This window comes from Symphalangus syndactylus, chromosome 16, assembly GCF_028878055.3.
Source record: "Symphalangus syndactylus isolate Jambi chromosome 16, NHGRI_mSymSyn1-v2.1_pri, whole genome shotgun sequence".
Classification (NCBI taxonomy): Eukaryota; Metazoa; Chordata; class Mammalia; order Primates; family Hylobatidae; genus Symphalangus; species Symphalangus syndactylus.
Window position 1 is genome coordinate 46,914,895 of NC_072438.2, and position 522,503 is coordinate 47,437,397.

General features: G+C 44.0%; 3 protein-coding genes and 1 non-coding gene across 28 annotated transcripts; 2 read left to right on the plus strand and 2 right to left on the minus strand.

Annotated features, from left to right (window-relative positions):
- Nucleotides 1-4,826: 4,826 nt before the first annotated feature.
- On the plus strand, nt 4,827-56,827 carry RHOH (ras homolog family member H). Of its 2 annotated transcripts, none has more exons than XM_055246474.2 (3): nt 4,827-5,042; nt 55,347-55,460; nt 55,771-56,827. In XM_055246474.2, the coding sequence occupies exon 3, from the start codon at nt 55,979-55,981 to the stop codon at nt 56,552-56,554; it is 576 nt and encodes a 191-aa protein (XP_055102449.1). In that variant the 5' UTR covers nt 4,827-5,042; nt 55,347-55,460; nt 55,771-55,978; the 3' UTR covers nt 56,555-56,827. The 2 variants fall into 2 exon arrangements, with proteins under 2 accessions (XP_055102449.1, XP_055102448.1); XM_055246473.2 differs by having other exon boundaries at nt 4,916-9,334.
- An 87,847-nt stretch (nt 56,828-144,674) lies between these two features.
- On the plus strand, nt 144,675-161,255 carry CHRNA9 (cholinergic receptor nicotinic alpha 9 subunit). Its single transcript, XM_055246466.2, has 5 exons — nt 144,675-144,873; nt 145,474-145,619; nt 146,863-147,017; nt 154,257-154,789; nt 159,929-161,255. Exons 1-5 carry the CDS (start codon nt 144,810-144,812, stop codon nt 160,468-160,470), a joined length of 1,440 nt encoding a protein of 479 aa, XP_055102441.1. The 5' UTR covers nt 144,675-144,809; the 3' UTR covers nt 160,471-161,255.
- Nucleotides 161,256-181,580: 20,325 nt separating this feature from the next.
- On the minus strand, nt 181,581-181,642 carry LOC129465142 (U7 small nuclear RNA). The gene has a single exon (XR_008651907.1). It is a non-coding gene; the product is annotated as a U7 small nuclear RNA (small nuclear RNA).
- Nucleotides 181,643-217,983: 36,341 nt separating this feature from the next.
- RBM47 (RNA binding motif protein 47) lies at nt 217,984-479,350 on the minus strand. Of its 24 annotated transcripts, none has more exons than XM_063619828.1 (9): nt 479,252-479,350; nt 429,388-429,562; nt 429,072-429,230; nt 341,666-341,750; nt 262,488-262,610; nt 232,012-233,165; nt 230,756-230,959; nt 226,991-227,202; nt 217,984-220,843 (listed from the first exon to the last, which is right to left on the minus strand). In XM_063619828.1, exons 6-9 carry the CDS (start codon nt 233,132-233,134, stop codon nt 220,604-220,606), a joined length of 1,779 nt encoding a protein of 592 aa, XP_063475898.1. In that variant the 5' UTR covers nt 233,135-233,165; nt 262,488-262,610; nt 341,666-341,750; nt 429,072-429,230; nt 429,388-429,562; nt 479,252-479,350; the 3' UTR covers nt 217,984-220,603. The 24 variants fall into 24 exon arrangements, with proteins under 24 accessions (XP_063475898.1, XP_063475893.1, XP_063475900.1 ...); XM_063619823.1 differs by having other exon boundaries at nt 230,756-230,962; XM_063619830.1 differs by lacking the exon at nt 479,252-479,350 and adding an exon at nt 292,927-292,969 and having other exon boundaries at nt 429,388-429,598.
- Between the last annotated feature and the right edge of the window lie 43,153 nt (nt 479,351-522,503).

Here is a 522,503-nt window from a genome sequence, read left to right on the forward strand (position 1 = left end):
GTGCAAAGGTAGACTATGGAATCAGGCTGTGCTGTTTATTGCCCATGTGGCCCTGAGCAAGATACTTAATCTCCCTGTGACTCAGTTTCCTCCTTTGCAAATGGAGATAACAATGGTACCTACCTTATAATTATTGGGATGATTAAGTGGGAAAATGCATATAAAGTGCTTAACTGGGCTGGATGCGGTGGCTCACACCTGCAATCCCAGCACTTTGGGAGGCTGAGACAGGCGGATCCCTAGAGCCCAGGATTTTCCGACCAGCCTGGGCAACATAGGGAAACCCGACTCTACAAAAAGTATAGAAATTAGCTGGGCGGGGAGGTGTGTGCCTGTGGTCTCAGCTACTCAGGAGGCTGAGGTTGGGAGGATCACCTGAGCCTAGGAGGCGCAGGTTGCAGTGAGCTGAGATGGCGCCAGTGCACTCGGGCCTGGGTGACAGAGTGAGACTGTCTCAAAAAAAAAAAAAGTGCTTAACTGACTAATGTAGTGCCTAATAAATGGTAAGCCAGTGTGACCATTATTATGAAATTATCAGTATGCTCTGATTACAAAGATCAAGAGAGGCTGGGTGCGGTGGCTCATGCCTGTAATCCCAGCACTTTGGGAGGCTGAGGCGGGTGGATCACACGAGGTCAGGAGTTTGAGACCAGCCTGGCCAATATGGCAAAACCCCATCTCTACTAAAAGTACAAAAAAATTAGCCGGGCATGGTGGTGTGTGCCTGTAATTCCAGCTACTCAGGAGGCTGAGGCAAGAGAATCGCTTGAACCTGGGAGGCCGAGGTTGCAGTGAGCCGAGATCGCACCACTGCACTCCAGCCTGGTCCCAGAGCGGGACTCTGTCTCAAAAAACAAAACAAAACACCATCGAGGGAGCAGAGTATAACAAGCTGAAGAAGAAAGCAGCATGGTGGTGCTGCGTCTTGAAAAAGCTCCTACAACCCTACAACCCTAGAATTTTCCACTAGGTACTTGGCTCTGGTTATAGTTCTCTCTCCATGGCAGTCTGTGATGGAAAAGACTTTCAAGGATTCAGAGAAGAGATTCAAAAAGGACTCAGAAAGGTGGAGGACTGAGAAGTGAAGTGGAGGAATGGGGCTGAGAGATGAGCACCAACTTGGCCCCCGGGTAAAGCTGCGTGGTCAGCTTCTCCTGCTCGCAGGTATGGCCAGAACAGGAAGCGGACTGTGCATCAGCAAGGAGGAGCCAGGACTTGGTGATACCTGATGATCATTAAACCTACGGATTTATGCCGATGATAAAGACCATTGAACATTATGGTGAGGCGCGGTGGCTCACACCTGTAATCCCAGCACTTTGGGAGGGCGACGGGGGTGGATCACCTGAGGTCAGGAGTTCCAGACAAGCCTGGCCAACAGGGTGAAACCCTGTCTCTATTAAAAATATAAAAATTAGCCTGGCATGGTGGCGGGCTCCTGTAATCCCAGCTACTCAGGAGGCTGAGGCAAGTGAATTGCTTGAACCCGGGAGGTAGGGGTTGCAGTGAGCTGAGATGGCACCACTGCACTCCAGCCTGGGCAACAGAGCAAAAACTTCGTCTCAAAAAACATAAATAGGCCAGGCACGGTGGCTCACGCCTGTAATCCCAGCACTTTGGGAGACCAAGGGGGGCAGATCACCTAAGGTCAGGAGTTTGAGACCAGTCTGGCCAACATGCTGAAACCCCATCTCTACTAAAAATACAAAAATTAGCCGGGCATGGTGGTAGGCCCCTGTAATCCCAGCTACTCTGGAGGCTGAGGCAGGAGAATCGCTTGAACCCAGGAGGTGGAGGTTGCAGTGAGCAGAGATTGTGCCGCTGCACTCCAGCCTGGGCGACGGGGAAAGTCTGTCTCAAACACACATATACACACACACACAGACACACACACACACACAAACGTAAAATAAGACCATGGAACATTAAAATGGCTTTAGGATATTTTTTAAAAGACTTTACATTTTTCATCTTTCTATCAAGGACTTTCCTGACCATCCTTTTTAAATATGCACCCTCCAAGTTTTCTATCCCCCTTCCTTACTTTGCTTTTCTTCTTAGTAATTAGCTCACTGTAACATATTCTACTACTAGAGTTTCATATTCATTGCTTGTCTTCCTAATACGTAGATATAAACTCAGGCAAGCAGGCTATTTTTGTTCTTGTTGTTCGCTGCTATCTCCCTAGCGTCTAGCCCAGTGCTCAATAAGTATTATAGCAAGTGTTCAGTAAATATTTGTTGAATGAAAGGATAAATTCTCATTTATCTTAGGGCATTTGTAATGCGGCAACCAGATGCCTTCAGGAGGCACCTCTGAAGATTCTGCATTGCTCAGATTATGCATAAGGAATAAAATATCATTAACAATTTGATTTTAAATTTTCTGTATCCTTTTAACTCATTGTGACAATAAACATATGACATTAGAATCCTCTGAGTGATGTGTGAGCTTCTATGACTTTATTCCATGTGAATTTGGGCCCTGCCAAAGCTTCTCAAATTTTTCAATTCAACAGTTGTTATTTAAAGAGGGGGTAGGGATGGAGGGGGAAAAATACTCCAGAAAGTAAAAATCCAAAACAAGAGTGGCTAATAACAGCCACTATGTATTGAGCACTTAACTGTATTCCAAGCACGAGTCAGGTTTTTTTTTTTTTTTTAATAGAACTCTTCCAAGTTAGATATTATACCTGTTTTGCAGTTGGGCAGATCAGGGCCTCATCCTTAGTAATAAGTGGAGCCGTGATTCGAATCTTGCTTTGTCTGAATCCAAATGTATACTTTCTCCAAAATTTCAGATTGCCTTTCAGTTTAAGCTTCAACCTGTTCCCTACAGAACAGTGAGGAGATCTGTTATTTTGAAAAGATGGCAAATTAACACTCGGTCTGCCCTGCCTTACAACTGAAATGTTTGCAACGCCCGCTGTGAGCAGATGTGCTGGGTTGCAGTTACCCTGTGATGTTTGTGCTCAAACTGAAGATCCCTATCAATGCAACGAGTAAGACATGAGTTTGAGAAGAAGCAATGATGACCTTCTTCTTCACTCTTCACGCTGATCAGCTTCTACATCACTGTGCACGTCCTGTGCTTTGCAGTCATTCCCTAGGAGCTCGGGCCCTTGACCCAAAGATACTGCTCTTACTAACACTACATTTTAAACTCCTCCTCTGAACTCACTTTCAGAGCCTGCAGCACAATCTTTAAAAACTTTGCCAATGATGGCAAAATCTTTTTCCTTTTAGAGTGGATTTGATTTTAGGAGACAGCCAGGAGCTACATCCAGTGAATAAGGTGGGTTAAAAAGCCGTGTACTATTTTGAGTCAAAAACAAGTTGTGAACAGAATGCAGATACTGGTTTTGTTTTGTAGTTTATTAAACTGTCTCTCAAGGATATTGTAAAAAGGGTCTAAATGCACTTTGACTAATGTCTGTGGTGTTGCAAAAGTGCATCAGCTATCGAGGGACTGCTTTGAAGGGAAAAGGTCATTTGACTACATTTGCTCTGCTCTGACAGACTTTTTACGAAAAGTTATATCATTACTTTAGAGCCACAGCTTGAACTATCACTTCAGGTCCTATCATCTTCCGCAACAAGACCCTGTCTTCTTATGAATTATGGCTCTGCAATAAAAAGAACCAGGATGTGAGTGTTTGCTAGATCAACACATTAATCCAGGGCAAACAAACCAGAATAAACACGGCAGTTGAGAATCCTGAGAACCGAATATTCACGGAAACAAAAAGCAATATGTTATGATACATTAGCATATTTAAAGAGAAAATAAATGATGAGAATAACAGCAGGGGAAATGATGGTTTTATGGTTATGGCAATAAGAGGGAAGCTAGAAGATGTTTCAAATGCTATTATCTGGTTAGGGAGGCTGTTTTTTTTTTATAATGAATTAAAATGCATAAAGAGGAAATCACCCATGAGATTTCTAGCCTGTGGCATTTTGAAGCTATTTCAATATTCAGAATTTAAAAAGTATTTTATATGAATGTATTTTCACACTAAAAGTTACATCAGAATTAAGATCATTCTCTTAACATTTTATAGTTCCCATCATGAAATCTCTCAATCAGAAAGAAAGGATATTTTGTTTTAATATGGTTGTTCATCATCCAGTGGGGAGCTGGGTGAGAATAATTGCAATATGACTAATGGCCTGGTTTTGAAATTCAAAGCCTTCAGACAAGGTTTTAGTACATATTATCTATCTTCACAACTCACTGAAATATTTTATTAGGTGGCATAAATGAGGGTCTGTGTAAACATTAAAAGCTACCCACTGAATCTAAATCATTTCAGTTAATATGCTAATAGCAAGGGGGAGGGAAAGGCATCTTACTAACCCAGCGTTGAAATAATTTAGTAGATGATTCATGTCTCAAGGTTTCTAAGATTTACTATTCATACAATTACAATTGTCATTAAGAGTTTTCGCTGGTGTAAGTGGCACAACACCTTTGCAATGAGCAAACAGTACTTATGCATGAGTTCAGGGTACACAGGTAGTTGTCATATTATTTAAAAAACCTCAATAAAAGAGGTCTTTGTTCACAGGAGACTATTAAAGTAAAAGTAAGCTGTTCTTTTGCCATATCAGAGAACATTTCTGATGAAGGTGGTTTTGAGAAAGTAACTCTTTGCTTTTGGAGGGGGCATGTTTAGGGCCAGGAAAATGGGCCTTGGGCCTTGGGGCGCTGGCTGCTCCTCCTTGCCCACGGTGGTTCAATTCTCTCTGTGGGGAGGCAGCGGGAGTGACAGCCAGGACAGATGAATGGGGTGAATCTTGGTTCTGGTTTTCATAGGCCATAGGGTCTTATGCAAATCATTTAACCAGTTGAAGTCTCTGTTTCCTTGGCTGTTAAAATAGGGTTTAAAGTGTTTACCATAAAGGGCAGCTGTGAGGCTGTGAGATGGGAGAATCAATCTATTGTTCAGAAAGTGGTTGTTCAGTACCTTGGATTTCTGAGTGGGCAAGGCTGGACCCTGAGCCCTGGGACCTCTGAAGTGAACACTGCAGGGCCATTTGGTGAGTGCTCCGGCCGTGTTAATACGACGTGCTATGGAGCCCTTGGGAGGGCACTCACTGGGCTTGCAGTGGAGGTGGGTGGTGGCTACAGATGGCTTCCTGGAAGATGGCTCAGAGGGGGGCTCCGATTCCCAGTTGGGAACTGTGGACCCATCGTTTCCTTCCTCCTGCCACTCTGAAGTCCCCAGGATTTCCCCCAACCCCATCCCAAGGACAGACTACACAGCATCAGAAGGGACACGCCCTAGGGCTTGGGTGCATGTGTGTCTGTAACTGTTTGCATGTATTTTCAGCGTTTGCTTCCTCCCCTCACCACTACCCCTGTCGGTTAAAAGTCTGTTAAAAGAATGAGCGAGAGAGAGAGAGAGAGAGAGAGAGAGAGAGGAGCGGAGGGGCGGGGTGGGGGAGGAGGGGAGTGGGGAGAGAGAGAGTGAGAGAGAAACACCAAAAAGACACTTTCAAGGAAGGAAGAAAATTAGATGGCGACCCCCTGTCCCCTCCCCATAAGAAAATCCTCTCTGAGATTAAACTGTGTGAAGATTAGAGGTGTGTAAATCAGGAGCAGGAGGAAGCCCAATGCTGGACTGTACCAGATCATCTGAAACTGGCAATTCCAGGCACAGAAAACCAGTTCTTCAGAAGCAGAAGGGTGGTCAGCCAGGGGGTGAAAGGGACAGGGGTCTCGTAGCCAGGTGTGACAGTGCCCTTCCTAGTCCCTTCCAGGATGGGGTGGGACACACCCAGTCCATCCTGACTCTGGAGTACGTCTCCACTTTCATGCAGAAAACGGTACAAGGCCTGAGGCCTGGAGCTCGTTATAAATCATGCTGGTGGCATTTCTTGCTTTGTTTCCCAAAGGGTAGAGCCTCATCTCCCCTTCTACTTAGGAGATGGAGGGGGTCTGTCCACACAGGCAGCTGTCCTTGTCTGACTCCTCTGCTTTCTGAAGGGGAGACAGTGTCCCCCTTAAAGGACACTGGATCTCTTGTTGGAGGGGCAACCAGTTTTGAACTCTTTGCCTCTTTAAATCTTTTAGAAACTTGGATGAGACAAACTTTTTATCCTGAATTTTCTGAAGCATATCTGAAGTCATTTTTCTTTATTATTGTTATTATTTAGGCTGAAGTCTTACTCTGTTGCCCAGGCTGGAGTGCAGTGGTATGATCTCGGCTCACTACAACCTCTGCCTACTGGGTTCAAGCAATTATCCTGCCTCAGCCTCTCGAGTAGCTGGGGTTACAGGCATGAGCTACTGTGCCCAGCTAATTTTTGTATTTTTAGTAGAGACGGGGTTTCACCATGTTGGTCAGGCTGGTCTCGAACTCCTGACCTCAAGTGATCCGCCCTCCTCGGCCTCCCAAAGTTTTGGGATTATAGGCGTGAGCCACAGCACTCGGCCTATTGTTATTGTTATTATTATTATTATTTTAGAGACTGGGTCTCGCTATGTGGCTCAGGCTGGTCTTGGACTCCTGGGCTCAAACAATTCGCCTGCATCAGCCTCCCAAAGTGTGGGGATTGTAGGCGTGAGCCACTGCGCCCGGCCCATGAAGTCATTTTTCATCTCTGGATAAAACTGGAACATCAAAGTGGTGTTGTGGGGTGGCACACTCTTATTAATCTCCTGCTGCACTCTCCCTGCCGCACACCCTGGAGTTGCTTTCAGTAAACTCTTCGGTAAGATGCAATCAGCATACATGGAGGAACAGTGTAAGGAACCACCTCACAGACTTGTGGCTGGCTGAGTGGAGTCTAAACATGGTGTTTCACTTCAGCCGTGTTGTCTTCTCTATAGGAATCCAGGGGGCAAAGCTTCTCTTTAATCTCCGCACTGGGGAGCCAGGAAGACCTCATGATTCTGAGCTATGTGTTTATGCTCCTCCCGCGGGCAATGAGTTTTCTGTGTGGTGGTATTTCCCGCTTCATACCAGTTGCTGAAGAGCATAGAATCACGTGGCATACATTCTCTGTAATTAACTTCACCCCCAGTTTTAGTGTCATTTTTGTCTTCACTTCTCTTGGCCTCATTTTCAAATTTCTTGTTTTTAATTGTTTCATTTTGCTAAGGTGTAAGTATTTTTGCAAGATGCTCTAAATCCTTTGATGAACAAAACCAGAAGTAAATAAAGAAAATATCCACAAGCTTATGTTCTGCTCAGCTGATAACATCACCATGGTGATCTGGCTTTCCACAGAGGATTTTCCCTTTCTTTCCTTTCTTTCTTTCCTTTCTTTCCTTTCTTTCTTTCCTTTTTTTCTTTCTTTCTTTCCTTCCTTCCTTCCTTCCTTCCTTCCTTCCTTCCTTCCTTCCTTCTTTCCTTCCTTCCTTCCTTCCTTCCTTCCTTCCTTCCTTCCTTCCTTCCTCCCCTTCCCTCCCCTCCCCTCCCCTTCCCTTCCCTTCCCTCCCCTCCCCTTCCCTTCCCTTCCCTTCCTTTTCCTTCCTTTCCCTCCTTCTGTCTGTCCCTCTCTCTCTCTCTTTTTTGAGACAGGGTCTTGCTGTGTCCCCAGGCTGGAGTATGGTGGTGAATCACAGCTCACTGCAACCTCAGCCTCATGGGTTCAAGCGATCCTCCTGCCTCAGACTCCTGAGTAGCTAGGACTACAGGTGTGGTTGCCCAGCTAATTTTTGTAGAGATGGGATCTCACTATGTTGCCCAGGCTGGTCTCGAACTCCTAGGTTCAAGCAATGCTCCCCACTCGGCCTCCCAAAGTGCTGGCATTACAGGTGTGAGCCACCACCACTGCACCTGGCCTCCCACAGAGGATTTTCTAGGAGATAATGTGCTCTTCAGAAGGCTCGAGGATCTCAGCTGGCAGATTGAGTTCTTACTGTGCATTAACAAATTGACACTTGGGTTCATTTGAAAGTCTTGTGAACTTGGTAATTGGGTGTCTATTGATAAGAATGCTCACCCTGTACCATTGATTCCCTCTACAACTATGCTGCAAGCACAGTCATCTGCTTTCACTTCTTTGAACATGCCAACCTCTTTCCCACCTCAGGGCCTTTGCATGTACTATTTGCCTCTACATGGAATGTTCTTTCCTCCTTCTCATTCATTAGAGTGGCAGCAGTATTAGAATAATCAGAGGGGTTTAAAACAATATTGATGTCCGGTCCCAACCCAGCTCAATTAAACTCAAATCTTTGAGTGTGGGGCCGATGCACTGATAAAATAAAAGGCATGGAGTTGACTTTATCCTTACGGTTGGCAGGTATTTTGACCAAGCTATCACCGTGAGCAGTAGCATCAATAGTTATTCAGGGATTTGGGGCACAGGGGGTTGTGACCACATCACAAAAGTTCAATTTGTTGGGTTAGGCGTTTAGCCATAACCTAAGTAGTTGCAGATGGTCTCTACACCTGGATTGCCCATTAGGACAAAACAAGTAAACTTGTGTTTTTAGGCAAATAATGAAACTCTGAGGAGTCTGAAAAAACAACTCATCGCCAGATACCTCCCAGCCCAGGTGCTCGCCCATACAGGGGTGAACGCATGGCGGGGGCTGCTTGAACTCTCACTAAGCCTGCGTCTGTTCTTTGCAAAATATTATTTGATAGTTTTTAATGCAGCAAAGCAAAGCAGACAATCCACCTCCTGTTTTCCCCAAGCTGATGGGGGGAAGGTTCTAAGGTGTTGTTTCCTAAGCTTAAATTAAACAAGATTGGTCAGTGGCATGGACTTTTTTTTTTTTTTTTTGGTAATTTTACTTCCATGAGGAATCATTTGGACTCTTCAGTCTTCCTTTCTTCAGTTTTATGTAGGGCTTTGCTGGAGGAAAATGGGGCTAACGGGGAGAGAAACACAGTCTCGGAATGGGGTGGGGGATAAATTAAACGCAAACCCAGCAGTGCAGCAAAGGCCTTATTCTGCCTCTGATCTGGGGAAGTTTCATATTCTAATGGAGAGAAACGCACGTGCACACACACCCCCCTAAACCCACACAAATGAAACCCCCTCTGCGGAGAAGCCGGCTACAGGAAATTGACTTAGGCACAGGAACTTGCTAATCTCTTTTGTCACATTCGGATTGCTCCTGCTGCCTCACACACACTCAACCCAACCATCTTGGGGTGGACTCCCTGCCAGCCCAACTGTTGTATTTTCAGTTCTCCCAGTGTGAATCAGTTAATATTCTCGGGAACGAGGGAGAGGTTGATCCTAGGAGGAAATCAATCACAGTGAAAAGGATTGGGCCGCTTTTGTTTTCACCTCCTTTTGCTGAACAAATTTGATTTCCGGAGTCAGTCATTTTACTGTCAAGAAATTTCTTCGGCATTCTGCAACAGGTGAGGATTTTGCTTCCTTAAAAGTATTTCTTTGGTGTCAAATTTTTCTAATTTTATTTAGCTTTTACTCTAGGCCAAACATCGTAATGACTCTATCTACCTGCTGTAAGGCGTAGAACCAATTTATAGGGGGATGGGGGTTGGGGCGGGGGGAGTGTTGCTTTGATATTCACTGCCCCTCACCACAGTCCTAACAAGATTTTTGAAACATGAAAAGTTACAATAGTTGGCTTTTTGGTTTTCCAGATATTCTAGAGAATGCATATGCTTGTGACTGTGACTGAGCTCAACTGTATGGGTAGTTTAAATCTACCCAAGGTTTGATGAAGTAAATCTAAGATTCTCTAAGTTGTGCAAATATGAATTTTAAAGTTGTCTAGTTCAGAAAAGAAACAGAACCGAAGTCTAAATGACGTAGATTTCAATCTGGAATTTCTAGCATGTGTTTTTCAATCTGGAATTTCTAGCATGGGTTTTCACCTATTGCCAATGTTAATGCCCATTTCCCAAAAGTGCTCTATGATGTATAACATTTATTTTTTAATTAAATTTAATTTTTCTTCTGAGGTGGTTTGATTTGGAGATATGCTACAAGGTACCAGTCAGTAGCCTGAGTTGTAACTAAACAAAGTTTGGGAAATCACCGGTTTTAGGTGCTTTACTAAATGAAAGTTGCCATTGACGTATTCAAGCAGGCATCAAGTAGTTGGTGATCCCTTATTGGTTCTAAGCTGGTGCTGTGGAGGATATAAGATAAATATTTTAAAAATCTCTACTTCGAAGGACCCTACAATCTGGTAGTCGTGATAAGAAGTAAAATTTAGGAAGCAATGCAAGATGAGAATTCAGTGATGAGCGGGGCAGCACAGGCTTGAAGAGTTCTGCGAATTCCATGGAGAGGGCCTGGGGGCAAACTGGAGTTGTTGGGAAGATCTGGGCTTTGGAAGGATGCGAAGTGTCAGTAGAAGGAGAAGGAGAAGGTGATTTTAGACTGGGAGGACCTTGTGGGCAAAGGCACAAAGGCGAGACTGACCTGGAGATGATAAAGCCAGTTGAAGAGACACTGGAGAAGAGAAGACAGTTTGTTTTACACATTGCAGGAAATCAGATTAGACAGTTAGGGTGTGGACACAAAAGCGAGGACCTTGCAGGCACTGGGGAGAAGTGACCCCATTCAATAGTCACCAGTCTCCTTCTGCCCTGCGGCTGCACCTCCTCGGCTCTCACGGCACTAGCAGAATTCCACGTGAGAGGGAGCTTGTCGAGCGTGGCCTCTTCCCACTTGGGGCTGCTTTCTGCATCCCTACGCCTGGCTGTGGGCCTCCATTTGCCCTCTACTGCCTTCCCTTAGGACATCATTTATGCAGAGAAAGGTTCGTGTGGCTCGGGGTACCAGTAAGACCTCCACCTCTGGTTTCTATATTTTAAGGGGGCCCTTCAGTTATCCAGGAATTAAAGTGGCCTTCCTCTTGGGAGGACGAGTTGGTTATGAATGACAAGCCAGTCTCTATTCCTCAAAAGCCAGTCCCCAAATCCCATGAAATATGTGCTACTTTCTTTGCATGTCTAAATGAGACGGCATGGGTATGCTTCTGCTCTTTTTCCGGACGTTGGTTAGAGAGTCGGTAGATCATAATAATTCAGACACTTTTTTTCTGGACCATAAAATATCTGAACCCATATAATAATAAACATACAGCACGGTGAATAAGAACCCAACTTTTGAGCCAGATTGCTTTGCGTCGAATCCCCATTCTATCATTCTATCATTTCTGGGCTGTGGGAACCTCACAGAAGTTACTTTTCAATGCTCAGATTAAAAAAAAAAATCACAAAATAGCTCTAATAACAGTAATAATAACTGAAAATACCTACCTCAGAGGGTGGTTGTAGAGATCAAATGAGATAAAAAATATGTAAAGCATGTAGCCTAGTGCCTGATTAAAAAAAATCTCTCAATAGATGCAACTCTTATGATTCTTATTAAGGACTTGGCTATTGCCACAAATGAAGGTGTTATGAGCCCTGGCTTAAGAGCAAGAAGCCTGCAAAGCTAACTCTCCTAATCCCAACATTCCTTTTCAGGGAAAGTGGGGTGACAGGAGGAGGCTGGGAATTACTGTTTTTTTGAGCACCAAATATGGACAAGGCACAGGGGTTGGGTGTTTTTCTAGCGAGAATACGTATGAAGGAAGGAAAACAAGCTTGGAAACTGCTATTTGAAGCCATTTGGTAACAGTTTCTCTAGCTTATGCAAGAGGTCCTCTGAGTATCCGCTGCATTACTTGTGGGCCTCCTTGGTGGATGTCGCTCTCTGAATGCTTGGGGTGGAATTCTAGAGGTGCTTTTCATAGAGGCCGAGAACATGACCTTTCTTCCTTGCCCAGTTTAAATTAAATTATTTTATCTTACAATGTGTTAATTTTAGTGCTAGCAAGGCACAATTAAAATTCCGTTTCTACTTAGGAGTGGGGATCATTGCGGCAGTGAGTGCTTATTTGGGTTTGGGATGCTTGGATCTGGGTGAAAGCCAAGATTAAAAAGCATCCTGCTTTCCCATTCCACTCTCTAGGTTATAAATATTTTTCTAGATTAAAAGCCTCCTTTAAAAAAATGCAAGTCTACCTGGCGTGTTAATTGTGCAGGGGATTCCTAATTATGTGTGCAGGTGACTTGAGTCAAACCGTGATAGTGTTCCTTCTAGAGTCCCACTGGCGTCCTCAAGGGAGGAGACTCTGGAGCTTTGTGTATGAAAAGGGATGGGCACAAGTCAGGATGGGGTGCACAGGTGGAGGCTGGGAGGCAGCATGACAGTGTCGGGGGCTGGGCTGGGCGGTGAGAGCAAGGAGGGTGTCAGAGATGGAAAGGATGACCCCAGGGGGGTGGAAGGGTACCAGAAACTTAGGGCTCCTCTGTGGCTCTTTAGCCATTTGACTCTAGCAACTGCTTGAATGCCCTGAACAACCTTTTGACGACTTGCACGAGAAGTTGTCATACTATTCCCCGGATGTGGACAGTTGTTCAGAGACCATGATCAAGTGTCTGGTGTCTCAGTGTGGAATAGTGGTTTCTAAAGCCGGCTGGACAGCAAAACCACTTGGGGAGCTTTTAAGAAATTGAAATTCCATGTCTCATACCCCAGCCCTCACATGAGGTCCAGGAATCTGTGTAATTAAAAAATACAAGCCCCAAAACAACTTGGAAAGTGGTCGTTTTACAGGTAGGGATTTAGGAATGAAGAATGTAGAACTCTTCTACCAGGGCCCCAGAAGCCATAAGTTGAATAAGTGCTGAAATGAGGCAAAGTGATCTACTCTCTATTGTGATTAATATCTTCACACAGAAAGTATTATCCTTTGTTTTGAGTTTGTTCCTTGGGATGAGTTATTGGGAGTGGGGTGACTGGGTCAAGGATGTGAGGATGTTTAGCTCAGTCATACCTACATTTTAACATGCAAACATATGGTGCCACTAATTTAAAAACCAAAGTGTTGTATACATGTAGAAGCTATATATTATTCCGGGGCAGCCCAAAGAGGGGATGTTGCTTTCAAACGAAAGTGCCAAATCACATTCTTTTCTGGTAAAATAGAATACTAATGAATTGCTTTTGGAAGAAATTTCCAGAGCATTACTGAATGTTCAAGTGCTTCTTACAGCATAAGTTGAACCTTTCTTATCTCTTCACTCAGTTTCTTGTAAAACTGAAGTCACAGTGACCTCTTCCCCATTTCGTAGAAAACGAACCCAAGGAAGAGAGTGGTTAAGAAACAGAAGATACAGTTCTCATCGCATTTGCCTGAGAACTACATATAGTCATCCATTCAGTGCCTTGTTAAGTAAATAAATGATTGAATCATTTGTATACATGACCTCATGGAAAAAAGCACCGTAAAATGAATGCTTGAGGGTGGGTAGACAGAATTATTCAACCCAGACAGGCGTTAGATGTTCACTCTGTCCTTTTTTTTTTTTTGCATTAGGTTTTATTCATTATTTGCATCATCTATGGACCTAAAAGCATGCTCATTGTCACACAGATGGGAACAGGGTGAATTTTCAATGATTTCAATAAAAAAAAAAAAGATGTGCTCTTGCGAAATATCAAGGGAGATGTTTACGGTGGTGTTCTAGAACAGGCTTGCTCGCAAGTGCTGATTGTTAATGGTTTCAGAAATTTTCCAAGTCAGTGAAGTTATTGACTTCTTTTTATCTGTGTGATGGAAATGCTATATAATATTGTGCTATCTGAGCATCTCTTTTCAATTTTGCATTCAGCGATGTCATGTTGGTGGCTTGAAATTGGCTATGGTAAAAGTACACTGTGAAAATCAGCAAACACAATAAATCAGGCTCCCTACCCTTTTTTTTTCAGGGCGGGGGGCGAGCATGTTGTTAGACGTTTACTAGCATACTACTGAGGAACTGTGTAAAATACAAATATGGCAATTTGACGATATGTACCAAGAGCCATTAAAGTGTTCGTACACTTTGATCCATTCATTCCACCCCTGGAAACTTATTCTGAATAAATAATTCAAAGAAAAAAGAAATAATATGCATGAACATATTCACTGTAGTATCATTTATAGCAGCAAAATCTGAAAATAACCTAAACACTAAGCAATAGGAGTTCTGGCAACATTAACTCCATGAATTTTTTTTTTTTTAAGACAGTGTCTTGTTTTGTCACCCAGGCTGGAGTGCAGTGATGTAATCACAGCTCACTGCAGCCTTGACCTCCTGTGCTCATTTGATCCTCCTGCCTTAGCCTCCCAAGTAGCTGGGACCACACTTGGCTAACTTTTTTTTTTTGTAGAGATGGGGTCTCACTTTGTTGCCCAGGCTGGTCTCCACCTCCTGGGATCAAGTGATCCTCCTGCCTTGGCCTCCCAAAGTGCTAGGATTACAGGCACATCACTGCGCACAGCCCATGGGTTGTTTTAAAGTCATTAAAAATCATAGTTATGATGGTTATGAAAATATATTTGATATGATGTTAGGTTAGAAAATCAGAATTAAAAATTTTAATTACATTCTGATTTTGTTATGAATAAGAATTAAATGTGAGCCATAAAAAAATGACAGCATTTGGTATGTTAGAATGGTGAAATAGTAGAATTTGTTTTTATTTCATTTATTGTAGTCGTGGTGTGTGTGCATTTAAGAAATTTGGAGAACACCTGTTAATAAATGATCTTGAGTAGTTTTAACATTTAGGAGGAAGGCCATGAGTTTTGTGAACCAATGGAGCTTTACCTTTAACGGATAGATGTTACTGTGAATCCCTGGGCAGGGTATTGTAAAGAGAGTCTGGAGCTAGGCAGTGTGAGCTGTGGATGCTAAAGGGGTTTCTTTAGAGCAGCTTAAGGAGGAGGAAGAAGTAAGTAACTGTGTCCTGAGGACCTGCTAAAGTAGACTGCAAGGACTGAGAAATAGCCCAGAGAAAAGCTACCATCAAAGGCCAGAGAGACAGGGGAGAGAAGGTTTCTTAGGAAGAGACAAGAAGACGCTGATCTCAGAGGTGAACAAGATGGATAAGAAAATAACTCCATTTTGACCCAAAAAAAATAGGGGCTGAAACCAGAAAGGAAATGATTTTTGTAGAGCAATGGTTCTCAAGTTTGTTTATTTATTTTTAGTTTTATTTTTTATTTTTTGAAATGGAGTCTCGCTCTGTTGCCCAGGCTGGAGTGCAGTGGCATGATCTCGGCTCACTGCAAGCTCCGCTTCCCAGGTTCACACCATTCTCCTGCCTCAGCCTCCGGAGTAGCTGGGAATACAGGTGCCCGCCACCACGCCCGGCTAATTTTTTGGTATTTTTAGTTGAGACGGAGTTTCACCATGTTAGCCAGGATGGTCTCGATCTCCTGACCTCGTGATCCGCCCGCCTCGGCCTCCCAAAGTGCTGGGATTACAGGCGTGAGCCACCGCGCCCGGCCAGTTCTCAAGTTTTAGTGTGTTTAAGAATCACCTGGATGAGTGGAGGAAGAGTTAACTAATTTAGTATCCAGGTTCCATCTCCATGCATTCTGATACAGTTGGTCTGGAGGTTGGCAGGAATATGCATTCTTAACAAATCCTCCCACCCTATGAAGACTCCGATGTGAATTGGCTGCAGATTACACTTTGAGAAACACTAGTGGAATAAAGGCAATAGTTTGGTTTTGTCCAGGGAAGGTATATCTGTGAGTGTGTGTGTGTGTGTGTGTGTGTGTTGAGGGTGAAGCTGTTACTTAAAGGCTCAGAATTGAAGGACTTAAAATGTAAAAGGGGAATGAAAACAGAGAAAGCCCAGAGGGACAAGTTATTTATTTGTTATAGAAACAAACAGCAAAAACCAGGAAGCTATACTTATGATATTCCTTAAAGGAATATAGTTTGTGGCACAAAATTCTCTTCCACAGTTAAACAATTTTGTCCAGCATTTGAATCAATTAAAAGTAGCTGTGACTAGGGGAACTATGAGCACAGAGAAAGATGGTCATGGGGAGAGGCTAGGACCCATAAACATTCTATTTCAGGCCATCGAGAGGTGGTTATTAAACCCGTAGTAGAATATGGGAGTGCTATCGACAGAAAACACTCTGGACCTTACTGTATGATAACATTATGTTAAAGAAGAAAAGAAAGTATATTTTTTGATGAAATGTAGTATTTTATATACAGAACTCAGCACTCAAAATAGTAATAACAATTAGACTTATGCCACAACAACATTATATCACAAAATAAACATATGAAAGTGAATGACATCGCAGTAGCCATGGTTCTGAGATTATCTGCTTCACCCGGCTTTGGAAGTTTAGTGATTGTAATAGCTTTCAAATAGCCTTCAATGTCTCGTGCTGTTCTTACAGTGGAGATGATTCTTTTACTTTAATCACATTCCCCATCATCAGGGCCTCTAATCTCTTGAGACATGATGTGGTAAACCAAGGATAAGTTAACAACCCATCTTAACATTGGAGGCGCAACTCACAGGGTCTGTTGGATGTGCAAGGGTCTAACGCCTGAAATCAGACCTCTTTCTTTTTTTTTTTTTTTTTGAGACGGAGTCTCGCTCTGTCACCCAGGCTGGAGTGCAGTGGCGCAATCTCGGCTCACTGCAAGCTCCGCCTCCCGGGTTCACGCCATTCTCCCGCCTCAGCCTCTCCGAGCAGCTGGGACTACAGGCGCCCGCCACCACGCCCGGCTAATTTTTTTTTTTGTATTTTTAGTAGAGACGGGGTTTCACCGTGGTCTCAATCTCCTGACCTCGTGATCCGCCCGCCTCGGCCTCCCAAAGTGCTGGGATTACAAGCGTGAGCCACCACGCCCAGCCTTGAAATCAGACCTCTTTCTACAAGCACGCGCTGACTATTCTATTCCCCACCTAAGAGGGTTTTTCATGGACTGATTGGCTTATGCTTTGGAGCAATGTTTCTTAATCACTATTTTTGGTCACAGATTCGTTTGACAATGTGATGAGAGCCAAAGATTTTCTCATACAGGGACATGAACATTTGCTGCACAGTCCTGGGGGATATAAGGACCCTCTAAAACCCATTCACGGACTCTCAGGGATCCAGAGGCCTCATGTGAGGAGCTCTGGCCTCAGCAAAGGGAGCATTGCAGAGGAAGTTCTGGTTATTACTGACATCAGATTAAGCCCCTAAAGACAGAAATGCTGCTTCTCTAACTGATGGCTGAAATGAGGGCAAGATGGCGGATACATGTGTAGTTTTATAGCATCAGATCCTTAAAATGAGTAGCATGTGGGGCTAGAGTTGGTTCCCTTCAGATAACATATGATTAATGCTCTAAATCCTTAGTTCTGAATTCTCTCACGTGAAGCCAGGGTCGGTTCCCATTTGGGAAAGCAGTCTCTCAAGATGCCACTTTAATGTCTTATCAGCTCGTGATGCCTTGGGTGGCACAAGAAATGCAGGCAGGGCCAGACGAGGTGGCTCACACCTGTAATCCCAGCACTTTGGGAGGCTGAGGCAGGCAGATTATCTGAGGTCAGGAGTTCGAAATCAGCCTGGCCAACATGGCAAAGCCTCATCTCTACTAAAAATACAAAATTAGCTGGGCATGGTGGCACATGAGCCTGTAATCCTAGCTACTCAGGAGGCTGAGATAGGAGAATCGCTTGAACCCAGGAGACAGAGGTTTCAGTGAGCCAAGATTGTGTCACTGCACTGCAGTCTGGGCAACAAAGTGAGACACAGTTTACAAGAAAAAGAAAAAGAAATGCAGGCAGGTTGTAAGCACTGATTGACCAACTCTAGAGTGTAGTGAGTAGCGTGGGGTCATCTGATGCCCCTAAGCAACGTACTGGATATCCAGCCCAGCTGCTTTTAGGGTGAAAGGCATTAGCATTAGCCGGTGGGTAAAGTGCTCGCTTTTGAGTGTAAGATGTAGTTGTCTTATCTGAAGCTGAACATCTGGTTGGGCTTTGATAACTTTGAAGATAGTTATTTTCCTGTGTAGTCTTTTGATCACAGAAGCCCAGTTGGTCATCTTCCATTAGTAGGTATCTGACCTGCAATTTGGGGAACTGAGTGTTTTGAGCTGAAAGCTCGGGGCTTTGTTCATTTCCTGTCCTCCCAGACTGTGGTATCAGGCAGGGTATGGAGACTTAACCCCAAACCCGTCTGTTTAAATTAGCCAACCCTGCTGGAAGTGGTAAGATGAGGCCACATTCTCATGTCACGGTCATACAGTGGATTGACACTGGATGAGAAAGAGAAATGCACTCCATCTTCATCCCTCCAGAGAAAAAGAATGTGAAATTGACTAAATACATGGTGAGTCAAGGTTCTCTTGGTGTGGGATAGCATAAAAATTGGAAATCTGTCTTTGAGATAGAAAGGGAAAATCTATAACAAATATGTTCCTGTAATCAGCGTGCCTTAACTTCTATAACCATTTTAATTGTTGCACATCCATGACTAGGTTTCTTGTAAGTTTCAATATCTATTTTAATAATAATACTGCATCATACACAAATACACAGCCCTCAAAACACAAATATTCCATATACACCAAAGGCTGGTAGCAAAGTCTCTACTCCTCTTACCTCCTGGAGATTATTTTCCCCTGCCAGGTCATTATGTCTAGCAACCTAGTTGCCCATGCAGAGAATGGACTGGCACACATCTCTTCCTTGGCTCTTTTCCTTTCTTTCAGGCAGGACCCCTACTTTTAATTTGTCTTCCCTCCAGGTCCAGCTGTCGCCTTCTTGAGAGCCTCTAAATATACAACCCTTACTATGAACCTTTTTCCCCCTTTCTTGCATTTTTTTTTCTCAGTTGCCACAAAAAATTCTTCTGGTCTTTGTTCCAGTTTTGAGCTGAAAATGATTCCAACTGTGGTTGAGAAGCATAAGAATGCCTGTAATTATTCCTTCTAACAAGGAAAAGGAAACTCAATATATTTAGAGTCAAATTTAAATGATGTAAAATCAACTACAAAAACCTTTAAGGGGCCTAAAAGTCCCCTTTGGTATACTTTTTCTTGATAAAACCTGATTTTCCTCAAGCTCTACTCTTTGGGCAGTAATTGCTGAAATTTATATCAATAGTAGTCTTTCTCTGTCTTCTTCATGTGATAAGGAAGTAGGAGAGAGGGTTGGAGGCACATACAGGAAATAGGAGGGGAAAAGCCAGAAAAACCCTTACTTATTGACAATACCACAATTTCCTATATGTGCCAAAACAATATTGTCACTATATTCCTAAACACAAAATATCTGGCAATATCAGAGAAATATCTATAATAATATCTACTTTAAAAATATAATAGTAATTGATATTTGTTGTAGCAAATATGGCATATGCCTTTTAGGTTAAATATACTTGTATACATCTTATTTGTAAGTGTTTATGCATTAAAATTGCCATCAGGCTGGGCACGGTGGTTCATGCCTGTAATCCCAGCACTTTGGGAGGCTGAGGCAGGCGGATCATGAGGTCAGGAGTTCAAGATCAGCCTGGCCAAGATGGTGAAACCCCGTCTCTTCTAAAACTACAAAAATTAGCCAGGCGTGGTGGCAGGAACCTGTAATCCCAGCTACTTGGGAGGCCGAGGCAGGGAATTGCTTGAACCTGGGAGGGAGAGGTTGCAGTGAGCAGAGATCGCGCCACTGCACTCCGGCCCGGACAACAGACTGAGACTCCGTCTCAAAAAAAAAAAAAAAAAAAAGTCATCATCCCAGTGTTTTCCCTCCACGATGTGCAAAATCTATAGAAAGAAGCATAAACATTGCTTCCTAATGTGATAGAAATACAGCTAGTAATTGTAGGATCATTTGAATTAACAAAAGGCAACTATGAGTATTTTTTCTGAGTCCTATAGCTATCTTTTCTTTTTTGTTCATCCTCTACATTTCAGGAAAAGCAACTGAAATGTAGATTGTGGCAGTGTTTCTATTACATTCTAGAGCTATGAAAACACATGGATGGTTTTCAGGCTGCAGCAGGAGGGTTCTACGTAAAACGTCCGTCCAGAGTTCAAACCCCAAACTAATAGTTTTGGATTTCCCCAAGTACTACCCACTTCGTATGTCACCAGGAAAGACCCATCACACACACATATGGAAGGAAAAATTAAAGTTTCTCCTCCAGCAGGGGCTAGATGCTTGTGGTTTCTGTTTAAAAACTAGATGGTGGCCGGGCACTGTGGCTTGCGCCTGTAATCCCAGCACTTTGGGAGGCCGAGGCGAGTGGATTACCTGAGGTCAGGAGTTCGAGATCAGCCTGGCCAACATGGTGAAACCTGATCTCTACTAAAAATACAAAAATTAGCCAGGGTGGTTGCTCACACCTGTAATCCCAGCTACATGGGAGGCTGAGGCACAGAATTGCTTGAACCCAGGAGGCGGAGGCTGCAGTGAGCTGAGATCATGCCACTGCACTCCAGCCTGGGCAACAGAGTGAGACTTGGTCTCAAAAAACAAATAAATAAATAAATAATAATGATAAAAAACTAGAGGGTACAATTGTGTTAAAAAAAAATCACCAGCGTTTTCAGCCTACGTTTATATCTACTTTTTTTTGGACCTGTGACCAACCAACCTTATAAAGTTATATTATCTTCCAGCTTCCTCTGATTTACTTGTCCTTTCTTTGGAGGACTAAATGATTGTACTCTTTGTATTTCCCTACAATCACTTGAGCTATTTGGAATTTAAATGTTAGTGCTCCTTCCTTTATAAATTTGGTCGTGATTGGTTTTATTTCTCAACAGGTACGTAGCTCATTATTTTATCCATTAATTACAGTTACTTTTTGTTTCCTTTGCCAATTTTGGGAGTGCTTAACAACTCTTAAGAACTGTTTCATTAACAAACTAGTACCCAATGTAAAATGCAGAATAAATAACAAGTTCAGTTGCCTTTATAGTCTTTAAGGTTTGCTTAGAAACTTTTAAATTATAATCAAGTTTTTTCTTTTCCTACAAAATATTGGCCAAAGTACAATTTATAAACAATGTCATCAGCCAGTCTGGAAAACGAGCTAAATATTCCTTCTTCTCTCCACTTAATATGCCCTGTTCTCAATTATTATTTTGAATTGTTTTAGGAAGCTTTCAAAAGGCCTCTTTTTAGAAAAATTGTGAGTTTTGGGCAGCAACATGAATGATCAGCTTTAAATTGTTGATAGTCTTTGACCACGTTTAAGAATTATTCCTAAGAAAACAATGCAAGGTGTTTTATTATAAAAGCAAGACTTCTGAACACAATAGTGTCTGCTAATAATAGAGAAACCAAGAAACAACTTAAAATGCCCAACAGAAATGTATGAGGTGATAAAGGTGACAAAGTGAGACCCTGTCTCAAAAAATATATATATATATAATATTTGTATTTATAATATAAAAAGGCCTATATATGTATTTTTATACATGAATTTAGAATATGGAGGTAAATAAATATGTTAGAAATTATCTAGTGTGTGATAAGATTACATGATTTAAAATGTTTTTCATTTTTTCCTGTCTTTTCTATAAGTAGCATATATTGTCTGTATATAAAAAAGGCCAATAATCCTTATTAAAAGAATGTCAGTTTTTGATGTGAGGTTAATAACGAAATTATTTAAAATGATTCTGACATGAGAGTTTTTTTCGACATTTTGAAAGAAACCTAATGCTTTGAAAGCCGTAAGTCTATAATTAAATTGTATCTAATAAAATTTAGAGGCTCTTTAGATTTAGAGGGATTTTGAGTTTCTCAAAGCATAGAAAATGACTTTTAGTGAGAGATGTTGGAATTATCAATTAAGTTTGTGAGTGGTTTCTGTTTTTAAAATATGAGATAATTAGCATTAGCTAGTATCAGACTTTAAGCAAAATATAAAATATTCAAGTGATGAATACAGATGATTATTTCTACATTTTAACCTGTAAAAGGTTCCCAAAGAGATTTTTTTTTCTTTTTTCTTTTAGTGAGACAGGATCTCACTCTGTTGCCCAGGCTAGAGTGCAGTGGCATGATCATGGCTGACTGCAACGTCCACCTCCTGGGCTCAGGTGATTCTCCCACCTCAGCCTCCTGAGGAGCTGGGACTACAGGAATGCACCACCATGCCGGCTAAGTTTTGTATTTTTTTTGTAGAGATGGGGTTTCATCATGTTGCCCAGACTGGTCTTGAACTCTTCAAGCAAATTCACCCACCTCGGCCTCCCAAAGTGCTGGGATTACAGGCCTGAGCCATGGCGCCCAGTCAAGAGATCCTTTAAGAAGCACATTTTCCTTATGCATCTTAAATATTCAATTAGAAAAGAATTGACTTTCAAATATTTTGAAAGACATATCTCCTAGGCAAATCATAAATATATTCATTCTGTGTAAAGTAGGAAAATAAAGGAAAATTACCTTGTATCTTTTCATGGCCATTTCTCTACACAGTAATACCAAATATCTAAAAGTTTGTTAATTCAAAATGCCAAATATTAGTTGGAATATCATATAACTCTTTGAAAAGTTGATTCGTTTAGTGAAAAAGACTTTTCCTCTTAAACGGAGTGAAATCTCGTGTCTGATTTGTGTAATATTCCTGATTACATTTTGTGTGTGTGTGTGTGTGTGTGTGTGCTTCTTTCCGGCTTGGTTTAACAATAACTCATGATCATAAGAGGACAGCTATTGCTTGTAAGGCACCCAGCTGATCAATTAACAATGCTTTGTATAACAATTGTATAATTGAAAGTGATACAATACCTACCAACGGCGGCTTAAAGCAACCAGGATTCATTTCTCCACGTAACAGGAAGTTTGGAGATCTGCGTTTCCGGCCCTGGGCCAATGGCTCAACGAGACTGCCTGCCATTCTCTTGTCTTTCGTCATGGCTGCACGATGATTGCTGCAGCTTCTAGCCGTGTACTCCATTCAAGAGGCATGGGAAGGTTGGGGTGGAAAGGAGGATGAGCTGGCAGTGGCTGTCTCATTTTCTAGGAAACCAAGAATTTTCCCGGAGGCCTCGCAAACAGATAACAGCTTCCGTGTCATTGGTAGAACTAGGTTACACAGCCACTCCAGCTGCCGTGAAGGTGGGAAACAGGAAATAGACTTACTATTAACAATTCCCTTAGACCATACATTCATAACAGGCAGGGTGGGTGGGTGTGGGGAACATGGTGGAGAATAGGGTGAGGGTTGTGGTGGGGCGTGGATGGGGTAGTGCTGTTGATATCATCCCTTAAGGGAAGGATATTGCTTTTGTGGGAGGGAAAAGGCAGGAAAAATATCTCACTCTATATGTATAAAGCACAGTTATACATACAGCATATATGCAGACATATAATTTGTCTATGGTATTAAAATTTCATGGATAGGGCAATTTGGAAAAAAGCGTCTAAAAATGCTCTTAGGGAGATGATGTTGAAAAAAAGTTGAGAAATACTGGGCTAGACCAAACATGATCCATTGCCTGAAGCTTACGTATTATCTATTACTGATGACAAAGAGAGGCACAGGTATGGAGTGGAAAACTAACAATGCCTGCCGTAGAGAATGTCATACATTAAATTAATGAACAGCTTACTTTATGTTGTAATTGTTGGTCTTCTCTCATTGTACTGTAAACATCTTAAAAGTGGGAACTGTGTCTTATTTGGATGTATATCTTTGTGTATTAGCACACTGGTCCCTCAAGAGGTATGTTTTGTAAGTTGAATGGAACAAACAACATTTTATTTAACATATATTTTATTTCTTTTTCTTTTAATTTTATTTATTTATTTATTTTGAGACAGCCTCTCTCTTTGTCACCCAGGCCAGAGTGCAGTGGTGCAATTTCAGCTCACTGCAACCTCTGCCTCCTGGGCTCAAGCGATTCTTGTGCCTCAGCCTCACAAGTAGCTGGGATTACAGACGTGCACCACTATGCCTGGCTAATTTTTTTTGTATTTTCAGCAGAGACGTGCTTTCACTATGTTGGCCAGGCTGGTCTTGAACTCCTGGCCTCAAGTGATCCGCCTGCCTCGGCCTCCCAAGTGTAATGTTGATTATTTTTAATGGCAAAAATGAAGTGATGCAGGAAGACATTTAAGTGTCATAGGTGATATCTTGGGGGTAGTTTCATTGGGTTTTTAGCGAGCTGTTTGATTGCTCTTATGTGGATAGTACAAAGACCAAAAGATGTTTTGCAAACAGTGGAGTCATAAATGATTGTTCATGAGATAATTAGTTCTGATAGTTCCGTTAGTTTGTTTGTAAGAGATGAAAAGGAAATAAAATGGAAAAAGAGAGGAGATTTGTTTTGTTTTGTTTTACTTTTTAGCTGGATTGTTTTTTCTGTGCCTAAGCTGCTTCAGTTGTAAAATGGGAATTATAATGTCACAATCCTTCCTTCTCGAATTGTGATGGTCAAATGAAAAGCTGTGTGAGAAAGCTGCCCCGAGCTGTCTAACAGTATTCCTCCAGCTGGACTGTGCTTCTGAGTCATCCGATGCTTTAAAAATACAGCTTCCCAGGAAAACATTGTAAACAACTCCCAGGGCACATAATGATTTAGATGATTAAATTTGGAGGCTGCCCTGACTTCACTACCCTGGGCCTCACTGCTTTATAAATTATGAATAGAGAGATACTTCCTAGGACTGTAGGATGGATGGCTAATGAAGCGAATTAACTGCCAAATCCTTCCTTAACATCTTCGTTATGATCAATATTATGAACCTAGGCAATCTTCATCCATACATTGGACACTTGACCTTGGGATGGATTAGAGTTCCTCAGTTTACTTCGTCCTCTGTGCAAAATCTAGAATATTGCCAGCCTATCATCAGAGTGCAACACATGTTTGAGGAATTATTGCATGATTGATATTGTTAGGAGTTCAGATTAATGTCACTTCAGATAATCCACAGATGACATGGAAAACTGGTGGGCTACCAGTGCTATTTGAAGTCAACGAGGGCTTGCACTTAGCTGGGAATGGGCGAGAGAATAGGATTAATGCCCAGTAAGATATATCTTCCGATCCTCACCTCTCTTTTGTATATAGGTGATTTTTTAAAAAACTTCCTTCTCCTCCAATCAAAACTGGCTTTGAGGAAAGAATGGGACTGGATGCACATTTGTGTAAACGTGCTAATGGTAAAAAAAGTCTTTACCTTCCAGGGATATTTGCATTTCAGCAAAGTACCAAACCCCAAGAGAAAGAGCTGCTCCAAGGATGGAAGATATATTTGGTAGGGAGAGGACTTCTTAACACCCTTGATTCACTCCGTGTAGGCAGGGACCTTCTGGTAAGATGCTCCCTGAAGGGGACTTGTTGGATGCTGGCTGTGCCAGCTGGCCGAAACCCCGAGGGTCAGACTTCCTTGCAGGGGATCCTTATCATGGGGATGGCAGCCACTGCTGATAGATCGGGGAACTGCTCCCTTTGCCGTCTCCCTATAGGGACGGTTCCCCTAAACGGAGTCTCTAATAATCTCAGAGCAAGACACGTGCTGTGGGGATCTTACCATCTTATCAGATTTTTCTAAACTATAGTCCTTCTTAGAAGTGAGAGGCCCAGAACACTCTACTTTATGCAGGAATAGCAGTGATGACTCATGGTTGGGAAGACACTAGAATTCAGCCAGGAGAATATCATTAAAAGAGGGAGAAGGGAAAACAGACTTTTTGTGTGGTAGAAAAACAAACCCCTCTGTATCATTATGTGAACAACAGTGCAAAAAAGAGGAGACACAGTTTACCCATGGGTAGCTAACTATGATAGTGAAAGTTGCCTTGAACCTTGTTTTAGAAAAATGCCAAGTGTGGGTCTCACTCTTCTAGTTCCTGACTTCTCTCTCTCTCTCTCATTTCTCTGTTTTTTTGTTTGTTTGTTTTGTTTTTTTCACACACACACACACACACACACCCATCTTGGGCCAGGTTTGTAAAGCCTCATCGGAAATGGAACACGGAAGAGTCCACTGGGAGGTTTTAAAATTTAATTTTAGTCAGATTTAGTAAGATTTCTTAATACAAAACAAAACAAAAATTCTCTAAAAAAAATCCTTGTTAGGGTCTGGTTAAGACAACTAATAACAACAGATGTGAGGGCATAGTTCCTAGTTACCAAAGAATCGCTCTGGTGAGAGAGGAGTGGAGGCAAAAATTCCAGATGGTACCCGGGTAGCGATTGCAATCAGCTAGGTCATCCTAGGACAGCTGCCCTAGACCACTGCTCCTGAGCCTCTCCGTTGTAATTTTCCTTCTTCTAGTTCCTTTTTTAAAATTTTTCTTTTTTGTTGAGATAGAGTTTTGCTCCGTCGCCCAGGCTGGAGTGCAGTGGCACGATCCCCCCTCACTGCAACTTCTGCCTCCCAGGTTTAAGTGATTCTCCTGCTCAGCCTCCTGAGTAGCTGGGATTATAGGCATGCGCCATCACACCCAGCTAATTTTTGTATTTTTAGTGGAGACGGGGTTTCACCATGTTGGCCGGACTGCTCTCAAACTCCTGTGCTCAAGTGATCTGCCCGCCTCAGCTTCCCAAAGTGTTGGGATTACAGGTGTGAGCCACTGTGCGTGGCCTAGTTCCTTTGTTTTAACACTGTGCGTGGCCTAGTTCCTTTGTTTTAAAAGCTTAAATGCATGAAGCATACAGTACTGTGAAGACCTGCTTGATGTAATGCAGGTTCCTTAATCTCCTCCTTTGCTATTTGGTTGGCAGGTGGTGGTATGGGCGGCACTTTGGGGATGGCGGGGCAGAAGGAACCTTTCTGATGAATGTTTGCACAGTACACGAGAATGTTACAAGATATGGGCATCATGCACAGGTGGCGAGGGGGTTAGAGAAAGGTGGATGGTGTTTGGGGATTACCCTCTGGTACATTTCAATTCGCTTTGGAGTTATGAGATTTCAGAAGGTTAGCTAATGCTCACGTCCTGGGGTGGGCTCTTTTGTATTTCTTTGTTGTCTCTTTTTTATTTTTTAGAGACAGAGTTTTACTATATTGCCCAGGCTGGTCTCGGACTCCTGGCCTCAAGCGATCCTCCCCCTCAGCCTCCGAGTTACAATTGTCTCTTGAAAGTTATTTCAGATAGGCTTGGGGCTACCAAGGCAAGCCTAGGGAAGCCCACTACATGAAGAGGATTAGAGTACTCTGGAGAAGTTGGATTCATATGAAGAGATAGTAATCAGAAAGTTGGGAGTTAGTCATCCATGGGAAACAGGCATGTTTGAGAATCATATTCTGGCAGTGCCCATCCATGCATTGTCAGTGGAGAGAGAACCTTGGCTAATGGACTTCCCCAGTTTTGATCCCATGGATAAGACCATGGGGGAGAAGGGAAGGCTTAGGCTAAAGCATGTTCTTGGATCATTCAGTCACCTCCTTCCACTCTGAGTCCCTGTTGACCAGGGAACATCTTGGTGTCATAGCTTGGCTTTCCAATAGCTCTCCCTGTGGGGAAAGAATCAGGCTGTGTTGATGGTATTCTAGTCCCACGAGAGCTGCGTTTCTCATGGTCAGCAAATGAATTGGCATCCTGATATATAAGCAAATCTTGTGACCTTGGTTAAAGTGAGTTTCACTCTGTAAAGTCATATACTTTCTTGTTAGTTGAGGGAATCAGATTTCTGAGGGTAAGAGGTGAAGCCAAGAACCATGGCAAATTCATTATCTTGATAAAAACTACCCGGTAAGGCTGTCCATTTTCTTTCAAACTGCAACACCGTATGTCCAGTGAGGTTCCTGTTATGAGACATCAGGAGTATCAGGAGTGGGTGCCAAGCTGGAGTCTTGAGAATGAGGGAAATAGGAGATCATGAGTTTTGAGCACCACAGCAATTTCTCTTCTCCTTTTGTCCCTCTTGCTTCAGGTAGAAATGCATGCCTTAAGATAATGAAACGACTGTCTTTGTGGGCTCTTCATTGCCATAGAAAAATAATTGGTATGAGTTTCCCAAGGCCTCGGATAAAAATATTTCTTCAGAGAGGGTTTTGAAAACTTATGCCAGTTACCTGGGTGGACTCCATTCTTTCAAGCACTGTATGTCTTTTCCTGGTCCTCCCTCGCTCCCTCCTTCCTTTCCTTCCTTCTCTAAACAGAGTCTAAGGTAATGCCCCTCTCCAGTTTCTTGGGATAGGGAAGGGGGTGGGATTACTTCTGACTCATCCTTACCCTTATGGTGTACCCTTTGGGGTTCTGGCTAAAATATATGTATTGGGAAGTGGACGCAGTGGCTCACGCCTGTAATCCCAGCACTTTGGGAGGCCGAAGTGGGTGGATCACTTGAGGTCAAGAGTTCGAGACCAGCCTGGCCAACACCCATCTCTACTAAAAATACAAAAATTAGCCTGGCGTGGTGGTGCATGCCTGTAATCCCAGCTACTCAGGAGGCTGAGGCATGAGAATCGCTTGAACCTGGGAGGTGGAGATTGTGGTGAGCCAAAATCATGCCACTGCAGTCAAGCCTGGGTGACAGAGTGAGACTCTGTATCAAAAAACAAACAAGTAAAATATATATATTGGGGTCCATTAGTTTTTCCACGCTGGGTGGACTCTGACCTTTGACTTCTGTCATCCTTGCCCCATGAGGCCATCGGAACTGCAGCTGGTTTTCCGCTTTTTCATTTCCATTTCTTTCAGCTGACAAATGCTGTTTACCTCACTGGCTTCTCCTTTATTCTTAGATTTGGGCCTGATAGTTGCTATTTTTTTTAGCTCTTTGATACTTTTAAGAAAATGGTTTTTAGGCCGTGTACAGGGGCTCATGCCTGTAATCCCAGAACTTTGGGAGGCCGAGGTGGGTGAATTGCTTGAGCTCAGGAGTTTGAGACCAGCCTGGCCAACATGGTGAAACCTCGTCTCTATTAAAAATACAAAAATTAGCCGGGTGTGGTGGCAGGTGCCTGTAATCCCAGCTACTCCAGAGACTGAGGCAGGAGAATCGCTTCAACCCGGGAGGCAAAGGTTGCAGAAAGCCGAGATCGCACCACTGCACACCAGCTTGGGCGACACAGTGAGACTCCATCTCAATTAAAAAAAAAAAAAAAGAAAAAAGAAACAAAAAATAAAAACATAAGGATTTTTCACAAAAATATGATTCTTTAGGCAAGAGGTTTATTTCTCTAAGTGTCAGTTTCTCTGAAAACTTTGAGGATTGGATTGGATATAAATTTCCCCAAGCACAATGTGTGTACCAATGGTGGGAAACAAGATCTTTTTAGGGCAAGCATTTAAAAAATGTTTTTAATAGGTATATGTTTCTTTGAATGTTTTCAGAAAAAATTATAAGTGACAATCAAATCTATGATTTCATCTATTTAATTGCTTAGGACAAGGCCATGTGAGTTCACTTAGAGTTGATTTTTAAAACATATCAAATAAATAATAGTTCAAATATGGTTATCAGGTGACTGAAATTTGGGGGCAGGATTAGAAGATGATCTTTCAGATTTTGACCAACTTGACTATTCTGGTCTCAATGACTAAAGGAAACAAATTCCCATAAATCATTACAGTGGAACCCGACGATATTATCCAAGAAACCAATATTCCTAGGATCTTAGTTCTCCTGGAAATCTTTCTAGCATGCTGGGCAGGATAGGTTGGACACAATCCAAATCTCTGGAATATTACAAATTTAAAAAATTGTTTCGAGTGGTATGTGAAAGAGTCCCACTCTGAGGACTTCCAGAATGAGTGAGAAGGGAACTTACAGACCTACTGAGACTTGCTCCTCTGCCAGATGTGGCAGGAAGGTCGGGTCTTGGAGTTGTTCAAGTAATTTCATCAGTTAGGGGTCAATCCTGACCCAGGATCCAGTCCTGCTGGGCCATACTTTCTTAAAGTGACTATCCAGTGACACTAGCAAATGTTACCTCTTCCCAGGAAGAAATGACGGGATATGTTTATATTTTCTTTTACAAAGGATTATGAGATTTTATTTTTACTTTTTTTTTGTTACAGAAGTGGTATATGTCTATGAAGGATACTCAGAAAACATAGATAAGCACACACAAAAAATTTGTAATTGCACCAGTATGAGCATTGTTAAAATCTTGGTATAGTTTCTTACTTTTTTCCTCTCTCTATTTTTACTAAAAAATCCGGATTATATTGCACATACCAATTTGAACTTGCTTTTCTTTGATCCATATAACAATGTTGTCACATACTTTTCCCCACATTATTAAATATTGTTCTACAATAGTAAGGAATTCAATGATAAAAGAGTCGTACTTTCTTCCTCCCACCTTATACAAGTTATTTTGTATGGCAGTTTGACTTGTATTTTAGAAGTAGAGACAAATTAAGGCAAAAATAAATAGAAATGGCAAATTAATTCCACAAAGAGTGTGTTTTCTGAAAGTCCCTGCTGCTAGAAACGGAGTTAGGATTATGCCTCCTGGTTTCAAACATGTCGATAATAGCTATGTGGGATACTCGAGTTGGCGTCAAAGATGGATGTCCAACTCCATATTGGAGCTGTGGGTAACCTAGTGAGAGCCACAAATCACCCTTCTAAGAGCAGGTCGTCAGGGAGCACCTTTCCAGTTTAGGGCATATACTAGTTGCCCACCTGATGGACATCTGGTCGATGATATTTGACTGTTTTAAGGTGTGGAATGCTTTGTACAAGGTCCAAAACTTCTGTCCTTGGTATGAACATTTGGGAGGCAAATGAGTGATATGACCCATGGCTGCCTTTTTGTCTGGCAAAGCACAAGGATGCTTTGGAGAACGGAAGGATTTCATCGAGTCCAAATGACACTCACCTCTGGGCCTCTCAGCCTCCTTGGCCACGTGGTTGTTCTGCTACTGAGAGTCTGCAGATGAGCTGGTGGTTTCTCCAAGCTTCTGAGAGCTCTCTCAGGTATTTATTATATGCACGTTCTCTCTACAATGAGGCCAGTGGACTCTAAACTGGGCTGGAACATGTTCCCAGGAAAACATGCCCAAATTCTGTTCTACCTTGTGTAAATCTAAGACAGGGGCTACTGAACACAGTCTTGGAAATCAGACACCTGCTAGGGCCCCTTGTGCTTAGCCTGGCTGATGAGCCCAGGCTGAGGGCTTTTTTGCAGGCGTGCCAAAAAAGGAAGGGCCAAGACTGGGGGTGGAGAGGGAAGGCTAGGGAAATCAAGGAAGGCATGAGGAACAGCTTGGGAGTGGGAAAAGTTCATCTGGTGGCAGGAGCTTTAGGCTCTCTGCTCCTTCACCCTTTTCTCTATTCAAAGCTGCTCTCAAGGCAGCATGTGATATTGATGGTTCACAGAAACATGAACTACCAGCCTTGGAGGGGCCCTGAGAGCCCATCTAGTTCAATGCCTCATTTTGCAGATGAGAAAACAGGTTTGGAGAGGCTAAATGCCGTGAGCAAGGTCGTATAACTAGTAGTAGAGCTGGGATTCAAGCCTGATGGTCCGTCCAGGGCTCTGATCACCACAAGCTACCTCTATATACAGTATAGTGGGAAAGTCTCAACCACCACATTGACTCTTCGTTTACATTTAATATTATATTTGTATTTTAAGATTGATCCATAATGGAAGGAATTGTTTAGTCCTGTACTAAAGGAATTTAGAAAGAGTTGGGTGACTCAATCTACTGATAAGGAAAAAGATTTACAATCTATTACTAAGTGAGAAAGCATCATGGAGTATAGTATAGCATGCTGTAGTTTGTATAAAAAAATGTGTGTGTGGCTGGGCACGGTGGCTCACGCCTGTAATCCTAGCACTTTAGGAAGCCAAGGCGGGTGGATCACCTGAAGTCAGGAGTTTGAGACCATCCTGGCCAACAGGGTGAAACTCTGTCTCTACTAAAAATACAAAAATTAGCCGGGCATGGTGGCACATGCCTGAAGTCCCAGCTACATGGGAGGTTGAGGCAGGCAAATCACTTGAACCCAGGAGGCGGAGGTTGCAGTGAGCCGAGATTGCACCACTGCACTCCAGCTTGGGGACAGAGTGAGACTCCATCTCAAAAAAAATAAATAAATAAAAGTGTGTATGTGATAATTATACACATACATTCATATATATGCATGTGAATTCATGTAATAATGTAATAGCTTTGGAAAAATGCATGAGAAACTTAGTCTGATGGTTGCCTCTGGGAAAATGGCCTGGGCACCATAGGAGGGAGGTATATTTTTCACTTTTATACTTTTAAAATGTTACTATAGGCATGTAATCACTATTCAAAAAATGTGAAAACATTTGAAGATGACATGTGAGCTCAAATAAGGGAGAAATATATTGCTTATTGGGAAGGCTTCATGCAAGAGGTAGCATCTGAGCTGGGCTCTGGGATGGGTGGAAGTTCACCAGGAAGAGCCAGGGCAGGAAAGCTTACGACAGCAGGATTGAAGCTGTCAAAGCAGGAAAGGCCAGGGAGAGTGTCAGCGATGTTGCATCGTCTGGAGAAATTGCAGCAAAGTAGTATGCTGTTGTTTGTATATAAAAATGTGTGTGTAATCATTATATGCATTCATACTTACAGCATGTGAATTTATGTAATAATGTAATAGCTTTAGAAAAATGCATGAGAGCCGGGCGCGGTGGCTCACGCCTGTAATCCCAGCACTTTGGGAGGCCGAGGCGGGCGGATCACGAGGTCAGGAGATCGAGACCATCCTGGCTAACACGGTGAAACCCCGTCTCTACTAAAAAAAAAATACAAAAAATTGGCCGGGCGAGGTGGCAGGCGCCTGTAGTCCCAGCTACAAGGGAGGCTGAGGCAGGAGAATGGCGTGAACCCTGGGGGGCGGAGCCTGCAGTGAGCCGAGATCGCGCCACTGCACTCCAGCCTGGGTGAAAGAGCGAGACTCTGTCTCAAAAAAAAAAAAAAAAAAAAAAAAAAAAAAAAAAAAAAGAAAAATGCATGAGAAACTGCATTGGCTAGGGAAAGCAGGGACAGGGCCGAGGAGAAAAGCAGGGAGAGAGAACTCGGCTGGATGGAGGTTATTTTATACTTAATATGGCATAAAGGGCTTTTTACAAATTGGCCCCATTGTCCCTTTCCAGCATCATCTTCCACCTGTGCTTCAGCCACCATAGCCAGCTGTCTATTCTCCAAATACCCATGTGCACACCTGGGCACCAGCTGCTTCCTCTGCCTGCATGCGGTCCACCAGTCCTATTTTCTTTCTCTCCTCCAAGATCAAGTTCAAATGTTCCTCCTCTCCCCCTCCCCACCCCACCACCCTGGAAGATTTTAACACTCTGTCCTTAGTGTTCTCTTGGCATTTTGCATTTACCTTTATTATAGAACTTGGCTGCTTAAATTTTAATTTTTTGCAGGACGAACCGGAGAGTGAGGTCATTTATATGCAGAACATTGCGTCTCCTCTCTCTAATTTAGCATTTTATTCTCTGAGGTCCTAGCTATGTGGTACTTTATGGTGATGAAGTACAGCCACACCATTCTGCCTTTGTGTGGCCATTGCATGACCTCTCCAAATGAAATCATTTCTTCTATAGAGAAAAAAAAGTGAGGATCAGAGACATTATTAACTAAGTAAAAAAAAAATTTTTTTAAACCTCTGGGCCTAGTCTAAACTACATTAACATTTTCTTTATTATCTTCTGCCCCATTAGGCTCCTTAAAAGTAAGCCCAGTTTAAAGACAATTAAAGGCGGATATTCTGTCACTTTTTTTGGATTTCTATGGATTTGAAATGTCATGTTAATAGAACACTATATATACATAAGCAATGAACTGAACCATTAAAAAAGAATTTTGCTCTGGAATATCCTGGTAGTTTCAGGGTCATTATGTATTTGTTTTGCTCCGTTTCTTGATCTTTCTGATCCTTAATCAGAAGCTGAGCATCTAGGGAAATATTTTATCCTATTGCTGTGTATCTACAATATTATCTGTATAAAAAGTACATATGTCTATATTTCAAAAGAAGATTGAAAAAAATCTAAGAAAATCTGAATAAACTTGTGTTCTTAGGTTATTCCTCTTTGTTCCTCTTCTCCCTTAGGCAATTGAGGGAGTAACTGCTATGTTCCTAGTACAGTTTATTCTATAGAGGGACATGTGAAAGATGAGCTGAGAATTCCCAGTAAACCTCGATTTGCCCATCATTGCAGAGACCTTTCCTCTGCCTGGGCCAATGTCCTTCTCGGCAAGGGAAGATAGATCGCACCAGACTAAGTTTGCACATTTATCTTTCTGCATAAATGGAAAACCCTTCCCAGATTGTTCAACTGGTTGCTTTTTTTCAATTACTAATACAGGAATACCTCATTTGATTGCACTCCACAGATATTGCATTTTATACAAACTGAAGGTTTGTGGCAACTCTGTGTTGAGTAAGTCTATCAGCACCATTTTCCCAACAGCATATGCTCACTTCATGTCTGTCACATTTTGGTAATTCTCAAAATAATTCAAACATTTTCATTATTATTGTATCTGTTATGGTCATCTGTGATCAGTGATCTTTGATGTTAGTATTGCAATTGTTTTGGGGTACGATGAATCATGCCCATATAAGATAGCAAACTTAACGGATAAATGTTATATGTGTTCTGACTGCTCCGGCTGTTCCCCCACCTCTCTTCCTCCCTTTGGGCCTCCCTATTCTCTGAGACACAACGATATTGAAATTAGGCCAGTTAATAAACCTATAATGGCCTCTCAGTGTTTAAGTGAAAGGAAGAGTCATGTGTCTCTCACTTTAAATCAAAAGCTAGAAATCATTAAGTTTAATGAGGAAGGCATGTTGAAAGCTGAGAGAGGCCGAAAACTAGGTCTCTCATGCCAGTTAGCCAGGTTGTCAATGCAAAGGAGAATTTATTGAAGGAAATGAAAAGTTCAACTCCTGGGAACACATGAATGATAAGGAAGTGAAACAGCCTTATTGCTTGGACAAAGCTTTAGTGGTCTGGGTAGAAGATCAAACCAGCTATACAATTTCTTTAAGCCAAAGACTTATCCAGAACAAGGCCCTAACTTGCTTCAATTCTATGAAGGTTGAGAGAGGTGAGGAAGCTGCAGAAGAAAAGTATGAAGATAGCAGAAGTTGGTTCACTAGGTTTAAGGAAAGAATCCAACTCCATAACACTAAAGTGTAAAGAGAAGCAGCAGGTTCTGATGAATACACTACAGCAAGTTATCCAGAAGATCTAGCTAAGGTCATTGATGAAGGTGGCTACAGTATACAATAGAATTTTCAATGGAAACAAAACGGCCTTCTATTGGAAGAAGATGCCATCTAGGACTTTCACAGCTAGTGAGAGGTCAGTACTTGGCTTTGAAGCTTCAAAGAACAGGCTGACTGTCTTGTTAGGGGCTAATGCAGCTGGTTGCTTTATGACGAAGCCAGTGCTCATTTACCATTCCAACAGATCCTAGGGCCTTAAGAATTATGCTAAATCTACTCTGCCTGTGCTCTATAAATGGAGCAACTAAAGCCTGAATGACAGCACATCTGTTTACAGCAATGTCTACTGAATAATTGAAGCCCACTGTTGAGACCTATTGCTCAGGAAAAAGATTCCTTTCAAAATATTACAGCTCATGGACAATGCACCTAGTCACCCAAGAGCTCTGATGGAGATGTACAAGGAGATTAATGCTGTTTTCATGCCGGTTAACACAATGTCTATTCTGCAACCCATGGATCAAGGAGTCATTTCAACTTTCAAATATTATTTAAAAATACATTTTGTAAGGCTATAGCTGCCATAGATAGTGATTCCTTTGATGGATCTAGGCAAAGTAAATTTAAAATCTTCTGAAAGGATCTACCATTTTAGATGCCATTCAGAACATTTGTGATTCATGGGAGAAGGTCAAAATATCAACATTAACTGGAGTTTGGAAGAAGTTGATTCCAAGCCTCATGAATGACTTGAGGGATTTAAGATGCTAGTGGAGGAAGTAACTGCAGATGTGGTAGAAGGAGCAAGAGAGCTAGAATTAGAAGCGGAGGCCGAAGATGGGACTGAATGTCTGTAATCTCATGTTAAAATTTAATGTATGAGGAGTTGCTTCTTACAGATGAGCCAAGAAAGTAATTTCCTGAGACAGAATCTACTTCTGGTGAATATACTGTGAAAACTGTTGAAATGGCAACAAAAGATTTAGAATATTACATAAACTTAGTTGATAAAGCAGTGGCAGGGTTTGAGAGGATTAGCTGTAATTTGCAAGAAGTTCTGCTGTGGATAAAATGCATTTCATGCTACAGAGAAATCTTTCATGAAAGGAAGAATCAATCAGTGTGGCAAACTTCATTGTTGTCTTATTTTAAGAAATAGCCACAGCCACTCCAACCTGCAGCAACCACTACCCTGATCAATTGGCAGCCATCAACGTTGAGGCAAAAAGATTAGGACTTGCTGAAGGCTCAGATGATTGTTAGCTTTTTTTTTTTTTTAGAGAGAGTCTTGCTCTGTTGCCCAGGCTGGAGTGCAGTGGTGCAATCATAGCTCACTGTGGCCTCCCAGAGTCAAGTGATCCTCCCACCTCGGCCTCCTGAGTAGCTGGGATTACAAGTGTGCACTACCACACCTGGCTAATTTAAAAAAATTTTTTATCTAGACAGAGTCCCACTGTGTTGCCCAGGCTGTACTGTTAGCATTTTTAAGCAATAAAATATTTTTAAATTAAGCCACGTATACTTTTAGACATCATGTATAGTGTAAACATTACTTGTTTTTTTTTTTTTGAGACAGAGTTTCGCTCTTGTTGCCCAGGCTGGAGTGCAATGGCACGATCTTGGCTCACTGCAACTTCTGCCTCCTGGGTTCAAGCAGTTCTCCTGCCTCAGCCTCCCAAGTAGCTGGGATTACAGGCATGTGCCACCATGCCTGGCTAATTTTGTATTTTTAGTAGAGACAGGGTTTCTCCATGTTGGTCAGGCTGGTCTTGAACTCTCGACCTCAGGTGATCTGCCTGCCTCGGCCTTCCACAGTGCTGGGATTACAGGCGTGAGCCACTGCGCCTGGCCAACATAACTTTTATGTGCACTAGGAAACAAAAAAAAATTGTGTGACTCACTTTATTGCAAGATTCACTTTATTGCAGTGGTCTGGAACTGAACCTGCGATATCTCTGAGGTATGTCTGTATATCATACCCTTCCTGGGCAATACGAACAGGCTGACCTAATTCCTTCTAAAGCTGAGTGATTCTACGGAATGGATATGGCATAATTAATTTAACCCCTGCTTCTTAATGGACCTTTCAGATCTTTCCAGTTCTTTTTTTGCTGTCATGAATAATGTAGCAATGGAAATTCTTGCATATCTTGACTACTTGTGTAGACACATCAGTACAACGTGTTGAAAGAATTGGAATTGCTGGATTAAAAGGTCTCCGCATTTAAAAGTTTAATAGATACTGGCAAGGACTTAAAGGATGGAGTGGTGCAAGGGGTCCCCCCTAAGTACAGGAAGTAAGGGGGTATATCATTTATATAGAATTTTAAAACAGTAATAAAACCAGTGTGGGTCTGTTTTCTATTATCACCATGCGCTGGCAGTGATAAAGTTAGAGTAAGTTCTTAATGGTGTGTACAGCTTTCACTAGAGCTTTGGGGCCAAGTTGCATCTTCAGCTCCTACGGCACAGCATAGTTCTGAGTTTAAGCTGCAGATTAGACATAAACAATGATAGCACAGTGATTGTAAAAACCCCGGAACAGAACTCGAGTCACCTCAATTCCGTTATTCTCTCAGAGTTTTGTATTTAAATTTAAAACAACAAAGGAGAATGCAAACTACAAAGTATAATTAATTCTGATTGGTAAGTGCAAATTTTAATTCATACATGAAATATTTTACTGAATTATTGTTATTATTGTTTAGAGACAGGGTCTCACTTTGTCACCCAGGCTGGAGTGCAATGTTGTGATCATGGCTCACTGCAGCCTTGATCTCCTGGGCTCAAGCCATTCCCTGTCTCAGCCTCCTGAGTAGCTAAGGCTACAGGTACATGCTACCATGCCCAACTAATTAAAAAAACTTTTTGGTAGAGATGTTTGTTCGTTTTTGTTTTTTGTTTGTTTGTTTTCAGACAGAGTCTCACTTTGTCACCTAGGCTGGAGTGCACTGGCGAAATCGGCTCAGTGCAACCTCCACCTCCCAGATTCAAGTGATTCTCATGCCTCAGCCTCCCAAGTAGCTGGAATTACAGGCATGCACCACCACACCCGGCTCATCTTGCTATGTTTCCCAGGCTGGTCTCAAACTCCTGGCCTTCAGCAATCCTCCTGCCTCAGCCTTCCAAAGTTCTGGGATTATAGATGTCTGCCAGTACAGCTGACCTGAATGATTTTTTTAAAGTTCAATTTAAAAAAAAAAGTAACTTTTCGTTTTAAAGCTAAAGAAGGAATAAAAGAAAGTCTGTTCCTGATTCTTACACATTACTAGGAAAATAATTTTGTCACCTAGAGGAGAGAGGTTGATAGATGATCAGTTGTGGGTGTCAAATACACACTAAAGACGCCGCTGGATTCTGTTCAAGTGCCCTCTACAAAGATGGTGGTCTTGTGCTCATCAAGTGGTGTGTGAGAGTGTCTGATTGAGGAAGAATCTTTAAAATGCTGTAAGAAATCAGGCTTGTAGTAAGAAGGAAATCACCCACCAGCAGAAAAATGTATTTCCAGCCTTTCTTCCTCGCCCTCTGCCATTGTTTTAGGATTGCTTGTTTTCATCAAGGTTTGAAGGATATGCAGGCTCCCACTAAGACAGAGGTAGGGAGAGGGGAGGTAGAGACCTACGAATGGGCTCAGAGGCAGGACTGCCAGAGTCTGAACCCCAGCATCTCTTCTCACTAGCTTGTCATCTTGGGCAAGGTACTTTACTTCTCTGTGCCCTGGTTCCCCCAGCTGTAAAATGGGGCAAAAATAATATTGACCACATGCAGTCTTGTTGTAATGATTAAAGGAGGTAATTTTTATAAAGCACTTAAAACAGTGTCTGGCAAATGTGAGTGTTTATTGTTTTCCTTATCTGCTAAGGGCCAGGCATTCATCTAGGCATGGGAGATAGATTCTTTTCAGTTGCCTTTAAAAAAATCCTACAAACGATGCATGATTAATTCACGTTTTGCGGTTGTAGTTACGTGACTTGCCCAAGGTTATACTGCTGCTCAGCAAGGGAGATGAAAATCTAACCGTGACTGGCTGGGCGCGGTGGCTCATGTCTGTAATCCCAGCACTTTGGGAGGCTGAGGCGGGCAGATCACCTGAGGTCGGGAGTTCAAGACCAGCCTGACCAACATGGAGAGACCCCATCTCTACTAAAAATACAAAATTAGCTGGGCGTGGTGGCGCATGCCTGTTATCCCAGCTACTTGGGAGGCTGAGGCAGGAGAATTGCTTGAACCCAGGAGGTGGAGTTTGTGGTGAGCCGAGATCATGCCATTGCACTCCAGCTTGGGTAACAAGAGTGAAACTCCATCTCAAAAAAAAAAAAAAAAAAAGGAAAAGAAAAAAAAAATCTAACCGTGACTGTCAACTCCACAACATGGGCCCTTTGCAGACGATTGCGTATCGGCAGTCTTACACATTGAAACTAAAACTAAATCACCTCGCTCCTTCCAGTGCTCTGGGCTGCATATCTAGAACAAATTATTAAATGCCTTGACTTCTTTTATAGCTTAAGCAATCTGCAAGTTAAGGGTTTATCCTACTTCTAGAGAATGCTGGAAAGCTTAATGATTTCTCCTAAAGAGAGATGATCCATCTTGAAGGAAGTGGATGAGAAAGGGAACAGATGTTTAAAAAGTATTTTTATATTAAAACTGGGAGCTGTGGCTGGGTGTGGTGGCTCACGCCTGTGATCTCAGCACTTTGGGAGGCCAAGGCAGGTGGATCACTTGAGGTCAGGAGTTCGAGACCAGCCTGGCCAACATGGCAAAATCCCGTTTCTACTAAAAATACAAAAATTATTCGTGTGTGATGGTGCATGCCTGTAATTCCAGCTACTTGGGAGGCTGAGACACGAGAATCACTTGAACCTGAGAGGTGGGGGTTGCAGTGAGCCGATCTTGCCACTGCACTCCAGCCTGGGTGACAGTGAGACTCTGTCTGAAAACAAACAAACAAAAAACGAAAACAAAAACAAACAAACAAACAACACTGAGAGCTACCCTTTGAGTAAAAAGCCATCAGTACACAATAAAATCTTTCTCTGGGAAAAAGGCAAAGAAATAAAGGTTGCTACTGTGTGAATAATTTGGCATATCTATCTAGCTATATGAGCATTGTGCTTAAAATATTAAGGAAATTAAGTATGGGCTATACAGTGTAGACATAATGTGTATCTGAAAAAATCCTGTGTAGATGGAAAGTGTGCTGACTCAGCTGGTTCAGTTTCTGGGCCTCGTGTGGGCGCCCAGCAGCTTAACCACTTCTCTCAAGTCCTTGGTTTCCTCATGGGGGAGATGAGTATGTTGAATTAGATGACCTTTCAGGCATCTCAGCATGCTGAGTTTTTTTTCCACAGCAGGGAACATGCTACTTTACATTCTGTTTAGGGCTTGCTCAGTGAAGGGGGAGTACCAGGAATTTGGGGAATTCCCAGAATACCTGGGCACTATATATATGTGTGCGTGTATATATATATATATATTTGCAACACATTTAATCAGAAAAGATTAATATCCTTAATCTCTAAAAGGATTTTAAAAGTCATTAAGAAACAATGACCGTCTTGCTGGAAAAGTAGGTAACACCGATGACTTACAAAAGAAAAAATGTATGTTGTCAAAAAACAGATGAGCAAATTTTAATCTTCACCAGTTGTAAATGAAATGCAAATGAAAACAAACCAAACTTGCACATATTATACCCAGTGAGGGTTGATATATCGAGCGATGCAATGATAGGCCCATACATGGAATATAAATTGGTTCAATTTTTTATCTCTTCTGTTCCAGCAGTTGCTCTCATATCTATTTATCCTAAAGAAATAATCATATATTTATATTAAAAATATTCACTCAATGTTGTCATAGTGAAAATGAGGAATTATTAAACTATCCAACAGTAGGCAATTGGTTAAATAAATGATGCTATATTTACATAATGAAATTTTATGCAGTCATTTTCTATGTCAAGAATCTTGACATAGAATGTTAAATTAAGACCTAAATGTTAAATTAAGAAAAACAAGATGCCAAACCGCATATGAAGTATGGTATTCTTAGTTTTGGAAAAAAATGATGCACTGAACAAAAAAACCCAGAAAAATGTATGCTAATATTTTACAGCTTTTGGTTCTAGGTGGTAAATGATTTTTGTCTTCTTTGGATCAGTGTTTTTGAAATGTTCTATAATGTGTATGTACTACTTTTATAATCAGAAAATAGGATATATAGAAATGGTCTGGAAAAAATGAGGAGAGAAGTTAGACAGAATAGGGAGGTCATCTTCAATCTGTTTGGACCAGCAAGCAAAAGCAGGAAATGCTGTCCACTACCAATGGCTTGAATATGTGTGTTGGATGGTGGTGGTGGTTGGTGGTTCCAGGGTTGGGGATGGGGGAAACCCTGAGATGTGATGTTTTTCTTAGTCAGAGATGGCGCTTTACAGCTGGGAAGTATCTTGGACTTGGTGGAGGTCTATCCAGACATCAGGCAGATTTAATATTTTCACAGACAAAGGCTATGTTTACGTCTAAGGGGAAAACACAAAATACTAAGATAGAAACCTCTAAAGCCCCCTCACCTTTTCAGACAACAAGAACCCCCAGGGCAGAGGGTCTTCCTCACTCTCAGAGTTACTTTGACTTCTCATCTGGTTTCGTGTAGGTAATGCGTTTTCACTCTTGAGTTTCTTTTCTTTTTAAGGTATTTTCATTATGACGTTTGTTCTTTTGCAAAGAGCTAATTCTGCAGAATTCTACCCAGGGAGGGCCAAGGGAAGTTAGTGAAGGTAATGATACCAGTTAGAAAGTTGAGTTTGGGTCATCTCAGGGGCCTCCTTTGGTTGGAATATGTTCTAGAGATGGCCCTTACTTCCCAGGAATAGATAGTGATGTCTTACTGAGTTGCAGGTAGAGTCTGTATTGAAGTGCAAGGTTTTCTTCCCTGACTTGTCTGGGAATCCTTACCCAGGACTGTGGCTTTCCTCTTCCATATCCCTCCACCAGGAGGCAGGCTCTAAGCCTCTGTGCTGTCATCCTTTTGCCACTTCCATGAACATGCCTTCAAATACTTGAAAAAGTCACTATAGCGTAAAGTATACTTTTCTCTTTTGGTGATGCTTTTCTGCATTTTCTCTATAACCAGAGAGTAAGAATAAAACTACAGCTTGGGACCCAGCGCGGTGGCTCACACCTGTAATCCCAACACTTTGGGAGGCTGAGGAGGGTGGATCACCTGAGGTCGGGAGTTTGAGACCAGCCTGACCAACATGGAGAAACCCCGTCTCTACTAAAAATACAAAATTAGCTGGCATGGTGGCGCATGCCTGTAGTCTCAGCTACTCGGGAGGCTGAGGCAGGAGAATCGCTTGAACCTGGGGGGTAGAGGTTGCAGTGAGCCGAGATCTCGCCATTGCACCCCAGCCTGGGCAACAAGAGTGAAACGCCATCTCAAAAAAAAAGAAAGAAAACAAAAACCCCCACCCTTTAAAACTTTTAACACGAAAAGTTTTGAAGCTATACCAAAGAGGAGAGAATAGGTTAATATACCCCTGTGTACCCACTACTCAACCTCAATAGTTGTTAACACTTTTCCAATCTTATTTTGTCCATTGTTTTTACTTGTTTTCTGGAATAATATAAAATAAATCCCTGACATCTTATTTATTTTCCCTATCAATACATCAACATCTCTATCAGATAAGGGCCTTAAAATATAATTGACAAATTGATTGATAAATAAGGGCCTGACAATACAGTTATCACCTAACAAAATTAGCAATAGTTCTTAAATGTCATCTAATACCCAGGCCATATTCAAATTTATTTGAATATCTAAAAGAATATAAAAAGGACTTCTTTTTTTTTTGAGATGGAGTCTCATTCTGCCATCCAGGCTGGAGTGCAGTGGCACGATCCCCCCTCACTGCAACCTCTGCCTCCTAGGTTCAAGCGATTCTCCTGCCACAGCCTCCTGAGTAGCTGGGATTATTAGCCACCATGACGGGCTAATTTTTGTGTTTTTAGTAGAAACGGGGTTTCGCCATGTTGGCCAGGCTGGTCTAGAATTCCTGACCTCAAGTGATCCGCCTGCCTTGGCCTCCCAGAGTGCTGTGATTACAGGCATGAGTCACAGCACCCGGCCTGGACTTAATTTTGAGTCCAAGCCTCCCTCTTGTCCAGGCTGGAGTGCAGCAGTGTGATCTCAGCTCACTGCAGCCTCTGCCTCCCAGGTTCAAGTGATTTTCCTGCCCCAGCCTCCCAAATAGCTGGGATTACAGGCACAGGCCACCAGGCCCAGCTAATTTTGTGTGTGTGTGTTTTTAGTAAAGATGGGGTTTCGCCATGTTCGAGACTAGCCGCAGCATGGCGAAACCCCATCTCTACTAAAAGTGATCCACCCCCCTTAGCCTCCCAAAGTGCTGGGATTACAGACATGAGCCACCGTGCCTGGCTCTCAGCCTGGACTTTTAACTCTTACGAGTAAGAAGAAAGAAGAGGTGGCTTGGGGCTGAGGCTAGCTATGAACAGCTGTGATTCAGGAGGCAGAACTATTCAGCTTTGCTCATCTCCTTTGCAAGGAGGAGAGAGTGAAACAGACCTTTAAAAGGGAATCGGAAGTTGGAGTTAGTGCTTCTAGGAATTGTAAACGAGTTCCGCAGTGTAGACCTAGAAAAATTTTCACAGTCACTGATAGGGATTCACAGAAATTTTCTGTAGCTTCAAGGGACCAGCCCAGCCTTTTTGTTCCCTTCAGAGCCCACATTAAAAAGACAAAACAACATACAGGAAGCACCTCTTCAAAACTGCACAAATAGCACATGTGTATCGTGGACACATTTTTAAAGGCACCTAAGCAAGGAGAAGAAAATGGGAATCACATACAACCCCAGGACCCAGAGACAAGCCAGTGGGCACCACTCTAGACGTTTTCACAGCTCTGGAATCTCCTGTACAGGCCTCTTTGAAACCTGCTTTCCACCCATTTAGCTTAGGAGGCCTTTTCCTGTGTCCGTGAATAGACTTGTACGCTGTTATGTTAATGGATTTCAATATAGGAGCAAACTGGTTTGTGCAAGACCCACCTATTCTTAGGTGAATTTTTTTTGGCTATACATAACATAGAAAAGAACATGTTTCTAGCTAAAGATTTCATGTCAAAGCTCATGGGAGAGGAAGACGAACCGGGCTGCCCACTTCTCTTCCCCTTCATTCAGTAAACGATAGCCTTGTCATATGGCGGCAGCCTGGTGGCTCTCCTGAAAGCGCTCTGTCTCTTCAGCAGGCCACCCAGTGGGAAACACTCACCTCTTCATGGATCTCACAGATCTGTCTGTCTCCTCTGGTGCTGCCTGTATTTGCCAGCAGCTTCTCCCAGGCCCCCAGGCCTACAGCCTCAGAGTCACCTTGTTTCAGGCCTCCGTGTCAGTTCCACCTCATGGATGTTGCTGGGGCCTCTCTCCCTCTTTCTTGTCTCACAGTATCTGCTCTGGATAAAGCCATCCTTGATCCCAACGGCAGGAGCCTCCCACTTGCCTCTTTGGTCTTTCCCACCTGCAATCCAGCCTAACCTGCCACAAGAATGAGCTTCCTACAGCCCAGCTTGATCTCCCATTCTGGGCTCTGCCTTTTAGCCCAACTGAGCTGCCTCTCACCCTTCTAGGTGCCCTAGGTTTTTCCTTCATTGCTCATGTTTCTCTTTCTTCTCTGTGCATCTCAAGCTCAGTGGTTTTAAGGGTCATGTTCTAATATCATGGCCTCCAAAAAGCCTTCCTTGATTCCTGCTAGTTGCAGGTAGCACCTTTTTCCCTTTGTTGGCACTTTATTTGTTCCTCCCTCAGATCCTTGCTGAAGTTTATGTCTGGTGTTGCCATTAGACTGTAAGTTCTTTGAAGGCAGAAACTGTGTCTTTTTTAACTTGGCTTCAATGCCTGACACAGAGTAGGTGCTCAAAGAGGTTAGTAACATTTAAGTTAAAAGAGAATGGATTGGTAACAGTTTTTTTATTTTTTGAGACAGGGTCTCGCTTTGTTGCCCAGGCTGGAGTGCAGTGGCCTGATAATGGCTTACTGCAGCTTCAGCTTCCTGGGCTCAAGTAATCCTCCTGCCTCAGCCTCTCAAGTAGCTGGGACTACAGGCATGCCCCACCATGCCTGGATAATTTTTTCTTTTTTTTTTTTAATGTAGACTTGGTGGTGAGGTGGGGCGGGGCGGCGGGGGGGGGGTCTCATCATGTTGCCCAGGCTGGTCTTGAACTCCTGGGTTCAGGTGATCCTCCTGCCTTGGCTTCCCAAAGTGCTGGGACTATAGGCAGGAGCCACTGTGCCTGGCTAGTAACAGTTTTATGTGCCAAAGACTCAGGGATTTTAATTGGCTGTTAACCGATTTTAATTGGAGTCAGCTGGAGTTAATAGTGTGTTGTGGCTGCTGATGAGCAGAAGGCAACCTTGGATTGTATTAAATCACAGGCTCATCTCCCATAATCCCTCCACCGGCCACTTCCTGCTCCCCACTGAGCAGCCCACAGTGCAACCTTCCTGAACTTCTTCTACTTCCCCAAATCAAACATGTATTTTCATGCCCCTGGGCCTTTGCACATGCTTCTCCCCACCCCCAAAGCCTTTCTTCTCTTTTGCTTATCAAAATCTTACTTGTCCTACAGATCATCTGTCAGCTTTTAAATGCAGGGCTCCCAAATCACCCCTCCTTTCTCCCATCTCGAGAATTAATGCTCCCTCTCCTGTGTGTCTGTAGCACTGGTTCATATCATCATCATCATAGCAGCTACTATTTGCTAGTGCCTGTTTTGTTCCAGGCACTGATTTAGGCTCATGACATACACTAGCTCAGAACCATCTTACGACAACCCCTCAAGGTAAATGATAATAATGGTTAAGTACTTCTACGGTACTCACTCTGTGCCAGGCACTATTCAATGTGGTTTACATGCACTACCCATTTAATTCTGTACAACCACTCTGTAAGGTAGGTACCATTATTTTATTTTTATTTTTATTATTAAAAATAATACCATCAACCAACTCACACCAGGTAGGTACCATTATTATTGCCTATTTACAATTAAGGAAGAGGGGCTTAGAGAAGTTAAGTGACCTTTATGAGATCACATGGCCAGTGGGGCTGAAAGGCAGTGTGGTTCCAGAGTCCGTGCTGTAGACACTGTGCATAGTTGACTTTGTTGTCAAAGGAACCGAAGCTCAGACAGGTTAAGTAACTGCCCCAAGGTTACGCATTTAAGTGGCAGACATTGGAGCCAAACCTAACCCTGCCTGACCCCAGGTCTACATGCCCCTTCTTACTCTGAACTACCTTACTGTCTAGTAGGGGTTGGCAAACTTTTTTGTGTAAAGACCAAATTGGAAATATTTTAGGCTTGGTTGCAACTTTATGTTGCAGCAAGAAAGCAGTCATAGGCAACATGTCAAATGAATGGGCCTGACCGTGTTCCAATAAAATGCTATTTGTGAGACCTGAAACTTGAATTTCATATAATTTTCACATGTCATAAAATATTTTCCTCCTTTGGATTTTTTTCAACCATTAAAAAATGTAAAAACCACCTGTAATCCCAGCTACTTGGGAGGCTGAGGCAGGAGAATCGCTTGAACTTGGGAGGCAGAGGTTGCAGTGAGCCAGGATCATGCCACTGCACTCCAGCCTGGGCGACAGAGTGAGACTCCCTCTCAAAATAAAATAAAATAAAATAAAATAATAAATAATGTAAAAACCATTCTCAATTTATGGCCCTACAAAACCAGGTGGCGGGCTGGATTCAGCCATGCATGGGCCATAGTTTGACAACCTTACTTTATATCATCGTGATATTATAGAATGATTAGATAGGCATGATTTGCCTTTTTGCTCTCTTTTTCCTAGAATAGTTCAGCTCAGGCCCCAAATATGGATACCCAATTGAGAAAACACGAGTCCTTTGGTAAACAAGATCCACATTCCCTAAAAGAAGTTCAGAGACCACGTGTCCTTCCCTGAGCGCACCTCTTGGGGTTGCACCCTCAACTCCAAGCAGTTTTTCAGGCTATTCCAACTATTTTGAGAAAAGAAGTAGGAAATGCATTTCCCCATCACTTTAGTTTTGAGATGAGGTTCTAAGCGTGCTCTGGGCAGTTACCTAGCTGGCTAGTCTTGTATTTGACTCTGAAATTGAACCAGACTAAGAACTCTAGACCTCAGGCAACGATTCCTTGATTGTGCTCCTGGGAGTGGAAGAGACCAGTCAGGGCAGAGTTGCTGGACCAGAGGAGGGGAAGGGGACCACGGTCCCAGTGTGGTTGGGGATCAGAGGGCAGGACACACGGCTCAGAAAGGCTTCAGAGCTTAATACGTTGAAACAATAAAAGGCTTCAGGACTTGGCAATGTTTTGTTTTAATTCAACTATAAAGGGGTTTAATATGCTTCAGGCTTAGGAATATAAATGCTGCTTAACATTTTTTATTCTGGTGAACTTATGTTAAAAGTTGCAAACCAGCATCTTTTTTTTTTTTTTTTTTTTGTAGAAACAGGGTCTTGCTATGTTGCCCAGGCTGGCATTGAACTCCTGGCCTCAGGTGGTCCTTCCACATCAGCCTCCCAAAGCACTGGGATTACAAGCGTGAGCCACTGTGCCTGGCCAACCAAACCAGCATCTTGCAAACAAACTTTCAGAACAAAATCTGTTTCAAACAGAGATGATCTATGTATGAAAGTACACTGACTTAAAAATGATTTCTTTTTGTGGTTTTGAGAGAAAATCTAGTGATTATTTGTAGCAATTAGCAACACAGTAGGGGGAATTATTAAGATAGGATTCAGATTGGTGAAATAAACTCTTGCAAGTAAAACTTAAAATGCCACTTGAGAAGATGTTCACTGCAAAGGTGGTAACCTTATTTTTAAAGATGCTTTTTATTGAAGTTTTATCTACATACAGGAAAGTGAACACCACGTGGGTATACAGCTTGGTGGATTTTCACAAACTGCACACAGTTGTGGAACCAGCATCCAGATCAGGAAGCAACAGATGTCCTTTAAAACATCAAGAACTGGGCTGGGCATGGTGGCTCACGCCTGTAATCCCAGCACTTTGGGAGGCCAAGGTGGGCGGATCACCTGAGGTCAGGAGTTTGAGACCAGCCTGGCCAACGTGGTGAAACCCCATCTCTACTAAAATTACAAAATTAGCTGGGCTTGGTGGCATGCACCTTGTAATCCTAGCTACTCGGGAGGCTGAGGCAGGAGAATCACTTGAACCCGGGAGGTGGAGATTGCAGTGAGCTGAGATCGTGCCATTGCATTCCAGCCTGGGCGAAAAGAGCGAAACTTCATCTCGAAAGAAAAAAAAAAAAAAAGGAAAAAAAAAAGCAAGAACTGGTTTATTTGTAGGAAGAGAATAGGAGTAAAGACCTGGTCTGAAGAGCTGGGTACAACCTGGAGCAGTAGCTCACGCCTGTAATCCCAGCACTTTGGGAGGCTGAGGCAAGAGGATTGCTTGAACCCAGGAGTTGGAGACCAGCTTGGGCAACATAGTGAGACCCTTGTTTATACAAAAATAAAAAATAAAAATAATTAGCTGGTCATGGTGGCACGCAACTGTAGTCCCAGCTCTTCAGGAATGTGAGGCAGGAGGATTATTTGAACCCGGGAGGTCCAGGCTGCAGTGAGCTGTGATTGTGCCACTGCACTCCAGCCTGGCAGACAGAGTAAGATCCTGTCTTAAAGAAAAAAAAATGAAAACAAAAACAAAACAAAAAAAAAACGGGTGGCTAGGAAAAATGTCTTGAAACTGGATTTGCATAGAAAACGACTTTGAGATGTCTTGGAGAAGGCCGATGGGAATTACAGTGTGTGTTGGTGACACTTGGAGCTGCCAATGCTTTGAAGTCAGACTCTAGTTGGGTCTAACTTTGCCTCTGCCATTCCTTGCTGTGTGACTGTGGGCAAGATTGCCAACCTCTTGAAGCCTCTGTGATTGTGACATGATAATCTCTAAAATATAGCATCTCTTGTTCACGATTATTTCCTCAGAACCTGTTACAGTGCCTGCCACACAGGACACCCGAAGTAAATGTCTTTTTTAAAGGACATGAATAAAACAATTAATAAATAATATGTGCAAAGTACTCAGTATAGTACTTGGAAGATGTTCAATAAATGTAAAATCAAGTCACAAAATGACCCATTGACCCAGTAATGCCGCACTTGTGAATACATACATTCCCAAGAAAATCATCCCACATAAAAGTAACTTACCAGCCGGCTGCGGTGGCTCATGCCTGTAATCCCAGCACTTTGGGAGGCTGAGGCAGGTGGATCACGAGGTCAGGAGATCGAGACCATCCTGGCCAACATGGTGAAACCCCGTCTCAACTAAAAAAATACAAAAATTAGCTGGGCATGGTGATGTGCTCCTGTAGTTCCAGCTACTTGGGAGGCTGAGGCAGGAGAATTGCTTGAACCCAGGAGGTGGAGGTTGCAGTGAGCCGAGATCGCGCCACTGCACTCCAGCCTGGCGACAGAGTGAGACTCCATTTAAAAAAAAAAAAACAGTAACTTACCTATACCTTACGTATATAAAGTTATATCTCTACACATACACTTATGTACATATATAGCTAATTATGGTGAAATACGGAACTAACCCAAAGACAATGAGGAATAGCTGTGCAGTTAGGAATTGTTGAAACCGTGGAAATCTATTTAGCTGAAATCCAGCAAGTGTGTAGACAATGTTGAAATTTTAAAAAGCTTAAATCTGAAAAATATTTAGAAGATATATACAAGTGTCTATTTGTTAGATAGTGAAAACTGGTAAGATTTTGGAGAGAAAAAGTTTAGAGATGGTTACACCTTTTTTTTCTGAAGTTGCTTAAGGTTTTTGGAATTGCTTCCCTTTCCCCACAAGAACAAAGCACTGGCTGGGCACGGTGGCTCACGCCTGTAATCCCAGCACTTTGGGAGGCCGAGGTGGGTGGATCACCTGAGATCAGGCGTTCAAGACCATCCTGGCCAACATGGCAAAACCCCTTCTCTACTAAAAATACAAAAAAATAGCTGGTCATGGTGATGGATGCCTGTAATCCCAGCTACTCAGGAGACTGAGGCAGGAGAATCACTTGAACCTGGGAGGCGGGGAGGCGGAGGCGGCAGTGAGCCAATATCGTGCCACTGCATACAAGCCTGGCGGACAGAGCGAGACTCCGTCTCAAAAAAAAAAAAAAAAAAAAAAAAAAAGAACAAAGCACTCAGCCCCACTTCCCAGTTGGGGAGCCCCCATGGCTCACCCATCCTGAGAAAGGCCTGCTTTTGCTGTGATGTCCCTGCTAGGCTATGAAGGGGCTATCGAAGGTGCTGGCCAGAGATGGGTTGCTGAGGAGCGTGGTGACTTCCTGGCCATTTAATTGCGTTAGATTCATGGTGGAATCAATTTCCTTAGTGAATGAATCGGCTGCTACCAGCACAAGTCCTTTGTCCAAACCTCCTTGAGGAGGATGACATTTAGATGTATTCTCTGTAATTGATAGGCCATCCCCAACTGGCGATGGACTCATATTTTTTAAAAAAGACAGCTGAGGATTCCATCAGCATTTTGAAGTAAGCCACCTCCACCAAAGCCCAGCTAACTTCAAACCTGCAGTAATAACAATCGGTTAATAATAGTCATAATTTCACTTTAGCTCTATATAATGATGTATTGTTCTAAAAAGACTTTCTTGCAAAACCAACAAGAGAGCATTCCCAAATGTACAGAGTATTGTAAAAGTACAAACGGAAATTATTTCTATATTGTTATCATTTCCACCTGATCCGTATGCGCTCCCAGTGAAGAGGGCAGAGCAAATCTGATTCCATTTTACAAATGAGAAGACGAGCCATTTCAACAGAGTGGTGGTTTCCATGTCAAATGTACATAGAAGTATTTTGGGAACACAGCAGGGGGCATCTGATCTGGCAGGGGCTGGGGAGCGCTGGTGGTCAAGGAAGGCTTTCCAGAAGCAGTGGGAGTTGGGGGCTGAGTGAAGAGCAGGTCTTTCCAGCCAATAGGATGGCACGGAGCAAGCCTGCGGAGGGCGTCAGGTGGAGAATGGGTGTCTGTTGGCACGGCCGTTAGAATTGAGGCCAAAAGGAAACCAGGATTTCCTACTGAACAGCCCTCAGTTCTCCGGAGGAGGAAATGGGTTAGGATGTCTCTTCCCCTAATCCCTCACTTGTGTCTGTCTTGGTCTCTTTGCCAGAGTGGGCAGAAGGGCCCAACTCTGTTGCTTTTGCAACGTGAAGCCTCCCTTCCCTCCTCTGTCTCTGTGTGTGTGAACCCTGGAAGCCTGTTGAGGGACCCTTTTCTATGAAAATGGTAGAAAGAGGAAAAAGGGCAAGAGCATCAAATTATGGAGACCCCGGAGGCTCTGGAGGTGAAGGCTCATTAATTCTATCTGATTCAAGGCCCGAGAAGAACGGCCTGGAGGGCCACTCAGTGTCATCACCCATGACGTTCTCGTAACTCTTCCGTACCAAGAGACATACTTGGGCCACTCTTGCCAGTTAGCCACTTGGGAAATACCACGGAAGACTCACTTTTTTCACCCAGAAGCCCTTTTAGGGAGAATTTCTTTAGGAGGAATTCCGCTGAAATCAAGCCCATCAGACTCACATGCTGATGATGTAACCCGCGGCGGCTCACTCCTGGACACATGTGACCCATTCTGAAGATTATCTGTCATGTCCATATAGGGTATGGCTTGCCTTGGACCGCAGCTCCTCCCCTACCTCCCCTCCTCCCACAGCTCCATATTTAGGCATCTGCCAAGGCTCCTCCTCTCCTCAAGGCTTGTCATCCATCTTTACTGCCGCACAATAATGCAGTGGTTTATGTTTCTGTATTCACTGCAGCAGGTAATATATGTTCCTACTTTGGCTTCAGTTTTAATAAAACTATCAGAAACTACTTTACAGTTTGGGAAACTGAGGCCCTGAAAGCTGACTTGATGGGCCACTTGGGGTCAGAACTGGCTGGCACATGAGGGTCACTTGATTGAACAGAGACTTTTTCTCCTTTCTGACTCTCTAGGTAGCAAAGCTTAGACAGGAGTCTCTTTCTCTTTTTGTAGCCATGTCTGGGTGTGAGGCACACAGAACACTCTTTGCTGGAGAAACCTCTTTTGTGCTACTTTAAATTCCCTACTTAGAGTTAATAACTGTTTATCATTATATTTAGTACTTGGTATTTGAGAATGTTATTAATAGGGACTACTTACTGTGTGTTTACTATGTACATACGGTATGTTTATATTATGCATCTGCTAAGAATTTTGCACTCTAGGCTGGGCGCAGTGGCTCATGCCTGTAATCCTAGCACTTTGGGAGGCCGAGGCAGGCAGGTCACTTGAGCCCAGGAGTTTGAGAGCAGTCTGGCCAACATGGTGAAACCCTGTCTCCACTAAAAATACAAAAATTAGCCAGGCGTGGTGGTGGCGCCTGTAATCCCAGCTACTCGGGAGGCTGAGGCAGGAGAATCACTTGAACCCAGGAGGCGGAGGTTGCAGTTAGCCAAGATCACACCACTGCACTCCAACCTGAGTGACAGAGCGAGACTCCGTCTCAAGAAAAAAAAAAAAAGGAATTTTGCCCTCTAAGCTCTAAGCACACTTAATACTCTCAACAACCTGTGATGCAGATATAATATTATTACATTGATTTTACAGAGGAGGAAACTGAGGCTTAAGGAGGTTAAGAAAATCTTCCAAGTTCGTCACATAGGTAGTCAGTTGGGCAGCTCAGATTCAATGCCAGGTCTACCTGACTTTGAAGCCCATGACCTTAACAATTATGCCTTATTAATTTCCGTTTGCAGATATTCACTCAGGAAATTTGGCTTTAGCTCAGTCAGTTTATTGGAAAGTTTATTTAAATAACCAAAAGGTCTGGGTGTGGTGACTCATGCCTGTAATTCCAACACTTGGGAGGCTGAGGCGAGAAGATCGCTTGAGCCCAGGAGTTCGGGACCAGCCTCAGCAACATAGTGAGACCTTGTCTCTACACAAACTAAACAAAATTAGCCGATCATGGTGGTGAGTGCTCGTAGTCCTAGCTACTTGGGAGGCTGAGGTGGGAAGATCACTTGAGACTGGGAGGTGGAGGCTGCAGTGAACCACCATTGTACTCTCTCTCCGGCATGGGAGATAGAGCAAGACTCTGTCTGAAAAAATAAATAAAGGTGGCCAGTGGCTGTGTGCGGTGACTCACTCCTGTAATCCCAGCACTTTGGGAGGCCAAGGCGGGTGGATCATTTGAGGTCAGGAGTTCAAGACCAACCTTGGCAACATGGTGAAACCCTGTCTCTACTAAAAATACAAAAATTAGCTGGGTGTGATAGTGCATGCCTGTAGTCCCAGCTGTTTGGGAGGCTGAGGCATGAGAATTGCTTGAACCCAGGAGGCGGAGGTTGCAGTGAGCCGAGATCGATCCACCGCACTCCAGCCTGGGCAACAGAGCAAAACTCCATTTCAAAAAAATAAAATTTAAATAAATAAAAAAAAATGCCTGAAGCGTGTACATTTTTCCTAATTCTGGCCCTGCTACACTGGGGTCAAATAAAACTTAAGGCCAGGTGCGGTAGCTCATGTCTGTAATCCCAGCACTTTGGGAGGCTGAGGTGGGAGGATCGCTTGAGCTCAGGAGTTTGAGACCAGCCTGAGCAATATAATGAGACCCCCAACTCTAAGGAAAAAATAAGATAATTAAATTAAATTAAAAAAAATAAAACGTAGAAATGTCTTAAGAGGTCTTGGCTCCGGACTAAGTCACAAATGCATATATTTAAGTTGCCTCTTGGTCTAAGGATCTAAAGTTTAACTAAAGCCTACGGAGCCCTCAAGGAGTCCTTCCTCAAAGGTCTAGTCTCAAATGGAGTCCATGACCATGGTGTGTGACAGTAACCTGGTGTGAGTCTGGAGAAAGAGTCCAGGTAAACATTAGGCAAAGTGGTCCCTCCGCTATGGACATTCAGTATTTGGCATTTCAGATAGTAGTGAAATGGATAACTTGACGCCTTCCTATAATTCCCAGATGCCAGGTTTTGTGCTAAATCAGACTCTTCACATTCTGAGTCCTTACAATGATCACATGAGGAAAGTCCTTTTCTTATTTTCATTTTTATGAGAAAACCAAGGTTCAGAGAGGTTAAGTAATTTGGCCAAGGTCACCTGGCTTACATGTGTTTAAAAACATGAATATGTGAGTATCATGTGAATTATTTATTTGGCTAACTCATTTGCAAAAGCTATTAGGTATAATTAAACAACAGAGACGGTGGATTGACGAGGATAAAAATGTCTTGGCAGCCGGGCGCGGTGGCTCACGCCTGTAATCCCAACACTTTAGGAGCCTGAGGCAGGAGGATCCCTGAGGCCAGGAGTTCATGACTAGCCTGGGCAACATAGTGAGACTGTGTCTCTACAAAAAAGGCAAGAAATTAGCCTGGTGTGGTGGCACACACATGTAGTCCCAGCTACTCGAGAAGCTGAGGTGGGAGGATCTCTTGAGCCCAGGAGGTCCAGGCTGCAGTGAGCTGTGATGACACCACTGCACTCCAGCCTGGGTGACATAGTGAGATCCTGTCTCAGAAAAAAGAAAAAGAAAAAGAAAAAAAAAATGTTTTGGAAAGGAATGCCAGGATTTAGAGAAGTGACTTAAAAATTATGTTTTAAATCAGACGTGTAGGTTTGCTTTGTATTGCCCTGCAAGACACATGTCAGGAAGATCGCCAAGGAGGGGAGGTTACAAGCCCAGGTTGCAGTAATAACCTTCACTCTGAATTTTGGTCTGAAAGACTTTTCCTTCGTCTGGAGCTGGGCTGGCCTTGTGATACTGTGCCGCAGCAGGCACGACACTGTCTCTAAGGCGGAGCTCATTCCCTGGAGCTTTCCCACTGCACTGAATGAGAATTTATTTGGCCTTTCATGAAATTCAGATTGTCCCATTTATGCAGTCCTGTTTAAGTGACAGGCACTGAATATGGTTGCTTTCAAGCAAGTCATTTTGTTTAACCAGGGGCCTAGCAGAGTTCGGGATACGCAGATGGCCACCAAAAATGTTAAAAGAAAGAAATAACTTAATCCTCACAGCATCTCTGAGAAGTGGTTCCTAAATTTATCACAATCTTGCAGATGTGTAAGCTGAGGCGTGGAGTTCAAGCAGTGTACTCAAAGCCATGTGTAGGTGACAGTGCCTGATTTCAGATGCAGATAACTCTAAGGCCAGTCTGTTGCATCTCTTACAAGTTTTTGGAAAAACCTCAAGGGAAAAACCACAGCAAATTTTTAGAGTTCTGGTAATTTCTTTTCCCCTATTACAACACGTATTCCTATAAACCAAGGACTGTGTGATTAGTCAATAAACAAAAAGAAATGCATATAGTATCTGTCGCTCATAACATTCTTGTTTCTTGCAATTTGTCAAGGTGGCTAGATCCATCAGAAACTGAAGCCGTGGAGAACGTTCTCAGGGGCCTCTGCCACTTCTTGGAGTAGGAGCCGACAGCGAGCTGTTTGGAAACATCTCCTTCACACACCAGGTTGCTACTGAGGTCTTTTTCATGTTGCAATCAGAGCAGTTGCTTGTGTTTTTTAGCACTTGAGTGATTTTACAGATAAAGTCAGCTTCTGCTTCTTGACCGGGAGGCATTGTGTGTGTGTGTGTGTGTGTGTTGGGGGAAGACAGATCTAAGCTCTCCCTGTGAGGGGAAGAGTGGATTGCACAAGTGGAGTTGGATGGCTACACTGAGATTGCCCCACATTTAATCAGTTTGCCAACGAGGAAGCCCCTTGTCTTCAAAAAAGGCAAGAAAGAAAGACTTCATTTTCCCCCTTCTCTTTCTGTTCCAGTTGAAGACTAGGCTTTGGAGGTTTTCAAAGCAGACGGTGCTTGGATGGGCAGGGAGAAGTAACATTCTGCAAATCGCCATCAGAGGTCCTGAGGACACAGACCTATCTGGCTTGCATTCCCTTGCTGAATGGCGTGTGCAGCAGCTGCCCACTGAGGGCTCTTTTCCCTGGGATTCTGGACTTGCGAGTAGGACAGCAGGCTGGGAAGATGCTGAGTTCCATCAAGTGCGTGTTGGTGGGCGACTCTGCTGTGGGGAAAACCTCTCTGTTGGTGCGCTTCACCTCTGAGACCTTCCCGGAGGCCTACAAGCCCACAGTGTACGAGAACACGGGGGTGGATGTCTTCATGGATGGCATCCAGATCAGCCTGGGCCTCTGGGACACAGCCGGCAATGACGCCTTCAGAAGCATCCGGCCCCTGTCCTACCAGCAGGCAGACGTGGTGCTGATGTGCTACTCTGTGGCCAACCATAACTCATTCCTGAACTTGAAGAACAAGTGGATTGGTGAAATCAGGAGCAACTTGCCCTGTACCCCTGTGCTGGTGGTGGCCACCCAGACTGACCAGCGGGAGATGGGGCCCCATAGGGCCTCCTGCATCAACGCCATGGAAGGGAAGAAACTGGCCCAGGATGTCAGAGCCAAGGGCTACCTGGAGTGCTCAGCCCTCAGCAACCGGGGAGTACAGCAGGTGTTTGAGTGCGCCGTCCGAACTGCGGTCAACCAGGCCAGGAGACGAAACAGAAGGAGGCTCTTCTCCATCAATGAGTGCAAGATCTTCTAAACCCCAAGAGACTTCACACAACACTTATGTATGCGCCCCAAAGACTAATGGGGAGAGGGAGGGCCGGGAAGCCAGGAAAGCTCGGTGTTTTCTCTGGGTACACCCCAAGCAGCGTCTCCTTTTGGATACAGTTATTGATGAGGCTTGGCCACTGGATGTTTTCACTAACTACACTCTACAAGTGAACTCCTTGCCCGGGCCAGTTAGAAAATCCCCTGGGGAGCTGTAATGAATATTCCATCTTTGATTAAAAAAGTGAAATAGTCTCCATAATTTTTGACGATGAAGTGAGTTTTTCAAAGAATTCCATATTTAAAGACGCATTTTATTTAACTAATAACAAAATGTATTGCTTTTGTATATATTTAGTTTTCACACTTGGAAAATCTTTTCCTACATCCTCGAAAACATAAACTCCTCTGTGAGTGAAATGCTCATACGAAGCTTTGCCATATGTTTGTAGTGTTATTATTTTCACCTCAAGTAGAAAGTCTGTTGAAACCACTTGGCTGCTGGATTTAAATGGGTAATCAAATTTAAAAATGACCATAAATGAATCTTTGCAATTTGTTTTCTACCTACCTGTTATTCAGAGTTGGATATAAAATACAGTTCCATAAGATATCCTAATACTGCCTAATGATTTTAAAGTTATCACTATATTTTTCTGAAATGATAAAACATCATTCATTTATTTACTATATTGTCTTTCACTCAACTCCAGTTATGCACTAAATATTCTCCTCTCATTCACCAAGACTGATTGAAACACCGTCTTTCAGGTAGAGAATCAGACTGCTCCAAGCAAGGGCAACAGAACTTGGAACAGAAGCGAGAGAGTGTCACTTTCACTTCTGGTAGGGTGGTTCCCAGGCGACTGCAGGTCCTGTGAAAGACAGGGGGCTCAAAGTTCTGTTAATTTCACAAATTTGTTATAAATTTGCCTAAATTGAGCTGTTGTGGCAATATAATTTATGAATTGTAGGGTCTAATTAGGATTATTGGGAGGGTATCTACATATATATGCGTATGTAAGGGAAAAAAGGTAGAATTTACAGCCTTCAAAAAAGAAAAATCAAATTCCAAGCACAGGAAAAAGAAGGCTATATAGCAACTGCTCAGATTACAGAAAGTTATCAGGGGAAATACTGAATAAATAGACACACACATACTTGCACACAACCTGCTCTCACACACACAGCCCAAACCCCATTCTATCGAATAGTTTAAAAGCAATGGTGTTGCTCATCTGTTAAAGTTGAGAATAGAAGACTACATAACTTAAGATAGAATTGCAAAGGCTGGGTTGGGCAGGGCGCGGTGGCTCACGCCTATAATCCCAGCACTTTGGTAGACAGAGATGGGTGGATCACGAGGTCAGGAGACCAAGACCAGCCTGGCCAACATGGTGAAACCCCGTCTCTTCTAAATATACAAAAATTAGCTGGGTGTGGTGGCACATGCCTGTAGTTCTAGCTACTCAAGAGGCTGAGGCAGAAGAATTGCCTGAACCCGGGAGGCGGAGGTTGCAGTGAGCTGAGATCGCGCCACTGCACTCCAGCCTGGGCAACAGAGGGAGCTCCATCTCAAAAAAAAAAAAAAAAAAAAAAGAAAGAAAGAAATTGCAAAGGCTGGCACCTAGATAGATCAATCAATTACTGCCCTAATCAAAACTTAGAAATACTCTGAACCACCTTTATGAAGGTACATCATTGTTATGGGGTAACGTGACTATTACACACAAAAGGTAAGGCGGCTGGCATAAATGACTTTGATTAGAATTATGTTGACATAGCCAAACGAGTTTCTCTGTTCCCTTGTGTGGTCAATTCCTTATAGCTATAATCAGTATCAAAAATCAAATGTGTGCTCATTCACACGTTGCTTTCTCCTTCTCTCTCTCCTCCTATCCACAGCCAGTAAAAGGCCTGGGACCGGGGTCTTAGTCTCTGGCAGGAGGATTGCCTCGGTTCCCTGGGGCTGACACAGCTGCCTTCACCCAGACTTCTCAGCTCTGCAGGCCGTGGCTTGTACTCACCTCTAAGTCACCCGCCTCCCTTGATTGGAGAGCCTCTGTCTCTAGTTCTCAGCTCAGGGTAGGGGGCTTGAAAGATGACCGGGCAGGGGAGGGGAAGGGATCTCATATCCTCTGATATCCCTGGGATTCTCTTCTTCTCCCTCAACACACAGAGTCTTAAATCACGAATGCAGGTGTTCAGGGCCAGCCTTTGCGGTGAGAGGTATTTAACATGTCAGTGGGAAGGAATTTCTATTCACTGCAGTGGGCTGTCCCCCAGGCTTTTCTTTCTCTCTTGTTGAAGAGAGATGGGGGTGGGTATCTGAAAGTGGGAAGGGCCACTGTACACGATCCTAAGTGAGGGAAGAGGAGGTGTTTCCACCGTGGCAGCAGAGCACGAAGGGAAGGCCAGAGAGGGCACACTCAAATGGCTTTGCTGTCACCTGGGCAAGGACACACAGGTGAGATCTCCACCTGTTGGCAGGAGCCAAGCTTAACAGCTCCCTCTGGGAACCCTCACACCTGAGACCAGGAATCTATGTGTAAACCCTTTCCAGTGGTGGAATCTGGCAGAAATGGAGCCAATAAGTGTCTGTCTTCCTGCTAGACTGCTGTTCTTGAAGGTAGCACTGCCTCCGGGTCTCCTCAGTGTCCCCAGGGCTCAGCACAGGGAAGGCAATGGAGCTAAAGTTGTGTTGAACTGAAATGGAGAGAAAGACAGTAATTGGGCTTCTGTGCCACACAGTGGTTATAGAAAGGAAGCAGACCCTCACCAGCCTTGCAGGGGTAAGAAGAAAAATAGGTCGTATGGGTAGAATCCATGTGTTGTGTGTTCTACATGAGCACATACTTAGTTTTGCCTGCCTAGATGCAGACACAGGTTTCTTATACTTCAAAATTTGTGGTACCTTTTTGTAGACTATTGCATATCGATTCTTAACTATTCCAAGTAGCAGCGTTAAATATGTTCTTGATGACATTAAAGAGTTAATTTTCATGGTCGGGTAATTCATTCTTATCTCTATCAGCCTGGGCTGCTATAGTGGAAAACCACAGACTAGGGGGCTTCAATAACAGAAATTTCTCTCTCACAGTTCTGGAGGCTGGGAAGTCCAAGGCCAGGGACAGCATGGTTGGGTTCTGGTGAGACCCCTCTGCCTGGTTTGCAACAGCTGTCTTATTGCTGTGTTCTCACATGGTAGAGCAAGAGATCGTCTTTCTGGTGTTTCTTCTTCTAAGGACAATAATCCCATTCATGAGGGCTCAACCCTCATGATCTAATACCTCCCAAAGTCCTCACCTTCAAATACCATCACACTGGGGATTAGGCCTCAACATTTCGAGATTTGTGGGGACACAAACATTCCACCCATAGCAATTCTATTCTGTCTTACTTTACACTGACTAGTTAACTGGGCAGCAGAATCCAGTGCGGTGAGTGACAAGAAAGCTAGAAGCATCCTGATTAAGTTTGTTCAGTGCTTCAGATATGCCGTGCCGGCCACCGTGTGAAGCATTCTTTTGCCATGTGTGTAGGCCCACATTATACTGAGTGCCATCTTACATGAGGAAACTGACGCTCAGCATGTTGATGTGACAAGGCCAAGCCCATGCAGCAGGTGAGTGGCTGCCCCAGGAGTCTCAAGTGGGTCTGTGTGACTCCAAAGCTCTGCTCAAAGCCACCCTGCCCCACTTCCTCCCAGAGCAGCTTGACTGAATGGCTTTGCCACATCCGACCTCATGTAGCTTGCAGCCCCACCCCTGTCAGTCAAGTAGCCTGTATTTTAAAAAATATATTTTTATTTTTATTTATTTATTTATTTTATTTTTTTGAGACGGAGTCTCCCTCTGTCACCCAGGCTGGAGTGCAGTGGCGAGATCTCCGCTCACTGCAAGCTCTGCCTCCCGGGTTCACGCCATCCTCCTGCCTCAGCCTCCCGAATAGCTGGAAAAATACATTTTTAAATAAAATATTCCAAGTCTGACCTTTGTCCTGCCCTTTTCTTTCTGGCAATAAGAATGGGACCCACATATGTCACACAACACCATCATTTGCAAAAGTCTCCATTCCAATCCTTGGTATTTAAATCATAATTCCAAAGGCTGATTGCATATAAATTGGCAGAGATGAAATACACCATGATTTAATGTTATAAAAAGCTTGGGAAATATTCTCTTTTTGTTTTTTTATTAAAAAACTTTTTTTGAGATTGGGTTTTGCTCTGACACCCACACTGGAGTGTAGTGGTGTGATCATGGCTCACTGCAGCCTCAACTTCTGGAGCTCAAGTGATCCTCCCACCTCAGCCTCCCAAGTAGCTGGGACCACGGGTGAACACCACCAAACTTGGCTAATTTTAAAATTTATTGTAGAGACAGGGTCTCACTATGTTGCCCAGGCTGGTTTTGAACTCCTGGGCTCAAGCGATCTTCCCACCTTGGCCTCCCAGAGTGCTAAGATTACAGGCGTGAGCCACTGTGCCCAGCCAATATTCTCTTTCTCTTCATTTTTTGTTTGTTTGTTTTGTTTTTTTGAGAAGGAGTTTTGCTCTTGTTGCCCAGGCTGGAGTGCAATGGGGCAATCTCGGCTCACTGCAACCTCTGCCTCCTGGGTTCAAGTGATTCTCCTGCCTCAGCCTCCCAAGTAGCTGAGATTACAGGCATGTTCCACTACACCTGGCTAATTTTGTATTTTTAGTAGAAATGGAGTTTCACCATGTTGGTCAGGCTGGTCTTGAACTCCTGACCTCAGGTGCTCCACCTGCCTCAGTCTCCCAAAGTGTTGAGATTACAGGTGTGGGCCAATATTCTCTTTTTCTTATCTCACTTTTTCACCCCTCAGGTTTCCCTTGAATAAGGGAGTGACAGGGAAGAGGAGAGTTTGGCTCTTTTCTGTCAAGGATTTCGTACTTAGGAGGGTCCCTTTACCCAGAATGAAATGTGATGGAAGGACTCACTTTGGTGCATCTGTAGAGTTATGACATGACAGAGGGGACAGGGCTCTGTGAGTGCTCGGCCCCGGTGCTGAGAAAGAAATGCTTACAAGTTGAGTGGGGTCAGTATAACTCAACAGTAGGAACCTACTTTTTCTGAGACTGTATCTGTCCAGATAAAGCAAAGAAACATAATCAATGGCTAAGATGTCAAGTAGGTTTTCACAAGAAAAGGTAAGCTCTGAAAATTATTTGAGGTATAAGTTCATAAAAAGTTCTTGATTAAACCTAAAGTCTACATTATCTTTTTGGTAGATTCTAAAATGCATCCTGACCTGGAACTAAGTACTAATTGTAGATAAAAAGCCATGATGAGGGAGTGGAGAGACCAGACAATTGTGATGTGTTTTGGGGTCAGAAAATCTGGGTTGTGTGTCTTTCACCTTAGTTTCCCTTTCTTAAAGCAGAGATATGAATTCCTAGGATATTGTATAAATATTGGTACAATAATGATTGTGGGCCAGGCTTGGTGGCTCACACCTGTAATCCCAGCACTTTGGGAGGCTGAGGCGGGCAGATCACCGGAGGTCAGGAGTTAGAGACCAGCCTGGTCAACACGGCAAAACCCTGTCTCTACTAAAAATACAAAAATTAGCCGGGCGTGGTGATGGGCACCTGTAATCCCAGCTACTTGGGAGGCTGAGGCAGGAATTGGGAGGCGGAGGTTGCAGTGAGCCAAGATCATGCCATTACTCCAGCCTGGGTAACAGAGTGGGACTCCGTCTCAAAAAAAAAAAAAAAAAAAAAGATTGTGGAAGTGTTTTATATTTGTAAACTATTGTTCAAATGATGTTGCTATTATGTTTTTGGTAGATCCCAATGCAGAGACATAGGCTGAATATTCCAGATCAGATTAGAATATCCTGAAACTTGTTAAAAAGTGGGTAATAGGATGAAAAATTGGCACAGACATAAGCACCGCTTGTAACATTGTTAGCTAGAGTAAGATGAGTAAAACGATACTTAGGGATAATGATAATAGCAACAAAATACACTGGAATGCCTGCTGGTTCCAGCACCCCTGGTAGGTACTTTAGGTACGTCATCTCATTTAATGCTCATAAAAATTCACAAGGTAGATATTCTCTTCCTGTTGATAAGACACTGAGGCTGGGTGTGGTGGCTCATGCCTGTAATCCCAGCACTTTGGGAGGCCGAGGGGGGTGGATCACCTGAGGCTAGGAGTTCAAGACCAGCCTGGATAACATGGTGAAACCCCATCTCTATTAAAAATACAAAAATTGGGCCGGGCGCGGTGGCTCACGCTTGTAATCCCAGCACTTTGGGAGGCCGAGGCGGGCGGATCACGAGGTCAGGAGATCGAGACCACGGTGAAACCCCGTCTCTACTAAAAAATACAAAAAATTAGCCGGGCGCGGTGGCGGGCGCCTGTAGTCCCAGCTACTCGGAGGCTGAGACAGGAGAATGGCGTGAACCCGGGAGGCGGAGCTTGCAGTGAGCCGAGATTGCGCCACTGCACTCCAGCCTGGGCGACAGAGCGAGACTCTGTCTCAAAAAAAAAAAAAAAAAATACAAAAATTGGGCAGGACACAGTGGCTCACGCCTGTAATCCCAGCACTTTGGGAGGCCGAAGCGGGTGGATCACAAGATCAAGAGATCAAGGCCATCCTGGCTAACATGGTGAAACCCCGTCTCTACAAAAATACAAAAATTAGCTCGGCGTGGTGTCAGGCAACTGCAGTCCTGGCTACTCGGGAGGCTGAGGCAGGAGAATCGCTTGAACCCAGGAGGTGGAGGTTGCAGTGAGCCGAGATTGCGCCACAGCACTCCAGCCTGACGACAGAGCAAGACTCTGTCTCAAAAAAAAAAAAAAAAAAAAAATTAGCCAGCCACGGTGGTGGGCGCCTGTAATCCCAACTACTTGGGAGGCTGAGGCAGGAGAATCACTTGAACCTGGGCGGCAGAGGTTGCAGTGAGCCAAGATCATGCCATTGCACTCCAGCCTGGGCGACAAGAGCAAAAACTCTGTCTCAAAAAAAAAAAGAGAGAGAGAGAGAGACAGATATATAGAGATACTTCCTCTTTACAGTTACTTTTCAAAATGTCCCGGTTTTGGCCAGGAGTTTGAGACAAGCCTGGCCAACATGGCAAAATCCTGTCTCTACTAAAAATACAAAAGTTAGCCAGGCGTGGTTTCAGATGCCTGTAATCCCAGCTACTCTGGAGGCCAAGGCAGGAGAATCACTTGAACCCAGGAGGCAGAAGTTGCAGTGAGCCGAGATTGTGCCACTGCACTCCAGCCTGGGGGATAGAGCGAGACTATGTCTCAAAAACAAACAAACAAACAAACAAAAAAAACCAGAAAACCTCAAAATGTCCCAGTTTTACCACGTAATTTTGGCATAATTAAACTTGACCAGCTAAAAATTGTATCTATAATTATATTAAGTGTTCATTACACTTGCTAATTTAAGATGGTGACAATGATCCTTGTTACATACTGCAGGGAAATGATGATGAGAGCTTGGCAGTCTTCCTACGGGAGCTTCCTTTTGTCATTCTTCCCATGATAAAATCTCAGGTAATTCACGTCCCACTGTCCTGGCTGCTCTCTGCTTGCTGCCCCCACTCCTCCATTTCATCTTCCACCTTTCCCTGCCCTCCTCTGGGCCTGGGAGGCTAACCCTGTGGACTGAATCATCTGGATCTCCCTGCCTGGCTTCCACTTGAGTTCAGCCAGTGGACACTCTGGCAGGAAATCAGAGGGTAGCGGGGGAGAACAGTTGGGTGTTTTTTCCCTATACGTTTCTGGCTTTGGTGCTACTTATTTGGCAATAGTCGTGAGTCCCTCCGTGGCTCCAGCTCCTACTGGGAAGTTTCTCTTCCATGGCTCCAGCTTCTGCTGGGCCCTAGGGCGGGTGCTTCCTCTCCTCGCCCTCAACCCTATGGGGGGTAACGGCTTCCTGCCGGTCCTTGTCTTTGGATGCAGCAGCATCCTTAATGTGGTCCCTTGCCTTGACCCTGACCTAAGTAGTGCTTTCATTCAAATCTCTTCATTTGAACCACCTGGAATAAATTTCATTTCCTGAAGGACTCTGAGTGATACACTCATTAGTCATCTACATAGTCTGTCATTGAACGATTACTCAAATCCCTACTGAAGGATATGAGTTGGAGGTCTGGGCAATTGCCTTTTCCTGAGCCTCAAAACCCAGGAAATACCACTCTTAACATCTATTTGCTTGGAAGAGAAAGGAGGAGGTGGGTTGATTCTAATCTGAATGAACAAAAGAATAGTTCTGGGATAGCAACATTCAAAAACTGTGGATCTTCTAACAATATATTTATATTCAAGAAGCTCTGCTATTATCCATAATATATAAAGAACACCTATAAATCAATAAGAAAAACATCCCAGTTTTAAACTGGATATTTCCCAGAAGAAAAAATATACATGACCAATAAACACCAGAAAAGGTGCTTCTTCTCACTTGTACTCAGGGGAATGAAAACAAACCTATCCATAAAATATTATTTTCAAACCACCATATTGGCAAGAAAATTAAAAAATATGACATTAGCTGGGCATGGTGGCTCATGCCTATAATCCCAGCACTTTGGGACGCTGAGCCTGCCCAGCATGGTGAAACCCCATCTCTACTAAAAATACAAAATTAGCCTGGCATGGTGGTGCATGCCTGTAATGCATGTGTAATACATGCCTGTAATGCATTAGTGATACACTAATGAGTGTATCACTCAGCTACTCGAGAGGCTGAGGCAGAAGAATCACTTGAACCTGGGAGGTGGAGGTTGCAGTGAGCCGAGATTGCACCACTGCACTTCAGCCTGGGTTACAGAGCAAGACTCTGTCTCAAAAAAAAAAAAAAAAAAAAAATTAGCAGGTGTGGTGGCATGTGCCTGTAGTCCTAGCTACTGGGGAGGCTGAGGCAAAAGAATTACTTGAACCTGGGAGGCAGAGATTGCAGTGAGCTGAGATCACATCATTGCATTCCATCCTGGGCAACAGAGCAAGACTCTGTCTCAAAATAAAAAGAGAAAAGCGTGACACTATTGACCATTAATAAGGAAATGAAACAATAGGAACTCAGATGCTGCTTGCAGGAGTGTAAATTGGTGTAAAATTTTGGCGTTACTCTGTAGTGTTGAATATCCTATACTCTTAACCCAGAAATTTCATCCTCTAGTGATATGTTGGCATAGATCTTCTGGGAGACACATACGAAAATGTTATTAGTAGCATTGTAGATAATAGCAAAAACTAGAAATGACCCAATGGCATCAACAGAGAAGGGCTAAACAATGGTGTATTCACCCATAGAATATTATGCAGCAATAAAAAGAATAAATTTTAGCTATACATATCAATATGAATGAGCATAGACAATGTTGAAGGAAAAAAGCAAGTAGTAAAATAATATATGGAGTATGATTTCACTTAAATGAAGTTCAAATGCAAGCAAAACATAATAGTATTAGGGTTAAAAATTGTTTTCTGCCAAGTGTGATGGCTCACACCTGTAATCCCAGCACTTTGGGAGGCTGAGGTGGGCAGATCACGAGGTCAAGAGATGGAGACCATCCTGGCCAACATGGTGAAACCCTGTCTCTACTAAAAATACAAAAATTAGCTGGGCGTGGTGGCGCATGCCTGTAGTCCCAGCTACTCAGGAGGCTGAGGCAGGAGAATTGCTTGAATCAGGGAGGCGGAGGTTGCAGTGAGCTGAGATCACACCAATGCACTCTAGCCTGGTGATAGAGCGAGACTTCATCTAAAAAAAAAAAAAAAAAATTGTTTTAAACCTAGAAATCATTAACACATCATTCAAGTAAGTGATTACCTCTTCTGGTCCCAGGGGTGTCACAGGTATTGGTAATATTCTATTTTTAAGTTTGGGACATGGGTACTTGAGTGTTCATTAATTTTTTTCTATTATTTATTCTTCAAAATATCCAGATATATTTTATGTATTCTTTTGTGTGTATGATATAATTAATTTAAAAAAAATTAAAGTTCAGGTTCTAAAGCAAAACTGTCTGAACTTGAATCTCAGCTCTGCCACTCACTAGGCTCTGCAGCCTTGTGTAAGTTAACTAACCTCTCTGTGTGTCAGTTTCCTCATCTGTAAAATGGAGAAAATAACATAGTGAGCATTAAAGGAGCTAATGTGGGTAAAGGCTACACTATGTCTAGTACAATAAATGGCAGCTATGTCATTCTATTGTTATACACCTCAGAACTGGCAGGATTCTACTGTTTATGGATGAAGACACAGGTATTGAGACCATTGCCTGACCTGCCTAAGCCCACAAATTGGTGGCAGACCCAGACCACCTCACTCTTCCTACTCTTTGCTGCTCTTTTCTGTAAACTTCCTAAGAAGAGAGGAACCTGGGGTTTTTACTTGTTCGCTTTTCATACACTTGCTTTTCAATCCATGTTTGCTGTACTTGAATTCTTTCTAGTATTGTTTCTTAGCACAAATAGGTACCTTTCAGTATCTCACAGAAGGGATCAACAGAGGCTCAGTCCCTTATCGTATGTGAAGACATCTCCATTCACTTGTTTATTCACTCAGAATGTACTGAGTTCTTTAGGTTCTTTACGGGGCTGATTCGGAGAAAGTGGAGGATTCAATGACTCACACAGCATCTCTCCATAGCTGGACTTGCTGCGTTGTTTCCTAATTATTTACTTGTGTTTCTATCAATCATTGCACCTCGGCCTTAGTGTCAAGCTGTGCAATAGCCAAAGTTCCCGCTTTCATAGAGTTTAAGGATTTAATTAGGGATAGGAGTGTGAACAGTAGTTATAAAATAAACAGATAAGATCAATGTAGCCGGGTGCAGTGGCTCACCCCTGTAATCCCAGCACTTTGGGAGGCCGAGGTGGGCAGATCATGAGGTCAGGAGATCGAGACCATCCTGGCTAACACAGTGAAACCCCGTCTCTACTAAAATACAAAAAATTAGCCAGGCGTGGTGGCGGGCGCCTGTAGTCCCAGCCACTCGGGAAGCTGAGGCAGGAGAATAGCTTGAACCTAGGAAGCTGAGGTTGCAGTGAGCCGAGATCATGCCACTGCACTCCAGCCTGGGCGACAGAATGAGACTCTGTCTCAAAAGACAGAACAATGAACAATGTAGATGGATGATTGGTGCTATTAAGAAAATAAATTAGGAAAAGGGAGAGAGGATATTTAGCATTTTGGTAGGACAGGGAGGCCTGATAGAGGAGAGGCCTGAATGATGTTGACAGACCACATCAGTGATCTGGTTTTAACACAAACAACCTCTTTGAAAAAGAAAGCAGGCTTAGATGGCCGGGCGCGGTGGCTCAAGCCTGTAATCCCAGCACTTTGGGAGGCCGAGGCGGGCGGATCACGAGGTCAGGAGATCGAGACCATCCTGGCTAACACGGTGAAACCCCGTCTCTACTAAAAAAAATACAAAAAATTAGCTGGGCGTGGTGGCGGGCACCTGTAATCCCAGCTACTCGGGAGGCTGAGGCAGGAGAATGGCGTGAACCCGGGAGGCGGAGCTTGCAGTGAGCCGAGATCGCGCCAGTGCACTCTAGCCTGGCGGACAGAGAAAGACTCCGTCTCGAAAAAAAAAAAAAGAAAGCAGGCTTAGGTTTTTCCCTGTTGCCCTGAGAGAGACACACATGCTTTTTACCATGATGAGTGTTCCATATTGCACAGTGCCCTCCAGCAGTGACTGCCTTCATTGGGGCTTCTAATCCATCTGTTTGCCTCCTGGGAATGACTGAATTGGGGCGGTTTCAGGGGATGGATTGTCAAATAGACCAGAACAGAAAATTGGCATGATTCATAGAAGCAGGATGGTGCTGGGGGGTTACACAGGCAAGCGGTTTCTAATGGATTCTGCACAAAAGGAAGGAAATGACTAGAACTCACGGCCTACATAGGACTCAGAGTGAAGACCTCACCTGCAGGGCCCCGAGGAGCGCTTCCAAGAATCTGCAAGCTGAGCATGTATGTTTGTGGCAGCACAGGCTTAAGAAGCAGCGAGGTTGCAGCTTGCTGGAGCCCAACTGTTGATGCAGTTGAACGTCCTTTGTAGCCATGTTTAAATAGAACATAATAAAGCAGCACAATCTGTCTGTAGAACCTTTACACTAATTGAAAGATAGGGGTGCAATTTACAAGTGAGTCACCAGAGCTAACCCAAGGGCAGTTGTTGCATCATAGATCTGTTGTCTCGGGGAATTGACTTACTAAGGTGTTGGACTGAAGATATTTTTTTTAAAAGTTTTCAGACAGCCCTAGATAAATCACTGCACATGTGTACTTCTCAAATGCATCTCCTCCCTCTCCCCTTTCTCTTCCTCCTCTTCATCGCTTCTCTCTGCAGCCTGGGGGTACCTCTCTCACCCAACTTTGATTGCTCAAACGGTGCTGTGCCCTAGTAATGCTGAACCACATCTCTTAAGTGAATCAGTCCTCACAGTCATCATCTCTGCACGTTAATTCATTTAGTACTTTAAAATTTTCCAAAGTGCTTTTCCTTGTCTTATTATAACAATTGCCAGTATTTGGTCAGCACTCTAGAGGTTATAAAGTACTTTGTGTACGCTGTCTCCTATGACATCACAGCAATGCTGTGGGTTATTATTACTTGACTCATTTTGCAGGCAAGGAAGCTAAGGTTCAGGAATGCTAAATGACTCATCTGTGCCCACGTAACTAACGCGTGGCAGAATCAGGATTTGTACTTAGATCTCTCGCTCCAAACTCCCCTTTTTCCATTCGATGATGCTTTCATCTGATGCTCAGGATGACCCTGTGAGGTGTTAGTGTAAGAGATGAGGTCCAGGAGGGTGACATGGCTCATCCAGGCCACACACATGCAGTCACTGACCAGAAGTGAGGTCTTCCATCCGAGCCTTGGCTGTCATTATTTTCACCCTTACTGTCAGAGCATATTTTTTTAACTGAACCCATTTACTGTGTGGTTGTCTGCTAGGCATTCATCGAGTAAACAGATATCGATGCTATCTCTGTTTAACAAATGGAAAAGTCAGAAAGAAGAAAATAATCCATAAACCCAGGCCTCAAACTGGATTTACCTTACTTCTCTGGATACTGCATGCAAACCCATACAATTTTTTTTTTAATCTCGTTAGTGTAGATCCTTTCATTGAGCTCAGACCTAAATCAACATGGCAGAACATTTTCCCCGGCTTCTCTGTTATTTACTGGACTCTCATTTTTTGAAGGGAAGGGGGCCTCAGGGAGGATTTAGCCCAATCCTATCATCTTACAGATGAAGAAACTGACTCTCCTCGTTGCCCAAGACACACAGATGGCTTCGGGCAAGTTGGGACTTGAAGGCCAGGCTTCGGCTCCCAAGGGCTCTCACTTCTTCCTGCAGGCCTCAGAACTTCCAGCCTCTAACCAGGAGCTTTGGACTCTGCCTATTCATTTCAGGTTTCTGTGATGGAAGTTTAAAGGCTGCTGGATGTGGTGGCTCACGCCTGTAATCCCAGCATTTTGGGAGGCTGAGGTGAGCAGATCACCTGAGGTCAGGAGTTCCAGACCAGCCTGGCCAACATAGAGAAACCCCATCGCTACTAAAAATACAAAAGTTAGCTGGGCGTGGTGGCGGGCACCTGTAGTCCCAGCTACTTGGGAGGCTGAGGCAGGAGAATCACTTGAACCCAAGAGGGAGAGGTTGCAGCAAGCCAAGATCATACCACTGCACTCCGTCCTGGGTGACAGAGACTCCGTCTCAAAAAAAAAAAAAAAAAAAAAGACAAAAGAAAATGTCAGAGACAAAGGCTAGCACATGAAACCAGTAAGAGTAGAGAACAGGAAGACACAGGACACGCCAGCCAGCCAGAGGCACTGCCTGGCTTATTAGCAATAAGCTCAACCGCTAGAGCTGTGAGTCCTGAACAACCGAGGCGGGGGCTTTGTGTGTTCAGGGGCACCCCAGGGATACTCTCCCACCCCTTTCCCCAAATGCTTCTCAGGAAAATCTGCAATCTAGCCTGGTTGGCACAAGTGAAAGAAATCATAACAGAAAGAGATTCTTTATATTGACGTTTTTCTATGTCTATCCTAAGAAAACCCACAAATATTGCACATTCATTGGTGAAAAGATTAGAAGCAAAGAAACAAAAAGATGATAATAAAAATCACTTCAATAACTACTGTTACATCTTCCAGACTTTTTCTTATCCACATACGTGTGTATTTTTACCAAAATAGGCTCGTACGGTGCAATCTGATTTGCAATCTACTTTTTTCATTTATTATATTGTGAACTGCTTTCAGTATCAGTATGTTAACGAATATACATACTCCTACACTGTGTAACGGCAGTGTGTGTGTTAGCCTAGATTTTTCCAAGGAACCTGTAACCATGTTTGTTAATTGTATCCATGGGCTTCTAAGGGGCGTGTGTGTGTGTATGTGTGCATGCACACATGCATATATACACACACATACATATAGATATATACATACATATATATAAATAGCCTTGTTTAGACTCATAGTAATAACCTCAGATACACCCAGCACTATGTACTTTACATATATTAATTTATTTACTTATTGTAAGCACCCAAGATAAAAGTACAATTTTCATCCGCCCTTTACAGATGAGGAAACTTACTCGGTAAGACACTGGCATGTGGTAGAGTCAGCATTCAGTCCAGGCAACCCGGCCCCCAGCCTGGCGTCCTGACTACCACCCTTCCAATAATGGGCCACCTATTAGGTTGCACATCCTAACTCCTTGGTTACATAAACTGGGAGGGCTTATAGGGAACATCCCAATCCTAGAAAAAAAAATCTTAGTATGACAGATGTAAAGTCCAGAGAGTTCTTTTTTTTCTGAGTCTTACTCTGTTGCCCAGGCTGGAATGCAGTGGTGTGGTCTTGGCTCACTGCAACCTCCACCTCCCAGGTTCAAGCAATCCTCCTACTTTAGCCTCCTGAGTAGCTGGGATTACGGGTGTGTGCCGCCATGCCCAGCTAATTTTTGTATTTTTGGTAGAGACGGGGTTTTACCACGTTGGCCAGGCTGGTCTCCAACTCCTGACCTCAAATGTCCTGCCTGCTTCAGCCTCCCAAAGTGCTGGGATTACAGGCATGAGCCACCGCGCCTGGCCACAGAGATTTCTTTAACTTCCTTTCAAGTCACCTGCATGTTCCTTCCAGAGTGTGGCGACCATCGGCCGGCTCTCCTCTCTCTGTCTTTGCTGCTCCCTCGCATCCCCACCCCGGGCTCCATCTTTTTCTGCCTTCCTTCTCTGCCTTTCCTGCAAGGTTGGGCTCCATGGTGAAGGTGCTGTATCAGATCCCCTTTGTTCCCGGAGGAGGCTCAAGCCTTGCGGATGACCCAGAGTAGAACAGCTAGGAGACCAACACGCCTCCCTCTTGGTACTCTTGACACCAGTCAGAAGAAACTGCTGTGTGTTTTAGGCTCGCCTAGTCACTTTCTTCCATTTTAACAGACATCCCCCCAGGAAGAAAGGGGAGGGGGCCGAGGGGAGGAAGGAAAGGTGTGGGGAAGGGGGGAAGAAAACCCCCATCCTGCCACAACACAGAGCCTCGGATTTCGCTCTGCTTCGATGCGAAGGTCTGTGATTCTCCCTGGTTCTTTCTGAAGCTTGGGGGTGGGGTAGGGAGAACATGTGCTGAGGCTTCAAGCTGCAGCACGGCTCTAAGAAGCTTCAGATGGGGAACCCTGAATGGACACCTCTAACCTCCCTCTCCTCCAGAAAAAGAGTGGTCAGCTGAGGTGGGGCTGTTGTCAGGTTTGACTGGCTAAAAGTTTGTGTAGAGGGGACTCAGGGTTCCTTTCTCTGCCAGGGCATTTTCTTAGGAATGGAACCTCTCAGCTGGGCACGGTGGCTCACGCCTGTAATCCCAGCACTTTGGGAGGCCGAGGCAGGCAGATCATGAGGTCAAGAGATCAAGACCATCCTGGCCAACATGGTGAATCCCCGTCTCTACTAAAAATACAAAAACATTAGCTGGGCGTGGTGGCACATACCTGTAATCCCAGCTACTCGAGAGGCTGAGGCAGAAGAATTGCTTGAAACCGGGAGGGGGAGGCTGCAGTGAGCTGAGATCGAGCCACTGCACTCCAGCCTGGTGACAGACTCCATCTCAAAAAAAAAAAAAAAAAGGGCCGGGCGCGGTGGCTCACGCTTGTAATCCCAGCACTTTGGGAGGCCGAGGCGGGGAATCACGAGGTCAGGAGATCGAGACCACGGTGAAACCCCGTCTCTACTAAAAATACAAAAAATTAGCCGGGCGTGGTGGCGGGCGCCTGTAGTCCCAGCTACTCGGAGAGGCTGAGGCAGGAGAATGGCGTGAACCTGGGAGGCGGAACTTGCAGTGAGCCGAGATTGCGCCACTGAACTCCAGCCTGGGTGACAGAGCGAGACTCTGTCTCAAAAAAAAAAAAAAAAAAAAAAAAAAAGGAATGGAACCTCTCATATGCTGAAGTCTGCCCTTCGCAGCGGGTCTATTATCATCTGATTAACTGCTGTGGTGAAGAATCTTAAAATAAAACAAACAAACAAAACCCAATCACTACAGCTGAATACTGTTTGAAAGCACAGTGAATTCCAAGTCGGGGGGGTGGGGGGGAAGGACAAAGAATTAGTAGGAAAAAAAAGAAAAACAAAAACAAAAACCAAGAACATATTAAAATGTAAGTCTTTTTTTTATTATTATGAAGCGGCATCGTCTGGGGTAAATACCCAGGGTTCATCATCTTGTGCCAAGAAGATTTAGGACACACACACACACAGGAATTTAGGAGTGGAGGTTTAATAGGCAAAATAAAGAGAAAGGAGAATAGCTCTTTCTCTAGTCAGAGAGAGTGCCTTCCATAAGGAAAGACAAGCCAGTGGCGGAGTGAACCAAATTATATAGGCAGGCTGGAGGAGGCGGTGTCTGATTTATATAGGGCCCACATATTGGTTTGATCAGGTGTGACGTTTACATAGTGCTCGGTGAAAGCTGGCCACCCCACCCTAATCTTACCATACCATTAAATGAGCTTTCCACTTGACTTGCGCCATATTGTCTGCTCCTTACTATACACATGGCTGGCAAAGAGAAGGGAAGATGGAGCTGCCATTTTGAACATGCCTAGTCCCAGGTAGCTTTTTTCCTGCTGGCATTCACCCGTGCAAGCTTTCCACTTGCTTGTCTATGTTTGCAGCTCGATTTTACAGGCTGTTCTGTGTTAGAAAATGATTTTGGGGCTACTTTTCATTAAAAAGGAAAACACTGCCAGGCGCTGTGGCTCACGCCTGTAATCCCAGCACTTTGGGAGGCTGAGGCAGGTGGATCACGAGATCATGAGATCGAGACCTTCCTGGCTAATATGGTGAAACCCCGTCTCTACTAAAAACATACAAAAAATTAGCCAGGCATGGTGGCCGGTGCCTATAGTCTCAGCTACTCGGGAGGCTGAGGCAGGAGAATGGCATGAACCCAGGAGGCAGAGCTTGCAGTGAGCGGAGATCGTGCCACTGCACTCCAGCCTGGGGGACAGAGGGAGACTCCGTCTCAAATAAAATAAAATAAAATAAATAAAATAAAATAAAATAAATAAAATAAAATAAAATAAATAAAATAAAATATAAAAAGGAAAACCTTACCGAAGACTCCCATACCCTCACTATCTGCTTAAGCAGTTTCTTCTTAACTCCTTTATTATTATAATTATTTGAGAAGGAGCTTCGCCCTTGTCACCCAGGCAGGAGTGCGATGGTGCAATCTGGACACACTGTAACCTCTGCCTCCCGGGTTCAAGCGATTCTCCTGCCTCAGCCTCCCAAGTAGCTGGGACTACAGGCACCTGCCACCATGCCCAGCTAATTTTTGCATTTTTAGGAGAGACAGGGTTTCACCGTGTTGGCCAGACTGGTCTGGAACTCTTGACCTCAGGTGATCCCACTGCCTGGGCCCTCCCAAAGTGCTGAGATTACAGGCATAAGCCACCATGCTGGCCGAACTCCTGTATTATTTAGACTCAACAGACATTGTCCAATTGCTATAAAACTTTTTCCATATGTCATTCTCTCAATTTCTGTGCTTACCTTTGTCAATCTTTTTTTTTTTTTTTTTTTTTTTTTTTCTTTTTTTTGAGACGGAGTCTTGCTCTCTCCCCCAGGCTGGAGTGCAGTGGCGCGATCTCGGCTCACTGCAAGCTCCGCCTCCCGGGTTCACGCCATTCTCCTGCCTCAGCCTCCCGAGTAGCTGGGAATACAGGCACCCGCCACCGCACCCGGCTAATTTTTTGTATTTTTTTAGTAGAGACGGGGTTTCACCGTGTTAGCCAGGATGGTCTCGATCTCCTGACCTTGTGATCCGCCCGCCTCAGCCTCCCAAAGTGCTGGGATTACAGGCTTGAGCCACCACGCCCGGCCTTACCTTTGTCAATCTAAAGGAGGAAATTGAGGCAAATTAATAGAGTCCATTTGGGCCAAGGCTAAGGACTGCAACCCAGGAAACACTGAGAAGTTCTGAGAATAAAGGAGAGGTTTTTAAGGAAAAAAAGGATCAATCAGGAGAGAGGGCAATTGCAAAAGTTGTTTTTCAGGAATTTTCGCAGGGTTACAGAGATAACATTGATTAGTAATTGGCTATTTATTGTTGAACTATAGTGTATGAATAATGTTGTCTAGCATATGGCATATGTTAGGTTAATTTATGGGTACTTGGTGGTGACATTCAGTCTAGAGTCCATATAGCAGGAGGCTTCAAAATAAACACTTAGCTCAAGGTGGTAGTTGCTGCCGAGTGTGTCCTGCAGACTCTGGCCGAGCAATGGATGAAGGAAGCACGCTGACACAGGTATTTTACCTGACAGCGTGGCTAGGGGACTGCCGCTTAGCACCACCAGCAAGAGTGCAGCAGCAGCAGCTCCCATAAGCCAGAGACACTCACATTTATTTAGTACAGATTTAACGACAAAGGCTTGGAGCAAACACAATTTGGGGTAATTAACATTGTCGACCCCCAAACACAATTTGGGGTAATTAACATTGTTGACCCCCCAAGTAGAGAGCAGTCCTGCATACAAATGAGCAAAGGTTGGTTTCTGGAGACATAAGTAAACAGATTTATCTAGATAAGTTCCTTTACATTCCCCTGTTATCTGCCCTTTGTTCTCAGCCCCCGGATAAGAGAATTTGGCTGCCTTCAGCCATAATCCTCTCCTGAAGCTTTTGCAAAACCTCCTTGCCTTCTAAGAAGGTTTGTGTCTTTCCCTGTAATTTTTCCTACCACCCTGACCGATCTCCTACAGGTAGGGGGTGGAGTGAGCCATGACTGCTGTCTCATTTTAATGCCCCTCTGGGCCTGATCACTTAAAAGGGCTCATATTCCTCAGATAAAAAGTTTATTTTCTTTCTCACCTTGCCATGGTCCAGTAACAGTTTACAGACCTGCCCTGGATGGCAGGTTGCACTTTGAACAGTGGTGATCTAATTCACTCATTCCTTCTCCATTTAGGGAAGTTCACTCATTCACAGAATAAAACATTCATTACATATCTGTTATAAGCCAGACATGTAGATGATTTGGACTTATTCTGTCCTCAACTGATTGCTGTGACACCATGACCGTGTGTTATGATTATATAATTGAATTGGAATAGTCTAGTCATCAATAGAATGTCATGTTCGCCATGATAGCACTGAAAAGAAAAATTGCCCTAGGCCTGGTCTGGGACAGACCCTTTTTTGTATGTGATGTAATTCACAACTTCCTTCTGGGGAGAAACTCAGTGCTCCTGATAAAATGCCCAAGCTGTTTTCTGACGGACTTTGATGGGATTAAGGCTTGCTCTGGGAAACAAGTCACACCTGCCCTGCTCCCTGATCCCCTGCAGACTTTCAAACAACAGCCCAGTTGACCTTTAACCATACATACATATATATATATATATATATATATATATATTTTTTTTTTTTTAAGATGGAGTCTTGCTCTGTCACCCAGGCTGGAGTGCAGTGGTGCAATCTCGGCTCACTGCAACCTCCGCCTCCCGGATTCAAGTGATTCTTCTGCCTCAGCCGCCCAAGTAGCTGGGACTACAGGCATGCACCACCATGCCCGGTAACTTTTGTATTTTTAGTAGAAACAGGGGTTTCACCATGTTGGCTAGGCTGGGTTCGAACTCCTGACCTCAGGCAATCAGCCCCCCTCGGCCTCCCAAAGTGCTGGGATTACAGGCGTGAGCCACCATGTCTGGCCTAACCAGCCATTCTTTTATTCTGTGTCTAGTCTAACGATGACTATCTGGCCATTCTCTTTTTCCTATAAAATGCCCTATCAAGTGTGAATCTTGGAAATAGACTCCTAGAGGCCATTTCTCTTGAAGAAAGGCTGCAATACAGTTATAACACGTGGTCATAACTAAAGAGAGGGAAGGAGAAAATTCTGATGGGTTGATGGAGTTGGTGGGACTCAGTGACCCTGAGAAAGCTTTATAATATTTCTGAGTTTCAGTTTTGTCATCTGTGAAATGGAGACAATAATACCCCAGGAGGTGGCTGTGAGAGTGAATATGGAATGGAAAGGGCCTGGTATCTGCCCAGCATGTATTAGTGCACCCTACATGCACATGATGATGATGATGGTGATGACTATGGACCCCTGATCTCTGAAAGAATTAAGAATATGCCACCCAAAACATGCCATTCTGGCATATTGACTGTTAAGTTAAAGGCACATGGAAAACAGTGGAGGCAAGGTCACTCTGACCTCTGTGCTGTTTCTTAAAAGCAGGAGATGGGCCGGGCATGGTGGCTCACACCTGTAATCCCAGCACTTTGGGAGGCCAGGATGGGTGGATCATCTCAGGTCGGGAGTTCAAGACCAGCCTGACCAACATGGTGAAACCCCATCTCTACTAAAAATACAAAATTAGGCAGTTGTGGTGGTGCACACCTGTAACCCCAGCTACTCGGGAGGCTGAGGCAGAAGAATTGCTTGAACCCAGGAAGTGGAGGTTGCAGCGAGCCGTGATTGCACCATTGCACTCCAGCCTGGGCAACAAGAGCGAAACTCCGTCTCAAAAAAAAAAAAAAAAAGAAAGCAGCAGATGAAATTCCAGTGTGAAAGACACAACATCCTTATCTTCGAGGTTGAGAAGTAGAGACCAGGAGTATTCTGCACAGACCTTGTTCAAATAACTTTTATCTTTTAAGCCTCTCTACATAATTTAGTTGCTTCTTCACAACTTACTACTCTTGGTCCAATCCAGTATATATTAATAAGTAACTGACTCTAGCTGCTTCTTTGGGGGTCTTCATTTCTATAGCAGGGCTCCAGTGCCATGTAAAACTTATATGAAATAAATTTGTATGCTTTTCTCCTGTTAATCGATCTTACGTCAATTTAGCCTTTGGGCCCAGCTGAGACCCTAAGAGCATGGAGGTGGATGGAGTTTTGCTGTCCCCACATCTCCTCAAGTAGAGTCCTGGAGTTCCAGGGTATTACTGTAACCACCCAAAGGGTTCACCTTGCTGGGTGCCCAGACAGAGCTGATTTCTCAAGACAGGGGAATTGCAATAGAGAAAGAGTAATTCAGGCTGGGTGTGGTGGCTCATGCCTATAATCCCAGCACTTTGGGAGGCCGAGGCAGCTGGATCACGAGGTCAGGAATTCAAGACCAGCCTGGCCAAGATGGTGAAACCCCGTTTCTACCAAAAATACAAAAAAAGTAGCCGGGTGTGGTGGTGGGCACCTGTAATCCCAGCTACTTGGGAGGCTGAGGCAGATAATTGCTTGAACCCAAGAGGCAGAGGTTGCAGTGATCCGAGACTGAATCACTGCACTCCATCCTGGGTAACAGAGTGAGACTCCGTCTCAAAAAAAAAAAAAAAAAAAAAAAAGAGTAATTCATGCAGAGCTGGCTGTGCGGGAGACTGGAGTTTTACTGTTACTCAAATCAATCTCCCTGAGCATTTGGGGATCAGAGTTCTTAAGGATAATTTGGTGGTATGGGCTCGGAGAGTGCTCATTGGTCGGGTTGAAGATGAAATCATAGGGGATGGAAGCGAGTTGTTCTTGCTGACTTCTGCTCCTGGGTGGGATTGCAGAACTTATTGAGCCGGATTATCAGTCTAGGTGGTGTCATCTGCTGCACTGGAGTGCAGAGTCTGCAAAATATCTCAAGCACTGATGTTAGGTTTTGCAAAAGTGATGACATTCCCAGGAGCAATTTGGAGAGGTTCAGACTCTTGCAGCCAAAGGCTGTGTGGCCACTAAACCGTAATTTCTAAACTTGTAGCTAATTTGTTAATCCTACAAAGGCAGACTGGTCCCCAGGCAAGAAGGGGTTTTTCGGGAAAAGGCTATTATCAATTTTGTTTCAGAGTTTAAACTATAAACTAAATTCCTTCCCAAGGCTAGTTCAGCCTATACCTACAAATGAATAAAGACAGTTTAGAGGTTTGAAGGAAGATGGCTTCGGTTAGGTCTGACCTCTTTCACTGTCATAATTTCCTTAGTTAAGATTTTTGCAAAGCCGATTTCATTATCTGCTCCCGGTCAAGCTCTGGGCTGTTGCTTCTCCCTCAGGCCGGAGATGGGAGGAGCAGATGCCCCAGGGGCCTGGGAAAGGGGCCAAGCAGGTGCCTAGTGCCTGAGGGCAAGCAGGGGCTGCCTGAAGCGAGAAAGTCAGAGGGCTTGCCTTTGGGGCAACTCTCCCAGTTTCCACAGGGTCCAAGCTCCTCCTGAGTAGTGGGCAGGGAAGAAGCCAGCCTGGGCCTGGGCTCCATGGGGAGATAGGACTAATGCCGGAGCCTGGGCCACTGCAGGCCTGTGATCTGGAACCCAGCCAAGCCTCATGGCCCTGCAGCTGTGGGAGCAGGCAGAGCCCTCCTGTGGTTTTAACTCTGTGGCTGTCACTCAGGGACCATTTATGGGCTGTTCTTTTTCGCAACATTTCTCTTAGCTTGAGGCTTGGGCTGAGAGAAAAGAGGCGGCTGAAAACTGTCTGCGTCTGTTTTCTTCATGCTATTGCTAGGAGAAACACACTTGTCACATACTGAGTCATTTTTCTGCTTCAACCTCAATCTACTTTCTCTGAAAAGGTGAATCCTTGTGGAAGAGGCTATGGGAGAGGGATGAGGGAGAGAGGGAGGAGCAGAGGGAAGGGAGAGGGAGGAGGGACATGGCAGCCTGGCCAGTGTTTCTGGCCTGCATGATATTGTGGAAACTTGACAAGTGTAATTCTCTGCCATGGCGAGGGTGAAGGGAAGAGGCGGAGGCAGAAGAGAAAGAGCAGAGCCTTAGGCAGGTGGTAGGTACAGTGCTGCCAGCCTGCAGGACTCCTTTGTGAGAGTCAGAAAATGGTGCCTGCTCTGCCTGCACACGGCCCTATGCCAGCCCACAGAGTTTTGGCAAGCCCAGCACAGCTAGATTTCAGTCTCCACTGTCCCCTCTGCCTTGTTCAGTGAACAGCCTGTGCAACTGTGATCAGCAGCCCTGACTGGAGGAAGACTCATTCCAAATGCTGTGGCAGATGAAGGCTCATGAGGAACTGAAATAAGAAGTGGTAAAACTGTCCTCAGTTATGGCTACAGTATTCGATGAGTGTAAAGGTACAGTCCATTTCCAGAAAGCCTGACTATGAGGCCGTCACTCTTACTCGTTGAGTACAGCTCTTTACTTTCTCCATCGAGGCATCCATCAAACTCTACAAAATCTAGTTAATTGCTCCCTTCCCTCTTCCACCAAACTTGGACTCTCCTTGTTTCTATAAACCAAAAGGTATCCGAGACAGGTCTCAATCAATTTAGAAAGTTTATTTTTTCAAAGTTAAGAATCCGCTGTGACACAGCCTTGGAAGGTCCTGACAACATGTACCCAAGGTGGTCAGGCACATCTTGCTTTTATGCATTTTAGGGAGACACGAGACGTCAATACATGTAAGATGTATATTGGTTTAGTCTGGGAAGGCAGGACAACATGAGGCGGAGACTTCCAGGTCATAAGTAGTCAAAAGACGAAAGGCTGCAGTGGACTCTTCGGAGTCCTTGATCAACCTTCCACTGAATACAAAATTTAGTCTGGCTCAGTGAATCTGCAATTTTACATAAACAATAGGGCAGAGGAAGCAATTGGATACTCATTTGTCCCATGTGAGCCTCTGAGGGATGACTTTGAGTTCTGTTCTGTCTGTCCTTTGTCCACAAGGAATTTCCTTGTGGGTAAATTGTGAGGGAAATATGGAGCTTTTTATCTTTGTAGCCATCTTATTTAGGAATAAAATGGGAGGCAGGTTTGCCTGACATAGTTCCCAGCTTGTCTTTTCCCTTGGCTTTTTGATTTTGGGGTCTCGAGATTTATTTTCCTTTCACATTTCCATCCCCATATTGCTTTTTTTTTACTTCGCAGTGTTACAGGAAAGGGGTACCGATCCAGACCCCAAGAGAGGAGTCTTGGATCTCGCACAAGAAAGAATTGAGGGTGAGCCCGTAAAGCAAAAGCAAGTTTATTAGGAAAGTAAAGGAATAAAAGAATGGCTACTCCATAGACAGAGAACCCCCAAGGGCTGCTGGTTGTCCATTTTTATGGTTATTTCTTGATGATATGCTAAACAAGGGGTGGATTAATTATGTCTCCCCTTTATAGACCATATAGAGTAACTTCCTGACGTTGCCACGGCATTTGTAAACTGTCATGGCGGGAGTGTAGCAGTGACGATGATCAGAGGTCACTCTTGTGGCCATCTTGGTTTTGGTGGGTTTTGGCCGGCTTCTTTACTGCAAGCTGTTTTATCAGCAAGGTCCTTATGACCTGTATCTTGTGCTGACCTCCTATCTCATCCTATGACTTAGAATGCCTTAACCGTCTGGGAATGCAGCTCAGTAGGTCTCAGCCTCATTTTACCCAGCTCCTATTCTTTTTTTGTTTTGTTTTGTTTTGTTTTGTTTTTTGAGACGGAGTCTCGCTCTGTCGCCCAGGCTGGAGTGCAGTGGCGCGATCTCGGCTCACTGCAAGCTCCGCCTCCCGGGTTCATGCCATTCTCCTGCCTCAGCCTCTCCGAGTAGCTGGGACTACAGGTGCCCGCCACCACGCCCGGCTAATTTTTTGTATTTTTAGTAGAGACGGGGTTTCACCGTGGTCTCGATCTCCTGACCTCGTGATCCGCCCGCCTCGGCCTCCCAAAGTGCTGGGATTACAAGCGTGAGCCACCGCGCCCGGCCTACCCAGCTCCTATTCAAGATGATGTTGCTCTGGTTCAAATGCCTCTGACACCAGGAAGAGGCTTCCTATATTTCAGAATAAAATTTCTACACCCAAACTTCCTGCTGCAAATACTCACTACCTCTTCTAGGAAAGCTCTGGTGCCTGATTCTGCTGAAAGCATCTTTTTTCTCCCCCCTACCTGCCCCCCCGCCACCACTCCTTATTAAATGACCTCTCTTGCAGAAAGAAGAAGATATGAAGGTAAGGGAACATGAGAGTAGAGAAATGCTGCCTAGCCACATACAATTTTTTGCTTTAATTCATTGTGTTCTCGGAGAGATTATCAAAAGCTTTCATCAGAGTCTCAAGAGTCCATGATCCCAGAATTTTAAGAGCTGCTGCTACAAAAGGATTCATGAAATCCTCTAAGAAAAAGGCACCGAATGTTCAGGGAGGGTTTATTAAATTAATTTAATCCCACTGTGATTTGTGGCAGGTTATCTACTTTTTTTTTTTTTTTTTTTTTTACCATGAGCATGAACAGTGTTGCTTATTTTCCTGACTGCCTTCGATGGCCCCCAGAATCGTATTATTCTAATTGCCAACTAGAGGCCATCCCATTCTTCAGCCCACCACCCTCCAAGCTGCCCTCCATTCTGTACCCCGAGCTGTAATCCAGGCAGCTCTTTTGTTGGGGTTAAAGGCCTCCAGTCCCACCTATATGCCCTTCTCTTGCTCTGTTCCCCAGCCAGCCCTGCACCCCAGCCAGGCTGGCTAATGTACTACCCATGTAAACCAAAAATAAAATTGTAAGTTGCTCAGCGGACGGAATGCACCCCCTTTCTTGGCCAAGGGAATTCCAAAGTAAACCTGAAGGGCCACCATGGGAAAGGGGGTTGGACATGCCACATTATACCCTCCTTTCTTTGGAATTCACTATAGCCCCCTTTATAACATGATACCCTCCATTCTTTGGAATTCATTATACCATCCTTTCTTTGGAATTCAGGCATAACTGACCAGCATTAACATTAGAATAGGAACCTGGGCAACAGAAGGATACTTTTTCTTTTTTTTTTTCCCGAGACGGGGTCTCGCTCTTTCGCCCAACCAGGAGTGCAGTGGCGCAATCTCGGCTCACTGCAAGCTCCGCCTCCTGGGTTCACGCCATTCTCCTGCCTCAGCCCCCCCGGGTAGCTGGGACTACAGGCGCCTGCCACTGTGCCCGGCTAATTTTTTTGTATTTTTAGTAGAGATGGGGTTTCACCATGTTAGCCAGGATGGTCTCGATCTCCTGACCTCGTGATCCGCCTGCCTCGGCCTCCCAAAGTGCTGGGATTACAGGCGTGAGCCACCGCGCCCGACCCAGAAGGATACCTTTTCTCTAAAAAAATCAAAACAATGACCAGGCCCAGTGGCTCATGCCTGTAATCCCAGCACTTTGAGAGGCCGAGACGGGTGGATCACCTGAGGTCAGGAGTTTGAGACCAGCCTGGCCAACATTGTGAAATCCTGTCTCGACTAAAAATACAAAAAATTAGCCAGGCGTGGTGGTGTGCACTTGTAATCCCAGCTACTTGGGAGGCTGAGGCAGGAGAATTGCTTGAACCTAGGAGTTGGAGGTTGCAGTGAGCTAGGATCACGTCACTGCACTCCAGCCTGGGCAACTAAGTGAAACTCAGAAAAAAAAAAAAGAAATAAACAAAAACCAAACAAACACAAACCATATAACAACAACAAAAAAATTAAAACAGAGATTTTAAGACTGACAAAACAGACTTTTGTAGCAATAAGATACCAAATTCCAACCTAACTCTAGTACAGTGCCAAGTGTCAGATAGCAGGCCCTGAAGGAAATTAAAGTATTTTACCCTCAAATATATGTATCTGACGTATTTAGATATGGCCCCACACAGCTGTCCCTTGTGGGAGAAATGTATGTCTGGTCTCGAACTCACTGGCTCAAGTGATCCTCCCACCTCAGCCTCCCAAAGTGCTGGGATTACGGGTGTGAGCCACTGCACCTGGCTGAAATTTACATTCCATAGAGAATCCTCTTCCCTTTCCAGGCTTTTTTTTTTTGGATCCTGAAGAGATTAGCTGAGAGTATGGCACCTTTAAAGGTCTGAATAGGAAACATTTGCCATCTGTTGCCTCTAAGGGTGTCCACCTATGAGACTTCATCTACATAATAAAAACCTTAATCCCCACAACCCCTTATCTTAGCCCAGACACTCCTTTTTGTATTGATTCTGGGTCTTTAGATAGTAACTTAACTCTCAATCCATTGCCAAACGAAAAAAATCGTTGAATCCACTTATGACCTAGAAGTCCTCCAAAGACATCCACTTAGAGTTGTCTGGCCTTTCTGGACTGAACCAATGTATACCTCACATGTATTGATTGATGTCTGCCTGTAACTCCCCTGAAATGTACAAAATCAGCTGTAACCCAGCCACAGAGGCACATGTTCTTAGGACCTCCTAGGGCTGTGTCGTGGGTCATGGTCTTCACAGTTGGCTTAGAATAAATCTCTTAAAAAATATTTTAGAGTTTGGCTTTTAAATCAATATCCACAACAGGAGCATCACAGCCATTTGGCTCTAGGCCATCCCTCATGATGTCCTTGTCATCCATTCCTCTTGTTTCTCTAGATCCTCTGTGTCATTTGAGGTCAGCTTTTCTGAAGTGAGGAACCCTGTCTCTGTGTTCCAATAGCACTTTTCCCTATCAGATACAACACCATATGCTCCAACTCTCTACCTCCATCTCACTCACTGGTCTGTGAGCTTCCTTAGAAGAGGGCCTGAGTCTTGTTCACTGGTGTCTGCCCAATGTTCCCAGTGGCCCCTGGAACATAGTCTGTAGGTGAGAAATGTTTGTTGAATAACTGAAGCCTTCTCTGGCAATTGATTTTGATTTTGTATTTCTCCAAATTTGTAATATATTTATTGTTTCTACCAATGACTGATGATCAAAATTACTGGGAGAGTTCTTACCAAATACAAATTTTCAGAGCTCTATCCCAGCTCTACCAAATTACAATGTAGAGGGGAGGAGCCTAGAATCTGTATTTCCACAAAGTTCTCCAGATGGTTCTGATAATCTAGTTTGCTTTATATTAGTGATATAGGAGTTAAGAAGAAATCAGTTAAGCAGATTGCAAGGGCATGGGATTCCTCAGTAAGGCTTTTCTTTTTAATGAAAAGCAGTCCCAAATCATTTTCTAACAAAGAGCAGCCTGCAAGCTGGTAGCTTACTGGGGTGACTGCTGGCAGGAACTAAGGACTAGACATTTTCAAGATGGCGGCTCCATCTTCCTTTCTCTGCCAGCCACGTGTGCTGCAAAGAGCCCACAAGATGGGCCGGGCACGGTGGCTCACGCCTGCAATCCTAGCACTTTGGGAGGCCAAGGCAGGTCGATCCTGAACTCAGGAGTTCGAGGCCAGCCTGGGCAACAGGGTGAAACCCCGTCTCCACTAAAATAAAAAAAATTTGCCGGGCATGGTGGCATGCACCTATAGTCCCAGCTACTTGGGAGGCTGAAGCAGGAGAATTGCTTGAACCCGGGAGGCAGTGAGCCAAGAATTGCTTGAACCCGAGGTTGCAGTGAGCCGAGACAGTGCCACTGCACTCCAACCTGGGCGACAGAGCGAGATTTCATCTCAAAAAAGAAAAAAAGCAGACAAGATGGTGCAGATCAACTGGAAAGCCTATTTGCATAAGAAGACCAGGATGGGACAACCAGCCTTCCCCACGGGCTATGTCAACGTCATACCTGATCAAATCAATTTATGAGCCCTAGGTAAATCAGACATCGCCTCCTCTAACCGGACTATAAAATTCTGCGCATTCACTGCAGTCAGTCCTTTCTGCTTGGAAACCTCTTCCTCTATGGAGGAAGCTGTTTCTCTTTTTTTTTTCTTTTTTGAGATGGAGTTTTGCTCTTGTCGTCCAGGCTGGAGTGCAATGGCGCAATCTCGGCTCACTGCAACCTCTGCCTCCCGGGTTCAAGCGATTTTCTTGCCCCAGCCTCCCGAGTAGCTGAGATTACTGGCCCCCCACCACCACGCCCTGCTAATTTTTTTGTAATTTTAGTAGAGATGGGGTTTCACCGAGTTAGCCAGGCTGGTCTCAAACTCCTGACCTCAGGTGATCCGCCCTCCTTGGTCTCCCAAAGTGCTGGGATTACAGGCGTGAGCCACTGTGCCCAACAGTTATAAAATATTTATATATTAAATCGAAGTAACAATAATAAACCCAGCAGATGCTAGCATTAATAATATATTCTTAAAATAAAAATAACTATATTTTACTTAAACAGAAAATTTTGATGAGAAGATAGCCATTGTCTTATGGTTTTGCCAATTGTTTGTGTTTAACTTAACAGATGACAGCTGGATCTCAGATCTGCTCCTGCATTCAATTCGGTGCACTTTGCAATTTGTTGTCTTGTATTCAATACATGAAGAAAATTCAGCTTCACACGTATAGTTAGAACAAAGATAAGTATTTTAATAGCCTTTTCAGATCATTGTGGATATTTTTCTTTGATAGTATTCAGAAAATTAAGTTATAGTTTCTGAAAGGTTAGTTGTGATGTGGAATCTGAAACCATATCAATGAGCTTTTTGAACTTTGTATATTTGTAGAAAATGAGAGTAAAATAGACAAGTAAGGCTTTAGTATTGAGGACTAAACTCTGATTTTTTTATTTTGCTCAAATTCCTACCTAAGGGGTCTGGGGAGTCATGCCCTACAAATCATACATTCTTATCAGATGGTTTTTATTTAACCCTATACTATATATCGTGACTTACTTTCCAACCTGACTCTGGCATAACATTACCAGACAATAAATCAAAATATTTTTACCCCAAAACATGTTTCTTTGACATATTTGAAGTGGCCCTGCAAAGCTGTTCTTTGTGGGGAAAAATTTGCATCTGTAAAGAATCTCTATTAATATAGTTAGATTTTTTTCTTCCGGACCCTCCCAGTGCTAAAGAGATTAATTAAGATCTGAATAGGAGCTGGGTGTGGTGGCTCATGCCTGTAATCCCAGCACTTTGGGAGGCCAAGGCGGGCAGATCACGAGGTCAGGAGATTGAGACCATCCTGGCTAACATGGTGAAACCCTATCTCTGCTAAAAACACAAAAAATTAGCCGGGCGTGGTAGCGGGAGCCTGTAGTCCCAGCTACTCGGGAGGCTGAGGCAGGAGAATGGCGTGAACCTGGGAGGTGGAGCTTGCAGTGAGCCGAGATCGTGCCACTGCACTCCAGCCTGGGCGACAGAGCGAGACTCCTCAAAAAAAAAAAAAAAGATCTGAATAGGAAACATTTGTCATCTATTGTCTCTAAGGGCAGCCACTATAAGACTTAAAAGAACTTTGGTCTCCACAATCTTTATCTTAACCTGAACATTCCCTTTCTATCTATCCCAGGTCTTTAGACAAACTCAAGCAATTGCCAACCAGAAAATGTTTAAATTCACCTATAGCCTGGAAGCCCTCCTGCTTTGAGTTGGCCTGCCTTTCTGGACCAAACCAATGTATTTCTTAAATGTATTTGATTGATGTCTCATGCCTCCCTAAAATGCATAAAAACAAGCTGTGCCCCGACCACCTTAGGCACATGTTCTCAGGACCTCCTAAGGGCTGTGTCATGGGCCACGGTCACTCATATTTGGCTCAGAAAAAGTCTCTTCAAATATTTTACAGAGTTCGACTCTGTCAACAGTATCATTATGAAAATTGTTTTGAAGTCTTAGGGAACCCCAGGGGTTCCTGGACCACAATTTGAGAAGTGCAACTATATTCCTCAACACTCAGCACTTATATCTGCTCTTGGACTTTTTTCTTTTCTTTTTTTTTTTGAGAAAGGGTCTCACTTTGTCGCCCAGCCTGGTGTGCAGTGGCGTGATCTCGGCTCACTGCAACCTCTGTGCCTCCTGTGTTCAAGGAATTCTTCCACCTTAGCTTCTCTAGTAGCTGGGACTACAGGCATGTGCCATCACGCCTGGCTAATTTTTGTATTTCTTGGTAGAGACAGGGTTTTGCCATGTTGGCCAGGCTGGTCTCGAACCCTTGACCTCAAGTGATCTGCCCACCTTGGCCTCCCAAAGTGCTGGGATTATAGGTGTGAGCCACCAGCCTCGGATTGTTTTATATTCGTTTATCCAACAAATATTTGTTGAGTGCTGCTGTGTGCCAGGCAGTGTTCTGGGCTTTGGGGTTCTAAATATAACTGGTCCATAACCAAATTATATTGAGGATAAAAGCTCCAATTTCTGCCTCATGAGAACCTAGTTTCAGGGCCGCTGCTTGGTCATTTAGCATCTTTGTATAAATTAGAAAAAGTCAGGCTGGGCACAGTGGCTCACGCCTGTAATCCCAGCACTTTTGGAGGCCGAGGAGGGTGGATAACCTGAGTCCAGGAATTCAAGACCAGCCTGACCAGCATGGGAAACCCCTTCTCTACTAAAAATATAAAATTAGCTGGGCGTGGTGGCACGTGCCTGTAATCTCAGCTACTCGGGAGGCTAAGGCAGGAGACTCGCTTGAACCTGGGAGGTGGAGGTTGCGGTGAGCTGAGATGTGCACCATTGCACTCCAGCCTGGGCAACAAGAGTGAAACTCCATCTCAAAAAAAAAAAAAAAAAAATTAAATTTAAAAAAGAAAAAAAAATGTCGTGTCCTCTGAACAGACACACCTCTGTAAGCAGAGAACTTCTCCTGTGGGTAGACATTACCTTGCACTGGATACATTGCAAGACTGGCTTGGTGAGAGGAGCATGGGCAGAATTACAGCTGCCACTGACTCCTTGACTGGGTATCTTTATGCACTGAACAACTTATGCAACTGCTCATGCCCTACATGTTTTATATCTTTCTTGTTCTCTACGTTGATAAGCCTCAGAGCCAGAATTCAAATCCAGGGAGTGAGGTTACAGAAAGCTCCAGAAAGTCTGTGACCTTTGCTACAGACTATGCAGTTTCTGATGCATAGTGAAGACTCACCAAGTGGCAAGGGTGTGGGTAGTAGTTGATAATACTGTATCTTCTTAGCTTAATCCACCTGTGAGGCAATTCTCTACACAAACTTGATAACTTGGCTATTCCTAAAGACAAAAAGTATAGTTAAGAACTGAATCTAGGCCGGACACGGTGGTTCACACAGGTAATCCCCGCACATGAGGTCAAGGTGGTCAAATTTCTTGAGCTCAGGAGTTCAAGACCAGTCTGGGCAACATGGTGAAACCTGTCTCTACAAAATATATAAAAATTAGCCAGATGTGGTGACATGTGCCTGTAATCCCAGCATCCCAGCTACTCAGGAAGCTGAAGTGAGAGAATCACTTGACCCTGGGAGGCGGAGGTTGCAGTGAGTGGAGATCACGCCACTGCACTCCAGCCCGGACAACAGAGTGAGACTCTATCTCAAAAAAAAAAAAAAAAACAAAGAAAAAAGAAAAGAACTGAATCTGTTTCACAGATGGATCTGTACTCAGTTAACTTAAGCACAAATATATATTCAACAACTACAAAGAATACTGGTCCATTTTGGTGTTAATTACCAAACCTTTGTCACCAGAGAATGAATGAATCTTTACCAAGTAACATTATCTAGGAATTGGCCCTGTCTTTACCTGCATCCAGTGCTACTGATGATTCAAGTGGAAGAGAACTGAGAATCATCCATTGCATTTGTCAATGTAGCAGTGACCTTACTGAGAGCAGTTTTAGCAGAAAGATGTTGGCAAAAGCTTGATTGGAGTGTGTCTCATAGAGAATTTTTAGTTTTGTCTAACTCCAAACTTAAAGAATGGAGCCTTCATTAGATGTATTTCTATAGATCTCTGTATTTGGTTTAGTTATTGTCTTAGTCCGTTTTGCGTTGCCATAACAAAATATCACAGACCAGGTAAGTTATTAAGAATAGGAATTTACTTCTTACCATTCTGGAGTCTGGGAAGTCCAAGGTCAAGAGGCCACATCTGGTGAGGAGTCTCTTACTGCATCGTGCCATGGCAGAAGGTGGCAGAGCAAGAGAGGACAAGTGCATGAGAGACAGATGGTGGGGAAGAGCTCTGGCTGATCATGTCATTTCATCAGGAGCCCACTCCCATGACCATTAACCCACTCTTCAAGAACAGCATGAATCCATTCATGAGAGCCTCTTAACACTGTCCCACCTCTTAACACTGTTGCATTCGGGATTAAGTTACCAACACATGAGCTTTGGGGAGAAACATTCAAACTATAGCAGTTAGATATTGTATCTTTGCTACTGCATGAATGTGCAAAGATTATAGAAGCAATTTTCAGCCAGTTCTGCTGACATCTCTGCTGCGGTTGCCTTCAAATATGAGTGCATGTGGGAGGACCCTCTTTGCTGCAGAATAATAAGACTTGACTGTGGCTGGCTGAGGACAGCTTGAGTCTAAGGGGAGTCTCTCAGCTTAACCAAAGCTCACACCTGCAGACCTTCCTGCACTTGCACGTGGAGCTCTGTGAATGCAGGCAGCCCAGCAGGCGCAGAGCGCTTGATGATGACCAAGAACCCTAAGATGTGGTTGGGTGAGGGTAGGGGAGGGAGTGAGGGAAGAAGAGGGGCAGGTAAAATTTTCAGTGTTTCTAAGAAGCATCTGGACAGGGATTAAAACTGCGGAAGGGGCCAGCAGAGGACTCAAGGAGGCCTGGTAAATTAGGCTTGGGCTGGAGCTCTGTGTGGCCTTGCTGTGACCTGCTCTTCTGCCAGTGTCTTCAATTACAAAAGGAGGCCACTGGCCTCTGTAATCAGGAAGGTCTCTTCTGGTGCTCTGAGCTGGTAGCGCATGACTACAAGTTCCACCAGCTTAGAGCAATTAATTTTTTTTTTTTTTTTAGATGCTACAACAAGTAAAGAGTAGTGTTTCAGAATTAAAGTTTATTTTGGAACCCAATACTGCATGCAAGGAATAAGATATAATTGTCTTCTCTTTTCATTACTCTTCTAACATGTGTCTTCCAGCTATTTTTTTTTTTTTGAGACAGCGTCTCACTCTGTCACCCAAGCTGGAGTGCAATGGCATGGTCTTGGCTCACTGCAACCTCCACCTCTTGGGTTCAAGCGATTCTCTTGCCTTAGCCTCCTGAGTAGCTGGGACTATAGGCATGTGCCATCACACCCGGCTAATTTTTGTATTTTTAGTAAAGATGGTATTTCACTATGTTAGCCAGCCACCACACTTGGCTAATATTTTTTGTATTTTAGTAGAGATAGGGTTTCACCATGTTGGCCAGGCTGATCTTGAACTCCTGACCTGAAGTGATCCACCTTCCTTGGCCCCCAAAATGCTGGGATTACAGGCGTGAGCCACTGTGCCCAGCCACAAGTATCTTTCTTATGGGGTTTCAGTGAGGACTAAGTGAGATAAATGAATATGAAGAGCTTAACATAGGGCCTGGCACATAGTAGGTACTCACTACTTATTAGCTGCCTTCATCGCCACCACCTGTGAAGTAGGAATGGGCAAAAAGAGAATTAATCCATGTTAAAGACAGGAAAACAAGAGTCCATATTCAACTGGCAAGATATAGAAAGAGAACTGAGAAGCCAGGCACGGTGGCTCACGCCTGTAATCCCAGCACTTTGGGAGGCCAAGTGTGCAGATCATGAGGTCAGGAGTTCGAGACCAGCCTGGCCAACATGGTGAAACCCTGTTTCTACTAAAAATACAAAAAATAGCTGGGCGTGGTGGCAGGTGCCTGTAATCCCAGCTACTCAGGAGGCTGAGGCAGGAGAATCATTTGAACCCAGGAGGCGGAGGTTGTGGTGAGCCGAGATCCCGCCATTGCACTCCAGCCTGGGTAACAAGGTGAGGCTCTGTCTCAAAAAAAAAAAAAAAAAAAGGAGAATTGAGCTTCACCAAGCTCATCAATTAAGCCAACTTCATTCAGTAGCCCTCTTCCTCCATTGTTAACCTAAACCACAAAAGTACCCACACCCAAATAAGTTCTTGCTTCTTCCTCCTGTGGAAGAATGTCAGAGTGGGTAAAGGGGCTTCTACTCAGTGTTAGCACCCAGGAGGGAGATGGTCCTTTCTTTGTGTAGCTACAGGGGACATGCTGAAAAGCTGAGTGTGACCATAACACACTAGGTGTGATGTTCCATCACACGGCATGGAGCCAGGGTTGTAAATCTGGGCAGACTGGGATTATGCTGTTCCACCTGGCTGGTTGAGAACAGCATCCTGTCCTCATTTAAGAGTAATTGTCAAGGATGGAAACTTAGTTTATTTCCCTGATATAGTTTGTTTTTGTGTTTGTTTTCTTTTTAGAGACAGAGTCTTCCTCTGTCACCCAGGCTGGAGCGCAGTGGTGTAATCTCAGCTCACTGCAACCTCCACCTCCCAGGTTGAAGTGATCCTCCTGCCTCAGCCTCCCAAGTAGCTAGGACTACAGGTGAGTGCCACCACACCCAGCTACTTTTTGTATTTTTTTTTTTTTTTTGAGACGGAGTCTCGCTCTGTCACCCAGGCTGGAGTGCAGTGGCGCGATCTCGGCTCACTGCAAGCTCCGCCTCCCGGGTTCACGCCATTCTCCTGCCTCAGCCTCTCCGAGTAGCTGGGACTACAGGCACCCGCCACCACCCCCGGCTAATTTTTTTTTTTGTATTTTTAGTAGAGACGGGGTTTCACCGTGGTCTCGATCTCCTGACCTGGTGATCTGCCCGCCTCGGCCTCCCAAAGTGCTGGGATTACAAGCGTGAGCCACCGCGCCCGGCCTACTTTTTGTATTTTTAGTAGAGATGGGGTTTCACCCTGTTGGCCAGGGTGGTCTCGAACTCCTGACCTCAGGTGATCCACCCGCCTTGGCCTCCCAAATTGCTAGGATTACAGACGTGAGCCACCTCGCCTGGCCAGGCCTGATATAGTTTGATCTGAGCTGGAGGTGTTAGAATTTTGTTCTGTTCTATTTGGTTCCACAAGGAGGGATGCAAGCAGGTGTGAGAATGGAAGTGAGGAAAAGTCTCTGTGTGTAAGCATTCCAATTGCAGACCTTTAGGGGACAAATTTCTTTGCTTTTATAATAGCTTATTCTTATTCACACCAATCCTCAAAATTAAATTTACTCATAAATGCTAATAGAATTATGTATTATAATACACTGAGTCATGCCCTGCAAATACTTAAACACTTATTATGATAGTATAAATACCTATATTTTCCAAATTTTAAAATTATAGTATACTTGTTAACTATTTTATTAAAATCTTACATGTTTGACACGGTAACTATATTGTCCTACATTCTCTTCCAACCATTTTCAACTGTAGTTATATTTTAATAGAATTGCAACTAATGTGTACATACTATTTTGTGTATTTTTTTCACTTAACATTTTTTCTAAATAAATTTCCATGTTTTCCCATAGTGATATTTATTTTATGGATACATTTTTTTTGCTTGAATGGACACTGTAAATATCTATGTGTTTTTGCCTCTATTATTTCTCTAGAATCTCTTCAGAAGGTGTTTGTACCTCAGTCAGAAGGAATAAATATTTAATTTAATTTAATTTATGCATGTATATTTATTTATAGAGACAAGGTCTCGTTCTGTTGTTCAGGCTGGAATCAGAATTCACTGCAGCCTCGGATGTCTAGGCTCAAGTGATCTTCCCACTTTGGCCTCCCAAGTAGCTAGGACTACAGGCATGCACCAATATGTCCAGCTAATTTTTTTTTTTTTTTTTTGAGACAGAGTTTCACTCTGTCACCCAGGCTGGAGTGCAGTGGTTCCATCTCGGTTCCCTGAACCACCTCCATCTCTCCTCCCAGGTTCAAGCAATTGACCTGCCTCATCCTCCCGAGTAGCTAGGACTACAGGCATGTACCACCATGCCCGGCTAATTTTTGTATTTTTAGTAGAGATGGGGGTTCACCATGTTGTCCAGGCTGGTCTCGAACTCCTGACATCAGGTGATCCACCCACCTCAGCCTCCTAAAGTTCTGGGATTACAGGCATGAGCCACCACACCTGGCCATGCCCAGCTAATTTTATAATTTTTTTGTTAGGATGAGATCTTGCTATGTTGTTCAGGCTGGTCTCAAACTCTTAGCCTCAACTGATCCTCCTGCCTCAGCCTCTCAAAGCACTGGGATTACTGGTGTGAGCCACTGCACTGCACCAGGTATAAATAATAATTTTATAATTATTGTAAAATACTCAAAAAATTGACATTGTTTTTATCTCTATCAGTTCTTAGTATATCTTTAAAATAATAATCTCGGCTGGGCTCGGTAGCTCACGCCTCTAATCCCAGCACTTTGGGAGGCTAAGGCGGGTGGATCACATGAGGCCAGGAGTTTGAGATAAGCCTGGCCAACGTGGCGACACCCTGTCTCTACTAAAAATACAAAAATTAGCTGGGCGTGGTGGTATGTGCCTGTACTCAGCTACTCAGGAGGCTGAGGTAGGAAAATTGCTTGGACCCAGGAGGTGGAGGTTGTAGTGAGCAGAGATCGTGCCACTGCACTCCAACCTGGGCAACAGAGCAAGATTCCATCTCAATAAATAAATAAATAAATAAAATAATAATAATAATAATCTCCTTTAAAGTTAGCTTTGATTGATAACAACATGCTGAAACAATGTGAAGATTAGAAAGATTTCTAACAAGGGAGAGGAACAAAAGTAGCTTTATTGAACATCTATCAGGGCAGTAGTAGGCATGATGCATGGATTTAGTTAGTAAGTGGCAAAACTGGGATCTTAACCCTGGCAGTCTAGCTCTAGAATTTATGCATTAAACCCCAGTGCTATTCACTAAACCTAACTTAATCCTTAAAGAATCCTCTGATGCATATGTGTTTAACCTCATTTTTACAGACGAAGGCTGAGGGGATTAAAACAAGAGCTCAAACTGAAGTGTATCTAGAAATTAAGCAGGTACAGGGAGTCAGAGTAAGAACATACAGTCATCCCTCGGTATTTGTGGGGGATTGGATCCAGGATCCCCAGCCCAGGATACTAAAATTCAGGGACGCTCAAGTTCCTAATATAAAATGGCATGGTATTTGCACATAATCTGTGCATTTCCTACCGTATACTTTAAATCATCTCTAGATTACTTACAGTACCAAATACAATGTAATGCTATGTAAATCATTGTTTAGGAAATAATGACAAGAAAAAAAGTCTGTACACATTCAGTACAGATGCAATATTGTTTTCCAAATCTTTTCTATCAATAGTTGATTGAATCCACGGCTGCAGAACCCATGAAGACAGAGAGCAGTCTGTACATTTTTCCTACACTTTCTAATTTTTCTTAGACTACATAGTTCTCTCAATCTCTTTTGGTATACAAATATTTATATTCATTGAGATGATAGTGGTTGGCATGCAGTTGGAAGTTGCAGAATTCATGCCTCATCTCAAGGGGCTACTCAGCCCCAGCTAGGATTATTATTATTTTTTTTAGATGGGGTCTCACTCTGTCACCCAGGCTAGTGCAGTGACATGCTCACGGCTCACTGCAGCCTCGACTGCCTGGGCTCAAGCGATTCTCCCACTTTACTCTCCCAAGCAGCTGTGACCGCAGGTGCATGCCACCCTACCTGGCTAATTTTTATTATTATTATTATTTGTAGAGACGGTGTCTTGCTATGTTGCCCAGGCTGGTCTCAAAGTAATCCTGGGCTCAAGCGATCCTCCAGCCTTGGCCTCCCAAAATGTTGGGATTACAAGTGTGAGTCACTGTGCCCAGCCCCAGTTAAGTGTTGTGATGAAGAATAGCCAGCCTTACATGGCCAAGTGTTTCAGTTAGTTATTGTTATGTAACAAACTATCCCAAAGCTCAGTAGCTTAAAACAATAGGCACTTATTATTGTCTACAACCTGTGAATCAGGTGGTTGGGCCTTCTACTCTTGGCTGGAATTGCTGATGCATGTGTGGCTAGCAGGCAGGTGAGCGGTGGGCTGGCTTTGCTGATCTTGGCTAGGTCCCTTCACATGTCTTGAGTCTTGACTGAAACAACTGAGACAACTTGGTATGGTCTCTCATCCTTCAGCAGGCCAGCCCAAGGTTGTTCACATGGGGTCTTGGAAGGTTCCAAGAAAGAAAGAAAGAGAGGAAGTGTACAAGGCTCTTATGTCCACGCTCAGAATGGAAAAACTATCATTTCTGTCACATTCTATTGACCAAGACAAGTCACAAATCCAATCCAGAGACAAAGGAGGATGATATATTCAGCCTTTATGGGAAGAACTGAAAGCGATGTTGCACAGTGTGTAGACAAAGAGAGGGGTGAAAAATTGAGGCCATTATATTTTGCCTCAATCTACCATAAGTCTTCCAAGTTTTCAGAAGCCAGAGATCCAGATCTTTATGTGAAATCTCCCAAGTTTTAAAAGCTTCAACGAATTTATAAACTTTTTTTTTTTTTTTTGAGACGGAGTCTCGCTCTGTCGCCCAGGCTGGAGTGCAGTGGTGCGATCTCGGCTCACTGCAAGCTCCGCCTCCTGGGTTCACGCCATTCTCCTGCCTCAGCCTCTCTGAGTAGCTGGGACTACAGGCGCCCGCCACCACGCCCGGCTAATTTTTTGTATTTTTAGTAGAGATGGGGTTTCACCGTGGTCTCGATCTCCTGACCTCGTGATCCGCCCGCCTCGGCCTCCCAAAGTGCTGGGATTACAAGCGTGAGCCACCGCGCCCAGCCAGAATTTATAAACTTTTAAGACACTGGTGGGCCAAAGAGATCATATTAGAGCTGGATGTGGTTTGTGGGCCATCGGTTTACAACCTCTGGGTAAATAACTTGCTCAAGTTTCTGTAGTAATTGGCTGAGGATAACTGAACTTAGGTCTGTCTAGACTCTAGGTCTCCATTCATTCAGCAAACATCTGCGTGTCTTCTGAGTATAAGACTTTGACAAACAATGATAAATAAATCACAATTCTTCGCTTAAGGGGCTTACAGTTGTAAGTGGGAGACATTATGTAAATGAACACTTTCTTCTTGTGATTCAATGTTACAGATGCTTGTTGTGGGGCACACTTCTTCCCTCCCCTGAAGGGAACTTCACTGATATAACTTGGGGTCTCTCTCTTTGCCCTTTTATACATTCCACATCCTGGAAGTGGAGTGATATGGTTTGGCTGTGTCCCCACCCAAATCTCATTTTGAATTGCAGCTCCCATAATTCCCATGTGTTGTGGGAGGGACCCAGCGGGAGATAATTGAATCATGGGGGAAGTTTTTCCCATACTGTTCTTGCAGGAGCAAAGAAGTCTCACGAGGTCTGATGGCTTTATAGCAAAGAAGTCTCACCAGATCTGATGGTTTTATAGGGGTCTCCCCTTTCGCTTGGCTCTCAGTCTCTTCTTGCCTGCTGCCATGTAAGATGTGCCTTTCACTTTCCACCATGATTGTGAGGCCTCTCCAAACACATGGAACTGTGAGTCCAGTAAACCTCTTTTTCTTTATAAATTACCCAGTCTTGGGTATGTCTTTGTCAGCAGTGTGAAAACGGACTAATGCATGAAGTGACTTATCTACTTGGTAAATTTGGGGAAACAACTGTGTATGTTCAGTTTAGCTCTTCCCTTTATTCTCTTGTGGCCAGGCCTGGCCAAGGGCAGCATGTGATCTCCCCGCTCCTTCATGCTGCAAGTTCCCCCAGGGCTGTAGCATCTCCCCAGCCCACCCCCGGTGAGCACTCCTGAGAATGGACCAGTGATCCACCTGATACTGCAGTTCATTTGGCTCTCACACTAGGCAATGTCTTCCTACCTATCTGTGCAGTAATAAAGGTGACATTTGGCCTCCAGCTTTTTCTTCCCTTCTATTTCTTTCTTTCTTTCTTTCTTTCTTTTTTTTTTTTTTTGAGATGGAGTTTCACTCTTGTTGCCCAGGCTGGAGTGCAATGGTGCAATTTCGGCTCACTGCAACCTCCACTTCCTGGGTTCAAGCGATTTTCCTGCCTCAGCCTCCCAAGTAAGCAGCCGCCACCACACCTGGCTAAGTTTTGTATTTTTAGTAGAGATCGGATTTCACCATGTTGGCCAGGCTGGTCTCAAATTCTTGACCTTAGATGATCCGCCCGGAATGGCCTCCCAAAATGCTGAGATTACAGGCATGGGCCACCAAGCCTGACCTCTTCCCTTCTGTTTCGTATCTTGTTCAGAACCCAGGTAGGGAAGAGAAATGCTATTTATTGGGCAGTTACCTCAAAGGACAGAATGGTGCTATGATTAGGGTCTATATGTGCACACACACACACACACACACGTACTCCTTCTTTACCCCACTCTAGCTTCATTCCCCACCTTGTCCCCTGCACCTTTTTTTGTTTGGTTGTTTTCTTTTTTCTTTCTTTCTTCTTTCTTTCTTTCTTTCTTTCTTTCTTTCTTTCTTTCTTTCTTTCTTCTTTCTTTCTCTTTCTTTCTCTTTCTTTCTTCTTTTTTTTTTTTTTTTGAGACAGGGTCTCACTCTCTTGCCCAGGCTGGAGTGCAGCAGCACGATCATAGCTCACTGCAGCCTTGAACTCCTGGGCTCAAGCAATCCTCCTACCTCAGCCTCCCAAGCAGCTGGGACTATAGGCGCGTATCACCATGCCTGGCTAATTAAAAAAAAAATGTAGAGATAGGGGTCTTACTATGTTGCCCAGGCTGGTCTTGAATTCCTTGCCTCAAGCAATCCTCCCACCTCAGCCTCCTGAGTAGCTGGGATTACAGGCATGAGCCACCACGCCTGGTCCCCGCTGCATTTTCTTTTTTTTTTTTTTTTTTTTTTGAGACGGAGTCTCGCTCTGTTGCCCAGGCTGGAGTGCAGTGGCGCGATCTCGGCTCACTGCAAGCTCCACCTCCCGGGTTCACGCCATTCTCCTGCCTCAAGCTCTCCGAGTAGCTGGGACTACAGGCGCCCGCCACCACGCCCGGCTAATTTTTTTGTATTTTTAGTAGAGACGGGGTTTCACCGTGGTCTGGATCTCCTGACCTTGTGATCCGCCCGCCTCGGCCTCCCAAAGTGCTGGGATTACAAGCGTGAGCCACCGCGCCCGGCCTGCACTTTCTTAGTTAGGTAAAGGGCTTGTGTTTCCCAGGAGAAAACGGGTCTGATTTCCAAGGACTCTTTAGGCTGCCTCCTGGGTCTCAGAGTTTCATGAGTTTATTTCCCTAAAGGGTCCTAAGCCATAAGGGGTGGGCACCTGGTGGGAGCTGGGACACACTGGAACGAAGAGCTGCGATCCTGCCCTCAGGCTGCTTCCCTCCCAAGGGAAACACGATGCCAAGACAGGGAAGCCAGGAAGTGCCGTGATGGTGCTGCGGCTCGGGCTGAGGAGAACTAGGTCCTGAGGCTCTTAGCGACAGGCCAGGAATGAAAACGTAATGAGTGCCCCTCCCATTTCTTTGCATGAGGCGTCCATCTCCTAGCGTCTGTTTTTTTCCTGGCAGCCTTCAGTGTCTGTTGTGTTTTGAGCACAGCTTGAGGGTAGTCATCCACCTCTTCACATATTTTCCATCCGTCAACTGTGAGAGGCAGAGTGTCAGGTTGTTCAGGTTGGTGCAGCCCATCTCCCTCCCACCTACGGTGAGCCTGCTCCCCCACTCACTCCCTTTGCTTTGCTTTGCTTTCCCTCCCTCCTGAGGAGCTGTGGCTAGAGTAGGAATTTAGTTGAATGGAAGGATTTTTTTTTTTTTTTTTTTTTTTGAGACGGAGTATCGCTCTGTTGCCAGGCTGGGGTGCAGTGGCATGATCTTGGCTCACTGCAACCTCGGCCTCCCGGGTTAGCGTGATTCTCCTGCCTCAGCCTCCTGAATAGCTGGGATTACAGGCATGCGCCATCATGGCCGGCTAATTTTTGTATTTTTAGTAGAGACAGGGTTTCTCCATATTGGCCAGGGTGGTCTCGATCTCTTAACTTCGTGATCTGCCTGCCTTGGCCTCCCAAAGTGCTGGGATTACAGCCATGAGCCACCACACCCGGCCGAATGGAAGGAATTTTATTACTTTCTTGCAGTTTGGCAAGATGAGCTCAAGAGGGAAGCCACAACAAAGAAGGAGGCTGCTGCCACCATTAGGTGTCTGCCGCGCCTATGAGTCAGTGGAGACTGCACTTCCGTGGGACGCCTGTAGTAAGCTGAGGGGCAGTTCATGTTTTCCATTTACAAAAGAGTCTAAGACCATTTTACGGTATCTGTGTAAGAGTCTCCATGACACAACAGTACCCACGTCACCTCATGTTGGTAAATCAATCTGGGGCCCAAAGTAAACTTTGGTCTAATTGCCGTGGAAAGGATCTAGACTCGTTCTTTGACCAATGGACCCCTACCTAGGGAAGTAAAAAGCATGATGTTAGATGACCTGAATGTAAAAGCTTAAGTGATCTTGGGCAAATTATTAAACTTCCTAAATATCAGCTTCTCTAGTCCCAGCTACTCAGGAGGCTGAGGCAGGAGGATGCTTAAGACCAGGAGTTTAAGGCCGTAGCGCATGGTCCTCGTGCGTGTGAATAGCCACTGCACTCCAACCTGGGCAACATAACAAGATCCCTTTAGGAAAAATTAAACATTAGTTTTCTGTCCTGCAAAATAATAGTTTACTATTGAATGGGATAATACAAGTATCCATCTCATAACATAATTAGGAAGTTTAAACGAGGAAATGCGTGTAAGACACTCAGTACATGGCTGAAGACTCAGTAAGAAGTTCCCATCTGTCATTTCTGGGGCATCCTCAGTCTTGCAGGTGACGGTGAAATTAAAAGGGTAGGAAGATGCACTATGTGGTCTAAAAGAGGTGGTCCAAGGTACTGGGAAAGCACTTGGTCCCCAGGGCATTGAAATGACCCCCAGCCCAGCAAGGTCTTTGTGTATTGGGTGAAGGCCTGAAACAAACCAGAGCGCAGAACTGCTGATTCCTTTTCCCATCCTGGAGGCAGCAGGAGGAGGCAGGGCTCACGTTGCCTCCACACACCTGGACGAAGCGGGAAGAACCCGTATTTCAAATACTTTAGGCTGAAGCACCCATTGGAAGGAGATCATCCAAGGGACCTTGAAGGGAAGGCTCTGAGGTCAAGTTGCTGGAGAAAGGGTGAAGAGGCCAGGTGTGGTGGCTTATGCCTGTAATCCCAGCACTTTGGGAGGCCGAGGCGGGCAGATCGCTTGAGGTCAGGAGCTCAAGACCAGCCCCAACATGGTGAAACCCCGCCTCTACTAAAAATACAAAAATTGGCCAGGCGCGGTGGCTCACGCCTGTAATCCCAGCACTTTGGGAGGCCGAGGCGGGCGGATCACGAGGTCAGGAGATCGAGACCATCCTGGCTAACACGGTGAAACCCCGTCTCTACTAAAAATACAAAAAATTAGCCCGTCGAGGTGGCAGGCGCCTGTAGTCCCAGCTACGCGGGAGGCTGAGGCAGGAGAATGGCGTGAACCCCGGGGGGCGGAGCCTGCAGTGAGCCGAGATCGCGCCACTGCACTCCAGCCTGGGTGAAAGAGCGAGACTCCGTCTCAAAAAAAAAAAAAAAAAAAAATACAAAAATTATCCAGGCATGGTGGCGGGCGCCTGTAATCCCAGCTACTCAGGAGGCTGAGGCAGGAGAATCACTTGAACCCGGGAGGCGGAGGTTGCAGTGAGCCGAGATCGTGCCACTGCACTCCAGCCTGGGCAACAGAACGAGACTCTCTCTCACAGAAAAAAAAAAAAAAGAGCAAAAAGAGAAGACAAAGAGTAAGTGGGAAAAGAGAAAAGGTCTGCACAGCCCTCATCATGCTCTGCCTGATTCTCCCTCTTTTTCTTACCTCCCTGAAACTGGGAAGGAAACACTGCCTGGCTGGAGGCTGGATGGGAGCTGTTTTAGGAAAGTGAGCACAGCAAAATTCTGTGCCCTGCAAAGTCTTAGCCCTCATCTATTTCAGGAGAGAACCTTCTGGTGGGAAGGGGATGGGGACCAAAAGTGCCCAGAAGGATGAGGAGTCCTCAGCGGGCTGGCAGCAAGCCTGGAGGTCGGGGGGTGGGCTGTGGAGGGGGCTGCTTTGAGCCCTTCAGGGTGCTGGCAGAGGACAAGCCAGCTGCCCTTGGAAAGGATGGAACAGCTCGCCTCCTTCCATTGATTCAGGCTGATTTTCTCTGTTGGACTCTTACAGTCCTGGCTCTGGGAGTGGGTTGCCATGGTTATGCTGGTTTTAACAGAGGACTAAGTGGCTTCCCTCAGGCTATGCAGCATTTAGCTGCTTGCTTTGGATTTTAGCTTCTCCTCCTTGGAGACCCTGCTCTGCATGGGGGAAAAATCGTGTGTGGACAGTCATGTTCTGGAAGCAATTGGGGAAGTGGGTGAATTTGATTTGAAATAGTTCGTGTGGGCCAGGCCTGTATTTTTGGCACTTTGGAAGGCTGAAGTGGGAGGATTGCTTGAGCTCGGCAGATTGACCTGGGCAACATGGTGAAACTCCATCTCTACTAAAAAAAAAAAAAAAAAAAAAAAAAAAATTAACCAGGTGTGGTGGTGTGCGCCTATAGTATCAGCTACTCGGGAGGCTGAGGCTGGAGGATCGACTGAGCCCTGGAGATTGAGGTTGCACTGAGCTGAATTTGTGCCATTGCACTTCAGCCTGGGTGACAGAGTGAGATCCTGTCTCAAAAACAAAAAGCAAAAAACAAAAAAATTGACAAGAGGTAGAAAAGGTCAAGTGTACGGGCTTTAGAGAGTCAGGTAGCTTAGCCTGAATTCTAGCTTTGTCATGTACCACTCAAGTGACCGTCAGCAAATTACTTAACCCCTTAGAGAAATGGGGGCCCTCATAGCATGCACTGCATATGACAACTGTGAGAGTTAATGGTGTGACGTGTGACCCATGGGGAGCACCCAGGGAGGGTGGGTTTATCAGGTCCTTTCACTCACATCATCTCAAGGGCTCCCAGAATAACCCCAGGATGCTGTCAATGCCATCCTAATTTTCCAGAGAAGGGAACCCAAGTAGGAGCTCAGGCACTTCCTTCATCAGCCTTTCGGACTGATGTGTGCCTGCTTCTCTGACTTCATCTCCCAGCACTGCACAGTGGTCACACTGCAGTTGGTGCCTGGCCCATGTATATTAGTTTGTTCCTCATACCGCTGTAAAGAAATACCTGAGGCTGGACTCGGTGGCTCACGCCTGTAATCCCAGCACTTTGGGAGGCAAAGGCGGGTGGATCATGAGGTCAGGAGTTTGAGACAGGCCTGGCCAACATAGTGAAACCCCATCTCTACTAAAAATACAAAAATTAGCTGGGCATGGTGGTGTGCACCTGTAATCCCAACTACTCGGCAGGCTGGGGCAGGAGAATCACTTGAACCCAGGAGGCGGAAGTTGCAGTGAGCTGAGATCGTGCCACTGCATTCCAGCCCTCCAGTTTGGGTGACAGAGCGAGACTCTGTCTCAAAAAAAAAAAGAAAAAAGAAAAAAAAAGAAACACCTGAGACTGGGTAATTTATAAAGAAAAGAAGTTTAATTGGCACACGGGTCTGCAGGCTGTACAGGAAGCATAGCGGCTTCTGCTTCTGGGGAAGCCTTAGGAAACTTACAATCATTGGGGAAGGCGAAGGAGAAGTAGGCACGGAGCAGGAGCAAGAGAGAGAGTGGGGAGGTGCCACACACTTTTAAACGACCATATCTCACAAGAACTCTATCATGAGAACAGTACCAAGGGGGAAATACGCCCCCATGATCCAACACCTCCCACCAGGCCCCATATCCAACATTGAGGATTACAATTCAATGTGAGATTTGCCTGGGGACACAGACCCAAATCATGTCACCTTGCTACGCCAGGGCCTGCTTCGTCTTGTCTCCTTTTTTGTAACACTCTTCCCTGGCTTTTCATGGGACTAATTCTTTCTCCTCCTTTAGGTTTTAGCTGGGGTCACCTCTTGGGAGATCTTTTCTCTCTCTCTCTTTTTTTTTTTTTGAGACGGAGTGTCACTCTGTCACCCGGGCTGGAGTGCAATGGCGTGATCTCAGCTCACTGCAACCTCTGCCTCCCGGGTTCAAGCAATTCCGTGCCTCAGCCTCCCGAGGAGCTGCCCCCCACCACTCCTGGCTAATTTTTGTATTTTTAGTAGAGACAGGGTTTCACCATCGTAGCCAGGCTGGTCTTCAACTTCTGACCTCGTGATCCACCTGCCTCGGACTCCCAAGGTGCTGGGATTACAGGCTTGAGCCACTGAGCCCCGCCCTGGAAGGTCTTTTCTAATCACCCTCCTCAACCATCCTAGTTGCAAGTTAATCTCAATCATTTTATTTTCTTTCAACAATTCATTATCATCTGGAATTATTTTGCTTATTGACCTTCAACAACTCATCACAATTATCTTGTGAAATTATCTTGTTTATTATCAGCCTGCTCCAACCACAATGTAAGTTCCTGTGTCAGTCTGGTTTCCTTGTATATTCCCCAGGATTAAACTAATTCAGGGGAACCTCTGGGGTCTGTGGATAGAGTTTAGGCTTTACGAATTTGCATAGAAAAATAAAACCCGCATCTTTATTTTCACTAATCCCTAATTGAAGTTTAGTATTTCCTCTGTCATAAATGTAGGCAACAAACCACAGTCGTATGAACTGGATTTGGGATTGTGTCACATGCTACAAGTTTATAGATATCTTGAAATATCATTTATGCTGATCACTACTATGAAGTTACAGTATTTTTTAGACCTATTGCTAGATCTTGTTATTTACTGCAATAAAGAAATATGTAAGGCCGGGTGCAGTGGCTCACGTCTGTAATCTCAGCACTTTGGGAGGCCGAGGTGGGTGGATCACCTGAGGACAGGAGTTCGAGACCAGCCTGGCCAAGATAGTGAAACCCCGTCTCTTCTAAAAATACAAAAATTAGCTGGGCATGGTGGCGAGCGCCTATAATCCCAGCTACTTCGGAGGCTGAGGCAGGAGAATCATTTGAACCTGGGAGGCAGAGGTTGCAGTGAGCTGAGCCGAGACTGTGCCATTGCTCTCCGGCCTGGGCAACAAGAGCAAAACTCCGCCTCCAAAAAAAAAAAAGTAAGTTACTATATCACAATTTAAAAATACTTTTGGTAACTGTTTCAATACATTTGCCTTCTTTTATAAGCCTCACTGTTTATTTTATGCATTTATAAAGCCTTAGCCTGAATAAGGGTCCGTAAGGTTTCACCAGGTTACTCATAGGATTCATGGTACAAAAAAGCTTAACTACCTTGGTGGCCTAGAACAGTGTTTGGCACATGCTAGGAGCTTGATAAAAATGTTTTTGAGTTGGCTGGATGAAGGGAGGTGGAGAAGGAAAGACCTAGGCTGAGGAAACTGGGGAAAATTCAAAAGCAGAGAATTTTGTCCCGGAAACAGAAACACTGGTGTGGTTTGTACTTAGAAATCCAGTGAGAGGTCGGGCGCGGTGGCTCATGCCTATAATCCCAGCACTTTGGGAGGCTGAGGTGGGTGGATCACCTGAGGTCAGGAGTTTGAGATCAGCCTGGCCAGCATGGTGAAACCCCGTCTCTACTAAAAATACAAAATTAGCCGGGCATAGTGGCACCCACCTGTAATCCCAGCTACTAGGGAGGCTGAGGCAAGAGAATCGCTTGAACCTGGGAGGTGGAGGTTGCAGTAAGCTGAGATTGCACCACTGCACTCCAGCCTGGGCAACAAGAGCAAAACTCCGTCTTAAAAAAAAAAAAAAAAAAAAGAAAAAAGAAAAAAAGAGAAGAAATCCAGTGAGAGTGTTGTAAACTAAAACTAACCAAGTGGCTGATTGGACTTTGTCCTGACGCTGTGGGAAGCAATGGAAGCCATCAGGCAGGGACACGAATGATTACAATTGTGTTTTAAAAAATGTCTTTGGCTGCCAAGAGGAGAGAAAAATGAGAAGGCCAATGTGGATACCAATTAAGAGGCTACTGTGGGCGGGTTGAAACAGGCTGGTGGCAGTGGAGGTGGGAAGAAGTAGATGAATTTGAGAGCAATTTTGGAGATGAAATAGACACAACTTGAAACTGATTAGACACAGGGGGTAAGGGAAAACAGGAAGGACAGAATGACTGAGGTTTTCTTGCCTGAATTGCTGAGAGGATAGTGGGTTCCTTACTGAGAAGGGACATGGGGGGGAAGGAGCAGGGAGGTAGGAGGTAGCCTGAAACTTCAGTATCACTGTTATTATTTTGTTCTCAATCTGGTTTTGCAAAAATGTCTTGGAACTCAAATGATGGAGACTGTAGTTTTACTTCTAGTTCTGCCACTACCTTGCTATCTCAAGCACTGCTATGGTCTGTTTATACTGGTCCCCGCCAAATTCATAGGTTGAAATCTTCACCTGCGCCCCACCCCCTTACAGCGGTGGAGGCTTTGGGAGGTGAGGTTCTGCCCTGGTGATGGGATTAATGCCCTTATAAAAGAGGCCCAGAGAGACCCTTCACTCTTTCTGCTGATGGGGTTGGATTGTGAAGGCAGCTGTCTAGGAGGAAGCAGGTCTCACTCAATGTGCTGGTGTCTCGAGTTTGGACTTCCTATTCTCCAGAACTGTGAGAAGTAAATTTCTGTTGTTTGTAAGCATCCAGTCTGCAGTATTTTGTTATAGAGCCTGAATAGACTGACAGGCACCTTTCTCAACTTTGTTTTCTCATCTGAACGATGGAGCTCCAGGTGATTGTCCTGCACACCTCACATGCTGGATCGAAACCCTCCTGCCCACCCTCCTTCCTCAGGTCAAGTAAGAAACCTTTGAGCGTATGACGTTGCTAAAGGAGCCTCAAAGTTGGCGATTTTTGTCTGAGCTTTGAATGATAGCTTGGGTTTCATATGAGTATTATGATGAAATTAGTTAGCTATCATTAATAATAAAAGTGAATTTTTTCATTATCATATATCAGGCTGAAACTGCCATTGCAAAATTGTAACTGAGACAGTGACAGCAATCTGACCTACCCAACTCCATATTGCTTCTAACCTCCAAACTGTCCTTGTTCATTCCTGGGTGTAGGCTGAACTAACTTTGGGAGGAACTATAGTTTAAAACAAAGTTGATAACAGCCCTTTCTCACAACAAACCTCCTTCTTGCCTGGGGACTAGACTGCCTTTGTAGGACTAACAAATTAGCCACAAGAGTAGAAATCATGGTTTAGGAGTCGTGCAGCTGGAGGCTACAAGATTGTGGGCCGGGCGCGGTGGCTCACGCTTGTAATCCCAGCACTTTGGGAGGCCGAGGCGGGCGGATCACGAGGTCAGGAGATCGAGACCACGGTGAAACCCCGTCTCTACTAAAACTACAAAAAATTAGCCGGGCGTGGTGGCGGGCGCCTGTAGTCCCAGCTACTCGGAGAGGCTGAGACGGGAGAATGGCGTGAACCCGGGAGGCGGAGCTTGCAGTGAGCCAAGACTGCGCCACTGCACTCCAGCCTGGGCAACAGAGCGAGACTCCATCTCAAAAAAAAAAAAAAAAAAAAAAAGATTGTGACCCTCCCTAAACTGCTCCTAACATCAGTGCTTGAGATATTTTGCAGACCCTGCACTTGATGGATCAGCTGGCACCACCCGGATCCATAAACTGGCTCATCTGATCTTGTGGTCCCCATTCAGGAAGTGACTCACTGCAAGAGGACAGCTTCAACTCCCTATAATTTCATCTCTGACCCAAACAATCAGCACTCTCAACTCACCGGCCTTCCCCCACCCACCAAATTATCCTTCAAAACTCTGATCCCCAAATGATCAGGGAGACTGATTTGAATAATAAAAAAACTCTGGTCTCCCACACACCCGGCTCTGCATGAATTACTGTTTCTCTATTGCAATTCCCCCGTCTTGAGAAATTGGCTCTGTCTAGGTAGTAGGGAAGGTGAACCCATTTGGTGGTTACAAGGCATTCTGCTCAGTCAAGCACTCTGCTAAGTGCTTTACATGCTTTATTTATATTCTTCATTTTATTTCTCTATGACAACACTATGAGGTAGATATGATTATTATATCCAATTCACAGATGTTCAAGTAACTTCCCTCAAGTTACATTAATTGTAGGTGGTAGTGTAGAGATTGGAACCTAAAGTCCAACTCTAGAATCTGTACTCTTAACTCTTACACATTCCTGCCTTCTTGGATTAATTATTCTGTTTTGGCCCAGGTGTCCATCAGGGTTCTCTTGTCCCCTATGACTTAGATTGAATTGGAACATTCTTCCATATTTCATATTCTCTTTTTTTTTTTTTTTGAGACAGAGTCTTGCTCTGTCTCCCAGGCTGGAGTGCAGTGGCGCGATCTCGGCTCACTGCAAGCTCCACCTCCCAGGTTCACGCCATTCTCCTGCCTCAGCCTCTCCGAGTAGCTGGGACTACAGGCGCCCGCCACCACGCTCGGCTAATTTTTTGTATTTTTAGTAGAGACGGGGTTTCACCGTGTTAGCCAGGATGGTCTCGATCTCCTGACCTTGTGATCTGCCCACCTCAGCCTCCCAAAGTGCTGGGATTACAAGCTTGAGCCACCGTGCCCGGCCGTCTTCCATTATCATGAGAACGGCATGGGGGAATCCACCTCTATGATCCAATCACCTCCCACCTGGTCCTTTCCTCAACATGTAGAGATTATGCAGATTACAATTCAAGATGAGATTTGAATGGGGACACAGAGACAAACCATATTAATATGTATGAATGTTTATCTCAATACCCATTTTTTGAAGCTGCTGAGGCTTGCAATGTTCACTTCCACAAGTGTCAAGGGCCAATAACTTTGCTAACACTCCTGGAAAACACTTGGTGTTGCCTGATGGTTTGCTGACAACCTCTGCATTAGTATTTATAGCCTGACATGCTGCACCTGCCTAGGGATCAGGCTCTGCTTCTCTATTGGCCCCAGTCCTGCTTCAAAGAGGCCTTCAAGGGTCAATCCACGACAAAGCTTTCCTAGTTTTGATGGCTTAGGGAGCTAAAGAATACTTCTCAGGCTTATTCCAATGGAAGGCTACCTCGCCACTTTTTCCTCAGGAGAAAGCATAAAGTGACTCCTATTTCTAGTTCTTATTACAGTTATTTTTATTTCATTTACTTAATTTATTAAGAGAAAGGGTCTTGCTCTATTGCCCAGGCTAGGGCGCAGTGGTGCCATCATGGCTTACTGCAGCCTCAAGTCTCTGGGCTCAAGCAAGCCTCCCACTTCAGCCTCCTGAGTAGCTGGGACCACAGGTGTGTGCCACCACGCCTAGCTAATTTTTTTTTTTTTCTAGAGATGGGGTTCTCTCTATGTTGTTCAGGTGGTCTCAAACTCTTAGGCTCAAGCGATTCTCCTGCCTTGGCCTCCCAAAGTGTTGGGATTATAGGCATGAGCCACTGCACCCAGCCTATTTTAAAATAAATTAATAAAAATGAGTGTTCCAAGTATTTATTGCAGTATAACAAACGACTCCAAACTTAGAGGCATAACACAGTAATTATTTCTCATTGATTGGGTTCAGGAGGTGGTTCTCACTTGGAGCCTCTCATAAGGTGCAGTCAGATGGTGACTGAGGCTGGGGTCATCCCAAAGGCTGGCTGTTCACTAGGAGTTCGACTGGGGCTGAGGACCAGAACACCTATACCCAACCTCTCCGTTGTCACGTGAGTTTCCTCCTACCATGGGAGGCAGAATTGAAAAGCAAGCATCCTGAGAGATAGCCAAGGTAAAATATCCTTTGTAATGTAGCTTTGGAAGTCACCCAGTGTCACTAAGCCCAGCCCATATTCAAGGGTAAGGGAATTGGACCGCACCTCTCGATGGGGGCGGAGTCAAAGAACTTTGAGACCGGTTTTAAAACCATCATATGTAGAATTTCTGCAAACTTTATGGTTCTCATCAAGGAGTGGGCATTCGTCAGTTCACTCCTCACAGTGAACTCATTCTCTGAAATGTCCTGGGGCACACATAGTTCTTCAGCACACTGACTGGTTCTCAGAGGTCTATGATGCCATCTATCTCCTGGATTTTGTCACTGTCTCCAAACATCCTTGATGGCTCTGAAAGTGTTTTTTGTAGGGCCCCCCGCACATGCATGGGGCATGCAGCTTTGAAAGGGAAAGACCACTTGAAGAGGATGAGTTTTTCTCTGGCTTGTGGGCTTCCCCTGCCCAGATCAGCCAGAGAGGTGGCTGATCCTTTGGGATATGATAACGTTGCTAAAATACTTACCATTTATTGAGCTCCTCCTGCACGCGGGACACCATGCAAAGCATGTTACCTGCATTACCTCATTTAACTTCTCTTCTTACCAGCCGTAAGCGGTAAGGAATATTTTTATCCTCACTTTACATATGAGAAGATGGTCATATGTAAAGTGACTATGTGGCCAGAATGGTCAAGGGATTTGCTCAAGACACACATCTCTACTAGCAGATAGAACCTGGATTTGAATGCAGGTACATTTGCCTCAGACAGCAGCGTAGTGGTTTTGAGTTTGAACACTGAGGTCAGACTACTTGGGCTTGATTCCTCGCTTTGGGCAATCTTTGACAACCTCTTTGTATTTCAGTTTCCTCATTGGTAGAGGGGAGACGATAAATATATATATATCTCAACCTCATGGGGTTTTAGCATTAAATGGGAGCTATTTAAGGTGTTTAGCACTTGGCAAGTATTAATTATTTCTCCTTCTTTACGATTTATGTCGGGTGGGGGTGGTGATTTACTCAAAAGAATAATATGCCAGAAATCCAGAGGTCTAAGGAAATACAGCACGAGGAACTGCCAGAGACCTGCTGTCAGACCTCAGCATTCAGTGACTCACTTCAGCCTCTGAGTTCCCATCTGCAAAATGGGCACAAGACTGGGACCTTTTTTTTTTTTTTTTTTGAGACCAAGTCTCACTCTGTTGCTTAGGCTGGAGTGCAGTGGCATGATCTCAACTCACTGCGACCTCTGCCTCCTGGGTTCAAGCAATTATCCTGTCTCAGCCTCCCAAGTAGTTGGGATTATAGGTGCCCGCCACCACTCCTGGCTAATTTATTTATTTATTTATTTTTAGTAGAGATGGGGTTTCACAATGTTGGCCAGGCTGGTCTTGAACTCCTGACCTCAGCCTCCCAAAGTGCTGGGATTACAGGCATGTGCCACCGTGCCTGGCCTAGACTGGGACTTCTTGAGGATGAACGGAGGAAACATTTCTCCACGTGGCATCCCAGTCCTTTCTCTACTTCCAGAGCCAATTAAATCTGCCGACCACTCACCAATCCAAATACAAATACAAATGATACATCATGGAAACTGACTGAGGAACACAGAGGCAGAAAGGAGGGTTGGTGAGAAACCCTCTCCACCTTCTTATGGGACTCAAAACACTGTCTAATTCACAGAGTGACTAGATACTGGTTTTGTCTTTTGGGGTTAAACCCTGGACAGTGGGGTATGACTTCTTGAAATGTGTCTATACTGCAGCCAAGCTCTGCAATCTGTGCAGTAGGGATTTTATCCGTTGTCTCTATAACATGATGGCAGGGGCTGGAAAGGGCCCAGTGCAGAGCCAGGCAGGTGGGGTGGCCCACACTTGCCTGTCACTGTTGCTCAGCTCCGGATCAGCACTGTCTTCCGAAGCCAAAGAGGCTGGGAGATTTTTTACAAAGGCCTCGGGTCTATGTGTGTGGTTGAGCCCCCTCCCAGACAGGCTGATTTGTGAATGTGCTGAACAACAGAGCACCAGTCGCCTAACCACAGAGCGGTGTTTTGTTTCTCTACCGGATACACCTGCCAAAAAGGCAGGGTTCACTTGTGCTGCAGGCTCCGGTTTGTTTTACTTTTAAAAAGATTGCACCCTCCAGATAAACTAGGGTGCACAGTTGTGTTATGGAGAACCAGTTGAGGTTGGAGAGTAATGAAATTGATTTTATTTTCTTTTGGGACAATTCTATACATTTTTTCCTCATTCAAATGAGCATTCTCCATATTCATATCGGTCGTTAGTTCCCAAAATGTACCCCGACAAGAGCATTTTAGGGAAACGGGATCAAGAGCATTGAGTCACACATTGAGAAAGTTAGTCCCTTTTCAAATGTTTTCAATCTTTCTGGTTTTGTCAAGAAAAAAGTCTTCATTTGAAGCTATCTTTAACACCTAACATCTACTTATCTCCCTTTATACATGACAAAACCAAAGTGAGTGCAGACCTTGGAATTAGTCTTTAGTTAGACATAGTGTCTAGTTAATGTTATAATATTGCCTAAATACAATTTGACAATATTGCTTTGTCTTTATGATAATTATCTTTAGGATTACCTTAAATGTATGGCAAGGGATAGCAGTCTACCATTTACCTTAGGGCTACTGCGTTTGCTTTTAAAATAAACATGTTCGGCCGGGCGCGGTGGCTGACGCTTGTAATCCCAGCACTTTGGGAGGCCGAGGCGGGCGGATCACGAGGTCAGGAGATCGAGACCACAGTGAAACCCCGTCTCTACTAAAAATACAAAAAAAATTGGCCGGGCGTGGTGGCGGGCGCCTGTAGTCCCAGCTACTTGGAGAGGCTGAGGCAGGAGAATGGCGTGAACCCGGGAGGCGGAGCTTGCAGTGAGCCGAGATCGGGCCACTGCACTCCAGCCTAGGTGACAGAGCAAGACTCCGTCTCAAAAAAAAAAAAAATAAAATAAAATAAAATAAACATGTTCAAGTTTTCAAAATCAATTAATTTAAAGAAAAATAGGAAGTAAATAATTGTATGAGTGCTATTCATAAATAATAAAAGTCATGAGGATAGCGTGTGGTGATAGTTGAAGATAGTAAAAATTGGGAAGGGAATACACAGATATTTGATGTATGAGCAGCTGGGCTTTAGAGCCAGATCAACTTGGGTTTGAATCACTGCCTACCACCTGTGGGAAGATGAGCAAGTTATTTAACCTAGTTCCGCATCTGTAAAATCAGGAGAGCAGCAATTCATCACCTACCTGAGGACTTTTGTGAAGACAACCCATGCAGGGCTGAAATACATGGTACTAGAACACAGTATGTGCTCAATAAAGTTAGCCATGATTATTATTCTTGCCAGGGACTCTAGTTCTAGTCTCAGAACTGTGCTTAGACGTGCTGCTGCTGTCATTAGCATCACGTGCTAGTTGGTAGTCTGCTGAGAAGCAGACACCAAGATGGTATTAGAGGTGCAAGAGATTTATGAGGGAAACACCTGTGAAGGATAAAGGAAGAGGCCAGAGAAAGCGGGGAGAGGAGTTCTGACATCTGTGCCAGGAAGGAGAGAAGGAGGCCGGGCACGGTGGCTCATGCCTGTAATCTCAGCACTTTGGGAGGCCGAGGCAGATGGATCACCTGAGGTCAGGAGTTCGAGACCAGCCTGGCCAACACAGCAAAACCGTGTCTCTACTAAAAATACAAAAATGAGCCAGGTGTGGTGGTGGGTGCCTGTAATCCCAGCTCCTCAGTAGGCTGAGGCGGGAGGCAGGAGGATCGCCTGAACCCGGAAGGTGGAGGTTGCAGTGAGCTGAGATTGCACCACTGCACTCCATCCTGGGCAACAAAACAGAGCAAGACTTCATCTCAAAATAAATAAATAAATAAATAAATAAATGGAAGGAGAGAAGGAAGGAGGATTGGGTTGGAGGAGCCTGAGACTGCTGTAAGTTTACAAGAAAGGTTTGGCCAGGCTGGTAAAGAATCCTGGAGCCAAAGTGGACTATTAGAATTGTCCCCCTTCTGTGCTCAGTCATTGGCTGGAGCAGCTGGCAGGAAGTGCAGCCTCCCTGTAGCCGTGGTGTTGGATCCAGAAAGGCAGCTTCGGGGTGACCATCAATCACACTCCCCACAGCAGGAGATCCAGCGGCATCAGCATGGCTGCCATGCATATCATTTCCATCTCACACATGAAACATGTTGAAAAATGGAACTTGAGAGTTTCTTCCAGTTCATTTTCCTGGTTAAGTAACTACTTGGACATTGTGACCCATTCAAAACCAATTTGTGATTTTCTTGTGTTTCAGTGCCCGACTAACAAGCCAAACAAATGAAGTACTTTGAAGGCTTTGTCTTGGTAACAGCTCTTTACTAAGCCTATTTGCCTTTTAACTCTAATTTTGGATTCCCAAAATTTTGCATTTCAGGCAGAGAGTTAAGCACAATGGACATTTTCATGCAAAGCGAATCAATATAGATCCCCACATGGCAGCTACTGGGCCATATCCAGTCCACAGATATGTTGGGCCCACACAGAATCTAAAAAAAAAATTTGAGCCAACATTCTTAAATGGAAAGATTTTATATTGTTATTTTTTATTTTATTTTATTTTTTTTGAGAAGGAGTCTCGCTCTGTTGCCCAGGCTGGAGTGCAGTGGCGCCATCTCAGCTCATTGCAACCTCTGCCTCCCAGGTTCAAGCGATTCTCCTGCCTCAGCCTCCCGAGTAGCTGGGACTACTGGTGTAAGCCAATGCACCTGGCTAATTTTTTGTATTTTTTTTTTTTTTTTTTTTAGTAGAGATGGGATTTTGCCATGTTGGCCAAACTGGTCTCGAACTCCTGACCTCAGGTGATCCATCTGCCTTGGCCTCCCAAAGTGCTGGGATTACAGCATGAGCCACTGTGCCTGGCCAAGATTTCATTATTTTTTAAAATGTTGATCCCTGGCTTCTTTTGAAAACAGCAGAGTTGAACGTGGAGCCTGAACTTCTGCATGACTGTATCATCTAAGGTGAAAGGGGCTGCTGCTTAAAATGGGGCTCTCCCTGTTTGCTCTGTGCTCTGCTGCCCACAAAATATACGCATATGTCCTTACACCTGGCAGGAATCACTGGTTCATATTCCTGTCTAGTCCTTTGTGCAGAGTGCTAGCTGTTCCCCAGTATTGCATTCTGTTCTTCCATAGTAATGTTCCAGATGGACTCATGATGGCCCACCTAGGATTACAATTCCAGCTTCCCTTGCAGCTAGGTGTGGGCCAGTGACTAAGTTCTGGCCAAAGAGATGATTGTGGAATTGATGCTTGGAATTTCCAGACTGCCTTTAATGGAAAGCAGGCTGTCTTCTCTTGCTCCAGTTCTTCTTCCTGCCTGTTAGAGTGTGGATGGGATAGTGGGAGCTGGGGTAGCCATGTGCTATCACAAGATGGAAGCTGTGTATGGAGCATACTAGAGCAAAAAGACAGGAAGAAACTACATCCCCAGCATCATGGAATCACACAGCAGGTCTGGAAGGCTTATGCTCACACTCTTACATAAGAAAAACAAACTTCTGTTTTTATCTCTTATTTTTACAGCAGCCTCAGTTATATCTTAAAGAAAACATCTTATTTGTAAGGGGGCCTGTGGCCCCTGGCTTAGGCCAAGAAACTCTGGAACTGTGCAGGCAGCATCAAATCAAATTTCACCGAGAACCAAGATGAGCCATAATCCTTTCTATGGTAAAAGCAATATCAGAAAACCCTTTCTATGTCTCAGAGGCTCTGTTTGCAGGTGGCACATTGCACGTAGCTGTGAACTGGTTTATACAAATGGCTCCTTAGGGGCCGCTCTTTCCCACCGCTGCATATCTCAGGTTCACAGACTACTGCACCACATTCTCACCTCTTTTTCTTCTCCACTTTGTCTTTAAAGGCCACACTTGAGCAGGCAGCCCTCCCACCTTTTCTCGGCAGTGCCATCTGAGTAGAAGCGAAGTAGAAACTTCTTGGTTGGTACTGTTCTGGTTTCCAAGGGACCAACGGAGGCTTCCTGGTGCTAAGTGTGAAACCATTGAGGATCTTGACAGTTTCGATCTGAGCCCACCCTGTGGTATTATGTGAGGGCAAAGGGCCAGTTATGAAAATGATCTATGAAAAAACGACGCTATTACTTCCCCAGAGGCAGGTGCCAAAAATGACATGTTATTGTGTTCCTTAGAATGATGAATGAAAGTACTGAATGAAATCTGACTAATAATAATACCAAACTATTTAGTGTAGCCTGTGACAATGAGTCTTCCCAGCCAGGACTATTTTTGGGAAATAGAAGCGGGAAAAAAAGAGTTGCTATTTACTGAGCACTTAAGGTGCTGAAAGTCTTACGCACATTTTCTCATTTAGTTATCTCGAAAATCCTATGATTTAGTATTATAGCAACTTTTTTTAAAAAGCAGAAATGCTAAGAAAAGTTAAAGAACTCAACAAAGCTTGCATCGCTAGGAAGTAAAAAGCCAGAATTTTGATTTAAATCTAATGACCTATGTTTATTCCATATTATGTAGCCTCTTGGATGCTTTAATGCTGGCCTAATCAGGAGAAGGAGGCAAATGAGATCATGGTCAAAACTGCTGGGGAAGTCAGGTGCAGTGGCTCACGCCTGTAATCCCAGCACTTTGGGGGGCTGAGGAAGGAGAATCACTTGAGCCCGGGAGGTCGAGCCTGCAGTGAGCTATGATTGCACCACTGCACTCCAGCCTGGGTGACAGAGTGAGATCCTGTCTCAAACAAACAAGCAAAAACTACCAGGATTGAAAATATCTCAGTTAGGAGGACAGTTTGTAATGGAGGCAAGCTAGCAAGAAAAGAATGTGGGGGAGGGGTTCTATACCTGCATCAGATCACTGAGGGCCCACAGTGCAGCTCCAAGGGCTCTGAGGGATTGTGCAGGAGGCAGCTGGCAGATATGCATGGGGTGGGCTGATCTGGCAAAAACATGAGATAAATCTGAAAAATACATTTTACAGTGCTCTTTACACCGAAGAATCTTGCAGAGTAACTGGTAGATATGATAAGGGATAGAGAAGGAATTACTGCTTAATAGCTAGCCAGACACTGGCATTAAGGTTTCTGCATATTTAAATGGGTGTGCTTTTCCCATCCCTGACAAATTCTTTTGTTTTCCCCTACGTCCTCAGGTTCTTCTTTTATACAAATGGGCTCTATGTCCATTCACACTCTTCTGCAAGATCAAGGAGAAAATAATTCCCAAAGCAAAGTTCTGGGACGCTGAATGTCATCAAACATCAAGTGAAATTTGATCAACTTGTATTTTTATGTATTATCTCTTACCTTTTGCATCTTCAGAAAGGCAGTTTATCTTTATTTTCATTTAGTGGTGAAATATTTTCTAATAGCATCAGTGAAATCCTGTTGAAAGTCAATGGCCAGCTTTTTAGACATAAGACAAATGGGAGTTCTGTTGGGCACAAGTGACTGCTAACAGATCTTTTACTGTATTTCTTTCTCTCTCAGCCATTGATGGGTGTCCAAACTCCCTCTATGCTGGGCTGATTAGAAGTGGAGGAGTTGTCTAAGATGCAACTGCTTGAACTTCAGTGGTGGAAGGTTGGGCAGCTGGGCCCCAGGTGTGTACATTCAGACTGTAGCAGCAGTGATGCCCTCTCCCCATGGTCCATCAAGCTCTATCTACAAGATGAGTCTCAGGTGTCTGAGTACCATCCTCTAGATGGGAGCAGGGAGGGATATAAAATAGAAATGTTGACAAGGCAAAGAGAATGATGCCCCCAAGGCCATTGTGGTTCTACAGACTTATGTTTGTGCTCGAGTTAGAGCAGGATGAGGTTGGAGATGAGGCTTATTGAGTTACAGGGGATGGCGGTAGTTCCGAAAGGACAGGGACATCTGGTTTTCAGAAGGCATCTTGGAGATTTCATCGTACATAAGCCATCCAGAGCTGGTATGTGGGCTGCATGATGTTGGGGACTTGCTTTCTTCCTGACTTTTTGCTTTACTGTTCTCGATACAGAACTTCTCCCTGTGATGTCCAATGGTAGTTAGGGAGCAATGGTGCTAATAGGAGGCTTTGTTAATGAGAACAGGGATGCCTGCTAGATTTGGGGTTAGAAAGGAAAACAAAGAAATGTGATGAGGTCCTAGTGTCGTTGGCAGCTGGCAAATTCATTACATCATCAAGCTCTCTGACTTAAGTCTGTTGCCTACCTTGCACTGGTTAAAACGAAAATGTAGCCCTCAGCGCCGCAGAAAACAATTCTCCAGGGCTGTGACCATGGGGTGCCTGGGAGGAAGTGGAACTAACTGGGCAAAGACTCTTCCTGTCTGTCCATTCCTCTGTGTGGCCCTCGGGTAGAAGCAAGGATTTATGAATGTTGGGCTACATGTAAGTAAAAAAGGGGAAACATGGTCTGAAGGAGGACTTTCGGGTCAGGAATAGTTCAAAGTTTAGCAACTTTCTTTTGCTTTAGGAATCGCTCTTTGACCTCATTTTTTTTTCTTTTTAAGTGAAGTTTCCAAGCAGAAAAGGCAGTATTTGCCAAGTGCTACAATTCACTCCAAGCTGATTGGGTTCCGAACATCAAGGCCCTTTTTACTCTCACAATCATTTAAAAACAGTAGTAATAAGTGGGGTGTTTTGGCACTAATTTACAGGTTCCTCATTTGTTGCTATGATGACCCCCTGAGGGCGGAATTGTTATCCTCTTACAGACGGGGCAATTGAAGCTCAGAGAGAAGTGGCTTGACCAAGGCCCCACAGCGGGTGAGCGGCAGAGTCTAGGGTTTTATCTTTCTATCACACCTGTCACCGTGGTGCCCGGGGATGAGCAGTCACTTCAGATAAACTTCGAGGTTTCTGTTACCAGCTCTGTTACCAGCCGTCCTCCAGGCCCAGTGTGATTAGCCTACTTTGCTCAGCTTCCTGTAGGTGTGTTGTGATACTCTGTAGATACTTTATTTCCTCTTCTCCCCTAGTTCGTCCAGAAATACAAACTGTTGAATTTCTTTATCATCATTTTAGAAGTGATAAACATTCCCAAAAGGAATGTTATTTCTGCCATGGAGTTGGCAGTCTTTATTCATGCAGAATGCATTCTGGAGTGTTTTGTTTTAGTGAAAAGAAGATATTCTTAGAAATTGAAGACAAGGAAGAGAGGAAGTGAGCTGCAGGGGGCATGTTCCTGTGGGACTGGGAGTCAGGCATCTTTAGTTATCTCTGCTCCCTTCTCCTTGGGAGAAAGCAAGAACCACTGCCTTCTAAGTCAAACAGACCTTGGTTCAAATTCCAGCTCTGGTGAAAATTCTTGAGGAAGATATTTAACCTCTCTGAGCCTCAGTTTCCTCATCTAGAAAATGGGGAGAATAATATCACTTTCTTCATTGGGTCATTGGGGGGAATTTAATGAAGTAATGCAATGTTTTTCCAAGTGTGATATACATCCTGTAGGTGATAGTGAGATGATTTTCTAGTGATATAGATATTCTAATCTAATAATTATACAGACACCAGCACAACCAAAATCATCATTTCACAGTTCTGATTGCTTAGGGTGTGGCTAGGTAAAAAGCATATATAACCCACGTTAAAGACTATTTTAATACAACGTTAAATGTGTGATAGAGATGGCATCAGTGGACTAGAGAGGGGGAAGGACCATCACCAGGGATCTCTGAACGAATGTGTATGAAAGTGGGTCCTGCCCACTTTGGTTGAAGTCTTCCACCCTGGTTGACTTTGGACAAAGAAAACCAGGCAGATCCGGGTTGGATGGGAAGGCTGAGTCTCCCTGGGACCTGAAGCCAGGGGCCCTGTGAAGAGTCCCTGTAATTTCATCTTGCGCTGCTGCCCTCTGGTGGTCACGCGCTGTTCCCAGTGTCTTGAGAGCAAGTCAAAGCCGAGCCAGCGCGATTTAGAGCGTGAGCGCCACCCTGTCTGGCATTTCTCCCACTTCTTTGTTTCCCTGCTTTCAGGGACTTTCCGAGTCCCATCAATCCCACCAACCTTGGCCTATCCTCCCCCAAGTGTCACTTCCTCCTGCAGCCTAGTCGCAACTCCCGTTCCCCCAAACTCCTTACTAATCAGCAGAGGATGCTCTGGTTCTCAGGTGTGAACAACCAATGAGCATAGCTTACTAAGGGGACATTTGTTTTAAAAGAGAAACCAGTTTAACAAACCAAATAAACTCAAGTCAGCAGGATGTGAAGTGGCTATATTTTTGAGATGAGGGTCTTTCCTTGTCTCCCAGCTTCCTCTACAGAATGGAACCTGTTCTTTAAGCAGGCAGCCACGTCCCGGGAATGAAATCCTTCAAATTCAAATTCAAAGGGAATGAATTGCCTTTCTTCCCAGCCAATTCTACAAGAAACTTTCAAATAGTTTCACTGTCTGTGTTCGAACGGCATTATTATACGTAATACTTATAACTGGAAACCCCAAATGTCAGTGGTTTTTGTTAAACCACTGGATATAATAAAGGCTGAGTGTGATGGCTCATGCCTGCAATCCCAGCACTTTGGGAGGCCGAGGTGGGTGGATCACTTGAGGCCAGGAGTTCGAGACCAGCCTGGTCAACATGGTGAAAGCCCATCTCTACCAAAAATACAAAAATTAGCCAGGCCTGGTGGCAGGTACCCATAGTCCCAGCTACTTGGGAGGCTGAGGCAAGTGAATCGCTTAGGTGGAGGTTGTAGTGAGCTGAGATCGTGCCACTGCACTCCAGCCTGGGTGACAGAGCCATACTGCATCTCAATAAATAAATAAATAAATAAATAAATAAATAATAAAAATTTATTTACCTCTCATGTAAACAGAGACAATCCAAGACTGTTATGGCGGCTCCCTGATCACCAGGTTTCTTCCATCTTGTTTCATTCTCTTCAACACATGGCTTCTACCTCGTGGCCCAGAATGGCTGCTCCAGCTCCAAGCTTGGTTCAGCATTTCAGTCACTGGTCAGGAGGAAGGGACCAGAGAAGGGTACATTCTAGTTCTTTAAAGTGCTCACCGGCCAGGTGCGGTGGCACATGCCTGTAATCTCAGCACTTTTGGAGGCCAAAGTGGGAGGATCACCAGAGGTCAGGAGTTCAAGACCAGCCTGGACAACACAGTGAAACCCCATCTGTACTAAAAATACAAAAATTAGCCAGGCGTGGTAACACATACCTGTAGTCCCAGCTACTCAGGAAGCTGAGGCAGGAGAATTACTTGAACCTGGAAGACGGAGGTTGCGGTGAGCTGAGATGGCACCACCATACTCCAGTCCCCAGCAATAAAGTGAGACTCTATGTCAAAAATAAATAAAATAAAATAAAACAAAAAAGAAAAGAAAGAGAAGTGCTCACCACTCTCCCTTACATCCTGCTGACCAGTCCTCAGACATGAGTTCACTGTCAGGTATACTGGGGAATGAGGCAGAGCAACCATGGGCCCTGGTAACATTTGACATTTTATTACTGAAGAATTAGAGAATGGATTTTGGAGACAATCAGCAGTCTCCTCTATAAGCCGATGGCTGGCGTTGTGAAAGATGTTCAGACCCTAGAAGGATCAGATCCCAGAACTAAAAAGAAGCTCTAACATTTCTCTCCTGCCATTGAGGAAATGCTGCTGGAACAAGGGCTAACACTCTAAGCCTCGGCCGGGACGTGGAGATTGTAGTCTGGCTCTGCCTCTCGCCACTGTCATGGCCTTGAGAGGGTTACCTAACATTCCAGAGCTCAGTTTCTCTCAAATGAGGTGACTTCCTGCTCTACAATGATGACTGTATATACTTCTGTCATGGCATCAGGCAATTAAATAGACAATGAATGTATTTTTTTTTCCTTTCAATCGTGAACATTAAATGTTGTGGATAATTAAGAATATACATAACCGGCTGGGCGAGGTGGCGAGGTGGCTCACGCCTGTGATCCCAGCACTTTGGGAGCCCGGGCAGGGGCGGATTACGAGGTCAGGAGATAGAGACCATCCTGGCTAACGCGGTGAAACCCCATCTCTACTAAAAATACAAAAAAATTAGGAGGGCATGGTGGCGGACACCTGTAGTCCCAGCTACTCGGGAGGCTGGGGCAGGAGAATTGCTTAAATCTGGAGGTTGCAGTGAGCTGAGATTGCGCCACTGCACTCCAGCCTGGGCAACAAGAGTGAAACTCCATCGCAAAAAAAAAAAAAAAAAGAAGGCCGGGCGCGGTGGCTCACGCTTGTAATCCCAGCACTTTGGAAGGCCGAGGCGGGCGGATCATGAGGTCAGGAGATCGAGACCACGGTGAAACCCTGTCTCTACTAAAAATACAAAAAAAATTAGCCGGGCGTGGTGGCGGGCGCCTGTAGTCCCAGCTACTCGGAGAGGCTGAGGCAGGAGAATGGCGTGAACCCGGGAGGCGGAGCTTGCAGTGAGCCGAGATCGCGCCATTGCACTCCAGCCTGGGTGAGAGAGCGAGACTCCGTCTCAAAAAAAAAAAAAAAAAAAAAAGAATATAGATAAACAATTTCTGGCCCCCAGTTATCCTTTTAACCTTGCAGAACTCCTTCCTTTTGGCTAGAAGTGGAGTCTTTGGCTGGGAGATCCACTTTATGTTCCTATCGAGCTTTGGAAGCAGAAGGTCTGAAGGGACCGACAAAGACCCTCGCCGTTGTGAAGTCTCTGTTCATACCGAGCAGTAGTGGCTGCCTTTGCCCGTCTCAAACTGCGGGCACAGGAAGCATATGGAGCCAGTTGATAAAGAGGGTATCAGCTGTGAGCACACTAATCTCGAGGAAATGGGGATCCTAAAGGCACCTGGATTATCCACAAACCAAAGGAGCCCTCTTACAGTTCCTTTCAGTTGCTAAGACACGCTATGTTTGAAAAAACACCCCCAACCACACCCAAGAAAGAAAAACATAACTTGCAATTGCTCAATTCCTTACAGATAGCCAGCAAACCCTAGCATGTGGGCCTGAATAAAGAGCGAAACTGCAAACAGAAAAGCTACCTTGTCTGCTTCTTGCGGCCAGAGAGCGAACCTGTGTGCTAGTTGGTCACCATGGTTACAAGATGTGACTTTTCTAGTTCTGTGTGATACAGTGGCTGAGCAGGGTGGTGGCAGGAAGAGGACAAATCAAACATCCAACTGGGAAACGGGGCACTGAGTGGCACGTCTCCATCCCAAGCTGAGCCTTGTTTTGACAGAGACTCCCCGAAGACCGGCCTCCTGACAAGGAGGACAGCTATGCCTGGTTGCAGCATCTGGGGTACCATCTTCCCTCTTCCTAGGATGACTTTCAGCTTCAGGCAGACCAAGCCTGAATCAAAGGAGAAGGGATCCAGAAAGTTACGTGATCTGATTTTAAAGCAAGGACACAAGAGCCCGTGTGAAGGGGCTACCCCTGGCCAAATCGGACACAATTTGAGCACCAAAGTAATTAAGGACAGCAGTGGGATGTGAACTACTGAAAAATAGTAATCACCTCCTGGGCTATATCACTAGACCCCATCTCTACAAAAAATGTAAGAAATTAGCCAGGTGTTGTGGTGCATGCTTGTAGTCCCAGCTACTTGGGGGGCTGAGGTGGGAGGATCACTTGAGCCTGGGAGGTCAAGGCTGCAGTGAGCTGTGATTGTGCTACTGCACTCCAGCCTAGGTGACAGAGGGAGACTCTGTCTCAAAAAAAAAAAGGGGGTGGGGGAAGAAAAATGGAAATCTACATGTGCATACTGATAACAGATAAGGAGGAGGTGGGAGGATCTTGCTTACAGTAGAATGCTGCAAAGTGCTAACTGGTAAATGTGCAGGGTGAGCTGGAGTTAGAAAATCGTCATTTGCCACCATCCAAGTGAAAACTGGCTCAGGCAAGGATAATTAATAGTTGCTAAATTTAAGTGGAAATTCTGATGAGGAGCAGGATATTTGCATGATTTTTAAAGTACCTATTCACAGATTGCTTATTGGTTACATGAGAAAAAATAGTAATTCTGCAGTGGAGAAGTCAAACAACACTTTGATTGGGTGATCAAAATTTATGTCACCAATAAGGGGAAGATGGACCTTGTGTGCCTCCAGATGTGATGCTCCAAAAAGGACACAGTATCACTTATTTAATGTTCTGTCCAGGAATGCATAACCTGAATTTAATAATGGGAAACATCAAAAATCCCCAAATGAGAAAATTCTATTTAAAAATAGAAAAGAGGGGACTAGTATTCTCCAAAAATGATAGTATTGTAAAAGACAAAGAAAGGCAGTGTTAAATCTTCCAAATTAACGTAGACAACAGTTGTGGCAGCTAAATACAATATGTAACCTTAATCTTAGACTGTATTCTATACTAAAAGGGAAAAAATGATATATAGGACATCATTGGGTCAACTAGAAAATGAGAAAACAGATGGTAGGTTAGATAAAACTACTATATCAATTTTTTTTAAAAAAATATAGATTCTCTCTCTGTTGCCTAGGCTGGAGTGCAGTGGCACGATCACTGCTCACTCCAACCTCTGCTTCCTGGGTTCAAGTGATACATGTGCTCTGTATTCACAGAAACAGGGGTTACCTGTAGAGAGTGGAGAAGGAAATTTGTTTTTAATGTACTGTTTAATTAAAAAAACATGAACATGTATTAGTTCAATATTTAAAAAGTTTTAAAATGTTTATCCTCTTTGAAACTCGTTTTATGATGTTATCCTGAAGAAATAAAGATATAATAACTATTTTGTACTAAGTTGGTAATTGCGACATTATAATGGTGAAAAATTGGAAATAACCTAAACATCTAGCATTTAGAGAATGGTTAATATTGGGAAAATGAACTGTAATATAATGCAGTCTTTTAAAAATCAAGTTTCTGAAAATTTCACCAGATGGAGAAATGCTGACAATATGCTAATTAAATTCAGTATTAATCTCAATGTAAAATCAGTGTTAATCTCCATGATGTTAAAAATACATAGAAAAATAAAAGGCCTAGAAGAAAATATTCCCAAATGACAACAGAAGTTGCCTCTGATAGTGAGATTAAGGAGATTCTTTACTTTCTGAACCTCTATATTTTCATATTCTTTTCACTTTTTTCTGCAATAAGCATGCATTATTTTGTAATGTGAGAGAAAAAGAAAGTAAAATACTGAGAAAATTATGACGTGCATTCCTGGCATGAGTCAGGAGCTGAATTTTCATGTTTAAATTAGTTTCAGAAACACAGGAGTGGTTTCTAGGCAACCTGCTTGGGAAATTATGTTCATTTCCATTGTTGCTGGAGTGTGCGTGAGTGTCTCAAAGAAAATGTAAGAGACGAACCTTTGCAAAAGCAGACTCCTGCTAAGGAAAAACAAGCTTTGCCACCCAGTTTTGGTCATGGGGACTTGAGTTACTGTGACCTCAGAGGCCCCTAGGGGCCTGATCATTTTTTTTCTTTCTTTCTTTCTTCCTCCATCTTTTCTTTTCTTTTCTTTCTTCCTTTTTCTTGCTTGCTTTGTTTTTTTTTAATGAGTGATTGATTTCATGAGGATTGCTATAGGTACGTACAGTACATTAGACATTCAAGCCTCTGCATAAGGTGTGGGAAACTGAGAGGGGAGAGAGCATCAAGCAAAAACCCCCACTCTGTGCCTTTGCTGAGAATCCAGGGCTGTAATTCAGGCCGTTGCAAGGCTTTACAAGATGGATTGTAGCTCAGGATGCGAAAAGATTGCCTCATCATCATGTGAGTCATTTGCCATTATTATAGACAATCCTGCTGTGCCAAAGGGCTTTTAATCAGAAGGAAACACTGAAAAATGGAATCAGGGCTAAGAAACGCTTGGCCCAGTCTGATGGGCTGTAGAGGATGGGCTGAGTTAAGAATATTTTTTAGCCTCAAGAGAGATGCGCTCTTCACTAAGGGTGTGCAGAAGGTGCAGAAGGTATTGTTCTCAGCCCACGGTGTGTGTTTTGTTGACCTTGACTGCGTTTTTCAGCAAGAAGGAAAGGCATTTTGCCTGATAAATGGAATCGGAGCTCAGCGTCTTGCTCCTAGGCCCCCTAGTGGTTGTCTTTTGCAATTAAAAAAACGAAGTGACTTGAAGTCAACAGCAGGCTCTTTGGGTAACGATCGCAGATGACTAGGGTGTGCTGCCTCTGACGCTGGCTCCCCCAGACTTCATCAAAGCTCAGGGGAGAAGCCTTGAAAATCAGGAGCTCCAGAGGACAGACGCATTTCCTCACAGAACGTGGGACAGGAAGGCAGGAACCTTCGCTTGTTCTGTCTTCAAACTTCTGAACCAAGGTCCTGCATTCCATGTATGTGGCTCATGGTTCTGACCACTGCTGCTTTAAAATGACAGACCCCTGGGCCGGGCACGGCGGCTCACGCCTGTAATCCCAGCACTTTGGGAGGCCGAGGCAGGCGGATCACGAGCTCAGGAGATGGAGACCATCCTGGCTAACACGGTGAAACCCCTGTCTCTACTAAAAATACAAAAAAAAAAAAAAAAAAAAATTAGCCAGGCGTGGTGGCAGGGGCCTGTAGTCCCAGTCCCAGCTGCTCCGGAGGCTGAGGCAGTAGAATTGCTTGAACCCAGGAGGCGAAGCTTGCAGTGAGCCGAGATCGTGCCACTGCACTCCAGCCTGGGCGACAGAGCGAGACTCCATCTTACAAAACAAACAAACAAACAAACAAAAAAGACAGACCCCTGGAAGGTAAATGAAGAGAGGGACCACAGTGACTGCCCCTCCTTATCTGGTAGCTCTTGAGGGCAGGCCCTTCTCTTTTCATCTTGTACTCCAGGGCTTATCAGAAGGGCTTAGTGTAAGTAGACTCCACAGATGCTTGTGGTCTGAATGGTATGTGGAGCCCAGTGGGGTAGATAATATTATTCCTTTCACCCATGAGGAAACTGATGTGCAGAGATTTTTAAAAAATGCCTGAGATCTCTCCCTAATAAATGACAGAACAGAAACTCCAGTCCCAAATCCCAAAGGCTTTTTTTCTACCAAGGTGCACCCCCATGCCTCCACCATGCACTCCATCTTGCTCGTCCAGTCCGCCAAGTGAGAGCCTCATTTTTGGTCTCTGCCTCATATGGATCGGTCCACCCTGGAGGCGCAAACTTCTTTCCTTTCTCTGAACTTCTGGTTCAAACCTCTCATTTGGCAGTGAGTCACGCCTTTAAGGAATAGTTGGCAGGGTGCAGTGGCTCATGCCTATAATCCCAGCACTGTGGGAGGCTGATGTGGGCAGATCGCTTGAGCTTAGGATCTCATAGTGAAATCCCTGTCTCCACTAAAAATAAAAAAAAAAAAAAGTAGCTGGATGTGGTGGCAGTGGCTGTGGTCCCAGCTCTCTGGAGGCTGAGGTGGGAGGATCGCTTGAGTCCAGGAGGCAGAGGTTGCAATGAGCTGAGATTTGCACCATTACACTCCAGTGGGCGACAAAGCAAGACCCTGTCAAAAAAAAAAAAAAAAAGGCCAGGCGTGGTGGCGGTGGCTCACACCTGTAATCCCAGCATTTTGGGAGGCCGAGGCAGTTGGATCACCTGAGGTCAGGAGTTTGAGACCAGCTTGGCCAACATGGTGAAACCCTGTCTCTACTAAAAATACAAAAAAATTAGCTGGGCCTGGTGGCAGGTGCCTGTAATCCCAGCTACTTAGGAGGCTGAGGCAGGAGAATCGTTTGAACCCGGGAGATGAAGGGTACAGTGAGCCGAGATTGTGCCATTGAACTCCAGCCTGGGGGACAAGAGTGAGACTTCTCTCAAAAAAAAAAAAAGTCTTCTTGCTTGCATTACTTATTTAACTTTTATTGTTATTCAGCTTTTCTTAGAAATTTGTCATTTTTCCTCTAAATATTCCATAATCACCTTGAAGGACAAGATGATGTGTAGTTAATTCTTGTGAACTCTCTGCCCAGCATTCAGTAAATATTTGCAGTATGAGTGGATTTTGTAGCACTATTCTGATCAAAACTCACCTCTCAGTGCCTGTTTCTACTGGGAAAATAGAAAATGTTTTTTTGTTTTGTTTTGTTTTGTGTTGTTTGAGACGGAGTCTCGCTCTGTCGCCCAGGCTGGAGTGCAGTGGCCAGATCTTGGCTCACTGCAACCTCTGCCTCCCGGGTTCAAATGATTCTCCTGTCTCAGTTTCCCAAGTAGCTGGGACTACAAGCGCCCGCCACCATGCCCGGCTGATGTTTGTATTTTTAGTAGAGACGGGGTTTCACCATATTGGCCAGGCTGGTCTCGAACTCCTGATCTTGTGATCCACCTGCCTTGGCCTCCCAAAGTGCTGGGATTACAGGCATGAGCCACTGCATCCAGGCTAGGTCAAAGGTGGAATCTAAATTCATTTAGATCCTTCCATTTTGACTGGAATCTGTCAGCTCCCAAACACAGCACATCCCTTCCGCAACGGGGATCCACTCTGACAAGCTAGGTCTCAGTGGGGCTAGTTTCTCTGCCAGGCGCATTTACTTCCAGGGTTGTTTCATCTTGCTCTTAAGGCTGCCCTCTAGGGAGCCATGCTTGGCACAGGTGTGTGCACAGTAAGGTTAAGACACTCAGCTGCCACCATCCTCTCACCGTGGACACCAGAAGTGTCACTGCCCAGGGAAGGCCAGCCAAGACTGCCTGGGGAAGTGTGGCATGGGAGGAGGGTGACTGCCAATCAAGAGATCTCTGTCAGGCCTGGCTCTCACCACTACAATCATGTATTTCATGAGCATTTATTGGACACCTCGTATATATCAAATACTGGGGATACCAAGACAAATGGAGCATCTGAGAGATGCTCAGTCTGGCCGGGGAGACAATAGGTAAACAGTTGAGTAATGGGATGGGCGCTATGATAGAATTATGTACCAGAAACCACAAGAACATAGGAGAGGAAGCACAGAATTCTGCCTGGGAGGTTGGAAAGGGCTTTCTTGATTAGGTGATTTTCTTTTTCTTTTTTTTTTTTGAGACGGAGTCTCGCCGTCACCCAGGCTGGAGTGCAGTGGTGCGATCTCAGCTCACTACAAGCTCCACCTCCCGGGTTCACGCCATTCTCCTGCCTCAGCCTCCTGAGTAGCTGGGACTACAGGCACCCACCACCACGCCCGGCTAATTTTTGTATTTTTAGTAGAGACGGGGTTTCACCGTGTTAGCCAGGATGGCCTCGATCTCCTGACCTCGTGATCCGCCCGCCTCGACCTCCCAAAGTGCTGGGATTACAGGCATGAGCCACCGTGCCCGGCAGATTAGGTGATTTTCAAGATGAGACTTGAAAGAGAAGCTGTTCACTGGCTGGGCATGGAGGGGACAACTATTCCAGGCTGAGGGACAACATGGAAACAGCATGGAGGCCTGAGAGAGTGCAGCAAATCACCTTGCTATTAGAGCTATGTGGGGGGCCAGGTGCAGTGGCTCATGCCTGTAATCCCAGCACTTTGGGAGGCCTAGGTGGGCAGATCACCTGAGGTCAGGAGCTCGAGACTAGCCCGGCCAACATAGGGAAACACCGTCTCTACTGAAAATACAAAAATTAACCGGGTGTGGTGATGCATGCCTGTAATCCCAGCTACTCAGGAGGATGAGGCAGGAGAATCACTTGAACCCGGGAAGCGGAGGTTGCAGTGAGCCGAGATTGTGCCACTATACTCCAGCTTGGGCGACAGAGCCAGACTCCATCTTAAATAAATAAATAAATAAATAGGAAAAAAAAGAAAAGAAAAAAGAAAAAAAGCTATGTGGGATGGCAGGCGATGCATCTGGTGAGGAAGGTGGGGAAGAGAGTGTGAAGGGTCTCCTATGCCATGATTTAGAGCAGGGCCTTCATCCTGTGGGTGATGGGGGACATAGGAGGAGTTCAGACAGGCAAGGGAGTGTAATATGGTCAGACTCCAAAACATCGAAGTAACAGCAATGTGAGTGGGGACTAGAGGAAAAGGAGACTGAAGGAAGAAGGACCAGCCCCAAGATGGTTTTCAATAGTCCAGGAAATACTACTTTGTAGGAGGTTGGGGTGATGACAGGGATGGCGTGGCTTTAGCAGACAGGATTGATGAAGCCTGGTGGCGGATGGGATGTAGTAGTATGTGAGGGGAATCTGGGACAACTCCTAGTATCTGGCATGGGGGACTGGGAAATGGTGGCTTCCTTCATCAAAACCAGGAACCCATGGCAGGCCAGGGGAAGACAGTGAGTTCCACTTTGGCCACATCTGAAATGCTATGGAATCTCCAAGCAGAGTTGTCTAGGAAGTGGTTGGTATGTGAGAGTCTGAGCTCTGGGTAGATACTGGTTTCGGATGTAAAAAGGCTGGATCAGGTTTCTCTCTCTATAGACATTCAATAAACATTGTTTTGAGTAGCTAATTAAGAATTACAGGGCACTGGGAAAACAGAAGGATGTTGCAGTGTAAATGTGGATGCTCTTACAGTAATGGACTGATGGTTGCAGAAAAGCTCAAGCTAAATAACACTAATTTTTCAGCTATAAATAAACCTGCCTCTGCAGTTGGGGTTTTCTATTACGCAGGAAAAAGAAATGCAGCCATGGAAACGAGGAAGAGAGCTACGCAGAGGGCAGATCGTGCCTGCAGGGCAAAAATGTTAGCACGTTCTAGCCAAAATGTGTGGGGAAGTACAGTCTGATCCGGTGGAAAAGAAACGCAAGTCTAATGTCATGAGTTCAAGTATGAGTTGAGCGTCCGTCATAGGGTATCAGACATGAAGCAAATGTTTGCTATCTACTTTTAGAGATGTCGTCAATGTTGTAGCTTTTTATGTGTATCGCCTCATTCAACCCTCAGAACAGCCTCATGGTAGAGCCTTTGTTCTGCCCCCTTTAGAGATGAGTAAACTGAACGCAGAGAATTTAAACAACTTTCCCCAGGCCCCCAGCTAAAATGTGGCAGTTCGAAGATCTGAACCCAGACAGCCTGAACCCAGAATCCTTTCAGGGACTCTTCACTACTCCTAACTATGCTATGCTGCCTTTCCATGCAAAAAGCTAGGAAATATCACTTTGCACAGACTTCATTTTCTTATCAGTCCATGGATTTTTGTAAAGAGCAAGGGGCATAATTTATATTAAGGCCTAAATGGTAGGTGTATATTTTCATTGTGTTCTCTATGATTGGCTTTTCAAGGGAGTAGTGTTTAAAGTTTTGTCCCAAATGTTCTTTTCAAGGAGAGCTCTGGAAGGTCCCATAATTCTGTGACTTTGCGTTTGCAGAACACAGCAGATGACCTGAGCAGCATTCAATCAGTGATCACTGTTTATTGAACTCAGTGTCACAGTAATGTTCATGGACTTACAAGTAAGAGAGACCTTGGTTCTATCCCAGCACTGCAACTTGGATATGCTACTTAAAACTCTCCAAGACTGCCTTCTGTAAATGGGATAATACCAGCAACCTTTGCAGGGGTATAAAGATTACCATGGTAAATTGTTTCCATGGTCACGGAATTCACACTCCAATATAAAAGAGTCATTAAGCACACAGACACACAAATAGGCAAGCAAAGGTTGGAGAAGCACATTCTAGGAGAAAGGAACTGCAGAAATCTTGCGTTGGCAGGAACTTGACACGTTTGATATGCTACAAGGTCAGCAAGACCTTCTCATAAATTTGTGAAGCAATTAGCATTCTTTTAGTCAACAGTCAGCATTTCTCTATGTATGTAGTATATTTATAACTAATAAAGTAAAACTTATGCTTTTAAGAAAATATTTTTTCCCAAACATTTAAGTGTTAATTGCATGCCTAAATTAAGTTCTTTTTTTGTTTTTTTGCTTAATTAAAATCACAACACAAATCCATTGGATCTTAAATACATTAAAAGCCTTTAAAAACTGGCAAAACATACTAGTTATCACAAAGATTACAGAAATTATGACATAACATTGCTTTTTTTTTTTTTTTTCAGACAAATTCTTGCTCTGTTGCCCAGGCTGGAGTGCAATGGGGCAATCTCGGCTCACTGCAGCCTCTGCCTCCTGGGTTTAAGCGATTCTCCTGCCTCAGGCTCCAAGTAGCTGGGAATACTGGTGTGCGCCACCACGCCCAGTTAATTTTGTATTTTTTAGTAGAGACGGGGTTTCACCATGTTGGCCAGGCTGGTCTGAAACTTCTGGCCTCAAGCAATCTGCCTGCCTCAGCCTCCTAAAGTGCCAGAATTACAGGAGTGAGTCACTGCACTTGGCCCATCATTGATTTTGTTATTTTTTTTGGATTTGTTTGTTTTTTCTTGAGATGGAGTCTTGCTCTGTAGCCCAGGCTAGAGTGCAGTGGTGTGATCTCAGCTCACTGCAACCTCCACTTCTTGGGTTCAGGTGATTCTCCTGTCTCAGCCTCCCGAGTGACTGGGATTACAGGCGTGCGCCACCAAACCCAGCTAATTTTTTGTATTTTTAGTAAATATGGGGTTTCACCATGTTGGCCAGGCTGGTCTCGAACTCCTGACCTCAGATGATCTGCTCACCTAGGCCTCCCAAAGTGCTGGGATTACAGGCATAAGCCACCATACCCGGCCCATCATTGATTTTTAAAATTGCTAATATCATGGATTTAAGATTGTTCGTCATCTACATTGATGATAAATATGCATACATTTAATTCTCATTTTATTTTATACTTTTCTGGGTTTCCTATTTCTATATCAGTTTAGGATTGCAAAAATAATATGATCATCCTTCTACCTCTCCCCCTCCTCCCAAATTCAGACTGGCTTAAGTTGCAGATGCTGAGTTACGAAAGAATTGATTCTTGGTACTGGACCTAGTCGTTCAAATCTGCACAATCAATCTTTCTTTTTTTTTTTTTGAGACAGAGTTTCGCTCTTGTTGCCCAAGCTAGAGTGCAATGGCGTGATCTCGGCTCATCGCAACCTCTGCCTCCCTGGTTCAAACAATTCTCCTGCCTCAGCCTCCCAAGTAGCTGGGATTATGGGCATGCACCAGCACGCCTGGCTAAATTTGTATTTTTAGTAGAGACAGGGATTCTCCATGTTGAGGCTGGTCTCGAACTCCTGACCTCAGGTGATCCGCCCGCCTCAGCCTCCCAAAGTGCGGGGATTACAGGCGTGAGCCACCGCGCCCAGCCACAATCAATCTTTAGGTTGGGCCCTTTGAAAAAACAGAATCTTGTTTCTCATGTCATGGAAATTTTAGATGTCTTTTCTCTTCGAATAGATTTTGAGTTTTGGAAACCAGAAGCATGTATTCTTTAAATTTTTCAAAATCAGCTTCCCTATCCCAGTTCAGCCATTATTATATATTGATTTGGTCTGTTGGTGTGATTGATAATTTAGGTATGTTTTATCAGTATCTCATTAGAATTATATGATCATCTAAACCTTGCTACTCAAAGTGTGGTCCATGGGCCAGCAGCATCTATATCACGTGGGATGCAGAATCTCAGCCTCAGTCAGGCCTGCTGACTCAGAATCTGCATTTGAACAAAATCCCCTGTGATCTGATGGCCATTTAAAGCCCAGATGACTCATAGAAAGGATGCAGCTACCTAGATATGAGGGATGGAGCCTGTGGCTGGCAATCCTCTTCAGGACATGCAACTAATTTGGCATCATGGAACCCACGATTACTCCCTCTTTTCTTATAGTTTGAGGTTTCATTATAACTGCTAAGATTTTCTTCTACCTTGACCAAGAGAAGAAGGCTTGGGACTGAATCCTGAGAAATGCAACATTGAGGGAAGAAGCAGATGAGGAGGAATTGCCTAGGAAGTTAAGAGAAAAGCTGGAGTTTTCCTGCCGTGGAAACCCAGAGAAATGACTACTAAAATAAGTAGTGAGCACCCCATTGTGAACATTAGCCATGTTCCTACTGTGATTGTTATGAGCAGCAATTTTAAAATGAAGAACAAATGCTATCTGAGACGAGCTAGAGAAGCTCATGGAGTCTCATCACACAGGTCTCTCCCAAGAGTCATTTTCCCGGACCTTTGGAAGAAGGATCGATGGTCCCCCACGGTGTTGAACAAAGTGCTTATTTGCAGAATTAACTCACAAAAAAGTTAAACTCAGAGGAAATGGTCTGTTCACTGAAGTGTTACATTTTCTTCTGAGGGGTGAGGTGAGGATGTGAAGGGAAAGGAAGACAACAAGCCGAGGTAAACTTACTTTGAAAGAATAGTACAACCTTCCCACTACTTTGTTTTCTGGCCCCCCCGTAGCGCTTCACGCATTGATTTTTTTAAAACATAAACAAATGGTTTAAATATTGTTTTCAAAATTCCCTACCCTAGGCTGGGCACGGTGGCTCACGCCTGTAATCCCAGCACTTTGGGAGGCCAAGGCGGTTGGATCACTTGAGGTCAGGAGTTCAAAACCAGCCTGGCCAACATGGTGAAACCTTGTCTCTACTAAAAATACAAAAAATAAAAAAAATTAGCCCGGCGTGGTGGTGCGTGCCTGCAGTCCCGGCTACTCGGGAGGCTGAAGCAGGAGAATCGCTTGAACCCAGGAGGTGGAGGTTGCAGTGAGCCGAGATCGCGCCACTGCACTCCAGCCTGGGCAACAGAGTGAAACTCTGCCTCAACAAAAACAAAAACAACAACAAATTCTCTACCCTAAAGAATTGGGTAAAATCCAGTCCTCCAAACCAGGGGAAGAGTTAATTCCTGGAATATTCTATTTTGATCTTGCAGAATTATACTCTGTTAGACATTAATCCAGATAAGATACGAGAAAACAATAATGCAGGAACGGCCAGGCGCGGTGGCTCACGCTTGTAATCCCAGCACTTTGGGAGGCCGAGGCAGGCGGATCACGAGGTCGGGAGATCGAGACCACGGTGAAACCCCGTCTCTACTAAAAATACAAAAAATTAGCCGGGCGTGGTGGCGGGCGCCTGTAGTCCCAGCTACTGGGAGAGGCTGAGGCAGGAGAATGGCGTGAACCCGGGAGGCGGAGCTTGCAGTGAGGCGAGACTGCGCCACTGCACTCCAGCCTGGGTGACAGAGCGAGACTCCGTCTCAAAAGAAAAATAAAATAAAAAAATAAAGCAGGAATATTCTAGAAAGTGTATTGATTAGGACAACTTGACTCTAATAATCTATTTCTTAGCTTAAATCTGTTAATAGATTTTATCATAAGCACTTGGCTATTAGCCAGAAATCCTGGATAAATGGGAGGATCACTGTAAATTTGGTATTTGAAGCTGTTACATTTCAAACTGTTTTTTTTTCCTTTTTTTGTTTTTTTTTTTTTTTTGAGACGGAGTCTCGCTCTGTTGCCCAGGCTGGAGTGCAGTGGCGCAGTCTCGCCTCACTGCAAGCTCCGCCTCCCGGGTTCACGCCATTCTCCTGCCTCAGCCTCTCCCAGTAGCTGGGACTACAGGCGCCCGCCACCACGCCCGGCTAATTTTTTGTATTTTTAGTTGAGACGGGGTTTCACCGTGGTCTCGATCTCCCGACCTCGTGATCCGCCCGCCTCGGCCTCCCAAAGTGCTGGGATTACAAGCGTGAGCCACCGCGCCCAGCCCAAGCTGTTTTTTTTTTCTTTGTACGTGCTGTCTCTTTAGAGCTGGTTAAAAACAGCAGATTTCACATATGACGTTATCTGCAGTGCCCTATGCGGAGGCCTGCAGGGAGTTTACAGAGACACCTGGTGGCTGAGAAGGTGAAGTACCTTGGCTTTGTCAGAAGATAAAGGATTTGAATTGTGTCTAAATTTGGTTTCTTTCTGTGGCTGAGAATTTCACTCTTTTCTTAATTATTTTAGTAGAATTGCACATTTATAAAAATAGACTTTGATTTTTAAAGATTATTTTTAGAGCTTTCACTCTTTCTTTCTGAAAAAAATCATCAACCAGGTGAATTGACCAGTTCCATCAGCTGGGCTAAATCTCATCAGGGCCGGGACCAGAGTGAGGCAGGAGAGGCACTTGCTTCCAGTGCACATTTAAGGGGGAGCCAAAAATATTAGTAATGAATATAGATAATTTGTTTTGAGACAGGATCTCTATCTGTCACCCAGACCAGGGTGCAGTGGTGTAATCATAGCTTACTACAGCTTTAAACTCCTGGGCTCAAGTGATCCTCCCGCCTCAGCCTCTCCCATGTAGGGGGGACTGCAGGCACAAGTTACCATGCCCGGCTAATTTAAAATAACTTTTTTTTTTTTTTTTGGTAGAGATGGGGGTCTCATTTTGTTGCCCAGGCTAGTCTTGAAGTCCTGGCCTCAAGTGATCCTCCCACCTGGACCTCTCAAAGTGTTGGGATTACAAGTGTAAGCCACCATGCTTGGCCTCAATACAATATTTCTAAACATCAAAATTAATGCAAAATATTTAATTATAAATAAAAATACCAAAGTTTAAAAACAGGATTAGTGGCTGGGCAGGGTGGCTCACACCTGTAATCCCAGCACTTTGGGAGGCTGAGGCAGGTGGATCGCCTAGGGTCAGGAGTACGAGACCAGCCTGGCTAACATGGTGAAACCCCGTCTCTACTAAAAATATAAAAATTAGCTGGGCGTGGTGATGCATGCCTGTAGTCCTAGCTACTTGTGAGGCTGAGGCAGGAGAATTGCTTGAACCCGGGAGGTGGAGGTTGCAGTGAGCTGAGATCACGCCATTGCACTCCAGCCTGGGCGACAGAGAGAGGTTCTGTCTGAAAACACAAACAAACAAACCAGTAACAACGACAACAACAACAACAAACAGGATTAGTATTGCCAATGTTTTCTCTCAATCTTTTTTTTTTTTTTTTCAGGCTCCAATACAGCTCTGAAAGGCACTGAGAAAACCTAACATATCTGAGGGCCTAGCTTCTGGCCTGGCTTTTACGTGGTCAGTGGATGTGCATCCATCCCCCCTGCACTAGTTTCCCTTGTCCTTTCTGTGGCTCTCCTGGATTCCTCTCTTTCAGCTTCTTGGTGTACAGAGCCCATGTCAATGGCAATGGTGAAGTAAGTGAGAAGAAGAAACGGAGAAAGTTAAAAAGTGTCTTCGAGGAAAACACTTGGGAATACAATCTTCCAGTTCTCCTGCTTTACCTTTCAGTACCCTCCCTGCTTCCTTCCAAACATGCTTCCAGAAGCAGGCACCTAGGCCATTCATACCCATGGAGCTGCTCTCAGCCAAGTAGGCCTAGCTAAAGAGACGCTGAGGGCAGGTGGGGTGGAAGATGGAGAAGCACGTTGCTTCCTGGGAGAAAGCACCTCCTTGTCTCTTTTCAGTTTTAACATGTCCCTTTAGTGCCCACTTTCCAGGACAGGGCAGAGGATGGGGGAGCGGGAGATGAGTGAGGTCCTGGGGCCATGGGGCCATGCTGCTTCTCAGAGGGCAGAAGCTGTGGGAGAGGTTGGGGGCTGGTAGCTCTCAGAATAGCCTGGGAAGGGTATCCGCTGGGTTTGCATGGTGTTGTCTCTGAATCTCCTAGCTCCCCTTCTCTATGACTTGCATCCTTGAAGTAGCGTGCTACTGTTAACAGAAGAGCAGAGCATGCACCTTCTGCCTTTTCCCAGGCTTGTCATTTGCCTAATTCTTACAATATTAGCAGAGAGATGGTGATTGCAACAAGCAGGGAAATATTGCACAACTGTGACTGCAGGGTCTGCTATGAGAAGAGGAAGCAGAGTCAGTGGGGTGAGAACCTCCTGGGATGAGAAGGGGTCAGAAACTCAAGAACAAAGGAAAATGTCCAAAAAGTCCCAAGGAGCAAGTGGGCTACCGTTGAGGACAGAAATTTCCCATGGATGAGATCTCCTCTGCGCAGCAAAGAAAGACCCCAGAAACAGGAGGAAGCCAGGAGATACTCACCGTATACCACACAGTACAGTTTTATAGCTTTCAAATATATTCCCTCAGGGGATTTCAGGGAGAATAGCATGCACTCTCTGACAAAACACAGACATCAGAGCCCGCTACAGTCCCCAGATCGCTCACTTGGGCATACCGGATACCCTGGATCATATATCAGCTGCTCTCCTGACCCAGAAAACTGCACGTCTCTTATCAACCACTCATGTCTCTTCATGAACTTGGCTCTTCTGTTGGCAACTTTATGAGTTTCTTTTTACCAGTGGGTGCTTTCTAACTACCATAGCCTGTGTGGTTTGGCAAGGGGAATCACAGTGGCATTCACTGAGAGTCTTGCTTTGTGCCAGGTGTGTGCTTGGTACTTTATCTGCTTTCTCTTGAATCCTCACAATAACCCTTTTGGGTAAAATATTATAATCTTCATTTATACAAATGAGAAAATGAGACTCTGAGAAGTAATTACTACTCACATGACTAGTAAGTGGTGGTCCTAGGACTCCTCCTGTGTCCTTAGGTTCTTCCTGTTGCATTAGGTCAGCAGAGACATGGGGAGATGCCTCCACACCCTCCCCCTGCATCCGTGGCAGATGCTGCTAACTGGACTTGGTGGTTGTTTCCCTTGAGCTAGGACTATGTATAAGGGAAAAATTATGGTCCGTGTTCTCAAGGAATTTTGCTTTGACGTAGGTTAAAATATAACACAGCAGTAGACTGACAATGTAAGGTTGTAAATAACACCCTGTCCATGAGTGCTAAAAAAATCAGTTAAGCTTATGAATCGTAGGAAATATACCCACCGTTCTTTGTCCGAAAGCTGGCCTTTCCCTTACTTTTTAATTCCTTAGATTTCTCATTCTAGATATTACTCATTTATGCAATCAACAAATATCCTCTAATATCCTCTCTGTATCTGGGAGAACAGCACAGAACATGACAAAGCCCCCACTTTTGTGGAACTTAATTTCTAGTAGGGAGACAGACGATAACTACCAAGTGCAGTGCATACATGCAGGTCAGCTGGTCCTAAGTGCGAGGAAAGGTGGATCCCAGAGATGGAGAGAGGGCTGGGATGTTACTCTATGTAGCGTCATCAGGGAAGGGCTTCTGATAAGGAGGCACTGGACAGAATCCAGGAAGAAGAAGGGGAGTCAGGAGGAGATGCTGATGGTGTCCCAGGCAGAGGGAACAGAAGGAGGGGCGCAGTGTGTGTGTGGAATGCAAGAAGGCCAGCATGGCTGGAGCTACGTGAGCGAGGGGGAGAGTGTTGGAGAAGGAAAGTCAGAGGAGACATCACGTATGGCCTTGTAGTTGCCAGTAAGGATTTTGGCTTTTATTCCAAATAAGGTGAGAAGCCGCTGGAGAGAATCCACTGGGCAGAGGGGTGACATGATCAGATTTGTGTTTTAAGATGACGACCTGGCTGGGCTTGGTGTCATGCACTTGTAGTCCCAGCTATCTGGGAGGCTGAGACAGGAGGATCTCTTGAGCCCAGGAATTGGAGGCCACAGTGCACAATGATAATGAGGGAGTGCAGTGAATAGCTGCTGCACCCCAACCTGGGCAACACAGTGAGACCTCCATCTTATAAATCATTTAAAAATAGGCCGGGCACGGTGGCTCATGCCTGTAATCCCAGCACTTTGGGACTCTGAGGCAGGTGGATTGCCTGAGGTCAGGAGTTTGTGACCAGCTTGGCCAACATGGTGAAACCCTGTCTCTACTAAAAATACAAAAATTAGCCAGGCGTGGTGGCAGGCGCCTGTAATCCCAGCTACTTGAGAGGCTGAGGCAGGAGAATTGCTTGAACCCGGGAGGCAGTGAGCTGAGATCGTGCCGCTGCACTCCAGCCTGGGTGACAGAGTGAGACTCCGTCTCAAAAAAAAAAAAATTAAAATTAAAAAAATAAAAATAGAAATAAAAAATAGATGAAATGAAATAAAATGACCATCTGGCTCTTACCTGGAGAAGGGAATTCAGGGGCACCGTTGGCTGCTAGGAGGCAAGTGCGGTTGGTGCAGATGGCAGTCAGCAATGGCTTGGACCAGGAAGACAGTAGGGAAGGTGGGGAGAGGTGGCTGGATTCCTGATATGTTGTGAAGGTGGAGCTGCCAGGATTCGTTCACAGATTGGATGTGGGGTGTTCCAGGTTGAATTGCACCCTACAGAATTCACACGCTGAAGTCCTAACCCCCAGTACTGAAGAATGTGACCATATTTGGAGATATGGTCTTTAAAGAGGTAATTAAGGTTAAGTGAGGTCACTGGGGTGGGACTAATTTCATCTGAGGAGACCATGGGTTTGGGTACAATCGGGGAATGGGGTCACAACCTAGAAACCAAACAGAACTCTGGGACTCTGTATCTCTTAGGGAAATTGCCAGAGCCCTGCCCTCCAGGCCTGTCCTTATTCATGGGGATCTGAGAAGAAGAGATTAGGACCCAGACATGCACAGAGGAGACCCTGTAAGGACACAAGGAGAAGACAGCCATCTACAAGCCAAGAAGAAAGGCCTTGGGAGAAACCAGCCCTGCCCACACCTTGATCTGGACTTCCAGCTGATTCTTGGATGAGGTGGTCCTTAGGCGCGGAGGCAGGACTGTGAGAAAATAAATTTCTGTTTTTAATTCACCTGGTCTATGGTATTTTGTTGTGGGAATCCAAGTAGACTAATACATGGGGTTTGGAGAGAAGAAGCGAGCATGATGTGCAGGAGTTGGATCTTTTTGAAGTCATGGTTAGGAAAGTTCATTTCCTTCACAATGCCCAGAAGCACCAAGAGAGATTGTCCCGCTGCGTTTCACTCAGAAGAGTTTTCCAGTCCACTACACACCACTGACAGAGCCAGAGCACAGTGGGACAAGAGTGAGACACAGGCACGAGCAGTCACAAAAGGAGAATCGGCTCCATGCCCAGTGTGATCACCTTTTGGTGCCCACACAATGATGAGCTCTGGGCTGACGTTCCTATTGGCCCAGAGGTCCTGCTTCCTCCCCTTCCTGAATCCCTTTTGTTCTGATCTAACCTGCACGCCCCCAGGCCAGTGGATTTGAGTACAGCTGGGGAAGGGAGTTGCTAGGATTTCTAGCAATCGAGAAACAAAACAGTGCTCTGGGACTCTGTACTTCTCAGTGAAACTGCCAGAGCTCTGCCCTCCAGGCCTGTCCTTATTCATGGGGACCCCAGAGAGACTCACTTGAACTTCTGACCCACCCCACTGCTGCTCACCCTGCCAGCCCCTGGCCTGGCTGTAGCCACAGTTCTCACCATCACCTATATCTGGAAACTCTAATCCCTCATCCACGACACTATCATGGTTGCCCTGTGGAAGTGAGGAGGCTTGCCCAGCCTCCAGACATCCAACAGGGTTGCTTCCTACTCTTTCCAGTGCTCTTATATTTCTGACTCCTTATTAGAAAGGGTTCTTCCATGCCCAGAGCCTCCGCTGGAAGGCAGTTTGAGTCTCACTGGCTGAGCTGCAGTCAGAGTCAGCCCTGGCCCTGCTATGCATCTGCGCACGTCAAGCTCTTTTCCCTGCAGGCTTTGCCCCTTCTTCATCTGGAACACTGTTCCCTATTGCAATTTTCATGAGCAAAGTGGATTTATGGATCTGTTTATCTATGTCAGGGGTCAACAAACTATGCCCTGCCACCTATTTTCGTAAATAAAGTTTTATTGGAACACAGCCACACATTCATTTTGCCATAGGCTGCATTCATAGTACAATGGCAGAGAAGAGTAGTTGGTACAGAGACCATATGGCCTGCCAAGATGAAAATATTTACTATCTAGCTCTTTGCAGAGAGTTTGCCAATCTCTGTGACGGAGTTAGATTGGATAACTCTCACAAAATGGATAAGAGGATTAAAAAGACTACTGCAGAAAGAAGTAAGTAAATAAATAAATCCACAGTGGACTGACAATAATATTAACATCACAATAAAAAAGGACAACAAGAAAACCGTAGGACTGATATTCCTCCACCCACAGTACAAGCTGCTTGTCACATAAAACAATTATCATCTAATCAGGTCTATCAAGAAGTTGGGAGAGAGATTGGGTGAGTGAGAGAGATGGAAGGGGGAGAGGAAGAGGGGAGGAAAAATAAATAAATTAAATAAGTAAATATATAAATAAACAAATAGTGGTACTGAGCTACAAACGACATGCTTAGCATGTCATTTTCCCCTTTAATGATCATTTATCCAGCAATTTTATGGTCAAGCACTATTTTTAGGGTTCCACATGCATTAACTGATTCAGTCCTCAAAACAACCCCAAGAGGTAGGCACTATTTATAATTGTCCCCATTTTATAGGTGAAGAAACTGAGGTCAAATAATCTGGCTGAGCTTACACAGCTAGTAAGTGGTGGGGCTGGACTGGAATCCAAGCAGCTCGACTCCAGGGTCTGTGCTCTTAAACTCTACATTATACTGCTTTTGATCAAGAAAACAAAGTGGCTGGGCATGGTGACTCACACCTGTAATCCCAGCACTTTGGGAGGCTGAGGCAGGTGAATCACGAGGTCAGGAGTTCAAGACCAGCCTGACCAAGATGCTGAAACCCCGTCTTTACTAAAAATACAAAAAAAAGAAAAAAAGAAAAAAGCCGGGCGTGATGGCAGGTGCCTCTAATCCCAGCTACTTGGGAGGCTGAGGCAGAGAATTGCTTGAACCCAGGACAGGGAGGTTGCAGTGAGCCGAGATCGCGCCACTGTACTCCAGCCTGGGCAACAGAGCAAGACTCCATCTCAAAAAAAAAAAAAAAAGAAGAAGAAGAAGAAGAAGAAAACAAAGACAGAAGTAAACTCTAAATTGTTTGGAGAGTGGTGCCATGGGCAGCCCTTTTGGCATGACTTTGCGTCCTAACTACCAACCTTATCCTAAACTCTGGTGCAAGGTGAAGGAATTCACGTAGCTCTCTTTTAAAGGAGCTTTGAGGTTTTTTGTTTGTTTGTTTGTTTGTTTGCTTGTTTGTGTTTTTTTCAAGACACATATCTAGGATAAATCCAGCAAACTTAGAAAGTAGCAGTGAAATAGGCCCTTGGGGATGGCATCCCATTGAGGTATCTCCTGCCATTTCAGTGAGTTGTGAAGCATTGGTTAGCAGGCGTCATGGCTCTCAGTACCTAGGACAGCACTCCTCTGCGAAGAGCCCAGGCTCCTGGAGAGGCTGAGGGTCTCTGGTATGGTTCTCGGTGGAGAGTCAGCATCCTTTACCCATCCTCCTTTGGGGCAGATCGAGGTCCCACCTGTCCTTGGCTGAAAGGAAGCACATTCCCAAGCCTCCTAAAGGCACACTTGACCTTGATTTCCTCTCAGCTTCCTCACCAGATGAACTGGTGTTGTGTAAGGAGCACTGTATTGAGAGTCAGGACGATGGGTTATGTCCTTGCGAAAGCTTCTGACCTCTCTAGTCCTCAGTTTCTTTATCTGTAACATGAGTGACCTTAGCTAGATGGTCCTCAAAGAGCTCTTTACAGGTTAGAAATGCTCTGATCCTGTATTTAATGAAATGGAGAAAATATTCATGCCATATTCACTTGCGGGGAAAAAATCCTTTGAAAAACATGATGTTTGACTCTTGTAATTTTTGTTGTAAAAAACACGTGTAGCAGAATGAAGGTATTTTTTCTTCCCATCCCCACTCTGCTGCTGGACAGAGGATATTTTAGCCATAGAATTCGCTAGGATTCTTTGTCAGACAGGACTCTATTCTAAGGAATGGGCGCACTGCCATCATCCTCCTGGAATGGAGTCAGGGATGCCCCCCAGGACACTGGACCCCAATGGGCAAAGGTTCTCAGCAACTTCAACCTAAAAGAGGCCCCTGAGGGGAGAAGGGACCCTGAAGGGAGGGGAGTGGGATAGGAAGGGAAGGGACACCATTCAAGGTAGGCCCTGTGTCACCTACAATTCAACCCTATGAGTGCTGTAAGGAATCAAAGACATATGAGGTAAAGATCCCCTACACACAAGGAAGTCACCACCCAGCTGGCATCAAAAGCCATATTGATGAAAGACAACGAGAAGGAAGAGATGCATTGTTAGTGTTGCGGGGAGCACAGTGGATTGGGGCAGGTGGCCTGGATCCTGTCTCTGGCCGATCACTGCTGGAGGGAAGCCATTCTGCATCCCTGGGCCTCAGTTTCCTCATATGGAAGTGAGGCATTAAAGTCAATTTCAAAAGTACCTTCCCCCTCTGAGATTCCGGAGTGGATGGTTTGTTGAAGGAGGACTGAGAGTGGGCACCCGGAATTGTGTCATTTGATGAATGAGTCAGACTAGGGGCGTCAGAAAAATAATGTCTTCACAATCAACACAATGGGATAGGCAATTAAGAAACACTTTGCTGATGGCTTGAGTGTCTGTTCCACTCAGAGGATACATTCCTGAAGAGGGATGGGGTGACTCATCAGGCGGCTGTAACCTAATGAAACAGAGCTATCCAATTTCCTCGCTCCGATTCCAGGCAACCAAATTATCTTAATATAGTTTTCCAAACAGTTTCCCCAGGCAAGAGGAGGGACAGACATGAGCTTCCAGACTAAGTAGCAATTGAAAATTGACATTTTTTTATAGGAGTAAAATTATATCACATACGAGAAATGACTGAAATTTTATATGAAGTAGCATTCAAATGCAAAGGGTGTCATCATTAGTAATATCACCATTGGTTATTATTCTCATGCTGATTTGGTCAGCCTTTGAACTAGTTTTTCATTTTTTTTTTTTTGAGCTGGTAAATGCTGGGTGACTTGGTAAGTATAGAAATTCTGGATCTGCAAAGCTGATCAAAGATGAAAATTACTGATATTTAGAAAGTGCTTTCACATACAGTTATCTCAGAAGCTCTAGAGAGAGGAAATATTATTTTCCCCAGGCTGTAGTTCTGGAAGGCTCAGAGAGGTTAGGTGACTTATCCAGAATAATAGAGCTCGTCAGGGTTTGGGCTGGCAGTCAAACCCAGGTGGTCAAGTCCAAATCCAACTCACAGTGTTGCTGCTTCTTAAGCAAGTGAATATCCGCCCATCCAGCACACCCCCTCACACATATACTCACAAACATTTACTATGCAAGATCCATGCCCAGTGGGACAGCGGCAAGAGGGATCAGAAGCTGAGGCAGAGAAAAAACCGAAATGCCAATATATTCTGGAGATCATAGAACCATGTCTCTTTCCCTCTTCAAATGCTGCTAAAAGCACTTAGAGTCTTTCTGGACAGCTGTCCCATGGCTCAATCTTTTAGGCTTCCCTTAGTCCCTGGACTCAGGCTGAATCTGCTCACGGTGGGTGTAGAAAGCTCTCATTCTGCTTAGATGGAGTCTCTGGGGTGTCAGGCACACCGTTGCTGCCCACATCTACCTCCTCTTCTGTCTAGTTGTTTCTGCTAAGGGTGGCTAGGGACCCTCAACCGAGATGGCCCCCCACAACAGCACTGTTGGACCTAACACACCCTGGGTTCCCAGCATCTCAGCCACTGGAGCTGCCAGTCTCAAATTACCGGAGGGGAGGGAGGGCAGGTCTGGATCTCAGGATCTCACTCCTGCATGCAATGCAAGCCTGAGCTCTCCCGCCGTAAGGCTGAGGCGGTGTGGGCTCCTTGTGCCCAGATCCTTCGTATTCATAGGGGGAAGTGGAAGACCACGCTGCCTGACTGAGACTTTATTACAGAGGCTCAGGAAAAAGATGAACTGGTCCCATTCCTGCATCTCCTTTTGCTGGATTTACTTTGCTGCTTCCAGACTGAGAGGTGAGAGGCTGGTGACATGTAACCCATCTTGTCTCATCTGGGGCTATTGCTTTGGTGGGAGGTGGGGCAGGGCAGGGAAGACAAAACAGATGATTCAACCACATGGAAGTGTTCTGTGCTTCCTACTGACTCTGATCTTGGTAGGGCATGCCAGAAAAACAACTCATCCATCCACCCAAAGCTTGTCCCTTGCCAGTGTTGGGCCATCCCCCATTTTAGACCTCAGTCTCGTGTTGTCTGTCTTTTTTTTTTTTTTTTTTTTGAGACGGAGTCTCGCTCTTTCACCCAGGCTGGAGTGCAGTGGCGCGATCTCCGCTCACTGCAAGCTCCCCGCCTCCCGGGTTCACGCCATTCTCCTGCCTCAGCCTCTCCGAGTAGCTGGGAGTACAGGCGCCCGCCACCACGCCCGGCTAATTTTTTGTATTTTTAGTAGAGACGGGGTTTCACCGTGGTCTCGATCTCCTGACCTCGTGATCCGCCCACCTCAGCCTCCCAAAGTGCTGGGATTACAAGTGTGAGCCACCGCGCCCGGCCAGTGTTGTCTGTCTTGAAATACACACAACACTCTGAATGTTGATCCAGATCCCTCTTGTTGAGTAGCTGCAGAGACGGCAGATGGAAAATATGCTCAGAAGTTGTTTAATGACCTTTTTGAAGATTATTCCAATGCTCTTCGTCCCGTGGAAGATACAGACAAAGTCCTGAATGTCACCCTGCAGATTACGCTCTCTCAGATTAAGGATATGGTGAGTAACACATGGTGCTGACTCTGTGGAATGATTCTTAGAGGATAAACAACCATGCTTTCTGAAGAGAATGTCTTAACTGGGAATTTGAGAGGGAATGATAGCTCCGTAAGCAAGCTGGTGGGAGAAGAGAACGCCAGGAAAAGGAAGCTTTCTACAAAACTTATTAATTTCACGAATTGTTACCTAATCCTGGTCATTAACTGTAACAGTCTTAGATAATCTAAAGAAAGATGGGGTTACATACTGTATGCAGCCATTTATATAAAATGTCCAAAATAGGTAAATCCGTAGAGACAGAAAACGGCATAGAGGTTGCCAGAGTCTGTGGGGAGGAAGGGGAAAATAGCCAGTGAGTTCTTAATGATTACGGCGTTTCTTTGCGGGGGGGAGAAATGATCTGGAATTAGGCAGTGGTGATGGTTGCACAGCATTGTGAATATATTGGAAGCCAGTGCATTGTTCCCTTTGAAAATGATTAAAATTGTGAGTTTTAATGTGAATTTGATCTTAATTTTTTTTTTTTTTTGAGACGGAGTCTCGCTCTGTCACCCAGGCTGGAGTGCAGTGGCACGATCTCCGCTCACTGCAAGCTCTGCCTCCTGGGTTCACGCCATTCTCCTGCCTCAGACTCTTGAGTAACTGAGACTACAGGTGCCTGCCACCACACCCGGCTAATTTTTTTTTGTATTTTTAGTACAGACGGGGTTTTACCGTGTTAGCCAGGATGGTTTCAATCTCCTGACCTCATGATTCGCCCACCTCGGCCTCCCAGAGTGCTGGGATTACAGGCATGAGCCACCGTGCCCAGACAATCTCAATTTTTTAAAAAAGGTAGTGTTTTAAGATGGCATAGCTTATTAGTGCTTATCTATGTGTAATTACACAATGTTATGAAACTTGGAAGATTTTCCTTCTGCACATTGTTATTTCCTGACTTTTGCTTTTAAGTACATCATTCATTGATCAATTTTCAGGAAATATAAGCAGTTGATCCATGCAAAGATATCAAGACTAAAATATTTGTCCACTTTACATTCTGAACACTAAATCTAGGAGGAAAAAAAATATGATCTTGGCAGTCAATCAAGGGGATAGAATGAATAAAGAATAAAGCTCTCACTTTACTTACTGAAAATTGGTGAGTGTTTGTGCAATTCCTGTTGTGAAGAACAAGTGTCCTATCAATGGAAGACATTTCAAGTGTCTGCGAGGTAAAGTGACATCTGGATTCATTGTGTAGGATGAAAGAAACCAAATTCTGACTGCCTATTTGTGGATCCGCCAAATCTGGCATGATGCCTATCTCACGTGGGAGCGAGATCAGTACGATGGCCTAGACTCCGTCAGGATCCCCAGTGACCTCGTGTGGAGGCCGGACATCGTCTTATATAACAAGTAAGTGCAGCTCAGAACTGAGGCTTTTCAGGCATGAATTTGTTGATTTCATAGAATTTAAACATAATGAAAAAGGAATGTTTAAAACATGCATGAAATTAAATATTAGTCCATGTTCCTAGGACTTACTGAAATAACAGTCGTGGAATCTTGGATCAGGAAATAATGTCATAAAAGCTTAGAGCTGGAAGGAAACCATCAATCTACATGCCCCCTTTTCAGGTGGGAAAGTGGAGGCTGCATTAGTTTGCTAGGGCTAACTTTGCCATAACAGAGTAGCACAAATTAGATGACTTAACAAAAACGTGTTATCTCACAGTTCTGGAGTTGAGACGCCTGAGATGAAGGTGTTGACAGCGTGGTTTCCTCTGAGGCTGTGAGGAAGGATCTGTACCAGGCCTCTCTTCTAGCTAATGGTGGTTTGCTGGCAGTCTTTGGTGTTCTTAGCATTGTAGAAGCGTCACTCTGAGCTCTGCCTTCATCTTCACATGGCGTTCTCCTGTGTGTTCCCTGCGTCCAAATTTCCCCTTTCTATAAGGACACCAGCCATATTGGATTAGATGCCCACCCTACTCCAGCGTGACTTCATCTTAACCTAACTAATTACATCTTCCATGATGCTATTCTCAAATCAAGTCACATTCTGAGTGTTGGGGGCTAAGACTTCAGTATATGAATTTTTCAGGGACACAATCCAACCCTTAACAGTGACACTCACCATCCAAGATCATGTATCAATAATTAATTAAACCGGAATGGGCCATCTAGAAACTGACCTGTGGATTTGGAGCTTTGTGTGGAGTGGAGGATGAACCAGTTTACAGGATACAAAGTGACCTTTTCCCGGTCTCAGAGCAAGGGGCCTTGTATAATGGGTAGGTGAGGTTTACGTTTCGCAAGCTGTAAGGTGCATATGAATCGCCCAGGGAGTTTGTTAAAATAAAGATTGTGATTCCATGGGTGTGGGGCGGGCCTGTGATTCTGCATTTCTACAAGCTCCGGAAGATGTGGGCACTGTGGGTCCATGGGCTGCATTTTGAGAAAAATACCAGATCTCTGGTCACAGTTCAAGCTCAGTGGCCCCGCCTGTTGTTGAAAGAGCTTCTCTCTCTTTTTATTCTGGAACCCAAGTTTCTGTGGAGTGGGAAAAGTTCCTCTGTGGCTCAGAACTATGTGAATGAGGGGCAGCTCAGGGGGCTTCCCTGGGTGGAGGCTTCCAGTGGGCATGGATTTCCTTTAAAGAAGCAACACGGGTGGGTTGCAGCCTGGATTTTAGTCTCACTCCTTACTCAGAGAGCTCATCTAAGGGTCATGACCGCTGGAATCATAGCCCTGTTCTTTCTGTCCATTCCCCACTCTGAGTGGCCAGAGGAATTGTCTGTATCTCTTCCCAAGGAAGATAACTGGAAGATAACATTCAAATACTGGGCTTTATTCCTCCAGTTTACCCACCCCCCCTCCCCCGTGCTCACTCTCTCTGTCTCTGTCTCTCTCTCTCTCTCTCTCACACACACACATACATACACACACACAGCAAGAAAACAAGCTACATTGTCCATTACCACACTCTCATCTACAGAGTGCAGGAGAGTAATATCTGATAATTTCATTGACACAGGCAGGGCGTGAGGACTCACCCCTGTAATCCCAGCACTTTGGGAGGCCAAGGCAGGTGGATCACCTGAGGTCAGGAGTTCAAGACCAGCCTTGCTAACATGGTGAAATCCCGTCTTTACTAAAAATACAAAAATCAGCTGGGTGTGGTGGTGGGCACCTGTAATCCCAGCTACTTGGGAGGCTGAGGCAGGAAACTCACTTAAACCTGGGAGGCGGGGGTTGCAGTGAGCCAAGATTGCACCACTGCACTCCAGCCTGGGGGACAAGAGCGAGACTCCATCTTGAAAAAAAAAAAAAAAAGAAAAGAAAAAGAAAGATAATTTCATTGACACAGATGATCTCTTATAGCATTCTGTAAGTTCTTTTTTTTTCTTTTTTAAGACGGGGTCTGGGAGCTGGGCATGGTGGCTCATGCCTGTAATCCCAGCACTTTGGGAGGCCGAGGGGGGCGGATCACGAGGTCAGGAGATTGAGACCATCCTGGTTAACATGGTGAAACCCTGTCTCTACTAAAAATACAAAAAAATTAGCTGGGTGTGGTGGCGGGTGCCTAGAGGCTGGGGAAGGAGAATGGCATGAACCCGGGAGGCGGAGCTTGCAGTGAGCTGAGATCACGCCACTGCACTCCAGCCTGGGTGACAGAGCTAGACTCTGTTTCAAAATAAAAAAAAAAAGGTGGGGTCTCTCTCCTATTGCCCACGCTAGAGTGCAGGGGTGTGATCACGGCTCACTACAGCCTCAACTTCCCGGGCTCAGGTTATTCTCCCACCTCAGCCTCCCGAGTAGCTGGGACTACAGGTGCATGCCACCATGCCCAGCTATTTTTTTTTTTTTTTTTTTAATTTTTAGTAGAGACAGAGTCTCATCATGTTGCCCAGGCTGGTTTCGAACTCCTGGGCTCAAGCCATCCACCCAGCTCAGCCTCCCAAAGTGCTGGGATTACAGGCATGAGCTGCTGTGCCCGGCTAGCATTCTGTAAGTTCTAAAAATTCTCTCCGGAAGTCAGACAGAATGGTGGTCCTCCTCTTCCTCCTGTTTTGATTGGCTGAGGCGGTGACCTTGTCTTACTGAAATACTTCTTTGCAAGCTTACAAGGCACCCTAAGTTAAGCTGAGCCCTCTGCTCCCTTATTAGAGAAGCCAGTTATGTACTCATGAGCTCACACAATCCTACTGTGGCTTTGGTCAGTTCTGTCCTCATTCTCCCTTCCCCACCCCTTTACACAGAGCCTTTCACCACACTGATTCATCATCTCCTTTTTGTTCCTCCGGTTGACTCTTTAGTCATCTCTGTGCTCTTGTCATGGACAATTCTGTTTCTGCTCCTCTCTTCTCTTTTGCCTTCTCCTTCTCAGTGAAACTTCTCAGAGTTTTGCTGTGTACAGGAACCTCTAAATGGAGCTATGGTTGGATGACATCTTCATGCCTTTAACAAATTGAAATGAAAATGGAAGAGTGTTACAGGATCAGGCAAAGAAGGGCACTTAGTCATGACTATTCCCTGAGCTCAGTCCTTGTAGCTGAATCCCTGACTCTGTAGAATCTTCTGATGACAGATACAATATCATTGCCTCTCAGAAGCAGGTACAGAACATCACAGGCAACACAATGGGCTTCCTGAGTTGTGGCAAGCAGGAGAAATAGGGGTAGGGGGTAGGTGAGTCAGTCCAGTGTGATAAAGACACTCAGGCAGGAAGATGCTTAGCATCTAGAGTCACCATTGGTGCCCAAATCCGTGGGGCTAGACTGGTTAGGGAGTGATCAGGAAGGAGATGGGCCTGGATGCCCCTTCACAGAACAGTTGAATTTGCTGATGCTTAGTTTGGAAGAGAGAAGAGTTTGAAGACTTGATGATGGTTACCTTAGGCAATTAGAGAGAAAGTAAGGTGGAAAAAGGAGAACAATGTTCCAGAAGACAAAACCCAAATATCACTGCCTGAAGGCCACTGAGTGGCTGAGGAAAGGGAAGGTAAAAGGAAAGCAATTTAAATATTCCGAGCCGGTTATATTATTAAACATGCCTTCCCAACTTCCAGCTTACATTTTGTCCCTGTAATTTTTTCATGTTTTAGTTGAGAACACGAAAACACAGTTAGAAACAGAGGGAAGGGGAAGAAATTAATACATATTGGCCACTTACTATGTGTCTGCATGGAGTTGGGGCTTTACAAAGTGTGACAGACAGAATAATGCCCCCCCCCCAAAAAAATGTCCACATCCTAATCCCCAAGACCTGTGAAGATTTATCTTACATGGTAAAAAAGACTTTGCAGGTATGATTGAATTAAAGATTTGAGATGGGGGAGATTATCCTGGTGGGCCTAATGTAAACACAAGGGTCCTTGTGAGAGGGAGATGAGATGGCCAGAATAGGCGATGCCACAAAGGAAGCAGAGGTTAGCGATGCAAGGAAGGGGCCCTGAGCCACAGGATGCAGGAGGCTTCTAGAAGGTGGAAAAGGAAAGGCAACAGATCTTCCCCTGGAGTCTCCAGAAGGAATGCAGCCCTGCTCACATTGATTTTAGGATTTCTGACCTCTAGAATTGTTAAGACGCTAAATTTATGTTGTTTTAAGACATTAGGGGCTGGGCACGGTGGCTCATTTCTGTAATCCCAGCACTCTGGGAGGCTGAAGCGGGTGGATCACCTGAGGTCAGGATTTCGAGACCAGCCTGGCCAACATGGCAAAACCCTGTTTCTACTAAAAGTACAAAAATTAGCCAGGCATGGTGGCTGGCACCCGTAATCCCAGCTACTCAGGAGGCTAAGGCAGGAGAATCGCTTGAACCCAGGAGGCAGAGGTTGCAGTTAACTGAGATGGCGCCACTGTACTCCAGCCTGGGTGACAAGAGCAAGACTCCGTCTCAAACAAACAACAACAACAACAAAAACAAAATCCCCTCAACCTACTCCAAAGTAGCTGGGGGGATGTTTTTGGTCAGCAGGTTCTCTTGCCCTTTGGCTTGGGGTTGGGTTTGGCCAATGTGGAGCACCAGTGGGCAATTGCAGGGAGAAGAGAGAGTGAGGTTAGCGTGTGTATTCCCTCGCTGTCTTCCTGGGAGGTTATCTTTGGCTGCATGTGTCCACTGAAAGAAAGTCATCACTCCTATCATGGTGACCCTCTTCATGCAAATCTTTCCTTCCAGGTTCTGGTAACTGCACTTTCTCCTCACCTCTTCATGTCCAGGAATGGTTTCTCTGCATTGTATCCATACCTTTGTGAACAGTCCCTTTCTTAAACTCTCCTCAGGTTATCTAATTGGAGTAGGCCATCTATTTCCTACAGGGATCCTGCAGAGTGCAATTGTCCTAGCCCCAAACAGATTCTCTCTGATCCCCAGATCTCTCCTCTTGCACCAAGGAAGTAGGATGGGTGAGCAGTGTTCTCAGTTCACGTCTAGTTCTCACTTCTCAGATAGCTAACTGTACAAATTTATCACTGTTACAGGAGGAAGCTTCAGGCATTTTCAAAAAATTCATTTTGTTATCTTCACAAACACTCACATTAAAAATCCCCTTGGGTATGGAGTGAACTCAGTCAGACCATTACAGTTAATATTTCTAATGAGTGGAAAAAATAAAAACCTTAAAAACATGCCTGTTCTTTAAAAAATATATGTAGACATATATTATTTTATTTTATTATTTTGTTGTTGTTGTTGAGATGGAGTCTCGCTCTGTCACCCAGGCTGGAGTGCAGGGTGCGATCTCAACTCACTGCAACCTCTGCCTCCTGGGTTCAAGCGATTCTCTTGCCTCAGCCTCCCGAGTAGCTGGGACTACAGGCGCGTGCCGCTATGCCAGGCTAATTTTTGTATTTTTTTAGTAGAGATGGGGTTTTGCCATGTCGGCCAGGCAGGTCTGAAACTCCTGGCCTCAAGTGATCTGCCCTCCTTGGCCTCCCAAAGTGCTGGGATTAGAGGTGTGAGCCACCACTCCCAGTCAATATATTTTTTATTTTAATAGCTTTTGAGGTACAAGTCTTTTTTAGTTACATAGACGAATTATATAGTGGTGAAATCTGAGATTTTAGTGTGCTTGTCACCAAATGGTGTACACTGTGCCCAATATGTAGTTTTTTATCACTTACCCCTTTCTAAAACGTGCCTGTTCTGACCCAGCACATCCTTTTTCAGCAATTTAACCTAAGGAAAGGGTCAGTGGATAAATGTAAAGACTCGGCTACAGAGATGTCCACTGCAGCATTGCTTATAAATACAAAAACTGGAGCCAACCATAATGTCAAGCCTCAGTAGATTGGTTAAATAACTATGGTGTATCTAATACAGTGGAATATAATAGAATGCTATTTAGACATGAAAAGAATGTTGTAGAAGAGTATGAACAGATGACCACGTATTTTTAAAAATTTTGTCTCACCTTTTTTTTTCTTTTTTTTGCAAGTTAACTTTAAATTTGGGGATAATTTTTAGATTTATAGAAAAGTTGCAAAGATAGTGCAGAATTCCCTTATACCCTTCACCCAGTTTCCCCTAATGTTACCTCTTACATAACCGTAATATACTTAGCAAAATTAATACAATGTTATTGACTAAATTACTTTATTCAGATTTCACCAGTTTTTCCACGAATGTACTTTTTCTGTTCCAGGATCCAGTCCAGAATACCACATTATATTTAGCCAAAATATACTTTGCGGGGAAAAAATTGCATCCAAATGTTAACATAAATGTACCAATTAAGGCTCTTTGGTTGTAAGCATCAGAAACTCACTTTGGAAACCTTGTGAAATAGGAATTTGTTAGAAGGATGTGGAACATCTCATTGAATTAAAGGAAAAAGTAAACAACCAGCTCTTGGAAAGGACAGAACCAAGGCTGCTCCAGCATTCAAGACAGGAGGGACTGTCTGTTTTTTTCTGAATAGGGAGCCATCACTAGGGTGATGCTTTTGGCCTCTGGATCACTCTGCTTAAGATCTAAACTCTGGAGATGGTGAATCTGTTGGACCAAGCCTGGGCCACCCAGCTGGCCTTTGGCCAGGGACACTGGGGCACCTTGACCAACATTTCCTCTGCCTTGCAATGGCAATGGAGAAAGAGTAATTCCCTAGAGAAAAATAGAAATTCTGTACCCCAAAAATACAAGGGATAAATATTGATAAAGCAAAAGAAGATATATCTGGAATAAGTGACTATCTCTAAAGTTATGGGTGAATGGCTTTTTTTTTCTCTGAGTTTTCCAAATGTTACAAATAAACATCTACGGCTTTTATAGTAGCAATAAAAGCTTATTTTAATATTCTAGTACCTAAAGTTAACAAATCAAGTAAGCAGATTTTAGTATCGACAGGCTTACTTTTTGTCTGCGTGTTCAAATCATTACACCTGGACCAAGAAAGTGGCAGTGGGAATAGACAGGAACGGATAGAGAGCAGAGATGCTTTAAAGGAAGAATCCAAGAGAACTTCGCCCTGACTAGTTACAGGAGATGCAGGAGAAGGACAAATTAGAGTTGATTCCAGACTCCCAAGCCACAGTGACAGGGAAAATGGTGGTCCATTGCCAAAACACTAAAGTGATGGGCACAGTGAGCTATCTGGGGTAAGGAAGGTGGCAAGTTCTCCTAGCATGCAGCTTTCATTTTCCTCATCTGATCTCCAGGGCTGACGATGAATCTTCAGAGCCTGTGAACACCAATGTTGTCCTGCGGTATGATGGGCTGATCACCTGGGATGCACCGGCCATCACCAAAAGCTCCTGTGTGGTGGATGTCACCTACTTCCCTTTTGACAACCAGCAGTGCAACCTGACTTTTGGTTCCTGGACCTACAATGGCAATCAGGTGGACATATTCAACGCCTTGGACAGCGGAGATCTCTCTGACTTCATTGAAGACGTGGAATGGGAGGTCCATGGCATGCCCGCTGTGAAGAATGTGATCTCCTATGGCTGCTGCTCTGAGCCTTACCCGGATGTCACATTCACCCTCCTTCTGAAGAGGAGGTCCTCGTTCTATATCGTCAACCTCCTCATCCCATGTGTCCTCATATCTTTTCTGGCTCCTCTGAGTTTTTATCTCCCAGCAGCCTCCGGAGAAAAGGTCTCCCTGGGAGTGACCATCCTGTTGGCCATGACTGTATTTCAGCTAATGGTGGCAGAAATCATGCCGGCCTCAGAAAATGTGCCCCTGATAGGTGAGTTCAAGTGTCTTCCACTTCAAGCCCAGCTTTGTAGTGCCTGGGGTCATGACTTTAAGGTTGTGTGTGTGCCTTTAAACTTGAAACAATGGAGCCAATTTCGACTCAGTACAGACTGTCTCAAATTTTTCTGGTGGTTGCAGTTAGCATCTTTCAATATAGATAAGGCTTTTGGAATCAAAACTGGTCTTATGGTCTCTGGGTTTACACAAAAGAGCAATGAAAGGCATTATACTTTAGAGCAGTAGTTCTCAAAGTGGTGGTCCCCAGATGCACAGCATCGGCATCACCTGGGAACTTACAGAAACGCAAAACCTCAGGGCCCACCCGAAGCCTACTGAATCAGACATTCTGGAGAGAAGGCCCTGGCGTCCTGTTTTAACAAGCCTTCTGGGTGATTCTGATGCATTTTCTGTTGAAGTCTGAAATCCACTGACCCAGAGGTTAAGACCTGATTTTGAAGTCAAAGAAACCCGCATTTGAACGCTGACTTCACAGTTCACTCCTTGATCAAACTTAGGCAAGTTACTTGTTCTCTTAGTCTCTGCTTCATCATGTGGAAAATTTGTGTGATTGCTTCCTTCTGTGTCATTGCTTAGTGCACACCCTGGCATATGGTAAGTACTGAGTAAACAGTGACTACTGTTATCACTTCACGTGACAAGGGCTTTCTTCTTGGGAAGAGTGGCAAACATGGCAGAAAGATGTGCTTTTTAAGCCTGACGTCTACCCTTAGCAGAAAAATCTCATCCTCACTGGGTATAATAGCAGTGGGAAAGCATATTAAAATACAAGTTCCTATACCCAGAGAGTTTGATTTAGCAACTTGGCCAAGATTTGGGAATCTGAGGTGATTCCAAAGCAGACTACATTTTCAAAAATCTGCAATAATGGAATGTCCCTCCAAGGGCTGAAGTGCAGACTGAGGGTACCACCCCTGCCTCCCTTATCCTTGCCTAGCTTGTTCTGAGGGCTTTCCTATCCCCTTTAACATCTACTTTCTGCCTCCAAGGATACTCTTGAGATCCAACACCTCCATCTCAAGGACTTGCTGTTGTAACAGATGCTTACCAGAATCAAGCTAGATCTAAGTTTGAGTTCCTTAAAGTAAGCAATAAGGAGAAATTTTAGAACACCAATGAACTTACAGTCCAATATCAAGAGATGTTGCCTTGCCCTTTTACTCTTTACTGAGTCCAATTACCCAATATTGAGATGATACTACAGTGGCTTCTCCATTTGGAGATATCTTCCTTTTTATGTCTCTCTTTGCAAAATACATACACACACACACACACACACACCCCTCTTTTTCAGAATTAAACACAGAAGGCTTTTTCCCCTCTAATAAAAAGGAGATGTATTGGCATTTTATTACCTCTCCTGAGGCAGAAATGATTGGCAGTGATGACATCCAATCATAGCCCTGTTTGAGGAAAGATCATGGGGCAGTCCCACTCTCTTCTTGGGTAGTGACATTATACAGCAAGCTGGCACAATTTCTAAAGACAGATGTCTCACAGGAATTGCTTGTTCTGTTTTTTTTTTTTTTTTTTTTTGCGACGGAGTCTCGCTGTCGCCCAGGCTGGAGTGCAGTGGCGCAATCTCGGCTCACTGCAAGCTCCGCCTCCCGGGTTCATGCCATTCTCCTGCCTCAGCCTCTCCGAGTAGCTGGGACTACAGGCGCCCGCCAACACGCCCGGCTAATTTTTTTGTAGTTTTAGTAGAGATGGGGTTTCACCGTGGTCTCGATCTCCTGACCTCGTGATCCGCCCGCCTCGGCCTCCCAAAGTGCTGGGATTACAAGCGTGAGCCATTGCGCCCGGCCTGTTCTGTTTTTATGATAATATGAAATTTATCTTTTTAAAATTAAATTAAATTTGTATTTTAAAATTTTATTTTAATTTATTTTTATTATTTAAAAATGAAGACTGGGCATGGTAGCTCACGCCTGTAATCCTAGCACTTTGGGAGGCCGAGGCAAGCAGATCACCTGAGGTCAGGAGTTCAAGACCAGCCTGGCCAACATGGTGAGACCCCATCTCTATAAAAGAATTAGCTGGGCATGGTGGTGTGTGCCTGTAATCCCAGCTACTTGGGAGGCTGAGACAGGAGAATCACTTGACCCCAGGAAGTGAAGGTTGCAGTGAGCCAAGATGGCGCCACTGCACTCCAACTTGGGGGACAGTGTGAGACTTCGTCTCAAAAAAAAATTGAAAAAAAAAAGAAAGATAGGGTCTCACTATGTTGGCTAGGCTAGTCTTGAACTCCTGGGCTCAAGTGATCCTCCCACCTCAGCCTCCCAAAGTGCTGGGATTACAGGTGTGAGCCACCACAACTGGCTGAAATTTATCTTTTTAGGAAAAGTGCACACAGATCTTGAGAACATTTATTTAACAATTAAAATTTGTTATTCATAGAACCCATGGAGTGTGCTCACAATATTATAGAAATATGTTTAAGTTTTCTGCATCAAATGTAGCCCTTGATATAGGTTTCTGGCCCATGGCCTTTACCATTTTAAGAAAGGTCTCATATATTAACTCAGAGTTTTTGACAAATAATAAATAGATGATAAACATTATCAAATACTTTGTCTTCATCTATTAAGATAATCATGTGAGTTTTCTTTTACTCATCAATGTCGTGAATTACATCAGTAAGCTTTCTGATGTTGAACTCTTTTGTATAACTGGACCAAACTCCTTTCTTATGATACATTATCCTTTTAAGACACTGTTGGATTCAGTTAGCTAATATTTTGTAGAGCTTTCTCAAATATGTCGATTAGTGAAATGGCTTTAATATTTCTTTTCTTGTCACTTTTGGAATCAAGGTCAAATTGACTTCACAAAATGAACTGGGCAGTTTTCCCTCTTTTCCTATTTCTGGAACAAGTTGCATAAGATGGGAACTATTTGTTCCTTGAAAGTTTGGTAAAACTCACCTATAAGTTATTTTTGGGCCTGGAACCTTTGGTAGGGGGATGGTATTTGATTGATTCCCATTTCTATTAAAGTGTTCTTTATTCTTGCACTAATTTTGACATCTAACGTTTTTCCAGCAGTTTCATCTAGATTATCAAATATGTTATTATACAGCTATTTTTATTTTTTGAGACATAGTCTAGCTCTGGTGCCCAGACTGGAGTGCAGTGGTGTAATCTCGGCTCACTGCAACCTCTGCCTCCTGGATTCAAGTGATTCTCCTGCCTCAGCCTCCTGAGTAGCTGGGATTACAGGCACGTGCCACCACACCCGGCTAATGTTTTTTGTTTTTTTTTTTTTTTTTGAGACGGAGTCTCACTCTGTCGCCCAGGCTGGAGTGCAGTGGCGCAATCTCGGCTCACTGCAAGCTCCACCTCCCGGGTTCACGCCATTCTCCTGCCTCAGCCTCTCCAAGTAGCTGGGACTACAGGCGCCCGCCACCACGCCCGGCTAATTTTTTGTATTTTTAGTAGAGACAGGGTTTCACCGTGTTAGCCCCAGGATGGTCTCGATCTCCTGACCTTGTGATCCGCCCGCCTCGGCCTCCCAAAGTGCTGGGATTACAGGCTTGAGCCACTGCACCCGGCCCCGGCTAATGTTTTTTATATTTTTAGTAGAGACGGGGTTTCACCATGTTGGCCAGGCTGGTCTCCAACTCCTGACCTCAAGTGATCCACCCACCTCGACCTCCCAAAGTGCTGGGATTACAGGTGTGAGCCACCGCGCCCAACTATACAGTTATTTATAATATTGTACTACTTTATAAGTCTTTTCCATTTTCTCTCTCTCTCCCTTTCTCTTTTTCTCTCTCTATCCTGTAAGTGGTCTTATCAAAGGTTTATCAATTTTATTACTCTTTTCAAAAGTTTGCTTTTGGTTTTATTCATCTTCTTGGCTTTTTGTTCTATATTTCATAAATTTGTAGCCTTAATTGTTTCCTTCCTTAATTTCACTTTTTCACCAACATGTGCTTTATATAATCACATTTTGAAGGCTAATAGTGATACAGTCTCCTTTCTTACCTAACAGCAATTGGCTTTCATATTAATAAGGTCTGAAGACAATTCCAAGAACTGGTCAAGTTCATTAATTGTTCGTTGAGTGTGGAAAAATTTTTCACCTCATGATCTCAGCAAACATTTCCAAACTTTTTAATTTCGAGCCAGGAACAGTGCTGAGAACTTCACATGTATCATCTCAATTAAGCCTCCTCATATTCCTGCGAGTTAGATATTATTATTACACCCACCACTTTACAGAGTAGGAAACTGAGGCTTAGCAGGATTATATGCCTTGCTGAAGGCCGAAAGTCTAGGGAGTGATAAAGCTGGGATTTGAATCCAGGAAGTCAGATTCAAAAGTCTATACTATAGCCTGGCATGGTGGCTCACGCCTGTAATCCTAGCATTTTGGGAGGCCGGGGTAGGCAGATCACTCGAGGTCAGGAGTTCAAGACCAGCCTGGCCAAGGTGGCGAAACCCCCTCTCTACTAAAAATACAAAAATTAGCCAGGCGTAGTGGTGGACGCCTGTAATCCCAGCTACTTGGGAGGCTGAGGCAGGAGAATCGCTTGAACCTGGGAGCCAGAGGTTGCAGTGAGCTGAGATTGCACCACTGCACTCCAGCGTGGGCGACAGAGCGAGACTCTGTCTCAAAAAAAAAAAAAAGTCTATACCAGTAACCACTAGGGTATAACACCTCTTTAGAAAGGGTGTTTGTTTCTTTTTAAGCCAAATACAGTCAGGTGCCTCATAACAATGTTTTGGTAAGTGACAGACCGTGTATACAACAATGGTCCCGTAAGATTATAATGTCAATTTTTACTTTATGTTTTCTATGTTTAGATATGTTTAGATACACAAATATTTACTGTTTGATAATCATGTGTACAATTGTCTGGGGTATTCAATACAGTAACATGCTGCACAGGTTTGTAGCCTAGAAGCAACAGGCTATACCATTCAACCTAGGTGTGTAGAAGGCTAGACCATCTAAGTTTGTGTACATACACTCTATGACGTTCACACAACAGCAACATCACCTAATGACTAATGCCTTTCTCAGAATGTATCCCTGTTGTTAAGTGACTCATGGCTGTATGAGGACCATTTTAAAGCAAATTCAGTTACTGTCGTTATTTTAATTCCAGGTAAATACTACATAGCCACGATGGCCCTGATCACAGCCTCCACTGCCTTGACCATCATGGTGATGAATATCCACTTCTGTGGGGCCGAGGCCCGGCCGGTGCCACACTGGGCCAGGGTGGTCATCCTGAAATACATGTCCAGGGTCTTGTTTGTCTATGATGTGGGTGAAAGCTGCCTCAGCCCACACCACGGTAGAGAGCTGGACCACCTCACGAAAGTTTATAGCAAACTCCCAGAGTCTAACCTGAAAACAGCCAGGAACAAAGACCTTTCCAGAAAGAAGGACATGAACAAACGCTTAAAGAACAACCTGGGCTGCCAGGGTAAGAACCCTCAGGAGGCTGAGAGTTACTGTGCACAGTACAAAGTACTGATGAGGAATATTGAGTACATCGCCAAGTGCCTCAAAGACCACAAAGCCACCAATTCCAAGGGGAGTGAATGGAAGAAGGTGGCGAAAGTCATAGACCGATTCTTCATGTGGATTTTTTTCATTATGGTGTTTGTGATGACTATTTTGATCATAGCAAGAGCGGATTAGTCACAGATACTGGCTTTGCTATCTGGGTAGAAATTAATACAATTCCCTGTGATCTATTCCAATATTCTTCCAAGATTTTTGTTTATCTATAATTTAGGGGTTATGTTGTCTGTGCTTTTTATTTTTAACTTCAAATCAATGTTGAAGCTATCTGCTCTGTTAAATTAAGCAGGAGATCCAAAATTTCAAGGGTAGAAAGATGGAAGAAATAGGGAAAGAGCCCTTTTATAGTCCTCCATAGTGGTGGGTGACTGGCCTCTAATTTATACAATTATTCACCTCTTTGGCAGTACAGATAACAAAATACACTTTACTGGTAACATTTAAAACAAAAAAGGCAAAACAAACCAAGCTCATTTTCCCCTTAGTTCCCATTAACACATACTTTTGAAAAATGAAATAGTCATATATATGTTAGTGTGATTTAAGTCTCAATGGTACCTTATTCAGGCATAGTGCATTTGAAGTCATATCTCAAATAGTGGAATAAAAGGTTTTGTCCCATGTAAAGAAAGTCTAAGCATCAGCTGTTTAACAGGGAAAAAAAGCTTTCTTCATAATGGTGATGTCGTATATGTTGGTTATGTTTTCTATAAACCCAAAAGATGAAGTCATTCCTGCATTTACCCTTTGATTAAAATACGATAGATGAAGTTGTTCCTGCATTTAGTCTTGTATTAAAATAAGGTGATTAGCAAGCTGGGCTCATCCATTCATTCATTGAACTTTTCACCAAACATGGATCACGTTTTTTCCTACATGTAATAAAAGTGATATGATTCACATTTGCATTGGGTGTCACAGCAATTCTTATGCACAAGCCTGATCGCTTTGATCCCCACAACAACTCTGTGAGTTGGGGAGGCGAGTGTTACTATTCTTTCTCAGAGAAAGAAACTGTGGCTTAAAAGATGGGTGTAAGTGACCTCCTCAACATCCAACAAGGTGTAAGTGGAACTGGGACTCACCCCTCAGCACTGGGACTTGGAGTTGGGCTGCGTCTGCTAAAGTCACCCTGCTTTTGGCCGTGACAAATTATGATTTAGCATAGGAGAGACTGAGAGATTCTTGTTCTTAATTCTGAACTTTCTGCCCTAATTTACTTCCTATATGTCTCAACTTCTTTCCTACTTTCAATAAAATGTGACTTCAAATCTACCCCCCATTCCCACCTAGATTAAAATGATCCAAGGCTGAGTGCAGTGGCTCACATCTATAATCCTGTTTTTTTGTTTTGTTTGTTTGTTTGAGAGGGAGTCTCACTCTGTCACCCAGGCTGGAGTGCAGTGGCACGATCTCGGCTCACTGCAATCTCTGCCTCCCAGGTTTAAGCAATTATCTTGCTTCAGCCTCCCTAGTAGCTGGGACTACAGGCGTGTGCCACCACACCTGGCTAATTTTTTTGGTATTTTTTATAGAGACAGGGTTTTGCCATGTTGTCGAGGCTGGTATGGAACTCCCGGCCTCAAGTGATCTGCCCACCTTGGCCTCCCAAAGTGCTGGGATTACAGGCATGACACCATGCCCAGCCCTATAGTCTCAATATTTTGGGAGACTGAGGTGGAAGATTGCCTGAGCCCAGGAGTTCCAGAGCAGCCTGGGCAACATGCAGAGAACCTGTCTCTACAAAAAAGTTAAAAATTAGCCGGGCATGGTGACAGACAACTGTGGTCCCAGCTACTTGGGAGGCTGAGGTGGGAGGATCACTTGAACCCAGGAGATTGAGGCTGCAGTGAGCTGTGATTGCACCACTACACTCCAGCCTGGGTGACAGTGTGAGACATTCCCTAACTGCCAACTCGTTAACTATTCTTTTTCCAGTTAAACAGAGGTGGAGAGAAAACAGGAGTCAACATAGGAAGAGGAGGATGTTTGGTTTAAACATATAGACTTTTTTTTTTTTTTTTTTTGAGACAGAGTTTCACTCTGTCACCCAGGCTGGAGTTCAGTGGCGTGATCTCGGCTCACTGCAACCTCTGCTTCCTGGTTTCAAGTGATTCTCCTGCTTCAGCCTCCTGAGTAGCTGAGACTACAGATGCATGCCACCACGCTCGGCTAATTTTTTGTATTTTTAGTAGAGATGGAGTTTCTCCATATTGGCCAGGCTGGTCTAGAACTCCTAACCTCGTGATCCGCCCGCCTCAGCCTCCCACAGTGCTGGGATTACAGGTGTGAGCCAACGCGCCTGGCCGGCATTGTTTTTTAATTCTTGTGTTTACTCATTCCAGAAAACATTTGTTGTGCACCTACTATATACTTAGTGATATGTATGCCAGCTGCCTTGGAGGGAACAAGTATGATACGTGGCTTCTACCCTCCAGTTGCTCACATGTTGCTCACAGTTCAGTGGAGGAGATACCAAGGAAATAGGCAAACATAGTCAAGTGTAAAACGTGCTATCACAGAATCAAGGACAAAACACTATGGGCACAATGATGATGAATCTGTTTGAGGGAAAGCTTAGGAAAGACTTTGCAGGGTATAACATTAACATTTGAGTTGAGGTTTTTTGTTGTTGTCTTTTGCTTTTGAGATGGAGTCTCACTCTATCACCCAGGCTGTGCAATCTCGGCTCACTGCAACCTCCACCTCTTGGGTTCAAGCAATTCTCCTGCCTCAACCTCCTGAGTAGCTGGGACTACAGGCACGCACCACCTCGCCTGGCTAATTTTTGTATTTTTGTAGAGATGAGGTTTTGCCCTGTTGCCCGGGCTGGTCTCGAACTCCTGACCTCAGATGATCTGCCCGCCTCGGCCTCCCAAAGCGCTGGGATTACAGGCGTGAGCCTCTGTTTCCGGTCTTAAGCTGAGTTTTGAAGGTTGAGTAGGAATTTGCTAGACAAAGAAAGAAATGAGGGTAAGGATTAGAAGGGATTGGTGAAAGAAGAGTGTGGGCAGAGCTTAAAAGAACAGAAACCAGGCTGGGTGCGGTGGCTCGCACCTGTAATCCCAGCCCTTTGGGAGGCTGAGGCAGGTGGATCACCTGAGGTCAGGAGTTTGAGACCAGCCTGACCAACATGGAGAAACCTCGTCTCTACTAAAAATACAAAATTAGCTGGGAGAATCGCTTGAACCTGGGAGGCGGAGGTTGCAGTGGCCAAGATCGCGTCATTGCATTCCAGCCTGGGCAACAAGAGCCAAACTCCATCTCAAAACAAACAAACAAACAAACAAACAAAAACAAAAAAGGAAGAACAAAAACCTTGTTTAGTAACGGAATGGAATCAGACAACTTTTCTTCTTTAATTTTATTTTAATTATAGAAGTAATTTTATCAGTTAGAGTTGTATTTGGCTGTGAATAACAGAAAACCCAATAAGCCATAACTTAAGCAAACAGAGGTTACTCATCTCACACAAAAATAAATCCAGGGCTGCAAAGCCCAAGGATCTTTCCATCTTTCCTCTCCTCCATTTGGAAGTGAAGCCCAACAGCCTGAAGCTTGGTGCTTCACAGTCACAGAAACGCGGTTGCATCTGTAGGCTTTGCAGTCACATTCCAAACGGGAAGAAAAAAGAATGGAAGGCCAGAAACATACCGGCCGAACTTCCCTCTTTAAAAAAAAATAATAATAATAACAATTTTTAAAAATTCTAGGCTGGGCGCAGTGGCTCACGCCTATAATCCCACAGGTGGGGAGATAATTTTAAATTATCCAGCTGGATAAAGATCCTTTTAAGTAGAAAAGGGAGGCAGAAGAGAGAGAACCAAAGAGATGGTATCATGAGAAGGACTCAGCCAATGTCGCTGACTTCGAAAAATGGAGGAAAAGAGCTATGAACCAACAGCGTGAGAAGCAGCCTCTAGAAATCGGAAAAGTCAAAGCAACAGATTGTCCCCTAGAGCCTCCAAAAGGAAAGCAGCCCTGCTGAAATCTTAATTTTAGCTCAGTGAGATCCATTCCAGACTTCTGACCCTCCCAAACTCTAAGATAACAAATGTGGGTTAAGACACTAAATGGATGGTAATTTGTTACAGCAGCAATAGAAAACCAATTCAGTATCCAATGTTTAAGAAATAAGACCGTGGCGGCAATTAAAAGACTGCAGAGAAAAGTGATAAGAGGCAGGGAGATCAATTGGGATTTTTTTTTTTTTTACCCGTTTAGGGAAGTGATAATGAAGGTTTGACCCAAGATGGTGGGAATAAGAAAATGGATAAGATTACAGATCACAAAATATTTATGACCTAGAATAGACAGGCTAGTTGGATAGGGGCTTAGGGAGAGGATAGCATTGAGAATAATGCAGACAATCAAGGTGAAGAGTAAAAGAGAACCAGGTATTGGAGGAAAGAATTCTTTGTAGGGCATCTTGAGTTGGAAATTCTCATAGGAAATCCTGGCAGAGATAGCTAGTAAGTAGTCGACCATGCATTTGAAACTGGAGAAAAGTGAAAGCTAAAATAATTTTAAAATGAAAAATATTAGGCGGGGTGTGGTGGCCCATGCCTGTAATCCCAGCACTTTGGGAGGCTGAGGCAGGCGGATCATGATGTCGGGAGATTGAGACCATCCTTGCTAACACGGTGAAACCCCACCTCTACTAAAAATACAAAAAAATTGGCGGGCACCTGTAGTCCCAGCTACTCTGGAGGCTGAGGCAGGAGAATGGCGTGAACCCAGGAAGCGGAGCTTGCAGTGAGCCAAGATCGCGCCACTACACTCCAGCCTGGGTGACAGAGCAAGACTCCGTCTCAATTAAAAAAAAAAAAAAGAAAAAGAAAAATATTAAAGAGATGTTATACTCAGGTTAATTGTTAAAGTATTTTTAAGTGATTTCAGTGGGTAAGATATGGTGCTACAAACTGTGAGAAACTAGAATAGAATAAAAACACATTCCTTGCCAGAATTCTAGAAACTCACAATCAGCCTGCATCATTAAAGCTTTATCTTGTTATGCGGTCATTTCTTTATTTTCATGTCTACTTCCCCAAGTATATTCAGACCCTCTCCAGGCCTGCGGCGCAGAAGCTCTGTCATTATTCTCTCCGTCATTGTGCACAATAACAGGCCTAGTACATGATCATTAGCCAGTAAACAATTGTTAAATGAATGACCGGGTGAAAGGAAGAGCTGTTAGAGAGTCCAACAAATCACTACAGAAATGCTGACCATGAAAAGGCTCCTATATTATGCAACAGACTGCCTTCAAAATAACAGCAACTGAGTTGGCAACAGACTTCTCATCTGCAACTATAGAAGCCAAGAAACATGGAGTAATGTCTTCAAAATGCCAAAGAAAAGTGACTGTCAACATAAAATTTGAACACTCAGCTGAACTATTCACAGTTGCAGAAAAAATGTAGACGTACAAAAAAATAACAATACTTACCTTGCCCTCACCCTTGACCCTTAATTTAAATAACTTCAACAAGAACAAAAGTGAACTTAATGGAAGGAAGAAAAATACAGAAAGCAACAATGAGAAAAACATAATAAAATATAATCTGTGGCAGGGCACGGTGGCTCATGCCTATAATCCCAGCACTTTGGGAGGCCAAGGCGAGTGGATCAGCTGAGGTCAGGTGTTTGAGACCAAGCCTGGCCAACATGATGAAACCTTGTCTCTACTAAAAATGCAAAAAGTAACCAGGCATGGTGGAGTGCCCCTGTAATCCCAGCTACCTGAGAGGCTGAGGTGGGAGAATTGCTTGAACCCGGGAGGTGGAGGCTGCAGTGAGCCTAGATTGTATATAGTGTAATTATTGCAATAGTATTATTAATAATACAAAGATGTTTCATATAAGGTAGAACAAAAACTCTATGTAATGATGTGGAAATTAAGAAGGGGAAGGTAAGACGGAACCTAAACCACACTAAGGTCTTTGTCTAGAGAACAAATTACTTTTTTTTTTTTTTTTTTTTGAGATAGGGTCTTACTCTGTCACCCAGGCTAGAGTGCAGTGGTACAATCTTGGCTCACTGCAACCTCTGCCGCTTGGGTTTAAGAAATTCTCGTGCCTCAGCCTCCTTAGTAGCTGGGATTATAGGTGCCTGCCATTATCCCTGGCTAATTTTTGTATTTTTCCTAGAGATGGGGTTTTGGCATGTTGGCCAGACTGGTCTCGAACTCCTGACCTCAAGTGATCTGCCTGCCTCAGCCTCCCAAAGTGCTGGGATTACAGGCATGTGCCATTGTGCCCAGCCACAAATTACTTTTAATATTAGTAAAAGATATCATATTTGAATAGATGCCAAAAATTTAAGGAACGGCCTTAAGAGTATAGAAATATTAGTTGTGTCTTCTAAATTGAAAAAGGAAACACAAGGAAAGGTAAACTATTTCCAACACAAAAGAAGACAGAAAAGGGGAAAAATAGAAGAGATGCTTCATTCAACTGCTCTTAGCCATGCTTTGGTACGGAGTTCCCTGGATAAGCAATGCAAGTAAAAATACAAACAAAATACAAAATAGTACAGCAAAGTGGGAAGGTAAATGTTGTATAGCTATTGAGACAATCAGACTACTGTATACAAAAATAAGTTTCAGACAGATTAAAGACATAGAAGTCAAAACAAAAAGAAACAAACAAACAAAAAAGGCTTGTAAGAAAATTAGACTTTCTTTTTTTTGAGATGGAGTTTCGCTCTTGTTGCCCAGGCTGGAGTGCAATGGCATGATCTCGGCTCACCGCCACCTCCGCCTCCCGCCAGGTTCAAGCAATTCTCCTGCCTCAGCCTCCCAAGTAGCTGGGATTACAGACATGCACCACCACGCCCGGCTAATTTTGTATGTTTAGTAGACATGGGGTTTATCCATGTTGGTCAGGCTAGTCTTGAACTCTGGACCTCAGGTGATCCACCTGCCTCGCCCTCCCAAAGTGCTGGGATTACAGGTGTGAGCCACCACGTCCGGCCGAAAATTAGACTTTCTAAATAAAATTCTTCACTTCCATGCATTTTAAGAAGTGGTAGCCACTATGGAAGAGGAGTCAGGGTGCTCTGGAGATAAAGCAAGGGACTACTTTGGGTTGGGTGGGCAGCCTGCGGAAAAAGTGATGTTTCAGATGAGACCTGAGGGTGATAAGGAGCTGGCCAGGGTTAGAGGTGGGTAAAGTGCCAGGTTGCAGGTAGGAGCTCAGACTCAAGGGCAGAACAGGGCTCCTGACGTTGGAGAAAGGGAGAGGAGGCCCCTGAGGCAGAGCAGTGAAATCAAATCAATGACCCAAGAGACGAGAGTCGAGATTGGCAAGGTGAGCAGGGCTGAGTGATCCACAGCCTTGCAAAGTTTAAGAAAACACCAACTACTTTGTTTATTGTCTGACTGCCTCAGTGCGCTGAGGTGTGTCCGGGTTTGTTGAGGTCCTGACCTTTGTTCTTTCTCCTTCTTTAGCCTCTGAGTCTCCTTTTCCGTCAGCTTAGGGCTCAGACCAACGCTTTACCAATGCAGCCGGGGCAAACCTGGCAACTGGACTGTCTTGGACAAACTGGAAACACAAGTTCTAGAACATCTGAAGCAATTGTGGTGAGGCCACTTGACATGTCACCAACTCCAGAGAGCAAAGAGCTCTCTGCCTATTTCTTCCTTCCTCTCAGATTTCGCCTTTGAAATAAGACCTGACTGTTAAAACTTCATGAGCTTATCAATATATCCAAGCCAATCCAACCCTTAAAAAATAAAACCCCATGACAAAACCTCTTTTGCCTTTGTGTATTTCTGTCTCTCTACTCTTGTCAGTCAAATTTCCCTCCTGGATCATTCAGGGTTCCAGCAGGACACAGATGGTGTGTTCATATGAAGATAATTTGAGGAAGGTGTAATAAAGGACTGTCCGCAAAGGTGTGGGCAGGTTGCAGAGAAACACCAAGGGCGGTAGAAAATCCCAGGCCTAGCAAAACAGAGCTGTTACCACTCTAGGCCTGAGAAGATGTGGGAGGGAGTGGCTACCTGGACCCAGGAGGAGAGCCATGACTTCTGGTTGAGCAAATGTAGCAGAAGCCTTAGGGAAGGAGTTGGGGGATATATATATATCCCCATCTCACCCTCCTTCCCTCCAGTCTCCTCCTAGGGCTCGCCGTTGGCCAAACTCAACAGTCATGGGAATCTGTTGGTGCTGCCTATGTGCCCAGGACAGACAGCAGAGTGGCAAAGCATTGTGTATGAATCTGGAAGGACAAAAGGGAGACATCTGGCACATTCCTTCATTCTTTGTTCTCACTCTGTGTTTAAAAACTGATTTATTTTCTCCACAGTCAACTGGAACTGCTCTGACCAAGTTCACCATGGACTTGGTAACTGCAAATCCACTGGATACCTCTGAGGCCTCTCTGCTGCCTTCAGCACAGCTAACTGCTTTCTCTTTCCTGAAACACTTCTGTCTTATCTTCTGTGTTACCCCCTCCCCACTTTTTTTTTTTGTTTGAGACAGAGTCTCACTCTGTCCCCCAGGCTGGAATACAGTGACGCGATCTTGGCTCACTGCAATCTCCGCCTCCTGGGTTCAAGCAATTCTCCTGCCTTAGCCTCCCGAGTAGCTGGGATTACAGGTGCCTGCTACCACGTCTGGCTAATTTTTGTATTTTTAGTAAAGATGGGGTTTCACCATGTTGGCCAGGATGGTCTCCAACTCCTGACCTCCAGTGTTCCACCCACCTCTGCCACCGCAGAGGCATAGGCAGGAGCCACTCGCCCGGCCTGTGTTACCCCTTTCTGCTTCTTAAGTGGCACTTTCTCAGAACCCCTGGCTGGCTCCGACTCCTCTTCTGGTCAAGGTTGGCGTCCCTCCGTGTTGCATCCTCAGCTCTCCTGATGATTATGTATGTCCTGAAGTTTCTCCAAACCGCTTGTCGAATCTTGAGCTCGCCTTAGCTCCAAACCCAATAGAATCTTCATGTCCTCTGAGTATCTCCACTTCTCACAGGCCTTCAAACTCAACACATCCCAAACTAAGTTTATGATCTATATCGCCACCCAGGTCTCCTCCTCCTCCTGTGTTTTCTGTGTCATTTAGCTGTATTACTGTCACCTCCATCAACCAGCCTAGAAATCGGGTAGTCTTCCTAGATTATTATCTAACCTAGAATCAAACCTCTCACCGATCCTGACAATTTTACTTGCTAAGAGGTTTTCAAATCTGTCTGCTTTTCTCTCTGACAATTGCCTTATTCTAGATCTTTATCCTCTTTGCCTGGCCTGTTGCAGCGCCAGGCTAACTGGGCCTCCAGCTGCTTCCCCCTTGACTCCATCCTAGTCAAACTGATCCTGTGACTCCTTTGCCTAAAGCTTTTAAATGGCTAAATACCTACAGGATGAAATCCAACTTCCTTAATATGATACAGCAGAGATTAAAAATGTGTGTGTGTGTGTGTGTGTTTTCTGCTGTTCTAGGATGGCTTTGCATATTTCACTCCCTGTTCACCCCAGGAGTGTAAATCATGTTCTTGGCTTAGAGAGTAATCACCCTTCAATCTCTTTCAGGCGAAGTAATCAGACCTGTTCTGTTGCGAGGGTCTGAGACGCCCTGAGAGCAGTCAGGGTCTTCAGCATGGAAGGGGGTATGGAAATAAGAACTTTGGTGTTTAATGGTTTAAAAAGGAGAAGCAAAGCTGACTTGCCTCTCTGAGCATGTGACTCAACTCCTGCTGAGCTAGACATGGACCTTCACCTGAGACCCTAAGCCTTATATGGTTTATATGGAAAGATGTATACCAAATGCCAATAGCCAAGAAAAATATGCAAAAGAAGGCTGTGAGGGGTTCTTGCTTGACAGGAAATTGGAAGTCATGGTAAACAAATCAAGTTGGGACTGGGCTAGGAATAGACTCATCATTACCACCAAAAGAAAAAAAAAAGAAAGAAAGAAAGAAAAGGAAAAAAGAGAAAAAAACAGTGGAAATGAATAGAGAAAACAGAGAATCCAGAAATGGCTCACAGTGCATGTGAGAATTTAATATATGGTCATGAGAGTAGCTGAAATCAGTGAGGAAAGGCTATCTATTAAAAAATAAAATAATTTCAGGCCCCTGTTTTATATAAGATGTAAAAATTAATTCAAGATAGATCAAAACTTAAATGTAAAAAACAAAATAATAATATATAAATTCTATGAGAAAATCTAGGAAACCACATGTAAGAGGCAGAGGAGATTCCCTTATCAAATACTGGAAACCAGATGCTATGAAAAAAAGAGATAGACATATTTGACTACATAAAACCCCAAAATGTCATGTGACAAAAGATATAATTAAAAATGGTCAGTTGGGTCTGGTGGCTCACGCCTGTAATCCCAGCAATTTGGGAGGCTGAGGTGGGAGGATTATTTGAGGCCAGGAGTTTGAGACCAGCCTGGCCAACATGGTGAGACCCTGTCTCTTTAAAAAAAAAATAAAAAGTCAATGAAAAAGCCAAATGAAAATTGATAGATTTAAAAATACCATAAATACTGCTAATATTCAAAACACTCTTACAAACTGATCCAAAAGAGTAAACAACCCCATCAAGAATAATTAGCAAACAGTATAAAAAGGTGGTTCACAATGAGACAAAGGTTCATGCCTGTAATCCCAGCACTCCCGGAGGCTGAGGAGGAAGAATCACTTGAGGCCAGCAGTTCAAGACCAGTCTGGGCAACATAGTGAGACCTCGTCTCTACAAAAAAATTTAAAAAAGTTAGCTGGGCATGATGGCACATGCCTGTAGTTCCAATCACTTGAGCCCAGGAGTTCAAGATTACAGTGAGCTATGATGGTACTACTGCACTCCAGCCTGGGTGACAGAGTGAGACCCTGTTTCTTAAAAAAAAAATAAAAGAAAAAAAATTAAAGAATTGGAAAAATTCATCTTTTGACCAGGCGCGTTGGCTCATGCCTATAATTCCAACACTTTGGGAGGCTGAGGCAGGTGGATCAGCTGAGGTCAGCAGTTCGAGACCAGCCTGGCCAACATGGTGAAACCCCGGGCTACTAAAAATACAAAAATTAGCCGGGTGTGGTGGCGTACTCCTATAGTCCCAGCTACTCAGGAGGCTGAGGCAGGAGAATCTCTTGAACCCGGGAGGCAGAGGTTGCAGTGAGCCAAGATTGGGTTATTGCAGTCCAGCCTGGGCGACAGCGAAACTCCGTCTTAAAAAAAAAAAAAAGAAAAAAAAATTATCTTTTTTCGCAAAGCTTCTCCTGTATACTTCCAGTGTGTTAGTTACCCCCTTTTTTGCATTGTTTATATAGTGTGGACAGAGTTTTATATTCACACTTATGACACACTAAAAATCTGTAATTTAAAAATGTCCACAGCTGTGCCTTCTAGATTGCGGCCACTGTGATGACAGGAATTGTATCTTATTTATCTTCACATTCCGTCATCACAGTGGACATTGTCCAAGGGCTGTAGCAACCAATTACCACAAACAAGGTAGCTTGAAACAACCGAGGCATATTGCCTCTCAGTTCTAGAGGCTAGAAATCCAAAATGAAGTTGTTGGGAGGGACGTGTTCTTTCTAAAGGTTCTAGGAGAGAATCCCTCCTTGCCTTTTCCAGCTTCTAGGGGACGCCTGAAATCCTTGGTGTTCCTCCACATTCTAATCTCTGCCTCTGTCTCCACATGGGGTTTCCCTATGTGTGCATCTCTCTATGTGTTCAAATTTCTCTCTTCTCATAAGTCTGTATATTTCTACCAGTCAAGATTGACTAAGCTTCATTTCCTGCAGTTTGGTTAATGAAAACAATCGCCATGTGGAATATTACTTTTTGTACCAAAGGTGCTTCTCTGGTCTGCCAGGTCCCCTAGACACAGTGCCTCTTCCCTGATTTGAGAATGTGTGTTCTAGTCCTGAACAATCCTAATTAGGATTGAATAAGGCCCACCCTAATACAGCATGATCTCATTTTAACTTGAATATACCTGCAAATTTAAGGTCAGGCATGGTGGCTCATGCCTGTAATTCCAGCACTTTGAGAGGCCAAGGTGGGTGGATTGCTTGAGCCCAGGGGTGTGAGACCAGTCTGGGCAACATGGCAAAGCCTTGTCTCTACAAAAAATACAAAAATCAGCGGGATGTGATGGCGCGAGCCTGAGTCCCAGCCACTTGGGACGCTGAGGTGGGAGGATCCCCTGAATCTGGGGAGGTTGAGGCTGCAATGAGCCATGACTGTGCCACTGCACTCAGCCTGAGTGACAGAGGGAGACCCTGTATCAAAAAAATTAAAAAAAAGAAAGAAAAGAAAAAAGAAAAATTTATAGAACTTGTAACAAGCTATAAAATTTGAGTGATCTAAGAGAAAATATACTAAAAACAAAATGTACACCGATATGTAGCCAACAATTCATGTCAATTGCAGGGAGTGAAGTAACAATAATAAAATAAGTAGGCTGGGCCCGGTGGCTCATGCCTGTAATCCTAGCACTTTGGGAGGCCGAGACGGGTGGATCACCTGAGCTCAGGGGTTTGCGACCAGCCTGGACAACATGGTGAAACCCCGTCACTACTAAAAATACAAAAAACTAGCTGGGCATAGTGGCGGGCACTTGTAATCCCAGCTACTTGGGAGGCTGAGGCAGGAGAATCGCTTGAACCCGGGAGGCGGAGGTTGAGGTGAGCCGAGATCACGCCACTGCACTCCAGCCTGGGCGACAGACTAAGACTCTGTCTCAAAATAAATAAATAAATAAATAAATAAATAAATAAATAAAATAAGTAAATATGGGTGTTATGAGAGATGTAATAGAAGATCTCATTCCTTTTTACATTTCCTTATCCAGGTTACAGAAACTCAAATAAAATAAAATTCCTGCTTTACATGGTTTGTACCTTAATTACATTTAGAAATAAATGACTCATCACAGGTTGAAAGTGCAAAAAGATGAGGATTATTCAGGACTAGAACACACATTCTCAAATCACGGAAAGGTCACTATGTCTTGGGGACCCGGGAGACCAGAGAAGCACCTTTGGTTCAAAAAATAAATTCCACATAGTGATTGTTTCATTAACCAAACCTCAGGAAATGAAGCTGCGTCAATCTTGACTGTTAGGAATATACAGACCTTAGTACGAGAAAGCTTTGAAGGGAACTTGAGTTTTTAAAAAATTGAGAAATTCTAGTCAAGAGGAAGAGACAATGGTGTAATTCAGAAATGTGAACTGTAAAACAATCCAATATTTTCATAGAAAGAATGAAAAGCTGATTCTTCTTTGGGTCTGGAAAAACAGCATTTTGACAAATACTGGCTGGGAGGTGGGAGGGTCCCCTTTCTGGCTACAAACCAAAAAAGGATTTTCTTTACTCCGTCTCTGGCCCAAAGACTATGGTTAGAGCCCTCTGGGTTTAGTCATTTACAGAATAGTGACTCTACTTGCAGGCCCCAAGGTTCGAAGGTTGATACAGAAACCCGAAGTGAGTAAATGGCCTTGGTTTCTGATCTTGGAGATTTGAAGCAGGGCTGTCTATCTCTACCCATGAGAGTCTTGGGCCAGGTTGAAATGAATTCCAGACCAAAGTTGATGCCATCATCCATGTTTTGTTAATTAATTCAATTAATAAGTGGTACATGACTGGTAATAATTGGACAGTTGCAAAGGCTCAGATACAGCCCACAGGTGTCCCTGCAACCCAGAAAATCCCTACCTACAGAAAGGGGTTTGTCTTGTTCTGCACCAGCTGTATTGAATTCTGAATGGGTGGTTTTGCAGGAAGTAATTTAAGCTGTAAGACTATCTGAGCCTTCATAGGTAATATAGCTGTAGAACATATAGCAGTTGAGATTCTCACATTAGATAACTGGGCCAAAGTCCAGAGACCAGCTCGTAGGAGAGAGATGGCTGACATCCAGGTGTTCTTTGTCCCCAAGAATGGACTCTGAGCATTCCAATTCTGGTCCCATCTTGGGCAACTGCTATAGAGTCAAAGCTACAGGAGTTTTTTCCTTTCATGGGAACCAGTTCTAACATTTGTTTCAATCCTTTTCTAGGAGAATTAGGTAGTAACTTACAGTATCCTGAAAAATGTTCTGCAAAAGAAACAAGTGCTATAAAAAAAAAAAACCGCAATAAGGAAAAATTAAGAAGTAGAATAGGGCCGGGCGCGGTGGCTCACACCTGTAATCCCAGTACTTTGGGAGGCCGAGGCGGGCGGATCACGAGGTCAGGAGATTGAGATCATCCTGGCTAACACAGTGAAACCCCGTCTCTATTAAAAATACAAAAAATTAGCCAGGCGTGGTGGCGGGCACCTGTAGTCCCAGCTGCTCGGGAGGCTGAGGCAGGAGAATGGCGTGAACCCCAGAGGCGGAGCTTAAAGTGAGCTGAGATCGCGCCACTGCACTCCAGCCTGGGTGACAGAGAGAGACTCCATCTCAAAAAAAAAAAAAAAAGAAGTAGAATAACTGTTGTTACTTTTATCAGGGCACAAAGTCTTCCCCAGAGGCCCCAGCAGTATTCCTTCTATATCTCATTGGCCAGAGTTTGGTCACATGTGCGCTCCTAGCTCAATCACTGACAAAGGTGTAGACTACCATGACTCGCTTGAGAACAATCAAATTGATTCCCTGGAGTTGGGGAAGGGTTCTGCTTTCCCTTATCACATTGCTGCACTCACAATACCTGAATAACAGCAGGGTTCTGTAGGCAAGGAAGACTTTGGATGGGTAGCAACGGAATGGACTGCAACAACACTGAAAAAAAAAAAAAAAAAAGCAGAAAATAGGGGACCATTTAATTCAGGTCTCTGTACCTGACTCTTTATGTAACAGGACAAATAGAAATTTGTCCCTATCTTGCCAAAGTAGACATCAACCTCGAATGGGGAGTAAAAACTCTTCTCTAGGTCCATGTATGCTGCAAGTAGCACAATTATAGGCCCCATCATCAACTCTGAGGTCACGCGGTCGACAGTAACATAAGGTTGGTTCCTAGAGCTGGCTGAAAGTCTCAAACTTAAATCCTTTACTAGTTTTTCTCAGAATTTGTCTGGTTTGATAAACTGTAAAACAGCACAGAAGGCAGAAAAAGAACTTTAGAAATTAAGGAGATGTTGGCGGGTACAGTGGCTCACGCCTGCAATCCCAGCACTTTGGGAAGCTGAGGTAGGCAGATTGCTTGAGGCCAGGAGTTTGAGACCTGCCTGGCAAACATGGCGAACCTCCGCCTTTACAAAAAATACAAAAATTAGCTGGGCATGGTGGTGGGCGCCTGTAATCCCAGCTTCTTGGGAGGCTGAGGCCTCAGAATTTCTTGAACCCAGGAGGCAGACGTTGCAATGAGCCGAGATCGCGCCACTACACTCGAGCCTGGGAGGCAGAGAGAGAATCTGTCTAAAAGAAAAAAAAAGAAAAAGTCAAAGAGCTATTATGCCAACATCAGAATCAGAAAGGACAAAGCAAACTTAGTAAATGTTGAACAAAACTTTGAAACTTAATGACTGTGAATGGCCAAATGCTACTGAACTGAGTGACAGAAATAAATAAAGCAAAAGACACTGCTACAGAGGTTAAAAAGTTAGGCTGAATGCTGGTGAGTAGTTCTATTTTCTTTTTTTTTTTTTTTTAAGAGACGGGGTCTCACTATGCTGTCCAGGCTGGCCTCAAACTCCTGGGCTCAAGCATTCCTCCCCGGCTCAGCCTCCCAAGTAGCTGGGACTACAAGCATGTGCCACCGCTCCCAGCTAATTCTATTTTTGAACATAAAGATACATGTGTGAGATGTATAATTTTCTTAACAGAAATTCAATTTCTCTTGCCTCCACTAAAATAAACAACAAATATTTACTGAACACTGCTTTAGAGAGGTGCCCTATTACTACCCTGCCTAGAGCACCTAGCCTCGTTCTATCAGTGTGGCAATCGGGTGCAAGAGACAGGGGCTTTGGCATTCAGGAAGCTGGCCTGGAATACAGGCTGTGAACTTGAACGAGTCCTCAGTCTTGTTAATTCTCAAATCCTCAGTTGCAAAATGGAAGCAACCTCTCTCAGAGTCCTTCTGTTCTTGATTTGTAGTAGGTCCTCAAGACATGGTAGTTACCTTTGTTAGGAGCAGTGGTTTTGAATGTGTGGTCCCCGGACCAGCAGCATCAGCACAGCGAGAATGCTCTGCTGCACATTCTGGGGCTCCACCCCAGACCGCTGCGTCAGAGACCCTGGAGGGCAGAGCTTTCACAGGCCCTCCTGGGATTCTGACATGTACTCAGGTTTGAGAATTACTGGTGAGGAACATGGGCAATAAACCAGACCGCCAAGCGTTCAAATCATCTTGCCTTCCCACTCTCTGTGTGAACTTGAGAAAGTTATCCAACTTCCCCCTGCCTCAATTTCCCCATCTGCCCAATGAGGATAATAGTTAAATCTAGCTCATAGAACTGCTATGAGGATTGAATGAGATAATACACATAATGGACTTTAAATGGGACCTAGCCCACCGAAGGTGTTTAATAGATGACAGCTGGTATAATTAATCGTTAGTAGTTTCATTGTCGTTCTTGTTCTGCTATATAAACATTTCCCAGGCAAAGGCTAGTGGGGTGAGGTGGCAGGCACACCTGGAATGATGTTTTGACATCCCTAAACCTTCTTCCTGTTCTCTAGCTTCTGCTCTACTCCCACCCAAACTGGTTTGAGGAAACCTGGGAATGGTAAGAAGTAAAAAAGTAAGTCTTTGCCAAGACATCGCTAAGTCTTGTCATGTCAAGACATCCAGTGAGCTGCTTAAATCACGTCTGAACTGTTTATTGTTGTGCATCATGGGACTTAACAAGGCTGAATTGGTTCTCATTAGTTTAATCTTACTTTTTAAATACTAATTTGTTTTTAATTAAGAGGTAATTCATTGAAAGGATAAATACTGCATGATTCCACTTATGTGTGGTACCTAGAGTAAACTTCATAGAGACAGAAAGTAAAGTGGTTGTTGCTGGGCTTTGGGGGAATGGAGGATGGGGAGTTAGTGCTTAATGGGTGCAGAGTTTCAGCTTGAAAAGATGAAAACAGTTCTGGAGATGGATGGTGGTGACAGCTGCACAACCATGTGAATGTACCTAATGCTACTGAATTGTACACTTAAAAATGGTTAAAATGGGCCGGGTGTGGTGGCTCATGCCTGTAATCCCAGCACTTTGGGAGGCTGAGGTGCGCGGACCACCTGAGGTCAGGAGTTTGAGACCAGCCTGGCCAACAAGGTGAAACCCTGTCTCTACTAAAAATACAAAAATTAACTAGGTATAGTGGCACGCACCTGCAATCCCAGCTACTTGGGAGACTGAGGCAGGAGAATTGCTTGAACCCGGGAGGTGGAGCTTGTAGTGAGCCGAGATTGCGCCATTGCACTCCAGCCTGGGCAACAGAGCAAGACTGCGTCTTAAAAAAAAAAAAAAAGGTTAAAGTGGTAAATTTTATGCAATGTATATTTTAGCACAATAAAAAATGAAAAATAATGTAATTAATAGAAAGATAATACCTGGGTTTGGAAGCATAGAATATGAAGAAAGTGTTTTTATAAAGAATCTCATAATTCTGGGGTGCAGGCAATATTCTACTTGACCCGGATGGTGGTTACGTAGGTGTTGATTTTGTAATATTCCATTAGGTTCTTCATTTATGCAATTTTATGTCTCTGTTATATTTCACAATAAGAAGCTGGAACCATATTTGGGAATGATAAACACTTAAAAATAATCAGTCATGTGCCTATGAATCTATGCAGAGAGAATCACTATCAATGATTTTGAGTATCTTCTTTCTTTTTTCCCCTGCATACCTCTATGTATTTGTTATTCACTCATTTATTCAACCAGTATTTACAGAGAACTATTTTGGGTTCTGGGTGATGTTAGTTCTCTATCGCTGAGTAGCAAATTATCCTAAAACTTAGCAGCTTAAATCAACAAACATTTATCATCTTACAATTTCTGTGGGTCACGCACAGCTTGCTTGGATGCCTCTGATTTTTGAGCTCTCAGGAGGCTGTAGGCACCACGGGTCATGGTCTAATTTGAAGACTCAATTAGAAGAGGAGCTACCCCAAGCTCACTCGCCTCATGGTTGTTGGACTGAGGACTTCAGTTCCTTGCTGTCTGTTGGCTGGAGGCTTCCTTCAGCTTCTTGTTACCTGGAAGTCTTTACGGGGTTACTGGTCTCCTGGCTTCTGCTGTTGCAAATCTGGAATCTATTCTCAACCCAGAGATACTGTTAAATGTAAACCACGTGTTAGAGACCAAATTGTGACCCCCTCCCCCAAATTCCTGTGCTGAAGCCCTAACTCCCAGTACCTCAGAATGTGACTATAGTTGGAGATAACTTTAAAGAGGTGATTAAGATTAAATGAAGGCCTGGCATGGGCTCGTGCCTGTAATACCAGCACTTTGGGAGGCAGGCGCAGGTGGATCACTTGAGGTCAGGAGTTTGAGACCAGCCTGGCCAATATGGCAAAACCCTGTCTCTACTAAAAAAAAAAAAAAAAAAAAAATAGCCAGGTGTGGTGGCGGGCACCTGTAGTCCCAGCTACTCAGGAGGCCGAGGCAGGAGAATCGCTTGAACCCTGGAGGAGGAAGTAGCAATGAGCCAAGATCACGCCACTGCACTCCAGTCTGGGTGACAGAGTGAGATTCTGTCTCAAAAAAAAAAGAAAAAAAAAAATTAAATGAGGTCCTAGCAGTTGGGCCCTAATCCAACAGGACTTGTGTCCTTATAAGAAGAGGAAGGGACACCAGGGATTCATGTGCACTGAGGAAAGGCCATTCGAGGGAACAGCAAGGAGGCAAATAAAGTCTGCAAGTCAAAGAGAGAGGCCTCAGAAGAAATGGACCCTTCTGACACCTTGATGTTAGACTTTAGAACCGCGAGAAAACACATTTCTGTTGTTTAAGCCACCCAGCATGTGGTATTTTGTTATGGCAGCCAGAGCAAACTACTACATTAGATTACACCATCCTCTCTGAAAAACCCTCAGTGGTTTCCCATTTTATTCCTTGCTAAACTTGAAGTTCTTTAATAAGTTCTTTGAAGTTAAAGTTGAATGACCTTCAGGGTGCTAGGCCATCTAGCCCCACTCCCTTCCCTTAACCTTATCTCCTGCTGCTCTGGATCATTCGGTGCTAGCCATGCAACTGTGAAAGGAAAATAAAACTTAGGACGCCAACTCACTCTACCAAAAGAAAAAAATTAAACTGAAAGTTGAATCATGCAAGAAGCTGCCTTTCCTGTTGTTCCTAAGCAGATAGCGACAGATAAAAGGCCAGGTATCTCCACAGGTATGCTCACTTTACCTTGAAGTGCCAATTTACTGAGGGCGAGATGAATACACAATGGCCATTCCCCTGCCTTCTTTTCTCTTGCAACATGTGGATTCAGTAACATGACCATACTCATCCTCTTTCCCCTCCAGCCCACTTTTTCCCTTTAAATATGAAGCCCTCAAAATCATCTCTGGAAAAAGGCATGGACCACAGACTGTGCCTGTGATTTTGTGTTCCTTTTTTTCAGGCGTGTCCTTAATCCTGGCAAAATAAATTTCTAAATGACTGAGACCCATCTCAGATATTTTTGGTTTACACAACCTCCACATGTTTGCCTCAGGGCCTTTGCACTGGCATCTCTGCTGAGAAGCCATTTTCCCAAACACCCACCTGGTTCACTCTCCCACCTCTTTCAGGCACTCACTCATTCCTGGGCACCCTATCTAAAAGAGCACCCCCATTCCCCAACCCTAATGCCTTCCTCTCTCTGGCTTTTTTTTTTTTTTTTTGAGGCAGGATCTCACTTTGTTGCCCAGGCTGGATTGTGCCCAGTGGCACAATCATGGCTCACTGCAGCCTCGACCTTTTGGGCTCAAGTGATCTTCCCACCTCAGCCCCTAAGTAGCTGAGACTACAGGCCTATGCCACCATGCCCAGCTAATTCTTTTTTGTAAAGATGGGGTTTCACTATGTTGTCCAAGCTGGTTATTATTATTTTTTTTAGCACCTATCACCCATCTAACATACAATGTATTTTACTATTTATTTTTCACTGTCTGCCTCTTGCACTAGAATGACCTTTCCAAGAGGGTGGGATTTCTGTCTGCTTTTTCACTGCAGATGTCCCAGGGTCTGAACAGTGTCTTGCACAAAGTACATAAAGTCTGCAAGTCAAAGAGAGAGGCCTCAGAGAAATGGACCCTTCTGAAACCTTGATTTCAGAACTGTGAAAAAATAAATATCTCTTGTTTAAGCCACCCAGCATGTGGTATTTTGTTATGGCAGTCAGAGCAAACCAACACATTAGATTACACCATCGTCTCTCAGAAACCCTCTGTGGCTTCTCACTTCACTCCTTGTTAATGCTGAAGTTCTTTAATAAATTCTTTGAACTTTTTTTTTGCATAAATGAATATATGATTTGACAGGCAAATTTAAATTTATTTAGTTATCAATGATGCAGACCACTTCTTCCAAAAATGTCTCAGTAATTTTACTCTAGGTTTTGTCTATTCATGTTCTTCAGTTATTTTAAAAGTTAGGGTCCAAGGTAGTCATGGTGGTTCACGCCTGTAATCCTAGCATTTTGGGAGACTGAGATGAGAGGATCGCTTGAGGCCAACAGTCAGAGATTAGCCTGGGCAACAAAGTGAGACCCCATCTCTACAAAAAATGTAGAAAATTGGCCAAGCGTGGTGGCACGTGCCTGTTAATCCTGTTTGGGAGGCTGAGGCGGGAGCATTGACTGAATCCAGGAGTTTAGTTGTGCCACTGCACTCCAGCCTGGACAGCAGAGCAAGACCCTGTCTCTTAAAAAAAAAAAATTTAGGGTCCAAAGATAATGCTTTCTCTATATTGCTACTGCCTCTCCTTCGAACATTACTAACTAGTATGAGTTATGTATTAAAAAGATTAAACCCTCTCTCTGCCATATTTTATAACATAATATTTTCGGTTTGTGGTTAGCCTTTTCATGATTTTTTACAACAAAATAATTTACATTTTTTATGTAGTTAAATTTACTGTGAGTACTTTTTCCGAGGTGAGGTTGGTCTTAAAACAGCAGCTTTTAATAATTCTGTCAATTTCCCAAGAAATCTCCTGGTATTTTATTTCCAGAGACTCCTCTGATGCTCATTCATCTGAAACTCACTCACTTGGGACAGGTGACAGTAAGTTGTTTTTCTATACGGAGTGCAATTTATTTATTTATTTATTTTTAAAGAATTGTCAGGGGGACTTTCTGGTAAAAACAGGAAAGCCTGCTAGACAAATTCTAAAACAGCTGTAACACAAAGAGTGTGAGTTTTTATAGCGGTAACCACACATGGATTTTACCCTCATGAAATTGTAATTGTCAGCAAACAGTCATGTGCGTTTAGGATTTTTTTATTGGTGCCATCCAGGGCCCAGTCCCACTGGATTGGCCTTGAGTTATATGGCTGATGGTCTGTTTCAGCAGCAATGTACAGGGCTGTCTAATTTCCTATGCTGCCTCCCATCCATCCTCCTATGCCAGTCGCCAAATTAGTAGCCTCCTCTACTCCAGTCCCACAGGGCCTCCTGGCCTCTGGCAACAAGATGAGGAAACTCAGGCACAAAAATGTTTAAGCAATGTTCTAAAATTTACATACTGAGTAAGAGAGCAATATTCAAAACATTTAAAACTAGCAAGATGTTGCTAGGAAACAGAATAGAGACACACACATATACACAGCAAAAAGAAAAAAGCCTGACCAATCAGAACAGACACCAGTATGAACTCTAACCAGTCAGAACAGAGGCCAGCTGTGAATGACAAGTATGGTCTCGCTACCAAGAACAGGCTTTATCCCAGGAGCCTGGCAGCCTCTATTCTTGAATGCATCCCCCTATACTGTCTCATCACTAGACTTCACAGCAGAGAAGCCTGATAGCCAATTTCAAGCTCTCCTGTGCCATTGAGGAATCTCTTCCTGTTCCTCCTAAGCCTTCAGCAAAGCTGAAATAAATGACTCAGCACAGGTTGAAAGGTTGATACTCACCTCTGTGTACAGCAGAATCATGAAGGTGAGAGGGAAGAGTGAAGCTGGGCACACACATTGAAAAGATGCAGTGTTAGGGGCATTTAGGGTAATCTGCCACCTGGAGAAAAGTTATGAGAAGGCAAGACCAATCCACGAAGCAACGGGGAGCCACCATTTATACAAGGAGTCACAGTAATTCAGCATTCCCCAAGAGCTTGAGAAATCTGTGTTAGGGAAATAGATTTCCGGCAAATATATAGAATGTGGTTTCAAGATATTACCATTATTATTATGTTATTAAAGGAATGGAGGCCGGGCGTGGTGGCTCACGCTTGTAATCCCAGCACTTTGGGAGACCGAGGCCGGCGGATCACGAGGTCAGGAGATGGAGACCTCGGTGAAACCCCCTCTCTACTACAAATACAAAAAATTAGCCGGGCATGGTGGCGGGCGCCTGTAGTCCCAGCTACTCGGAGAGGCTGAGGCAGGAGAATGGCGTGAACCCCGGAGGCGGAGCTTGCAGTGAGCCGAGATTGCGCCACTGCACTCCAGCCTGGGTGACAGAGCAAGACTCCGTCTCAAAAAAAAAAATAAATAAATAAAGGAATGGGTGAGCCTGGAAGAGTAAAATGTTAGGCATGCTTAGCACACACACATTGAAAAGACTGGGGAAGGTTTAAGAACATCATCTTCAGAGTCAGACAGACCTCTGGATGTGGCTCTGACATTTACAAATTAAGTGACCCAAATCAAGCCTCCTCCCATAAATCTCCTTAATCTGTACAATGGGTATAATAGTGGTATCTACTCCCATAGGCTAGCTGTGAGGGCTAACAAGAATAACATGTGTGTCCAGTGGCTGGGCACAGTGAATGGAATGTTCAGTCAATGTTGGGCACTGCTGCACAGAGCAATGACATCACTACCGTCATCATCATCATCATGATCTCTGAAGCATTCTTAAGTGCTTAAAAATGTACTCACGAAATGAACCTTGCAGCAAGGTGGCCAAAAAGAAGCTTCCAGTGATCATCCCCTTGGCAGGAACACCAAATTGAACAACTATCCACACAGAAAAGTACCTTCATAAGACCCAAAAATCAGGTGAGCAATCATATGTTAAGGAAATCACATCATGTTAAGGAAAGAGGCACTAAAGAGGGTAGGAAAGACATTCTTGAATCACTTACACCACACACCCCCATCCACTGGCAGCAGCTGCTTGGTGCAGAGAATCTGTGCTTGGGGGAAGACAGTGCAGTGATTATGGGACATTGCATTGGCACTCATTGCTGCCCTGTCACAGCAAAAAGAAACAAGGGGCAGAACTCTGCTGGTGCCCACAGGGGAGCATTTAGACTAGCCCTAGGCAGAGGCAAATCATCTATCCCAGTGGCAGGAACCTGAGCTCCAGCAAACCCCACCACCCTGGGCTAAAGTGCCCTGGGGTCCTAAATAAACTTGCAGTGCAGGCCACAGGGACTGCAATTCCTGGGCAAGTCCTCCTGCTGTGCAGGGCTTGGAACCAGTGAACTTGGGATGCACGTGACCTAGTGAGACACCAGCTGGGGCAGCCAAGGTAATGCTTCCATCACCCCTCCCCAAACCCCAGTAGCACAGCTCACAGATTCAAGAGGGATCCCTCCCCTTGCTTGAGGAGAGGAGAGAGTAAAGAGGACTTCATCTTGCCAGTTGGATACCAGCTCAGCCACAGTCCAGTAGGACACCAGGCAGAGTCCTGAGGCCCCCATTCCAGGCCCTAGACCCCGGACAACATTTCTAGACACACCCTGGGCCAGAAGGGAACCCACTACCTTGAATGGAAGGACTCAATTCTGGCAGAATTCATCACCTGCTGGCTACAGAGCCCTTGGGCCCTGAGTACTCAGCAATGGTAGCCAGACAGGACTCATCACAGGCCTGCGGGGAGACTCAGAGCCATTCTGGCTTCAGGCGAGACCCACCTCATTCCCAACTGTGGTGGCCACAGGGAGAGACCCCTTCTGCTTTAGGAAAGGAGAGGGAAATGTAAAAGTGACTTTGTCTTGAAGCTTAAGTACCAGTTCGGCCACAGTAGAATAGAGCACCAAGGAGGTGCTTCTAGGCCCCAGTTCCAGGCCTTGGCTCCTGGGTAGCACTTACGGACCTGCCTTGGGCCAGAGGGGAACCCACTGAACTGAAAGGAGAAACTCAAGACTTGCAGCATTCACCACAAGCTGCCTAAAGAACTCTTGGGCTGGCCAGGCATGGTGGCTCACGCCTGTAATCCCAGCACTTTGGGAGGCTGAGGCGGGCAAATCACCTGAGGTCGGGTGTTCGAGACCAGCCTGGCCAACATGGTGAAACCCCGTTTCTACTAAAAATACAAAAATTAGCCAGGTGTGGTGTGCATACTTGTAATACCAGATACTTGGAAGGCTGAGGCAGGAGAACCACTTGAACCCAGGAGGCAGAGATTGCAGTGACCTGAGATCGTGCCACTGCACTTCAGTCTGGGTGACAGAGCAAGACTTTGTCTCAAAAAAAAAAAAAAAAGTAAATAAATAAATAAAGTGCTGAAGGGAAAAACAAAAACAAAAACTTTTATCCTGGAATAGTATATCCAGAAAAAATATCCTTTAAACATGAAGGACAAATAAAGATTTTCCTAGACAAACAAAAGCTGAGGAATTTCATCAACACCAAACCTGTCCTACAAGACATGCTACAAGGAATTCTTCAATATGAAAGAAAAGGATGATGTTCATGAGAATAAGAAATCATCTAAAAGTAGAAAACTCACTGGTAATAGCAAGTACACAGAAAAACAGTATAACACTGTAATTGTGGTGTGTAAAAACTACTCCTATCTTGAGTAGAAAGACTGAAAGGTGAACCCATAAAAAATAATAACTACAACAACTTTTCAAGAATTAGACAGTATAACAAGATATAAATAGAAGGAACAAAAAGTTAAAAAGTGGGGGATAGAGTATAAATAGTTTGTTTATGCAGTCAGTGTTAAATTGTCATCAGTTTAAAATAATGGGTTATAAGATATTATTTATTTGCAAGCCTCATGGTAACCTCAAATCAAAAAACATACAATAAAAAGCAATAGGCCTGGAGCGTTGGCTCATGCCTGTAACTCCAGCACTTTCGGAGGCTGAGACGGGTGGATCACTTGAGGTCAGAAGTTCAAGACCAGCCTGGCCAACATGGTGAAACCCTGTCTCTACTAAAAATACAAAAATTAGCCAGGCGTGGTGGTAGGTGCCTGTAATCCCAGCTACTTGGGAGGCTGAGGCACAAGAATTGCTTGAACCTGGGAGGTGGAGGTTGCAGTGAGCCGAGATTGTGCCACTGCACTCCAGCCTGAGCAACAAAAACAAACAGAAAAAAAAAAAAAAAACCAATAAATTAAAACATACCCCTTGAGAAAATCACCTTCACCAAAAAGTAGACAGGAAGAATGGAAAGAAGGAAGAAAAGAAACCACAGGACAACCAGAAAACAGCAAAACAAACAAACAAAAAAAACCAATAAATTAAAACATATCACTTGAGAAAATCACCTTCACCAAAAAGTAGACAGGAAGAATGGAAAGAAGGAAGAAAAGAAACCACAGGACAACCAGAAAACAGCAAAATGACAAGAGTAAGTCCTTACTTATCAATAGTAACATTGACAGTAAATGGACTAAACTCTTTAATCAAAAGACATAGAGTGGCTGCAGAGATTAAAACAAAAACGATGTGTTGCCTGTAAGAAACACACTTCACCTATAATGACACATGTAGACTGAAAATAAAGGAATGGAAAAAGATATTCTATGCAAATGAAAACCAAAAAGAGCAGGAGTGGCTACACTTACACCAGACAAAGTAGATTTCAAGACAAAACTATTCAAAGAGACAAAGAAGTTTGTTACATAATGATTAAAGGGTCAGTTCAGCAAGCGGATATAATAATTATAAATATATATGCACCCAAAACTGGAGCACTCAGATATAAAGCAAATTATTATCAGACCTAAAGAGAGAAATAGGTCCCAATACAATAATAGCTAGAGATTTCAGCACTCCACCTTCAGCATTGGACAGATCATCCAGACAGAAAAAGCCACAGAGAAACATCAGGCTGGGCGCAGTGGCTCACGCCTGTAATCCCAGCACTTTGGGAGGCCAAGGTGGGCGGATCACAAGATCAGGAGACTGAGACCATCCTGGCTAACATGGTGAAACCCCATCTCTACTAAAAATACAAAAAATTGGCCTGGCGAGGTGGCTCACGCTTGTAATCCCAGCACTTTGGGAGGCCGAGGTGGGCGGATCACAAGGTCAGGAGATCGAGACCACGGTGAAACCCTGTCTCTACTAAAAATACAAAAAATTTAGCCGGGCGTGGTGGCGGGCGCCTGTAGTCCCAGCTACTCGGAGAGGCTGAGGCAGGAGAATGGCGTGAACCCGGGAGGCGGAGCTTGCAGTGAGCCGAGATTGCACCACTGCACTCCAGCCTGGGCAACAGAGCAAGACTCCATCTCAAAAAAAAAAAAAATACAAAAAATTAACCAGGTGTGGTGGCAGGCACCTGTAATCCTGGCTACTCAGGAGGCTGAGGCAGGAGAATGGTTTGAACCTGGGAGGCAGAGGTTGCAGCAAGCTGAGATCACGCCACTGCACTCCAGCCTGGGCAACAGAGCGAGACTCTGTCTCAAAAAAAAAAAAAAATTAAAACAATTGAACTCAGGGAGATAGAGAGTAGAGTGATGATTCCCAGAGGCTGGGAAGGGTAGTGGGGATAGAGGGAAGAGGGAAGTGGGGTAGTTAATGGATACACAAATATAGTTACATAGAATTAATAAGATCTAGTATTTGATAATGCATAAATTTATTGTACATTTAAAAACAGCCAAAAGAGTATAATTGGATTGCTTGTAACACAAAGAAAGGATAAATGCTTGAGGTGATGGATATCCCATTTACCCTGATGTGATTATTGTAAATTGCATGCCTGTATCAGAATATTTCATGTACCCTCATAAATATATATGCCCGGGCCGGGCGCGGTGGCTCACGCCTGTAATCCCAGCACTTTGGGAGGCCGAGGCGGGCGGATCACGAGGTCAGGAGATCAAGACCATCCTGGCTAACACGGTGAAACCCCGTCTCTACTAAAAATACAAAAAATTAGCCGGGCGAGGTGGCAGGCGCCTGTAGTCCCAGCTACAAGGGAGGCTGAGGCAGGAGAATGGCGTGAACCCCGGGGGGCAGAGCCTGCAGTGAGCCGAGATCGCGCCACTGCACTCCAGCCTGGGTGAAAGAGCGAGACTCCGTCTCAAAAAAAAAAAAAATAAATATATATGCCTACTATGTACCTACAAAAATAAAAAAATTAAAATTAAAAATAATTTTTAAATACATATACAGAATAAAAACCCAAGTAAGACTGGGTGCAGTGGCTCATACCTGTAATCCCAGTACTTTGGGAGGCCAAGGTGGGAGAATCACTTGAGGCCATGAGTTCAAGAGCAGCCTGAGGAACATAACAAAATCCCCATCTCTAAAAAAATTTTTTCTTTTTTTTGAGACGGAGTCTCGCTCTGTCGCCCAGGCTGGAGTGCAGGAGCACACTGCAAGCTCTGCCTCCCAGGTTCACACCGTTCTCCTGCCTCAGCCTCCCGAGTAGCTGGGAGTACAGGCACCTGCCACTACGCCTGGCTAGTTTTTTGTATTTTTAGTAGAAACGGGGTTTCACCATGTTATCCAGGATGGTCTTGATCTCCTGACCTCGTGATCCTGCCCACCTCGGCCTCCCAAAGTGCTGGGATTACAGGAGTGAGCCACCGTGGCTGGCCTCTAAAAAAATTTAAAAGAAAATTAGCCAGGAGTAGTGGCATGAGACTATAGTCCCAGCTACTCAGAAGGCTGAGGGAGTGAGATCACTTGAGCCCAGGAGGTTGAGGCTGCAGTGAGCTATGATTACACCGCTGCCCTCCAGCCTGGGCAGCAGAGCAAGACCCTCTCTCAAACAAAACAAAACAAAACAAAACAAAACAAAACAAAACACCCAAGTAGGGATGCTTGCATATATCCTCTTAACTTACAAATGACAGAGGAATAGAAAGCAATGCTAAAGTAGCCAGGCATGGTGGTGTGTGCCTGTGGTCCTAGCTACTCAGGAGGATGAGGCAGGAGGATCACTTGAGCCCAGGAAGAAGAGGTTGCAGAGGAGTCGAGATCATGCCACTGCACTCCAGCCCGGGCAACAGAGTGAGGTTCTGTCTGAAATAAAGAAGGAAAGAAAAAGAAAGGAAGGAAGGGAGGGAGGAAGGGAGGGAGGGAGGGAGGGAGGGAAGGAAGGAAGGAAGGAGGGAGAGAAGGGGGAAGGGAGGTAAGAAATGCTGCCAATCAGGAGTAGGAGAGGCCAAATCAGTGAGTGATGAGATCAAGTTGCTGTGGGCAGGGAAATGGACTGTGAGTTAAGGAGATTCCCAAGGAGCTAACCAGGAAGATTTTAAAAATGGGGAGATCGTTAATGTGGCTTGAAGGAAGAAGAGAAGGGAAGCCTTTGGGGCAGGGGTTTGATTGTCCACAGATCTGTTAAGAGAATTGGGGAGCAGGTAAGTAGTGGTCATAAAACAAGGCAGGTAATGAGAAATGCACTGTATAGACTAAGAGGGCCCCTCCATCGGTCAAATTTTATCCTTTGCTTTTTCATTGCCTCTCTGGGAAGTGTAAGGTGGTCATTGAGTAGGACCAGTTGATTTCATCCTTTTACATAGTAACTTGATTAACATGTTTTCTGTGTAATTTTTGTCACATTGGTGAGGGGAGGGGAGGCCAGGGGAGGGCAGGGGAGGGGAGGGAGGCTCGGTGGGGCTCAGTAAGGTATGTACTCTCATGTCTTGTTGTAGAAAATGTGAATTAGTACAACCTCTTTGGCAAGCAACTTAGCAATATGTCTCAAAACAGCTTAAAAATGGCCATCCATTTGGGTGCAAACTTTGAAGCAAACTTATAGAAATAAATGATCAGAAATGTGACTAATGAAAGGGAGGCCATCAGTGTTGTATATATGAGTAACAAAAAGCATAACATATTAAAAAGAAGACTATAAAGAAACTCATAAAATTTTGAGCAGTTGTTATATCTAAGGATCCTAGGTAGCAAGGAAAAAAAAATCCCATGATGTGCCAGAAACTTGGATTGTGCTTACAATCCCGGTGAGTTTTTCCAGTCAAGCTCTCTTGCTTTGCCCTCTCCGGTGTCTCTCCTGTGGGGGTAGGGCCTGTCCAAGTCCCGTCATGCTTCAGTACCTAAGCAGGTGCATTCGCTCCCTTCCTGTGCCTGGAGTCCTGCCATCCATTGCTCAACTCCAATCTCTTGTTGTTTTAACATTTGGCCTTCATCCCCAGGGCTTCTCCTGGCTGCAGTTCTTGGAGTCAAGTTTCCTTTCATGAAGCTGCAGTTTGCCAGCTAAGCCAATCACAGATCTTGGGACTGGATAGAAATGACCTTCTCCCCACCCCCATTTTCTTGACTCTTCCCTCTAAGGGTCTTCTCTGAAATCCCTAGATATGAAAAGAGTGATACATTGAAGCTAACAGGCCCAGATTTGTTAACTGTGGATGTGGGCAAGTAATCTGACCTTAGGAGCCTTGGATTCCTCACCTGGGAAGAGAAAGGAAATCTTTTAACTACAAAGATTTCTTGAGCCGCTGAAGCACAGCGATCATAATTCTAATCAGAGCGTCTTTTTTCTAAAACTCTACTTCTCGGGTTCTGGACTTCTCTGGCTCTCCTGCTCCTGATTCTGGTTTGCAGTATTTCTATCTCCTTTGTCCATTTTGACATATTAGTTAGAAAGCCACAATAAAAATGGAAATTTTCTGTTTTTTGCTCTACCCGGAGTCCTCCCACTCGTTATCATGCATGCATTGCCCTAAATCACTCAGCATCAGGAGTCCGACTTTTCTGGGGTCACAGGAGCACAGTAGAGGGGCCAGGCTTTCAGCATTTGATCTTACCATACTGTATGGGAGTCAAATGTCCTTGTCATTTGCTCAGTAAATCTCAGATGATCCTGGTTACATTATATTCCTTTTTGACAATATGGACTGCAACTTTAGAATCATATCTTTGCTCCTTGGTTTTACTCTGAAGGAGGAAAAAAGCCACACAAAGCAATCTTTGTTTATTTTATTTAATTAATTAATTTATTTATTTTTTGAGATGGAGTCTTGCTCCATTGCCAAGGCTGGAATGCAGTGGCACGATCTCGGCTCATTGCAACATCCGCCTCCCGGGTGCAAGCGATTCTCCTGCCTCGGCCTCCTGAGTAGCTGGGACTACAGGCGCCCACCACCACGCTCAGCTAATTTTTTGTATTTTTAGTAGAGACGGGGTTTCACCGTGTTAGCCAGATGGTCTCAATCTCCTGACCTCGTGATCCGCCCGCCTTGGGCTCCCAAAGTGCCTAGCTATTTTTTGTATTTTTAGTAGAGACGGGTTTTACCATGTTGGCCAGGCTGGTCTCGAACTCCTGACCTCAAGTGATCCACCCTCCTCAGCCTCCCAAAGTGCTGGGATTATAGGCATAAGACACCACGCCCGACCTGATCTTTTGTTTATTTTATATACCAGAGGATTTTCTTGCAGGCTTTCCCACTCTGCCTTCCCTGTACTATTTCTTTTCTTTCCTTTTCTTTTCTCTTTTTTTTTTTTTTTTTTGAGATGGCATCTTACTCTGTCACCCAGGTTGGAGAGCAGTGGCACCATCTTGGCTTACTGCAACCTCTGCCTCCCAGGCTCAAGTGATCTCCTACCTCAGTCTCCTGAGTAGCTGGGACTACAGGCGCAGGCCACTATGCCTGCCTGGCTTTTTTTTTTTCTTTCCTTTTCTTTTCTTTTTTTTTTTTGTATTTTTGGTAGAGATGAGGTTTCACTGTGTTGCCCAGGCTGATCTCGAACTCCTAAGCTCAGGTGATTCACCTTCCTCAGCCTCCCAAAGTGCTGGGATTATGGGTGTGAGCCACTGCCTGGCAACCCTGTACTATTTTTGGGGGGTTTTATTTTTTAAGTATGAATTTTAGAGTTATCCAATTTGTTTTTTTCTTTTTTTTGAGACAGGGTCTCACTTTGTTGCCCAGGTCAGAGTACAGTGGCACAATCATGGCTCACTGCAGCCTCGACTTCCTGGGCTCAAGTGATCCTTCCACCTCAGCCTCCGGAGCCCCTGGGACTACAGGCACACACATCCACATCTGGGCTAATTTTTGTATTTTTGGTAGAGAGGGCATCTCGCCGCGTTGCCCAGGCTGGTCTCGAACTCCTGGGCTCAAGTGATCCTCCGCCTTTCAAAGTGCTGGGATTACAGGTGTGAGCCATGGTGCCAGGCCTCTTTTGGGCTTTCCTTAAAAATGATGGCAGTCATAAAAACAGCTGCCGTTTACTCACGACTTGGTATATATCAGGCCATATGTTGGGTGCTGGATCTATGTTATCTCATGTAGCCCTCACAATAAACATAAGAGGTAGGTACCAAAACTGAGGCCTGTAGAAACCAAGTGATCTTTTTCTCAGGAACCCTGGCTGGCAGGTCCTCTGGTGGCCTTGGTTCACTCTTCCTAAAGGCCCCTCAGCTTCTGTGGCTTCCTCATTTCCAGGCATAGAGGAATCTCTGCTGCCTTTTGAATTTCCTTCTTCCTATAAAGCTCCAAGTTTCCCAAAGTTAACCAAGCTTCAGTAGCCTTGCTGAAAAGAATTGCACAGACACTCCGTCGAGTCAAAGACTTCTTGCCCCCATAATGTTCTGGTTCTCACAGAAGCCACAATGCTGGGAATAGTCCTGAAGGAACACAGGTTCATGAGCCCCTTTGACCATATGCATACACTGGACTCCACAAAGGATGGCTGTAATAGCATCTCTGGGCCTTCTTGGGGTGAGGAGAACAGGAGGGTGACCTAGAAGAGATTTGTAGGTCTCTGACTTCATCGCTTCACCTTTGGCACAATTAAGCTTTCTTTTTTCTTCCTCTTCTTCTTCTTTTTTTTTTTTTTTTTGAGACAGAGTCCCGCACTGTCACCCAGGCTGGAGTTGAACTCCTGACCTTGTGATCTGCCCACCCCAGCCTCCCAAAGTGCTGGAATTACAGACGTGAGCCACCGCTCCTGGCCACAGTTAAACTTTCTTATTCCGATCCTCAAGAATGGTTACACACTGTCTCTCTCATACTGCTCAAAACATTTTCCATTTCGATTTAAACCAAGCTTTCCTTATTCTACCCTGTCAAAACCAGGAATAATTAATTATGATATTCAAAATATTAATTTCTTTCCTAGCTTTCCTTTCTCCTCCCTAAAAAGAATATGAAGCAAGTGCTTTGGGGAAATTGTCTTTGCCCATCAAGAAGTGCACAAACGGGCCGGGCGCGGTGGCTCACGCTTGTAATCCCAGCACTTTGGGAGGCCGAGGCGGGCGGATCACAAGGTCAGGAGATCGAGACCATGGTGAAACCCCGTCTCTACTAAAAAAAATACAAAAAATTAGCCGGGCGTAGTGGCAGGCGCCTGTAGTCCCAGCTACTCGGAGAGGCTGAGGCAGGAGAATGGCGTGAACCCGGGACGCGGAGCTTGCAGTGAGCCGAGATTGCGCCACTGCACTCCAGCCTGGGCGAAAGAGCAAGACTCCGTCTCAAAAAAAAAAAAAAAAAAAAAAAAAAAAAGAAGTGCACAAACTAGCGTGCCTGTAATCCCAGCTACTTGGGAGGCTGAGGCAGGAGAATCGCTTGAACCCCAGAGGCAGAGGTTGCAGTGAGCCGAGATCGCACCATTGCACTCCAGCCTGGGCAACAAGAGCGAAACTCCTTCCCCGCTACCCCATTCAAAAAAAAAAAGTGCAAAAGCTATTACAATGGGAGGAATAATTGTGGGGATTAATGTGCTTTTCTCTTCTAATTTTTTCCTTACTGGCTGGAGGAACTGTTTTATCTGGAGAAGCGGGGCGGGGTGGGGGGGGGTGGGGGGCGGGGCATGATGAGAGTGGCTCCTGAAGGAACTGAAAGAAAGAAAGCTAGTATTCAGTTTCTGACATTCAAAATGGGATTTCACAGCCAGCCAATGACTTGAATGCTAGCTTTGGAGTGAAAGAAAGGATTTTTCTGAATCTCTTTAGCTCCCAGTTGGTCTGGATCATACAGTTTCTCCCACAGGAGAGAGAAGGTAACAGTTTATGATTTAGGTTTAGCCTGGAGTCTGACTACAGGAATAAGGAAGTTAGAAGGTGGAGGAAGTCAATGAACTGACTGCCTCTTCTTGTCCTGGGGGATTGTGAGAAGAGGAGGCCATGAACAGATGCCAGGTTAGGAGGGAGGCGTGAGATGTGTGCTCTGACATCCCTGTGAAAGGCGTGTTGACAAGCTGAGAGGCACACGGAAGACATGGCTCTTCCTCAGTCCTTGTTTAGAACTGTGGGAGGAGAGTCCTTTACTCTAGTACTTAAAGCAAGGATGGGGTGAGCAGTCCAAATGGAGCAAAAGGCAGGTCACATGTCAGGCAGTGAGAGGGCCTACTCTGCAGCCCCATTGGAGAGCCTGCAAGCTAGGCCTGATGACCGCAGTCCAGGATGGCAGAGGGAGGGGGTGCAGAGCTCTGATGCGGCCACTGCTCCAGAAGGAGTTGGGGAGAGGTGAGGACGCAGGGGGAAAATAAGAGGGAACCCAGGCCAGGCGCTATGCCAGCTGAAGGCTCCAGTCGTGGGCGCCAGCTGAACCCATAGGGTTCAGGACCTGCACAAAGCCAAGGTGCCTTCTTCCCCTTGATGCCATGGGCCATAGGTTCAGACACCTTCTGATGAGAAATGGGGGAGGAGGCAGCAGAAATCAGAGACCCTAAACAGGACCCAAAGGGACCAATTAAACTGTTGATTTGAACTAAGGTTTAAGCTGAACCGGGCATTTAGCTCTATTTCTCCTCTTTACCTAGCAAATAACAAATGAGATGACAACACGAAATATTTTCCCTGCACACCCAAGCTGTATGGTGAGCCCATTTAAGTGTGCCACTGTCTATTTCAATAAAAGAAAAGTAGCTGTTCTATCAGGCCCAGTGGTTTCAGATCTTTTAACTTTTCTTCTTATTTTATCTTCTTGGTTCGAATTGCTAACCTCTGTGTAGTTTCTGAATGTTCATATCCCTCTGAAACACCAGAGTATGTTCTCTTCTTCTCCCTCCTCCTCAACATCAGCAACAACAAAAAGAAGCAGGAAAGTGTCACGGTTCCTGGGTTGAATTGTGTCTCCCAAAATTCATACATTGATTTAGAGATAGGACCTTTAAAGAGGTGATAAGTTAAAATGAGACATTAGGGTGGTGCCTAATCCAATCTGACTGGTGTCCTTGTAAGAGGAGACAGGGGGCCGAGCATGGTGGCTCAAGCCTATAATCCCAACACTTTGGGAGGCCGAGGTGGGCGGATCACTTGAGCTCACGAGTTTAAGACCAGCCTGAGCAACATTGTGAGACCCCGTCTCTACAAAAAATACAAAAATTAGCCAGGCGTGTTGGTGCATGCTCCTGTAGTCTGAGCTACTCAGGAGGCTGAGGCAGGAGGATCACTTGAGTCCAGGAGTTCGAGGCTTTAGTGAGCCAAGATCATGCCACTGCACTCCAGCCTAGGTGACAGAGAGAGACCCTATCTCAAAAAAACAAAAAACAAAACAAAGAAACAAACAAACAAAAATGCCAGGGATGCACGCACAGTGCATGCAGAGAAAAGACCAGGTGAACATGCATCAAAAAGGCAGCCATCTGCAAGCCAAGGAGAGAGGCCTCAGAAAAAACCAAACCTGCCAACACCTTGACCTCACACTTCCAGCCTCCAGAACTATGACAGTAAATTTCTATTGCTGAAGCCACCCAGTCTGTGGTATTTTGTTATGGCAGCCCTGGAAAACCAATAAACTCACCTTTCTTTGTTTTTGCTCAGGTAACAGAATTGTGCAAGTGAGTGTCTCCATAGCTAAACAGAGCCACATCTGGGCAACATGGCGTCTCTGCAAAAAAATACAAAACTTAGCCAGGCGTGATGGCGTGTGTCTGCAGTTCCAGCTACTCAGGAGGCTGAGGTGGGAGGATCGCTTGAGCCTGGGAGGTCAAGACTGCGGTGAGCCACCGCGCCCGGCCTTTTTATGTATTTTTTTTTTTGAGGGATAGGCATGAAATTAGCAGCACAAAATGACAGACGGTATAAAAACTGAAACGTGATCCCCGGAAGTTTATCACAGTACAAGCTGAGAAGAGAAAACGTCAGGAAGTTTGTCATTTAGCAGAGTCCTTCCAGCTGCGAGGGTGACAGAAACTCTGTGACTTGTCAGCCAAAAGCCTGGGGTCTTGTGAATGTCCCTAATGAGCGGTGCTTTCTACCAGCTAGAAACCAGCTGCTTCACTGACATCTGGAAATGACTAATGGAAATGAGGGGAGGCCCCAAAAGAAATCAGGCTCTGGGAAAACACGGATTATAGAAGCCCTACACATTTCTAGGATTATTCTATTCTAGAAATACATAGAATACATATATACATATAATACATTGTATGTATTTCATATGTGTATGTATATGTATGTACATATATCTATACATATATGTATTAGATACAATCCTGGGTTTTACTATTATTTATTTTTTAGTTTTAGTTTTTTGAGACAACATCTCGCCCTGTCACCCAGGCTAGAGTACAGTGGTGCAATCTTGGCTCACTGCAGCCTCCGCCTTAGGGGTTCAAGGGACTCTGGTGCCTCAGTCTTCCAAGTTCCTGGGAATACAGGCACGCACCAGCACGCCTGGGTAGTTTTTGTACAAATTTTTAGTAGAGATGGGGCTTTGCCATGCTGGCCAGGCTGGTCTGGAACTCCTGGCCTCAAGTGATCTGCCCAGCTTAGCCTCTCAAAGAGCTGGGATTACAGGCATGAGGCACCACACACCTGGTGGGTTTTACTCTTTTTTAAAACAATGGTTTCTTAAAATGTAAATCGGTTGACCCAAGCTATTCAGGGAATGAGCCAGATTGCTCATCGCTTGGATTGCTCAGCATCCCGCCCCAGGAACCCAGGTATGGGGAAAGGATTTCCCTCTGCTTATGTTCAAGGTACTCAGTCCTTATCCCATGATGTGCCTGAGTTCAGGATTAGGACAGCCCAAAATATTAGGCAAGGCTAAGAACATCAATAGGGTTCCACCTGCCTTCAATGTACCCCTCCATCCCCTCCAACCAGGAAACACAAGCATTGACTTCATCCACCCATCTCTCTCCCTTACTTTTTTTTTTTTTTTTTTGAGGCAGAGTCTCGCTGTCACCCAGGCTGCAGTGCAATGGCGCGATCTTGGCTCACTGCAGGCTCTGCCCCCCGGGGTTCACGCCATTCTCCTGCCTCAGCCTCCCGAGTAGCTGGGACTACAGGCGTCCGCCACCACGCCCGGCTAATTTTTTGTATTCTTAGTAGAGACGGGGTTTCACCGTGTTAGCCGGGATGGTCTCGATCTCCTGACCTCGTGATCCACCCGCCTCGGCCTCCCAAAGTGCTGGGATTACAGGTGTGAGCCACCGCGCCCGGCCTCTCTCCCTTACTTTATGATAATCACGCACAAGGCCTCATTTGGAGGGAAAAGTTTTTGCCTCATTCAACCAGAGTCCAGAGAGGAATTTTCTTCTGAAAGTGGAGATCCGTCTTATCTCCCCCACCTCTTGCCTTGGGGTTAGAATCCCAGGAGACGGTCCTGGGCCCCTGAGCAAGTGGTGGCATACCTGTCATGACCTTAGCCCTGCTCTAGGCAGTTTGCAACACACGCAGGTCCTGCTGCCCAGCACCCCCGCCTCCTTTCTAATCCTGTGTTGAGAGAAACTCTCCAGTTTGCTCCTTGTCCCACAGCCTCAGAACTCAGTTCAAGGGGAGGGAGTGAACAAGCCTTCTCAGTTGTCAAAGGTCTTTGCTATCTGAGCATTGCAACAGCAAAAGCAAATGGCCTAATCTCTTACTTAGATAGGCAGGGCCAGAGCTAAGGCAAAGAATCTTGTTTGTCGTAGAATAATAGAATGCAGAACTGGTAGATGCCTCCTAGATCATCTGGCCCACAGTGCACAAATGAGGAAACTAAGACCCAGAAAGATGAAATAACTTGCCCAAGGTCACGCAGGCAGCATGAATAACACCAGTCACCCCAACTTATTAAGCTCCTACTATGTTACCTACTATAGGGCAAAGCTTTTACCTGCCTTATGTCTCCTCACCACAACCTTGCAGGATAGGTACTATAATCTCTGATTCACAGAAAGAAAATGGAAGCCCAGAGAAGGCAGGTGACTTGCCCAGGGGAGCCCCCCAGCTTAACACAAAGTCAGGTTTCCTTTTCTTTTATTTATTTCTTTGCTTTTTTTTTGAGACAGAGTTTCACTCTTGTCACCCAAGCTGGAGTGCAGTGGTGTGATCTTGGCTCACTGCAACCTCCACCTCCCAGGATCAAGCGATTCTCCTGCCTCAGCCTCCCAAGTAGCTGTGATTACAGGCTCCTGCCACCACATCTGGCTAATTTTTTTTTTTTTTTTTTTTTTTTTGTATTTTTAGTGCAGACAGGGTTTCACCATGTTGGCCAGGCTGGTCTCGAACTCCTGACCTCAGGTGATCAGCCTGGCTCGGTCTCCCAAAGTGCTGAGATTACAGGTGTGAGCCACCATGCCCAGCCAAAGCCAGGTTTCCAACACTCTCTCGGCCACCACTCTCTAAAGTGGGACCCTGTTTTGTTGGTGGGGTTGTTAGAATGCTGAATTTTCCACATCTAAGACATGACATGACATGATTGGCAGGTTGCAGGCACTGCTGTTTCATAAGAGACCAGTACAACAGGGAGAAGAAACTACTTGGCCTCCGCAGAACGAAAGAATTATAGCTCTCAGCTCAGCTTTCCATAGACCTCTCCAAAAAGGCTGTGAAATGTTGACAAACGAGTTAAAGTTGGATCAAGTGCCAGCCACTGTGCACTTACTTCCTGATTAGTTGTATGCATGGCCCTTGTTGCGGAGGACACAGAAAGCAAAGAGGATGTTAGCTTTCTCACGCGGTGGTGTGAAATCAGAGGTTCCTCACAGCCCTGGGAGGTGGGGCCGAGCTGGGTTTGTGTCTCTTCTTGCCCCATCCCTCTCCTGCTGCTTGGTGTCTTTTCCTTCCTTCATGTCCCAACCGTCCCCTTCAAGGCCCTACTCCACACCAGAACCTCTGCCCCAGTCCTCCTTCCCTCTGTCCTATAAACACCACCTGTCCCATGTGCCTTTCCTCTGGGGCCCTTTTCTCTGTCCTCCGGGCTGACTGATAAGCTGATCCATGTGACCTGCTCAAGGAAAACTTGCACCACTTAGGTAACACATTTGAGATTTAAAAGGTGGAGTTGTCAAGTTTCTGAGCCGTCTGTCAGAGATACATCTGGGGAGCCAGGAAGGCCTTGGAGGGGCCATACAATCACAGGCCGAGTCACTCATTTCTAGGGTTGTCACAAGCTTGATACTCTGCTTGCCCTCTTCCCAAACTGCTGGAGAAAAGGTTTCCAGTGCTCTGTCTGTGCAAAGTATATAGTAAGCGAAACTTCTATGCATCTGTTTCCTCACCCAAATGCCACACTTAATGAGGGACGTGGTAACTCCCAACTGTACCCTGGGTCACTCCCAATTATCTTTCTGTGTATCAAGAAAAATTAAAGCTGTGCTTAAAGGTATTGCAAAATAAGATTATTCTGGTAATTTTGAACCCTTATTATGGATCAGTCTCTAGATATTGATCTCTAATCTTTATCACAACCTCAAGAGGTTAATATTATCACCCATTTTATTGATAAAGAAACTGAGATTCAGTGACTGGCTCAGATTCTGTTAAGAAGAAAGTCCGAGAAAGGTCTGTCTGACCCCATGGACCTTGCTCTTCCTTTTGTGCAAGGACGTGTCCCTTAGCTCAAAGTATGCCTGTAGCCCAGGCTGGAGCTGGCTTGTGCTCGTTCCTGAGAGCTGATTGTTAAATTTTCAGAAATTAAACAAGCCAATGGTTAAACACAGCCATTACTGAATGTAAAATATATAAACCATGTGATTTTAATCTTGGGCTTGTACATACAAAAAAAATAGAAATAAAAAATATATAAACTCGGGTATGTCTTTATGAGCAGCGTGAAAACAGACTAATACAGTAAATTCGTACCAGTAGAGTGGGGTACTGCTGAAAAGATACCCAAAAATGTGGAAGTGACTTTGGAACTGGGTAACAGGCAGAGGTTGGACAGTTTGGAGGGCTCAGAAGAAGACAGGAAAATGTGGGAAAGACTGGAACTCCTTAGAGACTTGTTGAAGGGCTTTGACCAAAATGCTGATAATGATATGGCCAATGAAATCCAGGCTGAGGTGGTCTCAGATGAAGATGAGAAACTTGTTGGGAACTGGAGCAAAGGTGACTCTTGTTATGTTTTAGCAAAGAGACTGGCAGCATTTTGCACCTGCCCTAGAGATTTGTGAAAATTTGAACTTGAGAGAGATGATTTAGGGTATCTGGCAGAAGAAATTTCTAAGCAGCAAAGCATTCAAGAAGTGACTTGGGTGCTGTTAAAGGCATTCAGTTTTTTTTTGTTTTGTTTTGCTTTTTGAGATGGAGTTTCACTCTTGTTGCCCAGGCTGTAGTGCAATGGTGCAATCTCAGCTCACTGCAATCTCTGCCTCCCAGGTTCAAGCAATTCTCCTGCCTCAGCCTCCCAAGTAGCTGGGATTGCAGGCATGCACCACCAGGACTGGCTAATTTTTTTGTATTTTTAGTAGAGACAGGGTTTCACCATGTTGGCCAGGCTGGTTTTGATCTCCTGACCTCAGGTGATCCACCAGCCTGGCTTCCCAAAGTGCTAGGATTACAGGCGTGAGCCGCCATGCCTGGCTCAGGCATTCAGTTTTATAAGGGAAGCAGAGCATAAAAGTTTGGAAAACTTGCAACCTGACAATGTGATAGAAAAGAAAGTCCCATTTTCTGGGGGAAAATTCAAGCTGGCCACAGAAATTTGCATAAGTGATGAGGAGCCAAATGTTAATCACCAAGACAATGGGGAAAATGTCTCCAGGGCATGTCAGAGAACTTTGCGGCAGCCCCTCCCATCACAGGCCCAGAGGCCTAGGAGAAAAAAAATGGTTTTGTGGGCCAGGCCCAGGGTCCCCATGCTGTGTGCAGTCTAGTGACTTGGTGCCCTGTGTCTCAGTCACTCCTCCAGCCATGGCTGAAAGGGGCCAATGTAGAGCTTGAGCCATGGCTTCAGAGGGTGCAAGCCCTAAGGCTTGGCGACTTCCATATGGTGTTGAGCCCGCAAGTGCACAGAAGTCAAGAATTGGGGTTTGGGAACCTCCACCTAGATTTCAGAGAATGTATGGAAACACCTGGATGCCCAGGTATAAGTTTGCTGCAGGGGCGGGGCCCTCATGGAAAACCTCTGGTATGGTAGTGTGGAAAGGAAATGTGGGGTCAGAGCCCCTACACAGAGTCCCTACTGGGGCACTGCCTAGTGGAGCTGCGAGAAGAAGGCTACCATCCTCCAGACCCCAGAATGGTAGATCCACTGACAGCTTGCAGCATGTGCCTGAAAGTGACAGACACTCAACACCAGCCTGTGAAAGAAGCTGGGAGGGAGGCTGTACCTTGCAAAGCCATAGGGGTGGAGCTGCCCAAGACCATGGGAACCCACCTTTTGCATCAGTGTGACCTGGAAGCAAAGGAGACTATTGCACCAGTGAGACATGGAAGCAAAGGAGACCATTTTGGAGCTTTAAGACTTGACTGCCCTACTGGATTTCAGACTTGCATGGGGCCTGTAGCCCCTTGTTTTGGCCCATTTCTCCCATTTGTAATGGCTGTATTTACCCAATGCCTGTACTCCCATTGTATCTAAGAAGTAACTAATTTGCTTTCAGTTTTACAGGCTTATAGGCAGAAGGGACTTGCCTTGTCTCGAATGAGACTTTGGACTGTGGACTTTTGACTTAATGCTGAAATGAGTTAAGACTAGGGGACTGTTAAGAAGGCCTGATTGGTTTTTAAATGTGAGGACATGAGATTTGGGAGGAGCCAGGGCAGAATGATATGGTTTAGCTATGTCCCTACCCAAATCTCATCTCGAATTCCCACGTGTTGTGGGAGGCACCTGGTGGGAGGTAATTGAATCATGGGGGCAGGTCTTTCCCGTTCTGTTCTCATAATAGTGAATAAGTCTCATGAGATCTGATGATTTTATAAGGGGGAGTTTTCCAGCATGAGCTCGCTCTTTATCTCCCACCATCCATGTAAGACGTGACTTGTTCCTCCTTGCCTTCCACCATGATTGTGAGGCCTCCCCAGCCATGTGGAACTGTAAGTCCATTAAACCTCTTTCTTTTGTAAATTGCCCAGTCTCAGGTATGTCTTTAACAGCAGTGTGAAAGTGGACTAATCCACCCTCCTGCTTCTCTGACTGTGGCTTCTCAGACACACACGGGCTCCTCCTTTTCTAACTGCCCTCTAATTGTTGATGTTCCTCAAAGTTCTATTTGCATCCTGCCTCCTTTGTCATTGTGCATGTTCTTCCTGTCTGATCTTCTTCATCTCATGTCCTTGGCTGCCAAATGTATGTATATCAAGTTTTGGTTTCTGAAAGAATCCTAGTAAATAACACTTCTTTTCCCGTTCCATATTCTGAATAATCTGAGAAATGAAACAAATAACTAAAATGGGTGCTAAAACCACACAAAAATCAGATGTAATTTTATATACTAGAAATAATCCAAAAATGAAATTAACAATTCCATTTACAATAGCATCAAAAAGAATAAAATACTTTGGAATAAATTTAAGATATAGGAGACTTGTACACTGATGCTGGGCATGGTGGCTCGCACCTGTAATGCCAGCACTTTGGGAGGCCGAGGCAGGAGGATTGCTTGAGCCTAGGAGTTTGGAACCACCCTGGGTAACACAGTGAGACCCTGTCTCAAAAAAAAAAAAAAAAAAGGGATAAAAGAGAAACAAACAAAAGACTTGTACACTAAAAACTATAAAACATTGCTGAAATAAATAAAGAACACCTAAATAGGAAAAACATCTTGTATTCATGAATTGGATCATTTAATTTTGTTAAGAGAGCAATACTTCCCCAAGTGATCTACAGATTCAATGCAATACTTACTTATCAAAATCCCAACAGTCTTTTTTGGAGAAATGGAAAAACTGATCCTAAAATTTATACAAAATTACAAGGGACCCCGATAGCCAAAATAATCTTGAAAAAAAAGAATAAAGTTAGAGGACTCACTCTTTCCAATTTGATTTTATTTTACTTATTTATTTATTTTATTTTTATTTATTTCTTTATTTTGAGATGGAGATTTGCTGTTGTTGCCCAGGCTGGAGAGCAATGGCACGATCTTGGCTTACTGCAACCTCCATCTCCCAGGTTCAAGTGATTCTCCTGCTTCAGCCTCCCTAGTAGCTGGGATTACAGGTACACACCACCACACCTGGCTAATTTTTTGTATTTTTAGTAGAGACAGGGTTTCACCATGTTGGTCAGGCTGGTCTCAAACTCCCGACCTCAGGTGATCCACCCACCTTGGCCTCTCAAAGTGCTGGGATTACAGGAGTGAGCTACTATGCCCGGCCTTATTTTTATTTTTGAAGGTACATTAGCATCTTCCCAATTTTAAAACTTACTACAAAGCTATGGTAATCAAGATGGTGCAGTACCAGCATAAGGGTAGACATATAGACCAGTGAAATAGAATTGAGAATCTAGAAACAAACCCATACATTTATGGTCAATTGATTTATGATAAGGGTGCCAAGACTGCTCAATAGGGAAATAATAGTCTTCAACAAATTGTGCTGGGACAATGAAATATCAAAAAGAATGAAGTTGGACCCCTATATCACACCATAAGCAAAGATTAACTCAAAATGAATCAAAGATCTAACTATAAACTATAAAATTCTTCAAATAAGACATAGGGGAAAATCTGCATGACCTTGGATTTGACAATGGCTTCTTAGATGCACCACCAAAAGTACAAGAAACAAAAAAAGGCCTGGTGTGGTGGCTCATGCCTGTAATCCCAGCACTTTGGGAGGCTGAGGCAGGTAGATTGCTTAAGTCCAAGAGTTCAACACCAGCCAGGACAACACAGCATAACCCTGTCTCTAAAAATAAAAATTAAAATTAAAAAAAAATTAGCCCCATGTGGTGGTGTGTTCCTGTAGTCCCAGCTACTCAGGAGGCTGATGTGGGAGGATCGCCTGAGCCTGGGAGGCGGAGGTTGCAGTGAGCTGATATTGTGCCACTGCACTCCAGCCTGGGTGACAGAGTGAGACCCTGTCTTAAAAAAAAACCAAAAACCAAAAACCAAATAACAAACAAAAGGAACAAAAAAATGATAAACTTGATTTCATAAAAATTAAAAACTTTTGTGTATCAAAGGACATAATCAAGAAAATGAAAGGACAACACATAGATGGGAGAAAATATTTGCAAATCATGTATCTGACATGGGTTTGGTATCCAGACAACCCAAACCAAGTAGGCAAACCAAATAAGCAAAGAACATAAGCAGACATTTCTCCAAAGAATACATAGAATGGCCAATAGGCACATAAGAACATTCTCAATAGCATTAGTCATTAGGGGAATGCAAATGAAAACCACAATGAGATACTATTTCATACTCACTAGGTTGGCTAAACTTTGTTTTAATGGAAAATTACAAGTGTAGGCAAGAATATGGAGAAATTGGAACCCTTTATACCACTGCTGGGAAGGTAAAATGGTGCAGCAGCTGTGAAAAACAGTTTGATAGTTCCTTGAAAGTTAAACGGAATTACCATAGGCCCTAGCAATCGTATACTTCCATATATGTCCAAGAGAAATGAAAACAGATGTTCATTATTCATAATAGCTATGAATAATGTGGAAAAAAAGTCACTTTTTTTTTTGAGACAGGGTCTGGCTCTGTCACCCAGGTTGGGGTGCAGTGGCATGATCTTGGCTCACTGCAGCCCCCGGAGCTCAAGTGATCCTCCCACGTCAGCCCCCCAAGTAGCTGGGACAACAGGTGTATGACACCCCTTCCGGCTAATTTTGGCATTGTTTGTAGAGATGGGATCTCACTATGCCCAGCTGGCCTCAAACTCCATGGCTCAAGTGATTCACCCCCTTTGACTTCCCAAAGTGCTAGGATTACAGGCATGAGCCACTGTGCCTGGCCATATTACATATTTTTTGTAAAAAAAATTTTTTTTTACAAAAAGTGGAAACAATACAAATATTTATCAACTGTGGAACTGAGAAAATGTGGCGTGTCCATGCAGTGGATATTATTCACACATAACAAGAAATGAAATACTGATACCCGCAACAATATTGATGAAACTTGAAAACATGGCACTAAATGAAAGAAGCTAGTTGTGAATGGCCACATATTGTATGATTCTATTTATATGAAACATCCAGAATAGGCAAGTCCATTGAGACAGAAGGCAGATTGATGATTTCCAGGGGCTGGGAATAGAGGATATGGGGAGTGACTGCTTACTGAGTTTGGTTTTTGGTGTTTTTGTTTGTTTTTGCAGGCAGGTGATGAAAACAGTCTTGAATTATGTAGTGATGATAGTTACACAACAGTGTGAATATAATAAAAACCACTGAATTGTATACTGTAAAATGATTACAATGGCAAATTTTATGTCATGTTAATTTTACCTCAATTAAAAAAATAAGGGGGCCAGGCGCAGTGGCTCATCCCTGTAGTCCCAGCACTTTGGGAGGCCGAGGTGGGTGAATTGCTTGAGCCTAGGAGTTCTAGACCAGCTTGGGCAACATGGCAAAACCCCATCTCTACATAAAAAATAAATAATTAAAAAAGGTAAAATATCATGTTTCTTACTGATGGAGGAGATTGGAGGAGGTTGGAGGACTTAGCTTATATTGGAGAAAAATGAGCCTGCTAGATGAGCCCCTAAATTAAGCAGATTTACCCCATTCAGTCAGAACACTGGGCTTGAGATCATTAGGAGAGGGAAAAACAGAGGGGAACCCATCTATTTTTAGACTTCCCCCCAAGAAGAAGAGGGACTTGCATAACCAAGAATGTCCAGTCATTCTCAAATTTTTCAATCAGATATGAAAGTCTATCACTCCAGGAGTGAAGAGAAAAAGGGGGCAGAAGAAGGGTCAGAGTTGTATTTATTGAAATCTTTACACTACCTATGAAAGGAAATGTCAGAAGGGATAGCATTTTCCTTATTATAACAGAATCAGAAATACGCACTCAATATTGAAAATGAATATAATTTCCTTTGTTTTATATAACAGTTTACATCTTTGCTTTCCTGGATAGCCAGAATAATAGCAACACCTGGTATTGCCATTGAAGGTATCTAGGGCTCTTTTAGTCTATAATAATCTCTTTCAGATTAAAAAGTTTCCTTCCAGTAAATATTCAATCAATTTAGTTCACCTCCCTGCCAGAGCTCTTCCTCCCCTCTTGCTCCTCCTCCCCAAGATGGTGCTGTGTTTGCAGGGAGCTTAGATAGCATCATGGCAGGAGGTGAGGAGCTCTGCATCTTCAGGCTGGTCCATGAGTCTTTGCTGGTTTCTGATGCAGTGAGATGATTTCATCCAATTCCTGGGCGCTTTGGTCCTGGTGCCTTTCAGTGAAGTCTATGGCCAGTGAAGCTGCACTAAGTTTTCTTAGCCAGGCATAGGGAGTTTGGCCCCATCCTTCTATTAGATTGGTGCAAAAATAATTGCAGTTTTTGCCTTTAAAAGTATGAGCTTAAATCCTGATTCTGCCACTTACTAGCTGTGTAACCTTGGGCAACCTACTTAAACTCTAAGAACCCTCAGGTTCTTAGTCTGTAAAATGGAGTTAAGAATATTGTCAACTTACGGAGTTGTTAAGAGGATTAAATGAGTCAATTCATGTAAACTGCCTAGCACAGAGTTATGGACTGTCAGCTGCATAAAACTGCACCATAGCTACCCAATTACCCAGGTGAGAAACCCAGGAGTCATTCTTCATCCACCCATTTGCCTTTAAAAATAATGGCAAAAACCGCAACTACTTTTGTACCAACATAAGAGATTACCAGGGCATTTGGTGGTGTTGGAACTGCAGACCTTTGGTGCCTGTCACATCCTCCACCAGGCCCCTGCCTTGGGTGTCCATGGCAACCTATGCTGTGGGTCACCCTGGTTACCTTTCCTTCCCCTCTGGGTTGGGTGCTGTGGGGAGAGGGGCAGAGAGCACGTGGGAACACATCAAGATAAGGCTTTGGAGATCCAGGAACAAGCAGCACCATCTCAGAAGCACATCTATCCAGCCACCTGCCTTCGACACATCATTCTGCCTCTCTGGGCCATATTACCTGTGAGAGGAACATCGCACTGGCTGTAATGTTCTTTGACTCTTCTTGAACAAAGGATATTAGATGATCTCATCCTGCTGCTCTGCACCGAAACATTTAAAAAATCCACGCTCATCCACTAGTCAAGTTTTTTTGACTCTGGACCAGAACTTTTGTCACTGACTACCTGTCCTTTTTCCTATATTTTGCCTTTTCTTCCCTTCTTCCTGTTAGATGGGCACGTCTCTTTAGTCGTATCCTGGCTTCTCTGTGTGTGCGTGTGTGTGCACGAACATGTGTGTGATAATAAAAATATTTAACTACCTGTATGACACAGAATCCACCAATCAGAATAGATGCTGATCAATCAGCCTAGCTGTTGGCTGATACCCATATGCTGTCTACTGACCAATCGTGAGAATGTTCAACAGTCTGAGTTGACAGGACTGGCCCTTGAAAAGGGAACTGTCACAATGCAGCAATTCCTCTTTTCCTTAGATAAGACCTGAGTCTCAGGACTATTGTCTCACTACGGACTGAACAGAAACTGACTTGATGGTCAATGCTGAGGGCTGATGGACATCTAGCTGGCAGCCACCCTTCCCTGAATCCCACTGATGTCATGTGTGGGGAGTCTCGGAGCACCATGATTTAAGGCAAATGAAAAATACATCCATTTATATTTTCCGAAAGTAATATACTGTCTTATGTTAAAATGGGTCCTACTTTAAAATTCATAGTTTTACTCCACCTCCTTATATCCAACTACCTTCTAGACTTTGCCTGGATCTTCCACAGGCATCTCAAGCTCAACACATTTCAATATGTCCCAGTATGACTGGACTTGTCTTATACTCAACCAAATTTGCCATTCTGTCTGTACTCTCCATTTAAGTAAATTGCAATCCAGTGGTGGGGTTTAAGAAATGAATTCTGGGTTGGGCGCGGTGGCTCACGCCTGTAATCCTAGCAGTTTGGGAGGCCAAGGCAGGTGGATCACTTGAGGTCAGGAATTCAAGGCCAGCTTGGCCAATATGGTGAAACTCCATCTCTACTGAAAATACAAAAATTAGCCAGGCATGGTGGCACGTGCCTGCAATCCCAGCTACTTGGGAGGCTGAGGCAAGAGAATCACTTGAACCCAGGAGGTGGAGGTTGCAGTGAGCCGAGATCACGCCACTGTACTCCAGCGTGGGCGACAGAGCGAGACTCTGTCTCAAAAAAAAAAAAAAAGAAAAGAAAAGAAAAGAAAGAAAAGAAAAGAAAAAGACGAATTCTGTAGTCAGACTGTATGAGTCTAAATCCTGATTCTTCCACTTACTAGCTGTGTAACCTTGCGTAACCTACTTAAACTCTCTATGCCTCAGGTTCCTAGTCTGTAAAATGGAGTTAAGAATATTGTCAACTCATGGAGTTGTTAAGAGGATTAAATGGGTCAATTCACGTAAACTGCCTAGTGTAGAGTTATGGACTCTCAGCTCCATAAAACTGCACCATATCTGCCCGATTACTCAGATGAGAAACGCAGGAGTCATTCTTCATCCACCTCCCTTTGCCCTATCACTTACTAGTCACCAGCACTGACAGACTTTAACTTAGCACCTCCTGAGTCCATTTCCGGTCCCTTTGCTATCACCTTAGCCCAGCCCACCATCATTTCTCACCTGCTTTCTGCAACAGCCTCCTAACTGGTCCCCCTCCCTTCAGCATTTTTCCCCTCCAGTCTAGTCTCATCCTCTGGCCAGAACATTCTCTCTAAAGTGCAATTCTGATCAAGCCACTCTTCTGTTGAAAATCAATTATTTGCTGGGCACAGTGGCTCATGCCTGTAATCTCAGCACTTTGGGAGGCAGAGGCAAACTCTGGACCTGAGGTCAGGAGTTTGAGACCAGCCTGGCCAACATGGCGAAACCTAGTCTCTACTAAAAATACAAAAATCAGCCAGGCATGGTGGCATGCACCTCTAATACCAGCTACTTGGGAGGCTGAGGCGGGAGAATCGCTTGAACCCAGGAGGTGGAAGTTGCAGTGAGGGAAGATCATGCCACTATACTCCAGCCTGCGTGACAGGAGAGAAATGTTGTCTCAAAAAAAAAAAAAAAAAATCAATCATTGACTCCTCACTGTGGTCAGGATAGAATGTTACACCTGAGTTGCCAACTGGGCACAGCGTGCACCAGCTCCCTCCCACACGCACCTTCCAGCAACTCTCTTCAGCCTCATATCACTGGCCTCACCTCCCATTCTAGGCTTTGCTTATTTTATGTTCTCTACAGATCCATTGCTCCCTTTATCAAGATTCCTTCTGCCCTATCTGAGCCTTCAGAACTCAACTTAGAAGTCCCCGATGCAGGAGCAGCTCCCTGAACCCCAAGTCTGGGGTTAAGTATCACTTCTCTGTGCTACGCAAGCACAAGGATTTATCTCTGTCCTAATACTTCTCCTACTAGTTTATCACAATCTTTTAACTTGTCTGTGTTCTCACTAGACCAGTACCTTCTTGAGGACAGGACTTTTAGCTCTCTATCTTCAATGCCTAGCCCAAGTATATATATAGTAGGTGCTCAATAAATAATGAATAAGTGGGAGTTTGTTGGATGGACACTCCTAGAGGGAAGGGAGCCTTTTTTTTTTTTCGAGACGGAGTCTCACTCTGTCCCCCAGGCTGGAGTGCAGTGGCCAGATCTCAGCTTACTGCAAGCTCCGCCTCCCAGGTTCACACCATTCTCCTGCCTCAGCCTCCTGAGTAGCTGGGACTATAGGTGCCCACCACCACGCCCGGCTAATTTTTTGTATTTTTAGTGGAGACGGGGTTTCACGGTGTTAGCCAGGATGGTCTCGATCTCCTGACCTCGTGATCCGTCCACCTCGGCCTCCCAAAGTGCTGGGATTACAGGTGTGAGCTACTGTGCTCGGCCGGGAAGGGAGCTTTTTAAAGGAACTGCAAATATTAATAGTTCGGAATAATGGGAGAGAATGGTAAGCAGGTGAAAGACAAAATCAAAGTTTTCAGTAACCAGGACAGGCACTGGTCAGTCAGAGAAACATGGGCAGTAAGTGACCAAAACGGCCATACCAGTGCATAGTGGATATCAGTTCTGCCCATATGCAACTGGCAGGATATAATTCTGAAGACATGCGCAGAAGCCAGCTTATAAAGGGCCTTGTGTGTTTTAAGCTAAAGTGTCTGGACTTGGTACAGTCAGCAGTGACATGAGTGACACTCAGATTTGATTTTAGGAAGATCACTGTGGCCCCAGGGTGGAGGGCAAATGAAAGAGAAGCAAGAGGCCGGGCGCAGCGGCTCACGCCTGTAATCCCAGCACTTTGGGAGGCTGAGGCGGTTGGATCACGAGGTCAGGAGATCGAGATCAGCCTGGCCAACATAGTTGTTGTCTCTACTAAAAATGCAAACAATTAGCCGGCCGTGGTGGCACAGGCCTATAGTCCCAGCTACTTGTGAGGCTGAGGCAGGAGAATTGCTGGAACCCGGGAGGCAGATGTTGCAGTGAACGGAGAGTGCACTGCGCTCCAGCCTGGGAGACAAAGCGAGACTGTCTCAAAAAAAAAAAAAAAAAAAAAATTGAATTTTGAGTATCATTGTATCTTGAGCAAGTAACTTATCCTTTTTAGGCCTCAATTTCTCCCTTGATAAAATGGAGATCATGTTCACCATTTTGTCTTTAGGCCCCATCACAAAGCCTGGCACATAAATACTTGAAAAACAAAACATTTGTTGAATGAATGGGAAGGGGAGAAGAATGTCTTCTGTAACTATCTTACAGGATTGTCATGAAGGTCAAGGGAGATAGAGCTTTAGAAAGGCTTCTGTGGCCAGTGAAATGCTATTCAAGGATTAGCTGATTATCCTCGATTGGCATGTCTTTCCAGCATTTTATGTCGTATATCTTTTATTTGAGACACTAGTTGTTAATACTATTCATTGAACTGTCCAGAGGGTCTGATTATTTGGCCCCTCAGCAACTCAGAAGGCCTGGCCTAGCCTCCCTAGATTGGGCTGCTTTTGTGGTACAGTGTCCTGGAGCTGGTGGAGAACCTCCTGACTCTTGAAGTCATTCTCTTTATTTGACTGGCTATGGCCTTAAATTCCAAAGTTAGGGCTTTCTTCCTTAGCTTAGTGGACAAGGGATTTGTTCAATGAAAACCACATAACTCAGGAGGCCAGGCACAGTGTCTCATGCCTGTAATCCCAGCACTTTGGTAGGATGAGATGGGAGGATCGCTTGAGCAAAGGAATTTGAGACCATCTTGAGCAACATGGCAAAACCCCATCTCTACAAAAAATACAAAAAATTAGCCGGATGTGGTGGCACATGCCTGTAGTGCCAGCTACTCGGGAGGCTGAGGTGGAAAGATCACCTGAGCCCGAGAAGTCGAGGCTGCAGTGAGCAGGGATTGTGCCACTGCACTCCAGCCTGGGTGACGGAGCAAGACCCTGTCTCAAAACAAACAAACAAACAAAATACAAAAAATTAGCCGGGCGCGGTGGCAGGCGCCTGTGGTCCCAGCTACTCGGGAGGCTGAGGCAGGAGAATGGCGTGAACCCGGGAGGCGGAGCATGCAGTGAGCCGAGGTTGCGCCACTGCACTCCAGCCTGGGCGACAGAGCGAGACCCTGTCTCAAAACAAACAAACAAAAGACAAAAAGCCCCACATAACTCACCTCCTTGGGAATGAATTTGTTTCTTTCTTCCCTTTCTGAGAGCAACATTTAATAAAAGACATGCTAGAATGTAAGAGGCTTGGAGGCCACTGGGAAAAAAAAATGTAGAAAGGTAACCCTATAAGACCTTCAGACTCCAGAAAGTTTTGCATCTATATTCTGCAATGTGTGTAATTTTTAAACTTTCCTTTCCACTTGCTCCAATGTCCTTTATGATAAAGTGACTCTATTAGGAGATCGGTGTGACTTCTAGAACAAACAAATGACTCTACATCCTTACAAAATGGGTGTCCTATAATCCCTCCAACCCCAGGCCCAGCTCTAGAGTTAGATATTCCAGGTTCAGATCTACATTGTTTCACTTACTCACCAGCGACGTGGTCTCAGGAGAAGTTATTAAACCTCCTTCTGCCTCCTTGCTTTTTATCTGTAAAATGGGGTATTAATAGTAGCATGAGGTCAGGAGATCAAGACCATCCTGGTTTACACAGTGAAAACCCTTCTCTACTAAAAATACAAAACAATTAGTCGGACACGGTGGCGGGCGCCTGTAGTCCCAGCTACTTGGGAGGCTGAGGCAGGAGAATGGTGTGAACCTCGGAGGCGGAGCTTTCAGTGAGCCGAGATCGCGTCACTGCACTCCAGCCTGGGCGACAGAGCGAGACTCCGTCTCAAAAAAAAAAAAAAATAGTAGCAAGCTCAAGTGTGAAAACATGATACATGCAAAACTAATCTATGCTGTAGATTTGGCTGTTTCCCTTGTTGAGGTGGTCACTGGAAAGGGCCATGAAAAACCTCTGGAAGGCTGGTCATGTTACTCATCTGGATGTTGGTTACATGGATGTGCTCAGTTTGTGAAAATTTATCAAGCTCTCTATGGTATGTACACTACTGTATCTATGTTACTCTTTTAATAAAAAGTTTAAAAAATACCCATGTAAACTACTTGACCATTGGCATGCATGGTAAGTTACTATCAGCCATTATTCTTATCTCCTGCTGAATGATCATCATCTAAGACTGTAACATTATTCCCAAACACAAGGGAAATGAGGAACAAAAAAAAGACATGCTCACCGAAGGCAGCCTTGACTGAGCACTCAATGGCATGGCTATTTGCACTAAAGGGTTGGGTAATTTCTAAGTAGATTATTTTGACTGTTGTCTCTTATGCACAAGAGATTCCCTCTATAAATGCTAGAGCACATTTAGAATCAGTTGCATTTCCAGAATTTCTGTCCTTAGGGGAGTGTCTTATTTGGAAAGCGGACATTAGGGGTTTTTTGGTTAGCTGAGTCTGCATAGTACTCTATATAAAGATTGAGAAAGGGTCAAATGGCCAAATTTGAATTGGGGTGAAGGTGTGAGGATGGTGAGGTCGATGGAAATAAAACTATCTCATGGTGCCATCAGTTTGGAATAAAGGTCCTGAAAAAGGAGAGGAAAAATCCCAGCAGAACCAAACTGGCATGGCCAAGTGTTATCACAATACAATTAAGTGCAAATGTTTTGACCCAGCACACCCCCAGCAAGGTCATCTCAGAAACACCTGGGCTTCAGTGACATCTCTTAGCTGCCTCAGAATGACTAAGGTTATTTAAACCTCATGGTTGGTTAATCATTAATGAAGATTTTTGACAAACAAAGTAGAACAAGCCAAGAAAGAAGGGTGGCTAAAAATTAGCCTAGGAAAGGTCATATTTCTTGCATATGCAGGGATTTGTGTTGCTTTTGTTTCTGGTACTGTGCAGAATGGAGTTTCAAGGAAATACAATCCTGTTGGGGAAGCCAATGTGTCTCTGAAGATTTTACTTGGGGCTCTCCTCCACTGTATTAGTCAATTCTCATGATACTAGTAGAGACATATTCGTGACTGGGTAATTTATAAAGGAAAGATTCAATGGACTCACAGCTCCACATGGCCAAGGAGGCCTCACAATCATGGCAGAAGGTGAAGGAGGAGCAAAGGCATGTCTTACATGGCAGCGGGCAGGGCAGCGTGTGCAGGGGAACTGCCCTTTATAAAACCATCAGATCTCATGAGACTTACTATCATGAGAACAGCACAGGAAAAACCTGCCCCCATGATTCAATTACCTCCCATCGGGTCCCTCCCATGACGCGTGGGGATTATGGGAGCTATAATTCAAGACGAGATTTGGGTGGGGACACAGCCAAACCGTATCATCCACCCTCAGTCATCTGGAGGACTATAGGCCTCCATCACCTTGCTGAGAAGCCTGCATTCCTGTCCCATGGGGGGGTTTACATAGGAAAAGTGGGGACACCCAGATGCAGCTGCTGTATGATCCAAGAGGAAAGGGCGAAGGTCCCAGAGGTTGGAATCTGGATCTGCACAAGAAATGGGTGGGCAGCCCTAAAAGTTTTGATTGCCGCTATAAACTCCTGGACAAGCTCAGAGTTGGGAGGCATCCCCCCTGGGGCCAGGAAGGCAGCAGGAAGGGAGTTTTTCACTAGGGGCAGCTCTAGCTTCAGCAGTGTAGATAAATGCAGGGCTCCACCATTTCCTGAAAGTCCTAAGGAGGAATGAATGATTGAGGGTTCTTTCCACGTGATTACTGGCTCCCCTAGCTTCCTTGTCATAGGGACCAAATCTCTTCCTCCCACAGCTAACGCAGGGCGATGAACCCTATTTAATGTTGAACAGTGCAAAGGTTGGATTTCTTCACACTTTCTCCTCCTTTAAGGCAGCCACCCTGAACTGCTTTCATGGACTTGCTGATACCGTGTTCTTTCCTCTGGGCCCAGGCATTTCCCGCTCCCTTTTCCCCCTACTCATCTGCCTAACTCCTATTCATCTTGTAGGTCTCTGGCTTGAGCCTGGGTGTGTGCCCCTCCCATAAAACAGCCTTATCATGCCTGGGAGTTTCCAGAAGGCAGAGGGTCAATTTTGTTGACTTATTTCTCTGGTGAATCCTGCATAGTTGGCACTCCAGCAATGAATGTTTATGGAATAAACAGGTGAATAAAAGAATAAAAAATTTCAGTGAATGAAAGAGTTAAAAAATAATAAAAGGATTTAAAATGGAAAGCCTTGATAGAATTAACAAAGAGGAATGCAGTCACACTAGAGTTTAAAAAGGAGATGGGAAGGGAAATAACTGTCTATAACTTGTCTCACCTTTTTTTTTTTGAGATGTTGTCTTGCTCTGTCACCCAGGCTGGAGTGTGGTGGCACTATCTCGGCTCACGGCAACCTCTGCCTCCTGGGTTCAAGTGATTCTCCTGCCTCAGCCTCCTGAGTAGCAGGGCTTACAGGCACACACCACCATGCCCAGCTAATTTTTTTTTTTTTTTTTTTTTTGAGACGGAGTCTCGCTCCGTCGCCCAGGCTGGAGTGCAGTGGCGCAATCTCGGCTCACTGCAAGCTCCGCCTCCCGGGTTCACGCCATTCTCCTGCCTCAGCCTCTCCGAGTAGCTGGGACTACAGGCGCCCAGCACCACGCCCGGCTAATTTTTTTGTATTTTTAGTAGAGACGGGGTTTCACCGTGGTCTCGATCTCCTGACCTCGTGATCCGCCCGCCTCGGCCTCCCAAAGTGCTGGGATTACAAGCGTGAGCCACCGCGCCCGGCCCCAGCTAATTTTTTATATTTTTAGTAGAGATGGGGTTTCACCATGATGGCCAAGCTGGTTTTGAATTCCTGACCTCAAGTGATCCACCAGCCTCAGCCTCCCAAAGTGCTAGGATTACAGGCTAAGCCACCACGCCTGGCCAACTCATCTCATTTTTATAATAACCTTATGAGGTAAGGATTATTATCCCTATTTTACCAGTTAAGAAACTGGTGCTCAGAAAGGTAAGGCATCATCTTCAAAGTCTCATGACTTGCAAGTAGCAAAGCTGGGGTTTCACCCCTAGACATTCTGACCACAAACCCAGCCTATTTTAGTAGTCCATGGCACTTGCTCATACAGGTAAGCATTTGGGTAATCACATTTGTCCCCTAAGTTTATTGGCATGAAGAGTTAGAAACAGGAATGCTGGGTACTAATAAGTGAAAAGAGGAGACAGGAGGAAAGGCTGTATCCAGTCCAGGAGCTTAGACCTTGGAATTGAAGTAAAACATTTTGCGGATGTCCCCTGAGTCTCTTTCTATATTTAAACCTAATCCTCCCTTTGACTTTGGGGGTTCAGAAATGGTGAATGTGTCAAGGAAAAGGTAGGATAAGGTGAGAACATCTGTGTCATCCTACCCAGTAGTTTTGTAAAAAGCTGAAGATGGATTTTGTTTTTAGGGTCATGGTGTCAAAACGTTATTTCATCAAAACAGCCATGCCAAAATGTCACACTTCCTATGACTTAAAAAATCAAATCCAAGGCCAGGCGCGGTGGCTCATGCCTGTAATCCCAGCACTTTGGGAGGCTGAGGTGGGCAGATCACGAGGTCAGGAGATCAAGACCATCTTGGCTAACATGGTGAAACCCCGTCCGTACTAAAAATAGAAAAAGTTAGCCGGGCGTGGTGGCGGGCGCTTGTAGTCCCAGCTACTCCGGAGGCTGGGGCAGGAGAATGGTGTGAACCCGGGAGGCGGAGCTTGCAGTGAGCTGAGATTGCGCCACTGCACTCCAGCCTGGGCGACAGAGCGAGACTCCGTCTCAAAAAAAAAAAAAAAAAAAAAAAATCAAATCCAAACAAAACAAAACAAAAAACTCAAATACAAAGCCTCAGTGCCCAGAAGGCTTTATAATAAAGAAATCATATAAAAATGGAATATACAAGGAAAATCAGATGATGTTTTCTAACTCTTCTTTCAATTAAGTGCTTTGCATGTTGTCATGACAGACATTTTTGTAATCAAAAAAATGAGGCATTTAGAACCTGGGACAAGGAGTCTTCAGCATAGACTTTTTTTTTTTTTTTTTATGACAAGGTTTCACTCTGTCACCCAGGCTGGAGTGCAGTGGCGTGATATCGGCTCACTGCAACCACTGCCCTCCTGGGTTCAACTGATTCTCCTGCCTCAGCCTCCTGAGTAGCTGGGACTACGGGTGCCACCACCATGCCCAGCTAATTTTTATATTTTTAGTAGAGATGGGGTTTCACCATGTTGGTCTTGAACTCCTGACCTCAAGTGATCCACCTGCCTTGGCCTCCTAAAATGCTGGGATTACAGGTGGCAGCCACTGTGCTTGGCCTTGAATATAGATTTGAGTCCTATTACCAGCTGTGTGATCTTGACCAGTCACATATCTTTATCTGTCCTGCCTGTTTCACTGAGTTCTTGTGAGGTCCATCTGAGATTAAGGAAGCCTAACAGCCCAGTGAATCACATGGTCATAGTCATTATCCTCATGTGACACGCTATTGGCCTCCTCATTTTGATTGTTAGTTCTTTTTCTAAAGAGATCAATCTAACCTGAATGTGATCCTGCAACTTGAAGACCTTTTGTACTTGTTTCCTAGAACAAGAAGATCAGCAGATCTTGTTGCCCCTAAAAACACTGCCTAATAAGCTGTCATCTTGGGAAGTTTCCCGGTCTGTTCTACCTCTAAAAAGGCCTTTATCTATTTAAGAGGAAGCAGAAAGTTAGAATTCCAAGAATGCAGGTTGGGAGGCCATAGTCCAGGTTTAAATCTAAGAAGGTAAAATTCTTAATCACTGGCAAATCCAAGTGGAACTTTATTCTATTGACAATCCACCACCTTCCCTTCTGTCATCTGATTGGCTTTGATGATAGATACTGTCTGAAGTTAGTGATGATCTCTAGAGAAAAGGAAAGTGTCCTGTTAACCTTGCTATGCACTGTGAAAAGGAGAAACAAGAAGGTTTTGGTTTCAAATGCAATGACCAACATCAAGGTCATCCCAGCACTTTCATGAGACCATCAAAAAACTCAATGTACATCAACTCTCTCCATTTAAAATTCTGCGTGTAAAGCCTTTGGGATTATAAATCAACTTTGGCACTGAGGGTAGTGACAAGCTTTGTCACATCCTATTCCAATCCAGATTTCAGTATTATTTGAGTGTTCAATCTCCTACCGCTTGAGCCAAAGTTTGAGGATACTCATAATTCACAATTCAGCTATGTAACCCATCTTTTTTTTTTAGACGGAGTTTTGCTGTTGTTGTCCAGGCTGGAGTGAAAGGCATGATCTTGACTCACTGCAACCTCCGCCTCCTGGGTTCAAGCAATTCTCCTACCTCAGCCTCCCACGTAGCTGGGACTACAGGCACCCACCACTATGCCTGGCTTATTTTGTTTGTATTTTTAGTAGAGATGGGGTTTCACCATGTTGGCCAGATGGTCTCGAACTCCTGACCTCAGGTGATCTATCCGCCTTGGCCTCCCAAAGCGCTGGGATTACAGGAGTGAGCCACCACACCTGATCAATGTAACCCATCTTCAATGGTAGTCCCAAGACAAACACATGACCGTAACTTGCTGATTTCTCCAACGGAAAATATCGAATTAGCCAATCCTTTCTATGCTGTAAGGCTTTTCCTAATTTTTTTTAGAAAAAATAAATCAGTATAAAGAAAACACAATTTAAAATAAGGTCTTGTGATTGCTTTAAAGAAAGCTTTATTTACTACATACATCCTAAGAATGTACTGTAAATGGAGCAAGATCTAAATAAAAGCTTTTCAAATATAAAGCAGCTAAAGTTAACTAAACCACTAGCAATGTTTGAAAACAGAACTCTAAAACTTTTTTTTTTACATTTATATAATTTGTTCTTAACACTAAAAAAAAAAAGTTCACATTTCAAGTTATAAACTTACCTCAGTAGTGTACGTGAAATGGTTTTGAAACAGTAGGAACAGAAAAGTCCCAGATAGGAGGCTCACTGATACTTAATTGGCCATGTCACCAACGTTTGTTTTTAAGGGAGTTTGGTGGTTGCCATGTTAAGGTATCATTGTTTTTTTATTCTCTTTCTTTCCTTCCTTCCTTCCTTCCTTCCTTCCTTCCTTCCTTCCTTCCTTCCTTTCTTTTCTTTCTTCCTCTTCCTCCTTCTTCTTTTTTGCAAATAATTTACAGGCATATGTAAAATACAGTAACAATACTGGGTCACAGTTTCGTCCAGTGAAACTCTGTGACAATCCTTCACTAGAAGGAGAGTACTTTTTTCACACAGTCAGGGGATGAGGATCTGATCCGAATTACATTTTGCTGAGTCACTCATTCCAACAGATTTGAGTTTGAATGCAGCTTGTGGGGTACATCATCAGGAACATTGCACAATTACTTTATGTCATTTAAAAGAATGATGGAAAGGAATGTTAGGGGTGCTTAAAGGCCTCAGTGGGCACTCAATAATTTTATAGAATAGTTAAATAAATATTGCTTACACATAAAAACTCATCTCATTTCAAGATGAGGGGGAAAAAGGCATTTGGGAATCTCTTAATTTAAAACAAAACAAAAGTACTTGCTAAGGGCATGATCCTCTTATGAATCCACAAGAATTCAGCCATCAACAAAAATCCCGTGAGTGGAAAGATTGTATGGATCTCTAACATGACATAAAAACGCAACTGCGTACTTGCTACCTTATTGCACACCTCACTTCCTTGATTGAGCCTTTAAAAAAAATTCCAAGTTGATATATTTTTTTTAAAAAGCAGATGACAATCTTAACATTTTACTGTATTTTACATTCACTCTGCTAAACAAAAGCCTTTAAACAGGCACAAAACACTGCAACAATACATTAACTTCCTAATAAAACAAACCTTTTTAGTAACATTGAAATAAAATGGTTTCATTTTGCATTAAACTACATACCATGAACTTCTGCAACATAAAAGGACTAAAAACAAGCATTAGAAGATATTTACAAACTATCTTTAAACTTCTACAGGTCTCTCCTCCTCCTCCTGGATGTGCACACCCCAATTCAGTTCACCCATCAAGTGCACAGCAAAGGAAGAGAGGCCCATTTAATAAACATAATGTTTCCAACACCCTTGAGGACCATGGACAGTTTTGCATGAAACATGGTAAGGCAACTAGAAGCATAACTTTCTGCTGACAAGAGTCTCTGGGGGTCTTGTCTACGATAACATACATTCTTTGTCCCTACAAACTCATACTTCAAAAATGAATAAAAGCATTAGAAATGGCATTAAAGTTTTATATTGGGCAATTAAATAGCTATGCAAAGGTGTCTTATGCAACTCGATTAAAACCTTGTGCTTACTCTGCTACTGAAAATAGCACACACAGAAGATAATACTTCCCCAACCAAACCAAAACAAAACAAAGAACAACAAAACAACAAACCCCAACAAAAACCCAGGAAGAAGTATAAAAGCCACCAGCTCCTCTATCAGAGCTATTCATCAGTCCTAGGCTTGCCAAACATTGCGGTGGGACTGGGAATCTGGGGAGGAGGGGACAGGGTGAGAGATGGCGGGGAGCAGGGGCATGTTTAAGGCTAAGGCACATGGGGAATGAGCCCCGGCTAATGGTGGCAAAGGAGAGCTTTCCAGTGTTTGGACTCAGAAGTGTGGCAAGTCTGTTCAATGTTGGCTTAAGGAGAGATCCAGTGTTTAATTTCCTTTAAAAAATAGTACCGCCATGATGATACATGGTAACACCGTCAATCCTTAATGCCAGCAGAAATACAGAGGTTTTACTCATTTTAAAATTGCACTTTCCAGTATAACCTTTAAAATAATGTTTTATGTAGTATTTTTAAGCACTACTGTTTGTATCTTTAAATATTGTATATATTTTTCAAAATAGTTCCCTAGCTGCTCAAGTGTGCTTTTTTTAATATATAGTCGATATATTATTGAAGGTACTACAAAATAGAAATCTCTGGAGTGCAGAAGAAAATAACCTTCATACTGAAAATATATCCTTAAAAAAACAACAACAACAACAACAACAAAAACCTCTATACAAATGTAGTACAGCATACAAATTTTTAAAAGATGGTATGAAGGCACGAACCATTGCAAGTCTTTTGGAAATGTATGAACGTAGGCCTGCTAAGTTGAAAATAGTCTTAAAAAACTAGTGAAAACTTCATGTATATAAAATATTTCAGAAATAAATCTGCTAACATTCTTCACTTTCAGGTTGCATGTGCGAATCCAACATGTTCCTTCTTCATAAATAGTCAAGCGTTCCTTCAGTGGTGTTTGTGTGGTCTGTCTTCGTGCTGGTCACCAGCCTCAGTATGTCTGGTAGACATCGGGGATGGGGACCTGAATGGCAGCAGCAGGGAAGGCCTGAGGTATGTAGCCTGCGTATCCTCCATACACGGCGGCCGCGGCTGCCGCATTCTTCTGTAGTGTGGCGATCGTGGCTGTGGCTGGAGCAGCAAATGGCACGTAACTGGCCCCGTAGATCCCGGCAGTGGGAATTCTCTGAATGTTTGGAGCCACCGTGTATACTGGAGTTATTGGGCGGCCCTGAGGAGAAGAGACAAAAAGGAGCCTTCCTGAACACGTGTATGTACCTATCATCCATTCATTCAACAAGCGTCTCCCAGAAGCAAGGGAGAGGAAGGCAGAGGGGCGGGCAAATAGCAATTATTGTAAGGAAGTGGGATAAGAGCCACTGAAGAGGTAAGGTGGAGCTGCATCCTCAAACTCAGTGATGCCACCTTGTGAAAGTGAGAGGCCTGGAAGGCTGAGGGAAAGATGAAATACAGTTGCCCCTCAGTATCCTCCCAGGGGACTGGCTCTAGGACCTCCGTGGATACCAAAATCCTCAGATGCTCAAGTCCCTGAGAGAAAATGGCGTATTTGCATCTAACCTATGCATATCCTCCTGTATACTGTAAAAAAATATTTTTTCGTAGAGACAAGGTCTCACTATGTTGCCCAGGGCTGGTCTTGAACTCCTGGCCTCAAGCAATCCTCCTGTCTCAGCCTCCCAAAGTCTTGGGACCCATATACTTTAAAAATAATCTCTAGGTTACTTATAATACCTAATATGATGCAAATGTTATGTAACTAGTTGTTATATTGTATTTTGACATTTGTTTCTTTTTATTGTTGTATTGTTATTTTTTATCATCTTTATTTTTTCAAGCCACGGTTGGTTGAATCCAGATGCAGAACCTGCGGATAAAGAGGACCTTCTCTGTACTGTATTTGGGAATCTTCTACTTACCATTCCACTCCATCAGTCTATGCCCCAGAGTGAGCTAGAGAAGGCAGTGGAGAATCTACCATCCACACAATTGATTTCACAGTAATTAAAAATCAGTATTTTTCCTTAAACATGGCCTCTAGATACATGCCAGCTGCCTCAACTCATACTTAACTGATGGAATACGATCTGTCTCAAAGACAGAGAGAGGAACAGACTGTGTCAACTTAGAGAAACAAAATATACTGATCTCCAAAGGGACAGCTTCTTAAGCTGTGACCTTAAAAAACTGTGACCATACACAATTTTCAGCCAATGTGATGGTTTCCATCATCTCCCACCTAAGAGATGACACCATTAATGTATACAAATTATTGTAGAAGCTTAGAGAAAGAACCAACTAATGGGGAAGTTGGAGAAAACGTCTCAGCAGCGGGGATATTTGAGCTGGGTTTTGAAGGATAAGGAGCAGTTTCCAAATGAGGAAGAAGTGGGGAAGGACGAGCTAAGGAAAGCCGCCTGAACTGTTGACAGCCAGCACTGGCTCTAGAAAAGCCCCTGCTACTTCCTTCTGTCTACTTGAAAGTGCAACATAAGATGTTTTTAGAACAAACAGGAGTACAAATGGGAAGACTGTGGTTCAGTATTTCCCAAAGTGTTTGCCATGGAACTAGTTCTGTGAGATGCTTCACTGAAAAGAGATTTTGAATAAAATAAAACATTCATTTAACAACATATTTGGTGCACCTCAAGAGCCATAGAATGCCTTGTAGTAAATGCTAGTATGGTCTCCCTATATGTTAATACATCTTCAAAATAAACGATTCAGCATAAATGAAATGGTGAATTAAAATAATTATCTCTTCCTGGATTTTTATAAAGGAATTAGCTCTAATTTCTGTTACAAAATTTGCAAATCAGAGTACCAAAATTGTGCTCAAAGGAACTTACGAACTTCTAGCCTAAGATTACTTTTTAAAACTATAATCAATAGTAATTATAATTTATAATAATTTTAATTTATAATTATAATGATAATTATAACAATTAATAACTCAGAGGCTGGGTGAGGTGGCTCATGCCTGTAATCCTAGCACTTTGGGAGGCTGAGGTAGGAGGATGGCTTGAGGCCAGGAGTTCGAGACCAGCCTGGGCAACATGGCGAAACCTTGTCTCTGCAAAAGATACAAAACTTAGCCAGGCATGGCGGTGTGTACTCCTGTAGTTCCAGCTACTCAAGAGGCTGAGGTGCGAGGATCACCTGAGCCTGGGAATTCAAGGCTACACTGAGCCGGGATCGCACCACTGCACTCCAGCCTGGGCAATGGAAGTGAGACCTTGTCTCAAACAAAACAAAACAAAACAAAACAAAACAAACCAAACCCCCAAACTCAGGCACTATTCTAAGTGCCTTATTTGTATGACAGTATTGAATCATCACAGCCACCAGTAGAGTTGGTACTATGATTATATGGAGTTGTACGGAAGTGTTAAATGACCTGCACAAAATGACACAGCTTTTAAGCAATGCAATGTGTGACTCTGGAGCCTGCATTTTTAGCCCTACGTTAACTTGCTTCTTACAACACTAAACAATGAGTGTCTCATCAGCGACATTTTACAATCAGGGAGAGGAGCTCCAGAACTGGAAAGACTGTGGTTCACAGCAAGACACGAGCCATCTTTTCCACGTGTAGACGTAGGTTTAATAACCAGTGCCAAAAGGGAGAGGAAATGGCAGGGAAGGCAACATGTGAGAGAGACTTTTCCATGTGCTACAGGCCGGCCCAACACCTGGGTTCAGGCTGCCCACTCCAACACCAAGTTTTGCACAGAGACGTGCACTGGCTTACGGCCTGGAATCAAGAGTAGGTCCCCAAACCCATGGCTTCTCTTTTCATTCGTGTGATGTCCCTTTTATGATGGCATTCACCACACTATAAGGACAAAGCATGCAGAGATCAGGCATCTGATCTCCCAATCCCAATTCTACTCCTGGCCAGCAATTCTGTCTCCTTGCTGGGCCTTAATTTTCTTATCTGTAAAATGAGAATATATGGGGAAGCACTTGGTTTTGCTTTCCATGGTTTCAGTTACCCGTGGTCAACTGAAGTCTGAAAATAGTAAACTGAAAATTTCAGAAATAAACAATTCATAAGTTTTAAATTGTGCACCCTTCTGAGTAGCTCCATGAAATCTCATGACATCCCTCTCCATCCTGCCTGGGACACCAATCATCCCTTTGTCCAGGAAAACGACACTGTCTGTGCTCCATGCCCATGTCACTTAGTAGTCATCTGGGTTATCAGATTGACCGTCAAGGAACCCTTATTTTACTTAATATCAGCCCCAAAGTGCAAGAGTAGTGATGCTGGCAATTTGGATATGCCAACAAGGAGCACTAAAGGCCTTCCTGTAAGTGAAAAGGGGAAAGATCTCTACTTAATAAGGAAAGAAAAAAATCCTATGCTGAGGTTACTAAGATCTACAGGAAGAAAGAAATTTTCTATCTGTGAAATTGTGAAGAAGGAAAAAAAAATTCGTGCATAGTATATTATTAGTTTGGTAATATCTGTGTTTCAGGCATCCACTGGTGGTCTTGGAATGTATCCCCCACAGATAAGGGGGGACCAGTATACAATTGCATTAATACAGCATCATCAAAGAGCAGGAATAAAGAAAAATGCAATGATGGTAGTGGGAGAAACATTTACCCATCTTTAAGAAGTGCCTCTAGCAGGAGAATCGCTTGAACCCTGGAGGCAGAAGTTGCAGTGAGCTGAGATCCCGCCACTGCACTCCAGCTTGGGTGACAAAGTGAGACTCCATCTCAAACAAAAAAAAAAAATGTGCCTCTAATTCAGATGAAGAGTCCCTGCAGTCTTCCCTCCTGTCAAGGAGGAGCAGTTATCCTTGCTCTAACTATACCAAGAGGTGTTGTTAAATTGGCTAAACAGGAACACCCCTGAGCGCCTCCAAGGTAGGGGAGGATGATCAAAGGTAGGGGAGGATAAGCAAAGACTGCAAATAAGAACCCTGATGGTGGCTGGGTGCGGTGGCTCACGCCTGTAATCCCAGCACTTTGGGAGGCTGAGGAGGGCGGATCATGAAGTCAGGAGATCAAGACCATCCTGGCTAACAGGTGAAACCCCGTCTCCACTAAAAAAATACAAAAAATTAGCCAGGCATGGTGGCACATGCCTGTAGTCCTAGCTACTTGGGAGGCTGAGGCCGCAGAATCGCCTGAACCCAGGAGGCGGAGGTTGCAGTAAGCCGAGATCGCGCCACTACACTCCAGCCTGGGCGACAGAGTGAGACACCGTGGCAAAAACAAAAACAAAAACAAAAAAAGACAAAAACAAACAAAAAAAAACTCTGATGGCAACAGCCAGTGTGGACTGATAGGGGACAGAAATAGTCAGAACATGATTATGGTGCCTGGAATTTGGACCTGACCAAAACTCACAGTGCACATCAAAGACAAGCGTTCATGAATTTCTTAGTAAAGGAGAATTAGAAATTATTATCAGAATTCCACTAAGTACTGCTGCTAAGTTATTGTAAATATTTACCATCAGTCCACAAGTATTATAACTACACTTAGTTGTTATTCTACAGTGTCATTTACAACCAATTCCTCTTTTTGTCTTTCAGAGATCCCAAGTTAAAGAATACTTAATGACATACTGAAAGATAAATAAGCTTCAATTAGTCTGCCCTTTCTGAATAACACAGTCAAGACTAGTGTTCAGAGCGGGCAAAAGCAAGTAAACAGCATCCTACTGTGGAGGGTCACAGGCCTGCTTCTGTTTCAGAATCATTGAGGAGCTGTGCAAAATACCAGTTCTAGGACCCCAGCCCAGTTTGACTGAATTGGAATCTTCAGGGATTAGAGTCTAAGAATCTCCGTTTTTTAAAAAATGTAGGCGATGGCTCATGCCTGTAATCCCAGCACTTTGGGAGGTTGAGGTGGGAGGATCGCTTGAGCCCAGGAGTTCAATACCAGCTTGGGCAACAGAGCAAGACTTTGTCCCTACAAATAAAAAAGTTAGCCGGGCATGGTGGTGCGTGTCTATGGTCCCAACTACTTGGGAGGCTGAGGTGGGAGGATTGCTTGAACCAGGAAGGTTGAGGTTGCAGTGAGCCATGCACTCTAGCCTGGGTGACAGAGTGAGACTCTGTCTCAAAAAAATCAAAAATCAAAAATCAAAAAAAGTGGCCTGGATAATTCTTGTTCAATTGGATAAGGGATCTTGGGCCTGAGTACTTGTGATCGGTATTCACAATTCACTGCCTCACAGAGAATAGCTTTAACAAGATTTTCTTCGGTTAAATGGATGTCCTCCCTATGTCCTATGAGGTGAAGATACAAAGAAACAAAGCACAGTCTTTGGTCTGCAGGAGCTTCATTTTCCTTGGGAGATAGAACACATTGGCAGCCATAGGCCAAGTAATGATGTAGTAATGAGGAATACAAGAGAGAAATTTTCTTTAGGAGGTGGATGGAGAAGATTCTATGGAAGAGATGAGAATAAAGAAACCAGGATACACTATGAACAAAGGTGGGGAAGGAGGCCAACATGGTAAGATGAGTTTGGGAAGAGATAGGGGAACAGTGGGAGATACGGTTGGAGGAGAGGATTATGAGCATATTTTGTAAATTTTTTTTTGAGACAGGGTCTCACTCTGTTGCCCAGGCTGGAGTGCAGTGGTGCAATCACAGATCACTGCAGCCTTGACCTCAAGGCTGGTCAAGTGGTCCTCCTGCCTCAGCCTCCCCAGTAGCTGGGACTATAGGCATATGCCACCATGCCAGGCTAATTTAAAAAAAAAAAAATTGTAGAGACAGTGTCTCACCATGTTGCCCAGGCTGGTCCTGAACTCCTGGCCTCAAGTGATCCTCCCATCTTGGCCTCCCTGTGTGCTGGGATTACAGGCATGAGCCACTGTACCCAGCATAAAATTTTACATATCTATACAGATGTTCTTTCTTTCTCTCCCTCTCTTTACACACACACACATACACACACACACACACACACACACACACACACTGGGGGTTAACATTTTTTTAAAAATCTTCATTGAGTTGCAGTTTGAAATGTGAAAATGTGAAATCACTCCCTGGACTTTGTGTGTCAGCTCTTTAACAATATGAGCTAAAAATTACCCAGTGCTATTTTAAAAAAACAGATGCACAACATTATGACACTGTGAAAAATTACACGTCATTTTTGCATATTGATTCCCACCCTTAATACAATGATATTATTAGGGTAGTACAATTAATTAAAATTTTATTTTCTGTCATGCTTCAAATTCAAAATGCTTTATGTCACCCAACCGCATAGCTGTAACAGAGAGCCAGGCACACAGTAAATTCTCAGTGCTGAATACTAAATGAATCCATGTTAGAGAAAGGCTTCACACACAAATGACAAGGACTGCAATAAGAACTCTACCTGGAAAGGTGGTGGCGTCGACACAGTGGGAATGACAGCGGCTGCGGCGGCTGCGGCTGCGGCTGCGGCGGCAGCAGCACTGGCTGGGTCTGGCTGCACGGCAATGGGGCTGATCATGTGCTCCACTGTGTGGATTTTGCCATCTTCAATCATTTTAGGGGCTGGAGCTGCTGGAAACATGGAATACTGAGCCCCAATGGCAGGGATGGCTACTGCAAGAGAAGCAAGAAGGAAATCACTTTCAGTCGCTGAGGGGGGTCCAGCACTTGCTCTAAGATATTTTTTATTTTTATTTTTTTTAAACTTTTCTTTTTTTTGAGACAGGGTCTCACTCTGTGGCGCAGGCTGGAATGCAGTGGTGCGATCAAGGCTCACTGCAGCCTCAATCTCTTGGCCTCAAGCAATCCTCCCACCTCAGCCTCCCGAGTAGCTGGGACTACAGGTACAGGCCACCTTGCCCAGCTTTTTGTTGTTGCTGTTGTAGAGACAGGGTTTTGCCACATTGCCCAGGCTGGTCTTGAACTCCTGAGCTCAAGCTATCCAACTGCCTTGGCCTCCCAAAGTGCTGGGATTACAGGTGTGAGCCACTGCACCCAGCCTAAGATATTTTTTAAAACCACATTTAGAGGCCCTGGGCCTCTCCATGCTCACTATTGTTCTCTCAGTATAAGCCATGTACCCAGATGCCTGCTCCCCAAGAGGAAGGGATGGGCGGTGGCAGGTAACTCCCCCTGCCTGTCGTGGAAGAGACCCCTAGAGTTAGGCTTTTGCACCAATATTTTCTACTATTTCTACAGGAAAATCACAGTTTGAATCTTATTATTGATGTCCTACTGAGCAAGAAAGTGCCTCTGACTATGGGGAAACAGGCTTAGACGAAGAAGTGAGATCAGAGGCTTGAAGCCTACTGCCTGTGAGAGTTGGGCCGGCCTGTTCCTTCCTACTCACCTCACTCATTACCAGCCGCACTGCCTTTTTTTCACTTTCACCACTATTTAAGAAACAGGTGCTGTTGAGGGTTTCATTCTGAGAACTCAGACCTGTGTACATCCTCCCCACCCTGTATTTCAGATTTCAACATTACCGATTCAAGGAAAAACACATGGTAAAAAAAAATAGCACTTTCCCCAATTTCCTCATGTCCACTCAAAGCAGTGAAGCTGTGGAGTGATTGGCTTTTAGTGGGACCTCCCAATTCAAAGAATTTCTGCAAGTAAAGTCCAAAATTATGATTTCAACCAGAGATTCAAACAGATAGCAGCTATTGAATGTCAAGGTACAGTAAGAAGAGATCAAAAGGAAAAGATATCAGCCCTGGTGTGTGAGCGTGTGTGTGTGTGTTGGGGGGGGGGGTGTATGTGTGTGTTTGTGTGCGTTGAAAGGACAAGCAAAAATATGAAATGCATACACAAAGAATCTTTCTATTTCTGGTTTTCTCCAATGGTAGGTACATTTATTCTAAATAGGACAGACTCAATCAAAGGTAAAGAGACAAATGATTTTAACAGCTAAACAATGGTACAGCCATTTGATAAAATACACCTAAAACCTTAATCAAATATTTTATCTGCCTTTCCAACCATATCTTCCACTGGTCCTGTGCCCAGATACTTCACCACCACCCTGGTGCCTCTCCTAAAATACAATGTTCTCATTTTCTGGATGATCAGAAATACACGCCAACGGATGGGGCCCAGAGAGGGTTGTGAGTTTAAGCTACAAGGGGTTGTATCAAGTAAATGAATTGTTCTGGCTATCAGCCCACAGGAATTTGTATCTCAGGCTCCAGGACACAACTTTACATAGTTAAAGATTATTTAACAGTTCTTTTCTCTTGTTAAACCTTAAGCTACTGTAACTTGCCAAAAGGAGTTCCCTCCTCAACAAGTAGAAGCGACGACTCCCATATCTAGGCTCTGTTTTATTAAGTTACAGAGCTGTCGGATCAGTTTTCCTTTGCCCACAGCGCCAATGACATTTAAAAGGCGATCCAGTCTAAGGAGTCATTTAACTGCAGAAATTGCAGAATTTTTACACAGGCAAAAAAAAAAAAAAAAAAAAAAAAAAAAAAAATCATTACTAGAATTATCAAAAGAAAGTTCAATTGGGAAAATGCTTTTTAACCCTATGAGGCCAATGTGTACCTATGTCCCAAATGCACAGATTCCTTGACTCTGTTTTAGCTAGGGAAAGAAGTGTACAATCTCAACCAGAAGAAAATCAGAGTAGCTGGGCTCCAAACAGTTCAACTTCCTCCTGCTGAAGCCAGGAGGGGGTCTGGAGGAGGGTTGCGCCAACTACCCACAGACTGAGCTTTCCATGTGTTTGGATGCTTCTGCAGGGTGCTACGTGAGTTTGTGCTAGACTCACACAATGGAGTTAATGTTTTTTGCAGGTTCGGATCAGAAGACCAGCCTCACATTAGATGGCCATGGGCACTAACGACATTAATAAACAGGTTTGTAGGGCCTGGAGGTGAAAGCTAAGTTCAGGGTCCCTGGCTTGAAATACTTGAGCATCCCTACTCCCAATCTACTGATCCAGCTAGAGGAGGAAATGAGTGCTGGAAATGAGAAACCAGGGAATTAGCTGCAAAAGTTTTCACCAAAGGGCAGGTGTGGTACCTCATGCCTGTAATCCCAGCACTTTGGGAGGCTGAGGCGGGTGGCTCACTTGAGGTCAGGAGTTTGAGAACAGCCTGGGCAATGTGGTGAAACCCCATCTCTACTAAATATACAAAAATTAGCCGGGCATGGTGGTGCGCGCCTATAGTTCCAGCTACCCGGGAGGCTGAGGCAGGAGAATCGCTTAACCCGGGAGGTGGAGGTTGCAGTGTGCCGAGATCATGCCACTGCACTCCAGCCTGGGTGACAGAGCAAGACTCCATCTCAAACAACAACAACAACAAAAACTTTCACCACTGCCTTGTCCCCAAGCATTCTTATTTGCTCAGACCATGACAAGGGACAAAAGGTGCTGCTTACTCCTGAAGGGGAATTTTCTGCCCTTCCAAACAACTCTCAGAATGGGGCAATAAACTCTACCCTCCGACTTCAGATGGTCGGGGCAGAAATAGGCCTGAGTAAGGAAAAGACAGGTTTTACCTGATAGAAGATACAGAGAGCCTCATGTTCTTCCTTTCTTCCCCCTACAACTCTCCCTACTTAGCCACAGACTGAGAAAAAACCTAACAATGGGTGACAACCCTTTGAAAACCTTACTGCACGGCCAGGTGCAGTGGCTCACTCCTCTAATCCTAGCACTTTGGGAGGCCGAGACAGGTGGATCATAAGGTCAGGAGATCGAGACCATCCTGGTTAACACGGTGAAACCCTGTCTCTACTAAAAATACAAAAAAAAAAAAAAAAAAAAAAAATAGCGGGGCATGGTGGTGGGCACCTGTAGTCCCAGCTATTCTGGAGGCTGAGGCAGGAGAATGGTGTGCACCCAGGAGGCACAGCTTGCAGTGAGCCGAGATCACACCACTGCACTCCAGCCTGGGCAACAGAGCGAGACTCCGTCTCAAAAAAAAGAAAACCTTACTGCAGGCAAGTTTGATTTGAACATAGTCAAAGCTACACCATCCCCTGAAGTTCTAGATAAGGAGGTCCAGGGGCCACTTTATTTTTGCCTTGTCTCTAGCTGCCTAGGAGAAGAGGAACCCCTGTGCAGATGTGAGAGCCTGAGAAAGGCTTGGATTCACTTCAAACAGAAGGGCTGGGGTTTATGCTGAATGGGAGCATTCTCAATCTGGTTCATACTGACCTGTACCAGGTTTAATGGCAACTGGGTTGACGGTAGGGATTTCCAAATTCGGCACAAGTTCATATCCTTTTTCTTGCTGCTTTCCTTTCCCTTCATGATATCGGCTATATATACCACGGCCAGCAGAATATCCCCCGAGGTAGGAACCCCTGGGCCCCGGGGCTCTGTTGCCAGCTGCACCTCGCCCTCGGCCTCTTATGCTGCCTGCTTGTAATAACAACACAAAAGATGATCAGCAACCAACAGTGACGGTGCTGGAGGCAGACCTCAGCCCTCGGTTCTCGGCATTTAACTGCCCCAGTCTAAATTGCAGTTGGCTACACCTTTGCTCTTTAATAGGCTGGTAAAGATGCTTCCAACGTTCTATTTCAGCCTAGATTTGCATCCTAAGCATGTCTTCTTAGTACAAGAGACAAACTTGCAGGGTGAGTTTCTAGGATTGTATCTGCAATTTCAGTAAAGAAAAACATTCATAGACTACCCCCCACCACCCCCGCTACCAAAAAAAACTGGGGCCAGGTGTGGTGTCTTATGCCTGTAATCCCAGCACTTTGGGAGGCTGAGGCGAGAGGATGGCTTGAGCCCAGGGGGTTCAAGACCAGCCTGGGGAACATGGTGAGACCCTGTCTCAAAAAAAAAAAAAGAAAGAAAAGAAAAAATATGTATATATACTATTAAATAATTTTTTTTTTTAAGTTAGATTTGGAAGGGGATTTGCTAGTCCACCTTCCTCATTTCATGCTTGAAAAAACAGGCCAGGGGAGATTAAAGTGACTAACTAAAGTCACAGACCCATTTAATCAGAGAAGAGGAGCCAGAACCTATGTATCTTATTTTCCAGGTAATGCTGAGTTTCATTATATCCTAATCAAGGACAACAAAAAACAAAATTAAAAATCATTGACTCCACCAACATCTTAAGATTTAATATCACAAGCAGGTTTTAACCTAAGCACCAACAGACTGGTGGACTAGCCCCTAACCCAGTGGACCCCGGCAAGGCAGAATTCCAGCACTTGCATATTCCTGTGATTTTACCGCTCACCCCAGAACGATCTGTATTTCTATCAATGCTGCGTAAGTGACGGCTTTCGGTGCCAGGAAAGAATTAGACCCAGAATGCAAACCCAAAAGGGGGGTGAGAGGGCCTCCACCACCTACCAGCTCAGCAAATGCCAGCCACGGTATCCCTGGTGCCCCCTGCCTAGGAGGCAACGTTCTTGGGGGCCCCACCCAGGAGAAGAGACCCCACTAACCTTTCACAAAGTAGTCCCTGTTGGGCCCGATGAGCGCGTTGTAGGGGTAGCCATAGTAGGCCAGTGTGTAGGGGTCGCAGGAGTACACGTAGCTGGGCTGCTGCGCTGCCTCAGCTGCGCCGCCGCCCCTGGCTGCCTTCTGGTAGCGCGAGTACTGCTCCTTGTCCACGGGCTTGGCCAGCGTGACCTCCAGGCACGAGCCCTCCAGCTCAGTGCCGTTGAGGTTGTTCATGGCATGCACAGCATCCTCGCGGCTGGTGAAGTGCACGAAGGCGTAGTCGCGGATCTTCTTGACGCGCTCCACGCAGCCGGGGTTGAACTGGCCGAAGCTCTTCTTGATGGTGTCCTCGGTGGTCTCGATCATGAGGTTGCGCACGTAGAGGATCTTCACGGTCTCCATCACGTCCTCGTCCACGTCGATCTCGGGCTCGGCCCAGTCCACGGCGATCTGGTGGCCCCACAGCTGGATGCGGCCAGGCATGAGCTTGCGGCGAGCCATGGCAGCCGCGCGGTGGCTTTCGTACTCCACGAAGGCGAAGCCGCGGTTCTTCATCTTGTCGGCCGCGCTGGCGTAGACGATCACGTCCAGCACGCCCTCGGTGACCTTGGCGATCTCCTCCAGGATTTCCTCGCGCTTCTTCATCTTGGGGATCCCGCCGATGAAGAGGCGGCAGTTGTCCACGCTGCAGCACACGCCGAGCAGGCGGCCCGGGCGGATCTCGTAGTTGTTGAGCTCGCGCACTGCGCGCTTGGCCTCGTGCTTGTGGCAGTACATGACGAAGGCGTAGCCGCGGTTCTTGCCGTCAAAGTCCATCATGAGGCGCAGCTCGTAGATGCGGCCCACGGCCTCGAACACGGGCACCAGCTCGTCCTCGTACACATCGCGCGGGATCTTGCCCACGAAGACCTCGCAGCCGCGCTGCGGGTGCGGGCCCTCCCAGCCAGGCGGTGGGCCGCCGTACTTGCGCTGCCCGTTCTCTTGCACCATGCTGTAGCCGGTGCGCTCCATCAGCGCCAGCAGCGCTGCCTCGTTGGGCGCGCCCGCCACGCCCTCGGGCACCTTGGCCGAGGACCCGGCGGCCGAGTCACTGCTCATGGCTGCGGTGGAATCCTCTGCGGTCATAATGTCAAAGGCATCCACAGCTGGCGGAAACCTGGGGAAGCAGAAAGAAGCGTGAATGGGGAAGCGCTGGATCTTGCCTCCTTTGGGTTGTATTTCGCAGCCTTGCAAGTATGCATTAATAGGCCACGGGGGAGGGGAGGTGGTTTACATGAGAAATAGGATGCAGGCGCTCTGGAAATGCAGCAGCCCTACACTTGTCTAAAATAGTCAAGTTGTCTTGCAGCAAAACCCAGAAGTGAGTCAGGAGACAAAAAAAAAATCAGAATGAGCAAGTACTTCCACTTCATCAGTACCCCGACAGCTTTGAAGTTTTGCGAAACTGCTATCATTGTTGGTAAAAACCTCACGTTCTTTTGCTTCATTCCTGCACCGTTAACTCCGCCTGATTTCCTTGTTACATGGAATTTGACAAACTCCATGTATTTCTTTGGTGAACACAGCTTTTTTCTTTTCTCTTTTAAGGGAGTCTTTTTAATTGTAGGAATGGAAATACAGTGAAGATTTTAAATTATTAAAGAAAACTTTTAGGAGGTGTCATTGTATAGAGAGAGCTGTGTATTAAAGCTTTTTACAAGGAAGAAATGAAATGTCCCACATTGCCACGGGCTTGGTCTAGGAACTGTAATAAGAGCTAATCTGATTTTGATGGTGGCATTCAGGTAAAATTCTTGGTGTGAAGCATTCAAAGATTTGGAATCAGTCCTGGAAAAGCTAGACTGACTTCAAGCTGGGGGACTGGGAAGCAGCACCTACCTGGTAAACCACTCTATTGTTTTCAGAGAACTGTCACTTGCATTGTCTTAATCTTCTTAACCTCTGTATATGGTACAAGGTACTATCTTCAGTACCAATTTGGTCATGGGGAAATAGGCTTAGGTTGAGTAAACTGCCCCATTTCACACAGCAAGTGTCAGCTTGTAGGCAGACTTGATTGCAAGTCTTCTGGCTCCAGATCCCCTGTTTTTTCTTCCAAACCAATGCTGGGCAATAGAATTTTCTGTGATGTTAGAAGAGCTGTCACTTGCCACATGTGGCTACTGAGCACTTGGAATGGGGCTAGTGTGACTGAGGAGCTGGATTTTAAATTTTAATTAAACAGCCATATATCACAGTGCAGGTCCGAACTGTGCCACCTTCACTTATATGGCCGAGGGCTCTGTGGAAGTGATTCTAAATTATGCAATAAGATTATCATGAAGAGCTGAAGACTATACTTTTGTAATGAAAGGCTCCAATTTGCCTTTAAAAAAATGAAATTTATTTCACTTTTTGGACTATAAAAGTATTCAGTTAAATTTTATAGAAAGTTAAGAAAAGTACATAGGAAATTATTCCTAATTTTCCTACCCAATGATAGCACAATGAAACTTTCCCATCTGTTTTCTAGATGTTTTCTTGAGGAGGTGGGAGGGGGAAGCCTGGCTTCCTCCTAATTTACATGGTGCTACTTTATGTTATAAGCATTCCTCTGTATTCTTAAAAATCTTTGTAAAAACATCATTTTTAATGGCCATATAAGGTTTCATCAATTAATTACAACCCGGAGTATCATTCATTTTTTAAAATTTAGGACTAGGAGATGTATACAAGAATATTCAGGGAAATTTCAAGGATAATAAAAATGAATTTGATCATTGAAGGAAAAAACAAAACTATAATGAAACAAAATAAATCTGAGCTATTTATTTGCCAGATGGCCAAAATAGTCCTTCTGTGGTTAATTTGCTCTAATATCAAGCGGCAGTACAGTTTAGCAGGTAAGTATGTGGCTTCTGGAGCCAGACTGCATATGTTTGTGTGTGAATCTCAGCTCTAATACTTGCTAGTGTTAGCTGCTCCATGCCTTACCTCAGTTTCCCTACCTATAAAATCGGAATGATAATAATAGTATTACCCTCATTAAGTTTAGAGGAGTGAGTTAATACATACACAGCATTTTGAATGGTGCCTAGAATATTATAAATGCTCAAGAAATGTCAGTTATTAATTTCATCCAAACTTTTGAGTAAAATCTTAGACCAATTCTTTCAATTTTAGAGTAATTCTTAAGATAAACATTTTCAGTTCTTTAAAAATATCTGTTACATGTGGCTTCTATTCTTATTATTTTTTTCCTCTTCAAGCGCTTGGAAGCTGGTTTGCTGTCTCCAGTTATCATGAAATATTTTTGTAGTATACTTGGAAAACTAGTTTCTGTAGTTTCAAGTTGAAAAACATTTTTTTTTTTCTTTTTTTAAAAATAGAGATGGAGGGCCAGGCACAGTGGCTTGTGCCTGTAATCCCAGCTCTTAGGGAGGCAGAGGTGGGAGGATTACTTGAGCCCAGGAGTTTGAAACCTGCCCGGGCAATATAGAAAGACCTCGTTCTCCACAAAAAAAGGAACCAAAAAAAAAAAAAAAAAGATCCCAATTAAAGTAGAGATAGAGTCTCACTATGTTACCCCAGCTAGTCTCGAACTCCTGGGCTCAAGCAATCCTCCTGCCTCAGCCTCCCAAAGTGCTAGGATTACAAGCATGAGCCACCACACCCAACCAAGAAATTTCAACATTAAATCTGAACATGAAGACCTTTCCCTTCTTCCAAATGAAAGATAAGGATATATTTTTAAGAAGACTATTTGCATAAATACCCATGTAGTTACAATTTGTGACCTGGGCAGGAAATGCCAGGTACATATATAAATACATAGGACACAATTCAAGATCTTACCTGTTGTACTGTATACAACATTAACTGACAAAAGTCCCAAGGGAATAGAACTTATCTCTCTGCTGAGATAGGTGGAGTTGCCTTCCTGTCACCCCAACTGTACTTTGAAACTACTATTCTACCCAAAAAAACAGTCTTACAGCAGTCAGGCTATGGAGTCATTGCCAATCCCAACCCCAATAATATAAGAAAAAATCCTGTTTGCTTTCAGTCTGAAATCTGCTGGTGTCAGTAACACAATTATCTCTACATATTTTAAAATAGAGATAGCTTATTTCTTACATCAATGAGCCAGGAAAAACCTTTTTTCACCTATGCTTTCATCTTCTGTAATAAACAAACCATGTTAGCGACCCTGTTTTTATTTTTACTTTGGCCACTAGGAAGTTCACGATTGATGTTTTTCACTCCAATTTTAGTAACTGTAGGGGACATTACAACACACTTTCTTTTTTTTTTTTTGAGACGGAGTCTCGCTCTTTCACCCAGGCTGGAGTGCAGTGGCGCGATCTCGGCTCACTGCAGGCTCCGCCCCCCGGGGTTCACGCCATTCTCCTGCCTCAGCCTCCCGCGTAGCTGGGACTACAGGCGCCTGCCACCTCGCCCGGCTAATTTTTTGTATTTTTAGTAGAGACGGGGTTTCACCGTGTTAGCCAGGATGGTCTCGATCTCCTGACCTTGTGATCCGCCCGCCTCGGCCTCCCAAAGTGCTGGGATTACAGGCGTGAGCCACCGCGCCCGGCCCTACAAAACACTTTCATGTTCATCTAATTTCGGTTATAGTTTCATTTTTTAGTTTTCTTCTATTTTTTCAGTTTCCCAGTGACACAAATTGAGCTGTTTGTATTATTTATCTTATTGTTCACATGTTCTTATAAACCATGTTGTAATTTTGGAGGAGAAGAATCAATGCATACATACATGCACATATATCTAATTAGAGCCAGACATTGATTAATGCAATATCCAAATTTGCTGTGTCTCTTACACCAACTACAAGTATTGCATACTAACAAGTGAGAACAATGAGATACTACTTCACACTCATTAGGACAGTTATTATAAAAACAACAAAAAACAGGAAATAAGCATTGGCAAGGATGTGGAGAAATTGAAACCCTCATGCAATGCTGGTAGGAATATAAAATGGTACAGCCGCTGTAAAAAACAGTATGGTGGCTCCTCAAAAAATTAAACATAGAATTACCATTTGATCCAGCAATTCCACTTCTAGGTATATACCCAAAAGACTCAGATAGATACTTGTAGAATGATGTTCACAGCAACAGTATTTACAGTTGCCAAAAGATGGAAGCAACCCAAATGTTGATCAATGGATTATGATAAACAGAACGTGGTATACATATACAATGCAGTATTATTCAGCCTTTTTTCTTTTTCTTTTTTTTTAGACAGAGTCTCACTCTGTCACCCAGGCTGGCGCGCAGTGGTGCAATCTCTGCTCACTGCAGCCTCCACCTCTCAGATTCAAACAATTCTCCCACCTCAGCCTCCCAAGTAACTGGGACTACAGGCACACACCACCACGCCCGGCTAATTTTTGTATTTGTAGTACAGATGGGGTTTCATCATGTTGGCCAGGCTGGTCTTGAACTCCTGACTTCAGGTGCTCTGCCTGCCTTGGCCTCCTGAAGTCCTGGGATTACAGGTGTGAGCCACTATGCCTGGCTTATTCAGCCTTGAATAAAATTCTGATACGTGCTACAATATGGAAGAACCTTGAAGACATTATGCTAATAGTGAAATAAGCCAGACACAAAAGGATAAATATTATATGATTCCACTTATATAAGGTACCTAGAGTAGTCAAATTCATTGACAGAAAGCAGACTAGTGGTTACCATGGGCTGGAGAAAGGGAGGAGTGGGGAATTAGTGCTTCATGGGTGTGGTTGTTTTAATTAGGGATAATAAAGGTCTGGAGACATGGTGGTGATGGCAGCACAACAGTGTGAATATACTTCCTGCCAATGAACCATACACAAAAATGGTAAAATGTTATGTACAATATACCACAGTAAAAACAAAATCCTTAAAAAAAACAAGAAGGTTCAGAGATGCAAAAAAGACAAAAATTAGAGTTGATAAAATTAGGATTTCATTAGAGGCCATTAAAAAATGGTACACTGGGCTGGGTACAGTGGCTTACGCCTGTAATCCCAGCACTTTGGGAGGCTGAGGTGGGCGGATCACCTGAGGTTGGGAGTTCGAGACCAGCCTCACCAACATGGAGAAACCCCATCTCTAATAAAAATACAAAATTAGCTGGGCGTGGTGGCACATGCGTGTAATCTCAGCTACTCGGGAGGGTGAGGCAGGAGAATCCCTTGAACCTGGGAGGCGAAGGTTGTGGTGAGCCGAGATGGTGCCATTGCACTCCAGCCTGGGCAACAAGAGTGAAACTCCTTCTCAAAAAAAAAAAAAAAAAAAAAAGGTACACTGACTCAGGTTAACACATTCAAGAAAATCTTATGGCCTACAAGTTTTATTCTCCTTATCATCATGTTTAATATACCATATTAAATAAATTATATGGTGTGCTACTCTACTGAATGAATTCAGATGCCAAACACTTAGCTATATTAAAAGATAAATGAGGCTGGACACAGTGGCTCACGCCTGTAATTCTAGCACTTTGGGCAGCTGAGGCAGGCAGATTGCTTAAGCTCAGGAGCACGAGACCAGCTTGGGCAACATGGCAAAACCCCATCTCTACAAAAAGCACAAAAATTAGCCAGGCATGGTGGTGTGTGCCTGTAGTCCCAGCTATTTGGGAGGCTGAGGTGGGAGGATCACCTGAGCTCGGGAAGCTGAGGCTGCAGTGAGCCGTGACTGCGCCACTGCACTCCGGCCTAGGCAACAGAGTGAGACCCTGTCTCAAAAACAACAACAACAACAATAACAAAAAGGAAAAGATTTTCAAGTTACTTTGAAAAAGACAACTGTACAGCTAACATGACCCTTCTCTCAAAGATGTAATGAAATGCTTAACTTATTGTAATTATATGTGCTTTAGATTAGCATTGGCAAGCTATGGCTGTGGGCCGAATATGGCCTGCTGTTTGTTTTTATAAATAAAATTGTATTGGAACACAACCCTATCATTTAAAAAAAAAAAAAGCAAAGATAATGTATGGCTGCTTTTATACTACAATGGCAAAGCGGAATAGTTGAGACCCAGAGAGTGTGGCCCATAAAGTCTAAGGTATTTACTCTCTGGCTCTGTTGACCCCTGGTCTGGGAGATGTGGAAGAGCACATCCTTGAAGCTCTTAGAGTCTGCTTGCTACATATAATCGTTTTCCTATGCTGAATGATAACTTAATTTCAGGACCGATTTTTAAATTCTAACTTTTTTTTTTTTTTAGATGGAGTCTCACTCTGTCATCCAGGCTGGAGTGCAGTGGCGCGATCTTGGCTCACTGCAATCTCCACCTCCAGGATTCAAGCGATTCATCTGCCTCAGCCTCCTGAGTAGCTGGTATTACAGATGCGTACCACCATGTCCGACTAATTTTTGTATTTTTAGTAGAGATGGGGTTTCACCATGTTTGCCAGGCTGGTCTCGAACTCCTGACCTCAAGTGATCTGTCTGCCTCCTAAAGTGCTGGGATTACAGGCGTGAGTCACTGTGCCCAGCCTTAAATTCTAACATATTTTAAAGACAGTGTTGTTTGGCCGGGCGCAGTGGCTCACGCCTGTAATCCCAGCACTTTGGGAGGCCGAGGAGGGCGGATCACAAGGTCAGGAGATCAAGACCATCCTCGCTAACACAGTGAAGCCCCGTCTCTACCAAAAATAGAAAAAATTAGCCGGGCGTGCTGGTGGGCACCTGTAGTGCCAGCTACATGGGAGGCTGAGGCAGGAGAATGGCGTGAGCCCGAGAGTCAGAACTTGCAGTGAGCTGAGATCACACCACTGCACTCCAGCCTGGGCAACAGAGCGAGACTTCGTCTCAAAAAAAAAAAAAAAAAAGACAGTATTGTTTAGCTGCCTTTCTCCCTCTTCCAAGCTGTTTTCCGTTTAACTCCAATGGCCAAATTTATGAGACATGGAAGAAGAAAATGTCTGATGAAGGTTGTTGGCTCAGCTCCTGACACTTATATATTAATAATTTCTTAAAATTCCAAAAGAGATACAAGAGGGTTTGTTTTCATTCATTCATTCATTCATTCATTCATTCAGCAAATAGTTATTGACCACGTGCTATGTGCCAGATACTGTGCTAGCTATGGTGGACCTCGTCCTTGTGGAGCTGACTTCTGAGTTAACTGAACTCAGTTAACTGAATTACGCTTCAAATGCCAAATAGGTGAGAGTTAAGGTATTTGTACTCATGGTTACTGACTAGAGCCTGCTTCAAAAGGGTCGTACACCTTAACATTGTTAACATTCGTTTCTGATAAGGCCATAGTTCCTCAAGTTAAAAGCCCATATACCATCAGAATTTTGCTTTTAAATATATCAGGGGTGTCTGGGGACTAGTCTGAAATATGATATCCTGAATGTTGAGATTCTTGCTTGGGGCAGAAGTGTGGACAGAATGAATAATAAGTATACTTCAGAAGTAGAAACTTATCTGTGAGCAAATCAAAATAGATAAATAACACAGAGTTCCCCAGTTTCATCCATTCACCATGTGACAGTTTTAAAAGGGACTGGGCATTCTGGTTTAGGCTTCATAGCATGTTGAATAAATGCAAATCTCTAGAGTCAGACAGTCTGAAGTCTGTGAACCTTGAGAAAAGCCATTTAACATCATTAAGAATCTATATTCTCATCTCTAAAATGACTGTATTAACTAATCTTTACTGAATGCCTATTATGTGACAGGCAGAGTGCTATGCTTGTGCATGTTAACTCATTCTAATCCTCACAGTGTCTATATGGGATATTACTAGGGTCTCCACCCTACAGATAGGGAAACTGAGGCACAGGGAGGCTAAGTAGATTCTCAGTTAATGAGCATCAGAGCTGGTCTGTGAACCCTGGGAGTCTGATTTTCATCATAGGGCTGTGATGAAGATTAAATAAAATGATTTGTGTAAAGTTCTTAGTGCAGAACCTAGCACTAAGTGATCAAGGAATGTTAGCATAAGAAAATTGAACTTAAGGCTGGGCGTTGTGACTCATACCTTTAATCCTAACACTTTGGTATGCTGAGGCCGGAGAATTGCTTGAGCTCAGGAGCTTGAGACTAGCCTGGGCAACATAGTGAGACCCCATCTCTACAAAAATTTTAAAAATTAGCTGGGTGTGGTGGCATAACACCTGTGGTCCCAGCTATTTGGGAGGCTGAGGCGGGAGGATCACTTGAGCCTGGGAGGTCAAGGCTGCAGTGAGCTATGATTGCACCACTGTACTCCAGCCTAGGTGACAGAGCAAGACCCCATCTCAAAAAAAGAGAAAAAAAGAAAAAAAAGAAAAAATACAATCAAACTTAAAAAAAAAAAAATTGAACTAGAGGGAAGAATCTTGCCCCTATGTAGGATTCTGTGTTTATAGGAAAACAGGCAAGAGGTTATCCCAGCCAACTTTAAACCAGTCAGTAGAGAAGCCTAGCCTGTGAGTTCTGGTGGAGACTGGTGTATCAGAGTCTCCCAGATTCCTTTCATAGCAGGTAAGCTGTCTGGCAGTGTGATTCTCCACTGGTGATGTGGCTTATGCATCCATGTGTAAGCCTGTTTCTCACCTAATCCTTGGCTAAAGCACTTTGCAGAAGCTCTCCCAGAAAGAACATGAAGAGACTTGCCACACTGGATGCAAAAGGTCCAACCATCTATGTAGATGCCAAATCCCCTGAGGTAGGACCCTCCCAGCACACAGCTATTCTTCCCAACACTAAAAACGCATGAGTCTTCACTGAAGGCTGCTAGCATTAAATAAACATGGCAATGCATTTGAAATAAATCATTTACTCACAGTTTCATATATAAAACAAGCAGAAAAAAATATACTTTCAAATCAAGCTATTATTATTCTGAACTGGGGATTTTTGTTATGTTTTAGGGAGAGTTTGAACTTGTTGGGTTAAAATAAAATTTCAAGGCAAACAGGTAAAGCAGACATCATCGAGGATTTGAATTCTCTTTTTAGCGTTGGTTCAGAGTAACTTTCATTAGGATTTTAACTTTGAACTGGGACATTTTAGAGGGCAAAGGATACCTGTACTACTGGGAAATATTTTCAATGTTTACATACCAGTCTTTACCTAGGATCAAAAACATGCAGTGGCTCAGGCCTGTAATCCCAGCACTTTGGAAGGCTGAGGTGGGTGGATCACAAGGTCAGGAGTTCAAGACCAATATGGCCAAGATGGTAAAACCCCATCTCTACTAAAAATTCAAAACAGGCCAGGCGCAGTGGCTCACGCCTGTAATCCCAACACTTTGGGAGGCTGAGGCGGGTGGATCACGAGGTCAGGAGATCGAGACCATCCTGGCTAACACAGTGAAACCCCGTCTCTACTAAAAATACAAAAAAATTGGCCGGGCGCGGTGGCTCAAGCCTGTAATCCCAGCATTTTGGGAGGCCGAGGCGGGCGGATCACGAGGTCAGGAGATCGAGACCATCCTGGCTAACGCGGTGAAACCTCGTCTCTACTAAAAATACAAAAAAATTAGCCGGGCGTGTTGGCGGGCGCCTGTAGTCCCAGCTACTCGGGAGGCTGAGGCAGGAGAATGGCGTGAACCCGGGAGGCGGAGCTTGCAGTGAGCCGAGATCGCACCACTGCACTCTAGCCTGGGCGACAGAGCAAGACTCCGTCTCAAAAAAAAAAAAAAAAAAAAAAAAAAAAAAAAATTAGCCGAGCGTGGTGGCAGGCGCCTGTAGTCCCAGTTACTCTGGAGGCTGAGGCAGGAGAATGGTGTGAACCCGGGAGGTGGAGCTTGCAGTGAGCTGAGATTGTGCCACTGCACTCCAGCCCGGGTGACAAAGTGAGACTCCATCTCAAAAAAATAAAAATTAAAAAATTAAAAAATAAAAATACAAAACAATTAGCCGGGCATGGTGGCGGGCGCCTGTAATCTCAGCTACTCGGGAGGCTGAAGTAGAGAATTGCTTGAACCCGGGAGGCAGAGGTTGCAGTGAGCCGAGATCATGCCACTGCACTCCAGCCTGGGCGACAGAGTGAGACTCCATCTCAAAATAAATAAGACTACAAGTTAACTTTGGTTCACAGCTCTTGGAGTGTGACTGTGAGAGTGTGTGTGTGAGTGTGAGTGTGTGTGTGTTTGAGTGTGTGTGTGTTTGAGTGTGTGTGTGTGTGAGTGTATGTTTGAGATGAGTATGCAATTTGGAATTCTTTGGAGACCTTTATTTGCTGACCAACTGACAAATTACAATTCGAAGCTATATACAGTGGGGTACAGTGTCTTCCAATCACTACCTGGAATTTAATTCAGTGGAGGGTTTTAAAATGTGTTGATCCAAGAGACAATTCTATCTTTGTGGTTAGATTTCTATTTTGATGTTCCTTATTCATACCATAACATTTTGTCCTAATAATCACTTCTTAAGCGTGACCTAACACACACAATGCACACGAGCAAAGGCTTAAGAGTCAGAGATCCAAGTTCAAGTCAAGACTGTGCCACTTACTAGCTGTGTCTCCTCAGGCAAATCACCTTAGTTCCATTTCCACATCTCTAAGATGGTTCTAGTAATAGCATCAGGACTAAGTGACATTTGGCAATGTGTGGCACACAATTTGTTTAAAAAGGTTGGCAATTATTATTATTACTTTAAAGAATGTCACTTAAAAGCCATAGTTTATGTTTTAGAGAGGAGTCTGTCACAAAAGTTCAGGATAACCTCATGGTTTACAGAAAAATTATCTGATTGTTTGGTAAAGGAAGATGTTGCCCCAAACTCGGGGTGAGGGAGGGGGTGGGGTAGGAAATCAGAGAGAAAAACAGTTTCTGCAAAAGGTTTCCAAGATTTGGCCTTACCCTGAGCATTTATCTTACTGCCTTGGTCCAAGTTACCACCACCCAGTAGAATAAACACTGGAGAGGACACGCCCACTCTCGGGCGGGCCTCTGGCACCAGGATGTTCCTATTACCTCAGAGTTTGAAAGTGGAAAAGGAGTTCCACTCAAAATGGAGGCAGAACACGGCATTTACTTGGGAGGCCAAACAATAAGCCGAAGACTTTGAAACACGGGCTCTTTTTTCTATCACGGGCAAGGACCTCAGCGTTCATTCATAATGGGTCTTAATTGTGTTGATGATTGTACAGATTTTGTTATGTCAAAGCACATCATTCAATGAATGCTTGTGTATGATAAACAGATGCAAAGCCAAGAGGCTTAATTTTCCCAGGCGCTTCTATCAGCACACACCTGAGAATGCGGCCTTTTGCTGTGGGTTCTCAGGGAGGCCTGCTGTGTATTACAAGACGGCTGAAGCCACCCTCCCGAAAGGGGTGGAGTGGGGAGATTTTCTGCAGGGGTTTGGCAGCACACAAATACCAGTTAGGAAACTATTATCTTGTTCCCTTTATTTATTTATTTATTTATTTAGACAGAATCTCCTTCTGTCGCCCAGGCTGGAGTGCAGTGGCGCGATCTCGGCTCACTGCAGCGTCCACCTCCCGGGTTCAAGTGATTCTCCTGCCTCAGCCTCCGGAGTAGTTAGGACTACAGGCATGTACCACCACGCCCAGCTAAGTTTTGTACTTTTTTTAGTAGAGACGAGGTTTCACCATGTTGGCCAGCCTGGTCTCGAACTCCTGCCCTCAAATGATCCGCCTGCCTTGGCCTCCTAAAGTGCTGGGATTACAGGTGTGAGCCACCGCACCCGGCCTTGTTCCCTTTAAATAAGCATTACTTATACTTTGTCTCAAAAGGTTGATGGGGTAATGCTGAAACAAACAAAAATGAAACCCACAAATTCAGCACACATATGCCTCCCGGGCCAACGTTTTTCCAATCCATGAACAAACAGTAGGAGGGACTTCTAGTTTCAGTCCTTACCTTGGCTCCTTTGACCTAAGCCTTTGAGGGATCTGGCAAGGAACAGAAAAGCCAACTGGCAGACACCAGAAAGGAAAAGGAAGGAGAAGCCACAGTGGCTTCTATCATCTAACACTAGCTTGAATTCATATAGTGTTTTGCAATTTATAAAATTCTTTCAGGCTGGGCAAGGTGGCTCACGCCTGTAATTCCAGCACTTTGGGAGGTTGAGGCAGCCAGATCACCTGAGTTGAGGAGTTTGAGACCAGCCTGGCCAACATAGTGAAACTCTGTCTCTACTGAAAAAAAAAAAAAAAAATACAAAACTTAGCCAGGCATGGTGGCATGCGCCTGTAGTCCCAGCTACTTGGGAGGCTGAGGTAGGAGAATTGCTTGAACCCAGGAGGCGGAGGTTGCAGTGAGCCGAGATCACACTAATGCACTCCAGCCTGGGTGACACACGAGACTGTCTCAAAAAAAAAAAAAAATTATTTCACATATATTATCTAATTTCATAAAATCCCAGAATTTGAGCTGCGCAGGGAATATAGGTGTTCTCTAACCCAGGGTTTCTGAACCTCAGCCCTATTGATATTTGTGATAATTCTGTTATGAGGGGCTGTCTTGTGTGTTTTAAGATGTTTCATAACATCCCTGTCCTCTACCCACTAGATGCAAAAGCGCCCCCACCTCCACAATGTTGTGACAACCAGAAATGTCTCCAGACACTGAAAATCTGGGGGCAGGGGGTGCGCACAAAATTGCTTTCTGTCGAGAATTACTGGTGGAGTCTATCTTGGAGCTGTGTAATATGATTATATACTGGCACACATGGTAGGTACTTTTTAAATAGAGAAGAAGTTGTTATTTTCTACAGCCCTCCCTCAACATGGGCCTGTTGTCTTGATCTGGCTCTTATGAATAGTCAATGCTGGCCGGGCACAGTGGCTCACACCTGTAATCCCAGCACTTTGTGAGGTTGAGGCGGGAGGATCGCTTGAGCCCAGGAGTTCGAGACCAGCCTGGGCAACATGGCAAGACGCAGTTGCTACGAAAAAAAAAAAAAAGGGCTGGGCGCGGTGGCTGACGCTTGTAATCCCAGCACTTTGGGAGGCCGAGGTGGGTGGATCATGAGGTCAGGAGATCAAGACCACGGTGAAACCCTGTCTCTACTAAAAATATAAAAAATTAGCTGGGCGTGGTGGTGGGCGCCTGTAGTCCCAGCTACTCGGAGAGGCTGAGGCAGGAGAATGGCTGAACCCAGGAGGTGGAGCTTGCAGTGAGCTGAGATCGCGCCACTGCACTCCAGCCTGGACGACAGAGTGAGACTCGTCTCAAAAAAAAAAAAAAAAAAAAAAAGAAAAGAAAGAAAAAAAGTCAAGGCTATCAAGACTGAGAAATGTGCAACATTTTTCAAGGGTTTGAGGTAAGTGTCTCTATGATACAATAATACTCATTTAATTTGATTGAAACACTATCAATTTAATTTTCAAACAAAACAACAACTACCATAAAGGCTTGTAAGACTGGTTCTGTTGTCTAATTGACTTGTCATCACAGCAAACTGACAGGCCTGGGTCATACAAACATCACTGCCGAAATCAGTCTAAAGCATCCAACTGTCTCATTTTGTTTTTTTTGTTTTTTGTTTTTTTTTTTGAGACGGAGCCTCGCTCTGTCGCCTAGGCTGGAGTGCAGTGGCGCAATCTCGGCTCACTGCAAGCTCCACCTCCCGGGTTCATGCCATTCTCCTGCCTCAGCCTCTCCGAGTAGCTGGGATTACAGGCGCCCGCCACCACGCCCGGCTAATTTTTTTTGTATTTTTAGTAGAGACGGGGTTTCACCGTGGTCTCGATCTCCTGACCTCATGATCCGCCCGCCTCGGCCTCCCAAAGTGCTGGGATTACAAGCGTGAGCCACCGCGCCCGGCCCCAACTGTCTCATTTAAATTCAGACCCTGCTGCTACATGGACACATGAGAACTGCTGACAATCTGGTTTTTAAGACTTGGGCTGTTTTCAAATGTCATTACTGGTTTCTTCAATAATGCAATAACCCTCACTTAAAATTTACAGTTTTTTTTTAAAGACACACTATGAACAATCACTGAAAATGGGCTTCTGGGATACAGTCAATTCACTGGTACTAAAGTCAGCATCTGTACAGGTCTGTAGGCAAAAGGCAATGATGTGGTGGAATAAATGATTAAACAATATTTGCATATGAACTGATTCATTCACTCGCTCATTCAAACACTAATTGAGCACTGGCTACATACGAGGCTGTGCTAGACGCTTGGGGATACAGTGGTGGCAATACTTCACAGTCTAGCAAGGGTAGATGAAGAAGGAAGGGGAGGCCAGGAACAGTGGCTCATGCCTGTAATCCCAGCACTTTGGGAGGCCGAGGCGGGCAGATTGCCTGAGGTCAGGAGTTCGAGACCAGGCTGGCCAACATGGCAAAACCCTGTCTCTACTAAAAATACAAAAATTAGCCGGGTGTGGTGGCATGTGCCTGTAGTCTCAGCTACTTGGGAGGCTGAGGCAGGAGAATTGCTTGAACCCAGGAGGTAGAGGCTGCAGTGAGCCGAGATCATGCCACTGCACTCCAGCCTGGGCAACACAGCGAGACTCCATCACAAAAAAAAAAAAGAAGGAAAGAGAGGAGACAGAGCAGAGGGAACATTATGAGCAAAGGTGGGCATTTGCAAAAATGCTGGAATAGTCTCGAATAGCTGAAATGTAGGAGGTGGATATGGGGCAGAAGATGAGGCTCAAAAAGAAAATGAAACCAGATTGTGAAGGGTCTAAGTCTCTCACTTTCTGTGGTAGACAGTGGAGAGCCACGAAGCTTCAGCCATGACTAGGAAGTTCAGGCTGAGTCCTCAATGAAAGAATGAGTAGCTCTTGCACCAGGAGTTTTATTTATTCAGAGGAATAGAAACGATTTTATAAATTTGTTTATGAAGTATTCTGCTAAGCAAGCAGGAGGCCTGAGTAGTGTTTATAAGGGGACAAGAGACCGAAAACTCAGGAATTAAAAGCATGAGATAAACCTCAAGTTCTGTATCTTGTCAGCCTTGGTCTAGCGTCCGCCAGGTCAAATCTACTGTCTATTATAAACATCCGCCTTTTCATAATACATACCACTACTGCAGTTTTTTTTAAGCCTTTTTTTCTACAATTAGAATGTAAACTCTGAGGCCGGGCACAGTGGCTCACGCCTTTAATCCCAGCATTTTGGGAGGCTGAGGCGGGCGGATCACAAGGTCAGGAGATCAAGACCATCCTGGCTAACACAGTGAAACCCTGTCTCTACTAAAAATACAAAAAATTAGCCGGGCGTGGTGGCGGGCGCCTATAATCCCAGCTACTCGGGAGGCTGAGGCAGGAGAATCACTTGAACCCGGGAGGTGGAGGTTGTAGTGAGCCGAGTTCGCGCCACTGCACTCCAGCCTGGGTGACAGAGTGAGACTCCGTCTCAAAAAAAAAAAAAAAAAAGGATGTAAACTCTAAGAGAGCAGAATTTATGTCTCTTCTTGGTTATCATAAACTCCTCAAAGCTTGACACTTAAAAGAGAATAAATATTTGTCAAATAATTAAATGGACTGTGATTTCCTTCTTTTTTTTTTTTTTTTTTTTTTTTGTTTTGAGACAGAGTCTCACTCTGTCGCCCAGACTGGAGTGCAGTGGCTTGATCTTGGCTCACTGCAAACTCCGCTTCCCAGGTTCAAGCAGTTCTCCTGCCTCAGCCTCCCGAGTAGCTGGGACTACAGGCACGTACCACTGCACTTAGCTAATTTTTGTATTTTTAGAGACGGGGTTTCACCATGTTGGCCAGGATGGTCTCGAGCTCCTGACCTCGTGATCTGCCCGCCTCAGCCTCCTAAAGTGCTGGGATTACAGGCTTGAGCCACTGCACCCGGCCAATTTCCTTCTTAATAACATAATCAATAGTGATAAATATTTAAAGATTACTTATTTTTGTACAAGGCACTGTGCTAGAAATGGGTGGGAGGGAACATAAAAAATCATATAAGATTGTTCAGCCCTAGGAGGTCACAAAACTTCCTTCAACAAACATTGATTGAGTGCCAAAATGAAGACAGTGGCTTAGTAAAGTGCACAAGCAAGGATGGACTGTGGGCCAAAACAGACTTCAGGGAATGAGCCAGCTATCACATGTAGCCGAGGACTGAAAATCTGCACGTTTCTTGTTTAATTATATTTAGAGACAGATGGAAATTATGCAGCAGTAGAAGTTCCACTTATCCTCTTACACTTAGAACTAATTATGTTATCATATGCCATATTATTGCCAATGTAATATACAATGATGTTAAATAATTGATTAAGATGATGAAGATGAACTCCATTTTATTGAACATCTTTATGAGTGAGACCTTCTGCTGACTGCCAGCAGTTAGCACCATGAGAGAATTTCAGAGGAGGATACTGTCCCACCCTATGTCTAGTATTTCTGGAAAAGTGGCTGGAGAGTGTATTTCACTTATGTGCTAAGAACAGAGCAGTGCTAAAAGAGAATAGCCAGCTTAAATGCAATCCTCCCTACAGGGAAGGAGATGAATTAGAAATAATCTCTCTTGTTCTGTGCTCTCAGAGGTCAAATTTTTTTTAAAAAAAAGAAAGAAAGAATCTCTCCAAGAGTTTCCTTAATGTATGGTTTTAAAACTCCCAAGTTAATGATAGTTAACTATTTTTTTGAACACATATGTGTAATTTGATTTCTCATGACATTTCTATGAGTGGAGATTTTAAATGTGGGCTCTAGAGTACGGGGTAGACGCCTGCTGGAGACCTGCACATTTGACTCCCTGGCTATTTTCATAAAGTTTTATTGGCACATAACCACAGCCATTTGTTTACATATAGTCTGTGGCTGCATTTATGGGGGCGATGGCAGAGTTGAGTTAAGTAGCAGCAGAGGTGATACGGCCTATGAAATCTAAAGTGTTTACTGTCTGGACCTTTACTGCAAACATTTGCCGACCTCTACTCTAAAGTCAGATTTCCTGGGTTTGAGCCCCAGCTCTTCAGCTGTGTAGCTGTGTGACACATTGGTAAACTAACTGTTGAAAATCCTGATTCCTCATTATCCTCACCTGCAAAATGAGAATAGTGATAATTATCAGTATCTCAAAGCATCACTGTGAGGAATAAATGAGATAGCCAAGGGCTTAGAATGAAGCTAAGTAAGGGTGTGATCAGTGTTAGCTATTACTGCTCCCTTTTGATTTTTTATTATTTATTTATTTACTTATTTTTATTCATTTATTTTTTGAGACGGAGTCTCACTCTGTCACCCAGGTGGGAGTGCAGTGGCACCATCTCAGCTCACTGCAGTCTCTGCCTCCTGGGTTCAAGCGAATCCTGCCTCAGCCTCTCGAGTAGCTGGGACTATAGACAAATGCCACCATGCCCGGGTAATTTTTTTGTATCTTTAGTACAGACAGGGTTTGCCATGTTGGCCAGGCTGGTCTCGACCTCCTGACCTCAGGTGATCCGCCCACCTCAGCCTCCCAAAGTGCTGAAATTACGTGGTGGCTCATGCCTGGCCATACTGCCCCTTTTTAAAGATCAGGAGATTGAGGGTGTCAAATAACTTGACCCAACTTACAGAATTGAAGTGTAGGTCAATCTGATGACAAAGCCAAAGCTCTTTCTACCATGATATTCATTCTTTGCTACTTACTTACTTACAGCAGGTTTAGCAATAGCCAGTGTTAACAGGATAAGACCACGATTGGTGAGAAATGGACACTGGCTGATAGAGTGGAAGGAATTTCCAGTACAGACACATGGTAAAGTTGTTGGGAAATCATTACTTTCTACCATCCCCATCGCTTCCCCTCTGCACCCTCCCCACCACTCTTCTAAGCTTTCAAAGAGTTCTGCAAACTGTCCCGTAGGCTATTTCTGGCTCTTTGTAAAGGAGTTAACATGTTCAAACTATGTTTTTAGACTTAAAAACCTATGGAATTAAATTCTTATATGGAAATGTTGAAGGACTAGAATTCACATAATCACAACGTTTAAGTGAGAACATGGGACTGTGATGAGGCAGTGATTCCACGCCCAGGCTCTGGAGACAGACTGCGTCGCTTCCTATCTCTTGACTGTACGACTTGAAAAACAAATGCCATCACACAAGTCACTTTCTTTCCTTGAGCCTCAGCTTCACCGCCTATAAAATGGTGATAATATTATCATTAACAATGTTGGGAGGATTAAAAAGTACCTGGCTGGTTGGGCGTGGTGGCTCAAGCCTATAATCCCAGCACTTTGGGAGGCTGAGGTGAGAAGCTCGCTTGAGCTCAGGAGTTCCAGACCAGTCTGCGCAACATAATGAGACTCTGTCTCTACAAAAAATACAAAAATTAGCCAGGTGTGGTGGTTCCAGCTACTCAGGAGGCTGAGGTGGGAGGATTGCTTCAGCCTAGGAGGTTGAGGCTGCAATGACCTGTGATCGCATCACTGCACTCCAGTCTGAGCAACAGAGGGTAACCCTGCCTCATAGCAAACAAAGAAACAAAAAAGAAAAAAGTACCTGGCTACAGTAAATGCTGAAGGCCCTTTGTTATTATTTCAGATGGTCAAGAGTAAATGTTTTTCAAGGATCTTTTTTGTAGACAACTGTATAGTCACAGTTTAGAGCCATAAATTATCTGCCTGGCAAGATACTTTTTAAAATTAAAATGTAAAGAACCTGAGGGGATTCACTCCCAAATGTTTATGGACAAATTGAAAGGGCATTTACACAGATATTACCTTCTACATTTATGTGAGAAAGTGCTTTAAGATACTATACATGTGAAATGTGTAGTTATAATGGCTACTACTATGTTCTCTTTTATATTTGTTTAATTATGTAAGTATTATGTTCTTTTTATCACTACTTTGTATTCCTGCACGGGAGCTTTGTGTCTACCCATTGAATGTAGTAGGCCCTAAATATTGCCTGTTAACTAATTATGGTGTCATATACCATGTTAAAATTAAAATATTACAATTACTGAAGTAGGTTTAAGAGAGAAACCTGGGCATAATATTCTTAGAAAAACTTTATGTGCCAGAAGTTGAATATATGAATGGTAGTTTGATGCATGATTACTTTTTAATTATAAAAGTCATCTTTAATTGCAAAAAACTCATAATAGTGTTCTTTTAGATAGGAAATTTCCTGTGTTGTTAAGAATATGATTCAAGTTACTGAGAATTTATAGATACATATTTCCTGTACATACTATTCCTATATATGCCAACAATACTATACAAAAGTATTAGTCCCATTTTCTTTTTTTCTTTTTCTTTTTTTTTTTTTTTTGAGACAAGGGCTCTGTCACCCAGGCTGGGGTGCAATGGCATGATCACAGCACACTGCAGCCTCAACTTTTCAGGCTCAAGCAATCCTCCTACCTCGACCTCTCAGGCTCAGGGGATCCTCCCACCTCAGCCTCTCGAGTTGCTGGGACTACAGGTCCTCACCACCAGGCCTGGCTAATTTTTTGTTTTTTTTGTAGAGATGAGGTCTCACCACGTTGCCTAAAGCTGTTCTCAAACTCCTGGGCTCAAGCAATCCTCCTGCCTCTGCCTCCCAAAGTGCTGGGATTAAAGGCATGAGCCACCTCTGCCTTCCAAAGTGCTGGGATTAAAGGCGTGAGCCAACACGCCCAGCCAGCCTCATTTTCTTGATGGAGAAACTGAGAAGGAGAGTGATCATGTGCTTACTTCAAAATCACAATTAGATAATGGCAAATTTGTGATTGTAATTTTATAAAGATGCCTTATCTTTGGGGTGATACTTTAACTTCTTTTTGGCAGTAGAGTTGTTTTATATCCAAAACCAAACTAAACCCAGAGAGTCCAAATATAAAAGATAAAATTTTTTAAAATTTTAAAATTTGTGGGGGCTGGGCGTGGTGGCTCACGCCTGTAATCCCAGCACTTTTGGAGGCCGAGTGGAGCGGATCACCTGAGATCAGGAGTTCCAGACCAGCCTGGCCAACACGGTGAAATCCCGTCTCTACTAAAAAATACAAAAATTAGCCGGGCGTGGTGGCCTGGCGCCTGTAATCCCAACTACTTGGGAGGCTGAGACAGGGAGAATCACTTGAACCCAGGAGGCAGAGGTTGCAGTGAGCCTAGATAGTGCCACTGCACTCCAGCCTGGGTGACAGAGTGAGACTCCGTCTCAAGAAAAAAAAAAAAAAAAGGCATTTTAAAATTTGTGTGTAAGAGGCTGTTTACTCAGGGTGGAATGTAGTGACACGATCTCGGCTCACCGCAACCTCCACCTCCCAGGTTCAAGTGATTTTCATGCCTCAGCGTGGGATTACAGATGCATACACAGCCAGCTAAATTTTTTTGTATTTTTGGTAGAGACAGGGTTTTACCACGCTGGCCAGGCTGGTCTTGAACTCCTAACGTCAAGTGATCTGCTGGCCTTAGCCTCCCAAAGTGCTGGGATTACAGGCATGAGTCACTGTGCCCAGCCAAGGGTATTTTTCATTCGTTAAATTTCTTAAATTTTACTATCACGTGGCGGATTAAGTTTAAAACAATTTTCTTAAATTTATGCTCAAACAGATTTAGAAAGTGAACTTCTTGCTGGGTGTGGTGTCCTAGCACTTTGGGAGGCTGAGGTAGGTGGATCACCTGAGCCTTGGAGTTTGAGACCAACCTGGACAACATAATGAGACCCCACCTCTAATAAAGTCAAATAAAATTAAATAAAACAAAATAAAATAAAATGAAAGTTCCCAAACATAAACTTACAGTCATTATAATGGTGTGTGAATGCTAGTCTTTTCCTCCTAATTTGAAACTATATTAGTAATTTGCAAATACTAGTTATATAGTAACAGTGTGGTCTGTTATTACTGTGTTATATTGCACATGAATACATGTACAATATGCACCTTCTGGTGGTATGTCAAATAGTAGTATACAAAAATAACATAGGTCTTTTTGTAAAACAAATGACAAAGTGCCTGTCCTGAAACAAAGGCTCTGAAACAGACTGACAGAGTCAAACATTAGCTTCAGTTTTAGGTGTGACCTTCTGCTTTTATTTGGTTAACAGTCATTTCAGTTGCAACTAGGAAACAGTATCTGCTACCACAGAAAAAAACAGATTCTGATTACGTTGATGTCATGTTCATTGACCAGTTATCTCAAGGCAATAATTAGAGTAGAATAGCATTCGCCCAGGAATACTCAACATTGAAAAAGTCATGAGTTAAAATACTTTCTTCTATAAATGTTTAAGTTGAATGTGGGGTATTTTGGAAGCTAAAAATAGTTTCAAAATCAACTATATTTATGACAATATGACCATAGTAGGCTGTTTATGAGAAAATATAAAAAAGGAAGTGAATTTTCTGGTGGGGGATCACTTAAAGACAAAACGCATTAAATACAACTTTAATCCAGAAAATACATGTTCTTTTCATTCATTGCATTGTTTTAATGTTGTTCTAACTTTCTAGCTCTGGTGATAATTGTTTTTTTTTTTTCCCCTTTTCTTTTCTTCCTTTTTTGGGTACATAGTGAAAAACAAAAAAAGCTTAAGAAACAGGGCCTTCTGCAAACATGGCTAAGGTTAAACTCTAATACACAATGGCTTGTTTACTTTAAAAATTTGGAAAAGTAAGCACCATGAGTTCATTGATATGAGTAGGAACCTGCGTCATCCTGTGGTATTTGTGAATATTGTGGGCCCTTTTATCAATTTCATTTGTTTCTAAGTCTTTTCAAAGAACTCTATTAGAAATGAGACCATCTGAGACAGGTCCTTTAACACAGAAAAAGTAAAATTCACCTTCTATTATGAAGTGATTTTAGATATTAAAGGCTCCTTCCACTTCTTTATACATTGTTTGAAATGTCTTAGAAAAGTTAAAACAATAGTGTTTATACCTTATTGTATTGGCTACACTTGAAGCATTTCAAAGGCAGTGATGCTTATTTTATCCCCAGTGCCCGGCACTGAATGAATGTTTGAATAAAAGAATGAACAGGTAGAAGAATGAATGAATGTGTACTCTCTTTTGTAAGAAACATGGTAGGACAAAGCTACAAAAAGAGTTTTCCTTTTATATCTAACATCCACCAAATTGCTTTGGACATTTTTTTCATGTATCTATTTACATAAGTTTTGTGGGAAAGCCATGCATGGGAGTGCATGCCTGAAATCCCAGCTACTGGGGAGATAGAGGTGGGAGGATTGCTTGAGCCTAGGAGTTCCAGACTGCACTGAGCTATGACTGTGCCACTGCACTCCAGCCTGGGCAACAGAGCAAGACCCTGTCTCAAAAAAAAAAATTAATAATAAAAATAATTTAAAAAAATTTTTGTGATTTACCTGCATATAGAACTGGGTACAAATAGTCATACCCAGGTACTATGTACTATCTGGTGGTATTTCTGCATGGCCAAAAGGAGGCCATCAAAGAATGAATAGGCCAGCTTTGGTACAGGAGCTGGCATTTCTTTCTTCTTTCCTTTTTTTTTTTTTTTTTGAGACAGAGTTTCACTCTTGTTGCTAAGGCTGGCGTGCAATAGTGTAATGGCGCTATCTCGGCTCACCACAGCCTCCCCCTCCCAGGTTCAAGCAATTCTCCTGCCTCAGCCTCCCGAGTAGCTGGGATTACAGGCATGCGCCACCACGCCCAGCTAATTTTGTATTTTTAGTAGAGACAGGGTTTCACCACGTTGGTCAGGCTGGTCTCAAACTCCCAACCTCAGGTGATCCACCCGCCTCGGCCTCTCAAAGTGCTGGGATTACAGGCCTGAGCCACCGCGCCTGGCCAGGAGCTGGCATTTCTAACACATGCCCAGGCATCACGAATGTCACATGGAAAAGCCACACCAACCCCTAATGGATTATATTGAATGCCAATGTTAATATCCCTGGAGCCGTCTTGGTAAAACAGGTACTGGCCAGGGAGCTATAAAATTTCCATCACTGTTTTTTTTTTTTTTTTTTTTCTTTTTTCTTTTGGCCTTAACTGATACGCTTAGCTTCTGCTATTCCTTCTCAGGAATTTGGTAGAGATTTTATGCCACAAGGAAATAGGCACATAAATGGGGCCTGCCCATGAAGGCAGTTTCTAATCACTCTTTTATTTGAAGGTATTTTGAGAGGCTGCTTATTACAGTGCTTGAGCTCGAGCTTGTGCATGCCAGAGCTCAACTGCCTTAGTTCAATACCATTTATTAACTGTGTGACTTCAGGTGGGTGACTTACTCTTCCAAGCTTCAGTTCACTCAACTGGAAAATGGGAATAGGCCGGGTGTGGTGGCTCACGCCTGTAATCCCAGCTACTTGGGAGGCTGAGGCAGGAGAATTGCTTGAACCAGGAAGGTGAAGGTTGCAGTGAGCTGAGCTGAGATTGTGCCACTGCACTCCAGAGAGGCTGAGGTGGGTGATCACCTGAGGTCAGGAGTCCAAGACCAGCCTGGCCCACATAGCAAAACCCCATCTCTACTAAAAATACAAAAGTTAGTCAGGCATGGTGGCAGGCGCCTGTAGTCCCAGCTACTCGGGTGGCTGAGGCAGGAGAATCTCTTGAACCCCGGAGGCAGGTGTTGCAGTGAGCCAAGATTGCACCACTGCACTCCAGCCTGGGTGGCAGAGCAAGACTCTGTCTCCAAAAAAAAAAAAAAAGATACTTATTAAAAGAAGAAGGAAGAGAAGGAAAACCAGTTTTCCCAGTCTCTATAATTAAACTAGGCAGTTAGAGACAATTGGAAATTCTTACAAATTTAAATAGAAAGCACAACTATATTAATTAAACTCAAGAAATATGCACTTAAATTAAGAATGGAAATGAACAGAAAATACATATCTAGAGTTTTACTGAACCTAGAGTATTTAAAATGAAAAATTCAGGTGTCAGGAAATTTATGATTTCCCAGGTCTACTAAACTCCTGGAACAATTGTTGGCATTTAATTGCTATTCATGTCTCGCGTACTCTGTACTTTCACTGAGTGCACTTGGAGTTAATATTTCAATTAAAAAACTAATACATCAGTAAAAACGCCCAGATTTGAGCTAATCATTTATTCCCAGGCTCACAGGGAAATACTGGATATTCTTTGAGTTAATAAACTGTGAAATGATTTTAATGCTTCAAGGGAAATATAGTATACCAGTCTTGCAAATTGTTTTTTTAGAAAGCGTGGTCTGTCTTATCCCATCCTACATCAGAAAATTTAATTGGCTTAGTTATTTCCTCTTTCCCAAATCCCTTTTTATGGCAAAGAGAAAATGAGGACCTACAGCAGCCCACATTGCTGAGGACCTAAGCCAGTCCCTGTGAAAACCAAAACTGGGATAGGCTGGATTTCAGTTTGTTTCTCATAGGTTCCGAAGTCAGAGTTTTAAAAGATTTAACAGGCTGGGCGCAGTGGCTCATGTCTGTAATCTCAGCACTTTGGGAGGCTGAGATGGGTGGATCACCTGAGGTCAGGAGTTCGAGACCAGCATGGCCAACATGGAGAAATCCCACCTCTACTAAAAAAATATATATACAAAAATTAGTCAGGCATGGTGGCAGGCGCCTGTAATCCCAACTACTCGAGAGGCTGAGGTAGGACAATCGCTTGAACCTGGGAGGCGGAGGTTGCAGTGAGCCAAGATCGCACCACTGCACTCCAGCCTGGGCAATGAGTGAAACACCATCTCAAAAAAAAAAAGATTTAGCATTAATTTATTTGGAATTTGGACAGCCAACTGCCAATGTCAAGCATTCCAATGATAAGAGCCTAATAGAGAGTCTTGTTCATGTAGGGAGATCCCTGAGACCCTGAGCTGCATTAGCATGGCAGTACTGTCATCTCCAAGACCGTCAGAGAGCAGTTTGTCCAGTGCAGATATTTGAAGCTAGGCAAGGCAGCTTACACAGCCTGGGGATTCTTCGTACTTTTCAGTATTCTCCAAGGGAAGTCTACACAGACTTCACATTTTGTTAAGTACAGCTAGGTTCTGTCCACAAAAAACAGAACTAGGACAACTGTTTTGGAAACATAGTTAGCACATAATTGTAGCTAATTTATTTTCTCTGAAGCAGCATGAAAGGAAATTTGTTTTTGTACAAAAGATGTTTTTATCTTCTATAGCCCACAATTCCCAACAACAGAGTGTCCCCCCCCTCTCCTTCCCTCTGCTGCAAATATGTGTACCTACATAACACCCACATGCACGTTTTTTTTTCTAGCCGAAGCCACTATCTACCCCCACTGTTCTCTTTTTGGGGATTTCTTCAAGCATATTTACAACAAAACACTTGCTGAGCCCAACTGCCGCCTCACTGCCGTATCCTAGTTACATGAGCCATCAGTTCCCCAAACGCTTTCTTTCACCTGTCTGTTGGGAAACCACCTAAGCCTATACGAGGAAGAAAAATCATTCAGAACAAATGTTGGCTTGAATACTTGTGTCGTTTTCTTAACTGCTTGACACAGGCTTTCACCGAGATTTGGTGGGAATCAAAAGTACATCTTTAAAAGAATCCTGGCCTTGGCCGGGCGCGGTGGCTCACGCTTGTAATCCCAGCACTTTGGGAGGCCGAGGCGGGCGGATCACGAGGTCAGGAGATCGAGACCACGGTGAAACCCCGTCTCTACTAAAAATACAAAAAATTAGCCGGGCGTGGTGGCGGGCGCCTGTAGTCCCAGCTACTCGGAGAGGCTGAGGCAGGAGAATGGCGTGAACCTGGGAGGCGGAGCTTGCAGTGAGCCGAGATTGCGCCACTGCACTCCAGCCTGGGCGATAGAGCGAGACTCCGTCTCAAAAAAAAAAAAAAAAAAAAAAAAAAAAGAATCCTGGCCTTTACCTTACACTATATACAAAAATAAACTCAAATAGATCAAAGACCTAAATGTAAGAGCTAAAACTATAAAACTTAGAAGAAAATACAGGGGCAAAGTTTCATTATATTGGATTTGGCAATGATTTTTTGGACAACCCCAAAAGCACAGCAACAAAAGAAAATATAGATAAAGTAAACTTAATCAAAATTAATAACTTTTGTGCACCAAAGGACACTGTCAAGAGAGTGAAAAGGCAACCCACGGTGTAGGAGAAAATATGTGCAAATCATGTCTGATAAGGAATTGATATTCAGAACATATAAAGAACTACAACTTAATAACAAAAAGCAAACAAGCTAATTTAAAAATGGTCAAAAAAGTTGAATAGATATTTTTCCAAAGAAGATATACATTATACATCCGCAAAGACATACATTATACATCTGCATTACACATCTGCAAAGACCCTTGAAAAAATAAAGAAAGAAGACACACAGATACCCCTTAAGGACATGAGAAGATGCTCAACATCATTCATCATTAGGGAAATGCAAATCAAAGCCACAATGATATACCGCTTCACACTCACTGTGATGGCAATTATCAGAAAAACAAAACCACAAGTGTTGGTGAGAATGCGGAGAAACTGGAACCCTTGTGCATTGCTGGTGGGAATGTACAATGGTGCAGCTTCTGTGGGAAAAAGTATGGTGGTGCTTCAAAAATATAATCATAATAAACGGAAGCACCACATGAGCCAGCAGTTTCTCCTGATGCACAGTGCAAGAAATGAACATAAGTGGTAATAATAAATATTCAGTGAATGAATGTAGGCCTCACATATCTTTTTCCCATAGAGAGATTGAGGTTGATAAGTAATAACAGATCTGGTGACACTCTCTTCTACTTTAGAGACTTGACATTGGCTAGAGGTGGGGTAGGTAAAGGGGAGGGAATAGGCTTTTATTAGGTTGGTGCAAAAGTGATTGCAGTTTTTGTCATTTACATTTAATGGCAAAAACTGCAATTACTTTTGCACCAACCTAAATATTTTTTGAGTCTCTATAAAAATATTTCTGGTTTTAAATCTTCCTAAATTGGTAGTACACAGTTTTTACATGTGCCCTGTGAAATGCACATTGTCATATATGATACATGGGGATAAGTGGGAAGGTGGGTAAAATTTGCTGTTTCTGAAAGAGTTGGACAATATCAAGAGCTTTACAGTGTTCATTAGTCAATTCTCATTAGCCCAATGATTCCATTTATATACATGTATAATCAAATACCCAAGCAAAGATTTACATTCAAATCTGTTTACTGCAGTGCTATTTATAACACAATGTAATGAACATAATAGTATATATTTACATGTAATGTAATAAGCACAAATATTCAATGGTATAAAAATGGTCAATACATTGTGGCATAGCCACAGCTTAGAGTACCTGTTTAATGTTCTCAGCTATTTTAACTTTGCTAAATAATATTTAAAGATATGCGGTAGTCCTCCTTCATCTGAGGAGGACCTGTTCCAAGACCCCCAGTGGATGCCTGAAACCTCTGATAGTACTGAATCCTATATATACTGTTTTTTCCTATACATATTTACATATGTAATACATACCTATGATTAAGTTTAATTTATAAATTAGGCACAATAGGAGATTAACAACAACAATAATAAAATGTAACAATTATAACAATACTCTAATAATAAAGTTATGTAAGTGTGGTCTCTCTCTCTCTCTCAGAATATCATACTGTATGCCTCTATTTTTGGAATACATTTGACCACAGGTAACTGACACCGAGAAAAGTGAAACTGCAGATGGGGGCTGACTACTGTATATGAAAATTAAACGACCAGCCGGGCGTGGTGGCTCACGGCTGTAATCCCAGCACTTTGGGAGGCTGAGGCGGGCGGATCACGAGGTCAGGAGATCGAGACCATCCTGGCTAACACGGTGAAAACCCGTCTCTACTACAAATACAAAAAAAAATTAGCCGGGCGTGGTGGTGGGTGCCTGTAGTCCCAGCTACTCGGGAGGCTGAGGCAGGAGAATGGCGTGAACCCAGGAGGCAGAGCTTGCAGTGAGCTGAGATCGCGCCACTGCACTCCAGCCTGGGCGACAGAGTGAGACTCTGTCTCAAAAACAAAAACAAAAAAGAAAATTAAACAACCAAATAAAATCAGAGAAAATACACCATGTTAATTCTGGTTATATTTGGATTGTGGGCTTATGGGTAGACTTTGTTACATTTTTCTATAATTTCCAGATTTCCTTCCATTAGTATACTTTTATAAGAAGAAAAAAATTACAGTTAAAAAAATTTAGCTCTCTGAGTCCCTGAATTCAATGGACTAAATCCAAAACCCAGCCTAGGGGACATGAAGACAAAGTACCTGTTTTCTCTCGCAGGGATTGTTGGGCACATCGGTGTCGCCAGCAGCCCCTCCCTGACACACCGATATCTGCTGCCTCCACCTTCTGGAGCTATGTGAGGGCTGGGGTCCAAGGTCAGGGTGAGGCTAGTCTTTCTCTTATCTTCCCTTCGTAGCACACACAAGATTATCGTCCATAGAATAATCTCACTCACTAGATCCATAGAAAGATCTCGGCTCAGCAGGGCACAGTGGCTCACGCCTGTAATCCTAGCATGTGGGAGGCCGAGGCAGGCAGACTGCCTGAGCTCAGGAGTTCAAGACCAGCCTGGGCAACACAGTGAAACCCTATCTCTACTAAAAATACAAAAAAATTAGCTGGGCATGAAAATTAGCTGGGTGTGGTGGCGTGCACCTATAATCCCACCTACTCAGGAGGCTGAAGCAGGAGAATTGCTTGAACCTGGGAGGCGGAGGTTGCAGTGAGCCGAGATCATGCCACTGCACTCTAGCCTGGGCGACAGAGCAAGACTGTCTCCAAAAAAAAAAAATAAATAAAAAAGAGAGATCTTGGCTCACTGCAATTTCTGCCTCCTGGGCTCAGTCCTACTTGGAGAAGATTAAATGGTTGTCAAAGTGCTTTTACATATGTTGTGGTTCTTTGGACTATCATGAATTGGGATGACAGTTATTTTTACCTTATATGACAGGCGAGGAAACAGAAACTTAGAGAAGGTATGAGGATTGATCAAAAATGCAAGATACTGTCACACTGAATCCTAGTCTAGTTTGTACCAAGAACCCTTCCTTGTGTCACACAATCAAAATACAGTCTGACTGAAACATAGTTGACTGGCTGGGTGCTATGGCTCATGTCTGTAATCCCAGCACTTTGGGAGGCTGAGGTGGGTGAATCTCTTGAGGCCAGCAGTTTGAGAACCAGCCTGGCCAACATGGTAAAACCCCGTCTCTAATAAAAATATAAAAATTAGCCAGATGTGGTGGTACACACCTGTAATCCCAACTACTCGGGAGGCTGAGTCACGAGAATTGCTTAACCTAGGAGGTGGAGGCTGCAGTGAGCCAAGATCACGCCGCTGCACTCCACCCTGAATAACAGAGTGAGACTCTGTCTCAAAAAAAAAAAAAAAAAGAAAGAAAAAAGAAATAGAGTTGACCTCTTCTTTGGGAGGTTAAGAGGCAGATTTATAAGCAACACATAGTTATATCTTGTCTCTTAAGTCACAAAGATGTAAAGTGTATAAAGACATAAAGGTTTATATTGAGGGTTCCAAATGACTTATCACGTTCTATATTCCACTAACGTTGCCACATAAACACACAACAGGTACACATTGTCTAAATAGCAGGTATCTTGGTTGATCGGAATGAAAACTTATGTTCTTGCTTAAGTGGAAAGGAAGAGGACCAGAGGAAGTACACTCACCAAAACCACTAATTTGATTTGTCTGGTCCTTTACAAGATGCAGAACGAGAGTATACAGGCAAATTCAGGCAGCTTCCTTGGGATTCCTCTGTTCAATTTTCGCAGTGCCCTTTGAGGCAAATCCTAAGGGTTAAAAAAGAAATGGTGAGAAATATTTTCTATTTCAACATAATTTTCATATGTGCATTAGAAATGGGGGGGACAGATCCTCTTGTGTAGTTCCTAAGCATAATGGTTAGAAATTGGGGGGCCATTTTCTTCAAAAAATGAAATACCATTACTCTAATTATCATGTTGTCTACAAACCAAGAAGTGCAACTCCTTATCTGATTCTTAAAGAAACAAGGAAGAGTAATAATAAGAAAATGACCAATTTCTTCCTTTGTGTTTTTCTCTCTGCCTTCTTCAGAGTGTGCATGACTTCAAGATGCACATAATGTTTAAGAAGGAATACAGATGTAGCCTATATTTTACACGTAGAGACTCACAAAAAGAGGTAGTATCCTTTACAGAAATAATCATATCTAGCTCATGGACTTCCCAGCCAATTTGGGAGCTTATGCTACACATCCCTAATAGATCTTCAAACTCTTCCTGCAGGGTCCAGAGAGGGTTCCCAAAAACCACTGAAGCAAGTACTCCAGCTATCCACTACCAACCAGAGTTGGTATGAAAGAGACTTACTATCCTGCCCTAAAATGTAGAATTAAGACTCTTTTTTTTTTTTTGAGATGTTGTTTTGCTGTCTCGCCCAGGCTGGAGTGCAGTCGCATAGTCTCAGCTCACTGCAAACGCCACCTCCCAGGTTCAAGCGATTCTCCTGCCTCAGCCTCCTGAGTAGCTGAGATTACAGGTGCCAACCACCACGCCTGGTTAATTTTTGTATTTTTTAGTAGAGCTGGGGTTTCCTCATGTTGGCCAGGCTGGTCTCAAACTCCTGACCTCAAGTGATCCACCCGACTCAGCCTCCCAAAGTGCCGGGATTACAAGTTTGAGCCACCGTACTCGGCAGAGTCAAGACTCTTTTGAGGATGTTCTTTGCATGGAGAGGCCTATGAAAAATATGATTTGGGGGTTTAGAATAATCTTTAATAAGTAATGATATAGGAAATATTCACATGAAAAGAATTTAGCCGGGCGTGGTGGCTCACGCCTGTAATCCCAGCACTTTGGGAGGCTGAGGCGGGTGGATCACGAGGTCAGGAGATCGAGACCATCCTGGCTAACACGGTGAAAACCCGTCTCTACTAAAAATACAAAAAATTAGCCGGGCGAGGTGGCAGGCGCCTGTAGTCCCAGCTACTCGGGAGGCTGAGGCAGGAGAATGGCGTGAACTCCGGGGGCGGAGCCTGCAGTGAGCCGAGATCGCGCCACTGCACTCCAGCCTGGGCGACAGCAAGACTCTGTCTAAAAAAAAAAAAAAAAGAAAAGAATTTAAAGTTCAAGATAAAGATATTTCAGAGGAGGAATTAAAATATATCTTAAGCACAAAACTTTTATTTTTATTTCAATGTGTGGAAATGTAATCTGCCTGATTTTTCCAAACTACAGAGAGCCCCTATCAAGCCAACTGAAGCTCCAAATAACTTATACAAGATTCAATATGGCACAGTGGTTTCAACACCAGACTGGGAACCAGAAGGCTAGTTTTTTTTTTTTTTTTTTTTTTTTTGTTGAGACGGAGTCTCGCTCTGTCGCCCAGGCTGGAGTGCAGTGGTGCGATCTCGGCTCACTGCAAGCTCCGCCTCCCAGGTTCACGCCATTCTCCTGCCTCAGCCTCTCCCAGTAGCTGGGACTACAGGCGCCCGCCACCACGCCCGGCTAATTTTTTTTGTATTTTTAGTAGAGACGGGGTTTCACCGTGGTCTCGATCTCCTGACCTCATGATCCGCCCGCCTCGGCCTCCCAAAGTGCTGGGATTACAAGCGTGAGCCACCGCGCCCGGCCTAGAAGCCTAGTTTTTTTTTTTTTTTTTTTTTTTTGAGACGGAGTCCCACTGTGTCCCCCAGGCTGGAATGCAGTGGCGCGATCTCAGCTCACTGCAAGCTCCGTCTCCTGGGTTCACGCCATTCTCCTGCCTCAGCCTCCCGAGTAGCTGGGACTACAGGCGCCCGCCAACATGCCCAGCTAATTTTTTGTATTTTTAGTAGAAACGGGGTTTCACCGTGTTAGCCAAGATGGTCTCGATCTCCTGACCTCGTGATCCGCCCATCTCGGCCTCCCAAAGTGCTGGGATTACAGGCGTGAGCCACCGCGCCCGGCTTAGAAGCCTAGTTTTAAGGCTACCTCTGTCATGCCCAGTTCATTTCACCTGTCTGAGCCAAAGTTTACTCCCATGGAAAAAAAAATAATAAAGGAGGCCAGGCGTGGTGGCTCATGCCTGTAATCCCAGCACTTTGGGAGGTCAAGGTGGGTGGATCACTTGAGATCAAGAGTTCAAGATCAGCCTGGCCAACATGGTGAAACCCTGTTACTACTAAAAATACAAAAAATTAGCTGGGTGCAGTGGTGGGCGCCTGTAATCCCAGCTACCCAGGAAGCTGAGGCAGGAGAATCACTTGAACCCGGGATGTGGAGGCTGCAGTGAGCTGAGATTGTGCCACTGCACTCCAGCCTGGGCAACAGAGCAAGACTCTGTCTCAAAAAAGTTAAATAAGTAAAAATAAGAATAAATAAGAATAATAAAGGAGTTGGATTACCAATAGTTCTCAACATTAAAAAAAAAAAAACATTGTGTTTGTTTTTTCTTTGTGGTTTAGTTGTAGCACACTTTTTTCCACCAAAAATCTAACTAGTTGCAGAAATAACACCAATAAAACAGGAGCTGGTTGAAGTATGGGTAGAGGATGTTGTTGGGAGGTGCCCCCACTTCCATCATTCATTGTGTCCCTGTGGAGACACCAAAAGACCTTTAGGACTCTATAGAGCACAGTTGGAAACCTTCTGGATTAAATGGCCTTTAATACCACTTATAGCTCAAAATTATTCTACCATAACTATCTTTATATTGGAATGACTGGGTGCTCAGTGAGATCCATAACGTTATGGGAACACAGCAATAATACTTCACCATGATCTAGTTTTAATCTTGTTAACAATGATCTCCTGAAAGAAAAAAAGCCACACCCTCAAATAAATTATAGAGCAATAGCTGTTAAACGATTTATGTTTTAATACACATAATCTTTACCGAACTCCGTGAAAAGATAATTCCTGAAATGCTGCATCCTGGATAATACCTAGTAATCAAGATCATAGTGGTTGATAAAAACTATGAAAACGAATGTACAAAGTACATGAAGGTGTGTCTTGAAATTAATTGTACACAGTCTGGACAATAAAATAAAATTTAGACTCCTGCATCTCTCATCTACTAAGTAAATCCAGACAAGTATATTCAACTTTCCTGAGCCTCAGTTTCCACCTCTATAAAGCAGAAATCATTCCTGGCAGGACTGTTGTAGAGAACAGAGAAAATATTTATAAAGCACCATTCTTGACATATATTATTTGTGCAGAATTTTGAGTTTTCACTCTTTCTATAATGGTAAAATGTCTCCCTTTAAAATGTAATATCAAGGTAATGAACATGTAAACTCTTAAGAATTGAAAGCAAATTATTAATATATAAATGAAACACAGGATTCACATAGTTTTGTGCTACATCATAAAAAGGGAAAGAAGGATCACAGATGCGCCTTTCATGGCTATTCAAGTAACACAGGACATTTCCCCAAAATAAAACACTTAGGGTCAATGTCTGTTTCCAGAAAAATCTGACTTTCCAGAATAACTCCAAACACAATCCATTCCATAATTTTTTTTTTTTTTCTTTTTTGAGATGCCGTCTCACTCCATCCCCCAGGCTGGAGTGCAGTAGAATGATCTCATCTCACTGCAACCTCTGTCTCCTGGGTTCAAGCAATTCTCCTGCCTCAGCCTCCTGAGTAGCTGGGACTACAGGTGTGTGTCACCATGCCTGGCTAATTTTGGGAGGCCAAGGCCAGCAGATCAAATGAAATAGATTGTGTTTGGAGTTATTCTGGAAAGTCAGATTTTTCCGGAAACAAACATTGACCCTAAGTGTTTTATTTTGGGGAAATGTCCTGTGTTACTTGAATAGCCATGAAAGGCACATCTGTGATCCTTCTTTCCCTTTTTATGATGTAGCACAAAACTACGTGAGACATTTTGTATTTTTAGTAGAGATGGGGTTTTGCCACGTTGGCCAGGCTGGTCTCCAACTCTTAACCTCAAGCGATCTGCTGGCCTCAGCCTCCCAAAGTGCTGGGGTTACAGACGTGAGCCACCATATGCGGCCAGAATGTTTAATATTGTTATGTTTGTCATAAAAATCTTCAAGCAAAACCTATATGTTATGTTTGTCCTGTGGCTTCACATTCCTCCTGACACAATATTGGATACTCCAGAGGACCAGTTTGAGAAGGTTAGTCTAGTCCAAACCTTTGATTTTACTATGGAGGAAACTGTCTTACCAAAGGTCACACAATAGGTAGGAAACATAGTAATAAGATTTGTGGGGCAGTTTCTGGAGAAATGGGGTGGTTTCCAGACATTAATGGCGTTAATTCATTCCAGCTCCCCCCGCCCCCCAGCCTGGTACCGTGAAATTGCATAGACATCACTCACCCCATCACGGAGCCTTTATAAAGACCAAATGGGGAAAAGTCTGTAGATTCCAGTAGGAGGAAAGCTATACTGACAGAACAACTGGTTTGTTTTAATGTTTTTGGGCATGTGAATCTTATAGCTGCTCATGACTCCATCTTCAACACATGGGGGTACTTGAGGGCAAACTTTTATTGGATGCTTCTGGCATCATCTTAGTTTGCCTACCTTGATTTTTTTGCCCTCTCTTCTATTTGTGTCTTGACATGTCATATGTAGTTTTGAAAGCTGTTTCAAGTCCATTTTTGGAATGAAGCATAGCATACATAAAACACTTGAAATTAATACATTTATTTTTTGGAAAAAGATGCTCTGGTCTAATATCAAGTCATGTCCTGTTCTACTTCTCTCAGTCATAAAGCTAAGCTAAAAATAACTTTCTCACCACAACCCTCCACCAAGGAATGAGAATTCCATTTCTTAAAAACAGATCCTTTCTTTTCTTTATTTTTTTAAGAGGCAGAGTCTTGCTCTGTTGCCTAGGCTGGAGTGCAGTGCTGTGATCTTGGCTCACTGCAACCTCTGCTTCCCGGGTTCAAGTGATTCTCCTGCCTCAGCCTCCCAAGTAGCTGGGATTACAGGTGCATACCACCACACCCAGCTAATTTTTGTATTTTTAGTAGAGGCAGGGTTTCAGCATGTTGGCCAGGCTGGTCCTGAACTCCTGACCTCAAGTGATCCGCCCACCTTGGCCTCCCAATGTGCTGGGATTACAGGCGTGAGCCACCGCATCTCGCCAGAACCTTTCTTAAGATAAAACCAATTGCCCTTGCCCAAGGATGCTAGTACATGGGGTCCTAAAGCTGCCAGGAGACCACCAGGTTGAGGGTCAAATAACTGAGTTCTATTTCTCGCTTTGCCACCTGCACAGTTTGACCATGGCATGCTACATAACTTTCTGAGCCTCAGGTTGTCACCCGTATACTGAAAGATCACCATTATAAGGATTACACAAGACATGACATTTGAAAGCATCTCATAAACTAACCATTAGCTCCTTCCTGGACTTCTACAGTAGACTCCCAGCTGGCTTCTCCCTATCCACTCAGGCCTGCTACAGTCAATCTAGGTCTCCTTACAGGCAAAGGGACCGTTTAAAAAATACACAATTTGGTCAGGCACGGTGGCTTACGCCTGTAATTCCAGCACTTTGGGAGGCCGAGGTGGACAGATCATCTGAGGTCAGGAGTTCGAGACCAGCCTGGCCAACCTGGTGAAACCTCATCTCTACCAAAAATACAAAATTAGCTGGGTGTGGTGGCACACACCTGTAATCCTAGCTACTCAGGAGGCTGAGACAGAATTGCTTGAATCTGGGAGGTGGAGGTTGCAGTAAACCGAGATCGTGCCAGGCACTCCAGCCTGGGTGACAAGAGCAAAACTCCACCTCAAAAAAAAAAAAGAAGAAGGGGTTTATCATCCTTCTGCTTATACCCCTACACTCTCCTCCCATTGCCCTTAGACTAAGTTTGTATCCTTTGTAAGGTTTGTAAGGCCTATAAAGAGACTCCACGTCCTCCTCCAGCCTCATCTTGTGTTACTTCCCCCTTACACATGCTGTTCCAATATTTCAGCCCTCACCAATTCCCCTGTCTAGCCAGCTTGCACTCATCCCGAACTTCATTCCTTCTAGAAAGCTATTCCTGCAGCCCCCTGTGATATGCTCCCCCAACATCATATAATCCTTCATATAGCACTAGGCTGAACCATATGAAATTGCCATTTTGTAGGACAAAAACAGTAGACTGTTGGCAATTTTCTTTGGTTTAGCCTTACAGTAACTGCTGTAATGCTAGTTATCTTGAGTCAGTTTTAAACTCTACCAGGGAAGAATCTAGATCTGACTCATAACTAGAATCCTAGAGTTCCACACCCAATCCAAGCCAGTAGGCACTTAATTGTTTAATTAGTCTGAGATGTTACTACCTTTTTAATGCCAAGCATATACATTTTATATTGTCATTAATAGTTAAAAATCGTTTTTTGCCAGGTGCAGTGGCTCCTGCCTGTAATTTCAGCACCTTGGGAGGCCAAGGTGGGTGGATGACCTGAGGTCAGGAGTTTGAGACCAGCCTGACCAACACGGTGAAACCCCGTCTCTACTAAATATAAAAAATTGGCCAGGCATGGTGGCGCATGCCTGTAATCCCAGCTAAGGCAGGAGAATCACTTAAACCTGGGAGGCGGAGGTTGCAGTAAGCTGAGATCACGCCATTGCACTCCAGCCTGGGCAACAAGAGTGATGCTCCATCTCAAAAAAAAAAAAAAAAACAAAAAAAACCCATGTTTTTCTTCAAATGCTATTGATACATTCCATAGGACTAAAATGAAAAAAATGGAATGAAAAAGAATCACTTTCATATTTTCATTTCTGGCATTTCTGGAAAGCATGAATTCTAGTAAGTGTAATATATATATATAAATAAGGATAGAATTTAGCTCACTGGTAAGGTATCATTTATGGATTTTTTTTAACTCAAATGTTTTTCACTGCTTGGCAGAATAAAGGAGCTCTCAAAGGAAACCAGATAATTTGGATTTATCTCCTTTTACAGTTTTTGCCATGTGACAGCAAATCAGCTAAAGAAAAAAGACAGCATCTAAAAGAGTGCTAGACTTGAAATGGAGGAATTTTATAAGCTTCCCTATGACATTCAAAAGAAATGCATCCTGAAACATTCCCAAATCACCTTATCCTATGCCACATCCAACTATGTCCCTCATGAAATGAACACAGCCAAGACCAAGTCTAAACCAAATTGAGATGGTATATGTGGTAGGCTAGGTGAACTCACAACCTAAGTAACATAATAATATTAATAATAGTAATGATCATCAACATTCATTGAATGTTTATCATGCACTAGGTATGGCACTAAGCATTCCACATACATCGTCTTATTTAATCATTGCTACAACCTCATGAAGCAAGATCTATGATTCTACTCATTCTGGAGATGCCAGAACTGAGGTATAATGAGGCTGCCCATTTGTTAAGGTCCCTTAGCTGGAAGTGAAGAAGCTGGGGTTCAAACCCCAGGCCTTCTACGGAAGAATTCAATTGCTGCTGCACTCCAATTTGGAAGAGTAGAAAACTGAAATCTGTGCTATAACAAAAATGACAAATGATTCCATATGCATTATATATTATAGCTTCAGAGTCAACATGAGGAGTTAAAACTGAATGGCAAATTCGTGAATTGTTAAGGCCCACCAGGTAGGAATTTTTTCAAGAACTCCAATATTCAGCTTTAAACAGTAAATGATATTCTCAACCTGGGTTAGAAATATAGATAGGAGTTCAACTTTTTGGGTGAAGAATAGAGAGTATTAGATAGGCATAAATATCATGGGCTCAGAAATACCTGGTGTTCTGACTTGTTTCCTAGCTTCTTAAAAAACTATCACACTTTAGAAAGTTTTTGAGAACTCAGGGACCCCACAAAATGAGTAAACAAAACTGCAATTTCACTTTCTACTGCTAGTTAATAATCTCCAATCAGACAGTTCTTTCTTGCTAACACCTAACAAAATTATCTACCTCTTTCAAATAGCAAAGAAAATGAACATACTAACATTCTTACAGTGGAAATATAATTTTACAAATCAACACAAATTACTGAATCTTTACATATGATTCACAGATGGTGGTGATGAGATTATCATGCCCCTCCCCACTCCGTCTTTGTGCACTGACATTTGACCCTTTTTATAATATGCACCTTGTACCAGTGAAACCTAAGGCACCAGCTAGTTACTCATTAAACTCGGGTGCTGAGGGCTGACTTGTACAAATTACGCTGTTAACTGCCCAGCCTGGCCTCTGTGCAGAAGTGAAAAAAAGCAATCATCATAGCTGTGAAATTCTGTCATATCGGCAGAATTGAACTACAAATTGCAGCAATTCGTACCTGACCTCTGATCTGTGAAGTTAGTCTAAACCTTTGAACCTTAGCTTGGAACTGAGAAGCAGCACTGACTTATACAGAAGAAGGTGGCTAGCAAGCATTCTCCATTGTGAATAGTTAACACTGTGACTGTCAGTTGCCCCCCACACCCACCTCCCCCAGAGAGTCAACCAGAGCAAAAGACACAAATAACGAGGATCTTGAGAACGGCAGGCGTCTTACAAAAATGCATTTGGAACAAATCTAATACAAGTATACAATTTCAGGATGCAAGTCTTTTCAAATGAATATGTCAAAATAAGAAAACGGAATCTGCAATAACTGAAATTCTTGGATATTTAATACTTTGTGATACGTACATTAAAAAATTCTCTTTACAAATTAGACCAAAGTAGAGTTTAAAACGAAACATTTAAATACATTTTTAGTCAAATGGTGCCATCTCTCATTTGTCACATTTTAAAAGAAATGTATTACCTAATCTCTGTTATAAAATACAAACCCATATTAAGCCACCTTTGGAAAAAAGCAATCAGGGAAAACCAGTTACACTTTTCTTTGAACCCAAACTTATCTTTTGACACTAGATATCAGATGTAGGCTAATAAATAAGTATAAGAATATGCATTTCTCACATATACATTTTGTTGCAACATTGATTCATCATAATGAGAAGGGGGAAGGGTTCATTAAGACAGAAGAGGATTTTCCTTTAAAAGATTAGCTTCTACTTCAAATGCTATTCAAATTGCTCTATTGCCAGACAGAGAGAAGTGACTAAAGATTCTACTTCTCTGGTCATTTGAGTTAATATTAAAACAAATTTTGAATAGCATATAAAATATAACTAAGCTATTATTTATAATGAAAGTGAAACTAATGTTAACGCTTTAAAGCATATAACCTACACCTAAATAATTCCATTTCATAAATTTAACTATTGGTTTGAAAACAATGATAAGAGTCTTCTTATACAAGAACTTTTCTCTGAGAGGAAATGTCATCATTGTCAACCTTTATATGCTAATTATCACAAAGCTAATTCCATTAGTTTTTCCTTATTTTAATTATCACATCTTAAAATTATAATTTCCTTCTCTAAACACTGATTCTGAAATGGCTTTAAAAAACAAATATGGGCAACATTGCTGATAAATTCCTGCTTCTTACCCCATAGTTTAAATAACAGGGAACTATAAAACAACAACAATAGATCTAGATTTTTCAAACATATAAAGTGAAAAGCTGTTAGACAAATTGATTTTTTAAAAAATGTGTTTAACTTAAGAATTTTGGTTTTACTGCCGGTAAGGCAGACTGTGCAGCAGTTGAAATTCTTACCAACTTCCAATTTTTTTTGGGGGGGGGGGGTCTTCAATTAAAAAACAAACAATATGGATCATTTGTTTATCTGGCTTGATCTAAATTGCTTTAACCAAACACAATTATCTCTTCTTCTCTTCAATTAAAACAAATAAGGTTTCCCCTACCTTTCCAATCTTGATCTGGATGCGACAGGCTACCTGTAATGAAAGCTTTGCTTAAGCAACCTTCGCTCCCAATACCAGGAGCTGTGTAACTCTGTTATACCTGGCACAGGGCTCCTCATTGGTCAACAAAATGAGCTTTGGCCACTTAATGCCTTGGGAGTCATTTGCTAAGGGCACCTGGAATGAGCTTGAGTGGGTGGTACAGAAAGAAGGGAGGTGTTAAAACTGCCACATAGATAATGCTCAACAGCAACCTGAAAAGGAATGGAAACCCTACTGTAACTGATGGATTTGGGGAAGGCTCAAGAAGACAAAAGCTTCATAGAAGAGGACATTTAACAGAAATATTTTATTCAAACCCAAATAATGACCCTAAGGAAACAAATGATTTTTCAAAATCCACCATCCTAGAACCAGATAGATGCCCATTACGTTTGTACAGCTACATGCAGAGATAAAAAACAACAATGCCCACCTCGTCTAGGCTGTTGGGATTAAATAAATAAATAAATATATGTAAAGTGCTTAGAAAAGCTCTTGGCATATAGAAAGTACTCAAAAAGTAGGATTTCTTAGAAGTGTTATATTTTTAGCAAGTGTTGTTTTTTCCCCTTCTCATTATATCTGGGGTAGGTAACTTGGGTTAAGTACTCTCTGTCTAAAAGACTGTCAACAATCATGTTTATGATGATCAGTCTGGGAGAAAAAAAAATAGGAAAAAATTACACATGAACCAAACCCTCACCTTATTTTACTTTATCAGTTTGGAGCTAGAAATTGATTTACTCATAAGAAGTGGAGACAAGCAGAAGAGGCATAGAATGAAAGAGAAGCAGGCAGTACAGCAGGATTTATGGTAATAAAACCATCTGTACATAACAACGGATCAGGGGGACCTGAGGCACTTAAGCTGAGTAAATACACTCCTTTTCAAGCAGTTATGGGATGGAACCTCATCGAAAGTCTCTCTGGAGGCTGAGTCTGTCAGTTCAGGCAATTGGGAGGTTAGAGGAAAAGGGAGCTGAAGCTGCCTGGAGGAGGTCCTGAAAGCAATGCGACTTCTGTGTCCTCTGCACTGGGATTAAAGTGAGCTCTGCGGCACATCAAGGGAGGAAGGAGAAACTAACTCCTACTAAAACAAAAATTTCAAAAAAATGTGGTCCCCAGTTTTCCCTGAGTCATCGTTTCATTGTCAACCTTATTCAGTTAAACCTTAGTAACTTGAAGGAGCCAGAGTTGGAAGTGAAAAGACCAGAATGGGCCGGGTGTGGTGGCTCATGCCTGTCATCCCAGAACTTTGGGAGGCGGAGGCGGGTGGATCACTTGAGGTCAGAAGTTCGAGACTCAGGTGTGGTGGCGGGCTCCTGTAATCCCAACTACTCGGGAGGCTGAGGCATGAGAATCGCTTGAACCTGGGAGGCGGAGGTTGCCGTGAGCCAAGATGGCGCCACTGCACTCCAGCCTGGGCAATACAGTGAGACTCCGTCTCACAAAACAAGCAAACAAACAAAAACGGCCAGAATGACAACAAGAACATTTTCAATCTATTCATCTACCCATATATTTTTAAAAAAGACAGTTTTATTACTCCTAGATAAAATAATTAGCTATCAACAGTGACTATAAATTGTCAACAAGTTAACATAGGGTCAAAATCCAAAACAAGTCTAAGATTATGTTAAATATTATATAAAACTAAATTGCTATGTTCTGGCTGAAAGAACTCTGAAGCAATCCTTAGTTACTAAGGCAGTGTTTTCAAAAACTACTGATTTTAGACAAATTTAAATTCCTCTTGACTACAAATGGGACTTAGAAAGTCTGTTTTTCTGTAAGAGTAATTTGGTATATTATATAAGAAAAAGTTCTGGCATGTTTTAAGCATTAGAGAGTATTTTGAGATTGAGGTTTGGTGTGAGTGTGTGCACGTGTGCTCCTATACCAAATGCTACCAAAAAATAACTTAGGCAAAAACATAGGAAATAAACCATCTCCGGATGATGAATTTTAAGACTAAGTGGGTAAGGAGAAGGCAATTTTTCACCGAATACCTGAAAAAAACAATTACAATTATGGGCTGCCCTAAACAAAAAATGAGCAAATTTTTCCTGCCTTGGCTTTGAACAAAGTTAATTTAAAAAATATATGCACATAAACACACTAGTTTTAACAGACTAAAAAAATATAGAAAAGTACACAGAAAAAGGAAGTCACCCCTTCTACTGATAGTAAAAGTGGCTCCTACTACACAGCCCTCTGTATAGGCACATGTGCATCACAGTAGAAAAGTCATGCCACATGAGCCATGTTAACTTCTTTCTTTTTTTTCCTTGAGACAGAGTTTTGCTCTTATTGCCCAGGCTGGAGTGCAGTGGCGCGATCTTGGCTCACTGCAACCTCCGCCTCCCGGGTTCAAGCGATTCTCCTGCCTCAGCCTCCCGTGTAGCTGGGATTACAGCCATGCGCCACCATGCCCAGATAATTTTGTATTTTTAATAGAGACGGGGTTTCACCATGTTGGTCAGGCTGGTCTTGAACTCCCAATCTCAGGTGATCCGCCTGCCTCAGCCTCCCAAAGTGCTCGGATTACAGGCATGAGCCACCACACCCGGCCACATTAACTTCTGTATAGTTCTGGCTTGCAACAAGCTTAAATCGTCCCTGGAGGAGTGATCCTTTGTCTTTTACAAAGCATCTTTGATTTAGAGTGGAGTGACAGCAGGCAGTTCTGAGGTCTGAGGCTGTGGAGAAAAGGAAAAAAAAGTACAGATGCAAAATAGAAGCCTGGGATGAGATAAGCTCTGAGGTAGATTCGGAAAAAGGAGTAAGAAACAGGACTCAGGTCCAGGAGAGGAAGAAATGGAGCATAGTAAGACATGATTATGTGGCCTGTTTTAGATAGGATCTATTAAGGCCACTGTGGCGCCCTGGTAAGAGAGTTATTACTATTATTTATTACTTTACTATTTTTAGAGACAGGTCTTGCTGTGTTACCCAGGCTGGTCTTGAACTGCTAGGCTCAAGTGATCTGCCTGCCTTGGCCTCTCGAAATGCTGAGACTAGACATGAACCACCATGCCCAGCCTACTTTTTAGTTTAATTTATCTAAAAGCTAAGATACAGCCTATGCAAAGATGATGTGTGTATTTGCTTTTGTATATAGTAGTAGCATATCATTTTCCACAAGTATATTTGACACTATTTAGAATTTCAAGCCTTTGCTGAAATTGTTTATTGTATTAACACATGACTAAAGCATAAAAGAAATTGCACTTATGTGTGCGCATAGACATTCAGATGGTAGCCTTCACCTGAAAAGGTGTCAAACACTGATAATGAAATCACATTACTGTGTTGGTGGTATCAGCAATAATAGTTGGCTAAGAAGCTAATTAACCAGTATTGAAAAACAGATGAAGTATAAAGCAGTAGCCACAAGCCTATATGATTAAAGCACCATAGTATTTTCTTTCGGTTAATTTGTCTATTATCCTATTATAGCGTCAACAGTCACAGAGAAGGAAGAATTAAACAATGGACATTGTCATATCTGAAATGAGTGTTCCTTATCTGGACATTAGGAAGGATCTGTGGGCTGTCCTTTTAAAATTTAAAATGGTAGGCTGGATACAGTGGCTCATGCCTATAATCCCAGCACTTTTGGAGGCCAGGATAGGAGGATTGCTTGAGCCCAGGAGTTCAGGACCAGCCTGGGGAACATGGTGAGACCCCATCTCTACAAATAATAAAAAAACTAGCAGGGCATGGTGACATATGCCTGTGGTCCCAGCTACTCGGGAAAATTGCTTGTTTGAGCCTGGGAGGTTGAGGGTGCAGTGAGCCATGACTGCATCACTGCATTCCAGACTGGATGACAGAGTGAGATCCTGTCTCAAAAATAAATAAATAAATAAATATAAACAAAATGGTACCTTCTCAATTGGCACCCTTGGCTTATTTACTTATTTTTATTTCGTGACAGAGTCTAGCTATGTTGCTCAGGCTGGTCTAGAACTCCTGGGCTCAAGTGATCCTCCTCCCTCAGCCTCCCGAGTAGCTGGGACTACAGCTGCACCATTGTGCCCAGAGGTACAACTGTTTTAAAGATTAAAATTATAAAGGTAACTAACATTTGTATATTTCATCCATTCAAAGTGCCTGACACGGGTCTAGGTACTGGGGCTATAGGAGTGAGCAAAACAGACAAAATCCCTGCCCTCACAAACGCCATAGTTTCACGGAGGGGTCAGGCGTTAAATGAAAGAATCAGTAAAATACATAGTATGCTAGATTGTGAAAGAACTAAGGAGGAAAAAACAGCAGGGTAGGAGAATAGAAACGTGTGTGTGTTGGCTGGGTGCGGTGGCTCATGTCTGTAATTCCAGCACTTTGGGAGGCTGAGGTGGGCGGATCACGAGGTCAGGAGATTGAGACCATTCTGGCTAACATGGTGAAACCCCGTCTCTACTTAAGAAAAATACAAAAAAAATTAGCTGGGCGTGGTGGTGGGCACCTGTAGTCCCAGCTGCTTGGGAAGCTGAGGCAGGAGAATGGCGTGAACCCAGGAGGCAGAGCTCGCTGTGAGCCGAGATCACACCACTGCACTCCAACCTGGGCGACAGAGCAAGACTCTGTCTCAAAAAAAAAAAAAAAAGAAAAAAAAGAAAAAAAAAGAAACGTGTGTGTTGGGTGGCGGTGGGGAGATGGGGAGATTATGTCTGCATAATCTCTGAATTATATTATTACCATTTATTAGCAATAAAAATTAAGCATATTAATCCATTTGATTTTTCATGGGATATGCTATTAACATAAACTCATTTAAATCACGTCTTAGCCGGGTGTGGTGGTGCACACCTGTGGTCCCAGCTACTCAGGAGGCTGAGGTAGGGGGATCGCTTGAGCCCAGGAGGTCAAGGCTGCAGTAAGCGGTGATTGCACCACTGCACTCCAGGCTGGGCAACAGAGCGAGACCCCCCATCTCAAAAAAAAAAATTATATATTAAGTACTTCTTGCTTACATGCTAGTGGATATTCAGTGTGAAAAGAGGCAAGGCAGGCTGGGCACGGTGGCTCACACCTGTAATCCCAGCACTTTGAGAGGCCAAGGCGGGCAGATCACCTGAGGTCAGGAGTTCGAGACCAGCCTGGCCAATATGGTGAAACCCTGTCTGTACTAAAAATAAAAAAATTAGCCAGGCATGATGGCTGGCACCCATATTCCCAGCTACACAGGAGGCTGAGGCAAGAGAATCGCTTGAACCCAGGAGGCGGAGGTTGCAGTGAGCCGAGATCATGTCATTGCACTCCAGCCTGGACAACAAGAGCGAAACTCCGTCTCAAAAAAAAAAAAAAAGAAAAAGAAAATAGGCAAGGCAGCTGCCATCTCAAATAAAGTAGTAGGATCCTGGTACAGGAACTACAGAAAAAAAATCCAAGAGAAAACACAATGCTTTTGGATAATTATTTTGAAGCAAACCTGACTTCCCATGTCTTTCTCGAGTTTGCAGGAACTTCAGATAGTTTAAACTGGCTAGGCCGTGGGCTGCTCTGGGATCTCCACTCACCCTCACTCCGTCTTATTCCCATTCCCTCTACCCTCTTTAAATCACAGTCTCTGGGGCCACCCTGAGTGCTCACCTACCGGACCAAATCCCTATCCCTTAGAAAAGTTTGCTGACGGGGCGAGACTGACTGACTTAAAGAGGAAGACGAAAGGGATGAGAGTGGGTGGGGACCAACCTTTTTCAGGAGCATATAAATTTAAATTTATCACAAAAGCACAGCCAGTCTGTGTTCCCTACTTTCCTGTGTAATGGGCAGTCATGAAGCCCACAGACTTCAAGCACCCATGTGTGCTACATACCACACTGACAAGAGTACATGTGGGAGGCAGCCACTTCAATTCATCACCTCCACCTGTAATAAAATAACTATAGCCAACTCCTATATACAGCCCTTGTCCTTCACCAGGCACTGTTCTAACTGTTTCACATATATTAATACATGCAACCCCTATACATAGGTTGAGGCAGGTACTAGTATCATCTCCTTTTTTTTTTTTTTTTTTGAGACAAAGTCTCACTCTTGTTGCCCAGGCTGGAGTGCAGTTCCGTGATCTCAGCTCACTGCTACCTCCACCTCCCAGGTTCAAGTGATTCTCCTGCCTCAGCCTCTTGAGTAGCTGGGATTACAGGTGTCCGCCACCATGCCTGGCTAGTTTTTGTATTTTCAGTAGAAACAGGGTTTCACCACGTTGGTCAGGCTGGTCTCAAACTCCTGACCTCAGGTGATCCATCCGCCTCGGCCTCCCAAAGTGTTAGGATTACAGCTGTGAGCCATGGTGCCTAGCCTCATCTTCATTTTATAGATGAGAAAACAAGAAATAAAGTAATTGGTCCAAGACCAACAGCGAGCAAGTAAGTAGTGGAGTGAGGATTCAAACTCAGGCACTCTGGCTGTTAGAGATCACACTTTACCACCTCAAGCTAAGTAGATAATCTTCTTTCTTTCCTCCTAATTAGCTACCTCTCTATCTACCTACCCATGTTTCATCTTGCTGCTCTGTCAGCCTGCCAGGGACAGGAATTTCTGTAATAAACCAGAAAAACTTTGGAACTTTGAGATGGCATCTTTGGAGCTAAGTAGGAAACCATTTAATGTTCGATGAATGAAACCATAAGTTAAGAAAGCCACAAAATCTAATTTGAATCTAAAGAGAATTCTCTTTGCATTTTCTCTCTAAGCCCTTCCTCTACCCAAGGCAGCACTCTTCATTAATTCTTAGAAACCTGCTAGATTTTATGGCGATCCCTTTCTGTCTGTCCCTCTAACATAGCGAAATGTAGCATCCGATAAGCTAAGTAATTATCAGTATTTACCTAATAGATTCTGTGGTAGTTTTAACAGACTTCTTAATCTTAAAAAGAGAAAGTTCAGAATACATATTGAATGCTGGTAGAGAGAAGGCACCTATTACCAAGTCACAGATCATGTGTAACATTACAGCCTTTTGTTCCACTTGTGCTAAAGAAAAGCCACCTACGTTGTCATAACGTGAAAAGTAGATATATTTCCTCCTGAGCCAGGAGGAACAAGGCAGTCAGGTTAACAAGGGCTCAGGAAGTGTGTGGTTTTGCCAAGTATTCTGTGAGTTTTACTCTTTAATAATCAAATGATATTTTAATAATTTCCTCAAAATTGCCACAAAAATCCCCTAACATTCTGGATTTATCAAGTACTATGCTCTTCCATTCCAATTGGTGTTTAAAGGAGCACTTTCTATAATATCCCGAGATGTACTCAAGCCCTGGGGAAATGCAGTCAAAGACCTGGATCATATGTTGTTTCTTTCTTTCTTTTATTTATTTATTTATTTTTGAGACGGAGTCTCACTCTGTCACCCAGGCTGGAGTGCAGTGGCGTGACCTTGGCTCACTGTAACCTCTGCCTCCCAGGTTCAAGCAATTCTCCTGCCTCAGCCTCCAGAGTAGCTGGGACTACAGGTGAATGTCACCACTCCCTGATAATTTTTGTATTATTATTATTTTTTTTTTATTTTTGAGATGTACTCAAGCCCTGGGGAAGTGCAGTCAAAGACCCGGATCATGATGTGGCTTTTTTTTTTTTTTTTTGATGGAGTCTCGCTCGCTCTGTTGCCCAGGCTAGAGTGCAGTGGCATGATCTCAGCTCACTGCAACCTCTGCCTCCCAGGTTCAAGCAATTCTCCTGCTTCAGACTCTAGAGTAACTGGAATTACAGGTGTGCGCCACCATGCCCAGCTAATTTTTATATTTTTGGTAGAGACAGGGTTTTGCCATGTTGGCCAGGCTGGTCTTAAACTCCTGACCTCAAGCAATCCGCCCACCTTGGTCTTCCAAAGTGCTAGGATTACAGGCGTGAGCCTCCACGTCCAGCCTTTTTGTATTTTTAATAGAGACGGAGTTTCGCCATGTTGGCCACGCTGGTCTCAAACTCCTGACCTCAGGTGATCCACCGGCCTTGGCCTCCGAAAGTGCTTGTGATCACAGGCATGAGCCACTGCGCTCGGCCATGATGTGATTTCTATTAAATTACAGGCGTGAGCCACCGTACCTGGCCATGATGTGATTTCTATTAAATTACAGGCATGAGCCACCGTACCTGGCCATGATGTGATTTCTATCAACTGGGAGCTAATAATCCTCTTGGAGAGATGATTAAATGTCTGATAATTACAACATATAGAATACACAGAAATGGAACAGCATGTGCTATCCAGACAATGGGAGCCACCACAATCAGGTGAAGAGTATTGCGAAGATAGATGACAGTCCATGGAGAAAGCTTCCTGGAGGAGGTATAACTAGCCTGCATTCCCTTTTTTATCTTATTTTTTTAATTTTTTGAGACAGGGTCTCACTGTGTTGCCCAAGCTGGAGTGCAGTGGCGCGATCTCAGCTCACTACAACCTCCGCCTCCCCAGTTCAAGCCGTTCTCCCACCTCAGCCTCCCAAGTAGCTGGGACTACACGTTCATGCCACCACACCCGGCTAATTTTTGTATTTTTAGTAGAGGTGGGGTTTCACCATGTTGGCCAGGCTGGTCTTGAACTCCTGACCTCAGGTCATCCACCTGCCTCTGCCTTCCAAAGTGCCAGGATTACAGGTGTAAGCACCTGGCCTAGCCTGCATTCTTATTTACAATTGCATCAGGTTACAAACAGAGGCAATCACAAAATCCTGCACTTCAAAATATGTATTCTCTGTATTTGTTTACTTTGTGATTTAAAAAGTAAAACACCTCTTTCCTGAAGAATGTTCCTTATTTCAAGAATTGAGTATTCCTAAAATTGGAATAAACCTTAGACATATTTTATAATCAGCCAGGAAACGGAATCTTTTCGGGAGCTTGATAAGCTGGCAAGTAACTAAACGAGTTATGTGGAGTCTAAAAATCTTTGAAAATTTTTCTTCTTAAGACCTTGTGGTTCAGTTCTTATTTAAGCCTAGTTACCTGTTCAACATATTATTTTACCACTTTGAAAAGGGAGCTCTTATTTTTTGAAAAATAAAAGTAGATATTCTAAAGAAATTTGAAAGCAATATGGAAGTAATTGAAATCATTTGAAAAAAATCAAACACTAAAACTTTAGCTGCGATGAATCTATAAATACTGGTTACACTATTAATGATTACAGGTGAAATGAGAAACACAAGAACATCTTTAAAAGGTCAACTCCAAGGCTGATCAGTTTAGATGGGATGCTAAAATTAGCGAGGAGTATAAGCTCAGGAAAAAGAACAACATAAAATGCTAGTGAAGCAAATCGTTTCAACACAATGAGCCTGATTTTCCATGAGCAAATGGTAACTTGGCAAGGCATTCAATTTTGAATTGGTTCTAAGAGTCACTCAATCGTTCAACAATGGCTATTGATCCTACTATGTGTGGCTTTGTTCTATACCCTGAAGATTGGATGGTGACAGGCAGAGGAGTCCCTGAAGAACAGAACAACAAGAAAGGGGTGGTGCAGCGGAAGCAGAGGGAGCGAGACAGGCAGGGGTCAGATGGGAGCGTTCTAACACCCAGGAGACGACTTCAGGTTCTCCTTGGTTGATTGGACGATTCTGAGCAGAGAAGCGCTGTGATCTGCTTTTCTGTTTTTTAAGATCACTGGTGTGCAGCTGGGTGCATTGGCTCACGCCTGTAATCCCAGCTACTCAGGAAGCTGAGACAGGAGAATTGCTCGAACCCGGGAGGCAGAGGTTGCAGTGAGCTGAGATCGTGCCACTGCACTCCAGCCTGGGTGACAGAGCAAGACTCCGTCTCAAAAGAACAAAAATACAATACAATACAGTACAATACAATACAGTATCACTTTTTAATCAACCAATGAAATTAGCTAAAATAATAGTGATTAAGTGTCACATTTCAGTAAGACAAGTATGAAAGCATCAAAACCCTTCTAAAAAAGAAATTGCATAGTGTATTTGAAGAGCTTGGAAATGTTTATTCTTTTTACTTAGCAATGATGTTATTATAAATCTATCCTAAGAAATAAGAAAAAAATCACGTTTATATCCAAAGATATTTATCTCAGAATTCTTTATAATACATTGAGAAACAATCCTTACAGGAATGGTTAAATAAATGGTGACACACCAGCCACTAAAAATTACATTTATGAAGAATTTAATGTCATGAGTAAAGGTTCACAATATGTGAGCTTAAGAAAAAAGAGAGTAAACTTTATGTAGGGTGCAATTTCTACTGATATCATAGTAATCAAATGTAGAAAAATATAACAAAATATTGACAGTGGTTGTCTCTGGATGGTAAGAATATGAATATGGGTGATTAAAATACATATATGTTAAATATCTGCAACATATATGACTTTTATCAGCAAAATTTTAATGATTTGATGAAACGAACCTATTTGTTCTGTCCCTCATTCTCTCCATTTCGACCCATCATTACATTCTGCCAATTCTTCTTTTCCTTTCTTCATGATTTAGTTCAGCACTAACCATGCACAACCTCCCACCCCCACCTGTTGGGTTTCCTACCTGACACCTTTCCCTGCTAACCATCCTGAAAGCAGTAGGAAGAACCATTTTCCTTAGGTATGGTTGGGATCATGTTACTCCCATGAAGGGAATTAGAGGTGATCCTTGGTCATCCATAACATTGCAGGCTTTTGATCATGAGCTGCAAATCTCTGTTAACTTATGATTACAAATCACTGCATAATTTCCCTTTGTTCCCTTCAACCTCAGCAGACACACACCCACAGACAAAATCTCCAAGACTACCTTCCTTCCTTCTCTATCTACCAGATTCTTGTTTTCCTTTGTAACTCTCTTCTAGAATCACCTTCCTCCAAAAGGATTTTTTTTTATCCAGGTATCTATCTTTCTCAGCACAACTTTACTCACTGCCACACCACTTCAGAATTTCTTCTTTTCTAGATATTTGGCAATTGTGTATTTGTCATTTGGGATCAAATTTGATTCCTGTTTCATCACAACATTGCCTAAATAGCAATGCTTCTGATTTTACATTTGAAAATTAAAGCTTATACGCAAAGTTTAAGACTGTCTCTTTTTTTTGTTTGTTTTCTTTTTCTTTTTTGTTGTTTTTGTTAAGACTGTCTCTTGTAAAAAGTGTTTGTTTGCACAGTTGTCATATGTTTGCATGACAAGCTGATTATGGTTCCTTACAAAGTATACCCAAGGTATTTGCTCTCAACCTTTTCTCGCCACCCAGTGCACACACACCCAGAAATTCACTAACATGGGTGGCTCAATAATTGTTACTGACAAGAATTCCAAACAGTTGGTCAAATGACTTTTTACTTACAACATGGTGCCATAAGTCATAAGATAATTTAATTTATAAAGACTTAAAGCTCAGTCTTGTTACCTGTTTGGTGAACAACTCTGGAAAGTCAGGATAAAGGAAAGCCAAGTTGACAGCTGCTGTATCTAAGCAGTAAGAATATGCAGATGGGACTCTCTTCTGTTCTCCTACTATGTTTGTTTCAGGATTCCAATCTGAAATCTGTATGTGCCCCTTGACACCTCAATGCTTTGTCAAGCACCTCACTTTTCTGGCTTTAGTTTTATAGACAAAGAAACCAAATAAATAGTGATGGAGCAGTTTATCACAGTATGTTTTTAGAAACACCAATGCTAAAATTACCAGTCCCCAAGTGTCAGGTGAAATTACTGTAAGAATTAAGTAAGAATTACTTTGATCTGAAGTATTAATGAAAATGGTAGTGTCAGTCATGATTCTGGATAATTACTCAAATAGACAATTTTAAAAATTGGGAGAACACATTAATGAGAATATACTGTTATAAAGAGAAAATAGGCCAGGTAGGGTGGCTCACTCATGTAATCCTAGCATTTTGGGAGGCCGAGGTGGGCAGATTGCTTGAGTCCAGGAGTTCAAGACCAGCCTGGGCAACATAGCAAAAGCCTGTCTGTAAAAAAAAAAAATACAAATATTAGCTAGGCATGGTGGCGTGCACTTGTAGTCCCAGCTACTTGGGGGTCTGAGGTGGGAGAACTGCTTGAGCCCCGAAGGCCCAACTGTAGTGAGCCATGTTTGGGCCACTGCATTCTAGCCTGGACAACAAAGCAAGACCCTGTCTCAAAAAAAAAAGAGCTTAGTGTGAAGAGTTTAGAAACTAAATACAGTAGCTAAGGAAGAAACTGATTATTTATCTGAATTTCAAATTGAACTAAACATTGGTCCCAATCACTCTTTTCCTTTTTCCAAGAACTGAGCATTAAATGGAATTTTAAAACATTTATTAGGCCGGGCGTGGTGGCTCACACCTGTAATCCCAGCACTTTGGGAGGCTGAAGCAGGCGGATCACGAGGTCAGGAGATGGAGACCATCCTGGCTAACATGGTAAAACCCCGTCTCTACTAAAAATACAAAAAATTAGCCGGGCGTGGTGGCGGGCGCCTGTAGTCCCAGCTACTCGGGAGGCTGAGGCAGGAGAATGGCGTGAACCCGGAAGGCGGTGCTTGCAGTGAGCTGAGATCGCGCCACTACACTACAGCCTGGGCAACAGGGCGAGACTCCATCTCAAAAAAAAAAAAAAAAAAAAAAATTTATTAAAACAAAATCAAAGACAAACTACAATTAGGAGTGTGTCATTAAAGAGTCAATTTCCTTAATATGCCAGAGTGCTTTCGTATCAACAAAAAAATACAACACAATACATATGAGCAAAGATATGAGCAGGCAGTTTGCAGAAAAACAAAATTCTATGATGAATAAACATGAAAATAGTTCAACTTTATTCAAATCAAACTTTGTCTGATTAAAATAGATAGAAATTGAAACAGTGAGTCCTACTATATCAGCAAAAATTTTTAAATTTGGGCTGGGCGTGGTGGTTCATGCCTGTAATCCCAGTACTTTGGGAGGCCGAGGCAGGTGGATGACTTGAGATCAGGAGTTCGAGACCAGCCTGGTCAATATGGACCCCATCACAGATTTAAATGGAAGTCGTAAAATCTTACCCCCAGTAGAGGATCTTTAGAGGAAATGGGGTGAGGGTTGGGTAGAGGGCACATTGATTGAGAAACATTGACTGTGATTCCCATAAATTTAGAAGTTCAGGCAGAAGGACTTCCCCCATGCAACTATGATTCAACAGAGCACACGTCCTGTTTAATAACAAAGGCATTTATGCAACATTTATTCTATGTCTCTGGGTAATTTATATGTTGCTTGATCTTGGTAATGTGCAAACATTTTTAGCCAGTTCTTAATTGTCAGGTGATCTCTGATTGTTGCTGTTTTCTATAGTTGTTGTCTAGACACTCACAAAGATTCAGGTTTATGGCCGGGCGCGGTGGCTCACGCTTGTAATCCCAGCACTTTGGGAGGCCGAGGCGGGCGAATCACGAGGTCAGCAGATCGAGACCATGGTGAAACCCCATCTCTACTAAAAATACAAAAAATTAGCCGGGCGTGGTGGCGGGCGCCTGTAGTCCCAGCTACTCGGAGAGGCTGAGGCAGGAGAATGGCGTGAACCCGGGAGGCGGAGCTTGCAGTGAGCCGAGATTGCGCCACTGCACTCCAGCCTGGGTGACAGAGCGAGACTCCGTCTCAAAAAAAAAAAAAAAAAAAGATTCAGGTTTATTTTGGATCTTGAAGTCAAAGCCAGTATTTCTTTAAGCACTCACTGGAGTGGAAGAGTCCTAAGATTTCAGTAGCCACAAAAAATTATTCTCTGTGCTCCCCCAAGAGGGAAAGACACGATGAGCAACCTTAGGATGGTCAAGGGTCATCTGTTAGCTCTTTTAGACTCAGTGGAGCCTTCACTGGGGATTGGCAGATGGAACCGAAAGCAACAAAAAAGACCCCAGAGGAATCAGGGTCTTGGGAACTCCGATTTTCCTCAAGGACTCCTCCATCTGATGATGTTAGTAATTTCAGCTCTACATCATCATTTCTTTTCTTAAAGATGGAGTCTCACTCGGTCGCCCAGGCTGGAGTGCAGTGGCGCAATCTCGGCTCACTGCAAACCCCACCTCCCGGGTTCAAGCGATTCTCCTGTCTCCCGAGTAGCTGGGTCTACAGGTGCACACCACCATGCCCAGCTAATTTTTGTATTTTTTAGTAGAGACAAGGCTTCACTTTGTTAGTTAGGCTGGTCTTGAACTCCTGACCTCAAGTGATCTACCCGCCTTGGCCTCCCAAAGTGTTGGGATAACAGGCGTGAGCTCCCATGCCTGGCCTCATCATTTCTTTTTTTATCAAAAACCAGACAGTCAAGTAGGCACCCCTCTGTGCTCACCTTTCACGTCCTGGCATAACACTTCGTAAGCATAGCTACACAAAGAATAAGAATGGCAAGCCCCAAGTATGAAGAGATAAATAAAATTTAATTGTTATTAATATATTATTGATTATTCGCACTAAATTTAGTCTTCCAAAAAAATAAATCTACTTGGATAAAATTCATGTTGATGGATATACCAAAGAAAGTTGGTTATCAATTTATATGCTAATGACTTTTTCTCACTTTTCCCCTATGTATAGCCTAGTATTTTGTAATTTCTCTGCACCTACAGGGCCAGAGGAGGGAAAAAATGGAATGCACATCCTTTCTGTTCTTTGGTGAAGCTTTTGATGAAAGGGATTAATAAGAGTTAGGGGTGAGGGAAAGAAAGAAAGACAGAGAGAGGCTGGGAGCGGTGGCTTACACCTGTAATTCCAGCACTCTGGGAGGCCAAGGCAGGTGGATCACCTGAGATCAGTAGTTCAAGACCAGCCTGGGCAACATGGTGAAACCTGGTCTCTACTACAAAATTAGCCAGTGTGGTCGTGCGCACCTGTAATCACCACTACTCAGGAGGCTGAGGCACGAGAATCACTTGAACCTGGGAGGCAGAGGCTGCAGTAAGCAGAGGTTGCAGTGAGCTGAGATTGTACAACTGCACTCCAGCCAAGGTGACAGAGTGAGACTCTGTCTTAAAAGAAAAAAAAAGGGTGGGGGGGAAGGGGGAGAACTTGAGATGCTATAAAATGAAAATTAAAACTTTTCAGTGAGTACCATTTTCATAATTTATGGTACTTCCACCCCGAGCATGTCTCAAATTTGTTTAGGAAAATATTTTCTTCTCATACCATCATTTGTTTTCATATCATCATTATAATATGGGTGGATGATCAAATAAGCAAGGTCTGCAATTGGTCTGAGAAAAGAGCTCATTTGGAAATAACATCCTGGGCTTTGCAACCGCAGTGAGAAGTGTATCTCAGCACCTGGTAGCAAATGCAGGTGAGGTCCACCCTGGCAGTAGATACAGGTGAATTCATAGATGGTTGGCAAAGAGGTACAAACTAATGGAAACACAACAACAAGCTCTGTAGCTACTTTACATGGAGTTGACTCAGCAAAGGCCCGTCTGACCTAACAACAACAACCAGATTAGAATGGTTAATCTTTATTGAACAGTTGTTACCACCAGTTCTGGGTGCTTCACATATGCTATTTCATTTAATCCTCACAACAATCCTATGAGGTACTAATTATCTTTCTGTTATTTTGCAGATGTGGAGACTGAGGCTTACAAAGACTAAATAAGTGTTCAAAGTCTCACAACTATTAGGCGGCAGATGCAGAATTCATATCCAGGTTCCCAAACACCAGAGCCCAAGTTTTTGCCCCAGAATCACAATGCTATATGGACTGCACCATAATGAAAGAGCTGTGTGTCAACTTTACTCTGTATGCCTCCCTCATGATTCAGTTGCCCTGTAACTCTGTCCCCAGAGGAGAAAGTTTGCATGCCCTGACTGTTTCAGCATTGGTCATTCATACTCACAAATTGTCCTGTAAAATGAAGCTTGGGGGAATGGAGATAACAGTTAAAATACAGTAAACAATCTAAGCTTTCAGTTTAAGAAGCCAGAAAAAAGAAGAGCAAAATAAATCTGAAACAGATTAAGGAAGGAAACGATAATGATTTAGGTGGGAATAAAGCAAATACGGACTAAAAAACAAAATAAAAGTTGATAAAACCAAAAGTTGGTCCTTTGAAAAAAGCAACAACATTGACAAACCACTAGCTAGAATGACAAAGAAATGAAAAGACTCAACTTACTAAACTCAGGGATAAGAGAAGTGACATCACTACTGACCTTCTAGAAATAAAAAGGATAGCAAAGAAATACTATGAACAATTATATGCCAGCAAATTAGATAACCTACATGTAGAGGAGAAATTCCTAGAAAGATGCAAAGGGCCAAAATAGACTCAAGAAGAAATAGAATATCTGAATAGACTTATAAGTAAATAGGCTGAATTTGTAACATAAAAATTTTCCACAAAGTAAAGCCCAAGAACAGATGGCTTCTCTGGAGGATTCTATCAAATGTTTTAAAGTCTAATTACCACCAATCCTTCACAAATTCTTCCAAAAAATAGAAGGGACTAGAACACTTCCCACTGAGGCCAGTATTATATGCATACAAAATACAGACAAAGATATAAGAAAATGACAAATCAATATGTCTTGTGCATATGGACTTTCTAAAAATACACGACTAAATACTAATAAACTGAATTCAGCAACATGACCAAGTCTGATTTATCCCAGAAATGCAAGATAGCTTAACAGATGAAAATCAATCAATGCAATACACCATATCAACAAAAGACAAAAACTATACGCAATAATCTGAATAGCTGCCAGAAAAGCATTTGATACAATGCACCAACCATTCATAACTAAAACATAACATATTAAAGCAGAAGGGAACTTCTTCAATCTGATAAATAACATCTACAAAAAACCCGTGACTAATACACTTAATGTGAAAAAGACTGAATGCTCTCCCCATGAAGAACAGCAACAAGGATGTGCACTCTCACAACTTCTATATGCAACATTGTACTTATTTCCAGCCAGGAAAATTAGGAAAAAAGAAAAAAAGAAAGAAAGAAAGGGGATCCAGATGGGAAAGGAAGAAATAAAACTCTGTTCATAGATGACATAGTCAATCACAGGCAAAAAACCTAAGGAATCCATTAAAAAATTATTAGAACTAATAATCAAGTTCAACAAGGTTGCAGGACATAAAAGCAATGTAGAAAAATCAATTATACATTTCTATCTACTAGCAATGAACAAACTAAAATATAAAATTAACAAAGCAATTTCATCTACAATAGCATCAAAAATAATACGAGTGTTAAAACTACAAAACATTGTTCAAAGAAATCAAAGATCTAGGCCATCTATTAAAAATACAAAAATTAGCCGGGCGTGGTGGCGCCCGGCCGAGACACAAGAATCACTTGAACCTGGGAGGCAGAGGTTGCAGTAAGGAGAGATCACGCCACTGCACTCCAGCCTGACAAGTGAGACTCTGTCTCAAAAAAAAAAAAAGAAAAGAAGAAAATCTAAATAAATGGAAAGACACTGCTTGTTCATGAATAGAAGACTTAACACTGCTAAAATGACAATACTTCTCGATCTGATCTACAGAGTCAACACAATATTCCCATCAAAATTTCAGCTAGTTTCTGGGAAAAAATTGATAAATGGATCCTAAAATTCCTATAGAAATTCAAGGGGCCCAGAATAGCCAAAACAAACTTGAAAAAGAAGAACAAAGCTCAAGGACTCACTCTTCCAGGTTTCAAATTTACTACAAAGCTACAGTAAACAAGACAATGTATAGGACATGGAAATCTTAGGGGAAAACCATAAGGTGCAGGGAGGGTGGGCAGCGTGGTACTGGCATGAGGATGGCCATAGGACAATGGATTCGAAATGAGAGTTTGGGGAAAAAACCCAAAACATATATCTGTGGTCAATCGAGTCTGGACAAGGGTGCCAGGACTATTTGATGGGAATAGTCTTTTGAAGAAATTATGCTTTAATAACTGGATATCCACAATGCAAAAGAATAAAGTTGGACCCCTAATTCATATCACATACAAAAATTAAATCATTATAGATCAACCACCTCATAAGAGCTAAAACTGTAAAACTCTTGGAAGAAAACATGGGTATAAATCTTCAGCCTGGGCAACATGGCGAAACCTCATCTCTATGAAAAATACAAAAACATTGCCAGGCCTGGGGGCATGCGCTATAGTCCCAGCTACTTCGGAGGCTGAGGTGGGAGAATCACTTAAGCCCCGGAGGTTGAGGCTGCAGTGATTGTGCCACTGCACTCCAGCCTGGGTGACAGAGCGAGACCCTGTGTCCGAAAAAAAAAAAGTAAAGAAAAGAAAAAAATAATGAAGTCACACTTCGCGAGAGTGGGAGAAGTATGGCAGACGCTGCCACTTATTACCCTCCACTTCAGAAGGGCACATTTCAAAGGCTCCTGTGACACCTCTCCTGTTGCGATCATTGTTTCCAAGGTATAAAGCTCAGGCATGCAGCTGTGGATGCCATGATGTCCATGTTCCATGTCCTCCCCTAATTTCACTTCATACTAGAACCTTATCACTAAAAACCTCACCATGCAGAATTATCTTACAGAGAAGTTTCCTTATGACACAATTTTTATGTCCCAATGGCTGCCTGGCTTTGTGTCCCAGCTCTTTGTTCTCACAGTAAATAGCTTTCCAAGAAAATGCTTTCCTGGTCCCTGTTCACTCAGCACTCCCACCGCGACCTGTCCCTGATGGTGTATGTGTGTGTGTGTGTGTGTGTGTACGCGCATGCACATGAGTGTGCAGTGTGATGAGGATGGGAATCAGGGGGCTGGAGCATTGCTTAACTGAGCAATGCATAATTAGCCTCCCTTCCCAGCCTCAGCAGGCAGCAACTCCCCTGCATCTTCCCCTTCCGCTTCCCCTCCTCCATCACCCTCATTATCTCAATGTTGCTTTCCAATATTCCCAAGCAACCAAGCTAAACAAAGCAAACATTAAGCAAAGGAGACAGAAAGAAAATAGGCTTTGGAGTGTGGCACGGAGAAGCTCAGAAACTAGCCCTGTCACTTTCCACTTAGGAACCCCAGGCAAGCCTACGATGTCAACTTTGTCAAATGAAGATCACACAATACCCAGTTTCAAGAAATATTTATAGGATTCCCCCTACGAGCTGGGTGCCGAGGTTACAACCTGAATGACACATAGACTGTTACTGAAAAACTCATAGTGTAGTAGGAGATATAGAAGTGCAAACAAATTCCAATGCAGTGTGATAAAGGCCATGACAGGTGGTATTAAGGAGGTGGGAGGGATTAATTCTCTTCATGGTTGAGAAGGAGGAAGAAGGCATTCTGGGGTGGATGTATTACTTCAGTAAGACAATGTGTCCACAGAACACTTGGCACACGGTAAGTGCTCAAAGAATGTGAAGTTCTTTCTTCACAAAGAGCCCTAGGAATGCAGAAAATAAAATTTATATGTTTTGGCCTGGCACGGTGGCTCACACCTGTAATCACAGCACTTTGGGAGGCCAAGGCAGGCAGAACACCTGAGGTCAGGAGTTCAAGACCAGCCTGGCCAACATGGTGAAACCCCATCTCTACTAAACATACAAAAATTAGCCAGGCGTGGTGGTGGGCACATGTAATCCCAGCTACTTGGGAGGCTGAGGCAGGAGGACTGCTTGAACCTGGGAGGTGGAGGTTGCACTCCAGCCTGGGTGACTGAGTGAGACCCTGTCTCAAAAAAAAAAAAAAAAAAATTAGACGGGCATGGTGATGCATGCCTGTAATCCCAGCTACTCCGGAGGTTGAGGCATGAGAGTTGTTTGAACCCAGGAGGCAGAGGTTGCAGTGAGCCAAGATCGCACCACTGCACTCCAGCCTGGGCAACAGAGTGAGACCCTGTCTCAAAAAGAAAGGATATTAATTATAATAAATTTATTGTATAACAAACTAATGTTGATGTCTTAGGGTTAATATCGTGAATTTCAACTGATAATTCTAACTTTGCCAAAGAACAATGGTCAGAAATCCTTGATTCTTCCTTCAATAGACACATATTTATTGACCCCCTTTAACGTGATACCAGGTAACAGAGACACAAAATTGAACTTACAACAAGTTTACAGATGACTCGGAAAGACAAAACACGTTCTCAATAATTATAATACACGGCAGAACGGCATGTTGCATTTATCCCCCACCTCCCCAGTCATTGCTTCAGAGGTTTTCTTGCTCTTGAAATAAAGCAGTGAGATAATGTTAACACGAGTCCCTTCTGATCAGACCTTTCCTGCACTTCTATGCTAATTTCTAGAACTAGATATTTAGAAATGGCTTCCCCTTGGTGAAAACAAGGAATGATAAAGTTTGTCAGCAGAGACAAGTCAAATACTTAGTGTCCTCAGAGCAATATCTTGCTAAATCTACCACTTACCGAGTGGCCGAGCTGTACAGAGATAATCTGGAGAGTCAGTAATCTGTGGGAGGGCAAGGAACAAGGTGTCATTCAGCTTTGGGGGCAACTGAGTCTGTGGGGTAGGATGTAGAGATTCCTAAACCAGAGATCAACAAAGCACCGCATCGAGGAGAGGGCTCGCAGGTGTAGCCCATAGGTGCTTTCTCCTGTGCACCCACCTTCCCAAGTCTCCCAATAACAGACCCCCTCCAAGCCCCAGAAGCCAGGGACAGGTCCAGGTGTGGTACCATGAGGGTGAATCAGAGTCCTTTGGGGGAATTTCTCATCCTGCAGATAAGACTGCTATAGGTTTTCCTCAGGAATGGTAGAAAATAAAACCAACACAGAAAACATATAGAGAAAAACAGTCCTGATGACCAAAGCATGTCATGCTGCATGCTTTGGAATTTCCAGTTAGGTAAATATAGATGTATAAATATAATCTGATGCATTCATTTGTCGATTGATTCCTTAAGCTATTTTTAAAATTTTCTTTATTTTTAGAGATGGGAGACTCACTATGTTGCCTAGGCTAGTCTCGAATTCCCCAGCTCAAGGGATCCTCCTGCCTCAGCCTCCTGAGCAGCTGGGACTACAGGTACGCCCCACCATGCCCAGCCCTTAAACTATTTTGGATTAGGTTTCTATTATTTGCAGCCAAAAGGTCTGAATTAACAAAGGGCCTCACCCTGGCTCTTCCTTGGTAAATATTACTATGGGGATGGGATGACCAAGGTCCCATAGAAATCTCATCTGATCTACTCTTCCTATCTATTTTTCCAGGTCTCATGAAAAGTTGCCATTTTCCCTCGTCAATTTGTTCCCTAAAACTTTACTCGGCCAGGCAGGGTGGCTCACATCTGTAATCCCCTTGGGAGCCTGAGGCAGGTGGATCACTTGAGGCCAGGAGTTGGAGAACAGCCTGGTCAACATGGTGAAACCCTGTCTCTATTAAAAATACAAAAATTAGCCAGGTGTGGTGGCAGGTGCCTGTGGTCCCAGCTACTTGGGAGGCTGAGGCAGGAGAATCACTTGAACCCAGGAGGCGGAGGTTGCAGCGAGCCAAGATCACACCACTGCACTCCAGCCTGGGTGACAAGAGTGAAATTTCATCTCAAAAAAGAAAAAAAAAAAGTTTAGTTTATGACTCATTCCCTGTACCGAACAGGACATTTAATAATTTCTACAGAGTTTTTGGGATAACGGAAAAGTGGTGTTAAACTAACATTTCTTTGAAGAGGCGTGCTAGCATTCAGTCCGAAAATTGACAAAGCACATTGTAATCAAAGAGGGCTCCTCCTGGAGGCTCCTTATTTATAACTTCTGAAAAGTGGCCACATTGCGCGCTCTCTCTCTCCCTTTCCTCTGTAGTAAAAGCTAACAGAATATCCTCAGGTTCATGGAGAGAACCTTTTTCACTGATTATAGCTGATTGCCGCTCACATGCTGCCCTGAAAAGCTCTCTTGCCTGTCGATCTCTTCTCTGTGCCTAATGTCCTGACAGGGTTAACTGAGATGGCTCAAAGGACTAAGAAACAACTGATCATTCCCATCTTTCTATTCCCTTTTATTTCATCTGCCTTCTGCTGCTTTCCTCTGAGAAAAAAGGCAGCGAGAGCAGACAAGAGGAAAGAACAAAACCCACAAGGAGGCAACTTGTACAGGAAACTGGAAAATCCATGAGACTTTTTGACTAGGATTGAACCAAATCAGCACCTGTGTTGTGTGGGTTAAGCAGTGGCTCACTCGCAAATCAAGGCAAGGCTACCAGCAGGAGTGACAGCTTCCAAACTGTCACTTGGTCTCAACTATTCTGTATCTTGGCTGGAGAACTTAAACATACACACACACACAAAGAGAGAAAAACCTAGAATCTTTGCAGGGCCGCAATAGTTTTTAAAAGCACCCTCTAACACCACCCCACCCAGGTGAGTCTAATGTGTAGCCAAGGCTGGAAAAAAAAAAATCACATGTCTATGCAGACATTCATATAAACTCTTTATCCAACCATTGCAACTGTTCGGCCAATTTTGGCTATAACCAAAATAGCTACCAACCAAAATGGCTACCTAGGCTACTCTGTTTCCTCTCTACCAGCAGATAACTACAGTGATCACTGTTCGAGGTTTACAGTGTGTCAGGCTGTACTAAGCACATTAACATACATAATCGCTAATCTTTACAGCCACCCTGGACTGGAAAGTAGTACCATTCCTGCATTTAGCATAAGAAACAGAAAAATGTCCAGGCACAGTGGCTCACGTCTGTAATCCCAGCACTTTGGGAGGCCAAGGTGGGCGGATCACCTGAGGTCAGGAGTTCGAGACCAGCCTGACCAACTGAAACCCCATCTCTACTAAAAATACAAAAATTAGCCGGGCATGGTGGCACATGCCCTATAATCCCAGCTACTCAGGAGGCTGAGGCAGGAAAATCACTTGAACCTGGGAGCAGAGGTTGCGGTGAGCCAAGATCACGCCATTGCACTCCAGCCTGGGCAACAAGAGCAAAACTCCATCAAAAAAAAAAAAAAGAAAGAAATGGAAAAATGGAGCTGATAAAGAATTTGCCCAAGACAAGGTACGGCAATTAAATGGCACAGCAAGATCTGAATCCCAGCTGGCCTTAACTCCCAAGTTCGACCCCTCTCCACTATAAAGATGGTCCCTCACTTCGGTGTGTCTTTACTTCTGGCTTTACTTTTTTCCGCTTTTGACAAAATCCAAAATACTTTCAGTTCATATCCTTCTAATACCCTGCCATGTGTACAAATATATGACTATTTAAAAACAAGCAAAGGGCTGGGCATGGTGGCTCACGCCTGTAATCCCAGCACTTTGAGAGGCCAAGGTGGAGGATTGCTTGAGCCCAGAAGTTCGAGACCAGCCTGGGCAACATAGTGAGACCCCCTTCTCTTCAAAAAATTAAAAATTAGTTGAGTGTGGTAGTGTGTGGTCTGTAGTTCCAGCTACTCGGGAGGCTGAGGATGGAGGATGGCTTGAGTCCAGGAAGTCAAGACTGCACTGCAGCCCGGGCAACAAGGTGAGACCCTGTCTCAAATAAAATAATTTTTTAAAAAAATTTTAAATAAATAAAAATAAAAACTAGCAAAACCCAGAGAAATACTTAGAAATTCAAAGTAAGCCTCCCTGGCCAGGCACGGTGGCTCTTGCTTACAGTCCCAGTACTTTAGGAGGCTGAGGCAGAAGGATAGCTTGAACCCAGGAGTTCAAGACCAGCCTGGGCAACATAGGGAGACCCTGTCTCTACAGAAAATTAAAAAAAAAAAAATTAGTCAGGTGTGGTGGCACATGTCTATGGTTCCAGCTACTTGGAAGGCTGAGGCAGGAGGATCACTTGAGACTGGGAGCCTGGCAGGTCAAGGTTTCAGTGGGCCATGATCACACCACTGCCCTCCAGCCCGGACGACAGAGCAAGACTCTATCTCAAAAACAAAAACAAAACCAAAGTAAGCCTCCTTTATTTTGCAAATAAAATGTAAGTGCTTGTTTTATATATACATCTAATTCCAGAAAGCAGAGACAAATGTTGAGCACTGTTAGCAGACCAACTTCAAAATTCTAATGTCCATTTTTAAAATGATCGTACTTCACTGAACAAGCTGGTTCTGCTTAGCTTGATGAATATACAATTGGTTTGGGCCATATAACCAGAGGTGAGCCTTCCAGTAATGCACACCCCAGAATACTGGTTACCTAAAATTGATGCTTCTTTAAATTCCCTTTCCTGAAGATACTTATATTACTGGTAAATTTAGGAATTCCTTTTAGGAATTCTTGAAAAGCAAATTATAGTACAGCATTCTATTAAAAATTGTTAAGTATTGGCCTTGGCCAGGCACGGTGGCTCACGCCTGTAATCCCTGCGGGGGGATCACCTGAGGTCAGGAGGTTGAGACCAGCCTGGCCAACACAGGGAAACCCGTCTCTACTAAAAAGACAAACATTAGCCTGGCATGGTGGTGCTTGCCTGTAGTGCCAACTACTTGGGAGGCTAAGGCACGAGAATCGCTTGAACCCAGAAGGTGGAGGTTGCAGTGAGCCAATATTGCGCCATTGTACTCCAGCCTGGGCAACAGAGAGAGACTCCATCTCAAAAAAAAAAAAAAAAAAAAAATTGTTAACTATGACAATTGATGTACTAGCTTTTGAGTGCAAGAAGGTATAAGGCATTTATACATAGTGCCTGAAAATACAAGTTTTCACTTCTACACAATGTATAAATGTGACTGTGATTTGGTGTCTTTATAAACTGGAGGTGTTACAGCCTGACCAACACGGAGAAACCCTGTCTCTACTAAAAATACAAAATTAGCCGGGCATGGTGGCACATGACTGTAATCCCAGCTACTTGGGAGGCTGCGGCAGGAGAATGGCTTGAACCTGGGACGCAGAGGTTGTGGTGAGCCAAGATCGCACCATTGCACTCCAGCCTGGGCAACAAGAGCGAAACTCCGTCTCAAAAATAAATAAATAAATAAAAGAAGACTCAGCTGAATGGAAAGGGGAGTGACAGATGGCACAATGCAGCAAAACCTTAACAGCTAAGAAATCTATGTGATGGGTATATTGGAATTTGTATTTTATTCCCTCTAAACTTAAATGTGTTTGCAAGTTTTAAAAAACAAAACCAATTAGTACATACTTATATGAAGACTGCAAAACTCAGAGGGCTAGTCAAAGTTCTCTTAAGGTTTTGAAATAACATTCAGTGATTGATGTAATAGCACCCCTATTTCATCAAAAGTAGGTTAGGATGTAGATTTTCTTTTGTAAAATTAAGGTAAATCTAATTTCAATTTGTTATTAGAATTTTGTTTTATTAGCCGGGCGCGGTGGCTCATGCTTGTAATCCCAGCACTTTGGGAGGCCGAGGCGGGCGGATCACGAGGTCAGGAGATCGAGACCATGGTGAAACCCCGTCTCTACTAAAAATACAAAAAATTAGCGGGGCGTGGTGGCGGGCGCCTGTAGTCCCAGCTACTCGGAGAGGCTGAGGCAGGAGAATGGCGTGAACCCGAGAGGTGGAGCTTGCAGTGAGCCGAGATTGCGCCACTGCCCTCCAGCCTGGACGACAGAGCAAGACTCCGTCTCAAAAAAAAAAAAAAAGAACTTTGTTTTATTTGTTTATTTTGAGATGGAGTCTTGCTCTGTCGCTCAGGCTGGAGTGCAATGGCACGATCTCGGCTCGCTGCAACCTCCACCTTCCAGGTTCAAGTGATTCTCCTGCCTCAGCCTCCCGAGTAGCTGGGATTACAGACAAACACTACCACGTCCAGCTAATCTTTTTATTTTTAGTAGAGATGGTGTTTCACCGTGTTGGCCAGGCTTGTCTTGAACTCCTGACCTCGTGATCCTGCTGCCTTGGCCTCCCAAAGTGCTGGGATTACAGGCATGAGGCACTGCACTCAGCCTGTTATTAGAATTTAAAAAATTAAGTTCTATGACTCCTTGGAATAAATTAGATAAACACAGGTCACAGTTGCAGGTCTTAGAACCATTGGGTTCTATAATCATATTATAGAGTATTCACTCACTCATTCACTCAGTCATTCATTCAATAAATGTGTGCTTAATGACTCTCTTTTGCAAGATCCATAATAATATAATTATAACCCTCTATAAACTTTTTTTAGCATAAAGATAACATAAATCCCTAAAACACCTTTGTATTTCGGGTATCCCAAAACCACTAGCTGTGCTTAAACAATTCTAACATATCTGGTTGTGACATTAAAAAATAGGCCGGGCGCAGTGGCTCACGCTGGAATCCCAGCACTGTGGGAGGCTGAGGTGGGTGGATCACCTGAGGCCAGGAGTTCGAGACCAGCCTCGGCAACAGAGTGAAATCCCGTTCTACTAAGAATACAAAATTAGCCGGGTGTGGTGGTGCATGCCTGTAATCCCAGCTACTTAGGAGGCTGAGGTAGGAGAATCACTTGAACCCTGGAGGTGGAGGTTGTGGTGAGCCGAGATCGTGCCACTGCACTCCAGCCTAGGTGACAAGGGCTGGACTTCATCCCCCGCCACAAAAAAAAAAAAAAAAGGGCTGGACTCAGTGGCTCATGCCTGTAATCCCAGCACTTCGGGAGGCCGAGATGGGCAAAATGCTTGAATCCAGGAGTTTGAGACCAGCCTGGGCAACAAGGTGAAACTCCATCTCTACAAAAAATACAAACATTAGCTGGGTGTGGTGGTATGTGCCTACAGTCCCAGCTATTCAGGAGGCTGAGGCAGGAGAATCACCTGAGCCCAGGAGGTCGAGGCTGCAGTGAGCCATGATTGTGCCTGGGTGATAAAGCAAGACCCTATCTCCAAATATATACATATAAAACCAATAAAAGCTTCATCTACTTGACCCTAAACAACTTGCCTTAATTTTGTATTTAATGAATTGGTCGTAGGTATAGCCTTACAGGGATAACAACATAGTACATAAACTTCTGAATTTTACCAAATGAATTAGAAGGTAGTTTAAGTCACTTAAAAAAATGATTTAGCAACTTTTCTTATGCTTTCACAATACATTTAAAACCTGATTGACTTGCCAGATGTTCCTTTAACCACAATTTTTTCAGTAACAAATCTATCACAGAAACTACTGACCACGGTCGTGACATTCTTTGGTTTTCTATCACGTCTCTTACTCAGGTTTCACTTGTTTCTGAATTTCAAGTTCTAAGTTTTGAAAAAATACCTGCAAGTCAATATTTAAACTGGCCACTGGCAATGATTATGTTCTTCATTAAGTTCCTCAATGTTAAAAAAATAACAGCAATATAAAACAAGCGATCCCAGGTGACTGAAGTTTTAACTCAGAGTCCAAATGCCGCATAGAAGAGCAGCTGATGGCTTCATTTATCGTGACGAGTGAAATAAAACATAGGAAAACAGTCGCGGTTTTAATTTAAGCATAATCTAAACTTCAACTTGATCCTTGCAATTTAGCATCATACCTTATGGAGAAACGTGAAGACAAAGGTTGTAATAAAATTTGGATGATCAAAAAAAGTTGGATGACAAAGAAGATGTGGAAAGCAGAAAGAGGATTGGTATGCAAAACCCATTTAGGTTCTACTGCTCACAGTTCTAACCTCAGAGGGTGGAGAGATATATGGCCCATACTTCACATAGTCAGATGCGGAAAACAAGTATCTAGGCCAGTGCCATCCAACAGAGCTTTCTGTAATGATGGAAACACTCTGCGTCTGCACTGTCTAATACAATAGCCATTGATACGCACGTGCCACGAAGTCCTTGGCATGTGTGTAGTGCAAATGAGGAATTATTTCATTTAATTTTAAACAAATTTAAATAACTGCACTGCATGCAGCTATGGGCTACCATATTGGACAACACAGGTCTGCGTTCACAGGGCAGCTCCTGGACAGAAGAATGAGAGATTCGGGGCAGAGTTAGATCAGTAAGTCTTAGAAATGCTGCACCCACTCTGGTGGAGAAGCTAATCTAACTCATGCCTTTTCCATTGCAATCGTGAGCAGAAGCTTCCAGCACACTTTAATACACTATTAGAAATATGTGATCAACTTTTCTCAGGAGTCAACAGATGCTCAGATGAGAGTGAAATAAAGCTCAGAACCTCAAGTGACCTATTTTCAATCTTTTAGTTCTTCTTCTCCAGAGGCAGAATTCCCTTTCTGATGCCGACATTAATTACCCACTCAACACCACCACAAGCCCCACAGCGAGGCCCTCTAATGCACACATCTTCTTCCACCCATCTCCTGCTCGGCCTGCTTGAAGGTTTCCATCCATGTAGACTTGAACACTAACATGGTCTAGAACCTCCATACAGGCCAGTCAGCTCAACAGAATGAATTTACAGAAGCCAAGCTTGAGCATTTTCTAACTGTTTCTGACATATGTCTAAAGCAGGTTGGACTGCCTCGCTTCTTGGATGAGAAGGGTGGGTACGTCACATTGGACAAATCACCCGTTATATTGTTTTCATGCTGACACATTTCCCACAGCAAATTTGTTTGATGTGTCCTTGTTATTCTGTTCAAAAAACGGAGTCCAGAACGTCATTTGATGAATACAGCCTGGTCTGAATTGAAGGGAAGTCAAGCCTGAAGGAGGAAGTGGACTGAACTCCCTGAATGCTGTTGAGAAATGTTTCCCCAGCTAAGACAGTGTTTTTCCCATCTCTCTGGTAGGGAGGGGTGAGAGGAGGTGAGGAAGAGAGGCCAATGAGTGCTCGTGAATCAGTGAGACTTCAACAACACAGAACTTGAGAACAGTTGAATTTGCTGGGCACAGTGGCTCAGGCCTGTAATCCCAGCATTTTGGAAGGCTGAGGCAGGAAGATTGCTTGAGCCCAGGAGTTCAAGACCAGCCTGGGCAACATGGGGAAACACCATCTTTACAAAAAAATTTAAAAGTCAGCCGGGCGTGATGACATGCACCTGTAGCTCCAGCTATTCAGGAGGTTGAGGCAGGAAGATCACTTGAGCCCAGGAGGTTGAGGCTGCAGTGAACAGTAATTGCATTGCTGTACTCCAGCCTGGGTTGAGAGAGCAAAACCCTGTCCGAAAAAAAGAGGGCTGGGCGTGGTGGCTCATGCCTACAATCCCAGCACTTTGGGAGGCCAAGGCAGGATGATTGCTTGAGGCTAGGAGTTCAAGACCATCCTCTTCAACATAGTATAACATTGTACAACCCTGTCTGTACAAAAAAAAAAGAATGGAAAAAGAAAATAGTTGAATTTGTTAAGCCTGGACAGACAGAGGACAGTGTTACATCACAGACTCAGAACCAGTGACTAAAGTCTGACATTTCTATCTTCCCTCCTCCTTCACTTCCTGTCTTTGAAACAAGCACTACAAAGACATGAAATCAGAACCTAAAACTGAGAAGAAAGAAACACCGTCACAGGAGTATGATGAGTCTGCATTAGGCAAATGACTCTCCTGACAAGGTGGCCTCAAGGTGGAAGGAGGCTGGGTAGATGCTTTTGGAGGTGCTGATGGCCATTAGTAGGTGGTGGGCATTGGGAAGAGAAGGTGTACTTCACATCATAGATGAGGGGATTATTCACGAAAGGTGATTTGCAGGTTTGCCTCTAAGGGAGGACAAGAGTGAAAGAGGAGGAGCGGGTACCAGCAACGCCAGTCCTGGACGTTCTGAAAAGATTCAGAGGATTCAAGTTTGAGAAGTGCTACTAGCGGTGTCCATTGGAAGGTCAAAAAGGTGAAGGTGAAGGGCAGCAGACAGAGTGACTGTGGTTACCCCTCACTGCTGCCCCTCACCTTGGACAGGGTTTACTGTCATTGTCTTGTAGATTTGTCAGCAGAAGGCTTTTAATTATTTCAGTTATTTTTAGAAATAATATGTATTATATGCTGCTTCTCATTATATAAGAAACTCATGGAAAGCATGGGAGAGCCTAAAGAGGGGGGAGAGAAGAATATATGTAAATATATTACACACACACAGGCATATACACACAAACACATACACGCACACACAGGCATATACAGACACACATACACACACACACAGGCATATACACACACAGGCATATACAGACACACATACACACACACAGGCATATACACACACACATACACACACACAGGCATATACAGACACACATACACACACACATACACACACACATACACACACACATACACACACACAGGCATATACACACACACATACACACACACATACACACACACACAGGCATATACACACACACACATACACACACACACACAGAGATATGGCCAGAGATTTCATATTAAAGACAATAGGGACGCAAAAGAGGACATGGAAATAAGCAAAATTAAAAATGAAATTAGCCTGGGCATGCTGGCTCACACCTGTAATCCCAGCACTTTGGGAGGCCGAGGTGGGAGGATCTCTTGAATTCAGGAGTTCAAGGCCAGCCTGGGCAACATAGTGAGACCCCATCTTGGAAAAAAAGGGAAAAAAAATTTTTAATGAAATGGTATACCCTCTCATTATGGGTGGGAATTAGAGTGCTCAGATTCTTCAGGGATGGTTTTCTATTTTGCATTCTTTCTTTGGAACAGTATTAGTGGGGATACTGAGTTAAGCATTTTTAAGGTTCTTGACATACATTGACATGCTGTTTTCTGAACAAGGCATACCTATTTGTGTGGCCACCAGGCACGTATGAGTAAGCAGGGGTCTTTCATGGAAGGGAAATGGTATCTCCCTGTTGTTTCCTTCTTTTTTTTTTTTTTGAGATGGAGTCTTGCTGTGTCACCCAGTCTAGAGTGCAGTGGTGTGATCTCAGTTCACTGAAACCTCCACCTCCCAGGTTCAAGCAATTCTCCTGCCTCAGCCTCCCCAGTAGCTGGGATTACAGGCGCCCGCCACCACACCTGACTAATCTTTTTGTATTTTTAGTAGAGATGGGGTCTCACCATGCTGGCCAGGCTGATCTCAAACTCCTGACCTCAAGTGATCCACCCGCCTCGGCCTTCCAAAGTGCTGGGATTGCAGGCTTCAGCCACTGCGCCCGACCCTCATTGCTGTTTTAATTTGCAGGTTATTTGTGAGGTTGTAAACCAGTATTTTTTTTGTGTGAATTAGACTGTTTATTTCTACTTCCCTCCCCACCTCAGCTTCTATGATAAGGCCTTGTTAATAGAAATTAAATTAAAAGAATATTGGATTACTTATTTGTGCTGAAAGTCCCACCCACCAAAAATTATCATCATTTAATTTGTCCACATTCTATTCACATTCCTTATTTTGGTCATGGTTTTTGTAGGGCCTAGATATAAGTCATTTGTGAGTTATCTGCCAATGGCAGATTCTTTACCAAAGAAGTACTTGGGGAGGACCAAGGACTGCCAACCTCTGAAGACAAAAAATTGTTGTTTGTATTTTGTTTTTCAGAATAAGTACAAGATTCCTTAATTTTCCTTTATGCAAAGATAAAGATTTTTATCTTTAAAAGATGCTGGGCTATCAGTTAGGCACGGTGGCACATGCCTGTAGTCCCAGCTGCTCAGGAGGCTGAGGTAAGAGAATTGCTTGAGGCCAGGAGTTTGAGGCCACAGTGGCTATAATTGCACCACTGCACTCCAGACTGGGTGACAAAGCAAAATCTTCTGTCTAAAAAGAAAAAAAAAAAAAAAAAGGCTGGGCACGGTGGCTCACGCCTGTAATCTCAGCACTTTGGGAGGCAGAGGTGGGCAGATCATGAGGTCAGGAGTTCAAGACCAGCCTGGCCAACATGGTGAAACCCCGTCTCTACTAAAAACACACAAATTAGCCAGGCATGGTGGTATGCGCCTGTGTTCCCAGCTACTTGGGAGGCTGAGGCTGGGGAATCACTTGAACCCAGGGAGGCGAGATTGTGCCATTGCACTCCAGCCTGGGCCACAGGGTAAGACTTCATCTAAAAAAAAAAAAAAAGGACAAAAAAAAAGATGCTGGACTAAAATTTATAAGCCAGCATTCCCTGGTATTTAATTTTTCTATATCCAAATCAATGTTATTTCCTAGAATTTAAGAATATATATATTTTTGGCTGGACGTGGTGGCTCATGCCTGTAATCCCAGCACTTTGGGAGGCCGAGGCGGGTAGATCACAAGGTCAGGAGTTCGAGACTAGCCTAACCAACATAGTGAAACCCCATCTCTACTAAAAATACAAAAAAAAAAAAAAATAGCTGGTTATGGTGGTGCGCACCTGTAGTCGCCAGCTACTCAGGAGGCTGAGACAGGAGAATCACTTGAACCCAGGAAGCGGACGTTGCAGTGAGCTGAGACCACACCACCGCAGCCTGGGCGACAGAGCGAGACTCTGTCTCAAAAAAAAAAAAAAAAAAAAAAGTACTTGTCATTTTATGCAGCAAATAAAGCCCTTATCATATGACAAGTCAATCTTCATTGGGGGTTGGGTGGGCAGTGAGCTGTAACCTTCATTACATGATCTTTCTCTGACCTATCTACTATCAAACAACAGCAGTGATGGTACAGACAAATTGCTCTAATACTCTTATTAAAAAATGAAAGAGTAAGTATTTATTATGGCTTTGTAGTAAGAAGCCATTTTATTGGAAAAGCAGAATAAAAGTCTTTGTTTTGTTTCTACTCCAAGTCCAGGTTTGCACTTGTGATTGACAGCGATGGCGCTTACTTAAACAATGGCTAATTTAAATGTTCCACAATTCTCAAGGGAAAAAAATGCCACCTGGGACAATGTTCAATGTCTTGAATTCACTATTAAGAGTCTGGTTCCGTTCATGTATGCAAACTTCCCTCCAAGGAATCCTGTTCAAAGGGAAAGCAAACTGAGATCTACTGGACACCCATGATGTGCCAGATACTTGAATATACTGCATACTATCTCAATTAATCCCAACAATAACCACCCATGGTTGGAATCTTTGTGGAAATGGTAAAAGTTCTATACAGAGAAAGCCACTGCACTGGGAAGGGCAGAGGGCTCCGCTGTTGACTGGCTCTTTCATTCTGTTACACAGGACAAGACCAGCATGAGGTCAAACTTGTGGCAATGGCTTTTGTACTCAACTGGCTTCCAAGTTACCTTCCGGCTGATTCAGTGTCTCTGAGACCATCCTGAGTGCCAGGGACATTTGTACCTACCTTGGGTGCTAGAAACCAGTTGATTCTACTTCTTATGCTACCTAAATACTTGGCTCTTTATTGGAGGAAGACAATGATTCAGATGGAGCCAAACAAGCAGTGGCTTAAATGCCTCCTTCCAATTTTCCTTCAAAAAAATCTTGGTCAGACGTGGTGGCTCATGCCTATAATCCCAGCACTTTGGAAGGCTGTGGCAGGCGAATCACTTGAGGTCAAAAGTTCGAGACCAGCCTGGCCAACATGGCGAAACCCCATCTCTACCAAAAACACAGATTCTGCTCTGTCGCCCAGGCTGGAGTGCAGTGGTGCGATCTTGGCTCACTGCAACCTCTACCTCCCGGGTTCAAGCAATTCTCCTGACTCAGCCTCCCGAGTAGCTGGGATCAAAGGCATGTGCCACCAAATTTTTGTATTTTTAGTAGAGACACGGTTTCACTATGTTGGCCAGGCTGGTCTCGAACTCCTAACCTCAGGTGATCTGCCAGTCTCGGCCTCCCAAAGTGCTGGGATTACAGGCATAAGCCACCACACCTGGCCTTAAGCACTTCCATAAACTCCACTTTAAAACACATGATTATTGACTCCCAGGAAACTTCTCAGTAATTCCCACTTGAAATTCACCTAACTTTTTTGTGATGATTAAATATTTCCTTATGTATACACACTAAAACCTGATCTTAAAAAAAAAGAAATTCAAAAATTGCTAAATGAAAGTCTTTGAATATATTAATACCATTTGTGCCTGGAAAAAAACAAGTATTCATAAGCAAAAATTTAAAATTCCAGAGCTACGGCTGGGCACAGTGGCTCACGCCTGTAATCCCAACACTTTGGCAGGCCGAGGCGGATGGATCATCAAGTCAGGAATTCAAGATCAGCCTGGCCAAGATGGTGAAACCCTGTCTCTACTAAAAATACAAAAATCAGCCAGGCGTGGTGGCGTGCACCTGTAATCCCAGCTACTTGGGAGGCTGAGGCAAGGAATTGCTTGAACCTGGGAGGCGGAGGTTGCAGTGACTCGAGATCGTGCCACTTCACTCCAGCCTGGGCGACAGAGCGAGACTCCATGTCAAAAAAAAAGTCCAGAGCAAGTCTTATTTTTAAAACAAAACAAATTTGAAGGGAAAAAGAGACAAAAATGTCTTAAGTAAAAAAGTCAGGTGGCTGGCCGGCTCTCCAGCAGAAGATAGAAAAGTCTGCAAATTAGCCAGGCGTGGTGGTGCATGCCTGTAATCCCAGCTACTTGGGAGGCTGAGGCAGGAGAATATCTTCAACCCAGGAGGAGGAGGTTGCGGTGAGCCAAGATCACCCCACTGCACCCCAGCCTGGGCAACAAGAGTGAAACCCCATCTCAAAAAGAAAAGAAAAGGCTGGGCGCGGTGGCTCACACTTGTAATCCCAGCACTTTGGGAGGCCGAGGCGGGCGGATCACGAGGTCAGGAGATCGAGACCACAGTGAAACCCTGTCTCTACTAAAAAATACAAAAAATTAGCCGGGCGTGGTGGCGGGCGCCTGTAGTCCCAGCTACTCGGAGAGGCTGAGGCGGGAGAATGGCGTGAACCCGGGAGGCGGAGCTTGCAGTGAGCCGAGATTGCGCCACTGCACTCCAGCCTGGGCGACAGAGCGAGACTCCGTCTCAAAAAAAAAAAAAAAAAAAAAAAAAAGAAAAGAAAAGTCTGCAGTATGTAAAAGCTGAGCCTCAGGAATCAGAGGTGGCGGAGCCTCAACAGTGTTCTGGCATTGTCTTTGCCAGGACGGGACTGCCCTCTGGTGTAACTAACAATTTTCATGTTTTGTTCAGCCTCACTGTAAAGTCATAAAACTTTTCTGATGCTTAGTTTCCTCATGTACAAAACAGCAGCAGTCACCTTCTAGGGTAATTACTGCAGTTAAACAGCCAACATAGAGCACTTAGCAAATACACTCCCAGAAACAGACTTCTTTCCTTCCACCCTTTCAGGTCATAATATTTCCATCCCACCTTAAGATATCACTTAACTTTAAAGAGCTGGCACAGATAAGGAATGATTTTCAGCTCATATAGTCGTGTTTTTAATTCCTGAAAATGCTCTGCATTGTGGTCTGTTCTTACAAAGGAATACTATGCAGCAACCACAGGATAAATTATAACTACATGAAACTATGTGGATGAGCATCACCGATAAAGGTTGAGTGAAAGGCCAGATACGAAAGAGTACATACTGTCTGATTCCATCTTAATGAAGTAAGAATAGCCAAAGGTAATCCATGGTGATACAAGTCAGAATGGTGGTTACCTTGGGTTGAGGGGATAATAGGAGGAGAGGCACCAGGATACTGAGATGCTGAAAATATTCTGTGCCTTAATCTGGGTGGTGGTTTCACAGGTACATATATATGTAAAGATTCATCAAGCTGTATACTTAACAGTCATGCAGTTTACTGCCTTTATGTCATACACTTCAATGAATATTTAAAATAATATGTTTTCAGCCAGGCGCAGTGGCTCATGACTGTAATCCCAGCACTTTGGGAGGCCAAGGTGGACGGATCACCTAAGGTCAGGAGTTTGAGACCAGCCTGGCCAACATGGTGAAACCCCGTCTCTACTAAAAATACAAAAATTAGCCAGGCGTGGTGGTGCGTGCCTGTAGTCCCAGCTACTTGGGAGGCTGAGGCAGGAGAATTGCTTGAATCTGGGAGGCTGAGGTTGTAGTGAGCCGAGATCGTGCCATTGCTCTCCAGCCTGGGCAACAGAGAGAGCCTCCATCTCAAAAAAATAAATTAATAATAATAATAATATTTTTTCAAAGTAGTTATTTGATTTAATATTTTCTGTGAATGATAAATTCATTCATTGGAGCTTCAGAATTGTAGACATCACTTGTATAGGATAGTTTCCAAATAACTGAATTTACCCATTTAAGCAAACACACTATTACTTTCTTGGGTAAAAATATTTCTAGAATGATTTGTACCCTCACTATCATTTTAAACAGAGGCTACAAAGCACATTCTTCTTGGTGAACCAAGGTTATCCATAGAAATTTACATGATTGGTGATTTGTAGTGGCTCACACCTGTAATCCCAACAGTTTGGGCAGTCTAGGTGGGAGAATTACTTGAGCCCAGGAATTTGAGACCAGTCTGGGCAACACAGTGAGACCCTGTCTCTATAAAATTTTTAAAAAGTTAAAGAAACTGGCCAGGTGCAGTGGCTCACGCCTGTAATCCCAGCACTTTGGGAGGCTGAGGGGGGTGGATCACTTGAGGTCAAGAGTTCAAGACCAGCTTGACCAACATGGTAAAACCCGTCTCTACTAAAAATATGAAATTAGCCAGGCATGATGGTGCACGCCTGTAATCCCAGCTACTTGGGAGGCTGAGGAAGGAGAATTGTTTGAACCTGGGAGGTGGAGGCTGCAATTAGCCAAGATAGCGCCATCGCACTCCAGCCTGGGCAACAAGAGTGAAACTCCATCTCAAAAAAAAAAAAAAAAAAAAAAAAAGAGTAAAGAAACTTACATGGTAGAGCTCAGCTGAGATGGGACAATAGCTTCGGGGGCCATTGCTTCTGGATTGGATGGCAGCAGTTTTACCCCTTTGTTATATGCCCTATTTCTCACTGTTGTATGCCTGCGTGTAATCATCCCTGTCCTCATTTGTTTCCTTTCATTCATTTATTCATATATCTGGTACATATTTTTGAACGTGTGGGATATGCTAAGTGCTGGAGATATAGTAGCAAGTTAGACACTCGTGATCCATGACCTAAGGGAACTTAATATTTTAGCAAAAGAGGCAAGCATAAAACAAACACAATGTGTATTTTCAGGGCAAAATTAGAGGACCTCCTTTAGGGGACTTGGGAAGGTCGCCTTGAAGAGGTAACATTCAAGAACTGTGAGATGAGACCCTATCCCAGAGTGAGCCATTAGTAAGTACTGACTGAATGAATGAGTCCATGTGTGCATGCTTGCTCGAATGGTCATTAGCCAAGTAGAAAGGAGAAAAAGAAAGAGTCGTGATTTATTACGCACTGAGAAACCAGAAATGTTATTGAAATATGTCTAAACTAAGAGTCGATAGGGGGATGGGCGCGATGGCTCACGCCTGTAATCCCAACACTTTGGGAGGCTGAGACGGGTGGATCATTTGAGGTCAGGGGTTTGAGACCAGACTGGCCAACATGGTGAAACCCGGTCTCTACTAAAAAATACAAAGAGTCAACAGGCACTGAGTGAGGTCCTGATAGAATTTATGGCATTAATTTTGGCTGCTGTGGGGGCTGTTTTATTGCCTTACTTAAGATCTTGAGTTGCTAGACAACGGAAGGGTTTTTCATTATCACTGGGCTAACCTATACACATTCAGTTTTTACTTCATCCTGCAAAAAGCAAAACCAGCCACATATGGCCCAAGTGTCTACAAAGGTTCCTCCAGGTTGCCCGTGTACTTCTGACTCCGAGCTCCTACGCGTGTGACTTTTCTGGCACAGCTACCAGAATCACCTTGAAAGGTTGTCACCTATTCATTCCTTAACAAAGCCATACAGCTCTGTTCAGAAAAGACAGCGGGCCTGCCTCTTAGGCATTATGACATGTTGCGAAATGCCTTTTCATTTGGGTCCTATTATTGTCCCCAGAAATTTCAGCCTCATGACATTTTACAAATCAAGAAGAACTTGTAGTCTAAAGGACGGAAGGAGCAGATAACAAACAAGAACCTTGTAGAGACGTTACTCAATTATATGCCTAATACAGCCAAGCTGACATAGAAGCATTATTATCATATCACATTTAATAGCAGCAGAGTTTAAAATGCCAGAAACGTGGGCCAAGTTATTCAGGACTTAATGTGATGCATGACTAGATCTGTCAATAAACTATCATGAAATCATAAGAACCCCTAACAGGAGGAGCCAGTGTAGCCTTTGTTGATCTTAGTTTCTTATAATTCCTCATGGAAATACTAAATCGGGCTGGGCGCAGGGGCTCATGCCTGTAATCTCAGCACTTTGGGAGGCCAAAGTGGGCAGATCACTTGAGGTCAGGAGATGGTGAAACTCCGTCTCTACTAAAAATACAAAAATTAGCTGGGCGTGGTGGCGGACGCCTATAGCCCCAGCTACTCGGGAGGCTGAGGCAGGAGAATCGCCTGAACCTTTGAGGCAGAGGTTGCAGTGAGCCGAGATCACACCACTACACTCCAGCCTGGGGGACAGAGTAAGCCTCTGTCTCAAAAAAAAAAAAAAAAGAAAAGAAAAGAAAAAAGAAAAACTAAAAAAAAAGATTGTACCGAATATGGATTTTCCTAATGAAATAAAGGGAAACAAGGAATGACTAGTGTCTAGAAATGGTTTGTTTTTAGATTTTTCCCCAGAGTCTTTCTGTTCCTTCGATAAAATTTCAGACTCAACACAGGCTCAATCTACCTTAGAAAGTGTGGTATTGACAGGTGCGGTGGCTCACGCCTGTAATCCCAACACTTTAGGAGGCCAAGGAAGGTGGATCACCTGAGGTTCAAGACCAGTCTGGTCAACATAGTGAAACCCCTTCTCTACTAAAAATACAAAAAATTAGCCAGGCATGATGGTGGGCACCTGTAATCCCAGCTACTTGGGAGGCTGAGGCAGGAGAATCTCTTGAACCTGGGAGGTGGAGGTTGCAGTGAGCCGAGATTGTGCCACTGCTTTCCAGCCTGGGGGACAGAACGAAACTCCATCTCAAAAAAAAAAAAGAAGAGAAAAAAAAGGCTGGGTGCAGTGGTTTACACTTGTAATCCCAGCACTTTGGGAGGCCGAGGCGGGTGGATCACCTGAAGTCATGAGTTCACGACCAGCTTGGCCAAAATGGTGAAACCCTGTCTCTACAGAAATACGAAATAATTGGAGATGATGGTGGGTGCCAGTAATCCCAGCTACTCGGGAGGCTGAGGTGGGAGAATCACTTGAACCCCAGAGGCAGAGGTTGCAGTAAGCAGAGATTGCATCACTGCACTCCAGCTTGGGCGACAGAGTGAGACTCCATCTCAAAAAAAAAAAAAAAAGAAAAGAAAAGAAAAAAAAAGGAAAGAAAAGAAAAGAAAAAAAGAAAGTGTGGTATTAATGCATAAATTCTTTCACTGGTCAGGGTTTCTATTTTGGATTCAAATGGTATGGCTCTCTTTCCCTACTTGATAGACTCAAGCAATCTAAGTGCACCTATGTAACAGGCAATTAGATACAGTAAGTATCAAAATCTTAAAAGAGACATAAGAAAACATTAATCCACTTGTCAAAAGTTACATAAACTTGCAGTCGTCAGAGTAGTGAAATGACTTTCTGCTAAACTCAATTTTCCGATATGCATATAAAAAGATATTAAACCTGCCATGCTTCCAGGGAACTCAAGGTCTTTAGCCTCTACAATTGTTAGATTTCTTCCTATTTGCCTGAATATACAAAGCCACAGGGAAGTTTGTCCTATGGAGGAAATGTCTTCCAATTTTGAAACAATCATTTCTTCCAGCCGTTTTTAAATGACTGGCCACTTCTCAGAAGAAAAAATCCTTGGCTTCTTACTGCAAGCGTCATTGGGCAAAAATATACCCAAATCATGTTCTTTCATAACTGGTGATCTCTTCAACTTAGTACTGTCCTTGTACAGGCCAAAGATCCCACACCCTTGTTATGTTGCCTATTTTATACTGCAACACCTTTCCCCAAGAACTGGCAATTATAGAAATCTGTTGGAACTATTTTTTTCCCTAGATTTTCCTATAACTGTTTGAGTTTTAACTATTAATAACACAGTTACTGCTATCTGTGTGTGGCATATCATTATTACAATTGATCATACATAAACATTTGATTAAGGCTGTAGCTTTATTATATTTTCTACCTGCCCAAAAAAGCTAGATTATAAAGACTTAGTATTCCCAAGAAGTATTTAGTTTCTCCTAAACCATGACCAGTATAGAAAAAGTCAGTCTCAAGCTGGTCTGTTTCAAAAACAGACAGATTTGAGGATAAGATTTGAGGATTTGAGGGTAAGTTTTGAGGATAAGAGGCCGTTTTAAACTTTTTTTTTTTTCTTTTTTGGAGATGGAGTTTCGCTCTTGTCACCCAGGCTGGTGTGCAGTGGCACAATCTTGGCTCACTGCAACCTCCGCCTCCGGGGTTCAAGTGATTCTCCTGCCTCAGCCTCCTGGTAGCTGGGACTACAGGTGCATACCACCATGCCCAGCTAATTTTTGTATTTTTGGTAGAGACGGGGTTTCACCTTGTTGGCCAGGCTGGTCTCGAACTCCTGACCTCAAGTGATCCACTCACCTCGGCCTTCCAAAGTGCTGAGGTTACAGGCGTGAGCCACTGCACCCAGCCTAACCTGACCTTTAATTTGCTGTTATCTTGCCTAAATTTAACAGAATTGGGGGTGGGGTGGGGGGAGAAAGTTTAAAAGTATTTTCATGAAACCAGAACCACCATTTAGCAAAACCTTTAAACAGAATGAATTCCCGAGCTCACAGAAGTGCAAATCGCAAGGTTACACATTGCCTCCTAGAAACACAGCACCTGGTTCTGAGCTCTTTGCTAAAGCAAATGCTTTGCTAAAGGATTCTGATTCAGCCCACTGTAAAATCTCAAGCACAGGTAGGTTTTCCACTTACTCTCCCTTACACACACGTCCCTCTAGCAAAACCAAAAACAGCATTTGATGGAAGCTAAAGATTACAATTATCCAGGGACTCCGAGCCACGAAAAATAGAGTTTGCAAAGAAATCCCTTTTGCCCCCGTCTTCCCCTCACCATCCCTGCCCCTTCCGCAGAAGGGAACCCAAATCGTATGCAATTTGGAATTTTTAATATGAATATACTAAAGTAGGAAGCACGTACCTGCTAAGCACCTGGCGCTGTCTTTCCCTGCTTGCTCTCTCCTCCCACACTCTGGCAACGGAATGCCCTTCAAAACCATGGCTCAGTGCTTTTGGTAAATGTTTTACGAGACACTAAACAGGCTTGTGTCCCACCCTCAGAGCAAACACCACTGAGGGAACACAATATAATGGTCGAAAAGATATCATGTAATGTACAGTAATGAAAATGAACAAGCAGGCTCTATTTCCACACTTCCTCTTAAAGGGGAAAACAATGTCAAACTTTCAGGTGGTGGGGACGGAGTTGCAGGAAAGGCTCATAGAAAGAAACCTTGACGCTGGAAGCGTTAGAGCAATTTTTTTAAAGGTGGCATTACGATAAGTTCATTGTTCTAATCCTCAAACAAGTCTTGGCTTGCCGAGCTGAAAAACTGTCAAAGGCAAGAGTTAATAAAGGGTGGAGTTCACCGGCGAATATGTAGATGCAGTAGCATCTCCACATTGACCACATATTCCTATTTATCAGAGAAAATGCAACTCAAAAAAGTGCTCATAAACCATCCTCACAATAACCAAAGGTACTTCCCATTTTCCATATCCTTCAAGTTATTCACAGTTAAGACCCAACTCTGCTCCAAACCAGAAGTTTTGCATTCCATTCAAGTTAACAATTACAACTGGAGGATAACAGAAACTTGCTGGCACCAAACTATTAGAATGTCAGGTGCCTCCTGGTACCACCAGGGTTAATGAGATAAAGAGAGGGTGCCCAGGGATGATCTGTCTGCCTGGTTTTACAGAAACTACCTATGGAGATTGCTAGAGTCTTGGGCCCATGTGAGCAGCACGCACTCGCCGGCTGCTGGAGGACTGAGTGGGACAGTCTAAGACATGAAAAAGCAGAATTACTTAGCTACAGTCAAGCCCACTCGCTAAAAGGAGACTAAGAGAAGAAGCCAGAATTGGCTTTGGTTGCAGAATCACACCCACAGACAGGATAGGCAAAGAAGATAACCCATTCTCTGTCCCCACCCACTCCTCTAATCCCTGAGAGAGTGCATTTCCTACCTTTAAAATGTCTGCTGGGGTGGAAACAAAACAAAGCAAAACAAAACTGAACCTAGAATTGAGATCATGTGTTTTCTACACTCCAGCCGTGTGACCTTGAGGGAGTAACTTAACCTCCCTGAGCCCGTCTCCTCATGTATAAAGTACAAATGTCTAGAACCACAGAAGTTATTTCCAAGAACTGACAGCTCTCCAGCTCCAGGAGCCTAGAAAATGGCACAGCGCAGTTCTTGACAGTTTTAAAATGTCAGAAGGGTTGTTGTCATTTTTTGGTCTCCTACCTTATGTGGATGGGTTCTATCTTATTCTCAATGTCCTCCTGTTGCAGAAGCTTCCGGTTAGTCCTGGGACTAAAGGGCAACTGATCTCACTTCTCCTGGGTCTGACTGACTAATCTGTTAGGGTGGGTACCATAAATGACCGTTTTATCTGCCTGCCCGGGGCGTGGCGACAGGGCCTCCCCGCCCCCCAGCCCTGCCTGTCAGCTCCTTTTGCATTCACAGCATTTCTCATCTTGCCCTCTACCACAGTGAGCTGACCCGCCTCCTAACACCTCATCCCGCCCTCCCTTCTTCTCTTTTTTTCTCTCTCTTCCTCTCTCCTTTCTTGCCTTGCTTCCCTGAGAGGAACATAATGGGTGTTGCGGGAGGGCGATGATTCTTTTTCTTTTCTTTTTCTTTTTTTTTTTTCTGAGACGGATTCTTGCCCTGTCACCCGGGCTGGAGTGCAGTGGCACAATCTCGGCTCACTGCAACCTCCGCTCCCAAGTTCAAGCGATTCTCCTGCCCCAGCCTCCCAAGTAGCTGGGATTACAGGCACCTGACACCATGTCTGGCTAATTTTTGTATTTTTAGTAGAGACACGGTTTCACCATGTTGGCCTGGCTGGTCTCGAACTCCTGACTTCAGTTGATCTGCCTGCCTTGGCCTCCCAAAGTGCTGGGATTACAGGCATGAGCCACCGTGCCTGGCCCTCATCGTTCTATTTCTCCTTCTACTATTTTATGTGACATATCACACAACCCAGTGCATGGTTTAGACAGGTATTATTATTCTTGAGATTCAGAGATGCAGAAAGATCCAACAACAGCCCAAGGTCACTGAGCCATTGCTGACAGGCCAGGGGCTGAGGTGGCCTTTCCTGACAGCCCAGGATTTCCCTTAAGCCACTGACCTCCGAAAGCACCTCCTCTCAGAGCCGTAAGGCCCCACCTGGTCTAACCTGCTCTCCCCGCCACCTGTGGCACAGTTTCCTCTCAGATCCCTCTCCTCATCTTCCTTCCTTCCTCCCTCGGCGCAGGCCAGCCCCTTATTCTAATGTTAGGGTTTATCTCACTCAACCTCTTGTCCCTTGCGTGCCCTTCTTTACGCAAACCCAAGAGGAGTAAATCCCCTGCATGCTGGGGAGTAATTACCTCCATCACAGAAGTCTTTCCCATGAGCACCCCTCTTGGGTCACCTGTCTCATTCCACTCTGCATTAGGGTACTTGTATATCCTCAAATGCCATCCCTCCCTCCTTCCCCTCTTCCTTCCTTCCTTCCTTCCTTCTTTCTTTTTTCATGGAGTCTCGCCCTGTTGCCCAGGCTGGAGTGCAGTGGCGCAATCTCAGCTCACTGCAACCTCCACCTCCCAGGTTCAAGAGATTCTCCTGCCTCAGCCTCCTGAGTAGCTGGGATTATAGGCATGCACCACCATACCTGGCTAATTTCTTTATAGTTTTAGTAGAGACGGGGTTTCACCATGTTGGTCAGGCTGGTCTTGAACTTCTGATCTCAAATGATCCACCCACTTCGGCCTCCCAAAGTGCTGGGATTACAGGCATGAGCCACCGTGCCTGACCCTCAACTGCTTTCTAGATCATCAGAACACTCACCTCTGCACCCCCTGGCATGGAGTCCAATGCCTTACTGTTCAGAAATATACTTAAATTTTGATGAAAAAAGTCTGAAGACACAAAATCTGAATCCAAAACAGTGTTTCTTTTTTTTTTTTTTTTTTTTTTTTTTGAGACGGAGTCTCGCTCTGTCGCCCAGGCTGGAGTACAGTGGCGCAATCTCGGCTCACTGCAAGCTCCGCCTCCCGGGTTCACGCCATTCTCCTGCCTCAGCCTCTCCGAGTAGCTGGGACTACAGGCGCCCGCCACCACGCCCGGCTAATTTTTTTGTATTTTTAGTAGAGACGGGGTTTCACCGTGGTCTCGATCTCCTGACCTCGTGATCCGCCCGCCTCGGCCTCCCAAAGTGCTGGGATTACAAGCGTGAGCCACCACGCCCGGCCTCAAAACAGTGTTTCAAAGGCATATATTCTACGTACAGTCAGCCCTCAGTATCTGTGGGTTCCGCATCCCTGATGTCAACTAACCACAGATCAAGAATATTCAAAAATCTCGTGTACTCCATAAATATATATACTACTATGTGCCCACAAAAAATTAAAAATGTAAAAATGTAAAAAGGACGGCTGTGTCTGCACTAAACACATACAGACTTCCTTTTCTTGTCATTATTCCCTAAACAATACAGCATAATGACTACTTACTAACATTTCCATTGGATTAGGTATTCAAAGTCATCTACAGATGACTCAAACTATATGGGAAGATATGTGTAGGTCATATGCAAATACTGCACCATTTTATATAGAGGACGCGAGCTGCAAAATCTGGGGGGCCTGCAACCAATCCCCCATGGATACAGAAGGATCACTATATAAACAAATGCCAGAATTTGGGGTTTTAAGGTAGTTGCTTTGCTTTTATTTATTTTTTATTTATTTTGTATTTCAATGAGGATAAGCAAATGGGATTATGAAGTCCAGATAGCAAATAAGCTAGCCATCAAATTACACCACAAAACAAGCATTGTTTCTTTTCTTTCTTTTTTTTTTTTTTTCTTTGAGATGAAGTCTCACTCTGTCACCCATGTTGGAGTGCAGCGGTGCCATCACGGCGCACTGTAATCTCCACCTCTCGGGTTCAAGCGATTCTCCTGCCTCAGCCTCCTGAGTAGCTGGGACTACAGGCACACACCACTGCACCTGGCTAATTTTGCTATTTTTTTAGAGATGGGGTTTCACCTTGTTGGTCAGGCTGGTCTCAAACTCCTGAGCTCAAGTGATCCACCTGCCTCGGCCTCCCAAAGTGCTGGGATTACAGACGTGAGCAACTGCGCCCAGCTGTAAACATCGCTTCTCAAGTGCCTACAATAATCAGGTATTTGATATATGACAACTCATTTAATTAAACAGACAGATGAGAGGACAGACTCAGAGAGGCTGCCCAAGGATACACAGCTAATAATGACAGATCTGAGAATCCAAGCAGGTCCCAGTTGGAGCCCTTCTCTTTGCCTGAGTCACACTCTCATGCACATGCAGACTGTAGCCTACTCACCCCAGGAGCCTGTCTACTACCCAATCAGGGGTGTCCAATCTTTTGGCTTCCCTGGGTCACACTGAAAGAATTGTCTTGGGCCACACATAAAATACACTGATACTAATGATAGCTTATGAGCTTCAAAAAAAAAAAAAAATCCCAAAGGAAGCTTATAAATTTGTGTTGGGCCACATTCAAAGCCATCCTGGACATGCTAGAGGTTGGACAAGCTTGGTCTAAATCAAGATCCACCCCAGGAGTGGTGGCTCACACCTGTAGTCTCAGCACTCTGGGAGGCCCAGGCAGGAGGATCACTTGAGCCCAGAGTTTAAGACTAGCCTGGGCAAGATAGTGAGACCCTCGCTTCTATAAAAAATATAAAAAATGATCTAGGCATGGTAGCATGTGCCTGTGGTCCCAGCTACTTGGGAGGCTGAGGTGGCAGGATTGCTTGGGCCAGGAATTGTAGTTGAGGCTGCAGTGATCCAAGATCACACCACTGTACCCTGGGTAACAGAGTGAGACCTTGTCCTTAAAAAAAACAAAAAATAAAAATTACTTGCATGTATTTTCTGCCAACCTCTGACCAGAACCAGTTCAACCCTGTTTTTCTCCTTCAATCCTCTTTTTTTTTTTGAGATGGAGTTTCACTCTTGTTGCCCAGGCTGGAGTGCAATGGAATGATCTTGGCCCACTGCAATCTCCGCCTCCCAGGTTCAAGCGATTCTCCTGCGTCAGCCTCCCGAGTAGCTGGGATTACAGGTGTGTGCCACCATGCCCAGCTAATTTTATATTTTTGGTAGAGATGGGGTTTCTGCATGTTGGTCAGGCTGGTCTCGAACTCCTGACCTCATGTTGGTCAGGCTGGTCTCGAACTCCTGACCTCAGGTGATCTGCCCACCTCAGCCTCCCAAAGTGCTGGGATTACAGGCATGAGCCACCACACCCAGCATCCTGCAATCCTTTACCTTGGCCTCTTCACCCTCCTCTCCCACTTCCCTCCACCCTACCCCCTCCTTTTTTTTTTTTTTTTTGAGATGGAGTCTCGCTATTGTTGCCCAGGCTGGAGTGCAGTGGCACGATCTTGGCTCACTGCAACCTCTATCTCCCGGGTTCAAGCAATTCTCCTGCCTAAGCCTCCCAAGTAGATGGGACAACAGGCGCCCACCACCACGCCCAGCTAATTTTTGTATTTTTAGTAGAGACGGGGTTTCACCATGTTGGCCAGGATGGTCTCGATCTCTTGACTTCATGATCCACCCGCCTTGGACTCCCAAAGTGCTGGGATTACAGGCATAAGCCACCGTGCCCAGCCCACCCTACTCTCTTATCCCCAATTAAGATAATCTCTACTGTTCACTTTGAAATCTACTGATGAACTCTATTTCATATTGAAGCCCTCCTTTGACTATAAAATCCAACCAAAAAAATATGGATTCTCCCACTTTGGGTAAGCCTTTTATGTTCTTTTTTTTCTGTGATCACAAATTTGTTATTTGACTTTAAACCCTGTAGGTTGTATTAGAATTCCCTGTGTTCTATACGGCACTTGGCATATAAAAGTCTCACACTGCTCAGAGACTAAATTATGTGTCCCTGAGAAACGACTGTGCCTTCTGTGCAATAGAAATGTTTTATAATAGCATTTTCCACCTCCAGCCATGAGATTTTAAGTGGAGTTTTTTCTCTATTGTTTTGGTATGCCAGCATGCAGGTATACCCCTAGAATTTTCAGCTGCAGAGCTGCAATAGGCCAGAATAATGTGTCTCTGGTAAGTGCTGCTCTATCGCCCCAGGCCTATTCCAAAGCATCTTTCAGCTGTAGGGGCCCCTTTCTAGCCTGAATATCTGTGAGGCTAGTAAATATTTGGCCTGCAGAATAGTTTCAGCTTCTGAAAGGGGTTTTGAGCTCCCTTGGACACTAGGAAATAATAGAGGAGAAAGGAGAGGTAGAGATTTAATCTGGAGCTTCTAAATCTTCCAGAATCTTCCAAGGGTTTAGGAATGCCCACAAATCATACTCAAACCCCTTTAGAGGACTTCAAAGAGCACCATGAATGTGACCTCAGAAACTGCCCATCACCTAGCCAACCTCAACAGATGCCTAAGAAAGGGCCCAGGGCCTCTTAGTGCTTTCCCAAACTGCCCAAGGAAGGAGGGGCTGCAATAGGAGAGGGGAGATCAATCTACACCGTCCAGTACTGCCTATCATGGGGACATCAACCACTAGACCAGCAGTTCTCAAAGTGAGGTCCCTGGAATGCTGAGAGGCTCCAAGGTTCTTAATCATAGTAACATATTTCCCTTTTACACGGCATTGACACTGACTAGTGATAAAAAGGCAACGGTGGCTAAAACTTCTAGTTGTGTAAGAGGCAGTGCCACCAAAGTATACTAGTAATCGTGGCATTTTTTTACCACCAGGCATTTGAAGTTGTCCTACTTTTTTTTTTTTCAGCCAATTTTCCTTAAGAATGTATTTGATAACAGTATTAATTTTATTTTTATTTTTTTATTTTTAAAAATTTTTTAATTTTAATTTTGTTGTTGTTATTTGAGACAGAGTCTCCTTGTTGCTCAGGCTGGAGTGCAGTGGCACAATCTCGGCTCACTGTAACCTCCATCTCCTGGGTTCAAGTGATTCTCCTGCCTCAGCCTCCCAAGTAGCTGGAATTACAGGCGCCTGCCACCACATCCAGCTAATTTTTGTATTTTTAGTAGAGATGGGGTTTCACCATGTTGGCCAGGCTGGTCTTGAACTCCTGACCTCAGGTGATCCATCTGCCTCAGACTCCCAAAGTGCTGGGATTACAGGCATGAGCCATTACATCCAGCCTATTTAATTAAGTCTCAATTCAAGTAGATGTTTTAAAAATACTCTGTGTGATGAAATGGAAAGTATGATAAAGCACTTCTACTGTATACCAAATTACGATTGCTGTCTCAAGGAAAAAATCACTTGAGAGTCACAGGCTAAACTACTTGATAAAACAAACTATGATTATTTAGACTTGAATATTTAGCAGACATTTTCTAGAAAATGAATGAAGTGACCCTGGCACTTCAAAGAACACAACAGACAGTATTGATTTTCAATGATCAAATTCAAGCTTTCAAGCAAAAGTTAAATATGGGGGAACCTGGCTAACTCTGGGTGTACTGCCTATGAGTTAGCCCTGCTGTGCAAGGAGAAGAAAAATAATTTTAAAAAATGCAAAAAAAGGAAGAAAAAATTTGGGGGCAACCTGCATTTATCACCATGAGCTTGACTGCTTGCCAGTTATTAAAGACTTTTCTCATGAGATCAGCTATGACGTTTACAAATGTGGATTTTTAAAAATACATACTGAAATGTTTCAATATTTGGAAGATCTTCACAACTCAGTGAACCAATATTTTCCAAATAACCAACCATGATGTTACAGAATCATGCATGGGTGAGCAGTCCATTCAAAGTTCAAGATGGACCAACCAATTTTAATGTAACAGAGCATGAAAAGTTCCTTGCTACGGTTTCAGATTCCGCATGCAACTAACCTTTAAGAAACTACCTTTTGGCTGGGTGCAGTGGCTCACGCCTGCAAGCCTAGCACTTTGGGAGGCCAAGGCTGGCAGATTACCTGAGGTCAGGAGTTCGAGGCCAGCCCGTCCAACATGGTGAAGCCCTGTTTCTACTAAAGATACAAAAATTAGCTCAGCATGGTGGCAGGCGCCTGTAATCCCAGATACTCGGGAGGCTGAGGCAGGAATCTCTTGAAGCTGGGAGGCGGAGGGTGCAGTGAACTGAGATTGTGCCACTGCACTCCAGCCTGGGCAACAGAGCAAGACTCCATCTCAAACAAAACAAAACAAACCTACCTCTTGTAGAGTTTGGGTTTAGTATCAAAGAAGAATGTTCACAATAATCCAAAAAGTCTACTATAATATTCCTCCCTTTTCCAATTGCATATCTTTGTGAGGTTGAATTTTCTTTCCCTATAGAACTTCAATGAAAATGACATACCTCAATAGATTGAAGCAGAAGTAAATATGAGCATACAACTGACTTCTATCAAGCCAATCATTAAAGAGATTTGAAAAAATACAAACAACATGATCTTCTCTTTGTCTACTTTTTTTTGGAAATATAATTATTTTTAATGAAAACATTTTCGTAAAAAATGAGCTTACTATTATTCTTGTTAAAGGAATTAATATATTTTTCTTAATTTTAATTTCTAATGCAGTAAATATCAATATATAGAACCCAAATAAAAGCACTTTAAAAGCACTTTGCATTTCTCAAAAATCTTTTTGTTTTTTTTTTTTCAGACAGAGTCTCACTCACCCAGGCTGGAGTGCAGTGGTATGATCTCGGCTCACTGCAACCTCTGCCTCCCGGGTTCAAGCAATTCTTATGCCTCAGCCTCCCAAGTAGCTAGGATTATAGGCATGCGCCACCACACCTGGCTAATTTTTGATATTTTTAGTAGAGACAGGGTTTCACCCTGTTGGCCAGGCTGATCTTGAACTCCTGACCTCAAGTGACCCACCCGCCTCAGCCTCCCAAAGTGCTGGGATTATAGGAATGAGCCACCACACCTGGTTAATAATTTTTAAGAATATAAAAACAGGGCTGGGCACAGTGGCTCATGCCTGTAATCCCAGCCCTCCTGGCTTGGGCTCAGGAGTTCACGATCAGCCATGGTAGGCCAGGTGTGGTGGCTCACACCTATAATCCCAGCACTTTGGGAGGCCAAGATGGGCAGATAGCCTGAGGTTAGGAGTTGGAGACCAGCCCGGCCAACATGGTGAAACCCTGTCTCTATGAAAAATACAAAAATTAGCTGGGCGTGGTGGCGGGCACCTGTACTCCTAGCTACTCGGGAGGCTGAGGCAGGAGAATTGCTTGAACCCAGGAGGCAGAGGTTGCAGTGAGCTGAGATCACGCCACTGCACTCCAGCCTGGGTGCCAAGACCAAAACTCCATCTAGAAAAGAAAAAAAAAAATCAGCCAGGGTGACGTGGTGAAACATTGTCTCTACAAAAAATACCAAAAATTAGCCAGGCATAGTGGCATGCACCTGTGGTCCCAGCTACTTTGGAGGCTGAGGTGAGAGGATTACCTGAGCCTGGGAGGTTGAAGCGGCAGTGAGCAGTAATGGCGCCACTGCACTCCAGCCTGGGTGACAGAGTAAGCCCTGTCTCAAAAAAAAAAAAAAGGAAAAGAAAAGGAAAACAGGGTTGTCAGATTTAGCAAATAAAACTTCAGGGTGCCCAATTAAACTTAAATTTCAGATAAGAAATGAATATTTTCATATATGTTCCATAGAATGGGAAATATTTGTACTAAAAGGTTATGTACTGCTTATCTGAAGTTATAGCTAACTGAGTGCCCTGTATCTTATCTGTCTGTGAAGATGTCTAGAGTCCCCAAAATTTGAGAAACACTGCACTGGGCTATGTCCCTCCCACATGTGCTAAAACACTAATACGAACATTTATTAAGCACCTGCTGTGTACTAGACACAGTGCTAAATTCTCGACATATACAACCTCGTGCCAAATCTTATGTACCAAGTACTCTCATGATCCCTATTTTCTCATACAAATGAGGAAACGGAAACCCAAAGAAGTCAAGTGAAGCTAATTATTGGTGGAAAGCAAGACTGGAACCCACCAGACTCCAAAATCTCAGCTTGTACCTATTAGGCTTACACTGAACTCTGAATAAATGAGATGTCTAAAGATGGTTGGCTTTTCTGCATATTTTCATCTCACATTTTAGCACGTCAATTTCTGTTGCTCATCTTCTCTCTGTTTCACAGCTGTGTGTTCTGCTATCACAGCAACCATGAAAACCAAGGCTAGAAGTGCCGTGTGTGTCAAGGAATTCTATCCAGAACTGGAGTCGGCATTCAGACTCAGAACAGGCTTTTCTCATGGATGCTTTCCTGGGCATGACAACAGCATAGTTCCGGGCTGGGAATTCTAGAATGCAGCAATGGTGCACAGACACCGCTCAGCTCACTGCAGCCTTGACCTCCTGGGCTCAAGCAATCCTCCTGCTTCAGCCTCCTGAGTAGCTAGGACTACAGGTGCATGTCACCATGCTCGGCTAATGCTCATTACTATGAATGAAAAGCCACTGGGAGCCTGGTACTGTGCTAGAATCTTCTTTGAGAATAAGTTGGGAATTGATCCAAATGAATCTGTACCAACCAAAACAAATGCAAACGTTGTAAGCAAGCCAAGGTCCTGTTTTTCACATGATCCTGATCCAGGCCACTGGATATATTGAATGAGCTCAGGCTTGATAGTAAACATTTCCTTTTTTTCTTTTTTTTTTGAGACGGAGTCTCGCTCTTTCGCCCAGGCCGGACTGCGGTGGCACTATCTCGGCTCACTGCAAGCTCCGCCTCCTGGGTTCACGCCATTCTCCTGCCTCAGCCTCCCGAGTAGCTGGGACTACAGGCGCCCGCCACCGCGCCCAGCTAATTTTTTTTTTGTATTTTTAGTAGAGACAGGGTTTCACCGTGTTAGCCAGGATGGTCTCGATTTCCTGACCTCGTGATCCGCCCGCCTCAGCCTCCCAAAGTGCTGGGATTACAGGCGTGAGCCACCGCGCCCGGCGATAGTAAACAAAATAGGGAAAGTAAAATATTTTTATGATCCAGTATGGGGGTAAGGCTATGAATTTCACTGTTACGTGATCTGCAAATACAAAAATGAATCTGCTTGCACTCAACTAGGGGACCTCCCCTAGTTACCGCTTGCTATAATGAAATGTAGAAAGTGATAAACATGGCCAGGCATGATGGCTCAGGTCTGTAATCTCAGCACTTTGGGAGGCCAAGGTGCGCAGATTGCTTGAGGCCAGGAGTTTGAAACCAGCCTGGCCAACATGGCGAAACCCTGTCTCTACTAAAAATACAAAAATTAGCCAGCTATTTTATTAGTACAAAATACGACTATTAGCACACCTGTAGTCCCAGCTACTTGGGAAGCTGAGGCACGAGAATCGCTTGAACCCAGGAGGTGGGATTGCAGATCACAGAGTGAGACTGTCACAAACAAACAAACAAACAAAGTGATAAACATAAAAAAAGAGATGCTAGTCTTTCATATTGGCCAGATTTTTTTTTTTTTTTTTTTTTTTTTTTTTTTTTTTTTTTTTGAGACGGAGTCTCGCTCTGTCGCCCAGGCTGGAGTGCAGTGGCGCAATCTCGGCTCACTGCAAGCTCCGCCTCCCGGGTTCACGCCATTCTCCTGCCTCAGCCTCTCCGAGTAGCTGGGACTACAGGCGCCCGCCACCACGCCCGGCTAATTTTTTGTATTTTTAGTAGAGACGGGGTTTCACCGTGGTCTCGATCTCCTGACCTCGTGATCCGCCCGCCTCGGCCTCCCAAAGTGCTGGGATTACAAGCGTGAGCCACCGCGCCCGGCTTTTTTTTTTTTTTTTTTTTTTGAGACAATGTCTCGCTCTGTCACTCAGGCTGGAGTGCAGTGGCGTGATCTCGGCTCACTGCAAGCTCCGCCTCCCGGGTTCACGCCGTTCTCCTGCCTCAGCCTCTCTGAGTAGCTGGGACTACAGGCGCCCGCCACCACGCCCGGCTCATTTTTGTATTTTTAGTAGAGACAGGGTTTCACCGTGGTCTCGATCTCCTGACCTCATGATCCTCCCGCCTCGGCCTCCCAAAGTGCTGGGATTACAAGCGTGAGCCACCGCGCCTGGCTGGCCAGATTTCTTTAACTAAAAGATTCACCTTTCAAACAATTTTTGTTTTGTAAATCTGGATTTTTATTAAGGTGAGGCACACTGGATTATTCTAAAGGCAGTTATGTATACTTTGAAAATAGCCTAGAGGAAAGAATGGGACAAGGAGAGGAGGGGGAAAAAAAGGATAAATAGGGCAAAAAATGCCAAAACTGGAGTTTTTTGGTAACTAAGAAGAGGTGCATTTTAAAAACCAAGGCTTGGTAAAAACCTAGGGAATAGGCTTAAGTAGAAAGGAGATTTGGGAAGCTCCAGGGCCCTTGGACACCTGGCAGTGAGCATCAGAAAGAAAAGTAAGAGTTCTTAAGAAAAACCAATCAACTTTGCATTTGCCCTGGGGCTGCCTGGCAGTGCTGCTATCAGAATTCAGATACTGGCCCAGCCCTGCTCTAAGGCCTGAAGTTTGGCTCTTGCCTCTTCATTTGAGTCCCTTTAGCTGCCCATCCAATCTAGATCCCCGGAGTGCTGAAAGGAGAGGCAGCAAGAAGAAAAAGAAAAAGAAAGACAAACTGAAATGCAAGCATGGACCTTAGATGACGATTCTCACAGCTCTCCCCCTTCATGGGGCCTTCAGAATTCATTCTTGTGAAAGCTGTAAGTCAAGAAGGACACAGCCAGAAACCGTGACTCATCAAATTCCCAAAGCCAAGACCAGAACACACAGACTCTGGATCCAATGACTCGCTTTCTGCCTTCAGAACACGGGGTCCTGCTACTTTGTAGTATTTCAATACAAAACTGATCAAGCCGAGGGTCCCCGTCTACTCCCCGCCAGCCTGGCTGCCCTTCCCTGTCTTCAGAGTTCTTTCTAAATCATAGAGAAGACGGAGTTTAATTCCACGGTGTTTGAGTCACAGGACCTTATAACACTTCAGAAAACGACTCACCTTAAAAAATGGTTGGGTCTATACAGGAAAGTCACTGAGTACAGGGGATGGCAAACATTTCTGTCATAGGCTAGGTAAATACTATAGGCTTTGCAAACCATGTGGTTTCTGTTACATATTATTCTTTTGTTTGTTTCTTTGTTTTTGGGGTTTTTGTTTTTTGTTTTTGAGACAGGATCTCCTTCTGTCACCCAGACTGGAGGACAGTGGTGCCATAACAGCTCACTGCAGCCTCAACCTCCCTGGCTCCAGGGATCCTCCTGCTTCGGCCTCCTGAGTAGACTGCAGGTGTGCTTCACTACACTTGGCTAATTTTTTTATTTTCTGTAGAGACAGGGTCTCACTGTGCTGCCCAGTCTGGTTCTTTTTTTTTTTTTTTTTGCAACCCTTTAAAAATGTAAAAACCATTAGCTAGAGGGCCATATATAAACAGACAATAAACCACAGTTTACTGATGCCTGACTTAGAGCAATGGAAAAGGGTTGGCAGCATTGACTGGTGACTGCTGCATGCAGTGAGACTAAAAACAGTATAAAACCTCACCAGGTTTGACGAAGGCAACTACCTCTCCATCTGACTTGCCCACCAATTCAGCTGTAGCTGTGGCAGAGAATTTAATCCTGAAATGCTAGGCTTATATCTTTGGAAAATTAGATAAATGAAGTTGTTGGTTTTTTGTTTGTTTTATTTTTATTTTATTTTATTTTATTTTTTTATTTTTATTTTTTTTTTGAGACGGAGTCTCGCTCTTTCACCCAGGCTGGAGTGTAGTGGCGCGATCTCGGCTCACTGCAAGCTCCGCCTCCCGGGTTCACGCCATTCTCCTGCCTCAGCCTCTCCGAGTAGCTGGGACTACAGGCGTCCACCACCACGCCCGGCTAATTTTTTGTATTTTTAGTAGAGACGGGGTTTCACCTTGGTCTCGATCTCCTGACCTCGTGATCCGCCCGCCTCGGCCTCCCAAAGTGCTGGGATTACAAGCGTGAGCCACCGCGCCCGGCCTTTTTATTTTATTTTTTGAGACAGTCTCACTCTCTCTTGCCCAGGCAGCCACCCTGCAGTGTAGTGGCGTGATCTTGGCTCACTGCAACCTCCACCTCCTGGGTTCAAGCAATCCTCCCACCTCAGCCTCCCAAGTAGCTGGGACTACAGGCGTATGCCACCACACCTGGCTAATTTTTTTTTTTTTTTTTTTTTTTTGAGACAGAATCTAGCTCTGTTGCTCAGGCTGGAGTGCAGTGGTGTGATCTTGGCTCACTGCAACCTCCGCCTCCCAGATTCAAGCGATCCTCCTGCCTCAGCCTGCCAAGTATCTGAGATCACACCTGGCAATTTTTTTTTTTTCTTTTGTATATTTTAGTAGAGACAGGGTTTCACCATGTTGGCCAGGCTGGTCTTGAACTCCTGACCTCAAGTCATCCACCTGTCTTGGACTCCCAAAATGCTGGGGTTACAGGCATGAGACACTGCACCCAGCCTAACTTTTGTATTTTTAGTAAAGACGGGGTTTCACCATGTTGGCCAGGCTGGTCTCGAACTCCTGACCTCAACTGATAACGCCTGCCTCAGCCTTCCAGGACAAATGAAGTTTAAAATAAGCTAGAATATTTTTTAACCTGCTACTTTTCATTGTGTGTGTGTGTGTGTGTGTGTGTTTGGGGGGTGGGGGGGTGTATATTTTTATTTAAAAGTGAATACTCCATATGTACCACAAAATTCCAAACCTGGAAGAATCTTCCAATATAGTCCAGTCTACAACTGTTTACCCTTGAGGAAACTGACCTGCTTCAGTTAAATGAGATATTCTAAGTCACATGCTAGTTTACAGAAGAGAAGGGGCCAGAAACTTGGTTTCCTATTTCAAAATTCATACACTTTAATGGTGCACTGCCCACTAAGTACTAAAAAATGAATTCAACAAATACTTACCAAGTATTTCTTATATATCCAGCACTGGTTAGGTGCACTAAGTTTACAAAATAAATGTAAGCGAAGATTACTGAGCATAGAAATGTTTTGGGCCAGGTGTGGTGGCTCACGCCTGTAATCCCAGCACTTTGGGAGGCCAAGGTGGGCAGATCACAAGGTCAAGAGATCAAGACCATCCTGGCCAAAATGGTGAAACCCCATCTCTACTAAAAATACAAAAATTAGTTGGGCGTGGTGGCACGCCTGTAGTCCCAGCTACTTGGGAGGCTGAGGCAGGAGAATCCCTTGAAACCAGGAGGCTGGGGTTGCAGTGAGCCAAGATCGTGCCACTGTACTCCACCCTGGCAACAGAGTGAGACTGTCTTAAAAAAAAAAAAAAAAAAAAAACCTTTTGGTCTCTCACTGAGAAAACAAGGCACACACACTAAGCAAATATATTCTTCCTTGCATTGTCATATAACTACATATCTAAAATGGGAGCCACCATAATCCCAGCACTTGGGAGACCTGAGGTCAGGAGTTTGAGACCAGCCTGGCCAATATGGTGAAAACCCATCTCTACTAAAAATACAAAACCTAGCCAAGCATGGTGGCATGCACCTGTAATCCCAGCTACTCGGGAGGCAAAGGCAGGAGAATTGCTTGAACCTGGGAGGTGGAGGTTGCAGTGAGCCGAGATCATGCCACTGCACTCCAGCCTGGGTGACAGAGTAAGACCCTGTTTCAAAAAGAAAAAAACAAAAACAAAAATTAGCTGGACATGGTGGCGTGTGCCTGTGGCCACAGCTACTTAGGAGGCTAAGGCAGGATAATTGCTTGAACCCAGGAGGTGGAGGTTGCAGTGAGCCAAGATCACGCCGCTGCACTCTAGCCTGGGTGACAGAGGGAGACTCTGTCTCAAAAATAAATAATAAAGAAAGAAATAATAAAACAGGGCCATCTCGTATAACTCTGTAATGGTGGAAAGGTTCTGTATCTTTGCTGCTATCAGGATAGTAGCCAGTAGCCACATATGGCTATTAAGCACTTGAAATGTGCCACTGGCTACCATATTAAAGTTTTTTAATTTTACAGGTGTTCCTTGACTTACCATGAGCCACTTCCCATTAACCCCATCATAAGTAAAAAACATCATAAGTCAAAAATGTGGCCGGGCAAGGTGGCTCACGCCTGTAATTCCAACACTTTGGGGAGGCCAAGGTGGGCAGATCACCTGAGGTCAGGAGTTTGAGACCAGCTGGGCCAACCATGGCCAACATGGTGAAACCCTGTCTCTACTAAAAATAAAAATTAGCTGGGCATGGTGGCGCATGCCTGTAATCCCAGCTACTCAGGAGGCTGAGGCAGGAGAATTACTTGAATCTGGGAGGCAGAAGTTGCAGTGGGCCAAGATCACGCCACTGCACTCCAGCCTGGGTGACAGGAGACTCTGTCACACACACACAAAAAAAGCATCTAAGGCGGGGCATGGTGGCTCACACCTGTAATCCCAGCATTTTGGGAGGCCGAGGTGGGCAGATCACCTGAAGAGCTCGAGCCAGTCTGGCCAACATGGCAAAACCCTCTCTCTACTAAAAATACAAAAATTAGCCAGGTGTGGTGGCACGCACCTGTAATCCCAGCTACTTGGGAGGCTGAAACAGGAGAACTGCCTGAACCTGGAAGGTGGAGGTTGCAGTAAGCCGAGATCATGCCACTGCACTCTAGCCTGGGCGACAGAGTGAGACTCCATCTAAAAAATAAAAAATAAATAAATAAATAAAAATAAAAATAAATAAACTTCACGATGGATTTTAAGGATATTAGATCCTTTTTTCTTTTTTTTTTTTTTTGAGATGGAGTCTCACTCTATCACCCAGGCTGGATTGCAGTAGTGTGATCTCGGCTCACCGCAACCTCCGCCTCCCGGGTTCAAGCAATTCTCCTGTCTCAGCCTCCCGAGGAGCTGGGATTACAGGCGTGTGCCACCACACCTGGCTAATTTTTGCATTTTTAGTAGAGACGGGGTTTCACCGTGTTAGCCAGGCTAATCTGGAACTCCCAACCTCAGATGATCTGCCCACCTAGGCTTCCCAAAGTGCTGGGATTACAGGTGTGAGCCATCATGCCTGGACGATCATGAAGTTTAAACATTCTAGGTGGAGAATCTTCTGTACTTAATTTTAATTAAATTATTATTTTTCTTCTCCTTTTTTTCGAGATGGAGTCTCCCTCTGTTGCCCAGGCTATAGTGCAGTGGTGCAATCTCGACTCACTGCAACCTCTGCCTCCTGGTTTCAAGCAATTCTCCTGTCTCACCCTCCTGAGTAGCTGGGACTACAGGCGCACGCCATCGCACCCAGCTAATTTTTGTATTTTTAGTAGAGGTGGGGTTTCAACATACTGGCCAGGCTGGTCTCGAACTCCTGACCTCGTGATCCACCCGTCTCAGCCTCCCAAAGTGCTGGGATTACAGGTGTGAGCCACCGCATCCGGCCCTATTTTTCTTCTTTTTAATCTGAATTTAAATAGCCATGTGTGGCTAGGGACTTCCATACTGGACATCACAGGTCTAAAAGAATTATTATAAATCTGGATGAAAAACATGTCACATTCATTCTGTCACTTTTCCTTCTTTTGCCTATGGCAAAAACCACTATAATCACAGGACTCTTTTTCCTTTGAACATGGGCAGGCTTTCAGAATTCTCCATGCAAGGCAAGGCATGGTGGCTCACACCTGCCACCCTAGCACCTTGGGAGGCTGAAGTGGGAGGATCCTTGGAGCCCAGGAGTTGGCCAGCCTGGGCAACATAGTGAGACCTGTCTCTACAAAAAGCAAACAAAATTAGCTGGGCATGGGGGTGCATGCCTGTAGTCCCAGCTACTCAGGAATTGAGGCAGGAGGACTGTTTGAGCCCTGGAGGTAGAGGCTACAGTGAGCCATGATCGCGGCAGTGCGCTCCAGCCTGGATGACAGAGTAAGACTCTGGAATAAATAAATAAAATAGAATTCTCTATGCAACCACTGTCAATGGCATGGACTTGGTTTACATAAAACGAAACCTGTTTGCCATTCCCGATGCAGATAAAAAAAGGTGACAAAGGTGACCTGGAGAAGGAAGGAGTTAAGCTGAGCTTCAGATAAGATCGGGAGTGATCAGGGTGGTCTGGCCGTAGACTAGCTGAGCTTCAAAGGATAACATCTGGAGAGATAAAGGGGAAAGGACAGAGAGTATGGGGTTCTCTGTATAGAGGAGAGTAGCCGCGAAGGAGCTGAATGGAGCTCCCCTGGTCCTAGGACAAGGAGGATGCTGGCCTGCCAAGCAGAGAGGGTTGGGTTGGGTGTGGTTGGAGATAGGGGATAGGCGGAAGGGTGGGTCTGGGTTATGACTCTGAAATTCCAGGACACCCTGAGGGTTTAAGCAGGAGCCTGGAGAACACATTTTAGAAAGGCAGCTCTGATAGCTAGGCACAGATAGGTTGTATAATGGACATGAGCTCAGATACCAGGGTGAAGGTTGTGCCAGTTATGATGTGCGTTTTTCCTTTAGGAAAGTAAAATTTGCTTATTATGTAAAACGTATAAATCTCAGAAAAGCAGATATAGAAAAAGTTAAAATCAGATGTCTACCAACCACAGACGACATTTTGATGTGGTTTCTTACACTTTTTTTCCTCCTTCTCTGGCTAGTGCAGTAATTTAGGGATTATGCCTCAAAGTATGACTTGAACTAGGAAGGTGGTAGTGTGAATGAAGAGGAAAGGCCGTGAAAGACATCGTTAAGTGAGGCAGGGGGGTGAGGAGAAAAGAGAATTAGTTTCCAAAGACAGGAGTTCTAGACCTGGGTATTCTGTGGGGCCTGAACTCCCAGCCTTGGTTTTGCCATACATCAATCTCTTTTTTTTTTTAATCTTTTTTTTTTTTTTTTTTTGAGATGGAGTCTTGCTCTGTCGCCCAGGCTGGAGTGCAGTGGCGCAGTCTCAGTTCACTGCAACCTCCACCTCCCGGGGTAAGCGATTCTCCTGCCTCAGTCTACCGAGTAGCTGGGATTACCGGCGCCTGCCACCACCTCCGGCTACTTTTTGTATTTTGAGTAGAGATAGGGTTTCACCATGTTGCCAGGTTGGTCTTGAACTCCTGACCTTATGATCCGCCAACCTTGACCTCTCAAAGTGCTGGGATTACAGGCGTGAGCCACCACGCCTGGCCTCGTATGTTTTTTTTTTCCCCTCATAGAGATGGGGTTTCACCACGTTGGCCAGGCGGGTCTCAAACTCCTGACCTCAGGTGATCCACCCGCCTTGGCCTCCCAGAGCCACTGCGCCCAGCCTCTGGTATGGTATTTCAATGCCCACTTCATTCTTTGCTTGAGGTGTCACTTGTATTTTGCTGACCTTGTTCTTAGTTTCAAAGAACTCATTTATTTTGCAGACATAGAAATTTTGTCATTCTTTATGAAAGCAGTGTGGCTGTTCTCATACTGTTACTTCTTGGCAGGCAATACCTGCACAGAAACCAATGAGCATGGCTAAAGTGAATGTCACACATTCTATTTCTGTCTGCCCACGGTACAGCAACCGCTGACACACCTGGGGCAAACCTGCTTTACCCAAAGTGCAGCCTGGGATGAGGCCCCACCTCAGCAGAACTTTGCTGCATGTCTAATGACTGGCTTGGAGACCTTGTTCTTGGAAACTACAGGGGTGACATTTAAGTATCACCCATGAAATTTGCCTCGAGGTTCAACGCTGACATTAGCTACCAATTTCGGCTTCATAACCTTGGAGTATTCTCTTTGCTTTCTAGAGCATTAAATACCATCCTACAAAGCATAAAGCCATTATTGACCTGTTATTCTGCCAAAAGACACATACACTTTGTTGATGCCCACAATTTTCTTTTTCTCCCTCTATGGTAGGTCCAGACCTCTTCCGTTTAGGTAGACAGGCCTCCTTTTGTAGGCAATTGTCTGCTTCTCTGCCATGTTATTGGTTGAGTCATGGCTCATATCCACCTCTCTGCTTTTGCAGTTTTTGGTGTGTGTTTTTTGTTTTTTGTTTTTTGTTTTTTTTTTATTGTTGTTGCTGTTGTTGACAGAGTCTCGCTCTGTCGTCCAGGCTAGAGAGCAGTGGCACGATCTCGGCTCACTGTAACTTCTGCCTCCCAGGTTCAAGCAATTCTCCTGCCTCAGCCTCCTGAGTAGCTGGGATTACAGACACCTGCCATCACACCAGGCTAAGTTTTTGTATTTTTAGTAGAGATGGGGGGGTTTTACCATGTTGGCCAGGCTGGTCTCAAACCCCTGATCTCAAGTGATCTGCGCCCAGCCTGCCTTTTCAGTTTTGAAAGTAGGTTATCTTGTTTGGCAAATAGCAAGACATCAAAGAGCACACGAAGTAACTAACCACTAGATCTATGAAACTTTTGCCCACATGAATGAACTAATTTTATTTTATGTTATTTATTTTTGAGACAGGGTCTCACTCTGTTGCCCAGGCTGGAGTGCAGTGGCATAATCATGCAGGCTCACTGCAGCCTTGACCTCACAGGCTCAAGCAATCCTCCCACCTCAGCCTCACAAGTAGCTGGGGCTACAGGGATGCACCACCATGCCCAGCTACTTTTTTTTTTTAAGACAGCATCTCTCTCTGTCTCCAAGACTGGAGTGTGGTGCCTCCATCTCAGCTCACTGCAGCCTCGACTGAGCCTCAGGGTCAGGAGAGCCTCCTGAATAGCTGGGGCTACAGGTGCAAGCCACCACACCTGGCTAATTTTTGTAGAGATAGGGTTTCACCATTGACCAGGCTGGTCTTGAACTCCTGGGTTCAAGCAATCTGCCTGCCGCAGCGTCCCAAAGTGCTGGGATTCCAGGCGTGAGCCACCATACCTGGCCTAATTTTTAAATTTTTTGTAGAGACACGAGCTCACTGTGTTGCCCAGGCTGATGAACTGATTTTAAAAGGGCAAATCATTAAGTTTGGAATTAGCCTTAAACTCACTGCTCTTACATTCTACCAAAAACCATTTTTCCAAATATCTGTTTGGGTCCAGAAAGCAGATCTCAGCACCATCTTAGCTTTTACAGGAAGGCTTTGTGATGAAGTCACTGGTTGTCTGTATTCACAATGGGCTAAATGTAAATTCGGCCCAATTACTCTGACAAGTCTTTTTTTTTTCTTCTTCTTCTTTTTTTTTTTAGATGGGGTGTCACTGTTTTGCCCAGACTGGAGGGCAGTGGTACAATCATAAATCATAGCTCACTGCAGGCTCGAACTCCTGGACTCAAGTGGTCCTCATGCCTCAGCCCCCCAAGTAGCTAGGACTACAGGCGTGTGCCACCATGCCCAGCTACATCAAGTCTTGGAAAGTTCTTCAGTCTGCATCATAGTGGTAATTATACATTTATGCTTATAAACAGCAAAGGACTTCAGGGTTACTTTTGCATAAGTTTTCAATACCAGCAGGCTCCATACCTAAATTAACACTGACGTCGAATTTGATCAGAGATCAGGTAGAAGGAAAGAAAAGGGAGAGGTCCAGACAAGAGGGTAGTGAATATACTCCTTGGCAAATCTGGATACGGATGAGAAAACGGATCCAGTAACTTCTACTGCATTTTCAAATATACCATTACATATGTGAGGTAGGATGCCCCTTGATCTAATTCACTCTTGTTTTATTGGTATTGTTTCTTTTTTCTTTTTTTTTTTTTTTTTGAGACGAGAGTCTTGCTTTGTCGCCAGGCTGGAGTGCAGTGGCACGATCTCAGCTCACTGCAACTTCTGCCTCCCGGGTTCAACCGATTCTCCTGTCCCAGCCTCCCAAGTAGCTGGGACTAGGGGCGCATGCCACCACAGCCAGATAATTTTTGTATTTTTAGTAGAAACAGGGTTTCACTATGTTGGCCAGGATGGTCTTGATCTTTTGACCTTGTGATCTGCCTGCCTTGGTCTCTCAAAGTGCTGGGATTACAGGTGTAAGCCATGGCGCCCGGCCTTTTTTTGTTTTTTGTTTGTTTGTCTGTTTGTTTGTTTGAGACGGAGTCTTGCTCTGTTTTCCAGGCTGGAGTGCAGTGGCACAATCTTGGTTCACTGCAGCCTCCGCCTCCTGGGTTCAAGTGATTCTCCTGCCTCAGCCCAGGTAGCTGAGATTACAGATGTGCACCACAACACCCAGCTAATTTTTTTGTATTTTTTTTTTTGTCTTTTTTTTTTTTTTTTTTTTTCTTTTTCGGGAGAACAGGGTCTCGCTATATTGCCCAGGCAGGTCTCGAACTCCTGGGCTCAAGCTATCCTCCCGCCTCTTGCCTCCCTGAGAGCTGGGATTATAGGCGTGAGCCACTGTGCCCGGCCATTTTTTTGTATTTTTAATAGAGACAGGGTTTCACCATGTTGACCAGTCAGTTTCGAACTCCCGACCTCAAAAGATCTGCCTGCCTTGGCCTCCCAAAGTGCTGAGATTACAGATGTGAGCCACCGTGCCCAGCCATGTTTCTTATTAACTAAATGTTTAAATGCTCATTCTTAAACTCTGCTGGGGCCGGGATAGTGTCTGATTTATCCTTGTATCCCTCACACACTTGTTCCAGTATTTTTATATGATGGTCCTATGTAGATTTAATTTAAATCAAATTAAATTATAGGCCACTTTCCCCTTCTTTGTAGTAAAAAGCTACGTTGTACAAAAAGTACCAAGTAATGTGTAATGGAAAAAAAAAATCTCTTCCATTTTCAAGTGAAGAAGCAGAAAACTCGTTTTTAGAAGCTGCCTCTTGGGATTGCCTTGAGCAGCCTGGGGTCATTTTGTGACAGTTCCCTACCAGTGGTTGGCCAAGGAAAAGTCAATGTGTTTTAGCTCAGTTGTTTGACCTTTGGGTGTATTTGCTCTTTAGTAAGCATCCCTCATATGGACCACATGAGTTTTACCTGAAGTCTTAATTGGGTTAGAGTCTGCCTTTTTGAAACAAAATGATGAGGAGGCCATTTTCCAAAAGGTACATCTTTTAAGCCAGGCATGATGACTCGCGCCTGTAATCCCAGCACTTTGGGAGGCCGAGGCAGGTGGATCACCTGAGGTCAGGAGATCGAGACCAGCCTGGCCAAAATGGTGAAACACATCTCTACTAAAAATACAAAAATTAGCCAGGCATGGTGGCGGGTGCCTATAATCCCAGCTACTCGGGAGGCTGAGGCAGGAGAATCACTTGAACCTGAGAGGCAGAGGTTGCAGTCAACCGAGATTGTGCCACTGCACTCCAGCCTGGGTGACAGAGCAAGACTCTGTCTCAAAAAAGGAAAAAAAAAAAAAAAGATATAGCTTCTAGTAATTATTAGGTTATTAGGATAGGGATTTTAGGAAAATCTATTTCTAAGAGATCTATGATTTCACTAAATGAGCTACAATTCCAAAATATGAAGAGCCATTTACCAAAGAAACAATGTCTTCAGCAGGCCATGTTTTCCTCCTTTTCAAATGCAACTTGCATTTTCAACTTGTGAGTTAAATAATATCTACCTCTTAATTTATTAACTTACTTGGAATGAAAATCTAGGCTATGATTAGTAGGAAAGGGTAAGGACTCCAAATGTTTTACTATTTTTATTTTACTTAAAGTCCCCATCAGGAGCCCTGTGGTATTTCTTCCCCTAATCTTTCCTACAGATCGCCACCATCTAACTTCAGGTGCCACGTTGATCAAGGAAAATATGCTTGCTGTGGCTTGAGAAAAATCAAGGCCCCAATCTAAACACTTTACATGGTATGTCTCAAAACATCACTACGTACCTCCTGAATATGTACAATTATTATCTGTCAATGAAATAAAATAAAATTTAAAAAAGAAATTAACCAAAAGAGAATATAAGAAGGATGTGAAAATTCTTTGTTAAAAATACACAGGCTGGGCATGGTGGCGCATGCCTGTAATCCCAGCACTTTGGGAGGCCAAGGTGGGAGGATCACCTGACGTCAGGAATTCAAGACCAGCCTGACCAACATGGAGAAACCCCGTCTCTACTAAAAATACAAAATTAGCCAGGCATGGTGGCGCATGCCTGTAATCCCAGCTACTCAAGAGGCTGAGGTAGGAGAATTGCTTGAAGCCGGGAGGCGGAGGTTGCAGTGAGCCAAGATCGTGCCATTGCACTCCAGCCTAGGAAACAGGAGTGAAACTGTCTCAAAAAAAAATAATAATAATAATAATTATAAATGGGGAACAATGGGGAAAAAACCTCTACTATTTTTTTTCCTTATAGAACTATATAGGTTTTTTTCTCCTTCAGTTGGGTTTTTTAATTTATATATTTTATTTATGTATTTATTTGGTTTTTTTAATCAGCTAACTTTAAGATTCATTCTTTATGTTTTGCCAGGAATTTTTCCATACAACCTAAATGTCAAGCTTATTGATATAAATCATATATAATATCTTCATTCTATTCTTTGTATTGTGAAATAAGATCTATATAAGGTTGTAAAACAAATAAACATCTCAAAGAAAGTCAGGTAATGACCTGGACTGTTTTTGAATCAAGCCAGGCACAGTGGGTCACACTTGCAATCCCAGCACTATGGGAGGCTAAGACAGGCGGATCGCTTGAGCCCAGGAATTCAAGACCAGCCTGGGAAACATAGTGAGACTTCATCTCTATAAAAAATTAAAAATTAGCTGGGCCCAGCTACTCATGAGGCTGAGGAGGGAGAATTGCTTGAGCCCAGGAGTTCGAGGCTGCAGTGAGCCCTGATTGCACCACTGCATTCCAGCCTAGGTGACAGAGAAAGATTCTCTCAAAAAAAAAAAAAATTGCATCAAATTTACTCATAACTGAGAAACCAGCAAGCTTGAGAAGGCCAATTCCATGGAATTAGGGTTCCTTGTGTGTATACATGAACATGTATAAATTTCTGCATCCATCACTTCAGTAACTGGCGAAAGGGCCCCAGCTCAGCAGTACTCTTGATAGAAAATGTCAACATAGGCTGGGTGCAGTGGCTCACGCCTGTAATCCCAGCACTTTGGGAGGCCGAGGTGGGTGGATTCCCTGAGGTCAGGAGTTCAAGACCAGCCTGGCCAACATGGTGAAAACCCCATCTCTACTAAAAATACAAAAAATTAGCCGGTGTGGTGGCACATGCCTATAATCCCAGCTACTCGGGAGGCTGAGGCACGAGAATTGCTTGAACCTGGGAGGTGGAGGTTGCAATGAGCCGAGATGGCACCACTGCACTCCAACTGGGCAACAAGAGCAAAACTCTGTCTCAAAAAAAAAAAAAAAAAAGAAAAGAAAAAGAAAATGTCAACAAAGAGCACTAAGGTTTGAAACCTGAGAATCTCACACTGTTCAAAGCACAAGTAGAGTCAAGTAGCTGATTCAAGTAGCTGCCTCTGTTCATTCTATTTAAAGCACTTTTTTTTTTTTTTTTTTTTTTTTTTTTGAGACGGAGTCTCGCTCTGTCGCCCAGGCTGGAGTGCAGTGGCGCAATCTCGGCTCACTGCAAGCTCCACCTCCCGGGTTCACGCCATTCTCCTGCCTCAGCCTCTCCGAGTAGCTGGGACTACAGGCGCCCGCCACCACGCCCGGCTAATTTTTTGTATTTTTAGTAGAGACGGGGTTTCACCGTGGTCTCGATCTCCTGACCTCGTGATCCGCCCGCCTCGGCCTCCCAAAGTGCTGGGATTACAAGCGTGAGCCACCGCGCCCGGCTAAAGCACTATTTTTTAAATCCTGCCTTTGGTGGGAGAATCGTACACATACATTGACTATGTTGATGATCACCTTTCCCGGATGCCATCAAGGATGCAGAGACGAAGAAATTGGACACATTGTCTGTGAAAACTACCTCTTACTAGAAGCTGATTACCTTCCTGGGGGAGGTAGGTGAGGTAAATTAAGAACATAGATTTGGGGAGAATTCAAAGGATTAGCAGGGGAGCAAGACTTGGGCTCTAACTCTAGGGAATAACGTTGACACACAAGGTAAGATTTCTGTCTGAACCACAAAAACAAAAAAATCCGATCATGAGTCTGAAATCAATCACTTTAAGAGGTTTTAAAGATTCTTCCAGAAATTTGACTAAGTTTTCATTTTATAAGAGACACCTGTTCACCTGAAGCCACTCTCCCTCTCCTTTTCCCTTCCCCCCATAGCTCATGCTATTCCTTGACCCCAACACTCTCTCCACACTAGGACCCTGCACAGGCTGTTTAATGTAGCCACTGCCGCCTGTCTCCAATCCCCCTCTGCCTATCCTCCAGGTCTCAGTTAGAATGCCACTCAAACTCCAAGCAACCTTCCCAATAGTCACCCTCCTGACTCAGATTCTGTTAGGTCCTCTTGTTTTTATTTATTTATTTTTGAGATAGGGTCTTGCTCTATTGCCCTGGCTAGACTGCAGTGACGCAATCTTGGCTGACTGTAGCCTCAACCTCCCAGGCCTAAGTAATTCTCTCACTGCAGCCTCCCAAGTAGCTGGGACTATGGGTGCGTGCCAGCACACGCAGCTAATTTTTTTATTTTCCAGTAGAGAATGGGATGACAATTTTTAAATGTTTTGTAAAGACAGGTCTCATTATGTTGCCCAGGTTGGTCTTGAACTCCTGAGCTCAAGTGATCCTCTCACCCTGGCCTCCCTATGTGCAGGGATTGCAGGTGTGAGTGGCTAGCTTAGGTTTTCTTGTTTTAAACTCTTAACTCCTTACAGTTCTTCATCAGCCCACTCATTACTCTGTTAATGTATTATTTAATATCTTCTGTGACTACTAAAGTAGCCCTGTGGGGACAGCAATCCTTTCTGTCCTAATTACTTCTTAATTATGCTGCATCTAGCACAGAGCCTAGCACAGAGCCTGGCACATAGCAGGTGCTCAAAAAATGTTTGTTAATGAATTTACTTGTATCCCTACAGATCATGTACTATCACCTATAGGGTCTCATAACATGGAGGTTTTGCAAATGTTAAAGTCTGTCTCAGTCAGGCAAATGTGGCTTAGGGAATCATGCCCATTCTGTGGCATTAACTCTCAAGATGCTATTTTTCTGCACATTTAACATGAACATGGATTTGGACTCTGCTTTCATGGATAAATGAACGAGTCATTCTGGGACATAGCATGGGGCGTTTTCATTGCAAACTCCTACCCACTGATTGCAGGAGGGGAACCCTGGATGAGTGTCTGATTCTGGGATCTTATGTCTGGAAGCCTGCTTCATCATCTCACATGGGCTGTTCTGAGTGCCAGCGCCCACTATTTACAAGGCCCTTGGGGTGCTCATCTCAAGACCATCATATGAAGTCACCAAAAAAAAAAAAAAAAGTTTTTCTTTCAGTATTAGAAAACTAAATTCTGGCTGGGTGCGGTGGCTCATGCCTGTAATCCCAGCACTTTGGGAGGCTGAGGTGGGCAGATCACTTGAGGTCAGGAGTTTGAGACCAGCCTGGCCAACACGGTGAAACCCCATCTCGACTAAAAATACAATAATTAGCCAGGTGTGGTGGTGCGTGCCTGTAGTCAGTCCCAGCTACTCGGGAGGCTGAGGCAGGAAAATCACATAAACCCAGGAGGCAGAGGTTGCAGTGAGCCGAGGTCATGCCACTGCACTCCAGCCTGGGTGATAATGTGACTTCGTTTCAAAAACAAAAACAAAAAAAGAAACCTAAATTCTTTCTTTGGTAAGCACAGACTTCTCACTAATCAGCTACTCATCAGACCATGCATTTCTTACCCTTAAAAATTCAACCCTCTGAACAGAAAAAAAAAACCATTTGTATTGTGTGAAAAATAGAAGGTAGGGAATACTTAATGCTGGTCATTTGGGGATTCTCAGAGAAATGCTGTATTTCACCAGACCTGTTTGCATAAGGTGTGCCGAATTTCAGACATGTTAAATTGTATGTGTGAAGGGCAGGGGGATGCATTCTAGTTGATGATATGCAGTAACGCTACAGGAAGAACCCACCGCCAGACATTTTCATGAAATCAGTATTAAAAGAGTTTCATTGAAATCATTCAAATACACCTCTGTCATTCCTTTTGGCTGTGGGAGTCCTCTGAGGACATTTGTGCTTATAAACATACAGGGCACTCTGGCCTAGTGAATTAAACAAACACGACAACAATACGTTCGTAAAATGAAAAACAAAGGGGGGGTGGCAAGGATTAGCATTTTGATGTCGCTATGTGATGTTCACCCACTTTTCTCCCCCCGGGGTTATGTGCATTTGAGTCATGGTAAAGATGATGCCAACTTACCAAACCTCCTCAGTGAGCCAAGGATCGCTGATCTCTTCTGGGTGACCTGACGCAGAGTCTCCTTCCAAGGCCTCCGTTACCTGAGCTGTGAAATGAAAAAGATAACACTACTGACCCAAAGACCGGTATTGAGAAGTCCAAAGTTAGTGATCACTAAGTGGAACTGGGAGAGGGGGTGAGAAGACGGAACATGGTGTTTTGCTATTATCACAGGCCGTTGTGTGTGCCTGGAACTTCAAGGGAAGCTACATAACCAGGCAATATAGGAAATCTCCACTGGTCACATCATTTTGCCAGTTCTGCAAGACTATTCCATTTCATATTAATTAAAGGACACTCAAGGAAAGAAAATCTTACTATGACAAAGAGAGAAAGGAGAACTGCATGCCTGTAATCCCAGCACTTTGGGAGGCCAAGGCAGGAGGATCACTTTAAGCCCAGGAGTTTGAGACCAACCTGGGCAATACAGTGAGATCTTATCTCTACAAAAAAATTTAAAATTAGCTGGGTGCCCATGGTCCCAGCTTGTTGGAGGAGCTGAGGCGAGAAGATCACTTGAGCCTAGGAGTTCTGAGGCTGCAGTGAGCTATGATCATGCTACTGCACCCCAGCCTGGGAAACAGAGTGAGATCCCGTCTTGTTTTTTGTTTTGTTTTGTTTTTTTGAGACAGAGTCTCGCTCTGTCACCCAGGCTGGAGTGCAGTGGCGTGATCTCAGCTCACTGCAATCTCCGTCTCCCAGGTTCAAGCGATTCTCCTACCTCAGCCTCCCAAGTAGCTGGGATTACAGGCATGCCCCACCATGCCCAGCCAATGTTTTGTATTTTTAGTAGAGACAGAGTTTCACCATGTTGGTCAGGCTGGTCCCGAACTCCTGACCTCATGATCCACTCACCTCGACCTCCCAAAGTGCTGGGATTACAGACGTGAGCCACTGCACCCAGCCTGAGATCCTGTCTTTAAAGGAGAGAAAGAGAGGCCAGGCGTGGTGGCTCATGCCTGTAATCCCAGCACTTTGGGAGGCCGAGGCAGGTGGATCACCTGAGGTCAGCAGTACAAGACCAGCCTGACCAGTATGGTGAAACCCCATCTCTACTAAAAATACAAAAATTAACCAGGCGTGGTGGCAGGCACCTGTAGTCCCAGCTACTCAGGAGGCTGAGACAGGAGAATTGCTTGAACTCGGGAGGCAGAGGTTGCAGTGAGCCAAGATCACACCACTGCTCTCCAGCCTGGGCAACAAGAGCAAGGCTCCTTCTCAAAAAAAACGAATAAATAAATAAATAAATAAAAGAGAAAGAGAAAGAGAGAGAGAAGAGGAAATGTATAAAGGGTGGACTAACAGGGAGGGGAAGCTCACAGGTTTGACCAGGTGCTCGAAATTCCACTCTACTGCTTGCTAGCTGGTTGATCTTGGGCATTTTACTCAACTTCTCTGAACCTCTGAGTTTTTCTCATCTAATATGGGCCTAATAGTACCTATTTGTTGGAGACATTGTGACAACAGATATGAAGCCTTTGGCGCCTGGCACAAAGAGAAAATGTTCAATGAAGGGCGGCTATGATTATTAAGTTCATTTAAAATTATTTCTGCAGAGGCACATTAAATTGTGGTCTTTTATGGTTAATTGCCAAACACTCAAAATCATTTAAATCACTGTGAGTTGTGTTGGTTTTAAATGTTCCTTCACCTTGGAAGCCCTCTACAGCTGGCTTTTCTGCCTATACACAAATAATATTCTCTAACAATTCAGTTTCATATTTTTATGTAAATACTTTTTTTTTTTTTTTAAGATGGAGTTTCCCTCTTGTCGCCCAGGCTGGAGTGCAGTGGCGTGATCTCAGCTCACTGCAACCTCTGCCCCCCGGGTTCAAGCGATTCTCCCACCTCAGCCTCCCAAGCAGCTGGGATTACAGGCACGCACCACCACTCCGGGTTAATTTTGTATTTGTAGTAGAGACGGGGTTTCACCACGTTGGTCAGGCTGGTCTTGAACTCCTGACCTCATGTGATGCACCCGCCTCAGCCTCCTAAAGTGCTGGGATTACAGGTGTGAGCCACTGTGCCCGGCAAGTAAATACTTTTGATGAGCTAGGTTCAGTGTAGAAGATTTTATTATACTACTGTTCCACCAAGAATAAATAAAGCTGTGACAAATGTCTCATTCCTGAGATCCCCTCCAAGAAAGACTACAAGACTACAACGTACCTCTTGGATAAGAAAATACTGGGCTATGCTAACTCCTGCAGTCCAGCTCAGTAATCATTTGTTCCAAAGTTCTTCCCAACGCAATGGCCAAATTAACTAAGGTTGAGCTTCTGATTAACATATAGTGCTGGAAGGAACTTTGACCCACAGAAACCTGGCATTTGAGTCCAACCTGTGTCACGAGTGCCTGTTTCAAGGGTAATAAAGGACCTAGCTGTTTGCTTACAGCAAATGGAGGTGGTGCCATGTCATTATACAGCTTTTACCTCTCCTGTCCACCTAACCCTTGGCAAAGAAAGTTTGCAGCCCACACATCAGTTTTTGGAGTGATAGAATGAAAAAGGGTATGGATTTCCAAAAGGAAAAGCACCTAAGTTCTACCTGGCATTCTGACTAAATGTTAGCTGCTTAAGAAACACGAATATGGTACCAAGATCAAAGTGATCAGAGTGGAGATCAGGTGTTTGAGCAGGTGCATGTTATAACCATCCAGATTGTGCCTCAGTGAACGAACTGCTCTCTCTGCTAGCTCCTGGGTTCCCTTTTAGTGACATGTTATAAAACAGGAATCAGATGTAAGGAACACACCACAGTACTTGAGAGTTCATGTCCCTTCCTGTTCTAGGATATACAGTGCCCCTCCCTGCCCTGACAAATTCGTAAATTCGAGGTCTAACCCCTAGTATCTCACAATGTGACTATATTTGGAGACAGGGTCTTTAAATGGGTAATTAAGATTAAATGAGGTCATGGGGATGGGCCCTAATGCAATATAACCAGTGTCTTTATAAGAAGAGGAAATTCAGACACAGACAACACAGACTGAAGGATGACTGTGAGAGGGCACAGTGAGAGGGCAGCCATCTGCAAGCCAGGCAGAAAAGTCTCCAGGTAAACCAACCCTGCTGTCACCTTGATCTTGGACTTCCAGCCTCCACAACCATGAGAAAATAAATGTCTGCTGTTAAAGCCACTTGGCCCATGGTATTTTGTTATGGCAGCCTAAACAAATAAATACACTGCCCCTCCCCACATCCCCCAACCTCATCTCCCAGGACCAGATGAGTTGCAGATGAGTAAAGAGGTCAAGGGCATGATAATCAGAGTGGATTAACTGTGCAATTAACCAGTGGTAAACAGGAGAGCATATGCTCTATCCACAGGTATCAAATTCAAAAAACTTAAAATACTATGGGGCCATACAAAAGACGGCCATGGCTTGATGATGCCCTTCAGGTTGCAATTCCTGAGCTAAACCATTACAGTATGATATTTAAAAACACCCACTATTAATGATTTCGACAAATATGAAATGAATACCTCCTACAGGCCAGGCCCTATGCCAGGCAATGGCAATAGCAGTGGTGAATATGAATATGTTCTATGCCTTTGTGGTATTACAGTCTGGATAGTGAGTCCAGGTGCTGAGCTGGACTAGAAATGTCAAGCTGAGAAGACAAAGTCATTGCCCTCCAGGAGAGTACAGATTAGTGGAGCACAGAGTTGGGATGAGACCATTATAAAACAACGTGACACCAGCTCTAATCCACAAGGGGCCCTGGAAGCTGGGAAGAAGATGATCCCATGTCTGTGTCAATCAGGGAAGATGTGAGCCAAGTCCTGAAGGATGAATAACAGTTTACCCCGCAGACACGTCTGAAAGACAAGAGGGCATTTTCCAGACAGAACAGTCAGTTCCTGGTGCAGGGACATAAGAGCGTACAGGATCTCTGGAGAAGGACAATGAGCTGAGCGCAGCCAGGGTGAAGATGGGCAGGCGAGAGCAACAGGACGTGCCGCTGCCAAGGCAAGGAACCAGGAGCCCATATTTGATTGCCGAGGGAGCCATCAGAGAATTTTAATCAGGAAGGTGACATCACCAGAACTGCATGTTAGAAGGATCACTCTGATCACAATGCAGAGGAGGGCTAAAGGCAGGGCGACCTGTCAGGAGACAATGAAGGCAGGAAACAGGGAAACAGACATAGCGATGCTTGCCGGTCAAGGTCAGTCATCATAGCGTTCAGCTGCAGCCACGGGTGACACTGCCCAAGGGCATTATGTAGGGAAAGAGAAGCCCTGGCTTTTAAATCTGAGTACATATTACTTATTTTTTTTTTGAGACAAAATTTTGCTCTTGTCACCCAGGCTGTACTGCAATGGCGCTATCTCGGCTCACTGCAACCTCTGCCTCCTGGATTCAAGGGATTCTCCTGCCTCAGCCTCCCGAGTAGCTGGGATTACAGGCACATGCCACCATGCCGGCTAATTATTGTATTTTTAGCCGAGACAGGGTTTCACTATGTGGGCCATACTGGTCTTAAACTCCTGAGCTCAAGTGATCTGCCCAACTTGGCCTCCCAAAGTGCTGGGATTACAGGCATAAGCCACTGTGCCCGGCCTGGGTACATATCATTATGATCAATGAGAAAATGAGTTTCTTAAGAAACTTTTAATTTCACTTATCCTCATCAGGAAACTAACCTTACTCATTCTTTTTTATCAATCAAAAGCCACACATGACTGTACCTCACTTTCTTTTTTTTTGGGACGGAGCCTTCCTCTGTCGCCCAGACTAGAGTGCAGTGGCATAATCTGCAACTTCCGCCCCCTGGGTTCAAGCGATTCTCCTGCCTCAGCCTCCCAAATAGCTGGAACTACAGGCACGTGCCACCATGTCCAGCTAATTTTTGTATTGTTAGTAGAGACAGGGTTTCACCATGTTAGCCAGGCTGGTCTCAAACTTCTGACCTCAAGTGATCCATCTGCCTCTGCCTCCCAAAGTGCTGGGATTATAGGCGTGAGCCACCACGCCCAGCCAGTACCTCAGTCTCCCTCTTATTTTCCTCAGTCTGTAAGTAAGGATAATAATAGCACTTCCCTTAGAGGGAGGATTCCTTAAGTTAAATAATACAAGTATGTAGGTGCAATAAATGTTTTTTTTGTTTGTTTGTTTGTTTGTTTTTTTGAGATGAAGTCTCGCTCTGTGGCCCAGGCTGGAGTACAGTGGCATGATCTCGGCTCACTGCAACCTACGCCTCCCGGGTTCAAGCAATTCTCCTGCCTCAGCCTCCCAAGTAGCTGGGATTACAGGTGTGCGGCACCATGCCCAGCTAATTTTTTTTTTGAGACGGAGTCTCACTCTGTCACCCAGGCTAGAGTGCAGTGGTGCAATCCCAGCTCACTGCAACCTCCGCCTCCCAGGTTCAAGCAATTCTCCTGCCTCAACCTCCCAAGCAGCTGGTATTACAGGTGTGTGCTACCATGTCTGGCTAATTTTTGTAGTTTTAGTAGAGACAGGGTTTCACCATGTTGGTCAAGCTGGTCTCGAACTCCTGAGCTCGTGATCCGCCTGCCTGGGCCTCCCAAAGTGCTGGGATTACAGGCGTGAGTCACCGCGCCCAGTAATAAATGTTAAATACAGCAGAAATAAATATTAAAGAACAAATGGGAAATTAATGATTGTTCAGTTAATGACAATTCTCCCTCTCCATGAATATTAGCCAGAGGATAACCACCACCACAGCCACAAAGGGTCAAACCCAATAGAGTTGTCTTGGAATGAAGCTGGGTTTGATTTCCTTGCATCTCTCCCAAATTCTCACATGGTCTCCTACACAAGACCATAAATTTTGTGCATAATCATTACTTTAAAGTAATAAAATGCTTTGTGTCAGGTAAAATGTTTTCAAGGATTAAAGATTAAAGGGGATGTGGGGCCTTTGAGGGGAGACTGACTGCAAAGGGGCATGAGAAAACTTGCCAGAGATGTTAGTTCCTACATCTTGATTGGGGTAGTGGTTTCACAGCTGGATACATGTGTTAAAAGTCACCACTGAAAATGTGTGAAGTTTATCATATGTAATTTTTTTTTGAGACAGAGTCTCACTCTGTTGCCCAGGCTAGAGTGTAGTGGTGTGATCTCAGCTCACTGCAACCTCCTCCTCCTGGGTTCAAGTGATTCTCCTGCCTCAGCCTCCAGAGTAGCTGGGACTACAGGTGCCCAGCACCATGCCCGGCTAATTTTTGTATTTTTAGTAGAGATGGAGTTTCACCATGTTGGCCAGGCTGGTCTCAAACTCCCGACCTCAAGTGATCTGCCCACCTCAGCTTCCCAGAGTACTGGGATTACAGGTGTGAGCCACCGTGCCTGGCCCTATCATATGTAAATTATACCTAAATAAAGATTGAAGGGACAGAAGATGGAGGAATAAGGGATTCAAGGGGAAATGGGTATTTATATTCCAGAGAAGCAAAAAATAGATACGCATGAAGAAACTCGTCTTAAAACTTTTAATTTCCAAAATCATTCTCTCTTTGAATAGATGAAACCATCAAGGAATGCAAAAAAAAAAAACCTTCCTTATGCAAGAAACATTTTGAAAAATTTAGACATCTTCCCCCTCATTATCCTGTAGCTAATGAACAGCACTTTTTTACCCCTAGGTTCACAGGACAAGCTGCCCTCTTGTGGTTCTGATATATTTCCTGAGCACAAAAGTGGGCTGTGTAGGTAGCAAGCCCAGCCTGCCCACAAATATTTGTCGAGGTAACTGAGAGTGAATGTTCTGACCTGCTTCTACACGAGAGGTATACAAATCACGATGGGCTTGGGTCAGAGTTATTAAAAGAATGAAGAAAATATGGTGGCCACAAAATACATATGGTTCAAGGCTGGCAAATTCAAAAGACAATTTAATCTCTATTTACATTGCTGCTTAATTTTAAGGCACTTTAGTACATACTTTCACTTTTGCAACATGGAATCAGCATATCAGAAGCAAGCACGTCTCAAACAAGGTCAGGGCAAAGAAAGCAGAACCGCAAGCTCCGATTCTACCATCTGTGAATATATTCAATATTCCCAAGACATCTTTGTACAAAGAAGGAAAACAACAAAACAAGGCAAACAAATAGTACCTAATAAAAACAATCCTGCATTTTATTAACATTGGCAAGCAGAATCCAGGTCTCTAATAAAATAACAAGCACTTTTAAAAAAGAAAGGAAAGGAGGGAAGAAGGAAGTACACAAGGAAGAGGGAGGGAGGGAGAATCAAATAGCGTACTTTTTTTTTTTTTTTAATTTTTTTTGAGACAGAGTCTCGCTCTGTTGCCCGGGCTGGAGTGCAGTGGTGGGATCTCGGCTCCCTGCAGCTTCCGCCTCCTGGGTTCAAGCAATTCTCCTGCCTCAGCCTCCCGAGTACCTGGGATTACAGGAGCGTGCCACCACATCCAGCTAACTTTTGTATTTTTAGTAGAGACAGGGTTTCACTATGTTGGCCAGGCTAGTCTCGAACTGCTGACCTCAAGTGATTCACCTGCCTTGGCCTCCCAAAGTGCTGGGAATTACAGGTGTGAGTCACTGCATAGCCACAGCATAATTTTCAAAAGTTACACTAAAAGAAGATAAAAGATGACACAGGCATTGACTCGAAAACTGGAAACGTTTTCTCTTCTAGAGAGCAATCCATCTTTATACAAGATCTTTTTTAAAAGAAAAATATAGAGGCCCTAAGACTTTTTTAAAGATAAGGATTTAGGGGCTAGGCGCAGTGGCTCACACCTGTAATCCCAGCACTTTGGGAGGCTGAGGCAGGTGGATCACGAGGTCAGGAGATGGAGACCATCCTGGCTAACATGGTGAAACCCTGTTTCTACTAAAAATACAAAAAATTAACAGGGCATGGTGGCGGGCACCTGTAGTCCCAGCTACTCGGGAGGCTGAGGCAGGAGAATTGCTTGAACCCGGGAGATGGAGGTTGCAGTGAGCTGAGATCATGCCACTGCACTCCAGCCTGGGCGACAGAGCAAGACTGTCTCAAATAAATAAATAAATAAATAAATAAATAATAAAAAATAAAAGATAAAGGATATAAATAAAAATAGGTTCTGTATTTCAACTATTGACATGTTAAAAATTCATCTAGTCCAGATCCTGCAGTAGCAGGTGGGCTAAATTAATTTGAACAGGGGTAGACTCATTTCTGTATATGGCTGCCGAATCCATATTCTGATAGATCAATCTTTCTTTTTAAACACGGTCACATCACTTCCCTTCTCAAAACCCTCCAATGGCGTGTCCTCACACTTGGAATAAAATCCAGAGTCCTTCCCCAGGTTCCCTCTAGGAGCCTGCATAACGTGGGCGTGGCTGTGCTCCATTCCCTGCTGTTCATTCTCCATCAACCTCACAGTGGTGGCTATGCCACTGGCCTTCTGGCCGTTTCTTCAACAAACCAGCTCATCCTCTCCTCCTGCCTTGGCACTCACTGTCGCCCCCACCTGGAATTTCCTTTCCTAGCCTTTACACCACCCCCCATCCTAGCTCTCTCCCTGACTGAATTCAGGTCTTTGCTCAAATGCCACCTCCTCCAAGAAGTCTTCTCTGACAACAACTTTTTTCTTCTTTTTTTTTTTTTTTTGAGACGGAGTCTCACTCTGTCACCCAGACTGGAGTGCAGTGGCGCGATCTTGGCTCACTACAACCTCCGCCTCCCAGGTTCAAGTGATTCTCCTGCCTCAGCCTCCCGAGTAGCCGGGACTACAGGCACGCGCCACCACGCCCCACCTCTGATCGCTTTTTTTTTTTAAATATGGAATACTTCGTGAATTGATTATTCTTTTAAGACAGTTCTCCAATCACCAACTGTATATTCTTTCTTCCTCTTCCCTATCTTTATTTCTCTTCTTAGCTCATATTATTATCTGAAATTGCATTATGTATTTTTTATTTTATTTTATTTTTTTTTTGAGACAGTCTCACTCTGTCACCCAGGCTGGAGTGCAGTGGTGTAGTCTCTGCACACTCCAACCTCAGCCTCCCAGGTTCAAGCAATTCTCCTGCCTCAGCCTCCCAAGTAGCTGGGATTACAGGCTTATGCCACTATGCGCGGCTATTTTTTGTATGTTTAGTAAAGATGGCATTTCACCATGTTGGCCAGGCAGGTCTTGAACTCCTGACCTCAGGTGATCTGCCCACTTTGGCCTCACAAAGTGCTGGGATTACAGGTGTGAGCCACTGCACCCGGCCAATTATGTATTCATTTTTATCACTTTTCACTATCTATCTGCCCCACTAAAATGTGAGCTCCATGATAAGGGACTTTTCTTCACCAAGGCACTCCCAGCTCCTAACGCAGGGTCTAGCATTAGTCAATAGTCAATATTTGAGAAATAAAATATCCCCTGGTTGGAGAGATAATAAGCCCTTAATCAAATCTGTTCCAACACTATTACTATCAACAAGCTAAAAAGCCTATGTCCTTTACTTGAATTCAGAGTGCTGAACAGTGGTTGGCCAGCAACCTCTGCTAAGTTCTTTGCGATCAGAGACATTTGAAGGTAAAATAGGGCCTCAGTTGTAAGATGAGCCAGCCAGCCCTTTTGTCCTGAAACCGAGTACACAAGTGCAGAGAGGTTACCTGGTTTCTCCAAGATCACATAGAAATGGTGAACATCAGGAGACGTGGGACCACTTAAAGGATGCACAGTCCCGTATTCATCTCTGCAACCCCAGGACCCAGCACGGTGCCTAGTGCAAAGAATGCACTCAGTGGAATTGCACCCAGGGAACTAATGCTCTCTAAGGGCTCATTCAACTGAACTGTACTTCCTCTCATTACTGTCCCAACGATAACTTCCTATCCGAGAACCATTTCCAGTCACTTGAGTCATGCGTCATTTACTTCCTGTCCTCTGTCCATTTAAAGTGCAGTTTGACAACATACCAGGCACAATAGTAACATCTGGGGGCTGCTTTGCTTCTAACATAAGTCAAATAGCCCAGCATGGAAAATACCTAGGAAAAAAGTGGGATATGCAAAGCAAACTTCAAAAAAAAAAAAAAAAGACAAAAGCTGGTGGGCTGGCCACAGTGTCACAAATGAAGTCTCCTGTGGCTTCATCATAAGAAGTAAGTTTACTTTATGAAAGCTCACACTTGCATGGTGCCTTCTGTTCTCAGCACTTTATATATATGAGCTCATTGAATTCTTTCCAAGATGTACATCTCGCCTGTAAGAGGCACTATAACTCTGAAAAACCAAGTAATTTTTAGAAATAATTCAGCATTCTTTCTGATTGCTCTAGAGGAAGAAAAAAATTTTAAAGAAATAATTTAGCAGCAAAATCCGACTCTCTAGTTCATTCCTCCCTTCCCCCAATCTCTATCTCCTTTCTTTCCCTCCCTCCCTCCCTTTCTTCCTTTTTTTTTTTAAAGAATCTCCCAGGCTTAAGTGCAGTGGCGTGATCTCGGCTTGCAGCAACCTCCACCTCCCGGGTTCAAGTGATTCTTCTGCCTCAGCTTCCTGAGTAGCTGGGACTGCAGGCACGCACCACAACACTCAGCTAATTTTTGGTTTTTTGTTTTGTTTTTGCGACGTAGTTTCCCTCTTGTTGCCCAGGCTGGAGTGCAATGGCACGATCTCGGCTCACTGCAACCTCTGCCTCCCAGGTTCAAGCGGTTCTCCTGCCTCAGCCTTCCCAGTAGCTGGGATTACAAGTGCCTGCCACCATGCCCAGTTAATTGTTTGTATTTTTACTAGAGATGGGGTTTCACTATGTTGGCCAGACTGGCCTCGAACTCCTGACCTCAGGCAATCCACCCACCTCAGCCTCCCAAAGGGATTACAGGCGTGAGCCACCGCGCCCGGCTTAATTTTTGTATTTTTAATAGAGACGGGATTTTGCCATGTTGCCCAGCTGGTCTCAAACTCCTGGCCTCAAGTAATCCGTCCATCTCAGCCTCCAAAAGTGCTGGGATTACAGGTGTGAGTCACCACACCCAGCCCCTGACTTTCTAGTTTCTAATGAGACTCTCTACAGACTTCATTTCTCCCAGTATGTCTGAGTGTCCATTCGCTCTGCTGAAGAAATAGTGATGGGTGTGATCAAGGAATACTGCCCGAGATGAGTGGTATTAAGCAACACAGGGTACGTGCAAGATATTATCTTTCTAAAATCTGAAATGTTCTAGATTCTAAAACACATCTGACCCAATGGGTTTCGACAAGGATGTCTCATTTACATTAATGCAGAGAAGTAACTTGCCTACATCACACACCTAGTAACTGGCAATGCTAGGACTGCAATCAGGCAGCCTAATTCTGCAGGCCATGCCTGCGGCCGCCACATCATCCTGCCTCTCTCATGAATGATGGGAATGTGATCTGAAAGTCAGTGATTGACTCAACTGTTTTTCTGATGTGGGTCCCAGAAATAGAATTCGGCAAGATGAACAGCCAAGGTGGCCTTGTGCTGTCACCTGTGAAAGCGATTTGGACCAGCGATGACACCAGCTGAGTCAGGGCACAGCACAGCTGACTTCCCAGAAGTTATGGCCACTTTCGGGAAAATGGCATCCAGAGGCTTGGAGATCAAAACTTTTGCCTCCCTGAACATCTTCCCCAGGAGCCTCTGGGAAACGTTGAGGCCAACCTGCTAGAGACCTGAAAATATCTTTTTTTTTTTTTTTGAGACAGAGTCTGGCTCTGTCGCGCAGGCTGGAGTGCAGTGGCGTGATCTCGGCTCACTGCAACCTCTGCCTTCTGGGTTTAAGTGGTTCTCACGCCTCAGCCTCCTGAGTAGCTGGGATTACAGGCATGCGCCACTGCGTCTGGCTTATTTTTGTATTTTTTGTAGAGATGGGATTTCACCATGTTGGCCGGACTGTTCTCCATCTCCTGACCTCAGGTGATCTGCCCGCCTCAGCCTCCCAAAGTGCTGGGATTACAGGCTGAGCCACCGCACCCAGCTTAATACATTCTTTTTAAGATTACACTATGAGGGTCGGGTGCGGTAGGTCACGCCTGTAATCCTAGCACTTCGGGAGGCCAACGCAGGAGGATCACGATCATACCACTGCACTCCAGACTGGGTGACAAGGTGAGACTCTGTCTCAAAAATAAAGTAATTGCAGTTTTTGCTATTACTCTTAATGGCAAAAACCGCAATTACTTTTGCACCAAGCTAATACATTCTTTTTAAGATTATACTATGAGGGCCAGACACAGTGGCTCATGCCTGTCATACTAGCATTTTGGGAGACTGAGGTGGGAGGATCACTTGAGCTCAGGAGTTCCAGACCAGCCTGGGCAATATGGCGAAATCCAGTCTCTACAAAAAATAAAAAAATTCACCGGGTATGGTGGTGCACGCCTGTAATCCCAGCTACTTGGGAGGCTGAGGTGGGAGAATAACCTGAGCCCAGGATGCAAAGGTTGCAGTGAGCTGAGTTTGTGCCACTGCACTCCAGCCTGGGTAACAGAGAGAAATCTTGTCTCAAAAATATATATATATATATACATTTACATGATGAGGTGGGATGAAGAGCTGAAGGTGGGGTGTGAGCATGAGAATGTGTGTTGGGGGGCACGTTGGGGGAAGTTATGCACATATGAAAGTCTATGCTCATTAAAAATTGATTTTTCCCTAATGTGTAGAATGCAGAGCAATTATAATTTGTGCTTCAACTTTTCTCTCCCCTAAATTCATTATTGGTGGAAGTAAAAGATGCTGATCATTTGGGCCCACAGCGTGCTTACTTGGCTAAGTCCTTGGGGTTACCTCCATTCCTCAGATCTCGGTTCAAATGTCAATTCCTCAGGGAAGCCCAATGCCCAAAGTAGACTGGCCCACCCTTTAATTCTCACCCACATCTTGGTGTACACTTTCCCTTTGGGCACTCATCATGGCTTCTAATTAAATACTCCTGGCTTTCTTTGTTCACTGACTGGCTGTTCCTACTAGACTGTAATTTCCTTGAGGACAGTACTATATCTATATGCTCATGTGTGTCCCCAGCATGAAGCATAGCACCTGCCACATCCTAGTAGCTCCATAAATATTTGTTGAGTTGGCTGGGCGCAGTAGCTCATGCCTGTAATCCCAGCACTTTGGGAGGCCGAAGTGGGCGGATCACCTGAGGTCAGGAATTCAAGACCAGCCTGGCCAACATGGTGAAACCCCATCTCTACCAAAAATCCAAAAATTAGCTGGGCATGGTGGTGGGTGCCAGCAATCCCAGCTACTCGGGATGCTGAAGCAGGAGAATCGCTTGAACCCAGGAGGCGGAGGTTGCAGTGAGCCAAGGTTGCACTACTGCACTCCAGCCTGGGCAACAAGAGCAAAACCCCGTCTTAAAAAAAAAATTGTTGGGCTGGGCGCGGTGGCTCACGCCTGTAATCCCAGCACTTCGGGAGGCCGAGGCGGGCAGATCACGAGGTCAGGAGATCGAGACCATCCTGGCTAACAGGTGAAACCCCGTCTCTACTAAAAAAAAAATACAGAAAAATTAGCCGGGCATAGTGGCGGGCGCCTGTAGTCCCAGCTACTTGGGAGGCTGAGGCAGGAGAATGGCGTGAACCTGGGAGGCGGAGCTTGCAGTGAGCCGAGATGGCACCACTGCACTCCAGCCTGGGCAACAGAGCGAGACTCAGTCTCAAAAAAAAAAAAAAAAAAAAAAAAAAAAAAAAAAAAAAAAAAAAATTGTTGAGTGAATGAATGCATGAGTCTAGAATTTTACAATAAAAAAATCAGAGGTTCCTCAGCAGACAAACACAAGGCCTTCTCCCACCTCTGAGTTGTGAAATTGTTATTGCCTGGGCGATCCTATTTGGCAATTTATCATATGTTGCTCAGTGAGCTGTTATCTTTATAGTTTTGGATTGTTGCTTAATTTTCTTATTCTTTTTTAATGTTTCCTCTAGTTAGCTCTTGTCTTCCCAAGCAGATTATAAGCACATCTCAGTGTAAATTACATTGTCCTGAATTCCTCAAAGCTCCCATGGTGGAGTTTGCATCTAACGTTTTTACACTGTTGCTTCATCTTGTGCTCAAAACAGATATTATTCTTCTCATTTTTTGCAGATGGAGAAAACTGAAGTTCAGAGAAATAAGTGACTCACAGTTTGTATAAGTTGATATTTGCAATTTGGGATTTCTCCTCTTAAAATACAGATATCTCATTAACACAGGCTCAGAAATCATTTTTCCTCCCTGTGAACTTTTGGTCTGTCATTTGCTTTAACTTAAACTATATCGAATTCTATGATTTTCAACATTTAGACATTCATTTACTCAATCATTTATTGAATGAGTAAATGTCTAAAAAATATGTGCTGAGGCTGGGCATGGTGGCTCACACCTGTGATCTCAGCACTTCAGGAGGCCGAGGCAGGTGGATCACTTAAGGTCAGGAGTTCAAGACCAGCCTGGCCAACATGTTGAAATCCTGTCTCTATTAAAACTACAAAAAAAAAAAAAAAAAAAAAAAAATGGGCCAGACATGGTGGCTCACGCTTGTAATCCCAGCACTTTGGGAGGCCGAGGTGGGTGAATAACCTGAGGTCAGAAGTTCAAGACTAGCCTGGCCAACATGGTGAAACCCCATCTCTACTAAAAATACAAAAATTAGCCAGGTGTGGTGGTGGGTGCCTGTAGTCCCAGCTAATTAGGAGGCTGAGGGAGGAGAATCGCTTGAACTCGGGAGGCAAAGGTTGTAGTGGGCCGAGATTGCACCACAGTACTCCAGCCTGGGCGACAGAGTCAAACTCCGTCAAAAAAAAAAAAAAAAAATTAGCCGGGCGTGGTGGCAGGCGCCTGTAATCCCAGTTACTTGGGAGACTGAGGTAGAAGAATCACTTGAACCCGGGAGGCGGAGGTAGAAGTGAGCCAAGATTGCATCACTGCACTGCAGCCTGGGTGACAGAGTGAGACTCCGTCTCAAAAAAGAAAGAAATATGTACTGAGCCCCTCCTATGTGCCAAGCACTGTGCTAGTGATTGTGGTGAATAAGGTAGACCCAGCCTTTGTTTTATCCCTATTACAAGGTCTTTATCCCTATTACAAGGTATATTACCATGACATAGATAGCATTTGCCCCTCAGTAATGGTTATTTCTTTAGAGGCTACTTCACCAAGGTAGAATATAAGCTAGTTTGGATTATATGGAAAAGCAGCCTTTGCCTCTATTTCTGGCAAATAGAAGGAGAGAGCCTAATAAATATTTTTCAAGTGAGTCTAACACGAAATCAGGCTGTGTTTCTCAATTACAGGTGACAAACACAGAATACGATATGGCTAGCCCATAATGTGGGTGTTATTTCTACAATAACGAATCAAGTGACATGAGTATGCAAGCATCATTTCAGAAACTATACAGAGAAGTTGCATTTTCTCCCTCAAGCCCCAAAGTCCAAGATAATGCTGAATGAGAAAGCCTGAAGCAAACATTGGAGATCTTATCTAAGTTTTTTAAAAATAAGACTGTTAAGGAAGAAAAACTGAGGTGTTGTTTAAATATAAAAGATTCTATCTTTGTTCCTGTGGGTGACCGACACCAGGGTAGAGAAAATCTTGATTCAGCAAAGATTTTTTGAGTTTCATGAAATATCCCCTCTACCATCCTCTAAGGTCCCACCCAAATCGGGAAGACTCTTGGTGGTGCAAAAATAGGATTATTGTTGTTTTTGCGAAGTCAGGCCCTTTATTAGAGGGTAGAAAGAACACTTGTTCCTGATTTCTCAACTTCTGATTCCTGTTGGCAGCACAAAATATGCCCTAGCCTTGACTCTCAAGCACAACAAACTGCAAATGAAATAGTAAGTCAGTGTTCCTTCAAATCCATACATTACAAGCAGTTTCTAGTGCTTACCTTTTTTTAAAATTTTGGCCAAATTACTTGCACTAGCCAGATAGCTGTTAGATAGATTAGCAAGCAGGTCTGAGAATCACTCACCCATAACCACGCACTCATTTTCTTGACATTACTCTCTTATTTTTCCATCCTGACCCTGGCACAATAGTTAAACACCAGCTTGGTCAGCAAAACAGTGTTGTCAAAACACAGCCAAGCTGAGTTTTGACCCACAGAGGTCTGACAGTTGTCAGGAATTTCCTAACATGGCCAGGGTCACTGACAGTTAAAGATTTCACCGGTATCACCTGCAAAATCTAACTCCGCTCCATGAAAAGCGCAGAAAACTCTTAAAATGCTTTCTGTGCTGCCTAACGTTCTGATTTTAAAACACAAGAGTATGGAAATTCAGACTTTTGGTTATCTCCACTTTGCCAAGGCACAGATGTTTGAGGAATGAGCATGTGCACGGCCCAGCACTTTCTTACCACTCTTGGATGATCAAGAGTTCAAAGCAACCTTGCCAGGTGCATTTTTTAAAAAATCTAACCAGAGCTCACAATACAACCAATTCCTTGGATTAAATGAGGACACCTCGGCTCTCCCTGCTCCTGGCGGTGCCAGCCTTTGGTCACTTGCCAGCCCGGGGGGAGCCAGGAGGTGACCTCCCCGACCCTCTCCTGCCTAGTCATACATTCGAAGTTTATATCTATTTTGTATGTTGCAGCCATCTATGTCCTCTTTGACTGCTGACCACCATAACTAAAATGTTGCTGCTAGGCTGGGCGTGGTGGCTCATGCCTGTAATCCCAGCACTTTGGGAGGCCAAGGCAGGTGGATTATGAGGTCAGGAGTTCAAGACCAGCCTGGCCAAAATGGTGAAACCCCGTTTCTACTAAAAATACAAAAAATTGCCCAGGCATGGTGGCAGGCGCCTGTAATTCCAGCTACTCGGGAGGCTGAGGCAGGAGAATCACTTGAACACAGAAGTGGAGGTTGCAGTGAGCCAAGATCGCGCCACTGCACTTCAGCCTGGGCGAAAAAGTAAGACTCCTCAAAAAAAAAAAAAAAAAAAAAAGTTGCTGCTATTCCCTTTTCTCTCATTATTTCCCACATTCTTAGCATTGCCTACGTGTCAGGAACTGCGTTAAAGGAGACTATGTGTCTGTTTTTTTAGCCCCCAACAATCAAGCCTGGTAAGGAACTGTTAAACCCACTTTCAGTAAAAGAGACTGAGGTCCAGAGAGATTATCTTATTAAAAAGTGCCCAAGAGGCAGGATGAGACTTAAATCTTAGCTTTTCTGGGACCATTTTTCCATTGCCTTTTTTTATTTTATTTTATTTTTTTTGAGACGGAGTTTCACTCTTGTTGCCCAGGCTGGAGTGCAATGGCACAATCTCAGCTCACTGCAGCCACCGCTTCCTGGGTTCAAGCGATTCTCCAGCCTCAGCTGGGATTAGAGGCATGCATCATTATGCCCAGTTAATTTTTGTATTTTTAGTAGAGATGGGATTTCACCGTGTTGACCAGGTTGGTCTCGAACTCCTGACCTCAGGTGATCCACCTGCCTTGGCCTACCAAAGTGCTGGGATTACAGGCATAAGCCACTGTGCCCAACTTCTTTTTTGCTTCTTCTTCTTTTTTCTTTTTTTTTTTTTGAGACAGGGTCTTGCTCTGTCACCCAGGCTTGAGTACGGTGGTGCAATCTCAGCTCATTGCAACCTCCACCACCTGGGCTCAGGTGATCCTCCCACCTCAGCCTCCTGAGTAGCTGGAATTACAGGCTTGCACCACCATGCCCAGCCAATTTTTGTATTTTTTTGTAGAGATGGGGTTTCGTTATGTTGCGCAAGCTGGTCTCGAACTCCTGGGCTCAAGCAATCCACCCATCTGGGCCTCCCTAAGAGCTGGGATTACAGGTGTGAGCCACCTCGCCTGGCCTCCACTGTCTTAATGTAAGATATCCTTTTACTAGATCAGAAATCTCTGTCCTCCTCTCATTCATTCATTCATTCAGCTAGTCAGTTAACATTCACTAGAGGTCCACAATACAAGGTCCCCTCAATGACTCAATGACTTGAAACCTGTTTTTCAAATAGCCCATGTGACTACTTACTCATTTTAAAAAGCTATTATTAAATCAATTGCATATTTTACAATCAGTACCCCATGGTTACAATCCAGGAAACATACCCTCAAATGATAATCTGCAAAATCCACTAGATTTAAAGATATGCAAAGTTAACAGAAAGAGACCACCTGGTCTGCTGGACTCTAAGACCAGCAGGAGGGGTGGGTAATCAGGCTGTAGGATTAACATGATCAAAGAAAAATGTATCTCTCAGAAGGAGTGGTCCTCTTTTGGAAGCCTGGAAAAAGGAGGACAGGTGGAAGTTGATCATGCCCACTGAAGCACAGACCAGGAGAGGGACTTCAGAAGGCTTCCGGTCCCAAAGACAAGATCATTCTACCGTGAAATACACTGAGGTTGCATCAGACTAAGGAGGCGGGCATCATTACATTTTAGACCGCTTCTCCTCCCACTTCCCCCTATTTTTTTTTTTTTTTTTTTTTTTTTTTTTTTGAGACAGAGCCTCACTCTTGTGTCACCCAGGCTAGAGTGCATGGTGCAATCTCGGCTCACTGCAACCTCTGCCTCTGGGGTTCAAGCAATTATCCTGCCTCAGTCTCCCAAGTAATTGGGATTACAGGTGTGTGCCACCACGCCTGGCTAATTTTTGTATTTTTAGTAGAGACGGGGTTTCACCATGTTGGCCAGGCTGGTCTCGAACTCCTGACCTCAAGTGACCTGCCCACCCCAGCCTCCCAAAGCACTAGGATTACAGGCGTGAGCCACTGTGCCCGGCAGAAATATTTCCTTTCTGTTTCTGACTACTATTCCCTAGAAGCTAAAACTTCTTTCACTGATAATATGTAGCCGCTCAGGAGCTGCATCATTTTTTAGAAGCGACAGCCACAATAAAGAATTCCCTCGAGGGGATGAGAGTCATTAGGTGAGCATTATGCTCCAAAAACTGTACCCCCAAAAGGGTCAAGTGCAATGACAAAGCAGGGTAAACAGGCTACTAAAAATATCCAAAATGACGGGACCCATTTGTCGTATTAAAATGGCATTTGTTAGCCCTTGCTAAAAATCAAAAAGTATACTTTAGCAATCCCAGCTACTCAGGAGGCTGAGGCAGGAGAATCACTTGAATCTGGGAGGCGGAGGTTGCAGTGAGCTGAGATGGCGCCACTGCACTCCAGTCTGGGGGACAGAGCGAGACTCCATCTCAAAATAAATAAATAAATAAATAAAATACATTTTTTAAAAAGAGTATATTTTAGCATGGTTGATTACTTCAGGGTTGTTGACCATTCAATTAGGCTAGCTCCACAGAAATCTGTTTTGCTTCCTAAATAGCATTGAAACAATGAACACTTTTAATGCCATGATGCTTTCTTCTCTTTCCTTTTCCCCATCTTTAAACAAATGATTAAATGGCTGTAGAAGTGGTAAAATCAAACTCTGTGCTTGTAATTATCCTGCAGGATGACCCATGGCCCACATTCTTAAAATTGTGCCCTCTTAAAACTGCAAAATACCTTAGATATCAGCTAGTTGATCTAGATAAGAAACCTGAGATTCAGAGAGAAAGGTGACTTTCCCAAGGTCACACAGTGGGCCAGTGGTCAGCTGCGGGCCCCAAAGGGAGGCCTTTCCCACTGCACACACGGTTAATGCTCACGGAGGGTGGTGTCCACTAAGCAGAGCCTGGGTTTACTTCCCATGTGCTAAGCTCGCTTACCTCATCCAGAAGGGTAATCAACACCCCTCTCCGTATGGCTGTGTTACCAAGGCTACTTCTTGAAATTAAGACAAAAGAGCACAAAACTGCAGTGGTAGGGCCCCAGGTACACCCTTCAGGAGGGCACATTTACAATGGCAGTTGCACAATGTATTTGAAAGCTATGAAAAATATGTTTTATGATAGTCTCTAAAAAGCTAAAAAAAAATGTAAAAAAGAAAGTTTTGAAAAATAGCCCAGGTGTGGTGGCTCACACCTTGTAATTCCAGCACTTTGGGAGGCCGAGGCAGAATTGCTTGAGCCCAGGAGTTCAAGACCAGCCTGGGCAACATAGCAAAACATTATCTCTATTCGTATAATGTAAAAAAACAATTTTTTAAATTATGAAAAATACAAGGTGTAGCGGTCACCACCTTCCATGGACAACAGCTAGACCACAGTCTAGCTTCCCATACTGCAGTGAGGTGTGACCACTGACTATGCTCTGGCCAGTGGATGCAGAAGAAGTGGTATGTGTCATCATGATGTGATGTGGTCCTGCCCATAAAAATCTACCATACGTTCTCCTCTGGGCTCTTTCCTCTTCTGGCTGACTGGGATGGCAATGCCCAGGCGACCTTGGCCATCATATGATAAACATGGCAAAGCAGCTGCCAGTCTGGATCTCCAAATGAGTTTATGAAGGTGAGCTACCCCCGAACCCACACACACACATACCCAGGAAAGCTGCACACCCAGGAAAGCTACTTAAGTAAGAAATAAATTTCTACTGGGTAAGCCACTGACATTTGGAGGTCTTTAGGTTACAGCCACCTAGCCTATCCTAATGAATACATGGGGAATCTCCAAAGATTAAGAAAAGTATGGCTTTAAAGCAGGAGAAATAATCACAGCACAGGCAACACATCTGTAGGTTTATCATCAAACATGAAGCAATAGGAAGGAATCAATAGAATTTGGGGAAGAGTAAAACACACTCATTTAGTCCTTTTAGAATACAAAAAAATCACTAGCTTTAAGAAAAGTTCATTTATGAGTTACTTTTTGAGACACAGAAAGCCTTTTTCAAAGAGAGGATATTAGAAATGATGTTCAAGACCTCAGGCCCTACTGAAAATACATATTCTTTGCTCAAGTTAATAGATACCATTCTAAAAGTTAACACCAGTCTTGTGGTCCTCTGAGGCCCGAGGATCCTCAGTGGGAGGAAGGGGCACAAGCAGGAGTGGTGGAGCTTCTGAGCAAGGGCCCCAGAGGCTGAAGGCCTAGAAGGAGGGCTCTCTTGTGGGTGTCTTGAATAGGTCCGGAAGTGAACATGGGGACTGAACAGGGCCTGAGGAAACACTCCATCCAGTCACCTCAGCCTTGGTGAGAACACAAAGATAATTTCTCCTTGTCCGCAGATGCAACCTTCTTCATTCTGTACTTTATCAAGGGAGGCAACGAATTCAACTAAGCTTCCACAGTGTTACTGATTTGATCCCAAATGGCATTTTCATTAATGAACTGTGAAGTTATTTTCTCATTCATTCTGAACTCCCCCAGTGATGTTAAGCAGTACTCAGCATGACACTTGATACTACACAGCAGTGTGGTTAAGAGCAGGGGAAACTCAAGGGCACCAACACACATCTGCTAGCCAACCTTGGTGCTGGAGCTGGGTCCTTGATGCCTCTGCTGGGCTGGACATTAACCCTTTAGTTGCTGGCTTATGAGCAGGTCCTTGGGTTCCTGGGGAAGGGGCAAGGGAGGCCTGGCTGGTGGTGGTGGACACATAGGAGGCTTCAAGCAGCAGCTCTCCACTAAGAGGCACAGAGGGACTTCCACATTTTAACAACTAGTTTGGCTGTATGTGTACAATTAGCCCTGGTGAAAAGTGAAAGCTTTGGAATTAAGATTTGGGCTCAAATCTTATTCCGTTACAATGCAACTGTGTGAACATGGATAACTACTACTTATATTCTCTGAGCCTTAGTTTCTCAGTCAATGCTAGTCTCCCTAGTCCCTTCCGCAGCTCACACCATCTTTAGAGCAAGCCCAGGACACAGGAACAAAGATAGTGAAAAAAAGACAGGATAAATGACAAAGAAACAAAATGGGCTGGACCCAGCAGCTCATACCTGTAATTTCAGCACTTTGGGAGGACGAGGTGGGACGATTGCTTGACCCCACGAAAGACCAGCCTGGGCAACATAAGGAGACCCTGTCTCTACAAAAAATAAAAAATTAGCCCAGCGTGGTGGCACACACCTGAAGTCTCAATTACTTGGGAGGCTGAGGCAGGAGGATCACTTGAGCCCAGGAGGTTAAGGCTGCAGTGAACTGTGACTGTGCCACTGCACTCCAGCCTGGGTAACAGAGCGAGACCCTGTCTCAACAACAACAACAAAAAGGAAAAAGATGGACAGAATAAAAAGAATAGGAAGAATGAGGGAGAGCCAAGAGAAAAGAACAAAGCAAAAGAGCCACTTGGTGGAAGTGGCTATACATTATTGAGAAGAACTGCTTCAGGAATAAGTAGGTCAGTGGTAGGGATCGCCCGCCAAACTTGACCTTCAGGTTAGCTGGGTGCTCATTCTTACAACAAGTCACGGACCAAAAGCCCTGTATCATGCTTTTGGTTATTTGGGGATGAACTATGGAGTCACCTCTGAGGCCAACATCATTAAGCGTTAGATGTCTGCTGGGCGCAGTGGCTCACGCCTGTAATCCCAGCACTTTGGGAGGCTGAGGCGGGTGGATCCCAAGGTCCGGAGTTCGAGACCAGCCTGACCAACATGGTAAAACCCCGTCTCTACTAAAAATACAAAAATTATCCGGGTGTGGTGGCACATGCCTGTAATCCCAGCTACTCAGGAGGCTGAGACAGAGGAATCACTTGAATCTGGGAGGCAGAGGTTGCAGTGAGCCGAGATAGCGCCACTGCACTCCATCCTGGGCAACAGAGCGAGACTCCGACTCACAAAAACCAAAAGAGTTAGATATCTTAGTTTGAATCCTAGCTCTGTCATTTACTAGTGTATGCAAACCATTTCACCTCTCTGTAGCTCAGTTTCTTCATTTGTACAAAGGGGATAATCATAACACATTACCTATTTTCTGGTGGATAATGATAAATGAAATTAACACAGGTAAAGCGCTAAGAGCAGTATCTACCTCATAAGGAGTGTATGCCTTAGCCACTCTTTATTCTCCCATGAGTCCTCCCACCTCGTCCTCCCAAAGTGCTAAGATTACTGGGCCCAGCCCATTCCTCTCTTTTTTTCTCTATCCTTGTTCCTGTGCCATGGGCTTGCTCTGAAGATGGTGTGAGCTGGAGAAGGGACTTAGGAAGACTAGCATTGACTGAAAAACTAAGGCTCAGAGAATATAAGTAATAGTGATCCATGTTCACATAGTTAGATTGTAACATAATTAAGATTTGAGCCCAAATCTAATTATTATGAATCAGTGGCACCAAGAAAAGAACAGTGGAGTCAGAGACATTGAACTCGGGCACTGTCACTTTCTAACAACTTCAGAATTTTAGGAAAATTACGTAAGTGGCTGAAGGTCAGAGAAGTTACCTGTAAAATGAGATTTTGTTACATTACAACTAACATTTATTGAGCATTTACTATGTGCCTATTACTGCACATACTATATATAAGTTTTCTCGTTTAATGTTCTCAATACTGTGGAAAAGATTCTATAATTATGACCATTTTCCAGAGGACAAAACTGTATCTTTGAAAAGTTAAGTATCTAGCCCAGTGTCACAAAGCCCAGCCACGACTTCAAGCCAGTTCAGTAAGACACCAACTCAGTAACACGCAGTGTGCACAGAGAATAGTCACGCAGTAACTGTTGTCTCTGATCCCAAGATTTTGTAAAGGCATTAAAAGCATGGTTTTTGGGTGGCCCATATAATGGTTTATAGCACAACAAATACATTTGAAGAAAGGTTTATAATCCAGTGTCCATAAAAACCAAAGAAATGTAGGGCTAGCCTGACAGAATCAAGACCAAGGTTAAGGTATTTTGTTCCCAACATGATTCAGGATGAGGCAAAACAAGAGAGGCACGAAAATGAAACCCAATGCTTCTATTTTCCAGAGGCCACAAATCTAATATCACAATATCATTAATAAAGTTATGCTTCATATTCCTGTAGAGAGATCTAAAATGAGTATTTACATGTTAAACTACAGCTTCACACTGACCTCTGTTATGATCTCAGAGAATGTTCTAAAGTCCCAAACTGAATAAAATGTACACCTAAGAATCCCAACAATATTCTTTTTTTAAGAAATGTTGTCTTGAGAGTCGATTGAACCCGGGAGGCGGAGGTAGCCATGAGCTAACATCAGGCCACTGCACTCCAGCCTGGATGACTGAGCGAGACTCTGTCTCAAAAAAAAAAAAATGTGTTGTCTTAGGCCAGGCATGGTGGCTCATATGCCACCTGTAATCCCAGCATTTTGGGAGGCGAAGGCAGGAGGATCAATTGAGCTCAGAAGTTTGAGACCAGCCTGGGCAACATGGCGAAACCCATTCTCTACAAAAAAACACAAAAATTAGCTGGGCATGGCGGCGCAGTGCCTCTGGTCCCAGCTACTCAAAAGGCTGAGGTAAAAGGATTGCTTGAGCCCGAGAGATGGAGGCTGCAGTGAGCCATGATCACGTCACAGCACTGCAGCCTAGGTAACATGGTAAAACCCTGTCTCAAAAAAAAAAAAGGGTGGTCTCTATCATATTCTTGGATAGGAAGGCTCAGCATCTTAAGATGTCAATTTTTTTCCGAATTGACAAGAATTTAACATGTTGCCCTCCAAAAACAAAAGCAAACGAACAAAAAATACGAAGGCATATTTTAAGTGGGAGAGGAACTAAACAAGGCATTTGAACTAGACAAGTTGATCCTGAAGAATTTTCCTAACCAGGAATATTCTGACTGATGGGCCACTAGCACTGTCAGATATTGAAACACAGTAGAAGGCCTTAATAAATAGTATAGTGTTGGGAGGCTGAGGTGGGTGGATCTCCTGAGATCAGGAGTTAGAGACAAGCCTAACTAACATGGTGAAACCCCGTCTCTACTAAAAATACAAAAATTAACCGGGCGTGGTGATGGGTGCCTGTAGTCCCAGCAACTCAGAAGGCTGAGGCAGGAGAATTGCTTGAACCTGGGAGGCGGAGGTTGCAGTGAGCCAAGATTGCGCCATTGCACTCCAGCCTGGGCAACAATAGTGAGACTCTGTCTCAAAAGATAAATAGATAGATAGATAGATAGATAGATAGATAGATAGATAGACAGACAGACAGACAGACAGACAGATAGTATAGTGTGGTCTGGGAGGGACATTAATCATAGAACTCAAACAAAATTAAACTCACAGAGAATACCATAGAGTGAAATTATTAGACAGCCTATAAACAACTGTGCTTATTATACAAAACGGAGTTTTCTTCAAAGGGCTAGCAGGCTGACAACTGCCTTCTTAAGCATCAACACTGGAAGCCAAAAGAGTAGAATGATAGCATCAGTGTGCCGGGAAACAAACCATGAACTTAGAATTCTATTCTCATTTTTTTTTTTTTTTTTTTTTTTTTGAGATGCTCGCTCTGTCACCCAGGCTGGAGTGCAGTGGCGTGATCTCGGCTCACTGCAAGCTCCACCTCCCGGGTTCACGCCATTCTCCTGCCTCAGCCTCCTGAGTAGCTGGGACTACAGGCGCCACCACCACACCCGGCTAATTGTTTGTATTTTTAGTAGAGATGGGGTTTCACCGTATTAGCCAGGATGGTCTTGATCTCCTGACCTCGTGATCCGCCCGCCTCGGCCTCCCAAAGTGCTGGGATTACAGGCGTGAGTCACCACACCTGGCTCTATTCTCATTTTTTTTTTTTGAGATGGAGTCTCACTCTGTCACCCGGGTTGGAGTGCAGTGGCGCAATCTCGGCTCACTGCAACCACTGCCTCCCGGTTTCAAGCAATTCTCCTGCCTCAGCCTCCCAAGTAGCTGGGATTACAGATTGGCTCGACCACGCCTGGTTAATTTTTGTATTTTTAGTAGAGATAGGGTTTCACCATGTTGGCCAGGCTGGTCTCGAACTCCTGACCTCAAGTGATCCACCCGCCTTGGCCTCCCAAAGTGCTGGGATTACAGACATGAGCCTCTATGTCCGGCCAAAAATATTTTTTGAAAATAAACATAAACTAATGAGTGAGAAAGTCTGTCACAAATAGACTGCCACTAAAGGATATTCTAAAGGAGCCCCCAACCTTTTTGGCACCAGGGACCGGTTTTGTGGAAGACAATTTTTCCATGGTGGATAGGGGAGAGAATGGTGCAGGGAGAAGTGATGGTTTGGGGATGATTCAAGCACATTACATTTATTGTGCACTTTATTTCTATTATTACATTGCCGTATATAATGAAATAACTATACAACTCACCACAATGTAGAATCATGGGAGCCCTGAGCTTGTTTTCCTGCAACTAGATGGTCCCATCTGGGGGTGATGGGAGACAGTGACAGATCATCAGGCATTAGATTCTCATACGAAGCATGCAACCTAGACCCCTTGTATGTGCAGTTCATAATAGGCTTTACGCGCCTATAAGAATCTAATGCTGCCACTGATCTGAGAAGAGCCAGAACTCAGGCAGTAATGTAAGCGATGGGAGCGACTGTAAATACAGATGAAGCTGTGCTGGCTCACCCGCTGCTCACCTCCTGTGGTGCTGCTCACCTCCTGCCTGGGACCCCTGATCTAAAGGGCATTCCTGAAGCAGAAGGAAAATGGACCAAGATGGAAAGTTGGAGAACATAGCATAGAATGAAGAGCAATAAAAATGATAAATTTAAATAAACACTGACTGCATAAAATAATCATGATAATGTTTTAAGGGGTTTTAATAAGAACAAAGAAATATCTAATAAATTTCAAATATGTATATAAAGAGAATTAAAATACATGACTATCATATGAGTCAGAAAGTGGGTAAATGCTAAAGATGTATTTTTTAAAAGACAGACTTCCAAACTAACAGAGGAAACAGTGGAATGATACAACACAGACACCTACATACGAAAATAAAATACTGCCGGGCGCAGTGGCTCAAGCCTGTAATCCCAGCACTTTGGGAGGCCGAGGCGGGTGGATCACAAGGTCAGGAGATCGAGACCATCCTGGCTAACACAGTGAAACCCCGTCTCTACTAAAAAATACAAAAAATTAGCCGGGCGTGTTGGCGGGCGCCTGTGGTCCCAGCTACTCGGGAGGCTGAGGCAGGAGAATGGCGTGAACCCAGGAGGTGGAGGTTGTGGTGAGCCGAGATCGCGCCACTGCACTCCAGCCTGGGGGACAGAGAAAGACTCCGTCTCAAAAAAAAAAAAAAAAGAAAAGAAAATACTGACGGCTGAGCGCGGTGGCTCACGCCTGTAATCCCAGCACTTTGGGAGGCCAAGGCAGGTGGATCACCTGAGGTCAGGAGTTCCAGACCAGCCTGGCCAACAAGGTGAAATCCCATCTCTACTAAAAATACAACAATTAACGGGGCATGGTGGTACATGCCTGTAATCCCAACTACTTGGGAGGTTGAGGCAGGAGAATCATTTGAACCTGGGAGGCAGAGGTTGCAGTGAGCCGAGATTGCATCACTGCACTCTAGCCTGAGTGACAGAGTGAGACTCAATCTCAAAAGAAAAAAAAAAAGAAAAGAAGAGAAAGGAAAATACTGACACATAAGTAGTCAAAACAATGGAATGGGATAGAAAATCCAGATATATGTTCAAGTATATATGGGAATTTAGTAAATAATAAAAGAGGTATATCATACCAGTAGAGACAGGAACTACTGAATAAGTGGTGTTGGGACAACCAGATATTCATCTAGAAAAAAATAAGTTGTATCTATACCTTGTAACCCATACCAGGATAAGTCCTGAGTAAATCAAATATTGAAATGTGAAAAATTAAACCACAAAGGTTCTACAAGAAAACATAGCAGAATCTTTTATAATCTGAAATGAGACCTTTCTATTCTGACTCATGATCCAAAAATCATAATAAAAGATTGACAATTCAACTACATAAAATTTTTTTAAAAAAATACAAACCAGGTGGGAGGAGAGTACGGGATAAAAGACTACACTTTGGGTACAGTGGGCACTGCTCGGGTGATGGGTGTACCCAAATCTGAGAAATCACCACTAAAGAACTTATCTGGCCGGACACGGTGGCTCACGCCTGTAATCCTAGTACTCTGGGAGGCCGAGGAGGGTGGGTCACTTGAGGTCAGGAGTTAGAGAACAGCCTGGCCAATATGGTGAAACCCCATCTCTACTAAAAATACAAAAAAAATTAGCCAGGCGTGGTGGTCCATGCCTGTAATCCCAGCTACTCAGGAAGCTGAGGCAGGAGAATTGCTTGAACCCGGGAGGCAGAGGTTGCACTGAGCCAAGATCGTACCACTGCACTCCAGCCTTGGCAACAGAGCAAGACTCCATCTCAAAAAGAAAAAAAAAAAAAGAACTTATCCATGCAACTAAACACGATCTGTTCCTCAAAAACTACTGGAAAAAAAAAAAAAAAACACCAGGGCGTGGCTCACCCTGTAATCCCAGCACTTTGGGAGGCCGAGGCGGGCGGATAACCTGAGGTCAGGGTTCGAAACCAGCCTTGACCAACCTGGTGAAACCCCATCTCTACTAAAATACAAAAATTTGCTGGACCTTGTGGCATCCACCTGTAATCCTAGCCACTAGGGAGACTGAGGTAGGAGAATTGCTTGAAGCCAGGAGGCGGAGGTTGCAGTGAACCGAAATTGCGCCACTGCACTCCAGCCTGGGTGACAGAGTGAGACTCCATCTCAAAAAAAAAGGCAATGTGGAAGCTCTCAATGTACTGTTATTGAGAAATCTTCAAGATATATTGTTAAGTGAAGAAAAACAAGCTGCACCTAACATTCTACTTTTTGTGGAAAAGGAGGGAGAGGAATAGAAGCTCTAAGTATATTTACTTGCATAGCATTTAAAAATTCCCTAAAGACAGATTAGAAACTAAGAACAGTTGGTACCCACATGTAGTTTATTTGAACAAAACAACAACTTAATAATGAAAGTGGGCCGGCTGTGGTGGCTTATGCCTGTAATCCCAGAACTTTGGGAGGCCGAGATGTGAGGATCGCTTAAGACCAGCCTGGTCAACATAGTGAGACCTTATCTCTATTTTTTTAATTTAAATAATAAAAATTTTAAAAAATAATAATAATGAAAAAGTCTTCAACATTATGTATTCTTCAATTTTCCTATGAGCCTCCTTGTTTATTCATTTGAAAGTACAATATATTAAAATTCACCACAAAATTGCAGAAGTGGTCTGGATGCAGTGACTCACACCTGTAATCACAGCACTTTGGGAAGCCAAGGCGGGTGGATTGCTTGAGGTCAGGAGTTCAAGACCAGCCTGGCCAAAATCGTGAAACCCTGTCTGCTAAAAATACAAAAATTAGCTGCTGGGCATGGTGGTGGGTGCCTGTAATCCCAGCTAATCGGGAGGCTGAGACAGGAGAATTGCTTGAACCCAGGAGGCACAGGTTGCAATGAGCCGAGATCACGCCATTGTACTCCAGACTAGGTGACAGAGCAAGACTTCATCTCAAAAAAAAAAATTGTAGGAGTGTTTTCTATCCCTAGTTGAGAACTGAAGAAGAGAAATCTAACCAGAGAATTTGGTAAGCACATCTTACATGCATTTTTTAAAGACATTACTTTCAGTTATCTTGGGTACTGGGATTGCAGGTGATTTTAATTATCTCCTTTGTGTTCTGTGTTTCTCCAGGGCCACTGTTAATTTTATAATTAGCTTAAAATTTGTTCAAATAAAGTAAATATTATAAAGAGAAATTGTCTTCAGTAGTTAAGAAAAGGATGAAATTTTGAGTTTGAGGGTAATTAGGATGGGCATAGTGGTTTATGCCTATAATCCCAGCACTTTGAGAGGCTGAGGCTGGTGGATCACTTGAGGTCAAGAGTTCGAGGCCAGCCTGGCCAACATAGTGAAACCCCATCTCTACAAAAAATACAAAAATTAGCTGGGCGTGGTGGCATGTGCCTGTAATCCCAGCTACTCAGGATAATCGCCTGAACCCGGAGGTAGAGGTTGGCGTAAGCCTAGATCATGCCACTAAATGCCAGCCTGGGGAACAGACAGAGCAAGACTCTGTCTAAAAAAAGAAAAGAAAGAAAGAAAGAGAGAGAGAGGAAAGAAAGAAAGAAAGAAAGAAAGAAAGAAAGAAAGAAAGAAAGAAAGAAAGAAAGAAAGAAAGGAGAGAAAAAGAAAGAGAAAGAAAAATTTTGACTTTGAGGGTAAAAATTGGAACGGTTTCCAAAGAAAATCATAATTTCCATTTCTGCAAAACTTTATGAAATTGTATTAGACATCTTTGGCTTAAATTTTCATTTGTTAAAGGCTATGGTGGATCAGATGACCTTTTGCCACAAAGCTTTCATAGCAACAGAAGAGCAGTGTTTAGAATATTTTTCACTTAAATAATGAGGAAGAACAGGGCTGACTGCACGAGGTGGAAGAATCCAGATTGTGCAAATGGTCTTCCGTTCTGCAGCCTCTCTGCAGTTGTTGTGGGTTATTAGACTTCTGAGATCTAAATATTCTCCCAGAGTGTAGGAAACTCCTCCTAAAGCTTTACATAAAATATAATCTCATTATTTCAGAAATAGATGGGTAAAACTAGTACCATGAGAGGAAACAAGCTTTTCAATTAAGACCAAGTTTAATTCTGGTTTTTCTAAGAAATAAAGACTTTTATTTGTTTGATTCCAGAGAACCTCAGGGGACACCCGACTGAGACAAACTGAAAAGCTAGAAGAAAGAATTTCCAGATTCTAAAAAAATTCAACAGAATGACTCTTTTCAGAACGTTAGACAAACTTGTATTCTGTAGGTATGTTTTAGAATTTCATAGGTAATCACAAGATTATGGATGACAGGGAAGATGAAAAAGGCAAGGAAGCTATCAAAGTATTGGAAATGGGCTGGGTGTGGTGGCTCACGCCTGTAATCCCAGCACTTTGGGAAGCTGAGGTGGGCAGATCACCTGAGGTCAGGAGTTCCAGACCAGCCTGGCCAACATGGTGAAATCTCATCTCTACTAAAAATACAAAAATTAGCCGGGCGTGGTGGCATATGCCTGTAATCCCAGCTACTCAGGAGGCTGAGGCAGGAGAATCACTTGAACTCCTGAGGCAGAGGTTGCATTGAGCTGAGATCATGCCACTGCACTCTAGCCTGGGCAATAGAGCGAGACTCTGTATCAAAGAAGAAAAAAAAGCATCAGAAATGGCAAAACTGGAGGAAAAGAACAAAAAATGAAGAGAACATCAGATAGGTTACGAAGATAATCAGTTTGGGTCAATTTCCCTAAAACATGGGAGCTGCTATAGACCCCTCAAGGCAATAGTTTTCAATTGGGAACCACTTGGGTCCCCAAGAAGTTATTTGGCAACGCGTGAAGACATTTTTGATAGTGGGTGCTACTGGCTTCTAATAAGCACAGGCATACTGCTAAACATCCTATAATGCACAGGAAAACCCCTTAAAACAATCCAAAATATCAACTGTGCCAAGATTGAGAAACCTGACATTGAAGAATACTGGCCCCACAGAAACACTCAACAGACACTGTAATTCACAAAGGGAATGTTATTAATATAGCTACCTATAAAGAAATACCAAGGAAGCCAGGTGTGGTGGCTCACGCCTATAATCCCAGCTTTTTGGCCAATTCAGGCAGATCACCTGAGGTCGGGAGTTCGATACCAGCCTGACCAACATGGAGAAATTCCGTCTCTACTTAAAAATACAAAATTAGCCGGAAGTGGTGGCGGGCCCCTTTAATCCTAGCTACTCGGGAGGCTGAGGCAGGAAAATCGCTTGAACCTGGGAGGCAGAGGTTGCGGTGAGCCGAGATCGTGCCACTGCACTCCAGCCTGGGCAACAAGAGCAAAACTCCTCTCAAAAAAAAACAAAAAACAAAAAACAAAAAAAACTACCAAGGAATAGCTACCTATAAAGAAGTCTCCCCAAGTTAACTGAATACTTAAAATTTGAATACTTAATGGTTTTGTCCTTAATCCCTGTTGGACCACTTTGATAAGGGCTACTGTGTGTCTGAGTGACCAACCCATGCCAGTTTGCCCAGGACTGTCCTGGTTTTAGCACTGAAAGGACAAATGAAGCCATTCTGTCTGCCAAGAGTGCAGTGATATTTGGTCATTTGGAATTTTCTCTGTTTTGAAGAGAAACCACAGATTCCTTCATGGTTTCCTCTGTGCTTCTTCTCACACATCACCAAGCTCCTGAGGCCTGGCTCCAGCAGGGAGAGAAAGGGTCTGATCTCAGGGGTGCTCTCTGATCTAGAGGAAGCCCAGGAGAAAGGGGGGCCTGCCAGTGCTGGTGGCCGGGAGGGCCCGATCTCGGCCCGATCTCGGCCCGATCTCGGCTCACTGCAAGCTCCGCCTCCCGGGTTCACGCCATTCTCCTGCCTCAGCCTCTCCGAGTAGCTGGGACTACAGGCGCCCGCCACCACGCCCGGCTAATTTTTTGTATTTTTAGTAGAGACGGGGTTTCACCGTGGTCTCGATCTCCCGACCTCGTGATCCGCCCGCCCTGGCCTCCCAAAGTGCTGGGATTACAAGCATGAGCCACCGCGCCCGGCAGGGAGGGCATTGTTAATAGCTCATCTGGTTCTGTTGCCACTCAAGGCAGGGTTTTCCTTTGGATCAGACACTGGGGAAGTGTTCCTTCCCTGCAGGCTCACACAGCTTGCTAAGAGGCATCTTTCCTCACCTCCTCCTGGGGCAGTGCCCCAGGCAATGGAATGCATTCCTTGAGAAAGGATCCCTTACATGCTTTCCCTTATCTTTCCCAGATTATGCCCTTTCTTCAGCCTATTTCTTTTTTTCTTTCTCTTTTCTGTTTTTTTTTAGGGGGGCGGGGGCAGTGGAGACAGGGTTTCCCCCTGTCAGCCACAATCATACTTACACCTGATCAATTTAAAAAAAAAATTTTGTAGAGATGGGGTCTTGCTATGTTGCTCGGGCTGGTCTTGAACTCCTAGCCTCGGCCTGAGCCACCATGCCTGGCCCCCAAGCCTATTTCTTACAAAAGTGAAACTTTCTAACTACTATCTAGCCCCTGTGATCAACTCACATAACATATATGAAAGCATTTTGGAAACTGTAAAATATCAGATAAATGTAACATATTAACATCACAATGAGAAATCATTTGTCATTTTTCTTTTTTAAAAGAGACAGGGTCTCACTCCATCGCCCAGGCTGGAGTGCAGTGGCATGATCGTGGATGGCTCACTGCAGCCTCAAACTTCTGGCCTCAAGTGATCCTCGTGCCTGGGCCCCTCAGGATGCTGGGATTACAGGTGCAAGCTCAGCTCATTTCTGTTTTTGAAGTTAGCAACTGAGGGTTGTTTCATTTTCTAGATACTTTAAATTCCCATGTGGCAGGCACTGTTCTAAACACTTTGCATGTGTTATCTCATATAATATTCACGGAAATCCTGATGATGATGATGATGATGATACCCATTTTATAGATGAAGAAACTGAGATAGGATGACATTAAATAACTTTCCCAGGGTCACAGAGCTGGTGGAACTGAATGATTAGATTCAGACAGGCTGGCTCCGAAGTCCATGCTGAATGCTACCTGTGATTCAAGCCAGGAGAAAAAGAGGAGTTGCTTTTTTTAAAGCGTCCCTGGCAGTAATGAATCATTAACTTTCAGCCCACTCCAAAGAATGGGTGGCCTGAGGGTCACGTGCTAAAGAGGAAACCCTGAGTGAGTCAATCATGAACACATGACTGTTCTTAGTTCCTTATAGGTTTGCTTCCTCAAATAGCCTTCCTGGAGTGCTGAGCCAAGAGATGGATTGGGACCAGTTTCAGTTCTGGGAAAGGGGCTGAACCCCATCTAGCCAATGCCTGCGCCCACGCTTCAGCTCTGTGCATGCTGGTGGCCGAATCTAACACAGGCCACAGGGACTTCCTCAAACTGGGAGATGCCTGCTCATGTTGTCAAGAGTCCTCAGCAACAGCTTGTTTGCCGACTAAACACCTCACACAGGCAGCCTCAGAAAGATCAGGGAGTTAATAGGTACACGAAGACAGCTCGGAGAACAGCTCAAGTGACAGTCCAGACAAATGCACATCATACATATCATACATATAATGGGTACCTGGTTAGATTCTGTTTAAAAAAAAAAAAAAAAAGGATGTTCCTCTCTGCTATTTATACCCTGTTCCAATTTTTTAAAAAATCCTGTTTTCCCTTTCCTGATCCTCCCTTATGGTATTTCATACTTAAAAACCCAAAGCCCCAAATCTCTGCCTTATCACAGACCGTTTCAAACTCTAGAGTTTTTTCCTACTTCAGCACATTTCTCAAGATTAGATAAATGTGGTACCATTGTGTTACTCCCTGGTGAAGAAACCAACAAACTGTCAAATAAAAATTACAGGAAGCTAGGAGCGGTGGGGCGTGCGTGTAGTCCCAGCTACTCAGGGGGCTGAGGTGGGAAGATGGCTTGAGCCTAGGAGTTCAAGGCCAGCCTGGACAACACAGTGAGACCTCTTCTCTTAAAAAAAAGAAAAAAAGAATTATAGAAGGTCATTGTTTTGGACTAAACTTCTGCAACTAGGCCCCAATAGACCAGACTGAAAATCAAAATGGAGTCACCCAGGCTAAAGTTCCACATCACAAAACAAACTAAGTTGTTGTCTGACCTTCTCAGTAATCAGGAGGAAGAAATAACACCCCATTTATTAAATGGGCCAGTTTAAAATCTTTAATTGGCATAATGAAACTCCCTGCTTTAATCCTTAAAGTAATCTGATGTTATTTTTCTGTTGTCTCCTGTTGTCCCATTCCTTACAAAAAAAGTATCTTTGAAACAATTAATATACTTTAAGTTCTTTCCTTCTACTTTACAAAGCCAAGCTCTTCTGCTCGGCTGACTGGAGCCCTTTTTCTATAATATGGAAGGAAGTGTTGCCCGATTCTAGAATCTCAAATAAAAGCAACTGAGAACTTTACATTTGTTGCAATTTTGTCTTTTGACACATAGGATTTTCCTCCTGACACTTATAGACGATTGTAGAATAAATGGCCTCCCTCTGCCTCCATTTTCTACTTCCATTCATTTTCAGTGTTCTTAGCTTTTTTTTCTACATGCCCACCACTTAGATTTCATTGTTCTTCCATCTGAAAGCTTTGCTTATGGCCTTTTCTATCATTTTCTCTTTTACCTTAACTTCTAGAGTTATTATGTTACCTAGGGTATCAAGAGGACAAGAGATATGACTTCTCGCTGCCTCAGTTCCTCATCTGTAAATGGTGCTGTGTGGCAGGGCCTGCTGTAAGGGCTGAGGGGTAACGCACACAAAGCCTTGGCACAATGCTACACACAGCAGGTGCTCAAAACGTGATAGCAAGCTGGGCGCAGTGGCTCACGCCTGTAATCCCAGCACTTTGGGAGGCCAGGGAGGGCAGATCACTTGAGGTCAGGAGTTCAAGACCAGCCTGGGCAATACGGTGAAACCCCATCTCCACTAAAATAACAAAAAATTAGCTGGATGTGGTGGCATGCACCTGTAGTCCCAGCTACTCAGGAGGCTGAGGCAGAAGAATCACTTGAACCTGGGAGGCGGAGGCTGCAGTGAGCCAAGATCACGCCACTGCACTCCAGCCTGGGCAACAGAGCGAGACTCCATTTTAAATTAAAGAAAAAAAGAAAATGCAGCCGGGCACGTGGCTCACGCCTGTAATCCCAGCACTTTGGGAGGCCGAGACTGGCAGATCACGAGGTCAGGAGACTGAGACTATCCTGGCTAACACAGTGAAACCCCATCTCTACTAAAAATACAAAAAATTAGCTGGGCATGGTGGCACACGCCTGTAGTCCCAGCTACTCAGGAGGCTGAGGCAGGAGAACCACTTGAACCCGGGAGGTGGAGGTTGCAGCGAGTCGAGATCACGCCACTATACTCCAGCCTGGGTGACAGAGCGAGACCCTGTCTCAGAAAAAAAAAAAAAAACGCAATAGCAAAGAAACAAATTGGATGGGAATGACTAGTTCAGATTCTCTAGGTAAAACTCTATAACTTCAAGGGTAATTATTTAAAAATTATTAAAATTATAAAAAATAAGATCTGACTTAAGTGGGAACTAGATTACCTATTTTAGGGAGATGATAGGAAGAAAATTTACCCATCTTACGGAGGTGGTTCAAGTCAGAGCACTTCTCCATACACGAGTCAATCTACATTCCCAAGAAGCTCTGAAGCACTTTTCTCTGTGGGTCTTTGCTGGAGTTATTACGTTGAGAAAGTAAACTTTAGGGTAATTTTTTTTTTTTTTTTGAGACTAGGTCTCACTCTGTCACCCAGGCTGGACTGCAGTGGCACAACCACAGCTCACTGCAACCTCTGCCTCCCTGGCTCAAGGGATCCTCCTATCTCAGTCTCCCATGTAGAGGGGACCACAGGTGCACACCACCAGGCCCATCTATTTTTTTAAATTATTTTTTATTTTTGTAGAGACAGGGTCTCCCCTTGTTGTCCCGGCTGGTCTTGAACTCCTAGGCTCAAGGGATCTTCCTGCCTTGACCTCCCAAAGTGCTGGGATTACAGGAGTGAGCCACCGCTCCCAGCCTGCTTTTAGAGGATTTATAAATTCAAATTGGTCTAAGTTCCAACATGCCAAATATCCTGGACCTCTCACCAGTAAAAAAAATTTTCCTTCAATTGAACTTGGTTTAGTTAGCAAAGTCAAATGAGTCCACTTCATGGATATTTTCTAAATGTGTTTCCTTATACTTTTTTTTTTTTAACTCTTAGAATCCCAGTGACTCACCTGTGTGCTTGAATCCTTTCCACTGTCTCATCTCCCTCCTCCAAGTTTCTAGTACCTTCTCTGTGTTGCGAAGGATAATCAAACTGAACAACAAAAGTTTACTTTCCTCATTTGGAACCTAAAAACTCTCTTCTTCATGGGTCTGAGGGCTCCAAGAATCCTCGAATCAGTCCTCAGATCATTGTGGACACCAGATCAGGAACCTCAGGCACGTGGGAAGGCCAGATAATTAGGAGGGATGCTGAAGAGAAAGCCCGATGACCACAGCACCGTGATGGTTTAAAGGCCTTGAAATTTGGTTACCATCATCCCCAACCCACCAACCGCCCATGGGCTGCATTCACCAGCATGCACTGGCAGCACCAGCCACCCGTTCTCTTTCCTTTCATTGCTGAGCAAGTTTCCCATATCATTCAGTTAGGCTCAACTCTCACACATACTGAGGAATGATCCCTACCACTGCTCACACATGAATGGGAAAGGACGTACAATACATAAAGGCAGAGACAGGAGAATTTCAGACAGTGGTAAAAGCTGTGAGGTAAATAAAGCAGAGGAATGGGATAGAGATTAACAGAGATTGGTGAGAGAGAGAAGGCCACTCTGATATTTGTGCTGAGAGTTGAACAAAGAGACAGGGAGCCTAGCAAGGATCTAGGGAAAGAGCAATCTAGGCACAAACAAGATTTTGTGGCAGGAACAGATTTGTTCATTTTGTTTTCGCTTTAATTCCAGGAACAAGAATCTGTGGCTGGAATCTGGTAACGGAGGCAGAGGTGGGAGCACAGAGGTTGGGAGGTGGCCAGAGGTCAAGCTGAAAAACTCATGAGCCATAGGAGGGAGCTTGGGTTTTCTTCTAAATAAAAGGAGAAAGCTGGGCACGGTGGCTCAGGCCTATAATCTCAGTACTTTGGGAGGCCGAGATAGGAAGGTTCCTTGAGTCCAGGAGTTCGAGACCAGCCTGGACAATATAATGAGACCTCATCTCTACAGAATATTTAAAAATTAGCTGAGCATGGTGACATGTGCCTGTAGTCCCAGCTACTCGACAGGTTGAGGTGGAAGGATCCCTTGAGTCCGGGAAGCAGAGGTTGCAGTGAGCCGAGCTCACACCACTGCTTCCAGCCTGGGTGACAGAGCGAGAACTTGTCTCAAAAAAAAAAAGTAATAATAAATAAATAAATAAACAACAGGAGAGGTCATTGGAGAGTGTTAAGCTTGCAGGGGGACACTTGGGAAGATGAAGAATGAGAAAGCATCACATAGAGATGGTTTGTTTGGTTTCTTGGAGGAAGACTTCTTCCAGGTTGATACAATCTACTTGTGAGTGGATGAGAAGGTGGGGGTGGTGGGGAAGAGGTGAGATTAAATTATCTCTTCTTCAGAAGACAGCTCAGAAACCACAGACAGAAAATGCCTTAAAAGATAACCAGAGAGCCTTCAGGGTGCGTGTGAGTGCATGTGTGAAGAGAGGCTGCAGCCCAGGTGTATGGCATCAGCCCTGCAAGAGGGAAAAGAAGTGAAAGGGAGCCTCAGCAGCTCCCACAGTCACAGAGCTCGGGAGCCCAGCTGTCTCCCGAACGCCAGCCCCAGGAGCAACCAGACCTCCCTCCTCGACTCTGTGAGCAGCGCCTCAAGCTCACCATATCCAATGCTGACCTCATTATCTCCCCCGAACCTGCTTCCCCTCCTCTGCACCCATCTTAGCAAGTGGATCGCCATCCCCCAGGTCCCCACACCAGAATCCCGGTTGGCGCCTCTCACTCCTGCTCCTACACTCCCTTCACCCAGTCAGTCACTGAGGCTTACTGAGTCCACTCCCAGAACCCATCTCGAATCTCCGTGTCTCATCTCCCTCTATCCCTGCAGCCTATGCCTTAGTTCAAGTTCTTCACTCAGACCCTCACCATAGCTTACTAACAGGTGCCATCCCTAACTCTAGTCCTTGTTGCCAAACTAATCTTTCCAAAACTAGGATCTGGGCCGGGCACAGTGGCTCACGCCTGTAATCCCAGCACTTTGGGAGGCCAAAGCAGGAGGATCACCTGAAGTCAGGAGTTCGAGACCAGCCTGATCAACATGGTGAAACCCCGACTCTACTAAACATACAAAAATTAGCCAGGTGTGGTGGTGGGTGCCTGTAATCCCAGCTACTTGGGAGGCTGAGGCAGGAGAATCGCTTCAACCCAGGAGGTGGAGGGTGCAGTGAGCCGAGATTATGCCACTGCACTCCAGCCTGGGCAACAGAGCAAGACTCCATCTCAAAACAAACAAACAAACAACAAAAACAAAAACTAGGATCTGATGACATCACTCACTACCAATAGTCAGCAAAGCATTCCAGGATCTGTTCCCTGCCTCACTCCAACTCCACCATCTTTCCGTACTATGACCCCACTATGCCACACAAACTTTTCACGTTTCCTGAACACATTCTTCTGGCTCTGGGCTGTTTCATGTGTTGCACTGAGCCCTCTACCTGTTTCTTCTTCAACCTTATGCCCTACTCTCAACGCCTAGTCATTCATCAAAACCATTCAGTTGTCACCTCCTCTACAAAGTCTAGTCACCACCCTGGTAGAATCCATGTCTCATTACCACCCCTGCCCACGCTGTACTCTCTTCCAACTCTATCAGAGCAACTGTAACATTGCATTGCCCTTATTTATAAATTCCTTCTGCTAGTGAATAGCACCTTGAAGGCAGCCTAGCACATAGCGAGTGCTCAATACATACTCAAAAATCAAACTAGTAGAGTAAGTGGAGTGTGCGAAGTACAGAAAAGATAGGGAAAAGGAGCTTCAAGGTTATGGGTTAATCGCAGAATGGGGATAAAGAACAAGAAAGAGCAAAGGGAGACAAAAGCAAGGTCAGGCCGGCCAAGCATGGTGGCTCACGCCTGGAATTCCAGCACTTACTGGGAGGCTGAGGTGGGCAGATCACTTGAGTCTGAGAGTTCAAAACGAGCCTCCGTCTCTACTAACACCCTGTCTCTACTAAAAATACACAAAAAATTAGCTGGGCATGGTGGTGCACACCTGTAATCCGAGCTACTTCGGAGGCTGAGGCACAAGAATCACTTGAACCTGAGAGGTGGAGGTTGCAGTGAGCCGAGATCGCACCACTGCACTCCAGCCTGGGCAACCAAGTGAGAATGTGTCTCATGAGAAAAAAAGAAAAAGAAAAAGAAAAACGGAAGATCAAATCAGAACATTGGGATTAGCAAGCAAGGAGAACAAGCTCAAATAATTTTGACAGTAAATATAACTTGCAAGTGAATGACAGCTCTGACAGAACCCTTCGGAGACAACAGATGGTGAGATGGCAGAGAGGGCCTTTGAGGTCAGTGCTGGATACTTTATAACGCCAATAATAATAATAACAATAAAAAGTACATAATCAATAACAATTACCAAGAACTGAGTGCTTTCCACATGCCAGGCATTTTACATGAGCTAGATCTTTTCTGTAAGGTAGGGACTACCACTGTCCCATTTCATAGATGAGGTTACCAAGGCTCAGCAAATGTAAAATATTAGTCCAAGAACAAACAACTAGGAAATGGCAGATATGGAATCAAGCCCAGGTGTGTCGGACTCTAAAACCTGAGCTTTTAACCACAATTGCCGTAGTGCTTATAGCGTAAAATATTATTTAAATGCTATATAGAGCTATTTATAATTTGATTCATTAAACCATACTGTGAATGATCCTTTTAATCAGTGAATTGTTTAAAATTCAAAGTTTAGTTTGTGAGACTTTCCGCTGATAAGGATAACTAAATATGTGATGTGGTTTGCTTTCAAAAAAGTATTAAAGACCCTCTGGGTTTGACAAGCTTTAAAAAGAAACAGGGCCAGGCGTGGTGGCTCACACCTGTAATCCCAGCATTTTGGGAGGCTGAGGCAGGCGGATAACGAGGTCAGGAGATCAAGACCATCCTGGCCAACACGGTGAAACCCCATCTCTACCAAAAATATAAAAAATTAGCCGGATGTGGTGGCATGCCCCTGTAGTCGCAGCTACTAGGGAGGCTGAGGCAGAAGAATCGCTTGAACCCAGGAGGCAGAGGTTGCAGTGAGCTGAGATCGCACCACTGCACTCCAGCCTGGGTGACAGAGCAAGACTCCATCTCAAAAAAAAAAAAAAAGGGAACCAGAAGCTGGACAAGGTGATGCACGCCTGTAGTCTCAGTTACTTGGGAGGCTGAGGAAACTCTTGGCCTCAGGAGTTCAAGACCAGCCTGGGCAATGTAGTGAGACCCTGCCTCTAAAAAATATTAATTAACTAATTAATTCTCAAAAGCAGAATGATTAAATATATTTTGTGATTTATTACAACATAGAATTTGTTTAAAATGCAAATCTACCATCAAACTCTGCATTTTTTTTTGAGACAGGGTTTTGCTCTGTCACCCTGGCTGGAGTGCAATGACGCAATCTTGGCTCACTGCAGCCTCCAGGCTCAAGCGATCCTCCTACCTCAGCCTCAGAGCAGCTGAGACTACAGGCACGCACCAACATGCCCAGCTAATTTTTGTGTTTTTTTATAGAGATGGAGTTTCACCATGTTGCCCAGGCTGGTTTCGATCTACTGGGCTCAAGCAGTTCTCCTGCTCTGGCCTCCCAGTGTGTTAGGATTACTGGTATGAGCCACCGTGCTGGGCTGGTTGTTCATGTTTAAACTGAACACGTCACACATCATGACACTCCCCCAAGGTAGGCTGGTAAAAACCCTGTGAGCCATGACATGGAAACTTCCATTCCAATCCATCAGACCAGTGTTGTCCATTATAAATGCAATGGGAGACACGTATTTGATTAATTTTCTAGAAGCCACATTTTAAAAGCATAAAAAACAGGTGACAATTTTAATAATATATTTCATTTAACCCAACATATCCAAAACATTGTCATTTCAACATGTAATCAGTATAAAAAACTATTAAACTGAGATATTTCATATTCCTTCTTACATTTACGGCACATCTCATTTTGGATGCTAGATTTCAACAGAAATACTTGGTATGTATTGCATAAAATTTACAGTAAAAAAAGTAGATCTCACACACACACACATACATGTTGCCTCAAATGTACTCACAAGCTTCCCAATAAAGTTGTGTTTAACAAAAAAAAAATTTACATGGCTTCAGTTTTTAAATTCAAATTAATTAAAATAAAAGATTCAACTCAGTTGCGCTAGCCACATTTCAGGAGCCACGGGTGACTGGTGGCTCTTATATTGGATGGCATAGCTATAGATCGTGTGTGTGTGTTTGTTTGTTTTCTAATGCTCAAAATGGAAAGATCAGAAAGCTGATGGAGTCTCAGCTAGTGATACGAAGAGTCTGTTCCAACTAATGGAGGCGCAGTGACCATATCTACAGGTTCCACTAAAGTTGCACAACCTGCACCTGAAAATTAAGGCAGAGAAAATGACTAGGGGACATTATTAATTCACTACTTTGCTTTTCTAACAGGTTTTATTCGGGGTCATTAAATGAATACCTAGTCCATGTGACTGGACTACTTAAAGTTTTATCCTCACAAATCCTTGTTTGCAAAATCAAGAAAACTAAGAGGATTAAGTGTTTCCATGTTAGTTAAACTAGGAAAACAGAGTTGCTGCTATTTATTTTAAAACTTTGCTGTCCATAGGGGAAAAAAATGGGTATGGAATGGAATTTGTGAGCCAAATAAAAAAGGAAAGAGGAAAATGAGATCAAGTTCCTTTGAGCCTAATTCATATGGGTCTTCCATTTCAGAGCCCCAGAACAAGCTTGCAATCATCAAGAAATATGACTTTTATTGTAGAGGTAAGAAAGCAATGAAATCGCCCCATAAATATTCCTAATTGTTTCAATAGGCTCTAATAAACTGACTTTTAAAGGTCTTGTGTAAAGAAAAAGCACATACATTATAACTGCCTATTATTACCTTGCCTCATACTAGCAGCCTTGATTAGCCAGAGTAACCACAATAGGTGGGGTGCGGTGGGGAGTTTTCAGGGCAAAGCCTGTCTTAGCACCCATACTTCACAACAAAACCAAAGGCAACCCAAGCAGTCCCACATGACAAAGGTGTTTCGGCACATGATCAAGCACGGTTTATTAACCATGCCCCTGCTATCAGTAATGTGACTGTGATGGGTCATCCATCAAGCACGGCACATAGGACGCAGCATCTGTCATTCACTGCTGATGCCCAGCACCAAATATCATATCTGGCAAAACAGCAAGCACTCTAGACATACGTGTTGAATGAGTGGATGAATTAACACATTCTAGGGAACAGAGCAGAGTGGGCATTCTGTGGAAGTCCAGAAGCAGGTAAGCAGGACGGTACTCTTTATCTCTGGCCTCCTCCCCCAACACCAAGCTCCTTGTCTATAAAGTACATTTGATGGTTTCAAAGCTACTCAGCCTGAGTGTTACTAAATGCCCAGCACTATGCAAAATGCCATGGGGCAGAAATCCATAAGAGGGGATACACTTCTTACAGAATTAACGTGTTAGGGAAATAGCATAAATCCCCCCATCCTCACCACACCCCCACTTCACTCTCCTCTGCACTGTGCTGAATGTGAGCATAACTGCATTGGATTCTGATCGGTTCACCCTGCTCAGGTTTGAGGTAAAGAACTCTGTTGAGTCATGGAGGGGGTGTAGGTGTCTTTCCAAAAGATTGTGATAATTCTTACTGTCAAACACCTTGAAAAGAAGAGGTTCCTCAAACCAGAGAAAGAGTCTGGAAGGAAGGCCGGGCGCGGTGGCTCACGCCTGTAATCCCAGCACTTTGGGAGGCCGAGGCGGGCGGATCACGAGGTCAGGAGATCGAGACCATCCTGGCTAACACGGTGAAACCCCGTCTCTACTAAAAATACAAAAAAAAATTAGCCGGGCGAGGTGGCGGGCGCCTGTAGTCCCAGCTACGCGGGAGGCTGAGGCAGGAGAATGGCGTGAGCCCCGGGGGGCAGAGCCTACAGTGAGCCGAGATCGCGCCACTGCACTCCAGCCTGGGCGACAGCAAGACTCCGTCTCAAAAAAAAAAAAAAAAAAAAAAGAGTCTGGAAGGTAAGCCTTTGACCACCAGGAAACAGAAACAGAGTTAGGGGCTTTTCTCCTGGGTGTAGAGTCAGATTTTTTGAAAGCAGGGATGTTGGAGGGTGCTCCTGGGTAAGAAGGGGTTAATGGCAAGGGCTATGGCAGGGAAATGGGAGGGAGAGAGCAGAGGCAGAGATGAAAACGCCTTACCCTGTTAACCAGAGCAGCCACTGCATATTCCGTTCTGGGTTTATTCCACCCCCTCAAGCATCCTAGATCCAGCTTGGCGCTCCATCCACTTTTCAAGTGGGAATGGGACTCCTGAGAACAGGCAGGCAGGGGCAATGGTAATTGAAGAGCGCTGGCCAATGAGAAGGTGGCCCTCGGAAAGAAGAGTTACAGTGAAGAAGACAAAGACCCCACCGGTGACCTCTCTCCATTGCCAACTTTCATGAAGGGTGTTTTCTGGGGTTTCCTTATAGAAGACAGTGCACACAGCCACCGTAGGTCAATCCAAGACAGTGGCACGATGAAGCGGCGGGAGGGGATTCAGCACAGCTGTGCACAGGCAGTTGCCAAGCATTTCAGACAACGGTGTGACCTTGGACACGTCACGTGATTTCCTTGGGCCTTAGTGTTCTCATTTATAAAATGAGGGTTTAGTAATATTCACATTACTAAAGGGAACTTCCTGCTCCGGCATCAGCTATCACCCTAAATACTCAAATGTGTGATACAGGCAAAGGGCTGGAAGAGCCGTGAGGAGGGGTCCACCTGGGGTGCGTGGAAAGGGCTTTGTGAAGAGGCAGGACTCTGAACTGGGGCTGAGGAGGAGGAAGATTTAGGCATCTAGAGACAAGCGGGGGAAAACGGGAAGAACAGTTTGAACAGACTCAGAGGCTAGGATTTGGGAATATATGGGGTCCATCTGGGGAAATTCTCACTGCTGACTCAGGAGAGCATATTAAGGGGCCACAGGTAGTGCTCAGGGAGGAACTGTGGGGCAGGGATGGGGGTTAACACTAAGAAGAGACCAGAAGGCCCTGACCACCCTCACTTTCCCTTAGTCTCCAGACAGCTATCCATTCAATAAACATTTATGAAGCGCTAAGAGCCAGGGTTAGGGAACACACAGAAACAGAAGAAGAAGACACTGTAAATATGAAGACAGAAGAAGTGGAACTGCCCCTTCCTTCTGCTTCTATGAACCCTTTTCCCCTTGGGGCATGTTTTGGAGTTTAACTTGATTTCATCAAATAACACATTGGAGGAATGGGGTGGGGAATTCTCAGAACCTTTACTTAAAAGGGAAAGACCTTCCAGCACTTTCCTTAACCCTCCTGAGCCTTGGTTTCTCTATCTATATAATGGGCATCATAACACCCCTCAAAGGTAAGAATTACCTGAGATGGAGAGGTGATGCCACGGTAAATGGGATTGCTAATAAAATGAGACAAGTACATAGTAATGCTGACATGCTGGTTACTGGTATTTTCACTGTTTTCATTTCAGAGGAGGAAAAAGGACAAAATTGCAGTTCCAAGGAATTACAGTGAGTTGCTCAAGGCAAGGGTGACTAAGCCAGCCCTGAAATGGGGCCTCAGGCTGCCCTTGGCTAGACAACACCATGGGTAATATTGCAGCCTACGTTTCTTCTATTTGTCAGCAACATGACAGAATCTCTCTTTTGCCTGGCCAGTTCATGGGGCCCTGCAATTCAGAGGACCAGTGGCACAGAGCAAACACAAAGCCACAAGGTGTACTGGGGTGCAGCCAAAGACAGTTGCCACATAAAATAAAGGATACGCAGTAAATCTGAATATCAGATAAGCAACCAATAATTTTCATTTGCTAAATATAGTAACCTTAGACCAACAAGACACTCAGAGCTGCCTACAGGGTGAGTCCAGCAGGCTTTGCGGGGAACATTCCAGCTTCCCAGAGCTCTATCATTTAAAATGCAATGCTCCTCAACCAAGGTAATCACTCCTGGGCCAGTTTCCCTTTCAGGATTCAAAGTCCCACAATTGAACACTCAAAGAAAATAATGACAAGGACCTGGAAGGTCCTTACACATGTCTAATTCAAACTGAACCTTTCCTCAAAGGAGGACCATCATAGGAAGAAGTGTTAAGGTCGGAGAGCAAGCTGTTACTCTCTCGAAAATATCAAATTATGGACAGCATAAAATATTTGATTTCTGAAATTCACACAGCAGGTCACTGACTGGGATGAGAGCCTAGAAGGTACAGTGGTAGCTAGACTTCGATCCAGCAGACACATTTATTTTAGCTACATCCATCTCCATCTTCTCAGATGCCCGTTGGAGATAGCTGCCTGGTTAGTCTTAGGGTATAGTAATGAGCCATTACAAGTATAAATTACTTTCTTGGTATAGTAATGAGCCATTACAAGTATAAATTACTTTCTTAGAATGAAGACTCCAAAAAGAGATCCTGACTTTACTGGCCCAAGGGAGGAGACTGCATCATTAGTTAATAAGCGGGAGCAACAAGGAGAGACATTGGCATAGTTCAGCAACGGGGGCACTGGAATCGTGGCTGACGAGCTTGCTGTTACGTTCTTTTTCAGTCCCTTTTAGTGTGCCATCAAAAACTCTGGGATTTGATTAGAAATTGCTTAAGTTTTAGTTTTAGGGGAAAGAGGATAGAGGAATAATAGCTAAAGGGTTTCTTTCTTTTTTTTTTTTTTGAGTCAGGTCTCCCTCTGTGCAGTGGCGTGATCTTGGCTCACTGCAACCTCCACCTCCTGGGTTCAAGCGATTCTCCCACCTCAGGCTCCCAAGTAGCTGGGATTACAGGCACACACCACCATGCCTGGCTAATTTTTTTATTTTTAGTAAAGACGGGGTTTCACCATGTTGGCCAGGCTGGTCTCGAACTCCTGACCTCAAGTGATCCACCTGCCTTAGCCTCCCAAAGTCCTGGGATTATAGGCGTGAGCCACTGCACCTGGCCCAAAGGTTTCTTTTTGAAGTGATTAAGATGTTCTAAACTTGCTGTGTAAAATGATTGTTGAAATGTTCCCAAACTGTGTGAGGGTTGCACATGCCTGTGAATATACTAGCATCCATTGAACCATACAATGTAGTATTTATTTATTTATTTATTTTTATTTTTTTGAGATGGAGTCTCGCTCTGTCTCCCAGAGCCTGCTTTCCATGCTGGAGTGCAGTGGCACAATCTCAGCTCACTGCAACCTCCACCTCCCGAGTTCAAGCGATTCTCCTGCCTCAGCCTCCCAAGTAGCTGGGATTACAAGCAAGCACCACCATGCCTGGATAATTTTTTTGTATTTTTAGTAGAGACGGGGTTTCACCATGTTGGCTAGGCTGGTCTCGAACTCCTGGCCTCAAGTGACCCACCCGCCTTGGCCTCCCGAAGTGCTGGGATTACAGGCATAGGCCACCATTCCCAGTTTGAACTGTACAATTTAAAGGGTGAATTGTACAATATATGAATAATATCTTAATAAAGCTGTTTTTATTTTTAATTCTGGCATTTAGGAACATGAGGAGCACATAAGACACTGATCAAGAACACTAATCATAAGTACCTGGAGGGGCAACAAAGGCAATGAGAGAGGCGGCGACTTTCATTTCTTCTTTTCTACTTTTGATAGAATCCTGGGCCCAACAATCTTTCACTTTCCCCTTAACGCCTATTAGAAAAAACAAAACAAAACAAAACAAAACAGCAGCTCAAATGTTTCCTGACCTGACCTTCAGGCTCATCAAGGTTTGGGGGCTATGATGAATTGAGAAGGCTTTCCACAAACATTAGGGACAGAAGCCCACACTCCATTCTAGCTGAGAGTTGCCAGATCGGGGAATAGGCCAGGTACTGAGAAAGTTTTTTTGTAACAAGATGGAAAGCTAGACTTGTGCATGCCTGTGTGCCTGTGTCACATCTTAAATTGTAAATGTTGTCAACTGATTCACTTTTTAAAGATCGGGGCTGGGCATGGTGGCTCACACCTATAATCCCAGTGACTCTGGAGGATGACGCAGGAGGATTGCTTGAGCCCAGAAATTTGAGGTGACGGTGGGCCATGATCATGCCACTGTACTCCAGCCTGGGCAACAGACTCTGTCTCTTTAAAAAAAAAAAAAGATTGGGCAAGACAACAGTGCACAGAAGAGCAAGCAAACATCTTGGGGGCCTCCTATTACCTGTAAACTCTCTATTTGCAACCTCTCATCTTGGACCCCAGTCTCCAAGCCTTAGACACATTGCCTCACCTGGTGAATGACATTGTGAATAAGAGATCAGCTTTTAGCTTTGTTGTGGTTATCTTAAAAAGCAACAGCCCAAAGGGCCGAACAACCCAATATCCATCAACAGGTGAATGAATATACAAAATGTGATATTGCCCATTACAACAGAATATTATTCAGTCTTAAAGAAATGAAGTGCTGGACATGCCATAACATGGATGGACTGCGAGCATATCATGTTAAGTGAAGGAAGCCAGACACAAAAGTCCATATATTACATGATGCCTTTTCTTTTGAGACGGAGTCTCGCTCTGTCACCCATGCTGGAGTGCAGTGGTGTGATCTTGGCTTGCTGCAACCTCCGCCTCCCAGATTCAAGTGATTCTCCTCCCTCAGCATCCTGAGTAGCTGGGACCACAGGCACCCGCCACCACGCCTGGCTAATTTTTGTATTTTTAGTAGAGTCGGGGTTTCCCCATGTTGGCCAGGCTGGTCTCAAACTCCTGGCCTCAGGTGATCCACCTGCCTCAGCCTCCCAAAGTGCTAGGATTACAGGTGTGAGCCACCGCACCCTGCTGCATGGTTCCATTTATGTGAAAAATCTAGAATAGGTAAATCCATAGAGACAGAAATCACATCAGTGGTTGCCAGGGGCTGGGGGAAGGTGGGATGAGGAGTGACTTCTTAAATGGGAACAAGGGTCTCCTTGGGGAGTGATGAAAATGTGTTGGAAGTAGGTAGAGGTGATGGTTATACCATATTGTGAATCTACTAAATGCCACAGAATTGTACACTTTAAAATAGTTAACTTTATATTACGTAAATTTTGGCCTAAAAAAAAGGCAGCAACATCTGGGATAAGAAAATCAGATATGTGACCAAGCGTGGTGGCTCACACCTGTAATCCCAGCATTTTGAGAGGCCGAAGTGGGAGGGTTACTTGAGGTCAGGAGTTCAAGACCTCCTGGTAAAACCCCATCTCAACTAAAAATACAAAATTAGCTGGGCGTGGTGGTGCGACACTGTAATCCCAGCTACTCCGGAGGCTGAGGCTGAGGCAGAAGAATTGCTTGAACCCAGGAGGTGGAGGTTGCAGTGAGCTGAGATCACGCCATTGCACTCCAGCTTGGGCAACAGAGCAAGACTTCATCTCAAAAGGAAAAAGAAAAGAAGAAAAGAAGATATGTGGGGAGAATTTCACAGTTACCCTAATGAGTAATAGGTTCTACCTGAGACAAGGGCTCCCAGAGCGCCAACACTGGAGTGGAGTTCTCCAGCCTTTCAGAGAGGGCACAGGACATGTACAAGTGAAGACACATGGCAGTAAGAGCATGTAATGCTCAGGAACTGGCAAGAATTTGGTGGGAGGTAAATTTATGTAAAAATGGAACCTCTCAAAGTTAATACACATTTTGGATGCCTAGGAGAGCTTCACCATGGTAATCCGAGAGAGCATCACTTCCCAAAACAACGCTTTACACCTCAGGAAGAATGCTTGTTCATACATAAAATAATGCTATGCTCATTTATAATAGGAGTCTCTCCATTTCCAGAAATCCACCATTTCCCATTCAGATTTCAAATGCAGAATCTTTGACCTGTGACTCTGCAAAAACTAGCATCGAAGTAGAGTACAGGGGAATCATCCATTTGCAATCATTAACTTATTTTCCTCTTATTTACACCACCTGGTATCACACTTACTTTTTCTTTTTTTCTTTTTTCTTTTTTTTTGAGACAGGTCTTACTGGGTCACCCAGGCTAGAGTGCAGTGATGCAATCATAGCTCACAGCAGCCTCAAACTCCTGGACTCAAGCAGTTGTCCCACCTCAGCCTCCCTAGTAGCTGGGACCACAGGCACCCACCTGGCTTAATCTTTTTTTTTAGACAGAGTTTCGCTCTTGTTGCCCAGGCTTTGTTGCCCAGGCTGGAGTGCAATGGCATGATCTCAGCTCACCACAACCTCCGCCTCCTGGGTTCAAGCGATTCTCCTGCCTCAGCCTCCCAAGTAGCTAGATTACAGGCATGCACCACCACGCACGCCGAATTTTGTATTTTTAGTAGAGACGGGGTTTCTCCATGTTGGCCAGGCTAGTCTCGAACTCCCGACCTCAGGTGATCTGCCCACCTCGGCCTCCCAAAGTGCTGGGATTACAGGCATGAGCTACCGCGCCCGGCCAATTTTTGTATTTTTTGTAGAGACAGGGCCTCACTATATTACTCAGGCTGGTCTCAAAGTCCTGAGCTCAGGCAATCCGCCCGCCTTGGCCTCCCAGTAAGCCATGGCACTCGACCCCCTATTTCTCCTTGTAAAACTGAAACGGCATCTGAACCTTAGTTAGGTTTACTAACGTCCTCATCCAATTTAGAATCAACGCAAACAATTTGGGACATACATGTTTATAAAAACATTAAATAATTTTTTATTCAAGGAACCAACTTTAACAACGAAAGCATTGAATAATACCTTCAGTAGGGAGGCCCCTGGAAGACCGCTTTAGAAATACCTGAAACACTGATAAACCTGTACATCCCTACCAAGGGAATCGCTTAGAAAATCACTTTTCTTGGGAGGCCGAGGCAGGTGGATCACCTGAGGTCAGAAGTTAAAGACCAGCCTGACCAACATGGTGAAACCCCATCTCTACTAAAAATACAAAAATTAGCCAGACATGGTGGTGGGTGCCTGTAATCCCAGCTACTCAGGAGGCTGAGAGGCAGGAGAATCGCTTGAACCCAGGAGGAGGAGATTGCAGTGAGCTGAGACTGCGCCATTGCACTCCAGCATGGGAAACAGAGCAAGACTCCATCTCAAAAAACAAACAAAAAAAAGAAAGAAAAAAAACAAAATCATTTTTCTCTTCTCCACCCCCACCCCTGCTTCCACCCACTTCAAATATGAAAATCTCCATGCTGCCCTGTTTCCTCCACCAGCACTGTATAGGAATAAGAAAGACAACAGAAAGCATATTCTGCTATGGTCAGGAATATTTCTCTTGATTTGAGGGTACACACGTGAGGCCATTGCACACTGCTTCTCAGACTGGCTCTTTCTGAGATGTGTTGTAAAACAGCACGTTCCAGTGTCTTTCACATCTTTTGTACTGAGATAGCAAATCTGCAAGGAGTGACATTGGACCAAGATAGGAAAAGTCAAGGCCTTCTGGTACGACAGTCTTCCAGAATTGACGACACAGCTTGGTCTCGAAAGCTCTCATTATACGGCTACACGTCTTACTGGTAGGAGCATATAAACTGTCACAGCTACTGGACTCCTCTGCATGACATTCAAGGCCTCGCCTAACCGGACCTCAACCCTATATTCTCTTCTCCCCCTCTATTTCACTTCATTCGTGGTCAAACCGAGCCAGTCTCTTGTCTCTGTTCCGTATATGCAACCTGATAAATCAGTCTCAATGCCTTTGCTCATGCTATCCTCATAGCCCAGAATATTCTTGCTCTGAATTCCACGGACCCAAATCCTTGTTTCTCCCTGCCACCTCCTTCAAGAAGCCCTCCCGACTGTCTCCCTCCTTTCCACTCCAATTTCTTTCTGTATCTCTTTTGTAAATATTATCACTCTCTACCTTGATTTTTTACCTAGTAATACTTATCATTTTCTATGGTTTATTATTTTATTTCATGGGCTCCTTTAAGAGCACTTCGAGGTTGAAGACTGAGCAGTATTGTATGATTAATCTTTGTATTCTATCTTTTTTGGCAGACACCACAGATTGCCATGCAATAGACATTCCTCTCTCCTTTGCTAAGAGAGCTCCAAGGTCTCATAGCTCACAGATGGACTGCTTGGCTTCAAAGCCCTTGAACCTTACCACTACGCTATCAAGCGCCCCGCATGCTTAACACTATGCATTCTTCAGCTTTTCTTGGAAGAGGAAATAATCCGTTGAGACAATTATCTCCATAATTCTGGCTTGGGAAAGGGGAATAGCCATCATTAAAGAAACAAGGAAGGGCTGGGCGTGGTGGCTCATGGCTGTATTCCCAGCACTCTGGGAGGCTGAGGCAGCAGATCACTTGAGGTCGTGAGTTCGAGACCAGCCTGACCAACAAGGTGAAACCCCATCTCTACCAAAAATACAAAAATTAGCCAGGCGTGGTGACAGGTGCCTGTAACTCCAGCTACTCGGGAGGCTGAGGCAGGAGAACTGCTTGAACCCGGGAGGTGGAGGTTGCAGTGAGCCGAGATTGCACTACTGCATTCCAGCCTAGGCGACAGAGCAAGACTATCTCAAAAAAAGAGAAAAGAATAGAAAAGAAAAGAAACAAGGAAGAGTTATGATTTGTTTTTACAAAAGAAATGGAAATCACCTTATCAATTCTTTATCATTTATGTTTAAAAGATCAGGCCGGGTGCTGTGGCTCATGCCTGTAATCCTGGCACTTTGGGAGGCTGAGGCAGGAGGATCACTTGAGGTCAGAGGTTCAAGACCAGCCTGGCCAACATGGCGAAACCCTAAACCTTTGTATATTTAGTCTCTACTAAAAATACAAAAATTAGCCAGGCATGGTGGCATGTGCCTATAATCCCAGCTACTTGGGAGGCTGAGGCAGGAGAATTGCTTGAACCCAGGAGGCAGAGCTTGCAGTGAGCCGAGATCACATCACTGCTCTCCAGGCTGGGCAACAGAGTGAGACTTTGTCCCCCCTGCCAAAAAAAAAAAAAAAAGATTATTTGCTCAATTACTTTTTGCTGACCTTCATGTATCTATCTGCAGCCAACGTGGACGCAGCCTCTCTGCGCGCAGTCAGTGTTCAATAAGCTAACATTCTAAGCCACAGAAGACAAGGAAAGTTGCAAGGGAATGCAATGTGCCTAATCAGAGACATGGGCAAAGCATGCTGCTAAGCTGAGAACTTTCCGGAGCAGGGAGGTGACTATCCTTGGAGCTGTTCTTTCTGTCACAGGACAAATGGAATTTGCTGGTTTTGTCGACATAAGGGTGGGAAAAGGGAGAGCAAGAGGAAAGAAGCTTAAAGCAGAAGAATAAGGTAACATCATTCCATGCATAGAGGTTGGGAGGAGAAAGGTGGATCATTCCTGATCTCCTGAGACAAGAGAAAAGGACAGGAGAATTCTTAGGTTTAAGGTGGGGAAAAGTCTTTTATTCACTTCATGGTGCAGGCACATGTACCTATATATTGCTCTTTCTCTAGCCAGATTATTTACTTAGTGTAGTGTGTGTGCCTATGCTACACAACAGGTTAGCAACCATTTTGTAAAGGGTCAGACAGGAAAAATTTTAGGCTTTTTGAGCCATACAGTTTGAGTGGCTACTACTCAAATCTGCCATGTTGAGCAAAACAGTCATAAATAGGTCTTTACACTGTGTTCCAATAAAATCGTATTTATGGACGATGAAATTTGACTTTCATCTAATGTCCCAAGTGGCCCAAAAGATTATTCTTCTTTTAATATTTCTCCCTAACCATCAAGAATGCGAAGCCCCACGCCTTGTGTATGAGTACACACCATATGTAGCACAGGAAAAAGGATGTCCCTGGGAAGGATGATCACTGCATTCAGGGGAGTGGCCACCCCTGAGAAGAGAGAGAGAGAATCAAGTTGAGGAGAATCAAGAGAGAGAGAGGATCAAGTTGAAGAGCGCAAGGGGCTTCAGTTATCTCTCCAGTGGTTTATTCCTCATGTTGTTGTACCTTTCAGTAGGTCAGAAATAAAACAAATTTTTAAACATTAAATATTTAAGTATTTAAAGTTTTAGTTTATCGGCCGGGCGCGATGGCTCACGCCTGTAATCCCAGCACTTTGGGAGGCCGAGGCAGGCAGATCATGAGGTCAGGACATTGACACCATCCTGGCTAACATGGTGAAACCCCATCTCTACTAAAAACACAAAAAATTAGCCAGCCGCGGTGGCACGCGCCTGTAGTCCCAGCTACTCAGGAGACTGAGACAGGAGAATCGCTTGAACCCAAGAGGCGGAGGTTGCAGTGAGCTGAGATCGCGCCTCTGCACTCCAGCCTGGGTGACAGAGCGAGACTCCATCTCAAAAAAAAAAATAGTTTTAGTTTATCAAAATACTTCAATAAATAAATATTTATAGGCTGAGGGCAGTGGCTGACACCTGTAATCCCAACACCTTGGGAGGCCGAGGAAAGCGGATCACTTGAGGTCAGGAGTGCAAGACTAGCCCGGCCAACATGGCGAAACCCCGTCTCTACTAAAAATACAAAAATTAGCCAGGCCTGTAATCCCAGCTACTCCGGAGGCTAAGGCAGGAGAATGGCTTGAACCTAGGAGGCGGAAGTTGCAGTGAGGCGAGATCACGCCACTGCACTCCAGCCTGGGTGACAGAGAAAGACTCCATCTCAAATAAATAGATGAACAAATATTCATATATTCATATAGGTATTAAATATGTATTCATTTAAATGAATACTATTGAAATAATTTGATAAACAGGAAATTTTAAATACAACAAAACAATGCACATAAACGTGCCCAAGTTCATTACCGTTTCTTTGCAGAAATGATTATGTTAGTAAAAAGCATTAAATAAATAAGCAAACAAACAATAGCACTTGCCCATGAAAAGGCTCTTATTTCAGTTTTTGAATCACCATGAAAAATTGTCCTGAGGATCAGGCCAGAAGGAGCAAAGGCACCGGCAAAAATGTATTCACATCTTCAATCTTAAGTCTCTTGATTTCATTTCTGCATTAAAGCATTTTCTGTTTTCTAAAACAAGATCTTTCGGTCAATTTAGCACACCAACTGCTAGCCTAACTCCACAAAATGGAATCTTTTTAAGGCAGGGAGCTATATTAAGTCTCCAACATTTACTTTCTGAAAATTCTTTAGTGTATTATTGCATAGCAGAGTAGTGTGACAAGGATCAAAAGATTAGAAACAATTTCAATTAACTCCTTCTGCTATATACATAGAGGACTGACCACTGAATTTTGCCGCAATGTCTAATGGGAAATAAAGTGCGCACACAGGAGATTTACCATTGACCCCAATCGCAGAACCTTATTTATTTATTTATTTATTTTGAGATGGGGGTCTCAGTCTATCACCCAGGCTAGAGTGCAGTTGTGTGATCTCAGCTCACTGCAACCTCCACCTACCAGGCTCAAGCCATCCTCCCACCACAGCCTCCTGAGTAGCTGGGACCACAGGTGCATACCACCATGCCCAGCTAGTCTTTGTATTGTTTTATAGAGATAGGGTTTTGCCATGTTGCCCAGGCTGGTCTCAAACTTTCCTAAGCTTAAGCAATCTGCCCGCCTCAGGCTCCTAAAGTGCTAGGATTACAGGCATGAGCCACTGCACCCGGCCCCAATCACAGAACTTTAAAATGATGCTTTGTTTCAAAAAAAAGAAGAGACAAATAAATAGGTGAATTTTTAAAAATAAAATGTTGCTTTAAATAATAAAAACACTGCAAATGCTTTGCAGGAATGAAAGTCTGAAAATGATGTCATATAGAAAGAGTATAAATTAAGCTATTTTTAAAAAATCCTTTGATTTAGGGTTTCTACATTCTATATTCTACAGTGTCCATCTGTCCTCTGCTCATATGTAAGCCATAAATGAATTATCAGAAAGTCTTTTATCCTTGTAAAACAAAAACAAACAAAAAAAAAGAGTTGGGGAGGAGGAATCTGTCGTAATTTATTCATCATCCTTGACTTCAATAAATAATTAGTACTGGTAAAGATTATTCTATAATTATTAGAAATAATTATGCCACTGGCCAGGCATAGTGGCTCATACCTGTAATCCCAGCACTTTGGGAGGCCAAGGTGGTCAGATCACTTGAGGTCAGGAGTTCAAGACCAGCCTGGCCAACATGATGAAACCCCAACTCTACTAAAAGCAAATACAAAAATTAGCTAGGTGTGGTGGTGCGCCCCTGTAATTCCAGCTACACAGGAGGTTGAGGCAGGAGAATGGCTTGAACCCAGGAGGCGGAGGTTGCAGTGGGCCGAGATCACACCACTGGACTCCAGCCTGGGCGACAGAACAAGACTCTGTCTCAAAAAAAAAAGAAAAAAAGAAAGAGAAGTTCCTACAGTTCAAATGCCACAAAATACAGAAAATAAGTTCAGCAGGACTTTCAAATCCAAATAGGTACTTACACTTACCACCCCCAACCCAGGAAGATGGAAACACATTTAGGTTGCTCCTTAGTGTGGCAGATTTAAAATGTCTGTGAAGTCTCTGACGCTTCTCTCATTGAGAAATGGGATCCACTCTTTCTCCACTTGAACCTGAGTGGGCTCTGTGCCTGCTTCAACCCAGAAGTGACACTGTTCCAGCTTCCAAACCCAGGCCTGGTAGCTTTGATGTCCTATCTCTTGGGACACTCACGCTTGGGACACTTAGCTGAAATGTAAGAAGACCAACTACCCTGCAAGAGAGGCCTTATAGAGAGGACCTGAAACGTTCCTGCCAAGGTGTCAGCCATGTGAGCAAAGCCATATTAAATCATCAGCACTTCAGATGAGAATACAGAAATGAATTTAAAAAAAAAATCCTTAAGCCAGACTAGCCACAAGTTGAATACTACCAACTAACCGCAGGTAATGCACATGTAGCAGAATCTCCCAGCTAAGCCCTGCCCAAATCCGGTCCAAATCATGAGATAGTAGGCACTCAGTGAATATAGGGTGGTTTGAGCCCTTGGCATCATTCTAGAAACTATAGACTAATATACCCTTATACTTTAAATTTTTGGATGAGTGCCTTTCCCACACCAAAGGAGGAATTTTTTTTTTCTTTTCCTGAAACAAGGCCTCACTCTGCTGCCCAGACTGGAGTCCACTGGTGCCATCATAGCTCACTGCAGCCTTGACCTCCTGGGCTCAAAGTGATCCTCCCACCTCAGCCTCCTGAGCAGCTGGGACTACAGCCATAATATTTTTTTATGATTTTTTTTTTTTTTTTGGTAGAGACAGGGTGTTGCTATGGTGACCAGGCTGGTCTCGAATGTGTGGTCTCAAGCAATCCTCCTGTCTCTGCCTCCAAAAGTGTTGGGGTTACAGGTATAAGCCACAACAACTGGCTTAAAGAAAGGATCTTAATTGATATTATTCTTAAAAGTAGAAGTAGGCTTTATAGATGAAAGTTACAAGAAAGAAGATTTCAAGGCCGGGCACAGTGGCTCACACTCACACCTGTAATCCCAGCACTTTCGGAGGCCAAGGTGGGCTGATCACCTGAGGTCGGGAGTTCAAGACCAGCCTGACCAACATGGAGAAACCCGTCTCTACTGAAAATACAAAATTCACCAGGCGTGGTGGCAGGCGCCTGTAATCTCAGCTACTCAGAAGGCTGAGGGAGGAGAATTGGTTGAACCCGGGAGGCAGAGTTTGCGGTGAGCCGAGATCCTGCCATTGCACTCTAGCCTGGGCAACAACAGTGAAACTCAGTCTCAAAAAAAAAGAAAAGAAAAGAAAAGAAAAGAAAACGAAATAAAGAAGCACATAAAAAAAGATCTTCCTAGTAAGGTTTTCCAGTCACAGCCTGAAGTGCCTCACGGAAATGATGATGTAACCATCACTGTAAGAATTCAAGGCCAGGATGGAAGCAATGAAGAAGCATGGCAACTGAACCCTCCAAATACCAAGTTAGGAAGACCTGAATCTGGATCTGCTTTGCTATAATTAGCTGTGTGTTTTAGGGCAAGTTGCTTAGCCTTTCTGAGTCTACTTGCTCAACTGTAAAATAGACACTGGTAACAGCAATCTCAGAGAACTATAAATGCGTGCCTGAACCAAGGGAAGTTCTTGGTGCACATGCTTGTCAGATCATGACTATCGCTAATGTTGGAGAGGCATTTCTACATTGGATGGTATGTCAAACCAGAAAGCCCTGCTGGCCCTGTCCAGATAAAAACATGCTGGATCATTCCATGACCACTCACAGAAAGTTTATGTGTGCAGAAAACTACCTGAAAGCAACGGAAAAGATTTCAATGACATCTCAAGCAAGTCAATGGCATTCTCTTTTTGTTAGCTTGAGGTTATTTAACTTGTACTTAAGAGCCTTAATTATTTAAGCAGAAAAGCAGCAAAAGAACAATGGATTTAAACTGGCATGCCAAAAAAGCTTCGTTTGCTTGTTTGTCGGCTTGATGTAATTAGTTACAAGGCTTCCATTGTGGATTTATCATGTAGACTATTTGCCACTCTTCCCGCACTGGCCTCCTTCCTCTGCTCTCTCTGTTCCTGGAAACTACGAGTCCAACTGCCAACCCCAGGTGGCCCCAAGTTGTGGTGAAAAGAACAGGACTTAAAGGAAATTGTTTCAGTTCAGTCACTTACTAGCCCTTCAGTTTAGGGGAAATTAAGAAATCTCTCTGGGTCGGGGCATGGTGGCTCACGCCTGTAATCCCAGCACTTTGGGAGGCTGACGTGGGTGGATAGCTTGAGGTTAGGAGTTTGAAACCAGCCTGGCCAACATGGTGAAACTCGGTCTCTACTAAAAATAGAAAAATTAGCCAAGTGTGGTGGTCAGCACCTGTAATCCCAGCTACTCGGGGGCTGAGGCAGGAGAATCGCTTGAGCCCGGGAGGTGGAGGTTGCAGTGAGTGGAGATTGCATCACTGCACCACTGCACCCCAGCCTGAGTGACAGAGCAAGACTCCATCGAGAAAAAAAAAAAAAAAAGATACCTTACTGGACCTTCCATTTTTCTCCTATGGAGACTGGGAATAATTAATGAACCTCATAGAGATGTTCTAAAGAGGAAATAGAATGACTCCATATGGTTGGAATGTTATAAAACAAAATGCGATTGTTAGTAGTTATTACTTTTAGAGCCAAAACATAGAATATCGGCCGAGCGCGGTCGCTCACGCCTGTAATCCCAGCACTTTGGGAGGCCGAGGCGGGCAGATCATGAGGTCAAGATATCGAGACCATCCTGGCCAACATGGTGAAACCCCGTCTCTACTAAAAATACAAAAATTAGCTGGGCATGGTGGCACACGCCTGTAGTCCCAGCTACTCAGGAGGCTGAGGCCGGAGAATGGCATGAACCTGAGAGGCGGAGGTTGCAGTGAGCCAAGATTGGGCCACTGCACTCCAGCTTGGCCACACAGTGAGACTCCATTAAAAAAAAAAAAAAAAAGGAATATCATAAATCTCAAGACAACTAGACAAATGGGCAACTGAGAGAAGCAGCTCAGAATCTTAGATTCATTGTTTATTTCTGTTTATTTTTTTATTAAGTCAGCTCTTTATTTCTTCCTGAAACAGGAAAAGTTTTTAGTTTTTTTGCAAATCACTTTTATTTTCTTCCCATTTTTTAAAACATAAACTTTTCATTGACGTATCATATATAAATAGAAAATTCACAAGTTAAGAGGGTACCCCAGGCCAGGTGTGGTGGTTCACCATGCCTGTAATCCCAGCACTTTGGGAGGCCGAGGCAGGTGATCGCTTGAGCCCAGGAGTTCAAGGCTGGCCTGAGCAATATAGTGAGAAAATTTTTTTTTAAGAGTACTCCTCAGTGAACTTTAACAAACTGAACATAGTACTTATACAATCAGCACCCCAGAAGTCCTACATATAGTCATGGCCCACCAAAGGCTGACTGCTCTCCTGATTTCTAATATTAGATTCATTTTGTCTGTTTTTGAACTTTATATAAAAAAGATTTTGCAGGATACACTCTATTAGCTTCTTTCACTGAACATGAGTTTGTGGCTTTAAGCACATTTTTGCATGCAGTAATAGTTGTTTGTTCTCATTTTATGTAGTATCCCATTCAATGAATAAGCCACAGTTTTTTAATTCATCTACTATTAATGGATATCTGAGTTGCTTCCAGTATGGGGATATTTTTAATGGTGCTGTTAAGAGCGTTGTTAAACTTTTCTTTTAGTGAACATATGTATAAATTTCTGTTGAGTATATAATCTAGGAGTGGAATCACTGGGTTATAATGTACATATATTTTTAGATTTAGTGACTCCTCTTTGGCACTAGGCTTCTTCTCCTCTCCTCCCTCCTCTCCTCTCCCCTCCCCTCCACTCCTCTTCTCTCCTCTCTCTCCCTCTCTCTCTCTCTTTCTTTTTTTTTGAGATAGGGTCTCATCCTGTCACCCAGGCTTGAGTGCAATGGCATGACCTTGGCTCACTGCAGCCTCAACCTCCAGGCTCAAGTGCTACTCCCACCTCAGCCTCACAAGTAGCTGGGACTACAGGAGCACACCACCACACCCAGCTAATTTTTGTATTTTTTGTAGAGACAGGGTTTCACCATGTTGCCCAGGCTGGTCTCGAACTCCTGAGCTCAAGCAATCTGCCTGCCTCAGCCTCCCAAAATTCTGGGATTACAGGCGTGAGCCACACTCCCAGCCAGCACCAGGCATTTCAATCAGTGCTGATTTTATGTTCCTGTCCCTGACTCCGGGATCTCATTCCTTCATTCAGTCTTCACACAACCAACCACACCCAGCATAGTGAAAAACAGCACTGATCATGTTGTTCATTTCAAAACATGTTTTGGGAATGCTGCAATCCATAACATTTACCATCACATTCAAGGTCTTCATCCTCTGGCCCTAACCAACCATTTATCCATTCAACAAATAATATCTCCAGCCTTGAGACACCTCACAGTCTGGCAGGGACAAACTAAACAAGTGTCTGTAATATTACATAGGACCTGGCAGAGCCAAGTTCTGGAGGGATCCAGAGGATCTGAGATGCTTTAAGAGAAGTTATTTGAGCTGGTCCTAGCAAAGGATGGATGGAAAGGAGGAAAGACAGAGTAACAATGTGCTGCAATGAAAAAGCATGATGGGCTGGGTGGGGAGGCTCACACCTGTAATCCCAACACTTTGGGAGGCTAAGGCAGGAGGATCCCTTGAAGCCAGGAGTTTAAGACCAGCCTGGGCAACACAGCAAAACTCCATGTCTAAAAAATTGTTTTAAAAATTAGCCAGGCATGGTGGTACCTGCCTGTAGTCTCAGCTACTTGGGAGGCTGAGGAGGGAGGATCGCTTGAGCCTGGGAGTTAAAGGTTGCAGTGAGTCGTGATTGTGCCACTGTACTCCAGCCTGGACAACAAAGCAAAACCTTGTCTCTCTAAAAAATAAAAAATAAAAAAAAATAAGCATGATGAGTCCAGTCCAGGGATGAGAAAGACACATTTCACATGATTGCCACATGGCTCTTTTTTTGTTGTTGTTGAGACGGAGTCTCGCTCTGTCGCCCAGGCTGGAGTACAGTGATGCAATCTCAGCTCACTGCAACCTCTGCCTCCGGGGTTCAAGCAATTCTCCTGCCTCAGCCTCCTGAGTTGCTGGGACTACAGGCGCACACCACCACGCCTGACTACTTTTTGTATTTTTAGTAGAGACGGGGTTTCACCATATTGGCCAGGCTGGCCTCGAACTCCTGACCTCATGATCCACCCACCTCGGCCTCCCAAAGTGCTGGGATTACAGACTTGAGCCACCGCACGTGGTCTTTTGTTGTTGTTGTTAAGGAGTTTCGCTCTTGTTGCCCTGACAGGAGTGCAATGGCGCAATCTTGGCTCACTGCAACTTCCGCCTCCCAGGTTCAAGCGATTCTCCTGCCTCAGGCCCCCAAGTAGCTGGGATTACAGGCACCCACCACCGCGCCCAGCTAATTTTTTTGTATTTTTTAGTAGAGACGGGGTTTCACCATATTGGCCAGGCTGGTCTTCAACTCCTGACCTCAGGTTATCTGCCCGCCTCGGCCTCCCAAAGTGCTGGGATTACAGGCGTGAGCCACTGCACCCAGCGCGCCACATGGCTCTTACAAAAGTGCATGAGCCAGCTCTGGTGCTGGAGCATAGACTGAACCCGAATTTTGAAGGGTCCGGCACAGTGTTCAAACCTCATTCTGTAAGCCCTGATTTCTCCATATGTATAACACACACTGCTGCTTTTAGGTGGCAAATGAGTGGAGGCATTTCATTTTCAAGGTTTGGATAATTTATATGCATATTAGAAAAATACTGGTCTTCAGCTGGGCATGGTGGCTCACGCCTGTAATCTTAGCACTTTGAGAGGCCAAGGCGGGCAGATCACCTGAGGTTAGGAGTTTGAGACCAGCCTGGCCAATATGGCAAAACTCCGTCTCTACTAAAAATACAAAAATTAGCCAGGCGAGGTGGCACACACCTGTAATCCCAGCTACTCGGGAGGCTGAGGAAGGAGAATCGCTTGAACCCGAGAGGTGGAGGTTGCAGTGAGCCGAGATCGCGCCACTGCACTCCAGCCTGAGCAACAGGAGTGAGATTCCATCTTAAAAAAAAAAGAAAGAAAAATACTGGTTTTCCATTTAAGAAATGAGATAGTGTTCCGCTTTAAGTAAAAGGATTTTAGTAAAACAAAAGTGAGTTGATTTAAAGAAAAATATTACCCAGCACTTTGGGAGGCTGAGGCAGGTGGATCACTTGAGGTCAGGAATTCGAGACCAGCCTGGCCACCATGGTGAAAGCCTTTCTCTACTTAAAAAAAAAAAAAAAAAATAGCAGGATGTGGTGGTGCACGCCTGTAATCCCAGCTACTCAGGAGGCTGAGGCAGGAGAGTCTCTTGAACCCAGGAGGTGGAGGTTGCAGTGAGCCAAGATCACGTTACTGCACTCCAGCCTGGGTGACAGAGTGAGACGTCGTCTCAAAAAAAAAAAGAAAGAAAGAAAAAGAAAAATATTCAATGATGATGTAGGTGATATATAGATACGGGGAAATTGAAAAGGTAGTAGGGAAATGATTGTTACTGAGAAACTACTGTAGAGAATCAGAGGACTTCTGGGAAATGTGGTCTTGGTAAGAAAAAAAAGAAAAACGGTGGACTAGTGGCAGTTTTTAACAAGTGAATGACATGGTCAGATCTGTCTTCCAGATGGACAGCTACTGAGAGCGGAGGACACACAATCTCTGGCCTCATCCATCGCTCTCTCCCGCACCCTCTTTGCCCTTTAGCCCCACCTAGACAGTTTCACCGACAGCTCGTCCGGCCCCAAGTCCCTGCTCTGCAGCACAGCTTGGTGGTTGAGATGAACTCTGAAGCCACACTGCCTGGATTTGGTCTCTGGCTCTCCACTTGCTGGCTGGCAACCTGGGCAAATTGCTTTACCTCTTTGTGCCTCATTTGCCATGGAGTAGGGTTGTGATGAGGACTGAGGAAGTAACTATTTGTAAATGACTTGAAATGTGCATGGCATTCAGTAAGTACTGAGATGTAAGTACTGACATGAACATGTGTTACAAGCCTGAGCAACATAGTGACACCTCCTTTCTACTAAAAACAAAAACAAAAATAAGTTAGCCAGGCATGGAGAGGCTGAGGTGGGAGGATCACTTGAGACCAGGAGATCGAGGCTGCAGTGAACTATCATTGTGTCACTGTACTCCAGCATGGGCAACTGACCGAGACCCTGTCAGAAAAAAAGCCCGCAAACATATGTGTTACTTTAAAATGATGTGTTTTCTCTTCCCTAAATCACAACATCTCTTCTACGCTGTGCAAAAATCTATTTGTTCAAAGTCCAGCTGAACCCAAACATCCATCAACTGATGAATGGATGAACAAAATCTGGTATGCCCGTACAATGGACTATTACTCAGCCATAAAAAGGAATGAAGTATTGATAGATGCCACAACATGGATGGATCCTGAAAACATATATGCTAAGAGAAATAAGCCAGACATGAGAGGCCACATATCATATGGTTCTATTTATGCGAGATGTCCAGACAGGCAAATCTATAGAGTCAAAAAGTTGATTACTGGTTGCCAGGGGATGGGAGAGAGAGAAATGAGAAGTGATTGCTTAACGGGTTTGGACTTTCTTTTTGGGGTAATGAAAATATTCTGGAATAGGGCGGAGCATGGTGATTCATGCCTGTAATCCCAGCACTTTAAGAGGCTGTGGCAGGAGGATCACTTGAGCCCAGGAGTTTGAGACCGGCCTGTACAACACAGTGGGACTCCATCTCTACAAAAAATTTAAAAATTATCCAGGTATGGTGGCACACGCCTCTAATTCTAGCTATTCAGGGGGCTGCAGTGGGAGGACTGCTTCAGCCTGGGAGATCGGGGCTGCAGAGAGCTGTGGTCACATCACTGCACTCTAGCCTGGGCCACAGAGTGAGACCATGTCTCAAAGTAAAATAAGAAAAAGAAAAGAAAATATTCCGGAATAGATAATGGTGGTGGTTGCACAACTTTGTGAATTACTAAAAGCCACTGCATTTTCTTTTCTTTTTTTTTTTTTTTTTTTTGAGACAGAGTCTCGATCTGTCTGTCACCCAGGCTAGAGTGCAGTGGCGCGATCTCGGCTCACTGCAAGCTCCGCCTCCCGGGTTCACGCCATTCTCCCGCCTCAGCGTCCCGAGTAGCTGGCACTAAAGGCGCCCGCCACCACGCCCGGCTAATTTTTTATATTTTTAGTAGAGATGGGGTCTCACCGTGTTAGCCAGCATGATCTCGATCTCCTGCCCTCATGATCCACCCACCTCGGCCTCCCAAAGTGCTGGGATTACAGGTGTGAGCCACCGCGCCCGGCCAGCCACTGCATTTTCTACTTTAAAATGGCTAATTTTCGGCCAGGCGCGGTGGCTCATGCCTGTAATCCTAGCACTTTGGGAGGTCGAGGCGGGAAGATTGCCTGTGTTCAGGAGTTGGAGACCAGCCTGGGTAACACGGTGAAACCCATCTCTACTAAAATACAAAAAATTGGCCAGACATGGCAGCGTGCACCTGTAGTCCCAGCTACTTAGCAGGCTGAGGCAGGAGAATTGCTTGAACCAGGGAGGCCGAGGTTGCAGTGAGCCGAGATCACACCACTGCACTCCAGCCTGGGCAACAGAGTGAAACTCCGTCTCCAAAAAAAAGTGAATTTTCTAATTTAAAATGGTGAATTTCACAGTATGTTAATTATATCGCAGAAAAAAAAATCTAGCTAAAAGAGCACCCCTCTTCCCCAACTGTCCCTCCTGTGGGCTCCCTGTTCAATATCACATGCCATGTTATAGTACAGTGAGTTGGACACAAGTGAGTTGTCCCCACATGAGTGTCAGCAGCTGAGGGCAGGAAGAGTGTCCTGTTCACCTACAACTCCCCAGAACTCAGCAAAGTGACCAATAGGTACCAAGTAGTTGCTCCAGTAAATGCTCACTGATACAATAAGTACAGCATTACCATTTGAGGGGAAGGCAGACTTGGAGATTAATTTATTTTCCAAAACGTGCAGGCTCTAAATTACCAGCCTGGTAGCAAAGAAACAACTGCCTCTGCACAGGGGCCCAATCCATATCGAGTATTAAGACCAAGTACAGCCGGGCGCGGTGGCTCACGCTTGTAATCCCAGCACTTTGGGAGGCCAAGGCGGGCGGATCACGAGGTCAGGAGATCGACACCACGGTGAAACCCTGTCTCTACTAAAAATACAAAAAAATTAGCCGGGCGTGGTAGTGGGCGCCTGTAGTCCCAGCTACTCGGAGAGGCTGAGGCTGGAGAATGGCGTGAACCCGGGAGGCGGAGCTTGCAGTGAGCCGAGATCGCGCCACTGCACTCCAGCCTGGGCGACAGAGCAAGACTCCGTCTCAAAAAAAAAAAAGACCAAGTACAAAACAGCAATAAAAAGCCCTTTCTTTTGTCAATGAGAGTGAAACAAGCTTAGACTTGGATCTCTTTTTCCCTCCTGTCAACTAGATTTGATGATGCTGGACAAACTGCAAATCCTAAACTTAGAGACTGTTGCAGCAATAACCATTTTGACTGTGATAATATCATTCTGCTCAAGTTGGTGTTAGTAAGGCAAGTACAATTCTAAAATTCTGGCATGAAAGGCACACTCTGGGTGAGCACATGTTGTGAAGTAAATGTAAATAGCAGAAATCCCACAAATACGGAACCAATGAATGAAGTTAAATCTTATATGTACATTCCTTAGAGTTGGCCCACTCATCCTGCTGTCATTGCTGATTTGGAAAAATAAGATGACATGAAACATGTGAGCTAGTGTTTGGCTATGTCTCCACACCTCTTCTTTTATTTATTTATTTATTTATTTATTTATTTATTTATTTATTTGATAGAGTTTCGCTCTTGTCGCCCAGGATGGAGTGCGGTGGCATGATCTCGGCTCACTGCAACCTCCGCCTCCCGGGTTCAAGTGATTCTCCTGCCTCAGCCTCCTGAGTAGCTGGGATTATAGGTGCACACCACCACGTCCAGCTAATTTTTTGTATTTTTAGTAGAAATGGGGTTTAGCCATGTTGACCAGGCTAGTCTTAAACTCCTGACCGTAATTCACCCACCTCAGCCTCCCAAAGTGCTGGGATTACAGGTATGAGCCACCATACCCAGCCTGCTAATTTTTATTTTTATTGGGTTTTGTTTTTTTTTTTTGAGACTGAGACTTGCTCTATGGCCCGGGTTGGAGCACAGTGCCATAATCTCGGCTCACTGCAACCTCCACCTCCCAGGTTCAAGTGATTCTTGTGCCTCAGCCTCTAGAGTAACTGGGATTACAGGCACCCGCCACCACGCCCGGCTAATTTTTGTATTTTTAGTAGCGACGGGGTTTCACCATGTTGGCCAGGCTGGTCTCGAAATCCTGACCTCAAGTGATCTGCCCAACTCAGCCTCCCAAAGTGCTGGGATTACAGGCGTGAGCCACTGCGCCCAGCTGTGACTTTTTTCTTCTTTTTTAGCTTCCATTTGTCTCTGCTTTCTATAAATTATATGCTTTGCCCATGAGACAAAGTCCTTGCCATCTGGTTTCTTCTTGCCTCTTCAGCCTCATCTCTCTCTAGGTTCCAGAATCCCTCTCCAAATGGCAACTAACTACCTGCTTTTCATATCTCTGGATCTCATTTAAGACTCATTCAAGCCAGGTACTGTGGCTCACACCAGTAATCCCAGCACTTTGGGAGGCTGAGGAGGGCAGATCACCTGAGGTCGGGAGTTCGAGACCAGCCTGACCAACATGGAGAAACCCTGTCTCTACTAAAAATACAAAATTAGCCAGGCATGGTGCCGCATGCCTGTAATCCCAGCTACTCGGGAGGATGAGGCAGGAGAATCGCTTGAACCGGGAGGCGGAGGTTGCAGTGACCCGAGATCACGCCACTGCACTCTAGCCTGGGTGCCAAGAGTGAAACTCCATCTCAAAAAAAAAACAAAAAAAATTTAAAAAAAACCTCATTCAAGAATCATCTCTAATTCTAGAGCCAAATCACCTGGGTTCAACTCCCAGTTCTGCCCTTACTAGCTACATAACCCTAGGCAAGTTATTTAACCTTTCTGTGCCTTGGTCTTCTGTGTATGGGGATCATAATTGTAGGTACTTCATAGTTTTCTTATGCAGATTCAATGAGTTCATCTTCGTAAAGTGTTTAGAACAGGACCAAGCACAGCCAGGCGCGGTGGCTCACGCCACCGCACTTTGGGAGGCCAAGGCAGGCGGATCACAAGGTCAGGAGATCGAAACCACAGTGAAACCCCGTCTCTACTAAAAATACAAAAAATTAGCCGGGCGCAGTGGCGGGCGCCTGTAGTCCCAGCTACTCAGGAGGCTGAGGCCGGAAAATGGAGTGAACCCAGGCGGCGGAGCTTGCAGTGAGCCAAGATCGCGCTACTGCACTCCAGCCTGGGGCAACAGAGCGAGACTCCATCTCAAAAAAAAAAAAAAAAAAGCACAAGACCAAGCACATAACACATGCTATGTGACATGGTTTGGCTGTGTTCCCATTCAAATCTCAACTTGAATTGTATCTCCCAGAATTCCCATGTGGTGTGGGAGGAACCCAGGGGGAGGTAATTGAATCGTGGGGGCTGGTCTTTTCCAGACTATTCTTGTGACAGTGAATATGTGTCACGAGATCTGATGGGTTTATGAGGGGTTTCTGCTTTCACTTCTTCCTCATTCTCTCTTGCTGCCGCCATGTAAGAAGTGCCTTTCACCCTCCCCCATGATTATGAGACCTCCCCAGCCATGGGGAACTGTTAAGTCCAATTAAACCTCTTTTTCTTCCCAGTCTCGGGTATGTCTTTATCAGCAGCATGAAAACAGACTAATACACTATGCAAATGTTAAGTATGTTAAAAGTCTTATCTTTATGAGGAGTCCCCTAAACATTTCCCTCATCCCCTGCTGTGCCTCCTCAGGTTAAACCGATGCTACTGATTCCTATCATAGCATCTAGAAAATTTCATGGCACTCATTTTTAATGCTTCAGTCTCTCTCGGTAAATGTAGGCACAAAATAAATGGTTTTCAATGACTCAATGGATGGATAAATGAATATCTCTATTCTAGAAAGCACAAAAGAGTATTTTATTTTATTTTTGCTTACATGTCTGATTTAGTCTGTGAGCTTCTCAACAACCCAGAATACTTCTGATGCATTTTGTATCTCCAATGCCTGATACAGAACCTGTATCCACTCAATGAATAAATGGTTGGAGTTGTTGCTACTCAAAAGAAAACAACAACAACAACAAAAAACCCACATAGGCCGGGCACGGTGGCTCACGCCTGTAATCCCAGCACTTTGGAAGGCCACAAGGCAGGCAGATTACCTGAGGTCAGAAGTTTGAGACTAACATGGAGAAACCCTGCCTCTACTAAAAATACAAAAAAAAAATTAGCCGGGTGTGGTGGCGCATGCCTGTAATCCCAGCTACCAAGAGGCTGAGGCAGGAGAATCACTTGAACCCAGGAGGCAGAGGTTGCGGTGAGCCGAGATCGCACCATTGCACTCCAGCCTGGGCAACAAGAGCAAAACCTCTGTCTCAAAAAAACAAAAAACAAAAACAACAACAACAACAAAAAACCCACCCACATAGAATCATCAAAATGAGTTTTGGAAGCAAACTTGAAATCACTATTCAAGACTTGGGCAAAACCAAAGAGCATCTGAGATTAAACTGGGACATCTTATCCAAGATATCATTGATTTTATATATGTATATATATAATGTATCTCCAGTAAGATACATGAGAGATGTACTAAAATAATCAAGCACTGAGTCTTGACCTTCCACGCAAGACTCAGGCCTCTTCAGAACAGAAGGATTAAGATGGAGATGGAATAGAATTCAAATGTTAAAAGAATGAAGGGTCAAGAGAGTTGAAATGAAGGTAAATGGGCTACCTGTAGAAGTCTGAAAGTGAGCTTTGGAGGGAAGAAAAGTAAATACTGCTTTAACAAGAAGTCCTGGGGAATCTGAATGAATTAGATCCTGATCATGGATCCATAACATGTGGATGTGGAGAAATAATGGTATCTAGGGTCCGTATCTAACTGATATTCAAGAAGTATAGCTAGATGGCTGGGTGCAGTGGCTCACACCTGTAATCCCAGCACTTTGGAAGGCCGATGTGGGCAGATCACTTGAGGTCAGAAGTTCAAGAACAGCCTCTACTAAAAACACAAAAAAATTAGGCACATGTGGTGGCACATGCTTGCAATCCCAGCTACTTGGGAGGCTGAGGCAGGAGAATAGCTTGAACCCAGGAGGCGGAGGTTGCAGTGAACCAAGATCGCACCACTGCACTTGCACTCTAGCCTGGGTAAGAGAGCAAGACTCTGCCTCTAAAAAAAGAAGAAGTATAGCTAGAAATTCTATGAATGACTTTGTCTAAAATATATCCTCTGAAATCTGCAGAAACTAGGATGGGCAGTTTTTTAATCTGATTCAACAGGGCATTTGTAGGACTTTTGTGACCTTAAATGAACTGAAATAACACAAAAGGTCATCAGAGAATTTCCAAGCTTCTCAGTACACATCATTTTCCCATTTATTAAATTTGAAGGTGTCTTGTATTCAACAAAAATGAGAGCTCATTCAGCTGCATTTTATTTCCACTATAAAGAAGTCAAACCTAGAACCCACGTCAATTTGCAGAGGGATCTTCATTCACCTATGATCTCCATGCCCTAGGCTTTTGTTTCATTTCCTTTGGTTGTAATTAATTTCTTATGGAAACTTAGGTAAACTCAGCTTCTCTCAGCCAGGAACAACTGCAAACACATTTATTTATCTTTCTTCCCCAAATCTACAGGACATCAAACATTGACTAAAAGGTTTCTTCAAAGGAAAGTCAGCCTGGTACACGGAGCTCATTTCTAGCCATCCTTGAATGTTTGCTGTTTTCCCAAAGCTGCTGACAGTCCAGCTGCTATACACCAGCATGTGTTCATTTAATATAAGTCTCTCACCATGAAGCTGAAAGCACTGTACAATGATTTTTTTTTTTTTTTGCTTTAAATGAAGTCAAGATACAGTCTTAATAAAACATAGGACAACTTCATTTTAACCAAACCTAAACCTTTAAACTTCAGGCATCTTTAGGTCTGAAAAGATTCTACTAACAGCTTTCTCAAAGTTCAGCTTTGTCCAAAATACATAAATATCAAGAAGTCCCTCAAGAAAAAAAAAGGTATACCAAAACTCTGGGGATATTCTAATGACAATAGTAGCCTCGAAAGAAAAATTCTTAGAATCTGAGAAGGAAACAGTGAAGTGACTGAATCCACAACAAAGGGAAAAATAAACTATAAAATGACTTTTCTAGCAGGCTGCTGTTAAAACACTTAACATTACTAAGAACAGAGTTCAGTTCAACTTTTTACTGACCTTCTCCCCTAATACCTTCTTAGACCCTGCATCATCAGAAGAGAGATGAGTTTAACTCATTGGTGATAAAAAACTAAAGAAAGGAATACCGTACATGGTGTGTAGGATAGTAGTAACAGGCCAGGCATGGTGACTCATGCTTGTAATCCCAGCACTTTGGGAGGCCAAGGCAGGAGGATTGCTTGAACCAGGAGTTCAAGACCAGCCTGGACAACATAGTGAGATCCCATCTCTTAAAAAATAAAACTTAAAAACAAAAAAAAGACAGTAGTGACTGTGGAGAACAGTCTAGAATGGGGTTTCTCAGCCTCAGCCCTATGGACATTTTGAGCTGGATAATTCTTTGTTGTGTGTGGCTCCCCTGGGCACTGTAGGATGTCCAGCAGTACCCCTGGCCTTTACCAACTAGATGCCAGAAGCTCCCAATCCCCACCTCCACTACTGCCTCCCACATTGTGACAACCAAAAACATCTCCAGACATTACCAAATGTTCCTTGGAAGACAAAATCTAGAACCACCAGTCTGGAACCATCCTATATACTAGCAATATTCGCTATCTCAGAAGGGATCTGAGAGTTAAGAATGAAATCTGTAAGAATTTTGTAAGATTTGGAACGAGCCATCTAACCCAGCATTATTTCCTTCCTGCGACTTAAAGCCAAGTGACAATCCCCCATCCACCCCACCCCTATCTTCCCTTCAACATCCAATAAACCAGCAGCATTTTAGTGACTTGAACCATGAAAGTAAAAAGAATTAGAGAAAATTGCCGCTGTGTAAAACATAAGTCAAAGCCTAGTCCAAAATCTCCCCTCCCTTCTATCTAATTTTAAAAGAAAGGAAAGTGAAAGGCAGTCAGGAGAAGGGCCATGGCCAGGGTCAATTGTCTGGGGTGATATAAGCCAAGAACAGATCTTGTAGAAGACTGGGTCCTGGTCCAAAGACCTGGTTTTTCCAAACCTGACCTCCTTTGGGAAGCTTTACAAGAGTCTTGGCCAGATGAAGTGGCTCACACCTGTAATTCCAACACTCTGAGAGGCCAAAGGCGTAGGATTGCTTGAGCCCAGAAGTTTGAGACAAACCTGGGCGAAAGAATGAGACCCCCATCTCTACAAAAAAAAAAAAAATTAGCTGAGCTGGCGTACACTTGTAGTCCCAGCTACTGAGGAGGCTAAGATGGAAAGATCGCTTGAGCCTAGAAGGTCAAGGCTGCAGTGAGCCTTGATCATACCACTGCACTCCAGCCTGGGCAACATGGTGAAAAGGACCCTGTAACACACACATACACAAAAAAGTCTCAATTCTGACCACTATTTACCTTGGGCAATTTACTAGATAGCGCCTCATTTCTACACATGTCAAATGAGGATAATTGTAAAACCTACTTCTCACGGGTGGTTTTGTTGGTTAAATAAAATCATGGCCAGGTACAGTGACTCACACTTGTAATCCCAGCACTTTGGGAGGCTGAGGCAGGAGGATCGTTTGAACACAGGAGGTTGAGGCTGCAGTGAGCTATGATCACACCACTGAACTCCAGTCTGGGCAACAGAGCAAAACTCTGTCTCAAAAAAAAATAATAAAAATAAGAAACCATGCATGGCATACAGTGGGTGCTCAATAAATGTCAGTCATGGCTGGGTGGGCGTGGTGGCTCACTTGAGCTCAAGAGTTCAAGACCAGCCTGGGCAACATGGTGAAACCCTGTTTCCACAAAACATATGAAAAAAATTAGCCAGGCATAGTGGCGTGTGCCTGTGGTCCCAGCTACTTGGGAGGCCGAGGTGAGAGACTCTCTTGAACCCAGGAAGTCAAGGCTGCAGTGAGCTGAGATCACTCCACTGCACTCCAGCCTGGATGACAAAGTGAGTACTGTTCCAGGTACACCTTATACACCTCCTCACCAAAGTTGCTTTCTTATTAAAAACAGAATTTAGCCAGATATGGTGGCTCACACCTGTAATTCCAGCACTTTTGGAGGCCAAAGCAGGTGGATCATCTGAGGTCAGGAGTTCAAGACCAGCCTGGCTAACATGGTGAAACCCCATCGCTACTAAAAATACAAAAATTAGCTGGGCATAATGGTGCATGCCTGTAATCCCAGCTACTCGGGAGGCTGAGGCAGGAGAATCGCTTGAACCTGGGAGGCGGAGGTTGCAGTGAGCCAAGATCTTGCCACTGCATTCCAGCCGGGGCAACAGAGTGAGACTCTGTCTCAAAATTAATTAATTAACTAATTAATTGTGAAAACTTCAGGTGCTTCATATCCTTTCAGAAACTGAACCATCTTATGCAAAATGAATAACCACACCATCTGTGGCTCAATTAAGCAATAATAAATACAATTACACCTCATGGGCTCCACTGGTGTTGACATGACATTGGAGAATAAAATGTTACAGCCACTGACAGTGTCTATAACCACGGTTGCAAAACATTACCCATCACAGCCTCTTCTGCCTCCATCCAATTCTAATGCTTTATGACTTTTTAAAACATCACTTCTTTGGTCATTGCTTGAGACCAACATCATTTTATTCCTATGAGTTTGCAAGTATATGCGCGATCATTTTTTTTAGAATAATCTCTGCTTGGGAGGTGGCAGTGTGCTGCTAAAAATAAACGGATAAAGCTTCCACCACTATAAGCTCTAAAAGCCCTGTGTGTTGCTCACCCTCATATCCCCAGCTCACTTTAGGTACTAGAAACTCAAAAACTCAGTTTGCTAGAGATACAAATCAGCCTTTCATTATGTGGTTTAAAATGTGCCTGTATCAGCTTTCTAATTTCCACCCACATAATATGCAGAATAAACACAGCAGACCCTTTTTACAAAGCTTACAAAAGTTAGGTAAGAAACAGACAAGAAATACATTTACATGTTCTAATGATCCATTTTTATAGTGTCAATATTTACACCATGAATTTGCATGTCTCTCAGTGGTTATAACTCACAAGGAAATCCACTGTTTCATCTTATCTTTTCTCTCTTTTTTTTTTTTGAGACAGAGTCTCGCTCTGTCGCCCAGGCTGGAGTGCAGTGGCACGATCTCAGCTCACTGCAACCTCCGCCTCCCAGGTTCAAGCGATTCTCCTGCCTCAGCCTCCCGAGTAGCTGGGATTACAGGCGCCTGCCTCTGCAGCCAGCTAATTTTTGTATTTTTAGTACAGACGAGGTTTCACCATGTTAGCCAGGATGGTCTTGATCTCCTGACCTTGTGATCCACCTGCGTCAGCCTCCCAAAGTGCTGGGATTACAGGCGTGAGTTACCGCGCCCGGCCTCATCTTACATTTTCTTTTATCTCTTACTTGTTATGTGGGATGAATCTCTGTTCACACAAATTTTTGTTTTCACTATTAAATATATATGGCATTTAAGGCCAGGTGTGATGGCTCACGCTTGTAATCCCAACACTTTAGGAGCCGAGGCGGGCAGATCACAAGGTCAGGAGATGGAGACCATCCTGTGCAACATGGTGAAACCCTATCTCTACTAAAAATACAAAAAAATTAGCTGGGCATGGTGGTGCACGCCTGTAGTCCCAGCTACTCGGGAGGCTGAGGCAGGAGAATCGCTTGAACCTGGGAGGTGGAGGTTGCAGTGAGCCAAGATCGTGCCACTGCATTCCAGCCTGGTGACAGAATGAGACTCCATCTCAAAATATGGCATTTAATATTGTAAATTAAGTACATATACATGCTAAATATATTAAATATATTCAGTGTTAAGTATATATAAATATATACGTGTACTTTAAATATATTTATATTAATGTGATTGCACATTAAATATATAATATAAATATTTAAATTTTGGTAAATATAGATGATTAATTTGAGTTATAAGTTTGATGACTGAAACTATACTTAGGTCTTTTTTTTAACATTTGCCCCCAACCCCATTTCCCCATTACAGTTTCCTATACACCCTAGATACTCAATTAGCATTATTTTGTCATTTGTAGTATATAAGTAAAGATCACATACTTTATATTTGCCAGTGTGGACATAAAGAGAAACACTGAAATAGAAAATAGTTGTCTAAAAGAATGTGAAGGGCCAGGCATGGTGGTTCACACCCATAATCCCAGCACTTTGGGAGGCTGAGGCAAGCTGATTGCTTGAGCCCAGGAGTTTGAGACCAGCCTGGGCTACATTGAGAAATGCTGTCTCGACAAAAAATACAAAAAATTAGCCAAGCATGGTGATGTGCACCCGTAATCCCAACTACTTGTGACCCACCTCAGTGGGAGGATCACCTGAGCACAGGGAGGTCGAGGCTGCAGGGAAATATGATTGTACCTCACTCCAGCCTAGGCAACACAGCAAGACCCTCAAAAAAAAAAAAGAAAAAAGAAAATAAAAGAAAAAATGCTAGGCAGCCAGGCATGGTGATGTGCCTGTAGTTCCAGTTACCCAGGAGGCTGAGGCAGGAGGATTGATTGCTTGAGCCCAAGATGTTACAGTGAGCAATGTCACGCCACTGCACTCCAGTCTGGTGACAGAGTGGCACCTTGTCTCTCAAAATAAAATAAAATAAAAAATACTTTTCCTAAAAATGAACGCTAGGCACTAGAGGTGTCTCCTGCTTTTGCTAGAGGCACTGGATATAAAAGGGGAAACTTCTAGCCAGGCGTAGTGGCTCACACCTGTAATCCTAGCACGTTGGAAGGCCGAGGTGGGCAGATCACGAGGTCAAGAGTTCGAGGCCAGCCTGACCAACATGGTGAAACCCCGTCTCTACTAAAAATACCAAAATTAGCCAGGCGTGGTGGCGCGAACCTGTAATCCCAGCTACTCGGGAGGCTGAGGCAGGAAAGTTGCTTGAACCTGGGAGGTAGAGGTTGCCATGAGCCGAGATCGAGCCACTGAACTCCAGCCTAGGCAACAGAGTGAGACTCCATCTCAGAAAAAAAAAAAAAAAAGGGAAACTTCCAGCATCTCCTTGGGATGTTTGAACAGGAATCTCAGTAAACACACCCAAAATTGAGCTCCTGATCTCCTCAACCTGCCTCAAACTTGTTCTCCCCCAGTCTCTGCCATCACAGCCAGCAACACAGATCAGAAAGCCTCATCCTCAGTCCTCCCCCCAGGCCATCACCACATCTTGCTATTTCTGCTGGCCACTGCCGGCCTCAGACTCAGGCCATAAAAGAGGCAGGTGGATACACAGAAGACATCCCATGCAGGCCACTGGCTCTCTCCACCATCACCACCACCCCCAAAAATCAACCCCTGGACAGGCACAGTGGCTCACACCTGTAATGTCAACATTTTGGGAGGCCAAGATGGATGGATTGCTTGAGCCCGGAAATTCAAGACCGGCCTGGGCAATATAGTGAGACCTGGTCTCTACAAAAAAATCAAAGAATTAGCTGAGTGTGATTGCGTGACTGTAGTCCCAGCTTCTTGGGAGGCTGAGGCAGGAGGATCACTTGAGCCCAAGAGTTTAAGACTGCAGTGAGCCATGATCGCACCGCTGCGCTCCAGCCTGGGTCAGGGTTGTCTTTTAAGAAGTCGTCTTTAATGGCTTTCTTTTAGGCCTGGAGTAACAAAATGCAAACTCTTTTCCATGGTCTTTAGTGACCCACGTGCTCTGAGTCTCAGTAATCCCCATAACCCTACCTTGTGCCCATCTCCTCCTTGCTGGGCACTATGCACTGTTGCAAGGTCGGCCTTCTTTAAGTCCCTCAACATGCCAAGCGTTCCCAGCCTTAGGACCTTCATGAACGCTACTCCATCTAGCAAAGATGGACATCTCCCTGCCCATCAAACACCTTCAGCCCCACCTCCCTGGAGGAGCCTTCTCTGATGACCTCACCTATGGGATTCTCACCTACTACTGTGTAGTACCTGTGGGTTCCTGGTTCCTTCAGAGCACTAAATCTCATCTCCACCCAACAAAGAAAGTCCCAGAGGGCAGAGAATCTTTATTCACCACTGAGTACTTTGTATCCAGTGTCCAGCACATAGCAGCTGCTCAAACAACAGTTAAGTCTGTTATCTAGGCCAAACACGGTGGCTCACGCCTGTAATCCCAACACTTTGGGAGGCCAAGGCGGCGGATCACTTGAGATCAGGAGTTTGAGTCCAGTCTGGCCAACACAGTGAAACCCCGTCTCTACGAAAAATACAAAAATTTGCCAGGCCTCATGGCTCATGCCTGTAATCCAGCTACTCGGGAGGCTGAGGCAGGAGAATCACTTAAACCCGGGAGGCGGAGTTTGCAGTGAGCGGAGATCACACCATTACACTCCAGCCTGGGCGACAGAGTGAGACTCAGTATGGAAAAAAAAAAAAAAAAAAAAACAACTCTGGGCTGGGCACAGTGGCTCACACCTGTAATCCCAGCACTTAGGGAGGTCAAGGTGGGTGGATCATGAGGTCAGAAGTTCGAGACTAGCCTGGCCAACATGGTGAAACCTGTTTCTACTAAAAATACAAAAATTAGCCAGGCGTGGTGGTGGGCGCCTGTAATCCCAGCTGGCCAGGAGGCTGAGGCAGCAGAATGGCTTCAGCCTGGGAGGTGGAGGTTGCAGTGAGCCGAGATAGTGCCACTGCACTCCAGCCTGGGTGATAAAAGCAAGACTCCATCTCAAAAAAAAAACAAAAAGTCTATATCTGGGCAAGAAAAATGAGTCCTTTCAATTGTCTAGTTTAAAAATCCATTTAATTCATATTTACTGGTTCTATATTTTGGTAAATAATTACCACCAGCTCCCTCTATATAGTATATTACCAAAGACAAGTCTAATTTAACATTTATATGCTGGCCGGGCATGGTGGCTCATGCCTGTAATCCCAGCACTTTGAGAGGCCGAGGCGGGTGGATCACGAGGTCAGGAGATCGAGACCATCCTGGCCAACACGGTGAAACCCCGTCTCTACTAAAAATACAGAAATAATTAGCCAGGCGTGGTGGTGGGTGCCTGTAGTCCCAGCTACTCGGGAGGCTGAGGCAGGAGAATGGCGTGAACCCAGAAGGCGGAGCTTGAAGTGAGCCGAGATTGCACCACTGCACTCCAGCCTGGGTGATAGAGCGAGACTCTGTCACAAAAATAAATAAATAAATAAATAAATAAATAAATAAATAAATAAATAAAACATTTATATGCTATTCATTTTTTCTTTTCTTTTAAAATTTTTTTTTAATAGAGAAGGGGTTTCGCCATGTTGCCCAGGCTACTTTTTAACTCTTGGGCTCAAGCAATCCCACCTGGGTCTCCCAAAGTGCTGGGATTACAGGCGTGAGCCACTACGCCCGGCCCCCCTATTCATTTCTAATGTCCCATTCAGTACATATGAGAAGAAATAAGATGATTTGCAGAAAGAACTGAACATTAGCTCTTTATTAGGTATAATTTGTGTGTGTATTTTTTGAACTCCTCAACAAATTGTGATGATGTCTTGCAAATCAATTTACAAGGAAAAAAACACAACCCAAAATCCAAATAATTCTAAATCAGCCATAAACCATGACTGACAATAGTCAGAAATAACTAAATCCAGGCTCTTCATCTCCCCTCAGCAGACTTTATGTACTATTGCCTTTTTTTACTGCAAACAACCTTCCTGGAGTCAGTACTGCCTTCAAGATGGTTTTAGGGTCCCCAAGCCTAGTAGCCACAGGATTCTACCAGCAACTGAGGAAGCCCTTTTCAGTGAATTATGGATCTAAACAAGGCAAATGAACGCAGAGAGGGAACTGGGCCTCCAAAGGCCAAGAAAAGCAATTTTGCCAAACCTAGGTAATTGTCCAAAGGAGAGAACGAAGCCAGGGCTAGCAAACAAACATGACGGATCAGAGAATTGTTTTGCCACTTGGTAAAAGGCAAGATCAAGTATTTGTACAAAGGTTCTGGGAAAAAATTAAAGACTCAAACAATGACTCTAGCACTTCTGTTTCATCCAGGTCAAGAGAAAAATACCTAATTGAGCTCTACAACCGAGAACAATCTAAATGGAATCCTGTAGCAGCCATTAGCACTTGTGGAAACCTCAAAGGTGAAAAGAGATAGTTAAGAAAATTTGTCTTGACAGTTACTTTCAGAACAATCATTAATTATAATTAAATGACAATAGAAAAGGTGATAAACAATATAGTAACATGTCAGTCAATTGTAATTATCTGTAGGGCATGCAATTCACAAAATGGTTCAAAACAGAGGGCTATACATTTAGATGTAAATCACAAAAAGATTGCCAAAGAGGAGGCTTTGATTTGGAAACAGGGAAGCTCTGAAATGGGGAAGTGCTGAGATGATTGCCACATCCCCACTTTTGGCCCTGCCTTGCACGTTACTTAGTCATCAGCCTCCATCAAGGACTTGTGGTGACAGAGAAAATAAACCACAGAAAACATGGCAGCCTTCTGGGAGAGGTCTGGGAGAAAACCCAAGCTCATTCAGAAAGGTATGTTCGTGGTTGTATTTCGAGTAAAACGCTTTCAGTCATGCTTGAAATGTGTAAAAGCCTGTATGTCTTATTCATTTATTCAACAAGTATTTATGGAGCACCTACTCGGTGGCAGACGCTCCTCTAGTGTGCTTGGGGATACATCAATGAATGAAGTAGACATTCTAGGCTGGGAGAGACAGATAATAGGTCACACAATTACATAGTATGCTACAAAGCGATAAATACCAGAGAGAAAGCAGGGTAGCGAGACGGAGGATGCGGGCAGGAAGGAGGAATTGCTGTTTTAACCAGGAGGAGGCAGAGCAAAGACTTGAAGGAGGTGAAGGAGTGAAGCATGGAGATGTCTGGGGATGATGGTTCAGGCATCAGAGGCAGCCAGTGCAAAGGCCCTGTGGTATGAATGTGCTGGGCACACCCCATCAAGAAAATGAGTGTGGTTAAAGCAGAGGGAGTAAGGATGTGCGTGGTAGCAGGTGAGGTTAAAGAGGTGATGGGACTAGAAATAAAGTCATTCACTGGCTTTTGAGTGAGATAGAGAGGCTCTAGAAAGTTTTCGGCAGGGGACTGACACGAGCTGATTTCTGTTTTAAAAGAGTCACTCTAGCCAGGTGAGGTGGCTCACACCTGCAATCCCAGCACTTTAGGAGGCCAAGATAGGCAGATTGCTGAGGCCAGGAGTTCGAGACCAGCCTGGCCAACATGGTGAAACTCCATCTCTACTAAAAATACAAAAAATTAGCCAGGCGTGGTGGTGCATGTCTGTAATCCTAGCTACTCGGGAGGCTGAGGCAGGAGAATCACTGGAGCCTGGAAGGCAGAGGTTGCAGTGAGCTGAGATCGTGCCACTGCACTCCAGCCTGGGTGACAGAGTGAGACTCCATCTCAAAAAATAAGAGTCACTGGATACTGGGTTAAGAAAGGAGTGTGCGGGGAGAGCGGTGAGGACAAAGGTGGAAGCAGGGGAGCAGATAAGCAGATTCTGCAGACGCATCCACCCTTCCGTGACTAGCTCTAGCCAATGGAGAAAGGGCAAGACCTTTCATACATGACCAGGGTACATGAGAACATGGGTGTTACCATTTAATTTCAGGGTCTGTGTGCCTCCTGCAGTTCCCACCAGAGAAGTGACTCCTAGGTTTCACGCTGGGCTTGTCCGTATCATATGAGCTGGCAGTTTCTGTTTACTCATTGGCAAATTGACATATACCTTGAGGTAGATCCTGGAGCCCACAGTGTGGAGCAAAAAGCAAAGGAGGTCCCTGGGCCAAACTACTGTTTGCAGCAAATGGGAAGGGCTAACTTGTTATTGGATTTCTCTTTGCTCTGCAAATAGGATTTCACTAGTGGCAATTCTTCCAATACTTCTTCAGCCACCTGTCCTTCCTCATCTCTTTTCTTAGTAACTAAGAGTACACCGTCCGCCCACCAGAAAAGCCACACTGCTGTGACTCATTGATATTCACCTGATACTGCCCTTTCACTCTTGGATTTCTTGGTTGACCCTCAGTATTTTGTAGAGGTGAGATCTCACTATGTTACCCAGGCTGGAGTGCAGTGGCTAGTCACAGGCGCAATCATAACATACTAAACCCTTGAGCTCCTGTCATCCAGCAACGCTCCTGCCTCAGCCTCCCAAGTAGCTGGGACCACAGGCTTGAACCACCACACTCAGCTCTTCACTCTCCCTAATTTTGAGAAAACGTACTTTTTTCCTTCTGATAATGACCTAGTAAGTTTTTTCTAATTACGAAAAAATGCACTTTTTTCCTCCTCATCGTTGCTTATTGGCAACTCTCGCCCTTTTAAAGGATATTAAATAGCAGACAAAGAGGTATAAACTTGTTTGTTTGTTTTTTGTTTGTTTGTTTGTTTTTAGATGGAGTCTTGCTCTGTCAAGGCTGGAGTGCAGTGACGCAATCTCGGCTCACTGCTACCTCCGCCTCCCTATCTCAAGGGATCCTCCCACCTCAGCCTCCCAGGTAGCTGGTATTACAGGCGTGTACCACCATGCCTGGCTAATTTTTGTATTTTTTGTACAGATGGGGTTTTGCCATGTTGCCTAGGTTGTTCTGAAACTCCCGGGCTCAAGTGATCTACGGGCCTTGGTCTCCAAAAGTGCCGGGATTATGGTGTGAGTGACCAAGCCTGGCCCAGATTAATTTATTTAATCCTTATAATAACCCTGTGAGGTAGGCATTTTACAGTTGGGGAAACTGAGTCACAGAGTTTTCTTTTTTAGTTAGCCTGCCTAAAGTCACATGTAAGTGGCAGAACTAAGATTGGAACCAAGGCACTCCACACTCCTAGACACTCTGCTAAGGAGTGTGAATTTAGTATGAATAACCATCCTTTCCCCAAAATCTGCATCTTCACTCTAGATAAACCCCTTTTTTTCTCTCCACATGACCAAACTTTGCTGATTACCCTGATAACAAACTAGCCCACAGTGCTGAGCTCTCCTCCATGCCAGCATGCTGCAGCCTTTTATAATCTAACTAAATTCTAAGGTAAAGCCATAACCACCTCATTCTTCCCTGGACAAGTCTAAAATAGTAAGATCATCCTCATGGAGAAATAGATCACAGGTATTAACTGGTAGGACATAAAACAAAAACAAAAAAACAACAAAAACATTAGGCCATTGCATTTTCTGTTAATAAGAAGTTGCAGTGCCCCATTGAGTTTTCTGTGTCACCAAACCCTCCCAGTTGTAGTTACACAAAGGCAACTTTGTCTTGAGAAGGCTACTGGGAAGATCGGCCTAATCTTGGCAAGGGCTTGGTGTACCGAGAACCATGTTATTATTTTTTAAACCAAATGACAACACACAAAAAGAAATATTATTTAAGCCATCTTTTCTTTCCTTTTCTTTTCTTTTTTTTTGTTGTTGCCCAGGCTGGAGTGCAGTGGCGCGATCTCAGCTCACTGCAACCTCCACCTCCTGGGTTCAAGCGATTCTCCTGCCTCAGCCTCCCGAGTAGCTGGGACTATAGGCGCCCGCCACTATGCCCAGCTAATTTTTGTACTTTTAGTAGAGACAGGGTTTCACCCTATTGGCCAGGCTGATCTCGAACTCCTGACCTTGTGATCTACCCGCCTTGGCCTCCCAAAGTGCTGGGATAACAGACATGAGCCACCGCACCCAGCCTAAGCCATCTTTTTAAAAGTCACAGTGCTATTATCATCACCAACTTTGAACCCTAGTTTTTGAAACACGAATGGTTTACCCGAGCTTACAAGGCTCAAACACACATTTTCAGAATAGGAATTAAATTGATCTAAGAGAAACAACACCTGAAAAAACCCTGTCCATTTTGTACTTCTGTACTTTTCACTTTTCTCGGGGCACGTGAAATGCTTTACAAATATGATTGAGCCAGGTCTCAATGCTCTGAAAGGTAGATACTTTTTATGGTAATTTTAATATGCTGACATTTCCTTGGTCAGGTACAGGCGTCCTGTTCCTGTTTCAGCTGCACAATGCCCTGCATTCATTGTACACTCACCCACTGCCCATTGGTACATATACTTAACGCTTGCTCACCCACATGTGGATTATCCATAGCGTCTGGGAACAGGTTGTCTTCCAGCCCAGTTGGTGGATACTCAGGGAATATAAGCAAAACTGACAATTCATCAAAGCAAGGCACAATCAGGAGGCCAAAGCTGTCAGCAACTCCCCTTTCATTCAACGTACACCCACCAGGAACCCACTATGGTCTTCGTGCAGGGCCACCATGTTCATGAGAACCACAAACATATAGCATCCCCAAAGACAAATATCGTGATTTGGGTAGACTGGATGTTGTTTTCTTGATTAATGTGGCTGAGTGTAATCTATAAATAAAGCATACATTTTGCAGAACCAGAAATCTCCTGAGACCAAAAGATTGATATTTTCCTAAAACACAAAGGGTTTTCAGGGTTACACTAGCACTCTGTCTTCTCCTGATGTCATCTCCCTGAAATGGCCTTCAGAAAAGCAGAGATTGTGCTTTTGATTTCTAAAATGACTCCACTCTAAAAGCTTTGATAGGGTGCACCAAAAGAGCTACTATAGTCACAATCACTTCTATGTGATCAGCTTATTTATGTATTTTACTTTACAAACACATAAACCATATGCATCTAGACACACCCACAAATCATTTTTTACATAAACTAAGTTCCTGTGATGACAAAAATGGAAGATTCATAACAACAAAAAAAGACTGCTCCTATTGAATATGTAAGTTACATAAACTGAGCTGTAATTCTTTTTTTTTTTTTCAGGTGTCCTTAAACCACACAGAAAGTAGAGGAAAGGCAGAGAGTGGGAGTATGGTTGAAGGGTGTGTGCCTTTCGTAATCAGTTTACTTTTGGTTTTACCAAGAGATGATATCTTGAATTCATTCAAACTAGTGTCTATTGCAGTACACTAGAAACATTTGAATTACAAAAGGGGAGGAGGAGCCTCCACTTCCCACAGTTGCTAGTTTACCTGCAGTCCTTTGAGGGCATTGACAATCTCCATGTGAGCTTTCTGGTAAATTCTACACTAGGACCACATTCAGAACTTACCTGTTTCTTGGCCATTTATTCCTCTAGACACTCTCTGCCTTTCTATTTTCGCTGGAAAATGAAAGTTTTCCTCCCCCACACCTTTTTCAGAGCAAAAGATATGAGAACCTTAAAAGAAGGTGGTCATTGACTTCAAGGGGATGAGATCGCCCTCCCCACTGCCTCCCCCTGATACAGATGCTGACAGAATAGATGGGGAAGCAACTATGAGAGAAACAGAAACAATCAGAACTCCAGCTCAGACGATCTCAGGAGTTTTACCAACAGGATGATTCAGGACCACACACAAAAAATGGCAGGGTGCCATTTCCCCCTGAATCTCTCCAGCATAAGATGGAAAAAACAACTTGAGGTGGCAACTGAGCAATTAGTTACTGATCATTTCTATAACAATTCTCTGGAGGCTCCAAAGGCCTCCTATCTTGAAACCCAGGTCATCTCTGCATTGCTATTACTGACAATCTTTATCCAGTTGCTCTTTGAAGCCATTACTTGGAGCAGTAATGTTGGGACTAACACACACCTTTTATGATATTAAACCAGAAAATCAGCATCATCATTAAGACACAGAGACTGTTCCCAAGAGGGAAAGAAAATATATCTCCTAATCAGGCCAGTAGCTGAAACACTGCAATATAACCTGTAGCTTGGAATCACAGTGACAAGCACTTAAAGCTGCATTTAATGTCTTCATCGTAACTTCATAAAAGTTTGGCACACGAATTCTACCTTTATTCTAAACATACCCTTTTTTGTAAGTCTCATGAATCCCAAACTTAAACCCTCTTTAGAGTAAGTTTTTTTTCCCCAGAATTATGTATCTTCTGGGATAACCTAATCACAGTTTCACTTGAGCCTGGGTCCAATTTTAAGAAAATCTCCCTCCTTCACCCTTGTATCCACTCCCCTGACCTTTTCTGAAAAATCAAGAGACTTAAGATGTGGAGGTGGAAACTTACTGAAATAGCCAAATGCTTTTCTATAGCAATGAAAGCTCAGTCATTTGGGACATGATTTAATCTTGAGCTTCAGAGCAGAATTTGAAAAGCAAATTAAATCCTTTTGTAAGAAAATAATTTCATCTTTACCCAATCTTTTAAAAAATCACTACCTAGAACAGTAAAGCAAATAGTCTGATATGAATGTTCTTATCATGTGAGGAAAAAAATGTGAGTAGTCTTTAGCACTAGTTAGAGCAAGTGTACAGAACACGTGTCCAGAAACATGTAGTTCTCTTGCTTTGTCTTTATTTCATCCTCAGTATCACTACTGCTTTGGGCAGAATTCTTTCAAAATTTAGTTTAAAGCAGCACAGTGGGGGAATCAAAAATAAATATGTTGACTATTAAAAATATAGAGATTGGTAAAAAAAAATGATGATGATGAATTCTCAATCCTACAAACGTCTGTAAATGCAAAAACCAAGAGGAAGATAATAAATCTTTAATAATTGATTGATATTCAGAATATTTTGATGTAATTAATTTAAAGCATGGCCTACCTAGCCAGGTAAAGGATGGCAGAGCTAGGCTTATTTCTTCATTTGACACATACTGAAAGTTAGTAATGAAGCTAGGTGCTTGGGAAATTTCTGAGACCCCATCCTTCCAGCATGCAGTAATTAAGTCAAAGAGGCCAACAGTGTGTATATCAGAACAAGATGAAGGGTAAAGCAGACCAGAAAAAAATATTAAAACTCAAACCATCTCCTTTCTTTTTTTCCTTCTGTTTTCCTTTCAGACTGGGTTGATTTTAGTTCCCTCCAAGACTTCAAGTCAGCAATCTAACAAAGATCATTGTTTAAATTAATAGCAACACAAACTCCCACAAAGTGATCTCTTATCCTCTAGGCTGAGTACTTTGGTTTATCTTGAGGTTGTGTGTTATGCCGCTGACCACCTTTCACCTTTTAGAATCGGCACCTGCAATTCTCAAACGCTCTGGATCTAATTGCCAACCTTTTGAGCTCAAAACTTCGGCAACTCCTTCACGTTGGGTTGTCAACCTTTTGCTTTCCCTCCCCTGAGAAATTCGTATGACCTTGCCTTAAAACTTTTAAAGGATACATTTTAAAATCTATATTCCTGCTAAAGAAAACAGTGAGTCATTAAAATACCACCAGAAAAAAAAAAAAAAGGTTTGATTTTTAGTTTAGGTCGGTAATGGCCTGTAAGTACCTTGAAGATGGTATCTTCTTATCACTTATGCCTTGGGACAGTACCCAAGAGTGGCTGAACTTTTACCTAATTAAAAAATGAGTCATTTATTTGAAAAATTCCACTTCCATTTATTTTATCTGATTTCTTAAATATCCGGTCAACTGCTAATTTGTCAGATGTCATAATTCGTCAGTCCTACCCTTTTCTATAGGCTGAATTTTTAATCTGAAACAACTACACCTCCACCGAATGTTACTTTCAGACGTAAATTACTGCAGGAAGACCCCCCTCTGCCTTGGTTAACACTTAAATGAGATGCCTCCTGTCCAGGACGCTTCCTCAGTCTCACTGTAATAATCTGAGTCTAAAGTCACCTGTGCTTCTGGGCGGTCCAATCATGTATTTTCAAGAGTGAAAAAAAAAACCAGTTTCTTTTATGGAAAAAGATTCATCACTACAGGAAACACGATGGGCTTGACTGTATATAATTATCTGCCTTCCCACAAGTTGATCCTTTTAAAACCTTTTTATAAACCCTTTATTTCCCACTAAATATACCAAGAGACAGAAGGTGAGTGATAGCATGAGGGATAGGGGCTAAAGAGAGAAGAAAAAGAAAAAAAATATATACTTCAAAAATTGGGATCCAAATTGTAAGATTAAGGGACAATAGTTAGAAGGACTACCAAAACCACCTTACCTTTCCTCGTTAAGTTTTTGGAGCCGCCCACTTCAGAAATTAACACCATTCACAGCCCAGGAGCAACTTAACACAGCTAGGAAGTCAACTACAACATCTTCTCGTCCGCCTTCTTTTTAATGTAAAACCAAAATAAGGAGTGTCCAGCGACTCCCCACCGCGCCGCTTAAAGCAACAGAGCGTTTTAGGCTTAACTCCCAGGCTCTGGGAATTCCAGTGGGTCAGAATTGCTTAACCTTGGAGACCTGCAGAGAGAAAGTCTCCAGGAGGACCGCTCCCCAAATCCTGGTTTCTCTCTATCCCAAGCTGCACATTCCACAGTGGAAAGCGGGAGCGGCGACCCGAAGGCAGCGGCGACCCGAAGGCAGCGAAGTTCTCTCCGGCTCAGCTCCCGAGGCCGGGAGCGCGCGGCTGTTCACCCGCGGAGCGGCGCCGGGTCCCGGCTGTGTGGGGCGCTGCGCACGGGAGCGCTCAGCGTCTGGTCTGCGGGCCCTTCCCGGTTCCCTCCCTCTCTCCTCCCGCCGCCCGCCCCCTGCCGAGGCCATCCGCCTCACAGTAGCAAGGTTGTCTCTCGTCTACTCCCTTCCCTTAAACTCACCAAACCAGATTTTTACTCCCAACACCGGCAACTTCCCGTAAATCTGCCCTGAAATTTTATCCTGCTGGCTGAGCCTCCCCTGGCTAAAGGCCAGTGCCACATTCCTGTTGTTTTTAGGAGCGCAGATACCTTTGCTAAAGGTTCAAAGAAAATCGGCCTTGATGGCAGAGATTGGGGGACTTGACCAGACGGACTTCTCTCCTCGCCCCAAAAGTCACATGCCTTTCAGACACCCAGAAGTGGCACCTGCTCCACCTGGGGGCATCTGTCCGAGTCAGACGCTCGGCCCCCTTCGGGCTGTTCCGTGAAAACCCAGCCTGAACCACGTTTGAGGAATTAGGAACCTGCTGTTGAATTTCAAGCCGATCGGAACCGCCCCGCTACCATTCTTCCCCCTATAAAGAAGTCGCTGGACGAGGTGGGATCTCCGCGACCCCCGCGTGCCGGGGAGAGCTCCCGGGGCGTCCTTACCTGGGGCCGAGCATGGCTTGGCCGCGCGCAGGCAGGAGCGTCACGCGGACGGGGCCCTGACCTTTGCCGGGGCCTTCGCAGCAGGGCCTGGGGCCTGGGCGCTGCTCGTTCAGAAGTGGCTCATTTTAATGCGCTCTGACCTAGAGTTACGGAGGGTTTCTAGAAAGGGAACAAAAAAACACTGCATTTAGAAACAGCAGCCAAGCCCTCGCTTCACCTTGCCTGCTCTCTGGGGAGCTGGCTCGAACCCCCACCCCATCCCAATTCCCAAGAAACCCAGATGTCCGCAATCCGCGCCCCACCCCCTTCGCCTTACCTGTTTATACAAGAGTTAAGGAGCCTCCCGCATTTCAGTGGAGCGCTAAGCCTGTTTGTAGGCGCGGAATGGGCCAACAGGAATCGAATTCTGTGACTAAACAAACTAGAAGAGGAAGCAGGCACCACCAGGAACCTAAAACAGAGTTGTGATTTCGGGTTGCAGTGTCATTCAGCTGAGGGGAAAAAAAAATACCGGGCTACTTTAGTGAAAGAATGTTCCAAAAATGGTTCTTTGCTGGTTGAGTTAACACATGCAAAGAGCTTAGAACGGTGCCTAGCACACAGTGTTAGCTGCCGTTATTGTTGTTATTCTTCTTATTATTATTTACATTGTGGTTTTTTTCTGAAGAAGGGGTGTGTGGTCAGAGTTAGACATGGGCTGTAGCCCCAGCACTGCCACTCACCAGCTGTGAGGCCATGAGCAAGATATTTAATCTCTCCCAGCCTCAGTTTCTGGAAGATTCTAACGATGGGATTTTTACAAACAGTTTACATTCATTGCTGACAGTCTTGAATACAATGGGAAATAAAGTCCCTGTAAAGGGTAGCCAACTGAATTTCATCTCACTTAAAAGTTACAAGATTGACAAGAGAAATGGAGATAAATCTGCCTGCATTCCATGAAGCTCACTAACGGGAAGGAAACTGGGGACCCAGCGATCACCCATCGGCTGTGCTTAATTCTCATTTGTGTTTTGGCACTTGACCTGGTGTCTAACCCTGGGAGAGTTACTTATCCCAGACTGGGCCGGACAAATAATGACCCTTGCCGTTTGAAAAGCAGTATGAAAGAGGGAAATGATTTTGAAACTCCTCATAAATATTAAAAAGTGAATATTGAAGGCTAAAATGTTATCAGTGCCTCCACCCTTTATCCTCCATTTAACTTCACATTTAAAGAAAGAAATCATAATCCCTTTCCAATAATGAGGCCCTTTCTACTTTATGGAGCACTTTTACCCTTCTTACTTTATGTGATCCTTACAAAATAATCCTGTGAGCTATTTTGTCCCCATTTTGCAGATGAAGACACTGAGATCACACAGGTTAAGTGTAAGTCCTAAGGACTGGGTGGTGAGGCCGGGACTGGTTCTCAGTTCTAGTTAATTTTTTTTTTTTAAGTTGAAAAATCAAACTGGATTCTATTAAAATATATATAAATAACCCTCATTTTTCTTTATTTCATCAGTGTTGGAAAGTTAAGTGAAAGTTAATTAAAAAGTAGTAGTCCTAAGAGAGAGAAATAGAGGCTGAAGGGGAATCAAGAAAACCATAAATTTAAAAGTAGCATTTGCCACCTTTGGGAAAAATGATTCCTTAAAACCAGCAAAGAATTCTGGAACATTTTAAATCCTTCTGATCTTTTATCTTCTCATGAGGCAAAATTTAATCCAGACAAATTCAACACTTCCTGCGCTTTAGGTTCATTCCTTGTCAATACCAGCTAGCATGTACTGTGAACAGCAGACAGTGGGAACTCTCTTAGCTAAATTCTCTCACCAGACCTAAAGGTTGACGCTGCCAGGCACAAACAACGGCTCCACCCCCTTCAGACAACTAAAAAACCCAGCTCCATATTAGCCTGAAATTTTCTTTTCTTTTCCAGAAGTATCTGGATTATGGCCTCAAAAAAGGCTCGCTCTCACAGACTGCCTGAGCTGAAGGATTCTAGAGGGGACGTTCTCGCTGGGCACAGTGGCTCACACCTATAATCCCCACACTTTGGGAGGCCGAGGCAGGCAGATTACCTGAGATCAGGAGTTCCAGATGAGCCTGGCCAACGTGGTGAAACCCTGTCTCTACTAAAAATACAAAAATTGGCCGGGCGTGGTGGCGGGCACCTGTAATTCCAGCCACTCGGGAGGCTGAGGCAGGAGAATGGCTTGAACCCTGGAGGCGAAGGTTGCAGGGAGCCGAGATTGCACCACTGCACTCCAGGCCGGGTGACAGAGTGAGACTGTCTCAAATAAATAAATAAATAAAATGATAAAAATAAAAGAAATTTGAAAGTGTGGAGGTCAGTGACTCCAGGTGAACTGGAACTGGAGTCAGGGAAAAATCCTGCTTAAGGAGGCTCAGGTTCCACTTCAGGAAGTGAGTCCTCATCTCAAAGAGGGTCAGTTACCCTTTTCTCAGATGTTGCCTGCTCCTTCTTCAGTTTTGCCCACCGACACCTATGAAATGGGTATATCCTTTCTTTCTTTCTTTCTTTTTTTTTGAACTCCATATCCGCTGGAGAAATGGGTAAAATTCTTGTTCCTATTTCTCACTGCCCTCCCCAGGAACATGAGAAAAATAAAACAGATTTTTCTAAGTGGCAGGCTATAGCAAAACAAATGTGAACTTTTATTATTTCTTTTCTGTGGCTAACCTTGGCACCTGTTTTATTATTATTATAATTATTTTAATTCTTAGGCCCACTCCATTTTCCTGGGGCATTTTAGTTTTCTAGACCCTTGTCTTTTACTTTCTGTTTTCTTCTTTTCCTTCTGCCTATGAGGCAATGTTCCGGAGTGAGTGCAAACAGCATGAAAATTAGTTTCCAAGAGATTTGAGTTTGAATCTCAATTTTTTCTCTGAGCTATGTGATTTTGGACAAATTGCTTAATTGCTTTGAGTTTTAGTGTCTTCATTTATAAATTAATAACACCTATCTTTCTGGATTTTTTTTTTTTTTCGAGATGGAGTCTCACTCTATTTATTGCCCAGGCTGGAGTGCAATGGCGTGACCTCGGTTCACTGCAACCTCTGCCTCCCAGGTTCAAGTGATTCTCCTGCCTCAGTCTCCCAAGTAGCTGGGATTACAGGTGTGCACCACCACGCCCAGCTAATTTTTGTATTTTTTTTGTTAGTAGAGACAGGGTTTCACCATGTTGGTCTGGCTGGTCTTGAACTCCTGACCTCGTGATCCGCCTGCCTCAGCCTCCCAAAGTGCTGGGATTACAGGCATGAGCCACCACACCCGGCCTTTTTTTTTTTTTTTTTTTGTGACAGAGTCTCGCCCTTGTTCCCAGGCTGGAGTGCAATGGTGCGATTTTTGGCTCACTCAAACCTCCGCCTTCCAGGTTCAAGCGATTCTCCCAAGTATCGGGGATTACAGGCATGCACCACCATGCCCAACTAGTTTTGTATTTTTAGTAGAGACAGGGTCTCACCATGTTGGCCAGACTGGTTTCGAACCCTTGACCTCAGGTGATCCACCCGCCTCAGCCTCCCAAAGTGCTGGGATTACATGCGTGAGCCACTGTGCCTGGCCATCTCTCTGGATTTCTACAAGAGTTAAATGAGAGCTAAAATCTCAGCATGGTCCTTGGCACATAGAAGTTACTGAAGAAGTTACTGAAGAAATGGTATTTCCTTTTGAATCTGGAAAGAAACCTACTCCACAGCTCACAAAGAATTGTCTTTCCCATGCTTAAGTCTTAGATCAAATAACACTATCTAAGACACCCTCATCAAGACAGGTAAGCCACAATAGAAAAATAACCAGTCATGTACATACCATTTCCACTCATGGGCATAGCATGTACGTAGCATTTCCAATGATAGATTTATTATCACCTTTGATTGTCACAACTGTGAGAGTTAAATATGGATAAGGCGGTGCCGGGCACAGTGGCTCACACCTGTAATCCCAGCACTTTAGGAGGCCGAGGCAGGTGGATCACCTGAGGTCAGAATTTCAAGACCAGGCTGGTCAACATGGTGAAACCCTGTCTCTACTAAATATACAAAAATTAGCAGGGTGTGGTGATGGGTGCCTGTAATCCCAGCTAATCTGGAGGCTGAGACAGGAGAATCGCTTGAACCCTGGAGGCGGAGGTTGCAGTGAGCCGAGATCGTGCCATTGCGCTCCAGCCTGGGCAACAAGAGCGAAACTTCGTCTCAAAAAAAAAAAAAAAATGGATAAGGCACAAAACAGTTGTATCACCCCATGTTCAGATTAGGAAAGTAAGGTTCTCAGTAGTTGCTAGTAAGTTGCAGAGCCAAGTTTTATTTTGTGTGTGTTTGTTTGTTTGTTTGTTTTTACTGCTTTTCACTATTCCACACTACTGAAACTATAGAGATGGGGTCTTATCATGTTGTCCAGGCTGGTCTCAAACTCCTGGGCTCAAGTGGTCTGGCTGCCTTGGCTTCCCAAAGTGCTAGAATTACAGGCGTGAGCCACCACACCCAGCCTGAACCTAAGCTTTCTATTGTGACTGGTGATTATTTCTCTCAACAGGTATTATTCAGAAAAGAAATCCTTTTTTTTTTTTGAGACGCAGTCTTGCTCTGTCGCCCAGGCTGGAGTGCAGTGGTGCAATCTCGGCTCACTGCAACCTCCGCCTTCCGGATTCAAGAGATTCTCCTGCCTCAGCCTCACAAGTAGCTGGGATTACAGACGTGCACCACCACGTCCAGCTAATTTTTGTATTTTTTAGTAGAGACGGGGGTTTCACCATGTTGGCTAGGCTGGTCTTGAACTCCTGACCTCATGATCCACCCGCTTCAGTCTCCCAAAGTGCTGGGATTACAGGCGTGAGCCACCATGCCTGGCCAAGAAATCCTATTTTAATTCAGAACATGCAGCTTGACCAGAGAGACCTCTCATCCCCACAGTTTCTAAGGCCTCCACTTTCCCAATAGGGTGGCCACACCCATAGAATCTTGTTCTAAAAAATATTTTTGTCTTCAATTTTAATATTAAATTCCCACTAAATCTAATATGTGCAAATCTAAGGCGTTTTATTCCAGGGCACTCTTTAATCCAAAGGATTTAGCCCAGGGGCTATCCCTAGAATGCAGTAGCCAGCCCATAGGATGAGGGAGAGCCATTCAGAACTCATTTAGAAGGGAGTCTGGGCTGTTGGTTTCCGTGCCACACCATAGGAGGGCCCCTGACTGAATTTTAAAAATGTACTGAGTTCACAGAAAAGGGAATTAAGTATAGCAGGGGTTCACTTCGAACATTAATCTCAGAAGCCAAATCCTTCATTTTGAGAAAGGCCTTCAATGCAAGGAGTCCCTTGACCTTCCTTCTTGCACAAATAGCTCTGCCAAAGCCTGTCCCGCTGAGATGGAGGGAGCACTAATGTAAATTATAGGCTCTTAAAGGCCCACTCAAGATCACGGAATGATTTTGTTATGGCAACAAATGCTGTTAATTCCTCTGTATCCCTTTAAGACTTATTCCCTACCAGAGACGATGTGCAGATTTCTTTGTATTTTATAATGGAAAACAGCCCCACCTAAGAAGCTCAATCATTCAGCAATAACTTATCAGAAAAGATTGCCAACATAAAATTGCTAACATTTATTAAGTGCTTACCGAGTATTTGCCAGACACTGTGCCACACACTTTACATGTATTAACTGTGTAATCCTCACAACAAGCCCATGAGCTAGAGACTGTTGTTAGACCCATTTTATACAGAAAGAGACCAAGTAAGTGACATTACTGAGTTCCCACAACTAGAAAGTGGCAGAGTTGGGGTTTAACCCGGGATTTCTGGCTCGTGAACCTGTAATCCTAACCATGGCTTCCATGGCCTCACAAAAAATTCCATATATGTCCATGATTGTGTTACAAATGTTGTGTGTATTCTAGTAGTGGTATCACTAGTGTCAAGAACAGTGCCTGGAACATAATGGACACTCAATAAGTGTCCATTGAAAGAATGAGTGAATGTGGATATACATTTAAATGTTATGATCTCAATATTGAGAGGTGTGTGTCACGAAAGGGTCTAGCTCATCTAGGATTTGAGGGTTAGGAACACATTTGAGAATGATTAAAAGTGTGTTTTCAAAAATATGGTTAAGCCAGGCACCGTGGCATACAGCTGTAGTCTCAGCTACTCAGGAGGCTAAGGTGGGAGGATTGCTTGAACCAAGGAGTTCAAGTCTAGCCCGGGCAACATGGTGAGAAACCATCTCTAAAAATGTGTGTGTGTTGGGGAGGGTTAAGGTTTTAATTTGAAATATACTGCAGGGGATGATGATTTTATAGGACAATTAATTGCAGATGTGGCCAAATTTACTGACTATAAAATCTACATCAAAATAATGTGAACATTCTTGTCTTTGCTTCCATTGTTTTTCTGCTTGGAATACCTTTGTGTCCACCATCTATCTGTCGCCTATATACACTTAATCCTCAAGAACACAGGGCTGTTCTGGGCTGGGTGCGGTGGCTCACACCTGTAATCCCACCACTTTGAGAGGCCGAGGCGGGGAGACCACTTGAGGTCAGGAGTTTGAGACCAGCCTGGCCAACACGGTGAAACCCTGTCTCTATTAAAAAATACAAAAATTAACTGGGCATGGTGGCATGCACCTGTAATCCCAGCTACTTGGGAGGCTGAGGCAGGAGAATCGCTTGAACCTGGGAGGCAGAGGTTGCAGTGAGCCGAGATCACGCCATTGCACTCCAGCCTGGGGGACAAAGTGAGACTCTGTCTCAAAAAAAAAAAAAAGAAACAAACAAACAAACAAAAAACACAGTCTGGGCTGGGCACAGACAGTGGCTCACGCCTGTGATCCCAGCACTTTGTGAGGAGAAGGCAGGCAGATCACTTGAGCTCAGGAGTTTGAGACCAGCCTGGGCAACAGGTCAAAACCCTGTCTCTACAAAAAATACGAAAATTAGCCAGGCAGGGCCGGGTGCAGTGGCTCATGCCTGTAATTCCAGCACTTTGGGAGGCCAAGGCGGGCAGATCACCTGAGATCAGGAGTTTGAGACCAGCCTGGCCAACATGGTGAAACCCCTTCTCTACTAAAAGTACAAAAATTAGCCAGGTGTGGTGGCGGGTGCCTATAATACCAGCTATTCAGGAGGCTGAGGCAGGAGAATGGCTTGAACCTGGGAGGCAAATGTTGCAGTGAGCCGAGATGGCGCCATTGCACTCCAGCCTGGGCGACAGAGGGAGACTCAGTCTCAAAAAAAAAAAAAAAAAAAATTAGCCAGGTGGGGTGGCACCCACTCAGGAGGCTGAGGTGGGAGAATCGCTGGAGCCTGGGAAATCAAAGCTACAGTGAGCTATGATTCTGCTACTGCACTTCAGCCTGGGTGACAGAGCTAGACTCTGTCCTTCCAAAAATAAATTTAATTTAAAATAAATAAAAATTTAAAAAGAACACCATCTGTCCCCACACAAAGCAATAGTAAATGTTTGAGATGATGGATTTGATTTGGTAATTACACTGATTTGATCATTACACATTATATACATGTATTGAAATATCACAATGTATCCCATAAATACGTACAGTTATTACATGTCAATCAAAAACAGTAAATTAAAAAAAAACATGCACACACACAGTCTGGAGCCAGATGCCTCAGTCTGAATCCCATCTCTGCCACTTACTGGGTGAGTATGGGCAATTAACTTAGCCATCCAGGGCCTTTAGACTCTTCAGCAATACCCACTTCCTTGAGAGTATTAGGAGGATTCCACATGTAACTGTAGGTGCAGTCTTGAGAACAGCACCAGACCATTATAAGCCTCATCTAAGTATTTTCTGTTATGATTATTTATCTAAACATCCAGCCAATGTTTCCTCCAACAAACATTTTTCAAGCATCTACTATGTGTCAGGTTCTGTGCATCATGCTGAAGATAGAAAAGTAAATGAGCTGGCCAGACGCTGTGGCTCATGCCGGTAATCCCAGCACTTTGGGAGGCTGAGGTGGGCGGATCACCTGAGGTCAGGAGTTCGAGATCAGCCTGGCCAACATGGTGAAACCCCATCTCTACTAAAAATACAAAAAAATTAGCCAGGCATAGTGGGGGTGCCTGTAATCCCAGCTACTCGGGAGGCTGAGGCAGGAGAATCACATGAACCCAGGAGGCAAAGGTGGCAGTGAGCCATTGCACTCTGGCCTGGGCAGCAAGAGTGAAACTCCATCTTAAAGAGGAAAAAAAAGAAAGAAAGAAAAGTAAATGAGCTATGGTTCCTGTCCTCAAGGAACTCATATCTTATGAAGGCAGGTAAGCAACCAGCCAATGGTCGTATGGTGTGTAAGCCCAGGATGCTGTGTGAGTAGTTATATATTCTTTGTTTGTTTGTTCTGCTTTTGTTTTTTGTTTTGGGGAATACTTATATATTCTAACCTAGGCTTAAAGGGCCAGACTTGGGGAGAGCTGAGAGTCTTGAAGTTTGCCTACAAGCTAGCGAGGCAAAGGAGGAGAAGTGCATTTCAGGTGAGCAAAAATCACCAAGGAACAAAATAAATTGTAGATTCAGGTGTATAAAGGCAAGGAGTTTTCTATGGCTGGAGGGTTGCATGGCAGTGATGTGAGATGAAATTGAGAGACAGACAGGGGCCAGTTCATGAGGAAAAGTATCTGCCATGCCAGGGAGTTCAGAAAGGTTTCAAATAGGGAGTGCTGAGATCAGATAGGCATATCCATCAGAGTCCAGGGTAGTGGCACAGTAGATGGAGAAGAGAGGATTCATGATATATTTAAAAGATGAGAGTTGCTGGGCGCGGTGGCTCACGCTTGTAATCCCAGCACTTTGGGAGGCTGAGGCGGGCAGATCACAAGTTCAGGAGATCGAGACCACGGTGAAACCCCGTCTCTACTAAAAATACAAAAAAATTAGCCAGGCGTGGTGGCGGGCACCTGTAGTCCCAGCTACTCGGAGAGGCTAAGGCGGGAGAATGGTGTGAACCCAGGAGGCAGAGCTTGCAGTGAGCCGAGATTGCGCCACTGCACTCCAGCCTGGGCGACAGAGCGAGACTCCGTCTCAAAAAAAAAAAAAAAAAAAAGATGAGAGTCATGGTATTATGGTAAGAGTCAGATAATCGGGGTTAAGATAGAAGACAGCAGAAAATTTGGAGTAGAGATGAGATAATCATTCATTCTGTAAATATTCATTGAACTCCTACTATATCCCAATCACTTTTCTAGACCTAGGGAAAACAGCAGTGAACAAAATAGGCATAAATTCTGTCCTCATGGAGCTTGCTTCTGTTGGGAGCAGACAAAGAAAAAACAAACAGGTAAAATATAAAGCATGCTTGATGATAGAAAGTATAAGTAAAATATAAAGCATGCTTGATGATAGTAAGTACTATGAAGAAAAACAGAGCAGAGAAGGGAAGAGAAAAAAATAAAACAGAGACAAAATAAAGCTGAAAGCTGGTTGCAATATTTCAAAGGTGATAAGGAAAGACTTCCCTGAGAAGGTGACATTGAGAGGAACTAAAGACAGTGAGGGACAGATTAATGCAGATGCTCAGAGGAAGTATACTCCAGGCAGAGCAAGAGTGTGCTTGGTGCCTTCAAGAATGGCTAGAATGCGAGGCCGGGCACGGTGACTCATGCCTGTAATCCCAGCACTTTGGGAGGCTGAGGAGGGCAGATCACAAGATCAGGAGATTGAGACCATCCTGGCTAACATGGTGAAACCCCGTCTCTACTAAACATACAAAAAATTAGCCGGGTGTGGTGGTGGTTGCCTGTAGTCCCAGCTACTCAGGAGGCTGAGGCGGGAGAATGGCGTGAACCCCGAGGTGGAGCTTGCAGTGAGCTGAGATTGTGCCACTGTACTCCAGCCCTGGTGACAGGGTGAGACTCCATCTCAAAAAAAAAAAAAAAAAAAAAGAATGACTAGCATGCATGTACACCATGGAATACTATGCAGCCATAAAAAAGAGTGATTGGCCAGGCATGGTGGCTCATGTCTGTAATCCCAGCACTTTGAGAGGCTGAGGTGGGAGGATCACTTGAGCCCAAGAGTTCGAGGCCAGCCTGAGCAATAAAGGGAGACCCTGTCTCTACAAATTAGTCAGGCATGGTGGTGCACACCTGTAGTCTCAGCCACTCAGGAGGCTAAGGTGGAAGGATTGCTTGAGCCTATGAGGTCGAGCCTGCAGTGAGCTGTGACCATGCCACTGTACTTCAACCTGGTAACAGAGCAAGACCCTGAAAAAAAAAAAAATAAAAAACAAGATCATGTCCTTTGCAGGTACATGGAATGAGCTGGAGGCCTGCATTCCTAGCAAACTTAACTCTTTGCCACTGAGCCTGGTATTCTCAACAAATTATCCAGAAAATCACTAGCCATTTATCAGGTTTAGCACCAAATGAGAAATGTATCTGCCATCTCTTTTCTGGTTCAATCATTTTATTTTATAAGTAAGGAAACAGACCTGGAAAGATAAAGTGACTTCTCCCAAGATCAACCAGCCTCTAAAAGGCAGTGTCAGGACACAGACATCTGACTCTAAATCAGTGTTTCATTTCGTCATCACATCCTGCAGGAACAGAACACCAAATACTACATGTTCTCACTTATAAATGGGAGCTAAATAACGAGAACCAGTGGGCATAAAGAGGGGAACAACAGACACTAGGGCCTGCTGGAGGGACATGGGAGAGGATCAGGAAAAATAACTATTGGGTACTATGCTTAGTACCTGGGTGACAAAATGGTCTATACACCAAACCACTGTGACACGAGTTTGCCTGCATTAACAAACCTGCACGCGTATTCCTGAAGCTAAAATAAAAGTTAAAAAAGAAAAGGCTTTGGGTGGCTCACTCCTATAATCCCAGCACTTTGGGAGGCAGAGGCAGGCAGATCACGAGGTCAGGAGATGGAGACCATCCTGGCTAACGCGGTGAGACCCCGTCTCTACTAAAAATACAAAAAATTAGCCTGGCGTGGTGGCGGGCGCCTGTAGTCCCAGCTACTGGGGAGGCTGAGGCAGAAGAATGGCGTGAACCCCGGGAGGCGGAGCTTGTAGTGAGCCAAGATCGTGCCACTGCACTCCATCCTGGGTGACAGAGCGAGACTCCGTCTCAAAAAAAAAAAAAAAAGAAAAGGCTTTGGGAGGCCAAGGTGGGCAGATCATAAGGTCAGGAGATTGAGACCATCCTAGTTAATATGGTGAAATCCCGTCTCTACTAAAAATACAAAAAAAAAAAAGAAATTAGCCGGGCATGGTGGTGGGCACCTGCAGTCCCAGCTACTCGGGAGGCTGAGGCAGGAGAATGGAGTGAACCCAGGAGGCGGAGCTTGTAGTGAGCAGACATCGCGCCACTGCACTCCAGCCTGGAACACAGAGCAAGACTCCGTCTCAAAAAAAAAAAAAAGAAAGGTTGGGCACGGTGGCTCACGCCTGTAATCCCAGCACTTTGGGAGGCCAAGGTGGGCAGATCACCTGGGGTCAGGAGTTCGAGACCAGCCTGGCCAACATGGCAAAAGTCCGTCTCCACTAGAAATACAAAAATTAGCTGGGCATAGTGGTGGGCACCTGTAGTCCCAGCTACTCCAGGAGGCTAAGGCAGGAAAATCACTTGAACCCAGGAAGCAGAGGTTGCAGTGAGCCGAGTTGGTGCCATTGGACTGCAGTCTGGGCGATAGAACGAGACTCCCTCTCAAAAAAAAAGCAGCTAGGAGAGCAGGGCATGGTGGCATATGCATACAATCCCAGCTACTCAGTTCAGGAGCCTGGGCAACATAGTGAGACCCTGCGACAATTTTAAGAAATTGGCAGCCAACACAGTGGCTGTGCTTGGGAGGCTAAGGGAGGGGAAGTGGTGGAGTCCAGGAATTCAAGCCTGCAGTGATCCATTACTGTACCACTGAACTCCAGCCTGGGTGACAGAGCAAGACACTGTCTCTTAAAAATAATTTAAAATTTTAAAAATTAAAAAATTTTTGCAAAAATGCATATTAAAAAAAGAGAAAGTGGCCGGGCGCGGTGGCTCACGCCTGTAATCCCAGCACTTTGGGAGGCCAAGGTGGGCAGATCATGAGGTTAGGAGATCGAGACCATCCTGGCTAACACGGTGAAACCCTGTCTCTACTAAAAATACAAAAAATTAGCCGGACATGGTGGCAGGCACCTGTAGTCCCAGCTATTCCAGAGGCTGAGGCAGGAGAATGGTGTGAACCCAGGAGGTGGAGCTTGCAGTGGGCCGAGATCGTGCCACTGCACTCCAGCCTGGTCGACAGGCGAGACTTCGTCTCAAAAAAAAAAAAAAAAAAGAGAAAAAAGAAAACAGCTAGAAGGTTTGGGCTGCAGTAGCCAGAGTGGATAGGATAGAAATAAGAAATGAGAGCTTGGCGCAGTGGCTCACGCCTGTAATCGCAGCACTTTGGGAGGCTGAGGCGGGCAGATCGCCCTGAGGTTGGGAGTTTGAGACCATCCTGGCCAGCATGGTGAAACCCCGCCTCTACTAAAAATACAAAAATTAGCCGGGCGTGGTGGCAGGCACCTGTAATCCCAGCTACTCAGGAGGCTGAAGCACAAGAATTGCTTGAACCTGGGAGGTGGAGGTTGCAGTAAGCTGAGATTGCACCACTGCACTGCAGCCTGGGCAACAGAGTGAAACTCTGCTACACACACACACACACACACACACACACACACAAAAAAGAAAAAGAAAAAGAAATAAGAAATGAGGTAGGAAGATAAGGGGGCCAAACTGTGTACAGCCTGCTAAGGCTTCTGGTCCATTGTAAGGACTTTGGCTTTTGCTCTGATGGCGTGCAGAGCCATTGAGTAAAATAGTGACCAGTCAGATAGATGCTAGTGGGTTGTTTTTTTTTTAAATGGAGTCTCACTATGTTGCCCAGCCTGGAGTGCAGTGGTGCAATCTCGGCTCACTGCAACCTGTGCCTCCGGGGTTCAAGCGATTTTTCTGTCTCAGCCTCCCAAGTAGCTGGGACTACAGGCACCTGTCACCACACCGGCTAATTTTTGTATTTTTAGTAAAGACAGGGTTTCATCATATTGGCCAGGCTGGTCTCGAACTCCTGACTTCGTGATCTGCCCACCTTTGCCTCCCAAATTGCTGGGATTACAGGCATGAGCCACCATACCCGGCCGTTTTTGGGTTTTTTTTGAGAAAGAGTCCCTTGCTCTGTCACCCAGACTGGCGTGCAGTGGCGAAATCTCAGCTCCCTGCAACCGCCGCCTCCCAGGTTTAAGCGATTCTCATGCCTCAGCCTCCCCAGTAGCTGGGATTACAGATGTGCACCACCACGCCCAGCTAATTTTTGTATTTTTATTAGAAACAGGGTTTCACCATGTTGGCCAGGCTGGTCTCAAACTCCTGACCTCAAGCTATCAGCCCGCGTTGGCCTCCCAAAGTGTTGGGATTACAAGCATGAGCCACGGTGACCAAACAGATGCTAGTTTTAACAAGGTCACTAGTTCTGAGTGCAGTGTTAGTGCACATAGCAAGGGATCAGAGCAGCAGCAGAGGCACCAGTTTGGAGGTCACTGCAGTAGTGCCTGAATTCATCTTCAAACTCCCGAACTTCAAAACTCCCACACATACTTCTTCCCTTACTTTTTCCCTTTTTCCCCACAAGGTCCACAGAGATGTTGAATGTGGTAACTATTATAGATGATCTCATTCCACTCTTTTTCCAGTGTGCCTTCCTGTACTAAAAGGCTGGAAAGCTGAAAGCTACCTTTCCCAGACTTCCTTGCAGTCAAAGTTCCAAATGTAATGTATGTTCTGACAAACAGATCCATCTGGGCCAGGTTTAGAAGGTAAAAGCAACGGAGAGGCCAGGTTTCTGGCTGTTTCTGCTGTTTCTCCAGCAAGTACAGGGGCACACACATAGAGTGTTCCGGCAGCTCCATTCCAGTGTGCTGCTCTAGCTTTGTGGGTGTTGAGAGAACACAGGGCACCCATCTTTTGCTGGTATGGACCTGGCAGACATAGCATGGCTCTGTTCCAGATGCGGCAGTGGCAGCTTTTCTGATCCCTGAAAAATGAAAGTGGCATGTCCATGAATGCAACAGCAGTTACAGGGGTAGTTTTCTGATTCCTCACCTTCCTGGATGGGGCTGATGCAGCAGCTCCCCTGGCAGGCCAGTTCTGCAGTGTCACTATGGACGTCATGCCCAAAGTTCCAGCCAGGTACCTGCTCGTCCAACAACTGTTTAGGGCCAGGCACAGTGGCTCACGCCTGTAATCCTACCCCTTTGGGATGCCGAGGCGGGAAGATCACCTTGAGTTCAGGAGCTGGAGATGAGCCTGGCCAACATGGTGAAACCCTGTCTCTACTAAAAATATAAAAGTTAGCCGGGCATGGTGGCAGGTGCCTGTAATCCCAGCTACTTGGGAGGCTGAGGCAGGAGAATTGCTTGAACCCGGGAGGCAGAGGTTGCAGTGAGCCGAGATTGTGCCACTGCATTCCAGCCTGGGCAACAGAGCAAGACTCTATCTCAAAAAAACAAAACAAAACAAAACAAAACAAAATTGTGTAAGCACCTACTTACATAAATAAATCCCTTTCTGCTTAAAATAGTTACAGAGTTGCTAGGTGTGGTGGCTCACGCCTGTAATCCCAGCCCTTTGGGAGGCTGAGGCGGGCAGATCACGAGGTCAGGAGTTCAAGACCAGTCTGGCCAACATAGTGAAACCCAGTCTCTACTAAATATACAAAAATCAGCTGGGTGTGGTGACACGCACCTGTAATCCCGGCTACTCAGGAGGCTGAGGCAGGAGAATTGCTTGAACCGGGGAGGTGGAGGTTGCAGTGAGCCAAGACCACACCATTGCACTCCAGCCTAGGCAACAAGAGCAAAATTCTGTCTCAAATATATATGTGTGTATATATATATATATGTGTGTGTATGGGTGTGTGTATATATGTGTGTGTGTATATATATATGTGTGTGTGTATATATATAGAGAGAGAGAGAGAGACAGTGTGTATCATTGTGGTTTTCATTTATTTTGTTTTTTTTGTTTGTTTGTTTCTTTGTTTGTGACAGAGTCTCGCTCTGTCGCCCAGGCTGGAGAGCAGTGGCGTGATCTTGGCTCACTGAAACCTCTACCTACTGGGTTTAAGAGATTCTCCTGCCTCAGCCCTCCAAGTAGCTTGGATTATAGGCACCCGCCACCATGTCCAGCTAATTTTTGTATTTTTAGTAGAGACGGGGTTTCACCATGTTGGCCAGGCTGGTCTTGAACTCCTAACCTCAAGTGATCTGCCCGCCTCGGCCTCCCAAAGTGCTGGGATTCAGGTGTGAGCCACCGTGCCCAGTCTCATTGTGGTTTTCTACAATAAATCTGGACAAGTAGAAGGATTTTCCTTTTCTTCTTTTGTTTTGGAGAACCAGCCCAGGCAACATAGTGAGACCACATTTCCAAGGTTGCAGCAGTAGGAAGGTCTAGCTCCTTTGCACTCTTTCAACAAATAACAGCCTGGCACTACAAACTTGAGATGGGGACATGTGTTTTCTGTTTTTACAGCAGAATTTAGGGATTTGCACAATTGTCATTAAGTGTGTGCCCAAGTGAATTCATTTCTCAGTTTTTAAATTTATTTTTATTTTTTGAGACAAGATCTCACTCTGTCTCCCAGGCAGAAGTGCAGTGGCACAATCACGGCTCATTGCAGCCTCGACCTCCTGGGCTCAGGTGTTCATCCCACCTCAGCCTCCCAAGTAGCTGGAACTACAGGTATGTGTCATCATGCCTACCTAATTTTTAAAAATTTTTTGTAGAAATGAGGTCTCACTATGTTGCCTGGGCTGGTTTGAAACTCCTGAAATCAAGCAATCCTCCCACTTTGGGCCTCCCAAAGTGCTAAGATTACAGGCAAGAACCACCTCGCCTAGCCTGGTGCCCATTTTTTAAAACCAAAAAGGCCCTTGGTAAGACTTAAGATGCATTTGAAAGTGCCTTCATTATGGCATTGGTGACATCTGGTTATAGTTAATTCAATGCAAATATTCATGTTCTTCTGGATTATAAGCTGCCTCCTGGGGGTGCAGAAACTGCCTTGCTGAGTTGCATTTCCCCAGCTCCAAGTAAAAGTCCATGGGGCAGGGACTCAAGGAATGCTTGATGAATGATTGCAGGAAGTTTCTGAACTGTGCCTCAAAGAACACATTTTAGTACTGGCTCTGCTTCAATTTCCTCGGCTATGAAATGAGTTTCCAGGAAATAAGTTCTATTATTCCTTCTTACCTGTAAACATTTTTTGATCCCTAATGGGAAAAGACAAAAGAAATCTCTTTTCCAAAGAGCTTCTTATCTAAACATTTTCTGATGTCTAATGAGAAAAGACAAAAAAAAATTCTTTGCTAAAAAATGTGTAAGTATAGCTGTTTAATGAATTCCGTTTGGTCGTATCTCCCAGGAGGATGGACTGACTAGACCACTAGAGATTCTTTATGAACTCTATGATGAGATCCTATTCACTTTCCTCTGTCTTGAGGTCTGTGTCAGAATCATTGGGTGTGAGGCCCCATTTTGGTGACTGAGTCGTTTCGTTTTCCTCTTGTTTACCATCACAGTATTTCCCCTTTCCATGGGGATTTTCTGAAAAGGTCACATGGCCACTTCAGAAAGTTGTCCTCTTGTTGAACGACAATGATAGCCTCTTTCTCTGGTTGGCAACCAGAGGCAACTGCTGTCTGAACTAGTCAGAAAGAGGAGCTTAGGCCACTCAGTTGGCTGAGGCCAGAGGGAAAGTCCAGCCTCCTCCGATGACATTAGGACTGCGGCAAAATGTCTTCCATGAAAATGATGACTCGGCAAAGTTCCACCAAGGCCTTGCTAGAGCAGCAGGGGAGGAAGGAAGTGTCTCCCGGGACCGGCTCGGACTTATAGAGAAGGAGCTCCAAAATATTTCAGAACGCCGGGCGCGGTGGCTCACGCTTGTAATCCCAGCACTTTGGGAGGCCGAGGCGGGCGGATCACGAGGTCAGGAGATGGAGACCACGGTGAAACCCCGTCTCTACTAAAAATACAAAAAATTAGCCGGGCGCGGTGGCGGGCGCCTGTAGTTCCAGCTACTCGGAGAGGTTGAGGCAGGAGAATGGCGTGAACCCAGGAGGCGGAGCTTGCAGTGAGCCGAGATTGCGCCACTGCACTCCAGCCTGGGTGACAGATCGAGACTCTGTCTCAAAAAAAAAAAAAAAAAAATTTCAGAACATCCTGTCAACCACACCTCTCCAATCCACTTCCAAAGTGCATACACAAGATAATCTCATGCCCTTTTGGATCCAAGATAATCCTGCTCTAAGCACAGTAAATAGCTCTGGGTAGAGCTGTGAGTATAAACCAAACTAGCCATCCATCACTCAAATACCTTCTGAGTCCTTCCCCTGTGCTAGACCCTGGGCTGGCTGTTAGACTCAGGATGGTGAGTGAAATCACAATCCACAACTGACGGTCTGGTTGGGTACACGTAGGCATACAAAGCTAATACTAAAGTAGCACAAGGGCTCTGCTTTGCCTGGGAGTACAGAAGAAGGAATGATTCATTCACATCCACGTAAGTGCTAGCAATTCATCCATGTGGTATGCTGGCCAAGGCTGGTGTCTCTGTGTCACTCTGCCTTCCCAGATCACAACCTACTTCTTGCCACTTCAACAAATGGCCCATCATTTGTGGTGCTGTTTCCTTTTTTTTTTTCTTTTTTTATTGTTTTTAAAATGTATTTTATTTATTTATTTTTTAAGACGGAGTCTCGCTGTGTCACCCGGACTGGAGTGCAGTGGCATGATCTCGGCTCACTGCAACCTCTGCCTCCCAGGTTCAAGCGATTCTCCTACCTCAGCCTCCCAAGTAGCTGGGATTATAGGCGCCTGCTACCATGTCCGGCTAATTTTTGTATTTTTAGTAGAGACAGGGTTTCACCATGTTGGCCAGGCTGGTCTCAAACTCCTGACTTCAGGTGATCTGCCTGCTTCAACCTCCCAAAGTGCTGGGATTACAGGCGTGAGCCACCGCACCCAGCCTGTGGTGCTGTTTTCATGTCTCAGTGCCTTTGGTCCATGTAGCAGATGCTGTGGGGCCTCGCTGATACCTGGCTGCATTGACCTGTACACACTGAATACTGCTGCAAATATCTATAACTCTCCTGCGGCTTTTCTTTGGCTCTAAGAACATTTAGGCAGGGCAAGCTGGAAGTATCCCTGGAAGCAACTCTCCCTACCCACCTTCTTTGCCCTTCTACTGGATGACTCTGAAACTTGCTCTACATCAACTTCCAGAGCTGCCTGGTGGGACCGAGCTCCAATTGCCCACAGTGGCAACCATCCTGTTAACATTCCATACCCTTCTTCCACTCCCTGCTGCACGCCCCACACCCCTCTGCAGTTTCCTGGAATCATCTCCCAAATTCATTACTGCCTTCAAGTTATTGTTTCTGGGCCTGCTTCAGAAAGGACTCAAACAGAACAGTCACTTCTTCATCCCACACTTCAGCCCTCATGCCATTTGTCTCCAGCAGCTGAGCTCTTCCTTCTGAAAGGCTCTGCGGACAGTCACCTCTTCTGTGATGCTATCTTTCCTCCACCAGTTTCCACCATCTGCAGTGTGATGGCCTCCCTCTTCCGAGGTCCTCAACCTTATCACAGACCTCTCTTCTTCTTTTGAGACAGAGTCTTACTGTGTTGCACAGGCTGGAGTGCAGTGGCATAATCTTGGCTCACCGCAACCTCTGCCTCCTGGGTTCAAGTGATTCTCCTGCCTCAGCCTCCCAAGTAGCTGGGATTACAGGTGTGTGCCACCACACCCAGCTAATTTTTGTATTTTTAGTAGAGGCAAGGTTTCACCATGTTGGCCAGGTTGGTCTGGAACTCCTGACCTCAGATGATCTGCCCGCCTCGGCCTCCCAAAGTGCTGGGATTACAGGCATGAGCCACCACACTCGGCCAACACAGACCTCTCTTAAGATGTGAATCACATAGCGCTGTGAGCATCTGTAGGTTTATTTAACTTTGCCTGGTAGGAACTATGACATGCATCTTTGTAAACCGAGGCCCTAGTAGAGTGTCTCTTACAGAGTAGATGCCTAATAAATATTTGATGAATGAATACGTGACCCCTCTGCTGTGATTTCCTGGCTTTAATTCTTAGGTACACAGTAAGAAGTTGGAAGCTGCGTTCCTGACCCTAGTTCTGGGCCAAGGGGAATTCTTGGTGTGCTTTCAGGAAAGGTTAGGAAATCTCTCCTTCTCCCTCCCATAGGGCTGACTCTAATTGTGATCTTATTGCAGAGAAGAACCTCCCTTTCCAGGCCCACTTGCCCAGGCCATTAGGAATCAATGAAGTAAATTCCAAGGGTGTGAAAATACATGAGGCCGGAGGACTGGTGCAAAGGCAGCTAAACTGTGGTGAAAATCTCTGCAGATCAGTGTGAGGCATCTCAAAGATGCCATCAGTCCTTAAGAAGGCTTTTATCTTTGTAGTTTTTATCACAGGGTGACAGCAAATACCAGCTCTGGTAGTAAACCAAGGGCTGAATAAATACCACCCCCCCGCCCCGCCACAAAAGTTAGAATTCTGTAGAGGAATTCCAAGCTGTTTGTTGGGTGAGCAGGCAGCTGGTCTTTGGAGAAAGCTGGTTTCAGCTGACTTTTTGTGCTTTGCCTGAGGTGTTATTTTAAAACTTCCCTGCCAGGAAAGACCTGATCCCCTCTAAAGAACCAAGATGAGCAGGAATGGAAGATGCAGGTGGATCCCCAGCCATGTTAGACTTCAAACAAACAAACAAACAAACACAAATTTCAGTGCTGGGAGAAGGAAAGTTAGTCTTCCCTGCTGGGCGGAAATGGAAATGAACCAAACAGCCTGGAGTGTAAGAAATGGGGAGTTGGCCTAGGAAAATGAACTCGCGTCTAGCCATGCTGTTAGTAGAAATGAGGAAAGAACCGCCAGGCACAGTGGCTCACGCCTGTAATCCCAGAACTTTGGGAGGCTGAGGTGGGCGGATCGTGAGGTCGGGAGTTTGAGACCAGCCTGGCCAACATAGTGAAACCTCGTCTCTACTAAAAATACAAAAATCTGCCGGGCATGGTGGTGCACATCTGTAGTCCCAGCTACTCAGGAGGCTGAGACAGGAAAATCGCTTGAACCCGGGAGGCAGAGGTTGCAGTGAGCCGAGATCGCACCACTGCACTCCAGCTTGGGCAAGAGAGTGAGACTTCGTCTCAAAAAAAGAAAAAAAGAGGCCGGGCGCGGTGTGGCTCACGCCTGTAATCCCAGCACTTTGGGAGGCCGAGGCAGGCAGATCACGAGGTCAGGAGACCGAGAGCATCCTGGCTAACACGGTGAAACCCTGTCTCTACTAAAAATGCAAAAAAATTAGCCGGGCGTGGTGGCGGGCGCCTGTAGTCCCAGCTACTCGGGAGGCTGAGGCAGGAGAATGGCGTGAACCCAGGAGGCGGAGCTTGCAGTGAGCCGAGATCGCGCCACCGCACTCCAGCCTGGGCCACAGAGCGAGACTCCGTCTCAAAAAAAAAAAAAAAAGAAATGAGGAAAGAACCAGTAGGGTTGAGGAGGGACAGAAAAAGCAGAGCAATGGTGGAAAGGGGGTAGGAGAGGCACTACTTGGGCAAGGATGAAAGAGGCATTAGCATTTGTTAGGAGCTGCCATATGCCAAGCAGGTAGCACTTATTTATTTCTCCTAGCAGCCCTTTGAGCTAGTATAGCTACTGGACAAATGGGAAAAATAAAAGCTCAGGGAGGTTAAATGACTGACTCAAGGTCTCCCAGCTAGCAAGGAATGGAGTCTAGGTCTAAACGACAAGAAGAGTTTGAAAATAATTCATACACTGTTCGAAACACAAGATGACTATCAAGCCGGGAACAGTGGCTCACTCCTGTAATCCCAGCACTTCAGGAGGCTGAGAACATCTGAGCTCAGGAGTTGGAGACCAGCCTGGCCAACATGGTGAAACCCCATCTCTACAAAAACCATAAAAATTGGCCAGGTGTGGTGGTGTGTGCCTGTAATTCCAACTACTCGGGAGGCTGAGGCAGGAGAATCACTTAAACCCCAGATCCAGTGGTCGCAGTGAGCCAAAATCACACCATTGCACTCCAGCCTGGGTAACAGAGCAAGATTCCATCTCAAAAAAAAAACAAAACAGGTAACTATCATGGTTTGATTTAGGTCATGTGTTCAAAATAGAAATCATAATAATTTAAAACTCTGTATGGTACTGGCACAGTGGTGCACACCTGTAGGCTAGCTACACACAGGGCGAGGTGGGAGGATCCCTTGAGCCCTGGAGTTTGAGGGCAGCCTGGGTGACGGAGCAAGACCTATCTCAAAAAAAAAAAAAAAAAGTCTATCTCCAGGCTGGAGTGCAATGGCGTGATCTCAGCTCACCGCAACCTCCATCTCCCGGGTTCAAGCAATTCTCCTGCCTCAGCCTCCCGAGTAGCTGGGATTAAAGGCATGCGCCACCATGCCTGGCTAATTTTGTATTTTTAGTAGAGACGGGGTTTCTTCATGTTGATCAGGCTGATCTCTAACTCCCAACCTCAGGTGATCTGCCTGCCTCAGCCTCCCAAAGTGCTGGGATTACAGGTGTGAGCCACCGCGCCCGGCTAAATAAACAAGTTTCATTTTATTTTATTTTATTTTTATAGAGACAGGGTCTCTTACTCTGTTGCTCAGGCTGGAGTGCAGTGATGCAATCATAGCTCACTGCAGCCTCACGTGATTCTCCCACCTCAGCCTCCTGAGTAGCTAGGACTACAGGCATACACCATGCCCAGCTTTTTTTTTTTCTTTTTCTTTTTCTTTTTTTGGTAGATATGGGGTTTCTCTGTGTTGCCCAGGCTGATCTTGAAGTCCTAACCTCGAGTGATCCTCCTGCCTCGGCCTCCCAAAGTGCTGGGATTACAGGCATAAGCCACTTCGCCTGGCCAAAAAAATAAATAGTAAAAGAGGAATTAAAAATGAAATAAATAAATACAACTCAGTACATGATTCCTATCTTCCTCCTCTGTGCGTTTGTAGACTTACTGCCTTTGGGTGCATTGTGAGGCAGGCATCATAACTGTGGGAGAAAGAAGGGGGAAAGGATCGAGTTTAAAGAGGCCTAACTTTTGGAAGATCTCCCAATTTGGGTTTAGCAGCGTGCTTGGCTTAAAAGGAAGAAAGAAAGAAAAAGGAAAAAAGAAAAAAAGAACGGAGCGAGAAAGGGAGCCTGCAGGCATGGGATTTAAATGTTCCCACTTCCTAATCTTGGTGAGGACCAGAGAGAGACACCAAAATATCACGGGATTGGCAAGTACTGCCCTACTTTCAATTCAGTCCAAAGCAGGAAGGCTTAGGTATGTCACGAGGAAGCCTCTTGTTACCGCCCTAAGACTAGAACAAAAAAATTGGGAGGAGACTCCCATCTTGAAAGCTGTGATTTCCAAAGAGGCCTTGCTAGTCTTATGACTGCTGTGTCTCAAGTGTCACAATTGTGTAACCCACTGATATTTAAAATGATCCTTGAAGGCGGGGCATGGTGGGTCACGCTGTAATCCCAGCACTTTGGGAGGCCGAGGCAGGCGGATCACCTGAGGTCAGGAGTTCGAGACTAGCCTGGCCAACATAGTGGAACCCTGTCTCTACTAAAAATACAAAAATTAGCTGGGCCTGGTGGCCTGTGCCTGTAGTTCCAGCTACTCGGGAGGCTGGGGCAGGAGAACCGCTTGAACCCAGAAGGTGGAGGTTGCAGTGAGCTGAGATGGCATCACTACACTCCACCCTGGGCAACAGAGCAAGATTCCATCTCAAAAAATAAAAACTAAAATAAAATCATCCTTGAATCCATCACATCGGATTAGGGAGATAATATAATTCGTTTAAGTAAAAGGATAGAGGAGGGATAGCACTCATGGAAGAGCAAAGGGAAGAAGAAGAAAACCTGGGCTGGAATATTGCACATGCGGGTTCTAGTTCTGACTCCTTCTCTAGTTTTCCCTTCACTTGTTTGAACTTATTGCAGTAACTTTACCCCCTTTACTCTCCTCTGTTTCATGAAGAAGCTGTGCTAGATAACACCAGAAAGAACTCCCAGCTCCAGAAATCTAAGGGAGTCTTCAGAGGCTGCCAAAGAGATAGGCAATTGATTGTAATTTCAAGCTGTTTGGCTAAAAGATGATGAGTCAGAAATCAATCCAAGAACTATTTGTATTGCTGCGCATTTCAAACTCTCTAATTTGAGTTCTAGTAAATGAAAGAGAAAGAAGAAGAAGAAAGGTTATGAAGTAAACAGAAATAAGGGAAGCAGCATGTAAATTTTTTAAAAAACAAGTATCTTTTTAATAAGTTAAATAACAAAACTAGGTACTTTTTTTTACTTTTTTTTTTTTTTTTTTGAGACAGAGTCTTGCTCTGTCACCCAGGCTGGAGTGCAGTGGCGTGATCTCGGCTCACTGCAAGCTCTGACTACTGCGGAGATTTTTACTTCCAGATTTTACTTCACGCCATTCTCCTGCCTCAGCCTCCCAAGTAGCTGGGACTACAGGCGCCCGTCACCACGCCCAGCTAATTTTTTTGTATTTTTAGTAGAGACAGGGTTTCACCATGTTAGCCAGGATGGTCTCGATCTCCTGACCTCGTGATCCACCTGCGTCAGCCTCCCAAAGTGCTGGGATTACAGGCGTGAGCCCACCGTGCCTGGCCAAAAACTAGGTACTTGTATGGCATTAAAAGAGTTATTTTGGGTGGCAAGAGCACCCAAAAGAACAGTGGAGGCCGGGCGCGGTAGCTCACGCCTGTAATCCTAGCACTTTAGGAGGCTGAGGCAAGTGGATCACTTGAGGTCAGGAGTTCAAGACCAGCCTGACCAACATGAAGAAGCCCCATCTCTACTAAAAATACAAAATTAGCCAGGCATGGTGGCACATGTCTGTAATCCCAGCTACTCGGGAGGCTGAGGCAGGAGAATTGCTTGAACCCGGGAGGCAGAGGTTGCAGTGAGCCAAGATCACGCCATTGCACTCCAGCCTGGGCAACAAGAGCGAAACTCCGTCTCAAAAAAAAAAAAAAAAAGAAAGAAAGAAAAAAAAACAGTGGAAAGGCTTGGGCAGATTTTTTTTTTTTTGAGACAGGGTCTCCCTGTCTGTCTGTCACCCAGGCTGGAGTGCAGTGGTGTCATCTCAGCTCACTGCAATCTCTGCTCCCTGGGTTCAAGGGATTCTCCTATCTTACCCTCCCAAGTAGCTGGGACCACAGGTATGTGCCACCACACCCAGCTAATTTTTTGTATTTTTGGTAGAGACAGGGTTTTGCCATATCATCCAGGCTGGTCTTGAACTTCTGACCTCGATCTGCCCGCCTCAGCCTCCAATGTGCTGGGATTACAGGCCTGAGCCACTGCATGATAACCATTATTGTTGCATTAATAATGAATATTGTATAGAACACTTGTATATTGTCATTCACAGAGTATCTTTTTAAATTTGCTTTATTTGGGCCTGGCCAGTAATTTTTTTTATAGATAGAGATGGGTTCTCACTGTTGCCCAGGCTGGCCTCAAGAGATCTTCATACCTTGGCATCACAGAGTGCAGGGATTACAGACATGAGTCAGTGTGCTCGGCCCAAAAAAGGCAAATATAAAAAGATACTCTGCAAATGACAATATACAAGTGTTCTATACGATATTCATTATTAATGCAACAATAATGGTTATCATGCAGTAATAACAACTGTAATGGAAAGTTTTAAATGCTCATCATCAAAGTGAATATCTAAACAGGAACTATAAATCACTGTATTGAATGTCTAATCAAACAGGGTTTGGAGGATGATCCCTGGCTAACCAGACATTGGGAGCTTCCCGCATCAGTTTTCATCATTGAATGTCTAAGTTTCTGGGCTCAGAAAAAAGTTTGCATCATCAAAAATGTGGATATGTGAGAAACAGTGCAGAGAAGGTATAGAACATTGTGAAACCTCTTTCTCTGAACAGTTTTAACATCGAAAGTGCCATCTGGCCATGAGGATCAGAAAATAACCAGATTACTAGCCGCCAGATTTTACTTCTGCAAAAACTAAATCAAAAGACTCAGTAATCTATCAGTGCAGGAATTCTGGGTTGTGATCAGAATAAAATAGGTGGCAAAATGTTCCTATGAGTATCAAGGCCAGCAAAGAATCTCTTTGGCCTTTAAGAACTGGACCACGTTAACTTGAAACTGAGTCTCCGTGTAAAGGGATGGGGCATAGCTCCTTCAAAAGAGGATGTGGGTAATCAGACCACTCAAACAGGTGGCACAGTCAGTGTGGGAGTTAGTCCCACTGAGGTATCAATACCCATCTGGGAGCTTGCCTCCTGCCCTGCTAATTACGTTAATCTCTTAAATTCCCTTAAAAAGTCATGGCACTTTTCAGGCTGGGCATGGTGGCTCACGCCTGTAACGCCAGCACTTTGGGAGGCCGAGGCTGGCGGGTCGCTTGAGCTCAGGAGTTCAGTCAAGAATGGCTCCGGCAGGCCGGGCGCGGTGGCTCACGCTTGTAATCCCAGCACTTTGGGAGGCCAAGGCCTCCCGAAGTCAGGAGATCGAGACCAACCTGGCCAACATGGTGAAACCCCATCTCTACTAAAAATATAAAAAACTAGCCAGGCATGGTAGCAGGCACCTATAATCCCAGCTACTCAGGAGGGCGAGGCAAAAGAATCGCTTGAACCCAGGAAGTGGAGGTTGCAGTGAGCCGAGATCGCACCATTGCACTCCAGCGTGGGCAATAGAGGAGAGACTCCATCTCAAAAAAAAAAAAAAAATCACTAGGCCAGGTGTGGTGGTTCATGCCCTGTAGCCCCAGCAGTTTGGAAGGCTGAGGCAGGAGGATTGTTTGTGGCCAGGAGTTTGATACCAGCCTGGGCAATATAGTGATACCTCATTTCTACAAAAGATAAAATAAAAAAATATATAGCAATCATTAAAATGATAAATTTTATTATATTTTATTATCAAAAGTAGTTCTAAAAGCCGTATTGCCAATGACAGAGAATGTTGGGGCAGAGTTTTTCAAGACTTTAAGCAGCATATTTGGGTCTGGAGTCTTAACGTCTCAATTTATCAAACATTTATTGTGCACCTACTGTATACAAGGCTCTGTGCAGGATACAGTGAAAAATGATGAAGCCATAGTCTCCACTCTCACAGAATAAATGGGAGGCCTCTTGAGTGATAGAAACACAAAGCCAAGAAAAGCAGCAGCTTTTTGGTGAATGATGATCCTAAGGTACCAAAAGGGCATTGGTATATTTTCATTGACTTAACAAACACTTCTGTAACGTGTTCTGTGCCAGGCACTATTTAAGTGCCCTTTATTAGTATGAACATATTTGATTCTCACAAAAAACCCTGAATAACCTGAATTGTGGTATTACTATGCCCATTTTACATTTACTGGGCTTTGCCACTTACTGCTGTGTGACATTGGGCAACTTATTTAACCTCTTGCCCAATGTCACACAGCAGTAAGTGGCAAAGCCCAGATTCATGCCTAGGCCACCTGGTTCCAGAGTTTATGTTTGTAACTACTCTGGAATTGATTTTTTTTTTTTTTTTTTTTTTTTTGAGACGGAGTTTCGCTCGTGTTGCCCAGGCTGGAGTGCAATGGCCCGATCTCGGCTCACTGCAACCTCCGCCTCCCAGGTTCAAGCAATTGTCCTGCTTCAGCCTCCCAAGTAGCTGGGATTACAGGCATCCACCATCACACCCAGCTAATTTTGTATTTTTAGTAGAGACGGGGTTTCTCCATGTTGATCAGGCTGGTCTTGAACTCCTGACCTCAGGTGATCCACCTGTCTTGGCCTCCCAAAGTGCTGGGATTACAAGAGTGAGCCACAGTGCCCGTCTTGGATTTTCTTTTCTTTTTTTCTCTTTTCTTCTTTCTTTTCTTTTCTTTTTTAACATTCCCACATCACATTTATTTCCTTTTCTTTTTAAAAAAAGTCCCTTGTTTATTAATAAATGATGAATCCTCAGAGGGAAAAAACACAAACAAGGGCTAAAAATGAGACAATTTGGATGCAGTCCCACCTACTTTTAGAGCCATAGGCTGTCTCCACCTGACCTCAGCCACTTACCTTGTTGGGTAACACTGAGTCAGTCACTTTTCTTTGGACTTCCATTTTCTCATCCCTAACTGGGAAGAATATAATCTGCCCTACTATAGTATAAGGTTATAATGAAGATGGAAAAGATAACGTATGTGAAAGTGGTTTTTAAGATTTACATTTGGGAGGCTGAGAGAGTAGTCTGGGAGGTCAAGGCTGCAGTGAGCTATGATTGTGCCACTGTACTGCAGCCTAGGCGACAGAGTGAGACCCTGTCTCTAAGAAAAAAAAAAGTTATATTTGAACAGGTAACGCATGCATACGGATAAAGGACAAATAAAGTGCTACGCTGTAAAAAATCCCATCTCCCTTCCACTTCAATCCCCTAGGCTCCTAGAGGTAACTGTTGGGGATGTACGCGTGTGTGTGTGTGTGTGTGTGTGTCTGTGTGTGTGTGTGTGTGTGTGTGTGTTTGTATCCTTTTAGAGATATGAAGCAGGTAGACAAGCATCTACGCATATGTACCTCTCCTTTGTCTCTTTTTGCATAAATGATGACATATTATCACACATTTCTGCCCTTGCTTTTTTTTAGTTACAATGTAACTCAAAAGTGTAACTGATTTCTGTATGTGCTTTTGAATCTACCTAATTCTTTTTAAAAGGCTGTTAATATTCCACTTGTGGATTTGCCAAAATTTATTTAAATTTAAAAAGCCAGGCATGGTGGTACATGCCTGTAGTCCCAGCTACTCAGGAGGCTGAGGCAGGAAGATCACCTTGAGCCCAGGAGTTTGAGGCTGCAGTGAGCTATGACTGTGCCACTGCACTCTAGCCTGGATGACAGAGTAAAACTCTGTCTCTTAAAAAAGAAAAAAAAGGAAGATATGATGATATCTATAACTAGGCCAGGCTCGGTGGCTCACGCCTGTAATCCCAACACTTTGGGAGGCCGAGGCGGGTGGATCACGAGGTCAGGAGATCGAGACCATCCTGGCTAACACGGTGAAACCCCATCTCTACTAAAAATACAAAAAATTAGCTGGGCGCGGTGGTGGACGCCTGTAATCCCAGCTACTCAGGAGGCTGAGGCAGGAGAATGGTGTGAACCCGGGAGGCAGAGCTTGCAGTGAGCCGAGATCGCGCCAGTGCACTCCAGCCTGGGCAACAGAGGGAGACTCTGTCTCAAAAAAAAAAAAAAAAAAGATACCTATAACTGTCCTATCTCTAACACACACAGCATATTATTTCCATTTAAGAAAGGAAATGGAAGATCTGAGTTTTTGTCACAATCGCTTTTTCTCAAATCTGGAGAGTTACCTGTTTTCAAAGGCACCTTAGGAAGCCTAGGAGAAGCCCATGATCATTTTTTTTTTTTTTTTTTTTGAGACAGAGTCTCTGTCGCACAGGCTGGAGTGTAGTGGCGCCATCTCAGCTCGCTGCAACCTCTGCCTTCTGCATTCAAGCAATTCTCCTGCCTTGGCCTCCAAGTAGCCAGGATTACAGATGCACTACCACATCCAGATAATTTTATATGTTTTTAGTAGAGGGTTGGTGAGGTCAGGTGGAGGTTTAGGGTTTCGCCATGTTGACCAGGCTGGTCTTGAACACCTGACCTCAGGTCATTCAGTCGCCTCAGCCTCCCAAAGTGCTGGGATTACAGGCATGAGCTACTGCATCCGGCCTCTTTTTTTTTTTTTTTTTTTTTTTAAGACAGGGACTCACTCTGTGGCCCAGGCTGGAGTGCAGTGGTGTGATCATAGCTCACTGCAGCCTTGAACTCTGGGCTCAAGCAATTCTCCCATCTCAACCTCCCAAACAGCTGGGACCACAGGTATGTACCACTACATCTGGCTAATTCTTTTTTATATTTTTGTAGAGACAATCTTTTTTATTTTTTTGTACATTCATTCTTGATCACTCAACTCATTTGACCAAGTGGTTCAATTCTTCAGAACTTTTCTTTTTCCACAGATAAACTAGAAATAAGAACAATGAACCAACCACAGAAGTTCACCTTTTTCAATCTTTATGCCACCACAGGAACTGGAAGACCTAGGTTTGACCACCACCCCCACTCCCCACCCCTTGACTCCTGCTAACCCCTGCCTCACTTACAAACCATATGATTTTTGTTCTTTTTTTTTTTTTTTTTTTGAGACGGAGTCTCTCTCTGTTGCCCAGGCTGGAGTGCAGTGGCGCAATCTCAGCCCACTGCAAGCTCCGCCTCCCGGGTTCACGCCATTCTCCTGCCTCAGCCTCTCCGAGTAGCTGGGACTACAGGCGCCCGCCACCATGCCCGGCTATTTTTTTTTTTATTTTTTAGTAGAGACGGGGTTTCACCGTGGTCTCGATCTCCTGACCTCGTGATCCGCCCGCCTCGACCTCCCAAAGTGCTGGGATTACAAGCGTGAGCCACCGCGCCTGGCCACAAACCATATGATTATAGCAGCTGTGAGCAGGAGCAATGTGGCCAGACAGACTGAATTTCCATCTTGGCTTAACTCCTTTCCAGAAGTGGAATCAGAAAATACTGTGTAGCCATCTGTGTCTCAGTTTCCTCATCTGCAACATGAGAATACAAATAATAGCACCTACCCATATGATTTTTATGAGGTTCAAATGAAATGTTATGTAATGCATCTAGCACAGTAACTGGCATATATAGTACAAGTTTAACCAGTGTCAACTATCATCATCATCATCATCACCACCATCATTATATGACTCTTCTGAGACTTACTTTCCTCCCTTGTGAAATCACAGGTAGCCTACAGACTCCATAACCAGGAATGGGAGTGGTCTTCTCTCTGTTTTGCTAATGAGTAAAATGAGGCAAGGCATGCTAAAATGACAATTCTCACAGAATGAGAAAAGAGAACCCCTGAAGAGAATGGTGAGCTCCACTTTGAAGCAATGGGTCTGCTGTGTTCCTCCTGGCCCCAGACCACACAGGACTCCTGCCTCAGGGTTCACATCAGCAGGGTACCTTGAACCTGCTCTGACAGGCTCCGGAGAGCCAATTGTTAAATTTTCAGAAAGTCTGTAAGCCAGTTGTTAAACACAGCCTTTACTAAAATTAAATTATACGAACTTACGATGAAATACATTACACTTACAATGAAGCAATACATACTAAAAACTTCTCACTTCCTAATGATTTTATTACAGTTCACTGTGGTTTATGTTTTTAAGGTTATTTACATCAATTGTGTTTGTCTGTTTTTGAGACGGAGTCTCGCTCTGTTGCCCAGGCTGGAGTGCAGTGGCATGATCTCAGCTCACTGCAACCGCCACCTCCCAGGTTCAAGCAATCCTCCTGCCTCAGTCCCCACTAGTAGCTGCGATTACAGGCATGTGCCACCATGCCCGGCTAATTTTTGTATTTTTAGTAGAGATGGGGTTTCACCATGTTGGCCAGGCTGGTCTTGAGCTCCTGGCCTCAGGTGATCCACCTGCCTCGGCCTCCCAAAGTGCTGGGATTACAAGTGTAGGCATCACGCCCAGCCTGTTTATTTATGTATTTATTTTGAGATGGAGTCTTGCTCTGTCTCCCAGGCTGGAGTGCAGTGGCATGATCTTGGCTCACTGCAACCTCTGCCTCCTGGGTTCCAGTGATTCTCCCACCTCAGCCTCCCGAGTAGCTAGGATTACAGGTGCCCACCACGACGCCCAGCTAATTTTTGTATTTTTAGTAGAGATCGGGTTTCACTATGTTGGCCAGGCTGGTCTCGAACTCTTGGCCTCAAATGATCCGCCTGTCTCGGCCTCCCAAAGTGCTAGGACAACAGGCATGAGCCACCGCACCCGGCCATATTTGAATAGTGGAAATTGTATATAACAGTATGCTACTTCACATTTTCTTCCCAACTCTTCATTCAGTGATGTCAGATTAGTAGCTTGAAATCAGCCAGAGTGGGAATATTTACACTGCAGAAATCAGCAAACACTACAAACAAGCCCTTCTACCTCCCCCAAGCTGGTGGTTAAACATCCACCAGCACACCACTGGCTCAAACCAGCACGTGCAACCAGGGTCTCTTGGAAGAAAACTCCTGTTGCTCTCAGAGAAGAGTGCGCAGTTATCATCCCGTTGTGCCTAAATCAGGGGCCCGTGAAGAAATAGGCTATTAGACATGGCCCTCTTATCCTGTTTCCTTAACCAAAGTAAAATAAATAATTCTGAGCCCTTGGCCCACAGCCAAGGTCCTCTCGGGTTCAATTCTTCATCACCTATTTGCAAGAGCTAATCACAGTGAGGGGTGCACGAAGCAACCGTTCTTTGTGTTCAGAGTGAAATAATGGCTTGTCATCCCTGAGAGTACGAAGGCTCTGTACTCCTCAGTGCAGTGAACACAAATCCCAATCGCATAGCATCTGGCTTTTTCTTTTTCTAAGTGAATCAGAGTCTTTATGAATAAACGTTTAGCTTTTTCCTCCACCCACTCTGGCCCAGACATGACCAGGAGAGTGTTTTTTGTTTTTCTAGTTGAATTGACTCACCGATAGTTTTAGGAGCCTGTTGGTTTGCATGTTTAGTTATTTTTTTCCCCCCATACCAGACTTGAAACCTAGCATGTTTAGTTTTGATCTATCAGAAGGAGCTGGAATCCTCGTTCACAAACTCACTGATTATATAGCATACATTTGACTCTGTTTTTGTTTAGAGAAAGAGATACCCACTTCTGAAATAAAGAACTGAGGCCAGGCACGGTGGCTCACACCTCAGCACTTTGGGTGGCTGAGGCAGATGGATCACCTGAAGTCAGGAGTTCCAGACCAGCCTGACTAACATAGTGAAACCCTGTCTCTACTAAAAATACAAAATTAGCCAGGTATAATGGTGCATGCCTGTAATCCCAGCTACTTGGGAGGCTGAGGCAGGAGAATCACTTGAACCCAGGAGGTGGAGGTTGCAGTGAGCTGAGATCGTGCCATTGCACTCCAGCCTTGGCAACTGAACAAGACTCCATCTCAGAAAAAACAAACAAATAAAATAAAATAGAAAACTCAGCCCTGGGCTTGCTTTGTTCTCATAGCCACATAACTTATCCACAAAATAATAATGAGAATCACCAAGGAATATAAAGACTGTCTTTTTGTAAATTAATAAAATGAAGTACACAACTGGCATACCATTTCAAGAATAGCCCAAATATATATTATATACATAATTTTATTTTTAAAAATTATTTATTTATTTATTTTTTTTTGAGACTGAGTCTTGCTCTGTCGCCCAGGCTGGAGTGCAGTAGTGCAATCTCAGCTACTGCAACATCCGCCTCCCAGGTTCAAGCGATTCTCATGCCTCAGCCTCCCAAGTAGCCGGGATTACAGGTGCCTACCACTACAACTGGCTAATTTTTGTATTTTTAGTAGAGACATAGTTTAGCCATGTTGGCCAGGCTGGTCTCAAACTCTTGGCCTCAAATGATCCACCCAACTTGGCCTCCCAAAGTGCTGAGATTACAGGTGTGAGCCACTGCATCCGGCCAGGAATAGACTAAGTATTTTTAAATTTTTATTTATTATTATTATTTTTTATAGAGAGAGACAGGGTATCTCTATGTTGCTCAGGCTGGTCTCAAACTCCTGGCCTCAAGTGATCCTCCTGCCTTGGCCTCCCAAAATGCTGAGATTACAGGTGTGAGCATTAAATGCTGGGCCTAAAGAGTTATTTTTGGCCAGGTGTTGTGGCTCACGCCTGTAGTCCCAGCACTTTGGGAGGCCAAGAAGGGTGGATCACGAGGTCAGGAGATTGAGACCATCCTGGCTAACAGGCAGAGCTTGCAGTGAGCCGAGATCGCGCCACTGCACTCCAGCCTGGGCAACAGAGCGAGACACCGTCTCAAAAAAAAAAAACCAAGTTATTTTTAATAAAGATATATAAAGAAATATTGCTTTAAAAGTTTCTTAGGCAAGGAATGTATAAAATTGAGTACGTCTCCAAATTACTATTCTGATATAGCAACTGCTAACAATTACTGAGTTTCTATCATGAGCAGATATTGTGCTAAGTATTCTATGTGCATAATTTCATTTAATTTATTGAACAAATATTATTGAGCACTCATATATCGTTCCAGGCAATGTTCTAGACATGGGTGATACTAGCAGGGAATAAAACAGACAAAATCTATGATCTTATAAAAATGGATATGTAATAGGTCAGACGGTAATAAGTGCTATAAAGAGAAATCAAACTTGGCTAAACTGAGGTGAAAAGTGCCTTTAGGTGAAAGGTGGCTGCTGTTAATTTATTATAGGGTGATCAAAGAAGATTTCTCTAATAGGTTAACAGTTTTCTGGGCAAAATTGTTTCTAGGCAGAGGACACCGCAAAAAGTAAGAAAATGTTGAACATTTGACTTTCTAAATAAAATAAGATAAAAATTACTATTTTATGGATGAGGAAACTAAGACTAAGGATTACTCTTTTTTTTTTTTTTTTGAGACGGAGTCTTGCTCTATTGCCCAGGCTGGAGTGCAGTGGCGCGATCTCAGCTCACTGCAACCTGCGCCTCTCAGGTTCAAGCCGTTCTCCTGCCTCAGCCTCCCAAGTAGCTGGGACTACAGGTGTGCGTCACCATGTCCAGCTAATTTTTGTATTTTCAGTAGAGACAGGGTTTCACTATGTTGGTCAGGCTGGTCTCAAACTCCTGACCTCAGGTGATCCACCCACCTCAGCCTCCCAAAGTGCTGGGATTACAGGCGTGAGCCACCACTCCCAGACTGACTAAGGATTATTCTTATTATATATGTGCCCATGTCACCTATGTAATAAGGGGGAAAGTCAAAACACAACCCTCAGACTATTAAGTCTATGCCTTACTCTCCCAAACGTCATTCAATTTACTCATCCCAACTAAGAGCTCCTCTTTTAAAAGATTGGCAGAACATAAGACTACCAGGAATTAATTGGTGCTGCTGTCAGTTCTACAATTTACTGTAGCCTTAGGCAAATTACTGACACTTGCTCTTCTCCAGAAACTGTAAAATGGGATTTAGGTAATTAACAACTCAGAACAACTATTTTGAGAACTAATTAGCTAATGGTTACAAAATACCCTGAACATTAACAATAAGAGTGTTTTCATTCTGAGTATCACATTTTCTTCTGAATGGAACTCCAGGTACCTCCATCCTTGCCTGCTCTGAACTTCCACATCCAGGTTCTCCTCAGATTTCTCTCTATTGGCAAAAACAATTAAGTAGATAGTAAAATCAGAGTGCATGTATCATCTTTAAAAAAAATTTTTTTTCAATAGTTTTGGGGGTACAGGTGGTTTTTGGTTACATGGATAAATTCTTTAGTGGTGATTTTTGAGATTTTAGTGCACCTGTCACCTAGGCAGTGTACACTGTACCCCAAAATGTAGTCTTTTATCCCTCATCCCCCTCCCGACTTTCCCCCCACCCCAAGTCCCAAAGTTCATTATATCATTCCTTTTTATTTTTTTCAGACAAATTCTCACTCTGTTGCCCAGGCTGGAGTGCAGTGGTGTGATCTCGGCTCACTGCAACCTCTGCCTCCCGGGTCCAAGCGATTCTCCTGCCTCAGCCTCCCAAGTAGCTGGGACTACAGGTGTGTGCCACCACGCCCAGCTACTTTTTGTATTTTTCTTTTTTTTTTTTTGGGATGGAGTCTCTCTCTGTCACCAGGCTGGAGTGCAGTGGCGTGATCTTGGCTCACTGCAACCTCTACTTCCCAGGTTCAAGCAATTCTCCTGCCTCAGCCTCCTGAGTAGCTGGGATTACAGGTGCGTGCCACCATGCCGAGCTAATTTTTCTATTTTTAGTAGAGACGGGGTTTCACCATGTTGGTCAGGCTGGTCTCGATCTCGTGACCTCGTGATCCACCCACCTTGGCCTCCCAAAGTGCTGGGATTACAGGCATGAGCCACCGCGCCCGGCCATACTTTTTGTATTTTTTAAGTAGAGATGGGGTTTCACCATTTTGGCCAGGCTGGTGTCGAACTCAACCTCGTGATCTGCCCACCTCAGCCTCCCAAAGTCCTGGGATTACAGGTGTGAGCCACCACGCCTGGCCCATTATATCATTCTTATGTCTTTGCATCATCATAGCTTAGCATCTACTCATAAGTGAGAACATATGATATTTGGTATCCATTCCTGAATTACTTTACTTAGGATAATGGCCTTCAGCTCCATCCAAGTTGCTGCAAAAGGTATTATTTCATTCCTTTTTGTGGCTGAGTAGTATTCCATGGTGTATATATACCACATTTTCTTTATCCACTCATTGCTTGATGGGCAGTTAGGTTGGTTCCACATCTTTGCAATTGTGAGTTGTGCTGCTCCAGATACCATCTTTAACTCCTTTGCCTTCTCCACATCCATTTCCAAGTCCTGTTCATTCTACCTCCAAAATGTATCTTGTATCCATTCATATCTCTCCATCTTCAATCTATTTCAACGCCCCATCGTCTCTTGCATGGAGGAGTGTAATAATTGGCTAACTGGCCACGTCTTTTTCCAACTCGCTCCTTTCTTAAGCATTCACCACACAAAAGCCAGAGTGACCTTTAAAATCAGAACTCACTAGGCATCATTTCCTACTTAAAACCCTTCAGTGATTGCCGGCTAGGCACGGTGGCTCACGCCTGTAATCCCAGCACTTTGGGAGGCCAAGGTGGGTGGATCACGAGGTCAGGAGTTCGAGACCAGCCTGGCCAACATGGTGAAACTCTGTCTCTACTAAAAATACAAACAAAAATTAGCCAGGAGTGGTGGCAGGTGCCTGTAATCCCAGCTACTCTGGAGGCTGAGGCAGGAGAATCGCTTGAAACCAGAAGGTTGGCCGGGCTCGATGGCTCATGCCTATAATCCCAGCACTTTGGGAGGCTGAGGCAGGCGGATCACAAGGTCAGGAGATTGAGATCATCCTGGCTAACACGGTGAAACCCCGTCTCTACAAAAAAATTAGCCGGGCGTGGTGGCGGGTGCCTTTAGTCCCAGCTACTAGGGAGGCTGAGGCAGGAGAATGGCGTGAACCCAGGAGGCAGAGCTTGCAGTGAGGCCAGATCGCGCCACTGCACTCCAGCCTGGGCAACAAGAGTGAAACTGTCTCAAAAAAAAAAAAAAAAAAAAAACAGCCCTCAGTGATTGCCTATTGCAGACTGAGTACAGCACAATATCAGCTTGGCACAATTCCTTACCATGGCTAGGGTGACCTCATCTTGTTTTGCCCAGGACTTTCTTGATTTCAGCACTGAAAGTCCTGCATTTCAGGAAACCCTCAGTTCTGGGCAAACTGGGGCAATGGTTCCCCCTAACCATGACCTTTAAGGCCTCACTCACATGAAGAGCTCCTGCCTGCCTCACAGCCTCACCTCATCCACTGTGGCTTCAATCACTACACCCTCTGCACACTGGTCTTGGTCTGGTTCTAAGGCAGCCTGGCCCTTGCCATCCTCAAGGCCTCGAGGGTTGTGCTTGCCTTTTCCCTTGCCAGGAACGCTCTTCCCATGGATGGATTCTTCTCATCCCTCTCAGCTTAAATGCTCCAGAAAGGCCTTTCCTGATCGAAGTTAACTCAACAGGTCCTATCTGCTATTCTTTATGATATTATTCTTCTATTTCCTGCCTAGCACTTATCACTAGTGAAAAGGAAAAAAAGAACTCTTTTTCTATACTCCTGCAGAACACTTCTGACAACACAACACATGTCAGGAAAACCAGATAGGTTTTTCACATGAAGCAATTCACCAATTCTCTGCAGACAACAGCTGGGTGTCCTACAATTTATCTCAATTCTGACACTAACTGTCTGGAGTTTGCACAGACCCCACTGGGGAAGGGCTCAGTCCCATAAGACTACCCTTTGATGCCAAAATGCAAGCTTGGGATTCCTAAACTTTTTTTTTTTTTTTTAAGACAGAGTCTCAAAAAAGCCTCCACATCCCGGGTTCAAGTGATTCTCCTGCCTCAGCCTCCTAAGAAGCTGGGATTACAGGTGCACGCCACCATGCCCAGTTAATTTTTGTACTTTTAGTAGAGACAGGGTTTCACCTTGTTGGCCAGGCTGGTCTTGAACTCCTGACCTCAAGTGATCCTCCCACCTTGGCCTCCCAAAGTGCTGGGATTACAAGTGTGAGCCCCTGCACCTGGCCCAGCCAGCCAGTTCTAATTAGTAGTTATCTGCTATTGTCAAGGCCTAAGGTCAAGTCCTAAATTCATAACCTGTCTCCCTGAGCCTAGAGGATCTTGATTCTGTTGCTCCTGAAACAGCTGGAGTAGGAAGAAGAGCTGCTATGCCCAGAAAACCGTGCGGGAGCCAGTGGGCTTCCTATACTTGTGACCAACTGACTATAAATAAAGGGTTCTCACAATCCCCTCTTTGGGTTCCATAATTTGCTAGAATGGCTCACAGAACTCAGGAGAACGCTTTGGGTACCATCACCCAGTTCATTGTAAAGGATGCAACTCAGGAGCAGCCAGATGGAAAAGATGCATAGGGCAAGGTATGAGGACAGGTGGAGCTTCCATGCTCTCCAGGCGTGCCACCCTCCCAGCATCTTTTTTTTTTTTCTCTCCAACCACATCCTTTTGACCTCTCAGCATCTTGATGTGTTTGTTCACTCACTTGGAAGGTCTCTGTACCCTGTTGCGTAGGGGTTTTATGGTATGTGGGCATGATTGATTAACTCACTGGCCATTACTGATTGAACTCAAATTTTAACCCTCCGACTCTCCCCAGAGGTTGAACAGTGGGGCCGAAAGTTTCAACTGTCTAATCACAAAGATAGCTCCTCTGACAGCCAGCGCCCCCTCCTTAGGGGTTTTCCCAAAGTCACTTCACGAACTTGTGAAGGTGTGGGCCGTGTGCGGTGGCTCATGCCTGTAATCCCAGCACTGTGGGAGGCCAAGGCAGGAGGACTGCAAGATTAGCATGGGCAACACAGTGAGATCCTGTCTCTACAAAACATTTTTAAAATTAGCAGATGTATTTTAAAATACAGCCGGACATGTGCCTGTAGTCCCAGCTATTTGGGAGGCTGAGGCAGGAGAATTGCTGGAGCCCAGGAAGTCGAGACTGCAGCGAGCCGTGATCATGCCACTGCACTCCAGTCTGGGTGACAGAGTGAGACCCTGTCACCAAACAAAAACAAAAAAAAACCTCAGGTATAGTTGAAAGGGGCTTTTCATGAGTAACAAAAGATACTCTTTTCAACTTATCACTTGGGAAATTACAAAGCTTTTAGGAGCTCTGGGCAGGAAATGAGGACAAAGACTAAATATATATTTTTTATTATACCACAGTATCACATTAGTCTTGATTTATTTTCTTTTTTACTTTCTTTTTTTTTTTTTTTTTTTGGAGACAGTCTCACTCTATCACCCAGGCTGGTGTGCAGTGATGCGACCTTGGCTCACTGCAACCTCTGCCTCCCGGGTTCAAGCGATTCTCCTGCTTCAGTCTCCCGAGTAGCTGAGATTACACACATGCACCACCATGCCCAGCTAATTTTTGTATTTTTAGTAGAGATGGGGGTTTCACCATGTTGACCAGGTTAGTCTCGAACTCCTGACCTCAGGTGATCCGCACACCTCGGACTCCCAAAGGGCTGAGATTTCAGGCGTGAGCCATTGCGCCCAGTCTTGATTTATTTTCCATTTACATATTTATTGTCTGTTTCTTATCCCGAGAATGTGAGAGGACAGGGGCCTTGTCTGCATTGTTCACTGTGGTATCCCCAGCACACGGCACAAAACATGTGCTCAGAAAATACTTACTGAAAATACTTACAGAAAATACCTACTTTGCGAGCCTCACCTCTACCAAACAACAGGTGGACCCAAGCCCTGGAGGGACAGAGATTAAGGGCTCACAAACACCAGGACATCTGGTCAACCTGGTTCCCCCCCAGTGCCTGCAGGTGATTGAGAGCTGACCTCAAAGGGACCTCAAAGAAATTCTGGATTATCTGGAGTTATAGAGAGGTTAAAGGACTAGCCCTATGTTATACACTCAGTTTACATTTAACATAGGGCTAAAACCAACATTTCCTAATTCCCTACCAACTGAGCTCTAATTTCAAAGGATCTTAGTGTAAGAAGAAATCTCCAGATCCCATCTGCTCTAGTCCCTTCAAACAGCACCCTATCATTATCCACGTTTAAAAGATAAGACATCTGGAGCCAAAAGAAGTAAATGACTTCTCCTAGGTCACACACCTGTTGAAAGGCAAGGAAGGACTTAATTCCTTTTTTTTTTTTTTTTGAGGCAGAATCTCACTCTGTCACCAGGCTGGAGTGCAGTGTTGCCATTTCAGCTCACTGCAACCTCTGCCTCCTGGGTTCAAACGATTCTTCTGCCTCCTGAGTAGCTGACACTACAGGTGTGTGCCACCACACCCGGCTAATTTTTGTATTTTTAGCAGAGACGGGGTTTCACCATGCTAGCCAGGCTGGTCTTGAACTCCTGACCTCAGGCAATCCGCCCACCTCGGCTCCCAAAGTGGTGGGATTACAGGCGTGAGCTACTGCACCCGGCCTGAAGGACTTCATTCTTACACCACACTGCCTCCAGGTTTTTGTTTTTTTGGTTTTTTTTGAGACAGAGTTTCGCTCTTGTTGCCCAGGCTGGAGTGCAATGGCGCAATCTTGGCTCACTCCAAACTCCGCCTCTCAGGTTCAAGCGATTTTCCTGCCTCAGCCTCACAAGTAGCTGAGATTACAGGCATGTGCCACAACGCCTGGCTAATTTTGTATTTTTAGTAGAGACGGAGTTTCTCCATGTTGGTCAGGCTTATCTTGAACTCCCAACCTCAGGTGATCTGCCCACTTCAGTCTCCCAAAGTGCTGAGATTACAGGCATGAGCCACTGCACCCGGCCTTGTCTCAAGGTTTTAATCTTCTGTATTCTAGATTTTGTACAACCATGGAATTAAGTATCTTTCCCATATTAGACCCATTAGCAAATACCCCTGTGAGAGAGAGAGAGAGAGAGATTAGGTGCAGAAATAGCTCAGGAATGCCAAATCATTTAACAGATGCAATGCTTTTGTTCTTGATTCATTAATTCATTCAACAAATATTTGATTCCCTACTATGTGCTGTAAATTATTGTGGATACTGGGAATATAGCAATGAATAAAACAGACAAAGCTTATCTGCCCTCCTAGAGCTTACGTCCTCATGCGGGAGAAAGGCAATGACAAACAAATAAACATATTTGTACATCTGAGGCATATCAGGTAGCCAAAGTGCTATGAAGAAGAATAAAGCAGGGGCCGGCGCAGTGGCTCACGCCTGTAATCCCAGCACTTTGGGAGGCCAAGGTGGGTGAATCACCTGAGGTCAGGAGTTCGAGACCAGCCTGGCCAACATGGTGAAACCCTATCTCTACTAACAATACAAAAATTAGCCGGGCATGGTGGCACATACCTGTAGTCCCAGCTACTTGGGAGGCTGAGACACGAGAATCGCTCGAACCTGGGAGGTGAAGGTTGCAGTGAGCCGAGATCATGCCACTGCACCCCAGCCTGGGAGACAGGGCAAGACCCCCTCTCAAAAAAAAAAAAAAAAAAAAAAAGAATAAACCAGGATAAGGAGACAGTGACAGGCAGGGAACAGCGCTGCTTTAAATAAGTTGGTCAGGGAAAGGCGCTCCAGTCAGATGCTGCTTGAGCAGAGATTTGAGTGAATTAAGGACATGAACTAGAGGAAGAATATTCCACACCAGAGAGAACAGAGGTACAATGGCCCAAGGCAGGCAGGAGTTTAGCATACTCAAGGGAGGGTCCAGAGGTCCTGCGGCTGGAGTGGAGAAAGCTGGAAAGAGGAAGGAAAGGTCACATGAAGAGCTGGGGCCAGGTCCTGATGGTAACTGCTCTTTGGAACTCCTCCTTTTAAAACTGGCATGTCTTCAGGAAGCTGAATATCTACAAAGCTAGGCCTTGGAGAGAAGGCTTTTCCTGAGTATGTTTGTGTGAGCGATTCCCTGTGTTAACAAAGCGCCCCAGGATTTGCCTTTTCTTCCCCTATTTCTTGCTGTTAGAATGTTAATCTGGCTAAATCCATTCAGCTTCACTCGTTTGGAAATCAGTCATCTAATGCTTGTATCGAAAAAAGGAGACAAGCTAATACATCTCAACAGAGCAGATACGTGGGGCCACTCCCACAGATCAAGATACTTGCAGAAACCCAAGCCATTGTTCAGCCAATAGTAAGAATCTGAGTCATTCTAAAACTGACTAGAAAGCTGAGTCATCCTTCCCTCTATCGAGAGCTTTATTCCTTTTGCATCCTGTGGATCTTGGTTGGTTACACATTACTGAACAGTGACGTGGGTGGGTCTGTCTGCCTGCATCAAATCCTGCCCTAACCACATTCTCAAGATAGTTTTCACCACATTTACTAAACTTCCTTGAACCTCAGTTTCCTCCTCTGCAGGAGGAGGGTATGAATGCTTTATTAGTTTTCTACTGCTGTGTAATAAATTAGCACAGATCTAGAGGGTAAGAACTGCTCCCACTCATCATTTCACAGTGCTGTAGGCCAGAGGCCCCAGATGGCGTAACCAGGTTTTCTGCTCAGAGCCTTGAAACACTGAAATCAAGATGTTGGTTGGCTGTGTCCTCACCTAGAGCTCAGGGTCTTCCTCCAGGCTCATCCCTGTTGTCAGCAGAATGTAGGTTCCTGCAGTTGTGGGACCCAGGCCCTGTTTCCTTGTTGGCTGTCAGCAGAGGCCATTTCTCAGCTCCTTAAGCCTGCCCCCTTCCTCCACAGTGACCCTCTATTCCAAAGCAGCAACTACACACCTAACCCTTCTGACACTTGGAAAACATCTGACTTCTGCTCTCGGCTAGAGAAAGCTCTCTGCTTTTATTCTTTCTTTTTTTCTACTTATTTATTTTGTAGAGTGGGGATCTCACTATGTTGCCCAGGCTGATTTTAAACTCCTGGGCTCAAGTGATCTTCTTGCCTTGACCTCCCAAAGTGCTTGGATTACAGGCATGGGCCACCGTGCCTGCCGCTTTCTGCTTTAGCAGCTCATGTTCACCCAGATAATCGCTCTTTCTTAAGGTCAACTGTGCCATGCAACATAATATAATCATCAGAGTGAAATCTCATCTTATTCCAGAGATTAAGGTGGGACATCTTTAGGGGCCATTTTAGACATTTTGCCTACAACAAATGCCTTCCTCGCAGAACTCTTTTGAAAATTAGAGATGATGTATGGGTGTAAAATAGTCGTCAGCTGCTAATAGCTACTATTACTATAAGAACCTCTTTGATGCGGGGAGCAGCTAAGTAACCGAGCTACTCAGTCAATCAAGTAGAAGACCAGACTCCAGGCCTAGGGCAGTGGCTCATGCCTATAATCCCAGCACTTTGGGAGGCCAAGGCAGGCGGATCACGAGGTCGGGAGTTCGAGACCAGCCTGACCAACATGGTGAAACCCAGTCTCTGCTAAAAATACAAAAATTAGCCGGGCGTGGTGGCACACGCCTGTAATCCCAGCTACTCAGGAGGCTGAGGCAAAAGAATAGCTTGAACTGGGGAGGCAGAGGTTGCAGTGAGCGGAGATCACGCCACTGCACTCCAGCCTGGGCAACAGAGCGAGACTCCGTCTCAAAAAAGAAAAAAAAAGAAATCAGACTCCAAACTGTCTGTGGTAAGCACCTATCATTATCTTTCGTATATTTGTGAATATTAAAACAGCATTTCACACACAGCAAGTACACCGTTTTTATTGGAGCATTTATTAATGAGTTGATTCGGAAGTTCATCTTAGACAAAGATTGAGTTCCTCCCCTTTTCTCTGAATACATTATTTCTCTCTTTTATCAAATCATTTTGGCAAAGCTGCTGCTGCTTCTTCCTTCTCATGTACTTTGGTGGAGTTCCTTAACACAGGACTCTGCATTTGGCTTTTATAGCACAGGTACTGCTATGATCTGAATTTGGTGAACCTCCAAAATCCATACCGAAATCTCTTTTTTTCAAGATGGAGTCTCACTCTGTTGCCCAGGCTGGAGGGCACTGGCACGATCTCAGCTCACTGAAACCTCCACCACCCGGGTTCAAGGGATTCTTGTGCCTCAGCCTCCCAAGTAGCTGGAACTACAGGCACGAGCCACCATGCCCAGCTAATTTTTTTTTTTTTTTCCTGAGACGAGTCTCACTCTGTCGCCCAGGCTGGAGTGGAGTGCAGTGGCACGATCTCGGCTTACTGCAACACCTCCACCTACTGGGTTCAAGTGATTCTCCCGCCTCGGCCTCCCCAGTAGCTGAGACTACAAGTGCCCGCCACCACGCCCAGCTAATTTTTGTATTTTTAGTAGAGATGAGGTTTTGCCATGTTGATCAGGCTGGCCTAACTCCTGACCTCAGGTATCTGCCAACCTCGGCCTCCCAAAGGGCTGGGATTACAGGCGTGAGCCACCGTACCCAGCCAAAACTTTAAGGACTAAGAGTTAGACCATAATGTGTCAGAAGACTCTTTTCCCCTCTGTCATGGCAACTGGCAATATTCCAAACAGCTTCTGTTCTTTTAGCCTGGGGGATACCTGTAATTATAGCATAACATAGTCCACCTGGGACTCTCACAGTGGAGACACTGAATATTTCTATGCAACCTTAAAAATCTCCACAGATTGGCCAGGCACGGTGGTTCACGCCTCTAATCCCAGCACTTTGGGAGGTCGAGGCAGGAAGATCACCTGAGGTCAAGAGTTCGAAACCAGCCTGGCCAACATGGTGAAACCCCATCTCTACTAAAAATACAAAAATTAGCCAGGCGTGGTGGTGGGTTCCTGTAATCCCACCTACTCGGGAGGCTGAGGCAGGAGAATCCCTTGAACCCAGGAGGCAGAGGTTGCAGTGAGCTGAGATCACACCACTGCACTCCAGCCTGGGCAACAGAGTGAGACTCTATCTAAAAAAAAAGAAATCTCCACAGATAGGTTTATTATTATTCCTGTTTTACAGACTGTGTAACTAAGGCTCAGAGAAGTCAAAGAACGTGCCCATAGTCACATCTAGTAAGTGGTTAAAGCCAAAATTCAAACCCAGACCATTGGATTCCTAAATCTGAGCTTCTAAGTACAGCCAGTAAAAGCCTGACCTAATGTAATGGAAATGGAGATGAACAAATGTGCCTAGAAAAGTGAAGTTTTTTTTGTTTTGTTTTGAGATGGCGTCTCGCTCTATAGCCCAGGCTGTAGTGCAGTGGTGCAATCTTGGCTCACTGCAGCCTCCACCTCCTGGGTTCAAGGGATCCTCCTGCCTCAGCCTTTCGAGTAGCTGGGATTACAGGCACCCTCCACCACACCCAGCTAATTTTTCTATTTTTAGTAGAGACAGGGTTTCACGGTGTTTGCCAGGCTGCTCTCAAACTCCTGACCTCAGGTGATCCACCCACCTCGGCCTCCCAAAGTACTGGGATTACAGGCGTGAGCCATCTTGCGCGGCCCCATTTTTTCTTTATTTCTAAAAATGAAATTTGTTGGACAATCTGGGGAGGATTAGCTGAGGTATGGATTTTCTTTGTATTTATATTGCTTGGGATTCACTGAGCTTCTTGGATTTGTTGATATTTTCATCAACTTTGGGAAATGTTGGGCCATTGGTTCTTCCATTATTTTTCTGTCCCATTCTCACTGTCCTTTTTTGGGACATCAGTTACCTGTAGGTCTAATATTGTCCTCCAGGTCTCTGAGGCTGTATTAGTTTGTTTTCCAATCTTTTTTCTCTGTTCTTCGAATAGGATAATTCTTATTGGTCGGTCTTTGGGTTTCCTGACTCTTTTGCCATCTTCTGTCTGCTGTTAAGCCTTTCCAGTGAGTTTTGTTATTTTATTTTGCTTTTCAGTTCTAGAGTTTGCATTTGCTTCTTTTTTAGAGTTTCCACTTCTCTGCTGAGGTTCCCTATTTACTCATTAAGATAATATCTTCCTTTATTTTAAACATATTTACATGTGTTCCTTTAATTCTTTAAATATCTTCATTTTTAATTTTTTTTTTCAAATAGAGATGAGGTTTCGCTATGTTGCCCAGGCTGGTCTCAAACTCCTGGACTCAAGCAATCTGCCAGCCTCAGCCTCTTCAACTGCTGGGATTACAGGCATGAGCCACTACGCCGGGTCTTTTTCTTCTTTAGAGACAAGATCTCCTCCGTCACTCAGGCTGGAGTGCAGTGGCACGATCATAGCTCGCTGCAGCTTTGAACTTCTGGGCTCAAGCGATCCTCCCTCCTCAGCTTCCTGAGTAGCTAGGACTATAGGCACAAGCCACCATACCCAGCTAATTTTTACTTTTCTTTTCTTTCTTTTTTTTTTTTTTTGAGATTGGGGCTCACTCTTGTCACCCTGGCTGGAGTGCAATGGCATGGTCTCGGCTCACTACAACCTCCAACTCGCTAATTCAAGTGATTCTCCTGCCTCAGCCTCCTGAGTATCTGGGATTACAGGTGCGCACCACCATGCCCAGCTAATTTTTGTATTTTTAGTAGAGATAGGGTTTCACCATACTGGCCAGGATGGTCTTGATCTCCTGACCTCGTGATCCGCCCGCCTCAGTCTTTCAAAGTGCTAGGATTACAGGCGTAAGCCACTGTGCCTAGCCTATACTTTTTTTTTTTTAGTAGAGACAGGGTATTATTATTATTATTATTATTATTTACTTTATTTTTTTTTTTGAGACGGAGTCTTGCTCTGTCGCCAGGCTGGAGCGTAGTGACGTGATCTCAGCTCATGCAACGTCCGCCTCCCAGGTTCAAGCAATTCTCCTGCCTCAGCCTCCCGAGTAGTTGGGACTATAGGCGCCTGCCACCACGCCCAGCTAATTTTTGTGTTTTTAGTAGAGACAGGGTTTCACCATGTTGGCCAGGCTGGTCTCGAACTCCTGGCCTCAAGTGATCTGCCCACCTTGGCCTCCCAAAGTGCTGGGATTACAGGCGTGAGCTACTGCGCCCGGCCACAAGACAGGGTAGTATTATATTTCCCAGGCTTGAATGTCTTTATTTTTACTTTAAAAGATTAATTTTTTTTTTTTTTTTTTTTTGAGACAGAGTCTCACTCTGTTGCCTAGGCTAGAATGCATGGTGCAATCCTGGTTCACTGCAGCCTTGACCTCCTGGGCTCAATCAAACCTCCTGCCTCAGCCACAGTCTGGGACCACAGGCCTGTGCCACCATACTTGGCTATTTTTTTTTCAGTTTTTCATAGAGACAGGGTCTCACTTTGTTGTCCAGGCTGGTCTCAAACTCCTGGGCTCAAGTGTTTCTCCTGCCTTGGCCTCCCAAAGTGCTGGGATTATAGGGATGAGCCACCTCACCTGGACAAATATCTTTATAAATACTGCTTAAATGTCTTTGTCTACTACATCTAATATCTGAGTAGTTTCAGGGTCAATTTCTTTGACTACTTTTGTTTTTCTTTATTTTCTTTCTTCCTTTTTTTTTTTTTTTTGGCATGTCTAGTAATGTTTTATGGTAATACTGGACACTACAGCTAATACATTGTAGAAATTTTGGATTCTGTTATTTTTGTTCCAGTAGGCAGGTCAGTCACTTTGAGCTTATGTACGAGTTTTTTGTTTGTTTTGCTTTTAACTTCGTTAGGGTAGATCTTTGGAAATTTCAAGATATTTTTCCAACCTTCAGGCTCTGTTTCCCCTGTGGATTTTGTCAAGGCGTAGTTTTAGGCTTTGTTAGGGCATGTCTAGTGTGGGCCTTCCTCTAGGACAGTCGCCTCAAATTTAGTTTGTATCTGAATCATCTGAAGAGCTATTGTTAGAACATAAATTTCTGGGCTTCTTCTCCTGAGTTTCTGATTCAGTAGGTCTGAAGTGGGGCCCTTGAATTTGCATTTCCAACAGTAACGTCTAACAAATTTCCAGGTTATGTTGATGCTGCTGGTCAGGGGACAACAATTTAAGAAATATTGCTGTAGACCATGATCCTTACTTCTATTTATTTATTTTTTTTAAGACAGGGCATCACTCTGTCATCACCCAGGCTGTAGTACAGTGGTGTGATCAGGGATCACTGCAGCCTCAATTTCCCAGGCTCAAGCAACCCTCCTGCCTCAGCCTCCTAAGTAGCTGGGACTACAGGCACATGCCACCACACCTGGCTACTTGTAGTTTTTGTAGAGATGGGGTTTCACCATGTCGCCCAGGCTGGTCTCAAACTCCTGAGCTCAAGCTCAAGAGCTCAAGTTCAAGCTTGAGCCTGCCTCGGCCTCCTGAAGTGCTGGGGTTACAGGCGTGAGCCACCCGCCTGGCCATGGTTCTTACTTTTACGATGTGAACTCTTTGATATCCCAGCTGGATGCCTGGAGTGTCATTAACAAAGTGTTAGAGTGCTTTCCCACTCAGGCTGAGCCATAACTAATGCCCGCCCCCCTCCGTTGCTGCTTGAACTCAGTCTCTGCTCAGCTTCTCCCACCGCACAGAAGCTGGTACCTGGTCATCCTTGGGTAGTCTCACCTTTCAAATGTGCAACACAGCTCTTAACCAAGTGCTCAGAGGACGCCCCCACAAGGATTTTTTGGAGTCCTTCCTCTGCAAAGCTCCTGTCTCCAGTGTTCTACCCAGCAGATTCCAGCTGCTCAGCTGCCTGAAACTCTGAACTCTGCCTCCTCAGCTTAGTAAGTTCTCCTTTTCCTGCTTGGATGCCAGGAAATTGCCCCCCAAGTAAAGAGCCAGAATGATTCTGGGGCTTACAAAAGATGAGTTTCTCGGCCGGACGCGGTGGCTCATGCCTGTAATCCCAGCACTTGGGAGGCTGAGGTGGGCAGATCATGAGGTCAGGAGATTGAGACCATCCTGGCTAACATGGTGAAACCCTGTCTCTACTAAAAATACAAAAAATTAGCCAGGCATGGTGGCAGGCGCCTGTAATCCCAGCTACTCGGGAGGCTGAGGCAGGAAAATCGCTTGAATCCAGGAGGTGGATGTTGCATGAGCTGAGATTGTGCCACTGCACTCCAGTCTGGGCGACAGAGCCAGACTCTGTCTCAAAAAAATAAAATAAAATAAAAATAAAAATGATGAGTTTTTTTTCCCTCAGGGACCAGAGACTTGTACTCTCTCTTGGCCAATTCCTGAAACAGCTGACTAATATTTGTTTTGTTTTGTTTTGTTTTGTTTTGTTTTGTTTTGTTTTTGAGACAGGGTCTCACTCTGTCACTCAGGCTGAAGGGCAATGGCACAATCACAGCTCACTGCAGCCTTGAACTCCTGGGCTCAAGCGATCCTCCCACCTCAGCTCCTAAGTAGCTGGGACCACAGGATGCACAACCATGCCTAATTAAAAAAAAAGATTTTTTTTTTTTTTTTTGAGATAGGGTCTCGCTATGTTGACCATGCTAGTCTTAAACTCCTGGGCTTGCTGGGTGCGGTGGCTCATGCCTGTAATCCCAGCACTTTGGGAGGCCGAGGTGGGTGGATCAACTGAGGTCGGGAGTTCGAGACCAGCCTCAACATGGAGAAACCCCGTCTCTACTAAAAATACAAAATTAGTTGGGTGTGGTGGTGCATGCCTGTAATCTCAGCTACTCAGGAGGCTGAGGCAGGAGAATTGCTTGAACCTGGGAGGCGGAGGTTGCGGTGAGCCGAGATTGCGCCACTGCACTCCAGCCTGGGCAAGAAGAGTGAGACTCGGTCTCAAAAGAAAAAAAAAAACACAAAAACAAAAACAACTCCTGGGTTCAAGCAATCTGCCCACCTAGGCTCCCAAAGTGTTGGGATTACAGGGGTGTGTGTGTGTGTGTTTTAATGGTGGGATGGCTGGTTTAGTACCAATTACTACCCCATTATAGCCGAGAGTGGAAGTTCTGGCTTTAGACCTTTTGAATTTAAGGAAACTTGGACCATCCAGATAAAGGAGTCTACAAAGAAAAAAGCCTAGAGATAAAGGTTTGGAAGGCATCAGGGCACAGCAGTTTGGAAGACCAAGGGCAGAAACCACATAGGAAAGTTATACAAAATGAGAAGAGGGGAGGATCAAAGACAGAATCTTGGGGGAACCACCAGGTTTTCATGGATGAGTGGAAGAAGGTTGGCAAAAGAAACAGAAGGACTGCTCCAACAGTCAAGAGAAGAACCAAATGTTCCAGAAGTCAATGGAGAAGAGGTTTTTAAATTTTTTTGAATTTTTACTGTTTTCCTCCCCTGTGCTAAAAAAAAAGCTTTAAAAATTTTCAAGCAACCTTATGACAATGTACTATTATCAGTCCCATTTTATAGATGGAGATAAAGATGATGAAACTCAAAGGTTAAGTAACTTGCTCAAGGTCAATGGAGCTGGAAAGGGCAGAGCTAGGACTTGGATCCAGGCATTCTGGCTCCAATACGTCACAATGTATGGCTTCACTCCAAAATAAGACAGGATGGCAAATGCTGCAAGGCTGTCCATGAAGCTGAGGATAGAAAAGTGCTTACTGGGGCCAGATACAGTGGCTCACGCCTGTAATCTTAGCACTTTGGGAGGCTAAGGTGGGTGGATCACCTGAGGTCAGGAGTTCGAGACCAGCCTGGCCAACATGGCAAAACCCTGACTTTACTAAAAATACAAAAATTAGCCGGGCTTGGTGGCTCATGCCTGTAGTCCCAGCTACCTGGGAGGCTGAGGCAGGAGAATAGCTTGAACCCGGGAGGCAGAGGTTGCAGTGAGCTGAGATGGCACCACTGCACTCCACCCTGGGTGACGGCGAGACTCCATCTCAAAAAAAAAGGAAAGAAAAGTGTCCATTGGATTAGGCAAAAGGGCCACTGGTAAGCTCAGAAAGGACTCACAGTAATAAACAATAGGTGCTAATTAACAGTTCAACAGGATTGGTTCCTGGCCTAACTGGTCTTTGGGGCCAGCAGCGTGCCATACACATGGCACCTCTCAGCCCCGGCTTGAGTTGTCCTCCTTGGAAACCTATTCCAGGTTTACGCTCTGAAAAAGAGCAGGCACATTCGCTAATGCCTTCAGGAAAGACAAGACCCAGCGCTCCAGCTTCCTGAAGTGTATAAGAGAAGCGTGACGTGCCTGTTTATAACCCAGCAACTATACTCAGGCATAGACTTAGATGCATTTGAACATATCATCAACGCAATTACCTGTACCCAGATTAGCCTCAGCAAATCTTTAAGCTCTCACAGCTGTCTTCAGGTGTTCACAGGATTATTATGGAGAGATGTTGATCAGCTGTTCTCCATGTATCCTGTGTACAGAACAAAAGGAAAGAAGCTTAAATGTCAGCAAAGGATTTAGATGTAAGTGAGAACTCTGTGAGGCAGGGAGGTCCTGTGTATCCAAGCGTTTCCAACCTTTCTGTCTTATTTAGCTCAAATATTCCCTTCTCCACCATACTGCTTCTTATGTTTATTATAACAACAGCAATGACAATAACAAGAATGGCAAATGCTTATGTAGTTCTTTCTTTGTGCCTGGCACTATTATTAAGCTTTTTATTCATATTCATTCAATACTCACAGCAACACGATGACATAAAGACTATTGTCATCCCCATTTTATAGGTAAGAAAACTGAAACAGAGAGAGTGAAGAACTGGCCAAAGATCTCACAGTCAACAAATGGCAGAGCCAAGATTTGAAGCCTTAGGCCAAAGTCCATTGCCTTAACCATGACCCTATGTGCTAACCTGGAGATATTGCACTAGGACAGAATTCAAGATAAGGCAGAGCATGGAGAATTGCTAATAAATTGGCATGGAGGCTGTAGTAGATTGTTACAAAATGGCCCTAAAGGAACCATGCCCCTCTGAACTCACCCGTGTGTCCTCCCCTCCCACGCAGGATCTGTACCAGCAAAATGACTTGCCTGAGCCACTGAGAGGTAATGGAAGCAACTTTCTGGGACTTCAAGCCCAGATCTTAAGAGATCTAGAGCTTCTGCTTTCTCTCTGAGAACCCAACTGCCTTGTAAAGAAGTTCAGGCTGTCCAGCTGTAGACAGCAGCAACGTGGAGAAAGAAGCCTTGGAGGTTGAGAGTCCACATGGAGGAAAAGAGAGGCATCCCAGCTAAGATCCAGCACCAGAGTGGCAAAGGAGGCCATCTTGGATGCTTCGGTCCCAGTTGAACTGTCCCAGCAGACACCATATAGGGCAGAGATGAGCTGGCCAAAATTCTAACTCTAAAAGCGTTGTGGTTTTAGGTCACCAAGTGTTTTCTTCCTTTTTTTTTTTTTTTAGACAGAGTCTGGTTCTGTCGCCCAGGCTAGAGTGTGGTGACACAACCTTGGCTTACTGCAACCTTTGCCTCTTGGGTTCAAGCGATTCTCCTGCCTCAGCCTCCCTAGTAGCTGGAGTTACAGGTGCCTGCCACCATGCCAGGCTAATTTTTGTATTTCAAAATATTGAAATTAGCCACCAGCCTGGCTAATTTCAGACCAGCTGTTGCCCAGGCTGATCTCAAAATCCTGAGCTCAGGTGATCTGCCCACCTCGGCCTCCCAAAGTGTTGAGATGACAGGCATGAGCCACCGCGCCCGGCCTGTGTTTCTTTTTTATTGTGGCAAAATGTACACAACATAAAATTAACCATTTTAACCATTTTTAAGTGTGTGGTTCAATGGCATTAAGTACATTCACATTGTTGTGCAACCATCACCACCATCCATCTTCAGAAGTTTTTCATCATTCCACACTGACGCTCTGTACCCACTCACCAATAGTTCCCCTTTCCCTCCTCCTCCCAGTCCCTGGTAACCACTGTTCTACTTTCTGTCTCTATAAATTTAAGTCAATAAGTTTTAAGGTGGCTCGTTAGGTAGCAACATATAACTTTACATAGATGTTAATAGGTTTATTTAATGATCAGCTTTTAGAATATATTAATGTTTTTGTTAGTTTATTAAATACCAGGGAGTTGAAGTATCAGAAACTAATGAGGTGTTCAGAGCAGGTCCTTTTGTTATTTGTACATTTAATTCTCCTGTGTCATGGCCTGTAGTGATATAGGTAAGATTATAATTATACTTAACATTGACTTTAATGTAGAGAAGGCAGTTTCACATGTAATATTTCACTTATCTTTCACAACAGCCATGTGAGGTAGAATTATTTTTTTCATTTTATAGATCAAGGGACTGAGGATCAAAGAGTTTAAGCAACTAGCCCAAGGTCATAGAGTGGAACAGGTTGGTCTGCAACTATTTTTTTATTACTCCTACTTGGGAAGGGCAATGGAAAGAGAACCCAAAAGACAAGCCAGCAGCTTAAAAGAGGCAATGCAAGCTCTGTCCTTAAAGGGCATCTGCTTCCCTGGGGAACATGTGTCTGCCCAGAGGAAAGTCCTTTGATAATGTACAACACCAACCAAGATGGTGCCCAGTGACATGTTTTATAGGCTATAACTGGGTCCCATATTAAGAAACAATTTGCTTGGCTATATTTGGGACAGGAAGAGCGTGATGAAGCAAGCCAGGTACAGCCCATGAAGTAAAGCCACAGAATCGTGTCTTATTGATAAAAGACACATAAAATCAACTCAATGGGTCACAAGCAACAGGTTTTCCAAAAATGAAACAGAGCAGAATTCACTGCAAAGTAAGAGCCAGTGTTTGTCTGTGGGCTTTGTTTCAGTTATATATGTATACATATACATGCACCTCCACATCCATGTCATTTGGGAACTGGGTCACAAAATGTATTTCTTACTGTGGATGTTTGGGAAAGCACTTGAAAATCACTGCTTGGCTGGGTGTGGTGGCTCACACCTGTAATCCCAGCACTTTGGGAGGCTGAGGCGGGTGGATCACCTGAGGTCAGGAGTTCGAGAAGAGCCTGGCCAACATGGTGAAACCCCGACTCTACTAAAAACACAACAATTAGCCGGATGTGGTGGCAGGTGCCTGTAATCCCAGCTACTCGGGAGGCTGAGGCAGGAAAATCACTTGAATCTGGGAAGCGGAGGTTGTAGTGAGCTGAGATCGTGCCACTGCACTCCAGCCTGGGCAACAGAGTGAAACTCTGTCTCAAAAAAAAAAAAAAAAAGAAAAATCACTGCTTTATCCTACTTTGCTCCTGGCCACAGCCTCCTTCAAAGTGCAGACATCTCCTGCAGTCACTAGAGAAGTTTGTGCAAACAAGGTAGAAAAAAGACAAATATTATGTTGACACAAGAACCACACCCTAAAGGCAAGTATAGAATGGCTTCTGATGTTACATGTAAAATTCTGCGCATGTGCCCAAGGTAATATGGCAGAGAGGCATGGTGATACCACGCTGAAAATGACAGGTTAGACACAGAGAGACAAGGCGTCAGTCTCCATTCGTCATCAAATACCTATACTTCCTTGCAACTTTCTGGGCCTCCATTTTCCCCATCTTTAGAATACGGAGATTGGACTAAATCAAAGATTTCCACCGAGAAAAGAAATCCTGAGAAGATTTAGGTCGCTGCCTCCACTTTTTCCCAAGGAAGGCCACAGGGATGGGAGATGCGGAAGGAAAGACTCTCTCCTTTTGTAAAGGGTCCAGTTTTTTTTGCTTATGTATTTTCAAGGTCACTAGGAATAGACAAACACTATCTTTGAAAGGTAGCTAATGTACATTTCAAGTTCGAGACTTACCTTTAGACCCCCATCTAGGTCCGTATGTCTATAATCATGAACCTCCCATGGCTTTATGCTCATGAACTAAATATTAAACTGAAACGGTCTACATGTGACAGTGAAGTCACAGCACCTCAACCACATACACAATTCCATCCATATAATTACGCTTGTATAGAAAGATTCTTGGGATTCCTCAGGAGTTAAAACCACACAATTGGCTGGGTGTGGTGACTCATGCCTGTAATCCTAGCATTTTGGGAGGCCAAGGCAAACAGGTCATGTGAGCCCAGGACTTTGAGACCAGCCTGGGCAACATAGCAAGATCCCGTCTCCTACGAAAAGAAAAGTTAAGAATTTTTTTTTTTTTTTTTTTTTTTTTTTTTTGAGACGGAGTCTTGTTCTTGTTGCCCAGGCTGGAGTACAATGGCGTGATCTCAGCTCACCACAACCTCCGCCTCCTGGGTTCAATCAATTCTCCTGCCTCAGCCTCCCGAGCAGCTGGGATTACAGGCATACGTCACCATGCCTGGCTAATTTTTTGTATTTTTAGTAGATACGGGGTTTCTCCATGTTGGTTAGGTTGGTCTCAAACTCCTGACCTCAAGTGATCCTCCCGCCTCGGCCTCCCAAAGTGCTGGGATTACAAGCGTGAGCCACCGTACCCGGCCAAAGAATTTTTTTTTAAAAAGCATACAATCATGGTGATTCTTTACCCTGACCTGAAGACATGAACTCAGGATTTCAATCCAGGAGTCTATGCGGAGGGAGAGGAGCTGGGCCAGTGACCACTGGCAGCTCCTGGACACTAAGAAAATCTCCATGGCAGAAGACAAGGGAGCCCAGATATTGCCAACAGCCATTGTTTAAAAAGAAACAAAGAAAGAGTCATAGAGCTTCAGTAATATGGCTCTGCTTTGCCAATATCAGCAGGAAGACAGGTGCAGAGAGATCTGAGACCCTTCCCAGCCATAGACAGTGCCCAAGAAATGTCCCCAAAGCTTGTGCTGCTTGCCATGCTGGGCTGAATCTGGAGCGTTTCCAGGCATACTCAAATGAGGCCCAAAAGTGACATGTGAACTTAGCATATCTGTTTTCAACCTTCTTCTTCTTCTTCTTTTTTTTTTTTTTGGACACACGGTGTCTTTATATTGCCCAGGCTGGCCTGGCCTCAAGCGATCCTCCCACCTCGGCCTCCCAAAGTGTTGGGATTACAGGCATGAGCCAGCACGCCCAGCCTGTTTGCAATTTAAGAGTAGAAATTGTTTTCATCATTGTGCACATGTACCCTAAAACTTAAAGTACAATTAAAAAAAAAAAGAACTTAAAAAAAAAAAAGAAATTGTTTTCATCAAACAGAAAACATCTGTGTCTATTTGAATTTCAAACAAAGTAATGCTCTTCAGGTCTGATATGAGCAAATTCATTTTCAGTGGGGAACTCTACATCTTTGCTTAATTTAGGGAGAGTATGAAGGGATTGCTTGAGTTGCTCCATTTTTATTTTCTCATGGGATAGAGAAATGTATGTGATTCAATGGCTAATTTCTTTTCATGGTAGTTTGTGGGTTTTGTTTTTATTTTTGTTTTTGTTTTTGTTTTGACAGAGTCTCGCTCTGTCGCCCAGGCTGGAATGTAGTGGCGCAGTCTCTGCTCACTGCAACCTCTGCTTCCTGCGTTCAAGTGATTCTCCTGCCTCAGCCTCCTGAGTAGCTGGGATTACAGGTGCCCGCCACCACACCTGGCTAAGTTTTGTTTGGTTCGTTGGTTGGTTGGTTGGTTGTTTTGTTTGTTTGTTTTTGTTTGTTTGTTTTGAGACTGAATCTCACTCTCTGTTGCCTCGGCTGGAGTGCAGTGGTATTATCTCGGCTCACTGCCACCTCTGCCTCCCAGGTTCAAGCAATTCTTCTGCCTCAGCCTCACGAGCAGCTGGGACTACAGGCATGAGCCACCACACCCAGCTAATTTTTGTATTTTTAGTACAGACGGGGTTTCACCATGCTGGCCAGGATGGTCTCAATCTCCTGACCTAAGGTGATCCACCCTCCTCGGCCTTCCAAAGTGCTGGGATTACAGGCGTGAGCCACTGTGCCCAGCCTTTTTTTTTTTTTTTCCACTTAAAGAACTTCTTCAAAGAAGATGCCATTTATAGATTTGAATATTAGCCAACTCTGGCCAGGCACAGTGGCTCATGCCTGTAATCCCAGCATTTTGGGAGGCCAAGGTGGGTGGATCACCTGAGGTCGGGAGTTCGAGACCAGCCTGACCAACATGGAGAAACCCCATCTCTACTAAAAAAAAAAAAAATACAAAATTAGCCAGGCATGGTGGCACATGCCTGTAATCCCAGCTACTAGGGAGGGTGAGGCAGGAGAATCGCTTGAACCTGGGAGGCAGAGGTTGCAGTGAGCCGAGAATGCGCCATCGCACTCCAGCCTGGGCAACAAGAGCAAAACTCCGTCTCAAAAAAAAAAAAAAAAAAAAAAGAACATTACCTAACTCTCTGGATATGATAAAAAGCACAGAAAAGAACAGAGTACAGGGGAAAGTAAGACCAGATTTATTAAAGGGTGAATTATATTATTAAAACCAGTGACTCCTCCCTCCTTCCTTCCAAACTAACTCCAAACTCAGCTTATCTAAGTAAACCAAAGGAAATTTAATCTTAGCCTCTACTATAGATTCAGTACATTCTGGCTGACATTTTAAACCCTGTTAGAAATCTGGCTGGCCTCCAAGCACATGCAATAGTAGAATGGAGCAATCATGTAGATAACTATCTTATTTTTCTTTCACTCTGAAACACTGACAATGATTCTTTGTAAAATGTCTCAGGACATTGAAGGAAGCTATCGACAAACATTTTGCAGAAATCTGTCAAGAGCTGATTACTGCAATTTATATAATGTGGACATTTATTTCCAAGGCTTCATGTATTGCATGATTAAAACATGCATGAAAGGAAATGGGTCTCTAGGCTGCCAAACATATGAGCAACCAGGAGTCAAGGTGCAGGTTTAAAGGGTGGTGTTTTCAGCTCCTGAGAGGACAGAATGATGACCTCAGATGACATAGGCAGAACTACCAGATACACACTGGTCCCCTCCCAATGTGAGCAAACATTAACTGGCAAAACAGGAGAAATCCATATCTCCCTTCATTTCTCAGAAATCCTTGCAGCCATGCCGATTTAGGTGGGGAGTACCATGTTGGAGTTCCATGCTGGGTAGGTAGGGATAACACAAATATCTGAAATTCAGACAAACTCAAGCTCTTATTTTAGCAATTTACTTTCAACTGAGTTAGTTTCATCAACTCTGCTAACCAAAAGGGATACTCTAACCAAGGCCCATGTTGTAGGCAGGATTCCACCCTCTTTTCCATTCACATCCTGCAGAAGGAACTACTGAGTCACAAAGTACGTAAATAAAGCTGCCAAGGCCATGGCTCAGTTCCAAGCTGGATGGAAACGCTTTGGAGACTGAACATTGGAGTGCAGTCAGAAGACTTCATTATAGTGTCACATCAGGTTTACCTGACTCATTCTCAGAATCAACCACCCAAGGCAATTTTAGATTTTTTTCTTTGATAAGTCTCAAGTCTTTTTAATGTGGGGAAGAGACATATAGATAATTTAGTTCTACTCACTGTAGGGTTTTTATTTGAGATTTTACCTATGCCCACCTACTCTTCCCCCTATAAACAGTAAACCATTCTCACCACTTCTCTGGATATACACAGTAGTGTCATGCTTGCAAATGACCAATGAACACTAGGGTACTGTCTTGCTCATACTCTTCAACAAGGATAATGACAGTTTCTTTCACAACATCGTACTCTAACATGTCAATCTCTTTTTTAATTTCTGAATTTTTTTTTTTTTTTTTTGAGACAGGGTCTCGCTCTGTCACCCAGGCTGTTCAAGTGGCACAATCTCTGCTCACTGCAATCTCCGCCTCCCGGGCTCAAGCCATACTCCCACCTCAGCCTCCCAAATAGCTGGAACCACAGGTGTATGCCACCATGCTTGGCTAATTTTTGTATTTTTTGTAGAGATGGGGTTTTGCCGTGTTGGTCAGGCTGGTCTTGAACTCCCAACCTCATGTGATCTGCCTGCCTCAGCCTCCCAAAGTGCTGAGATTACAGGCGTGAGCCACTGCGCCCAGCTATGTGGAATATATTTTTAAAGCATTTCTGGATGAACACTTATTTCAAATGAGCATGCACATACACATGCACATACACACACAATCAAAGCAATCTTTTTTCTTTTTAAAGAAAATTCTTTAAAAACTTGGCCCACACCTGTGATCCCAGCACTTTGGGAGGGTGAGGCAGTGGATCACTCGAGGTCAGGAGTTTGAGACCATCCTGGGCAACATGGCAAAACCCCCTCTTTGCAAAAAAAAAAAAAAAAAAAAAAAAAAAGTAAATTCTTTTCAGAGCTATAATTTCAAATAGTCACCATGTCTGCATGAATCCATTTTTTGTTATTATATTAACTTAATATAAATGACTAAAGGTCATTTTCCATAGAAACGCAAAGTCCAGCTGGCCTGGTGGCTCACACCTGCAGTCTCCACTAGTAGGGAGGCTGAGGTGGGAGGATTCCTTGAGCCCAGGAGGTCACGGCTGCAGTGATCATGCCACTGCACTCTAACTGGATGATGGAGTGAGACCTCAACTCTGAAAAAAAAAAAAAAAAAGAAATACGAAGTTTAAAAATGTATAGTGATTCCTTTCCTCAACTCTGTTGAACTTTCATTACTGGGTGAAGAGAGATCATGCTTTCATTTCATCAGGCATTTGAGAGATGCCACCACTATGGTTCTGTTTATAAAAATCTCCATGTAGGAATAGTATTGTATAGTTCACAAAGCATGCACCTATTATTGTCTCATGATCCCTACAACACCCCTGAAAGGCCAGCAGAGCAGGAATTCTAATCTCTACTTACAGATGGGAAACTGAAGACAGAAGAGGTTTGCCCAAGGCTGTGGCACACACCAACTCACAAACGGGGATTCAAATCCAGACCTTCTGGTGCCTAATCCACTCTATTTTCTGTATATTTTTCTTTCCCCTCCCCAGCACTTTCTCCCCACAAAAAGAAGATATTGATGTTTTGAGACAGACTAAAAATCTCATTTGCCTGTTTCCCCCTCTAAAAAAAACACACTAAGTAACTAACCAAGTGTGTTCAATGTAGTTTGCACCTCTGTGCTACAACCAATATAGGGGCATTTATCAACAGGACTGGCATTGTATGGTGGGGATGAAGTCTATGCAGCCTGTGGGGGGACAGTTTTATGGTCTGGCAGCAGCTTCTCTGTCGTGTCCTTGGAGGAGTTCCAGTGAGCTGCAATTGGATGACAGCAACCAAATGTTGCTCCCAGTGGCTCCCAGCTTCCCTGGCCTGCTTTCTCATCTGGTAAAACACAGGAGTTGGGGAGAAGGTAGTTGGCACTGGAAAAGTTAGTACTGGATGAAGGGTTATAGACACTTCAGATGGGGAAAGAAGCAGAAGATGGGAGAGACTGGCCACAATTTTTGGAACTTGCCCTAAAGGAAGGGGCCAGGAAGCTTTTGCACAAGGTAGCAGAACATGCAGTGCTGGTTCTGGTTCTCCAAACTACAGCTGGTGAGCTGGAGAAGGAGTTAAAGAGGTCATCAAGTCCATCTTTCATTCATTCATTCATTCATTCATCTGTTCATTCCTTCAACAAATGATTATTGAACACCTGGAGGTGCTTAGGATACGGTAGGGAACAAATCAAAGTCCCTGCCGCCGAGGAGTTTACATTCTGGTGGGGAGAGACAAACATTAAGCAAGCAAAAAAATACAGGCATTCTTGGAGATTTTGTGGGTTTGGTTCCAGACCACCACGATAAAGTTGATATTGCAGTAAAGCGAGCCACATCAACTTTTTGGCTTCCCAGTGCGTATAGAAGTTACTTTGTCCAGATCTATCAGGGGAATCACTATTGATACAAGCTTCAGCCCCTTATGAGATTCTTTCTTTCTTTCTTTCTTTTTCTTTCTTTCTTTCTTTCTTTCTTTCTTTCTTTCTTTCTTTCTTTCTTTCTTTCTTTCTTTTCTTCTTTCTTTCTTTCTTCCTTTCTTTCTTTCTTTTCTTCTTTCTTTCTTTCTTCCTTTCTTTCTAGTCAGGGCCTCGCTCTGTCATGCAGGCTAGAGTGCAGTGGCAATCACAGCTCGCTGCAGCCTCAAAGTCCTGGGCTCAAGTGATCCTCCCACCTCAGCCTCCCGAGTAGCTGGGACTACAGGCACTTGCCACCATGCCTATTTTTTTTTTTTTTTAATTGTAGAGACAAGGTTTCACCATGTTGCTCAAGGCTGGTCTGGAACTCATGGGCACAAGTGATCCACCTGTCTCGTCCTGCCAAAGTGCTGGGATTACAGGCTTGAGGCACTGCGTCCTGCCGAGATCTATTTCTTAAATAGTGGCACTTGAAAGTTGAAATTACTCTTGGTCCATAGGCTGCAGAATGAAGGTTGTGTTAGCAGGCATGAAAACATTAATCTCCTTGTATATCTCCATGAGAGATCTCGGATGAATAGGCACATTATCATTGAGCACTAATATTTCTAAAGGAAAAAAACAAAAACAAAAAACAAAACAAAAAAATATTTCTAAAGGAATCTTTTGTTTTGAGCTGCAGGTCTCAATGGTGGGCTTAAAATATTCAGTAAAGCAGGCTGTAAACAGATGTTCTGTCATCCAGGCTTTGTTGTTCCATTTATAAAGCATAGGATGAGGAGATTTAGCATAATTCTTAAGGGCCCTAGGATTTTCAAAATGGTAAATAAGCATTGGCTTCAACTTCAAGTCGCCAGCTGTATTAGCTCCTAGCAAGTCAGCCTATCCTTTTAAGCTTTGAAGCCAGATATTGACTTCTCCTCTCTAGCTGTGAAAGTCCTAGATGGAATCTTCTTCCAATACAATGTCGTTTTGTCTATACTGAAAATCTGTTGTTGAGTGTAGCCACCTTCATTGATAATCTTTGCTAGATCTTTTGGATAAGTTGCTGCAGCTTCTACATCAGCACTTGCTGCTTCACCTTGCACTCTTATGATACAGAAATGGCTTCTTTCCTTAAATCTCATGAACCAACATCTGTTAGTTTCAAACTTTTCCTTTGCAGCTTCCTCTTCTCTCTTAGCCTTCATAGAATTGAAGAGAGTTAGGGCCTTGCTCTGGATTAGGCTTTGACTTCAGGAATATTGTGGCTGGTTTGAGCATCTATCCAGATTACTCAAACTTTCTCCATATCAGCAATAAAGTTGTTTTGCTTTTGTATCATTTGTGTGTTCACTGGAGTAGCACTTTTAATTTCCTCCAATAACTTTTTCTTTGCATTCGCAATTTGGCTGCAAGAAGCCTAACTTTCAACCTAACTTGGCTTTAGACATGCCTTCCTCACTAAGCTTAATGATTTATAGGTTTGTTTGTTTTTTGTTTGTTTGTTTTTTTAAGATGGAGTCTCCTGTGGCTCAAGCTGGAGCGCAGTGGTGTGATTTCGGCTCACTGCAACCTCCACCTCCTTGATTCAAGCTATTCTCCTGCTTCAGCCTCCCAAGTAGCTGGGATTACAAGCATGCACCACCATGCCAGGCTAATGTTTGTATTTTTAGTAGAGATGGGGTTTCACCATGTTGGCCAGGCTGGTCTTGAACTCCTGACCTCAACAGATCTGCCCACCTCGGCCTCCCAAAGTGCTGAGATTACAGGCGTGAGCCACCATGCCCGGCCCACTTCTAGCTTTTGATTTAAAGTAAGCGACATGCAACTCTCCCTTTCACTTGAACACTTAGAAGCTGTTGTAGAGTTATTAATTGGCCTTATTTCAGTATTATTGTTTCTTAGGGAATCAGGAGGCCTGAGGAGAGAGATGGACAGCTGTTCAGTGGCGCAGTCAGACACGTACAATATTTACTGATTGAGTTCTCAATTTAATATGGGTGGTTCATGGTGTCCAAAACAATTACAATAGTAACATCCAAGATCACTGATCACAGATCACCATAACGGATATAATAATAACAACAATTAAAATATTGCAAGAATTACCAAAATGTGACACAGAGACCACGAAGTAAGCACATGCTGTTGGAAAAATGGCACCAATAGACTTGCCTGATAAAGAGTTGCCACAAAACTTCACTTTGTGAAAAGTGCAATATCTGCAAAGCACACTAAGGTGAGGTATGCCCGTAGCATGTCAGCTGGTGATAAGTGCTGTGGAGAACAGGAAAGCCGGGTGAGAGAAAAAGGGGCTATTTGGGGCTAGAGGTAATCTTATATATGCCGGTTAGGCTGATAACGTGCTGCCTACTGACACTGACATCTGAATGGAGACTTGAAGGAAATGAGGGAAGGAGCCATGAAAGTATCAGATGGGAAGAGAATTCTAAGGAGAGGGAACATCAAGTGAAAAGACTCTGCTGCAGGGAGTATTTGGCATGTTAAAGGAACAGCTAGGAGGCCAGTAGGGTTGGAGCAGCAGGAGGGGGGAAATTGTAGATGAGGTCAGAGAGATTGTGGGTCCTGGACCTGCAGGACAGCGTTAGGCTCAGGGGAGACAGAGGCCCACTGGAGGGCATGGAGCAAGGCAACAATAGAATCTGACTTTTAAAGAATCCTCCCAGCTGCTGTGTTGGAAAACATCTTGGGGCTATGCCATGGAACATGATGGAAATCTACTTCATTCTTGGAAGGCCTTGTATATGACTCAGTTGCCCTCATTTTTTTAGGTGGGTTTTTATGCTTCTCCCTAGACAGATTTCCATCTATTTGTTTTCTTTCCAATCATCAGATTCCTTAAAATGCAAAATCTGATTTTGTCATCATCCCTTTCCAACCCCTAACTTCTTTTTTAAAAACAAAAACAAAAACAAAAAACAGGATCTCACTCTGTTGCCCACGGTGGAGTACAATGGCACCATCTTGGCTCACTGCAACTTCCACCTCCTGGGTTCAAGCAATTCTCCTCTCAGCCTCTCGAGTAGATGGGACTACAGGCAAATGCCACCACACTTGGCCAATGTTTGTATTTTTGTAGAGGTGGGGTTTTGCCATGTCAGCCAGTCTGGTCTTGAACCCCTGGCCTCAAGTGATTCGCCCGCCTCAGCCTCCCAAAGTGTTGGGATTACAGGTATGAGCCACCCAGCCATTGATCCATTTTCTATATTTAAAATCAGAGTCTTCCTCCCCCTTTTAAAATTAGGCATATAGAGAATCTATCTTTAGTAGATTAGTGATCCATTATCTTAATAGCTGGTATGAGTGTTTACTATATGGTGGCCTCTGTTTAAGGTATTCTGAATGTTTATAATATTACATTTATATATTATTTGATACTAGAACAACTATATATATATGTCTTTTTGTTGTGGTGGTGATTGTTTATTTGTTTGTTTTTGAAACAGGGTCTCAGCTGGGCACAGTGTCTCACACCTGTAATTCCAGCACTTTGGGAGGCCGAGGCAGGTGGATCACCTAAGGTCAGGAGTTTGAGACCAGCCTGGCCAACATAATGAAACCTGTCTCCACTAAAAATACAAAAATTAGCTGAGTGTGATGGCGGACACCTGTAATCTCAGCCACTCAGGAAGCTGAGGCAGGAGAATTGCTTGAACCCAGGAGCCAGAGGTTGCAGTGAGCCAAGTTCATGCCACTGCACTGCAGCCTGGGTGATAGAGAGAGATTCTGCCTCAAAAAACAAACAAACAAACAAACGAAACAGGGTCTCGCTTTGTCACCTAGGCGGGAGTGCAGTGACGCCATCTTGGCTCACTACAACCTCCACCTCCCAGGTTCAAACGATTCTCATGCCTCAGCCTCCCAAATAGCTGGCACTACAGGCGCGTGTCGCTACGACTGGCTAATTTTTGTATTTTAATTTTTATTTTGTTTTTATTATTATTATTTTTTGAGACAGAGTGTCGCTCTGTCGCCCAGGCTGGACTGCAGTGTCATGATCTCAGCTCATTGCAACATCCACCTCCTGGGTTCAAGCAATTCTTCTTCCTCACCCTCCAAGTAGCTGGGATTACAGGTGCCTATCACCTCACCTGGCTAATTTTTGTATTTTTAGTAGAGATAGGGTTTCGCCATGTTGGCCAGGCTGGTCTCAAACTCCTGACCTCAGGTGATTCACCTGCCTCGGCCTCCCAAAGTGCTGGGATTATAGGCGTGAGTCACTGCTCCCGGCCCCAGCCACCAACTCTGTCTCCCTTTTTCTACCCCAGCCACAGCGGTCCTCTTTCAGTGCTTCCCGGTACAATGCCTTCCCCCAAATCCTTTCTTCTTCCTGTTATATTCTTTCCTATGTCTGCATGGCTCATCCTAGTATCCTGTATCTGAGAGCTCCAGAAACTGTTGAATTAGTTAATTCATCAATTACATATGATACATAAGTGAAATCACTACTGAATCCATGGTGTGGAGTTATTTCTATTTTGGAAGAAGGCTCCGATTTCACTAATACTGAAATTTCGTTTAGTATTATTTTAAATTATTTGAATATATTTTGGAGTGAATATATGTGATACTAACAAACTATGTGATTATATTTTTGAACACCTTTCCTAGACGTTATCATTCTAATTCACCTTCCCACATCATTACAGCATAATACATTACATATCCTATTCAATATAGGCTTGTTCCATGAAAAGGCACAGAGGAAACTTAAATGCATATTGCTAAATGAAAGAAGTCAATCCTGGCTGGGCACGCTGGCTCATGCCTGTAATCCCAGCACTTTGGGAGGCCAAGGTGGGAGGATCACCAGAGGTCAGGAGTTCAAGACCAGCTTGGCCAACATGGTGAAACCTCATCTCTACTAAAAATACAATAATTAGCTGGACGTGGTGGGACACGTCTGCAATCTCAGCTACTCAGGAGGTTGAGGCAGGATAATTGCTTGAACCAAGGAGGCAGATGGTTGTAGTGAGCCAAGATCACGCCACTGCACTCCAGCCTGGGCAACAGAGTGAGACTCGTCTAAAAAAAAAAAATGGAGAAAGAAGACAATCAAAAGCCTTCTACTATATGTACAATGCTACATACTGAATGATTCCAACTACATGGCATGCTGAAAAAGGCAAAACTATGGAGACAGTAGGAAGATCAGTGGTTGCTAGAGATTGGGCAGAGGGAGGGAAGAATGAATAGCCAGAGCACTGGGGGGTGGTAGGGCAGTGAAACTATTCTGTATGATACTACAATGGTGCATACATGTCGTTATGTATTCGTCCAAACTAATAGACTGTTCCACACCATTTGTGAACCCTAATGTAAACTATGGACTGTGGGTGATAACGAGGTGTCACTGTAGGTCCATCGATTGTAGCAAATGGACCACTCTAGTGGAAGATGTTGATAATATGGGAGGCTGTGCATGTGGGGGAGAAGGGGTATATGGGAAATCTCTGTACCTTTCCCTCAAGTTTGCTGGTAACCTAAAATTACTCTAAAAATTGTCTTTAATTTAAAAAAGCATATATATATATACACATTCATACATACATATGTATACATACATATATATGCATGTATGTATATATATACATATATATGTATGTGTATATATATATATGCTTTTTAAAATTAAAGACAATAATTACATATATATATATATATATATATATACACCCATACATATGTATGCTTGTTTATCATAAATTTTAGTGGAAATTCTTTACCTATAATGGATTTCCCCATTTTAGTATCTTATTAACAATCTGGGCATAGTGGCTCACTCCTATAATCCCAGCACTTTGGCAGGCCTAGGCAAGCAGATCACTGGAGGTCAGGAGTTCGAGACCAGCCTGGCCAACGTGGTAAAACTCTGTCTCCACTAAAAATACAAAAAATGAGTCAGGCATGGTGGCGGGTGCCTGTAATCCCAGCTACTCGGAGGCTGAGGCAGGAGAATTGCTCGAACCCAGGAGGCCGAGGTTGTAGTGAACTGAGACTGCGCCACTGCACTCTAGTCTGGGTGACACAGAAAGACTCCGTCTCAAAAAAAAAAAAAAAATCAGAAAGATTAGTTCTCTCTGTGTTACCAGAGCTATATTAATTTGTCTAATACTTTGTTAATATCTTTTAAAATTCAGGAGTTGTGCTGTTCAATATGGTATGGTGGCCCAGCCACATATGTGGTTTAAATTTTAAATTAATTAAAATCAGATTTAAAAAAAAATGCATCCCTCAGTTCTGATGTGAATGGTGGCTACCACAAATATAGAACATTTTTATCACTGCAGAGAGTTCTGTTGGACAGCCTACCTCTCACATCTCCCTCGTGCTTTGATATATCTTCTGTTTCTGAGGACATATCTGCAACAGGGTGACAATGACTCTGTCAGTCATCTTTCTTTCAGTGCCTACTTTGTGTCAAGCAGTAAGGTAGTAAGAGAGTATCTTATATATGTACTTTTTTTTTTTTTTTCGAGATAGGGTCTCACTCTGTCGCCCAGGCAGGAGTGCAGTGGTGCGATCTCAGCTCACTGCAACCTCCACCTCCCAGGTTCAAGAGGTTCTCCCATCTCAGCCTCTTAAGAAGCTGAGATTACAGGCGCATGCCACCACACCCAGCTAATTTTTGTATTTTTAGTAGAGACATGATTTCACCATGTTGGCCAGGCTGGTCTTGAACTCCTGACCTCAAGTGATCTGCTCGCCTTGGCCTCCCAAAGTGCTGGGATTACAGGGGTGAGACACCACGCCTGGCCTTATGTACATATTGTCTTATTTAGTCCTCATAGGATTCAACCATGAGTCAGCTCAAGGAGACCATTCTATAAGATCATTGTAATAAATCAGAAATCTGATGACCATTAACTCAGATTTCCACCCCTACTCCCTACTCGACAGGCAAAATGTAAATTGGGCTACTCTGCCTATGGGATGCCCCTGCTGTGTCTATGGAGCAGCCAAAAAAAAAAATATATATATGTCTATATACGTCTAAACATTTTAAAAAATGTAAATTGGTCTCAATCCCCTCAGATCATACAGAGCCCTTGAATGCAAATAAAAGATAATTCTTGTTAGTGTGGCATCTATGTCTTTTCAGAATCTGGAGGGCTTACAAGTTCAATGACCACAGGGCACTAACCCTGAGGCCTAAGGCAGCCAGGGGAGATTCAAATCTGGAGCAAAACAATGCATGGGCCCAGTGTTCTTTACTGAGGAGGACTTTATTCTTTCTCATTTAAATTATAACAGCTTTAATCTATCCCTTAACAAAAGGTCTGCTTCAGGAAAGTATACACACAAACATGTATATGTGAGCATACAGACACACACACAGAGACAAGAACAAGATGGGAGGGGTTTGTTTTTGTTTTTGTCTTGTTTTTGAGATAGAGTCTCACTCTGTCACCCAGGCTGGAATGCAGTGGTGCCATCTCAGCTCACTACAACCTCCGCCCCCTGGGTTCAAGCGATTCTCCTTCCTCAGCCTCCCGAGTAGCTGGGACTACAGGCCCGCACCACCACGCCCAGTTAATTTTTGTATTTTTAGTAGAGACGGGGTTTCACCATGTTGACCAGGCTGGACTTGAACTGAGGCTCAAAGAAGTTAAGTGCTATATTTCTTGGATAATCAGTGGTAGGATTACTTCAGGTGATCTGCCCGCCTCAGCCTCCCAAAGTGCTGGGATTACAGGGGTGAGCCACCGCACCCAGCCTCTCAAATGTATTTTGAATTAGACTTAATAAATATATCTATATATGTTGGCCTAATCTTTGGTGGCTAAGAGTAACTGACAGTTGCAAGTGATGCAAAAAACTGCAAAATAAAAGGCAATTCCAAATAACTTCTTGTAAGAAATATTTTGAACATTAAAAAATGATGAGCAATTTATTTTTGTCAACAGGAAACAGTTTCTCTTCACTCCCATTAACAGTAAATAAATATTTAAGGAATATTGGTTTGAAATAAAGACACCAAATTAATACCCGGGATGCTCTCATGTACTAGCTCGGCCGTAGAGATAACTATGTTTACTGCCATTTTACAGATGAAAAAACTGAGGCTCAAAGAAGTTAAGTGCTATATTTCTTGGATAATCAGTGGTAGAAATTGAAACCTGGGACTAATCTACTTGAGAATTCCATTCTGACTCCCTGTTGGGTAGAATTGACTCTGACTCATCTTTCTCTGATTTTTGTGGTTGAAATTCTGATTGAAAAGAGAATGTTAGAACATCCATTTAAAAACCTGAACTTGTACTTGAAGGAAACAGCCAGGACTTTTTTTTTTTTTTTTTTTTTTTTTTAGATGGAGTCTCACTCTGTCGCCCAGGCTGGAGTGCAGTGGCGCGATCTCAGCCCACTGCAACCTCCGCCTCCCAGGTTCAAGCGATTCTCATGCTTCAGCTTCCCAAATAGCTGGGATTACAGGCACTGGCTACCACACATGGCTAATTTTTTGTATTTTTAGTAGAGACAGGGTGTCACCATGTTGGCCAGGCTGGTCTCGAACTCCTGACCTCAAGTGAGGAGGTTTTACCAAATTCATTTTAAAGATTATACTTCAATTGATGAAAAACAGTTAAATTGCTTTCATTTATTTAAAAACTTACATAGTACTCAGTTCTGCCATTGTAGTGTGAAAGCAGCTACAGAAAATACATAAACGAATTAGCCTGGCTGTGTTCCAATAGAACCTTATTTATGGATTCTGAAATTTGAATTTTACATAGCTTTGCATGCCACAGAATATTAGCCTTCTCTTGATTTTTTTTTTTTTCAATTTGTAGATATAAAAACTATCTTTAGCCCATTGGCCATATAAACACAGGTGGTAGGTTGGATTTGATGTTCAGTTCTTAGTTTGCCAACGCTAATTGTAGGGCATGAAATCAAAACCTGGAGAAATGTAGGAGCTTGCCTAAGAATATGGAAGAATAGGATTGTGCTCCATTTTTTTTCTGCTTGCTCAGCTTAATGGGTTGTATTCTATTATAAAGAAATAAGTCTGGGAGCGGTGGCTCACATCTGTGACTTTGGGAGGCCAAGGTGGGTGGATCACTTGAAGTCAGGAGTTTGAGACCAGCCTGGCCAACATGGTGAAACCCCGTCTCTACTAACAATACAAAAATTTTCCAGGCGTGGTGGTACACGCTTGTAATCTCAGCTACTCCAGAGGCTGAGGCAGGAGAATTGCTTGAACCCGGGAGGCAGAGGTTGCAGTGAGCCACTGCACCCCAGCCTGGGCGACAGAGCAAGACTCCATCTCAAAAAAAAAAAAAAACCAGAAATGAAAATTGGCCAGGTGCAGTGGCTCATACCTGTAATCCCAGCACTTTGGGAAGTTGAGACAGGAGGACTGCTTAAGTCCAGGAGTTCGAGACCAACCTGGGCAACATAGTGAGTCCCCGTCTCTACTAAAACAAGAAAAAAGGAAATGGAAATCATGAAAGCCACAAGAAGATAATTTAATTATCTGTGGGGAAGGGACATCTTAAGGCGATGAGCCCAGGCTATGAATCCTTAATGAAAGCAAAGTCAAAAGGCCTGCCATCATTCCCCCATATGCCTTATCTATAACATAATGGCAAAAATACAATACACTGTTTCTATTAGAAATGTTTCCTTTCCTCTGCCACAAAATGTTGTACTATTCTTAACTACAAACTCTGCAAATATTAAGCTAAAGTGGAAGAGGAGAAAAGAGCAATAGGTTAAATTATTATTATTATTATTTTTATTTTTTGAGATGGAGTCTCGCTCTGTTGCCCAGCTGGAGTGCAGTGGCATGATCACTGCAATCTCTGCCTCCTGGGTTCAAGCAATTCTCCTGCCTCAGCCTCCTGAGTAGCTGGGATTACAGGCATGCACTACCATGCCCGGCTAATTTTTGTATTTTTAGTAGAGACAGGGTTTCACCCTGTTGGTCAGGCCGGTCTCAAACTCCTGACCTCATGATCCACCTGTCTCGGCCTCCCAAAGTGCTGGGATTACAGGCGTGAGCCACCACACCCAGCCAGTTAAATTTAAATTACAATATTTGTTGTCCCAACCTGGAGTTAGAGGACTTAGAAAGATTTGCTTAAATCTTCTCCATGAATGTATAATTTATGTACCATTTATATATAATCAATATGCTATTCCCTTGAAGATTTGCAAACTGGCTCCTGTCTTACATCATTCAATATTTATTGAGGTTTCACCATGTACCAGCCACTATTCCAAGCCCTGAGTATATTGTAGTATACAAATTCTCTTATACACCTTTTCAGAGGGATGAACAATATAAAGTTCTCCACATTCGCAAACTTCAGCTACATTCTACAACCATCATATTCTTTATATGACAATCAACAAAATGAACATTCAGAAAACTAGTAACCGTTAATTGATTATTAAAAATGTTTTAACATAAAGAACAATGCTGTCATGCAAATGCAAATCGATAAACATTCACTTACTATTTGCAAGGCAAACTATCACTGGCATAAACTGTAAAAAAAATTTCACAATAATATGTATGATGAACTTTCCAGTAAACTTAAACCACGTCACACATGTTTTTTTCTCTCATTCACCTCTTTCACTTCTTCCCACAATTTTTATGTCAAACAGGTAAAAAAAATATCAGATCAGGGCAAGATACAAACTCGAATAGGAACATAATTGGTTTAAGCAGAGGAGGTATCACAGCTAGAACACAGGGCTTCCATTTTTAAGAATCTTCCTTTACCCATTATCTCCTATACTAACAATTTAAACAAACCATTAATCAAAAGGCAGCTGCAACTCGTAAGCAAACTGTTTGTCACACACAATATTTCTGTTCAACAGAAATATTGAGCAAAAACAAGGACACTTTTTTTTCCTTTTCACTTTTATTCTACAAACACACAAAACTAGAAATACCAGATGGACCTGGAGGTAATTAATGCATGGCAAGCTGAACTTTTTACCTGCAAGATCGCTTTATATGTGCCACAAACAGCTAAAATTGAAATGTGATGATTTCATTGAGCCCCTGGGTTAGATGGCTGACTTTTCCTTGAATAAATTATCAGTTTGTCTTTCCATTGCCCCAATCCCCATCTCCTGGCTGGACCACTGAAATGACATTGCTGGTAAACTCATGCCTTCACCTGTATATTTTTTCCATTTCTCACTTATGGTTTGGAGTGGCCCCTATTTTGACCCTTTCCTCAGAGCATCTAGTGGCAAATTAGGGGATGAATGTGGTAGGTGGCAGTGGAGATGGGGGGAGACCCCATTCAGCATGCTCTGGCTGGTCTCATAACCCCAACTTTTGGTTGAAGGGTGAAAACTGAAATCTACATGACTCAGGGCTGGCTAAGGGCCAAGCTTATCATTCTAATCTAGTTTTGGCAGATTCTGAGAAGCTGCATTTTCATTTAAGTTCGTAAGTTAACTTTAGATTGACAGGAGAAAGTCTTCTGTTAAGATCGGCTTCTGTACTGGGTGCGGTGGCTCAGGCCTGTAATCTCAGCACTTTGGCAGGCCGAGGCTGGAAGATCACTTGAGGTCAGGAGTTCAAGACCAGCCTCGCCAACATGGCAAAACCCTGTCTCTACAAAAAATACAAAAAATCAGCCAGGCATGGTGGTACATGCCTGTAGTCCCAGCTACTTGGGAGGCTGAGGCACGTGAATCGCTTGAACCCCGGAAGCCAAGGTTGCAGTGAACCGAGATTGCGCCACTGCACTCCAGCCTGGGGAACACAGACCCTGTTCCCCCGCTGAGAAAAAGAAAAAAAATCGACTTTTGGACTGGAGCTAACCAGGACCTGCTGTTCTGGTGGATACTGAAACTGGCATAGTTCCCTTCAAGCACAGGGAATAAAGGGAGGGGGGCAAAGTCAGTGACCACACACAGACAGCCCCCTGCCCAGAGCACACGTCAAGTCCTACTACACCTAGGCCTATTATACCTAGGCTCTTTATTATTTATGTATTTATTTAGTTTTTTTTTTTTAGATAGAGTTTTGCTCTTGTTGCCCAGGCTGGAATGCAGTGGCGCAATCTTGGCTCACTGCAACCTCCACCTCCCAGGTTCAAGCGATTCTTCTGCCTCAGCCTCCTGAGTAGCTGGGATTACAGGCACGCGCCACTATGCCCAGCTAAAATTTTTTTGTATTTTTAGTAGAGACGGGGTTTCACCGTGTTGGCCAGGCTGGTCTCGAACTCCTGACCTCAGGGGATCCACCTGCCTCAGCCTCCCAGAGTGCTGGGGATTACAGGCGTGGGCCACCGTGCCCCGCCACATTTAATCCTAATCTTAACCCTATATTTAAGTCATATATATGACTTAAAAACAAATTATTATTTTTGACTGTATTGAAATACAGTTATCCATTTTAAAACTATAAAGTATGTGCTTCCTTGTTAAAACATTAATTAACAAAATCTGCGTTCTAATAACTCCCATATATTTAAAGTAGTTTAAATGATATTTCCAAAATATCTGCAACAACTGTAATGTGATAAGAAAATACCTGCAATTTTTTTCTTTTTTTAAGACAGAATCTCGTTCTGTTGCCCAGGCTGGAATGCAGTGATGCAATCACAGCTCACTGTGGCCTCATCCTCCACGGCTCAAGCAATCCTCCCACCTCAGTCTCCCAAGTTGCTGGACTATAGGCACATGCCACCATGTGCCACAATTTTTGTTGTTGTTGTTGTTGTTCGTAGAGACAGAGTTTCACCATGTTGTCCAGACTGGTCTCAGACCCCTGGACTCAAGCAATCCACCTGCCTTAGCCTCCCAAAGTGTACGAATTATAGGCATGAGCCACCTTGCCCAGCAATTTCTTTTAGTAAAAAGTTGCAAGTATTGCTAATCCTACTGTGGTTTTTTGCCTACATTCATTATTGAAGAACATGCTAAATTTTATTTAGATATTGGTGAAACCCCAAATTTAAGTTTTTCATCCAAGATCAGCCTGAATTCTATCCATGGACTCTGGACTAACAATCCCTGAGAGGTTTAAAAACAAACAAAAAACCCAATTGATAAATAGAGTAAAAGACCCTGCCACCACCTGAATGAGGAAATTTCCAGGCTGGGGATGCCACTTCCTCTCCATCCATTTCATTTGCAAATCCCAGTCTTTTTTTTTTTTTTTTTTTTTGAGACGGCGTCTCGCTCTGTTGCCCAGGCTGGAGTGCAGTGGCACAATCTCGGCTCACTGCAAGCTCTGCCTCCCAGGTTCACGCCATTCTCCTGCCTCAGCCTCCTGAGTAGCTGGGACTACAGCTGCCTGCAACCACGCCCGGTTAATTTTTCGTATTTTTAGTAGAGATGGGGTTTCACCGTGTTAGCCAGGATGGTCCTGATCTCCTGACCTCGTGATCCGCCCGCCTCGGCCTCCCAAAGTGCTGGGATTACAGGCGTGAGCCACCGCGTCCGGCCACAAATCCCAGTCTTATTATCCAGTGAAGGATTAGTCCTGCCCAGTCTGTCCCCCAGCTGCTTGTTGCTGCAGGTTTGCAGCGTATGCTGGTGGTTCTGAGCACAGGAAGCAGCCTCAGAGTAGATGCCTTTCCAAAAGCGACATGACACAAAAAGACAATTATTTAGATAATTTACTGCAAAATCTTCTAGAAAATTTAGGGAACATAAATCATTTATTGTACCGATTTACACCCCACCAATGATTCTGCTTTTGCCTCCTTAAATGTGGAAAAATTGCCTCAGTAAAGAGCCCTTTGTGCCCCAGCTAAATACTATTGTATAAACCTACAATTAGAGGTCAATAAATGGTGTTCTAGAAAAGCCTAGTCGGGGGATGATTAAGATTGGGCCAAACCAAAAGTCCTGAGGATTACAACATTGGCGTCATCTTCAACTTGTTTTTAAAAATGTACGCTATTAGCAGAAATGAAACGAGTGGTAAAGACAACTGTTGTTATTGACAGAAACAATCGCAGCATTATCAACAATAATAATACCAGTTAAGTTATGGTTAACTATCCTCAAACCATGAAAATATTACCACAAAGGTTAGCAAAGAGAGAGTCTTTTGTTTTTGAGATGGAGTCTCGCTCTGTCGCCCAGGCTGGAATGCAGTGGTGCAATCTTGGCTCACTGTAACCTCTGCCTCCGGGGTTCAAGCAATTCTCCTGCCTCAGCCTCCCAAGTAGCTAGGATTACAGGCACCCGTAACCACGCCCGGCTAATTTTTTGTATTTTTAGTAGAGACAGGGTTTCACCATGTTGGTCAGGCTGGTCTCAAACTCCTGGCCTCAGGTGATCTGCCCGCCTCGGCCTCCCAAAGTGCTGGGATTACAAGCCACCCGGCCAGCAAAGACAGACTTTCAAGCCTGAACTTAGGCAGTGATTCTTTTGTCAAAATCACTTCAAGAACTTCAATTAATGGATGAGGAAAAATAATTTCATTCGTATTCCCATTTAAAAAGAGACACTAAAATATATGGTCAAAAGAAATGAGAAATTCCTGTACATGGTAAGATGAAAGTATAATGTGTAACTACTTTTACAAATGATTGGTATATTTAGTGCTGCTAGCAGAGTAACCTTTATACGTGTGTGTATATAATGCTGCAAATAATGTGTAAATAATTCTAATAGTTTATGTTTAAGGACATAACTGCTTAGGTGGAGTACTATGCTTTATTTTAAAGCAAAATGCAAATTCAAAGTTAGCTCATATCAAAAACTACTTTTATAATAATTACCACCACGTAAACAAAGTTTTATTTTTTTAAAGATACTGATCTAAACTCAGGTCTTGTTCTTTGAATATTATATCTTTGTTAGGCTGGATGCAGTGGCTCACGCCTGTAATCCCAGCACTTTGGGAGGCTGAGGCAGGAAGACCATGAGGTCAAAAGATCAAGACCAGTCTGGCCAGGCCAACATGGTGAAACCCCTTCTTTACTAAAAATACAAAAATTAGCTGGGTGTGGTGGCGCGTGCCTGTAGTCCCAGCTACTCAGGAGACTGAAGCAGAAGAATCACTTGAACTTGGGAGGTGGAGGTTGCAGTGAGTGGAGATCACGCCACTGCACTCCAGCCTGGCAAGAGAGCGAGACTCTGTCTCAAAAAAAAAAAAAAAGAAAGAAAGAAAGAAAGAAAAAAGAGAAAATAATAACTTGTTTAATTTGAAAAGTTAAAAAAACTATAAAAAGTTGTGCTTGATATAAATCTTGACATTTAAACTGGAGCAATCTGAATTCCAGCTACAGCTGTCTAAAATCATAAGCAAGTAACTTATCAGATATATACAAGAATCCTGATAAACCAAACCATTGATAAATTGCTTATTTCATAAGTAAATTTGGCAAGTAAGTGCAAAACCATTCATTTTGTTTAAAATAGTGAAAAAACAAATTTACAAGCTGTATTTACTTTTTTTAGCATGACTGTCTAAACTCTGTTGCTTTCAATCACTTGAGAAACCAATGACTTTCTCTGAAAAAAAGATAGCAGATATAAAATTTGATTTGAAAGGCACACTCATAAATAATATGACATATAAATTGAAAATTTATTTTTCTGTGCCCTTTACTTCTAAAATGGTAACATTTCACAATTATGAACTCTTTGAGGAATGCAGTATTTTCTGGTTCAAACATAAGTAAATAAAACACAATGTAGTAAATGAGTTCAAGGTTGCAGAATACAAGATCAATATGAAAAAATCTATTGTATTCCTGTATACTAGCAATGTATAATCTAAAATGAAATTAAGAAATTATTCCATTTATGGCTAGGTGCAGTGGCTCACACCTGTAATCCCAGCGCTTTGGGAGGCCAAGGCGGAGAGATCACTTGGGCCCAGAAGTTCGAGACCAGCCTGGGCAATACGGCAAAAACCTGTCTCTAATAAAAAGACAAAAAATTAGCCAAGTGTGGTGATACTCACCTGTAGTCCCAGCTACTCAGGAGGCTGATGTGGGAGGATCATCTGAGCCTTGGAAGTCGAGGCTGCAATGAGCCATGATCACACCACTGCACTCCACCCTCAGTGATTGGAGTGAGACCCTGTCTCAAAAAAAAAAAAAAAAAAAAGAAAAAAGAAATTGTTCCATTTATAACAGCATCAAAAATAATAAAACAGGAATACATTCAACAAAAGAAGGGCAAAACTTACACTCTGAAACCACAAAACAATGTTGAAAAAATTTAAAGATCTAAATAATGGTAAAGAAACCCCATGTTCATGACTGGAAGACTTAATATTGTTAAGATAGTAATACTCTTCAAACTGATTTACAGATTCGACACCATCCTATAAAAATAGCATCTATTTCTTTGTAGAAATTGGCAAGTTGATCTTAAAATTCATGTGTAAACTTGAGGGACCTAGAATAGTTAAACAATCCTGAAAAAGAAGAAAAAAGTTGAAGGACTCACATTTCCCAATTTTGAAACTTACTACAAAAGCAGCAATATTCAAGATAGTGTGGGTACTGGCCCAAGATAGACATAGAGATCAGTCGAATAGAATTTAGAGTCCAGAAATAAACCCATATATCTGGTCAACTGATGTTTGACAATGGTGTCAAGATCATCCAAAGGGAAAGGATAGACTTTTTAAACAAATGGTGCTGGGTCGCCTGGGTATCCACTTGCAAAAAATGAAGTTGAACCTCTGCCCTGAACTTCATAGGATAATTAAAGCAAAATGTATCAAAGACCTAAATGTAAATGCTGAAACTATAAAACTCTTAGAAGAAAATACAACAGTAAATATTTAAGACTTTGAATTAGATAGGTGATGATTTCATAGATATACCTAAAGCACTTTGGGAGGCTGAGATAGGAGAAATGCTTGAGTCGAGGAGCCTGAGACCAGCCTGGGCAACATGGTGAGATCCCATCGCTACCAAAAAAAAAAAAAAAGATACTCCAAAAGCACGAGAAACAGAAGAAAAAATAGATAAATGGGACTTCATCAAAATAAAACCTTTTGTGATGCAAAGGACACTCACTATCAAGACAGTGAAAAGGCACACAGACTGAGAGAAAACATTTGCAAATCATATACCCAATAAGGAACCTGCATCTAGAATTTGTAAAAACAAACAAACAAAACCCCCACAACTCTTACAACCCAACAATAAAAAGAAGACAAATAATTCAATTAAAAAATAGGCAAAAGAGGGCAGATGCGATGGCTCACCCCTATAATCCCAGCACTTTGGGAGACTAATGTCGGAGGATAGCTTGAGCTCAGGAGTTCAAGACCAGCTTAGGCAATATGGTGAGATCTTGTCTCTTTTTTTTTTTTTTTTTTTTTTTTTGAGACGGAGTCTCGCTCTGTCGCCCAGGCTGGAGTGCAGTGGCGCGCTCTCCGCTCACTGCAAGCTCCGCCTCCCGGATTCATGCCATTCTCCTGCCTCAGCCTCTCCGAGTAGCTGGGACTACAGGCGCCCACCACCACGCCCGGCTAATTTTTTTGTATTTTTAGTAGAGACGGGGTTTCACCGTGGTCTCGATCTCCTGACCTCGTGATCCGCCCGCCTCGGCCTCCCAAAGTGCTGGGATTACAAGCGTGAGCCACCGCGCCCGGCCGAGATCTTGTCTCTCAAAAAAAAAGAAAAAAAAGAAAAAAAAAGGCAAACGAGGTAAATAGATGCATCTGCAAAGATGATATACAAATGGTCAATAAGCACATGAAAAGATGCTCAACGTCATTAGTCATGAGAAATGCAAAACAAAACCATGAGATACCATTTCACACCCACTGGGCTGGCTAGAATACGTTTTTTAAAAAGGAAAATAACAAATGTTGAGGAGGATGTAGAAAAATCGGAACCCCCATACATTACTGGTGGGAATGTAAGATGGGGCAGCCAATGTGGAAAACTGGCACAATGTGGAAAATCTGGCAGTTCCTCAAAAAGTTAAAAGTGAGAATTCACATTTGACCCAGCAATTCATTCACTTTTAGGTATATGCCCCTAGAGAAATGAAAACATATGTCCACACAAACTTATATAGGAAAGTTCATAGCAGCATTATTTGTAATAGCCAGAAAGGAGAAACAACCCAAATGTTCCATCAGCTAATGAATGGACAAACAAAATGTGGTGTATCCGTACAATGCAGTATTATTCAGCCAGAAGAAGTAAAGATATGGATCACCTGTAGCATCCATGTGCTACAACGTGGATGAATATTAGGAACATTACGCTCAGTGAAAACAGTCGGCTGTGCATGGTGGCTCATGCCTGTAATCCCAGTACTCTGGGAGGCCGAGGTGGGCGGATCACCTGAGGTCAGGAGTTTGAGACCAGCGTGGCCAACATGGCAAAACCCTATCTCTACCAAAAATACAAAAATTAGCCAGGCATGGTGGTGCGTGCCTGTAATCCCAGCTACGTGGGAGGCTGAGGCAAGAGAATCGCTCGAACCCGGGAGGTGGAGGTTGCAGTGAACCAAGATCGCGTCACTGCACTCCAGCCTGGGCGACAGAGTGAGACTCTGTTTCAAAAAAAAAAAAAGAAAAGAAAACAGTTACAAGAGACCACATATTATATGACCCTTTGATATGAAATGTCCAGAATAGGCAAATCTACAGAAACAGAAAGTAGATTAGAGGTTGCTTAGGGCTAGGGGAGATGGGGAAATTGAGGGTGTGATGGCTAAAAAGTACAGGGTTTTAGTGGGGGGTGGTGATGAAAATATTCTAAAATGGATTGTGGTAAAGGTTGTGCAACTGTGAATGTACTAAAAGCCATGAATTGTACACTTTAAATGGATGAATTGTATGGTGGGTGAATTATACCTCAAGAAAACTGTTGGAAAAATATAACGTGATTCAAATGACTCATTATCTTGAAATCAGACAGATTATTAGGTCCCTGTGAAAAAGATCCAAGGTACATTTATCCATTCATCCATCCATTCATTCATTCATTCATGAGTAGGCACAGGATAGGAAACAGGAGGAGGAGCAGGTTTGTGGGGAAATCAGTTCGGAAGATGCTAAGTTTGACAAGCCAGAGGAACGTGATCCAGTAAGAGCAGCCCAGCAGGCAGCAGAGACGTCAATCATCACATTAGGATGGAGAAGCATGTACTAAAATTATAGATCTGGGGGTCATTTGCATAAACTGATAGTAGTCAAAATTAAGAGTAAGTAGAAAATGTGTAAGGCAGGATTTTTTTTCTGGAATTGTGGTAAAATACACAAAACAAAATTTACCATCTTAACGATTTTAAGTGTACTGTTCAGTAGTGTTAAGTTTATTCACATTGTTGTGCAACCCATCTCCAGGACCTTTTCATCTTGCAACACCGAAACTCTATACCTATTAAGCAACTACTCCCTATTTTCCCCTATCCCCAAACCCCAGCACTCACCATTCTACATTCTTTTTCTGTAAGTTTAACTACCGTAGATACCTCATCTAAGTGGAATTATACAGTATTTGTATTTTTCTGACTTATTTCAATTAGCATAAAGTCTTTTCTTCCACGTAGTATGTGTCAGAATTTCATTCTTTTAAAGGCTATGTGCTATTGTATGTATATTATCATATTTTGTTTATCCATTCATCCCTTGAGAGACACTTGGGTTGCTTCCACGTCTTTCTACTGTAAATAATGCTGTGTGAACACAGGTGCACTAAAATCTCTTTAGGATTTAGTTTGATTCTTTTGGTATATGTCCAAAAGTGAAACTGCTGCATCATCTGGTAATTCTATTTTTAATTTTTTGAGGAACCAGCATGCTTCTCTCCATAGCAGCAATACCATTTTACATTACCACCAACAGCATACAAGAGGTCCAATTTCTCCACATCCTTGTCAATACTTGTTACATATTTTCTGTGTTTTTTTTTAAATAGTAACCATCCTAATGGGTATGAGATGATATCTCATTGTTATTCCGATTTGTATTTCCTTAATGATTAGCGATGTTGAGCATCTTTTCATACGCATGTTGGCCATTCTCTCTTCTCTTCTTTGGAGCATTTTCGATTCAAGTTCTTTGCCCAATTTTAATCAGTTCATTTTTGTTTTGTTTTGTTTTGTTTTTAGTAGAGATGGGGTTTCCCCATGTTGGCCAGGCTGGTCTCGAACTCCTGACCTCAGGTGATCTGCCCGCTTCAGCCTCCCAAAGTGCTGGGATTATAGACATGAGCTACCGCGCCCAGCCAGGTAATTTTTTTTTTCTGTTTTTTTGAGACGGAGTCTCACTCTGTCACCCAGGCTGGAGTGCAGTGGCGCGATCTCAGCTCACTGCAACCTCTGCCTCCTGGGTTCCAGCGATTCTCCTGTCTCTGCCTCTGGAGTAGCTGGGACTACAGGTGTGTGCCACCACTCCCAGCTAATTTTTGTATTTTTAGTAGAGATGGGGTTTCACCATATTGGCCAGGCTGATCTTGAACTCCTGACTTAGTGATCCCCCTGCCTCGGCCTCCCAAAGTGCTGGGATTACAGACATGAGCCACGGCACCTGGTCCCCCTGCCTTTTTTTTTTTTTTTGAGACAGAATCTCACTCTGTTGCCCAGGCTGGAGTGCAGTGGCAGGATCTCGGCTCACTGCAACCTCTGCCTCCCAGGTTCAAGTGATTCTCCTGTCTCAGCCTCCTGAGTAGCTGGGATTACAGGCACGCGCCACCACACCTGGCTAATTTTTGTAGTTTTAGTACAGACGGGGTTTCCGCCATGTTGCTCAGGCTAGTCTCAAACTCCTGAACTCAGTTGATCTGCCCACCTCGGCCTCCCAAAGTGCTGGGATTACAGGCGTGAGCCATTGCGCCTGGCCTTGTTGTTTTTGTTGTTGTTGTTGAGGTATTCTTAATTGAGGATGCATGAACTCCCCTAGTACGAATGGATGGGATTCAAGCAGTCATGATGACACTGATACTGTATACTAAATTATATGTGTACATACTGTTTTTCTCAGGGAATCTCTAGATCTAATCAGATTCATTTTCCACAGTGAAAAATTGTCTTTTTTTCTGATTGTGCAAATGATGTTCATAGAAAAAGCCAAAGTCCATGTTTCCAAGTCCATTGTTTGTCTATTATTTTGTTTATATTTTCTGCATACAAAAGCTGTCATTTGTATATAGTCAAGTATGTCTGCATTTTTTATTAGAGTTTCAGAGTTTTTTAGCCAATCTAAAATCTAAAGGATAAGATGAGGAATATCCTCTCAGCTTTTAGATTGAACATATAATAACCTAGATTTCTTTGTGTGGTATCTTCACTGTGTTGTTTTACATTTAAGTTTTTAATCTTCCTGGAATTTATTTTGTATTGGTATAAAGTGAAGCTCCTGTTTCATTTTCTCCTACACAGATGACAGTTATTTTAATTTCTTTGTTTGAAAAAGAACCATAGGCAATGTGAATAATATTTAGTGATGGTAGGTATCTCATTTTTTAATGAAAATGGTATTTGTGCTTTGCCATTGCATATTTGTTTGCTAAGTTTTGCCATTCTGAAGCGTCTTTAAGTACAGATGCTTCTCAACTTATGATGGAGTTATGTTCTGATAAACAACCCCAAGTCAAAGTAAGTAAAAAATGGATTTAATACAGCTAACCTACCAAACATTATAGCTTATCCTAGCTCACTTTATTTTTTTATTTTTATTTTTATTTTTTGAGATGGAGTTTTGCTCTTGTCACCCAGGCTGGAGTGCAATGGCGTGATCTCTGCTCACTGTAACCTCTGCCTCCTGGGTTCAAGCAATTCTCCTGCCTCAGGATCCCGAGTAGCTGGGACTACAGGCACGTGCCACCATGACCAGCCAATTTTTGTATTTCACCACGTTGGCCAGGCTTGTCTCAAACTCCTGACCTCAAGTGGTCCACCCACCTCGGTCTCCCAAAGTGCTAAGATTACAGGCGTGAGCCACTACCTCCAGCCACCTAGCTCACTTTAAACATGCAGAGTTGGAGGGAGGCAGGGAATGCAAAAAATAAAAAATAAAACATGCTCAGAACACTTATATTAGCCTAAACTTGGACAAAATCATCTAACACAATGCCTGTTTTATAATAAAGTGCTTAATATCTCATGTAATTTATTGAATACTGTATTGAAAGGGAAAAATAGAATAGCTGCGTATTATCATAAAGTCAAAAATTATAAGTCGAGCCATCATAAGTCAGGGGCCATCTATAGTTTTCCTTCTATTCTTATTCCTGATCAGGAATGGCCACTGAATTCTATCAAATAACTTTTTAGTATTTATTTATATGCTTATATTTTTCTTTTTGATTATTGATGCAATAGATTAATAGGTTATTTGATAATAAACCATTATTGTATTTCTGAAATAAATCCCGTTTGTTCATAGCATGTTATGCTTTTGCTACATAGTTAGACTTTGCTAATATTTTTTGAATTTTTACATCTATACTCATAAGTGAGATCTTTATGGTTTTATGTTGTTGTCTTAGTTTGGTGCTGCTATAACAATATATTGGAGATTGGGTAATTTACAAAGAACAGAAATTTATTTCTCACAGTTCTGGAAGTTAGGAAGTCCAAAATTAAGGCACTGGTAGCCTCAGGTGTCTGATGAGGCTGCATCCTGGGAGGGAGCTGTGTCCTCACATGGCAGAGGAGTTCAGGAGCAATCTAGCTAAATGCTGAGTGAAGTCCCTTGTATAAGGACCTTAGTCCTATTAATGAGGGAGGAGCCCGCATGACCTAGTCGTTAATACTATCGTGTTGGCAACACCTTAATTTTGGAGGGGACACATTCGAACCATGGCAGGTCTTATATTTTTCAGGTTTTGGTATTCAAGTTTACTGTTTTATAAAATGAATTAGAAGAGTTTCTTCTGGAACGGTAAATACTGTAATTATCTCTTCTTTTAAAGTCAGATAGACTCAGCTGGAAAGCCATATGGTTTTGGTGGCCTTTTTTGATAGATTTCCAATCACCTTCTCAGTCTCTTCTATAGTAATTGGCCTATTCACATTTTTTTCTTCTTTTAGGGTCAGTTTTACTCAGTGTTTTTTTTTGTTTTTTTTTTTAATCCAGGAACTCATCCATTTCCTCTGTTTTCAAACTGCTGCCATAGAACTGCATGAAGTGACCTCTGACAACTCCTTTCATCTTTCCTATGTCTGTGAATATGACTTCTTTCTCTTTCCTCATTTTGCCTCTTGCTACTCCTGTCAGTGAGTATAAGGAGGGAGGAGGGGAGGGGTACCTATTTCACTGATGTTTTCAAAAAACAGATTTTAGATTTGTCCTCTATCATTTTGGTTTTTAAAATTTAATTGGTTTCCACTTTCACCATTATTAATTACCTCTTCCTTGTTTGTTTGTTTTTTTTTTCTTTTTCTCACTTCTAATCTCTTAAAATGGATTGCTCATTGTTTTAATTTTTTTAATTGTCTAATGATGGTTAAGTCTATGATAAACTTTTTTATTTTTTATTTGTTTATTTATTTTTGAGACAGGGTCTCACTCTGTCTCGCAGGCTGGAGTGCACTGGCATGATCACAGCTCACTGCAGCCTGGACCTCCCATGGTCCAAGTGATCCTTCTGCCTCAGCCTCCTGAATCGCTGGGATTACAGGTGCCTGCCACCATGTCCGGCTAATTTTTGTATTTTTAGTAGAGAAGGAATTTCGCCATGTTGGCCAGGCTGGTCTCAAACTCTTGACCTCAGGTAATCCGCCCACCTTGTTCTCCCAAAGTGCAGGGATTAGCGATGTGAGCCACCACACCTGGCCCATGATAAATTTTTCTTCTTATTATTTTTATAAATAAAATTTAAGCGACCAGGCATGGTGGCTCATGCCTGTAATCCCAGCACTTTGGGAGGCCCAGGTGGGTGGATCACTCAGAGGATCACTTCGTCAGGAGTTTGAGACCTGTCTGGCCAACATGGCAAAAACCTGCCTCTACTAAAAATACAAAAATTAGCCTGACCTGGTGGTGCACGCCTGTACTCCCAGCTACTCAGGAGGCTGAGGCAGTAGAATCTTCAAACCCGGGAGGCAGAGGTTGTGGTGAGCCGAGATCACACCACTGCACTCCAGCATGGGTGACAGAGCTAGACTCTTGTCTCAAAAAAAATAAAAATGTATAATTTAAATGTTGTAAATTTATTTACATAATTTTGCATCCTTACATAATATTCCTTATCTTGTTTTGTGCTTTCAGGCTTAATTTAATTTTGTTTTGTTTGTTTGTTTGTTTGTTTTTGAGACAGAGCCTCGCTCTGTCTCCCAGGCTGGAGTGCAGTGGCGCAATCTCGGCTCGCTGCAACTTCCACCTCCTGGGTTCAAGTAGCTGGGATTACAGGTGCCTGCCACCACGCCCACCTAATTTTTGTATTTTTAGTAGAGACGGGGTTTCACCATGTTGGCCAGGCTGGTCTTGAACTCCTGACCTCCAGTGATCCACCTGCCTCGGCCTCCCAAAGTGCTGGGATTACAGGCGTGCAGGTGCCTGGTCACCCGCAATTTTTCATTTCATTCATGGTTACTCCCCTTTCCCCCAGTCCCAAATTGAAGGTGGTTTGATTTACAATTTTTTGACTTTACCATGGGATGAAAGCCATACGAATTCAGTAGAAATTGTAATTCGAGAACCCATTCGGGCTGGGCGCGGTGGCTCACGCCTATAATCCCAGCACTTTGGGAGGCCAAGGCGGGTGGATCACGAGGTCAGGAGATCGAGACCATTGTGTCTAACACGGTGAAACCCTGTCTCTACTAAAAATACAAAAAATTAGCTGGGCGCGGTGGTGGTTGCCTGTAATCTCAACTACTCGGGAGGCTGAGGCAGGAGAATGGCTTGAACCCGGGGTGCAGAGCTTGCAGTGAGCTGAGATCCGCCACTGCACTCCAGCATGGGTGACAGAGCAAGACTCTGTCTCAAAAAAAAGAACCCATATGACCATTCTGTTTTCACTTTCAGTACAGTATTCAACAAATTCCATGAGATATTCAACAGTTTATTATAAAATAGGCTTTGTGTTACATGATTTTGCCCCACTGCAGGCTAATGTAAGTGTTCTGAGCATGTTTAAGGTAGGCTAGGCTAAGCTATGATGTTTGGTAGTCAGGTGTATTAAATACATTTCAACTTAGGATATTTTCAACTTACAATGAGTTTATTGGGATGTAACCCCATTATAAGTTGAGGAGATTTGTATATATCTCTAGCATTATTTGTAAATCAGTCAATCCCTGAGATGCAGTGTTTTCCCCACCACGATGTTCTAATCCAGCTCTACCGCACCCCAACTCTCCTCTACCTCACAGTTAAGATTTTTATATGACATTTGTCCTCATTCTCCTTTTCTACTGTTCTCCTCTTCCTCATGAAAGACCTGGGACACTTCCTCTTCCCTCCTCCAAAGACTTCAATAACCAGAGAACCTATTGCCTCTTGGTTTCGTTTTAAAAATCTCCTATATAAAGCAACCAGTAAGTCCAAACTTACCTAGTTCATGTTCTGGTTGGAGCCTAAAGTGAGGAAATGTCTGTGCAAGCACCTCGTGATCTGTAAGAGGGTATACACACATTAGGGCCGGGCGCGGTGGCTCGCACCTGCAATCCCAGCACTTTGGGAGGCTGAAGCAGGTGGATCACCTGAGGTCGGGAGTTTGAGACCAGCCTGACCAACATGGAGAAACCCCATCTCTACTAAAAATACAAAATTAGCTGGGCATGGTGGTGTGTGCCTGTAATCCCAGCTACTTGGGAGGCTGAAACAGGAGAATCGCTTGAACCCGGGAGGTGGAGGTTGCAGTGAGTCAAATTCTCCTAGAAGAGAGAGATATATACATGCTAGAGATATATACAAATCATGCCACTGCACTCCACCCTGGGCGACAAAAGTGAAACTCCACCTCATAAAAAAAAAAAAAAAGGTATACACACATTAGGAAGAGACGGTTTGTAGAGAGGACATGGTGTGCTGAATATGAAGTTTAACCTTTAAAGAATTTCTAGTAGGCATTATACTATGAAAAAACAAAGGAAATTGGCCCATGACTGTGTCTATTACAACGCTGATAATCACATTGTTTGCTGAATGTTACTATAGTACTATATAACAAAATCTAAGCACTTTGCAAAGTCCTCTATAATTTCAGCCTATTTCTTACCAAATTCTCTTAAGAAGCCCAGGATCAAGTGAGCAGCCTTATTCACAGCAATCAACCACAAATTTCAGACTTAAACCATTGCATTTTAGAGCTTAAAAAAGGGTTCTAAAGAACTTTAATAACATGAACATTGTCATGGTTATTATAATAACTATTATTTGTTGAGTGCTGATTGTGTCCTAAGCATGATGCTAAGGGTTTCACATACATTATCTCACTAAAGCCTTAAAATAATACTAATTTGTCACTTGCTTAAAGTCATCCAGCTAATACCTGAAATAGGATTAAAACCCTGGTCTGCTTGACTCTCAAGTCTGGTATCTTGTCCTCCCTCCCCATTTTTGCAGATGAGAAAATAGACAAGCCTAGAAAGATTATATGAGTTGTCCAACATCATACAGCTATTAAGTAGCAGAACCAGAACTAAAATCTAGGCCAGGCACAGTGGCTCATACCTGTAATCCCAGCACTTTGGGAGGCTACAGTGGGAGGATTGCTTGAGTCTAGCAGTTTGAGACAACCAGGGGCAACATAGTGAGACCCCATCTCTACAAAAAATTTAAAAGATTAGCTAGGCATGGTGGCATGTGCCTGTAGTACCATAAAGTAAAAAAAAAAAAAAAGAAAGAAAGAATACATCTCCTACTCTTAAGCCCAGATTCTCTCCTTTATATAACACAGCCTGTTGGTGAACAAAGCACAGGGCACAAAATTTATTCAGTACTTACAAAAGAAACATAGAAATAAAAACTTAAGGCCGGGCACGGTGGCTCACGCTTGTAATCCCAGCACTTTGGGAGGCCCAGGCGGGTGGATCACGAGGTCAGGAGATCGAGACCACGGTGAAACCCCATCTCTACTAAAAATACAAAAAAATTAGCCGGGCATAGTGGCGGGCGCCTGTAGTCCCAGCTACTTGGAGAGGCTGAGGCAGGAGAATGGCGTGACCCCGGGAGGCAGAGCTTGCAATGAGCCGAGATTTCGCCACTGCACTCCAGCCTGGGCGACAGAGTGAGACTCCGTCTCAAAAAAAAAAAAAAAAAAAAAAAACTTGAACTTCACATTCAGAAAACTAGTGATTACTGATTTTTAGTCTATTTTGCAGTCAATAGCAAAATATATTCAGTAGCCAGGATGGGAATTGGGAAAGCAGCATTAAGGCATTAAATAGGGTACGTATTCATGGATCCTGGTCCCAAACTCAGTGAAGTGAACCATGATCTGTGAAAGCGGTTAGTAATCAAATGTTCCTATGGCATAGATACAGTAGAGGAATCCACGGAAGAACATAGAAAGCCTTGGAGCTAAGAAGCATGCAAGATGATTTAAAGGGGAGAGAGCTGTCCTGGATTGTTCATGGAGCAGAAACAGTCTCCCCAGATCTCTCCAAAGGTCTCTTCCCATGCCTTTGCTTTGTGCCTTTGAATCTCCTGCACCTGGATGGCAGGGGGCCAAGAGGCCAGGGGAGTGTCTCAGGCCTGGGTGTTTTCAGGGCTGACCTAAACGTTCATCTCTGGAAAGCAGCAGGTGCCTTGTCAATCTCCCTAAGCCCCAGGAGAATGTAGAACAATGGCCTCCTCAGTCCCAGCAGTCAAGGCCAGCTCTCCTCAAGGCCACCTCCCTTCCATTTAAGTCCCTTTTTATTGAAGTCAGTTGAATGCTCTCTTATCCGCATTAAAGGGGCTTGGGCTGCTTGAAGCTACAATTAGATTTTTATGCCACCTGGGCATAGAAGGCTCACTTCATTTCCAATGTCTCACCATTTCAGTACGTTTTTATTTTGAAGTTCACAATTAATTTTTGGTCAGCAAACTACGAGATGAAAAGGAAACTAAACGGGTACACAAAATACTACCTGTGTTACACAGGGAGTCCAGGGCAAAAGACATTGTGACTCCTAACCAATTGTGAGAGGTATGCTCACAAGTATATCAGCTCAAACCACTGTAATTGTTCCTACAACTCCCCTTGCTGGCCAATGTGAAGAGTGACACAAGAAAAATGAATGTTTCTCACTCTGTTACCTCTTCATCTTCCCTCATATCCAAATACCCCAAGAATGGAAAAAACGGGGGGGGGGAAATTGTAAGAAAAAAACCTAGCGTGAGGGGACTAAAATGGATAGCTTTTGCTTTCCATGTTTTTGAGGGGCAGGGGGATGTCAGCTATTCAAGTGGGAAATGCAATGAGATAATTATTTTGCTGAAGAAAAATGCCCTCGCCGGTGTAAAAACTGCATGCTATTCACCTTCATATACCTCATAAGAAATAACAGAAGTTACGTGGGCAAGATTTATACCCAAAGCACCAGAGAGTCTAGATTTGTCAAAGCCATGACCTCTAGCTAATCACAGGGTAGTAGGAGAAAGTGAATTATATTTGTTAAATCTGGCAGTAATCGTGATGAATTGCAAATTCAGAGTACCATCAATTTGGTTATCTCACTGAAATGACATTTTTAATTCAGGAGGAAAATTCCTGTTACATATATTATATTTATTGAGAAATTAAAACATGACACTATACCCAATTCATTTAAATCTGATGGAAAGGTGACATCGGGAATGTAGTCTATTAAATACACATATTTCTGACAGGTACGTGCATTAGAGTGTTTTGGGAGACATAAGTAGCTATCAGCTATAAAAACTCATTGTCACTTGAAATTAGAGTAATAGTTCCCGTGCCCTGGAGTCTCGTAACAGCAGATTTGTTCTTTCGTGTAGTTCTCCCATTAATAGTAGCCCCATCACTAGGTCACCTTCTGATCAAACCTTATGAACAAATTCTGTATAATCCAGAAGTGATTTTCCTCCCATTGATTAAACTACTTTGAGAAAACAAGCTTCTTTGAAAGCCATTTTGAGGTTTTGCATTAACTCTCTGAAATTCCCTATTTAGTTCGTACTTTATGCTTTTCTAATAATTCATAAAATGATGTCCTCATGGCAATTATGTTTGCTATTGATGAGCCAGAGTGATTGTATATATTGTAGAATATCCATGATTTTTCATTGGATATTCTGTTAGCTATGATAATCCATGATTATTCATGGGATATTCAGTTAGCTATGATAATCCATGATTATTCATTGGATATTCAGTTAGCTAATGCAGAGGAAAAGATTTTCAAGTATCAGATTATTCCAATAAATTTTAAAAGTCTGCCTATCCTTGTTTCCGCTCATTGATCTTGCATGGCTAACAATTATTCTAAGTTCTCTCAGTGATGCTGGGCATCGACATCTTTCAGGCACGACATCTAAAATAAGGACAATGATGTGGTGTTTGATGGTCAGGCCAAGCTGGAACATTGTGCAAGACTGAGAGGCTTGCAGCTGGATGCCACATTCTAAAAGGGACGTTGCCACATGGGAGGGCCAAGTTGCAAAAATGAGGCCAGGATAGTAAGGGGACTCAAAGCATGTGATACCAGGAAAACGTGACTCTTCTGCCTTCTTACATATCACCTTCTCCCACCTTCACCTCCTTCCCTTTACAGTTTAAGTTCCACGGTCCATTACTGCAGCTACTCTCTTGCAAAAACTCTGTCATCCTTGCTGTGTTTCATTCTTCCATTACAGGTGCCAGGCAAAAGACTGACTCCAGATCAAACCACCTATCCATTTCTCTGCTAAGATCCCCAGGCTGCTCCCTTTGCAAGAAGAAATCTTACAAATGTATACGTCAATTGCACTGTAAACTAATAGTCTCCATCCTTAACTGGTTCCTCAAAACAACGTGGTAGTCATTTAGTATTTTCCTAGGTGGCTGTCTCTCCTCTGCACAGTGCTTCACAGAGTTCAACGTTTTCACTTTCCTCAAAACCTGACCCCTGCCTTCCTCCCCAACAGAGAAGATAATGCTATTGAGGAACGCCTTCACTTTCCTACCCTAACCAGTGGTATGAGTAAATGCCTGATAACTGGCTCTCCAGATGTCAGGGTATGGGGAAGTCTTGAGGTATAGTATTTACTAATTTCCATGATGTAAATATCCCCACTGTGGCTGAATTCCAGCTGTTAATGTGAGGTTAACCAATTAGCAACATTGCTGAAAATTAACAATTGGCTCCTGTAAGCTTGTAGGAGCTGGTTCCAGCACCCACCGCATGCAACTCAGAAACTTAAATGGATCCAAGTCATCCTATCCTTCTTCCCACATCTGTTACAATAGGAGACAGGTTTCTCCTATTCGCCTCCTATCTAAAGCAAATGATCTGCCTTCTATGGTATCTTGTTCTATCAATTAGAATCCTTCTCTCTTGTATCTTTTACTTCCCCCTAACTTTTTTTTTTTTTTTTTTTTTTTTTTACAGAGTCTGGCTCTGTCGCCCAGTCTGGAGTGCAGTGGCACAATCTCAGATCACTGCAAAGTTCACCTTCCAGGTTCAAGTGATTCTCGTGTCTCAGCCTCTCAAGTAGCTGGGATTACAGGCACCTGCCACCACACCCGTCTAATTTTTGTATTTTTAGTAGAGACGGATTTTCACCATGTTGGACAAGCTGATCTCAAACTCCTGACCTCAAGTGATCCGCTCGCCTCGGCCTCCCGAAGTGCTGGGATTACAGGTGTGAGTCACCATGCCTGGCCCTGAACCTCCCCATTTTTTACTGACTGACTTCTTTTTCTCATTTAAACTGTCCCATCTTTTCTGTTTGTTTGTTTTAAGAACCAACTCTATTTGACTCCACATTTCCCTCTGGCGATGTCACAGACCTACTTCATAAAAGAATGGTTTCCACTGCCTTACTTACTCATCTACTTACTGAAATCTGGGTTTCCACTGAAATCTCCTAAGTTACTAACAACTTCCTTGTTACTAAATTCAATAGCAAATTTCAGTCCTTGCTCTACTGACCTCTCTTTAGCAGCTGACACATTTGACCACTTCTTCCTTTCCTTGGCCTCTGTGACACGATGATCCTATGATTCTCCTCATTCCTCTTGGCCTCACCTCTCTTTCCTTTTCTGGCTCCTCCCTTCTGTCTTTCTCTGACTCGTTAGCGTTTCCCTATGGGATTCTCTTCATTCCTCTTGGCCTCACCTCTCTTTCCTTTTCTGGCTCCTCCCTCCTGTCTTTCTCTGACTCGTTAGGATTTCCCTGTGGTTCTACCAAAAGAGAAGAGATCCCTTCTCTTTTCATTCTACTTTCCCTGGATCTGATCTCCCATGGCTACAATTACCATCCCCAGGTGGATGACTAGTGACGGTTCCAGGCCAAGTCTTTGCATCTAGTAGGTATATTCGTTTGAATATCTTTGGAAGTACCACGATCGTAACATTTCTAAACTGAAAGCTCCCCAAATCACCTCCATTTCTGTGCCCCTGGAACAGTGAAGGGCTCCAAGTTGCCCATGCCAGAACCTTGATCCCTTTTCTCTGATATCTCATTCCAATTAATCACTAAATCCTGCTGATTCAACTTCGTATCTCTTACTCCTGTCTACCTCTCATCATCCTCAGGGTTACCACCCTGGTTCAGGCACACGACCTCTCCCCATGGTTATCCTTCCTAGTCTCCAAACCGGTCTTTCCACCTCCAGCCTTGCCTCACCCCAATCCATCCTACATTCTGCAGTGATGTCTCAAAAACGCAAATGTGATCATGTCATTTGCCTCCTCAACACCTTTCGATGGTTCCCCTTTGTTTTGTCACAGGAGTGGTCTGACCCTCATCTGCCTCTTCCTGTTCCCCACCGCATTTCCACTGATCTAAACTTTTTTCAGTTCCCTAAGCATACCATGTGCTGTTTCATCTGTGGGCCTTTATACTGTTTACTTTGCCAAGAACACCATAGTTTACTTCCTGGTGAATAGAGACAGGAAGTAAATTATATTCATAATCTCTCTTACTGTAACTTACTGCTTCTTAGAAATTACTTCCTGCATAAGTGCCGCTGACCCAGCCCCCTCCACCTCTTGCAATGTTTGTTTAACTTGTCTGTCTCCCTAATAGACACTAACCTCCATAAGGACGGGAACCTTGTCTATTCTCTTCACCCCTCGTGACCCCATTGATTTAAATCAATAACTCCATCCTCATTCTACCCCCTCCAGCCCCTGGCAATCAATCACCAATTTACTTTCTGTCTCTATTGAATTCAACCTCCCTCAGCAAGTTGCCAGTGTGAAATACTGAGCCTAGACCTACTACTAACTTTTAAAATAAGAATATTGAGTTAGTAATTAAGTGCCAATTATTAAACTTTTTTGTGCCTTATTTCCTTAACTTTGAAAGAATGCCTACTCATTCAAGGGCCCAGGCCATAAGATGACCTGCAGGTTTTTTTTGTTTGTTTGTTTGTTTGTTTTTGAGATGGAGTTTTGCTCTTGTTGCCCAGGCTGGAGTGCAATGGTGTGATCTCGGTTCACTGCAACATCTACCTCCCGGATTCAAGTGATTCTCCTGCCTCAGCCTCCAGAGTAGCTGGGATTACAGGCGCACGCCACCACACTTGGCTGATTTTGTATTTTTAGTAGAGACAGGCTTTTTCCATGTTGGTCAGGCTGGTCTCGAACTCCTGACCTCAGATGATCCACCCGCCTCGGCCTCCCAAAGTGCTGGGATTACAGGCGTGAGCTGCCGAACCCAGCCTGACCTGTAGTTTTAATCGCTTGACTGTCATATAAAACTTTGCCTTATTCAGCTTCTCATTTATGGTTCTGGTCAATTCATAGAATTTCCACTTACAGGAATGTCAGTTTCTGTGGCAGGAAGCAAAACCTCTCAGCATGCTCTGAGGAACCTTCCATGACTGCCGTGACCAGTTCCTCAAGTCCCTGCCTTCCAGCCTACACTCTTCCCTATTCTCTAAATATGAGTTTCTTCCACTCTGATTTCAAGGAACTTGGATTCTGGCAACTCAACTTCTGAGACGGGGTCTCACTCTGTCACTCAGTCTGGAGTGCAGTGGCACAATCTTGGCTCACTGCAATCTCCAGTTCCAAGACTCAAGCCAGCCTTCCACTTCAGCCTCCTGAATAGCTGGGACCACAGGCACGCACCACCGGACCCAGCTAATTTTTCTGTATTTGTAGAGATGGGGTTTCACCATATTGCCCAGGCTGGTCTTGAACTCCTGAGCTCAAGTGATCCTCCCGCCTTGGCCTCCCAAAGTGCTGGGATTACAGATGTCAGCCACTGTGCCAGGGCAAGTCAACATTTTAAAACCTGTCTTACTTAAAAAAAATTTTTTTTAAAATAAATGAATAAATAGGCCAGGTGTGGTGGCTCACGCTTCTAATTCCAGCACTTCGGCAGGCTGAAGTTGGTGGATCACCTGAGGTCAGGAGTTTGAGATCAGCCTGGCCCACATGGTGAAACCTCATCTCTACTAAAAATACAAAAATTAGGTGGGCGTGGTGGCAGGCACCTATAATGCCTGCTACTCGGGAGGCTGAGGCAGGAGAATCACTTGAACCCAGGAGGTGGAGGCTGCAGTGGGCCAAGATCACACCATTTCCCTCCAGTCTGGGTGACAAGGGTGAAACTCCTTCTCAAAAAAAAAAAAAAAAAGAATAAACAAATAAAACCTGTCTTACATAAAATATTTTATTGCCTCTATTCAAAATCTATCTTTTAGTTAAGACTTTTTTACATTTTTAGTTTTTGTTTTCAGAAATATGTAATGAAAAGTAATAGTAAAAAAAAATTGACATTATTTTAAGGTAAAGATACATCCTCCATCTCCAAGGCTGCTTTAT

Coding starts and splice junctions, on each gene's coding strand:
- RHOH (XM_055246474.2), top strand. CDS start 55,979: ATGCTGAGTTCCATCAAGTGCGTGTTGGTGGGCGACTCTGCTGTGGGG.
- CHRNA9 (XM_055246466.2), top strand. CDS start 144,810: ATGAACTGGTCCCATTCCTGCATCTCCTTTTGCTGGATTTACTTTGCT. Junction 145,620..146,862: donor TCTCTCAGATTAAGGATATG/GTGAGTAACACA, acceptor TTCATTGTGTAG/GATGAAAGAAACCAAATTCT. Junction 147,018..154,256: donor GACATCGTCTTATATAACAA/GTAAGTGCAGCT, acceptor TCTGATCTCCAG/GGCTGACGATGAATCTTCAG.
- RBM47 (XM_063619823.1), bottom strand. CDS start 233,134: ATGACCGCAGAGGATTCCACCGCAGCCATGAGCAGTGACTCGGCCGCC. Junction 230,963..232,011: donor CAGGGACTACTTTGTGAAAG/GTTAGTGGGGTC, acceptor TGTTATTACAAG/CAGGCAGCATAAGAGGCCGA. Junction 227,203..230,755: donor TGCCATTAAACCTGGTACAG/GTCAGTATGAAC, acceptor CTTCTCTTGCAG/TAGCCATCCCTGCCATTGGG.